Consider the following 545,708-nt stretch of genomic DNA (forward strand, 5'->3'; position numbering starts at 1 on the left):
CCTCTGCCACCTGAGCTCTGTGTCCTGATGGATGAGACTCACTCAGCCTCATCGTCCAAGACAGAAGCGTGGCCTTTGTTCTACATCCCCCTCTTTGGGAGATGTAGAAGACCTTGCCCAGACTCCTGCACAGCAGGGTTCCTCTCCTCGGCTGGGGTGAGTGGGGCAGGCCGTCTCCACCGCCCACTCCCTCAGGAACTCAGCTACAGAGGCGCCAGCTGGGCTGGAGGGTCAAGCTCCTGGCTTCTGGGGCTGGAAAGTGGGTGGAATCCAGGATTGGGGGGGTATGGAGGGAGGTGTTCTGCAGGACCACTTCCCTCTGCCCACTCCTTGCTTTCCACAGAGCATCTGGTACCCCAAACCCTGTCTCAGCTCTGCCTCCAGACAAGCCAACCTGATCCCTTGACATGGAGATCACTGTACCTTCTCACCTTATCCTGAGCCCATCTCCTCCCTTCCAGCTCCCCGCTCTTGCCCTCCCTCAAGACCACTTCACTGTTTACTTGTATTGTTATCAGCACCCCTCTCAACTCCCCAGAGCACCCATTACTGACTGCTCAAGGTGTCCACATCAAATACAAATCTGACTGCCCTACGCTGTCTTAGTGCACGCACATCGTGAGGGTGACGCGGGTCATCCCACCCCCTCCAGGTCCAGCTGTCTTAGTGGCCTGGCCTCCCAACCTTGCTCTAGCCCCACCATCTACACAGGGCTTTGGAAACGCTGAGTCCCGCAGGCCTCGGGATGCTTCCCACAGAGCCTCTCTTCCTGAGGCGTCTCTTCACCTCCATCGACCTGGAAGATCCCAGAAATCCCTCAAAGCTCTGCCTCAGAGTCACTCCCACTGAGGTCACCCCTGACGTCCTCAGGCCGAACTCAGCCTGCTCCCCTCTGGATGGCCTTTGTACCCCACACGTATTTAAACATTTTTACAGCACACTGGGTTATAACGTTCACGTTAGATTTTTTTGCCTCTGGCCAGAATAAAACCATCTCGGGAGCAGAGCCACCCTCCCCACAGGCCCAGCTCATGTGCATCTTCAGGAACACGAGGGCTGCCTCAGAAGCGGGAAAAGGCAAGGAGAGGGGTTTCCCCCTAGAAGCCCCAGAAAAGCCCACTGCCGCCCACCCTTGAGTTTATCCCCTTGTGACCCATCTTGGACTTCTGATCTGCAGCCCTGGCAGGTAACACAGTCGGATCATTTTCAACCACAAATCGTGTGATTGTGGCATCCATAGAAAACCAATACACTTTTAAATTAATACATTTAAAACGAGAAACCACAACATTCTGGAAACCACAAGATCTTGGAAAGGCTACCGCCAATGACCCCAGGCAGTCTTGAGTCTGAAGGCTCCCTTCCGTGTTGCCAGGCTATGAAAAATTTCATCGACCGTCCACCTCTACGTTGTCACAGGCTGATGGTGCCTGAAATAGGCTGCACCAGCCCTGGGTGAGGGCCCCGGGCACCGCCAGGGGGGAGGGGTACGGGCTTCTCTCTTGGTGCACCCCCACCCCCACCCCCACCCCCTTGGCCATCATCTTCCCGGCCAGTGAGGTTTTATTGTACCAGTGTGTCCTTGGAATAGTAATCACCCTCTTTGATTATAAATGTTCGTATATACAGTAAATGTATATTACTATTATATTTTGAAATGGCCAATTTCCATCCACATGGCTCATCATAATAAAAGAAATAAAAATATCCTGTTGGCTAAAGGGTTAACCGTGTAGCTTTGGATTTTTTTTTTTTTTTTTCCTCCTTGGAGACTCAGAACGTGCAGCGTGCTGGATGATCCTTTCACAAAAAGAATCAAGGGCGAGATGCCTGGGGTTTGAATGTGCGTTTGCTGTACATTCATAATAAATGCCGAACCGCATGGCACATTCATGGCTGCTTCTTGCTTGTAAATGAACTGCTGAATGAAAGTTTTGGGACTCAGCTCACCTCCAAGAGAGCGGTCCCTGTTCACACCGGTACCTGAACCAACAGTTCTTGAATTTTCTTGAAAAACTAGTTTTTCCTCTGTCCATGACAGCGGTGCCTTCCTCCATGCATTTTGTAATCAGGCTGGCTTTTCTTTCTTTCTTTCTTTCTTCTTCTTCTTTTTTTTTTTTTTCCCACACTGCCGTTGGAATAAAGATCCCGCCTTTGATTGAAATGGAATCTTCCACTATTGAGCAAGCCTTTGTTGAATGAGTCATCGGGGCGGCTGCTCATTGGCTGAGGCCGCTGGAGCCAGGGGATTGCCTGGCACCGGCTGCAGGGCCCGGCTTCATTCACAGAATCACTGGCTCACTGCTAGCCTTTCCATTCACACAAACAGCATCTCATTCACATTTTGCTGTTTTTGTCTGCTTCTAATGAAGAGCGGGGTTTGGGAATGATAGGGCGCTTTTGCTTCAGATTTGGGGGGTCTCTGCTGACCACCACAATCGGCGATGGGGTGTGCACTTGCCGTTGCTAAACGAACCAGGGGAAGGGCAAGAATGAGTGCCCGCGCCCAGGGAGGGAAGCGGCGGCCGCCCTGCGTGCCTGCATCCCAGCGGCCGGCCTCACCTGCCTGCCAGGAGCCGCCCCACCTGCACCTGCTCCATAAAGCTCTGCAAGGCTGGGTGCCTCGTGTGGCACATGCCTAGTCGTGGGTGTGAGAAGGCAGGGCGCTAGAGAAGGCAGGTGAATTCATTTGCTTGCACAGAGTTGCCTGGAAATTTGGACAGGGAGGTTCCGCTGTGTCAGGTGGGTTATCTCAATGCATGACAGAGACCGGCAGGGCCCACGGTGACAGGGCTCGGCGGGCGTGAGGCTTGCCGACCTTCTGTGGGGCCGCCAACGCCCTGTTCTCCTAGCTGACAGGAAGGAGGCCTGCGCCTGTCCGTTGCAGCTGAGTCTGACTCCTGAAACGGATTTGCTGTGTAACCAGAGCAGCTGTATATTTTTTCTTCCTTACTGCAGGGTTGCAAAGCAGCAACAGAAGACACACTGAAATGTATCTGTAGCGTTTGGTAGACATTTTTCCAGACCTTGAGCGCATTCAGTTGGGATAAAGCGTCAAGCCCAGCCCCCTTTCTGGAATGGATTTCTGGAGCCGGCTGCCATTCCTGAGAAGTCCTCTTCTTTTCTGGAAGTAGGTTTCCAACCTAACCCCAGCTGAGAAGGGCTCTGGTCATTAGCAGGGAAGGCATCCTGCTCTGTGCAGAAGTCCCTGTGCAGATTTGTCTTTCTTTCTTTTTCTTTCCTTTTTTTTTTTTTCCGGAGGCACTGCATTGCCACAAAGGCACTTGTCATGGCTGCTCTGTTGACTTGAAAAGAAAAAAGAAAAACCCAGGAAATCGGTATTTTGTGTTCACCTGGGAGTGAATAGTCTTTTCTGCCTTTTCAAAATTTAAAAAATTTTTTTTGGCTATTTACCAATTTCTGCTGCTTTCCAAATCAGAATTCATGAGGATCCGCCGAAGATCTTATTCTTAAAAAGGCTTCGTCACATTTTAACGCATGGCAGATCCTTAGGGGCTCACACCCAGGGCTGAACTGCGGGGGGGGCGGGGGGGGGGAGGTGGGGGAGGGAGGCGGGGGGGGGAGGCGGGGGGGGGAGGCGGGGGGAGGGAGGCGGGGGGGTGGGGGAGGGAGGCGGGGGGGGGGAGGGAGGCGGGGGGGGGGGGGAGGGAGGCGGGGGGGAGGGAGGCGGGGGGGGGGAGGCGGGGGAGGGGGGGAGGAGAGGAAGCCCAGGGCTCAGAAGAAGGGATTTCAGAAAGTTCCCCTGACCCTCTGAAGGGACTGCACTGACCTCTGGCACAGATGCTGAGTCCGGACGGGGGGGGGGGGGGGGGGCGGGGGGGAGGGGATGGGGAGGCCAACAAGCAAAGCAAAGGTTGGAAGGAAATGTCTGGGAATGTAGAAAAGGCAATCTGAGAATTGATGGGCTCTAGTGTGCTCTCAGTGGGTGTATGTGTGGTTTTTTTTCCCTTCTTTTTATCTTTCTTTCTCTCCTTTTTCTTTTTCTTTCTTTTCTTTTCATTCTTTTTTTTACTTATTATTATTATTATTATTATTATTATTATTGTTTTGTGCTACAGGAAGTGATTTGCAGCGTTCCCTGGGCCTTTGTTGAGAAGGGTCTCCTCTGGAGTGAGTCACGCTCTCGCAGTGCGCAGCCCGAGCCGCGGGGCGCTCCCCTTCGGAAGCGATGACTGGAGCAGCGCGAGCGTGCCGCCCTCCGCAGCCGAGCGCGGGGCCGGGGCTGCGCGGACGCGGCGGCGCGGGCCGCTAGCGGGGAGGCGGCGCCGCTGTTCCCCCTCCCCCCCCCCCCCCCCGCCGCCGCCGCCGCCGCCGCCGCCGCCGCTGTCCCGGCCGCCGCGTCCCGCCGGGCCGCGCTCGCCCCTGCAGCGCCCGGGCGGATGCGGCCGGCCCACGGAGGGGCATGCTTCCACGCACCAAGTACAACCGCTTCAGGAATGACTCGGTGACATCGGTCGACGACCTTCTGCACAACCTGTCGGTGAGCGGCGGCGGCAAGGTCTCGGCGGCGCGCGCGGCCCCGGCGGCGGCCCCCTACCTCGTGTCCGGAGACGCGCTGCGCAGGGCGCCCGACGATGGGCCGGGCAGCCTGGGCCACCTGCTCCACAAGGTGTCCCACCTGAAACTCTCCAGCTCGGGCCTCCGCGGCCGCTCGGCGGCCAGGGCGCGGGCGGGCGCGCGGCTCTCGGGCAGCTGCAGCGCGCCCAGCCTGGCCGCCCCGGACGGCAGCGCGCCACCCGGCCCCGGCGCCCCGGCCATGCGCGCCGCCAGGAAGGGCCGGCCCGGCGACCAGCCGCCGCCGCGCGCCCCGCACGCCAGCGACCAGGTGCTGGGGGCCGGAGTCACCTACGTCGTCAAGGTGGGTGCGGGCGCGCGGGCCGCGGGGTGGGTGGCCGCGGAGGCCGGCAGGCGCGCGCTCCTGGGCCAGCTCTCGGGGCCTCGGGGACGGGGCGCTGCGGGCGCGCCAGCTGCGTACCCGTGGGGAGAAGGTTCGCCATGGGGGACCTCGCTCTGGCCTGCTTTCTCCTGGGGTCCGCTCCTCTGCCCAGTCGCTGCGCCATATGTCCGGCCAGTGCCCCTGTGGGCACGGGCTCCTGTCCCGGGGACGTGGGCATCAGGCCCCGGGCAGGGAGCACACTTGGGAGCGCCGACCGCCCTGCCCTGGGAGATACGGGGGCGGCGGGACTACTTCTGCTGTGTCTGCCCCAAGAGGCAGGCTGGGTGCTCTGGCTCCCCCCCAGCTCCCAGCAGTGCAGGCCAAATGCTGGCTTGCTTTATGTAAGCCGCTGGTGCTCCCTTCCCCAGCAAGGTCTGCCTCGCCTTCCATACCTGAGGGTTCTGATTTACAGCAGCAGAGAATTGGGGACTCTTTTTCCCTGGGGCCGTAGTCTTCCATTTAAATAGGCCAAAAGGGGCTGAGCGTGGGCCTTGGAGCTAGCAGCTCCAGATTTTTCCTTCGACACAAAGAATTACACAGTCGTGCCCAGTGTGGTCCATAAAATTCCTCCTTTATGCAAGTATTTTATGCTGTTAAAAGAACGAATACCCAGCACCTGTCGGTTGGCCTGCCACAGGCTCCTGGCCTCCAGCCTGTTGGACGGTGGTGGGGAGCCATCACTGCGCTCTACAGCTGGGCCACGTCCTGCAGCGGGCGGAGGGCTGAGCAGGCAGGCCACTCGGATGCATGGCTGCTTGTTTGGAAGGGAACGAGACACACACGGTCTCCACGGTGTTGTCCAGCACACCGAGAGACCCGCAGGGCGTCTGGCCTGCACATACAGGCTACAGATTCAGTTTAACAATCCAGCAGACACATTCTCGGATAAAATGTTGTATCTCGGCAGTTTGGGAACCAAAATATTAAAGGAAGCAGTTAACTGTGGACTGCAGTTAACTGCCTAAAAAGTACTGACAAAGGGCTGTTGTCCCCGGTGTTAAAAATGGGGACCCCTCATCCCCTCGAGGCTGCTTTTAAATCGAATCTTCATCTCACCATATGAAAATGGATTAATATATGTTGAGGGATGCCGATCAGCTTAAAATATGCACGTCTTCTTGAGTTTATGATAAAAGACAATGGTTTTTCTTCTTGTAGTCCCTCTTTAGATTACACAACCAGGAGCCAAAACAAAAAGAAAGAAACAAACAAAAAACAAAAACCCTGACCACTTTGAGGTGAACTAGCAAGCACTGGAGAATATTTCTTCTAGTGTGTTAATATAATTGCGATCTAAGAAGCAAACAAACAAACAAACAAAAAAAGAAAGAAAGAAAGAAAAGAGCTTATGTTTAAAACAGACAGACCTTGGCAAAGCCAAGGTACCTATCGTGTGGAACAGAGAAGATCGTTTTCAAATGGAGGGAGAATTCTCAAACTTCTGCCTTTAAAGTTTTCCTTCAAAAACAGATCATTCCCTTTGCTTGGGGCTTTGCTCTTGCTTTTTGGAGAATGAAGGCAGACATCTAGTTCTAAAGGTCAGTCATGACTGGACTCAGATGAACATAGCCCACCAGGTCAGCTGCCGGGCCGTCTTACGGCTACGACAACTCCAGCATCAGCCGAACTCAGGTGGACGGAAGGCTGGGTCTGCCCCAGCCTCTGGGTTTGGGGGTCACTTTATTGTGCCTCCAGTAAGTGGCAGCAGTGCCCTGGGGGCACCCAGTGCTTGGTGCCATCGCCTGGTTCACCGTGAATGGTGGTCGTGTGAACATAAGCTCAGGCTTCCCCGGAGAAGTTTGGAACCACATAGCAACGAGGTCAGATGCTAAGGACAATTTCTCGTGCACACGTTTGACTTACGTTATCACGTGGCCCTCTGTTGGTGCACGCTTCCTCATTGTCCGTGTTGTTGAGTTGAACATCATGGACGTATTTTCTTGAAAAATCACAAAACTGAAAAAACAATCATAATGTGATACCGTTTGCTGATTTGTGAATAGTTTTATCAGTCTCTCGGCTTTACAAGATCTCGGGGAGAGAGAGAGGTAATCTCTAGTATATGACTGTACATTGCTTGTAAATCTAAAGGCTGTGGGTTTGGGGAAGGGTTTGATTTAAATTTACTTCTTAAATTTTTTTTAATGTTTGTATATTTTTGAGAGAGAGTGAGAGAGAGAGCAAGTAGCATAGGGCCAGAGAGAGAGGGAGACACAGAATCTGAAGCAGGCTCCAGGCTCCGAACTGTCAACACAGAGCCGGACGTGTGGCTCGAACCCATGGAACACGAGATTATGACCTGAGCTGAAGTCGGATGCCCAACAGACAGCCACCCAAGCGTCCCAATTTAAATTTATTTCTAAATTAAGGAACCCCCCCGCAAGTTTTCCTAAGTTCTGGAAAATTCATTTGCTGTACAACGATAGGTGTTGCCCCCTTGTAGAGACACCTGCTATGACGCTTGAGGATATTATATACGAGGTTTGTTGTTTGAAGATATTTCAACTCCATCTAGTTACCTGGGAGGAGAGCCTGGAAGGGCAGGAGCCGGGTGGGTTTGACTCACCTAGGAAACATCAAACTGTGTGAACAGCAGTTGTAGGGTTAATTAATGAAGGGTGTGGGATTGAAAGACGGAGAAGGTGCCTGGGAACAGGAGCATTCAGAGCATGTTGAGTTAGTCCTGCACGTGTCACCACCAAGCCTGCCGCTGATATGGCTCCCGGCCACACAGAGCAGGGAGGCTCCTGCACACGAAGCCCCCGGGTCTGGGTTTATGCTGGGAGGCCTCCTGGCAGTGCTCGGATACCCACCTCAGGGTGCCCAACCCTTGGCTTTCTCTTTTGGTCACACAGCAGCAAAGGACAATGGATATTTTCGTGACAGTTCCATTTTGAAACTACTTTAAATTTGGACGAGAAAGGCCCATAGAAATTGTGTCGCTTATGCTGCTGCCCACCTTAAAGTTCTACTGTCTGAAAGTCCAAGCCGGCTTCGCCTGAGTGCGCCTGGGGGCTGCCACGGGTCTTTGGCGGGTTCTGAGGCGATGTTTGCATGCTCCACGCACGGGCCCACAGAGTGAGCAGCTTAGGAGGGAGAGATAGGCGTGAACGGGAGGGGGGTTGCTTCCTTTTTTTTTAAATTCAAATTAGTTAACATACAGTGCAGTCTTGGCTTCAGGAGTAGAACCCAGTAATTCATCAATTACATACGACACCCAGTCCTCCTCCCCACAAATGCCCTCCTCAATGCCTGTCACCCATTTCGCCCCCCCCATCAACCCTCAGTTTGTTCTCTGTATTTAAGAGTCTCTTATGGTTTGCCTCCCTCTCTGTTTTTATCTTATTTTTCCTTCCCTTCCCTTATGTTCATCTGTTTTGTTCCTTGAATTCCACATATAAGTGAAATCATATGATATCTTTCTCTGACTTATCTTGCTTAGCATAATACCCTCCATTTCCATCTACACTGTTGTAAATGGCAAGATTTCATTCTTTTTCATTGCTGAGTAGTATTCCAGTGTGTGTGTGTGTGTGTGTGTGTGTGTGTGTGTGTGTGTGTGTATACCACATCTTCTTTATCCATTCATCCATCGATGGACATTTGGGCTCTTTCCATACTTTGGCTATTGTTGATAGCACTGCTATAAACATTGGGGTGCATGTGCCCCTTCGAATCAACATTTTTGTACCCTTTGGATAAATACCTAGTAGTGCAATTGGTGGGTCGTAGAGTAGTTCTATTTTTAGTTTTTTGAGGGACCTCCACATTGTTTTCCACAGTGGCTGCACCAGTTTGCATGAGGGAGTCTGTTGCTAAGGAGAGCCACTGGCCTCCGAGAGGAGCCTTCTAAAGGCCAGCACGGCCCAGAGGTTAGCCCTGACCTGGCCTGATGGACAGCTGCACCCTGTGGGCTAGCGACACGCCCCAGGGTCCCCAAGAGATGGGCCCTCCCTGTAGCACGTTACACCACAGACTCAAAACAGGGAAAGAAGTGAGCACATTTAGGACCAACCCCAGTGCCCACGGCAAGGATTGGGGAGCCCAGGTGAGGAGCTCACCTCGGGGGCTCACCTGAATACCGAGGCAGGAATTGTGTGCCGGGTCCCTCGGGCGGCCACAGATTCCCGTCCACTCTTCCTGACAGTCCAAGTTACCGGCTGTTTGCAGGAGAGTCCAACAGCCCAAGAGCTACTGACTTTTCTCCTCCTGTGCGGGGCTGTGCTTCTCTCGGAATGAAGCCTTGTTTTTACGAGAGCTCTTTAAAAAATTATTTTGTTTCTCCCATTTGTGAATCTGATGATATTTAGGGCGGTAGAAATGATTCGTTTTATTTATAAATGTTCTATTGCTCTTTATTGATGGTCTTTAGAAACTTCACTTTCTCTGAATCTTCTAAACTGTTATTTTTTCCACTTGCCTCAGTGTCTATAAAAATACCTTAAATCTGGGGCACCTGGGTGGCTCAGACGGTTGAGACTTCAGCTCAGGTCATGATCTTGCAGTTTGTGGGTTGGAGCCTCACATAGGGCTCATTGCTGTCAGCCCGTCAACGCAGAGCCCGCTTCGGATCCTCTCTCCCCCTTTGTCCTCTGACCCTTCCCTGCTTGTGCTCTCCCCCAAAATCAATAAATATTAAAAAAAATATTTAAAAAATACCTTAAATCTGCTTCGTCTCAGTTCTCTCCTCGTGTGACACCACGAGCAAGGGCATCGCAGAGCTCCTTCAGCACGGCCGCGGTACATGATCGCCGTGTGACTGATTGGATTCCGTTTTAATTCTAGATTTACAAATTGTTGTCTGATGTGCAGTGGAAACTTGAAAGTTGATTTTTTTTAAATGTTTTTTTGTTTATATTTGAGACAGAGAGAGACAGAGCATGAGCAGGGGAGGGGCAGAGAGAGAGGGAGACACAGAATCCGGAGCAGGCTCCAGGCTCCAAGCTGTCAGCACAGAGCCCCACGTGGGGCTCGAACTCACGGAGTGTGAGATCGCGACCTGAGCTGAAGTTGGACGCTCAACTGACTGAGCCACCCAGGCGCCCTGAAAATTGAATTTTTTAATTGTTGAAAATCTCATAATATGTGGCTTCCATGTAAATATCATCCAAGTGGTTTGAAAAACAGTTTAAGAAATTATTTTGAGATTAAGAGGCAAAATTATTAGTTTAATCTACAAAGCGTACCATCTCTCTTTTTATGTGACACAAGTATAGCCAGTGTGTTATGTGCGTGTGCCCCGCACACCGACACACACTATACACACAGCATACACCACACTCACACCACACCCCATACACGAACTTACCACACACCATTTACACACACACAACACACACAGACATACATCAGATGACTTGTGATGACTTTGGACACGGGCTGTTTTCTTTCTTGTTAGAAAACAGTAAATGTCACGTTTCCAGAAATACCTGATCACTTCACTCGTTTTGTGTTCGAGTCTAAGAGAGAACGGTTCTGGGGAAGATGAGCTGTTGCTCACGCTGGAATCCTTTAAGGAGTAGATGTGTGTCTTCCCCTCGTCTCCACTGCATTTCATCCCTGCCTGTCTGTCTTCTTTGTGAGGAGCACGAGCCACGTGTTGTGTGCACACAGTCCTGGTAATGGAGGACGCCGGGGGGCAGGGGGGGGACTGTGCAAGCCCACGGACAGTCTGGCTTTCGAGCTGGGAGCTCGTCCCCAGGGCGTGTGTCTCCCGCAGCCTCACCTGGACACACCGCCTCTGCGCGGGGACACGGCCTGGGTGGGCCCTGGACGCCCGGACCCCGAGCCCCCTCGGGCCCTTCCGCGGTGGGGTGTCCAGACCTCCCCGTGCCCCCACAGGAGGCAGAGGGCGTGCGTGGAGGCCCGGCCCCCATGGGAGCCGCTGCTGTCGCGGCATCCCCCGTCCCCGCGCCTCCAGTGAGCAGCCTGCACCGCGGTGTCTGGGCCTTGCTCGTCGGGGTGGACACGACTGGGCCCAGACCCCAGAGCGCTGCTGCCCCGGAGGTCTGGTGGCTTCCGAGGATGTACGGTGAGGACTCAGCCCTTTAAGTGAAAACCCTCAAGGACCAATGACGTTGGATGGAATGATTTCGTTCAGAAGTCCGATGGCTTCGTATGAGATGGAGGGAAAAGACCAGTTGTGCGTATTTCCTGAGTAAAGAACAAAAAGAAAAATTTGTATTTCAGCGTAAACGTTCTGCAGTATGCAGTGAATAAGGAATATCTTCCGGGGGGCGGGGCTTAAGTACAGGGATGGCCTACCGAGCGGCTGGGGGTCCCCCGTGGGGTGCGAGCACCTGACCGCTGGTCCCGCACGTGCGGAAGTACTGACTTCCAGTTGAGGCAGAATCACCACAAACTGTTCGTGCCTCCCCCCACCAGGGCCGGGACAGTGGCCGGGATGTGCCCCGTCTATGCCTCCCCCACCAGGGCTGCTGGAGCCCACATTACGAAATATCTCCTATAACCCTAGTTTTCAAAAAAAAAAAAAAATTCTGAAATGGTCGTTGTATTTTCCCCGGGGCTTTTTCAGCATCTAGTGAGGCAAATATATATTTTCACCCTTTTTCTGTTAAATGGGGTGAATCATTTATCTCCGTAACATACGTGTCTCAGCTTCCCGACTGAGCGCTCTCTGCCACCGGCTTTTGTTTACAGAAGTCCACCCGGTGCCTCGTCAGGAGACACACACGTTCCCGATCGGCCCTCGAGCTCGTCTCTTGCCCCCCAGGCCCCAATACTGCAGCCGCAGGAAACCGCTGGTTTCCCCCCAAACCAGCAGCCCCTCTGACCTTCGCTCAGTTCTTCCCGTCTGGGCCCTGCTCTACACCCCGCCTTATCCTTTATTCTAATGATGCTCTGGCAGCCTTCAGGACCCAGGGCTAAGGAGCTCTCCGTGAGGGCCCCAGGGCTCTGTGCATCCACAGAATGAACCCACCCCTGGGGCCCCTGAGAACCCAAGAGAAGTCAAAAGGCACCTGCTGTCAAGGAAGTCACTCCTGAGGGGGGTTCCGCATGTGACAAGGCCACCAGCCACAGCTGCGGGGACAGTCAGCCGCCAGCTCTTCCCAGGACCTCCCTGGGGACAGAGCCTGTGATCAGCAGGGAACAGTGGAGACAGCGGTCAGGTGACTGTGGGGCGCCGCGGAACGTGAGGGAGCAAAAGGTCAGGAGGGTCAGGACGGTCAGAGCAGAAGGTCAGGAGGGTGACCCGGGGCCTCTTTATGCGTAATTGGCTATTAAGAATGTAAGTCCAAAGAGGCACATTTTGGACTCTGTTCTGGTAAAAAAAAATTCCTGGGTAATTATTCTTTCTGTGAACTGGCACGAACAGAACGCCCACCCAGAGTCCGCTAGAGCTGTTCTGCGGATGGGCAGCGTTATTAGCAGACCCGAGGATTCTCTTTAAAGCTAATTACAGGAAGGGTTCGGTAAGAGAAGCAGCTTTAATGAGAGCCGTGAGTGGTCGTTATGGAGGTTAAATAGTATAGCTTGACGTCAGCAGGACGTGTCCACACAGAGGGCTAAACTGAGCACGTCCGGGCGCCCCCACCTCCCGGGGGAGCCGGACTTAGGAAACAGAGCGGGGGAAGTAGACGCAGTGAGTGTTTCTGCGGCTCCCTTCGTCCCTTGCCTTGTGAGGGGATCGTCACTTCGAAGGAGGTTCGGGGCTATTTTCCAAAAGGAATGTATGATCCCCTCGAGCAGGAGAAGTTGCTGCATTTTAACAAGACAAAATTTCAGGGGCGCCTGGGTGGCTCCAATGGGTAAGCGTCCGACTTCAGCTCAGTTCATGATCTCACGGTCCATGGGTTTGAGCCCCGAGCTCCGAGTAGGGCTCTGTGCTGACGGCTCAGAGTCTGGAGCCGGCTTATGGATTCTGTGTCTCCCTCTCTCTCTCACCCTCCCCTGCTCACATTCTCTCAAAAATAAATAAACATGAAAAGAAATTTAAAAAAAAGAAACCTAAAAAAATTAAAAAGACAAAGTTTTGTGTTCAGTAAGGTGCTGGTGGCCTGGGGAGGGGCGAGCGGGCCTGGAACTAGCAGGAAAGGCTTCACGGAGGGCAGGGGTGTGTCCAGGGCCCCAGAGACTGACCAGATGTGTGCAGGAGGGGGCGGAGGATGCTCAAGGAGGGAGAGTCAGAGCAAGAAATGCCTCGGAGGTGACAGTGGGCCCGGCGTCGGCCCAGAGAGGGGGAAGACGTTCCACTCAGACTGGCCCGGGTCAGAGGGGCACGAGACATCAGCCACCTCCTGTTGGTGGCCGGGGCTGCGACCCCTTGGAATTGGGATGCTCCCCATCTACTGGAGGGGCCGGTCGGACGCTGTCCCTTCTGTCCCTCGGTGGCTCGCTGGTGCCTGCAGAGCTGATCTCCTTCCTTACCAGGTGACAGTCCTGAGGGTGTGTGGCCCCCTCCTCCTTTTCTCTAAGCTGACGTGTCTTCCTCGCTACTTCCTGCCTTGTCTGAGCCGCTCACATTCTAGCTGTGGACGACACGGGAGAGACTCGGCTCACGGACAGAACCTGGTGGAATTGCGTTCGGGCGTGGCTCGGTGCATATTCTATTTTTAGAGTTCTGTCCTGTCCTGTGGAGAATTGGGGCCTTGGTTCACATGCACCTGCAATGGTGGGTTCGTCCGTCTCTGCCCAAGACACAGCTGCTCCTTGTCTCGAGAAGGTGGGTAGGGCTTTCCTACGGCTCGTCCGCTGTGGCCCGAGCCACACTTCCTTTTATTAAAGGGCTCAACGGAGACTCACCTGTGCCACCCACCCTCCCCCCACTGCCTCCCCGCAGGCCACCCCCGTCTGCCTCGAGCAGCATCAGCCTCTGTCAGAATCTCGGTTGAGAAGCCAGCAGAACTGTCCCTGGGAGTTATGCCACCCCTCACACAACGTCCCATAACGGACGGGGGGTGGGGCGTGGATTCTGGTGCGTTCACACCAGGCAGCAACGTGCAGACGTTTATTTTTTAATTTTTTATCTTTATTAATTTTTTGGGATGAGCACTGGGTGTTGTATGGAAACCAGTTTGACAATAAATTATATTTAAAAAAATTTTTAAAAATAAGTATGTTTTTTAAATGTTTATTTATTTTTGAGAGAGAGAGAGAGAGTCAGAGCATGAGCAGGGAAGGGCAGAGAGAGAGGGGGACACAGAATCTGAAGCAGACTCTGTGCTAAGAGCACAGAGCCTGACATGGGGCTTGAACCCATGGTCCATGAGATCATGACCTGAGCCAAAGGCGGATGCTCAACTGACTGAGCCACCCAGGTGTCCCAATTAAATTTGTTTTTAATGTTTATTATTTATTTTTGAGAAAGAGAGATAGAACATGGGCAGGGGAGGGTTAGAGTGAGAGGGAGACAGAATCTGAAGCAGGCTCCAGGCTCTGAGCTGTGAGCACAGAGCCTGATGTGGGGCTCAAACCCATGAACCGTGGGAGATCATGACCTGTGCTGAAGTCAGATGCTTAACTGACTTAGCCACCTAAGTGCAGCCATTTAAAACAGAGAATTCGAGTCCTGTTATGGTTGACTGGAAAAGATTTTCTCGAGAAACAGGAAGAAGAGCATGATGTAGCAATGTGTGTGCGACATGAGCCCATTCTTGGGACAGAGACAAGTACAAAAATGCCTGTACGTGCCCACGGTCATAGTGGGAGCCTCCAGCAGCCCGCCCGAGCCGTTCGTGGGCTTCGCGCAGAAAATCAGCAAGGATACACAAAACTGAGCAACAGTCAACAACAGGATCTAGCGGTTGGTTGCACACGGACCACTCGTGCAGCCACAGCAGAATAAACGTTTTTGTCAAGGGCCCGCGGAACAGCCAACAAGGCAGACCCTACCTGGAGCTGTAGGACACATCTAAGCAAATTTAAAGGAATCGAAATCCAGAATGGATTCAAATTAGAAATTCATAAAGAAAGGCAACGGGAAAACCTCCCAACACTCGGAAATTAGGCAACAGGCCTATAAATAACAAAGGACAAAGGAGACATTTCAAAGGAGAGGGAACAATATACAGAATTGAATACAGATGAAGGCACAGCGCATGAAAGTTTGTGCGCTGCACGTTCCGACAGAGCAGGGAGGGGCATTTATGGCACCAAATGCTTACGCTGGAAAAGAGAAAATGTCTCCAACCAATAATCTAAGGGTCACTGAGAAAGAAGAACAAGACAAACGGAAAGAAAGCCTCAGGAAAGAAAGAACGCAGGTAAAGGCAGAAATCAATGAAGTGAAAAACAGGAAGTCAATAGGAAAAAAAAAATCAATGAAACATAAATCTGATTCTGTGAAAAAGAAAATCAATGAGATGGATAAGCCCAGCGAGACTGACCAAGATAAAAAGAGAGAAGGCCCAGGTCACCACCGGCGGGAACGAAACGGGGCTGTCTGGACAGATCCCAAGACGCCTTCCGAGCCAGCCCGGACCTGTTTGCAGCCTTTCCAGGGCAGACGCAGCTGACGGCTGCGTCCTAGGAGCAAGGAGAGCTGGGCAGCTCCGGGCAAAGGGCCTGTGGCGCTGCGTGGACGCAAAGCCAGGCCCCCACACACAGTGCTGTCCAGTGCACCAGAGGCCCAGGACTGAGACCTGTGGCCCGGTGGGTCTGCAGGAAAGAAGGCTCTTGGCCCCCAGCGCACACAGGGAGCTGAGCGGACCCTCCGGGGCCATCCTGTCCAATAATCTGTTTGTTTGTTTTGTGGGGGATGGGTGAAGAGAACCGGGGCCCCAGGGGAGAGATTGCATGTTCCGGGACCAAGCGTCTAGCTCAGTGTCAGAGTGAGGACAGCGGCGGTAAATGAGGACACGCTTGAATAAAAAGGGCTGGTCAGCTTTGCCTCCTTCACACAGCAGCTGTGACGCGGCTTTAGCTGCAACACCAGCATGTATTTCTGGAGTATTTCTTCCCCCTTTCCCTTCGGCTTTGAAAAGCAGATATGGCCAATCGCACTGCTGTGATTTTCAGATGAGACTGAGCACAGTGGTTTCCTTTGAAGCGAGCCCCGGTCATACTTCCTCCCTGTGACTCAGCGTCCTCGGCGTGCGCGAGACGGGTGACACATGCCTGCAGCCAGCATTTACAAGGGCTTCCTGGCTTCTTTGATAGAAGCCTATATGGCACTTGTGTTAGTATAATTTGCCCTGTGAGATGAAAGGTGAAGAGAGGAGGAAGCCTAGACGTGAGGGTTTGCTGTACCCAGATGGCTGACGTCCTCCCTGTCGGGCAGTGAAAAGAAACCGGACAAAGGAAACAGGAAAGCGGAAATCAGGTGGTCACCTGTGTCAGTGCCCGCTCGTCCCCACAGGCTGTCCCGGGCGCCCGCCCACGTGCCCGCTGTGCAGGCACATGGCTGCTCGGCCACTACAGCAGGTGCCCCGGGGCTCTGGGCATGAGGGCCGCCTTTCACCTGCTGCTCCCCCAGGGTGCACGTGAGCCTCAGGTCCCTCGTCTAAAGTGGGGGTGAGCACGGTGTTGTCCACGAGGGCCCCAGGGCAGTGAGACGAGTGAGCATTTGCAGGGTCGCCGGCCCCGGGCCTGCCAGGTGGCAGATGAGTGTTTCCTGTTCGGGCCGGCCGCAGCCCTCGTCCTGGAGTGCGGCTCAGTTGCCCAGAGCTCCAGGGGTCAGGACCGGCCTCTGCCTTCTATGGGAGAGGTCAGAGGTTCCTTTATCCGAGAAAGAGTTCTGTCATGGGACAGGGCCCTGACGGCAGCCCTGGTCACCATGCCTCCTGATGCAGGTGCCTCTGCCCCACAAGGCAGCGAGTCGGGAAAGGCGCAGGGGATGAGCCCCCTTCCTGGCCCCTGCTTTGGGGCCACAGCAGTGGCGGCACAGACCCGTCTTGGAGGGGAGTGAATGATTCTGTAGGAACCCGCAGCTGGCGTTGAAGGCGTCGGGAGGAAGCCGGCTGAATGGTGGGAGCAGACGTGGTCAGGGCGGGTGGGTCTGTGCGGCCGCAGCTGCGGGCATTGGTAAAGAGCTTGCCAGCAGCGCCAGAAGCCAGAGAACAGAGCTGAGCTGTTAGAGGGCTTCCCGTGGCATTTATCATAATGCCAAGTTGTGCCAGAGGACTGATTATAAATGATGTTCATGTTTTGATGCCCTTGGTATTTTCCAAAGTTTTGTATGATGAACACACGTTATTTGCCAGAAAAAGATGAGCATTAAAAATAATTTCAAGGGCTGTCTTAAAAGCAATGATCTTTTTTATTTTTTAATTTTTTAGTGCTCAGTAAACCATGCAAGCTTAAATGTTCAGATCAGTGAGCACATTTACATGCACGGGACGTCCACCCGGGCACCTGCCTAAGACCTAAAGCAGATTCCCAGGCCCCTCCAGGCTCCCTCAAGCCTAAACAGTCAGTAGGGTGTCCAGCATTCTGACCTTTGCCACCATCGATGAGTTTACATCCATGACCTTTTTTTTTTTTTTCAACGTTTATTTTTTTTGGGACAGAGAGAGACAGAGCATGAACGGGGGAGGGGCAGAGAGAGAGGGAGACCCAGAATCGGAAACAGGCTCCAGGCTCTGAGCCATCAGCCCAGAGCCCGACGCGGGGCTCGAACTCACGGACCTCGAGATCGTGACCTGGCCGAAGTCGGACGTTTAACCGACTGCGCCACCCAGGCGCCCCCATCCATGACCTTTTAAATGAAAAAATCCTTACCAATATTGGTCATGTTAGTGCCCTTAGGTATGGCCGTTCCTTCAGTGTGGATAGTAACTTTCCAATAAATTCCAAGCTATTTTAGTTGATGACATTTGAACCCTGACTGCGTGGGTAGTAGCACCTGTGTGGGTTCAGGAGCTCTGGTCCCCTCTGGTCCCCACTGGGGATTTGGAAGAGGTGAGGTTCACAAACCCGCCCCGGCCCTGGGTTCTCACAGGTGGTTAAGGGATGTTCTACCATGTCAGAAATGAGACTGGGGTAGGGGCATATTTGTATTGATTTTATACCCCATATCGTATCTTCAACCCTGGCTGCCCAGAGAACAGTTCCTCCCATGTGGCCACCTCCCCAGTAGAATCTGAATCCGTCTAAGTCACTGGGGGTCGACTCCACAAGCAACAGAATCCTAGCAGGGCGATCATCGACTGTGACTGCAAATCCAGAAGTCTGTGCACAACTGGATGCCTTTGTGTACTTTTAGTTAATAGCGTTTGGCTTTCTTTTATGGAAGTGACACCTGCTGATGGCAGAAAGAGTAGAAAATAGAGAAACGGAAAAGAAGAAATTAAACTCAAGCGTAATCACAGCCTTCCACGATGACTTTTATGAAAATTTCCCTGATTTTTTTCCACCCTTTATTTTCATTTATGCAAAATTGAGATCAGCCTCAGCGATTGTCCAAATCATTAAATATTATCGGAAGGCGTGTTTTTTAACAGTTGCATGATATTCTATGCTATTAATGTATTATAACTTCCTTAAACATTGTCCTATTTTTGAACATTGAGGCTGTTTTTATTTGCCATTATCAAAATTGAGAATTCGGTCACTCACTCATTCATTCATTCATTCATTCAACAAATCGCACTGAGTTTACACTGTGTGTCTGGTTCTCAATACAATCAGGAATAAAAAAAGAGAGGTGGTCTCTTCTCTCCTGGAATTGATGTGGTGGTGAAGAAGTCAGCAACTAACCAAATAAACTAGTCAAACAGGCTTAACTAAATAACTCATCAAGTAATTTAAAAATGCATCAATGCCCCCAAATAGCCAAAACTGAATCGATGAAGAAGAACGAAATTTGGGGGACTCACATTTTACGGACCAAAGTGTAGACACGTAGATCCGTGGAACAGAATTGAGAGACCAGGAGTAAGCCCATACATTTGTGGTCCGTTGATTCTTGAGAAGAGTGCCAGTGGAGAATTGTCTTTTCAGCAGATGGTGCGGGACAAGGGGATGTCCACATGCAGAAGAATGAAGTTGGAGTCTTTCTTGCATCGTATAGGACAGTGAACTCAAAATGGGTCAAAGTCCTGAATGTCAGAGCTACAAGCACAAAACTCATAGAAAACACACAAGGATTAATATTTGTGACTTTGGATTAGGCAGGGGTTTCTTAAATATGGCCCCACAAGCACAGGGAGCAGAAGGAAAATAGATAAATGGAACTTTATGAAAATGAGAAACTTAGCCACCAAAAAGCGCGGTCATGCTGAATGAAATGAGCCAGAGGTACATGACTTCATGGAGGGTCTAAAGTCCAAAGGTGAGCGGCAGTTGTCTGGATGGGGTGGGAGGAAGGTGCTCTGGATAACAGGGCACAGTGAGAAGGGTCTCGGAGGGATGGGGGTGGGGGCAGGACCTATTCTGATTGTACATCGTTTCCCTGGATTGGGTGGAAGAGACAGGGCATTGAATTGTCAGTAACACGTCATTTATGAGGAGTAAAAGTTCATTGTAAAAATTATGATATTCGGATAAATTACAAAATGCAAACGAATCACTCGTAACGGCATCCTGAGAGCTGGCAAAGAGGGAGGGGAAAGATGTTCTCCCACACCGTGAGCCGATGTGTCAGTTGGAACAAGTTTTATGAAAAGCCAATTAGAAATGCCTTTTGCAGGACCGTGCTGAGGATGTATAGTCCGTGTTCGGAGTACAGTATCTGTCACTCGTGGAGGTGATGCGTTAGCGTAACGCTGCCTGCCTAAACCCCACGCCGTCTCCTGTGTTTCTCACGGTAATCTCACCCTACGCTCGAAGAAACAGGCACTCAGAGTGTCCAGTGATTTGCTGAGGCTCGCCCCAGTGGTCAGCCACGAAGTGAGTCTGTAACCTAGGGCTGTGTGGGTCCCAAGTCCACTCTTCCTGGCTAGCGAGAGAAATGCAGAAATCTGTGCACGTTTTTCAGGGCCTTGTTTTTGGCCCGACCAGCAAGTATAGTCTCATGCTTTTCCACGGACAGAAGACAGAGGAGTGAAATTGGAAGCCAGTGGTTTTTCTTGTTCACTTTTATACCAGTGCTTGACGCATCCAAGCGCCAAGGGTTGAATTGTGGAATTATGGTATCCTTGCCTTAAAAGGGCGCATGCCAGTTGGTAGCATTCAGGCTCAGAGATTAGGTAGTTAACTCACAGAATACATATTCATCTTAGAATTATAAATAATCATTGTGAAACTCTAAGCATGTGGTTAAATGGGGAAAATGTCAACCCATTGACCTTGTGGGAAATGCACCTGTAGCCCCAGCCGCAGGTGACCTGTACCTGTGTCCAGGACGCTGCCCTAGATGGGGAAGAATTGGCCTCCAGGTAAACTGAGAGCAGATGTTGAAATTTATAGCTATAGGGTTATAGGATACGTGTTATTCCCTGAAAAGATTTTTTTTTTTTGAGATAATGACAGACATGCTCGTTGCAGATAGAATGTAGTTTTGCTCCTCTCTTCCTTTGCTGGGGTGAGCGTCCCCCCCCTTTCCCACACTGCTCCTGAGCTGTCCGTGCGCACTCTCTCCCAGTCACTTGGACTAATTCAGCTACGGGGAAAGGCCTGTAGAACAGTCCTATCTGAATTCCAGAATAATTTCAGGGAAACACAGAGAATGTTGAAATATATTACGTATCAGAAACCAGCACAAATGGGTGCTAATAAGTGAAATAAAAAGTTAATAGAAAATTATGGTTTGTGAGCCTCCTGCGTGATCAAATGAAGTGTTATACACTGTCTGCTTCTGATCACTGGAGGGACCGGAAAGCATCTCTAACCTCGTTAGCCTTGGAGAATGCGCCCAACACACATTTATTTTGTACCCATCATGTGTGAGGCACTCGGAAAGCGGAGAGGGAGAAAGTCCCGGCCCTGCAGTCTTCTCGGTGACGGCATACAGACGGGTGCAGATTTGGGGACGATGGCACAGAGCACTAGCTCAGCACTTTGGAGGGGGCGCTGGGGTCTCAGGCGTTGACAGTCAGGGAGGGATGGCAGTGAGAGAGAGCCTTTAAAGGTTTAACTTTCCCCTGTTTTGAATCCCGGCAGTGTGACTTTCTTACCCGGTAAGTACCGAGCATCCAGTATAACAGTGAAGGGGCACCGTGCACACAGGCGTGGGTTCCGTGGACGCAGAACACAGAACGTGCTCTCACGGGATAAGGAACACTATTGCCGTAGGCAGGGAGGGGCCCTTTCTCCGAGTCTGATCTTCGATGGGGATCACTGACGATTGGCATGGTTCGGGAAGGGGAGGAGGGAAGGAGTTGGGAGGGAAGGGGGCTTGCGGGCAAGGGAGATGGCGTATTTCCCACAGGCCGTGGGACGCGTGGCACGGGTGGGGGTGGGGAGTTGGCAGGTGAAGCGACTTCGCTGCTATTTATCCATCACACTGCTGGTGGACACTTGGTTTTCTTTCCAGTTTAGGGGTTTCATGAACAGTGCTACCGTGAGTACGTTTGTGCATTTATGTGGTGGGCAGATGGGTCCATCTCTCTCTTCTCAGCGGAGATGCTGGGTCATGGGGAATGCACACGTCCAGCTTCGGGAGAAAACGCCGCACGAGTTTGCCCCAGTCGTCACTCCTGCCAGCACGTGCATTTACCCTGCCATCGATGACATCAGTAGGCTTTCCTGTGTATCCGCCACTTGAAATTACCTTAAAGCGTAATGTGCAATTTGAACTAGTATTTTTCTAACACTCGCTCTGATGTCTGCAGTTAACCAGTGTTCTGCCCCAAAGGGGGCGATGTGGAGGAAGTAAGGGTGTCTCCTGGAGACTCTGAGCTTAAATTATTCATAAAACGGCCCCATTCAGAATCTTAGTCTGGATGTGCCCTAAGTGTTTAGCTGTGGGTTTATTGATAAACATGCGAGAAGGGGGCTCACATTGTCATTCTGTGCTGGCAGCGAGGCAATGAATGTTTTGTACGTACAATTTCACACACTGACGTGTGAATAAAGCTCTACAAATGAAGTTGCTGGGTCAAAGGGAAACACGTTTTCCATTTCCATAGATACTTCCAAAGAGTCTTCCAGAAAGGTTTCACCAAATTACACACGCTAGAGGAACACGAGGGAGGGCCCTCACCCAGTGTGACTGCTCAGCTGGGTGGAAAATTATCTTTTTGTTTGGCATTTATTTTAATTGCTCTGATCGCTAGTCTTTAGGGACACGTTGGTCAGCTGTTTGTCTTCCTCCGTGAATTTCCGGTTCGTTTCCTTGCCCATTTTTTTTTTTTTTTCTCTTGAGTGGATGCGCTTCCTTAATGACTCATAGAAACTCTTTGGGTAGTCTGGTCATTAATTTTTTCCCCCGGTTAAATTTATTGCATCTTTCCTAATCATGATGTTTATGTTGCTTGTCTTTTCTTACAAATAATTTATCAGTTTTCTTGGGTTTACCTTATGGCCTTTGAGTTTTAGGTCGTGTTACAGAAGTAGTATTCTGGGTTTTCTTATAATGCTTTTGTAAGTTTGTTCCTCAGCTTGAGCTCGTTAATCCTTCCGAGATTTATTTTTGGGGATGGGGTAAGGAGAGCCTGCCTCGTGTGAACAGCACACGGCGTACCCGACCTTACTGAGCAGCGTGGGCTCTTGTGAGCCCATCACGTACTCAACGTTTATTGGCCCCTTATCTTTTCATCAGTGATTCCCACAGATACATCTGCCCTTTTCTTCTCCACCCCTTTGAGACAGGGAAGCTCTCCCATGAGAGAAAAAGCTGGGTTTTTTAACTTTGCTTCTTTTCCGGCTTGTATCTTGCTAGGACCTGTACCCCCACCCCACTCTCCATATGCCTTGTGATGCAGACGGTGATTGTCCTCCTTGTAAGGGACAAAGAGTTAGTGATTTCTCTAGAGCAGATCACATCTAAGGAAGGGCCATGTGAGACTGACTAGAAGCCATCGCACGCGTATTCCAGACCTCCAAGCTAGACACTTCGACTGACACCAAGGCCCCCTGCTCCAAGGAATAACACCTGGGCCCTTGTCTTTGTTCTCACTGGTTCCTGGATGCCTGAGGGGACATGTGCACCAGGCCACCATCTAGTAGAAACCCCCAGATCCAGAATAAAGATGAGACTCCCTCTTTTCCCTTCTGAGTCTCCTGGATGCTCCGTCGGGGTCCCCGGCCTCTCCCGCATCACCACACTCCCTGCAGGATTGTTCCCAAGTGAACTTCATGGAGTCATCACTGGTTCTTTGTCATTTTCATCTTCCTCGGAAATATATTTGTGTTCTTCAAAGTCTTCCTTTATGATTACATGTTGGAATTAACTTTTCATGCGGTGGGAAAAAAATCCTGTTGAGACTTCATGTGGCATCCCACTAAGATTGTAGATTAATTTGGGGGAGAATTGACATGCTTTTAGTATGGAATCTTGCAGCCCAAAACCATGATACGTCTGCTCACATATGCGGGCCTTCTTTTATTTATTCGTCCTTCATGAAAGGTTTTCTTCAATTTGGTCCTGCACGTTTCTTAAGCTTATTTCGTGTTTTGTTTCCTACGATTGTGAGTGAGTTACTCTCCTGGTTATATCCCTGGTTTATTTTGCTGGCCTTTGCCTGGGAGAGAATCTGCTCTGTCTTTTCAGTGTTGTCTTTGTGACCTCATGTGACTTACACAACTTATTCTTCACCAGTGTGAAAGCTTTGACTTTTAATTGGTGGGTTCAGTCAATCATGATTATTACGATTACTGAGATGTTTGGGCCCATTACTGATGTTTCAATTTATATTTCTCTGTGTCTTTTATTTGTGCATTTCCTGATTTCCTCCTTCTGCTTTCTGCTGGCTGGAATGATTTTACTTGTTTCCTCCTTCTGTTCTCTAGCAGTTTTGGCGGGGAGGGGGGTCAGTCATCCTGGTTTTTACAGTGTTTTACAATTTTTTTTGAGAGAGAGAGAGGGCACAAGTGAGCGAGGGGCAGAGAGAGAAAGAGAGAGAGAGAGAGAGAGAAGCAGGGCTCACCCGACTCCGGCCTCAAGCTCAGGAACCACAAATTCATGACCTGAACTGAAATCAGATGCTTAACTGACCAAGCCACCCAGGCGCCCCAGGGTTTTACAATTTTTTGCACGCGTGTAACGTACATTGTTTTTGCCGCTACGGTTAATCAGTTCTGTGCTGCCTCCGCAAGACACAGTGGTGCCCAACGTGCCCAGCGTGCCCAGCGTGCATTTCCTGATTTCCCCCTTCTTCTCCCTGGCTCCAGCCTCTGTTGTGTCTGCCCTGGCCAGCTGAGTCGGGGTCTTCTGAGATTTCGTTCCCTGTCACTGTAAAATAGATGTTTAAAGTTACGTGTCAATAATTATTAAGCATCAGATGTACCTGTGACTCTTGTTGATTCTTTCCTTATTCTTTTTCTCCTAGCCCACATCCTCCTGTGTTTTGTATTCATTGTTCTTCTGGAATAATTCTTTCAGGGAGTGTCTGTGGGTGGTTAGCTTTTTGAGTCCTGGCTTTGTCTTCCCACTTGAATGCCAGTTTGGGTGGATGTAAGATTCTCAGCTCAATACTTCTCTTCCGACTTCCCGAGCGGGCAGGAGAACTCTCTGTAAGTAGCTGGTGTCTCTTCCCCTCACGGAGCACTCACAGGATATCTCTGTCTGGGTCCTTTTGTCCTGAAACGCAGCTTCCGTGCATCCACAAGTGGGTCTTTTCATCTTTCTTCTATGAGCCTTGAAAATATAGACACTCCCGTCTCCCTCCAACACTGAACATTTCATTCTCTTTGTTCTTGAATTATTTCTTCCCCCCTGTTTTTGTCTCTCCTTTTACTGGAACTCCTCTGATGCAGATGCAGGAACTTTCAGATCCAGACTCCAAGACTTACACTTTCTTTTGTGAGTCTATCTTTCAGTCCCACTGGGAGGTTTTCTCTGGTTTGGGGAGGTTTTCTGAGTCCCATTGTTCAGTTTTCGTAATTCTTTGTGCATCTCTGGAGCCCATTGATTGAGTTTTCTGTTTATACCCGCAATTCGATAGACTTTCTCTCTGCTGGTGAAAACCAGATTAGAAGTACAACGGAAAAATCAAAATGTCATCCTCACTGGTAACCAAAATTAAAAAAAAAATGTGTTGGAATACGTTGGAGAAGAAAAGTACAGGGTAAATGCCATAAAAACCACAAAGTCTTCCTAAAGGCAATAAATAATATCTAAAATGGAGACACTCCAACGATTATGGATAAAAAGCTTAATGGCAAATATAAGTTCTTCTCAAGGTAATATGAAATTTCAAATAGAAGCCAGTTTTTGAGTGGTGGAGGGATTTCAGAACATGATTTTAAAGTTCTTCAGGAAAAATATACACAAAAGATGTGGGACTGACACACAAAGTATAACAGAATAGAGCTCCGGTAGAGGTCCACACAGAAAATAAGAATTTAATATACCGCGAAGTTGGCACATCACTGCAGAAAGACTTGGATGAACTACTAAGTCAGTGGCAGTGGTGTAGATCACAGTCCCTCTGGAGGCCAACTTTATTAACTCACGCCGCGTCCTGTACAGACAAGTGAATTCCAAATAGGTTAAAAAGCCAAATGGAAAACATTACCGAAAACACTTAAAGAAGTGAATGCGTAGATAAATCATAAATCAATGTTGTGAAATACAATTTAGGAGAATATCGTGACATTCTCGTGCAAGACAGGACCCTCCAGAGCCATACAGAAAATGACAGACGTGTGGTTACAGGAATTGGTACAGTGTTTACTGCAGTAACAGTTTGTGTTAGGTAAAATGCCGACACCATCAAACGAGAAATGACTGAATGGGAGATTATCATCCCCTTAGTCTATAATAGAAAGATAAGGAATATAATAGGAAACTGGGCCCAAGATCAAAGCAGTTAGTTAATGGAAAAAGGGGGTGAAAATGGCTAACACACATGCGAGATGAATCACACTGATATAGACATCAGGGAAATGCACATCGGAACGAGGATGAGATACTTTTGCGCGTGATAGGCAGAGATTCGGAGATCGATGCTGTATCGTGTTATGAGGGGTAGAAATAAGTTTCCTTAAACATTGATGGTAAGAGGGCAGATTGCTGCAGACCTGGGGGGCATGATTCAGGTCTGTGACACTCGTAGTGACCCTCACCTAGCACTCCAGTGTGGCAGTGGTGGTGGTAATCCTGTGACTTCCTGGAGTTGGTCATGGTCTTCGTGTAACTTCGGGACAGCTGCCGTGGTTGTATTCACACAATGCTGACAGCGGTAGGGGCAGTGACGTGGCTGGTGGTGGTGGCGGTACTTACATTACACACGACTGCCGGGGTGGCGGTTGTGGTTCCATAAATGCGATGGTCATGGTGCTCACAGAATTCCATATTGTTGGTTGTGGTCCATATGTAACTGTGACGGTGTTGGAGGTATTCACGTAATTCGACGACACTGCGGTTTCCACACAACTGCGTTAGTGGAGGGATGCACGTTCGTCACGGTGTTGACAGAGTTGTGCAGTGCAGCGCACTGGTGGTATCCACAAAACCTCAACATTGGTGGTAGTGGTGTTCATATAGTTCTCCTACCATGGTGGTGGTATTTGTCATGGTGGTCACATATGCCTGCTGTGGTGGTCATGATATTCCATACCTGCAATGGGGTGGTGGTGATGGCATTCAGATGTCACTGTGGTGTCGGTCGTGGCGTCTCCATAACCCTGTGGTGTTGTCATGGTAGTACATAACTTTATGATCATATTTCTGGTAGTCTTCCCTTAGCTGCATCTTGGCTAGCTAGTCACATAGCTCTAGAAGCCGGTCATGGTGTCCACGTGGCTCTTTCATGGTGCTGCTGTTCGTGTGCGCATAACCTGCAACTGTGGTACTTGCATTTCTGTGACTCTGTGACATTGCTGGTGTTGTTGCTCTGACTCTGTGATGTGGGTCGTGGTATTCACATACCACCGTGATGGTGGTGGAGGTGATAGTCAAATAACTATGTGACAGTGGCCTTGTATTCACATACCACCATGATGGTGGTGGAGGTTATGGGCACATGGTCTGTGAAGCTCAGCATGGTGTTCCTACAACCCTGCAACACTCATTTGTCATGGCATTAGCACGACTGCACAGAGTTGATGGTGACAGTCATTGCATCTTGTGACGGTGGTGATGGTATAACTCAGACAACCCTGTGACTTGGTCGTGGTGTCCACATAACTCTATGATGGTGGTGTTGGCATTAGCACATCACTTTGAGATCATGCTAGTGATATTCATGTAAATCTGCAACTTTAGTTAGGAGAATCACATAACCCTCCTGGTTGGTGGCCATGGTATTCACAAGGCTCCGCAACAGTGGTGGTGGCAGTGTTTGCATGGCTCTGTGACAGTGGTCGTGGTGTTCATGTATCTCTGTGATGGCCATGGTGGTAGTATTCTCCTAGCTCTGCCTTGGTGGTTGTGGGATTCAGATAATTCTACACGGCAGTAGTAGTGATCTTCATAAAGCGCTGAGATGGTGTTGGGTGTGCTAATCTTGTAACTCTGCAAAGTCCATCATGGCCTTCTTGTAACTCAGAAATGGTGGTCATGGTGTTCACACAATCTTTCAGGGCTGGTGTGGCCTTCGCATAACCCTGTGATGGTGGTTCTGGTATCCATATAACTGTGAGGCTGTTGGTTGTAGTCATATAACTCTGTGATGTTGGTGACAGTATTCACAGACCTCTTCAATAAATTTGATCATCTTCCCATAAATCTGAGATGCTATTGGTGGGGTGTTCAGATAACTGCAGTGGTGCTTGGGGGGGGCATTTGTGGTGTTGGTGGTATTTGCATAATTCTGTAGTGGTGGTGGTCTGTATATTTACATAGCTGCAGTGGTGGTGTGGGGATACATGTATTGCTGCAAAGCCAGGCGTGCTATCCATATAACTCTGTGATGATCTTCGTAGTACTGATGTAACTCTGTGATGTCGGTGGATTTGGTATACACGTAGCTCTGCAAGGTTCGTCCCAGGAACACATAACTATGAGACTGGATGTGGCATTCAGATAATTCTGTGATGTTTGTAATCACGGCACTTATATATCACCATGATGTTGCTGGTGGTATTCACATAACTGTGATGGTGTTCACGGTATTCCCATTTCTCGGTGGTGGTGGTGGTGTAGTAGTCGCATAACTACAGTGGTGGTTGTGGTATTTAATAGCTCTTGACGGTGGGCATGATATTCAGCTATCTGCAGTGGTTCTTGTCACAGTCACACGTCTGCAATGATGGTCATGGGGTCTTCCCATGAGTCTGCAATTGCGGGTGTGAAATTGTGTAACTCTGTATCTTTGAGAGGTAGTGGTGTTGTTATCGACACCATTCTGCCACTTTGGTCATATTAATGACTTCACTTTGTAACATTGCTGATGGTGGTATTCACATAACCCTGGGATATCTGGGACACTGTTGTGGTGTCCCTGTGCTGTGACAGTGATGGATGTGGTAGTCCTGCAACTCAGCAAAGTGGGTTGTGGTCTTCACACATTTGAGCGATGGTGATAGCAATATTCACATAACCCTGCCGTGGTGGCGGTGGTGTTCCCACAAGCATAACAGCAGTGGTGGTGCTCCCACAACCCTGCAGTGTTGTTCCTGCTTCTCATGTAACTTGGGACATCACTGCGGTATTCACGCGGCCCTGTGATGGGATGTGTTATTCGTGTAACTCTGTGCTTTGGTGGTGGTAAGAGTCACGTAGTCCCATGGTGTTGGTCCTGGTCCACAGGTAGGTCTGTGATGTTGGTCAGTGTAATCACGTGCCTCTGCAGTGCTGGTGGTCGTCTGATTCGTGTGGCTCTACGACGTTGTTCATGGTATCCTCCTGACCACCGTGGTGGTGGTGTTCCAACAATCGTGTGATGTGGTGGTGGCGGTGACATCACAGAGCCACCCAATGGTTGGAACAGTAGTTACATTTTATGGGTACAGAGGCTCAGGCTCAGAGAATTTTAAAGTTTCGCTTCAAGTTACATAACAAGATATGACAGAGTCAGGCTCCAATTCAGGTTTTCTGAATAATTCAAATGCAGTCTTTTCTGTGATACACCATGAGGTCTCTTCCTGCGAAGTCTAATTTTAAAGGCATTGGTATAAAACATCTGTCCTTCAAACTCCCCAGGGCTTTGGAACACAAATATTGTATCTCTACCGTGCTAGTTGTTTATCTACAGCTTTCGTTATGTCCATATATTTACATACACACATGCACTTACATGTGTGAAACTGATTAAAAATTTAGCTACAAATTTAGATGTGTAAATTAGAACTTCTGAAAGTTTGTGTTATATAATGCAGGAGAGGGCTTTCTGGTAAGCCAAAAGAAAGCAACTATGAGGGTAATGTATAGTTTGTTCATGGAACCCAAAGTATATTTATTAAATAATGAAGTTTACCATTGGTTGAAATGTTGGTATTATAGCGTTTTCATTACTTCTTTAAAAATGATAAGCCTCTAGGCCCTCGTAAAGGACTAGAAATACGATATTGGGATGTTGGGCTCTGAGTGGTGGTTACACACAGGTACGTGTTTCGGCAATAATTGAATTCTGCATTTAAGACTTGTGTGGTTTACGGTACATGTTACAACGCAACACAAATTTTTAAAAATGTACCTCTAACTAAAATGAAAATACTGATGGAACTCAGAAGAGTCAAGTCTAGTACCGACATAGGCACTGAGGTTAGTTTCGTAAGGGTGTGGGTTATTGCTTTTACAGAAGATAACAAAGCCTCATGATGTACATAAAATGAGATCTAAGAAATATATATGGCTTTCCAAAACGCCCTTTACACAGTTAAGAACTGTCTCTTCGTCTCAGTCCCCAGGGCTCATGATTTACGTTTTCTTCCCCTTCCAGTACTTGGGGTGCATTGAAGTTCTCCGCTCAATGAGGTCTCTTGACTTCAGTACAAGAACACAGATTACCAGGTAAGCCCTCTCGAATGTGGACTCCCATGACTTTACTTTGGAAAGGAATGATTTCAGAGTTTGCAGCCTAGAAATTTCCGAGGGAAACTTTGCCCCTTGAGTGCTGGTGACGGTGACAGGGAGGGTATTCAGGATTTCCAAGTGTTCGTCCCCACCTGTGATGCATGTCTCTGACATGAGCACCCTCGGGGACACTCCCTGCTCCTTCCAAGCTCTCTTTATAATGAAGCTTCAGACATGCGTGGTGCTTGTGATTGTTCCTTTACACACAAAGCCCTAATACAAGCTTGGTATTTTAAAGTGTACTCAACTGTGTTATTTCTTTCCAAAGAGAAAAATGTGTCAGGAGGGAATTTTCAACTGTATACACAGAGAATAAAATGTATGGATTGGAGGAAGAAATATTCATGGCGGTAGTAGTTTAGGAAGCAGTTGGTTCTTTGAGGGGGTCAGCGATTTTGAGCAGGGGTATGTATCCTCCACCGTCAACTAGATTCTAAGCTTCCTGAGAGCCAGTTCTGTATTTAAGCATTGTTTTTAATGAAATCGTAACCTTTTAGAGCTTATACCTTTAAAACATGTTGGTTTGGAGTCACCTGGAAGAGGAAAACTGGAAAGTCAGGAGGGTTCATGAAATGGCACATTTCCGTGGGTGACCTTAGCTTGCTTTGGTATTTGTAGAATTATTTGCTCTAAATAGTGACCTCGGAAAATGCCTCATGTTTATGGCAGTCAAGTCACTGTATTGTCTATCTTTGGGTTAGCAAGCCAAAGTCTAACGTTCGAGCTTTAGAAAGTAATTATTTGTAGTAATAGCTGTAAATGATGCACACGCTTTAATTGTGGCAAACACCGCAGTGATATGTCTTCCTCACGGAAGAAATCTGTGTTCAAAAGAAGGGACGTTTCTGTCCCTCCTGAAGCGGCTCAAGACACGCGTGGTGGGGACACAGCAGCATTGTAAACTGCACTCAGGGAAGAATCGTGTCCATCGACCTGCACAGGATGGCCTACGGGCCTTGCCGAGGCAGAGGGGCGGTACCGTGCAGTGGGAGCGTTCCGGAAACCAGCGGGAGCATTTGCGGAGTGAACCGTCTGTCCCACGCACCAAGTGTCAGGTGCAGGCGGCACGCTGGGCAGGGCGCTCTGGCCGCGTCTGGGCCACGGGAACACACGCCTGTTCACCTTCTCATGGTGGTGGCGGTTTCGTTAGAGAGAACTGTTGGCTATTTCTGCCGAATTCCTGTAACAGATCCTGCCCCTTCTGAGATGCTTTCGTATCGTTTAAATTCTCTGGATGTATTTATTGAGCTCTGCACGTGCAGCATGCCGGCCGCCGTGGGCTGTCCTTCCTGGCCTCCCGGTGTGGGGACGCAGACCTGGGGACCAGCGGTGGGTGGTGGAGGGGGGTGAACAGTCCCTGTGTGCCCTTGATCGGGGTCCCGGCACTGTCTGGGGGGGAGGTAGTGAGGACACTGCGGGAGGAAACTGCAGAACAGATATGGGTGGATTTGGACGAGTAGGTGTCTTTCTCGATCCCGTTGCATTTAGACGCTGGCAAAGGCTGGCGGCGTAATGGGCTGAGGGGGGTGCCGTGCTGGGACTCAGGAAACTTGGTGAATTCTGGTTGCACCGGAACAGCCTTGGCTTTATCAGGCTTTTTGAAAACTATGTGTGCTTGTCTGCACGATGCTTTCTGCCTCTTGCCTTGCTTTTATATCACATGACACGGTCCTTATTTTAGGTAATAGCTGGAGACCCCTTGAAGGAAACTGACAAATCGATGTCAGAAAGAAGCCTTTGCCTCCCGGAGAGGAATGTCCAGCAGTGTCCTGTAGGTGGGCACACGTTGGAGCTGCTGAGGCCCCTGGGGTCTTTGAGTGCTCACCAGGCCAGTGACTGCTCTCTCCCGCCATGGTTTTCTCTTAATACTAAAGGCAGTCTCGGAAGGTTGCCAGAAAATGTGAGGTTGTGGTTAGGTTTTATTAAATAGGCTCTAGGAAGTTGTGTTTCCAAAGGCTCCCCAGACATCACGAAAAAATATTTGTCTATCTATATACATATATATGTGTGTGTATACACATTATATATATATATATGCACACACACACATACATATATGTGTGTGTGTGTGTGTATATATATAAAGCTTATTTATTTATTTTGAGACAGAGTGTGTGAGCATGAGCTGGGGAGGGGAAGAGAGAGAGAGAGAGGATCCCAAGCAGGCTCCAAGCTGTCAGTGCGGAGCCCGATGTGGGGCTCGATCTCACAATTGGCAAGATCACGACCTGAGACAAAATCAACAGTCAGATACTTAACCGACTGAGCCACCCAGGCGCCCCAAAATTTTCTCAAGCAAGTAAGCAGCCACTCACTACGCCTCTGTTCCACTGTTTCAAGTTTTGGATGTAAGCGTCTTTGGAGGCTCTGGCGGCCAAACCACGCATCTTTTTGTTGGGGTCAATGTAGTTTTGTGCTGTTCCGTCTGAGTTGAGGTGGATCGTCATGCCTTCGGTAGAGTCACCCGTGGGTTCCCGACCTCTTACTGGTAGATAACTTCTACAACTATCCCAGAAGTTGCCATCGACTCTGAGTTGCAGCGGTGGCTGTTAATCACCTTGTACCCCTAACGCTTTGGGCAGAGCCTTGGGGACTGCCTACCGCGTGGAGGGATGTCCTGTCCTGTACATGGAGCCCCCCTCTGCCATTTTCCACTTGTGTGGAAAGGCATACAGGCATAATGCCCACATCAGTGGCTGTTGTGGGAAATCGGGTGCCCAGTGGGCGGGGCCTACAAAGTGTACTGCACAGCCCCTGAGGGGCGTCAGTGAGGGTCTCCAGTTGGTGTCACCGAGGCAGACAGTTGGGGGGGGGGTCCCAAGCAGGGAGGACCCAGCTCCCCGGCTGGGCGTCAATCAGAGACCTCTGCTTTCATCTGCCACCGGTTTCCAAATGAGGTTATGGTGGCCAACGGTGGTGGGCACCCACTGTCTCAGCGAGTCGCCTGCCTGGCCTGAGCCCGACCTTCAGATGACCGCGCGAGGGGACCACATCGTGTGCCTCCCTGAAACGTCCTCTCCCAAGATGCTCCCACCTGTCACGGCGTGGAGGGCGGGGGTGTTGAACGGTGTTACAGAGGGACGAACCATGTCAGACGGGAGGTCACGGGGGAGAACGTGTTCTCTGCCCGTCGGGCCCGCCCTGCACATGGATAGGAAGCTCCCCATGTGCCTTTGGTCACTGGACCGGCCCTGTCCTTCCTCCTTTCCTCTGATTTCCTCATCTGCTCATTTTTATCTTATTTATCGTGTTAAATTTTACCTATTATTGGGGGTCATCTTAAGCCATTTTTAGGACACGGAAGGCTATAAATATATACACGCTTAAGCCCAGAGCACTCAGCGACGTGACCTGTCTTCAGCCACAAATGCAAACATCTGACGTGTGTTGTTGGGTCTCATTGACCCCGGCTGACCTCCTGCACCGCTTGGACTCCCCAGATAAAGGTCACGTAGGCATGTGGACTCAGCCACGTGTGACTTTGCTGCACTTCTGGATGAGCTCAGGTTCAGCACGTTGTCTTAACATAAACTCATTGTGGAGAGTCCATCAATAACGGAATCTAGTTTCGTGGGGTTTTGTTTGTTTGTTTGTTTTCCTCATTTTGTTTATGTAAAAAAATTTTTTAATGTTATTTACTTTTGAGAGACAGAGAGAGACAGGGCGTGAGCAGGGAAGGGGCAGAGAGAGAAGGAGGCACAGAATCGGAAGCAGGCTCCAGGCTCTGAGCCGTCAGCACAGAGTCCGATGTGGGGCTCCAACTCAAGAACTGTGAGATCATGACCTGAGCCAAAGTCGGATGCTTAACCGACTGAGCCACTCAGGTGGCCTGTTTGTTTTCATTTTAAAAGCTGTTGTAGTTTCAGTGGACCCCAAAGAGCCTGGTTAGGCCCAGAGCTCCACCAGCACCACCCTGCGGATGTGACCTGCCCCCCAGTATTCTGTCTGGTGCACACACCCAGAATCAGCATGCTTGGAAAAATCTCTATAAAAAGGCACCAAGTCTATTTAGTCTGAAAATCAAAATCAAAACCTGTGCCTTTCGGGAAGGTATTTCCCTTTTGTTCTGTTCCAGCATATCAGTGGGGTCTCGGGAGACGTTCACGGCTGATGCCGTCTGTCGGGGTCGGTTCACTGCCGCGTGGCCACAACCTGTTCACATTGTCAGCATGGGGCAGAGGGCAGTGAAAGTGGAACTAGCCGTCGGCCCGCCGGTGGGAACGCTGTGACATTGCCGTGTTTTCTGTCTGATGTTTCACGTGTGTACTGTGTTCAGAAGGCGTGACCTTGGTCTGAAAGTGCCGGGCAGTTAGTTGGTGGCTGCAGGGTCTTGAGCCTGAGTAAACTAGCAAGCACGCACTGGCGATATGACAACCCGGGGACAGAGGCCCGGGGATGTGGCGCTGTGATCGTGGGGGCTTGTGATAGCAGAGGATGTGGCCTGGCTTCCAGAGTGGTCTCTCTCCCATCCTGTGCTTGGAGGGGCCCATCTTCAGCCTCGGCGTGGCCTTGAGACTCTGTCCACCCCCCCCTTCTCTGAGTCGCAATGCTCCCTCCTCTCTGGTCACTGCTGGCTCCCAGGGTTTTCTACGAGCCCTTAAAGAAGACAAAGTCCGAGGTCAAAATTCCACCACACGGTTCGTCGTCTGTGTGCATTCCACCCCAGTCCGCTGCGTTTCCTCTCGTGTGTGTGGCAGCCTTCCTGAGACTGCGTGTGCCCTGGTCAGACGTCCTGCAAGCGAGAGGCCCCCCCCCCCACCTGCACCGGCGGCCCCCAGAACCCTTCCTGTCACGCCTCCCACACGGCGGTGTGGCGTGGCCACCGTGGCAAGCGTGTACTGTGTGGTGTGGGGACAGGCCACATTTGCTGACAAGGTACCTGTGCTTACAGAGGCCGTGCCGGGCTCGGGGCAGTGCCCAGGCTCTGGGCAGCTGCTGTGGCCAGAGACGGACACGGAGGAAGAAGGGCAGATAAGGCGTTGGGGCTCCCAGCGGCTGGCAGAGTGGTCTGCCTGCATCACCCTGCCCGGGACAGTGACGGAGACACAGGACGGTGGGCTCAGGCATGTTCCGCACAGATCTGAGAACAGCGGTGGGGGCTCCACACACCCCCCCATGCGGGCAGGGCTTGGTTCTGTTATTTTCTCAGTTTGCAGACCCAGAGGAAGCAATCCGGAAAGTCCTGTCTTTGAACATCCACCCGATCCGTGGATTTAAGACGCGTGCTTTACACGTGGCACGGGGGGGCCGGGTGCCGCCCGATCGCTGCAGCGAGGACGCTCGGTTATGGTGTTGCGGGGCTCCCCTCCCGCCGCAAAGTAAACACCTCTAACGTCGGTGGAAGTTCAGCGGGTTGGAAGAGGAGCAAATCTGTAAAGATCTTCCCCGGGCGGGTTGACTGTCAGAAATAGAAAGGAGACGGCGGTGTGAACGGTCTGCCCACCCGTCCCTGCTACGCGGGGAGCACGCAGCCGCTGTCTGTGACTTTAGCCTGACTGCTTCATTCTAAATTTACTCATTCCGAACGTGTTTCACAGGCCGAGCCTCTGGCGGCCCCGTACCCCCGGGGTGAGGCCTGGAAGGGGGGAGCTAGCGTGTTCTCCGTTTAGGAGTCTTTTTTGAAAACGCCAGCTCCCTGCATGCACGCACACCCGGCTCTGGAGTAAAGCTGAGTCCTCCTGCCTCGCGGTCCATCACTTCTCAGTCTTACCACCCCCAGGATAACCTCGTGTCTCGTGTCTCCTTCGTCTGCATCTGCGTGTGAGGATGTGCCAGGCACAGCTCCACACCTCATTGGAGGCCCCGAGTCACAAGGCAGTCGGGCAGGCGTTCGGTACAGGCATGCTGAAGTACCACAGAAACTCAGGAGAGCATCCCGAGGGCCTGAGCTAGTCTGGGAAGACTTCCTGGAGGAGGGAACATTTAAGCCAGTGGATTCCTCCCCCGACTACGAGGCAGATCCAAAGGAAGCATAGGACCGAGGCCGTTCCTTACACAGGGCTGGGCTCTGAAGCCAGCCCACGAGGGTGTCTGGGGCGTGGGCGGTTACCCCTGAAATCCTTTCCGCCGGCCCCACACGGGGTTCTGTCTTTCGGACTCTGCCGTGATTCTGGTGTGCGCCACAGGGTACGGAGCCGGAGTGGAGAGGGAACAGGGGGGCCGTGTGCACCCAGCTGAGGTCCTGCCTCCGGCTGGCTGGCTGCAGTTAGGATGCCAGGCCGGCCCCGGGGCAAAGGGAGGCGGGGTCTACTTTCCTACAGGCCTCGTTTCTGTGTCCAGTCTCTGCTTCCGTAATGCACACTGACGGATTCACTCACTTGGGGGGCATTAAAGACGTTACTTCTGGAAACAGCCGGCACAGGCCATGCACGGTGAGGGTGTCCAGGATTGTTCCCTTGACCGGACCCGCATGCACTCGTGCCTGATTCTGGGCCCTGAGCAGACCTGAGGTATTTTGGAGGGTGTTTAGGGAGACTGGGTTGGGGAGCAGGAAGGGGTCGCGGACAGAGACCCCCATCACTGGCCAGCCTCGTTCTCCCATGGAAGGAATGGGGCACCGGTGCATTTGCCCACTGTCTGCCTCCCGCTAAGTTGAGTTAAACCGAAGATTGTCCCGGGCAGGGGACAGAGGCCCACAATGTGGGGGCACCCTGGCCTGGCTGAGGATGCCGGACGAGCCTCCATCGGAGCGGCCTGTGCCGGGCTCGGGGCCCCGGGACGGCATGGCGGGGTCACGGGCACCACCTTGTGAGCCAGAATGGGCTTGGGGCAGTGGGGTGACGGCTCCTGGCCCGTCCATCTGAATCAGATTTTTCAGTCTCTGCCCGCCTGAGCAGCTGTCCTGGTCCCGACCCCTCGTGGCAGAACCCTGTGTGCACGGGGTGTGTCCAGGGACCCTTGGGCACCAGCCCAGCACCACTTCCCAGCCACTCATGACCTCTGTGGGCTCGGGATCCTCACACGCGGGTGCGAATGGAACCATCTGGGAGACGTGTCGAGGGTCTTAGCAACGGGACCCATGAAGTTCTGGGGCTGCCCTGGCCTGTGCTCAGCACACCTGACGGGGTCTGTCAATGAATATATTAATTAATTAATATTATAATTATAATTATAATTAATATTATGTTCATAATTTATAATTATAATTAATATTATGTTTATAATTTATAATTATAATTAATATTGTATTTAATAGCGTTTGACATTAAATTTAATTTAATATTATATTTAATTTAATTGAGTTAAATTTAAACTTAATTATACATTAATAAATGATATTTGATTATATTTAATTGCATATTATATACATATTAATAAATATAACATTTAATTATATTAATTATACCTTATAAATATATATTTCATATATATTATATGGTATATGTTAAAATTTATCATGTTATGTATTACGTATTTATTTTATTATAATTATATAATTATAATTAATAATATTATAATAATAACCAATATAATGCTTAATCTGTAATATTATTTGCTGATTGATACTATTACTAATGATCAATACCAGTTCGGTCCAGGGTATTTTTTCCAGCTGAAGAGAAAGACTGTAAGTTACTGAGAAGAGTAAAATATTTAGTAAGAAGGCATCGCCTTCACTCGAGCAGTATTTCTAGTATTTCATTCTGTGTCCCTGCTTTGCCAGCTGCTGATAGTAGTAATAATAATCACGAATAGGACCCCGGCGTGGAGCACCTACTGTGTTCCAGGCTCAGCGCGCTGGTCCTTTGGCCACCGAATACATGTCTATCGCATGGTACATCCGGCCACCGTTGAGATGTTGGTCAGAAAGCCCGGAGTAAGAGCTTGCCTTCTCTTGCGGGGAGAGAGAAGATCAACACAGACGTAGACACGAGTAGGGTGCGAGAAACCACACGACCTTGACGTTTTTGTGGATGCAGAAGGTGAACACGGTCAGATGTGGGCAATTTCGTGCCACCCGCAGAGTGATCTGAAGGAGGGACGGCCACGTGTAGGGCTTTTCTGAGGAGCCCCGAGCCTGGCTGTGAGCTTCCCAGACAGGCGTGAGCCAACAGGATGGGCAAGTTCACGCCACCAAGACCTCACAGGCTGGGACGCAGCTGCAGAGGCCCGAGCCAGAGCGGTGGGTGTCAGACGGGCTCTGGAGCGGCGTTGTAGCCACGTCGGGGACGAGGGAGAGATGCGGCTTCGGGAAGCATGAGCCAGGCAAACCTCGGAGGCCCTGCTGGAGGAGGGGGCTCACTGCAGACGCCCTTCCTGACCACAGTGGAGCAGTGGTCTGAGCAGCCACAGGGGGAAGGAACTCGAGAGCAGGGTCTGCATGAGGCCCTCGAGGTCCGTGAGGACTCTGCCCCTGTCGTGCTTCTTTCGCTCATCCTGGGACTGGTCTCCTGTGCTTCCACAACTGCCCGTTAAATTTCTCCAAAGAATAGGAGGAAATGTAATTAAAGCGTTCTTAACAAAAAATTTCACGCGGGTGGTTTATAGAAAGGATGAGACCCTCACCGAGTCAGCCAGCTTGACGTGAGTGGGGGACAGAATGGGGCACGGTGGGGTGGGGTGGGACGGGGTTCAGGGATGAGGGAGGTGAGGAAGGACGAGCCAGGTGGGTGGGCCGGCGAAGGGGAAGGCACCATGTTTTTCTCCAAGTCGTCGGGGGGAAATGCTTCCTCCTCTTCTGGCCCGGAACACCCGACTAAACCAGTCTGGTTCCCATTTTCTCCCCCCACCTGGAAAATCTGGACGCCCTTCTGTCTCCATTCTCCCCTTTCCTTTCAAGGCCTGGTTAACACCACGTCAGGATGGCCTTGTCGTTACAGCTTTCTGAGCACAGGGGCAAGTGATGTAGCTGTCTGCCACTGAGGGCAGTCACCGCTCATGGGCATGAGAACATCCAGCTGGGGGCCTGTCCGTGGGAGCCAGGGTGGGGAGATGGTCCTAGGGACAGTCTCCTGGGTGGGGCGTGGGGGTTGGGCAGGTATGGATGGGCGTGGGTAGCCACTGGACTGCACAGGTGAGCCAGGCTCTCACAGGGTTCAGGGTTGGCAAGGAAGGCAGCTGGCCAGGGCAAGCCCGGCTGTCACCAAGATGCAGAGAGGGGGTTAGACACGGCGTCTACAAGTTCCAGCAAAGCAGGCTGAGGAGCGGGCAGAGCCTCCCACACAAAGCCTCAGGATCTGTCTGTCTGTCTCCTTCTTTGACAGCTTATTCAGCTGTCTCCTGGTGGAACTTTCTGCTCAGGAAGGACACATCTCACTTTGCAGGCTAAGGATGAAGAAACTTTGTTAAATGCCATGATGCCCTCCTGTGGGATTCTGCCGCGGTGGGTTGGGGCAAGGCCAGGTGACCCCCCGAGGTGACCCTGCTAAGATCTCTGGATGAAGGCAGCGTGCACAGAAGATCTTCGTGTTTTCTCTGCCATTTTGCACCAGAAGGAGAGGACCCCCTCCCAACCTGACCTGGACTCCCCCAAAGTCTGGATTCCTTTCAGAACCCAGAAGGCTGGGCACAGAGGGGCCACAGGGCTGATCTGTGCTCTGTCAGCGCTCTGACCTGGGGCGGGGACTCCAGAGATTTGATGCACATGAACAGATCATCTTATTTTCTAGAGCAGTGGTTCTCAAACTTTGACACTTCAGAGTCATGTGGACAGCTTGTGACAGCAGACGGCTGGGACCCGCCCCCAGAGTTTCTGATTCGGTGGGTCTGGAGTGGGAGCTGAGAATTTGCATTTGCAACAAGTCTTCAGGAGAAGCTTCTGACCCGGCCCAGGTACCACCCTTGGAGACGCGGTGCTCCAGATTTTATCTTTAACGTCTGAACTGTTTGCAACTCCCATCTATGAAACCACCGCTTTGAAAATGAGTCCGTTTTTTTTTTTCCAAGTGATCCCACTCATCCAGAAATTTTAAAAATGGAGAGCATAGTTGACTCGGTGGCTCACAACGGTTTAAATAGAATCCATGAGATGAATACGTGGCATTCACTCCATACTCTCCTTAAGGACCATCTGGCATGGTGTGTATTTATAATCCCCATGCCAGAAGCACATTTGTGTCAGGACGCACCTCTTTGATTGCTCCTTTTCTGTCTCTTTCTCTGAGTTCACTTGCCCCCCAACTATATCATCCCGTAAGGACCTCCTTGCCTTTGCAGACATCGGTCAAATGTTACAGGTTCTAGAGTCAGGTGATCTGGGCTTCTGTGTGTGCTGAACCACGTTCCAGCTGTGTGGTTGTGCAAGTGACTTAAATTCTCTGTGTCTCTGTGTCTCCGTCTTTAGCATGGGAATCATTATGGTTCCTCCTGACAGGGTTGAGCGATGATCGAGTTAATATCTTAAAAGCACTTAACACGCTGTCTAGTGCGTGGGAGAGTTCGAGACATGTTCGCGGATTTTGACATTTTCGTGTTCGTGATGTTTTGTCCGTGTTGGTCATCTCATTGGTTTACATAACACTTCCGGGTGCATAAGCCACAGATCTGTGTCCGCACCTCTGAATCTTCTTCTGAGTCCGGCCCTGTACTGGTATGTCTTCCTGGACACAGCTGCTCAGTCAGTTGCCAGATCCCGAGCATCGTATCTCTGCCTCCTGTTCTCACCTCCCACCACCTCACCTCCAACACCGCTGTCGGGCCAGCTCACATCTCCTGGATGCTTGTAACGACCACCCGCACCTTCTCCCAGAGTAGAAACCGGGACTGTCCTGCCTCATCTTCTCCCTTGTTCAACCGCTGGGGCTTGTTGGCTCTCCCTGGGCGGCCCCTTGAGTACTTTCCTTCCTTCTGCTCTCTCCTTCAATTCCCTGGGCACCGGCTCATGGGTTAGTGTGCCTGAGACATATTACTCCTTATTTATCCATTACTTGCAGAATACAATGGAAAATTCTTAATTTAGCAGCCAGTGTTCTACTTGACCTGCCTCAGCATACCTTTCTAAATCTATTCCTCGTGACACCCTATCACTCTTCCTTTGCACAGCCACGCCAACCTGCGTACCGCCTCACTCTCCTGGCCCGCTGTCCATGCCTCAAGGCCAAACATTCAGCCAAAGAAGTGTCCTTGTGTGCCCTGAGCTATAGGACCACATTGTGTGAATTGCTCTACAGGCTCATTCCTCACTGGAAGTCTTGAAGACACCACAGTTCGTCTACTATAAAATACCATCTCCTATTAAAAAAAAAACCCAACTAATTATTTTATAACCATTAAAAGAAAAGCACTGCCTGTTAAAATATAACACAATGCTTTAATATCACTTAGAATCAATTCGGGTGTTTGCAGGCACAGATTTATATCATAACACCTGTACATCTGTTAAAAGGAAAATATAAGCAATATGAAAAAGGTATCCTTGAAACTCTTTTCCAGTTCGGGGTCTGAATATAGTGAACCATTTCTTGGCTCAGAATCATTGCTGTGTTTTCTCTAAGTTTTATTGTTCTTTAGGCCATTTCAAGAGCATTGGAAGTCAATGGAATTGGAATCAGAAAAAGATTAGAGAAAATATTTGAAACCAAAAGGTAGGTTTTTTTAAGGAAAAAACACTAACATTGGTAAACTATTAGATCAATCATGAAGAGAGAGAAAATTCAGACTACCAAGAGCAGGAATGAATGAGGGGACATTACCACAGATACCACAGACACTGCAAGGATAATAAGGAAATATTATGAACAACTTTATGCCAATAAATTGAATAATTTAGATGAAATGGACAAATTCCTTGAAAGATAAAACTACCAGAGTGGCTTAAAGAAAAAAAATAGATAATCTGAATTGGCCTATATCTGTTAAAGAAATAAAATCCATAGTAAAAACAAACAAACAAATCTTCCCATGGAGAAAACTCTAAAGCCACATGGTACCAACTGATAGATTCTACCAAACACTTAGGAAGAAATAAGATTTATTCTTCACGATCTTTTCCAGAAAACAGAAAGGAACATTTCCCAGTTTGTTTTATGGGGCCAGCATTATCTAGGTACCAAAACCAGACAAAGGCATTAAAAGAAAAAAACCCAAAACCTTGTGAACTTAGACACAGAACCCTAACAATATGGTAGCAAGTTGGATCCAGCAATTTATCAAAAAATAATACAACATATACTGGAAGGGTTATCCAGAGATTGGAAAGTTGGCTCAACATTAAAAATTTAAACAATGTAATTTCCCGTATCAGCGGACTAAAAAAGAAAAAAATATTAAAATCTCAATATGTAAAGAAAAGATTTTGCAAGAATTCAACATACATTTATGATAAAAACTCTCAACACACTGGGAATAGAAGGATTCTCCCTTAACCTGATGACAGGACATCCACAAAACCCTGCAGGCAACCTCATAGTTAGCAGCTTTTATTTAACATTGTACTAGAGATCTTAGTGTGATAAGACAAGAAAAATGTAAGAGGCATACAAATCGGACAGGGAAAAATGAAACAATCTCTATTTGCATATGACACAGTCATCTACACAGAAAATCTTGAAGAAACTATATAAAAGCTTCTAGAACTAATAAGGGAGTTTAGTAAGGTTGCAGAAATTAACTGAAAAATGGAAATTTGAAAGGACCATATACAATAGCACAAAAACATGAATTAGTGTTAATTTCAACAAAGCACATCCTAGATTTATATGCAACAAAATACTAAACATTGATGAGAGAAGGATCTAAATAAATGGAGTTATAGACTACATTCATGGGTTAAAAAACTGCATTGTTAAAACATAAAAATCTTTGAAAATTATCTAGCGATGTAATACAATTCTAATCAAAGTCCCATTGAGCTTTTTGTAGAAATCAACAAGCTAGTTCTTCAATGTATATAGAACAGTCAAGAGCTAGAATAGCCAAAATAATTCTGGAAAAGCAATGCTATGTTGAATAAAAGTGGAGAGAGTGGACATCCTTGTCTTGCTCCTGATCTCAGGGAAAAAGCTCACACTGTTTCCCCGTCGAGTGTAATATAGGGCTCGTCCTACATGATCTTTATGAGGCTGAAATACAGTCCCGGTATACCCAGTTTGCTGAGAGTTTTTATCACGAGTGGATGTTGAATTCTGTCAAATGCTTCTTCTGAATCAACTGAGGTGATCATGTGGTTTTCATCCTTCGTTTTGTAAATTGTGGTGTATCATGTCCCTTGATTTGCAGACCATCCTTGCATCCCTGGACTAAATCCCATTTGATGATGGTGAATGATCCTTTTAATGTACTGTTCAGTTTGATTTGCTGCTGTCTTGTTGACGATTTTTGTATCTGTTCACCAGGGGTGTTGGCCTATAATTTTCTCGTGGTGTCCTTGTCTGGCTTTGGTATCAGGGTAATGCTCCGGCCAGGACCACGCACTGTATGTGGTTGTCGCGGCTCTGGGCTCCCTTCCACTGCATCGACTGCCCAGCCTTTCTTTGTCTCTCTGGACATTTATTGGAAGTACACACCAGGTATTTTGTAGAATTTGCCTTAATTTTAACTGTTTCTCTTAGCTTATGTGTTTCTGGCAGGAAACAATAGAAATTGTGTCCTTCTCAGTGCGCGTTAGTAGGCGTATGAGGTCACTTTGTCTCTACAGCGATGTCGGTTTTGATGACTTAGTGAAGGTGTATTTTTTACATGCAGGCTTGATATAATAATGTTCAGACTGTACACAAAAGGTTATGTTCACGGATCCTCCCTTCGAATCATAAGCATTTCCCCCTCATCAAAATCTATTCATATTGTTGGTCATTATTGGGAAAGAACAAAGTCTAAAGTGTCTAAATGTGGCGGGGCAGGGAGATGGGGCCACATGGCCTTCTAAGTGCCTTGATGAGTTCCGGGTGAGGAGTTCTCAGAGCCCATCAAGGCCACGGGGCATCCCAGAAGGGCCCTCCAAAATGTCAGAGCCCAGCACAGTAGGTAGTCAAATACCACTCGTCAAAATCTCAAATTTTCAGGAGTCGAGGGAAATGGCTGAAGATGGAACATCAGGAAAAGCAAATGGTGAATAGTGGTGGCCCAGAGGATGCGATGAGTGAGACAAACTGTGTGGAAAAGGTGATATCAAAGCACTTCCCCTTCCTTTCTGCCCCTAGGGCCTTTTCTACGAAAATCAGCACGGTTGTGTGTGCTGAGCACGCTCAAAGCCATTTATTTTAGAAAACACCGCTTTCTTTGAGGATAATGTGGTGGCATAGTGGCCTTTATCTTCAAGTTTTTATTTACTGCTTATGAAGACTTGGATAATTTCGAGATCGGCAATTTATGACTCCTTTTGAAGTACAGACTTTAAGTGCTGGAGAGCAAATTCCAGTGGCCAGGCTAGAAGTTGTTATAATTTATTTAAGCACACCAAAATATCAGGTAAGAGAGACGTGTAGGCGAGCAGTGGGTCTGACCCTGCCTCCTTCAGAGGATGTGGTTTATGGCTGGTGTTCTTTTAAGGCAGTGAACCCTGCTCCCCGGGCTGTCCGCTGGTACCCGGAGGGGTGGGCGGGTGTCCTGGTTCTGGGACACCTCCCCAGGACCCAGGGTCCCTGCGGTGCACGCTCTGGTGGAGCTTCTGGCTCTGCCTGTCCCACTGGCAGGGGCACTTGCCCCGGGGGGGCTGCCCTGCTCCCCGTGGCCCTGTGCGCCCCTCTTGGCACTCTCCTCTGCTTCAGCAAAGCCTCTTCCCCTTCTCAGGCCCCGGGTCTGGCGGTATCAGCCTCGCACAGGTGACCGCCAGACCCCCTGTCCCACCCGCACTCTGCCCAGAGCCCTGGGACCTGCAGGACAGGCGGGTGACAGCAAAGGGGGGACTGTCCCTACGGCTTGTTCCCATCAGCGATTTTAACACTGAGCCTACCTTCCAGGGACGCCCTTTTCTTGTGTGAACAGAGCATCCATGGACGGTTCCTATTGGTGCCGATGGCGTGGGAGCCCAGCATGGCGGGCCAGGGGCCTGGACAGGAGATGAAAAATAGGCTCCAGACCAGGGCTTCCCTGGCCTCGGCATCACTGACATCTGGGGCCAGGTCATGCCTTGTTGTGGGGGCTCTTCTGGGCATTTTAGGACATCCCGCAGCACCCCTGACCTCCCCCCCACTAGATGTGCCCCAACACTCAGACGACTGAGAGCCTTCAGACTTTACCCAGTGTCCCGGGTTAAAACCGCCACACTCCACTAACCTTCATGCCCCCAGCCTCAATTCTGTTTCATTATGAACATGGCACGTGCCCGTCCACTAGAGAAAGTTTCGAAAACAAAAGTACCAGAAAAACGGAAGGGTGAGATTTCTTCCACAACTTTGCGAGCACACTGTGTGCGGTTTCGTGTCCCCCATACCCTCAGAGGTAGAGTAAGTGATCAGGCTCACGTAGTAATTTAATTTTATGCCGGGTGCACACGTGATCTCCAGACGGCATGCCCCGTCCAGTGATGGGGATGAACTTGGCCCTTCACATCCGGGGGAATCGAGTCCAGCACAGACCTTGCTTAGGGGTGGGTAGGCTGGGGCCAGAGCCCTGGTCTCCCCCCCGGCTCGCCGAGTCTAGGACACAGGCAAGTAACACGGTGTCGGTTCTCGGGCAATCAAGAGTCATCTTACGCCCGCTCATCAGTGGGCACCATTTTGTCTGTTTGGCGACATTCTTGTTTCATCTGAGTGCGACTGTCCTCCGTATTCGACGTTAGCGCGTGGAGTGGGGTAGGACCTGACCTTCTGAGACATACGTGCCTAAATATATGTTATTTATTATTCCTTAGCTGTGGTTTGTTTACATGTGAGGCAGCGCTTTCCGACATGTGGCCAGACGCCCACAGAGCCTTTTAATAGCAGCGGAGCACAGGATGTGCTGAAGGACGTCCCACGGAAGCTGTTACCACGTCTGTAAGGGCCTCAGCTCAATTATTTATAGTCTGAGCCAGGGATTCTATCATTATGGGCCTAAAAGTGCGTCGGAAAATGATGATGCGTTTGACAGGAAACACTGAAGATTTAATTACGCTCAGAATGGAGGAAGACGTTAAAATTCGTATGAATCTCAGTGGGCTGCGTGGGCCCGGTGGTCGGGCCGTGGTTGGGAGCCCCTGCCCGAGGCCCCGACCCCATGAGCGCAGCACATGGTCAGCGGTGGCTGGTTTCTGGCTTCTCCTTAATTGCTGCTTTAAAATTTTTTCCACTTTGGGGCACCCGGGTGGCTCAGTCAGTTGAGCATCTGACTTTGGCTCAGGTCATGATCTCACAGTCCGTGGGTTCGAGCCCCGCGTCGGGCTCTGTGCTGACAGCTCGGAGCCTGGAGCCTGCTTCGGGTTCTGTGTCTCCCTCTCTCTCTGCCCCTCCCCTGCTCGTGTTCTGTCTCTCTCTTTCTCTCGCTCTCAACAGTAAACATTAATTGTTTTTAAATTTTACCACTTGAATCATTTTTAAGCGCACAGTTTCGTGGCATTAGGTGTGGTCTCAGTGTTGTGTCGCCGTCCCCACCACCCGTCTCCTCCACACTGAAACCCTGTCCCCATAAAAACCAACCCTCCAGGCCTCCTCCCCAGCCCCCGGCGCCCTCCACCCACGTTCCGTGTCTGTGAATTTGATGACTCCAGGCACCGCGTGGAAGTGGAGTGACTCTTGATCAACGTCGGTTTGAGCCGCACGGGTTTGCTTAGACGTGGATTTTTTTCCACGAATCCAGTCCAGCGCTTAAATGCACTCTCTCTGCCTTATGATTTTAACATTTTCTTTCCTCTGGCTTACTTTGTAGAGAGAATGCAGGCAGGATATCACATATGCGTTAATCCATCGTTGACGTGATCAGTAAGCCTTCCGGTCAACACTGGGCTGTTACTGGTTACGATTTTGGGGAATCAGAGGTTATACATGGATTTTCAGCTGTGGGGGGTCAGCACCCCTACCCCCTGGGTTGTTCAAGGGCCAAGCGTATTTGTCTTTTTGTGACTAGCTTATTTCCTTCAGCACAATGTCCTCAAGGTTCATCCATGTTGGAGCAGGTGTCAGACTTCCCTGCCTTGCCAAGGCTGAGTGGTGTTTCCCTGGATGGATGGGCCACATTTGCTTTATCCATCCGCCTGGTCAGTGGGCACTGGGCCCACTGTTTGGCTGTTGTGAGTCAGGCTGCTGTGAACACGGGTGTGCAAACACCTGTTCGAGACGCTGTTTTTAGTCCTCCGGCGTGTATACCCAGAGACGGAATCGCTGGGTCCCGTGGCCATCAGTGTTTTATCCCCAGCTGCCTGCTGGAGCTCACACCTGCTCTCGCAGTGGCGGGGGGTGGGGGGGTGGGGGGTTTGCAGCTGACTTGGGCCAGGTGTCCGGCTCATGCGGCAGGCTGGGTCCACCTCCCTCTCCCAGCTGTGCAGCCTCAGGCAGGCCTCCTAACCTCTCTGGTCTTAGGTTCTCACCCGCAAAATGGAGATCGTGCGGACTCCATGCTGGGAGATTAATGCCCTCACAGTGGTACAGCGGGACCACTTAGCGGACACGCAATAAGCCCTGGTTGTGGCTCCGTTGCCCCTTTTACATCGTTCATTTTAACCAGGTTTACGGTCAGACGACGCTGCTGTTGCTGGACTTTGAGGGTTTCACGTGCCGGAAACGTGTCCTTCTTACCTACGTGCCGGCTTGGAGTCCTTGGTAGTGAATTCCCTGTTGACATCCCTTGTCCACTTTTCTGCTGGGCTCCCCTCCGTTTTCTTAGTAATTCGTGGCAGTGTTTTGCACGCTGGGCGTGTGCTGGAAATATTTTGCATTACAGTGAAACTTTTAAATTAGAGTGTGCTTATCAAGGCTCATGTTCCTGTCTTGAACATCTCCCTCGTGGGGAGATTACGCTGATGATCTTCTAGTATTTGTATTTACTTTTCACATTTGGATTTTCATGCTACCTGTGACAAGATAGCCACTGTGCCCAGCCCGGATTCCCCCGTGGACTCGAGATGCCTCCGTCTCGTCCCCTCAATTCCCTTGGACACTTGGATGTGCTCCTGGACACTGATACGTGTGCGGTTCTGATCTGTAGACACATTCGCCCTGGTGGGACCCGGCACCCTTTGCTGTGCTCTCTTGTCGACTAAAAAGAATTCTTCATCATTTTCGAACTTTCTTCTGTGTTCTGACATCGTAGCGTTCAGCACAGAACGATCTCATCAGGATTGCAGTTGTGATCGAGGTGATCATGACTGTTTTGGGGAGAATTATACTCAATGATACCACGACCTTATGTCCAGGATGTGGCACGAGTTTCTGCCTGTGTGGGTCCTTCTTCTGTCCTCCAGCGACGCTTTCTGCTGTCTTCACGCGAGCACGCCTTGTTTGTCGCTGCGGCCGCGGTTTTGGCGTCCACACGCACGGGATCCCCCTTCACCCCGCGTCTCTCTGTTGACGTGCTGCTCCTGAGAGACTCTTCCATGTCTGTCTGTGTCACAAAGCCTCATATCTACCCCAGACATCTTCCCCTCGCGTCTCTTCAACAACATAACCCCTGCCGGATTTAAGGCACCAGCCGTGCGGCTTCTGGCCTGTTTTCCTGGCTCCCCGTCCTGGGTCATGCTCTGGGTCACCCTCTGTCCGCTGTGCCCCCGGAATACCAGGGCATCAGCTTGTGCTTAGGAACAAATGGCGTCCCCCTCTGGCCCTGCACCTGAGCGGAGATCCTGTCTTTCTCCGGGCCTTCGCCATGTCACAAGGGCTGGACGTGGACCTGCCTCCTCCTCCTCACTCCCTGTGACTGGTATCGCCCTCTCTCATCAGCTCTGGGCCCACGCAGCGGGACTGGCTCTTCTCCTTGTCCGTCCCGCCGCCCGTGGGTCTGGGTTGCTGTGCACACACTCCGGCCCGAGGGAGGGAAGGGCCGGCCCCAGTGCTGGCTCCGTGGCCGTGGCCGTGGGTGGAGAGCGAGATGGACAGTGATGTATCTTCTCGCCTATGCATTGTGCATGGGTGCATGGGATGCGCGTCCGAGTCCCTCCTGGCCTGGCGCAACCAGCCTGGGTGCCGGCCCTTGTTCATGACAGTGTCCTTGGGGAGCTTTCCAGGACAAGGCCGGCATGCTGCGTTCTCATGAGAGACAAAGACACGGGGCACGGGGGCCATGCCCAGTGCTGCGCTGACCTGGTGGGGGGCACCCTTCGTTCCCGTGAGACCTGGGGTGCATGCCTGCTCACTCTTGTGGGGCTGATGGCAGTGTGGCCCCGGGTCACCGGGTGCATTACATGAGTCTTAGAGGAGACCACGCGTGGCAAAGCTTGGCTTTGGAGCCCGGAGGATCTAACTCGGATTTTGACTCCTCTAATACGGTGTGATTCTGGAAAGAGTTAGACACCTTCTCTGAACTTAATTCCTTTTGTCCTCGTTATTTTTTTTCCAAATGGGAAGAATGGCTTTGACATCTGAGGGGGAGTGGCTCAGAGAGATGAGGGGCGTGAAGACAGAGGTCAGCTGTCCCCCTTGCTGGGGGTGCTGGCTCTCCATGACACGTGTGTACGTGTGCATGCGTGCATGTGTGAGCCACCCTCCTACACGGCGGAGTCTGTCTTCGTGAGTCCGGACGCCGCCCTCCCGGCCGCATCGCCCCCCAGGTCCCCTCAGCTTCCGCCCCTTAAATCAAGACACCTTACGCCCAGCGAGTGCCAGACATGTTCCCTGAAGGTTGACCCAGGTTGACCTCGTTCTCTCGTGCCCGTTCTCCCCACCAGCGTCAATCAGAGGGACTTCGTCTCCACATGTACACGGGAGCAGAAGGATGTGGACGGAAAGTCGATGCCCCGTCCAAGCAGAGCAGATGCCCCCCCGTCTGCAGTGAACATACTGTGCCATCAGGAAAGGGAAACGCGTCTCATCCCAGTAAATTCTCCAGAGCGTGCGCCTCCCGCACAAGGGGAGCGAGTCACAGGGTGCTGGATGAGGAAGAGTCAGACCAGCCTTCCTCTCCTGCCTTGCAGATGGGCTCTCCCCAGAGGCCTTTCCCTCGGCCTCGGGCAGGCGCCTCCAGGAGCCAGGGCCGCCCGGCGAATCCTTCCGTTCTCCGTGCCCCCCACCCCCCACCGCTCTTGTCCCCACCTTGCACCTCGGGCTGCCTTTGCCCGACCGTCGTCCTTTTGGCCGACGGCGCTGTAACCCTTTGCCTGATATTAAACACATTTTTGGAAAAAGAACAATGGTGTCCGTGGAGTGCTTATTTCTAGGGGTTTCTTCTTTGGCTTCTTGTATTTCACGTCTCCCGTCTTCCAGAGTTAGCTTGCGTGATAATCTGGAGTTGTCCTTGTCGGTAATCTGGCGGCCAGGAGCATCCCCGAAAGAGGCAGGAGCGTGGGGTGCGGCCTGGCTCTCCCAGCCTCTGACTCCTGGGCTCCTGGGTGTCCTCTGACTCCCAGGTGTCCTGAGCGGGGAGGTGGCTGGGACGGCCCCCCAGGGTCAGGAGGGAAGCTGGCTGGGACGGCCCCCTAAGTTGCTGGGAGGCACGAGTGAGTTTGCTGTGGGCAGCATATCGGTTCTGCTTCGCCTCAGGGGATCTGCACATATTTCCTCCTGATGCGAGGGGCCGGTGCTGGGAGATAGTGGTCTTTTCCCTCAGGACTCGGGGAGACACGATTTCCTTCCTTTGGGGACAGAGCGTCTGCACTGGCTGACAACTCCTTCACTTTGTGCGCCCAAGTCTCCTTGACTGGAAAACGGGAACATTCGTTTCATTTCGGTTGCACTGTCGACTTCCTGAGGATTTGTGCCCCTCAGGCAAGAATGTCTGGGGCCACCGGCTGCGTGCACATGTGTCCGTGTGCATGCAGGGGTGTGCACGTGCACAGCGGGCCCATGGTGGCTGAGGACCCGCGACCCCCGGCCGCCCTCCACGCGGTCTTGGCAGATAAGACTAAGGATAATACCGTGAATACACGTCCGAGAGCGGGCTTTCCAGTAGCTGGTGCTTACACACGGATCTATTTATTTTCCCATCGTTTTCTAGGGACCATATGTTTCTAGGGACCATATGTCTGTAAATGAATCTGATTATGGTCAGTGTGAGTGTGTGTCATGTCTGGAGCCAGAATTAGCCGCCGGGAGTCTACAGTTCTCTGCTCTCTCTGTCTCTGACGTCGTCTCTATGTATATACGTGTATATATGTGCACGTATGTAATTACGCATTTATGGTTCACCCTTGAACAGCGTGCAGATTAGGGCCACTGACCCGCGTGGACTCAAAAGTCCATGTGTAACTTTGACTTCTCAAAAACTTCCCTACTCGTGGTCTGTTGACCTGAAGCCTCACTGAAAACAGAAACAGTTAACTAACGTGCATTTTACGTCATGTGTATGATGTGCTCTGTTCTTACGACAAAGTAAGCTAGAGGGGCGCCTGGGTGGCGCAGTCGGTTAAGCATCCGACTTCAGCCAGGTCACGATCTCGCGGTCTGTGAGTTTGAGCCCCGCGTCGGGCTCTGGGCTGATGGCTCAGAGCCTGGAGCCTGTTTCCGATTCTGTGTCTCCCTCTCTCTCTGACCCTCCCCCATTCATGCTGTCTCTCCCTGTCTCAAAAATAAACGTTAAAAAAAAAAATTAAAAAAAAAAAGTAAGCTAGAGATAAGAAAACGGCATTAAGACGATCAGAAGGAAGAGGAAATACATTTACAGGACTGTACTGTATTTGTAAAAGAAAATCCACATCCAGGCGGATGCCTGCAACTCACACCTGTGTTGCTCGGGGGTGCGCTGAATAATCAATTTGAGGATCATTTCCTACACCTCCATCGGTTCAAGCTCCTCTCTCGGTTGTGAAGGAAGATGCGTCTTCGTGGCTTTGATTAGAATATTGCGGATGGGACCATGGATCATTATCGTGCGTTTGCCCCGAGCCACACCCCATGAATGTTAAGACGCTCTGTGGGTTCACGGATGGTGCCACTGGGTCCTCAGAGACCACGAGACAGTGCCTCACACAGAGCTCGGCGGCGGGGGCAGCATTCACGTGTGTGCCCTGGGCACCCCCTGTGAACCTCCGTGCGTGCCGGGATCCACAAGGTCTTACTGGCAAAGCGGCGTGTGGCGCCCTGAAGGCAGTGACGCCCTCTGGCCCCACCCCGACCGCATGCGGACTCGTCCGCCTTACGAAACTGTGTCTGTCTAGGTGAGCAGTTCCAGGGCATGCATCGGTCCTGCCTTCGGCTCATCAGCATCTCGAAGCCGTGGGCTGGAAGCAGGCTTTTTCTAACCAACAGTGGGAATTTTAAAGGGAAGAGGAAATCAGGGAACGTGTTTGTGAGGCGAAAGCAAGCCCCCCCCCCCCATCTGTCAAGGATGTCTGTGACACTCCTTGTGACCTCAAGCCAACTTGAAACTTCATTCTTTTAAAATTTTTTGTAATGGTTATTTTATTTTTTAATTTTTGAAAGAGAGAGAGAAAGAGGCAGGCGCAAACAGGGGAGGGGCAGAGAGAGAGAGAGAGACACAGAATCTGAAGCGGGCTCCAGACCCTGAGCTGTCAGCACAGAGCCTGACACGGGGCTCGAACCCACGAACTGTGAGATCGTGACCTGAGCCGAAGTCAGACGCTTAACCGACTGAGCCACCCAGGCACCCCTAAGCTTCGTTCTTCTAACCAAAAGGAATATCAGCCTCCGTGTTGCCGCAGGTGGGCATTACTCTTGTGTCCATACGTTCCCCTCAATCCCGAGGGCTCGTCTTCGTGAGATGCTCGCCCACGGGGTTAAGGAGCCTCATTCCTGGTTTCCTCTTGAGTTTTATGAGGACTTACAGGGTCTGTTGCTTCTGCACGTTTGGTCATCATCAGCCGGCAGGTATTGGCGCCTACTGTGTACGTGTGTGGGAGGCAAAGCACACACTTGAGACCGTCGGGGTTATGAGGTCTCGGGTGACTCCGCAGGTTATGAGGCATCGGCGAGGTTGGGTTGGCTGCGCCCTGGTTTCTCGAGCGTGGCACAGATCTCCGGGTTCACGGCCCCGCTTCCGCTTGCGACCTCTGTGCGACACACTTAACTTCGGAAGATTTAGGCAGTTTCAACCCATCGCGGGGAAATTGCTTTCGAGAAGTTAAGGTTGAAATGTTCCCGGTGTCTGAGATTCATGTGTAACTCTGCGTGTGCCGGATGGAAGCTCTGGGTGGCCGGCGGTGCCCGTGGACGGCATGAGGGGACGCCGCTTCCTCCCGACTCCGTCCTCACTGGGTGGCCGGCTGTGTGGCTCTGCGTCGCCCACCCGTGTCTCGTGGCTGCGGGATGGAGATGGTCACCTGGAAGGGAGAGAGGCCGCCGTCCCCTGACAGGACCACCTGGGCGTCACTGGCCACAGCTAGGCAGGCCTCCGGGTGTCTTCCCCAAGGGTCTGCTCTGTTGCTTCTGCCATTGACATCTCGCTGGCCTCCCTGCCCGCCATTTCTCAGCCACTGCCTCGTTCCACACACAGCGGCTAACGTCCATTCAACTCTGTGTCTATCTCGTCAGCCTGCTCGAAGGGCCTCTGTGGTTTGTCCGTTCTCAGCCACCTCCGGGTCAGACCCCCACCCCCGCACGGCTCTGCAGTGGGCATGGACGGCCTGTCGCCTCCCGGCACACCCCTCTGCGTGGCCACACCTCACGCGTCCACCGTGCGTCGCGCTCCTCTCTGGGCCCGGATCCAGCATGCGTTTTCTCATGGTTTCTTGCTCTCCCTCCACTTGGCCTCCAGCCCGCTTTGCATGGGGGCTTCTTTGCTGGCAGGTGCCCTTGCCTTCTCCTTTCTCTGAACGACGGGTCTGTGCTCGAGTAGTAAACAGTGCACAGCGCACAACAGCTGTCGTCTCCTTCTAGACTCTCCCACGTACCCCTGGTCTCCTCCACACGTTTCTTGAAAACACACACTGTCTTGCCTGGTCCTCGGTGGTCGGGAGGGGACGGGTTTGGCGTGGGGTGGTCCTCCAGGATCAGAGACGGCTCCTGAGTGTGGGATGGGGGGAGCCCTGTGGACCGTGGTCCCGAGGAGTTGCCCCAGGGAAGACGAGGGGGGGCAGGAAGTTCTCGGGGGGAGCAGTCGAGGCTCGGTTTGAAGCGTGACATCTGAGAAGACTTTAAACAACGCGGTGGAACTGTCACTTGGGTGTGGGAATGGTCCCACAGTCCTGGCGCTGGAGGAGATGTGGGGGCTGGAGGTAATTGGAGCAGAGACGGTAGGACCCCTTACGGCGAGCGCAGGTCGGGGAACCGCAGAGGCCCCAGGGCTCGGCTCCGGTGGTCCTGACAGGCTGAGGCGTGGGGTCACCCGACAGGGCCTGGGAAAACAAGATGGCGGTGGGAATGTGTTTTGCTGCTGTTTGCTCAGCACCCAGCGCGGAGGAACCACAGGACAAGGGGCCTGATATGGAGGCAGTTTCTGTCTGGCAGGCATAGAGCCCTGTGATCCCACCCCTGCCCCCCACCAGAGAGAGGCCAGGTGGTTCCTTCTGGCTTCAGACAGAGTGAGGGGCTTCATGGAGATGACACAGACTGGCACCTGTCACCGGAGTCCAGGATGCCCAGTGCACTGATGGTCTCCATACCGGGAGTGGGCATTGCTGACGGCCTCCTGCTGGCGACCAGGCTAAAGGGCTAAGGTCAGGGGGCACCTCATGTGGGCCCTGAGCCCACGGGATCCATCCCGAGGGTTTCCTGCTAGTTTGAAGCCCCGTCAGCCGCAAGAGGGTTACACCTGCCCCATGGGTGTGGACGGCGGAGGGGATGGGTGTGTGGGTGGGTGAAGGACCAACACTGTCCATTTCACAGCACAGGCACCCACATATTCCCAGGGGAGGGCCTTCCAAAGGATCAAGGAGCCAGATGCAGCCCTCAGTCCCGCCGGGGGCCCAGCCCCGGGGCTGGTGGGGTTGCCGCATGCACCTGACGACCTCTCTTCACGTAACCCTGTGCCCCACCCAGCCAAGGGATCAGATGCTGCAGCTAGAAGGTTGGAGGAACCTTCTTTCCTTGGCTGCGGGGGAGGAGGGCTCTGCTTTTAAATGATTTTCAGAGTTTTTACTGTTATGCTGGGCTGGATATCTTTATTACTGAAAATAGAGTAACTTATAAGTGACTGGGGACATTTTCTTGTCCGAAAGTGGGTGCGTTAGATACGGGTTGTGTCTGGGGCTTCATTCAGGGCCAGGGAGGAGCTGGGCCCCTGCGTGCACGGAGACAGGAGTTGGGGGCAGTGGACTGGTTCTCGGACTGTACCCTGTTCGTCCACTTGTCCGAGTTGCACAGAGGACAGAGAAGAGCCTGGCAGGACGGAGTCCTGTGGCCACATCACAGGAAGGTGAGAAACTGGCAAAGAGCACCCAGGAGGGCAGAAGACGTCAGAGGAGCATCAGCTGAGGGTGGCACAGTGCCCACTGCATTTGGGGCCGTGGCGGGTGTTGGAATTTGCAGGGCAGATTGTGGGAACAAGACCTGGCTTGGAGGGAGAGGCTTAAGGGCACAGAGGGCACCATCACCAGCACCGTGTTGGTGGTCTCTTTGGAGGAGTTGCCGTCATTTATGGAACTGGCTCTTGTGACAGCCACCAAGTGCTTTCCATCCTATTAACAACCTGGCTGCAGTCAGTGGTGGTATGCCCAGGGCCTCTGGGCCGCCTCCAAGGTGTTAGACTGTAGGTTCCCGGGAGCGGGTCTGCTGGATGGAGGGTCTGTGTGAGTCTCGTTCTCCTAGATGAGGCCAGGCTGCCCACCAGAGGCTGTGTTGAACTGCTTCTTAACCACATGCGGGGCTTTCTTATAATGTCTCAAGCTCGAACCTTTGGCTGTTTAAGTGGCATGTTAGCATAGGCTTTAGTTTATAATCTTATTTTGAGTAAAGCCAAGAATTTGTTCATATTTCCAAGAGCTGTTTGTATGTCCTTTGCTGTGAACTCTGTTTGTATCTTTTAACATTTTGCATCGGGTTTTTGATATTTTCCTTATTAAGTTATATTAAGGTAATTAACTTGTTGACTATGAAATGTTTCAGTTTTTTTTCTGCATAAAATTTTATTTTTATGCTCTGGAGTGTGTCAATATTTCCTTTTATGTTCAAGATTTGTATCATCCTTCCACTCAAAGATAATATAAAAAAATTCTTCCCAGGTTTTTTCCTTTTTTTTTAAGTACTTTTATGGTTTCATTACCATGAAGTTAAGTTTGCAATCCATTTAGGATTTATTTGCATATCAGGCACAAGATAGAAACCCAGTGTGATTTTTTTCCTGAATGCTGCCCAGACACTGAAACACCACTCACTGGTCATTCTGTCCCCCTTGGGTATGTATGTATTACTGTATTTGTCACTCCATGGGAGGAAGACACTTTTTCACTCTGCCCTCCTGAGTTCTCTGGCTAGGGTTCTGCAAATAAGGCAGGCAAAAGACAGGCTAACAGGAGAGAAGCAGGTGATGAATGTATACAGTACACATGCAGGCAGGGAAACTCAGTGATGAGTAACTCAAAGAAGTGGTTAGAACTTGGGCTTATCTCACATCTTACCAAAAGAACAAGAAATCCATAGGGAAGTGACAAAACCCAGGAAAAGAATTTGGGGTTTCTAGGGGGGAACCTGTTGGAGAACCCCTTGTTGACATGTGGGGAGGCAAGTGCGTGGACAGGGGTGGGGTGGGGTGGGGGGAATTGATGGGAGGGGGGAGCTAGCTGCAGCCCAAGTTCCTTTGCTGTGTCTCAGGGCTGCTGTGGCTCACCTCCGTTCCTCCCTGTGGAGAGGGGCACAGGCTGTGTGTACAGATTTATGACCTGCTTTTAGGCAAATGGGGGGAGGGCAGAGAGCTCTTCTGGCGCCGGCTACTTCTCCGTGGCCTTCAGCTCAGAATACTCCGTCTGCCAGCGTGGACTGTGTGGGGTGGCGTCTTCGGCTACCCTTCACCGTGTATGTCTCTCCTTTTTGGTTCTTCATGAAGTGGATCGCACTTTGTCATTCCACATGTTTATTTATTGCCCCTACACCTGCTAGAACATAAACCCCTGATGGCAGAAGTCACCACTTGGGATACCTACTATTTATTGTTTTAGTCTGTGAAATGTGTGTGTGTTTGGGGAGGTGGGGTGGGCAGGCTGAGATGGCTGAGTGGGGACAAAAGTGGGGCTACATGATTCCAAAGGACCCAGTTCTCAAATCCCGCCCTCCAGCGTGACAGGTATGACGTGTGGGAGGAGCTGGCTCTCATGATGAGAACTTCACACTGAATGGGAGAGATGGTGGGACCAGGATGGAGTGAGGTTCAGTTACTCCCAGGTGACTGGGGTCGTGCCAGAGAGTCTACATTCCTGTTAGCTGAGCTCTCAGGTCACAGTTTGGCTCGCCCCAGTGGGGTCATGCTGAACAGGTGGATGAGCGATCTCCATTAAAAACAGAGGTGCATCGCCACCCGAGACTGACCCGAGGACTCAGTGGAATTACAGAAAGCCAAATCATTTTTGCTGAATGAAAAGTTGAGACAGTACCGTTCACCAAAACGTGCTGTGCTAGGTGGTAAAGAGGGACGATGAGAATGGCTACCCTTGCAGTCAGATGGTGGAGTTAAAGTTTCTTGTGTCAGCATCAGGCATCTAAGTGTGGCAGTTACTACGTTCCACCACATTCTTATTTCAAAGGGAGACGGACACCATCAGCCTCCGTGTGGTGAGAATTCACACGCACGCAGGTTATCGTGGGAGCATTAGAAGCAAATTGTTGGACGGAGGACATTTTTTTCTGAAGAGTAGCTTGATTTGCAGCCACATTGGGGGATTGTAAATCTCACACAGGGGATCCTTAGGACTTTTTTGGGTGGTGGAGCTCAGAGAACTTTCTGGAATTTCTGACATTTGCACATCTTAAGGACAGAAGATGGAGTCTCTGAATGTGCCCTGGGATGCCACCGGAGTCTCTTGGGGAGGATTTGCTCGACGGAATGGACTTCTTGGGCTGTGTCCGCCTCCCCCACAGAAGTGGCACACAGGCAGCCAGGGAGGCCTATGGCCCGACCTGCGTGGCCCACTGGCTCAGACACATGCTGTACAGGTGACCCCACTGACAGCTATCCTCTTGGGAGGCTGTCGCCCAAGGCTGATTTCTTTCTCTCATTGCCCGCGTTGGTGGCTCGGGAAAGAAATCCGATGTTTGCTACGGATATTTTAGGAGAGACCTACAGAAAGCTTCCTGCCGTGGGGTATCTTCCCGGCCTGCTGGGACCATCACGGATTTTGGCGCTTTGCTCAGCCGAATGTGTCATAACAAGCACAGTGCAGAGATGTGCCGAGCTGCTGCTTCTTCTTCTTCTTCTTCTTCTTCTTCTTCTTCTTGTTTTTAAATTAGACAGAGAAAATATAGATGCTGGGGTTTATATAGTTCCATAAAGAGACAGCTTGACCTTCCTCAATAGGAACTGCCTTTTAAAAGGTACTCGGGTGATCATTTTGATAGAACCACAGTTGGAACATTATTATAAAACAAATGGCTAAGGATAAACATTGAAAACATTCATGCCTTTTAAAGGAACTTCGTCTGAGTCATGGTGATTCAGTCTACAGCCTTCACGGTATTTGAGTTTCTAGAATAGTCTTTCCCACTCTCTGCAGTGAATTCAATGGCAAATGTGAGCCTCACCTGAATGGTAATTTGACAAGGACAGATCTCTCTTAAGAGCATTATCTTGTGTTGGGGATTAGATTTCTGGATGATAGAAAATGATTTCAAGTATTTCACGTAGAAAGCTTGCAGAATGTTTCTGAGGACCCGTTATCCTGTTTGTCCGATGGTGTGTCCAAATCCCCGTTTATTTCTTCCTGTGCTCTCTTACAATTGTGTCTGCCCCCACGAGGGGGCTGACACGTTCACCCATCCCCTTTTTGGGCTCCTGACTTTGGTCTGGAGTATCCCTATCATTACCCACTGAGGCCCGCTCCCGGAGTTGAGCCATTTGCTTTCAAGCACCTGTTACCAGCACGTCCTCCCCACCTGGAGGCCCAGCATCTGGACCCCAGCGGCCTCCAGCCGGTCCATCTTGCACCCTCCCCACGTCCCGAGGTGTCCTGCCCGGGCGAACCCTCTGCAGCCAGGTGCCCCTCGGCCTAGGACCCTCCTTGCCTCCTTTCCTCAGGGCAGCACCGGCACGTGGTAGCTGCTCAATAAACGGGTGCTCCGGGGACTGCCCGGCACAGACCTTATTTCTTGCTCATTTGTCTATCACCCGAGCGCCTCCCCGCCTTCAGAACCCTCTTGGTTTTATGATATTTACTAACTGCAGACGCTGGAGATAATACTCAGAACGCCAGATTTCTTCTGATAACATTCTGATTCACCTTGGAAGGGTGGTGACCCATAGCGGTGCTTGGTCAGGGCCGGCCCCGTGCCGGGACCGTGGCCGTGAAGGGAACATCCGGGAGACCACGTGCCCGGGGAATGGCCCACTAAATGGAATCCCAGCCCATCGTAAGACGGACTGTGGCGTCGACACCCGTCACACTGTTAGGATACAGCCACGCCAACAGGAGGCACTAGGGCACTGCCAGCGGGAGGTTCAGGACGACCTGGCCGCATTTTGCGCGGTTCTGTTTGCCAGAGAGGGAACCGGGTGACCCCCGCATGGGGAGCCGCGCTGTCTACGCTGAACTGCACGGGCAGGTGTCTCCCCTGGGGACGTGCGCCTGTGGTCTCTTGGTTGCAGGATCCTGACTGATGTGACAAATGGATCTCTCTTCCTGCCCCCTTAAGGGAAGCCATCAGCCGCGTCTGCGAAGCCGTCCCTGGCGCCAAGGGAGCCTTCAGGAAGAGAAAGGTACTGTCTTCTGTGTTGCCTCCCCACGCAGCACCTGCGGTCATGCCCCGCCCGTCAGGGCCCCCTGTCACCGCCTGGCTGTCGGCACTTTCCAAGCGACGAGAGCTCGGGGTCCCCCTGCCCTGGGGTTGGCAGGACGGCCGGCAAGTCAGCGCCCAGTTGTGCCCCATTGGCCCAGACCTGTAGATGGTGAGGAGACGGCACGGAAGACGGGGCTGGTGCCCCTCGAAGCCTCTCTGGGCGTTAGTTCTCTTCGCTAGAACAGTTGGTGGTGAACACCCGGGTGCTGTGCTGCTAAATTTAACCAGCGGCCCTCAGGGTTCAGAGTACGAAGCTGCTCATCTGTGCCGTGTGCCAGTTTCCGTGGCATACGTGCTTCCGCCAGGCCCCTTCCAGGCTCTAGCGACATCCCCGAGGATGCGCAGTGACACGTCATCTCACGGTGTTTCCACCTGGTTCACAGGTGCAGCGGGCACAAAGGCCTGAGCGGCACAGATGACTGGTAACGTAGCAAAAGCAGCTGGGAAGTGAGGAGTTTTGAGTACTTGTGTTTTTTTTTTTTTTTTTTTTAATGTAAGTTATTTGTTTGTAAGTTTACGTAAATTAACTTTTCATAGCAGCTGTTTTTAACGGCCAGCTCCTAAAATTCCTAAAAATTTAATAATTGTCTCTCATTAGCCAGTACAACCAGCTCCAGAGCGCCACGGGATATCCCCATTTTACAGGTGATGAAAACTGAGGCACAGAGATGTGGGTAGGGGTAGGCTGGGCTCAGGCCCATGTCACCCGGCTCCAGGGACTATACATTCAACCTTGGGTTGACTTTTTCACTCTCGAGATGGTTAGACGGCCAGGAAGAAAGTGGATTGGGAGAAAGTGGATTAACAGAAAGCTCAGAAAACCTCTCCGGTTAGAAGTCTGGCAGGTACAGAACTAAATAGCCACTGTCAGGACTGTCTGTGCCCGGACTCTATTGCTCTGTCGTGAGGCGTTACCTCTGATGTCCCCGAATCCGTCTTGGGGCTGAGGTTTGCAGGCAGGTGGCCAGCTTGTTGACACACCCCGCCCTGGGTGGGTTTTGTCATTACAGCTCGGGGACATCCGCGAAGCCGTAAGGCAGCTGGGTTTCAGGCAGAGAACTTTGAATCTTGACTATCACGTAGGGTCACTAGAAGGGGGTCTGAGGACAGAGCTAGGGAGTGTCCTCTTTCAGAGCCCGGGGAGGGTGGCAGAAACAAGGCTGATGGCCTCGGGTATGACTTAATCAGAATCTCAGGGGATGGGGCCCAGGCCTCTCTATTTGTAAACAGCTCTGTCAGATTAAAAATGGTTTAAGAACCAGCTGTAATTAGCACATCAAAAGAGGGCATGTTCTAATCTGAAAGGGAAGGATGGCTTGGGGGCCCTGGACCCAGATACCGGTGTTGGCCTTTGGGGGGGGGGGGGCGGGCAGGGATGGCTGGTGCGGAAACGCAGTCCTTTGGGCCCTGTGCCAAGGACTTTAACTGAGCTGAGCCCGGTGGTCCGTCCCTGTGCCGGGCCGTCCGTGTGAGCACCGGCCTGGAGGACGTTCCGGCCCAAGGCCCCCAGCAGTGAGCAGTCTCGAGACTCCACGGGGTGTTCATCGGCCCCGCGAGCTGCACCCTGCTCCTCTGGCTCTGCCATTTAGCTCCCGGGGGGCTGGAACCAGTATCTGAGCCTGGAAGCTGTGAGCACTGGCCCGTGTTCCTTTCCTGGGCTTACGAGTGACAGGAGACTCATCCCCACGGGAGCTGCCTGCATGCGGACGGTGCTGACGCCCGAGGGTCCTCCCGCGTGTGTGCGCATGACGTGTTTATGACGTGTTTGTGGCTGCCTGTTGCGAGTCCCAGAATCCGTGTGCTCCTGTTGGATCCCGCCTGCCGGCTCCTTCGTGGCACAACCTCCTTCAGTGGCCAGTGAGGGCGGGAAGGTGGGGGCTTGGGGGTGCAGCAGAAGGGAACAACAGAGAGGCTGTGACAGCACGGCATCTCGGGAATCGGAAGCTAAAATCTGGCCGCTTGATTTCACAGCCTCCCAGCAAAATGCTGTCCAGCATCTTGGGCAAGAGCAACCTCCAGTTTGCGGGCATGAACATCTCCCTGACCGTGTCCACCGCCAGCCTGAACCTGCGGACGCCCGACTCCAAACAGGTCTGTAGGCGCCCGGGCCCCCTGGGTGTTTTGCAAGGTTGCCGGCTCTGCTGGGTCTGGCAGAGAACATTTGTCTAAAATCTTTACTAGCCTGCAAACTTTGGCCCCTTTGAACGGTTGCCCACGGAATGATAGGTAGAATTGGTGTTCTTGGAATCTGCTGCAAATTACCATTTGTTTTTTTTTAAGGGTAACGTCTAAAGTCATTGAGGGACTTGCAGTGTAGAAGCAGGCGCATGTGTTTGCCACAGACTCCTCATCTCCTTGCCCGTCTTTCATTTCCTTTTACACCGTATTTCTTGGACTCCACAGCCCACGTCTCATTTCCACATTTTGTCATCCTTGAAGTGGATGGCACCTCGTGGTTTAATGGGCCAGATTTTTTCTGTCTTAGTGGTTCCTCATCTGGAGCCACTCGCGGTTGACGGTGTCCTAGGTCGCTGCACGAGGCATACGGGAGGGAGTCCGCCCGGTGCGGGACGTCTGCCACTTGCCGGCCGAGGCCGCACGGCGGTGGCGATCGTTGGGGCGGGTTCTTGTGTGTGATACTGGCCTCTCGGCAGCGTGTGTCTTAGGTCTCTCGGGCCTCAGTTCTGTCCGCTGGAACAGTGGGTGTCTCAGTGGCTGTCCTGGGTACCAGCAGGTGAAGATGCCCAGACGTGTAAAAGGGCGTGTTCCCCGTGCAGCCCGGGGCTCCGTTGCCAGTGGCCTGAGGTGGAAATGGGATGCGTCTCCACAGGGAGAGAGGTGGGCCACCCGCACACCTCTGACTCTGGCCGTGTTCCCGGGGGTGCCTGGGGTTACCTTTGCGTTGCCAAATATATTTATATTCATTGACTTCAGTGTTCCCCAGGTCAGCGAGTGGCACCACCTCCTACTCCATTCCTCACTTGCCGGACAGATAATCCCTGTCTTTTCATGTTGGTCCTTCCGACGGGTGGGGTGGGGTTGGGTTAGGAAGGTTCAGCGGGCTCTGCCTTTCTCTAGGGCCCTCTCAGGGCTGAGCACCTGTGACCCCGGGCTGCAAGGCGGGAGGGACCCCTCTGCCCTGCACCACACGCCCATATCCACTGTCACTCAGTGTGGCCGTTGCTGTTATGTTTCTAGGGATCCTCAGGCCGTGGCCCTCAATTCTGCGGGATACACGTCCCGATCCCTGCCTATTACACCTCATTCCCCCCTTAAGAAAAACAAGCAAACTCAGGAGGAGTGGAAGGGACGTGGCCGTGCTGGGGTTGGGGGCTGGTTGGCTGTGTCCTCACTGTTTGTGGAGCATGGGTGTGGGTCTGGGCTCAGGAGCGGGGGGCACCCTCTGGGACGATAGGAACACGGCCCGGGACGGTGGGCGCCAGCCCCCGCTCACGCCCCTGGCTGTCCCGTGGCGGCCTGGCTGTTGCAAATTAGGAGGAGTCCTGGCCGGACACTGCCCTCCCCCGTGCAGAGCAACCGTGAAAGTCCCGGCCGCTCTCCTCTGCCGAGTGTCCCTCAAACCTCCCTTGGCCAAAAACACCTGCTCGAGATTCACCGGCTCAAAACTCCATTTAATCTCCCATCTTTTCCGAAGGTCTGAAATACAATGATACAGTAACAGCCACACGTCGTGACCAAATAGGATTTCTGCTTTTTCCCCTCAATTATAATACCCGCTTCCAAACTCCAGTATGAGGGTTGTCTTATAAGCAAAAACTAAGCAGAAATCAGCACCTTTTCGAGGTTTATCCTCGTGTGGGGATTGCTGGTGCTTTGCTGCCCTCCTGGGAGCCCTCTGCCCCGGGGCTGGAGGCAGGAAGCTTCCAGAAGGCTGCAAGTGGCCGCTGGTAGCTGGATCCGGCCGGGTTGGTACAGGCTCCAGAGTGGCTTCCTTGTTTCCATCCATTTATATGCTCAGGTCTTTTTAGATCGCGAGTGGTTTTGCACATGCCATTTTGGCATTTTAGAACGAATGGTTTTCTCCCAGTTCAGACACAGGTTTGCTTCGAGCGTCTCGGGAGCACAGTCGGGAAGCTCCTCGCACGGTGGGATTTCACCTCCGTTAATTTCCGACTGCCCGCCACCAAAGGCCTGAGGGGCTGTGCGGGAATAAATCTGGTGATGGTGTGATGGAGACGGGGCCACTGTTTCCACCCCGGAATTCAATTCAAGGTCATTCCATTGTCTTTGACATTATAAAAATAGCATGGGAAACTTACGTAGCAGCTTAAATTTAGGGCAGCTTCTAATTTACTGTCTACTGAATTCCGCTGCCGTTTGTAAAGCTAATGGAAATTTCCGGGTTTAATACTGACTTGGAATGTCCTCCCTGGCCTTTGCATCAATGGAACCGGTCGCAAGAGTGCCTGGGACACAATGAGACACGCCTCTTGCTCACTAGCTGGGGGTCGGCACTGAAGACCGCATGTGTCTCTGGAAGCAGAAATTGTACGAGTGACCTGTTTCCGTGTGGGGGTGAGACCCTTTCCTTCTCCGAGAGGGAAGGTCGTTAGGACCCCCGTTAGCTGTGGTCCTTCAGCCTCGGGCTTCCCATCTGTGAAACGGGCGGCCGTGGCTCCTCCCTCAAGGGTTGCCTCAAGGGAGCTCGCCGAGCGAGCAGCTGACGTGTGGGGAAAGCCCACCGGGGGTCAGCTGGTGTGACGACTCCCATCCCTTTATTTGCGCTGGGTACCAGTTTTGCGGATTCTCAGGAAACCTTGTCGTATCGCCTGCCGACAAACGGTGGCTTTTCCAGGACGTGGGGCGGGCACTAACGACGTGTCTCCTTTCTTGTCCTGGGCCTGCAGATCATCGCCAACCACCACATGCAGTCGATCTCGTTCGCCTCCGGGGGAGACCCGGTAAGTGCCCAGGGTTGCTTTTCCTTGCTGTCTTGGGACTTTTCCAGAAGGGGCCTTCCTCCCAGGGGTGTGTTCTAGGGCACGATCGGGAAAGGTAACTGTGATGACAGCTCTCCCCCTACCTGGTTCCGTAAGCCCTTCTCGACCAGCATTAGTTCTCGTGCCATTAGCCCAAAGCAGTCGAAAATCCTCCAAGTGCTGGCTTTCTGAAGAGGTCCTGGGACCGCGCCCCAGTGTCAGCCGTCAGGTCAGACATCAGCCCCCGTCTGATGACTGTGGGTCCTGCTTCGTTCCTTTTTTCTCTTGGGCTCCGGCAGGGCCCTTCGGTTTTGCGGTTGAAGTCTACGCAAAGCCTGTGAGTTGACTTAGTCTGGTTTATTCATAGATGTTTGAAATTGGAATTTTTCTACCCACATTTAATGTTGTAGTCTTACTGGTTTGCTTTGCCAGCAGGGAGGGAGTGCAGGAGAGAGAGAGAGAGAGAGACAGAGAGAGGGAGAGAGAGAGGGCAAGGCAGAATGGGAATGTTCTATTTTTGCATTGCTGCTTTTATTGAGAAGGTCACAAGGTAATTCACTCCTCACGTTTGGTCAAGATGGTGTCAGTGCTCATTTTCAGCATCATGAGAGGCAGGACCCACAAACCCCTTGCTCCCCCTCTCCCTCCTCCCCTCCCTCCTCCCCCCCTCCTCCTCCCTCGCCATTCTCCTCCTCCCCCTCCTTCTCCTCTCCTCCCCTCCTCCCCCCTTCCCCTTCTGCTCTTCCTGCTCCTCTCCCTCCTCCTCACCCCACCCCCCACCCCCCACCCCTCCCTGCCCCCAGCAGAGCCAGACCCACACACACTAACTGCTGCTCACTGTTGCTGGCCAGCCCTTGGAAACAGCTTGCAGGCAGGAAACTATCTCCAGGCAAGAAGAGCCAGTCAGCCCTCGGAGCTGTGAGGGAGAAAACACCCGCCCCCAAGACCGCCCTCATACCATTTTTCATTGGTCCGGGCCACGTTTTCACCAGTCTGGGGAAGTATTTAAAAATTAGGACGACCGACTGAGTGTTTTCTTGAAGCTACATTTACTCAAAAAGAAAAATTGTTCTATGTCCTGGCATGGTGTCCTTTTGCTGTTGAATAAGTCTTTTATAATAAAACAACGAGGCTTAGAAGTGGTGTTTTTGTTGTTATCGTTGTTTCGTTATGTGCAAGTTTCCGGGTCCAGGGCAGCCGGAGCAGCCGGCGTGGTGCGGAGATCCCGTCCTGGTCCGGCCGGGAAGGGGGTATTTCCCAGGCTGTGAGGACTCGGTGTGTCTTTCCCGGCCTGCTCCCTCTCCCTGGGGAGCTGCTTGTTGCGCTTGCTGCTGGCTCAGGAGCAGCAACTCGAGCGGGCGGGCGCTTTCCACTGCTGGCTCTCATCTCGACATCTCTAAAGGCTGGTGGAGTCACGGCCCCCGGCGTCTCGGCTGCAGACAGCCCCCGCCCCCCCACCTCTGCCCCAGTTCCTGCGGCCGCCCCCCCCCCCCCCCAAGGAGGCGTCAAGCCCAGCCAGACCCTCGGGCCAAGGGCATTGGCAGGAGAGCGATTCGGCCACCCTGCACGTGGTTCCTTGCCCTTACACCCCCGCCTGACCAAGAGAATATGGCAAAGCACCCTTGGACCACCCTCAGCACCTCCACTGACTCACGCTCTCTTCCTTTAGGGTCTAGTCCTCAAAATCTCTCCCCGTGGTTTCCTCTTTTCCTTCCCCTCCCCTCCTTTACTTTCTCTCCAATCCCTTAATCTCTTACATTTTATCATAAAGCGAAAGACCTCACTGAGACATACATTTAGCAAGTGGGAGTCTGCCACTAGAGATGGGATCTCGAGGGACAGGTGCACCTGCAGTGTACCTGCACGCGCACCTGTCCTCACGCCTCCACCTGTGTCTGCACGTGGCTCCAGTCAACTCGCAGAGGCGTCTCACCGCTGGCCCCGTGTGATGCTCGTAGCCATAGTTTCCGAAATTTGGGAGGTAACCCAGCTTGCAAGATAAAAGGAAGAAACAGTACGTACCCGCAGCGACAGATTCTTCCAAGAACTTGTCTCACACCTCAACTTAATGATGCTATGAGTGGACCTGCAGAGACGGAAGGCTCAGGAAGCCAAGGACACAGGCTTCTGTTCAAATTGTCCTGTTCTCCAGGGTGCACACAGGTCTGCGAGCCTCAAATTTCCTCACCTCCTTGCTTTTAAAAAAGAAAAAGGAAGCACGGGGTGCTTTTAACCTTTTTATATTTTCTTCTTATTTGTTTCTGATGCATAAAACGTCACGATACCAGGGGACAGGAAACCTGGTCAGTTCCTATTTTAACCAAGCCCAAATGCACGTTCGCATTGTGCGTGGGTTCCCGTTCCGCACTGGCTTGTAACCATTATAATTGGAAGATGTTTCAATAAAACTAGCAATCCCAGGTTCGATCCCTTGTTCTGGTGCTCAGTGTGTAACTACTCACTGCTTTGTGCTCTAGTTGACCCAGTAAGAAAATGGTGTTTTGAAATATCAACTAAGACAGGCTGAAAAACACTGTTAATCCAAAATCCCCCCAAAATATGCCCTGTAATCATAATCTGCTGTGATTACCAGTGTTCACAGGCCACCAGAAGGGGGTCAGGGTGCCGGCCAGGCTCAGAAAGGTTTGGGGGGTGGCAACAGGGGCGCAAGACGGGCAGCCGGCAGCCCCATCTGTGGAACTTGGTGTTCAGTGTGACTGGATGATGTCTAGAACAACGTTCTGAACACCAATACACTCCCCCAGCGTGCCAGACAATGATCAACATTGGCTTTAGAAGAGTTCTGTCCTGGCTTGACCCTAAACCATCTGAGGGACGGGACACATGTCATGTCTCTTTCCTGGCCTTCCTTCCCCAGAGGAGCGTTTCTCAGATTGGAGTAAGAATTTAAGAAGAAGAATTTCTTTGCGTATGCCACTAGTGTTGACTCAAATTAATTTTGTCACCCAAACATGCACAAAAATAAATCAAGTATACATTCCTTGGGTTCATACGTCCTATTGAACTGTAAGCCCCGATCACGTTTGAAAGTTTAATCCTGATAAACACAGTAAAGCCAGAAACATTCAAAGTGACAGGAATTTACCGGGATGGGTGGTTTTGCTGACGCCACCCAGATCTCTGCTCTCAGAGGGACTCTCGAACCGGCCGCCACGGTGCGGAATCCTTCAAGGTCAGCATCTCTCTACTACGTCAGGCGCCTGGGTGACTCAGTCCTTCCACTAATTTATTCTGTTGAAGTAAGCACTTCAGTGATGCATCGTTGTGTACAAATGTGACGTTAACTGCTTGAGTTGGGGCAAAAGCATCTAGTCTGAGTGTTCTTTTTTCTCGAATTCTTTAAAAACCTGGCATCTGTAATGTTGGAAACCCAAGTGACAACCTTGTCGCTGACATTGCAACGCAGAACCGATGACGCAGTGGTCATTCAGATGGTCCCGGATATTCTTGTATTAATTGATAAGATTATTATGGAAACTAAAACACGAAGTTAGAAAGAAAGTCTGGTCACATGTCAAACACTGGAGAATATTCCTGACCAGCCCTAGTATTCCACGGAGCTCAGACGGAGAGACGCCGGTGCTGTCCTAGGACCCTTCCAATGCTGTCATCTCCTGAGTCCACAGAAAGTATCCGTGACTACAAGCTGGAGTCCTTACTTGGCTGTTAGCTTCATATTCTGACCAGATTTTCCTTGATGGAAATGACTGGAAACTGGGTTGATGGTCTGTTTTTCACCCCTCTTCCCAGCTCAGGGAATATACCAGCAGACAGTGGCCTAAGGAGGAGCATGGAACAGCGTAGACGGGCAGCATACTGGAGGGACCCTTGGTGGCAACCAGTCATGTCAAAACCCGCTGGAGGGCCCTCCTCCCCTCCTCAGACCCAGCGGGTCGCTGTGAGTTCTGGGAAACCATGTACCACGTATGGAAAAGCACCCTGTGCCTGGTGCTGCCTGCTGGGGCGCTCAGTAATCATTGCATGTCCCCAGGCTCCCAGTCGTCCCCTCTCCCATCGGATGGTTTTCCTGGAGCACGGCAGAGAGAGAATGGGTCATCCCCTGCCCACGGAGAGTAGTAATGAAGGCAGTCACGACACAGAATCTTCCGGATGCTGAAAACCTGGAGCTCATCTGTAATGTTGGAGCCCTTCGAAGCAATGACATTTGGGAGAAATCTGCAACGACGGGGTGAGCCTTTACTGGTCGCCCCCCCCCCCCCCCCCACCGAGACTTTACAAATGTTGAGAATGTCAGCTTTGCAGGGAACGTCTGTTCTGCTTTCCAGGATGAAGAGAATGATTGGTTCCTCTGCCTGTTTAGAGGCGGCCCAGCCTACGTCTGAGGACAGAGCCTCCTCCGTGCACGGATCAGATGAGGCCGCCGCGCAGACTCGGATTTCACCCGGAACAGCCAGGCTACTACTCAGAGCTCATATGTGTGAAACATCTTAAAACATTAAAGTTACTACTTATTTCCGAGAAGAAAAGAACCATCACATGCCATCCACCCAGGAAGGCGTTCCCAACCAACCTTTGAACGCCCGCTTCTGGTTTCCTCGTGGCTACTAGACCAGCAGCCCCAGCACCGGCTGGAAACTTGTCAGAAATGCACATTTTGGGGCCTCCCCTCAGACCCACAGAATCTGAAGCCCCAAGGCGGCACCCAGCAGCCTGTGTCTCCACAAGCCCGTTGTGGGACTCTGATGCCAGCTTGGGCTGACGACCGCTGATTCAGGCATAGCTCAGGACAGTGGCTGTCAGCCTTGACTCACGGTAGAACCTTCTGGAGAGCTTCAAACCGTCCTGAGGCCTCACGGCCTCCCGTCCAGCAAGGGCGGATTATCCGGGAGCTGGGACTTGGGCAGCAGTGCGTTCAGAGCTCCTGGGGGGATCCGCCGTGCAGAGAACGGGGTGCCCGTCACACGGCCGTGGCCCAGAGCGTAGGCACAGACAGGCGGTGTCCGCACCAGAGCCTCACGCCCTGGACCCGCCGAGTCAGAACCCGCATTTCACAAGGTCTGGAGACTCCTGGCCACGGTAGTGTGAGAAATACCGTCCTTCTGGGCTGTCCCTTGGGAGTGTTAGGTTCCTAGGCTGGGTTGCATAGTGTGTGTCTGGCTGTGCTGTCTTGCTCGTGGTTAGTGACGTGGGTGCCTCGTTTTTCTCTGACAGGACACAACCGACTACGTTGCGTACGTAGCTAAGGACCCTGTTAACCGCAGAGGTAAGCAATGCTCGACTCTTACAGTCTCTCACTCGTGCACGGTCAGGCTGAACACGATGCCAGGTGCTCCCCCTGGTCCCGCCCCCTCCGCCAGCACGACCCGTGTGTCCTGCCGTGCCGTTAACGGGAATTGAGGGCTGCCTGCCTTCTCGGTGGGGGCAGGAGACACCGGGCGGCCAGGGGCCTGAGACACCCACCTGCACACAGGGAGTGCGGCTTGGAGCACGTGACCTGCACCTGTGGCTCCTGTTCGTGCCCTGAAAGTGGCCTCGGCCACACCTGGAACGCTGTGTCCCCCCCCCCCCCCGCCCCCGCCCAGCCCCAGCCCCACCGCCAACCACGGCACCCCGAGAAGCCTGCGCTACCCTGAGCAGTCCACGCTCACGTGCCATCCACTCACACCCCACAAAGCTGCCAGGGCCTCAGACGCAGGCTGGAAATGGGGGATGTGGGGCATTCACGAGCTTTCCATCCTCATGGGCCCTTTATTCCTAGACCTCCACACTCACCACCCTGTTCCTTTTATCATGTTCAAAACCGAAGCCCCACCATGGGCGCCGACAGCCCGGGCGGGTGGGCTGACCACAGGGGCGCGTTACCCTTGGATTCTGACGCACCCCGTGACCCCAGCTTAGAACTCGCTGACGAAGATCGCCAGGGGGTGTCGATAGCAATACAAAGCACTGGCTCCCCTCTCCTCCCACCCTCCACCCCAGGTACCGACGGTTAAGATTTTCTAGTTTGCTTTACGGAACTTTTTATCCACATACGTACGCGTATATTCTTTTCTTTTAAAATGTCAGTGCACGTGAGATCTTAGCATGCTGTCGTGCCCTCCCCCCGGTACTGTATCTTGGACACAGAGAATGGGTTGACTGTCCGCAAGGTGGCCATGTGGTGAGATTTGTCCCCCAGGTGCACCGACCCCCTGGGGTCCGCGTACAGACGCTGTTGTGCGGCCCGACCTGGAGGCGTTTGCAGAGAGGTTAGATGGTTGGTAGGTCAGTGAACCTTGCCAATCAGAAACCAGTCTGGCTGTAAAGGTTTGGTCCTCCCCACGGCCGCCTCCTGCCCCACGCTGGTACTCGGTGGCGTGGCGGGACCACTTTCCTTCCTCAGAGTCACAGACGATGACATCATACAGTGTTAGCACTTATTCTCTCCCAGATGCGTGGGTGTCTGGGGGGCAAAGGGGACCCCGCAAATGAAGCGCCATGTCCTGGATTATGACTGCCATGTTGTCACTCCTGAATCAGAGTGGGGGTGTTCACAGAGCTCTGAGGGTAGACGGGAAGGGGGCATGGGTGGTCTTGAGCCAAGGACTGTCCCTGAAACCCCTGGCTAACACGTGGAGCCCACCGCGTCTTGACCTTGCAGAGACTTTCATGTGATGACTGTGGACCAGTGCTCGGCTGGGTGAGGGTGGCCGGCCGACAGTTCCACGCAGCCCGTCCTTCCAGCGGGAGGCAGTTTGATCGGTGCACGAGGGCTCCCGTACAGAACTCTGCACGGCGGTGGCTGGAAACGACAGAAGCTGTTGTCTCACGGTTCTGGAGGCTGGAGACCTGAGAGCAAGGCACTGCCAGGGCCGGGCTCCATCTGAAGGCTGGAGCAGGGACCCCGCCTGCCTCTCCCAGCTCCTGGCGGTGCTCTGGCCGTCTGGGCGTCCTGGCTTGTGGCCATGTGGCTCCAGTGGCCCACCTTCATGCCGCCTTCTGCTCCGAGCACGGCTGTGTCTTCACGTGGGCACCTTCTTACAAGGTGTGCGGTTATCCGGGGGTAGGGCCTGCCGTCCGCCAGCCCGCCCTCGCGTCGACCGTGGTTAAGTTCATGCCACTCCGATGGATTCCCCAGATGACAGACCAGTGTTGGCTGGAAACCACGCTGGAGTTCAGGGGGTCTGTGCCTCCCTCCTAGGAGGCCATTGCTGTTCAGCCTTCCTCCCGAGGGGTGAGGATTGTCGGTTTGCCGTGAAGAAGGGACCGTGGTCGCTGTTCCTGGGGCATTTTCTAGTTGGGTAAGACCCCAGATGTCCAAGGGGCCCCTACCAGTCCCCGGCTGGCGGAGACGGCGGCCGCATGCCGCGGGGGCATCGCTCGCCTGTGCTGGCGGAGCAGGTGTCCCGCAGACGCCGTGGGGACAGCAGCAGGTGGACGGAGACCCCAGCCCGCAGCCCGCAGCTGTCAGAGGGCTGGGCTGTGGTGCCGGCTCCGGACGTGTTTGGAGCCAGTGGGGAAACCGCGGGCTGGTGTCCCGATGGTGACCTCTGACCAGCAGCGTTTGCTGTGTGTGGAAGACACGTGGGGCTGGCCCGTCTGAGGGAGCATGCCGTCCCCCCGCCCGCCCCTCCCCCCTGCCTGTATGATTACAGGGGCCACAGTGCGTGTTGCTCCCGAGTGCCCTCTGTGACGCGGCCCGAGGACGTCTCCTCCCTCGTGTGAAGTCAGCAGCTCAGAGGCGTGGGCCGTTCTCCTTAGAGCGAACTTGTTTATCGGTCTGAGGGGCGGGGGAGACGACGTGGGCACACGAGCCCCACCCCGAGACTGCCCGCCCTGTAACAGGAGGGCCAGTTTCCCCCACAAGGGACGGAACGAAGAATGGCCCCGTTTTGTGGCCCTCACGTCCGTTTTGGGCCACATTCTAGGTTTTACGACGCATTTGAGTCTTCACGGCACCACAGCTCTGTACATGCCTCTCAGTGGTCTGCTCCTTCGTGGCCCCTGAGTGACGCCCTCAGCTCTGCCCCCTCCTCAGGGGCGGTCACCGTTGGCGAGGGCCTCACCGTTCCTGTATGTGCCCAGTCATGCCGGTGAGGGGGTGAGGGGAAAAGACTTGCGATGCTCTCAGAGAAAACAGCAGCCCCGGAGACCCTCACCCCCGGGTTCGTTTTGGATTTCGAGTGCAGTTTGGAACAGAGAGGCCCCGGGACAGACCCTCGGACCCCAGCCCTCAGACAGTGTTTTCTCAGGGCACCAAGGATGGCAGGTGCCAGAGCCGGGAGGGAGACGTGATTTAATTCTGCGGCTACAGCCTCTGCCGCCCCCGGTTTCTGACCGCCAGGACTCGACCCTCGGCGGGACAGGGTGCCTGCTTCTGCCGCGGCCCTGCGTCTTCCAGTTCTCAGGAAGCAGGCTTCCAGCTCCCTGCTGTGTAGACGGGAGCGATCGGGCAGCCCCCTGCCGAAACCCGTTCTTCCTTCACTGCGGCTGCTGTATCTCTTTTCAGAAGGACAGTGAGCTGCACACTGTTGGCCCTTCCCGTCTCTACTCTTCCCCGAAGCACCGACCAGGCAGCCCTCGGCTGGTCCCCCTCGGGGGTGGGCGTGCGTGGCTGCAAACAGGCGGTGGGGGGGGGGGGGGGCCGGGTTCTTCCCCTCCCTCCTGCCTAGACTCCGGCCTCCTTACTGGCTGGAGGGACACTGCCACCCGTACTGCTTAATGCACCACCCTGCAGCTCTAACAGCTGTGTCATGTGGGCTCGCCCTGTGCCTCCCGGGCTGGTGTTTAATAAACTAAAATAATATCGATAATCAGTAATAAAAACACAGCCGGGCATCTGTCTCCTTGTGACAAACCTCTTGGCCATCCCCAGTGCTCCCAAGGGCTCGCGCTGCGATCCAGAGCCTCAGGATGTGCTTTTCCCTGGGTCCCCAGGGTGCTCCCCTGCAGCCCGGGGGACAGGAAGCCTGCAGACCCCGGGGCTGGTGGCCGCCGTCCGCGTGGGCTCCATGGTGCCCTGCTGGCTTCGTGCGGCAGGAGGGCGGTTTGGTGTGCCTCCCCCGAGAGTTTCTTTCCCCGTCGTTAGTAACAGGATGGGTCAGCGCGGGTCACACAGGGAGGCCTGGGGTTCCCGGGGGCACGCAGACATGGATCTGGGAGGAGACATCGTATTTCTCGGGGAGCAGAGCGGGCCCTCTGCCCCTGCAGCCTCTTCTCTGGCAGCTCCACACGGATTGTGCTGCAGCTTGGCCTCCGGGACAGCGTGCCCTCGTGGGACAGTGAGTGCCTGTCGCAAAGCCGCTGGGAGCTGCTCCAGGCCCCCCGAGGCCTGCCCTCCCCCCCACATTGGGCCACAGGAGCCCAGCTTTGATCTGCTCTTTAGCACAAGCTGCTTGTCTGAGAACCTGTGCGAACAGCCAGCCCCACATTAGAGAGGCGCCCTGGCATGTGGTGGGGGTCCCCGTGAATTAACATCCCCTGAAGCTCCTCTTTTGAGGGGTTCTTACTGTTCCGAGTTGCCGCATTCGGTGAGGCCGCTTGACTCCCACGAGGAAGTGAGCAGACGGCCACGGAGTGGCTCAGGCGTCCCTCAGCAGGAGCCGGGTTGGGACCGTTGTCCAGGCTCAGGGGGCCGGAGGGGGGCCGTTCCTTCTTACCGCCCCCTTCTTTGTCACGACATTTCCTTCCAAACCCTATTTCTCTGTTGAGCTCTGAGTTGGTATTTCGTAGACAGTTAAGAAATTGTTAACCATTTTGAAATTTAAAAATTTTAAATGTACTTGCAAAGAGGACCTTTGGTGTTAGAGAGCAGAGCCCTTAAGAAATGCATCCCCGCGGTGACGCTTCGTGGCCGTGGCCCAGGGATCGGGCTGTGGGTGGGGCTGCGGGGACAGCGAGTGGGGGATGTGGGCACCTCCCCAGCGGGAGCCTGGCAGCCCAGCGTCTCTAACAGGCCTGCACGCTTGCTCTCCCAGCGTGTCACATTCTGGAGTGCTGCGACGGGCTGGCCCAGGATGTCATCGGCTCCATCGGACAGGCCTTTGAACTCCGGTTTAAGCAGTATTTGCAGTGTCCTTCCAAGGTCCCCGCTTTCCATGACCGGTGAGTAGCGCTGTGACCCCCTGTGCGCGGGCCTTCCCGCGTTCTATGGGCTTTCGTCTGAGAATGTCTCAAAGGAGAAACCACGAGACGGCCTCCGAGAAGTGTGGTCTGGACAGACGTGGTCGGTCACTGGGCTCCTGGCTCGGAAGCATCTGGCGGGTCTGGGCCGGGGCTTGGGAGACCCACTGTCGGAAGGAAGCCCACGGATGGCTGAGGCCCCGAACGTTGGGGAAAACATTTTCTAGAAACTGTAGAGACGGTAGCCAAGGTCACGAAAACGCACTGTAATTCCTTCCTGCCGTGTCCTCTGCAACCAGGTGAGATTTCCACGCGTCGCCTCCGTGAGTCCTCTTCTCACAGGTGGGATATGTCCCCCGTCCGTGCCACTGTGGTCAGCGCGGTCCTAACTCTGGGCCCTTCCGTGAAGCCCTGAGCTGGGTAGCATGAGGACCCAAAGCCTCCTGTGGCCCTGGGCACGCCCGCCCCTTGGCCAGGATGAGTCAGCAGCATTCTCTGTAAAAAGGGAACAGCATTCTCGCTTTTTTTAAAAAAAAATTTTAAATTTTTATTTACTTATTTTGACAGAGAGAAAGAAGAGGGAGGGGCAGAGAGAGAGAGAGAGAGAGGCACAGAATCCCAAGCAGCCACTGCACTGTCGGTGCAGAGCTCAACACAGGGCTCGAACTCACAAACCGTGAGATCATGACCTAAGCTGAAGTTGAATGCTTAACCAACTGAGCCACCCAATGGACGGTTGTTGTTTTACGTGTTCGGTGAAATAGTTCATACAAATACGAATTGTAAAACAACCTTCAGGATCTAGTATTGAGTTTCCTTCAGACATAAGAATATTCCATGCAGCATAAAGCGTTAAAAGAAAGCCATGTGGGGGCGTATCAATAGTCTGTCCTTGATCGGACTTGCATAATGAAAGCGTCTTCTAAAGGTGTGTTCACTGCAAACAAACCTTTATTTCTCCAAAATTCGCTTTTTCACTGTTGCTCTAACTAACGTCTGCAGTCCCGTTCTGTGACTCAGGCACGAAGGCTCTTTTACTTCCATTATCACGAAGGCCTTGTTCACACCTCTGAGCTCTGCCCCTTTCCTGACTGGGTCATTCTCATTTTCTCACCTACTGGGAAGTGGCCTTTTTTTTTTTTTTTTTTAGGTTGTTTTTGGTGGGAAATTGCCTTTTTTTTTTTTTTAGGTTGTTTTTGGTGGGAAATTGCCTTTTTTTTTTTTTTTTAGGTTGTTTTTGGTGGGGAGGGGCAGAGACAGAGGGAGAGAGAGAATCCCGAGCAGACTCCATGCCCAGCAAGGACCCTGACACAGGGCTCGATCTCATGATCGTGAGATCATGACCTGAGCCAAAATCGAGAGCTGGACGCTTAACCGACTGAGCACCCCAGACGCCCCAGGGAGATTGCTTTAAAGGCGATTCATTTGGGAGGTGCCTGTGAGGACCCCACTTCTCCCCGTTGTCAAGCTTCCCTGCGCTCAGACGGGCTGTGTGTGGGAGGAGCAGTTAGAAAGTGTCAGTTCCTACCCCAAATACACACCCACTATCCATAAACTGTGTATACTGTGTATAAAATTTTAAAGTTCACTCGTTCTCCGCTACTTGTCAATTTTGTGTGTAATGGGACCTACTTTAAAAAAAGTAGACCGGTACATCTGTGCTCCTGGAATAAACCTCAAAAATCTGGAGTGCAGTGAAAAAGGATATGAAACACGGAAACTTTAAAACCAAACAAACAACATAGGCGTAGTTTACAGACACACGCACGTGTACGACGCGTGTATAACATGTCAGGATATCCCACACCAACTCTGGAGTATCCGGGGACCAGGCAGCGGTGGGTGGGATTTAACTATATTGGTGGGTGAGTCTGCTCCCTGACATTTCATAATGAAAACGTTCCAACAGTCGGTGAGCCCCTGCACACACACCTACATGCCACCGCTCACATTTTACTGCTAATATGATGAATCTGTACACCCGTGATGAGTTTTATTTCTTTAAAAAAAAAAAGTGGGGCTCCTGGGTGGCTCAGTCAGTTGAGCGTCCGACTTTGGCTCGGGTCATGACCTCGTAGTTCAGGGGTTCGAGCACTGTGTCGGGCTCTGTGCTGACAGCTCAGAGCCTGGAGCCTGTTTCAGATTCTGTGCCTCCCGCTCTCTCTGCCCCTCCCCCATTCGTGCTCTTTCTCTCTCCCAAAAAATAAATAAACTTAAAAAAAATTTTTTTAAGTAGGGGCGCCCGGGTGGCTCAATTAAGCGTCCGACTTCGGCTCAGGTCATGATCTCACAGCTTGTCAGTTTGAGCCCGCATCAGGCTCTGTGCTGACAGCTCAGAGCCTGGAGCCTGCTTCTGATTCTGTGTCTCCCTCTCTCTCTGCTCCTCCCCTGCTCACACGCTGTCTCTCTCTCAAAAATAAGTAAAGATTAAAAAAAATTATAAAAAAAATTTTTTTTTAAAGTAGAAAAAGCCAACAGAGCAAAATGTTCACACTTACTGTCCATGGTGGATGCGTATCTTTTATGTTAATTATTATGCTTTTGTGTAGTTCTGAAATTTACATAAAAACCAGATAAATCTATAAAAATTATATGTACAAAAATGGGTGGGGGAGCTCACTGAGTTGCCGTGCTCCTCTGAGAATACACTTAAGGTCAGAATTTTCTGTGTAGTTTTTTATATCATCAAGTTTGCCAAAGTTTTGGGGAAAGAAAATGAAGCAGGCAGGATCTTATCTGTTGAGAAGAACTTCAGCTCCAAATGCAGGTATGGACATAAAATTTCTTTAAAAAATATTTTTTTAACGTGTATTTATTATTAAGAGACAGAGAAAGAGCATGAGCATGGGAGGGGCAGAGAGAGGGGGAGACACAGAATCTGAAGCAGGCTCCAGGCTCCGAGCTGTCAGCACAGAGCCGGAGGCGGGGCTCGAACTCACAAACCACAAGATCGTGACCTGAGCCAAGTAGGACGCTCAACCGACTGAGCCACCCAGGCACCTCCAGTTATTAACATTTTAAACCTCTTCCCTGTTTCAAAGATGAGTGGAATTTTCCAGAAGGTAGGACAGCGATGAAGGCAGAAGTATCTGGCCAGCCCATTCGTCTGCTTTTCATAGCTGAGATCTAGATAGTGAGGAGGCAGTGACTGAACTCTCTTTTCTGGGGTAGCAGGTCCTAACATTAGATTTGTAGGTTTTGACAAAAAAACTCCACTTTCGGCTAAAGCCCTGGAAAACCCCTCTTCTAACAGAATGCAGAGTCTGGACGAGCCTTGGACTGAAGAGGAGGGGGATGGCTCAGACCACCCGTACTACAACAGCATCCCAAGCAAGGCGCCCCCTCCGGGGGGCTTTGTGGACGTGCGGCTGCAAGCCAGACCCCACGCCCCTGACACGGCCCAGGTAAGTCCCACACCCCTGCCTGGGTCTGGCCCCTCGAGCACTTCCTTCCATTTTCTTCCACTGTGCTCGCAGGCTGGCATTCTTTCCAGTCTCTGGTGCAATAACTCACCTGCTCTCTCCCCTTGGATTACACACGCAGACACGCAGGGGAGGCTTTTGCTTTAATGTCCTAAGGCGTTAATCACATGTCTGGGAACTAGGTTGTGATTCCGGAGGTGCAAGTCTGGGGGTCTCCTCTCCATCCTGGGGCGAATGCCATTATACTGGGAGCTTCGTGAGGAGACAAAAGAGTTCAGGACTTTTCAAAGGCTCAGGGTGCTTTCTTCCCCCGAGAAGACACTGGGTGCGGGCCCTTAAAATGATCAGCGTTTTATGAGCCTTCCCTTTTCTTCATTTCCCTGAGTTTTCCTCCAAATCAACACCGTTCCAGTAAGGTGATTGCTTTTTAGAGTTACCGCGTCTCTATTTCGTGACAGAGAATTTTGTGAGGTCACCCACCTTATGCAAATAATAATGACACTGACGAAAGTGGCAAAACAACACGGAAATCAAGCGTCCGCAGCTCTGACGTGGAGAGATGGACGGGGCGGACTTGCCCGGGTGTGAATGGCTGAGGGAGGTGCGTTCCGACGTACCTGAGCTTTACCCGAGGGCGCGTCCGGTGACGTGGCCGCGTGTATGGAGGAGAGCCCCATTTTCGGTCACACTTAGGGAGGGCTGGTGGCGTGAAATGAAGACAAGGAGGGGCGCGTGTGGTTTTGATGAGACGCAGCCTCTTCCCCACACCCGTGCAAACGTGTTTCCCGAACCCTAATGCCAACCGCGAGGCAGGAAGGAAAAGGTGGGTGTGATTGGGGATGTGGCGGACCTGCCGTTGGGGTCCCTTCTACTGGGCTGTGGCTTTGGGGGATGGAGAAAGGGGGAGAGGCAGCTTTTCCTCTGGGCATTTACACACGTCTGTAGTTTGCAGGCAAAGAGCAGACGTACTACCAGGGGAGACACCTGGGAGAGCCGTTCGGTGAAGACTGGAGGCAAGCACCTGTCCGGCAAGGTGAGGGGCACGGCCAGGGGGGAGGGAAGAAGACACGGGAGCACGCGCTCCCGGCGGGGACTTTGTCCGGGGGCTGGCGGCGCATGTGTGTGTCCTGGCGAGACTGAGGCCCCCCCACCGTCGCGGACACAGGAAAGAGGGCTGTGGGGGCACCGCTCGTCCTCTGGTGCCTCCCCTTTGTCCCGGCGTTTCCCGTTCGCGTGCACCCTGGACGTGTCCTTGTCCTTCCGGCAGGACGGCCTGCCTACCAGGGGGCTGAGGCGCGGGCCTCCCGACGAGCCCGCACCCGTCCGGGTGGCTGGTGGCTGGGGCTCTCTGACGTGTGTTTTGTGCTGTCCCTCAGCGCTCCAGCGGGGCTGTGCCCCACGACTCCTCACAGGAGCTGGTAGCTTTCCCTTCCTTGCCCGGCCCCCGCCCGCCCCGTCCAGGGTCAGCTTCGGGAGGGACGGTGCCCACACGCACTAGAGGTGGCGTGGAGAAGCAAGTCGCGTGCGGGCCCTGGGCGCTTTCAGGGGCGCTTCCCCATCGTGTCACGTCGACTGACGTGTCTCCACTTGCCACAGTTCAGCCGTGACCAGGAGCTATCAGTAGGCTCCGTACACCCGAGCGTGTCCGTGTGTGTGTTCTACAGGGTTCTTTCGACGTTCAGCTTCTTCCTGAACTCCCTCAGTAGCTCGGGGGTCCTGACCCCTGGCTGCTGACCCCTCAGGGTCTGAAGGAGAAGCAGCAATGGGGAATTAAGCTCTGATTTCTGATTAACGCGTCCACGTACGTATGTGTGACCGTATTTTGGCTTCATGTCAAGGCCATCCCCGCCGGGGAATAGATGACAATACATTTCTGGAACTGCCCCCTCGTGAGGCCGTTTCCGGCCTCACCTGCCCGAGCTAAGGGAGGACCTCTGTGCGGGGTCCTCAGTACAGCGTAAGGCCTGGTGGAGGTGGCCACGCAGCTCCAGCTCCCAGTAGGAAACACGTAGCAAACCAGAGTCCGAGCTGTGCCAGGAGCACCTTTTTTCTGTGTTCTTACCTCTGTTCCACAGACATTTAAAAAGTATTTCTAGGGGCGCCCGGGGGGCTCAGTCGGTGGAGCGTCCGACTTCGGCTCAGGTCATGATCTCGCGGCTCGTGGGTTCGAGCCCCGCGTCGGGCTCTGTGCTGACAGCTCGGAGCCTGGAGCCCGCTTTGGATTCTGTGCCTCCCTGTCTCTCTGACCCTAACCCACTCGCATTCTGTCTCTGTCTCTCTCAAAAATAAATAAGCTTTAAAAGAAAATTTAAAAGTATTTCTATACACATGTGTGCTTAACCACATTAACAACTGCTAAGGACCAACGGAGACACATTGTTTACAGCACATGCTGGCTGTTATTGAAAAGTATGTCAGGTTCACTTGAAAATGAGTCTCTCCTTGTGTGTTCCCATTCCACCCCCTCCCCCCACCCCGGCCAGATCAGGATCAGACAACGTAAGAGACTCCAAGGTAGAAATGCACCCGAGGGTCATATGTCTCAATGAATTTCAAGTTCTTAGTTGAAAGCAATAAATATCTTTTTTCCATCAGGTAAGAATATCCTCTGTTAATTTGCTGGCAGCCGTTGTCCCTTACCAAAAATTAACACTCGGTGACCCCATCGTGGTGTGAATGCCCCCTGTCCCCAGCTCTGCACCTGCCGTGGTCTCAGTGGGAAAGGGCCATCGTCAGGAAAGTTACTTATTGGGCTTTTGATCTTCTCCTTTTAAAACTTAGTTTGTAAAATCCTTCGTACAGACTGATTTGCTCGCCACGCACATGTGCACGCGCACACACACACACACGTGAGCGGCAAGAAGCCGCTGTGGAACCAGGACACATAACACGGGAGCGGCCCTGAAACATGAAGTCATGCTCAGGAACAGGTGTAGACACACGAAGGACTTTTAACAGGACACCTGCGTCCTCTCGAAGCCCAACAACAGGCTCTGGGGAAAGCTTAAGAAGCCCTCTTGCCAACTGGATTGAGCCGCCCATGGGGTGTGAAAGGTGACTTCTCTCCAGAGACAGCGCTGCCAGAGGGCGGTGGTCCTGAGAGTCTGTGTAAGTGCGTCAGAGACGGGGCTCCCGTGGCAACCCGAGCAAGTGGGATCAGGCACCACCGTCACCCCTCGGGCCCCAGACCAGCCTTGGCACTCCCGTGGCACAGCTGAGAAGTCCCGTGGGGGCGCTGCCCCCGGGTGGGGTCCTCCATCACACGCCCACCCTGGGCCTCCTGCGTGGAGCCTGGGGCATGACAGGATGCTTCGTTTTGTAAGGAAGGGGCCGGGCATTGCGTGGCTAGAACGGAGTTGACTTACGAGGCGTCCGCTTACACCGAAAGGGAGAATGAGGCGATTTAATGAGGCTCATGGTTCTGCTGCTGCTACTTGCTCAGGGGGCTTTGTAAAGGGGACGAGGGACCCAGGCAGCTTCTGCCGTGGCGCATCTGCTCCGCTCACCGACCCCGGTCGGGGCCGGAGTCTCGGGCAGGCCCGTGCCGTCGGGGTGTCCATCCTCCGGGGCTGGCATCTTGACATGAAGGCGGGGAAATTGTCCCGGCCAAACACAACAGTGGTGACAGGGTCAGAAGAGGGGGATGTAGCCAGTGGGGACCCACAAGAAGAATTAGCTACCAGATAGCCCGTAGGAACGCCTCCGTGAAGTGTTGGGTGGCTTACGGATAGATGCACAAATGGCCTTCCCCTCGTAAGAGAAAAGAGCGCTGGTTTTCTCGTTGCAGGGTCCTTGGACACCTACAGCCTGCCGGAAGGGAGAGCTCACGCGGGCCCCGGAGAAGCCCCCACCTACGTGAACGCCCAGCACATCCCGCCGCAGGCCACACCGGCCTCCGGCAGCAGCGCGGAGAGCAGCCCGCGGAAAGACCTCTTCGACATGAGTGGGTTTCTTTTCGCGTGTGGTTTTCTTGTCTTCCGGGGTTGCTTTCCGCTGTCTGAAATCTTTGCCACGACGTACTTTCTGCTGGCAGGGTTTTGATTAACGGTGATATGAATTACTGCCCCAGCTGAAAGAGGACCACCAGCGTGTGGTGGCCGGTCAGCACCGCGTAAGGCCCGCAGAAGCCACCGCATGGCCATGGCTCCACCTCACTTTTCTGGGTTATGGTTGGGCTTTTCAAGGCTTTGCACTTGGCCGACCTCTGCTTTGGGATGACAGCTCTCTCCGAAGTCCAGAGACAAAGCAGTTTCCCCCTCTGTGTGGAACTGACTTTCCTCTTGAAGATCTGTCTGCACATATCTCGAGATAAATGATACACACAAAAACGTCCTCATTCGTTTATTTACTTAAATGTCAATTGGCCGTTACGTGCCAAATACTGTATCAGTTGCTATGGATGCCAGTGTGAAATGGCTTATCACAGGGCCTGTGGTCTGTTGAAAATGACCAACATAGAAGCAAGAAATGGCGAGACGCCCTCTCGCGTGCACGCACGCATGCACACACGCTCTCCCGTATTCCTGTCCAGTGAGCACCTAGTGTGTGTCTATACTCATCTACTTACTGGGGTCTACAGGAAGACAAAACAGAATCCCTACTCTCCTGGAGCTTGAATAACCCTTGTGCTGTAACCGGTAGCAGTAAGTGCCCTGAAGGAAAACAAACCAGGATGAGGAGTGTGATAGGAAGCTACTTAGCAGCGTAGTAACGTGCGCCCTGGACCTTCTGTTTGTCATGTAGACTGGGACAGCTAAATCATCCGTGAACTGAGTAATGAGAGTGGAAGTCATTGCTAAGGCATTTTGAGAGAGGCTTCTGACTTCACAGAGAGCTTTACATCCCCATATGGCTTTGGCGGTTCCCTGAGAACTTCACAGGGGAGGAAATGCCTTGATAATTTAACAAGTGCTGGGCATTCGTTGTTCTGTTTAATTTTCGCAACAGTCCTGCAGGTCCATGTCATTATTATTTTTACCATTCTGTTATTATCACGATTTTACAGAGGAGAAAATGGAGAATCCTAGAGGTTCAGTAACTTTACCACTTGGTCAAGGCAGCCTTACTGGTTTGACGTGTGCTGTTTGTGGTGTTGCATGTGAATGAGGACATGGCAGAGTGCTCCCACAATCAGGTGGCGTCCTGACGACCAGAGTCTGTTTCTCCTCAGCCGCTTTGGTTTCCCAGACAGTGGGTTCCCGTTCTGACCCCATTCTGTGTACAGAAGTCACCACACACGGAAAAACTGTGGAATCTCAGGGCTTAGAGGCACCTTCACCACCATCTAACCAAATCCCATCTCTTAAAAAATGTGGCAATAGCCTCAGAGGTACGAAGCGACTTTCCCAAGATGCAGACCAAAGTGGTAGTTTTGTGAGCCTCTGCTTGCGCTGTAATGGTGTCTCCCAGCTGCAATTTGGTACTTGTATTTATGGTCAGACAGTTTAATCTAGTCAATTTACCAGTGGCTCCTGGCCCCGGAGCCCAAGGGGAGTTAGATAAGGTGTGGGTTTGAGATGGGAAAAATGAGAACCAGAGCCTCCCTTTGGTCATCCATCATTTTCTACACCTGCTTCCAAAACTAGAGAAGGGCATAATGGAAGAAGAAAGGGCCCTGGAGAGGCTAGTTTCTATTGAAAAGTATGGAAAAAAATGAAGCTAGCAGTCTTTGTTTATCTTAAACCACTAGTGTAAAATAATGATGGTGCCATTGGTAAAGATGGTGATAGTTAATGGTGCTCATTGTGATGCTGATGTTGATGGTAGTGGTGATGGAGATGTTGGTTGGTGACATGATGATGATGTTGATGATGATGATGGTGATGGTGCCTCTCCTGGTGCCTTTGGCAGTGGTGGCAATCGTGATAGTCATGATGGTGATGGTGGTCATGATGGTAATGATGATGATGGTGATGTTGATGATCATGTTGGTGGTGGTGATGGTGATGGTGGTGATGGTGATGGTGATGGTGATGGTGGTGATGATGGTGATGATGGTGATGATGGATGGTGGTGGTGATGATGGTGGTGGTGATGATGATGATGATGTTGATGGTGGTGGTGATGATGGTGGTGGTGGTGGTGGTGGTGGTGATGGTGGTGATGGTGGTGATGGTGATGGTAGTGGTGGTGGTGATGATGGTGCTGGTGATGATGGTGGTGCTGGTGATGATGGTGGTGGTGATGATAATGGTGGTGGTGGTTATGATGGTAATGATGATGGTGATGTTGATGGTCATGATGGTGGTGGTGATGGTGATGGTGGTGGTGATAGTGATGATGGTGATGGTGATGTTGATGGTGGTGATGGTGATGATTGGTGATGGTGGTGATGATGGTGATGATGGATGGTGGTGGTGATGATGGTGGTGGTGGTGGTGATGATGGTGATGGTGATGGTCATGTGGTGGTGGTGATGGTGATGATGGTGATGGTGATGTTGATGGTGATGATGGTGATGGTGATGTTGATGGTGGTGATGGTGATGATTGGTGATGGTGGTGATGATGGTGGTGATGGTGATGGTGACGATGATGGTGGTGATGATGATGGTGGTGATGGTGATGATGGTGGTGATGGTGATGATAGTGGTGATGGTGATGATGATGGTGGTGATGGTGATGATGGTGGTGATGGTGATGTTGATGGTGGTGGTGATAATGGTTATGTTGATGGTGGTGGTGATGGTGGTGATGATGGTGGTGATGGTGATGGTGGTGATGATGATGGTGATGGTGATGGTGATGATGGTGGTGATGTTGATGGTGGTGGTGGTGATGATGGTGGTGGTGATGATGATGATGGTGATGGTGATGGTCATGTGGTGGTGGTGATGGTGATGATGGTGGTGATGTTGATGGTGGTGGTGGTGATGATGGTGGTGGTGGTGATGATGATGGTGATGGTGATGGTCATGTGGTGGTGGTGATGGTGATGATTGGTGATGGTGGTGATTATGGTGATGATGGTGATGGTGATGACGGTGGTGGTGATGATGATGGTGATGGTGGTGATGTTGATGGTGGTGGTGGTGATGATGGTGGTGATGGTGATGATGGTGGTGATGGTGATGGTGGTGATGATGGTTATAGTGCTGATGTGGCAATGGTGATAATGGTGGTGATGATGGTGATGATGAGGTTAATGATGGTGGTGACAATAGTGATGGTCTTGATAGTGATAATGGCGGTGGTGATGGTGTAGAAATGGTATAATACAACTTTCAACTACTCCAGGTAATCAGGAAGAAAAAGGATAAAAACAGAGAATCTAATTTTGGGCAATAGCTTTAACCTGTTTGTATTCTCAGGTCTGTAAATGATTTAACAAGTGTTAAAACACCCCGACTTGGGTTTCATTTATTCACCTCGCTTTTGGCCACCCTCTACTCATAATCGGTCTTATTCTGCAGCATTTGTTGAATACGTGTAGGGCGCGAACTACGTCCCAGGGACGATGTTGGAGCGTGGGGACGTCGTTGTGCCCAGGAGAGAACTGTTCCTGTCCTTGTGGCGCTTGCACTGTGCTGCTTTGGCCACGTGGTCCCATGTGCTCATCCTCACACCTGACACTTGTGTGGTGCCGTGGGCGTCTTCGGCACTTTCGCGCATATTGCCTCATTTTGAGGTTTAATTAGATGTTCCCGGCCGACTTCTTGTGCTGCCGTGTCTGTTCCTGTTAGAGCAGCGGACCTACCCTTCACTGACCCCGGGGTGGGAAGTGTGTCCTTGGGGGGCTTGTGGTCACGCCGGGTCTCAGATGCCCACACAGGAGCTTTTTTCCACAGAGAAACGAGGGAAGGCCACGGAGAGGTGGGGCTCCTAACCCGGGCGGCGTCACACAAAAGGCACCCAACAAATGTCACTTTTCTTCTCTTTGAAAAATTTACCTTGATGCCAAGGTCTTGAAACAAACATGTGATGGGCTGGGTATAGGTTTTGCAGTGACTCTAACTTTGCAGATTATCCTTTTCTCTGCATATTTCCAGGAGCAATGGCAGGTTTCCATTCAGAAGAAAACAGGTTTATTAAGAGGCTAGCCGATGTCCCAGAAAAGGTAGATGGAGGGCGATATGCACGGCCTCTCGCAGTGTGCAAAAGTGAAGTCATTCTGACCGGCTAGACAGAGGGTGTGCTTGAGTCCTTGGCACGAGGCGCAGCGCCCAGCTGTCTTGGGAACACAGGCTCGTCAGAAAGAGTCGTGCCGGGGTTCAGCCTGTGCCTCCAAACACGGTCAATAGTGCCAGCCAGTCACCTTTCTTTAGGTTTGTTTCTGGTGGAAGTTGCCTTGGCTTGTCCATCGAGATCACATTGTGCATGTTATCAGTTGCTCTTCATGGGGTTGACTTGTTGCTGGCAATTGCTGTTGACAGAACCCTTTGAAGACGCTCTCAGGAACCAGTCCTCGGGGCCTGTGCTGAGCAAGGCGGCCTCCGTGGAGTGCATCAGCCCTGTCACGCCCAGAGCCCCGGATGCCAAGATGCTGGAGGAGCTGGAAGGGGAGCCTTGGTACCAAGGGGAGATGAGCCGGAAGGAGGCCGAGGGGCTGCTGAAGAACGACGGGGACTTCCTGGTCAGGAAGAGCGCCACCAACCCGGGCTCCTTCGTCCTCACGGGCATGCACAACGGCCAGGCCAAGCACCTGCTGCTCGTGGACCCGGAGGGCACGGTGAGCACGGGCGGGACATGACCAGCCTCCTCAGAGCAGTCTCCCCTTGTCCTCTGTGCTGGGTGACCACACTTTCCCTCTGCTGCCTGTGCGCACCTGCTGACGTCCTGGCGGCCACTTCTCGGGGACCCGGCTGCCCAGGCACACAGGCCTGCGCTTGGCTCGCGCTTGGAAACCTCACGAGGGCCCAAGGCGAAAGCTTTAACTCTGACGTCCTTTACAATAAGTACAAAAACAGGGAAAGTTTTCCTGTCCAATCCATTCATAGTGGATGAGGAAGTGCAGGGTTCCTGGGCTTCTAATATTGATCTCCAGTGTCTCCAAGAGTTCCTAGAGTAGAAGACGTGATGAAGCAGTAAACAGACCCCCTCTTAATTAGCTTCCCGCTTTCCCACTCGGGGACAGTGTGTGTGGCCGTTCTTGGTGGTACAGTCATGTCTGATGAACCGTGTGGGTCTGACTGAATTTCCCGTCTTCCAGTCAGTAAATAGATTGGACTTGATCTTGGCACAGTCTAAGAACTGCTAAGTTTAATAAACATAATTACATTAACTGAACCATTAAATAAGTTCCAAGATTGTTGTGTAAAACCTTTTATCCAGTGAAAACACAGAAGCAGGTAGTTATCCGAACAGCAGATTAGAACATGGCCTGTCTTGATCGATGGGTAGGGACGAAGCCTCCGTCTTTGGTTGGACTTGAACGCAGTTTAACCGTGTTTGGTGGGGGAGGGGAGAGTTGTTACGTCACATGATCTGCTGCTCCAGGGCGTCTGCACCTTGGCTCTCCGGACATCGTCTCCGTGCCCCTCTCCCCTCTCCACCTGGGCAACCCCCTCCCTAGGAACGTAACGTGAATCCTTCTGATCCACATTCTTCGGTTGTGTGGTTTTTCCCATGGAGGTACATCAGGGAGAAGATACACTGTGTGTTTGTGCATTTCAGGAAGTTGCTAACACGGTCCTGCCCCTCAAATCCCATGTCAAACTCTGCATGTGTTTTTGAGATCTGTCTGTGGTGCTTTCTGTACACGGGATCATCGCTTGGGTGGGCGGCCCAGCGGCCCCCATCCACGGCCACACGTCACTTGTGGAACATTCTCATGCAGGGCTGAAGGTGCTACGAAGTCTCCATGCATTTTCCCTGCGCCCACGATGGTCTTTCTGGGGCACATCCCGGGACCGGGGTTTTGGTCATAGGACATGCGCACACTTGGTTTCGCCAGGGCTGTGCATTTGCTTCCAGAACGGCTAGACTACCAGGGGGCACGGCGGCCATGCACCAGGGTTCCCTCAGCCTCCTTGACATCGTCCTCCCTGCAGGGCAAGTCCAAGACTCCGGGGAAGAGCATGTCCCAGTGTCACCCTACAACCGCGTGTCCACAGGTTCTTCCAGTAAATGTTATGCGCCCACCTCCCCGCTGCTTCTCTTCTGATCTTCTCACCCAGCTCACTTCCTGAGTTTCTCAACCATAGAATTTCCACATGAACCCTCCCATTTTTTCCCCAAATCTGATCATTTTGTCTGTGATGTTCTTCATCAAATAGAAGTTTCCCTTTTATGGTTTATGGCCTTGAGTTTTGTTTTGTTTTGTTTTGTTTTGACTTGACAGAGAGAGAGAGAAGGAGAGCAGGGGAGAGGGGCAGAGGGAGAGAGAGAATCCCAAGCAGGTTCCACAGTCAGCACAGATCCTGACGCAAGGCTCAAACCCATGAACCATGAAATCATGACCTGAGCTGAAATCAAGAGTCAGATGCTCAACCTACTGAGCCACCCAGGTGCCCCATGAGGAAATCTTCTTTTTTTTTTTTTTAATTTTTTTTCAACGTTTATTTTATTTTTGGGACAGAGAGAGACAGAGCATGAACAGGGGAGGAGCAGAGAGAGAGGGAGACACAGAATCGGAAACAGGCTCCAGGCTCTGAGCCATCAGCCCAGAGCCTGACGCGGGGCTTGAACTCATGGACCGCGAGATCATGACCTGGCTGAAGTTGGACGCCCAACCAACTGCGCCACCCAGGCGCCCCTTAGGAAATCTTTTAAGACTCAAGACCACAGGGGCACCTGGGTGGCTCAGTCGGTTGAGCATCTGACTCTTGATTTCGGCTCAGGTCGTGATCTCATGGTTTGTGAGTTTGAGCCCCCACATCGGGCTCTCTGCACTGACAGTGCGGAGCCTGCTTGGGATTCTGTCTCTCCCTCTCTCTCTGCCCCTCCTTGTTCGTACTCTCTCTCTCTCAAAATAAATAAATAAACATTAGAAACATTTAAAAAGTAAACATAAAAGATTTCCTGACCTGCAGTCATAGATGCACATTGTTCCTCTGTGACTTCTGTGTTTGCTTATTTTTCACAATTAGGTTCTAATTCTGACTAGAGTTACTTTGACAGTGACATAAGACAGGGACCCAACATCCCTTAAATCTCCAGGTGGTGAGCCAGGCTTCTGTCCTATGGATGCGCCTTGAGTTAAGGTTCTTGGTGCTCTGTGTCCCTTGTTTTTCTCGAGAGTCTGCCCTGTCCTGTTGAGCGGACTGTTTAGTCCTGATACGAGTACCACATCGCGTGGTCACTCTGGCTTTGAAACGGTCTTAACATGTGGCAGTGTAAGTCCTTCCTCTTGCAACTCCTATTAGCATTCTCTTTTTAAGCTGTTCTCTGACCTCTATTCCTCTTTGCTGTGGTTTTGGAGTCCGTTTATCCCCCCACCGAAAACGCGTGCTGGGATTTTGGTAGGACCAGTGTTGAGTTCATGGATTAATTTCAGGGAGAGCTGACGGTTTTCAGCATTAAATCATCGCATCCACGAACATGGCATGAGTCTCTACTTACTTAGTTTTAAGCTGTCCCTTGTCAGAATTTATTTTTTTTTATTTTTAAAAAAAAAATTTTTTTTTTCAACGTTTATTTATTTTTGGGACAGAGAGAGACAGAGCATGAACGGGGGAGGGGCAGAGAGAGAGGGAGACACAGAATCGGAAACAGGCTCCAGGCTCCGAGCCATCAGCCCAGAGCCTGACGCGGGGCTCGAACTCACGGACCGCGAGATCGTGACCTGGCTGAAGTCGGACGCTTAACCGACTGCGCCACCCAGGCGCCCCCAGAATTTAAAAACTCTCTCCGGAAAGTTGTGTTTCCTTTGGTTACTCCCCGGAGTGTCTGGTTTGAATTCTTGGCCCAAGCGGTGTGTGATTTTGGCCACGTTTTCTCAACAGTGACTGCTGCAGGGAGAGGAATGTGGTATGATCTTGTGCCCAGAAATCTTGCCGATGGCAGCGGTGTTACCGGAACGGCGGTCAGGCCGTGGCACACATGGACAGTCGCGTCTCCTGCCTTCCGGTTTCTGACCCCGTGGCACGCTCACCGGGGCGCCCTGGAGCGTTCACCAGGAGAGGGCGCCCTCGTCTCGTCCCCAGCCTGAAAGGGGATGTTGGCGGGTTTTGTTCTACTGAGGGTGACATAAGCTCTGGGGGATTGTCTTCATCAGCCGAAGAGAGGACTTGTCTTCGTTGCCTTGGCTGCCTTTTGCTTGTGTATGCTGGTCTGGTTTGGGGGCCAGGGGTATAGTCACCTTATAACAAGCTAGGGCGGCTGCAAATCAGAGAGGCTGTCCCTCTTCGTATGTCACATAGAGTGTCCTGGAGAGCCCCTGTTTCTGCACCACGATTCGTTGTGACCTTCAAGGCCTTGTCACACACAAGCACTCATTTATTTGTTCATTGGTTCGCTGACTGGTTCCCCGCACTGCCCTGTCATCCCTGTGAGGGTGGCAGCCTTAGTCACTGCATTACGTCCAGTACGTAGAATAGTGCCAGGCACATAGTAGGTGTTTTACGAGCACGTGATGGCGCCGATCGACCTCGGGCTTTTACGGGAGCCGAGGGCCCCCGCAGGCCACGTGGGAGCTGAGGGTCCCCTGCTGCTACAGATGCCTCATCACAGATAGGCGTCTCTAAACAGAATCAGCCCAGAGAGGTTTCCCTTTGCAAGGGCTGCTACTAATCCATCTGTTGTTTTCCGAGACAAAATAGGAAAGAAAACACCTGAGCAAGCCTAAGAGAATGCGAAGATTTCAGTTGCAACATTTAGGTATTGTTGAGAAAAGAGAAGTTAACAGTTTAGCTACGTTATGCCATCTCATAGAGCAAAGACGGTTAATGGGTCATATACTCAGTCCTTGTAGACAAAGGATTGACTGATGATTACGAAACGACACGTATTGGGGTGTCTGGGGGGGGCTCAGTCGGTTAAGCATCTGACTCTTGTTCCAGTCACGATTTCATAGTCAAGGGATTGAGCCCCACATCAGGCTCAGCACTGAGCATGAAGCCCGCTTGGGATTCTCTCTTTCTCTGTCCCTCCCCTTGCATCTCTCTCTCTCTCTCTCTCTCTCTCTCTCTCTTTCTCTCTCAAAAAAGGACATGTAGTACCACTACTAATATATTCTGCATTCCCAAACCAGTATCAATGTAACGTGTAGGGACACCCGGGTGGCTCAGTTGGTGGAGCACCTGTTGCTTCATCTCAGGGCTGTGAGTTCAAGCCCCACCTTGGGTGTGGAGCCTACTTACAAACATTTTTTTTTTTAAGATAATTTGGAAGGTGGGAGGGAAGGAAGCTAAAGGAATGTGGTTGAAGCAGGTGTTCTTGTAAGCCACGACCCCAGCTGTGCTGTCTACAAGACTTTAATTTCTAAGGGGAAATCTGGCACCTCAGAGAAAATCAGTCGCACCAACTAATAAGTCTTCTTTGGGGAGGCTTTTTGCTGGATCTGATGATCTAATTTAATTGATCCAGTGGAGGAGAGCTTCAGCTGAGAAAGACTTAATTACGAATGTAATGTCACTTCCTTGCTGTTAGGACACCAAAATAGACGATGAACACATTCTCTTCAATATTTATTCATCTGATTTTCATGGTAATTGGTTGGTCCCTGACTATAAAGGGGGAAACTTGGCAGAACAGATTACTCGGAGAAATAAGGATGCAAAACAGTTCTGAGGCTATATTTACTGCAGAGTGTACGAACCTGCGTGCCTTCCCACTGCACACTGATCGTGCAAGACGAGGGCTCCTGGGGTCGCTGGAAACGTGGGTGACCAAGGAGCGTGGAGGCGGGGCTCCTGAGCTCCCAGGCAGGTGTGGGGCAGCAGCTGCTCCGACCCCACCGACGGGCTCTGCAGAAACAGCGCCGGAGATGGCGTCTGGAACATCCTCACGGTGAGTTAGCCCTCTTGAGGCTAAGATTATGCCCGGAGGCACCTGTCCTTGATTCATCCCCTCGGCCGGTAGGGCCAGCAGGGTGGGCCGGGCGCTGTGCTTGCTTTATAAGGAGCCGCTTGCTGCACCCACACCCACACCTGCACCCGCACCTGCACCTCACCTGTACCTGCACCGGCACCCACACCTCCAGCACACCTGCACTTGTTCCATGGCTGGGTGTTCCATGGACTTCCTGACCGCGGTCTCGGGAACGTGGCACATTGAGAGCACGTGCTGGGGCTTTGCATTCAGGACATCAGAAAACAGCAACCGGCCAACACCCCACATTTATTAGGATTTTATTTTATTCTGAGAGCAACTAAGAAAATAATCCCCCTCCATCCCTCCACTCAAACAAGCCTTGTTGTTATTTTAAATTTTCCTTTGTCTCCGGCAGACTAGGCGGTGCCGATCTAAAGGATGACATGGGAAGCCTCACTGGTCTGAGCCAAGGGCGCTCAGTTCCCACTCACCCACTCTTGCCCCTTGGGTCCTCGGTTCGGCGACTCAGATCCCGGGGCCCCCATCTTCCAGGCCTGTCCCTTCAACCCGGGGGCTCCATGGAGAAGAAGGGGATGGAGACGGTGGGGACGGTCAGTGGCCTCGTGGGAGAAGCCACGCTCGGGCTGCCTTACCGGTCTGAATGCAGGATAGACTAGGGATGTACGAGCAGGGCCACTGGCCGCTGGCGGGTGAGGCTGTCGTGTCTTTTCACTTCTTACCAGTGTAACACTTGGAAAGTGTGACCAAGCGGATGTTACCTGCGGTCTTTGATGAGAAGTGACAGCCCAACCCAATCCCGGGGGAGCGAGGTGGTGCTCACGGCCAGGCTCAGGCTCCCTCTCGAGTCCTTTCCTGGTGCTCAAACTGCTCTTGGTGGTTTCATGTCTTCTTCTTTTTTAACGTTTATTTATTTTGAGAGAGAGAGAGAGAACAAGCAGAGGAGGGGCAGAGAGAGAGGGAGACACAGAATCCGAAGCAGGTTCCAGGCTCTGAGCTGGCAGCACAGAGCCCGACTCGGGGCTCGAGCTCACAAACCGTGAGATCGTGACCTGAGCCGAAGTCGGAAGCTCAACCTACTGAGCCCCCCGGGCGCCCCAACAGGTGTCCTTTCTTGATTCTCCCTGGAAACTAAAGCGTAGCCCATTTTTCGATTTTTGACAAGTGTTTTCATTTCCCAGGTTGTCTCTGTGCCTGTAAATACATCAAGCCTCTCTCCCCCAGCAGCGCTGGTCGCGTCTGTGCGACCTCCCTGTCTCACCCTCTGTCTCTGTCAACAACACTTTCAGTGTTTTCTGAATGCACAAAATAGAGACAGAAGCGTAATGAACTCCCGTGGTCCCGGTATTCGCTGCACAGTTTATCAATATTGTTCCGATCTCGATTCACCCGTCCGTTATTTTAGAGGGGACGATAGTGTTTGAAAGTAGAGGACAGCGTTCTCCCACGGAATGATTTGCGAGTACCCTGCCCAAAGTCTCCGTCGCTCCCGGCCCCCAAGTGTGAGTGTGGTGCACACAGAATCGCGCCTTCGCCCTGATGGCGCCACTGCGGCCTGCTCCTGCCGACCCCCTTCCTGTCCCCTGGCCGCTCCTGGAACGGCCTTTACTGGAAAGGATCCGTTCAGAACCCCTCACCACCTCAGGGGCTGTCCTGTGTCTTCAGTCCCCCTCACCGCAGGCTCCTGCTCAGTCTGCTTTTCTGAGCTGTCCTCCAGGTCGGGGTCAGATTATGCATCTGGGTCACGCCGTCACGGAGACACCACGCTGGGAGTGGTGTCCATGAGTGTTCTCCTGGATGCCGGACGAAGGGGGCGTCTGGCAGGCTTCGCCCCTGCAGACTCTCGCCTTCCCTTGTGATTATTACACATTTGGGAGGAGGTACCCTGAAACGACATGAACCCACCTTTCCAGCTGCTAAGTAATTTGTTTTCATCCGTGTGGATTCACAGCTGCCTGACTGTTCGGTGGCTTCTCGCCGCGTCCCTTCGACACTCTTCTTTGTCTTTGCTTCAAATACACACGGACGTCACGGGACCGTCTTCCTCCACTGCTGTTGGAGGCCTGGCCTGCTTGTTTCTCACGGAGAGACCAGGATCTTCAAGTGGGGGTGCTGCTGCTCCCGAGTCCTCGAGATGGACGGATTGGTGCCGACAGATGCACACGCACGCACACGCGCACGCTCGTGTCTGTGTCCGTGTGTGTGTCCGTCTCTGGATGTTACAAGTGGTGCGCTCGTGGTAATTCTTCCAATTCCAGTCTGATATCACAGGGTTCATCCGTGTTTCTTTTCCTGCATTTCTAAGTGTCTCCTCCAGCGATGAGAAGCCTGACCCCTTACCTTCATATTTTCACCGACTTGGTTAACCCCCCACGTGTGAGGTGCACCCCCATCACAGCGGCCGCCCCTGCCCTCATCCCGCGGGGGCGCCGGTTCCCTGCCCAGCCGTTCCCCGGGGGCTCCCTGCCCCCTGAGCTCGCTCTGACCGCCCCTCCTGGCTCTGATGCCCACGCGGGCCACCCACCTCCTGTCCTGTGTCCTCCCGTCACCTGTCCTGTGGTACACTCCTCACTGCCCCTGGACTCCAGTCTCCCACTGGGGACCACCGTGGCTGCCCCCCCCCCCACCCCCAGAGCACAGCACCTGTCTTCCTTGGCATTTGGACCGACCGTTCAGTCAGGAAGGAAGGGACTGGAGAGAAGGGGAGGGAGGGGCTTTCTGAAACATTTGATCACATATCCAGGCATCCTGCAGTGCACTCCTCTTGTAAATATCTCCGCATCATTTCCACCACTAAGGGTATGAAGGCAACAACGACACGACATAGTTGTTGTATCCCACAAAACTAAAGATAGTCGTTCAACATATTCAAATCTCCCTGATTATCTCAAAGATGTTCTGTGTATAGTACGTTTGTTGGAATCAGAATTCAAGCGTGGTCTACGTGGTCCATTTTGTGAGGTCTCTGAAGACTCTTACTCTGTTTTCCCTCCATCTCCCTGGACTCCAGTGGTTTCCTTGAGCGACTAGATAACTTGTCTGTAGAATATCCCACACTGTGGTTTGGGTTGTGGTGTCCCTATGTCACTTGTGCCCTGACCCCTGGCTCTTCTGTAAACTGGTAGACACAGAGACTTTAAAGGCAGCCTTATCAGGATATACCTTGCATACAGGCCCGTTTCAGGAGTACGATCCAGTGGGTTTTAGTATATTCACAGACGTGTGCATCCATGGCCACAGTCCGTCTGGAACATGTTTACCACCTACAAGAGAAATGCCTCTGCGTTCAGCTGTCACCCACCAGCCTCCCGTCGCCTAGTCTCCGTGGGTCTCTCCCTTCTGGAGCTCCCTCTGAATGGAATCCTATAAATACGTAGTCCTTTGTGACTAGCCTCTTTCACTGAGTGCAGTGTTGTCAAGGGTCATCCGCGTTGTGGTGGGTGTCAGCACCTCATTCTTTTCTGTGGCCGAGGAACATTCCGCTCACAGACAGCCCATGCTTTATTCGTGATGGACATTTGGCTGTTACGAACATTGCCGCTAGCATGACGCCCAAGTTCCTGTGCGGACGTGTGTTTTCATTTCTCTTGGACATACACCCAGGAGTGGATTTGTTAGGTCGTGTGGTGGCTCTGTAATCTGCCACCCAAGGGACCGTCACACAGTTTTTTTTTTTAAAGCAGCTGCACCATTTTACATTCCAACTAACAGTGTGCGAGGGCCCCGATTTCTCCGTGCCGTCTCCCACGCTTGTTATTATCTGGCGTTTGGATTCTGGCCATCCGTGTGGGCGGGCAGTGACAGACCACTGTGATTTTGATTTGCATTTCCCTCGTGACTAATAAGGTCAAGCATCTCTTTAGATACTTATTGGCTGTTTATGCATCTTCTTTGGACTAATGTCTGTTCGAATCCTTTGTCCATGTTTTTCTTCTTTTTCTTCATTTTTTTTTTGTTATGGTAAAATACACAGAACATAAAATTTACCATCTAAGCCAGCTGTAAGGGTACAGTTCAGTGGTGTGGGTGGTGTGCGTGTAGTTGTACAACCAATATCCATCCCCAGAACTCTTTTTGTCTTGCAAATCTGAAACTCTGTCCCCATTAAATAATTCCCTGTCCCCTCCACCCCCAGCCCCTGGCATCCACCATTCTATTTCTGTCTCTATGAATTTGACTCCTCTACAGACGTCATGTAAGCGGAGTCACAGCTCATTTGTCCTTCTGTGACTGGCCTGTTTCATGCTGTCCGTAGGGTTCATCCACGCTGGAGCACGTGTCAGGATCTCCTTCCTTCCTAAGGCTGCACAATATTCCATTTATTGTGGAATAGACCATATTCCAATATCCAATATTGTGGATAGACCATATTTTGCCCATCCATTCATGTGTGGATGGACTTGTTGCTTCCACATTTAACTATTGCAGGAAACGCTGCTCTTAATACAATGCACAGGTATCTCTTTGAGACCCTCCTTTGAGTTTCTCGGGTGTACATCTAGAAGGGGAATTGCTGAGTCATATGAGAATTCATTAACAAAATGTTTTTGAGAAGCCATCACACAGCCCACAGCGGCTGCACTATTTCACATTCCTGCCAACAGTGCACAAGGCCTCTAATGTCTCCTCCTCCTGGTCAAAACCTGCTATTTTCTGGTTTGGGGATGGTGGTCATTCTCATGAGTGTGAGGTGGTATCTCGATTTGCATTTCTCTGATGATGAGGGTTGTGGAGCATCTTTTCATGTACTTATTGGCCATGTCATTCGGTCACATGGTCATTTATGTGTCTTCTTTGAAGAAATGGCAGTTCAAGTTCTTTGCCCATTTTTGAATCAGGTTGTCTATTTCTTATTATTGAGTTTTAGGAGTACTTTACATATTCTGGATATTCATCACTTATTAGATACACAAATTCCAAATTTATCCCCCCATCCTGTAGGTTGCTTTTTTACTCTGTTGATAGTGTCTTTCATGCACAAAACTTTACAATTTTCATGACGTCCAAATTGTCTGGTTTTTCTTTTGTTGCCTGGGCGTTTGGTACCATATCCAAGAAACCATTGCAGATTCAGTGCCTTGAAGCTTTTGCCCTGAGTTTTCTTCTAAGAATTTTAGGCCTTACATTGAGGTCTTTGATCCATTTTGAGTTAATTTTTGTATATGGCATCAGCTACAGGCACTCTATTCTTTCGTATGTGGACACCCAGTTTCCCCAGCACCATTTGTTGAAAAAATTGTCCCTTTCCTGTTGAATGGTCATAGCACCCTAGTCAAAAATCACTTGACCGCATATGCAGGGGCTCATTTCTAGGCCCTCTGTTCTTTTCCACTGCCTTATATGCCTGTCTTTATAGCAGTACCACACTGTTTTGATTACTGTAGCTTTGTAATTAGTTTTGAAATCCAGAAGTGTGAGTCCTCCAACGTCGTCAAATTTGTTGGTCTTTTCAGAGAAGCTGCTTTGGGTTTCATTGATTTTCTCTATTATTTTCCCATTCTCTGCTTTATCTCTGCTTTAATCTTTATGATGTCCTTTCTCCTGCTCAGTTCAGGGTTTTTAGTGTCTTAAGGTGGGACGTTGGGTTATTTGTGAGTCTCTAAATTTTCCTCCTGCTGTTGGGGAAAAGGAGTGCCCATGTGGGCAAGGTGTTGATTGCAAGGATGTAAGCAGCTGGCACTCACAGTCCCAAGTCTGACTCTCGGCGTTGCAGCCCCAGGGGGCTGATGTGAACCTGGCACTGTGTCCGTTGGGTCAGGAAGGACCTGAGCCTCACCTTAATTTCAAACCTGGGAGAGGCCAAGCAATGTGGGTGGGTGGGTCTACATCCCACTTGGGTTAGGTTGTATTTGGGCTTGAGCCTCTGGGAGTGGAGGGTCCGCCCGTGGATCCAGCCCAAGCTGAGACATTAGACAAAGAGCAGCAGGTCTGAGTGTGCAACCCGTTCCAATGGAACCAGATTTTAATCAGGAACTATCTTGTCTGATGGCTTTGCCGCAGCTAGTGTGACCTTTTGGAAGGGGACGGATGTAATCATTCTGTCGTTGGTTGAGTATACTTGTTAACGTACAATATCTCTAAATGGTATTTCTGACTACTGAGCACCTAATTTAAATGTTCCCTAGACAACTTGAACCCACAATACCTAAAGCAGAAGGTACGGCCCCCACCCCCTTGCCCAACTGCCCCATGGATTCCTTCCCGCAGCTCACCCTGCCCCCAAACCTCAGCTACCAGTACCTCCTTCATCACATGTGTTTAGTTTTACAAGACCTGCGCATAGCTCAGTCGATTAAGCATCCAACTCTTGGTTTCGGCTTAGGTCGTGATCTCAGGGTTCAGGTTCGAGCCTCTCATCGGGCTCCATGCTGACAGTGTGGAGTGTGCTTGGGATTCTCTCTCTCTCCTCTCTCTTTGCTCCTCCCCTGCTCACTCCCTATCCCCCCCCCTCTCAAAATAAACAAACATTTAAAAAAAAGGAACCACCAAACTATCTTCTAAACTATCTGTCCCGTTTTGCAATCCACCAGCAGTGACGAGAGTTCCCATTGCACACATCCTCACCAGCATTGGCAGTTGTCGGTGTTGTGGATTTTGGCCATTCTGATAGGTGTGTGGTGGCATCTCAGTGTTGTAACTTGTGTTTCCTTGGTGACTCATGCTGTAGGGCATCTTTTCACGTACTTGTTTGCCACCTGTGCATCCTCTTTGCTGAGGTGTTTGTTAAGGTCTTTGCCCCATTTTTAAAATGTGGTTGTTTTCTTAATGTTGGTATTAAGAGCTGTTTGTATATTTCAGAGACCGGTTCATTATCAGATGTGTCTTTTGCAAATACCTTCTCCCAGTCCGTGGCTGCTCTTCTCACTGTCTTGAAGGTGTCACTTGTGGATCAGACGTTTTTAATCTTGATGAAGTCCAGCTTATCGTTTCTTTCATTCACGAATCAGACCTTTGATGTCTTATCTAGAAAGTCATCACCAAACCCATGGTCACTAAAGTTCTCCCTGTGTTTTCTTTTAAGAGTTTAATAATTCTGCATTTTACATTTAAGTCTGTGATCCATTCTGAGTTAATTTTTTGAAGGGTGTAAGTTCTGATCTAGGCTTTCTGTAAAATATATGTGGATATCCCAGGGCTGCAGCACCGTTCACTGAAAATGCTGTCTTTGCCTTTTATTTCCTTTTTTGTCTTACTGCATTAACGAGGACTTCCATGATGGTGTTGAGGAGTGTGAGGCGGGACATCCTGGCCTTGTTCAAGTTTCTCATCATTAAGTAGGATGTTAGTGGTAGGATTTTTGTGGATGTCTTTATCAAGTGGAGGAAGTTTCACCCGTATTCCTAGTTTACTGAGAGCTTTTACCAAGAATTGGTTGAATTTTCTGTTTCCATTGATAGGATCATGGAGTTTTTGTCTTCTCCCTAATGGTGTGATGGATTGTGTTGATTTCTGAATGGGGAAGCAGCCTTGCAGACCCAGGATAAATCCCCCTTGGTCATGGTGTATAGTTCTTCTTATACATTGTTGGATTCAATCCGTTAGTGTTTTGTTGAGGATTTTTGCATGCGTGTTCATAAGAGGTGCTGGTCTGTAGTTTTCTTTTCCTGTAATGTCTTTGTTTGCTTTTGATGTTAGAGTCGTACTAGCCTCATAGAGTGAGTTAAGTGATATTATTTCTGCTTCTGTCTTCTGAATGAGATTGTGGGGACTTGGTAAATTTTGTCTTTAAGTGTTTGGTAGAGTTCACCAGTGAACCTATCTGGGCCTGGTGCTTTCTATGTTGGCAGATTATTCACTACTGATTCAATTTTTAAATAGCCACAGGTTTATTCAAACCATCTATTTCTTCTGGTAAGAGTTTTGTGAAGTTGTGTCTTTCAAGAAGTGGGTCCGTTTTTAAGGAGTTATCAAATTTGTGGGCATAGAGTTATTTATAGTATTCCTTCATTATCCTTTTAAATTCCGTGAGATCTGTAGTGATGACCCTTCTTTCATTTCCGATATTAGTAAGTGTCTTCTCTCATTTTTTTCTTAGCCTGGCCAGAGGCTTATCAATTGTTACGTATCTTTTCGAAGGACCAGCTTTGAGGATCATTGATTTCTGTATTGATTTCCTGTTTCCAATGTCATTGGTTTCTGCTCTAATTTTTTCATTATTTCTTTCCTTATGCTTCCTGTGGATTTAATTTGTTCTTTTTTCTAGTTTACTAAGGTAAAAGCTTAGAATACTGATTTCAGCTCTTTCTTCTTTTCTGACCCACATAGCAAGTGGGTCCATACAGATAGCTCTGTGGACTGCAGGTTCTCTGGGAAGAAGCCAGACTGGAGTTTCAGCAAGCATTGATGTGAATGGAGTGAACTGGCCTATTTAGGCAGTAAATTTATATCATATAACTCTTCATGGTTTTGTTTGTATGTGTGTGTTCATTGTGGCCCAGCCTTCATACCCCAAAGATGCCCACCAGGGGGCAGCTTGGGCAATATGTTGGAATCATGGTGGGGAGGGGATCGAGAGACATGCCGGTTGGCTGAGTCCCACCCCAAGCTCCTGGTGGGGTTGGCCTGGGCACGGGGTTACTGAACACTGTCTGGTGATTTGGACGTGAGTCCATGCTAAGACTGCTATCCCAGACACTGCCCTGTCATAAACCCTCTTTCATTCACCCCTGCTGCCCCAGAACTTCAATGAGTGTTCATCACTAAGAAGTGGGAAGAAGAAGTCAGCATCAAGGCAGCAGCCAACAGTAGTCTCAGGCTGAGTCCTGGGTGCCCCTCACCTCCCAGAAAGGGGCCTGCCCGTGTCACCTCAGGGTCTTTCTGGGGTGGGGATTCTACAGAACTCAGGAGGATTAAACAGCCTTGATGAAAAGATGCCAAAATTTCTTGCAAAAAGATTCCTTTCCTAATGTGCCCATTGGGTCACATCCTTGGTGAGGCTCAGTGCCCAAGGGTCAGGAACCCCGTGGCCCAGTGGGTCCCTGTCCCTCCATGCTTACAGACACCTGTGGGGAAGGGGGCCTACCTCAGTGTGGGACCCCAGGAGAACAGAGCACCCTCATTTCTAAGTTTCTGCTGTTGCCTGTGGCTGCTATCTTGTAGATCCTAGAGCAGATGGCCGGGGGGCGGGGTGGGGGGGGGCTTTAATGGGCACACCTGGACTATAGATTTGGGATGGGAATGAGATCAAGGCTGAAGGCTCAGAATAGGACATCCCATTGGTAGGTTGGTGGAAGGGAGAGACAAGAGTGGCCACATCAGGGGTGAGGATGGGATTAGAGGAAAGGAGAGAATACGGGGACAGGTAAGGAGGAAGAAACTAGATGTGCCCTCAGAGTCCCTGAGAGACAGGTGGGGGAGAGCTGTGGCCCAGGGAAGGGGGGGTCCCCAGAAATAAGGCTGGAGAGAGGGGTCAGACACCCAGGGCATCCAAGAGCCATCCTGAGGACCATCTAAGGGCTGGAGGGCCATCAGGTGTAGCCAGGCACCTGCTCCCTGACCTGTCTCCCATCCCCTCAAAGGAGGCCATGGGGGCTGTGTCCACAGCAGCCGGAGACTGTTCCTGGCTAGGCGTCCTCTGCCTTCTTCAGGTGTGGTCTACACTGGGAGTGTAGCAGCCCAGGGACCAAGGCGCAGGCCCGGTGAGCAGCGGAAAGTGGTGACCCTCCCCACACCCCCACCCCGCCCCCAGGGTTCACTTGCTCGGAGGCTGGCAGGCGGGCATTGCACCAAGAAACCAGGAGCGTGCTGCGCCGCCCCTGCGTCCCAGACAGGCTCGCCCCCAGTGCGGGAAACGGAAGGGCTACGTGGACCCCCTCTGGGTGTGAGTGCAGGACGGCCAGATGGGTCTTTCGAGGGCAGGAGAAGAGCAGGAGAGAAAAGGTTGACAGCAGAGGGCAGGGTGGTTGCTGAAGACACATGGCAGGTGACAGGCTGAATGACCGGCCAGTGACGATCACTGGGGACTTCGCAGACGTGTCTCTGAGAGAGTGCGGGGGCCCCGGGGAGGTCGCCGCTCCGGTTCCCGTGGTCTGGGGCTGGCTCCAAGCACGTGCGTTCTCTTTTCTCTGCCCGTGGGTCATGCATCCTGCCCTCTGTGTCCCTCCCAGGTCCGGACGAAGGACAAGGTCTTTGACAGCATCAGCCACCTCATCAACCACCACCTGGAGAACAGCCTGCCCATCGTCTCTGCTGGAAGTGAGCTCTGTCTCCAGCAGCCAGTGGAGAAGCCCCTGTGACCGGCCGGCCACTCCGTCCTGACCCTGCACTGATGGTCAGGAGACCTGGTTCTTCCCGGGAAATGGGTACGGGGGCTATGGAAACTCGGGCAGCCGCCCACAGGCTCAGAGCCTTGTCCAAATGCCCCAGGAGGAAGGTGTCCGAAAAGTGCAAGTTTCATAAACTTGTCCTGATTTTCTCGTGTGCATATTAAAGGTGTACATACCTATACATCCTGTACAAATTAGCCCTCTATATTTATATTTTTTAAGACTAAGAAAGATGTAAGACTAACGTTCTGTGCTGTATGTTTTTCATGGAAAAAAAGTTTGACTCTAGTTGTCCGGGCAAAAAATTTAATTCAACTGGCCCATTCTCCTGAGAAATTCCCCTAGGAAGGTGTGACCTGCAATCTTACCCGATAAGCACAACACGGGGACTAGAAGCAGGCAGGAGGGTTCTAAAAATATGGAGTAAAAAATACGGAGTCGGCGCAGAAGAAGGCGGGCTGCCACCCGAAAGGGCCTAGCTCTGGTCCTGGGGGCCGCCCCGCGGGGTGTTGGCGCCCCCTCCCTCCGCGATGACGCCCCCCGTCCTCCCGGTCGTCTGCACTGCACCGTGAGCTCCCGGCTCCCGCACCTGACACCTGGTGCCGCCGAACTGTCAACCCGGCCGTGTCGGTGGTGCCTGAGCATGGGAATCCCGTCCCCCTTGACCTCAGTTGTCCAGGGTTCTCAAAGATCTTACTGCCAGATGTGGCACCAAAGGAGCCTCAGTGACCAACATCTTCACTGGCAAACTCTTCCATTGCTCCCATCTGTGTTACTGTGGGGGGAGCGGGGGGCTGGCTGGGGCGAAGTCTTGGCTTCTGTGTCCTTCCAGCCAATCCAATCATGGCAGGCCGCCGCGGTAGCTGCTAGAAAACCGTCCCTGCCCTGAATCCGACAGCGAAAAATGCACCGGTACGAGCTGTGTCGAAGGCAGATCTGACACGCGTGCTCCGTCCCGGAGACGTGTGCGCGGCCGTGGCTCTTGCCCCACGTTTGCCTGAGGTTGGTGACTCGGGCCCGTGGGATCGGTCGGAGGTTTCCTGCTTCTCGAGTGGTCGGTGGGTTAGGTGGCTGGTTGTCTCTGCAGCAGATTTCCCAGTTGCTCCGTGGAAAGGGCCCGTGCCCCACAGAGCTCTGTCTTGACCCCTTCCTTTGAGCTGGAGTACTGGGATTTCCTACGGGGTCATTCGGTGTCAGGAGGTCAACAGTGCCTGTAACTTTTAAAAAACGCCCGTGTTGACGTTACCATGTGATTTTAACAGATGCTGTCTTTTAAAAGATAGAAGGATCCATTCGTCGGCTGGCACCTTCTAATTGGTGCCACGGCACAGGCCCCCGTCCTGTGCGGCCCCACGGTGCGAGGCACCCCTGGGTCGGAGCAACAGAAGGACTTTCCGCGCGCTTAGAGTGGGACGGTAATAAATTCGATGCTTCAAGAGTGAGGAGTTAAGGGTGGATTTAAAAAATTCTGTTGAGTGAATCTGTGAAGTTCTAATGCTAAATGAACCCCATTTCTGTTCTTGGGGTGTGTGTGTCCAGGATGGAAGATGGGGTGAAGCTTGTGGGTGACGGGGGAGTCGGGCAGCTCCACAGATGTATGTGGGGCTTCTTAGGAGTTTTTGTCCCTTGAGGGTCCAGTGGATCCAAGATGACGGTGGCTTCAGTCTTCTAGAATGTTCTGCCGTGGATTGGAACTAACGTAGGACCATCCGCCTCTTCCTGGAAAGAACAGTTCTGGTTTCAGTCACAGTGCAGATACTCTGGCCCAGGTCACTCGGAAGCAGTGGAAGCTGAACGGGGTTGGGGTGGCATTGTTCAGGCTCCTGCCCTGTGACGACGCAGACGGGGCGGGGGTGGGAACCGCCCTGTGCCCCGTACCCCAGAGGCTGCAGCCCTGCAGACGTACCAGAGGTCCCACCCCAGTGTGGGAGCGTCCACACATATAAAGATGGGTAAACTGACTTTTTAGTGCCCCGCTGTGTCGTGTTAAGGGCACCTCCCAAATGCTAATGTTTCAGGGCAAAGTAGGAAGGGCTGGTTGGGGACCCCGAAGCCCTGAACACGTGACCTGCTTTCTTTTCCCTCTTGAGGATGTGACAGATGGTAATCTGCAGGTGCGGGAGCTCTCTGTGAAGTCAATGTCTGTCTCAGTGGTGATAAGCAATATATATATATATATATATATATATATATATATATATATCATGTTTTCTTTGCATGAGAATCAATTTAGAAAATTAGAAGTATTGGCGGGAGATCAAATTCTTGTTTCAATATTAATTCAAAACATGTATTTTTAAGCTCAGATTCCAGGGTTTGCTTACAAAGGAACAGTGCCAGTGGGAAATCATGCCCCTTTGTAGCCACCGAAGCAACCTGGAGACCCGGGGTGCCTTCGAGTCTCTCTTCCTTGGCCCTCCCCTGTGAAGCATGTTGGGGCTCCGCGGGGTCATCTCAGCTCCCCTTCAAGGCCGTGTGAAGGGCCTCATTCACAGGCGGGGAAACTGAGGCGGGGTGGGTACCCACCTTCAAAGCCACGCGGTGGGCGGGCAGCCGGCCGAGCTGTCCTGCTCCGTTGGTGTTACCGGGTTCTGCCGTGCCTGGGACTCAGGATTCCGGGTCCCCCGTCGCCCAGTTCCCAGCCTGCACCTCTGCCAGGGCAGGGCTGTGTGTCCCAGGGTCTCTGCACCCCGGGTATGTTCTCTGTGCGCTGTGCCTGGCCGCCCCCGGGGTGCATGGTGGCACCGGGCCTGCGCCCCCCTGCTGGGCCCCTGCCCCCGGCTGTGCTGGGTGTACAAGGCAGGCCCGGCGGGCCTCCGATGCCGCACCGGTGCGGCAGCCCTGGAGACCCCCCCCCCCCCCCAACACCTCCATGTGTGAATCAGCGGTACTTTCAAATGACATCCTCGTTTGTCCCTCTGAGCGCCCACAGGGTCCCTGTGGGGCTGCTGGCCGGTGGTTTCACTGAGCTCTGATGCTTGAGGCCCTGGGCGCTCAGCGGACTGATGGCTGACGCATGCGAGCATCTCCCGACCCGCCCCTGTGCCCGGGCCACCACTCCCGGGCTCCTATACTCAACGGCCCAAGGACCCGCTGGCCACTCTGCTGCACCCCGTTTCGTTTGAACAAGGATTGCTTATCGCTGTCTTGGCTGTTGGGGTGGAAGGATGGCAGAGGCCCAGCTGCAGGACATACAGTGTCCTGAGGGTCTCGCAGGGAGGAAGGCACCGGGGTAATTTCCAGGGAAGTCAGAAAGTGACAAGCCGCCTGCAGAGGAAGAGGGAGGCTTGACTTCCAAGGAGGGGCAGCAGCGGGAGGCGGGTGGAGGGGCAGGGTGGCGGTTAGAGCGGCCCCTGAAAGGGCCCTGTGCTCGGACACTGTGGCCGCGTGTCTGCTGGCCCTGCCCGTCCTGGGCTCCTGAGACGGACAGTTCCTTTCAGGTGGCGTCAGATGCCTGGTGGGGGTGGGGGGAGGCGTCCTTCTCATAAGTGACACCTGAAACCTGAGGCCCTGGTCCTTATTTCCGGGAATCGGTCACGGGGTGGAGGCAGTTCCCACGAGGTCCCAGGCCCCCCCGGCGGCGCCCCAGAGCCACGAGGCCTCACACTGGTTGCTGGGGCTTCTCTGAGCGCTGGCCCGCGTGCCACCTGCACCGCAGGGCTGTGCGGTGTCCCCGCCGTGAGATGGGAGGTGGTGGTGAATGTACGTGAAGAGGAAGGACAGCTGATCCCTGGGATGCTTCGTGCACACGTGTGACGGGCTCTCTGGCTGGCGGAGTAGCATATGCGTGCGTCCCGCCCCCCTGCGTGCACGCTCCCCCCCCTCGCCTTTCTGTGGTGGTGGGGAAGGGGGGAGGGGGATTGTGGAAATACTGCGCTTGGGTCACCGCGTGTCGCAGACAAATCTGGGTCACGTGTCTCAGAACACCAGGCTGTGTAGTGAAACTTTAAAAATGGTCCTGGGAAGGATGAAGTGGAAAAACCACTCTGCCGGCACGTGCTACGAACCCGGATGTGCCGTGCCCCCCACCCCCACCCCCGAGGGTCACAAGCAAGGGAGGGCTATGGGATCAGGATCCTGCAGCTCCAGACCCGGCTCTTCAGTGGGGGGACTAGGGCCAGGGGACTTGCCGCAGCGCGGGGACAGTCGGTGGCTGAACGCAGGACAGAGCGCAGGACCCTTGAGGGTCCTTGACAGTGTGTGTAACGCTCAGCACCCCCCATGGAAAATGGCAAACAGCTCTTCCCGCTTGGGTTGCATTCGTGTCCCTTCCGGGACGAGGAGGTGCTTCTGTTTGGGGCCCTTCAGCCGCAGACCCCGAGAGGGTCTGACTGGCTGTCGTTTCTCCCGGTGATGCCCCAGGGGTGGGGAAGGGAAGGAAGTCGAGGAGGAGGAGGAGGAGGAGGGCACGATCGGCCCAGTCACCGTGGTGTGGCAGAGGGAGGGGCGGCAGGAGGCGGGGTGGACACAACTCAGCACGTACCCAGCTGGGCTTAGCTGCCAGCCGGGCGCAGGCGGGAAGCGGGCCCTGTGCACACTCCCCGGGCCGGGAATCCCAGGCGGAGACACAGTCCTCGGGGCCAGGCAGATCTGGAGACGAGGGGCAGCGAGGAGGCCCCAGGCCCCACCCCAGGCGGGCTGCGCGGGCCCAGGAATGTGTATTTCTGGTAAACAGGGAGTGTGGACCACCATCGGGTGTGAGCTGCCAGCCCTCCCCTACGGAGGGCTCCCCTCCAATTTACCAGTAGGTTTTCCTACTGCTTCGTGTTCTAGATCCCAGAGCCCGTGCTCTGAGTTTTAAAAGTGGAGGATTGATAAGCATCGAGAACTCGAGCAAATCGCTGCTGGTGGCGGACAGAGTGCCGTCTGCCAGCCACAATTTATTTATAATGGGGCTTATAAATATTTATAAGTTTGCAAGCAACAAATGCACAGTTTTAAAACTGGCACATTTTATAGCAGCTAGAAAAACTGCGATTTGTACGAGGACCCTGAATGTCAGTTGCGCGTGCTCACGTACCCGCGCTGATCACGGCGGATGCACACCTGTGTGTGTGCGTGCGCGGGCGGGCGGTGGAACGGGCACCTCGGCCTACCCTCCCCGGGCTCTGGTATTTTAAGCCACAAGGACAGGCAGGAAGTTAAGCAGACGTGAAGAGTTTGGGGGCTGACAGGTCCTGGCCTCTGCAGACTCGTGGAGGAGCGTCCTGGATGCCGCCGGAGGTGGGACCCAAGTGCAAGGGGGAGCACAAACAGACAGGAGGGCGGGGTGGGCACTGTGGAAGTGACCGAGGGGCAGGAGGGAAGGGAGGCCAGCAGGGAAGACAAGGAAGGAGGGAGACAGCGCAGGAGGCTGAAGGGAAGAAGAAGCATTCGGGGACGAGCAAGTCCAGTCTCATGCGCTGCTTGCATCCGGCAGTGTCTTTCCGAGGTCAGAGACGACGGGCAGGAAGGGACAGGTGCGGAAAAGCTGTCCGCACCAGGTGTGCTGGGGTGCGAGCGGTCTGCCTGGGCACAGCTGTGCACCCCACAGCTGGCGGGCATTCGTCTTGGCCCCGTCTGTGCACAGGTTCCTGTGCGGCAGGCTCTGTGCTGGGCTCCCGGGAGAGACGGGAATCTGTCATCCGGTAGGAAACTTACACACCCGGGGCACGAGGGTCAGACGGGCCTGATGGCCGGCGTGGCCAGGTTCAACAGGACAGTGGAGGCTGGGGCTCCCGGGTGGGCCCGGGGGTCTGAAGGCTGTGCGAGCTGGAGGCGGGTGGGGCGGGAGGGTCACAGGGGACATTCAGAGCCTGCGGGGCACCCTTCTCATGCATGCCCCACGGCTGGTGTTGGCATGGGCGCTGGGGACTGGGGGCTGCACCCCTCAGGCCCCCTGCCTCCCCAGATGTCCTGAATAAATGACTCTCCAGGGCTCCTCCCCGAGCTGGGAGAACCATTCTCACGGAAGAAAGTGCCAGGCACGAAACCTCGTACAAGGTTACATTTCTGTGTCGTTGCTTCACCTTGAGACGCTGTAGGTAGCAAAGCGTGCACACGGAGAGTGCAGGCGTGGTCCTGAGTGTCCCACGCACCCGGGGCATCCTTACCACAACCAAATTGTCTACCCGACCAAATCCAGCAGTGGTCAACAAAGCAGGAATACGTGGGCATCTCTGTCTTTGAACGCTGAGTTACCTTTCTCTGTAATGACTGTGTGTCAGCTGCGAGTGCAATGTTCTGTGTTCATTTGCCTTTTGAATAAAACTTGTTCCAGAATAAATATTGTAAAAACTTTAAGTATGTGAATGTTTCTTTGCACTGAGAATTAAACAAGAATTAAACATGGGATGTTAAAAGTCCAAGGATTAGGAAAGAACTCCGTGTAAATTCAATGTGTAATAATAAGATATTTATTACTTTTTAAAAAGCATTTGGATGGGAAATTATATATATTGATAAATATCACTTGAGAATCCCGTGTTTTGTTTTCCATTGACTTTTGCGGAACAAGAAAGAATTGCCGTGAAAGTCTCTGCCTGGGCGTGTCGCCGATGAGCCACTTTCTGCTTTGATGCTGGGACAGAATCCCCTTTGGGTTCTGAGGAGTGGCATTCTCAAACCAGCCTCGAGCTTTCTAACCTCCTCCAGGAAGCGACGTGTCTTCTGGCCGCATCTGTGGCGGCCAGGCGTAGGGGCCGCGTGGCGTCCCCGAGCGTCAGCGCCGTGGCCCGGGGCACCGGGTGTCACAGCTGTGTTGGCAATGGCACCCTTCTGCTCACTGGTCATGGGAAAATGTGCCTTCATCTTCGGGAGACAGGTGTGTGCGCTTCTGTGCAGCAAACCCTTTGATATTTCGACTTAGACGCTAAAACGTTTGGGTGGTGAGGCTTTGTCCTCACAGACACAATTTAAGAGCCCGGACTTGCTAATTCAGTGAGGAGTTTTCTATGAAGTGCACCTGGTTCCACCCCCAGGACAGCCTCTTGGGCAGCACAGGTCACGGGGCAGAGAGCAGCGCCTGCCGCGAAGCTCACCGTTGGAGTGACTGTCACCGAGGTGTGAGCAACGGAGGGCTGCGTGGCCAGCCTCTCCCGTGGGCGGGGGTCTTGCGTCGCCTGGCGAGGCAGAGGGGCTGGAGCTTCTCCGAAGGGAGCGCGTGCCTCTTCCAACAGCAGCACCTGCACAGCCTCGCCCCCCTGATGGTGTGGCGTGCACACGGGGTCTGGCGTCGGCCTTCCTGACGGGGTCTCTGGCCGCGTCCGCTCTAGGGGAGCCGCGGTGGTCCTCGCTTGTGCAGTGAGGTTTCTCCACCAACATCAGCATGAACATCCCCAGTCAGGCCGTCTGCGGGCCTAACACAGAGCAGACACACACGCACAAGCACACGTGCACACACGCACACACACACACGCTAGACGTGGCCCTTCGTCAAGAATGACGCGGGGCGAAGGACCGGTTCTGACCTACTCTCACCTGCTGCAAACGGAGTGGAACCAGACGCCCTCTGTCGGCCACGCTCTGCCAGGACCTGTGATTTTCTCCCCGAGGAAGGGTTAAGGGTTGACCCGCCTCCAAGCCCTGACCCAGGGCAGCTGCCCTGGGGGGACTGGGTGCGGGAGGGCACGGGCTCCTAGAGCCGTTTCCATCCTGGAGGGACAGTGGCCCCAGGTGGGAAACCAGGTGGCCACCCTGCACACGGGCCCCCACGCTGACCCCCAGCCACAGGTTTGTTTTTTCATTTTTTATTTTTTTTTTAAGTTGATTTATTTATTTTGAGAGAGAGAGACAGAGCCAGGGAGGGGAGAAGCAAAGAGAATGGGAGAGAGAATCTCTGTGCACTGTCAGCACAGAGCCTGATGCCAGTCTCGAACCCATGAACTGTGAGATCATGACCCGAGCCGAAGTCGGACGCTGAACCGACTGAGCCACCCAGGCGCCCCAATGACCAGTTTATATGCAGGCTTTTGGTTTTTGGGTTTTTTTTTTAACAAACACATGGGACACCGTGAAGGTTACTAACCGAGTGAGATCTAGCGCAAGCTCTGTAGTCTCAACTCCTAAACGCGCCCCTGCAAGCTGCCGAGGGCCGTGCACACCGGTCTTGATGTTCGATCACGTTCTGCATACAGCAAGCAAACACCGTGCCTTTTTTGCCGTATTTTTCATTCAGACTGCTTGAAAGTTCTGCGTTCTCTCAACAGGACTGTAGAGCGAGTGTCACTAACATTAGCACCAGAGAGGAGACCCCCCCCCACCCCCACAACGCCCCTCAGAGCCAGGGCACCGGGTCCTGAAGTCACGTCGTCACCCGGCGAGCACCGATGCCCAACTTTCCAGCTCTCTGGAATGCGGCTTTGTTTTCTCAACCCAGTACCTCAATGCTTCACTTTTCTAGAAATGCTGAGTTCAGAAAGAAGCCCCTTTTCAGTGATGTAAAGAAGCCACCAAAAATGCCACCAAAGACATCTCCTTACAAGTACAATTTCTCTCCTCGGCAACAAAAATGAGGATAGTCTTTGGTCAGTACATGGAAACCACCCAGGACCCACCGGAACGTTCCTCGGTGTGGGGAATGTGCATCAGATGACACACGGGAGCCAGCTTCTCTTGCAAATCGTTAACGTGTTGAGACTGAGTCTTGACTCGGCCAGAAATTCCCAGCCAACCTGAGAAACCCCAGGGGCTGCGATGTGGGCTCGCCCGAGTAAGGGTCCTTTTAAAGGTTGCTCGTTTTGTTTTTACCAAGAAGCCATCAGCTCTATGGTTATGAGATCTCTACAGATGCACACACGTTTGTCCTGCGGGTGGGGTCCTTGGGGAGGGCGTGCACGGAAACCCCTCCTAAGTAATCCCTTTACCCGGCGATCAGGGACGCAGGGTCAGCCCAGGCTGCAAAGGCAGATTACAGTATCCTTACGTTTCCCTGGAGAGCACATGTGGACACGCTCCTGGCTGTCACTGTCAGGGTCAGCTTTGGGGAGGGTGGAGACCTCCGACCTCCCCAGCTATGCCACTGAGACAACACGGGGCTGCCGCCTCCGAGCTTTTCTGATCAGAAAGAAAGAGACTCAACACAGCCCTGTAAACCTCTCCTAATTCAGTACAAACGTTCCATTGCATTAAACAAACCACTGCTTCCGGCTTCAGGCCGGGGGAGGGGGGCGGCGTGGGTCCCTTTCTTGGTTGGTCTGGGGATGGGCTCCTGGAAGCCCCTGGCTCTTCTGTGATCTGTAGGAACCCCAAACAATCAGGGAATTTGGTTAACGTGGGTTTGGATGTGCAGGGACACAGGAGCCCCAGAGGAACAGGGACACGGCTCCCAGAGATCACCAGATCGCCCGATCTCCCAGGATCCTTCAGACCCACACATCTGAGACCTTCCTGGAACCAGCCCTCTCTGGGAAGTCAGGCATTCAAAGCCTGCTGAACACAAGACTTCACGTCGGTCTGAGGAGCCCGGGACTGCCGTGTCCACCGAGTTTCCAGCCACATCCTTACACCTGGTGGTTCAATCAGGACACACTTGCACTTACGGATATTTAACTGTGTCACACACTGCCACTCACCGACATACCCAGGTGCTGCGTACCAACGGCAGACATAAGAGACACAAGTGCTCCGTGACACAGAAATGACGAGCACACAGGCATCCACTCCGCTCACAGTGTAGAGTGAAGTTACCAAACATCGTCACGACATTCTGAGAAACACCCTGCACGTTGTGGGGCCCGCGACCTTCCCTGTCCAGGCCCCGCGGGGAGCAGCCAGGAGGGCTCAGGGGAAGGCGGCAGATACTGTCGCAGCATGGTGCATTCAGAAGACTGGAGCCAAGACGGACAGAGCTCACGGTCTGCTGTGACACACACTGGCGGGTCCTTGGGTCCCCCTCCTCACGTGACGTTCACGCCGGGCAAGCCACTGGCGAGTGGACTTCCCGAGTCCCCTCTCTGGAACTCCCAGGGGCGAGGCATGCAACAGATACGGCCGTGGCCACAGAGTGGGGCTCCCCTCCCCTGCTCCTGGAGGCAGGGGCTCTCACTTGCAGAGAATCCCGTTCTGCAGGGTTTTGTTTCCGTCGGTGATGCAGGGTGAGGCGACTCTCTGGGGAGGGTCTTCCTTGCTCTTTGGCGAGGGGCTGCTGTTGTTGCTGCCGCTGGACTTGCTTCTGCTGGGATCGAGGGCAGGCTGGGTGGGCGAGGAGCGGGCGCCACGGCCCCGGACCAGGCAGGTACAGACCAGCCGGAAGAAAGCCCGCCGCATCTCCTTGCTGGCCAGCGTGTAGATGACGGGGTTCATGGCGGAGTTGAGCACGGCCAGCATGATGAACCACTGGGCCTTGAACAGGACGGCGCACTCCTTCACCCTGCAGGCCACGTCGACGAGGAAGAGGATGAAGAGTGGGGACCAGCAGGCGATGAACACGCTCACCACGATGACCACGGTCCGCAGCAGGGCCATGGAGCGCTCCGAGTTGTGGGGGCTGGCCACCCTGCGGCTGCTGGACTTCACCAGGAAGTAGATGCGGGCGTACAGGATGACGATGGTCACCAGGATGGCCGTGAAGATGCTGATACAGAACGCGATGTACTTCTTGGAGTAGAGGGGCAGGATGGTGGAACAGTCGGGGAGGTCGTGCACACAGTTCCAGCCCAGGATGGGCAAGGCGCCCAGCGAGAGCGCGATGAGCCAGCACATCCCGATCAGAAGAAACACGCGGTGCTTCTTGTTGGCGTCGTACGGCCGCATCTTGATCATCGTCAGGTGCCGCTCGATGGCGATGGCCAGCAAGCTGCAGGTGGATGCCCCGAGGGCCACAAACATGCTTCCTTCCCGCAGGAACCAGACCGTCGGGGACAGGCTCAGCGTCCGCTTGCCCGACATCAGGATGTTGACCTTGTAGGCGATGCCGGCCAGCAGGTCACAGAGGGCCAGGTTGCCGATGAAAAAGTACATGCGGTTGTGGAACTTATTGTTTCTCCAGATGGCGATCAAAACCATGAGGTTCTCCAGCACGATGAAGCTGCAAATGACCAGGAACAGCACGGTGGTCAGCGTGCTGCCCTCGGGGGCCTCCTTCAGCCTGCCCTCCAGCTTGCCCACGTAGTTGTAGTGCTGGTGCAGGGTCTCGTTCCCGGGGGAGGGCCTGAGGTGCGGCGCGAGGACCGCGGCCGCCATCGCCGCCGGGGCTCACCGAGGCTCAGCTCCGGGAGCCACCAGAGGGCGCCCTGGGCACGTCCATTTCCAGAGAAACCAACCCGGCTCAGGCTTCGGAGGTGGCCCCGGGCGGGACCCCGGCCAGGGCATGGAGAGCAGGCGCCTGCGGAGACAAAAGAGGGGCGCCCAGCGATTAAGGGGGGAGCAGCGGCAGCGGCAGAGTCGGAGGAAGGCACCAAAAACGCGGGAGCGTGGGACTGGCCGGGGCTCCCCGGAGGCAGAGGCGGCCACGGGCAGCAACTTGCCGTCTGCAGCCACCTGGAGGGAGACTCGGTGCCTGAGCACCCGTCGTTCACTCTTGCAACATGACACAGACCCAAATAAACGTCCATCGGGGACTCTCCGGGCATGTGGGATGCTGGCCACCCAGCCTCATCCACAGGCGGGAGCTGCTAAACCATGATTCCCAGTTACCGGGAGAGAAACGGGGTCATCTCAGGACAACAACAACACAGGATGGAGCCCAGGAGCACGCCCACCCAGCTCCTGAGGCCTCCCTGGTGAGCCCGGAGCCACGTGGGGCAACGGCGTCCCGGGTACCAGGGCCGGGGACAGAGTCTGGTCCAGATGGCCCGCAGGCGAGGCCTGAGACAGGGCCACGAGGCCACCAGAGGCCTTCCCTGGGGGCGGCGGGACGTGGTGGGGGGGGGGGCAGACGGGACGCAGGCCTATACGTCCACCCAAGGTAAAGGAAGGGAAGGCAGGGACCAGTGCTTGGGCTTTGAACTTGGCTGAAAATCCAGAGCTCAGATAAGACTGTCTGAACCCCCCAAACTGAAGGCATGCACATGAGCCAGAAGCCACGCCCCCCCCCCGGGGGCACTAGACAACCGGTGAAGGTGAGAAGCCAAGCTCCAGGCTCTCCAGGGCCCCGGATTTTAGTCGTCCCCCAAGCTGACACTTCCCACCTTCACCTGGGGCCACACTCAGCACCTCTGGGGACGTCACCATCACAGCTAGACGTGGCTTTCAGGGGGCCCACGGGTTTTAAAACGACAATTATTCGTGCAAGTATCTACTTAAGATCCAATGAGGTGAGCTTAAGACAGCCCACCGACTCCCCGGCCGTGACTTCTTTGACCTTTGGAACATTCAGGTCAGAGCCCGAAGTCAGAGTCCGGCCACTGAGCTCCACTGCCAGGTACCAACACGGCCTGAGAGGGGCTCGTCCTGGAAGGACCCAGGGCTGCAGTGCTGGCGGCCGCTCTCGGAGGAGAAAGAGAGGAAACCGCGGGTCCCCTCAGGGCACCCTCCAGGTCACTGCTCCCTGGCCCCCGGCGCTGCTCAGGGCCCGGGGTGCCGTCAGGCTGCCCTCTGTCAGCGGGGGGTCGGGCTCTCTGAGACAGAAAGAAGCAGTGCCATTTCTTCTTTGCAGACTTCCCCAGCACGCAGAAGCATCGATGCCCTGCTGCTTCCAGAAACCCCGGGGGCCCGGCCTCTGGGAGGCACAGACGTGTCTGGAGGCGCACGGGTCAGCTCAGTGGACGGCTTTGCCACCAGCCTCCCCTGGCACCGGACCTTCGTCTAAGTCCGTCCTGAGAACGGCGATGTCCCCGCCCGCGGTGGGCACACACAGGCCCCACGCCAGCCCGCCCGCTGCCCCCTCTGTCCGCTGGCACCCAGTCCAGTCTGCCTCACACCTGCGCCCTCCCCTGGGTTTCCGTCCCTGGAACTGACCATGGTACACCGTGGTCCACGTGACTCACGACCACGGGTGAGTGAGCTAGCATCACAACAGTCTGAACCGCAGAAGCGTGTGAGTGTTACCTACACTGACGAGGTGTGTGAACTGCTCGTGAATCGATGAGACAGGGCTCCAAACATCCACATTGGGAAGGTTCTTAAGCCTCGGCACAGCTGCAGCTTGTCTCCGGCCCGATTCCCCCGCGAGAAGTCCACGCCACGCATGGTCCTGCCTCTGCACGCTCCCCACCCCCGGGCTTGCGCGGACAGCGTGGACAGAAGGGAGCTTCCAAACCTGCTGGGTTGGACCTCTTGGAGGTAAAGAGAGAGGACGCGCAGGTGCAGGGCTGCAGGGGTGCCCTTGCCCGCATATGTGGGGTTCAGAAGGAACTGAGCTGAGCGGTAAAGTCAGGACCCAGCAGTAAACCGACCACAATGAAAACACGGAAGACGTGCCAGAGAGCCACTGAAACCATGCATCTTGAGGGTGGATGTATCTCCCCGCTAATGCTTGATTGATCATGAATTGATGAATTGATCATGAATTGATGAAATATTCATCTCCCCGCTAATGCTTGATTCATCATGAATTGATGAAATATTCATCATTCAAAAAGCATACTTTTTCAGAACATCCTTTGTTAAATGCTATTCTCCGCCTTTTGTGTAACTGGAAGGTATCTGGCTCTCTCTGGAACTAAAAGCTTATTTTCTTTGGGTTTTCAACATTAGGACGTAGATTCCATCCCAAGAGTTACGTGCTGGGCTAAAGGCCAGACTGATTTGGGATGCATCTGAGGGCTGCTATTTGTGGGCAAGAGCATCACAGAGGAGTTCTGCCTCCATGTCTCAGGGGCGCGGCAGGACCTGAGTTTTCCGGAAGAATACTCTCCCATCCTGCCCCCAACTTCTCAGGGCCAGGCAGGGCCTCAGCCCGCCGGAAACGTCAGGCTGGCAGGCACCAGCTCCTGGGAAGCCAGCCTGGCCTACCCTGCAGAGAAGGGGACCCCCGACACCCCTCCCGGTAAGGGGACCCCCGACACCCTTCCCGGTAAGGGGACCCCCAGCACCCCTCCCGGTAAGGGGACCCCCAACACCCCTCCCGGTAAGGGGACCCCACTGGCCAGCTTCTCATACCCTCGAGGGCCATAGTCTATTTCCAACCTCTGCGTAAATGGGGCCCCACAGCATAGAACCGTGCCTGGCATCTTTGTGCCGATGTGATGCTCAGCAGCGTCCTACGTGGAGGTACATTCAGGTCCAATAATTCCTGCTCCTGTCAAGGACGGCTGCACCTGTCTGTGGACACAGGATGGCTGCCGCATGTCATCGTCCTTAGATGCGAGGCTGGGGCTGGAAGGGGGCGTCCTCAGGAGTCTGTGTCTGTGCTTCTGTGCGGTGCCTTGGATTTCTGGACATCGTGTTGGTGTCTAGGAGGGGCTCTGATACAGGGGTCCCTGTAGAGACTAATGGCACCTGGCTGGCTGGAGAAGTCCCCACGGGGGTGACATGTATACATTATGCTCACATTTTGTTTTATTTAAAAGAATAAGCATCTGGGGCTGGTAGTGACCGCCGTCTGGCTTTTCATTGTAAGCATCTGATCACTGCTTAATTTCCCCCGAACAACTCAGAAACAACGGCCGAAAAAGGATGCTGAGGAAGGTGGCGGTGGGCCTTCTTGTCTTGTATGGCTCGGAGCACCGGCCCTGTTCCAGAAGCTGCTGCATGGTGTGGGCCCTCAGGGGAGGAACCTCTGCTCGCTGCAGACGACCTCCAGGCTCCGGAGGGCTGATGTCCACCGGCAGGACTCTCGGTCCCACGGGCTGTGCCCACGTCCCCGGGACCCCCGCACACCCCTCCCGCTCACCCGTGCCGAGCAGGGAGGTGTGTGCATCTCACGGTGAACAGATGTACTGCCCACGCCCAGTGCCCAGGGGACGGACTCAACAGAGATCACTACCTACAGTATTCCCGGCATCCTCACGAAGGTGGGGTCAAGTCTGCCTCAAGGCATTTCAGCACCAACGCTTTTTCCCTTTGCTGAGAAGGACTAAGACGCCTTCTAGAAGGTGGTGCCACCGTGAGCCATCCAGGTTAGACCGTGTCACATCAGTGGGGCTCCCCACCCCTCTGTTCCAAGGAGGTGCATCCGCGGACAGGGGCCGGCCCGGGTCGGCCGATGGATTCCAGATGTGCTGTCTACGCTAGTGATTCACTTTCTCTACACATGGCAATTTGAAAGATAAACAAACTATAAAAAGAAGGAAAAGAAAAAAAGTAAAGGAAAATATTTCCACTAAGTCTGGGGTCCGTCCCTCTCTCTCTCCGTACAGGCAAACAAGAAAAGCACAGGAAGACAGTGAGAAATTCCTCCTGGTCAGAGTCAGGGTGAGATTTCTCAAAGGCACGTTCTCCCGGAGAAATCGACTCGTCCATCCTCTAAACTGAGCTAAAACGCCAAGCCTTTGCCGATGCTTGGAAAATTTCTTGGAAAGCAGTACTTTGTTGTTGTCGTTTATGAGAATTTAGGAAGGAAGTAGGGGGCTGGCCATTTCAACGCTCCAGGAAATTCTTTTGCTAATGAGTACTTCCCCTTGCCCCAGATTTCTGAGGTGACCCCGCGGGGCTTTTAGAGGTGGTCACGGCAAGAGGCTTCACACACAGCCCGCGCGCCCCATGCCGGCACTCTGCTCCAGCCCAGGCTCGGAGCCCCCGGTGAGTAACCCTTGTGAGCAGGCTCCCTGCTGCCCAGCGGCTTTCCCAGGGGCCATTCTCCCGGGCAGGTGAGCCTCAGACGTTAACACAGATCTGGCACACTCCAGGCACGCGGGGTGGACCCAGGAGCCCGGGCACAGGCCCCAGGGTCTGCCTCTGCGCTCTCTCTCTCTCCTGGGTCCCCAGGCTCATCCGTCAAGGTTTTGATACAAGAGGGCTTACCCTCTGCTTTCTGTTCAGACTCCCCCTTCTCTGCTTGTTCTTAGTGAGGGCACAGGACTGGACTCCTGCCACAGTTGCCCCCCTCATGCATGACGGTGTGAGCTCCCCGGGGGGACCCAGGGCATATGCAAATAAGAGACATCTGGGCCCAAGAAGCCCTAACTGTGGGGTCCCTCCCATCCTTTCCCAGAACGACGGGGCCACAGCATGTCTGGTCCCCATGGCGGCATCTGCCTTTTGGACGTTCGAAGAAGGAAACTGAGGCTGCGGTGTGGCGGTCGCCGTCCCTGGCGGCACAGCTTGTAAGACACGGCTGGGCTGGCCGGCCCGGGGATGTGATCCCCATGCACCATATTAGGGGCAGCTCTTCCGGAGCGTCCGCCCCTCCTCGCGTTCTTCACCTGGACGGTGACAAGAGTGTCACCAGGGGCCGAATGCCGGAACGCATGCGGACGGACACCGGGGCGATGGGAGTCACGTCTTCAGGCCGAAGGGCCTCGCAGACTGACTCAGGACGGGCACCCGCTCGCGGTGCCGGACAGACGCCAGAGCCACCCCTGGGTGCCACGCTGTGCAGTGAGCAGTCTCGTCACAGACACCCGGTGGCCTGCCGCCTGGCCTCCCACAGACACGGTGGCAACTCCACCAAATCAGAAGGAAAAGGACAGAGAACAAGAGGCGACTGCGTGCCCACTGCTGATATGACAGTGACCGAGATACAGGAGTCTCCACAACGGGGCAGAGGTCACTGCGCCTCCCGTTAGCGCCGAAAGCTCCGGAGCATCTCCTGAGGCAATTAATTATTTCAGCAGAAAATGGGGGCCGAGGACCCAAGGAGTGAGAAGTGGCTCCAAACCCATAGGAGGAGGAGGACGGAGCCACAGGAGAGGGAACAGAAGGCTGGGTGACCCCCAGCAGGCCCTCGGCTCCGTCACAGATGGCCTGAGGGCTCCCCGTGGCCAAGCCGGCTGTGTCACAGCACAAAGTCCTGGCAGAAAAAAAGGGGCTTCACAGCAGGGTAACCCCCACATTTCGAGACGACGGCACGCTCTGATTCTCGTTTCTCGATCATAAAAACACACGCATACACTGTAGGTATCGAAGCATCTTTAGGAGGATGGAAAAGATCCCAGACGACCAAGTCAGTGGCCTAGTTCCCAGGGACAGGAAAAGCGGTGCCTGCGTTCCGAGAACATCATTGGGCCAACGTGGGAGGAAACGGGAGAGCCACGCACTTTACCAAGTTCAGAAACGCAAGGGGAAAAGCAGCATTTTCAAAGATGGGACTGGTTGAGAAGCCATGCCTTCTGTCTCTTAGCAGGAGGCTCCGAGGGCTGACTTTCAGTCTCTGGTGTCGGAGGCCGGATGTGAAGGTTTGCTGACTGAGAACACCCCACGTGTGGCCCTCCTACGGCCACAAAATTACTCATTCCGGCACTGCGCTCGGCCTCGGTTACGTGAGACACTGTACAGATCCAGACATCCCACGAGCCGTGGAGCGCCACACACACACACAGCCACACCATCAGCCATGACACGGCCGTCTTTCTCCGCCACGTACCCGCAGAACCTAACCCAGCCCTGGTACTCTCTAGCAATTGTTTTCCTTAACCATGCCTGCAAGACCGCCACGAAGAAAGATGAGAGCGTTGACCAGCTGAATTACAAGTAGGTGATTAGGTACCGCGTTGTCTCCAACCGCAACCTCCAGACTTTAGAAAGATGCCGAACTGTGGAGTTGGTAAGGGTGCACCCTCCCCTTTAGAAATAATCTTCCAGAAGAGCCCCCGTATCTTCCTAACCCAGTGTGTTCTCCCTTTCAAGAACCCACAGTAAGTTCCTCTCTTACATCTAAATATAACAACCCACAAAGAATATGTCCCCGGGACTGGCCAGCGCCAGAAGGGAGAGGGCAGAGGCAGGCCACTTGGAGCCCGGCGTTAGAAGGGTTAGAGCACGACTTTCCCGCGACGGCCCCTTCCCCAGGCCTAATGTCAGCTATGAAGGCGGCGCACCACTGTCCCATGGGACCCTTAGGGCTGCACCTAGGGGGTAGGGGCCGTGACCTCCAGCCCCGAGTCCGGCGGTCTCCACCGCCTACTTTGAGAAACAGAAGGAAAAGGTGGAATTTTGCCGCTCATGTGATGTAAAGGAATGGTTTCCCAGGAGAAGGCCCACCCCCCGGAGCCCCCAGGTGCTCGTCCTGGAAGGGCGCCTGGCCTGCTAACCGTCCCGGGAGGGACAGCGGCACTCGGGGCTTTAAGGGGAGGCTCAGTCTAGCCGGTCGGGCCGTGGGCAAAAAGGAACCATCCTCTGTCCGCCACGGAATGGGCGGCCCGGGGGACAGCGTGATGCTGAGGTGGTGGCTCGCCCTACCAGGTCCCCGTCGCGCCCGGGACAGGCTGGAATTTGGCGAGAAAAGGGCCCGGCTGCACTCGCCCGCCCAGATTCTGCGCCCCGGGCCCCGCCGCCGACTCACCTCCGTCTGGGGAGGGCACTGGGGCCGCCCGCGTCCCGGCGACCCCTCCTCCGCTCCCAGCGGCCTGGACCGGGGCAGCGGGGCAGTCCTGGGGCGGGGATGGGGGGGGGGTCGCACTCCGGCCGGGGGTCCCGCCCGCGCTCGTCCTGCCACCGCGCTGGCGCCGCGTCCCCGTCGCGTGTCCACGGACCGGCTGGCTCAGCCTCTGCGCGCGCGCCGGGGCGCAAACTTTTCCAGCGGCCTCGGGGCGGGCCCGCGCTCCACCCCTGCGCCCGCCCCTCCCCGCCTCCTCCGCCCCTGCAACCCGCCTTCTCCTTCCCTGACGCCCACCCCCTCCCCGCCTCCTCCGCGCCCCTGCTGCCCCCTCCCCGCCTCCTCCGCGCCCCTCCCGCCCGCCGCCTCGCCCCCCTCCCCCCTTCCCCCCCCCCCCCGCGTCCTCTGCCCCTGCAACCCGCCCCCTCCCCGCCTTCACCGCGGCCTGCACGCCCTCACCTCCCCGCCTCCCTGAACCCCCACTTCCCCTTCGCCTCAAGTCCCAGACCATCTTCCCCCCCCCCCCCGCCCCGGGCCCCCCCCCCCGCCCCTCTCACCTCCCCGCCCCCGCCCCCGCTTCCCTGCCCCCCTCCCTGTGTTCTCCCCTCCCCACCTCTACTCCTCATCTCCCCTCCCCATCTCCCCGCCCCCCCTTCCCACCTCCTGGCGCCTGGGCCCGCTCCCCCACCCCCCCCACCTCCGTGCTCGCCCCCCTCACCCCGTCTGCTCCTCTTCTCAAGAGCCCTCCACTCTCTCGCCTCAGCCCTTGGGGCCGAGCTCATCCCAAGCCCCTGCCCCAGGAGGCTCCAGACACTGCAACGGGCTGGCGAGCTCCAGGCGGCCGACCTCGGGGTCTCGGGCGGGACCCAGCTGGACCAGGTACCAACTGGGCCCGTGGATGGACTTGGGCCGGGCGTCTGCAGCGCTGACAGCGAGGGTTTGGGGCGACGAGGACGATGGTGACGACGACGGCTGTTACTGTTCCCGTCCTCGTGATCTTAATGATTTCCATCTGAAACTACCTGACCGCGGGCTGGCTGCCGGGTTAGCTGGTGGCTCAGACCCTGTTCGTTGGCTCCCAGCCTCGTGTGCACCCCCGCTCGGCTCTGGGGCCTGCGGGCCAATCGCAGTGACCGCTGTCGCACACAGGTTGGACCGTTTTGTGTGGCTGAATAAAGCAGTCCATGGGAGGTGCTGCTGAAGAACACCCGGGGAGGTGACCAGACTACAGAATTTTCCACTGGAGAAGGAAGGTAAAAGCCAGGTGAATGAACACAGCGACCGCTCCTGGAAGCTTCTGGAGGTTAGGAGAAAGAGAGGGACGAGAAGGAAAGGAGAGCAAGAAGGAGGCAGGGCCTGATGCCCAAAGCCAGGGTGCACGGCCCTGGGCAGGCAGGATGGAGGCCGCAGGGGTACCAGGAGGGTGGTGGAGGACAGGGGAAGGGTCCCTGGGGTACTTGCCCCAGATCTGGAGGCCTCTTGCTTCCAGAGAACAAGCCCTGTCCAGCATTCTCTGGAGCTGGGAGCGAGTGCTTATTTGGGGCGGTTTGAGCCCTGACGGGCACCTGGCGGGGTTTGCGCTTTGCTGGCAGAGAAACCCGTATCCTGGAGAACCTGGGGCTGGGGGCGCTGCGGAGCTCCGAGTCCCAGGAGGGCCGATGCTGGTCCTCCATGCTGCTTAATGAGTCCCTGACTGCTGTGAGCCCGTCTGCGTGGAGGCCTTCCAGGCTGACCAGCGAGTCCTGCGCAAGCTTCCGGAAGCCACTTCTGTCCCAAGTTGCAAGTGGGATTGAACGTGCCTCCGTCAGCATCCAGCCCAGCGGAGGGGAAGAGAGAGAGAGAGAGAGAGAGAGAGAGAGACACTCCCTCGGCCCCACGCCAGAGCAGAGGGCACACGCGGCGTGCTGGCTTCTGCATCAGCACCCCACCGGGCGCTTGGCTTATCAGTAATTCTGTTCAACTAGGTGCCTCATGCCGGGTAAGATGAGCTGCAGGCTGCTGTTCCTTGTGGCTGGTGCCCGCGTCTCCACTCACCGAGGGCCTCTGAAATCAGACGTAACGGGGCAAAGTTGAGGCCTGGTGATGCCTCCAAAAACAGCCCCAGAAGCCCTGAAAAACAGTGGGGCTTTTTACCGCAGGCGCCCCAAGGGAGAGGCGGGGACGTGACACAGAGGCATTCCTGAAAATCCTCTCGGGAAAACCTTCCTTCCCCCAGAGATTCTCCCCACACACAGCCCCCTCACGGAAGCAGCGCTGCACCCCCACCCCCACCCCCAGCTCCTCCCTCCCTGGGCCTTAAGGCTCAGACACTGGACCCTGACGGGGGGGGGGGGGCTCTGTGTGCCCCCCACAGCCCCTAGAGACATATTCTCTCCCTCCTTCTCTCCAGGAAACCAGCCCTCCCTGAGGGTCTCTGCCTCCCGGAGTAACGAGGGAAAGCTCTTCACGGAAAATGTCAGCTCATCAGTACGGGAGGAATGGAAGAATTAGCAGCTCTGCATTCTGCACCCTTCAGACAACTGAGCGGGACAAGGGGACGTGAAAGTGTGTCAATCACACAGTGCCCCCCGGGAAAGAAAAAACACCCTCCACTTTCATCGGAGACGTCTGGCTGTCAACGCCTTCATGGGGATTCAAACTCAGCATCACCCATGCTGGGTCAGTCTGACGTTAGGGGTCGAAAACTCCAGCTCACGAAATCGCCAACGCTGTGGTCTTGCTGAAAACACTTCAGCCCTCACGTCCAGTTTACGGGAAGGAGGAGGGATAGAGCACGCGGTAAACAACACCAGGAGAAAGGACCAGACAGGTGCCGAGAGCCAGACCTAACGCATCCCTCAAACAGGGTAACGTCAGGAAAAGGGTAAGATTGGTCCTAGGATGAAAACAGCTAAAAAGAAGCAACATTTCTAACAACAAGCATGAACCTGATCACCTAAGCAGCACGAAAGTATTGTGATGACATTTCGGTATGAACGGAGTATCACAGACCCATCCGTACTGCTAATTGGGTGTGGTGATAGCACAATGCTTATCTGGAAGAATGGCCTTATTTCTAGGAGATGAGCTGTTGAGGGTGAAATGTCTTGATGTCCGAAACTTGTTTTCAAATGACTCAGCAAAGACGATACGTGCACAGAAGGTCGAGAGGACAAAATCAGTGACCGGAGCTGGGGAGTGGACGTGGTGGGGAGTTGTACAACGTGTTCCTCTTCTCTGGATGTTTGAAATTTTTTTCGTAACAAAAAGTTGGGGAAAAATAAAATGTCAGGTACCAAATAACTTAAAAATTTCTCCAGCTCTTTTCTCAGGCCGTCAAATGCAGTCTAGACTTAGGAGAATAAAATCAAAAGATAGTCTAATTTATATGTAAATGCTTTTGAAAAACCATCTGGCCCCAGACTTGACTACAGTAGGTACAAACTTATTACATATCACATATCACCGTATAAACGTAACATGTACTTGTTTGTAAGTTTACAAAAGGAAACATTCACTTTCCCAGCGGTTGGCGCCTACAGCCTGGCCAGCAGGTGCAGGGACCTTGGACGTGGAGCCACGGGGGACCTTCCCGGCAGGGCCAGGGTGCTGCAGGCAGTTTGCAAAGAGCTGAGTGGCTGCGAAGGCCGGCCGGACGCTTTGGCCTGCAAATGCGCCTCCTCTCTGCCTCCCTTTCCTCTCCCAGCCTCTGCCTCCTGGATCCCGGGAGCTGTCTGGGCCCAGGTCAGAATTAGTGGGCACCACCCCTGTTCTGAGTTCTGCGTTGGCTCTTCTCTTGAGTAAATGTGCACCCCACCTTCCTTGGTTTCCAGACGCCTCTTTGCAGGCGTGCACCCAGGACGGTGTGGTGTGAGCTCACTGGGGACGAGCCCTGGGAGGATGGGGGGGGGCAGGGAGGGGTGCTGGGTAGGAGGAAAGGAGCCCGGCACCGGGGAGAAATGGCTTTCAAACAGCAGCCTGGATACAGATTGGCAAAACAAAAGTTGGCCTTTGTGCAGTAACCCTGGCTGGACCCGAGTGAAGCCTGGGACTCGCTGACCTCTTGCAAGTAAGTATTCACTGGCTGACAGACACCGAGCGAAGCTGAACCTCATGCGTTCATCGTGGCTTCCACAGTTAGCACCTTGGTGACCCGTCTCCCTGCCTCAGTCACACCTCCCTTTCTCCTCCCACGCTGCGTGGTCAGCCAGGAGCCAACGGAGATCCCGAGGTTATTCTGTTCACATTTATTTTGTACGGGCACCTAACTAGTGTGTCTGCGTTCGTGCAAGTGTGCGACTGTGTGTGCACGTCTGTGTCTGTGTGTGCACGTGTGTCTGTGTGTGCACATGTACAGGTGTGTGTGCACAGAGGAACTGCACTGTGAGGGACGTAATGTGTTCGACCCTCCACGGAACATGAACACATGGACCCTCTGGTAAAATACAAAACAAATATTTGGTCTTTGTTCTTTTCTAGGCACAGAGCTCCTAAAAGCCTCAGTTTATTTCTCTTGTATGTTAATGAGATGACTGGGGGAGGTGGCTGGGGGAGGCGACCGCCTCGGGGTGGGGCTGGACAACCGGGACACCGGCCCTGTGATCAGAGGGCTGGCATTTGCGGGTCTCCCGCCCCCATCCCCAGGGAGGTGTGAACACCCCGGGCTGGTGCTAGGAGGGACACGCGGAGCTCTGGGCCCCCTCCCCTCCCCTGCCTGTGTGTCTCTTCCATTTGGCTGCCACTGAATTGCACCCCTTGAAATAAGCCCGGAGACATCCACAAAGTGTTTCCCTGGGTTCTGTGGGTGGTTCTAGCAAGTGACCAGACCTGAAGTGGGTGTGGGAGCCTCGGAATTGGTGGTCGGCTGGGCAGAAGGTTCAGTGGGAGCAGACGTGGAAGTGTGAAATCAGCCTGGGGAGGCGATCTGATGAGCTTGTGTGCTGTGCACGCGTATGCTTTCCTGCAAGCCTGTCTTCTGAGAGCCGAGGAGAAAGGATGGGCTGGGGGGGGGGAGGGAGGCGCCCCGGATCCCGTCCCATTTTGAGAGTGGTCCGAGGGCTGGCAGCGGCGTCTGCAGCTGAAGCCCACAAACGGGGGGCCGGGTGGGCAGCAGCCCTTGGACGCTTGCAGTCCTATTAGTCCAAAAAGTGCCCTGTGTTCGCAGATGCCCCTCCTGCAAGACGGGGGCGGGCGTGGGGTGGGGAGCGGCTTGCGGGAGCCGCGGCCTCCGCTTAGGAAGCCTGTCTGCGCACACCGTCTGCAGCGCAATCCAACAAAAACGCCGGTTATGTTTATCCAATCGCTCACAGAGCGTGCAGCCCTCGGCGTGGTTGTGTGCAGACCTGTCCGTGCTCTGCTCGGACCGGTTCTGTGCACTCCTCCCGTGCTCCTGGCTCTGTGAACGAGTGTCTGCAGCCGCGCTGAATTACTTTGCTGTTTCGTGGCTGAGAGAGGGTTTGCTTGGGGGTGGGGGTGGGGACACGGGGCGACCATGGAAGAAGGTAACCGTAATTGCAGATTTCCTCACTCCTCCAACATCAAAGGCCTGTGGGTTTAGAGCAGAAAGGACCGAAGGGGTTTGATGAGACCGTGAGAGTGGAGATCAGCGCTGGCCTGGTGCTCACTCCTGCCCCAGACCTTCACACAGAATCACTCCTTAACCACACCAGGAGACCCAGCCCCCAAGACTGGGACCGTCCCATTCTCCGGAGGAGGAAACCGAGGCACAGAGATGGCCGTTCACTTGCCCAAAGTCACACAGCTAGTAAGTGGCAGAATGTCCCATCAACTTGGACTTTCTTAACCTAATTTGGCCCTTTGGAGGTTGCAACCTTCTTGAAGCACATTGGCCTGAACTTACTGCACGAACGACCAGTACCTGGGGTGCCTGTGGGGTGCCTGCGTAGGGGTCCAGGGGCCGCTCCCTCCACTGCTCTCGGCTGGAGCAGGAGGGCAGGAAGGCGGGGATGATGGACACCATCCGCAGACCCTCACTCTGGCCAGCCCCCACATCTGCTCTCCATTCTGGACTGTGAGCAGCCGGTTTGGGGAGACTGGATGGAATCTACCCGGATCCTTTACGGACGGCCCCTACTTCAGCCTGTGAGGATGGCTAGAGCAGGCTGGAGCGCGGTGGTGGGCAGAGGAGTGGGGGGACTTGTTCCTACTGTCGTTCTTAATTCCTCTGACACTTGAATTTCTGTGTGTCAGAGTCCCCCTCTGGAAAATGGTACGTTGCACCACAGTCAGTGGGGACCACGTTAACTATCTGGGTACTTCGATGGATCATAGAAGTTTGCAACTTTCTACAAAATGCACATGTGGGGAAAGCTTTCCTTCTTTATTAATTTAATTGAAGCCGTGCACAAACCCTTCTCCTTGATTAAAAGATGTTTTCAAAAGCTGCATTTAGAAAAGAGGAAAAGTCTCAGATCAATCATCTAAGCTCTCATCTCATGACACAAGAAGAGGGGCAGAAGAAACTCCAAAACAAGTGGAAGGAAGGATAAAAGAAAATCAGTCGAAATTAATTAAATTAAAACAGAAAAATAATCAATGAAGCAAAAGGCGGTTCTTTGAAAGATCAATAAATTGACAAATTTGTGCAAGACGGGATCAGACAGAAGTGAATCTTGGGGATGAAGCAGAAGGTGTCACACCCAGAGGGCCTTACGAGGATAATAAGGAGAGACTATGAATAAGTTGACACACATACGTTTGACAACTTAGATATAATGGACCAGTTCCTTGAAAAGCACAAATCTCTGCAATTCTTTCAATAGGAAGTACACAGGCTGAGAAGTGGAATTCATAATTTCTGAGATCTCAAAAAAGTAATCTTCCAGTTCAGATGGTTTCACTGAAGAATTCTACCAAGCCATATAAAAAAAGGATTAATAATACTAATTCCAAAAATCCCTTTCAGAAAATAAAAAATGATTTTCCAAATCATTTAAAAAAAATTTTTTTAATGTTTATTTATTTTTGAGACAGAGAGAGACAGAGCATGAACGGGATGGGGGCAGAGAGAGAGGGAGACACAGAATCGGAAGCAGGCTCCAGGCTCTGAGCCATCAGCCCAGAGCCCGACGCAGGGCTCGAACTCACGGACCGAGAGATCGTGACCTGAGCTGAAGTCGTACGCTTAACCGACTGAGCCACCCAGGCGCCCCTCCAAATCATTTTCAAAGCAAGAATTATCCTATCCCAAAACCAGACAAAGATGGCATGGAAGAAGAAAACCACAGACCAATATTCCTCATAAGTATAGACACAGACATTCCTAATAAAATAGTAGCAAGTAGAATTCAGCATTATATGGAGGTTACAATTACCATGACCAAATTGAGGTTATTACAGGAATGGAATGTTGGTTTAACATTCAAAAATCAAGCAATACAATCTGTAATATGAATAGCCTAAAGAAGAAAAACCATATAATCATATCAATTGATGGAGAAAACATATTTGGCAAAATTAACATCTATTTATGATAAAATCCTCAAAAAAACTAGGAGTAGAGTAAATCCTCAACTTGATAAAAGAGCATTTGGCATCTATAGAAATTCTATGGCTGGCATCATACTTGATGCAAGACTGAATGTTATCCTCTAAGATCAGGAACAAGACAAAATGCCCTCTTTCACCACTTGTATTCAACATTGTCCTGGAAGTCCTAGATAAGGAAAATAAAGGAAATAAAATGTATATAGACCAGAAAGGAAGAAACAAAAGTGCCTTCATTTGCAGATGGCATGATGGTGGCGGTCCTCCTAAAAATCCTAAGGAATCTATGAAAATACACAAATAAAAATTTCTAGAGGTAATAAACTAGGCTACAGGATACAAGATCAACTTACAAAAATCAATTGTTTTTCTCTATACTATCGATGAACAGATGGAAACTGAAATTAAAAATACAGTGCAACTTAAAATCACTAAAAAAATGAAATTCTTGGGTGCAAATGTGACAAAACAGGCACAAGCTGAAGACTACAAAGCACTGAAGAGAGAAATCAAAGATCTCAATAAATGGAGAGACATACCATGTTCATGGATTAGAAAACTCAACATAATAAAGGAGTCTGTTCTCCAAAAGTGATATACAGGTTTAACACAATCCCTAACAAAACCCCAGTAAATTTTTTTTTGCAGAAATAAACAAAATTATTCTAAGTTATTCTAAATATTCAAAATTATTCTGTTTATATGGAAAAGCAAAGGAAGTAGGATTGCTAACACAACTCTGGAAACAAAGAATAAAATGGGAGGAGTCACTGTACCAGATTTCAAGACTTATTATATAATTACATTAATCGAGACCATGGTGTTGGCAGAAGGAAAGACATGTGAATCAATAGAACAGAGAACCCAGAAATAGCCCCACATGGAATGGTTAATTGATATTTGACAGATATTTGCAAAAGCAATTCAGTGAAGGAGGAATTGTCTTTTCAACACATGAGGCAGCAGCGACTGGATATCCAAAAACAAAAACGTATGCGTGGACCAAAAATGTTTGTAAGATGACCTTGGAGAACGAAAGCTGGTGAAGGCGAAGGTGCAGAGAAACTGAGTCACTCTGGTGGGAATGTAACTGGTGCAGCCACTCCAGAAAATAATTTCTGGAATGGAGCCTGGAATTCTATACCCAGCCAAACTGACCTCCACGTCCAAGGGAGTCACAGAGATGTTCTTCTCAGATGCAGCAAAAATTCAAACCGTCTTGGGGAGCTACCTGCGAAAACACCTGCAGCAAAACGAGGGAGTAAGTGAAGGAAGAGATGAGCCCAGGCCCTGAACCTGAGAAATCCAACCCAGGGAGGCAAATCCCAGGAGGCCTGAGAGGGAAAGTCTCGGGATGGCGGCTGTGCGGGAGGCTCAGGGAGAGGCCTTGCCTTCTTCCATCGGTTTCCTGTTTGGCTATTCCCACTCGGTCATTCCCAATGCTGTCATTGTGTGTGTCTGTGTGTGCCTGCGTGTTTGCATGAGTGTGCATGTGTGTGTGTGTGAGTGTGCTTGTGTCTGTGTCTCTATGTGTACATAAGTGTGTATGTGTCTGGATGAGTGGATGTGTGTCTGTGTGTGGCTGTGCTGTGTCTGTGAGTGTGTGTGCATGCGAGTGCATGCGTGTGAAGCCTGTGTGTGCACATGTGTGGAGCAGAGTCCCCAGGTCCAGACAACATGGTTCTCTGCAGGCAGAGTTTGGGGGCCACCTGGCACCCCCTGAGCTCCTTGCTTAGCCGTTATTTCTGATGCCTGGAGGATCTGATGATGATGTTTAAAGCTTTCCTGCAGTTACCACTTTGTCTCTTGTATTTTCACCCCATTTCCTGTAAACTGTGTTGAAAGACAATTTAAGATGAAAACTCCCTTACTTTCTTCCCCCTCTGAATCTTACTTGATTTGGATTACAATGAAGCAAAGAATTTTCTGTGTTAGCCTAGAATTTTCCAACACTCGTGTGGCATTTATACCACACTCGCCTGATTTTCCAGGACAGCAGCTGCCCTCCAGCATCCTTCCAGCTGAAGATTAGCTTCACTCACAGGCTCAGTGATGTCACCAGTCCCACTTTTCCCTGCACTGTGTCAGGTAGAGAGTAAACTCCAGGGCCTGGAAAGATCCAGAAAACAGGGCTTGGACACGAAATGCTCCCCCTCCCTCTCACCTGTCATTCGTTTATGTTTTATTCGCTCCACCAGCTACCATTGTGGTGGCAGGCCAGAACAGGACCAAACGTCTGTCCTCAAAGAGCCAATAACCGGTAGAGTGAGGACGACACCCTCTCGGGCAGCTCTCACCCAGGGCACAGTGGGGGAGGGTGGCGGGGTGGGCTCCCAGCCCAGACAGCATGTGCCCTCTGGGCATCACACACAGGTAGAAATGGCTTGAGGTCTGTGGGTGTGAGGGCGGGGGCAAGAGGTCCAGCTGGCAAAGTGGCAGGAAGGGTCAGACCTGCCAGTGGTCACACCAAGGAGTTTCCAGCTGTCCCGGAAGGTCTGGGCCTTTGCAGCCTTTGAAGCAGGTGGGTGTCCCAACCCAGTGGGCATGTGAGCTCACGTGGTGGCCACGCTTTCTGCTCTTGGGAGGGGCTCCCTGTTGCAGCCTCGATGGAGAAGGCAGGCACAGGGCCGGGGGCAGCCCTGGGTGGGGGTGGGGGGTGTCCAGAACATTCACCCCTGAGCCACAGGGTCGGCGGGTGGCCTGGCAGGCATGGACAGTGCTGTGGTCGCTCACCGGGAGGGTCACAGACATGGTGACTTGTGCTTCTGGTCGGCTGCTCTCTAGAAACAGGTACATTATCTGTCGACATCCAGAGAGCCATGAGGCGTGTTCCGCTGGCTGGTGTAAGCCGTCAGGCAGAGGTGAGCCTGGTGGCAGATCCTGCTCTTGAGACCTTCCCCCAGAGCGGGGACAGAGCTCAGCACCACTGGGAGGTCGGGAGAAACACAGACTTGGAGCCTCGGGACCCTGCAGCATCCAGTCCTGGGCGGCGGGGCTGGGGCTGCTGAACCGGGTCTGGGTCACCCGAGCCTGCGTCCCAATCTGCTGGAGGAGGTACGGGTCGTCCCACGCCCTTTGGCTCTCGAGCCTGCCCCCCTCCAGGGCTTCATGTCCCTGTGCTTGGATGGCTCCCCTCAGTCTCCTGCTCACGCTGCCGGCTCCTGCCAGTCCTGCATCAGGATGTCCCTTGGGGCTGCTGCGTCTGTCTCCCAAGGGTCCTGGCCTCTCCCCAGGGAGGAAGGAGTCCGTTCCCACAGTCAGCCCCCCCGCCCCCCTCGCTCCAGCCCTCCCAAACTCCACCCTCTCTGTGCGGTCCTGGGAGCGGTTCAGCCAGACCCTGTGCTGACGGCACCACTGGCCGAGCGGCCAAAGGCGGGCGGGGAGAACTCCAGAGCTCCTGCTGATCGGCCGGCTTTACACCCCTGTGGCCCTGAGAGGCCTCAGCCGCCAGCCCCCTGTTCACCTTGCTCGGAGACAACCTTTCCCCAGCTCCCCTCCACACGTAGATGCCCGCGCCCTTTCCGTCACCCCCTGCTTTGTTCTTCCACTCAGGAAACAGAAGAAACCAGAAGGGACATGTACACGCTCCCGGGTCACAGCCACCGACCCACCAGCTCTGCCCCGCACCTCTACTTCCTTCCTGTTGAAAGGGAGGAACTCTACGGAAGCGGCCCACGCCAGCCTTACCGTTTGCTCCCGGGCCCGGCCATCGTCCTCTCCTTGGCAGGAATGTGACAGGCCAGGGCTCAGCTGTCCTAATCAGGTAAAAGCGTTGGCCCTGAGGTGCGTTAGGGGTAAAAGCATTCTAAGGAGGAACAGGCCGAGTGAAGGGGACAGGTGGGTACACGGCTGTGCGGTTCTGGTGACAGGACCCTGGGTGGCTCCCAGGAAGATGCAGGGCACCCCCTGGCCCCGGTCCGCACTCCCCCTTGGGGCAGAGGGAAGGAGACTCCCCTCCCAGGCTGGACCGGTTGCCGGGACCCAACAGCAGAGCTCCCAGAATGCCCTGGGCCAGGGCAGGATGTGGTCAGCTGGGGCGGGCTCCTCTGGCCCCCGGCCTCGGAGTTACTCCAAGTCACCGGTCGGTGGCCCACAGACTGTCCAGGAATTCCCGAGGCAGGCCCGCAGGAGGGAAGTGGGCAAAACCCTGGCTTGGTGGTCTAGGGAAATCCCCTCCTCCTAACTACCACCTGAACGCAGATGCTTTACTGGCCATGACTTCGGATACAGGAAGCACGGTCAGAGGCGGAGGCTGGGCACAGTGTCTCATTAATGTGAAAAAAACTATACCACAGCAAAGCTCGAGACAGCTTTCTGGCACTCTGAACATAGCTACTCTTCAAAAATTTTTCTAATGTTTTTATTTATTTTTGAGAAAGAGACAAAGCAGGGGAGGGGCAGAGAGAGAAGGAGACACAGAATCGGAAGCAGGCTCCAGGCTCTGAGCTGTCAGCACAGAGCCCGATGCGGGGCTCGAACACGTGAACTGTGAGATCCTGACCTGAGCCGAAGTCGGACGCATAATCGACGGAGCCACCCAGGCGCCCCCCTGAACACAGCTGCTCTTTAAAGTTCTGAGGCACTTTGGGGAGATGGATAAGGACAGTGCAGTCAGGAGAGTGAATGACACTAGAGAGTTCTCATCCTGGTACTTTTCACGGAGGACCCTCAAAGCAAGGGCATTCGTGACGCTTGGCACGGAGTCTGTGAGACAGAAGCCAGACGTTCAACTTAACCTGTGGGCTCGTCGCTGGGGCTCTCCTTCCTCAACTCAGCCCGCTCCCCCTGTGTCTCTCTGAGACGTGCAGATGATTTCTGCATCAGAATTTCTGAGCAGTGTCCTCTCCCGAATCCCTGTGCAGGCAGAGCCTAGACTGAGAGGACATCCGTCAAGGTGAGGGCCTGACCAGCGCTCGCTCGCGACACGGCACAGAGCTGGACACGGCGAGCAGGAACGCAGGCCCAGACGCACAATGACAGGAAAGGCTGGTGTGTCAGGAGGCCTTCGGGAGATGGTAGTGCCCCCGGAGCAGGAGGACCCCTCAGCGCGGCAAGCGGGAGCTGGGGCGGATGCCCTGGGCCACAGTCGGCACTCGCCGGTGGCCCATCAGATGGACTCAGGCTGGGAAACCGTGTCAGAGTCCCCACGCAGACTTGGCCTAAGTCCACAAGAGGCACGGAGCCCGTGGGCCCCAGAGAGGCCGTGCACGCGGTGTGGCCGGGAGCGCTTTGCACGCTCGCCCCGCTGAACTCAGTCCGCCGTGGACCCCTTCCCAGGAGTCCTGAGACACGGTGGCCTGCTTCGTGCCTTCCTCGGGGGGAAGCCGGGAGACCCGGCCGGAGCTAGGGGTCACGTCTCCTTATTCGCGAAAGTCCTGGCTAATTTCTCGCTCATGTTTCAGAAGCGCAACTTACATTTATAACCAAACTGGATTCTGTAAAGCACCCGTCACTGCTACCAATGTCTCCGGCTTTCACCGTGGATTTTATCTTATTTTTTCCTTAGATTGATTCTGCCTTTGACTCAAGACATTGGGGTCAAATACTTCGGAGGGTCTCATGGGGAAGGTCATCCTCTTGTTTCAGGAGTGGGAGCTGGGCACCCCCACCCAGGCCTGGGCCTACAGGGTGAGGGGAGGGCTGCTGTTTCCCCGGCCGCATGTGTGACATCAAAGTATTTGTGGCTTTTTAAAGAAATGTAATTGCAAGGTGTGAATCTCAAATATGGCTGTTACCATGTTCCCAGGGAACCATCTGGAAAGTGAAAACAGTGTGTTTCTACACTGATGCGCTTTGCTTTAATGGCCCCGCTGGGGCCCCTGGGCAGGTGAGACTGGGGGTCGGGGTCTCCAGGAGGCGCCTGCTGGGCTTTCCATTCTCAGCCCGACGCGAAGCCAGCCTCGACACCCGCGAGCTACAATGAGCAAGGGTGTGTCCTCACCAGGGCCAGGTTTAGAGAGCCCATGAAATGTTGCTAGGTGTGGATGCCAAACCAACAGAAGAAACACAAAGGGAAATGATCATGCAAAGAAGAAAAAGCAGTGACTGTGGGAATAAGATAGAAATAGAAACGACCAGGAATGAGCACATTTGAGGCTGTGCACGCACATGTCATGGGACGTCGGGGTGAGTGTGTCGGGTTTGATGGCTTTTGTGCAAATCACTGCAAGTCAGAACGGGAGTGCTGAGGTCGGCGGGGAAGACCTCTCTGGAGATGCGCTTGCCTGTGGCTGTGGCTGCTTGTGGAAGAAGCAGCCAGTGCAAAGGCCCTGAGGTAGGAATGGGTGTGGCCTGCCGGGAAGAGTGAGACAGCCCTCTGCCCAGACATGCTGAGACAAGATGGGACGGAAGCAAGCCAAGGTCGGAGGGACAGACCCTGTGAGCCGTGGCATTGGGTTCCTACAGCCGCTATGACAAGTGACCTCAGACTCGGTGGCTTCAAATGGCACAGATGTGTTACCCCAGGGCTCTGCAGGTCCAAATTCTGACACCGAGGTCCAGGTGCCTGCCTGCATTTCTTGGCTGGTGGCCCTTCTGCTTCAAACTCTGGGGCTGCCGGGCCAGGTCTTCCCATGCTGCCGTCTGTCTGATGCTCTCCTCTCCTTTCAAGGACCCTCAAGATTACGTTGGGCCCACCTGGAAAGCCCAGGATGCTATTCTTTCTCCTGAGTCAGCTGAGGGGCTTCCTTCCACAACCTTCGCCACGTCAGGTCACGTACTCGCAGCCTCGGGGGGTTCGGACGCGGCCGTCCGAGGGGCTGGTCACCACCAGCCAGGTAAGCGGCTTGGGTTTTTACCCCGGGTATGGCAGGAAGGCGCTGGAGGAGAGCTCTGGCAGTGCTCTGACTGTGCCTGGGGCGCCCCCGAATCTGAGGCTGCCCGCTGTGTGTGTTAGGCACAGAGGAGAAGGGGAGCTGGAGAGCGCTGCCCTGCACTGTCCAGCTTCCCAGGGCCCCGATCGGCCCTCACTGCACCCCGAGCTCTCCACGCTACCTGTTCAAGAAGAGAGGGCAGGGTGGGCTTTGCTGTGGAGAAGCCCGGAGACCTCAGAGTGGGGCACGAACCTGTGTCCCCGCAGGTTACAGGAGAGAAATCCATACCCTCGGGGCTCCCAGCCTTATTTTTGGCAACTGTCTCCTTTGCTTTTCCGCCCAGTTTAAGATTTTCTGAGTCATCCCTAAAGTATTTAATCACTCACGTGAAGTTACATGCTTCCCAGGATCAATGTTCCGGTACCATGGACAGTCTTTAGAAAGGGAGTCCTATTCAGCTGCGTCCAGAGGCCGGCGTACGAAGCTCCCTGTGACTGGCTAGAATCGTGGCAAATTGGTTTTGTGAATTAGCACAGGTCACGAGCCCCCCTCCCCAGTGAAACTAGAAAACCGTTGTTTCAGGGGTCATCTCCGCCAAAGCCTGGAAGTTTGTGCCCACAGCTCGCGCTCAGGCAGCACACTGGGTCTTACTCTGCAGGACGCGTTACAACATTTTGAGAACCACCCAAAGGGAGGGAGGCTGCTTGCAAGGCAGCCAGGGGCAGGAGCGGGAGAGGAGCCCCAGGTCGTTCCTCCTCGCTGTCCAGGTCGTGGATGATAACGCACGGTGGGTCTGGCGCACCTGGGGTCGCTCGCCGACGTGTGGTCCCCGAGCCTCGGAATAGGTGGGTGTCCCGGGAGGCCAGTAGATAAGCTCCTGAGGCTTTGAGCAGCCAGAACATCCAGGCTGCGATTCCGGATTACCGCTTCTCCCCGCTCAGCCCCCTCAGCCGTCACCCCGCCAGCCCGCCACGGCCGCGATAGCCAGGACCCTCTGATCGTGCCCGCCCGGCGCTCGTGGTACAACGCGAATTTTCTCTGCTCTGCCCTCCAAACTTTCCATCGTTTCTTGCTCATTCTCACTTTGTTTCGTTTGCTTTTCACCTCTGTTTTTCTGGTTTTCAACTGTTCCGTCTCAATTTTTATCAGTTTTACACATCACATCAGTCTGCGGTCTACTTGTCCTTCCCCATTTTCCTTCCCTGGTAATGTTTGCTGTTCTGGTCTCACACACTTCTTTTCTCTCAGACCTCAGATTAAGATAAACAGTTGCTAAAAATGCACAAGCTTCTTTGAGCAAACAAATGCTCAGAAATCATCACTGGGGCATAACTGTAAATGTCCTACTCCGTCCAATAACTCGTGCTTAACGATACACAGAAGGGACAAACTGATTGCCAGAATATTAAGCAAATAAATTCTCAGCAGCCAAAGTCCACAGGTGTACGATTTGGGGGCGATTTCCTGGACTCCCCGTCCCGAACTGCAAGCTGTTCTTGGTACTGCAGGCTGTACCAAGGGCCCTGCCGCGCAGAGGGACGCCCTTGTCCCATCAACCACCGCCGGCCAGCCTTTCTCCCAAGTCCTGAAACGCGTTCTTCTCTAGCTAGGCTGACCCCGATGTGCTCACCGCTGTGACCAACCCCCCAGGAATCTGAGGGTGGGAATGAGAACAACTCGGCCACGGTCGACTCTGGAGAATGTGTGAAGCTCCTGATCCCGTGTCCTGCGGGGAAGTTTTCTCATACAAGGTTTGCTTCCTTCAATTCGTTGCCCCGTCTTCCTGGAACAAATCCAACAGGAAGCTGGAGCTGGCTTCGGCGGCCGTGGAGCCGTGCGGCGGCGGGTGGGGGGGGTGCCCGAGAGATGGGCGGAAACGTGGTGGGGCAGGTGCAAGGCCAGGGGGCGACCGAATGCTCCACGTCTCAGCACTCACTGCAGAGTTCTTGGGGCTCCTCATGGACTGGAAACACCTTACAATATGCTGGGGGAGAAAGGGGAGAGGGAGGCGGGCTGACGGCTCAAGATCTCCTAATCTCCCCCTGCCCGTTGTGCGCACCTGAAGCCCATCCCCGGAGCCGCTGCTGCTCTGGTCCAATGTCTCGAGCTCCGAGCCCTCTCCAGGAAATAACCAGTCTTCCCTGGCAGGGGTCACACTGCAAACCCCTTCTCTTCTCGGCTGTCCGGATCAATGCTGAGCAGAATGTTTCCAAAGACTATCTTAAAGTGGATTGGCCAATCGGCTCACCTCTCCCGGTGCATTTCTGCTCTGCTGGCAAAGCAGGTGGGGTTGGCAGAAGCAAAGTGACCCGTCTCTGTCAGCCACTTGGATGCTGTGGGCGTTCAGTTCCTTCCTCGTGTGACCAGTACATCTGAGGGTTCCCGGGGGCCAGACTGTGGGAACACAAAGCTGAGTGAGGCCATCGCTGCTGGAGTTTATAGGAAAACTGAGGGTTACCGTGCCCACGTTTGCTGGGGGAGGTCAGCTGGGGCAGCGCCCACGGGTGCCCCTCCCTGGCCCCTTGCCCACACCAGAGGCCACCTGCCGTTTCTGCAGACAGCTCTGGAGAAAGGCTGGGCAGTCAGTTCCTGGGATTGCCCTGCACGGAGAAGGGGCCCGGCCACGGGACAATGCCGAGGAGGGGGTCCCGGCAGCACTGAGCACAGGGGCCCACGCTTCCTCGGTACCCTCCTCTCCCCCTGACCCAGAGCTTCCTGTAATCACCTCCAAATGAATGACTGCCACCAAATGGTCTGGGCACCTGCCTTGGGAAGGACCCAGACTGAGACACAAACACTAACAGCCTGGGGCCAGGTGGGGTCCAGGTCTGTGGCTCTGTGCAGCGGGCAGGGTGGTGGTGGGTGGGGAGGGGCTCACAGCCATGAGGAACGGACACAGCCCCTGGAGACACGAGACAGCCCTCCACATTCAGAAAGTGCTCAGGAGCCTACATGCCCGAGAACCACTGCAGGGGAGAGATCAGAAGCCTTGCTCCAGGCTCCGCTGAGGCAAGATTCAGCCCGTGCTCCTGAACACCACAGCCAGTGGCCCCCTTCTGCCATCATTCTGACTCCACTTTTCCAGGGGAACCAGGGGATTTCCATTTCTCCAGCTATCTCTCTCCATGCTGGCTTTTCTCCGGCCAGAAACTTTTGTTGTCTGCTTTGTCTGAGACTAAGCTGTGTCTGCCTCCTCTTAGCAGCCTGGCAGCTCTGTTCCCTACTTCCTTCTCTGGCTGGGGACCCTGGAGAGCCAGGACAGTGTCTCAGGGGCAGGGTCGCTGATGGTGACACTGCTTGGCTTCTGCCCAAGAGAAAGGTGCCATGAGCTCGTGATCTTGAGTATCAGGGTTCTCCAGAGAAACAGAGCCAAGGTAGATAGATGATAGATAATTAATAGATAGATAAATAGATAATAGATGATAGATAGATAGATAGATAGATAGATGAGGGATTTATTTTTAGAAATTGGCTAACATAGGGGCACCTGGGTGGCTAACTTAGTTAAACGTCCAACTTCGGCTCAGGTCATGATCTCATGGCTCATGGGTTCGAGCCCTGCGTCGGGCTCTGAGCTGACAGCTCAGAGCCTGGAGCCTGCTTTGGATTCTGTGTCTACCTCTCTCTCTGTACTTCCCCCACTCATGATCTCTCTCTCTCTCTCTCTCTCTCTCAAAAAATAAATAAAAACATTAAAAAAAATAAATTGGCTAACACAACTGTGGAGGATGGCAAGTCCAAAATTTGCAGGGTAGGCTGGCAGGCTGGAAACCCAGGGAAGAAAAGCTGATGTTGCATCTTGGGTCTGAAGGCTGTCTGGAGGCAGAATTCTCTCCTTCTCAGGGGAGGTCAGTCTTTTTTCCTCTTAAGGCCTTCAACTGATTAGACAAGCCCCACCCACATCATGGAGGACAGTCTGGTTTACTCAATGTCTACTGATTTAAATATTATGCAAATATGTAAAAATCCCTTCACGGCAGTTGTTTGCCCTGGCCAAGTTGATGTGTAGAATCGACCACCGTGCCAGGGCCATGGGCCGGGGAGCAATGTGCTTTGTGGAGCTGCATGGAGACGAGTCAGGTGGCAGCCATTGCCCAGCGGGGCTGGCCGCAGGTGCGTCTGCTCAGGGACACACACGTGCACACATGCACACACGCGGACATGGGTCACAGGACATAGCCACGAGCACCCAAGAGTGCCCCTGAGGTGAAAAGATCGTCACACTGAGGTTTTGATCTGCACCATCTCCCGACACGCATCGTCACTCCACCAAAGTGTCACGTGCCAGTCTGTGTTTACACAAAAGCCAGACAACACCGCCGGGAGCCCAGAGCAGGTGGAGTAATTCAAAACCCACAGAACTTTGCCAGTTTCTGCTCCAACCCTCCTCACCGGCTGGAGGCTGGGTAGGGAAGTAGGCTTAGTTTACGAGGCACAAATTCCCCGGTAAGTACAGCTGACTGGACACACGCCGGCCATCCCTAACCGTGCCCTCTCTCCTGGTCTCACCTCGCAAGAAGCTCTTCTGCGTGATGCATGACTATCTCAGAGATGGAACTCAGTGCCTCGCCTTGAGTGGGCCGTGAGCTCCTCTCTGCCATGGTCCTTTCGACCACCATTGTTCACGCTCATCCTTAGAAACGTTGGGGATGAAAGTGACCCAAGAGCCACGCCACTGACTTCTCCGTCTCCAACCGGGCGTCTCGCACGCAAACGATCGAGGGGCTTAAGTCTCCCTGAGCTTTAAATGCGCGAAGACTTGGCCAATTTAAACTGATCATGGCCCTGAGCGCATGTAAGTGGCATTTTTAAAAGTCGTCGTCCTGTTTGCCTCTAACTTGTGTTTGTACAAGAATGTCTCACAAACGGGTTACTAGGAAAGGCACAGATCATGGAAGAGCCTAAACAAGTTCCCGCGGGCCCCGCTGCTGGCGGTTGTGCAGAAGGTGCAGAGGGCAGGAGGGAGCCGGCCCAGCCCCGGGGGTCAGGAGCGTGGGGCCCTGAGAACTCTGAGGGGAACAGGAGCCTCTCAGAGCAACGGCCGTGTCTTGAGCAAAGTCAGAGGTTGATGGGGGGCTCTGGTGGGTGGGGGAGAAGCACCAGCTGCTGGAATTGGCTGGGAAGATGTCGCTGCGATTTTAGGACAGGCGTTCAGAAAGCCCACTGAACAAGTGCTGTGTTCTCCTTGGCTTTCACTGTCTCCAGGGACCCCGGCCGGTGAACTTCACGTCTGGAGAGAGGAGTGGTGCTCAAAGTGAGCTCGAGGGCGGCTGTCGGAGCGCAGACACAGCCCTACCGGGTGACGCGGACGATGCTGTGAAGGGTCTCAGCTTCCAGCTGAGCGTGAGGCTGGTGTCCAGAAGCGCTTCTTCAGAAAGGGCAAGCCAGGCAGTGAGACCCCTTTCCAGCGTTTATTGCCCTATTGGGCAGGTGTTAATCTGGATGAGTCACTTCACTCTCAAGTCTGCACGTCTGGAAGATCAGTCTGAACTCCCTCTTCGAAATATTGCAAAGACAGCTTAGGTGAACCTAAAAGAAATGTGAGCTCTTCAGGCAGGCGGCTTCAGTTTTAAGAGTACTGATAAGGTGTGTAACTTTTGGGTGGAGGCCGTAGGATAACCCTTGTAACAGTAAGCATTCAAGCACGAGAACGTTCACACGCACAAGAGCTGGAATGTTGGCATGTTTGAAATATGAAAGTCTGACCTCAATTTCTCTTGGGGAATTCATATATACACTTTTTAGTTTTTAGTGTTTTATTTATTTTTGAGAGAGAGACAGAGCGTGAGTTGGGGAGGGGCAGAGAGAGAGGGAGACACAGAATCCGAAACAGGTTCCAGGCTCTGAGCTGTCAGCACAGAGCCCGACGCGGGGCTCGAACTCAAGAGCAGAGATCATGACCTGAGCTGAAGTTGGCTGCTTAACCGACTGAGCTGCCCAGGTACCCTGTGTGTACATTTTTTAAAAATGCATTTTTGAATGACTTTGTGTTGCAAATAGCCTGACTGAGGCTCCTGTCTGTCTGCTGTCCCTGCAGATTTCGGGGACCCTGGTCTCTGGGCAAAGGACAGAAATGTCTCACTTTGTAAGCATGTGGCCGTGTGCAGGTGGGGCCAGCCGGGACGGTCCAGGATTCAGTCACGTAGCGGGTGCTGCCTGGATTGCCGAATAAACGTTTCTATGCTGGGAAGCGTCTACTCCACCTACGAATTTTGCCTATCGGGCCGGAGTGTGTGTGTGTGGATGTTATTGTCTTTAAATAAACTGCGGCCAGTCTGCAGGCCAGATTCCAGATGCCGGCCAATGAAAATGGCTCTCGGGAACCGAAGGAGGCTTGTGTCCTGCAGGGGTATCTCTCAGCTGTGCAGAAACCCTGCTCTCCCACTGCTTCCACAGATCAGCACGCAGAACGTCAGTGTGGCCACCTTCTTTGTTTAACTTGGTTATCTTTCTAGAAACTCAGAGTTGCTTCTCAGACTAACTTCATTGATGAGGATGCTATTTTTTGTTTAATCCTTTCCCCCCTTTGAATGCTTTCGGGTGTCGGTGCTTCGAACTGTCAGCGCAGAGCCCGACTTGGGGCTTGAACTCATGAACCGCGAGATCCTGACCCGAGCCGAGATCGAGAGTCGGACGCTTTACCGACTGAGTCACCCAGGCGCCCCAGTTACAACCCTTCTTAAGGGAAAAATGCCCCGGTGGCCACCGCTCTGGGTGGAGCTGGGACCCCAGGCTGCTTCCTCAGCAGGGGGAAGGCCCCAGGACGGGGACAGCGGGAGGGGAGGGGACCAGCATGCTGGGTACACCTTACACACCCGGTTATGTGGTGATTCCTCAACAGGCTCTCCTCCTCCAGCCTCTGCTGGCCGACCCCCTTGTTGGAAGTTTCAGTTCTTCTGTTTACAGAAGAGTCATGAAAATAGTGCAGAGAACTCTCGTCTTCACCCCGTGTCCCCGGTGGTGCAATCTCATGTAACCACAGGACATTTGTCACAACGAAGAAACCCGCCCTGGTGGCACATTATTCACTGAAGTCTGGAATATTCAGACGTCACCCGTCTTTCCAACGATGGCCTCCTTCTGCCCCGAGCCCCCGCCGGGATTCCCCGTGGCATCTGCTGTCTGACCTATTCCCCCGGCGTCTGGGGGATTCTCAGCCTTGCCTGGTTTCCGTGACTCTGATGGTCGGATGCTCCGCAGAATGTCACTCGGTGTGTGTTTGTCTGACGCCTTCTCGTGGTTCAGGATTTGGGGGAGAACGCCAGAGGCATGCATCCTTTTGGCCTTATGTTGGGGGGTGCGGGCTACCAGACGGCCCCAGCACCTCCTGGTTAAGGGGTGGTCTCTGTGAGGGGTCTGTTTCCTCTTCCGTAAGTTCGAAGCCAGCTGGCACTCAAGGGGAGGACAAGCAGGAACCACCTCCCGGGGGCGGATCAAAGAATCTGTGGACATAGTTACAACCACCGCGGTAATTAATAACCATTTTGTGGTAGGGACTTTGAGGCTTTGCCTGCGCCCACTAACTTAGCATCAGCCGTGGATGTTGCCAACAGCAACAGTGGCTCATGGGGATTTTCTCTTCCCCTCAGTCCTAATGGATTTGTTATTTGTAATTCTTGAAGGAAGATTTGTGCCATTTCCCCATTTATTTATTTTTTAGTCATTTATTTGTACCAGCAGGCACTCACGGATATTTGGTTACTTCTCCGGGTTACAGTCTGATCTCCTCATTTATTTTGTTGCTCAACTCGCTCCGGCTTTGGCCTCTGGGATTTTCCAGGTCGGCTCCTGTGCTCGGTCAGAGCGCCCCACCTCGTTGCCTTTTCCTTCTTTTCCGAGAACTTCCTCAGTTTCTGGCACCACAAAATGTTCCAGACCCATCTCGTGTTTTCTGCCGCCATGCGGGGGGTCAGACGTGTCTCCGGAGGCTTGCTGCTGCACTGATTGGAAATCGGTATTTAGGAACCCAGACCTGGGACCCGGATTCATTTGCTGCTCCCCGTGTCCCTGCTCTGAGGCCCTCGTGGTGTTCGGAGCTGGCCGCCCTGTGTGTCCCCACACGTCTCTATTGTCCCCTGTCTGTATAACAGCAGTCATGGCTTCATGCCAATGGCTTCAACTGTATCCCACCATGAGCCTGCTGATTCTGCACTAGGATTTAGGACAGGGAAGTTAAAATGTAATTTTGGGGGTGCCTGGGTGGCTCAGTTGGTTAAGCATCTGAGTCTTGGTTTCAGCTCAGGTCACGACCTCATGGTTTGTGAATTCGAGCCCCGCGTCGGGCTCTGTGCTGACAGTGTGGAGCCTGCTTGGGATTCTCTCTTTCTCCCTCTCTCTCTGTCCCTCCCCGACTCACGCTGTCTCTGTCTCTCTCAAAATAAATGAATAAACTTAAAAAAAATCTTTTAAAAATGTAATTTTGGGGGTTCAGACTAATGGTGTTTTTCACAAATCCTTTTGTTTCAAACGTGATTTTCTGAAGTCAAGAAAAAACGAACCCACAACCAGAAGCTCACGGATGTGCTGATAAAGCATCAGGTTTGAGTTCCAGAAAACCAATTCGGGTTAGCAAGACAGACTCACTTCTCTTGTCTTTTCTGAGGACGGACCCAGCATCTCCGTGCTTCTGGGCTGTGGAGAACTGGCTTGGGATCTCCTGCCCACTCCCCACCCCTGCAGCGAATATCCATTTGTCCCCTTCGTGGCCGATCTTCCAGATGTTCGGGTGACCTGCAGCTCGGTCTCAGTAATAGAAAAGAAACATCCACTTTTGTGATTGTTGTTTTCATATTCGTGTTCCCGGCCTCCTACACATTGAAACTGTGTGGAAGAAAGTGTCTTAAGGTTCATTTTGTTCTTCCGTGTTACCCTAGCATATCATTTTTAGGAATAAATCATTGGTAGTTCCTTAGTTCAAGAGGTCGCTGATTTACATGCAAAAGTCTGGGGGAGGAGAAATCTGCTGCTAATTTGTTAGCAGAATTCCTCCAGCTGAGTTAGTGTCGGGGAGGGAAGAGTTGGAAACACATAAACCACCCCTGTGCAAATAGCTCCCATATGTGCTGGGGTGTTTGAAGCTGCAAATGACAGAACCCCCATCACAAGTTTGAAGCGATAGGCGTGGGGTTCAGGTAAGGGTTGATCCAGAAGCTATGTGTGGGACCGAGAACCTTGAATACAGGATGTGCCGTAGGGTTCCTTTTAAATCTTATTCTTGATCATATTTTTTGAAGGTATAGGTTCCTAGAAATAAAACGGTTAGAAAAAGAGGCTGATGGTTTTCATCTCGCTTTCTTATAGCTCTTGGGATGTGGAACCAATTCCACATTTACACCGTTCTCCCACCAGCCAGGGACAGCGCTGCCGGAATCGGGGACCACTTCGGGGTCTGTGAGCAGCCAGTGAGCTACCGACCTTCACCCATCCACGTGGTACCATGCCATGGGGCCATCTTGTCATTGCTCGAAGCCACCCCGACTCCGACATGACCCAGCCCTCTGCTTCCTCCCGTGTGCGAGGGCCTCTCTGACCTTGTAGGGGTTCCTGCTCCTTGGCCTTCCCTCCACACCCAGCTCTCCTGCAGCTCTGTGTTACCTCCTCTCTACACCTGCAGACCCTCGTCCCCCTGTCCGGCTGCCTCAGCTTCTCTACCTTGAATCCTTCCAGACATCTGTCTCCTCTCTAACTAAGGCTTCCCCCTCAGGTCCATGCAAACACCCCCCTCAGAGCCACGCAAACCCGGCTTTCCCGCTGCCACCCACAGCCGGGCTGGTGGAGCGGATGGGCTGTGCTTGTCCCGCCCATGCTGTTCCCAGGATGGCCCCTGGCCCACAGGTGCCCCCCTCAGGAGACGCCCGCCCTGGGCACGGAGGAAATAGGGGTGATGCACTCCCACCCCACTACCCGTACTCACTGGCCCTTGCCTCCTTCTCTGGAGCCCTCGTTCAAGGACTCTTGTCTCACCATTGAGTTCCTGTCCCCTTCCTTTCCTCCAAGTCTAAGGATCCATGAAAGACCAGCCCTCCTCTGGCCCACGTGCCCTCTGACCTCCTGCACTCACTGCCCAGAGCCTGCAGTCCCCCTGCACACCCCTCCCTCCCAGCCTCTCCCGAGATGCCCCACTGCCCCGCCCCCATTCTCCTCTTTGCACTTTGGTTCTCCTTTAAATACAGACAAAAAAACCAGAGAAGGGCCTGCTTCTGCCCCGTCCATGCCTCCACAGGGGTGCCCACCGGACATGAGAATCAGAAGTTTCCACAACCCGACACCTGCGGGACCAGTTAGGAAGAGGCACTCTGACCCTCGTACCAGCTAAGGAGACTGGAGACTTGGGATTACAGTTTGCCCTTGGAGATACGACTGTGTGACTTGGGAACACATTCATGCATTCAGGGCTGACACTCCCCCCAACCCTCCTGCAGTGTGAGGACCGTAAGGGCGCTGATGGCAGAGAAGTTGCCCGCTTTCTCGTGAGGGCTCTGCGGGGTGAGTGGATCTCAGATAACCCGCGTGCCAATGCGGACGGTGGGCAGCAGGCTCACTTTCACCCAAATGATGCTGGGATCATAGTCACAGCCACTGCAGGAAGAAAATCCTGTCTGCTGCACTCGGGGCTCAGTAACTTGTCAAGAAAGAGAAGGATTAACTGGGTAGTGTCCTACTTACTAGACAGTGGGAGCCGGGTTCTTGGAAGCCGAAGAGCCCCGTCAGACTCCGCACTCACGCTGGGCACAAATCTAGAAAGTACCTACCCCGCGCCTGGGGGTTTGACAAGCCTGTTTCCTGCTTCTCTGTCCACCCCTTGCCCCTCCTGTGTACAGAACCCCATGCCGAAAGGACAGGCACTTACAGGAACAACAGAATTATGCAGCTGGCTTTGTCACCGAAAGAAAGAGGAAAAAAAAATCCCCTGTTAAATTGCCCTGTAGAAATCTTAATTGTTTTGTACAAGCAAAATGTTTTCACTTCATTACTCCACGAAACATCACAACAGTTCTGCACTAGAAGAGAGGCTATTCTCTGAGGATTTACTAAGAGCACCCTCTCACATGCATCAGCAAGTAAATAAAAACCGAAATGACACGTCTTCTCGTCTTCTCCGTGGCGAGATCTCTCGGGGCAAAGCGTTGCCTAAGATGGTTTGCTAACTGCAGTGACGCCTCACTCCCCTGGGAAAAGGTTGAGGCGTGAACGAGGTATGTGACTGAAGAAGAAAACACCAGTTCTGCTGACTTCTTCAAGAACTGCGTTTACTGCCTTGAAATTTGTGTCCATCAATCCTTCCTCGCTGGTGAAGTGTTGTACCCACAACTGTGTATGGTTTCATTTTGTTTACTTTTGGACTTTGGGAAAGGATGCCATCTTCTATAGTCTCTCCCGGGACTCGCCCTTTGCACGCAACTTTGTGACCGATGCCCTGGCTGTTGGGCGTCACTCCTGCTGGTCGTTCGGATGGCAGTGCAAGTCTATTTTAAATAGACCATAGATGGACTTTTTCATGGTCTCAGAGCCTTAGCTGGCATGGGCTTCTCTGTGCAGAGCTCTGGGGCACATGCGTAGGAGTTTCCCACAGACACACACTTAGGAACAGAGTTGCTGAGTCATCTGTATGTGGTTATCCAACTTGGAGAGATAACAATCAGTTCGCTTCCAAGGTGGTCCTGTGATTTGCACCCGCAGGGCTGTGTTGGGAACCCTGTGCATCCTCAACCTTCCCCACTGCTGGCGTTCCCAGGTTCCTTTATTTTTTTTGGGGGGGGGGGTGGCAATCAAATATGAGTATATTAGTATACATTTTGGTCTTAATTTGCACTTTATAAGGGGCAACCTCCAATTTTCTGATACAACTAGGCGTCCAACAATTCAAATCATTCTATTCTGACACTGTCGACCCAGAGTGAGCCCAGACCTCGCACTTGGGGCACCAGCAGCAGGGGACCCACGTTGTCTGACCGACTGCAAATGTGGGGGTTCCCACTAAACCCTTAGTTCTGATCATTGTTTTAATGTATTGAATGCAGATAAATATACCTTGTGTTAACTTCCGAGGGCTTCTGTAACGAGTATCACAAGCCGGGCAGTTTATAACCGCAGAGGTCTATTCTGATCCATTCTGGAGGCCAGAATCCTCACATGGCGGTGTTATGAGGATCGTGCTCCCTCTGAAGATGCTGGTCAGGATCCTTCTTTGCTCCTCTGGCTTCTGATGGCTGTTGACAATCCTTGCTGTTCCTCAACTTATAGCCACGCCGCTCCAACACCCGCCTCTGTCTTTGCACGGCCTTTCCACCCCCAGGGGTCTGTGTCCAAACTGCCTTCTCTTCTAAGGACACCAGTTTTGGGATTTAGGACCGTCCTCATGTAGTATGACCTCCTCTTGACCCAATGACATCGGCCAAGACCCCGTTTCCAAATAAGGTCGTGTTCATAGGTGCCGGGTGGACATTAGTTTGGGAGGACACCATTCAACCCAGCACATACCCTCTCACAGAGTTGTTGCAAGCAGTAGGGTGAGAGGCTGTTTCTCGGTCACTTAGCAGTGTGCATGGTGGGGCACACAGCGAGCCCTTTACAAGTGTGTGCGTATGTGTGTGCAGAGACAGAGAGGGTGAGAGCGAGAGCGCCAAGCGGTGCGTGTGTATGTATTTGTGCGTATGTGTGTTTACATACAATACCTCTGAATGCAGCACGGGAAGCCTGTGGGAAACTACCACCTGTTGTATGACACAACTAGGGCTGTGCATCACGTCTGCGTGCTGCTTGTTAGAATAACTTGTATTTTTTCTTTGCGCCATTAGAGTCGACATAAAATACCACAAATACCCTTTCCGGTGGCTGTTTTCCACCGCGCTGCCACCATTTGCGTGGGGCGCCCCCTCCTGCCTAATGTGATCTGACTCTTCACGGTACCCGTTCTCCCACAGTGAACCTCGTAGGCAGAGCCCCGGAGGCCCCGCGTGGACGCACCTTCCTGCCCTCGACCCTCCCAAGAAGGACAGCAGCAAACACATGCTTCCGTGTCTTGTCTGGGCCTCTGATTCTGCTTGTTCCGTCCTCTGTGAAGCTGGCTTCACCTGCAGGTCCGGAGTCACCACCTGACCTGAGTAAGTCGATGATTCCCCCACGGGGTTGATGCCTATAATTCGCGAACTTGCCCGTTGGCCTGTGAGAGCTCTTAGAAATAAGGTTGGAATACTGGAAGAAGTCAACTTGACTTCTACAAATGTAAGCCTTTTTCTAAAACAAGACACAGGAATTCCGTGAATCCAGTTGTACTCAGGTATAATTTACCAGTGGTCTCAAACAGGATGATTATTTGCTAAGAACTTTTTATTAAACTGAACTATTATCTAGTCTCTGTGAAAGTCACATCTGCATTTAATGTCTCAGGTTACCAGTTACTTCACCCTGAGCTTTCTTTCTAACACTCGGGGGTTAGGCGACGATGAGTTCCTCTGAGCAGATGCAGTCAGGTCAGAAATTGGGCCATGGTGTCCCCCAGCACCCCTGTTCTGTGGGCGGGAGCAGAGAGAGCCCATGTGCACCTGTGTTTGTCCCCATCCCTGTGGGCCAGGGCCTCAAGGTGCACGCCCTTGGCCACCCCACCCTGGGTGGTGGCTCAGGAGGGAAGAGCCTTTCAGAGAAGCATTTTTCCCATACTTCTCTACAGCTGCTTTTCCATTCTCAGTAGATTAGCAGTCAGAACACAAATCACACTTGTATTAGTTTTCTAAAGTGTCTAAATGACGACGTGTTTATAACAATGCAGAGCGTGTCCAGAATGACGAGTAAGGAGTCCCATGGACCGTCTCTCCAACAAAACCACACCTTCAACTGGTGAAATTATAACAAACAAGCAAAGGATCATTTAAAGTCTCTGAAGATCATCCCACGGCCATCCAGGAAGTGGTGAAACATTCGCGTAAGAAAATCCACCAAATCTCAGGAAGGGCAGTGAGTCTGTGGCATTTGAGCTGTGACCTGTCCCACTCGTCCCTCTGCCGACAGCTCTGCGTGACAGAAGCTCTACTTTGGCTGCATATACCCAAGGATTCAGGGGCCCCCGCCCCCCGCCGTGTCCTAGTCTGAGGTTGCTACGAGACAAGCAGGCTGTGGTGTCTCTCACCCCCCCAGGGCTGGGTGTCGGAAGTCCTATTTTGGGCAGGCACAGCTGAGAAGACCAGGTCTCTCGTCCTCCACATGGGCCCCACTCGTAGTGTGGATGTTCTACTCCAGGTGTGACAGGCCGCGTATGTGGGGCAGCAGTCACCATCTGCCCCAGTTCACTTGGGTGGGAGTTGCACACCGGGAGGAACAGGCAGAGAAGACGAGGGTCCGCCATTCCCCACCCCCCCAGGGCCTACCTGCAAAGGAGGGGTGTCAGCCCCAGAGGAGCAGGGGCTGGGTCCCAGTGCTGGGACAGTGATGCAGGGGTGGGAGGGCCATGAGGTAGCTCTGCATCTCTGTGGAGTGGAGCTGGCTGTTGGGAACAGAGGTTTGAGAATCCATGCCTGAATGGTTTGGGGAAAATGGCTCACATCTTGGTCAAGAGCAATTCAGAGGAGGTTAGTAACTCCAAGATACAGCAAAATGAAGAGAACCACAGAGGAATGTGGGACACTGTTAAACATACCAATATACAAGTCAAGGTGGTACCAAAAGGAGAGGAGAGAGAAAGGAGCAGAAAAGACTGAAGAAAGAAGGGCCAAAACTCCCCAAACTTGATGCAAAACATTTTCCTACCTATTCAAAAAGCTCAACAAACTCCAAGCTGGACAAATAGAAAGACAGAGAGAGAGAGAGACAGAGCCACACTCGAGCATGCACATCATAGTCACAGATGTTGAAAGACAAGGATAAAGAGAAAAAATTGAAATCAGCAAGAAAAACTGACTCATCATGTACAAGGAAGTAAACAATCAAATAAAATTAGCAGCTGACTTCTCGGCAGAAATAACGGTGGCCAGAAGGCGGTGGCTAACATGCTCAAAATGCTGAAAGAACAAAAAAATATCAAAAAGGAATCTCATATCCAGCCAAAACTATCCTTCAAAAGTGAAGGAGAAATGAAGACATCGCCAGATATGCAGAAAACAGAAAATTCTTTGTTTAAAGCTTCACTTTATGAGAAATACTAAAGGAAGTTGTTTAGGCTGAAAGCAAGAGACACGAGACAGTAATTCAAATCCACCTGAAAAAACAAAGTACACCAGTAGAGGAAACTATGCAGGTAATTATAAAAGACAGTAACATTTTCTATTGTTTCCTCCTTATGTAATTTCCATATATGTACATTATATATATGTGTATGTATGTATGTATGTATGTATGTATGTATGTATATATATATATATCTTGTATAAATTGGTGTATATATATTATCTAAGTACATATAATCTGTATTGTTGGACCTATAATATACAAAACGTAATATATTTGAAAATAACAACAAAAAGGAGGTGGCTGAACCAACTCTAAAAAGATACATTTGCTCAGCCTTTTCCTAAACTTTAAAAAAAAGATACAGAATTATGTATATAAATATAGCATGGTATTATTGAGTTTGTAACATATATAGACATAATATGTACAGTAACAGTAACACAAAAAAGGTTATAACCTCGCTGGACCTCAGTGTCCATCTGAAGTAGAATATGATACATTAAGATGTATTTTGCAAACCCTATAGCAACCAGCACGGAAGTAACTTTAAACAATAGTGGAAAAAATGTTAAAATAATTAAAATGTCACCCTACAAAATATTCACTAGATTCAAGGAAAGTAAGGGAGGAACAGAAGAGCATGAGACGCACAGAAAACACAGAGCAAAATGGCAGGTGTATTAAACAATCAATCATAAGCAGAGATTGTCCAAATGGACAAAAAAATAAAAATAAAACCACATGCCATCTGCAGGATTCACACTTTAGATTCAAAAGTTCAAATAGACTGAAAGTAAAAGAATGGAAAAGATATACCTTAAAACAGTAACCACGGCAGAACAGCTATGTCAACTAATATCCCCAAAATAAACTGGAGAAAAAACCTGTTAAGACAAAGTGGGATGTCATCTAATGATAAAAGGGTCGATCTGTCAGGAAGTTATAACAACACATACATGCGCCCAACCACAGAGATCCAAACACATGGAGCAAAACCTGACCAAACCGAAGGGAGAGACACAGACACGCGGCTGGGCCATGAGCACTGGGGCCGTGACAGTCGCTTTCAACAATGGGTAGAGCCACAGCGGAAGATGAACTGGGAACGAAACACCTGAGCCCAATTGTTCACCAACTGGACCTAACAGGCTTCCAAAGACCACACATCCTTCTCAGGCACACGTGGAATGTTCTCCAGTGGAGATCACCTGCGGGGTGACAAAGCGAACCTCAAAAAATGTAGAAGGATTGATATTTTTGTGTATTTTTTGGCCACGATACCTGCAGTGAAATGAAATGGAAAATTGTTCGCTGGAGATTTGGGTAATTCATAAATCTGGGAGAATACACAACACATTCCTAGAGAACCAATAATTCAAAGAAGAAAATCACAAGGGAAATCAGGCAAGTCTTTGAGGTGACCGGACACAAAGGCGTCACAGGCTACAACCTAGGGGAGGCAGGTAAAGTGAGGCTTAGCAGGGAATTTATGGCTACAAACGTCTATATTAATGAGAGAATAACAATCTCTAATGAATAACCTAACCTCGCCCTTTCAGACACTGGGGGAGCAAATTAAACCTAAAGAGAACAAAAGGAAAAGAAATAATAACAATTAGAGCAGAAGAAATGAATTAGAGAAAAGTAAAATAGAAACAAATCAATAGAACTGAAGTTGGTTTCTGAGAAGATAAAAAAAATTGACAAACTTTACCTACATTGATCCAGAAAAAAGAGAGAAGAGATGAATTTACAGAAATAAAGAGCATTTTTAAGGGCTTATGAATTCAGTGCCAGCAAATTAATTAACTTACATGAGATGGAAAATTCCTAGATAAATACAAATCATTATAATGAGCTCGAGTAGAAACAGAATATCTACACAGACCTAACAGGTAAAGAGATCAGATTAGTAATTTACAACACTACCCACAATGAAAACCCATGCTGAGATGGGTTCACTGGTGGATTCTACCAAATATTTAATGAAGAATTAATATTAAGCCTCCACAAATTTACCCAACAAATGGAAGCTGAGGGAATACTTCCAAACTCTCCAAGAGGTTAGTATTCTTCTGATACCCAAACCAGACAAAGACACCACAGGAAACTACAGACCACTACCCCACATAAATATAGATGTAAGAGGTGCTCAGCAAAATATAAACAGAATCTAGCAACATATGAACAGTATATATGCCACGACCAAATAGGATTTATCTCACTAATGCACAGTTGATTTAATCATCCAAAATTAATTAGTGTGAGGCAATATATAACAGAATGAAGGCAAAAAAAAAAAGAAAAAGAAAAAAGAAAAAAGAAAAAGATCCTATCAATAGTTGCAGAAAAATCACTTGAGAAAAATCCAACACTCTTTCATAATAAAACCACTCAACAAACGAGAAGTGGAAGGGAACTTCCTAAATCTGATAAAGGGCATTTGGGGAAAACTTGCAACCAACATAATCTTAATGCTGAAAACTTAAAGGCTCTCCTTCTAAAATCAGGAACAAGAGGGGGATATATCTGTTCTTGCTACTTGTTGTTGTTGTTGTTTGTTTTTGTTTTTGTTTTTGTTTTGTTATTGTTGCTGTTGTTCTTGTTACTGGTATTCAACCTTGCACTGGAAGTCCTAACCAAGACAATAAAAAATAAGAAAATAAAAGAAAAAGAAGAGAAAAGAATACATCCAGATTGGAGAAGAGGTAAAAGTAATTTTCACAGATGGCATGACATTGTATATACAAAATCTTAAAGAATCTACCATAAAATCTATTAGAATTAATAAAGGAGTTCAGCAAGATCTCAGAAAATAAGATCAATATATAAAGGAAATTGTATTTCTATATACTGGCAATGGACATTTTGAAAAAGAAATGAAAGGAAACAATTCAATTCTCAATGGTATCAAAAAGAACGAGATACCTAGGAACAAAGTAAGTGCAAAACTTTTACACTAAAAACTATAAAACGTTGAAAGTCATTAAAGTAGATCTAAATAAATGGAAAGACATTCCATATCATGGTTTACAGGAGCAAATATTGTTAAGAGTGCCAGACTCCCCCCAAATCATCTACAAATTCAATGTGATCCTTATCAAAATCCCAGCTGGCTTTTTTTTTTTAGCAGAGATTGAGAAGATGATTTTATAATTCATATAGAAATGCAAGAGATGCAGAATAACCAAAACAATCTTAAAAAGGAAGAATAAAGGTGAAGGACTCATACAGCCCAATTTCAAAACTTAAAGCTACAGTAATTAAGGTATAATGATAGACATATAGAGCAGTAGACTAGAATCGAGAGATAAGAACTAACTATTTACATTTATAAGCAATTGCTTTTTGACAAGGTGCCAAGACAATTCAAGGTGGGGGGTGCGGAGAATAGTCTTCAACAAATGGCGTTGGGACAACTGAATATCTATATGCTGAAGAATAAAGTTGCTCCCATACCTCACACCATACAATGAACTCAAGATGAATCATCAACCTAAATGTAACAGCTAAGTCTATAAAAGTTAGAAGAAAATACAGGACTAAATTTTCATGATGTTAACCTAGGCAATGGTTTCTTAGATAGTCACATCAAAGGTACAGTGACAAAAGATAAATATAGATAAATTAGACATCATTAAAATTAAAAAATTTGTGCCGCCAAACATTCATCAAAGAGGTGGTAAGACAACCCACAGATTGGGAGAGGTATCCAAAAATCACATCTCTGACAGGGGACTTGTATCTAGAACATACAAAGAACTCTTACAACTCAATTATTAAAAGCACAACACTATTTAAAAAATGGGCAAAGGATGTGAACAGGTATTTCTCCAAAGGAGATACACAAATGTCTACTCTGTACATGAAAAGACATCATCACTCCCTAGGGAAACGCAAATGAAAACACAGCTCACTCCACCAGAAGGGCTATAATCAAAACGACAATGTAACAAGTGTGAGCGTGTTACACAGCAAATAGAGACACTGGAACCCTCACACTCCGCTGTTGGAAATGTAACGAGTGCAGCCCCTCTGAAAACAGTCTGGCAGTTCTTCAAATGGTTAACCATGGAAGGACCACATCACCCAGAAAGTCCATCCCTGTCTGTACCCAAAAGGATAGAAACATACCTCCGTGCACACACGTGCACACAAACGTTGACAGCAGTGTTATTCACAACAGCCAAAAAGGAAAAACAACCCAGATCCCCGCCAACTTATGAATGGATATATGGTATATCCACACAGTGTTATATTAGTCAGCCATAAAGATGACATTGAAATGATACAGGGTACGTGAACATATCCAGTCACTGAAGACCTCATACTGTATGATTCCATTTATGTACAATGTCTAGAATACACAAATATACAGAGATAGAAACTGTATTAATGGTTACTTAGGGCTGGGCAGGAATGGGGGAGAATATGGAGTGATGGCTAATGGCTATGGGGGTTCTTTTAGGACGGATCAGAATGTTCTAGAGTTAGCTAGTGTTGGTGACTGCATAACCCTGGGAATATACTAAGATGCATTGACTTATAATGGGTGAGTTGTATGTATGTGAAATATATTAAAGAAAGCTGTTTTAAAACAAACAAAAAACCCCCACCCTTTTATGATCTCACAGCATCTGTGAATCAGGAGTCCTGGCTCGGCTCGACTTGGCTCCAAGGTTAGGGTCTCCCAGGGCTGCAACCGAGGTCCCCATCAGGCCATGCTTTCCTCTGAAGCTTAGGGTCCCCTGCCAGGCTCACATGGCTGTTGGCAGAATGTGGCTCCTCACGGCTGGTGCCTTCTGTGTGTCCCTGCCACGTGGACCCAGCCTTCGGCAGTCCTTCATCGAGGACAGCACGAGTGTCCAGGATGCAGCCCCGGACGCCCGCTGTCGCCTCTTCAGGTCAGGGCCGGCCCACCGCCTGTGCCGGGGGCTCCTGGTGAGAAAAAGGCCCCAGGTCCACCCACAGTCACGGGCAGGGGACAGCACATGACACACCGCAGGGCTGCAGGTCGCTGTGCTGTCTCAGAACTCCCCCGCTCGCCCACATCCTGTTTCTCCCCTACGGCTGCCCATTCCACACACACATCGTCTTCCCCAACGGGGCCACTTAGCTTTCAACCGAACTTTCTGCCAGAAAGTTCTGTGCTTCTTACAGGGGCCGCTGCTCTTTCTCTCTCCCTGTCCACTGCCATCCCTTCCAACATTTTAACCCCTTCAGAGGAGGCCTACTCGCGACAACCCTTCCCTAGGGGCCAACCGGGAGCCGGGAGAGCTGGAAGCCTCGGGCTGACACCAGGGCATGGGCGGTTCGCGCAGTGGTGGGGGGAGAAGGTGTTCCCACTGTCGCTGCGGCACAACCCCCCCCCCCACCCGCCTGCCAGAGGCTCCCTGTAATTAATTAGGGAAAGTTTTTATGGGAGGGTTTCCGTGTTTATGGAGACATGAAAGGACCGTGCTAGTTTCGGGGGAACCAGGGAGCGCCGTCACTCTGTGCCCCGTCTCACATCAGACGCCACACACGACGTGCTCCGGCTCGTCCCCGCCAGCCCACCCCGCAGCCCGCCGCCACCCTCCGCACACGCACGCCCCTCCGCACACCCCTCTACACACACCTATGCGCACGCCTGTCCTCTGCGCCTCCCTCTGCACACACCTGTCTCTCACACACCCCAGGATCACCGTCTACGTGCTCTTTTCCTCCCCAAACACGCACCCGATTCAGCCATGCTTAGAATCAGCACTTTATATTTTTACTGCAGGCCCACCTGACATTGCTTTCTGAGAATGAGCTCGTGCGATTCACCATTCCAGGGGTCCACAGCTGGCACGGCTTCACCTCTGCACATCACGTCAGTGCTGGGAGGAAATGCCCCTCTGAAACCCTTGTCCCCGTGCCCCCACCTGACAGGAGACAGACCCAGCAGAGGCTGTTCCCTCCGGGGCTGTGGGGTGGCCACTTTCTCTGGCTCACGTGTGCACTGCCCACAGCAGGGCTCTGATGTCCGGGGTAAAGGAAGGCCCTGGGGAAGCTTGGAAGTGCCGTCAGGTGTCTCCAAGAATAATGTTCCAGCTTGGAGGCCGTAGCGTGGGGCACAGGGGCCCTGTAGGGCCCGAGGGACACCTGGGCACAGACAGGGTTGACTCTGCTGCTGAGTGTCTGCTGATAAGCAAGTCCTCCGAGTCACCGACGCTGTGCCCCTCCCCCAGCAGGTGGAGAGCCGAGCTGTCTGGTGCGCAGGGACCGGGGAGTGCGTGTGGCGGAGTCCGTGTGCCGCGACGGGCGTTGTTCCCACAGCGGGTGATGGGATTCGCTAAACCGCAATCTTGCCTTCACAGAGAACACACGAGCTAGGGTTTGAGCCAACTGGCTGGCCCACCTCCTCCCGACAGAAGAACGAGCTTGTGCAGTCGGGCGCAGACAGAGGAAGGACCAGGGGGTATTTCCAGTCTCAGAATGAATCCCTGCCCCATGTCCCCGAAGCCACCGCCCTTTGCTGTCCTCCAGGATTGCCCCAGAGGGGGACTGCCCCCTCCCCCCCGGAATGCGTGTCTCAACCGTCCAGTCAAGTCCCACAGAGAACGTCGCCAAACGTGCTTTGCCAAAGGGAACGTGGCTTTATCTTAAGTGTTTGAAGGGATTTTTTTAACCAAGGTGCTCTTGACCTTGACACGAACTGGCTTAAACCTGGAATAAAAATAAAAACGTAGGCTGACGGAGCTCCGGACGTGGTTTTCTGCACTGTTTGAAGGCAGGGTGCTCCTGGAGCCGTTGACCAGCAGGGAAGCCTCCCTCTCTGTGGGAAGCACGGGGCTGCTGGGCCTGGGGTCCAGGGGCCTGACCTGGAGCCCACGTGGCGTTCTTGGCTCTGTGTCTTTGGGGAAAGAACCGTGGACCCTTGGGGTCTGAGCTCCCCCATGAATGAGATGACCTCGTAGAATGTTCTTCGTAAAATCAAATACTTGGGGCTCTCACACTCAAAAATATGTGGAGTGCCCCCCAAATAGCCCATCAGCCGCAGCAGGAGTCTGCAAGGGGACCTGGCGGTGGGTTGTCAGAAGGGTGGGAAACGCGTCCCCTGGGGCGGGTCAGAGCTGCAAGCCTGCTGCTCCACGGCCGTGACGCAGCGTGATGCCCCCGGACACACCCCGCCGCCCAACCATCTCATCGGACCGTGGACGCGGGGCAGGGCTCCTGGGTCGCCTGATGCTCCGGGCATGAGGTGGTGGCTGGTCAGTGGCAGAGCGGGCCGGAGCCTGGCGGGCTCTTGGAGTTCTTGCTTTCGGAGCCAAAGGGAGGCCGGTGCCCCCGCCAGGTACCCGCTGTCAGCCTGTTAGCTGTTGTCTCCAGGTATGGACACAGGAGACATACCCCTAGGATCTGGCCAGTCTGTTTCCGGTCTTCTGGAGAGTTGATTTTCTGTGGGGAGTAAGTCACGTGGCTTCTGGCTACGACTGGCTTTCCACGCGGCACAACCGAACAGCAGATGCGCGTGGCCACACGGACAGTAATCAGCCAGGCCCGTGGGCGCGTCAGTCCCAGGATGCTTACAGAAGCGGAGGCTGGTCCATCGCAGACCCACCGTGTCTGGGCCTGGGCGAGGACGCACCACAGCGTCGACGCCCTGGCCTGAGTCACTCCCACGTTGTTCCCAATCCGATGGCCACACGTGCAGCGACGCCAGCTCCTCTCCTGCTCCACGTGCAGGGAGGCCACGGCACTGAGCGGGCAGCGGGGGGCCAGCAGCACCCCCCGGGGCTGAGCCGGCGCGCACGTTAACTCCTGGGGCCCAGCAAACGGACCAGTGAGGAAAACACACGTGGGGAGCACAGCCTGGCCTTTTGTTGGCGATTAATGGGCAATGTCCAGCTGCAGAGGGCCCGGATTATGCTGGTGCTCCCGAGGAGGGAGAAAGCCATCCTCAGCCGACATTCGGGGACAGGAAAACAGGCAGGAGTGAAACGTGTCGGGGAAAGTGGACAGGGGCGTGCCTCCTGGCGGGAGATGCTGTACAATGGGAGGCCATGGCGGGATTCCACGGAGGGAGCGTCCCCTTCCATCGGCCGTGACGCCGATGAGTGACCTCGCCACCTGCAGCCAGGGCACCGCAGCCAGCACAGACCCACGGCCACCCCCACGGCCCGCAGCGCCCGCCATGGGGCGCCTCCAGCCCCGACTGCACACCCCTCACGTCTGAACCCTCGTCACTACGCCACGGTGTCTGTGTGTGTGGACCTGGAAGGTGGACACACAGACAGCAGAAAGAGAAAGAAAAAAAACCCTCCTGCTCTGAATCCTAAAAACCAGTGAGTTGTCAGAATACGTAAAAATCAGGAGGGGAGGGAAAAGGGTCTGAAATTAGGGCACATTAACAGCATGAGACTAATCCACATGGAAGAAAGAATTAGAGAGGGAACAGTCAAGCCACAGGATGTTCCAGGAGACTGGGAGGTCCTCTCCTGCAGCAGAGCGAAAAATGAAAAGAGAAATGTCTCTTGTTATACATCTTCCTTCGGGAGATTATCTGGACTTGAGGAATCTGGGACACTTAACAAAAAATGTTAACAACTTAACAAAAAACAACTTAACAACTTAACAAAAAAATTTCCTTGAAACAAAATGTTAGTTTTCAGTCCTTCCAGTGAGCCAGATCTGGTCAGTCTCTCGGCTCTGTTGATGATCTTAGGTGCAAGACTGAAATCCGCTATTTTATTATGTGTAGTAGATTGCACTTAGGGAGACAGTTGGTCAGAAGATTGAGGTTTTAGTTTGTTTCCAAATGTTCCCGGGTCAAAGGTGGTCAGGTCTCCTTCCTGAGATAGAAGAAAGGAGGAACAAAGGAGGCCCCATCAGGGAGCCCCCAAGTCTCTCCAGATGAAAACGGGGCCTTTACTCTCTCAAGTGCTATGAACCTACAGGGCTCTTACCTGTGAACTTTCCAGCCTGTGACACCACAGGTAAAATTCAAAGACCAAGTCTTATGGCCTGAAGTTCACCATAAGAAAAGCCATTTACAGCCTCACACCCAGGTGAGGCTTGTGGTTCATTTGTTCTGTCTGGAGAAAGTGGGGGTCTGGTCAGGGTCCCGAGGAGCTTCTGGGGGCATATGGGCAGATCTTCCCCAGAGGTGTTCAGTGCCTGTGCTGTGCAACGTCTGGGGGCTGTCCAACCCTCCTGTCTGGGTGGTATGGGTTGGATTGTGTCTGTCCCCCAGCTCTAACCTCCAGTGCTTAAGAACGACCCTCCTGTCTTGGTGTCATGGGCTGGATTGTGTCTGTCCCCCAGCCCTAACCTCCAGTCTTTGAGAAGGAGCCATTATTTGGAGTGAGGGTCTTAACAAAAGCAATTGAGTTAAAAGGAGCTCATCAGGGTGGATCCTAATCCAGTATGACTGGTGTCCTTACAGGAAAGGGAAATGTGGACACAGACACACACAGCGAGGGTACAGTGTGAGCGTGAAGACAGCCAGCTGCAAGCTTGGGGGAGGCCCAGACCAGAGCTTCCCTCCCAGCCTCAGAAGGAGCCAACCCTGCCCACACCTTGACCTGGGACCTCCCGTCTCCAGGGCAGTGGGGGACGAGGGATGTGTGTTGTGGAAGCCTCTCTACCCAGCCTGGGTGCCTTGTTACAGCACCGAGCAAACTCCTAGGCTGGGACGGGGGTGGACGGGACCTGGGGTCACGGGAGGGCCGTGCAGTTTTGGAGCCCAGGGATCTGCCTGTCTGCATCCCACATCCTCTTCCTGCTGCTGGTGTGCTCATCACTTCTGGAGAGCTTCCCAGGTCCTCCCCTGGGCCACTGAATCCCAATCGCATGTGTGGTCCCTCACATCTCCTGGGGTTGCTGTTACAACATCAGTTCCGATTGGTACATCCGGGTGGGCCTGGGTGATGTGAGGCCACCAGCCCAGGGTCACTTTGGGGAATTCAGTGCCTCGACCTTTGTTATTCAAAGCAGGTGTGTGGACCTGGGAGCTTTGTCCATGTCCGGCTGAAGAGGGCTCTGCCCAGTGCCTCACATGCACTGTCCTTAGAGCACATGGGGACTCAGTGTCTGAAACAACCATCAACCGTGAAGCCAATAGGAGAATTCTTTCATGAAGCAACTGAATTTCATGGAATCTCTGGAGTCTTGAAACTATTTTGTCTTGTGTAAAACACCGGTATCAGAGTTTGTTTCTTATACATCATCATCATCCTCCTCACCATCATCATCATTACCATCATCACCACCAGCACCATCGTCATCATCACCACCATCACCATGACCACCATCACCATCACCATCATCACCATCACCATCATCACCATCACCATCATCACCATCACCATCACCATCATCACCACCATCACCATGACCATCATAACCATCATTAACATCATCACCATGACCACCATCACCATCATCACCATCACCATCATCAACATCATCATCACCATCATCACCATAACCATTATCATCATCATCATCATCATCATCACCATCATCATCACCATCACCATCATCACCATCATCATCATCATCACCATCATCATCACCATCACCATCATCATCACCATCATCACCATCACCAACATCACCATCACCATCATCACCACCATCACCATCACCAACATCACCATCACCATCATCACCACCATCATCATCATCTGATTCATACAAAGAAACATGGCAGAGTACATTTTCATTTGGTGTGGGGGTGCCAGGGCATATTTGGTAAGAATTTGTTGGGAATTTGTACCTTTCCATTGGGACTTCCCTAGTGCTAGTCATGGAAATTCTAAATCTTCCATGCATGTGTGCATGTGTGTGTGGTGTGTATATGGGGAGTGTGTATGTTGTGTATGTATGTGGTGTGTGTGAAAAAGAGAGATTAAGGGAAAAGACACTGTTCAAAAACGTGCTTGATTCAAAACACTGAGAAGACACGTTTCTCTTCCCACTGAGGTGGTCGGATGCCCGGCTCTGGCGTCCCGGGGCCTGATCCCCCGAGACACCTTCAGGACCATCCCCTGGCTGCCTCCCCTACGGATGCCATCAGCCAGTTTTCCATCTTGGGCTTCGGTCTCCCTGAAGGCAGACATTTGGGAATCTCTGGAGAGAAGAGGTTTAACTTAGAGTCAGCGTGGGCCTCCTTACAGGATGCCCCACACAGGGGAGGTGACAGGGTGGCCGGAGCAGGGCTTGGGCTGCGGTGGCTGAGGGAGTGAGGGTCAGCCTTGCCCCCTCCTGCGTGGTGCCGGCTGGGCTCTTCCAAAATGTGATTTCCCTCTGCCTGGGCATCGTCTGCTCAGAGCCGCATGTCCAGCAGTTTGCAGGCTGACAGAGGTCAGCACCCTGACGGGGCCTCCCTCCCCCTCACCCAGGCCTTGGGTGGACCCCAGTCCCTCATGCCCAGCATCCCTGGCCAGTGGCACGGGCCACACAGCTGCCACAGGTTTGCCGTGGGTAGAATGTCACACATCTCAAACCTGGGCTGGCCGGCGAATTTCCCGGAGATCCAGATGGGCTCCAGGAAACCTGTTGGCTTTGGGTGCAGGGACCACACAGGCTCCTCAGGGGCCGGAGAACAGAGACTGGGGCCGGAGGGGAGAAGGTGTGGAATCAAAGCTAGTTCTAGCACCCGCTTCTGAAAGACCAACGGCCTCCAGAGACAGCCTGCCCACCGCCCCCCCACAGTTTTCAAATTGTGGATCTTGGCCATGGGGGGACTCTGTGACCCCCACCCCCAACCGAGCTTCAACCTTCTTCAGGTGGCCGGGGATGTCGATGCCATTTGGTGCCACTGCCACCAGCAGCAGCGTTGGCAGTGACCGGGAGGGCTCGGGCAGAACCAGCCCAAAGCCAGCTCTCAGTCCCAGTCCTGCCCAGCAGCCCCACCATCAGGGTCCATCCCTGCTGCCAGCGGCCCCAGGCCCTTTGCTTATACAGCAACGAGCATCCACACAAGGCTGAAGGCAGGAAATCCCAGTTGGCCTTTCCTGCATCTTTAAAAATGTTAAAACACTTTTACGGGTGTTTTATTTCATTTTATTGTCTGGTTGCTGAGGCTAGAACTTCCAACCCTATGTTAAACAACAGCGATGAGAGTGGACATCCCTGTCATGTTCCTGATCTCGGGGAAAGCTCTCCATTTTTCCCCATTGAGGATGATATTAGCTGTGGGCTTTTCATATATGGCTTTTATGATGTTTAAGTATGTTCCTTCTACCCTGACTTTCTTCAGGGTTTTTATTAAGAAAAGTTGCTGTATTTTGTCAGATGCTTTTTGTGCATCTATTGACAGGATCATATGGTTCTTATCCTTTCTTTTATTAATGTGATGTATCACATGGATTATTTGTGAATATTGAACCAGCCCTGCAGCCCAGGAATGAATCCCACTTGATCATGGTGAATAATTCTTTTTATATGCTGTTGAATTCGATTTGTTAGTACCTTGTTGAGAATTTTTATTCCATGTTCATGAGGATGTTCATCCAAATTAGCAGAGAAGAAGTCAAACTTTCACTTTTCGCAGGCGACATGATGCTCTACATGGAAAACCTGAAAGACTCCACCAAAAAGCTGCTAGAACTGATAAATGAATTCAGCAAAGTCGCAGGATATAGTCAATGTACAGAAATTGGTTGATTTCTATACACAGATAATGAAGCAACAGAAAGAGAAATCAAGAAATTGATCCCATGTACAATTGCACCAAGAACCATAAAAAAAAATACCTAATATTAAACCTAACCAAAGATGTTAAAGATCTGTATGCTGAATGAAATCCTGCCATTTGCAACAACGTGGATGGAACCAGAAAGTATTATGCTAAGTGAAATAAGTCAGTCACAGAAAGACAGATATCCTATATTTTCACTCATATGTGGAACTTGAGAAACTTAAGACCATGGGGAAGGGGAAGGGGAGGGGGAAGGGGAAGGGGAAAACAGTTGCAAACAGAGAGGGAGGCAGACCATAAGAGACTCTTAAACACAGAGAACAAAGTGGGGGGGGGGAGGGGAAAGTGGGTGATGGGCATTGAGGAGGGCACTTGTTGGGATGGGCACTGCGTGTTGCATGTAAGCGATGAGTCACGGGAATCTACTCCCAAAGCCAAGAGCACACTGTATACACTATATGTTGGCCAGCTTGACAATAAATTATATTAAAAAAAAAAAAAAAACTTTTGCGGTAAAACACAGACACCATGAAGCCTGTGCTCTGAGTGGGTTTTAAGTGCACAGTTCACCGGCACGAAGCACATTTCACACTGTTGTGCAACCATCACCACCGTCCATCCAGAGGACTCTCTTATCTCCCCAAAGGGAAGCTCTGTCTGCACTACACCAGCCCTATTCCCCGCCCCCAGCCCCCACACCACCATCCTCCTTTCTGTCTCCATGGACGTGACCCCTCGGGGGACCTCACACAACATTTGTCCTTTTATGTCTGGCTCATCTCAGTTCACGTGATGTCCTTGACGCAGCAGGTGTCGGGACCTCCTTCCTTTTACGGTCAACTGATACGCCGCTGTGTGCACACACTGCGTTTCATTTACCTATTTATCCATCCGATGGCACCCGTGCAGCTTCCACCGCGTGGCCACAGCGAGTAATATTGCTGTGCACGTGCCTGCACACATATCTCTTCCAGACCCTGCTTTCAACTCGGGGAGTGGTATAAACTCACCATCTTCTATTATCAACACGTTTCGTGCTCAAGTTCTATCGGAATGAGGGCAGACGCGGGGACGTCTCCGGCAACCGGCACTCAGTGGCTGCTACCGGCCAAGAAGCTGATGACGCTCAGAGTGACTTGGGATCCCAGGCCCACCTTCTCAGCCCCAGCTTCTTCCTGGAGGAGCCGTTCTGTTTCATGAGGAGCTTCAGTTTTCTCCTGAGCAGTGACGTGCTGGTTTGGGGATCCACAGGCGTCATTGTGCGGAAATCCTGAGAAAGGAATTCATGCTCTTGGCCGCTGCAGCCCCCGGAAGGGCAGGATCTGGGGCGGTGTGGAGGCCGAGGACGCCTGGAGGGGGCAGCTCGCACACCGTCCCCCTCGGTCCGTGGATCTCTAACACTCTAGCCTCAAAACTATTTACTCAGAGAGAAGATTGAAGTTGATTACTCGTGTGTGCCTCTCAAAAAGTTAGAAGAGAATAACAACTTTAAGTGGAAGAAAGTTGACAGAAAGGAATCATGATGAGGGCCAGTGAAACAGAAGCAAACGCGTGACTCAGAAAACCCACAGAGCCACCAGCTGCTTCTCTGAAAAGGCTGATAGACTTGATAGACCCCGGGGCGGGCGGCGGGGGCGGAAAGACGGGGAAAGGCAGGGGTAACTGAAAACGGACCACAAGTGCAAGCTCGTTCCATCAAAAGACAACATGAAGGTTATAAAAAGGCAATTTGCTATTTACACAAATATGTGACACAGGGCTCATATCCACAACATGTAAAGAACTCCTCTGAATCAATAAGGAGGAACAATAATGAGCAATGAAGGACAATGTGCGTCCTGATAGACACACACACGCTCCTGGAAGAAGGAAGATACACAGACACAACTACTTGGGAAAACTGTTGGTCAACACCCCCTGGTAAAGCCAGACGCAGGCCTGCCGGGCGCCCCGGGACCGTGCCCGCCAGAGGAACCCGCCAGCCCAGGGAAGAACGGCCACGCGAGCGAGCGGTGGCTGCTGGTGCAAAACATCCCTGCTGTGGCACCAAACGACAGTGCGCAGACACAGAGGCGCACACAGGGCACGCGGAAACCAGGTGTGGGATAGAAGTCGGGCACGGCGGGTACGTGGGGGGAGGGCGCCCAGCAGGGAGTTGCTCGGGGACATTTGGAGCGCAGGTCAGTCTGTATTAACGTCGCGGGGTCGCCAGCCCGTGGGCATTTCCTGGGCTCTGGGCTTGTGTGCGCACGCCGTGCGGTGGACGGCCTGCTACCTTCCGTGGGAGCTCGCCTCGCCGGGTGCCTGTTCTCCCCAGAGGCTCCCACGGAGCGCGGACACGCTCCCTCTCCACAGGCTTCACAGTCCTGCTCTGTCTTCTTGCTTCCGCGTCAGAGGGCGCACAAGTTAGAGGAGGGAATACTAACAGGCTGTTCCTGGCCCCCCACGGGTGTCACCACAGGGAGCGAGCAGTGGTCCCCAGAGTGCGGTGCGAGGAGGCCACTTCCCAGGCGAGTCAGGCGCCCTGGCGGATCGAGCTCCAGGTTATCAGCCTGAGTAAGCGCTTCCCACCCAGCACAGAGGCTGGCCTGAGTTTCAACCACAGTCAATAAAAATGAGCTGTATTTAATGTGAAAGAGAATTTAAAATCCTACTTGATACTAATACAAATGCAAATTACTTTCTTTTTGGCTGTTCAAGCCTCTCACTAATAACTCTTTTTCATCATTAAGAAATCGTTTTAACAACATTAAGACTGAGTTATTTAAAGACCGATACTTGCAACCGTACAGAACAAAACATTTTTTTTTCAACGGAAACAAGTGATAAATACAGAGTCAGTGATAGCAAGAAGGATTTTTTTTAAATAATTTTCCTTTTACAGATGGAAAAGGCCTGTCTGATGATTTGCTGCCGTTAGGGGCTCATTCTGAGTTGGGAAAAACAGAGGGAACAGCAAAGAATCACAGAACAGGCTAATGGACGGCATCTCGGCCAGCCGCCGAGGTCAAGGACTCTCAAACACAGATGCTCCGATCTGCGATCTGTGTTTTTAAAAGCTCTTAAACACTCTAGAAACATCTCTCCGGGTGATTTTAACAATCAGCCAGGATTGGGGACCAATACGGTTTCCCTCAGCTTTTAAAAAGAAAACCTTTCCTTCTTGAAAAGAAACCGCACAGACAGCTACCTTCCTATTAAAGGTATTTTAAAAGAACCCTCTTGCACTGTCGGTGGGAATGCACACTGGGGCAGCCACTCTGGAGAATAGTGTGGAGGCTCCTCCAAAGGTTAAAAATAGAAGCAGTCTATGATCCAGTCATCCCATTACTGGGTATTTGCCTAAAGAAGATGAAAACACTAATGTGAAAAGATATACACACCTCTATGTTTATAGCAGCATTATTTACAACAGCGAAGATATGGAAGGAACCCAAGTGTCCACGAATAGGTAAGTGGATAAAGAAGATGTAGTATATATGTAATAATGTATATTCAGTCGTAGAGAGGATGGGATCTTGTCATTCGCGACAACATGGATGGAGTTGGAGAGTATTATGGTGAAGACAAATACCGTACGATTTCAGCCCGTGTGCTGGTCTGGAGGCTGGCCACCACGCACTGCCCGGCGCACCCGCGAAGGAGGGCTCTGTGCTTCTCCCCCGGGTGAGGTGCGTCCCCCCCAACCCCCGCTGTCTGGCTACGCGTGGGCCTGGGGTGCAGGCAGGCTCAGGCTGGAATCTGCCTTGGCCGCTCGTTCTCTGGAGGCCTTTGAACTTGTCTCCCTGCGTCTGCGCAGAGGAGGGAGAACAGGAGCAGGCGCAGAGCTCGGCCAGGCCTCTCTGGGGAGGGCATGCCAGAGCACGGGGCCGGTGGGAACAGAGCCCGGGTCCCTACCGCACAGGCCATAAGCAGGCTCAGCCCTCTGGCCAGCGGCCCTCCAGGCGTCTGAGGTTTTATGGAGCATCCAGGGCCACTGGTGGGGGGCACGGGGTTCCATCGTGCTAAACTTGCTTTGTCCAAATACCCCGAGATTCCGTCAAAAACGTGTCTTCCCTAATTGCCCATTGGGGCCAAGGTTTGAGTTTCCCTCTTTCTCCTCAACCTCAGTTATTTTAAATGTTTCTTTAAGGTGTGAACATAACTGATCGCTGAGGTTTCACTTCAGGTTCTTACTTTAAAATCAGTTACACGTTTGCAAAACAGCAGAATATTCTAGAGATACATGCAGTGTGGCACACACACACACACACAGCAGAGCTTACGGTGAAAATAATGTATTTTTTCTTAGCTACATTTTGTACTTTTTCTACGGGCCTATGTACTGATTTTTATCTCTTCATTTTGAATAAACGAAGATCTCGAAGGCCTTGTGACTAAATTCTACTTGCAGAACAGGCTCTACCACATGGGCTCAGGGAAGGGACAGTCTCTCCCCACGACCCTGGAGGACCTTTCCACCTGCAGACTTGCCCCCTACACCGGGGATCACAACGTCTGCCTTGCCAACCTGAGCGTTGTAGGTCCTGGAAGGGATTTTAGGTGCTAACGTGTAAGCTGCTTTTAGGTAAGAAAATTGCAGGAAGTAGACTATCCTGAAATTGCCAACATCACCCATTTTGGGAGAACCCAAGATGCAAACTCACACTTGTGTTTCCTGCAGGCTGAGAGGCCTGTCTCTGCCCCTGGCCTCAAGGAACTTTGCCACTGAACAGGATAGGCATGGGTTTCTCGTTTTTTTGTGCTTGAGAGATGGGAATTCAAGTCCCACCCTGCTAATGGGCTCTGTGGTATTTCTTGTCCTGTTTTTTCTGAGTAGGCCCATGGGCAACCTCACAAGAGACTTGATTGAACAGCCAGGACGGGCTTGAAAGGCTGGGTCCTCAGCTCTGGTGGGTCCTGAGTGTTAAGGGAGGAAGCGTGGCCCTTTGATGATGAGGCTTTGTGCCCACCAGTCCCTGTTCTGACTGTGTGCAGCCCGGTATCCCTGCAGGTGGAGTGGATCCCAATGGAGATGCCGGCAGGGGGCCCGTAGCCTTGGGAACCTTCTGGATTCATCCAGTGCCACTCACCTTTTCTGCCATGTTGGGTCATGAGGCCGGCGTAGTAGGATGCTGGCCCCTGAGCAGCTCAGGAGGCCCCAGAGGAAAGAAAAGCAAATGTTTCTCTCGTTTAAACCACTCTTGTGTGTTTTTATTCCCCGGGGAGGGAGGCCGGGGGAGCAGGACCAAATGCTTCCACAGCTAACGGAGCTGAACATGAGTTATTCGTAAACTAAGTCACTGAAACGCGGGTTTTCCCATTGTGGCGAGTTGCCGGGACCACGCACCTGTTGTCTTTCCTCGCAAGGCAGGTGGCTGCATCACTGTCACCCAAATCTCTGGCAAACGGTGAGAAGAGATGGGCCTTCTGTGGGTGTGTTCGCTGAGTGTCCCCTGGACCTGATGCTTGATTCCTCATGGGAGCTTTGGGTAGAGGAAGGTCTTGGCAAGAATTTGACTTCTGGATCGTCAACATTTTCTCAACTCTGAAAATGTGCAGAGAATATATTGTTTAAAAGATGTTCGGACACCTCTATGTCAAGCACGCAAACATAGAGATGATAGTCTAAAGAATCTCAAGCCACCCCATGCCCAGTGCGTGATCACCCCTCGACCCCACGCCCAGTGCGTGATCAGCCGTGTTTTGCAATCTTGCTGTTTCCTTCACACAGTGGTTCTGAGAGTGTGAACCAGCAGCGTCCGCAGCATCCGGGACTTGTTAGAAATGAGAATTCCAGGTCTTACCCCAGCCCCACCCGACCGGCAGCTCTGGGGGCCCAGCATCGAGTGTTAAACATCCCTCGGGGGGCCCGTGAAGCTTGAGAACCACCGCCTCTCTCCCCCCTCCAACTTCCCCCTTTGTTGCATGGTTTGTGTTTGTTGACCCTCATTGGTGCAAACAATGGGCTCCATATGTTTGTACTGCTAGACTCTTCCCTGTGCGTCTCTAAACCACAGGACATTTGTCTCTGATATGGCAGACATGACGTTACCACCTCCAACGAGCGCCCGGTGGATATTCAATCTCCCTGGATTATCCCTAAATTGCTTTTTTTTACATCAAGCTTTATAATCTGGGGGTAGACAAGGTCACGCATTTCTGAGAAGGCGTCATGGGCATTCCAGCCCTCTGTGAGGTTCAGCAAGCCACGCCGTGACCCCACCCTGCTCCCCACCTGGCAGGCGACCCTTCTAGTTTCCAGCCACACCGCGGCTGGCACCACATCTGCATCTAGGCTGGAGGTGGGGAGCGGGCTGGCGGGCCCCTGACACACGAGCAGGGGCGCCCGGCACACGTCAGGTGCTCTGTCTGGTTGATGCTCGAACAAGGAAGAGAAACAAGACCGATCGCCTGCGCCCACAGCCCCAGAGGCAACACTGGGCCACACCGCCAATTAGGACGTCAGACGCTTTCTCCTGGAGCCCCGCACACATGCCCAGGTCGGAGACAGCGGGTCCCCTTGCAGGTACTGACCATGTTGTGTGGTTTCTGCTGTGGTCTGGCCACTCCTGCCTGACACAGAACAACTGAAGCCACGGGAACTCCCCTTGGTGGCCGGGGGGAAACGCAACGTGGAAAACAGGTAGGTGGTTTCTTAGCAACTGAACTGCCCTTAGAACGCACAGACTTGCCAAATCACTGTGTCGTACATCGGAAACCAATGTGGCACTGTGGTACAATACTCTATTTCAATACAAAACCTTAAGAAAGGAACTAGGAATCGAGAGGTGGACAGAGCAATAAGACCTAACCTGCTCTTTCTGTGGGATGCAGCCATCAGCGACCACAGCCCACAGTGTGTCTCCAGTGGACGTGAGCACGGATGTCCACACCACCTGCACGCGGTGTTCACAGCAGCTCTGTTCATAACCGCGCCAAGATGTCCTTCGTGGGTGAATGGATAAGTAAACTGTGGTCCATCCAGACAATGGAATATTATTCAGTGTTGAAAAGAAACAAGTTGGAGCGCCTGGGTGACTCAGTCAGTTGAGCGTCTGACTTTGGCTCAGGTCATGATCTCATGGTTCCTGGGTTCGAGCCCCACGTCGGGCTCTGTGCTGACAGCTCGGAGCCTGGAGCCTGCTTCGGATTCTGTGTCTCCCTCCCTCTCTGACCCTCCCCCATTCTCTCTCTCTCTCAAAAATAAATAGACATTAAAAAAAGAAAAAGAAATGAGCTATCAGGCCACGAAAAGACACGGAGGGACTTTAAGTATGTTCAGTTAGAAGGAAGCCGGCTGGAAAGGCTGTGTGATTCCAGCTATGTGACATTCGGGAAAAGGTAAAGCTGTAGGGACCGTGGACAGTCAGGGGTTGCCCGGAGGCGAGGGACGGGGAGTGAAGAGGACACAGAGCACTCCAGGGCCGCGGAAGGACTCTATATGACTCTGTAATGGTGACACACATCATCATACATCTGTCCAAACCCACGGAAGGCACATACCCAAGTGAGCCCCGTGTAAACTGTGGGGGATGACGATGTGTCCCTGTGGGTTTGTGGGTTCATCACTTGCCACGAATGCCCCCCTCTGGTGGGGGTGTTGACGGTGGGGGGGAGCGTGCACAGGGGGTGGGCGGGAGGCACGCGGGAAATCTCTTCCCGGGTTCGGCGTGAGCCTAAAACCACTCTAGAATAAAGTCTATTTTTAGAAGAAAAGGTGGACAAAGAGAGCTGGGAATGGGAAGCCCGCTGCACCTGCCGGGGCCTCGTCTGGCAGAAACCAGGAAGGAGGCAGCATGTAGGTCCTGGGAGCACCAGCTGCTCCGCTCCCCGCCCCCCCCAGCCCCGCGGCCCCCTTTCCTCTGGGGGCACCCCAGGGCCCGCAGGCTTCTCAAACCTCCCTACCCCCCTTTCGGCAGCATTTCTGCATTTGATGTTTACTCCACAACAGTGTTTTGTTGCTCAAGTTGCTGTGAACACAGACAAAATAGCAGGGATGGGAATGGCTTTAGATCTTCAGAAGAAAGGCACCCTATAAATCCAAGCCATTACTCCTAATGAAATGATTCACGACCTCCGTCTCCCATTTGTCCACTCCGTCAAATAAAAAGTACTCTCCGTTCTTCCCACCTCCGCTTGTCCCACCGCCTCCTCCAGAGAATCTGGTTTCGGTTATTTGTGGGGCAGAGTTTATATTTGCTCCCGGAAACCTTTAGATATTGCGCTTGTTTTGAACCAAACTGTAGCTTCCAGGGTTGAAATGAAGGCGGACGGGACCTGCCACCTTGAATCCTAAATACTCAGGATTTAATCAGAGTCTGGGGTCTGGCCGGCCACCAGCTCAGGTGACATGTCCTGGGCTCAGCCCCACTCTGCCCCCTCCCAGCAGAACCACCTCCCAGCCTGGACGCTCTCTGAATCTTGAGAAGCCGCAAGCCCCCCATTTTCCTTGAATATCCATGACACCTGATGTGAATGTCTGAAAAGATGTTCCTTTAAACCTATAGACTTATTTGCAGCATTTTATTATCACTGTTCTCCGTTTCCCCCTTGTTTATGTCAACCTAATAGCACTGCACGTTTCTAGCAAGAATTCAAGGTCCGGAGTTGGCGGGTGGCCAACAGATCCCTTTCACCCCACATCCCCAACCACGTTTTCACTCTGCGAAATAAAACAGTGCCATCTTAAAAAAAATTTTTTTTAATGTTTATTTATTTTTGAGAGAGAGACAAGAGCGTGAGCGGGGGAGGGGCAGAGAGAGAGGGAGACACCGAATCCGAAGCAGGCTCCAGGCTCCGAGCCGTCAGCACAGAGCCCGACGCGGGGCTCGAACTCACGAACCGTGAGATCATGACCTGAGCCGAAGTCGGACACTCAACCAGCTGAGCCACCCAGGCGCCCCAGTGACATCTTTTAAAGTATGAATACCTGATTGTTGCAGGACCATTTAGTGAAAAGGCTATTATTTGTCTATTAACTTGCTTTTGAAATTTGGTCAAAATCAGTTGTCCATACACAGTGGCTGGATTCCTGGACTTCTTTCCACTCCACTGATCTTTTTTGCCTGTATTTTCAAGAAAGGTACACTGCCTCCATTACTGCAAACTCATTATAGTCTGGAAACCAGATAATGTTAGCGTTCCAAATTAGTTCTTATTTTTAGAAATTACTTTGGCTGTTGTAGGTATTATGCATTTCTGTAGGACTTTTAGATTCAATTGTCAGATTTTTAAAAGGCTGCTGGAATTTCTGTTGGGGTTGCATTGATCAATTTGGGCAGAACTGACGTGTGATCGATACTGAGTCTATCCACGCCTGATTAATGGGCTTTTTTTTTTCCTTTGGGAGGAGGGTTCACGATGCACCTGAATTTTCAAAGGAGTAAAGGGCCTGAGAATCACTGCTGTCGAGGACTTGTGTGAGGAATATCTCAACGGGGGCAGGACAAAATGTCCTGGACGTGGGGAGGACACACAGCCCTGAGCGCTGCCGGGAGTCTTGCATGGAGGTGCCTCTCCAGGACCCCCGGGGACACCAGGTGGAGGGAGGGAGGGAGGCTCCAGAACGCCGGGTTTTCCGATTTCCAGCTTGCAGGCAAGAGACCTGGAATCTCAGCCAGGTTGAACGGGCGGCCAGAGTTGGGAAGTGTGGAAGCGGCATCCCATCTCCTGGTGACTGTGTCACCAGGTTCCTCGGCCAGCCTCGTGGGTGTGGACGGCCTGCTGGCTTGAGCGCGTGACCATGGTGCGCTAGCCCTCATGGGTGGAGACTGCGCATTAGCCCACGCGGGTGTAGACGGTGCCCTAGCCCGCGCAGAGATGAGTCACTGAGGGTGTGTTGCTTTGGGCTGAAGCGTCTCAGGCCCCCCGGGGGAGAAGCACCCTGCTGTGCGGGTCACAGGCAGGAGGACACCAGGGGCGCGTTGTCCCAAAGCCCACAAGCCCGTGTCAGTTTCAGCAGGCTCCACGTTGATGAGGGCTCTGCTCTGCAGCTCCGTCCGGCTCACCAAGTGGGCCACCATCGTCTGTGGGGGAGGCGGAGTCCCCAGGCGGCGCCCGGCCACCACGGCGGGCCCGTGTGGCTGTCAGCCTCGTGACCCGCAGCGTGGTTGTACCAGCAACGTGTAGCCGGCAGACCTCCTCCGCCGGCGCTCGAAGTTTCCTGGTGACCCTCTGGGGGAGACGGTCACAGTCCCCACACTGGGCACCGTGCTGTGCGACCGTGACTCCTTCGCCGTGTGCGGCCCGCCGTCAGCACACGTGGACCTGCCCCGGAAAGGCTGAGCCGCGAAGAGCACCTTTTACCCTGTGAAGTATTTTAACTTCTGTGTTAGGACGCGAGGACGTTTGTCACCAGCCAGGTCCCCAGCGATGTACTTGTGATGACCGCCCTGCCAAACTGCTCTGTGCCAGTGCGGTGCTATAGCAATGACCCCGCTGCTCGCTCCCCAGGATGCCCGGGCTGTCTGCGTGGTGACAGCGTGGACGAGAAAGCATTTCACGGTGGCAGCTGCACGGACATGAACCCAAGACAGACTTCTGTTTCCCGAGGGCATCTGCAAACCACAGACTGTTCCCGGATGCAGGCGTGCGGGCTGAGCTCCCGGCCATGCCGCGTGTGGCTCAGGCTCCACTCATCCCGCGAATCCCAAGACGTGGGAGCGCATCTCTCACGATGAGAACAAGCACCATGGACGCAAGCCTTTAATGGATTTGGTCAAACTTCTTGGGAACTATTTGTACGTATTTCTGAGCCGAACGCTCAAGTGCGGCTTCTCAGAGCTCCTCGACTGTCTTCGGCAAGACAGCTCGAAGAGGGTCTTTCCTCCGTGGGGGAGGGGAAGGCAGGGAGGCCACGTCAGGTCCCGGCAGGAGAGCCTTCCCGGGTAGGATCTGCTGACTCCCGGTGGGGGAGGAAGGCGCAGGAAAGGGGGCAGGAAGGCCACAGCCACTGCGGCGTTAGGACGGCCTCGGGAGGAGGGTCTGGCAGACGGGACTCGTGACAGAAGCCTCCCATCCACCTGCTCAGCACCTGTTAGCTGTGTGTCTCTGGGCACGTTGGCCGACGTCTCCGATGACCAGGCCCTCACCTGGAGAACCAGAGCAATAACCGTGGTAGCAGCAATTTCGTATTCACGAGGTCACTGGGGGCAGCCAATTAGATGATGCATTTAAGTCACTTGCAGAGAGCCCAGCGGACAGTGGGTGACCATGGACGGTGCCTGTAACTACCAGTGACAGGTTGGTCACTTAAATGTCCTGAGTTCTGCTTCTGGGAGTAACTCTCGGAACTTCTGCATGCAGAGTGCCCGGATGTGGGGTCACCACTTTGTCCCCAGGCGCTGGGCCCCCACAGAGGCCTGCCACAAGGGACCAGGGAGCTGCCGGTCCAACAGGCCCCAGAGAGAGGGCTTCCCCGGCGGGACGGAGGAACTTCTGGTTCTGGCAACATCGCCGACCCTGGGAGCTCTCCCCGCCACTTTAACTCTGTAAAGCGGGGATCCCGTTTCTGAAGCCCAGACCTCAGCTTCGGGCCGCCCAGCACCGAGGTGGTTCCAGCAAGAGGGACTCGGGCTCTGCCACGAAATTCCAAAGCTGTCTGAGCAGAGGGAGCGTTCCTGAGATGAAGTGAGGCAGCCACTTCCCAGGCCACAGGGAGGCCGTGTCAGGAGAGGGGGCTCCCGACTGGTGAAGCGGCCGGAGGAGGGGGTGGCCGTGGTCCTGCGGGCAGGTGGTGGACAGATGGACAGACACCCGCGGCGGGGGGGTGGGGGGACAAGGAAGCAGCCCGGGCAGGCTTCTCAGCAGTGGACGTGGGCAGGGTGGGCTCTAGGGGTCCCCGAACCGGGGGACCCCCCAGATGCCTGTCAACAGGTGCAGGGTAACCAGAACGAGGTGGAAAGGACACGGTGCTGCAGACGTGGAAGCAAGGCTGAATCTCCGTCCTGCTGAGTGGCTCAGCCAGTCCCAAAGGGCCACGTACTGGACTGATTCCTGACGTAAAACCCCTGGACTGACTTTTAGTGAGAAAAAGCAGAGCGGCGCACGCCCGGGGAAGGGCAGAGGGCGGGCGGGCAGCGAGGAGGCGGGAGGAGATGTGGGGGGCGGGGGAGGCGTCCTGTCTGGCTCACTGGGCTGCAGACGTTAACACGCACAGGGCGACAGGTGCATGCCGTTCCCCCTCCACCAAGCTCTTCCAGCCTCCTCCTGAACCCAGAGAACCGAAGCCATTAGCCGGTGAACCGTGTGTAGGCGACCTTGCAGAAGGAGCCGCTGGGAGTCACCGACGCGGGAGCACTGGGAGGCGGCCGCGGCATTCTCAGGGCACCCTCGGGCCGCAGAGCGAGAGTCCGCCCGTGTTTACGGGCAAACAGAGGCAGGCCACTCGCAGGGTGCATCTCTGCGTCGGCACCGAGTTCACTCTGAAGAGTAAAGTTCTTTCCCCGAAAAAGACTAAATGGTGTCCTGAGACAACATTGTCTCTGAGGAGCTTGGCCACTGGTAGCCACGAAACAGCCACGTGAAGGGCTAAGGGCCTCCCCGGGGGCTCTGTCCCCAACTGCCTGGGGCCCGGGTGCACTTTCCTGGGAGCTGGACACCGCCAGGACACCCAGGGCCAGGGGACCAGGGGACCTCAGCTCACACAGGAGAGTCAATCACCCACTGCTCCTGCCCCAGAGGACGCAGGACCCCTCCCCAGAGGGTGGCTCTTTTTTTTTTAATGTTTATTTATTTTGAGAAAGAGAGAGTGGGGGAGGGGCAGACAGAGAAGGAGAAAGAGAGAGAGAGTGAGAATTCCAAGCAGGCTCCGAAATGTCAGCACAGACCCCGATGCGGGGCTTGAACCCAAGAACCGTGAGATCGTGATCTGAGCTGAAATCAAGAGTCCGACGCTTAACGCACTGAGCCACTCAGACACCCCAGGGAGGGCAGCTCTTAAGGGAGGAGCGGCCAGAGCAGGAGCCCCGAGCCCAGGGCCGCCCCGGCGGCTGAAACCGTCCTGCAAAACCGCTCAGTCTCGGCAGATTTCCCGTCAGAAGATGACAGGGTTTGGGGGGATGTGTATGACTGCCATCTTGATTATCGTGATGGCTTCGTCTGTGATACGAATGTCAACCGTGTTCTGAAGGTACCTTCTGAACACGCATTTGACGTCAATTATATACGCCTCTTTAAATTTTTCTTTTCTTACAAAAGATTTCACAGGTTGCGGCTCCACTGCCAAGTAGGGGGTCACTCTCTGTCCTCCATCTGCCTTGGAATTCCCCTGCCACCTGACCACCTCTCCTTGAGATCTAAGATGTTCTCCTCTGAACCACTGCAGGTTCCCTCACTAACGGGTTGGGCGGGTGCTGACTGGGCACCTCATGGAGAATTGTTTGTGTCGCCTTGCAAGCCATCCTCTGACAAAAATTTACGCCTATAATAATCATATACCTATGACAGTATAAACAACTGTCTGTAAGATGTCAATGCAAGTCCTTCAAGAGACGATAGCTACAGACTTCGTATCTGAAATATTCTGTCCCTCATTGCTCAGCCTGCGGAAGCAATTGTTTTGCGAGTAGATTTCTGACGACTTGAAGATTTCATGGGAGTACGCCATGAACCTAAGGACAACCAGCAAAATTTCACGACGTAGCGCATGACGTGAAGATGAGGACTAGACAGGATAATACCTGTTTTTCAAAGCGGGTGTCCAGATCCTTCTGGGAACGTGGGGGGATGGTGCGGAATCCGGGGAAACTGTGTAAAACAGAAAGCACGTGGTCCGTAAAAGGAGGCGCGTAGGGAAGTTGAGGTACCGGGATTTGTGCTTTGGTGTTTGGACTCACAGAGACCTGCCACAGGGGCACTCACGTCTATGTTACCCACTCAGAGGATTAAGCCAATGCAGGAAAATGACGGGCAGAGATGCTGTGGGGAGAAAAGGGTCTAAGGAGAAAATTGGACAAGACAGAGGGTAACAGAGGGTTTGGACACATTTATCTGCGCTGACTTAGCCTCAAAGACAGGACCAAACGTCCTGAGGCAGGTCGCACTGGTTTGTGCACCTGTCCGAGACACGCACGCGCAGGCTCCCCTTTCCAGGGCTGCTCCGCCAGGTTCACAGGAGGCGAGAACACAGCCCCGAGGGCAGGTGACTCAGCAGACGCGCACAGAGGCAGACCCCCACTGAAGGTTTGATCCCACCACACTTCCTCACCACCGTCTGGCAAGTACACTCATGGAAAGAATTACAGAAGGAAATTTCCCTCTTTTCAATTTTTTTTGAGCAAAGAATGTTCAGTGTCAGATCTGTACATAAATATTATGCTCACATTTATCATGGCTACTACCCTCCTTGAGGAAAAGAGAGAGAGAGAGAGAGAGAGAGAGAGAGGGACAGAGGGTGAGGGAGAAGGGGTGTAGGGAGTAAATAAGGAAGAATACATTCCAATTGTCAGTTATACCTCAGCTGGAGGTATATTCAAGCTGGAAAAAACAAATCTAATATCATGAATAAAGGCTACTTCTTAATGTAGATATAAATACACTGCAAGATCAGAATTGTTCAAGCATAAGAAAAAAATTCAAACGATTCGATCTAAGATGTCAAAGAAATGAAAGGGAAGGGAGTTTCGGTTCAAGACGGTGATGTAGGAAGACCCTGAACTCACCCCTTCCTGGAACGTGGCAAATCACACCTGCCCATAGAGCAGCTCCTCCTGGAGAACGAGGGCTGACTGACGACCACTGAGCAACAGAGACAGAGAGAATGGCAAGAGAGAGAGACACAGTAACAAAGGGACCCCCGCCCCGGAAGAGCCAAAGCAATCCTGAGGAAGAAGAACGAAGCCGGAGGCATCACCCTCCTGGACTTCAAGCTGTGGGTCCTCACCCGAGCAACTGCCCCCCACCCCCGCAGCAGCACCAACCCCCCTCCAGAGCCCCGGGGCCCGCATGCGTCCTCACCCTGGGCTCCCCGGGAGAGGGCAGAGAATGCACAGACGAGAGCACGGCGCCTGGGATCTTCTCTCGACCACTCCCCACCCAAGGCCCCGTTTCTTTGTCCCTCCCGCCACCCACGGGCGGCCCGGACTCTTCCAGACGCCCAGGAACCCGACTGAGCCTCCTGGACCCGCGTTCAGCCTCTACACCCTGTTCTGGGCCAATGGCCTGGCCGGTTCTCCTGGGAGCCCTGTTCTCACCGCAGCCCATTCACTCCCTTCGGCTCTTGGCCAGAGACCGTCCCGCACATGGTGGGGACAGCAGGAGGTGATACGTACAGTTGTCATTCTCTCCCCATCCAAGAGGAGAACTTCTAGTTTGGCTTCAATTCTTCAAGCACTTACTACGTAGTGGGTGTCGGGGAGCCCACATGAACTGAAACACACTTTCTGTCCTTAAAGAGCTTTACTCCTTTAGGCTTTGACAGTTCGCACAAACTGCTCTATGGCAGAAAAAAAGAAGGGGAAGAAGTTGCTGGTCTAGGTAAAGCTGGTTTTTATCCCACCGAGCAGACCCTTACGAATCAGCCTCCTGAACAGCACACATCTTGGTGAGGCCCCAGGAGGGGGGTTCTGTCTTGCAAAGATTCCCAGCAACAGACTCTCTCTACACTGGCTAAGCCTTTGCCGTGAACTTAAGACATGGTTCTGTGTCCTTGAGGTTTTTGTAAGGAGCCACGCTGTGGTTTCCCAGGAGTTGAGATTAAAAATTACCCGTAAGTCAATCAAAACAGATGGTAAATTCTAGGAGATTGTTTTCTGCCCTCCTAAGGCTTTCCAACACAAGAAGAAACATAAATGTATCTTTGTTAAGTTTTTCTTTAAGTTTACTTATTTTTGAGAGAGAGAGAGAGACAAAGTGTGCGTGTGCGTGTGCGTGTGTGTGTGTGTGTGTGTGTGTGTGTGTGAGCACCAGTGGGGAGGGGCAGAGAGGGAGGCAGACACAGAATCCCAAGCAGGCTTCCAGGCTCTGATCTGAGCTGTCAGCACACAGTCTGATGCGGGGCTCGAACTCACAAACCGTGAGATCATGACGGGAGCTGAAGTCAAGAGTCGGACACTTAACCGACTGAGCCACCCGGGCACCCCGACTTTGTAAGTTTTGAGTAGGAGGCAAACCACACTGGGAATTCAGAAGATTGAAGTCCCAGAGCAAATGCCCTCCCTCCCAAGGTGTGGGCTGAGGGGCGGCCGTGAGCTTCCCCCAGTGAAGAGGGAGCAGGAAGAGAGCCTGTGATGTCGCTCTCTGTCCCTTTCTCACATCAGCAGCCCTGAAGCTACCAAAACACAAACTCTCCAACCATGTGAACACACGAACGAACCAGGGATGAATGAATGAACAGGAATTGTAGGGGATATTTAGGCTTTAGAAAGCTTCTTTTCAAAATTTTTTTTTAATATTTATTTATTTTTGAGACAGGGGCAGAGAGAGGGGGAGACACAGAATCCGAAGCAGGCTCCAGGCTCCAAGCTGTTAGCACAGAGCCCAACGCGGGGCTCGAACTCACGCTTAACCGACTGAGCCACCCAGGCGCCCCTAGAAAGCTTCTTGATGTTTGACCATGGAATGCTTTCCTTCTGGTTCTGATTTGCCTTATTTCCTTCCTACTTATGCCAGGAAAAGGCCATGACCTTGAGAAGCATTTAGGGCTCCTAAACTACAGGAAGAGGCATCAGGTCGCTGTCCCTGGGCCATGTGGAAGCTCAGAGGACACAGAGAGCAACACAGGGACGGCTGGTTTTGGCTACGAGGTCACAAAAGGGAGGAGAAAAGCTAAGCTTGCAATTAATACGGAGGGATAGTGACAAAATGAGAACGGTCGGGGAGCAACTTAGAGATGAAATCGTTGCATTTGGAAAATAAACCCAAGTTTTAATGTATGCAGTACAAACACACAGGTCTTTCTGCACACCCACGTGGCTCTGGGATGCTTTCTTGGCTATGCTGGGCACTGCATTCATTTCCAAAATAAAATAACAGACAGTAAAGAGCCAGGCTAAGTCACAAGCATTTTCAAGTGAAGTTAAAAAGATTTTGTAGGGACGCCTGGGTGGCTCAGTTGGTTACGTGTCCAACTTTGGCTCAGGTCATGATCTCCCAATTCATGAGTTCGAGCCCCGCGTCAGGCTCTGTGCTGACAGATTCTGTGTCTCCCTCTCTCTCTCTGCTCCCCCCTGCTCATGCTCTGTCTCTGTTTCTCTCAAAAATAAACATGAAAAAAAAACTTATCCAAAAAGATTTTTTAAAGTAAAAACCTTGTATCGTTAGAATATTAAGTCACACAAAAGGCCTGCAAAAGAAAAAAATCCTGATGAAAAAAATCCACCAAGATTCTCCACAGATACCACCTTTTAACTGTTTAGCTGTTTCTCTGGGTTGTTATCTCTATAACCAAATGACATGCTTTTACTGGGTTTTGATTCATTCACTTTCGCTCCTGACAGTAGGCAGTCCTATCTCCTGCCCCCACCCCGGGACTGTATGGAGGTGCACCCCCAGCACAAGGTATTCCTGAAATCTCGATACCTGCCACAGCATGGATGGACCCTGAAAACATTACAGTTAGTGAAAGAGGCCAGTCACAAACGGCCTCACTGTGTGATGCCACTTACATAAAATATCTGGAATGGGCACATCCATAGAGCCAGAAAGCCTGGGACTGGGGGGCTGGGGAAATGAGGAGTCACTGATATGTGTATGCAGTTTGGGGGACAGTTAATGCGCATGCTCAAAATTGATGATGGTGGTGGTTGTACAGCTCTATAAACATACAAGAGCTACTGAATTGTACATTTTAAGTGAGTGATTCCTATTACGTATGCATTAATCTCAATAATGTTATATCTATCCCTACATTCATCTATCTATCTTCTATCATCTACCTATTATATATCATCTATTATCTACCATCTATCCATCTTTTATCTATCTATCTATCTATCTATCTATCTATCTATCTATCTATCTATCTCTATATCTCCTACAACTCAATAGAAAAAAAAACAACCTGATTTTAAAATAGGCAAAGACTCAAAGAGACATTTCTTCAAAGAAGACATACATATGGTCAGCAAATACATAAAAATGTTTTCACCATCACTAATCATCAGGGAAATGCAGATTAAGACCACAATGAGATATTACCTCACACCTGTTAGGATAGTCATTATTTAAAAAGATAACAAGTATTGATGAGGATGTGGAGAAAAGGGAACCTTTGTACACTCTTGGTAGGAATAGAAAATGGTATAGTGCAGCCACTATAAAAAACAATATGGAGAATCCTCAAAAAATTAAAAATATAACTACCAAATAATCTAGCAATTCCACTTCTGGATATATACACAAAAGAATTGAAAGCAGAGGCTTGGGGCGCCTGGGTGGCTCAGTCAGTTAAGCATCCAACTCGTGATTTCGGCTTGGGTCAGATCTCATGGCTGGTGAGATCGAGCCCCACGTCAGGTTCCATGCTGGTACATGGAGACTGCTTAAGATTCTCTCTCTCCCTCTGCCCCTCCCCCACCCTCTCTTTCTCTCAAAGAAAAAAAAAAAAGAAAAGAAGGCAGAGGCTTGAACAGATATTTGTCTGCTAGGGTTCATAGATACATTATTTACAACATACAAGAGGTGAAAACACAATCCAAATGTCCTTCAACAGATGAATGGATAAGCAAAATATGTGTGTATGTGTGTGTATACACATACACACAATAGAATATTATTCAGCCTGAAAAAGGAAGGAAATCAGAATGCATGCTACAACATGGATGAACCTTGAAGACTAAATGAAATAAACTAGACAGGACAAATATTGATTCCATCAGTGTGGGAGAGCTAGAACAGGTAAATTCATAGGCACAGAAAGTACAATGGTTACCAGTGACTAAGAAGGAGGGGTCATTTTTTAATGGGTAAAGTGTTTCAGCACGGAATGATGAAAAAGTATTGGAGATGAAAGTTCACGCAACAGTGTGAATGTGCTCAATGCCACTGAATTGCACACCCAAAAATGATTAAAATGTTGATTGGATCCTATTAGTTGATGGTGTTATCGAGGTCTTCTATTTACTTGCCAATTTTCTTTCTAGTTCCCCTATCAGTTTCTGAGAAAGAAGGGTTGAAGTTGCAAACTCTAAGTGTGGATTTCTATTTCTCCTTTCCTTTCTATCAGTTTTGCTTCACAGAGTTTGAAACTCTCTTGTTTAATGAATACATGTTTATTGTTAGATCTTCCTCATAAATTGACCCTTTAATCATTCTGTAATCTTTCTCTCTGTCTCTGGTAATTTTTGGGTGTACTGTGGTCCATTTTATCTGTTATTATTATAACCACTTTTCCTATCCTTTGATTAATGTTTCCACAGCATATGGCATATATCTCCCATCCTTTTGCTTCTAACCTACCAATATTAATATATTTGAAGTGAATTTCTTAGAGACAGAATATTTTGGATTATGAATTTTATCTACTCTGCCACTCTCCGTTTTTAATTTGTGTGTTTAAAGCATTTACATGTAATGTAATTACACTTAATGTAATTATTGATATAGTGGGACTTAAACTATGTATATGTGTATGTACATATAAATGTATTCTGTTCTCTCTTGTTTTCATTTTTCTCTTTTCCTTTTTCTGCCTTCCTATGGGTTACTTAAACATTTTAGACTTTCATTTTGATATATCTAGAGTGGGGATTTTTAGTGTATCTCTTTGAATAGCTTTTTGCGTGGCTAGCTTAAAAGCACTTTCTCTAGTCCTTCTTTTAAGGTGGGTAAGCTGGTGACAAATACTCTTACTTATTCCTCATCTAATAATGTCTTTATTAGCCCTTCATTCTTAACAAATGTTTTCATTGGATACAGAATTCAGGGTTGGCAGGGTTTCTCCCCCCTAAGCACTTAAAGACGTTGAACTATTTCCCTCTGGCTTCCATGGTTTCTGGTGAGAAATTACCTGCATTTAAATAGTTTTCCCCTATGAACATGCCATTCTTTATCACTGATCTCAACATTATTTTTCTTTGCTTTAGTTTTCATTAGTGAGACAATTATATATATCTTGATATGGATTTCTTTGGGTTTATTCTGTTGGGAGTTTTCTCAGCTCATTTTGTATGTGCATGATAAGAATACTTGACATGAGACCTACCCTCTTAACATATTTTTAAATGTAACATACGGTAATGTTAACCAGAAACACAATACTGTACAGCAGATCTCTAGAACCTAATCATGTTGCATAACTGAAGTTTTATATCCATTGAGTAGCAAATCCTTATATTCCCCTATACCCTACCCTGGCCACCACCATTGTACTCTCTGCCTCAGTGTGTTTGACTATATAACTCCTATAAGGATAACATCCAGTATTTGTCATTCTGTGACTGTTTTATTTCACTTGGGATGTTATTCTCAAGTTTCATCTATGTCTATATACCACCTTTTCTGTATCTACTTGTCCACCAGTGGATTTTTAGCTTGTTGCCACATCTTGGCTATTGTGAATAATGCTGCAATAAACACAGGAGTTCAAATATCTATTTGAGATGGTAATTTCAATTCTTTTGGACAAATATGTGGAAGTATCATTGTCACATAATAGAGTATATCTGTTTTTAAATTGTGAGGAACCTCCATACTGTTTTCTACCATTGCCGACCACTTTGCATTCCCACCAACAGTGCACAAGAATCCCCATTTCTCTACATCCTCGCCAACACTTGCTGTCTTTATATACAATAGCCATCCTGACATTCTAACCGTGTGAGGTGATAGCTCATTGTGGCTTTGACTGCATTTCTCTGGTGATGGGTGATGTTGAGCATCATTTTATACTCCTGTTGCCATTGTATGTCTCCTTGGAGAAACTGATATCTGGGTCCTTTGCTCTATTTAAACTTAGGTATCTACGTATGCTTTTGAATTGAACAAGTTCCTCATACATTTTCGATATTAACCCCGTATCAGATAGATGGTTTGCAAATATTTTCTCCCATTCTGTCAGTTGCCTACACTCGGCTGTCCTTCCTCTCTTTTCATTGTTTCCTTTGCTGTGCAGATGGAGTTTAGTGTTTGGCTATACTTCATTTTTAGTTTTGTTGCTTGTGTTTTTGGTGTCCTATTAGAAAAATCATTGACCAGAACAATGTGATGGGGTTTTCCCTCAGGTCTTTGCTAGGAGTCTTAGAGTTCCAGTCTTATGTGTCAGCTTTTCATCCCTCTCCAGTTGAATTTTGTGTGTGGTGTAAGATAAGAGTCTAATTTTATTGCTTTGCGTGTGGACATTCAGTTTTCCCAGCACCGTTTGTGGAAAAGACTCCCCTTTCTCCATGTGTGTTTTTGGCACCCTTGACCATATACGCATCGGCCAGCAGTTGTTTCTGGGCTCTCTACTCTTTGCCATTGGTTTATATGTCTGTTATTATGTCAGTATTATACTCTTTTAATTATTGTAAATTTGTAATGCATTTTGAAATCAGGAAATGTGACACCTTCAGCTTTGTTCTTCTTTCGTAAGATTTGAGCTTCTTTTTGGTTCAACATGAATTTTAGAATTCTTTCTGTCTCTGTAAAAATGCCACTGTGATTTTGATAAGGATTGCATTGAATCTGAAGGTCATTTGGGGTAGTATAGATATTTTAATAATAATTCTTCCAATCCATGAACATGGATGTCTTTCCATTTATTTATTTATTTATTTATTTATTTATTTATTTATTTTAATATATGAAATTTATTGTCAAATTGGTTTCCATACAACTTTCCATTTATTTATGTCTTCTTTAATTTTATTCATTAATGATGCACTTTTCAGTATACAAGTCCTTCACCCCCTTAATTCATTCCTAGGTATCTTATTCCTTTTGATGTTGTCATAAGTGATAATTTCTTAACTTCCTTTTTGGATAGTTCGTTGTTAGTTTACAGAAATGCAACTGGTTTTTGTATGTTGATTTTGTATCCTGTGACTTTACTGAATTCAGTTATATTATTTTTTTTTACTTTAAAATGTTTTTTTAAATTTATTTTGAGAGAGAGAGAGAAGGAACAGGAGAGGGGCAGAGAGAGAGGGAGAGAAAGAGAACCCCAAGTAGGCTCCGTGCTGTCAGTGCAGAGCCTGACATGGAGCTCTTACTCATGAACCGTGAGATCATGACCTGAGCTGAAATCAAGAGTTGGATGCTTAACTGACTGAGCCACCCGGGGGCTCCTCAGTTATTAGTTCTAACAAATTTTTTATGGAGTCTTAAGGATTTTTTTACACACTATTATATTATCTGCAAAAGGAAATTAATTTTACTTCTTGCCTTCTGATTTGGATCCTTTTATATATTTTTTTCATATCTAATTTCTCCAGCTAGGCTCCTCATTCTACGCTTGACTTCAGAATCTAAACCTCATTTGTAATCAAAGTCAATCCTGCAGACCAAATTTGTGATTGTGGAGGTGTTTCTGAGAATGGACATTAACTAAACACACACTTACCAAGATGTTAAATTTGTTTACTAACATGCAAAGCGGCGAACGAGTATTGATAGGAACAAATGAGCTCACAAACCTAAGTGGCAAAAATACCAGCTACTTAGAAGCACTAAGGTGAAAATATTGATTTGAGTTTCAAAGTGATGATAGGACTTTTTAACTAACTGCATGTTAACATGGTTTTTTGAATATTGTCTAGTGCATAAATCCATGATGAAATATTTTACACTTTGTGCCTTTGATTCCATAAACTCTTGAGAATTTGTCTTATTTTGAGTTTTAAAATTGTCTACTCGAAAATCAAGGACGATATTGTTTTCTTTCCCTCTCTAATATTAGACTCATGGTCATGTTTGTGGTTATGTTCTGGCTGGGGCTTTTATATTCAAGGTATCATTTGGAAACCAGTATCTTAGTTTTTACTTATTACACTAATGAGGAAACTTGGGAAAGTCTTAAGGGGAATTCCTGACATTCTGCAGTTCCCTGCCCCAGATCTGTCACAATAGATGCCAAACAGTGGGTGTTGGTCTGTCGGACTCTGTTAGTTACTGTTCTCTTTTTGGCCGGGCCCCACGATTCAAGCTGAAAACATCAGGTATTCATTTTACCAGCTTTCCTTACAGCTAAACATAGCCATGTGACCCAGTTCCAGCTAATGGAATCCAAGGAGAGATCTCTTGGGAGATTTCTGGAAGATTCTGTCCTCCCTGATAAAAGAAGAAAGGAATGTGAGAAGAGATTCTTTTCCTTTTTTTCAGCCTTCGTACATATTTGTATGAGGTTGTGAGAGTCAACTGTGGCAGTCCTCTTGTGGTGACCAGGTGACAAGACCGAAGGAAAAGCCAATAGGTTGAGGACAGAGGATGTAAAAGAATGTATGTAAAATGCCAAGATAAGACGGTAAGAGAAAAAGAGAGGAACAAAAGAGGTACGAAACAAATAGAAAACAGTAACGAAATGGCAATAGTAAGTCCTTACCTATCAATGATAACTGTAAATATATATGCGTTAAATTCTCTAATCGAAAGAAATGGAGTGGCTGAATGAATAAAAATAAAAAGATCCAATTATATGTTACCTTTAAGAGTCTCACTTCAGTTTAAGGACACAGAAGGCTAGAACTAAGTACATGAAAAGAGATATTTTATGCAAATGGCAACCAAAAGGAAGCAGGATGGCTGTGCTCACATATGCTAATATCAGACATAATAGTCTCTAAGTTAAAAACTCTCACAGAAGACAAAGTCATTATATAATGACAAAAGGTTCATTTCATCAGGAAAATATATATGCATCCAACACCAAAGCACCTAAATATGTAAAGAATACTAACAGAACTGATGTGAGAAATAGACAGCAATACAATAATAGCGAGGAGATTCAATGCCCCACTTAGAATAATGGATATTGCAATATCTCCTCTTCCATTTCTGATTTTATTTATTTGAGTATTTGCTCTTTTTTGCTTGGTCCAGCTACATGTGTGTTGATTTTGTTTACCTTTTTAAAAACCATCTTACTTTTGTTGATATTTGATATTCAACAAGGGTGCTAAAAACACAAAATAGGAAAAGAATATCTCTTCAATAAATGATGTTACTGGGTGTCCACATGCAGGAGAAGGAAGTTGGACCCTTACCTCACACCACACACAAAAACAAACTCAGAATTGACTGGATAATTAAGCATAAGACCTGAAACCACAAAACTAGAGAAAATAAAACATACAGAAAAACTTCTTGGACAACAATTTTTTGGATGTGACACCAAAAGCACAGGGAACAACAACAACAAAAAAGATAAGTGAGATGACATCAAACCAAAAACTTTTGCGGAACAAAGGAAACAATCGGAAGATGGAAAAACTAATCTATGGAATGGCAGGAAATATTTGCAAACCCCGTATCTGATAAGGGGCTAAGAACCAAAATATATAAGGAACTCCTTCAACCAAAGAGCAAAAAAGCCAAATAACCCAATTTTAAAAAAAGCAATAGACTATCAGTTTCTTCAAGGAGACTACAAATGGCCAACCGGTATCTAAATGACTCTCAACATCACTAATGTCAGGAAAATGCAAATCAGAACCACATGAAACAGCACCTCACACCTGGCAGAAATGCTATTATCAGAAAGACGAAAAATAACAAGTGTTGGTGAAGATGTAGGGGAAAAAAGGGAACTTTTGCTCACTATCGGTGGGAATGTAAATTGGTACAGTCACTCAAAAAATTAATAAAAGGACCACATGTGATCTGCCATCCAACTTCTGGGTAAACATTCAAAGGAATGGAAATCAGGATTACCTGAGACAAGATGTCTTCTCACTGCCATGTCCCCTGCGGCATTATTCACACTAGTCAAGGTATGGAAACGACCTAAATGTCCACCAGGGGGTGAACAGGTAAAGAATATGTGTGTGCGAGGCTGTGTATGCACAGGACGGAATTATTAACCTTAAAGGAGGAGGAAATCCTGCAAAACCTGCATGGAGCTGGAGGACATTATGCTGGGTGAACTAGCAAGACACAGAAAGACGAACATTTACCTGTGAAACCAAAACAGACCTGAATCAGAGAGGAGACTGGTGGTTGCCAGGGGCTGGGGGAGGTCAAAGGTTACAAAGTTTCGGTTATGCAAGATGAAGGTAGAAAACGACAACTGTGAGGTGATGGATATGTTAATTAGCTTTATTGTGGTGATCGTGGTAACAGTGTATACGTATATCAAAACATCACATTGTGCGCCATGAGTATATACAATTTTTATTCATCACACTGATAAAGGAAGGGCAGGGGAAACGTTTTGAAGACTGAAATCATAACAGGTATCTTTTTTGATTACAATGCAATGAAAGTAGAAGTCAGCAAGAGAAGGAAAATGGGAAAATTCACAAATATGTGAAAAGTGAACAACACACTCAAACAGAGTCAAAGAAGAAATCACGTTGTGGTCAGAAAAGGTGTTTGATGTGATTCCTCAAATTTGCGGATGCTTGTTTTGTGTCCTAACAAGGGATCTATCCTGGAGAACATTCTGTGTGTGCTTGAGAACAATGTGTGTTCTTCTGGTGTTAGGTGGGATATTCTGTGTATGTCGGTCAGGTCCATTTGGTCCACAGTGCTCCAGATTTCTGAATCCTTGTTGATTTTCTGCCTAAATGATATATCCATTATGTTAAGTGGGCTATTAAGTCCTCTGCTATTATTGTATTGCTGTCTCTTTCTGTCTTCAGATACATCAATATTTGCTTTGTAACATTAAGTGGTTTGATGTTGAGTGCGTATATTTATAAATGTATCTTTCTGTTGATGACACTTTTATTATTATATAGTGACCTTGTTTATATCTTATGACACTTTTAGACTTAAAGTTTATTAGTAGCATGGCTACTCTCACTTTTTTGTTGTTGTTGTTGTTGTTACCATTTGCTTGGAATAGCATATCCCTTCACTTTTAGCCTGTGAGTGTCCTTAAAGGTAAAGTGAGTCTCTTGTAGTCACATATGGTTGGATTCTGGGTTTTTTGGTTTTGTTTTGTTTTATTTTAAATTCCTTTGGCTACTCAATGCCTTTTGATTAGTGAATTTAATCCATTTACACTTGCAATAATTATTAATAGGTAAGGACTCACTATTGCATTTTGTTTGTTCTTTTCTATTTTGCAATTGTTTGGTCCCTCTCTCACTGTCTTCCTTGGATATTTGATGATTTGCTTTGATTCATTTCTCTTTGTCTTTTGTGTGGCTATTACAGGTTTTTTTTTTCTTTTTTGTGGCTATCTTTGGGCTTGCATGAAATATCTTATTGTTATAAACCCTCTATTTTATTTTTTTAATGTTTATTTATTTATTTTTGAGAGAGAGGTTGAGAGAGAGCATGAGCAAGGGGCAGAGAAAGAGGAAGAGGAAGAGAATTCCAAGCAGGCTCCATGCTGTCAGCGCAGAGCCCAACATGGGGCTCAAACCCGCAAACTATGAGACTGTGACCTGAGCCGAAATCAGGAGTAAGACGCTTAACTGACAGTCACCCAGGTGCCCATGAACGATCTATTTTACATTAATAACACCTTAGCTTACATTGCCTATAAAACTCTACACTTTACTCCCTATCACACACTCTTTGTGTTTTTGTTTTCAGAGTCTGCTTCTTTTTCTTTTGTGCAGCCATTAATAAATGTTTATATTTTAACTTTTATGTCAGGGTTAAAAGTAATATCAGCATTATAGTGTACAGCATTCTGAATCTGTCTGCAATTTTGCCTTTACCAGTATGATTTACACTTTCACATGCTTGCGTGTGACTGTTCAGTGTGTTTTCACTTTGCCAGGCTGGCCCTGCTCTCTGTGCCCAGGCCTCAGTGGTGGGGTGGGGGTGGGGGGGGGGCGGGAAAGGGCTTGGGGTGGAAGTGAGCTACTGGTAAAGACCCTCTTTGGTCAAACTTCAGTCGGGCTCCTCTGAACGCTCTTCCCAGATATGCCTGGGATTTGGACTTCGCATCTGCCTTTGCACTGCCCAATTTTAGCAAATTTCTGCTAAGTCAGCTTAGCCAGAAGCCTTCACCCTCAAAATCTGATCACCCCCAGTGTCTCTGAGATCCCCTCATCCTTCTCCATCCTTTGGATGATGCCTGATCACCTGCCCTGCCCTCAGAATTCCTGTCAGGTTGGTTCAGCCAGAAACCACCCCCTTCCCACCAACCCGTGACACTTCCTCTTAGTGATTTTCCATCCCCTGACCCCCACCGGCTCCTTGGCCATAAATCCCCCTTGTCCCTGCCATACTTGGAATGGAACCAAGTTCCAGATTGAGGTTTCTTTTCCCCTGTTGCAGTAATTCCTGAATAAAATCTGCTTTAACTGTTTCAGCTTCCGCTGGCTCTGCTTTTCTTTACCACTGTGACCTGGCATTGCCCGAGGGAAATCCAGGCTCTTCCCTGGACGTGCGGGCCCCACGGCAGCGGCCCACTCATTCAGTGGTCAGTGCATTGTGGGTTTGCCCGGGGCCTTGCCAGTGGTTATCATGTCAGTAGGAAAATGAGCTGCGGGCTCCGTACGACAGACTCCAAGTGAGATTTGACTTCAGCAGCCGTACTCCGCCTCCACCCCTGGCCACACGTCCTCCCCCTCTCTCTTCCCGGCCTTCCAGGGACTAGACCCCACCCTGCGCTGGCTCATCTCAGCCACGGCACCACCACACAGGGTGGACCTCTTTCCCCCTCACCCCTGCCCGACGGTCGAGCGCGGAGTCCTGCTGACAGACTCCTGAAACCTGATCCAGCTCGGTCAGTCTCAGCCCCTCATTCCAACCACTGCCAGATCCCTCAACTGAGGGTCACCTTGCGATGACCTCCCGGGGACCGCGCTTTGTTCTCTCCGGAGCAGCCGGATTACCATGACTTGCTGGCCGTGGCCCCCCACTCAGTGGTCACATGTGGAACGGGTACGGTCCCTCGCTTCCTCCCCAGCAGAAGCTGGCCCCGCCCCCTCCTGACACTCGTTGCTTCTCTGCCGCCCCTGTTCCTGTCAAGCTTTGACCCCATCGGTGGGTGTGTTTGGAGACAGCTGAGCTCCTGCCACCGGCTCCTTCTTCTGCCCCTCTCTACTCCTGTGCTCATGGTTGCCTCCTGCCTGGTGTCTGGGGCTCCCCACAAAGTAACCTCTGCTCCCTGGTCTCCCGGGACAAAGCAGCCACACAGAGCTGCTGTACCCAACTGGACAGTGTGTACTGGTAGGACACGGGCTCGGGCACACGGAGCTGCCCCTAAGTGTAAGCTCAGAACTAGTGTTTGCACCGATGGGAGACTCCTCTGTGTCACCAATGTCCAGCCAGGGCCTGACACCCAGCAAGTGTCTGATGGCTGTTTGCTGGGGGGGGGGGGGGGGGGGGGAACGCAGTGCTGAGCTCGGCCCCTGGCCTGAGGAGTGCTGGGGAGAAGGCAACCTGAGCACACCTTGCTGTAACCTCCTTTTCCCTGGCACCTGTGACCCTGGGCAGAAGCCGATCTCTCTCATTTCTCCAGGATGGAGAGGAAGCCAAGGCCATGTGTTGCCTAAATGCCAACTCCGTGTTGGGCACCGTGTTTGGACAGGATCCACATCTGGTCCGGAAGGCAGACCATGAAATAACTGTGAGACAGTGTGGGAAGAGCTGAGGTCGGGCGTTCAGCAGGTGACAACGGTGAGGGGACCCTGGGCAGGTGGGCCACGGCAGACCTGTTCACCGGGACACGAAGCAGACGTTACTCCCAGGGGCGGAACGTGGCTTGGAAAGGCTGGCGTCACTCAGCGGAAGATGGGACCGGGCAGATGTTGGCCTGGCCCTCAGCCCAGCAGGAGGGGCTCGTGGTCAGGGCTCACGCTGCACCTGCCTGTTGGGTCCCTTCCAGCAGACGCATTCACGGGGTCAGGAGGCCACACCACCCGGGGCCTGCACTGCTCCTTCTAGATCACACTCAAGGGACGCTAAACCCTTGGGTGCAAACACCCAAGCCCACCTCCACTAGTCCTCTCCCCCTGAAGGCTGACCACCCCTCCAGTGTGCTCTCCTGCCCCTGGGGGTGACCCAGAGATTAGAGGGACCAGCTGGCAGGCCCACACGCCTGTGCACAAGCACCTGGGTCGTGGGCTCCTTTGGGCTGGGACCAGGGCTTTAACACACTCAGACGTACGATGCGTGGACCATCCTCACTACCCACCCCACCCTGGCCCCAGCAGTCGTGAGCCACAAGATTTCATCTGAGCCTGCGAGCACCGGGGGTCTGGGTGAGCCGCGGGAGGGCAGGTGTGCCTCCCCACACCCCGAGATGCCGTGCGGGCGGGTGATGGGTCAGCGGGCACGGGCCGGGGAGCCGTGCTAGAGGGACCCCCACGGCCGCAGACAACACGTGGCTCTGAGGGGGCCCTGGGCTCTGGTTACTTAGGTGGGCTGGGGCAGGTTCCTTCTCCCTCCAGTCTCGTTTCCCACGTCACAGGGTCGGTCACCCAGAGTCATATGCGAATGTGAGCCTGTCTCCCTGCCATCACTAGGGAACACACATCCTGCTGCACTGGGAATCCCAGAAGCAGCCCTGGGCACACGTCATGGCCTCAGGCTCCTCGCCTCACTGAAAGCAGGCGGCCTATTCGGGAAATGAAACGTCCCCTCGAGCTTCGCCTTGGCCTGCTGGGTGGAAATGTGCAGTGTCCCCCACGCGGGACCCTCGGGGGCCAAGCGGGGACGTCTCTGCCCCACAGTGCGGTCACTAGCAGGTCCGGGCTCCTCCGGGGCCCAGCGAGGGCTCCCATGGCTCGGTTAGTGTTCTGCCTGGAGGGGCGACAGTATTTCATTTCGAAAGCCCATCCAGATGACACATTGTAATGGCTTTTGCAGAAGGTCAGTTGCCTTCTGAGAATCCGACGTCCGCCAATGAAGCGTTCAAGACTTCCTCGAAATATGGTGGGAATAACTGTCTTTGGATTTCCCCTAGGAATTCAGGGGTATTTTTTTCTCTTGTTAAATTAAAAAAAAGAAAAAAAGAAATTGCAGCCTGTGCTGTTCTTGGAAAGGAAAGGGCCCCCAGATATTCTCGGTTGTCTGTTTCGATGCAGCAAGGACAGCCTCCTTCAGGCTCTTCTCAGGCCTGAGTGTGGGGGACAGACCCCCGCGGGAAGGCCTGCAGGGGTCCGGCCTCCTGTCTACCCTGGAGCGTCTGAGGGCACCCAGTGACTTAGCCATGGACTAAGTGGTTAAGGCAAACGGTCCTTCCGAGGAAACAAGACCAAAACATTTATTTAGTGCTTGCTGTGTGTTAAGCAACGGAAACTGACTTTCTGTGATTCATTTAATTGTCGTGCCCATGGGCCACTTGCCTGCTGGAGGCCCCACTTTCGTCTGCACGATGGGAAGTGCGAGAGAACCAAGCCCTTTAGTTTTTGTGAGAAAATAATGAGTCGCAGAAAAGTAAGCCTCCATATCCTGACATACAGCAAGCACTAAATAAATGTTCTGATTTTCCCGTGCGGAGGTCGGCTCAGGATCGCTGCGCTCAGGGGGCAGCTCTGTGGCCGGCACCCCCTTCTGGGGACCGACATCCTGGGCTGCGTCCTGGGCTCTGGGGCCGCGGACAGAGGGCAGTGATGAGGGGAGGGTTGAGCACGTGGGAAACCACTCCACCTATGACGGCAGGGCGTCCTCTGCCAGGTCCTGTGCTGGGGGTCTGCGTTCGAAAGTACTGTTAGCACCTGTCCCGGCATCAGGTCTGGTTCTGGGTGCGAGGGATGCTGCAGTGCCCACGCGTGCACCCCTCCCACACTTGCTCCCGTGACGACGTTGAGAAGCAGGGGCAGCCACCTCCTTCATACAGGAAGGGCCAGGACAGGAGTCACCCACGGTGTCAGGTGGAGACGTGGCACCGGCTCTGGCCCCAAGGCCCGGGTCTGAGCACAGCCGTGATGACCGCAGGGCCCGTAACCCTGTGGAGGCTCTTCCTGAGCCAGGACGCCACAAGGACAACGAGACTGGTCAACACTGTAGGCGTGCACGCCCCTATCGTGTGCATGCGGGTAACCTGATGGAGGACAAGGGCTCTGGGCGTGAAAAGCATGATGTCATTTGAATGGGCATCAGCCCCTGGGGGGACTTATTCTCTCCACCCCTCTATTCGTGAGAAAGAAAAGTGACATCAATTACTAGTGGCCACACAAGTCCTAGGAAGACTGGCCCTGAGCCAGTGCCCACGGGTCCACGATGTCATAATTCCCACGGGGCTGTGGGTTTCAGTGAAGCCAACAGTACCCGCGGGGGCTACTTCCTTGGCCTGAATGAGCCCAGAATTCACAAAACAGATGTCGTGAGCTCCTGAGCAGAGGCAAGGTGGCCCCACGTCCACCACGGCTGGGACAGACTCATCCTGACGTCCCTCCAGGTCCTGCACGAGCTGGTGGCCATGGGCTGCCGGTGAACACTTCTGCACTTGGCTTAAGTAAAAGTTGCCAGGATCTGCATTTCATCAGGACTTAAAAAAAACCCAAAAACCTGACAGGAGGTCTAAAAGGAAATGGTTTTGCTGAGAAGTTTGAAATACCAAGGGAATTAAATACTTCATCTCGTTTTCCCAAAAAATTAGGCAGGCATGTCAGGTTTTCTGACGGCAGAGGTCTGTTCCTGAGGTTTCTTGTTTGTGACTGTGTCCCTGAGGCAAGGTGTTGGTGACAGCCTAGGATGACAAGTCACAGGCAGGCCCTGCTATCACTTGGGCGGGAGAAAGGGACAGGCCTTTCCTTTCTCCGTCTCTTCCCTGGATTTCCGGAGTTTTACATCTTCCTTCAAACCCCCACCTGGCCCTTCCCTTCCTGCTCAGCAGACACCCTGTGCTCCTACCCGACTAGGGGCCCATGGCAGATTAGGGTGGGGTCCCCCATCATCAAATGATGTAAACCCATGTCACCTGCTGCAAGAATGATGTCTTTCACCATCACAGGCATCTTGTGCACTTTACAACCTGTACAACTGGACATGACCACCCGGCTTGCCTGCGTCTCAGCCAGAAATTCAGCATGATGCTCATCAAGTGTGGTCTACCTCTGGAGAAGGTGCCCTTGCCCTTGATGGGCTGAGTCCTCTCCTCTCCCGCTTCCCTTCCTGTTTCTCTGAAACCATACATGTGTTGCCTCCCTTGCTCTACCCAGAGTACAGGCATTTGGGGACCTCAATCCCACTGTGGGGTGGCCCCAGCTCTCCTTCCTGCCACAGCGCACATCACCGTCTACACCCACATCCCCAACACCCCTGCACCAGGACCCTCTTCCCACGGCACCTGGCCACACCCCTGCCCCCCAGCTCTTCTGCCTCTGCCCTCCCTGCTGGGCATCACGTTCCTTGGGACCCCAGTCACCTGCGATGGCCCCAGGGTGGGCTGCCAGGGAGGGCATGTGTCCTCACAGCACCCCGAGGCCAGTGCTGCTATCTACCAGAGCCAGAATCAGTGCAGCTCATACTGCCTGTTCCCGTCCAGGATCACCGACCACGACACTAGAGTCCTGGCACTGCCCCTCCCTCAGGCCCTCAGGCAGCTTCCTCCAAAAGGAAACCTAGGGCACCGGCCTGCTGAACTGGGGACCTCGGGGTGACCTCCAGGCCTGCCTGATGACCCCACACCTGTAGTGCCCCAGCCCATCCATCCTCCACGGAGGCTGGTCTCCCTGGCCCTGGACACCCCCGCCCGCCCGCCCCGGGGCCTCCCCAGGCCTCCTCCCTGTTCTGAGGACCTCAGGTTCTGGGTGTCAGGGTCGTAGCCCCAGTGACTGCTCTGAGCTCCCCTGTCTGGCCCTGCCTTCTCTGTGCACTCCAGTCACAGCCAGGGCCGGCCTTGTCCCCTGTCCCCGGTGCCCCGCGGAGCCTGCAGCCACGAGGGGTTCAGGTGTGTGTGGGGCAGGTGAATGAGCACGTGTGTTTTCACAGTTTTGCCCCCATACCCGTGCTTCTCCTTTGCAACCCCAGGCCTGCTCCCGGCGGAAGCCCCTCGCTCACAGACTTGCCAGCTCAGGGCATCTCGTCCTAGAAGGGGTTCCGAGACAGGGGTTCCCCAGGACTGCCTGGGCCCCTCTGCCCCCCACACAGGGCCGCGCCCCCAGCACACCTCGCGGTGCGGGACCCTGTTATTTCCTTCTTAGGCTGCGGCACTCCCAACCCCCTTTTACAAACATACGTTTTTTCTGAAAAACCAACAGAAGCACCCGCAGCCCACGTCAGCTGACCAATGCGTGTCCGGGCCTCTCTGCTCCTGCTGACTGCCTCACCGGACAGAGCCCTAGGAGGGGCCGGCTCTGCCCTGGCATTTACCTGCCTCTTAGGAGGCTGGCGGGGTGAGCTGGGGGCCCGGTTCGGCTCACAGCCCCGCCTGCCCACCTTCCTGCTCCTGACAAAGCAGCTGTCTGTTCTGTTGTTAGGCTGTTTTGTAATTGCATGGTTTTCAGTACATACATGTTTGCAAGTTTTGCATCCCACCGCCCCTATTTTCAGAAAGCATGTCTTCCTGGGGACTCTGACCTTGTGCACAGGGAGAAGAGCCCCTAGAGCTGGCCCCACGGCGCTGTGACGATCCCTGTGGTCCCCCCTCACCTATGCTGCTCCCATCCCCCACTCCTGGGGTCTGGACAGGTGCGGGGGCACCATACCTGGTGACGGGCGTCTTGCTGGGATCTGGGGGTCTGGGTCCCTGTGGCCCTCGCTGCCCCCAGAGGCCACCCTGCCATCCCCACACTCAGGACAGGGTAGGGAAGAACAGACAGTGTTGTAGGCCTGGCACAGCCCCTGGTCTGCGAGGCTGCTCAGGGCACAGTGACAGCTTAGGAGACGTGGCCAGTGGGAGTCCCCATGTGCAGACAGCTAATGACTGCAGTTGGTGGCAGTCTCCTCAGAATGCCGTCCACAGGGGTGGGTTGTCCAAGGGCCTGGCAGACAGACCCTTCCAGGATCCCTTCCAGGTCTGAGTGCAGGAATCAAGCTCTGGGGGGCCACGGGCCAGGTCAAACGAGACAGACTCAGGACGAAGCGCGGGGCAGACGAGGCGGGTCTGGGAGGCCCCTCTCCACTAGCTCCCGTGGCCTCCGGCCCTCGGAGGGCATCTGGGCACCTCCTAGTCATGCAGCCATGGTGCTGACCATTTCCCAGGAGCTAAGACAAGGCTAGCAAAACCGCGAGTTCTTATGAGACAAAAAAAAAGCACAAAGAGATAAGTGACAGATAACAGACCAGGCAGGGGCACAGGGTCGTGCCCTCAGAGGGGTCTGCTTTAATGTTCTGCTGCTACCATCGTGACATTCTTACTAATTTTGAACAAGAGGCCCCATTCCCTCCCTCTGTACTGGGTCCTAACGAGCAGCGTAGGGGAAGTGGGTCTCTGAGTCCAGCCAATGGGCTTGGAGCCTTCCCGAGTGCAGGCACATGGGCCGAGGGCATCATTGCAGGTCCCTGGCATCTGAATGCTCTCACTTCTTAATTTTCCCTCATTTGTTCCTGACCTGCCCGGCTCTCCTTTTAACCCGGGGAGAGCACCCTGCACATGACTCCGGAACGTAAGGAGAGCCTCTGGGTGTTTGAGATGCAGCCTTGACTGGGAAGTGCTTTCTCAGCCATCACTGCGAAGGGAGGAAGAATCCCTCACTGATAAGGTCTTTCCCTAAAGCCCTTCACCAAGTAGTCTCTGTTTTAACTGGGGGCCCAAAGCTTTGAAAGTGGATGTGGATTTCAAGAGATAAAAAATGCAGGGCATTATCTGGTGACCTAATGATTATATTCTTATAAAAGAGGGTCAGCTTTTAGATTTGGATGAAAAATAGAGTAAACGGACTGCATGGCAGAGAATGGAGCGTATTAGTATGGAAATGTCATGCCGGGAACTCCAGGCAATGGCTTGTCCAGGGGGACCCACAGGCCAGCTCCCGTCCAGACATGCTGAGGGACGCCAGACCCTGAGAATAGGTGGGGAGGGGTCAGCACGAGTCTGAGGTTGCAGAAGGGACGGAGGTGGAAGGTAGAAGGGGGTGGGGTCAGGAGGAAGTAGGTGGTGACGGTCTGGGACTCTGAAGGGCCCCCAGGCCCAACTGGAAATGGTTGGAAGGTGTGTGCTGGGCCTGGAGTATGTCCTGAAAGCTGGGGATTGAGCGTGGCCGGAGCTGCGGGGGGGTACTGGGGGGGTGGGAGAAGGGAGGCCAAGTTAACAAAAGAAAGCGTTGCAAGTCTGAGCCGGCATCAGCATATGGACGGAGCTGTGCGGGGCTGGTGCTCACCAGGGCCTCTTGGACACGTCTGTCCTGCCCAGAAGGAGGGGAAAGTGCATTTCCCAAGCTCAAGCCTTGGCCAGAGCCTCTAATTTTCCTTCCATGAGTGTGTGCTGATGCATCCTGAGAGGCAGGAGGTGGGTCATAAATAAAACACAGCCCTCGCGGTAATCAGCGGCAGCTGCTGCTGGGACTGCATCACGATGCCACATTCCTGGGACCGGCACTTTCTGCTGCCGGCATGCGGGGGCGCGGGGAGGGGGCAGTCTATTATTAGGACCGGCCCAAGACGTGAGTTTGCAGAATTCATTGCTCTGAATTAAAACCACATTTGCACGCACGAACGATGGGGGTGCATTCAGACTTCCTCCAAGCTTGCAGGAGGAGGGCTCTGGGCCGCCATGTTCAAATTCCTTCAGCATGTAGTCCGTTTTCTCTAGTTTTCATCTAAATCTGAAAGCTGACCTTCTTTTATAAGAATACAGTCATTACGTCACCAGATAACGCCCCAGAGCAGAGACCGTTTACACAGAACAACTTCCTGTTGAATTCGTCTACCGGCGGACACTTGGGTGACTTCCGTTCCTTGGCTACTATAGAGAAAGCTCCAGTGAGTAGAGAGGGGAGATATCTCTTTTCAAATTTATGTTTTCATTTTCTTCGGGTAATTACCCAATAGTAGAATGACTGGATCATATGGTATTCCTAGTTTTAATTTTTTGAGGAAACTCCAAAGGCAGTACGGATGATAGCTACCCTTGTGGTGAGCACAGCATACTGTGTAAACCCGTGGAGTCACGATGCTGTGCACCTGACACGAATGTAGCATCGTGTGTTGGCTACACTTCAATTAAACATATATAAAGAGAGGGGTGCTTGGGTGGCTTCAGTCGGTTAAGTGTCTGACTCATGATTTCGGCTCACATCGTGATCTCACAGTTCGTAAGACCAAACCCCATTTTGGGATCCTGCCTCTCCCTCTCTCTCTGCCCTCCTCCACTCACACACTCTGTCTCTTTCTCTCAAAAATAAACATTAAACAGATAGATAGATAGATAGATAGATAGATAGATAGATAGATAGACAGAAAGAAAGAAAGAAAGAACAGTTGAGGCACCTAGAAAACATGGGTGCTCTGACCATGATCAGTGTCCTGGGGATGCACTTGGCTCAGCATTAGGTTCTCTGATCATTTTCTAGAGGTTTACACACTCCCTTTGTTTTTCTTGATAAAGAAAATTATAAATCTCACGGATGCATCTAATGCTTTCCACTGAAATAATTCCTTTCTGGACAAGGAGACAGAGGAAAATGAGCATAACAGGGCATTAAAAGAAGCTGTCGTTCAAAACTAAAGACATATTAATAGCTAATTTCTTTTTCCTTTAAAACCACTTTATTGAGGTATGACTGACATGTTAAAAGCTGAGCATATGTAATGGACACACCTCCGTGAGTTGGGGAGACATGTACACCTAGGAACCCAGACCATCATTGGGGCCATAATTAACCCACCACCTCCCGGAGGCTCCTCCTGCCCCTTTTATTATTATTGTGCGCATGTGGCAGGGGGTGGGGGGTAACATTTAACATAAGATCTAGTCACCCAGGAAATTTTAAGTATACAAGGCAGCACTGTTAGCTACAGCACTATGCTGTATGGTAGATCTCCAGAACTTCTTCATTGTGTATAACTGAAACTTTGCACTGTTTGACCATCACCCTTACATTTCTGCTCCCTCCAGACCTTGGCGACCACCCTTCCAATCTCTGCTTCTATGAGTTTGACTATTCTAGATCCACATTTGTCATTACATGCCTGCCTTATTTCACTTAGTATATGAACTCCAGGTCCATCCATGTGGTCCCAATTGAAAGAATTTCCTTCTTTTTTATAGCTGAGTAGTAGTCCAGTGTGTGTGTGTGAGTGTGTGTGTGTGTGTGTGTGTGTGTGTGTGCGCACGCATATGTGTGAGCACATACCAATCTTTATCCATTCATCCATGGACAGACATTCCAGTCATTTTCATATCCTGGCTATTGTGAATAATACTGCAATGAACATGGGATTTCAGATACCTCTTCAAGATCCTCACTTACATTTTTTTGTATAAAAACCCAGATATGGGATTGCTGAATCATATGGTAGTTATATTCAAAAAAAATTTTTTTAATGTTTATTTATTTTTGAGACACAGAGTGAGACAGAGCATGAGTGGGGGAGGGCCAGAGAGAGGGAGACACAGAATCAGAAACAAGCTTCAGGCTCTGAGCTGTCAGCACGGAGCCCGACACGGGGCTCAAACCACGAACTGCGAGAACATGACCTGAGCCGAAGTCAGATGCCCAACCGACTGAGCCACCCAAGTGCTCCTATGGTGGTTCTATTTTTAATGCTTTGAGGAAACTCCATATTCTTTTCCATGGTGGCTGCACCAGTTTGCATTCCCACCAACAGTGCATGAGGGTTCCCACTCCTCCAAGTCCCGCCAAACTTATCTCTTGTTTTTTAAATTACAGTCATCCTTACTGTCAAGTTAACTAACACACAGCGTATACACGGTGCTCTTGGCTTCGGGAGTAGATTCCCATGAGTCATCGCTTACATACAACACCCAGTGCTCATCCCAACAAGCGCCCTCCTCAATGCCCATCACCCACTTTTCCCTCCCCACCCTAGTCCCCCACCCCCATATTAAAAAAATTATCTAGGTCAGAATGAAGAACTGGGAGACACTGTTGCCTATTTTTGGCATTTTCTATAATTCAAACCCAACACTGGGTTGAGAGGGGGATAGTGGTTTTTACTGAGGTGGACCATTAACATCAAGTTTTTAGGATGATTATTAAAATAAAAGGTTTGTATTAAAACAATAATAATAATAGTCATCCTAAGAGGTGTGATGTAACATCTCATTGTGACTTTGATTTGCATTTCCCTGACGATGAGTGATGGTGAGCACGTTTTAATGTACTTATCAGCCATCCGTATGTCTTCTTGAGAGAGATGTCCATTCAGATCCTCTGCCAATTTTTTAATGGGATTATGTGCTTTTTTGCTATTGAGTTGTAGAAATCCTTATATATTTTTATATTAACTCCCTAGTAGATACATGGCTTTGACTGCCTTCCCCTGCTGTGTGTTCCCTTCTCGTGTTTTGATGGCTTCCTGTGCTGTGCAGAGGCCTCTGATTTCATGGAGTCTCCCCCACTTCACTTCTTTCTGTTGCCTGTGCTTTTTGGTGTCAAATCTAAAAAAAATCATTGCTAAGACCAATGTCAAGGAGATTTCCCCCCACGTCTTCTTCTGAGATATTTTTGGTTTCAGGTCTTCCATTTAAGTCTTTAATCCATTTTGAGTTAATTTTCACATATGTGTAAGCTAAGAGTCCAACTTTATTCTTCCCCATGTGGCCGTCCAGTTTTCCCAGCACCGCTCTTGAAGAGACTGCCCTTCACCTTGTGCCTTTTTTGGGTTCTTGTCATAGATCAGTTGACTGTGTGTCGGTTTATTTCTGGGATTTCTATTCTATTTTACCGACCTATGTGTCTGTTTATATGCTAAACATGCTTTTTTGATTAGTGTAGCTTTACAATATGGTTGGAACTCAAGAAATATGATGCCTACAGCCTTGTTCCTCTTTCCCAAGATTGCTTTGGCTATTTGGGGGATTTTTATGGTTCCATAAAAATTTTAGGATTGTTTGTTCTGTCTGTGAAAAATGCCATTGGTATTTTCATATGGGTTGCATCAAATCTACAGATCACTTGTGGTGGTTTTGACATTTTAACAATATTAATCCTTCCAACCCATGATCATGGGATATCTTTCCACTGCTTTGTGTTTTCCTTAATTTTTTCATTAATGCCTTATTGATTTCAGTGTACACATCTTTGGTCTTCATCCCATGAAGCCCCTGGTATATAGATGGCCAACAGATGCACTCACTCTACAAGGGGCTGGGAGACCTTAGGGAAGACTTGGACCCCCAAGTGTACGCAGGGGACCCGGGCTCTGCTTATCCGGCACTGAGAACACTCATCCGGGGACCTCAGAGTGACGTGCTGTGAGTGGTGCTCCCTACAACCCTCCATGCCAGCTGTGTCTTCGCGGTGAGCCTCCATCACACATTTGCATGTTCTCCAGCGACATGTGAAACCACGTGGGTCTGGACACTAGCTTCTTCTGGACATTTGTGGCAAGACACCAAATGAGAGCAGTATCCTGCTGGAGCCATGGGCTTCCACTTCCTCAAGATGAGGTCCCCAAAGGCCCTTAAAAAGACTCCAGTTCAGTGATTCTCACATGTTCAAAGCAGCTGAATACTTTTCTCAAATACAGTTTTATACTGAAGCCAATATATGAAACTCATACAGGAATAGCTTCTCCAGTAGGTGAGGAGACTTCTCCAGTAGGTGAGGAGACTCTGGAACCAAGAGCAGCCCAGGTTCCAGGATGCTCTTGGCCTTGCCACTACGGCACCTGGCTGGAAAGCCTACTTGTCCTCAAGTAGGAAAACTCACTGTGCCACCTCAGGCTGCTTGTGAACAGAGGACACGGAGGCCCAGAGAAGCTGGTCACTCTACGCACCTCCAGAGGAAGGGCTGAGCTAGCACCTGGCATCACTCTGTGGGTACGGTCCCCAGGCCAGCGCTCCCTTCCCACCTGGGTCTCTGCCTCCGTGTCCTCTTGCGGGGGGAGGGAAGAGTTCCGGTCACCTCATGAATGGAGGAAAAGAGAATCGGGGACAAAGAATCTTGGGTCAAGTATCTGCTTGTGTAACAAGTCATTCCACCATTGAGTGTTATTTCTCATAACTCTGTGGCTTGACCACAGATTTTCTGCTGGTCTCACTCTGGGTGACTCATGCATTCAGCTGGAGACAATACTGCCATTTCTCTGGCCTTCTCCAAGAGAAGGGGCATAGGGCCTGGGCAGGTTTTGGGTTTCCTCAGGGCATCTAACCAAATGGCCAATAACGTCCCAACCAATCTATCCAGCTACATGTAAAGTGCATTCTACAGCCACTCACTTATTAATTCAACAAACATTTGTTAGAGAGCCAGGAACTGGATGGAGACTGGCTGGCTGGACACATTCCGGATCAGTCCAAGCTCCCATGAGGGAAACAGAGAGAAGCCAATTATCCCCAGTATCCTGGACGTACTTGGGAAGCACAGAAGAGGAGCCCTGGATGCTGCCTGGGCAGGTCAAGGAGCTTTTCATTAGACGGTATGTCCGTGTTGAGTCTTGAAAGTTGTGCATGCTGTTGTCAGAGAGACACCACAGGGGAACATGCACGGGGACACGGCATCGAGGGGAAGGCACTGACAGGTACAGAGTTCCTCTCTTTTGGGAGCCACCAAGGACCTTTCTACCCAAAACACATTCTTTAGGAGAGGTTGCCACCCAAGGAAAAGAGTCACGTTTCCTGACAAAGGGGAGAGAAAACTGATTGAACCCAAGTCTGAAGCAGAGGGTTCCACCCCAAAGCCAAAATCCAATGTCTTTGTGTATGTGTGTGCGTGTGTGTGTTTGTGTGTGGTGGTGGGGGGGTGATGATGGGGAGGTGCCACGGAGGGACTGGATTATTACCAAACTGTGGCTTGAGGTTATTCATTAGGGACTTATTTCACCCCAAAAATGTGAAATACTTAAGACAGCAGTCCCAGTGTGCCACAGTGATTCCAGGATATCTCAGCGTCCCAGTCTATTGCTGACTTCATCATCTGCCTGCCATCTTTGGAACCTACTCTCAGAGTCCCCTCATCATTGGCCATGGCCCCCACCCTCACAGCCCCCCCATCCTTGGCCATGACCCCCACCCTGAGGGTCCCCCCATCCTTGGCCACGGCCCCCACCCTGAAGGTCCCCCCATCCTTAGCCATGGCCCCCACCCTGAGGGTCCCCCCATCCTTGGCCATGACCCCCACCCTCAGGGTCCCCCTATCCTTGGTCATGGCCCCCACCCTCAGGGTCTCCCCATCCTTGGCCATGGCCCCCATCCTGAGGGTCCCCCCATCCTTGGCCATGACCCCCACCCTCAGGGTCCCCTCATCCTTGGCCATGGCCCCCACCCTCATGGTCCCCCCCATCCTTGGCCATGGCCCCCATCCTGAGGGTCCCCCCATCCTTGGCCATGACCCCCACCCTCAGGGTCCCCTCATCCTTGGCCATGGCCCCTACCCTCATGGTCCCCCCATCCTTGGCCATGGCCCCCACCCTGAGGGTCCCCCTATCCTTGGTCATGGCCCCCACCCTCACGGCCCCCCCATCCTTGGCCATGACCCCCACCCTGAGGGTCCCCCCATCCTTGGCCATGGCCCCCACCCTGAGGGTCCCCCCATCCTTGGTCATGGCCCCCACCCTCAGGGTCCCCCCATTCTTGGCCATGGCCCCCACCCTCAGGGTCCCCTCATCCTTGGCCATGACCTCCACCCTCATGTTTTTCTCATCATCCCAAATGACTGCTGCACCTCTGATCATCGTATCTGCATTCCACAGTCAAAAACGGGGGTAGTAAAGGAAAGAGATGGGATGAAACAACAAGTCCATTTCTTTACAAGACCTTCTTGGAAGCCTGCCCACTGTGTCCGTATACCTCTCCTTGTCCACACCTGGGTTGCTCCACCACTCCTGGCTGAAATGCGGGAGGGAAAGTGTCATTTTGTGGCCTGGAAGCCGACACCCAGAATAAAATCAGAGTCCTGTTAAGGGAGAAAGGAACCGCGGGGGCTGCACAGGCAATCAGCCATTTCTCCAGTGGACGCACCGGGAGATGTAGAGGGGAGGCTGAGGAGTCCACCCAAAGAGGATGCAGGAGCACTGTGAGACAGCACGCCTTCTTCTGCTCGTCTTTGCCGGGAGGCCACGCGCACGGAAGACGCGTGCACAGGCAGCCAGCAGCTGCCCTCAGGTGCCTTTTGCAAGCGAATTCCTTTTTCTTTTCTTTTTAAAAAAATTTTAAAATGCTTTTGTTTTCTTTTTGAGAGACAGAGCATGAGAGGGGGAGGGGCAGAGAGAGAGGGAGACACAGCATCCAAAGCAGCTCCAGGCTCTGAGCTGTCAGCACAGAGCCCGACGCGGGGCTCAAACTCATGAACTGCAAGATCATGACCTGAGCTGAAGTCGGACGCTTCACCGACTCAGCCCCCCAGACGCCCCTCGATTCCTTTTTCTAATGGGTGGAAAGGGTGGGCCACAGAAAGTTGCTGTGGTTTTCACTTGCGTTTCACAGAGGGGTGGTGTAGACGGGCACAGAGGACCCAGTGTTCCTGTCCAGCTGGCCAGTGGCTGCCCTCACAGAGTACATGGGGGAGCCAGGAGTGGAAAAACGCCTGTGTCGTGCTTGTGTTTCACCGATATGCTCCGGTTAATTAAAGTGACAGAGACGATTTATCAAGATCCGTAAAATCCACCCTCTCTCTCCAAGTCCATGACATGGCCGCAAGTGACGACACCAAGGTCAGCTTTTTGGCATTTGATCTGCTGCCTTTTGGTGTCACTCCCAAGTCAACATCCTCTCAGATGTCTTTTGGAAGTTTGCTTGCTTGAATGTTGGCGGTGTTTGGAAACTGGGTAATAAAATGCAAAGTGCAGCGGCTGTTCTAACAAAGGAAAAAAATGTGATTGAGGGGGGCTGGGGGACTTCATCTGGGCTCCGTCCCTGGCAGTTCATACAAGTTTATGATTGCTGTGGGCTTAGATGATGTGTGGAAAGAAGCTGACAGGCCTGGCTGGTGCACATTTGAACTTTATCCTCTTAAATCCTGCCTTTCTGAAATGGGGCGAGTGAAGCAGAAACCCCCTCCAGGAGGACTGAGTGCAGTTGGTTTGGGGCTGTGTGGGGGCCAGCGGGTCGTGTCCCTGAGGGCAGGAGCGCCCACACCAGCCGGTTCCGATCCCAGCACGTCTCCCTGCCTTGCTCCCCTTCCTGAAGGGGCACGTCCAGGGTGCACCGGGGTCAGCTGTCCCCTCCACAAGCTGGCCTGCTTGTGGGGCTACCGCCAACCTAACGGCTCTCCAGGGACTGGCTCGCTGATGCAAGATTTGCCTCCTCTGTCCTTATTCTTCCAAGAATAATAAACAAGTCCGTACCCAGACTCCGAGCTGATGTGTATCTCCTGGGCCGAAGAAACATGGAAAGAACAAACAACATCTTCCCACTCACTTGAGACATTCTGCTGTTTGGAGCCTTAAGACACAAGATGTAGGACCGTGAGCCTCCCAGGAAGTAGGGTTGGAACTTGGAATCTGCATGAGGACCTGGTCTCTGCATCCGTGTTTCAGTAGAGTATTAACAGAAAACTGGAGATGAGGTGAGGCCAGCAGCTCAGGAGTTGACCTCCACTGGAGAGGAGGGCACATGCCAGCCACGCAGGGCCACGTGGAGGAGCACCAGGGCCAGTCAGGCCACAGAGGGAGTGAGCAGATGCATGACCAGAACCATACTGTGGTTTCCACAGGAAGGAACCCAGCAGGTAGCGGAAGCAGGCTTGGATTGCGAGTCTGAGCAACATCAGTGGGCTCGGGGCTATCCTAGACATCTGGTGCCTGGCCCTGGGGTGACAAGGTCGGGGGGGTACTGGCCCAGACCGTGAGGGCTGAAAGAGGAAGTGGTGGTTGTGGGCTCTGGGTGTTGGTTTGTATTTGAAAAGTGTGCTCCTGGGACAGCCGATGCTCGGTACGCCTGGCCGGCTCTGGATGGGGCAGCGCCTCCAGGGCCAGGACGTCCCCAGCTGCCCCAGCGTCAGACACAGGAAAGAGATGTGGTTGATGCTGTACCACCCAGGGCTGGTGAGGTGGGAAGGTGCCTGTAGAGACACATCCTAGAGCAGGCGGGAAGACTGGCAGGGCACCTGCATGCCCGGCAGACGGATGACTGCCCAGAGGAGGGATGACTGCCCCGCAGAGGGATGACCGCCCAGAGGAGCGATGACTGCCTCGCGGAGGGATGACCACCCAGAGGAGGGATGACCGCCTGGCACAGGGATGACTGCCTCGCAGAGGGATGACCATCTGGTGCAGGGATGACCATCTGGTGCAGGGATGACCACCCAGTACAGGGATGACTGCCCAGTGCAGGGATGACCGTCCAGTACAGGGATGACCGTCCGGTGCAGGGATGACCATCCAGTACAGGGATGACCATCCGGTACAAGGATGACCGTCCAGTGCAGGGGTGACCACCCAATACAGGGATGACCACCCAGTACAGGGATGACTACCCGGCACAGGAATGACCTTCTGGTACAGGGATGACCACCCAGTACAGGGATGACTGCTCGGTGCAAGGATGACCTTCTGGTGTAGGGATGACCACCCAGTACAGGGATGACTGCCTGGCACAGGGATGACCACCCAGTACAGGGATGACCGCCCAGCACAGGGATGACCGTCTTGTACAGGGATGACCACCCAGTGCAGGGATGACCGCCTGGTGCAGGGATGACTGCCCAGCACAGGGATGACCGCCCAGCACAGGGATGACCGCCCAGCACAGGGGTGACTGCCCAGCACAGGGATGACTGCCCGGCACAGGGATGACCTTCTGGTACAGAGATGACTACCCAGTACAGGGATGACTGCCCAGCACAGGGATGACCGTCTTGTACAGGGATGACCACCCAGTGCAGGGATGACCGCCTGGTGCAGGGATGACCGCCCAGCACAGGGATGACCGCCCAGCACAGGGATGACTGCCCAGAGCAGGTATGACTGCTGGCAGATGGATGATGCTCTCGGGGTTGCTTCTCCTGCAGCACAAGCCTTGCGGGCTGGGAGGAGGCATGGGCTTCTGGACGGCAATGCCAGTGGCAGCAGCACGTGGGACTGCAGGGGGGAGAGGGGCACATAGTTTCCTGATAGAAGGTGTGATGATGCCACCTTCTTACTTTCTCAATCACAGAGAAGAATTCGCTTCCTGGAGACAGTATGTGGTTATGGAGCAAACAAGAGGCACTCGGAGTGGAAGAAGTCGACCCCAAGCGTCTGTATCTGGAGCCTTCCGTGCAGTCACACCCTTGAGTCCTCGCTTATGGTCTCCCCGCTACACTCAGAAGACCAAGGTCAGAGAGCATCTGCCCCAGACTCCCCCTGACCCCTTGTGACCTGAAGCAGAAATACAGACACTGGGGGCGGACAGGTGGGGGGTGCAGGGCCCCCAGCCCACAGACGGGCATTTTCTCCCTCCACGGCCTGTGCCCTGCGGCCTTGTGCCTGCCTGGCTCCCCGGAGACTGGCCTTGGGCAGTGCTCAGCAGTCCCAGGAGGTGACCGCTGCCCTGGAACCTCCTTGTGCCCACGGCAGGTCTGAGTGCACGAGGCCAGGAGGGGTCAGCCCGCTATGTGACGTGGAGGCTCAGAGGGCCAGAGACTTTGATCACGTGAGATCACAGCTCCAGCTTCTTAACACCAAGTCACGAACAACTGTTGTGATGACCTCCTTGCAGCCACGGGAGCAGAAGACTCTGGTCAAAAGAGCTGCACCCAAGGTCAGGACCAGCAAGCCCATTGCGTCCTACAGCTACAGCACAAAGGGAACCTATTGGCTTTGGAACTCAAGGACCCAAAGGGAGGGCTGGCTTCGGGCAACAGCTGAGCAGGTGCTCAAATGCAGGGAGCTGTGTGGGGAGGCTGGAGGGCACATGTACTGTCTTCCTGCTGAGCCCCAATGCTCTAATCCCACCTTCCTACTTACTGGGTCAGGACTGTTCCTCAAGTTCAACATTTGATCCCCGGGATCTGTGACATAAGGAGTTCATCCAAGAGAGCTCAGTGGCATTGGGTGGACGCTGAGTGCATGGGGCCACTGACCTCTGGAGCCTGGACCACAAAGCGGGTGTATGCTCCTGCACCCTGCACGGCACACCCTTCCTCCCTGTGCACACATGAAGTCAGCTTCTCCCCTGCCCTCTGGTGATGACTCTGGCTCCCCAAGAAAACAACCTGTGGTGTGCTGGGGCCACACTCTGCACAACAGAGCTGCCCGCAAGAAAAGGTGAGCTTGCTAGAGAAGGTTCCGGAAATGATCTGATGAGGGGCCGTCTTTTCAAAGCATATTCTCTTGCCACTAAATAAATAAATAAATAAATAAATAAATAAATAAATAAATAAATAAATAAATAAAAGAGATGAAGTAAAACATGGTCCACCCCTCTCCCCCGAGCTTGGTGTCCCCAGGGGAGGATTTTTGAGAAAGAACCTGTGCTCTGCGGCTGCCCCTCTGGACAGCTCTGCTCTTTCTGTGCCGGGTACAAGGCTTCTCTCATGGACACACAAGCCCCACGTGGTCAGCCGGGCCTTGACCTGCGCAAGAGGAAGTGAGAAGAAATCTAGCATCCCTCCCCTCTCAACTCAGCCTTCCTTCAAACAGAAAAATCGGAAACGGACTCTAAGTAAAGGCTTCTACAGGCTGATCGCTATTTTAAAAATACCAAGTAAGCACGTCGTAAAGGAGTCACGGGTCCAAGAACAAGGAGGAAGAGTGAGCGTGCCTCTGTTTCTGGGAGGTCGTCCAGCACAGCCCCACGGTCCCCACGAGGAAACCAGACACAGTTAAGTGTTCACGTTCTCAAAGGGCTTACTCACCGTCGGAACAGAGCCTGTCATCCGCCACCCGGTTACTGGTGGTTCTTCCCCAAAACGCTCTCTAACCGTGGAAGGGAAGATGGCATGTAAGCTGATCTGACACCAGATTCACGTTCTCAAGATAAGGTCACTGACTCTCCTGACAGTTTACAGGACCCGGCCAATCACCTCCAAGACCACTCTGTGACCGCTGCCAGCCCCACCTCCCAGTCACTGAAGAGCATCGGCCCTGCCCTGTCACCCGTCACCCGGCTCCCATGGAACGTGGTCCCCTTATGTCAGCTAAATAGGGGACTTCACTCGTCCTGCTGCCCCTTAGCTGATGGGAATTGGTATAAATTTCTAGTATTATATGAGTATCCCCGGAAACAGCAAACCTGTATGAAAACAAAATTATAACCACATTTCACCCTTTTATCCCAGGACAAACTATCTCAATTACTGTCACTTTTTTTTTTTTTTAATTTAAAAAAAAATATTTGTTTATTTTTGAGAGAGAGATAGATACAGAGTGCGAGTGGGGTAGGGGCAGAGAGAGGGAGACACAGAATCCAAAGCAGGCTCCTGGCTCCCAGCTGTCAGCACAGAGCCCAATAGGGGGCTTGAACCCACAAAGTGTGAGATCATGACCTGAGTCAAAGTTGGATGCTTACCCGACTGAGCCACCCAGGCACCCCTCACCTATTGTCAGTTTTCCTTAGGTATATGTGATTCTGCTGAATATACTTTCTAATTTCCATTTTTAAAAAATTCAGAGCAGTTTATTATCACAGCGTAACCTAAACCATAACACGGGTATTTTTTTGTTTAAAAGACACATTTTTTTCCAAATAAAAGTACATGGAATCAATGGGCAACACCCACCATAGCCACTAGTCACACACAGCTACTTAAATTAAACAAGAAGTAAAATTAAAGATTCATTTCCTCGGTTGTTCACAGCCACATGTCACTCGTGGCCATGGCCAGCATGGGCACAAAACCATTCCCTTCACAGAAAGTTCTAGAGGGTGGCGCTGAGGAGGGACCAGCCCAGAGCTCAAGTTCCAGTCCAGACCTTTCTCCACCCTGAAAGGTCATCACTCCTTATGACTGGTATATATCCTTCTCTTTCACGTGGCTTTGTGGCTTTTCCTATGGTTTTACGTGTAAATAGAGGCACATCTATGTATACACACATTGCTTGGTGACTTGTCTTTTTTCTTTGTTTCTTTCTTTTTTTTTGTCTAGCTGACACACGTTACGTCAGTTTCAGGTGCACAGCCTAGTGATGCCACCACTCTGCTCACCACAAGTGTAGCTGCCGTCCGTCACTGACAAAATGTCCCAGACGTCGTGCAATACAAATAAATACAGATGTGCTTAATTCTTACTTCATGGTGAATAATATCGCTCTTAGGGAATCTTATTAATGTTTTAACCATGTTTCTCCTGCTGGACGTTTGGGTGGTTTTAGAAGTAACCACTCAGCCTGTTGACATAGATCCTTCTGGTTCTTTATCTGGGTTTTATCTTTTTTCTATCTACTTTGACATAATCTGTGACATGTGATTTCTCTTTTACTGTGGAAGTAACAATAAAGCTTGGAGATTATTTTACATTATTTATGTTCTCCTAAATCTTAATACTTGCCTAATTTTGATTTTACATTTAGCTCTCAAATCCAACTAAAATTTCTTTATTTTTTAAAAATGTTTATTTATTTTTGAGAAAGAGAGAGAGAGCATGTGCGAGCATGAGTGGGGGAGGGGGAGAGAGAAGACGACATAGAATCTGAAGCAGGCTCCAGGCTCTGAGCTGTTAGCACAGAGCCAGATGTGGGGTTCTAACTCACGGACCACGAGATCACGACCTGAGCGGAAGTTGGACGCTTAACCGACTGAGCCACCCAGGTGCCCCTCAATATTCCTTTTTAAAACTGCTGTTCCTTGTTCATACATCCCCCCTTTTAGATTTTTAGATGAATTCTAGGCTTGGACTGTCGACTTCCTTTCAAAATTTTTTGTGGGGATTTTGCTCTAATTTTCTTTATTATTTGAATTCCAGTGTAGTTAGCATACAGTGCAATATCAGTTCCAGGTGTGTAATACAGCAGTTCAACACTTCATACAACACACGATGCTCATCACAACAGGTGCACTCCTCGATCCTCATCACGGATTCACTCTCAAATTTTTACTGTAATTAGAAACATTTTTAACTCACCCAATACAGGTAACGATACACTAGACACCTGCACACCTGCAGCCAAGACGTAAACGCTTTTACCGTCACTATGGATGTGTATCTAAAAATGACATAGGCTACTGCTTCAGCCGCTCTTAAAAACGCACAGTATTGACACTACACTTCGCGTATCTTTCTGTCCTAAGCCTTTTCCTTGAATTACGAGGTTTTCTGCTATTTACTTTTGTTAGTATACGTATATCTGGTCCATAACTGCTCTGTAATATTCCATTGTATGAACTGTTAAACTTAAAAATAAAACTGCTGAGGGGCACTTGGGTGGCTCAGTCAGTTAAGCGTCTGACTTCGGCTCAGGTCGTGATCTCATGGTTCGTGAGTTCGAGCCCTGCATCAGGTTCTGTACTGTCAGTGCAGAGCCTGCTTCAGATCACCTGTGTCTCTCTCTCCCTCTCTCTGCCTCTTTCTGCCCCTTCCACCCTCAAAAATAAATAAACATTAAAAAATAAAATAAAACAAAACCACCAATTATTTTCCCAGCAATAATGGGTTTATGCTGATTCTGATTGGGGACCAGCAAGACGAGTCCAATAAACAAAGGAGAGGAAGGTTGTTTTATGGAGAAGAAGGAGGGCATTAGGAGAGGCTGTTTGGAGTGATGTCCACTGGAGAAAAGCAAAATTTCAGGGCGATGAGGTTTCCCACTGGCTGAGTTGCTGGGATGGTCAGTTTCTTGTAGGAGATGCTGCATACTTCTCTCCATGTTGGCGTCTGTAATCGACACGGATCACAGTGTCTGTCCTGTGACTGACACTGAGCAGGGCTGCTCCCGCCCCCCAGCCTCCCCTCCTGGCATCCGGAGTCCACATTAGTGCCGTTTTCCATATTCATTGTGTTGCCCTGGGCACAGCAGGATGCAGGGCTTCTGGCTCAGGGCCTGTGTGTCTCCTGCATGTGGTCCTGCTGGTGAGGTGCTCTCCATGGTGGTGGTGGCGGTACCCTTAGAGGAAGAGCCTCACCTGCTGCCCCCGCTGCTTTCCCGCCAAGCGGGGTCTGTCTGCATGGCAGTCGTGGCCTCCCGCCCCTGCTCTCTGCCTCGGGGACACAGGAGGGACTCTGCTCTTGCATCAAGGGGCCCCAACAGCAGCCTCCTGGTCCCCCACGCCCCCTTCCACAGGTGGCAGGTGGGGGCTCTCTTCCTGGGCTTGCGGCTACAGCCCCTGCCCCCTCCCCACCCCGTCCTCCCCATCCTTCCCTGAGTCGGCTGGCGCACTGTTACCTGCAGGAAGTCTTTCTGCTGGAAATGCTTCTACACACTTGTGTTTCCTGCCCTGAACTCTGACTCCATATCTGCCTCCATCCATGTTGAAAAGTTTCTATTTATTTCCCTTGCCGCCAGAGGACTGCTCTGTGCCCATCTGATAGGCGGGAAAACGGCGTTTCTGTGCTGTTCTGCTTTTCATCGCGATGAGCATCTTTTCATTTTTAGAGGCCATTTGGGTATTTTCCACTTCAGTACATCTAATCCTAGTTTTTGCTTATCATCTCAGGCAGGCTAATTAACCCTATTTACTGTAATAAATAACCCAAATCTTCGTGGCTTCACATAAAAAAAATAAGGTTAATTTCTCTCACTGCATGTCAGATGTGAATCTGGGCTGTTTCTACTGAGTGACTCAAGCGTCATGGGACCCTGTGCTTCCAGCCGTGGGGACAGAGTACGAACGTGGATCATGGCGTGGGACACTGTAGGAGCGGGGCCCACGAAGGGCCACCCACACTCCGCTGGCCAGAGCTGGTCACGTGACCAACCCAAGGGCAAGAGTCCCAGAATTTGAAGGTGGAGCTGGGTGAGTACTAGGAGTCTCTGTGGACTCTGCCCTGCTGGTCACACACTCCCCATCCCTCCCCCCCACTCATGCATCACGTGTTCTCATATCCCTCCCAAGGGAGACCGTGTGAAAAGCCATCGTGTCCCCACATCACCTGACTCCTGGTGATGCACATCCCGCCCCATTAGGACCAGATGGAAAGTCTCTCTGTGGACTAAAGAGTCGAGTCTGCCTTCCTCCCGACAGGCCCTCTGGCAGCAGGGGGTGGGGCAGGTGCCTACGATCAACCTTGTTCAGAAAGGGAGAGAAAGGAAGGCCTGTGGCAGTTACTGGTTAGAAATGGTGATGGATTCCCGCTGGACAGTCCCTGGGAAGCTGCCGGCCCGTGGGGTACAGATTTCTTGATGAAAATCTCCAGGAGGGGCTCCCTGGTCCACTGTTTCTGATGATAGAGCACCTGGGAGGCTCCTCCTCATCCACTTTAGGGGCCACGTATGACACGTGTGTGGGAAGAATAGGAGCTGTCATCCATGGGAAGGCGATGGCGTTCAAGGCCAGCATCTTGCTTGTGGGGCTGCTCTGCTGATCTACTCCTGCGTGACAAACACCCCAAAGTCAGCAGCTTAAAACAAAATCATTTGTTCAGCCAACGAATCTGCAGTTGGGGCAGGGCTCCGAGGTGTGGCCTGGCATGCCTCAGGCGCAGCGGGAGGACCCACATGCCCTGTGGCTGGCAGGTTGGTGCCGGGCATCAGCTCACCCAGGGCGAGGGGCCAGCAGGCCCGGCTCCTCCCGGGTGGGCGTCTCTGGGACGTGGGGCCTCCTCTCCACATGGTGACTGGGCTTCGAGTGCAAATGTCCCACGGGAGTCCTCAGAACGTGCATCACCGTAGCCGTGGCCATCCCACGACAGTGGCTCTGCCATTGCCCCGAGTGTGCCCAGAGTCCTGGGGAGAGAACAGCCCCGTCCCTTGGTGGAAGGTGTGCTGGCCCCGCAGGAGGAGTGAGAGACGGGAGGTGGTGGTAGGGCCGCTGTGACGATGCCACCTGCCACTGACGCCCACGTGTCGTCTGTGGGTCTCAACAGTCAACGTGGTTGCTGTCGCACTGCTGTCTCTGTTCGTGTCTCTCTGGCAACGCGATTCCGCCAGAACCATGGTCTGCTGGCTTCCATTCGGGACAAGACTCAAGTGACTGTACACGGAGCTGCACCCCGAATGTGGATTCAGGTCTTCACTCCCACCTCCTGGCCGGCGTACTCCTCCCATGCTGCCGGAGGCCCTGCCATGTGTGGCCTCTTTCTCCCCTGTCCTCGCTGAAGATCTGTGGCCCTCCTGTCGGTACTCTTCAGTCCCCTCTCTCATTGCCTGTGACCAAGGAGCCCTTGGCTTTCTGTTTCCAGCCCCGGGAGACTGGGACTGTGAAGCTGTCCCTGCTACCCCTCCCTGCAAACCGCCCAGCGTCCCGAGCTCATCACAGCCTCGGAACCCCTGCCAGAGTGGCCCCCATACACCTCCTCCAGCACCTCTGCTCCCCGCTCCTCCGATGAGCCTCCGATGAGCCTCCCAACCATCACAGGCAACGGTTTTACCGAAGAGTTACCAGACCACAACGCTGGTTTCCATGTTTCTAGGCTCAGGTGTTAGTTTCCCTTCCACCCGCCACCCAGAACCAAGACAGTGCCGCGGATTTATTTCGGGTTCTCACGTGGTGCCCACGCCATTGCTGATTTCTGAGCAGATACTCAGCTGCTCCCGGTAACTGGGATGAAGGCAGCCGGCTGCTCTAACAGCACAAATAGCTCGGTGGTTTAACATCACGAACACATATTTGCTCATATCCTAGTCCGATGGGGGTCTAGTCTGGATGCTCCAAGTGGATCCAGATGCCAAAGGACCAGTCCATTTAATGGGATCTCATTTCTAGACATGGAGACACCATGTGGGTCACATGTTATGTTTCTAGACATAATGGCTCTCTTTCCGAACACATGCTTTGAACCGTTTTCCTGCTTAGTTATGCACTGGAGACAATATTTGTTATTTCATGTTTCTACGTGGTGGTTTTAAACTCATGGAGTTTGTTTTAATGCCTGCACAGGAAATTCACATATTTTTCTATAATAAATATAATATTTTTTTTAATTTTTAAATTTATTTATTTTCTAAAATTTACATCCAAATTAGTTAGCATATAGTGAAATAATGATTTCAGGAGTAGATTCCTTAGTGCCCCTGATCAATTTAGCCCATCCCCCCTCCCACAACCTCTCCAGTAACCCTCTGTTTGTTCTCCATATTTATGAGTCTCTTCTGTTTTCTCCCCCTCCCTGCTTTTATATTATTTTTGTTTCCCTTCCCTTATGTTCATGTGTTTTGTCTCTTAAAGTCCTCATATGAATGAAGGCATATGATTTTTTTCTTTCTCTAATTTCACTTAGCATAATACCCTCCAGTTCCATCTACATAGTTGCAAATGGCAAGATTTCATTCTTTTTGATTGCCAAGTAATACTCCATTGTATAGATATACCACATCTTCTTTATCCATTCATCCATCCAAGAGCATTTGGGCTCTTTCCATACTTTGGCTATTATCAGTAGTGCTGCTATAAACATGGGGATGCATGTGTCCCTTCAAAACAGCACACCTGTATCCCATGGATAAATGCCAAGTAGTGCAATTGCTGGGTTGTAGGGTAGTTCTATTTTTAGTGTTTTGAGGAACCTCCACACTGTTTTCCAGAGTGGCTGCACCAGCTTGCATTCCCACCAACAATGCAAAAGAGATCCTTTATCTCCACATCCTCGCCAACATCTGTTGTTGCCTGAGTTGTTAACGTTTGCCATTCTGACAGGTGTAAGGTGGTATCTTATTGTGGTTTTGATTTGTATTTCCCTGATGATGAGTGACGTGGAGCAGTTTTTCATGTGTCAGTTGGCCATCTGGATGTCTTCCTTGGAGAAGTGTCTATTCCTGTCTTTTGCCCATTTCTTCACTGGATTATTTGTTTTTTGGGTGTTGAGTTTGATAAGTTCTTTATTGATTTTGGATACTAACCCTTTATGTGTTATGTCATTTGCAAATATCTTCTCCCATTCTTTTGGTTGCCTTTTAGTTTTGCTGATTGTTTCCCTTGCTGTTCAGAAGTTTATTTTGATGAGGTCCCAGTAGTTCATTTTTGCTTTTGTTTCCCTTGCCTCTGGAGACGTGTTGAGTAAGAAGTTGCTGCAGCCAAGATCAAAGAGGTTTTTGCCTGCTTTCTCCTTGAGGATTTTGATGGCTTCCTGTCTTACATTGAGGTCTTTCATCCATTTTGAGCTTATTTTTGTGTATGGTGTTAGAAAGTGGTCCAGGTTCATTCTTCTGCATGTCGCTGTCCAGTTTTCCCAGCACCACTTGCTGAAGAGACTGTCTTTATTCCATTGGATATTCTTTCCTGCTTTGTCAAAGATTAGTTGCCCATACGTTTGTGGGTCCATTTCTGGGTTCTCTATTTTATTATTCCATTGATCTGAGTGTCTGTTCTTGTGCCAGTACCATACTGTCTTGATAATTACAGCTTTGTAGTATAGCTTGAAGTCTGGGATTGTGATGCCTTCTGCTTTGGTTTTCTTTTTCAAGATGGCTTTGGCTATTCGGGGTCTTTTCTGGTTCCATACAAATTTTAGGATTATTTGTTCTAGCTCTGTGAAGAATGTTGGTGTTACTTTGATAGGGATTGCACTGAATATGTAGATTGCTTTGGGTCATATCAAACTTTCACTCTTTGCAGATGACATGATACTCTATATGGAAAGCCAAAAAGAGTCCACCAAAAAACTTCTAGAATTGATTCACGAATTTAGCAAAGTTGCAGAATATAAAATCAATGCACAGAAATCAGTTGCATTCTTATACATCAACAATGAAGTGACAGAAAGAGAAATCAGGGAATTGATCCCATTTATGGTTGCACAAAAAACCATAAAATACCTAGGAATAAATCTAACCAAAGAGGTGAAAATCTACATACTGAAAACTATAGGAAGCTTATGAAAGAAATTGAAGAAGACACCAAAAAATGGAAAAAGATTCCATGCTCCTGGATAGGAAGAACAAATATTGTTAAACATTATAATATTTTAACTTTATTTTTATTTATTTGCTGAGAGAAAGAGAGCAAGAGAGCAGGACAGGGTCAGAGAGAGAGGGAGAGAGAATCCCAAGCAGACTCCACACTGTCAGAGCAGACATGGGGCTCAAACTCATGAACCATGAGTTCAAACTCATGAACCTTGAGCCAAAATCAAGTCAAAATCAAGTCAGCTGAGCGCCCGAGCCACCCAGGTACCCCTAAAGATTGTAATTTTTATTCATGTATATTATTTCCTATTACTAAAATATTTTCTAATGGTGATTTTTAATAACTGCATGTGGTTCATCCAATAGATCCAACATAATTTAAGTGCTTCCCTTGATGAATGTTTATCTTGTCCTTTTTTATAGGTTACTGTTTAATCTTTGCCTGATTTCCCCTGGCCTCCCCTGGGTTTTAAGAGCTTTACGGGCTGACATAGCTCTTACTATCCTTTTCGTCTTTCTATTCAGAGCAGTTTGTCGAGGGGTGTCCCTGGCACATTCCCTGGGGTCCCTAGGGCTCCTCAGCTCTGCTCCCCTCCCCCGTTACACACACACACACACACACACACACACACACACCCCTCCCTAGTCCCTTGATGTGCCGTATTACAATTTTACAAGGAAGGTATGTGACAAACATATGGTTACATAAGTTTTCCTACTTATGGTCACTTTTCACTTTTGCTGAAGACAGTCCACATGACAAAGCTGTGTTCCTCAATGGCCCGGCAGACAAATCCCTACTGGCCACGACCTCGGCGGAAGCAGCACTTTGGGAAAGGCTGGGGGTTGGGTGGTGGAAGGGGGCACCCACGGTCATTGACTGGCTCTGGTTCCGTCCGTCACAGTGCCTGGTCTGCTTCTCTTCTGCTCTGTCACCTGCATAACTCTATTCCCAACCCTTAATACAAAGGGATAACAACAAATCAATGGCATTGTAAAAAAAATTTCATCTGCTTTTAAAAGCTTAAAACTGGAGGCAAGATCAGATATTGAAGCAAAAGGGAAAAACAGCACTTTCCATCTTGCCATGTGTTGACCTGCTTTTTTAACAAGTGTGAGCTGCTTCTGTGCAAAGAGACTGGAAAAACTGCTAAATCCTGCGCTGGCACTTTGAATTAACTCACTAGGACTAAGACGAGGGGGTGGAGAGCCGCAGGGGATGGGCGTGGACGCCGCGGTCACTCACAGCCAGGGCGATGTCGTGGTGTCACAGGGGTGGGGGGCGAAGCCTTGAGAAGGAGGCAACCGAGGAACAGATGTGAGTCCGAGAGCTGGAATCCCAGAACCCCGGGAAAGTCAAGAAGGGCAAGCACCTTCCCCACCCCCGTTAGCCTCAGACTAACACCTACTGAGGCCGCCAGCAGTGTTCTCCCCAAACCTTCAGTCCTCACTGGAGGACTCCAGTGTCGCTCGGCATTGTCCACTTTGGAAGAGAACGTCTTCTCACCTAACTGTGCGTCATCACCTCCTGGCCATCTGCGGCTCTAGGAGCTTCTGCTCCAGGAAAGCGCCTCTCCAGATCTCAGGGTGCTGCTTTGATGCATAACCCCAGTTCAGAAGTTTGTCAACAAGTGTCAGTGATGAGGAACGGGGGCTTGGAGAAGACAGAGAAAGGGCGCCTGGGGGGTTCCGTCGGTTGAGCGTCCGACTTCGGCTCAGGTCATGATTTCGTGGTCCGTGATTTCGAGCCCCGAGTTGGGCTCTGTGCTGACAGCTCAGAGCCTAGAGCCTGCTTCGGATTCTGTGTCTCCCTCTCTCTGCCCCTTGCCTGCTCACGCTCTGTCTTTCTCTCTCTCTCTCTCTCTCTCTCTCTCTCTCAAAATAAATAAATGAACATCTAAAAAATTAAAAAAGAAAAAGACAGAGAAGCTCACAGCCAGGAAATGGTCTTGCTCATGGCACAGTGGGCGCAAACATCTCTTCGTTCACCCAAGCACAGGGCCTTCTGCTCACGAGGGATGATGGGGCTGGGGCTCATCTGGCCTCTGAGGGGGCTCTGCTAGGTTACAGGGGAAGAGAAATCATCCCGCTGCTGCTGTTCCATCTGGCTGGAAGCACGGCCCATGGCAACAGGCCCGAGTGTCTCCTACAAGCTGGGCAGCAGGCAGGAAGGTAGTCTGGGCGTCTGTGAACACCTGTTTACCTGCCTGGAAAGCAGGGGGCTTGGTAAACCGGCAGCTGTATCAAGGTGTTGAAGAACGGAGACAGAGGTTAAAAACAGGATTCAGAAATATGGCGGGTGGTCCTGCAGCTGGCTTTCCAGGGTCAACTCGCTGGCCCTCTGCCCCGGAGCATGGTAACCATGCCCACTGTCACACGCCTGCCTCACCTCCCCAGGTGGGCCGCAAGGGCACAGGGGAGGGGGGAGAGCAGGTGCCCTCAGAGTCCCTTCTTGGAGGCCGGCCAGGCGTGAGACACCTGCGCATGGCCATGCCTGCCTGGGGGACCTCAGGCGGGCCCCTTGGGTGCCCCTCGACAACAGGCTTGCTGTCGTGATTTCAGCTGCTGGAGACTTTTCCCATTTTGTTTCTTAGCAAAGATCCGGAGGTAGAGAGAAAGCACAGACGACCAGCTGTACGTCTGCCTTGTTTCCTCGCTTGATTTCCAAGCATCTTTGTTTCTGCCTTTTCTGGGTGTAAATCCAGCTCGTCTGGGCGGGAGCCTAAGCTCCCCGAGGGCAGAGAGGACCCGGCTTCCCTCCTGGTCGCAGCAGGACCCTGGATGCGACGACACTAATGAGGAGGCGGGTTGACTTGTGAATCTGTGACGTCCCCAATGGTGCACCTTTCGAGAACCCTCCCTGTGGTCATTTCCATGAACTACGTGCAGGTTCCCCCAACTTCCCAGGGTGAGCAGCCGCGTGCACAGAGCACACAGGCGGTCTCATCACGAAGGTGTGCTCAGTGCTACGTCGGCATTCAGAACCCAGGCTGCGTCGAGGCCGCCACTGGCCATGCGCGGCCTGCAAGACCACCACCGCTGTGCTTCAGGGCGCCAGCCTGCACGGGCCCCGGTCGTTGGGAAGTCGAGGGGCTGTGCGGTGGGCACGGCTCTGCTGTCTTGCTCTGCTGTCACTCCCAGCTTCTGAGATGGCCTTTTGCTTGGTTTCTGTCTGGGAGAGAAATCGATCCCTGCGCACAGCTACTCTGAGGACCCCTGGTCCCTGGGAGCTGTCACAGCCTTTCCCCAGCACTTCTTCCCCGTGGGGCCCTCGTGTCTCTTGCGCCCCGACCACCCGAGCACAGAACCCCAGTTTGAGGGGTTGTCATCATGCCCGACCGGAAACAGCATGGTCCAGGCCTCTTTGCAGGTGAGAGTGGCCACATCCAAGTGCAGCCAAGGAGGCGGAGGCAGAGCTTCCCGGGCTGTCTCCCTGTGCAGCCTTTGCTCTCCGCCCTTCCCCTTCCCTCTTTCCTCCACAGAACAAGGACCCCTGCTGGTTTAGGCATCGTGCGCTCTCTGTCCACATCCTGGAGCCACATCACTACCTGGACATCTGCCCCTGGACCTCACGTCACTAGACAAAAACAAAATCCGTGGTTTAAGAGCTGCGTTTGAGGAGTGCCTGGGGGGCTCAGTCGGTCCAGCGGCCGACTTCAGCTCAGGTCATGATCTCGCGGTTCATGGGTTCAAGCTCTGAGCTGTCAGCTCCGAGCCTGGAGTCTGCTTCAGATTCTGTGTCTCCCTCTCTCTCTGACCCCCCCCTGCTCACACTCTGTCTCTCTTTCTGTCTCAAAAAGAAATACATATTAAAAAAAAAAAAAGCCGGCTGCATTTGAGTTTGACTGGGATGGGAGCGGAGCCCTCAGGAGGCACAGGCTGTGGGCCGCACCAGCCCGCCCCTCTGGCACCAAGACCAGCCTCCCTCGGGGCACCCGTATCCCCTTCAGGCCTGTTCTGGAGCGAATGGACCATCACTTGCTTTGGCCGCCCGGGTGGTCCTGTCGGGCTCGGGCCTCCTGTGTCCTGTCTGTTCCCTGGCAGCTCAGGCCGGACCTACAGGCCCTATGGCTGCGTGTCTGCAGGCAGGTGTGAGGCATCCAGCTGCCTCCCTGTCCCTGCTGTGACTTCTTGGAGCGTCGCCTTTCAAGGGACAAAGCTGAAAATGGAGGTTCAAAAGTGTGAGCTGCGTGCACATCTAGCAAAATTGGCCGAGCCTCCAGCAGTCTGACTGTACTGGACGTGAGTGGCGACGTTAACGCTGTCCCCACCGCCCTTCCTCCCCCATTTTTTCTTCGGTAAACATGTCAAGCTGATCGAATCTCCTGTTTAGGAGACACAGAAAAGAGGAATGAGGGAAATCTCTTTTGAGAGGTGGGCTGCCATCCCCTGTCCCTTTGCCATGGACCAGATGGGGACAGCATGACGGCTCCCAGACTTCACAGCCTTGTGGTCACCAAAGGCAGCTGCAGACCTGGCTGGGACTTTCCACCGTCCACACCAATGTCTGTCCTCAGCCCAGTTGGCACCTGTGTCCCTGCTCATGGTTGGCCCCCTGGGTCTCGTCGGAAGAAGCCCTGGGACCCCGAATCCACCGCCCCTCCCCAGGCAGCCTCCTGCTCTGGTCCTGCCTCTGCTTCCTAGAATCCCCCTACCATCCAGAGTGGGCAGCAGGCCTTCGTCCCTCGGCCATGAGGACAAGCAGGTGCTTACCCCAACATCTGAGGTCCATGGACGCTGGACCCTGCGTGCCACCTGTTGATGGTAGGTTATGAGCAGCACCCCTGTGACAACAGGCACAGCATCGGGAGATGCGGAGGGTGGTGCCGCCGTGAGCAATGTCAGACCATCTGCACGTGACACCCAGGTGTGCCCCTTGGCGTCGGCCACGGTGTGGACCCAGAAAAACAGTGAGTGTCACAGCTGCCTCCACCCTCCGCCGTCCCCTATCCTGTCTAGCACACAGTGTCCATTGCCCTCACTTCTTTTTCCAGAGAAAACATTTTGCTGTCGTCGCTCAGCAGCCAGCAGAGCTCACGGATCTTACCAGGTGTCTGAGAGGCGCTCTGTAGCGTCAGAACAAAAGAGAGTGATGAAGTAAAGGGGATCCCCATCTGTTTGATGAGGAACCGCCCGAGACGCCAGCCTACTGCTAGCCGTCAGGACACTCCTCGGGGCTCAGGGGCCCATGCCACCATCGCCAGTCCCGAGCGGCACACGGGAGCCACCTCCTGCGGCCGTGAGCCTGTCCGGGTGGGCGGTGGATGGGGGAACCTCCTCCTGGCACCCAAGTTCCCATAAAAGCAACAGCCCCGGCCCCACCCTGTGAGCCCTGGGCCCGGGCAGGGCAAGCTGCTCTCCGCAGACGTGGGGCCCCACGCTCTGGGTATTGACCTCAGCAGCTGAGGACCCAGCACCCGCCTCAAGCTTATTTGCACCTGAAGGAGAGAAGCCTGAGGTCCAGCCACTGACTTATAGGAAACACACGGGCAGAGAGGCCCGGTAAGCAACGTCCCCGGGGCGCAAAGAAAGCAGGTTCAAACAGAGAGATTCTGGGCGCAGCTAATAATGTGCGGGAGGGCGAGGGACATCCCCACCAGTGAAGGGACAGTCCTTCAGACGCCGACTCAACAAGCTGCCCAAGGACCGTCGTGAGCCGCCAGAAGAGACTCTGACTGGATGCCAACTGGATGCCGACTGACAGGATGCTGAGGGTGTTCAGGTTGTTGGCAGTTGTAGGTGAACGGTGCTCTGGTTGTGGTTCCTAGACGGTCTCTACATTTTAGGTTTACGTTGTTCGTACACACCCACACGCACCCACATGCACACGCAGGGATGCCATCACGTTCCTCCACACGCTGATGCACATGCAGGCTCGCACACTCTCCCACACATGATCTCACACATCCACGCACACACGTATGTGCACACACACACACACACACACACCCCCCTCTGCTGACCCCCAGGCCCAGCTGTGTCTCCCTGTGGTGGGACCAGAGCTGCTGGGGTCAGGCCCCCCCAGTGCCGCCTCTGGGTCCTGACTGCAGCACCAGGGCCTGTGCTCCTCCCCCGCAGGGCAGCTGGGCTGCGGGTCCTAAAGGAAATTTTGAGAACAGGAAATGATGGTCCATCCGGTGAACTCGCCGGCTGGCCTTTTTGGCCGCCCCTAATCCCACTTGCGGGCTCCAGATGTGCCTCCTGGGATTTGTCTCTCTGAGCTCAGTGTTTTCTGCTCTGGGACCTGTGCCCTCCCACATGTCAGATTCATGGGCTGTAGTCCCAAACACCAGAGAGAAGCAGGGTGAAAACCCACCAGGGCCTGGGGTTTTCTGTGAAGCAGCTGCTGGGAAAGAGAGTGGCCACAGTTGTGCTAGGGATGGCAAGGTGGGGTGGGGGGCTCAAAGGTGGAGATGGGAAAGTAGGGGACCCGCAGGGCTGAACAAACACGGCCCTGCTGGTCTTGCCCCAGAGTCTCCAGGATGAAGAAAGGGAGAAGAAATTGTACCTAAGAATACCCCAAAAAACAGGGGTTCCCATTCTGCACCATAATAATAAAAATAATGTCTTGAACCAAAAGCCCAAGTATTTAGTAGAATTCTCCAGTGAAAGCGCCTGTGCTTGGAGACTTCTTTTTCAGGAGACTTTCAATTATGAATTGAACTTATTTAATCACTCTAGGACTATTCAGATTATTTCACCCTGGCTGAGTTTGAGCGGTGTTAGGTTTTCAGAGAAGGAGTATTTCTTCTAAATGTTCAAATTTACGAGCACAGAGTTATTTGTAGCGTTTCCTTATTCCCCTTGTAATCCTTTCCATGGCTGTGGGATGTCTGCAGGGACAGGGTCACCTCAGTCTTGGTGCTGGCGAAACCTCCTGCTGCAGGCTTGTCAATTTTACTGATTTTCTTCTTTGAAGAACCAACTTGTAGTTTTAGTCATTTTCTCTGTTGTTTGTCTATTTTCTATTTCACTCATTTATGCTTTGAACTTGATCTCCTTTCTCCGGCTTCCTTTCTGTTTGCCTTTCTTTTCTTTTTCAATCTCTGGAGGTATGACTTTAGATTTATGAGACAAGACTTCTCTTTGCTAACATAAACATTCAGTGCTATGAATTTTCCTGTCCATACTGCCTTAGCCACATCTCACATTTTTTAGTACACTGTGTTTTCATTTTCATTCATCATTCAGGTCTACACTTTTTTCATTTCCTGTGATACTTCCACTTTAATCCATGGGTTTCTCAGAAGTATGCAGTTCACCCTCCATGTGCTTAGGGATTTTTCTTTTGTCCCTGTGTTATTGATTTCAAGCTTGATTCCATTATGCTCACATAATATTCTCTGTACAGGGACGCCTGGGTGGCTCAGTCGGCTGAGCATCCAACTTTGGCTCAGGTTATGATCTCACCATTTGTGGGTTCAAGCCCCGCATCAGGCTCTGCGCTGACAATGCAGAGCCTGCTTAGGATTCTCTCTTTCCCTCTCTCTCTGCCCCTCCTTCTCTCCTGCTCTGTCTCTCCAAAAATAATTAAATAAACTTAAGAATAATATTCTCAGTATGACTTCAAATCTTTTACATTCTTTGATAATTGCTTTGGTTCAGGATATGGTCTGTCTTCATGAATGTTCATGAGCACTTGAAAATAAAATATGTGTTCTGGGGCTCTGGGGTCGAGTGTTATATGTGTGCCAATTAGATGCCAGCGGTAGATTGTATTGTTCTGATTATAGCCATGCTGATTTTCTCTCCAGGTGATGAGAGGTGGGTGCTGAAGTTCCCAACCATATTGTGGATTTATCGATTTCTTCTTCAGCTCTACCAGTTGGTGCTTCATGTATTTTAAGGCTTTGTTGTTGTTGTTGTTGTTGTTGTTGTGTGTGTGTGTGTGTGTGTGTGTTCACGTCTAGAATTGTGATGTCTTCCTGGGTGGGTCTGTCTTCTTACCTTTATGTGCTGTCCTTCTCTGTCTTTGGTTATTTTCTTTGGTCTGCAGTCTACATTATTAGATATTAATATAGCCTCTCATGCCTTTTGTTCATTGATAGTTTCATGGGATATCTTTTCCCATCCTTTTATTTTCAACCTACCTATGCTGTTGAACTTAGGGAGAGTGAGTTTCTCATAAACAGCACACAGTTGGGGCATTTTTTTAATTCACTCTGCTAATCTTGCTTTTTAATTATAGTTGCTCTGAACAGCATGGTCTGTGGCAGCTCTCTGCAGTGGAATGTTGAGTGGCCCCCAGTGAGGCTACCATGGTTTTCAGGAAATGCCAAGGCTACCTCGAGCTGATTTACAATCCTGCTCAGAAATGCAACCTAACACTCTCCATCTGCTCTGGATTTAGAGCTGCGAGCTTGAAATGTCATGGTAACGACTTCCTTGCCCAGCTCCCAGCCCCTCCCCACGTGAGCATCTCTCTCCGAGAGGACTTTCTCTAACACCACCAGATGAGATTCACCTTTTTCTTTTTATTTCCCCAGGGAACAGAGCCTGGAATGTATCAACTCAGATTTCAGCCTAAATCTGGATCTCATCGTATGCAATCTGGCTCTCTGCTGTTTAACCCCTGAGTTCTGGCTCACACATCTGATCAGTCTAGTGCTCTGTGAGGGGGCTTCTGGGGAATCATGAGTGAACCACAGGAAAGGGGGATTCACCACTTAATACACACACTCCCTTCAAGGCTCCAGTTAGGTGCCCATGACCTGTGGAGGCTCTCCCGCCCAGATCACACCAAGACCATGTGTCTCATCTCAGTAGTCTTGCCGTATTCATTTATACCACTTGTTTTGGAATTTAAAAGTCCAGAGACACCTGCTGAGGGTCCTCTGGCTTCTTTGGGCCCTACTGGTGCTACGCTGGTAGAGGGGATAAGACGAAAAAGGCTATTGGCAAGGCATTTGTATTCCACGCAGTCCAGACAAATAACAAACACCATCTAGGTTTTTCAACGACTGTGGCGGGCACTGCGGTGGTAGGTAGAATGGGGTGAGGTTTGACACTATGCATCCAACATCATCCCGGTGTCCCTGTGATGGATGGAGTCAGGCACACTGCAGGCGTGCTTTGACTATTTTCTGCCCGATTCACTGAAAAGCAGCCAGTGTCAGTGTCCTCCTGACCCTAGCAGGACAAGATGCCCTCCGGGCATCTTGTACCCCTGCCTGGGCCCCGGGGCAGGCCCAGCGCTGCACATCTTCCCTGCCTGCATGTCCCACTGTGGCCTCAAGCGGAGGCCTGATGTGGGGAGGATACGGGGTGGACCACAGCCACAGGGAGTGTCCTTTTGCTGCTACCAGAGCTCTGCCTCAGTTCTCATCCCCCAGTTCCCAAAGGAAGACTAACCCCCTGAATGGCAGAAATATGAAAACAAAGTAGCTAGATGGAATAATGAGATCAGCACGTACCCCTGGCGTGGCCGATGAGAAAACAGAATGTCACCCCCACAGGGAAGGGCCCAGAGAGCCTGATAGGGCAACGGGACAGAAGTCCTTGCTCTCATTACTTTTTATCAAGACAAACGCTAAACGCCAAATGCACACTCAGACATCAGTCCACAGAACAGGGGCAGAAAATCAGTCTTGTTTTGGTGGTGAAAGAAAAAACAAATTAAGTAAAATCTCCTTCCAAAGAACACAGTGAAAAGTTGCTGCCTTATAAACTTAAGCCATGTGCTGGGAAAAGATTCGTGCTGACAGAGTTTAACGGATTTAACTACCAGCCTTTATTCATCCATTCTATGTGTTTACTAAAACAGATTTTTTACTCTATGGGGACAAGGCCCAGTGTTCCCAATGGCAGCCACATGGCCCTGGGTGTCAGACGACCCCATTGTGACCCCACTCCACATGCCAGGGAAGCAGGTTCTGGGCCCTGTGTTAGTTGGAGAAGGATTGAGCACCGGGAGAGCTTTCATTTTGCCGTCAACCAGTAAGTGACAGGTAGCCATCCTGCTGATGTGTTTCCCACCACCGAAAATCAATCCACCCACCAAACCGAGGCCCCAGTGTAAGACCCCTGCCCTTGCGGAGGCACGGACATGAGACCCTTGTGTGCATTTTGGATCCAAAGCCTTTCTGACAGAACTTTGACTGTCAAAACCTACCTCAAAGAAATGTAATTTCACCTACATACTATTCACAGATAAAATAACAAATTAAAACGTTTTAGTCTTACATCCCAGTCTTTCAACTAACAGCGTGGGAGCATTTGGACACGCGTAAGGCAAATGAAGCTCAAGGTAAACCTCACACCTTATACAGAAGTAGCTAAAAATGGGTAATGATGTCAAATGTAAAACATCAGCCATGAAATTTCTAGGAAAACGCAGATCCATTAGGGAACAAGATCGGTCCAGCTAGACCTCAGCCATGCTAAAGACTCTCGGTCCCAGAACATCGAGGCGCAGAGGATGAAAAGACAAACCACGGGCAGAGGTGAACGACACAGGGCTCACACACAGAACACTTACACAGGTCTTAAACTCAAGAATAAAACCAGAACCAACCCAATTGGAAAACAGACAAAAGACATGAACAGTCGATTCACGGAGGAGGTCATAGATGGCCAACAGGCACATGAGTTTACATGTATAATATATTGAGTACATACTGTATTAGGTAACAGATTATATATCTATGATCTATCTCTCTATCACATATTACAACAGCTAAAATAGTTACAATGCCAAGTGCTGGTGAGGCTGGGGAGAAACTAGGTCTCACATCCATTGCTGGTGTGACGGTAAGGTGATACAGCCACCTTGGAAATCCGTCTGGCAGTTTCTTAAAAATATAAACATATACTTACCATACGACCCAGCAATCCCACTCCTGGGCGTTGATCCCAGGGAAGCAAAAGTCTACACACACGAACCTCCATATGAATGTTCATAGCGGCCTAACGTGTGCCAGCCCTGAACCTGAAACCACCTCAAGAGGTGATGTTTGAATAGTGGTGCTTCTTGGCTACCACGGAATACAAGGCAGCAGCAAAAGGAAGTGAAGTGTCAATACCCTGTGCGGAGAGGTCTCAGGGCATCACGCTGAGCCAAAGATTGCCCCATTTAGAAGACATTTCAAAGTGACAAAACCATGGATATGAAAAGCAGACCAGTGGTGTCAGGCGGTAGGATGGTGGGCAGCTGCTGGGACAGGGGCGGGAGCGACAGGGAGACCTCCGTGGTGACAGACAGCCAGTACCTCGAGTGCCACATGTTGCCAGGGTCTGTCTACACAGGCGATAAAACAGCATGGCGCGCCACACGCGCGCTGTGCCAAAATCAGCTTTGTGGCTTTGATACCAAACTGTAGTGTCATGAGGTGTCTCCTCTGAGGGAAACTGGGGGAAGGGCACGCAGGGCATCTCTCTACTGTTTTTGCAACGTCTCGTGAAGACAGAATTGTTTCAGAATTAAGTCTTCCAAAATATCTTACATCCCGTGAGTTTCACTGAAATGGAATTGTATCTGTTCTAAAAATGACTATAAATTGTTGAAGTAGGCTTCTTTTTGTGTTTGGTAACTAGTCAAAGACATGAGGTTTGGGGTAGATGGCAATAGCACCTAGTTTTTGTTTTTTCCATTAAATATGACTTTGTTGTTTTGGCAGACACACATTTTCCCCTTAAATGCTGAAAATTTAGTGTGGGGACCGACACGTGCTCTAAGTAAGTTATTCATAAGTTGGCTTTCTACAACTTACGGTAATAGGGTAATAGGGTAAAATATCTGATTAATAATTTTATATTATTACACACTGAAATGATATTTTGGATATGTTGGGTTAGGTGAAATGTATTATTAAGATTTCTTATTGAAGTACAGTTGACTCACGATGTTACACAAACATCAGGGGTACAACATAGTGATTCCGCAAGTCTAGATGTGATGCTGTGCTCACGAGTGTGGCTACCATCTGTCACCATATGATGCTCTCACAGTCCCACTGAGTCTAGTCTCTATGCCATGCCTTTCGTCCCTGTGACTTTTTCATTCCTCAACTGGGAGCCTGTGTCTTAGTAGCACCTACTTTTCCCATCTGTTCATTCATTGGAGTTATCTTGGCAGAATTAATGTTTGAATCAGTGTCACATCTGTGTAAGCAAACAGTCTCCTATAGGAATCTGGTTTATCATTTCTACAAACTTCAGGGCTGCCCCTCAGAGGGTCCCACTTCCCCTTCTCCATTGGCCGGTACGGGGTTGGGGCCCGCCTGGTTGAGAAGTCCAGGTCCTCCGTTGGCCTCACACACAGGTGGGTAGGGGTGATGGCGAGTCAAGACCGTAGACCACGCTTGTGGGTGAGGAAGTCTGGGGCAATACTCTCTGGCACCTTCTACCAAAACAACCCCTGTATTTCTTTAGGAGAGAACCGAGCACCTTCCTGGTTTCCAGGCCCACTCACTAGGGCTAGGGGTGGGTTGCTGGGCTGCCTTCAGGGCCTTCCACGCAGACCCCGGGCTGGGAGGGTGCAGTGGGGGTGCAGGGGAGAGCAGGTGTGAGCAGTTGGGAAGGGCCTCGATGCTGCCTCTTTCAAGAGGCCAACTAAGTCTTCCAACCTTGCTTTCTGCGTAAGTGAAAATGGCGTTGGAATCGGCATGGAAGGCTTTTCCAGCCCGGGAGGTCCCTAGGCTTCCGAATGCCCTGCTTCACGGCCTGTGGGAGGTGGTGCCTGTGCTCGGGCTCTAGGCTGCAGGAGGTCCCCCGGCCCTGACTCTGTTCCTCCGGGTTGGCAGAGGTGCTGGGTTCTCTAGACTTGAGGATGGTGTGTTGACCTTTCATAACAGATTCAGGATAAAGAAAATGCCCTCAGGCTACCGGTATACCAGGAAGGGGCCATGGAGAGCGGGGAGTGGTGCTCTGCTCCCTGCATGCCTATGCTGTTACGCCTGACCCCGATTCACACACAGGAGACAGAAACTGAGGCTGGGTCCTCAATGGCTGGGTGTCTACTCTGTGTGGCACTTGCCCGTGGGGTGCCCTGCATGCTCGCCTGTAACCCTCCAGACAGCTCCCCTAGGGGAACATCACCCCCAGCACGTGACCGATGCCAACAGGCACCCTCTGGTCCTTGGCCCGGCCCCCGCCACTACCCGGCCCAGCCTTGAGGTGAGATGCTTCAGGACAGTACTCAGGTCAGACCTGCAGAGCTCGGCCCCCACCTGGTGGTCATACTGTCCCGTGTGGACCCGCGGTGCCCACCGGTGTGGCTACCACTGAACCAGTGCACGTTCCCCAGCACGCGCTGCCTGTGGTGGCCTCTGCGCACGCGCTTCCGTTCCACCCGCATGGCGCTTGTTCCCAGGCGCTCCCGGGACCCCTCCTCACGCTTGGCTTTCAGCCGCTGTGTGGGAACTTTCCAACAGGGTTTGCAGGGAAGCTCTGGCCTATAATTATGGAAACCGAGTGAGTGCAAATGTTTCCATTCACACCGGTCCCGGTAAGCCACTTACTCTTCCAGACAGAGGGGATCTGGTGGGGGGTGGGGATGGGTCTCCCCACATGGCCCCAAGCAGTCTGCTGGTAGATCCCCAGCCCCTGGGGTCACAGCGGCTCCCGGCCTGGTTTGCGAGTTGGCTGAAATCTGCACCCCAAGCATCAAAGGGTTTGGGACAGTCCAGCACTGCCTCCAAAGCCTCCAGCTCATCAAATGTTTACTGAGGGGGAGGGGATCAGGAAACAGCTGTGTGACAGGCCTGGGGCTGGGTCCCCTGAGGGTCACACTTGGCCATCTGCATCTCCTCTTAAGGCTAATCTCCCTGATTCTCAGAGAAGCAGCCCATTAACTCAGACAGCTGGGAAAATGATGGAAACCATCTTTTTTTTTTTTTTTTTTTAACATTCTTAGTATGCAGTGTTTATGTTTCTGGATCCGGAAGGAAGGCCTTCCGAACGTCGACCTTTTACCAGCGGTCCAAGACTGGACGCATGGGTGCTGGGAACTGGAGGGGCCTCACCCCTACTCACAGGCCCCAGGCAAGTCCACAGAGAGCCTGCTTCCACCAGGCTGACCGGGATCGACATCGGAGAGCTGGTCTGTAGCTTGGAGGCCGTGACTGCCGAAGGCCTGACCTGCCTGCTTTCCTCGCTGCGCAGTCTCCCTGCAGAGTCCCAGGATCTGGAGTACGGGCCCAGCCCCACGAGGCGGGCGCTTCGTTACCTAGCACCGTCCGTGGCGGTGGGACGGGGGCTCTGGCCCCACGATGAGGCACCCTGAGCCCCGACCCTCACCTGGGCACCTCCCTGCTCTGGCATCACTGTGCAGCAGAGATCACACGGCGGGGGATCAATCCTTTCTCCCCCGGCTGGGTTCAGCGGCTCTACGTGAATTCCCAGATGCGCTGAGGCCTCTCTTTAGAAAAATAAATGCAAAACAGGATGCTGGGTCATGGGGACTCTGAGTACGAAGAATGATAAACTCTTAAGGAAAGTCAAGCACAGTCTACTTCACAGAAGTTCTGGCCCATAGTTTGTAGAGTGATAAAAATTTACAAGGTTCCCACCTACGGAGCACATGGAGTGACAGTTCGACAGGAAAGCAGGGACGTGCAGGGATGTGCATTTCCCATTGCGGGCCTCCGAAGGGGGGATGACCCATCCCGGGGTCCGTGAGTGATGCGGGCACCGTGGCCTCACACCGTGGGACCTTCCCTTGTCTGCCTCTCTCTCCCAGAGGCTCTGCTCTCAGAGGACAGGGTGAAGGCAAGTGGCCACGGCAGACCCTTGGGTGGTGAGGCCATTGGTGGCACACACGTGGCCTGGGTAACGCAGACGGAGGGGCCAAGGCTGCATGGCTGTTCAGTGAAAACTTCTGAAAATGGTTCTAAGGACAGAAGGGCCTCCTGCCCAAGGATAAGGAAGTAAGAGCAAAACACACTTCAGGCACTTGTGGCCCATTGGGACGGCACGGAAGAGGAGAACGTCAGAATTTTGCAACTGGAAGGGAGCATCTGAATTATCGTCTCTGTAAAGACGCAAATGCTGAGCATGGGGCTCCGGTGTGGGAGCGTCAGGTACAGGGAGAGAAGCCACGGACACTATTATTCCTCGTGTGCTTCCTGCCGCAGCGTGAAGTCCAGATCAGCGGAGGCAGATCACGTGTCTCCAAAGTGGCCACAGCGGCATCTCCAGGGTGGTCCCCCCAGGCCTGCTCCCCACTGCTCCGGCCCCAGGTGAGGTGCAGGCCGGAGGAGCAGAGAGCCAGCATCCGAGGGGCCAGGGTTTAGGTTGGGGGAGGCGGAGGGAGTTCTGGAGACAGACGGTGGGGACCTTTGCACAGCAGTGTGGACACGCTTATGCTGCTGGGCGCACTTAAAAGCAGTTGAGATGGGGCATTTTGCGTTATGTGTGTTGTATCGCGATTTAACAAAAGAGGTGTCTCTACCCCCTTTGATGGCCCCTGTCTTCCTGGCGACTGCCTCTGGGTGGGGCACCCAGGAAGTGAGGCTGTGCGCTTTCCAAAGTCCCTCCTCCCCCGTCTGGCCCCTCCCCCTTCCTCCTCCCCCTCCCCCTCCCCGCCTCTCCCATCCTGCTCACTTGGAGCCCAGCGGCACCGCGTGAGGCGTGAGGAGGCAGGGCACGTGGGCTGTTCTGACCACGGCTGACCTCTCTCTCCGAAGGAGGCCGGGCTGCTGATTCAGTCCTCAGTGGGCGTCCGCTGGGAGCCGGCGGGCCACGCTGCACAGGCACTGGGGACACAGTGACAAAATGCCGCAGGACGGAGGTGGCCCTGCCTCTCTCGGAAGGACCGCGTGCTTGGAAGTGCCAAGCCGTGTGGACGGCTGCTCCTACGCGTCAGTGAAGGCGCACAGGCCAGGCATGCTTTAAGACCATCGTGTGGGTGGGGACACGCCCCAGGTGCAGGGTGCCGTTTGTGCACACCCTGGGGGTCCTCTGACCTCGGGCCTGGACATGAGGGGGCCAGGTGCGGAAGGAGGGGTGTGGGGGCTGCTGCAGTTACAGATGCTGGCAGCAGCAGAAGGGACGAGGGACAAGGCACAGGGAGGGTCCTGTCCAGTCCTGCCCCCGCGGCTGCCCTCGGGATCGGCTCCCAGGGGGACAGCGCCTCACAATGTTCTTGGATGGTGCTGGGGTGGGTGAGGGGCCCAGAGCCTGGGGCGGGGCAGAGAGGGGGTCACAGGGGCTCTGAAAGCTCGGCTGGGGGGGTGGGTCTCGTCATCTACCCAGAACCAAACGCTTTGTGGTTTTGGGGTCTCCGTTTTGCAGCCAGTCAGCCTCCCTTTGCTTCAGAAGCTCCTGGATGAAAGAGGGCTCTTGAGGGAGAATCTAGGACCCCCCCAGACCCAGCGAGCTCCTCCTTCCAGCCCGGCAGCCTTACCCTGCAGCTGCTGTCTGCTCACGACAAGAAGGAGCCTCCTGACCCTTCTTCTCCCCGTGTGGCCCCTGCTCGCAGGGCTGCAGGCTGCGGGAGCCCAGCGAGAGCCCTCACTCTCCCCGTGCCCCCCGTCCAGCTCGCTCAACCATAGGAAAGGAAGGAGCACAGAGGACACGCAGTCCATAATGCTGGCCGGCCACGGCCCGTTCTCCCTGCACCGCGCTAAAATGTGGGGTTTGTCTGTGTTCCTCTGAGTCCTCAGAGGCTGGACCCCCATCTCCATCATCTTTATACACTCAGCACCTAGCTCGGGTGGTGGCTTGTCCATGCACAGGGACACAGGCAGGGACTGTCACATCCCACTGTGGGTGAGGGTCCCTGGGGAGAGGGAGTTTCTAACAGGGAGGGGCCATCAGGCACGTAAGAAGCGACCACGTCCTCCGGTGTTGGCTGGAGGACTCCTGTCCCCTGGATTCTCAGTCTCAGGATTTCATCCCAGGCTGGACTCTCGTGGCGCAAACCCTGTAGGAAGCTAGTGCCATGGCCACGGACCAGCTTCCACGCGGAGGGTGTTGGTGAGTGGCCGGACCCCAGAGGTGGGAGTTCTGGCTTCCCTACGGCACACGCCCCGGCTGCCACGGTCACCCCGCACCGGCTCTGGGGGGCTTGGCAGAAGCTGAGGCCACTGCAGACATCGGTCGATTCGAGAGAGATCTGTAGTGGCCACACGACCTTGCCCTCCGTTCCTCCACGTAGTCAGGCACCCTGAGGTCTTGCATTTGCAGAGGAAAACAGGCAGAGTCCTGGAAGGATAGAACTTACAGTGTGTTTGACACCAGGTGCTCTGGGATGCAAGTGGCCAACATTTTCTGCCACTTTCCCGCCCGCGATTGCCTACAGCTCAACAGACCACCCCAGAAATTGGGGGCCTTTTTGTTCACTCACAAATGTGCAATACGGGCTCGCCACGAGCTCCACCCTCACAAGCTGGTTTCCCAGCTGATGGTTCAAAAGTCACATTCTGTCGGTCAGAAGGAAGTCTCGAAGGCCGCCCACATTCACAAGGACTCCACTTTTCGCCGGGAAGAAGGCAGAGGATTTGCAAACATATTTCAACATCACTATAAGGCCCAAACACTGCTAATTAATAATGACTGAGCTGAGACCCTGCTTCAGAATCCTTCGTAACACAGTGTTCTGCTCAGCAACCGGCCTTAGCCCTGAACTTGAGACCCATCGACACGCCTGCTCTACGCCAGTGACTCCAGATAGGCGCTGGGGTGCTCGGTGACGGGTCCGCACGTGTCCATAATAAAACCAAGAAAATGGGCAGTGTATTCGTGTTTCATAAACACAGATTTATCTGTTTAAAGATTGTCCACCATCCTGAGGTTAAGTACATCTGAATTCTGGGGCACTGACCTGTCCTTTCTCTTGGGAACTGAGGGTGCTAGTCAATAGCAGTTTTGCTGCCCGACTCTCCTTTTTAAACGCTGCTGATTCACAGTAAGTACGCTCACCTGTAACCACTTCACAGTACATGTAAGTCAGGGCGTGTGCAGCACACAGACTCACACAGTGCTGTGCACCTGTTACAGCTCAGTAAAACCTGAAGGGAAAAACACTGCTGGTCCATGAAATTGCAAAGTCATGATGCCCTGCCCTGGGCTATCTACTGGAGGTTAAAACATTCCTGCCATGAACTTATTCGGAGGACCCCATGGGACAAACAGCCTCCCAGAGGTCACCTTTTGCGACCTGGGGGCGTCATCCTTGGGACCTCACCACATCTCTCTGCCGGAGCCCCTGATTCAAGCCCGGTTTTGCTTCTCTGTCCCCTCCCTGCCTCCCCCTGGGCTGCCCTGCCGACCACGTGTGGGAGGGTCTGCTGGGTGATGTGTCTGTGCCTTCGACGTGGTCAGGTCTGTTGAACACCCATGTCTGAGCACCCCTCTCTGAGCCCCCGTGGGCATGTCCACTGGACCAGTGGGGAAACAGAGGCCCAGCAAAATCATGAGGTGCCCTGAGAGTTGATATCTGAGGATATTATGTGCAGAAAGCTTGTTAAAATGATCCCTGAAATGAAAACCAACTGCAAAACTGATGGTTGTAGGAAATGGTGCTGGCTGGGTCTCAGCACCCTTCGTCCACTGTCCATTGGAGACACAATTGGCAGTTTGGGCACAGAGCAGGTGCAGGTGTCTGTATTAATGATGGAAATACTGAGGCTACTTTGAAGGCAAATCCTTGGGCAATTGAGAAATGCTGGCAAGTATGGACGATTTGGGGTTCCAGAGACAGAGAGGAGCCGAGGCAGGAGAGGAGGGACATGAGAACACGCAGGATCCCTTGGGTTAGAAGCAGGAGGCTCGCTCGGGGTGGGAGGAGATGAGCCGGGAGGGGGCTCTGGGCGCCCCTCCCCAAGCAGGCCCGCCCACCTCACTGTATTTCCCATCACGTGGCTGCCGGAGGGTGTGACAGAAGCAGTGATTCCCACGGTTTCAGGGGAACCGGGCTCCCACACTGGTCACCCGCACACAGCAGGGCAAACACAACCAGCCCCAGCCTGTGTGTTGATGACCGCTGCCTCTGTGTGTTCCCCATCCTGCCGTGAAGGAAAGAACAAAGGCCCTTCCAGCTCTTACTTAGACTTGGAAAGTGCCTTGTTCCCGGGCCCCTGAGACGCTGGGGCTGAGCTGTGCAATCAGCCTGTCTTGGGCAAAATGGGTGCTGGGTGTGAGGAGGTTGGGGGCCACTCCCTCGACAATCCCACTGACCTCGTGGCCATCAGCTCCCTGAAATTAATTAAGGGCCGGGTGTCAAGGTGCCTTCTGGCTCCGAGTCTCAAGGACACTCGCTTTCCCCTCACTTGTGTGGGGTCTTGCCACATGGCACGGGCGAGCAGCATGGCTCTTTGTGAAGGGCTTCGAACACGTGTGTCTTCTCATCATGATGCTTGCATGGACACCATTTCCGATTAAGCTTAAAAAGGCAGTTGGGGGCACAGCCGGTCCCAGCCCTGCCTTTAGGGAGTGTGACCTGTGCGCACCCACCTGTGCACAAACTCCCCTCTCTCGCCACCTTCCCCTTCCCTGCGCAATCCCTGTGTGGACCACTGACCGTATGTCTCGTTAGACACAGTGGCCTTCTTCCTGTTCCCATGCAGATAGTTGAGGGAGGAGTCTGTTGTGTTTATTTTAGGAATTGCTTCCAGAAGGCAGAGGACCTCTCTTCTATCTCACAAAATGCATGTCCTGGAGAAGAACGAAGCGTCGGTCGATGCCCTCTGGCTGTGTAATTGCTACTCTTTGCACAAAGAAATGAGTGGCCACAGCTAACAGGTAGCTAGTTTGGGAGTAGCCGAAAAGCCCCGTCCCTATGAAGAAATTGCACCGTAGCACAAGCCACAGGGTTTTGTTCCCTTTCTTGAAGATGCAGGCAAAACCACAGACAGCGGAAACAAGGCCACTTAACTACCAGCCATCGTCTGAGAGGGCTGAGGCCGGTGGTAATGAGGCCGCCTCCCGGACCTCAGGCATTTGGAGGGGACAGGACTCTGCCTCCCCCTACAGCAAGGAGAAGGGAGAGTTCTCCTCTGTGACTTGTCTGGGTCAGGTTCGTAAAACAGAGAGGAGACCCTGGGAGGAAACACCGCCCTGCCACGGGCCAGGGCCGCTCGTGGCACACACAGTGCTGTGGTCAGAGCTCTGTGGTCCAACAGCCCAGGTGGCGTCAGGACGAGGGACTTCTGTCTGGGACAGTGATGTGCAGGAACACTGTTTTCCTCCTTCCTTCAGCTTACTCTTACGGGATTCAATCCTTAAGTTAGGTTGCTTGAGGGAACTGATTCTAGGAACATTTTACTGGTTTTGCCCAGAGAAGGGACAGCCCTGTTTTGGAGGCGTCTGTCAGGAAAGGAGTCTGCAGTCAAACCAGCAGGACTCAACCTCATGGAAACCAAATGGCCAGAGTCAGGCCAGGGTCTGCAGTCTGGGCTCTGAGGCTGTTTTGTTGGACATCCCTGGGCTCAGGGAAACCTCTTGTGGCCTCCTAGTTACAAGCCATCTCCCATTTTGTGTGCTTAGCACACTCTGGAATTCTCCTTCTGAGCATTTGTCACCCTGGCCAATGAATAATTGTGCAATTATTTAATGTCAGTCTCTCACACTGGAACATGGCACAAGGGTCAGTTCTGTACCTGACTTGTTTGCTGCTGGATTCCCTGTGCCTGGAATAGTACTTGGCATACGCAGAGTTCTTATTAATTACATAAGTGGATGTAACAGGGATGGGTGGGCGGGTGGGTAGATGGATGGGTAGATGGATGGATAGGTAGGTGGGTGGATGGATGGGTAGGTGGGTGGATGGATGGATGGATGGATGGGTAGGTGGGTGGGTGGATGGGTAGATGGTGGGTGGGTGAATGGATGGATGGATGGGTAGGTGGATGGATGGATGGAGGTGAATGGATGCATGGGTGGGTGGCTGAATGGATGGGTGAATGGATGGATAGGTAAGTGGATGGCTGGATGGATGGGTACGGGGGGTGGATGGATGGATGGATGGATCGATGGATGGATAGATGGATAGGTGGCTGGCTGGCTGGGTGGGTGAATGGATGGGTGGGTGAATGGATGGATGGGTGGGTGGCTAAATGGATGGGTGAATGGATGGGTAGGTAAGTAGATGGGTGGATGGGTAGGTGGGTGGATGGATGGATGGATGAGCAGGTGGGTGGGTGGTTGTGTAGATGGTGGATGGGTAGATGGATGGATGAGTGGATAGGTGGGTAGGTGGGTGGGTAGATGGATGGATGGATGGATAGATTAGCAGGTGGGTGGGTGGATGGGTAGATGGTGGGTGGGTGGGTGGATGGATGGATGGATGGGTGGGTGGATGGATGTAGGTGGGTAGGTGGATGGATGGGTGTGTGGGTGGGTGGATGAGAGGGTGTGTGGGTAGATGAGAGGGTGGGTGGATGAATGGGTGGAGCCCACAGGGTCATGAAGCATTTTCTTCTTCTCTAACCAGCTGAACTCCACTAGCTGTCTGTGAGAAGCTTCTATTTGAAGACTGAACTTGCAGGTGTGCTGGACAGTGAGGGCAGCTGGAATGGATGGGTCCACCAGTGTGGCATCCCTACCTTGGCTGCCCTGATGGGAGCAGAGAGCTCCATCCCTTGGGACAGCGTTGCCTGGGCTGTGAGGCAGCCCCTGGACCCATTTGCAGAGCTCAACAGAACACAGCCTGGGCTGTGTCAGGACGGCCTCCTCACCCTATAAACCATGCATGTATTTATGTAACACCCCAGGCCTGATGGAGACCAGATGTGGCCAAATGGTGGTTTGGGTTGCCCTGGAATGCTGGAATGCCGGAATGCCAAACCAGACATCTTTAAGGCTGTTCCTGTTCAGTAATCTCTCTGGAAGTCTTAGGTTTGAGTCGTGATACATGTCCATGAACTTCATTCTTTGGTGAAGTAGAAACATCTGGCGACCTCTATTTGATCTGCACATCCGCGTGCAATCGCTATGATCACTCAGCCCAGTGCAGTGTTGAGGGATATGGGGAGAGACGAGCAGCCCCGGGGACGCAGTGGGGGGCTCACCCTGGGACCCAGTCCTCCGGTGACAGTTCCAAGAGCTCCTGTGTATTCAACAGCTGCCTTGCTGTAGGCACCCTGCCGCATGCTGAATGAAGGGTGCCACGGAGCTTCCTCACTCAGATGCGCCACTGGACCCAGGGCATGACTTTCCAACAGCAGAGCAGTCAGCAAGGGGCGGGCGTGAGTCTAGACACCGTGAGTCGAAAACGTCACCTTTCCATTTCTAGAAAGTTCTCTGTGTTGTCCTCCAAAGAGAGCGTGGTGAGGGACACTGAGGGGGGTGCACAGGTATCCTCCATCTGGGGCTTTGGGACAGACGCTCTGAGGACTCCAGGAAAGAACCCTGCTAACTGTGCACTCTGGTGTTCCCCAAGCTAACCGTCCTCCCCAAACCCTTGTCCTCTGAAACTCCTATCAGAATCCCGCGGAACACTGACGACGGTCACGCACAAGCATCTGCCGAGGACCTAGCTCATGCCAGCACCCTGGGCCTGGTGGCCGTGTGGGGGGAACTTGCGCCCGGTGACGGTGCAGCCCCGCGCTGCGCTGCTGTTCCGGGCCTGCCTGTTGTTTACCACACACGTGCGCTCTCACTGCAGAGGACCTGCCCTGGGCACTGCCTCTAGTGACAAGGAAGAAAACGCACCGCGCATCCCAATTAGGGTTTTGCAGCAAGCCTTTAAGAAACACTGGGTCACAGACTTTCCAATCGCTCAGCTGAATCTGCCCTGAAGTCGGCCCCAGCTGCCAGCCCAGCTTTCATCCACGGCTCTGGGGTGGGAGCCCGAGTCCGGTCCGGTCACACCACGTGCCCTGGGCGGGCCATTTCAACTGTCTCTCCGGCTCTACAGGACACCCGCCCCGAGAACGCCCAGCTGTGGTGTGTGTCGCACCAGATGGTCCGTTTTGTCAGGACCGCTTCATCAGCGAGGAAGGAGCCCCAGAAGGGAGCCCGCATTCGCTGGGGCGCACTGACCCAGACCAGCAGTCCTTAGCGCCCACGCAGGACGTGTGAGACCCAGCTTCTGACCCGGCTCATCTGCCAAAGGCCCACGGGGCTGAGGGCGATCCCACACGCGGCGTTCCTCCCGAGCCCTGAGACGCTCCCCAGCTCCGAAACAGCGGGACCCCCTTGTGACATTCTCTGCAAGGTAGCGCACTGTCCACACCCACAGGGGACAAGGCACAGCCACAGAATCTGCTGTCACTCCCCCAGCGCCTGGGATCTGCGATCTTAAATACCAGCTGTGACATGCAGAAACGCGTGCCTCGACCTCCCTCATAAGATGCATGTTAATTTGGAAAACCAGGAAGAGGCCTCCATGCTTTCCTGTGGCACTTCTGAAAAACAAATAAAACATTTCAAGGGAGGGGACGGGACTCCTCTGAACACATGGAACCTGGAGCTTTGCCCAGACCAGCAAAGCCCTAATTGATGGGCGAGGAGCATACAGCTCACAACTGCACCCGGCTTGTGAAGGAGCCTTCTGGCATGGCCCACGTGTCCGCTTCCCCATCCTTTTTAACGGTCCAAACACAAGCAAACACAAGGTTGCTGTGCCCAGAGAGAATTTATGTAAAATGTTTCATTGCGGTTAAGAGTCTATTTTTCCCTGCTTTCTTTCAGTGACATCATGTAAAAGTTACTTTATTGAATTAAACATAAATCCAAACTCTGTCAGGTAGAATTTAAGTAATGCCTGACCCCCTTTTTTTACCAAGATCTGATGAACTTTTTGTTTAAACTTAGTGTTATTCTAATTGTAAAAATCAGCCGTGTTTATTAAGTAAGTAAGACGTGGAGAATAGAGAAAGTGCCAAATAAAAGAATAAAAATCGGGGTTGAGTGTCCGACTTCGGCTCAGGTCACGATCTCAATGGTTCGTGAGTTTAAGTCCCGTGTCGGGCTCTGTGCTGACAGCTCGGAGCCTGGAGCCCGCTTCGGATTCTGTGTCTCCCTCTCTCTCTGCCCCTCCCCTGCTCATGCTCTGTCTTTCTCTGTCTCTCAAACATAAATAAATGTTAAAAATTTTTTTAAAAAGAAAAGAATAAAAATCACTTGCAACAACCCCATCCTGTCATTTTCTTTCTACAAGAAGTCCTGATGGTCTGAAGGAGATCTCAGAAGCGCTGCGAGTCTATAACCCGTGTCCTCAGCAGCATCTGTGAGGTTGGCACTGAGAATGTTTCTGTGGCACTAAAAGTGCTATTTATCATGAAAGAGGAGAAATGAACAGTTTCATGTGAATTTGATCCCTTACCAAGATTGCTGCCCTCAGCCTACCATACCTCAGAAAACTACCAGTTTCAGAGAGCGGGACCTGTTTTACCAAAAGCTTCACTTAGCCCAACGCCTGGCGGGAGAGGCTCGTCCCCGCCTCCTTCCCCGGTAGAGGAAACGTCAAAGCCTCAGAGCAGTGGGACGGTGTTGCTCGACGGGTGAGCCACTGGGTTTCTGCCCAGCCCTCGGGTCGGAGCGCCACGGCCAAACATGTTACCCTGCGACCAGAGCTGGCCGGGGCACTGAGGGCCAACACGAGAGGGACAGTGGACCTGTGATCAGCCAGAACACGGACCCCGCAGGAATCAGGAGCCGTCGAAGAGGGACAGCAGCACGTGGCCCCAGAGAGAACATCACCGGTCACCCCGTTCGAAGCTTCAGGCTCCCCACCGCAGCACGGTGCTGGCTGGCGGTGCCCTCTCTCTCTCCACAACAGCAGCCTCCGTGTCCACAACACACTCTCCCTCTCTCTGTGCTTCCCGGCTTCCTTCACTACCGCAGATGGATGGAAGGGCAGGGACTTGGGTCTGTTTCACGTGCACCTTTAGTGTCAGAATGCTGCCTGGCAAAACGAGTGCCAGATAAATATTTGAGGAAGTAAAACATGAATACACGAAACACATCATTCTTTCGTAGAGGAAAACAAAAGGCAACAGAAGCTCGAGGGAAGAAGTAAGAGACAGTCACGGTCTGAATGGAGAGCAGTCACGGGAACAAAATCAGACGACACTTTCGAGATTTGAGCGTGACGTAAAACACAATGTCAAGGCTGCACTCATTTTTAAGTTTATTTATTTATTTTGAGAGAGAGAAAGAGAGAGAAGGAGAGAGAGAGAGGCAGAGAGAGACAGAGAGAGAGAGAGAGAGAGAGAGAGAGAGAGGGAATCCCAAGCAGGCTCTGCACTGTCAGCACAGAGCCTGAGGCAGGGCTGGAACTCATGAACGATGAGATCATGACCTAAGCCCAAGTCAGATGCTTAACCGACTGAGCCACCCAAATAAGAGTTTTTAAATGTATTTATTTTGAGAGAGAGGAAGAGAGAGAGAGAGAGAGAGAGAGAGAGAGAGAGAAAGCACATGTGCTCACATGCATGGGAGGGGGTGGCAGAGAGAGAGAGAGAGAGGAAGAGCGAGAATGCCAAGCAGGCTTCATGCCATGGGGCTTGATCCCATGAACCGTGAGATCATGACCTGAGCTGAAACCAAGAGTCAGACGCTCAACCGACCGAACCACCCAGGCGCCCCATGGCTGCACTTTTTTTCAACTTTTAGTGTCATTCTATGGCCAGAACATAGAAATTTGAGCGCAACAGAATATAAATGTTACCAGCTTTGATAAGCTAAATGTAAAATACAACCATTCTGACAGAAGACGGAGGCAGTAGATGGGGACACTCTCATGTCTGTATCTCATATGAGGTAGAGTTAAGATCCCCTGATAAGTCACTGGGATGGGGATGGGGAACAGAGTTTACGTGGATCATTTAGATCAATCAAGCCCCAGAGAGGAATCAGCGGGAAGGATGAGAGCGAGGGGAGAGAGCTCATGCCCACGGATTCCTCCCAGAGGCTGCCTTGGACAGACTCCAGGTGCTTTCTCCACCTGACGCTGCCTTCCTGGAACCAGCAACCTCTCTGCTTCCCACACGCCTCCAGTCCAAGGGTGGTGTCTCCCTGCTGCTCGCTGCGGGTCCTTCGCAGCCCATGTCACCCGCAGCGCCTCTGTTAGCACGCTCTCCGAGAAACGCTCGCTAGCATAGCCCAACTTAACGTGCCATCGGTTCCCTGCTAGACTCTCACTAGTGCACAAGGCGGTTTGCTAGCTGAGCTCTGGGGGAGCCCAGCCATTAGTGCCCTTTGCTGTACCTGGGGTTGCTATCCCAGCATGGCTCTTAGTCCCCTGGGTCTATACCACAGACAAACAGGGCATCACGGAGCACCTTCGGGGCGGGCCACCTCTGGGTCAGCTGCTCGGGACACGTTCTGTGGGGCCTTGCTGAACGTGCCCTCATTGGGCACTCCCAGGTCAACCCGCTAATCCCTCCCTGGCACCGCTCAACGTCCCCCAGTCCCTTCTCTGACAACCTGCCTCTCTTGTCCTCCAGGTGGAGTCACAGAGTCACTCCCTGGGCCTTCCCACACCCCTGCAACACCTCCCGGGTGCGGCTGACCGGGTGCGCACTAGGCTTCCCCGTCCTTAGGCTCCCATCCCCAAGGGCCGGGCTTCACGGCCTCCTGACTCAGCCCATTGCGCGGCCGCTCCCTGGCATCTCCTCTTAAATGCCGACAGACAACCCCACCTTCACACGTCCCAGATGAGCTCGTCCACAACCTACGCTTGTGCTGCCCTGTCCCGCCTCCTGATCTCAGTGACAGTCCCACAGCATGTCAGCTTTGCCACCTTTATGGTTTCCACTTCCGAAATAGATCCCAGACAGGCCCCTCTTCCTCTTCTCACTGTCCTGGGTGGATGACCCCACAGCCTCCCCACCCTGGTGTCCTCTGGCCCAGGTTCCACACCAGACGGAGTGTGGCCCAGGTTCCACACGGCAGCCTGGTTATCCCACCGTATGAGCGCCTCGAGCACGGCCTGGGCGGCCTCCGCAGGAGTTCACGTCTCCCAGCCCTGGAGGCTGGCGGGCCGAGATCCAGGCGCGGGCAGGGCTGCTTTCTCCCGAGGACGCTCTCCCTGGTGTGCAGACGCCGTCTCCTCCCCCTGCGTCCTCATTTCCCCCGTGTGTGTGTGTGTGTGTGTGTGTGTGTGTGTGTGTGTGTGTGTCCTAAGCCCCCTCTTCCTGTGAGAACCCCAGTCGGACTGGATTAGGGCCTCCGATATGTCCTCATGTTATTTTAACCACCTCCGTAAAGGCCCTGCCCCAAGCTCTGCCTCATTCTGAGGTCCTGGGCATTAGGGCCCCAGCGTTCTGGGGGGCATGGGACAGCAGACAGCACCCGGCCCGCGCCAGAGCGCCCGTGCAGGCCGCCATTGTCCCCTCGCATGGAGCGGAGGACTCCAAGGTGGAGGTAGGCACCCAAGCATCCTGTTCACACGGTCGAGCTCCCACAAGACCGGGGAAGAGAGTTACCGTAGTGGAAACCGGTCACAGCCGCTCCATCCCACTGAGCCGCGCTCACACTGCCCCTCGGGCCGAGGGCATCTGTGGGCCTGTGAGCGTTTGGGACCCAGATGGCGGGAGGGTGATTTGGGAGCAGGGGAACATGCTTAATTTGATGTCTAGGGGTATGTCTTGTGGTGTTAATTGCCTCCAAGTACGGCTAGATTACCGCTGACCGTTGCAGGCTAGGAACGGCCTCCTGGAAGGTCCCCCTGCCCTCTACCCGGCCAGCCCCTGGTGTCGTGACAGGGAGGTGGGATCGCTTCCTGCAGCACCGGCGGTGGGTGGAAGCAGGGACGCGCCGTCTGAAGGGCTCAGGGGCTCCCAGTCACTACGCTTCTAAACTGCATGCCCTTCCTACTGACGCCCGCTCCAGAGAGGTGTTCTCGTGTCACAGCAATGCTAAAAATGCAGTGCCTTCAGTTATAAATGTGGCACATTGTTTCCCCACTGTGATGAGAATCATGTGCAGAGCAACGTATCAGAACTTATTTCTCGGAGCAGAAAGCAGGGCGGTGCTGCCAACGCCCATCTCTCCATGAAACCACATTTTATCCCCTGGCACGCAGCTCCCGAAGTTAGAAATTCTGAAGAATCTCAGCCTCGGACAGTGTTGTTCCAGAGAAAACACGCAGGCTGCCACCAAGGCAGTGACGATCCTCAAGTATTTCACAAGTGTATGGATTCATAAACACATGCTGTTTTTATGATATTGTCACATACATGGTGCTTGTCAGCTTCTGGAAACGCATTGCCTGTTGTGACTAATTTTCTAAGTACGTTTTCTCAGTAAGTTGTGTTTATAGCTCTGTGTCCTGCTTCTGCCCTGACCCTCCCCCTCCCGTCCTCTCTGCCCACACAGGAGATGTTTCACAGCTGTGACTCAGTCAGCTGATTTCTGCTCAGGTCACCATCTCGGGGTTCGTGGGATCAAGTCCTGTACCTGGCTGTGTGCTGATGTACAGAGCCTGCTTGGGATTCCCTCTCTCCCTCTCCCTCTCTCCCTCTGTCTCTCTCTCTCTGCCCTTCCCCCTACACAGTCTCTCTCTCTCAAAATAAATAAACATTAAAAAAAAAAAAAGTGTCCCTTTAAACCTGTGTTCAGGAAGCCAGACTTTTAAATGGCAAATGGATCCCCTGGTCTCAGCCGGTTTGCACTGGTTAGAGAGGAACAGACTTTTGTTTTCTCCATTTGTTGCTCAGGATGGCAAGAGGGGAGTAATTAGCGGAAATCGCTCACAGTTAATAAGGCATCTGGGTTTGGTCTGGGGGTGGGGTCGGTGGGACAAGTGGAAAAGTCATACCTTACGGAGAATTGCACATCTGGGAGCTGAGGGCCTGGGCAGAGAAGAAGGCTGGGAAGTCCCCAGTGCTCCCGGTCGGCAGGATGCAGCCGATGCTGGAATGACGGGGCCCACGCAGTGCTACCAGAGACCTAGATCTTCCAGAGACATTCTTGTCTACGCCACGTGCAGGCTAACCCTCGCAAAGCAGGCATGGATGGCTCTTGGGCTTGCAGAGCCCGGAGTCATTTTAAGCGTAACTGGCTTGGAAATAGGGCTGGGAAGGCGTCACAGCCGGACGGTGGGAATCCACAGTCAGCAACATGCATAGCCGTGTCTCTGAGCTCCTGCCCGGGAGCGATGCTCCGTCCCCCTCCGGGCGCCCCTGTCTGCCTCGTCTTGCTCCTGAGCTCAGCCCAAATCCGCCTGCCTCAGTGTCATTTCTTTGGCTGGAAATCACCTGCCTTAATCTCCAAAATAGAATCACATTTGCTAAAAGATGAATAAAGAAGAAATAGGTAAGAAAAAGTTAAGGTCACCCTGTGGGTTCCCAATAGCAGAGATTTCCAACACAGGTGCGTCATCACCAACTTTTCTTGTCATTGTTATTTACATTTTTCTAGAAGAAAGAACCAGTTTGAAAACTTTCTGGAAAAATCCTCCTACACCAGAATTGTGTGTTCCAAAGGAGCTTAAAAGTTTTTTGAATGTCCCTGTTTCAAAATGATTAGAGAACAAAGTAAAATAAACAACAGCAGGTAAATCTCTTCATGTTATCAAATTCATTATATCCCAATACATGTTAAAAATAGTGCAAAATGTTACTGTTGCTTCTGTCCTTTCTTTCAAAATGTTATGTATGAGACTCTTAAATACAGAGAACAAACTGAGCATTGATGGGGGTGGGGGGAGGGGGAAATGGGTGATGGGCATCGAGGAGGGCACTTGTTGGGATGAGCACTGGGTGTGGTATGTAAGCGATGAGTCACGGGAATCTACCCCCCAAACCAACAGCACACTGCATACATTGTACGTTAGCCAGCTAGACAATAAATTATATTAAAAAATTTTGTTAATGTTATGTATGGTCTAAAGTAGCCAACAAGAGCTATGTGCAGGAATCAGACTGCCCCCGGAGCCCTGTGCTGGGGGCTGTGGAAGGCAGGCAGCAAACGTGGTTGCAGCCGTCCCCTGCCAGGTCACGTCTGCATGCACAGGCTGCCACAGTGCCTTAGCATGTGCGGGTGGGGCTCCAGCCAGCCTCCCGTGCCCAATCCCTGTGAACTGGGAAGGACCCACGTGCAGGCCGTGTGGGGGATGAATACGTTAATCCCTGCAATCTGAGCAGTGCCTGACCCACAGTCACCAGCACTAGCCACTCTGAGTGTCTTTGCTCACTTTAGTCCTGTGACAGCCAGCTGCAAGGCACCCAGGGGTCAGCTCCTGGAGGGCACGCCACTCGGGCAGCAGTTTTAACATTCTGCTTCATACTTTTTTGGATAGTTTGTTTGATGAAAATGTCATCGGGGCGTCTGGATAGCTCAGTCAGTTAATATCTGACTTCGGCTCAGCTCATGATCTCACAGTCCGTGAGTTCGAGCCCCGCGACGGGCTCTGTGCTGACAGCTCGGAGCCTGGAGCCTGCTTCGGATTCTGTGTCTCATTCTCTCTCCCTGCCCCTCCCCTGCTCACACACACACACACGCTCTCTCTCTTTCTCTCAAAAATAAACATTTTAAAAAAAGAAAATGTCATCTGGGACAGAGAAAAGATGAAGCTAAATGGGTCCTGTTTCCTTCTTTCTAGAAGAAGATAAATGGGGCGAGCAAGGGGCTTCTGCGGGCGAGGGGAGGGGCGGCCGCGCCGGTCATTTAGGCTTCCTCGGAGGGCAGTGAGCAAGCAGTGCAGGAATGTCCACAGGACACACTCAGCTCCGTGCAACAGTGACACTCGGGCAGCCCCCAAGACAGCCCCCGTGGGCCATGCATCCCGGCATTCGGGCCCTCGTGTGGGACCCTCTGCCCTCAGTGTGGGCTGGACTCAGTGGCCGGCTTCCATCGGGCAGAATATGGCAAAAAGGATGGAATTTCACTTCCAAAATCAGGTTACTGTGGCTCCCACCCGGGCTGCCTCTCGGAGCCCCCCTCACCCATGCGGAGGGAAGCCAGCTGCCCTGTGGGCGTGTACGGAGGAATGGGAGCGGGCTGGGGAGTGAGCACTTGCTCAGAGGAGCCTTCAGATGATGTAGCTCCCTCCAACGCCTACGGCAGCTTTTCAGAGACACCCCGCTAAGCCTGGTCCAGGTTACTGACCCACGGGTGTTATTTGAAACCACTAAGTTTTGGGCTAATTTGTTATGCGGCATACACAGCTAGTACGGGTAACTATTCTGGTCAGTATGTACATGAGGGAAAGACTGGATGGAGGAAAACCAAAAAAATGTCGGCCACCATAATGGAGCAAAGGAAGAGGTGGGTCTGACCTAGGGCAGTGTCAGTGATGGAGGAGAGAGGTGGACAGAGAACACCGAGGTCGGGAACACTGCAAAGGCAGACTTGGGGTGAGCACAGCAGATGTATGTGGTGCGCCCAACAAGCCTTTGAGAAGCAAGCTCAACGTTTGACTCTAAGCTATTAAGTGGCCAATGCAAGAAGAAAATACATACAGAATTCATAAAGTTTGCAATACAGAAACAAACAATGTTCCACTTCCTTATTCCAACACCAGAGAGAAATTTTTTCCCAATTCAAGAGAAGGTACTGTGTCACATGGAAAGCGTGTCCTCAAGTGAAGTCGGCTCCCATGGCAGCCTATGGCATTAATCCCACATAAAATCCAGTGAAGGCTACCTCGTCCCTACTAGTGTGGGGCAATCGGGGCACATGGCTGACTGATGCAGGCACAGGTTGTCGGGAACCTAGGAGGAGAGTTGGGCCACATGACCCTTCTCCACTTAGCTTTTGTCGAAGGTCCAGTAGCACAAAGTTCAAGGTCATGCTCTCTAGTGGCAGCTGGAGGGAACCACCTGCCTGTGAACATTTAACTGGCATCCTGGGCAAAGAGAATGGTCACTAACTGTCACACTGGGGAGGTGGGGGGGAGTTCAAAGGGAAAGAACATTCTAGAAACAGTGAACAAGTCATTTTGGACCACCTTAGCTCCCAATGTTCTGTAACATAGAGATGAGCTTAAGGTTGGCCTAGAATCTTCGAGGCAAGTGTAACAAAAGCCAAGAAGGCAGCTGCCACTGTCAGATACCCACGTCTGTGCCAGCAGGGCCTGGGCCCAGTCCTATCCCTGGACCTGCTAGGGCAGTCTGGGCAGGACCTGAACAGAGAGGCTTACCTTCAGTAGAGCACTATTCCCACTGTCACTTGGGAAAGCCTCATGCTGGGAATTCCAGAGAGGGACAGACAAGAGGGGAGGAAAGAGGCTAAGACTTGCTGGGGAGAAAGCAGTGCTAGGAGGCGATCTGACATTCACGCCCCGCTCTAACGGTCTGTTGTGGCACCCCGCCCTGCTGATGCCTCACTGTGAATGGGGAGGAAGCACTGGGTCTGTCTGAAGATGCTGGAATGTGGCTGCTGGGACTTGCCAAGATAACAGAGAGCAGGGGGACACCGCGATGAGCTGGGACCAGGGCACCCTGCACAGCATTGCCCCCCCCAGGGACGTGGGCGCCCTGCACAGCTCCGCCCCTCCCCCCAGGGACCTGGGTGCCCTGCACATCTCCGCCCCTCCCCCCAGGGACCTGGGCGCCCTGCACAGCTTCGCCCCTTCCCCAAGGGACCTGGGTGCCCTGCACAGCTCCGCCCCTCCCTCCAGGGACCTGGGTGCCCTGCACAGCTTCGCCCCTCCCTCCAGGGACCTGGGCACCCTGCACAGCTCCGCCCCTTCCCCAAGGGACCTGGGTGCCCTGCACAGCTCCGCCCCTCCCCCCAGGGACCTGGGCGCCCTGCACAGCTCTGCCCCTCCCCCCAGCGACCTGGGTGCCCTGCACAGCTTCGCCCCTCCAGGAATGTGTGGATGCACAAAGGTTGAGGATTCGGCAGAAGCACAGAGCTGCACTGGTGAAGGAGCCAGGGCTTGAGAGACCCATCTTCTGATGAGCACAAAATGCAGAGACATGAGCCTGACCTTCTGAGCCAAGTTCTAATTTGGGACATTTGCAGATGTCAAATGCTTGGTGCGGTGAACTGAATTGGGTCCCCTCAAAAGTCATATGTTGAAGCCCTACTCCCCAGTGTGATGGCCTTTGGGGTGGGAGTGGGGGCCTTCGGGAAGTAATCGGGTTTAGATGAGATCAGGATGGTGGGGCCTTCATGATGGGTTAGTGTCCTTATAAGAAGAGACACAAGAGTGCTTGACTCTCTCTCCTCCATGTGAGGACACAGAGGGAAGAGGGCTGTCCACAAGCCAGCAGGAGGGTTCTCACCAGAACCTAACCACGTCAGCATCCTGATTCTGGATGTCCAGGCTTCCAAACTGCAAGAAAATGTCTGTTGTCTACACCGCCCAGCCCGTGGTGTTTTGTTACGGCCACTGAACAGACCGGGCCAGTCGGCAAACCAAATGGAACTTTGGTAAATTCGCATGCAGAGCGATCAGAATTCTGTGTCTGCCTCTGAGCAGGGTCATCACAGATTCCCTAGGCCTTGTTAGGACCCTGAGACACTGTACTATGCCAGGACTCCACCCGGCCTCAAATCGGCTCAATCCATAACTGAATGGATGTGACCTTCCCCCTCTATCAGCGTGCCAGAAAAGAGCGACAGTGAATCCTCCCTGGAGGGGGATGTTACCATCTGGAGGACCACATGCAGTAGAAATAAAACTTGAGATGCATATATACTTTTAAATTTCCTGGCAGCCATATTTAAAAACTAAAAAGAAACTGTTGAAATTAATGTTAATAATGTACTTTTCTTACCCAACATCTTCAAAATATCATCATTTCAAGATATAATCAATATAAAAATTATTTAACTATTTAACATCTTTTTGCTCCAAACCTTTGAAATCCAGTATTTTACACAAAATTAACCACATTTCAAGGACTCAGTAGGCACCTAGTGACTACCTTATTGGACAGTGTAGACAGGGCTTCTATAGTTTCTTATACACAATGTCTAGCATGCAATGAAAGGTTTCCATATATACCAAAAGATGAGCCAAGAGAAAAAATATATATATAATGGATCCAGATATGAAAGTGATCATACACAGATTTCAAAATAACTGTGATTCATATGCTCAATCAAACGACAAAATGGGGATTTAGCAAATAACTCAAATTGGTAAGAAATAAATCAAATGGAAATCCTAGGACTGAAGGACGCAATGACCAAAATTGCGAGCTTAAAAGATGGGTTTACCGCTAGACTGGTTACAGTTCTAGAAAAAATCAGGAAGCTGAAAGAAAGCTGAAAGAAAGCTGAATGAAATATATAGGATTTAAAGAGCATGAAGGACAAAAAACCATTAAGGGGACAAGAGTGATGAGGGAATGGTCTGACATCACATCACTGAAGTGTTAGTGAGGAGGGAGAGATTAGGAGAGAAGAAGGATCTGAAGGGAATTTCTCAAAACTCACAAAACCCATAGACACAAGAGGTCCCGTGAGCCCCAAACAGGTCACATACAAAGAAAACCCTACCTAGGAACATCAAGGTAATCTGCAGAAAACCAACAACGAAGAGAAAGATCTTTGGAGCCGCCAAAAAAAAATGGAATGACACGTTCGCTTCAAATGGGGCAGCAGTGAGACACAGCCAATTTCTCAGCAGAAACAATGAAAACGGAAGACAGTGGGTGCCTCTTCATGGTGGTGACGGGAAACACCTGTGCAGGGCAAGCAGGTAGGGGAGGGGGGCCCGAGGCTGTGCGCTGCATTTCTACAAATGAAAAATGAACTCCTGTCTGTCTCTTGATGACCATTCAGCTTTGTTGAGAGTTTTTACTATTTGATTTTCACCTCTTTGGCTCTTCACTGCTGATTAATCTTTCACTTTCTTTACACAACCAAGCCACAGCATTATAAGAAGCCTAATTCCAGGGAAATAAGTTAATTTACGATTGATGAAATTATGAATCTCGTCTTTGAAAACTAGATTTCATTAGTGGGACTTACCCAGCATCAAAGGCTTACAAACCAATGAGGCCATTGCCAAGTCTCGCCACACATGTTAGTAACTAAGTAGAGTGGTATATAGTTTCTAAACACCGAAATATTTCACTGACATGGCAAGTGAGGTCATTGAGAGCCCCAGGCTTCCAGGAAGGCTGAGTAGGAATCCAGACTACACCTCCTATTCACCGTGGGATCTTAGACAACTAACATAATATCTCCAAACCCTGGTTTCACACATGACAAAATATCCATATCCTAGGAGTTTGTGAGAGAGATGAGATCATCCACGTAACAGCCTTCGTGCAGTGGACATTTTGGTTTCTTGTGACAGGCGTGGAATCCACGTTTCCAATCACTTGGCAATACTAACAAAAAAGGCGAGTTCTTTGGGCAAGTGAGAACCCCCACTAGTCACTGATGGCACCGGGGATATGGCGAGCCCACCCTCAGCAGGGAAGCGGATCTGTGTGTCCCCGATGGCAAGAAGTTGTTTCTAAAAGAAGGAAAGCAGTCACTCTCCAGAACATTCTCACCCTCTGCAGGGCGCTGGGCTCTCTGACACTAGTGACAGCCAGAAGCGTGCAGCCATTTTGTGGGGAGTCTGTGTGTGTCTGTTGGGGGCCTGCCTGCTCCTGCCCCCTGACGGCTGCTGTACCGTGACATGACAGCGAGGCTTTAGCTTCTGGGTTTTGGTTTCTGACCATCGGAGTCTTCCTTCCATCCCCTGCTTCTGTCCACGAAGCTCCATTTCTAGCCCACAGCCAAGAGCAATGGTCAGAGCTGACAGATGAAGGCCAAAGATGGTGAATTCTTAAACAATCCCTTTGGCAGTTACGGTTGACCCTGGAACCTAACGGGTTTGACATGCACGGGTCCATTTGTACACAGGTTATTTAAAAAAAAATTTTTTTTAATGTTTACTTATTCTTGAGAGAAAGAGAGAGACAGAGCGTGAGCAGGGGAGGGGCAGAGAGAGAGGGAGACAGAATCCGAAGCAGCTCCAGGCTCTGAGTTGTCAGCACAGAGCCCGACGTGGCGCTCGAACTCAAGAACCATGAGATCATGACCTGAGCTGAAGTCAGACGCTCAACCGACTGAGCCACGCAGGCACCCCTACACAGGTTATTTTCAATTAATACAGGACAGTACTGTAAGTCTCTCCCTTATGACTTTCCCTTTTTTTTAATGTTTATTTACTTATTTTGAGAGAGAGAGAGAAAGAGAGAGAAAGAGGCATGGGCAGAGAGAGAATCCCAAGCAGGCTCCACGCTGTCAGCACAGAGCCTGACTTGGGGCTCGATACCACAAACCATGAGATCATGACCTGAGCCAAGATCAAGAGTCGAACACTTAACCGACTGAGCCCCCAGGTTCCTCTCTCACGGTTTCCTCAACATTTTCTCTTCTCTAGCTTATTTTACTGTAAGAGTACAATATATAACACATATTACATACAAAATATCTGTTAATTGACGTTATTAGCAAGGCTTCCAGCCAACGGTAGGCTGTTAGTAGTTAAATTTGGGGGAATCAAAAGTCATATGCAGATTTTGACTGTGTGGGGGCTGGCACCCCTAACCCCTGCATTTTTCGAGGCTCAACTTTTGTCTAAGGTGGGGCAAACTCACTAGAGTTCATTTTAGTTCCATTAGAACGATTACAAACCTGAGAGAAATGTGGCATGATTTTTTTTAATAGTTTTTTTCAGGAAGTGATAGGCAACACACCCATTGACCGGATTCAATTTTGTAATTCTTGACTTTCTACACAGCATGTGATCCACACATAATACTGAGAGCCAGGACTTTATTTTCTTCAACTAGATGATGCATACTTACGCTCTCTACCTTTCCTTTTTCTCTTTTATTCAATGAACTATTTCAGTCTTTTGTGCGAGCGTCACCCCCCATACAGAGAAACATACGTGCACAGATGTGGACATGCATTGCAGGTCTGCGCACAGAGCGCAGACGTCAACCTCTGATGGGTTTACAAAATGAAAGCAGCTCCTGAGAAAACCAATGGGCATGGAGAGCTGGAGGGGCGTTCCGCCCACCCCATGCCACCATTCACAGCTCAGTCTCCACCACAAAGGCTTGTCTTCTGTCTTAAGGAATATGGCTGGGCACTAGATTTTGTTTGGGGGGGCGGGGGTGGGAAAAAGGTTCTGTTGCTAAAAAAAAAAAAACACCAAAACCCCCCAAAGTTTTAAAGTAACAATCTCCTCCTTTGTAAAAATTCAGCAGAACAAGAACCCTAAAGTACAGGATTCCTCTTTGTCCACAGCTGACGTGGGGGTGCACTGTCGTGACAAGGCAGAGACGCCGAGCTGAGACCAGGAGGCGGCTGTGAGCTCGCCGGCAGGGCCTGGCTGAGCCCAGAGTCCCACACAGGCAAGAAACCCCAACGTAGAAGCAGAGTGTGATCCAGAGACAGATGTGGGGGAGCCTCTGGTCAAGAGCCCAGCCCCCCGTTTCTGCAAGTTAAAGGTGCCGTCTGCTGTTCCCTCCATGCACCAGGGATGTGCCCCCCACAAGTGCAAGAGCATTCACTTGGTTGTACTGTTTTTGTACTGTTCTTTCCCATAGCCTTTCCTCTCCTTTTCAGCGTAGTCTTTCTGATGGATTTGTAAAGCATCCTTTCTCTTATTCTGTCTTTCAGAAATATTTCTGCGATTGCTTTAAAGGCTGCCAGATGATACGTATTTGTGCTGCTCAGTTTTTATTCTGCTGCCCTCCTGAAGCACAAAGCAAATCAATCATTAAATTCCTCCCTGTCATTTTTTTTGAGAGACCACAGTTTCCAAACACTAAAAGAGACCTCCTGGGGATAATACAAAGGCTATAAGGAATGAGATGTGGTCTCTGACCTTGAATAAATGGTGAGAGGGCTTAATACCTTACACAGTCAGGACTCAGCTCAGCATTTAAACCATCCCTTGAGTTCCCAAAGCCCCTGAGTAACATCTATGGAAACAGTACTTTCTACAACCCCTGTTTATTAGAACAAAGTTTTCACCTCTTCTCCAGCAGCTTTGAACCATTTCTTACAGCCTAGAACATGAGTGAAGTCTCAATTAAATGTTGTAGGAGAAGTAGAAGAATGGATGATAGGTGGATGGATGGATGCATGGATGGGTGGCTGGCTGGCTGGCTGGTTAGCTGGATGGATGGGTGGCTATAGGGATAGATGAATGTATGGGTGGATGGGTAGGTGAATGGGTGGGTGGATGGGTGGGTGGATGGATGGATGGATGGATGGATGGATGGGTGGATGGATGGATGGATGGACTGATCTGTCAATCAATCAATCGATCAACAGACAGATGTACTACTTTATTTGACATTGGACATCCAAGTAAGGAGTCAGCCAAGCATAGTAGCCTAGTGTGGTTATGTCTATATGAAGCAGTAACTTAACCTTTCTGCATGTATCCCTTTGAATCTGTACTTTCGTATCCCTTGGGTAAATATCTAGTAGTGCAATTGCTAGGTCGTTGGGTAGTTCTATTTTTAACTTTGAGGAACCTCCATACTGTTTTCCAGAGTGCCTGCACCAGTTTGCATTCCCACCAACAGGATAAAAGGGTTCCCCTTTTTCCACATCCTCACCAACATATGTTGTTTCCTGGGTTGTTAATTTTAGCCGTTCTGACAGGTGTGAGATGGTATCTCATCGTCGTTTTGAATTGTATTTCCCTGATTATGAGTGATGTTGAGCATCCTTTCATGTGTCTGTTGGCCATCTGGATGTCTTCTTTGGAGAAGTATGTATTCATGTCTTCTGCCTATTTGTTAACTGGACTATTTGTTTTCTGGGTGTTGAGGTTGGTACGTTCTTTATAGATATCGGACACTGACCCTTTATCTGATTTGTTATTTGCAAATATCCTCAGGAGGGAGGAACTTCTGACTTGTACAGGTCCCTCCACCATGCTCTGCCAACGTCACCAGTGGGGCCCATGCTCTCAACATGGAGGGCATGTTGGCTTTTGTCTTCCTTAACCGTCTGCAGCATGTGCCCCATCGGCCATGTCCCTCTTGAGACACCCCTTTTCCCTGCTTCTATGGCATGGCACCTTCCTGTCCCCCAGTCATCAGTGCTTCCCAGGCTTCTGCTCTCAGTTCTCCTCTCTTACCCTCTGCAAACTCTCCTCAGGATGCTGCCCCTGTTCTCCAGCTTGAATTATAACACATATTCTGATGACTTCCGAGCCACGACTATCCCTGAGGAAGAGCACTCATGAGCTTCAGACCCAGGTGTCTGTGTCGTCCGAGGTGTCTGATGAGCACCCAGTCCCAACACACTCAGAAGAATCCACTTCATTTCGTCCAAACTTAATTCTCTCCCCATGTCCTAATATCCGTGAAGCACACATTGTCACCCAGGCGAGAACACAGGGGTGCCCCCGTCTCTTCCCACAAATCAATCACACCAGTCTCCAGTCCCCCGGTGGTGCCTCGATGCCACCCCTCAGCGCACATCCACTTTGCCTGTCAACTTCTCTCCACCACCTCTCTTGTCCAGGCTCCTGGCATAACTGCTTTGATTTACTGAGACGACTCTCAAGGAGTGATCCAGAACCCCTGGGGGACGCACCTCCAAGATGTGTTCAGTGTCCTGCAAGGTCACGGCCATGCACGGGTAAGAGCCATTCAAAGCACAAGAGAGAGCAATGGATTTTAACGTAATAGAATGCAAGTGTACGGATAAGGTTTCAGATTTCCCTTAGCAGCTAACCTTTAAGACACTACCACTTGGTGAGTTTTGGTGTTGTAGCAAAGAAAAATATGCATCATGATCTGAAAAGACTATTAAAATATCCATCCCCTTTCCAACTGCATCTCTGTGTAAATGAGATTTTCTCAGCAGCCATCAGCCAAAACACACAACAGACTGACGGTGGAAGCAGATGAAACTGTCTGCTCCTTCCAGTGGGCCAGACATTAAAGATACTTGCAAAAGGGCAAAATGATACCTTCTTTTGGTTTTTGAAAATGTAGTTATGTTTCATTAAAATGTGCTATAGTCACATGCAATGAATCAATCATTGCTATTTTTAACAGATCAGATAATCTTTTTAGATTTACGTGTTAATTTCTAATTGAACGAATATTTGGTAGATACAACCCACAAAAAGTTTTTTTTTTTAATTTTTTAGTGTGAGGGGGGACTTGAGACCAAAATGTTAGAGGACGTGAACAATTTCCTCCTCTCCAAGCTAACCCTCCTCACTGGCCGGAGTGCAGGGGAGGCAGGGAGGCTGAGGTCTTGCCCAGGAAGCTCCTGAGTGTGCCCCCAGCTCGAGGCTAAGCCGACACACGGGGTCCTCCCAATCATCCAGCCTGACGCCTCTTCCTTCTTCTCCCTCCCTTTCAAAGCTCCAGCCAGGCTGAGCACCTCACATGCTCTTGCCACATTTGCTCATTGTCTCTAGAATATTCTCTCCCTTCCACCATCCCTTCTAATGAGTCTGTTAGACACTGGCAACTACACGCACAGAAAAACCAACTTCAGTTGGACAAAGAAGGACATTTATTGGCTGGTGTTAGCCAAGGAGTTGAACGTGAGGGTTGGCTCTTGTTGAGGGCTGGGTGGCAGTTTGGCAGAGCCCCCTCTCATCCGTCTTCTGCAGAAGACGCTTGTCTCAAGGCTGGCTCCCTTCGTGGAAGCAAACCAGGGACACACCCATCATGCCGGTGACTCAGAGTCCCTCTTCCCAAAGACCTGGTCTTGGAGAAGACCAGGGTTTCCCTCCAATAGAAGTGCCAGTGATGACCAACAACTTGGGCCCCCCAAGTCCTCAGCAGATGACCTCAAGGATTCCCACTGTGCAACACACTTGCCTGCCACTGACCCCCCCCCCCACGGTGAGCAGACGGAAACTGCCTGCAGAACCAGTTCTCTCCCAGTTGACCCCAGAAGCTGTGTGCCCTGTTTAGTGCTGTGCCCCCAATGCCTGATATAAGGGGGGCTTGGCGTACAGAAGGTGCTCAATAAATGTTTGCTGGTTGGAGAAAGAGCAGAAGACAAGGGGAAGGAGGCAAAGTAGGGTCCCAGCAGAGCCCAGGAGAAGAGAGAAGGCAGGGAGGTCTTGCTCCCAGTGTTCACCTGGTGTGTGTGTGATGACCCCGTGAGCATCAAACGGCTCGCGCCTCGCCTGCAGGCTTTATAGAAGGCACAACTCGAAAGTCGAATTTGATTCTGAGATTTGTTTAGCTCTGGCCAAAATAATTTAAGGTTTTTTTTCTTTTTTATTTATTTTTGAGAGAGAGAGAGAGACAGAGAGACAGAATGTGAGCAGGGGAGGGTCAGAGAGAGAGGGAGACACGGAATCCGAAGCAGGCTCCAGGCTCCGAGCTGTCAGCGCAGAGCCCGATGCAGGGCTTGAACTCACAAACCGCTGAGATCATGACCTGAGCTGAAGTCGGATGCTTAGCTAACTGAGCCACCCAGGCGCCCCAAGAAGTTTTTTTTATTATAAAATTAACCGTCTAGTAGATTTTTAAAAATTATCTTTAAAAATTATTATCTGGAGAGTTTTGATAAACACAAGGTACATAATCCTGAATTTTACATTTTGACCCTTTCTTCATCTCGTCTCCCAGTTACTACTTCAGATTTCGGTACCCTTCCTTCTGCATCTCCTCCTTCTGTGTCAGCTGGCTTGAGTATGCAGATGAGATCTGACTATGTGTTTCTGGGGAAAGAGCACACGTTTTTCTAACTACACGTCAAGTACCATGCCAACACTTTGGAAAGAATTCGACCTCCAGGTATAGCTCTAGGTACTATGAAGTTTGGATGATGAAAAAAACACCATTTTTCTGAAATTTTTTCATTATTTGGATTTATGCCTGCAAGGCGTTTTTAATGTTTACTATTTGGATCCCGTTATTACTTTTCTGTTCTATAAGGGGAGGTGGAATTAAAAGGCAGCTCTGGATTAATCAGGTCATGAGAAGTCTTACAGATAAAAATCTCAGTTTCAAAAAATGAGATTAGTAAAATCTTCTTAAAACAGACGCACGAGTGCTCCCGGGACTGGATGGCATGTGACCGCTCACTGCACTGATCCCGAACCCGGCTAGATCTAGGGCCAGAACCTGCCACCAAGCCCCAGCTGTCCTGCCGCGAACCTCTCTCGCCAAAGAGGCCCCGTGAGCCTCGCGTGGAGCCGACGGACACAGCCGAGCGTGTCTGTGGGAAGGCCGGGCCGGGAGGCACGTCGGATGATGGGAATTCCCAGGAAGCCCCATCCTGACAGGGCAACTCGGTTTCCGTCCAGTGGGAATTGGCAAAAGTGATGCACAGAGCTGGCCAGGGCCCGGGGGACATCCTTGATCTTCTGTATTTCTGATGCTCTGGCGTCTGGGGCCCTGCTGACCCTGGATGGGCCACCTCTCCCAGGGCTGGGCGACTAGAGGCAGAAGGCTAGGACTTGCCCACCATCCAGAGCCCACGCCACCACCTCCTCCAGCCGCGCTCACCCGCTGGGGCACCATCACCTTCCCTGGTCACCCAGGGCCAGGGGCCAGACACCCGGGCCAGCCCCACGCCCCAGGAGCCTGCTAAAGTCGTCCAAACTTGCCAATCCTCCGCCCGCCTGCCCTGCCTCACCTGTTCCCTCCCGAAGAGACGGTAATAAAGGCTCCTGCCCGCCCTCCCCCTCACCTGCCTCCTGACCCGCCCTCTTGCCCCCTCCCCCCCCCCCCCGCCCTCCGCCCCCCGCACCAGGTGCTCCCTCCTCTCGGGAGCTAGGAGTAACAAGCTGTGTTTTCAAGGGCACTTGTCTCCTGACCTGTTGGCATCACTGGACCTCATGTCCTCTACTGACACTTTACACTTTAAAGCAGCCAGAGAAGGACCTTCTCTTGTCCAGCACCTGCAGGGACAGACGCAGGCGAGACAGTCTCTCAGTAAGGGAGCCCCATCCTGAAGGGCAGGGACTGGACCACAGGAACCAGGTCGGGCTGCCCGATGGGGCCTGCAGTCCCCGTCACATGGCATCCACCCACCAGCTGCCGTCTGCCTGAACACCTCATCGCCTATTCCCAGGTAGGGACAAGGTCTCAGCAGGAGCACCCACGTCCTTCACAGCTCCCGGTGAGTCCTGGGGCCGAAGGGGGAAAAATCAGTGCTGATATCTATGACAGCGTGGCTGTTCTCACTTCTCAAACACTTGGTGAAATAACGGGTTACCCGTGCCCTCACTGGGGAATGAAGAGTCTGCAGTCTGGGCAGACAGTGTGCAAAAGTGGCCTTGCCTGGGAAAATGCTTCCCGGTCGGGAATGGTCTCCCGCTCTGAATCCTGATTCTTTCTCGCCAACTGGACACGTGTCATCCACTTTCATACCTGTCTGTGAGAAAAGACCAAGGTGCCTGGGTTTTCCAGGTGGTTGAGCTGATGCACCCCCCCAGGCCCGGCTTGCCAACTGTAGGAACAGGTCACTGTGTTACGTGTTCTTTTGGACGAAGACAAGACTCTCCAACCATATAGAACATTCTAAATAACTCATCTTTGAAGTCAATTCTTGTTTCTTGTTATGGGTCACACCGTGCCCCCCACCCTCCGCCATTCCTACGCTGAAGCCCTAACCCCAGACGTGACTATATTTGAAGACGGGGCCTCTGAGGAGGTAATGAGGTTAGAAGAGATCGTAGGGCTGGGTGCTGACCCACCCTGACCGGTGTCCTTATGACAGGGCATACAAGAGCTCGCTCCAGCACAGCCATTTGTAGGCGGGAAGGGAGGCCTCTTCAGTCCTGCCCATGCTTGGATCTCGGACGTCCAACCTACATGACCGTAGGACATCAATGCCTGGGGGTTAACTACCAGTCTGCCTTACTCTGTTATCGTGGCCTGAGTGGAGGGATCCTGTGTGTCTGGGAAAGCGATGAGTATTCAAGTACGGGTGTGCAGAGACAGGAGCTAACGTCCTGCCCACCGGACTGGCTGGAATGTGTGCCACCAGGTCACGTCCACAGTCCTGGGGCATCCATGCTACTGAACAGGGAAGGCCAACCTCTACCCACAGACTCCTCTCCCACGGGAGCTGCCTCCCGGCTAGACGATAATGAAGGCAGACGGGGCTTGCTCAGGCAGAGGCAAAGTCTGGAAAGATGGCTCCAGATGGCCACATTGCACTCCCAGGGTCCCCCTCGAAGACTGAGGCACTCGGCAGCTTTGGCTGCCGGGCGTGCGGCTGCTGGAGACTCACAGCTCCGTCCCTCCCTGGAATTTCCCTTGGCTGAAAGAAGCCACCCGGCCCAAGATTCACCCCCTCTCAGGAGTGGGGCTCAGCCAAGGCCGGTCACTGTGGGGTCACCGAGGGCAGGCTCAGGGCTCCGTGCAGGGCCAAGCCAGCGGCAGAGCTCAGCATGAGTCAGCTGAGGGCCTGGGGCAAACGCATGGCTGCCACCTTCGTGCTCGGCCAGGTCCTGCCTCCCTTACTCTCTGACGTGCCGATCCCGAGAGTGCTCCCCACTACCCGTCCTGGGCACAGCTCTCTGCTTGCATCGGCTTCGTGAGAACCAACTTAAAATGGGGAGGCTGACCCGGGCAGGACGGGGTACGCACAGAGGAAATGGACCTGCCCAGTACCTTTGCCTCTTCCAGGCAGTGCTCGGTGACTGCTGCTATATTGAACTGTGCTGCACTGCCAGAGATGATGCTATTTCCTCCCTTTCTGTTTGCAGCCAAGTCCACCCAGGCTCTCAGTGAGGACCAGAGTGTATGTCTTCTCCCACAGCCTGTGGAAGTAAGGAGTCATAAGAGGACAATCTCTCTTAACACGGTGCCCTTAATCTTGGTCCGTGCAGACTCGATTGCCTGTGGTTCAGGGGGTTTAGAGCCAGCACCAAAGTGGGCAGGAATTCTGCTGTGGCCGTCCTGTGCTGTAGGGGACATGGGGTCAGCCAGACCGGGGCCAAGTCCTGGCTGGGGAGCTGCACTGGTAAGTCCCTGGTGAGGACAGGCACCCTGTGCTGCTGATGGTTCCAAACTCAAAGCAACCCTGCAGGTTAACTGCTCTATCCCATACTCGGAAAGAGATTGAAGCAGAGAAAGACTCAGAAAGTGCCAGAGTCATGGAGCCAATGAGCAGTTAAACGGGGCTTCGGACGTGGGTCTGCTTGGACCCAGAGGCCTTGCTCACAGCACAGACAGGCTGCCCTCACAGCAGGCGACCTGGGGCCAGGGAGTCAAACACTGCACCCCAGCAGGTCCGGGAAGGGGGCGGGCTTGGTCACTTAGGTCCTCTGAGGCCCCAGGCATCACTCTGAGGACACAGCATCAGAGAAGACAGGACAGTCACCTTGTGAAGGGCTTTTATCGTAATGCTACCACCTCTGTCACAGAAGTCATCCGTTCGGTCCCCCTGAGGTGCCAGCAGCAAGGACAGCCACACGGGTCCCGGTTTCGAGGCTGAACCGTGTCAAGGGTCACTGGTCAGTGCCACGCCTTTGGCCAGAGACTGCTGTCCAGAAACTGTGCACGAGAACCGCAGCTAATTCGAGGTGAGCAAACACGTCTGAAGTCCGTTCCAGAGAAGGCAGAGCACCAGCCCGCATGCCAAGTGGTGCCACGACGCACGACAGGACAAATGCAGAGGAGAGAGAGCAGGACGGAGAGTGTGACCAACGCCCACCTTCTCCCAAAGACTAGACTCCGCATGACAGCGTGGATTCCCTCCGAAGAAGCAATCAGCGCCTTTCTCGCAAGACCTGGAAACCATCTGGGCTTGGCTGTCATCCCACTGATACTTGGTTTTATGAAGGCACCGAGGCTGGGAAAAAATGTGTGGGTGGTGTGGATGAACGTTCCTGTGATTCGTGGGCGAACACATGGATGGATGAGTGTGCAGGCGCAGACCTTCCCTGACCTCACGGCCGGGAGGCTCACGCGGGACCCGGCACGTGTTCCGTCCAAAGGTGCAGCCAGAAATGCCCTCCCCCCACATTACCAAGTGATGTTTATGCATCGTGTCTGTCACAACCCCAGCTCCACTGTCCTAACCTACAGAAGATGCTGTGTGTCCTGAGGGCCGCCTCTGGAAAGACTCCATTTACATTCATCAACTGAGTGACTTATTGGTCCCACTTGCCAGGCACGCAGGGTCTCTACTGAGCACCTGTCGGGTGCTGGGGACACAGACATGAGTAAGACACAGTCCCTGACCTTGGGTCACCCTCAGACCAGGAGGGGCTTCAAAAAAGAAAAGGAATTGGGGCGCCTGGGTGGCTCAATGGGTTAAGCGTCCAACTTCCGCTCAGGTCATGATCTCGTGATTCGTGGGTTCGAGCCCCGCGTCGGGCTCTGTGCTGACAGCTCGGAGCCTGGAGCCTGCTTTGGAGTCTGTGTGTCCCTCTCCTTCTGCCCCTCCTGCCCCTCCAAAATAAATAAACATTAAAAAAAATTAAAAACAGGATTAGCAAAGATTCTCTCACTTCTATCATAAAATTATGATCATGGGACTATGAAGTCAAAAGTAGGACAAAACTGAGTACCCAAAGGAATTGAAATCAGGATCTTGAAGAGATCTCTGCACCCCCGTGTTCACCGCAGCGTCACTCACGGCACGCCAAACGTGGAAGAAATGTGAATGTCTGCCGTGGATGAGGGGATAGAGACAAGTGGCTGTGTGCCCACACTGGAATATCGTTCCTCCTTAGAGGAGGGAAGCGGGCACCTGCCACATGGATGAACCCTGAGGACACGTGTGGAGTGAAATAAGCCAGTCACCAAATCCAAATCCCCTCTGCTTGTACGAGGGACCAGAACAGTCAGATCCATGACCCTGAGAGCAGCATGGCAGCAGCCAGGAACGCGGTGGGGGTGGTCATGGGGGGGAGGTAGGGGGTAGGGGTGGGAGAAAAGGCACAGGGGTGCTGTTCCAGGGGCTACTGAGGCTCAGCCACACAGAATGACCAGACTCCGGAGACCTGCTTACTGTCCACTCAGCAATGGTTTAGAGGGTAGATCCATATTATGTGTCTCTCACCACGAAGAGGTGCAGGGCAAGGTCAGAGATGAGCCTGCAAGGCTGGGCCTCCAGTGAGTCCCAGCTGGGGCCCTGGGAGGAGGACCCTGCTGCCCCGTCTGGCATGCGGGAGTAAGGGCCTGTGCCAGGCCCACGGGACAGGTGATCACAGGGTCATTGGATCGAGCCCTGTTCCAGGCTCTATTCTGACAGCGCAGAGCCTGCTTCGGATTCTGCCTCCCTCTCCCTGCCCGTTCCCTGCCCGTTCCCTGTTCGTTCTCTCTCCCTCTCTCCAAATAAATAAACATAAAAAAGTAAACAGTGACTTTGGCCCCTAGACTAAGAGGCTCAACACTTCACCACATCCCATTGAGGATCCCATAAGCAGGGTACAGCTATAATGCACAAAAACCTCCAAAACGTCTCCGTCTTTCATTTGGAGTGTCTCTCTCACACGTGGGTTTCCCAAAGTTTCAGTGCTTCGCGCTCCCAGCTCCACAAACTCACCCCAATCTAACTTGCCCAGGCTCCTGTTTCTCCCCCTCAAAACCCGACTCTTCAATGCTTTGGCTTTTGTTTGGGGTTGCTTTTTTTTTTTTTTTTTTTTTTTTTTTTTTTTGCTTTGTATTATTTTGGGTGTTTTTTTTTTTTTAATTTTCTTGTTCACGCGTTTCCTAGATTCCATTTGAAAAAATATGTATAACAATTGGGCCAGGAATCTGACCCAAGAATCTTTCCTTTCTTGCTCTCCTCTCCCCCACCCGCCTTATGAACCACCTGCCACTGGTGGCAATAGAGACCCCAGGCCCCCATAAGTGAGTGACTTTTCTCCGTGTCACAGAAGTAAACCCTCAACTCTCATTTCCCCCAAAGTGCTCAGACCTAAATCCAATCCAATCCAAATATCCGTGTTCACTTAACCTCACGTGGAAACTACTGAAAATGAAAAAATCCATTCTCCTGGTGAGCCATTCTGAACAATCGCCAGATCCATGATAGAAAAGTCAGTTTCATGGTCCCTACCCCTTCAATGGTCACTCAGACTGGGGTTATCCAACACTGGGAAGGTGGAAGGCTCAACACAAGACACACTGGAGCCTTTAGGCTGAAACTAGTGGGCAGGGTGTTAAGAAGAGGAAGAGGTGGAAAAGAATGAATTCCCAAAGTGCACAGGTGCATGTGCGGCACACACACACACACACACACACACACACCTTTCCTCCTTCATGTGCACCGACTCTGTGTTATGGCCATGGCAACCAAGTAATTCACACGGACGTCTTTTTTTAAGTTAATTCATATATTTTTGAGACAGACACAGCATGAGCAGGGGAGGGGCATGGAGACAGGTAGGGGGAGGACCCCAAATAGGCTCTAAGCTGTCAGCACCGAGCCCGATGTGGGGCTTGAACCCACAAACCGTGAGATCGTGACCTGAGCCACAACCAAGAGTTGGATGCTTAACCGACTGAGCCTCCCAGGCGCCCCTGGATGTCTTCTTTAACTGCACACAGATTGGCAAGGGAGTGAATGCGCAGATCCCTGGAGGGTAGGTTTCCGGATCACCGCAAAGGCAAATCCTCGTGTTCTGTAGACTCCAGCTGTGCTCTGACTACAGACAGCTGTCTCCTCACAGCAGTCTTGCCTCAGGAGTTGGGTCCTTGGACCCATCAAAGCACCCATGACTCCCCTTTCCTGTGGGAAAGAGCATCCACCCCTAGCCCTTGTGCTCAAAACCCCACATTCAACTGCCTGCCGCTTGCCGTCCATGCAAACTGTGATTTGAGCATTGGGCGTTACAAAGTTCAGGTTCAAAATTATGTAACAAACAACGATTGGGCTGTCGATCAGACAGACCTGCCTCCAGTTTACCTGGCTGTGTATCAGCGTTTCTGTATCTCGTTGCAGCAGGTTCGTTTTGTAAGCACAGTGATATGAGGTCGTCCGAATTTTAAATATTAGACATGGCACCCATGAATATATTACATGAGATGGTGACTTTGCAGGGAACTTATTTTTATGGGATCCATCTCCTAAATTACGAAATCTTTCAAGCATACTCAACTACCGTGGACACCCGTGTACTCACTATCCAGATTTCATAAATTTTGCCATATCTGCTTCATACGTTTTATACCTGGAGCTCCACTTGCACTGGCTCACTCATCTGCGTTTCTTCCCACAGTGCACCAGGCTTTTCTTTTTCCTGTTTTTTCTAGTTGGAACCCCCTGTACATAAAACTTTATTATCTATTCCATCTAGTTTATCTCGAAATGTTCAGTTAATTTAGAAAATCCTTCCCTTCTCAAAAATAGCTAGCTGCAAGCCTATTGTCTGGATATGAACTCAAAATCACCTTTATCATCATCGTCACCATCACCATTATCATCACCACTGTCATAATCACCACCAGCACCACCACCACCACTGTCATCAACACCATCATCACCATCATCATCATGACCATCGTTACCATCACCATCATCACCATCACCAATCACCACTACCACCATCACCATCATCACCACCACCATCACAATCACCATCATCTCCCAGCACATTTTTGCCCCCCTCCAAGAAGAAACAAGGTGTTGGAAGAGGGGAAATACTCACATAAAAGCTTAGGAAACAGCGGCGCCTGGGTAGCTCAGTCAGTTAAGCATCTGACTTTGGCTCAGGTCACGATCTCATGGCTTGTGAGTTTGAGCACCACGTCAGGCTCTGTGCTGACAGTGCAGAGCCTGCTTGGAATTCTCTCTTTCTCCCTCCCTCCCTCCCTCCCTCCCTCCCTCTCTCTCTCTCTGCTCCTCCCCTGCTTGTGCTTTCTCTCTTTCGCAACATAAATAAATGCTAAAAAAAAGTTTAGGAAATAGATTTAAAAAGTCAGCCATGCTCTCAAAGTATTTCCTTCCAGTTTTCATCCCCAAGGAAACTCATGGTTCCCTCTTAACTATTATAGTTTATCTGTAATTTTGATTTCTTTTTCATGCCACATCATAAGCATTTTCCACGCACTACACGCTTCCATAATTATCACTTACTACCAATTCCCCTGCTTGATTGTGTTTCATTCTCATGAACATTTTACAGCTTATAGCATCTTCTTTTTTTTTTTCTTAATTTTACATGTGGTATGTTACCAGGCTCTTGTAACAAGATTCAAACAACCCAGACGTTCACAGGCTCACGGCCATCTCCACGCCAGTGGTGGCCACCTGGATCCGTGGACTTTCCTCCACACGCTTCCCGCGTCCTCACATGCGTATTGGCATAAACCAAAGGCATTCTGGGGAACGTTTAATACATGTATGGAACCGTTTTTGTATTAATATTGCAAGGCAATTTAGGTCACAGGATGGATCAGCGAACTTATGTAGTCAAGTCTCTCAGCACGGTTTCATGTTCCGAATATGCATCAGTATTTCCCCATAATTTATTTAGGATCCTCCTCTACTGTAGGCGCTGGGACATGGAACTGGTATGTTCAAGGTCCACACATTTTATAACTCACTTCTACAAGAGTTTATAAAGGGGATCCCGGGTGACTTGGTCAGTTAGGCCTCCCACTGTTGGTTTTGGCTCAGGTCATGATCTCGTGGTTTGTGGCTTCCAGCCCGGTGTTGGGCTCTGCACAGACAGTGGGCAGCCTGCTTGGGGTCCTCTGTCTCCCTCTCTCTCTGCCCCTGCCCTGCCTGTGCATTCTCTCTCTCTCTCAAAAATAAATACGTAAACTTAAAAAAAGTAAAACAGTTTATGAAGAAGTGTACTGATGCCTCTCTCCTCACATACCTGCAAACCCCTGAATATAATCAAATTTTTAAAAATTTCCCATTCCAATAAGCAAAAAATGGGTATATTGTGGCTCTCATTTGCATTTTATGATTAGAAACAAGGTTAAGTATCTTTTCTCGTTTGTCGTTTACAGGCTTTGTTTTTCTCTTTTGCAATTACCCTCTTTTTATTCTTTGACTAGTTTGTGAATGAATTGTTTTAGCTTTCTTTATTGACTTTTAGGAGCACTTTTTTCCCCTACCATCTTTCATCTTTGGAGTATGCTGCAAATACTTTCTACTGTGTTACTTATCTTTTAACTTTACTTACCCCCCGTTTCCCTACACACAAGACCTAAACTTCCATGTGAGTAATGCGGAGCGTGTTTCCACTGATGACTTCGGCATTAGTCCTGGCTTCAAAACCCCAGTGGCCTCACACGCGCACGCATGCGCACACACACACAATTTTATGTGTAACGCAGAAGTTTCTGGTGCAGCCATCCTTCCTGGCAGCTCTCCACCAGCTCTCCGTCTGAGGCCCCTTTCTTGTGTCCTTCACTCCCCCCACCCCCAGGAATGGCAGACAGAGAGCGGCCCCAACGCCCTGAGACCAGCAAAGGGCAGGCGAGCACACATCACTGTCCCCCACTCCCCACCAGCCAGAAATCACTCTTGTGCTGTGTCCCTGCTGGGGAAGGTCGGCGTCCTGTGTGCCCAGGAGAATCAGGACACAGCTTGGTGACTACACGTCTCTGCTACAGCTCTGGCTTTGTGTCTTGCTTCAGAAATCCTTCCCCATCCTCAGAGGGCTGAATGTTTCTCCTATAGTCCCTTCCGCTATGTTTCTAGGCAGGGTTCCCTTCTTAAATCCAGCTGGAGCTTATTTTTAAATTTTTTTTAAATTTTTTTTAACGTTTATTTATTTTTGAGACAGAGAGAGACAGAGCATGAACGGGGGAGGGTCAGAGAGAGGGGGAGACACAGAATCTGGAGCAGGCTCCAGGCTCTGAGCTGTCAGCACAGAGCCCGACGTGGGGCTCGAACCCACGGACCGCGAGATCATGACCTGAGCCGAAGTCAGACGCTTAACCGACTGAGCCACCCAGGCGCCCCTGGAGCTTATTTTTGATAATATATGAAATGTCTCACTTTCACATATATAACCCTTATCTCAGAACCCCGGACTAAATGGTCCCCTTCAGTACTATTCTGATACATGTTCCCCCTGGTTTTACAGTTGACATATAACGTTGTATTTGTTTAAGGTGTTCCACAACGTAATGACTCGATATTCGCGTATATTGCCTAACGGTCACCAAAATAATTCAACAAAAACACCGTACATTGTTACAAAAAAAAATTAAGATCTATTCTCTTAGCAACTTGCAAATACAGAAGAGATGCTGTCAGCTACCGTCACTGTCACCATGCCACATCTAACACCCCAGGGCTTACTTGTCGTGTGGCTGCAAGTGGCCCCAATACACCTCTTGGTCAAACTGCCTTTCCAGACCAGAATCGTTCTGTCTACGGACTCTCTTCTGCTTCTTTCGTGCATCTATCATCCCCAAATCAACACCGGGAATTTATTCTTCATTTAACACCAGGAATCTAACTGCTTCAGTTACTCTAGGTCTGCAGTTTGTTTTCATCCAGCCAACCCTCTCTCCGCCTCTGTGCTCGGGATTTTCGTGGGTATTAATACCCACTCTCTTTCCCACACCAGCATCATTGCGTTAAACACTCCACTACAAGGGCCCGGGATAATTTACTGACACTGGACTTTTCAGACTTTCTTCTGCTGTGAAGCTGCAACTGTGTTCGCCTTACGTGTGCTTCCCCATAGCAATTTCTGGAAGCAACTCTGCTGGGTTGGAAAACATTAGCATGCTCAAGGGTGTTGGGATGTGCCACCGAACTGCCTTTCAAAGTGGCTGTGCCTGACGCATTCCCACCAGCACGCAGACCATGGGGCTCTCGCCTCCATGTGGTTGTCAGCTCTGACTATTCCAATCTTTAAAAAATATTTAATCTGATGAACGTTTTCTTTTACTGTGATTTCATTTGAATTCAAGTAAGGTTAGATTCGTGTTACCGGATGTGTTCATGTCTGGCATGAATTCGTACTTATGTCTCTATTGCAAATGATCATTAATTATAACTAATTTGCTGCAAGGAGAGCAACCCAGCATGGCTTTGTGGCTCATTGCCAGAAGCAACAGCTTTGGCCACAGCTCCAGACTGACTGCTGTCTGTGTCACCGATGTGGGAATTTCTGTACATTCCCAATCTCCAGGAACACCCTCTTCTGAATAAATTAATTGGGGCAAGCTTGCTAACTGAAGCGTTGGGGTCACCCAGACGCGTTCACACAGGGCGAACCTTCAGGTGCCTTCCCTGGGTGGGGTCCCTTCATCCTGGGGTGTGGACTGTCCCCACCCCCATACAGCACACACTGACTGGGGAGCAGTGGCCTGCCCCACCCTGCCCTGCACAGCACACGTCTATGCCCAGCATCTGCCCTGTCCGGCCCTGACCAAACCCTCAGGAACTGCCAGCTTGGCCATCTGGCTGCTCCCCACACACAGGGACAGGACACTCAACAAGCACCAGAAGGTTATTCTACCTTTATGCTTGAACCTCTGGCTTGAGGCCCCTTAAACATACGGTGGTCGATGTTTAGGGGGCCTCCGTGATAGTGGACGAGTCTGGGGACTCTTCATACAAATGCCACAGCGTGAGAGGGGGTCAGATGCCATCACAGGAAGCCACTCACACAGTGCCCGTCCTCGGGAAGGGGCCCACCCGCTGCCTTTGCCCATTTGAGTCACCGGGTGGGCAGGACAGGGTCCACAGAGGCTGAATACCCAGATGTGATTTCTCACCCGGAAAGCTCTCCGGGCCAGCTGCTGGCCCACTTGGGACTGTCCTTTGTGCATTCACCATGAACATTCTGAAAAGGCCTGTTGTCGAATTCTTCTGCTATTTTGCAATGTCAACAGACATGATGCTCTGAAGTGGCAAATGAGGCCGGGCTCTGACAAAGCCCCTTTATCCCCCGGAGGCCCCATGAGTCAGACACACTTGGGGAGGTGAAAGGTCCCAGAGCATCGGGACGCCCTGCCTGGAGCCTGGCAGGAGGGAAGCCAGGAGCCGGAATGTTCCCGGTTCCTCACGAATGGACTGGGCATGCCTGGGGCCGGGGGGCGGGGGGCGGTCAGCGGGGGTGGGGGAAACCATCACAGCACAGAATTTGTCTTGCCCTGCTAGAAAGCACTTAACAAAACCAGTGAGGACAGGATTATGCACTTGCATGGCCACAAGGTTCCAGGCTGAACAAAGAAAAGACATAGGACACCCAGTTCAATCTGAACTTCACCTAGACAAGTACGACCCACACACCCTCTCCTGGACTAACAGCTTGGCATCGACATCGCCTGGGAAGCGCTGTCAGAAGGGCTGGTCGAGGCAGATGCCTGATGAGAGTATGTCAGTGATCACAGGGTAAATCCCAGGAGGGCCTCCCACTGATCAGCAGCAAAGCTCACCCGGAGACTGTCTGGTGTCACCCCAACTAGAAAGCCCTGATCCCTGCTTTCGCGCTGTCTGCATTTGAGGAAAACATTTAGTAACCCTGCGTTGATAGGTCGTCCCGGCCCCGCTCCCACGTGTAGTAATGAAATGAAGAGCTCAACAGGTCTCCAGGCTACATTATGAGCTTGACAAGAGCCCTGGCGGAGACTCACAGAGAGCGTGACAAGGGCCCAGGTCGGGGCAGTCTGTTCCATTCAAGAGAAAGCTCGGAGAATGCAGGGTGGATGCTACACTTCTGTTGTCTAGGACAACAGTCACACATGCACATTACCTTCTCCCTGATACCAGCCACTGACAGGACTCACTCTGTGTATTCAAACAGCTGCCAGAGTCCACGTGAACTCCCAAGACCCACGATCAACAGGAACCCTGTTCCGAAGCCGCAGAGAAGGGGTCAGAAGCTTGCTTGTCATGCTGGGTCCTGCCACCCACGACTCGAGCCTCTGACCAGCTCACGAACGGGCCCCACTGTGGTTGAACCCACTGCCTCTGTAGGTGGTGGGTAGGGACAGTGTTCTGAGAAGACATCCCCAAATGCCTCCCACAGTCCGATGAGTTGACCGCAGAAATACAAAATAAAGGGAGAGAAACTATAGCTCCACTTGAAAAACTGGCTTGAGGGTTTTTCATCAACAGTAAGCACAGAGGAGGTGCAAGTGAGGTGCGGCCACTGAGGCCGAGTGTGTGGGCACCTCTGGGGTCTGGCCCCAAACACTGGGTCCTACGGGAACCCGGGGCAGGTGGTCAGCTCTCCCAGCACATTCTGATGGTGGCCACAGTGCCACCGCAGGTCTGGTCATGGGAGTAGGTGCCCCTCTCCACTTCTGGCGGTCCACTTCTATTCTAGGACCCACTGCCCCCAGAGGCAGAGATGAACCAGCCAAGGCAAGGAGGCCACGAGGGCCCGACACAAAGCCAGAGAGGAGGCCTCCGGGGAGAAACCGGGAGACAAGACTGCCGATCCTGCAGTGTAATAACCGAGGGCACAAACACTGTCAACCTACAGCATCTGGAGCCGTGCGGCAGTGTCAGAGGGCATCAGCTACAGGAAGAGAGACTTTGTCTTCAACTAGGAGTTGTTAAAAAATAGTCTGAATATCTGCTCGATGGGACCCAGAACTGGTAATGTTTTCTGAGCCTTCAACCCAGAGAGCCTGAGGTTCTGTGATTTCATTCCCATCTAGTCTCCAAAAATATTTTTTAAAAAAATACCAACGTTCCCAACCCCTCCCGTATCTAAAGAAACTAAAACTACATTTAGCACCCCAACCACACATCCCCATGCATTTCACATTCTGTCCTGCATGCTGGGTCACTTTCAACATTTCCAGGCACTGTGGTTGGACACAGAAACACACAGACGATGGTGAGGCCATCGCCTGCCATCGCCTGCCATCGCCTGCCATCGCCAGCCATCGCCTGCCATCGCCTGGTCCCCAGCCACCTCTCACTTTTCCTGCCAGTGTCCTTGCAGTCAACACCAATCACCTGTCTTCGGTCTTTATCTTCTGAGGAATTAGTTCATACTCAAATGTGAATCTGGTGTTCAGTAATAATCAAATGGGAAAACGACTCAGTCTTATGAAGCTTCCTGCTTTATCACAATACCCATTAGTGTGTCCACTGAATAAAAGAATTTCTGAACCTTCAGAATCAGACCTTTGCTTGAAGATTTGCTCCAAATCCAGTGCTTGTGGAGCACGCACTAATAGCATATTCCCCGTCAGACAGGGACGGCACCGGGGGGTTTCTGGTGCCTCAGGTTCCCCTGTGCCTGCAGAGGGGGTGGGCCTGCCTTCCACTAAACCCACTCGGTGTCAGACCCCTCCACATGGGAAGAGGACTTAGGAACTGGCCACCAACATAACGCCCAGTGATTCCCCACAACAGCCCATCCCTTTGTCCAGGCCATCCTCCTGTGCCTTTCTGACCATACTGTCACTGCATAGGAAGGAAAACAGCCACACCAAACATCAACGGCACCCCACATGGCTCTCACTTGTACAAACAAAAGGCATGCTCACTCCCCAAGAAAACCCCTCAAAATTTCCTATGAAAGAGAGGAGATCACAACCAACACCACAGAAATGCCAACAATTATAATATTATGAAAAATTATGTGCCAACAAACTGGGCAATCTGGAAGAAATGGATAAATTCCTAGAAACTTACCAACTACCAAAACTGAAAACAGGAAGAAACAGAAAATTTAAACAGACTCATAATCAGCAAAGAGATTGAATCAGTTATCAAAAATCTCCCAACAAACAAAAGTCCAGGGTCAGCTGGCTTCCCAGGGGAATTCTACCAGACATTTAAAGATGAGTTAATACCTATTCTTCTCAAACTGTTCCAAAAAGCAGAAATGGAAGGAAAGCTTCAAAACTCACTCTACAAGGCCAGCATTCCCTTGATTCTAAAATCAGACAAAGACCCCCTAAAAAAGAATTACAGGCCAATATTCCTGATGAAAAAGGATGTAAAAATCCTCAATAAAATTACGAGCAAATTGAATTCAACAGTACATGAAAAGAACTATTCACCACGATCAAGTGGGATTTATTCCTGGGCTGCAGAACTGGTTCAATATTTGCAAAGCAATCAACATGATACACCACATTAATAAAAGAGAGGATAAGAACCATAGGATCCTGTCAATAGATGAAGGAAAAGCATTTGACAAAATACAGCATCCATTCTTGATAAAAACCCTCAACAAAGTAGGGATACATAGAACACACATCAACATCATAAAGGCCATATATGAAAGCCCCACAGCTAATATCATCCTCAATGGAGAAAAACTGAGACCCTATCCACTATGGTCAGGAACAAGATAAAGATGTCCACTCTCAGCATTACTCTTTTAACATAGTACTGGAAGTCTTAGCCTCAGCAATCAGACAACAAAAAGAAATAAGAGGCATCCAAACTGGCAAGGAAGAAGTCAAATTTTCACTATTTGCAGATGACATGATACTCCATGTAGAAAACCTGAAAGACTCCACCATAAAATTGCTAGAACTAATACATGAATTCAGCAAAGTTGCAGGATGTAACATCAATGAGTAGAAATCTGTTGCATTTCTATACACCAATAATGAAGCGGCAGAAAAAATACATCAAGGAATCGATCCCATTTGCAATTGCACCAAAAACAAGTAGATATTGAGGAATAAACCTAACCAAAGAGGTAAAATATCTGTACTCTGAAAACTATAGAAAAAATTAAAGAAGACAAAAAGAAATGAAAAAGCATCCCATGCTCAAGGATTGGAAGAACAAACATTGTTAAAATGTATATATTACCCAAAGCATCTACACATGTAGTGCAATCCCTATCAAAATACCACCAGCATTTCTCACAGAGTTAGAATAAATAATCCTAAAATTTGTATGGGACCACAAAAGACCCCAAACAGCCAAAGCAATTCTGAAAAAGAAAACCAAAGCTGGAGGCATCACAATCCTGGACTTCAAGCTGTATTACAAAACTTTGCTCATCAAGACAGTATGCTACTGGCACAAAAACAGACACATAGATCAATGAAACAGAATATAAAACCCAGAAATGAACCCACAACTATATGGTCAACTCACCTTCAACAAAGCGGGAAAGACTATCCAATGGAATAAAGACAGTCTCTTCAACAAATGGTGTTTCGAAAACTGGACAGCGACATGCAGAAGAATGAACCTGGACCACTTTCTTACACCATACACAAAAATAAACTCAAAATGGATGAGAGACCTAGACGTAAGATAGGAAGCCATCAAAATCTTAGAGGAGAAAACAGGCAACAACCTCTTTGACCCTGGCCACAGCAACTTCTTACTCAATATGTCTCCAGAGGCAAGGGAAACAAAAGCAAACATGAACCATTGGGACCTCATCAAGATAAAAAGCTTCTGCACAGTGAAGGAAACAATCAACAAAACCAAAAGGCAGCCTACAGAATGGGAGAATATACTTGCAAACAACACATCAGATAAAGGGTTAGTATCCAAAATCTGTAAATAATTTGCCAATCTCAATACCCCAAAAACAAATAATCCAGTGAAGAAGTGGGCAGAAGACATGGATAGACACTTTTACAAATTTTTATGATATTTATTCATTTTTAAGAGAGAGAGAGAGAGAGAGTGGGGGACGGGCAGAGAGGGAGACACAGAATCCAAAGCAGGCACCAGGCTCTGAGCTGTCAGCACAGAGCTCAATGTGGGGCTTGAACCCACGAACCGTGAGATCATGACCTGAGCAGAGGTCAAGGGTCAGACATTTAACCAACTGAGCCACCCAGGCACCCTGATACTTTTCCAAAGAAGACATCCCAATAGCTAACAGACACAGGAGAAAATGCTCAATGTCACTCATCATCTGGGAATTACAAATCAAAACCACAATGAGATACCACCTCACATTGGTCAGAATGGCTACAATTAACAACACAAGAAACAACAGGTGTTGGCGAGGATGCAGAAAAAGGGAACTCTCTTGCACTGTTGGTTGGAATGCAAACTGGTGCAGCCACTCTGAAGAATAGCACGGAGGTTCCTCACAAAACAAAAACAGAACTACCCTACCATCCAGCAATTGTGCTCTTAGCTGGTTACCCAAAGGATACAAAAATACAGATTCCAAGGGGTACATGGACCCCAATGTATACAGCAGCATTATCAACAATAGCCAAACTAGGGAGAGAGCCCAAATGTCCATCAACTGATGATGGATAAAGAAGATGTGGTATATATATACAAAGGAGTATTACTCAACCATCAAAAACAATAAAATCTTGCCATTTGCAACGATGTGGATGGAGCTAGAATGTATTATGCTAAGTGAAATATGTCAATCAGAGAAAGACAAATATATGATTTCACTCATGTGGAATTTAAGAAACAGAACAGGGGCGCCTGGGTGGCGCAGTCGGTTAAGCGTCCAACTTCAGCCAGGTCACGATCTCGCGGTCCGTGAGTTCGAGCCCCGCATCAGGCTCTGGGCTGATGGCTCAGAGCCTGGAGCCTGTTTCCGATTCTGTGTCTCCCTCTCTCTCTGCCCCTCCCCCGTTCATGCTCTGTCTCTCTCTGTCCCAAAAATAAATAAACGTTGAAAAAAAAATTAAAAAAAAAAAAAGAAACAGAACAGAACATATGGGAAGGGGGGAAGAAAAGAAAGAGAAACACACTACAAGAGACTCAACGATAGAGGACAAACTGAGAGTTGATGGAGGGAGGTGGAGGGTAGGGGATGGGCTTGATGGGGGATGGGTACTAAGGAGGGCACTTGTGATGAGCACTGGGTGTTGTATGTAAGTGATGAATCACTGAATTCTACTCCTGAAGCCAATATTGCACTGCACTTGAACTAAAATTCACAAGTCATATGCCTATCAGATCAACACGTTGTACCCCTTAAACTTACACAGTGTAATAGGTAAATTCTACTCAATGAAGCAGGGGGAAACAGAAACAAAAGACAGCTGGAGGCTCCCAGAGTGAATGTCCCAGGAGGAGCAAGCAGGGCTGTGTGGCCTTTTCCATCCGGGCGCCACGGAGGCCCACCCAGGTTCAAGGGGAGGCCACATGGAATCTGAGGACATGTGTTCAAACCACCACAGAATGCTTACTCCTCTGTGATCTGACTCTGAAATTCATCTCTGGGATCCGAGCATAATTGTACATCTGCCTCTCGCAGGGCAATTCCCTTGGGCAAGGAAATTATAGTATCATCGAAGAGGAATGGAGGCCACAGTGGGGGCTGGTTCCTCCTCCCCCACATCCCACTCCAGTGTCCCTCGCCTCTGGTTCCCATACAATGCTTAGCTGACACTGTTCATTGTCATTGTAACTTGGGAAACCACTGGTTCTAACTCTGCTTTTGATTCTTAGCCCCTGTCACCCTGTGGGAACGAGACATGAGGGAGTCTATGAACACATCTTAGGAAGACTCTGGACTGGGGACACGCGTTGGGACTTGAACTTTCTTTTCTCCCAGTGCCCAACGCAGTCACTCTGAGCCAGAACTTCTGATATTCCATGTTCTGTGTTACACGTGCAGCCAGTCAGCTGCCCAAGCTTGACTGTACTGACCACAGTACAGGCAAAATGTGGGATGTAGTTTCCTGTTTAGACACTGGATTCTATTTCAGTTTTCCATACTTGTCTACAAAACCACACCAAAACTTAGTGGCTTAAAACATTATTTTGTATTCCTCATGGTGGGTTGACCTCTGCCGGCCATGCTTAGGCCCTCATGTGGCTAAATCCAGCTGGTGGGCGGACTGGGCTGGGAGATGCTGGGGCGGACTGGGCTAAGAGATGCTGGGAGATACTGAGGGTCGGCAGGGGCAGCTTGGCACCCTCCACGTGGCCTCCATCTCGGGTCTTCCGTGGGCCTCCAGAGAGCTGCGACCCCCGCTCCACGTTCTAATGGTCCTTGGCTGTTGTATCTCTCCTCTGTTGTACTTGTCACAGTTGCGAGTTAATGCCTGTCATGTAATTATGTCAAATGCCTGTCCTTGCTATTGCCCAATCTTCAAGAACAGGGTCCACGGCCATCTCGTGCACAAACTGCATTCTCAGTGCTAATCACCGTGCTTCCCGTGAATCGGGACCAAAATACACAGGCACAGGAAGAGGAAATAAATGCATGCAGGACAGTGCATTCATGTACTGGTTCACTTATTTAGTGGCTCTGGGCTTCACAGTCAGGGTTCACATCTGTAAAACTGGAAATGTGGTAACTTTCTCCCTTGGTTACTGTGAGGATGGAACCAGAAAACAGACATGTGTGCTGAGCACATGCCGGGCAGCCAGTCGGACTGGGGTTAATTACATGGAAGGTTTGCTTAATACTCGACCACTGGACAAGGTCACTCTGGCTATTTGGGGTCTTCTGTGGCTCCATACAAATGTTAGCATTATTTGTTCTAGTTTATGGAAAAGGCTGTCGGTATTTTGATAGAGATTGCTTTGAATCTGTAGGCTGCTTTAGGGAGCATGGACATTCTGCCAATATCTGTTCTTCTCACCCATGAGCAGGGAATGTGTTTCCATCTGTTTGTGTCTTCTTCGGTTTATTTCATCAGTGAGTTATATTTTCAGAGTATAGGTCTCTCACCTTTTTGGTTAAGTTTATTCTGCAGTATTTTATTCTTTTCGGTGCAATTGTAAATGGTGCTTTTTAAAATTTCTCTTTCTGTGACTTTGCTGCTAGTATACACAAATGCTACGAATTTCTGGGTATTAATTTCCTATCCTGACACTTTACTGAATTCGTTTATTACTTCTGGTAGTTTTTTGGTGGAATCGTTAGGATTTTCTCTGTATAGTATCATGTTATCTGCAAATTGTGACAGTTTAACTTCTTAATGAATATGGATGCCTCCTATTTCTTTTTCTTGTCTCATTGCTGTGTCTAGGACTTCCAGTACTCTGTTGAGTCAAACTGGTGACTCCTCCTCCACAAGGGTGGTAGACATCCTTGTCTTGTTCCTGACCTTAGATGAAGAACTCTCAGTTCTTCTCCCTAGTATGATGTTAGCGGTGGGTTTTTCATATAGATTTTATTTGTTGGGGGTTTCACTCTAGCCCTATTTTGTTGAGGGTTTTTATCATGAATGGATGTTGAATTTTGTCAAGTGCTTTTTCTGCATGTATTGAGATGATCACATGATTTTTATCCTTTGTTTTGTTGATGTGATGTGTCACGGTGATTGATTTGTGAATGTTGAACCACTCTTGTGACTCAGGAATAAATCCCACCTGACTGTGGTGAATGATCTTCTTAATGTATTGTTGTATACAATTTGCTAGTATTTTGTTGGGGATTTTTGCATCTATGTTCACAGATATTGGCTTGTAGTTCTGGGGTTTTTTGGTGGTGTCTTTATTTGGTTTTGTTATCAGGGTAATTCTGGTCTCATAGAATGAATTTGGAATCTTCCCTTCCTCTTCTGTTTTTTGGAATAGTTTGAGGAGAATAGTTGTTTACTCTTCTGTAAATGTGTGGTAGAATTTAACTGTGAAGCCATCTGGTCCTGCACTTTTGTTTGTTGGTGGTTCTTTTATTATCAATTCAATTCCGTTGCTTATAGTTGGTCTGTTCAGATTTTCTATTTCTTTCCGATTCAGGTTTGGAAAATTGTGTGTCTCTAGGAATTTATCTACTTTTTCCAGGTTGTCCATTTTGTTGGCATATAATTTTTCATAATATTCTATTATGATCCTTTGTATTTCTGTGGTGTTGGTTGTTATTTCTCCTCTCTTGTTTCTGATTTTACATATTTGGGTCCTTTCTCTTTTTTTCTTGATGAGTCTGGCTATGGGTTGTCTGTGTTATCGTCTCAGAGAACCAGCTCCTGGTTTCACTGATTTTCTCTATTGTTGTTTTAGTCTTTATGTCATTTATTTCTGCTCTGACCTTTATTATTTACTTTCTTCTACTCACCTTGGGCTTTGTTTGTTCTTTTCCTAGCTCCTTTTGTGTAAGGTTAGGTTGTTTATTTGAAATTTTTCTTGCTTCTTGAGGTAGGCCTGTATTGCTTTAAACTTCCCCCTTAGGAACACTTTTGTTGCATTTCAAAGATTTTGGACCATTGTGTTATCAGCTCTGATTGGTTCTTTTTAATATTTTCTATCTCTTTATTTGAAGGTCTCCAACCTGGTGAGTATTTTTATGATCATTACTTTAAATTCCATCTCAGGATGAGTATTACTCATCTCTGTTTCATTTAGTTCTTTTTCTGAGTTTCCTTCGTCTTTCTTTTGGAGGATATTCCTCTGTCTCCCCATTTTCCTTGACTTCTGTGTTTGTTTCTATGGATCGAGCAACATGGCTGTTTCTCCTGGGGCTGAAGGTGTCTCTTGTGTGGAGTCCCCGTGTAGACCGCATGTGCTTGCTGACTCTGCTGGCTGGAGCCGTGGCCATAAGTGTTTGCTATTCTAAACCATAGCTTTTACAGAGAGAATAAAGGGAAAAATAAATAATAAGAAAAGAAAAAGGGAAAGAAGAAAGTAATAAGAGAATCAAAACAAGAGGGAAAAAAAAGAAAAAATAGAAAGATAGGGCGACAACATAAACCACAGCCTTCTTCAACCCCTGACCTAGACAGCATTCCCACAGCTCCTCTGTCACTTAGCGGAGTTGCAGTGTTGTCTCTTTTATGCGCTAGCTGCTTTTAACCTGCAGCTTTCCTTCTGTGCCCAAACAGAGGGAGCTGTCCCCGGGCCCTCAGTACTGTCCCTGCTGCTATTGGCAGTGTTGGGGTGGGGGTTCCTTTTGCTACCATGTCCACATCTCTCTTGCCATTCTGTCCATCTCTGGTTGTCCGCTGGCTGTTCAGTAGGCCCTCAGTTCCACTTCAGGAGGCGCTGTTCTATGAACAGAAGTAATTTGGGGTTGCTCCATGAAGGAAATGAGTTCAGAGTCTTCCTACATCACCATCCTGGCCTGGAACTCTCTTCTGCAATGACTTTAGAAGACATCGGGATCACCCTTAGAATTGGCATTCGATGCCCAGGGTAACAGAGAACCGGCAGCGGCGATGAGTGTCCACCGAAGGCTGAGCCTTGTGCTGGGTCCTGACACAGTGCCTGGGAACCAGACCTTTGAGGGCCAGAGCACTGGGCCATCTTCAAAGCACGCCGGTGGAAAGAAGTACAAACTGGCCCAGAGTCTCCAGAGGACAACAAAACAGCACCTGTCAGAAAGGGTCACATCACAGACCCAGCAGCTGGTCACTTGGTCTTGAAGGAACTTGCTTTGTCTCTCACCAGGGCTGGGGATGGGATAGCAACCTCAGTGAGCTCTCTCATCTGACCAGCAGGGCCCTGATCTCACGACGTTAGGGACACAACAGTGGACAAATAAATGAAAAACATAACTGGATGCAAACGTTTGCATATGAAATCCTCATGTTGTGCAGCTTACATGTACACGGTGTTATATGTCAATTATATCTCAATAAAGCTGGGAAAAAGATTTTTTAAATTAAAGGTAACTGGAGACGGTGGCAAGATCTGTCTAGAAAACAAAGGCTGTACCTTAGAGAAAGGGACTGGCAGGGACAGGCAGGGACTCGGCGGAGCAAAGTCTCTGCAGGGCAGATGCTGCAGTGGGGCTAGAATTACAGGCAGGAGCCGGGCCCTCGGGGGTGTGAGCCGCAGGAGAGACTGATATCCGCGTCTGAGGGACAAGCATCAGGCCCATGGCCAGAGCGCAGGAGAGAGAAGCAGAAACCACACTCGGGCGAGGGTGTGGGCCATGGGTTTACTCCGAGTGTGTGGAGAGCCACAAACGGGAACGGATGCTTCCAAACGCTTGACCCTGCTGCTGGGGGTGAGTCAGCCCCAACCCTACAGACCCATTTGGTCATACTTTTAGTTTTATAACTTTATTTTTTACCATGAACACATATTCATTCTGTAATTAAAAACTTAAACAGAAGCTGTAAAACAGCAATATCACAGCCCAGATTGCCCCCGAGGATTTCCTCGTCCTCAGGAAGCAGAGGCGGGCGGAGTCTGAGCGGCTGAGGCTGCCAGGTGCCCACAGAGGGACGTGCTGTCAGCAACAGGCCAGGAGCCAAGGGGCCACAGCCTGGCTGCCCGCATGCCCCCTGGCCCCCATCTTCTGAGGCCTGTGCCCCCAGGCCCTGTGGGGGAGGCGGCCGTGAGAAAGGCCAGCGAGGGCTGGGCTTTCAAAGAGCTCCTGGGGTCGCTCCCTGCACTGCTGATGTTGTTTGCGTGGGCTTCCGTAACCTCTCCTTTGAGCTCCGAATATGTCAAGAGGGAAACATTCAGGCAAATAGTCCCTTGTGGCCGTCACCAGGGAAACCCCTGTCCCCTGCACAGGGCGGGGGGAGCGGGGGTGGGGGTGGCGGGGGCTGCCTGCAGAGGAATGCTGCACACCCACATGTCCCACAGACACAGCTCTGCTCTACTGCTCCGTCATGCGATTTGGAAGGATTTGGGCGGCATCTGCCCCCTCCTCCCCGAAGACTGTGCATCGTGGGTGACACACGTGTCTGTAGGAACCGCTCATCTGGGATGTTTTAGAGTCTCTTAGAGCCAGCTCTGACTTGTCCTCTCCAAACCATGTCCTTCCCCCAACAAAGACCCACGATGTTAGTTATCCAGGTTTATTCTTGCCGATTCGCAGGGTCGGTGCCTCACTTCTGTCTGGAGGAAGCTGTGGTGGCCCCAGCTGTAGAGGGACCATGAGGGTGGCACCAGCCAAGCTGCAGGGGAGGACTTGGGGGCTGAGACCCCCATGTCTGGCAGGTGGTTCCCAGGGGCCGATGCTGGATCCTCCCACTGGCCTTGGGGAAGAATTGTTCCTGATATGCCTGCAAAGTGAGTCTGAATAAACTCACTCACATTTCTGCACTGATTTCCGTGATAAAATCAGAAATCTTTTCCCACAGAAAAACAGTGTTAGCCACGACCTGTAATAAAATATTATACTGTAACACCTGCTACTTTCAAATGAAAATTACAACTTTCCCAGGAAACCAACTAAAAACAAATCACAAAGCACACACTCTGTATTAACAGGTTGGGCGCTATCAGAGGTCACGTTCACTCGGGCAAAGCCCACAGGAAGACACAGGATATTCTCTATTGTGATGCATTTAACTTTAAGCTACTTGTCTTGTAAGAGTTCATCTTGTGAATGTGATCTTTTCAATGTTTCCCAAGCACCCTCTATGTTTTTTCATGCTGGTGGTCTCTGTTTTTTTATTATTAACGTAATTGTCTTGACTTTTTTTTTAAGTGAAGGTATTTGCACAGAATCAAGGGTTAAAATCTGAGTCAGAGGGGAGTTTAAGGGAATTTTGTTCTGTTTCACCTTTAGAAGGAATTCCTGGGGTGCCCGGGTTGAGCGTCCGACTTTGGCTCAGGTCATGATCTCACGGTTCATGGGTTCAAGTCCGGCATCAGACTCTGGGCTGACAGTGGGGAGCCTGCTTGGGATTCTCTCTCTCAAAAATAAACATTTAAAAAAAATTTTTTTAAAAAGAAGAAGGAATTCCCTTAGCGACACCCCCAGCCAAGAGACAGCACCGACCCAGCTGCACGCAGTCCAAAGGACGAGCATGTTTGAGGTGACCCACGGGCTGCGCTGAGGAGGAAGGGCCATCACCGAGACCCCACGCTAAGTGAAGCAGGTGGCTGTGTCAGGGTCTCACTCAGTGACAAGGCACCAGAGAGGTGCTCACCGCAGGACAACCACAGAGCCCCAAGTCCGCTTGTCTGGGCTCAGCAGGCTGCCCAGGTGAGACAGAGTGAGGATACACCTCGAAATGAAGGTTCTGCTTTCTGTGCACACATCCCCACAACTGTTACCTGAACTTACCCGTCCCCCCCAAACCGCCCTTGCCCCATTCAGCATTCTGGGACTCATTCCCTGCAGCCCCAGGGGTAGCAGGCGGGGCAGAGCGCAGGGGGACATGGCTCATCCTACAGGGGAAGGTGGAAGCAGCTCAAGATGCTGCCCCGAACCCCTGGCCCCAGCTCTGCTAAGTTCCAGGAATAAAGCAAGACTGTCTTCTCACTAGGCTGTCTCGGCTGTGCTGGGAAATAAATATGGCACATTATTCAGACCAAAGCAGGGTTTGGAGACAGAAGTCCAGACGAGCCTTCAGTCCCGTGGAGCCAGAACTTTCCCTGGCCGTGTGGCGCCTGGCTGACGCCACCACCTTGCCTCCTCCAGCAAGCATGGCGAGGCCCCTGCGTCCGGCTGTCCTGGCCCCTCTCTGCTCCGTGATGTTGGAACTCGCCCTGGGAGTGCAGCCAGCTTCTCCCTGTCATAGGCAACTCTGGGCACCAATGACAGCCTTGCTCTCCAGAAACACACAGTCAGGGGTCAGTCTGTTTTTCCAGTCTTCATGACCAAATTCTCCACTTTGCAAACCTTTCTTAAGTTTTTTCAAAAACTGTTTCTTGGGTAGGCTTGTGTTGGGTGCAGAGAACCGTCCTTACTGGGCTCACCCACCTGCCAAGGTCCAGAGGCTAGAGGCACATGAGGGAGAAGGTGTATGTGTGCTTCATGGGAGAACACCAGCCTACTCCTCCCCTGCTGAGTGGGAGCCCCAGAGAGGAGCCCAGGGTCTGTGCTATAAACCAGCCCTCCAGGGTTCTCCCAGGTGTCTGGTTTGAGAACCATGCCCCCATGGGATGTTTTCTAGCTGGTGGTCCACCTGCCATGGACACGAGTGACTACACCATCAGAAGTCAAGTTAGAGCTGATAACCTCATTGTTTCTGTCAAGTGACCCCAGAAGGTTCGGATGAGGCTCTCATACCAGGCATTCTGGAACTTTCTCTGCTCCCCAGGAGCACCGGCAACCTTGCCACCACCTGAGCCCTCCCAGGGTGTGCGAGCGTTGATGTTGAGTTTTCTTGCTGTCTGGTCTATACGTTCCCTACACATTTATCACATATTTTCACTTTCTGGACTTCAGGAAAGCTTGTTTCTAGTTCTTTATGTACATCAACAGAATAGCTGGGCAGATGTTAGTGAAAAAGATTCATCATGTGATCTTAAAAAAAATCTGGGGGCTCCTGGGTGGCTCAGTCGGTTGGGTGTCTGACTTCAGCTCAGGTCATGATCTTGCGGTTTGTGGGTTTGAGCCCCGCATTGGTCTCCGTGCTGACGGCTCGGAGCCTGGATCCTGCTTCAGATTCTGTGTCTCCCTCTCTGTCTGCCCCTCCCCTGCTCACACTCTGTCTCGGTCTCTGTCTCTGTCTCTGTCTCTCTGAAAAATAAATACACATTTTTTTAAAAATCTGGTTCTTTAAACCAAATTTTAAAAAAAGAACCCACCAAAAAAGGAATAAAAAACTTGTTTCCTTTTGATGTTCTTTCTCATGCGAACCAGTAACAAGATGCTTCTGCCTCCCAGAGTCCACCTTCTCCCAACAGAAGACGCTGAACTAAATACATTCAACGCCATAAGATAGGCACAGGTAAACGAATCAGGGAGATGGGGAAAGATGGATGGAGCAGGGAACAGCAAGATGAAGTTCGAGGGCCCCGAGCGCCCATGGTTATTGACACGGGAGCAGGTTGTGAGCTAGGTACTGACCAGGGAAAACCAACAAACCAACTCTAAACCTGTCCACCTGTTACAGGAAGCACAGCTTTGCCAAGAAAGAATCAGTCACCACCAGCCAAGTCTCAATCCCAAATCTGCAGGTCCCTACTTCTACACTATCCCCCAAGGACACTGGGAACATGTGACTTTGCTTTTTGGTATACTGCCTTTTCTCCCTAAAACACACTCAATCAATACATGATAAGAAGTGTTATCTTAACGTCGTAGTTTCAATCGAAGACACAACACATCCGACAATTTCGTCCGCACCTGCTCAGTTTCCGGTCCAAGAACGTCACACGGAACAAGCTTGGCCAGTACACCATGTTGGATGAACCCAAAAGCTTTGGCCTATGTGTGAGGGCCAGGGAAAGGGGACCAGGAGACAACCCTCCCGGTTACCCTCCTGTGTCGGGTGCTCTGGGCTATGCCCAGCTCTGGTGTACACCCTTTATTTTGCCTGTAACTGCTTTTCTGCACAATAACCTTATTTGTAAAGAACAGTGTGAGTGAAAAATACCCATGAGACAAAAATTTTGGAAAATCATTGAAGAAACTCATGGACAGGCAACTCTCCCACAGCCCCCTTCGCCACCCCACGCACATCAAATCCTTGCTTGATCCTTTGCCCAGGACAATAAAGCCGCATTCGGCTGTATTTTATGTACAGACTCCATTTACTTGCTTCAGCTGATTATTTATTACTCATATAGACTTGTTTCCACTATCTGATTGACATATTTTTCTGAGAAACTTGTCTGATCACTTGGGCTAGGATGGAACGTCTCATATGTTTACCACTAAAATTAATGGAAATATTTCTCCTTGAACAGCTTTCTCCCAGTGAGTGGGTTTTCAAGAGCGACCTGTGTGTTTATGGAAGGGCCAGGTGTAACGCAGCCATTCTCACACACCCACTCTCCAAGTGAGCCTTCAACAGCACCCCTCCCTCTCGATGTGTGCCTGGGCAGTGAGTCTCAGGAGGACCCCCGTTCTGCACTTCCCCTTCTGCTGACCTGCATAGGGTTGGGGTAGCCAATAACACACTTCCCAGGTGCCATGGCTGCTCTACCCAGGACCCCAGTAGAGACGCCCACCTGCCATCCTCACTTGACCTGATTTTCCTCCAGCCAAGCTCATCTGGCTTTCACTAATGTGTGTGGCCCTCTGGGCACGCCAGACCTCCCTCTTTGGGACCCATGAGTGTAATAAATCCCCGAAGACCCCAACTAAGGGGCTTAACTCCATTCACACAACGATTGGTGTGCGTGTCTGCTCTGGATTTGTCTATGATTTTGCCTTTCTTGACATAACAATAAGCCTTGGACAGCCAGAGGCCCAGCAAGGCAGTAAAAGGCCATTTTTATTATTTCAAACTGCCTAAAAGGAATCAGACCTTGACCATCAACATTACATGTCCGTTTTAAAATCCTATCAGCCTTGAGCAGCAAAACTAATATTGCCAATGCCGCTGTTCCAAAACCCGGGGTCTAGTCACAAAAATGGAGAACTCATTACCAGCTAACAAATTATGTGACACACAATCACATAAAAGAGAATAATCAAACGGACCCATCGCTGGCAGGCTGGGTGGATACCCACGGGCAGCTCAGTGGGACCAGGCGTCTTGGGACCTGGGTCCCCCGCTTCATGGAGAAGGCAGAACACTGGCTCACGGAAATGCACCTGCAGGACAGTGTATTGGTTGGACAGTGTATCAGCCAGCGTGAGCTGCCGTAACAAACACCACAGACAGGGTGCCTGACAACAGAGACTGTTCTGTCCCGGTCCTGGAGGCGGGAAGTATGGGAGGCAGGTGTGGGCAGGGCTGGTGTCCCCTGAGGCCCCTGTCCTACCATGTAGACACCATCTTCCCCCTGCATCCTCACGTGGTCATCCCTCCGTGTGTGTCTGTGTCCTCATCTCCTTAAAAAGACACCAGTCGTGTGGGATTAGGACCCACACACAAGACCTCATTTACTCTTAATCACCTCTGCAAAGACCTCATCTCAAACACAGCCACATTCTGAGGCACTGGGGGTTAGGACTCAACATATGGATTTTTGAGGGACCACAATTCAGCCCATAACAGATGGCATCTGTCACTCTGGTGAAGCTGACCTTAAAGACGGCAAAGAGTGGCAGTTTACAAAAGCGATGTATTTTAATCTGCAGAACAGAGAATAAAGCCCTCCGTGACTCCCAGGGACATGCTCCGGGCCCTTCCTCCAGGCCCAGAGACCAGCAGCACCCTCTCCAAGCAAGCAGGCTGTACAGAGAGAGGCTCAGGTGTCCGCTGGGTCCCTGCACCCAGGGCCTCAAGGCTCTTCCCCAGGGCAGGGCGGCAGCTCTGGGTCCTGAGTCCTCAGAGAGAGTGCTTGTCCTCTGCCTCCCACCTGAGCCCACCATCAGCTTGTTGCTCAGGGACCAAGTTGTGTTGTTGTTTTCAGAGTTAATCTCTTCCTTTTTTTATCTAAATTTGCCTCTCTGGTTTTCTCCGCTCTTGCCCTGTGAACGGTGGGCGGGGCCTTTGCACCTGCTGGGCTGGGGCAGCTCCTCCCTAGGGCAGCCCCAGGCCCCTGGGGCCCTGTGCACCCAGAGGCCCTCGGACAATGCTAGTCCTCACCATGGCCTTTGTCCCCAGGCGACTTCCCAAATGCCCAGACGCCTGTGGTGACGCTTGCTTTGCCTTTATGACGACCCTCCTTTGATGCCTTCCTGCAGTGCTGTGGGTCATGATGACGAGCCATGTGACCAAGGGCTGTAAATCAGCAGCAGAGCAAACACACAGCCCTCATTCAACTGTCCCCCCTCCAGCGGCAGCTCTGCAGAGAGGCCCCTGTTGCCAGGTTCTGATGCACGTGACGCCCAGAGCCAGTGAGGAACGCCCCAAAGTTCACAGGTGCACCAAGCCACCCACCACACAAGGCCCCCCCCCATTGACGGGCGGCCAGCCCTCCCTGGGGGAGGCGGCCTCAGCGAGGCTTCCAAGTGAATGCTTCAGAAGCTGACCCCCCAGCACCACAAGCGACTCAGCCCCCGTCAATAAGGCCCTGGCCTCAGTTTCCCAACTGTGAAGTGGAGATCGCTTCCCCTCCCTCTTCCTGCTTGGTTTCTGGTGGGAATAAGGTGTGATGAGCATCTGGCCTACTCTCAGGGCTCCCCAGGTTGCTTCAGGGGCTCTCGTTGCTCCCAGGCTTGCCGTGTGCAGGCTCCGTGGCCAGCAGGTATGGGCACCACATGAGCCCAGCCCGTGTTCTCACCTCTCCCATCAAGCGAAGGAAAGATGTAGAAAACCTGCCTTTCCCTGCAACCAATGCTCAGCTGTGCTGAAAGAGACAGGAAGCCATGCTGTGTGGCCATCGGCGACCAGGGCCTGAGGGCGCAGAGGGGACCTGGTCCCGCCAGATGAAGCCCTTGAACGCTACCCCGGGTGCCGATTCCTGTATTCTGCGTCTCTTACAGCCACTTGCCCACTACGGGCGTGATTTCTCTGGTTTAATGAAAGGCTGTTTCTTTCCAAAGGAATCTTCCTCCCACATTTCTTCGCTCCTGCCTGCAGTCTGAAGCCCTGGGTTTACCCACTAAGAGTGAAACAGCAGTAAACGGGCAGGCATGAGCCCAGTCTGTCTGCTGATGATGCACGTGGGAATCGCATGGGAGTCCGTGCTGGTGGGGGGGGTGGGTGAGATGGAAGGCAACAAACCTGTGCTGATGGGGCTGGGGGGCGGGGGCCATGGCCAGGAGGCTGGTGCACTTTTCCCCTGGAGTGGATCCATAAATGTAAGATCATTTCCTAACGTCTGGGAATTGCTCAAAAATGCTACAGAAGAAAGGGAAGAGATGAACCACCTGAGGCAGAACCTTGCTAATGTCTGAGTCTAGACTGTGGGTGTCTTGGTTGGGTCCCCCAGAGCTGACTCCAGTGCAAGAATCGGGAGGGAACCCAGAGCAGGTGCAGCAGGCAGGAAGTGAGGAGCCAAATATGGGGGCCGGGTCCCTGAGTAGCACCTGGGACATCAGAGAGACCATGAGGCACCCGAGGGCCCTGAGGTGGAGTCCTGGCTGCCAGCTCCTGACCCTGGGCGACAGGCCTACCTCGGATTCAGGTGCCTCCCAGCAGGCAGGGCCACCAGCATCTGCAGGAGCTGGGCACGGGTCTCTGCGATCAAGGGGCTGGGCAGGCACCATGAGCTCTCTGCTGCAGCGGGAACTCCCAGTCCCTCATATACCCTCTCTACTTGTGTATGTGGCAGACGCCCCCAGGCAGACCAGCAGGCTGACGGACCAGTGGAGTGAGAGCCGCAGGGATCACTCACATTTTGCAGGAAATTTTGCAGCAACGGAGGAGGCAGAGTTCTGAATTCAGACCACTTCCCCGCCTGCCCGTGTGCCCTGGTGGCTCACTTCAGTCGGCGCTGCTCTCACACCCGCTGGGCCTTCCTTCTCCGCCGTTGTTGACTTTTAAACAGAAGCTAACCTGTATGAAGCCACCCACATCCCGGCAGCTGGGCTGAGAAGAAGCCATGGCGGGTCCACATCCAGTAAAAAGCGCAAGTGACAAATATCCTTGATCGAGGATGTAAAATGATGTGGGGACCCCGCGGTGTGTAAAGCTGTCGCTGCTGCCCTGATGGGGCGACATGCTAGTTGAGGACACAGGAGGGCACGAAGGAAGTCCCAGGGGGACAGCACAAGGACGCGGCACATCGTAACACGCGTCCCTAAGACGGTCTCATCCGGCCCTCGTCTGCCTGGGGAAGCACAGGCTGGCTGCCTCCTGAGACCGCAGGGAACATCAGGCCAGGCTCGCGTCTGGTCCCTCCCCAGCCTGTGAGCAGGCTCCAGTGTGGTGATGGGTGAAGGACACACACGCCACCGAGGGGAGAAGCTGGCTGCTGTGGCTTCTCTTGTTCACTCGTCTCATCCTGACCCGGCTGGTGTCCGAGCCAGGGGACGTGGGAGGAGGCCCGGCAGGGGTGGTGGCAGCTCCAGGTCGGGGGCAGAGTCTGCTGATGTCTCCCCACCCCACCCATGCCATGCCCTCCTCCTCACACACCCTACAGCTGCCCCTGCCCTGAGAAACCGACCTAGTGGATTTGGAAGGTTCAGAGGGTTAGCTGGGGGTGCCCTGCTTTACATTCTCCACAGCCCCAGAGAGCCTCTGTGCCCGTCAGTCAGTTGGCCACTGACCATGATGCTTAGTTTTAAGTGAGGACCAGACTGGGGTGCCCAGACACGTGGCCCAAGATTGTGGGTGTGTCTGGGAAGTGTCTGCAGGAGATCAGCATTTGTATCTGTAGACTGAGTAAGGCCGACTGTCCTCCCCAATGCGGGTGGGCCTCAGCCAATCAGTTGAGGGTCTAAACAGAACACAAGGTGGACTGAAGGAGAATTTGCTCTCTGTGCCTTTGAGCTGGGGCATGGTCATTCCTCGCCTTCTAACTGGGACCCAGACTGGAGGCACGCCATCGGCCCTCCTGGGTCTCCAGCTTGCCGACTGCGGGTCTTGGACTTCTCAGCCTCCATGACCATGGGAGCCAGTTCTGATAATACGTCTCTTGTAATCAGCCACCCCAGTGGGTCGAGAAGGCAGAGCGTCAAACCAAAGAGGATTACTCTTAAGCCTTGTGGTATACTGGAATCTGCCTTCTTTTGTTTTGTGTTTGCTTGGGACTCATCACTCCTTCCTTCATTCCAGGAGCTCTCTTTCTGGAATGGGAACGGCCATCCTCGGCCCATCTCATGCAACTTGTCTGGTGTCACTGGTTCACAGCTGGAGGGGAACTTTGCTTCGGGATGAATTGTACCTCAGGTATACCCCACATCCGACTTACAGGGGGCTCCAGAGTCAGAGTTGAGAGTTGGTGCTGGAATGAATTAAGACTCTAGGGGCAGGTGGTATGGAATGAAGGTATCTTGCAGGCAAGGATTACATAGATTTGGGGGGCAGAATACTATAGACTGAATTGTGTCCTCTCAAAATTTATATGTTGCGGCCCTAGCCCCCAGCATGATGGTATTTGGAGGGGGGACTTAGGGAAGTAACTGGGTTTAGATGAGGTCATGAGGGTGGGGCCCATGATGGGATTAGTGTCTTCACAAGAAGAGACCAGAGAACTTCTTTCTTTCCCTGCCATGAGGGGACATGGCAGGAGATGGCTACAGCAAGTGAGGAACCAGATTGGGGGACACCTGATCTGGGACCTCCAGCTTCCAGAACTGAGAGAAATAAACCCATGTTGTTTGAACCACGCAGTCTGGGGTGTGTGTTATGGCCACCCGAGCTGGATGAGACGGTCACTTTTGCCCTCACAAAGGCCCTCAGTCCCAGCAGGGTAGCCAGTGCTGAACAAAAGGACCCAAATGAGCCCCTGTCTTCACTCAGGCCACCGTGACAGCATCACACCACAGCAGCTTCAACAGCAGACGTTTACTCCCCACAGTTCTGGGTGGGAAGTCAAGATCAAGGTGGGGCCCACTCCTCGTCTGGTGAGAAAGAACCCGCCTCCCCGTTCACGGTGGCCGTCTTCCCACTGGGTCCTCACACAATGGAAGGCTCCAGAGCCTCTGATGAGGACGCTAACCCCGCTTGTGGGTCTGCATCCCCCAGACCTCCTCACCTCCCAAAGGCCTCACCTCCTAACCCCATCATGCTGGGGGCCAGGCTTCAACCTGTGAATCTTAGGGGAACACAAGGCTCCAGTCCACTTAACCCCCATGTGGCTCTGCCCGCCACGCAGGACCAATACCCAGGTGTCCCCAGCTCGCTCGCTGACTTTCGCTGTTGTGTCTCCTGGGGGAGGAAGGTACTGGTTCCTGCTGAGTCTGTGCCTGCCTGATGGACTGAGTCACCTGACCAATTTCTGACGATCAAATTATGTTTTGACTGGGGAAGAACTTGAAATTCGAATGAAGAGTCTAGTGAATCTCACCTAACAAAATCCATTTAAAATATACAAATCACCCCTCATTTTGTAACTTTTGTAAGAGCCCAGATTTGCATAATGTGTTTTGGTGGGAGCAGGTGGCATGGGTCCTCTGCAGGTGAAGGACCTGGAGTCGTTAGCAAGTCCTTCTCCGTGCAAGCATTTTCTCAGCCTAAAGCTCTGCGACCGTTGACCTTAAAGCCTCAGTCTTCCTGAATGACGGTCACATTTATCTCTCTAAGCTAAAGCCTTGGCCCTGTCACAGTGGTCAGTAATGGCAGAGTGACAGATACATGAGAAGTTATGCGTCAACATCTGAAGACCGCCATCATCGTTCACCCCAACCCCGGGAATCACGACACAAGAAGCTGGAATCTTAAACATCAGAATGGGGGAGTGTTTACAGTCAGTATGACAGGAAAAGGCTCAATATTTTTCTTACAGGAGTATCAGGTATTAATTCATAAGAAAAAATCTGTTGCCATAATTGGACAAATGTCCCTGCATAGTTAGTCCAGCCCAAACATCCCTACATAACCCACTGCTGACACACAGAAGTGAACAAAAGACCCATAATTCTCAGGACTAATGACCTCGTTAGTCCCCATTGTCCTCACTGCACCCATGATCCTCACTGGCCATGATCCCATTGACCCCATGGGCCCCATGATTCTATTGCCCCACCCATGATCCCATTGGCCCCACAGTCCTACTGGCTCCATGATTCTATTGCCCCCCATGATCCCACTGGCCCCATGGTCCTACTGGCTCCATGATTCTATTGCCCCCTCATAATCTCAATGGCCCCCATGATCACATTGTCCCCATGATCCTACTGGCCCCATTACTCATCTTCCTTTCACCCAACTGCAGACCTGGTCTCTGCTGCCCTTTTAGGATGCCACTTCTGCTGGGTACTTGGAATTTGTGTAAGCCTCTTTGCCTCCAGATTCCCCACTGGAGTCAAGAATCCCACCTAGGCTTGATGAAGACACTGCTTAAGACAGAATTTCACAATGTAACTTGACAAGCTCTCCAGGATGCCAACAAAGCTGGGGTGGATTCAGGGGTTTGTAAGCACATGATCAAAAGACAATGTTACCATGAAAAAGGGCTCACCATCATTAGTCACCAGGGAAGCATAAATTAAAGCCAAAAAGGGCTATTGCTACACACTCACTGGAATGGCTAAACATGACAGACTGACCATATCAAATGTTGGTGATGATACAGCACAGTCAGAACCCCCCCAGCACTTCTGGTGGAAGTGTAAATCTACCCTGAGAAAGTTCTGGCGGCTTCACAAAAAACTCAACGTAAACCTACCAGATGACACAGCATGTTCAATCCTAGATACTAACCCAAGAGATGAAAATCCTATATTCACAGAAAGACCCATCCAGGAATGTTCACAGCAGCCTTACTTGTAATGGACAAAGACAACCCAGCCGTCCGTCAACAGAATGTACACGGTGATACAGTCACACAACAAAATGCTTCTCAGCTGCAACACAGATCAAACAATGGGTACATCCAACAACATGGATGAATCTCAAAAATATTATGGCGCATGGAAGCCAGCCACAGAGGCGCACACATTTTATGATTCCATACTGATTAATTTCTTGAACAAGGAAACTATATCTCTGGAGGAAAAGAGAATCAGCCCAGGGTTCGATTCTCAGGTGAGTCAAGGGTTGACTGGTGAGGAATGAGGAACACTTTGGGGTGATGTAAATATCCTGTTGATGAAGTTCGGGTCACACAGGTGAATGCAGTTGTTAAAACTCGTTGAGGGGCACCTGCATGGCTCAGTCCGTTGAGCGTCCAACTTCAGCTCAGGTCATGATCTCACGGTCTGTGGGTTCAAGCTCCATGTCAGGCTCTGTGCCGACAGCTCAGAGCCTGGAGCCTGCTTCGGATTCTGTGTCTCCCTCTCTTTCAGCCCCTACTCCACTCATGTTCTGTCTCTCTCTCAAACATAAACATGAAAAAAAGTTTTTTTAACTCATTGAAAGGTACACTTAAGATTTATGCATTTAATTCTATAAAATTTTCCTCAAAACAAAAGAGCTCCATGCAAATACTAAATTCTAATTAGTGATGTACATGCTGAAGTACTGAGGAAGAAAGCCATTAATGTCAGCAAATTGTTTTCAAATGCATCAAGAAGAGGGCGTCACGATGGCCGAGTGGTCTAAGGCACCAGACTCAAATGCATCAAGAAGATAAGGTTGATGGACAAGTAGAGGAATACACGGGTGAATGTGTAACAGATGAAAGTGTAATAAAACGTCACTGGTAGAATGCGGGTTGAAGAGGTGGTAACTACAAACTTTTCACATTTTCTGTAGTTTGACAATTTTCATAATGAAATGTTGGATGGGAGGGAGAGAGGAAGAAATGTTTACGATGCCTCTGGTTTATGTTCCTTACAGTAACTGACCCTTCTCTCTGCTGTGTCTGCCCTTGTGACTCCAGGGAAACGAGAGGGTGGATGTGGGGGAGGGTGCTTTCAGAGCGGAGGCAGGGGGAGGCAGGCGACGAGGGTGCCGGGAGCGTGTTAGCCAGGGCCCAACCACAGACACAGAGACGCTAGGAGGTACACATTAAGAGGGCCGTCACAAGGAACTGATTTACACGAACCTGGAGTCTGACCAGGTGAGTGTGAACTCTGCTGGACAGGCTGTGTGGAAGGGCAGGAATGTGTGTGCATGGGCTGAGGCCGCGGTCTGTCCAGGGTGCAATTTCTTCTTCCTCAGGGAAGCCTCCGCTCTGCTCACGAGGCCCTTCAACTGATTGGATCATGCCCACCCACGTCTTCTAGGCTAATCCTCCTTACTTAGTCACCTGATGAGGGACTTGAATCACACCTGCAACACACCTTCACAGTAGCACCTAGATGAGTGTTTAATTGAGTAGCTGGGGACTGTAGTTCAGCCAAGGCGATGTCAAAACTGACCGTCCGGAGGAAGCTGGGGCCCAGTGCTGTCTCTGTTCTCCCTACGGCTGCAGAAGGTGACAACCACACACTCAGATACAGCAACGGTCTCATCCAGACATCCTTTCTAAACCCACCGGACAAGTCCCAACTTCTTCAACAGCCTTCTAAACAGCTTAGCTTACTTGGTTTGTCTTCCCTGCTGGTTGCATTGTTAACCAGTTAAAAATGGGTCTCCAAACGCACTATACCGGCGCCTGGGTGGCTCGGTCAGTTAAGCATCTGACCTCAGCTCAGGTCATGATCTCACAGCTTATGGGTTCAAGCCCCACGTCGGGCTCCGTGCTGACAGCTCAGAGCCTGGAGCCTGCTTTGGATTCTGTGTCTCCCTCTCTCTCTGCCCCTCCCCTGCTCATGCTCTGTCTCTCTCAGAAATAAATAAACATTTAAAAAATAAATTAAAGTGCGCTGCATTTAAACCCCTACTTTCGTATGGGAATTTGGTTTCTTAGATGACCCCGGGGAGGCCCCAGGCGCCACAAGAGGGCCAGGAGCCCACAGCCACAGCAGCAGAGGAGAGTGGGCATGGGAACACGTGGGCACATCCTGGGAGGGAGCTGTTCTAAAATGCGGGTTCCTTTCTTTGAAAATCTTAGGTTTCCTTTCCCATCGTGTGAGAAGACAAGATAGGGTCTAGGGAAATGGGCTTCTGTGTCTTCCTTGTACATCAGACGGAAGTGATTAAAATGTGCAAGCCAGCTGCCACTGAAGTGGATTCACAACACCAGCCAAACAGCTAGTTAATGAGCACGTGGGCAAGTGTTCAAAATCATCAGTGACTGTAAAGTATAAATCAGAGCAACGATACAGCCTTTTGCCAACCGATGTGGAAAGTAAGGACAGTGGCCAGCTCTCTGGGGCTGCTGGGGGGGGGGGGGGCCCACTGAGGGCAGACGCCGCAGTCCCTTGGAGGGCTACTGGTGGTTTGCGGCAGCGTGGAGCCAGGTGTGGCCGCCATTATTTCCAGCAGCACAGAGTCGACTGCATCCCAGCCACCCACCACGGGGAACAGTTACGGAGATGGGGGTCTGCGTCTGACGGGTGGGCAGTGGAAGGCCACTTTCGTGTCCGAGAGGTGGTCCTTATTGCTTTTACAACACGGAGAAGAAATTAGGAGGCTGGCCAGCTCGTTACGGCCCGTGGGATCCCTGAAACCAAACTTCAGCTGAGGCCCATGAATTCCAAATTGCTTTTTAAATTAACTGGCAGGAAACCTTGAATGCGTATTTTGTCTCCATTTCAGTTAATAGGAACCAGATGCAAAGTTTCAATCAAACCCTCATTGTCTAGTGGTCTGGTACCCATTTATCCATGTGCTCACAACGCTAAAAATATTGTATTCATTTGCATCTTTTGTTGATTAATACCTCGGATGCATAGTAACTGCCTAAGACACATTCTCTCTGTGTAGTAAAAATGAACTTGCAACCAGTAACGTGGGAATGCTAGAAATGTCTCATCTTCCCCCCTAAATCAAATGAAATCTGAGTCAAAATCTCCATCCCACTCAGCTGGTGGAAAATTCAATCTGTCTTTGTGGGAACCTGCCCCCAGCTCTTCATGGGGCCACACGGCTGTCCTGAGGGCGTCACTCTGAGAAGAATATTCTGGAAGGTCTTCTGCTCTTCCGTCCACATGGCCCACTGTGGGGGAAGTGGCCCACCTCCCTGCAGGTTTGTGAGGATGTCACCCCCCCCCACCAAGCAGCTTCGCACCCGGGCTTTCCGGCATTGTGACATGTCTTCCTGTAGGCCACCACCCCCTCCTTGGTCCCTCCATGCCTGCAGCCTCCTCCCTGGGCAGTGTCCCAAACAGTGTGGTGTAACACACACGAATGCACAAATTACTCACACACACACACATCACACCAGGGAGGAAGAGCAGCTGTGCAAGTCACTTCCGTCCTGAGAGTGGACATGAGGCAAGACCTCTTCGGGGACAGAAGAGGAAAAATGTGAGCTCAAAGCTTTTTGGGTTTTTTACGCGTTAGTAAGTTATCCAACTCGGCCGGTAGCCGTTCCTTCCTCATTAACACTGCAAACTCCTTACGCAGCATAGGCACCTTCGCTTAATACTAATAAATGTAGCCGTTAATACCACCGGGATATTAACCTTGGAAACGTGAGTTCACCCTGTCGGTCCCAGATTCTCACGAACGGCAGCTGAATCGCAGGATTACGTAAGAATTTCATAAGAATTCCGGTGTCCCGCCTGACGCAGTGTGTGCTCGGCAACCTGGAAAAAGATCCACTCAGTTCAACGCGTCCTGGCAAGTCCCGCGGGATGCCAAAGCCTCAGTCTCACCAAGAAAGCTCTGCGGGGCGGGCGTTGTCAAAAACTCCCCGAAGAGCTCACGGCAGTTCATGGAAGATGCGATGCAATGCGACGCGACGACGGAGAGGAGGAAGGAGGAAGGTAAGTCAAAGCCATAGGGTCGCTTTCCCCAGGCAGGTTGGCAAGAACGTAGCAAGCAGCAGCCCCTGGTGCCAAGGTGGGCGAGAGGGGTGGAAAGTGAAGCAAACCCTCACAGGGCGGCCTTGCAGAAACCTGACTCCGGGAATCCAGCTGCACACGTTCTCCAGGCGGCGGCCCTGAAGCCGAACGTTCAGCGCTTGTAGCAAAGGCAGAGGTGTGGAGGCGACCTGGATGTCCACCCAGCGGGACCCTAGCAAATCGTGGCGCAGCCCCTCCCTGCAGCGTCACGCATCTCTACCAAGAACGACAGGATGTGTAAGGATGCGGAAGAACGCCCGTCTCATTTTTTTCTTAAAAAAAAAAAAAAAAGTGATGGGGCGTCTGGGTGGCTCAGTTGGTTGAGCATCCGACTTTGGCTCAGGTCATGATCTTGCAGCTCGTGAGTTCAAGCCCCGCATCGGGCTCTGTGCTGACAGCTCGGAGCCTGGAGCCTGTTTCGGATTCTGTGTCTCCCTCTCTCTCTGCCTCTCCCCGCTTGTACTCTTTCGCTCTCTCCCTCTCAAAAATAAACATTAAAAAAAAAAAAAGCAGCATTATGGTATAATCCATTATGCGCTGATTTAAAAATGTGTGTGTGTTTACACGTAAAGGGAAACTACCCTCGCGTACCGCTCCTTGCCTTGTCTCTCACGTCCGGCTTATTAGACAACAGCCAGTTCCCAGTCATGCTGATCCCTCAGAAACCACCCTCTCTGCACAGAGTGGACAGAAATTGTCCAGATACCATGTCACAACTGGACCTCCAGGACTGTTGTGGACAAGAAAACACTTCTGCAGTGAAGCCCCCAACTGCCACTGCAGTCTCATCTCGTGAAATCGTGTTTCTTTCCAGCATGTGCTTCCCTTTGGAGACACAACTCTGTAAATGTTTAAAGCCGGCCCTGCTCTGCATGCTGGGTAAAACAGGGTTGCACAGAAAGCCAATGCCAGGAAATGAAAAGTCAGTGCACTCTGAGAATGAGAACAGGGTGGAAACGCAGCTTCGCCCACGTTGAGATGCCCAGACGGCGCAAACCAGAGGGACTCGTGACCAGAAAGACAGAATGACAAGGGGGAGCATGTTGTCAGACGTGCCCAGAAATGCAGTCGAATGACAGGGAACGGCTAAGCTTGCCTGTGTCTTGTTTAAAGGGCCACAGGCGCAGCTCGCTGCTAATTGCCTCCTTTGAAACCGCTCTTGGTGGCAAGGTGTTCAGGACCATCCCAGCCTGGGGACACACTTTGCTAATCCAGATCCTCACTGAATGTTCCGACTGTTACCTCATTTCAAAGTTACTTTAGTTTTAAAAGTTTGACTCCAGATCTTTAACTGGACCCGGAAGTGTTTAAATCTGCTCAATGTTTCTGGTATTAACTCTCCAAAGTTGAGGGAGATAGCCGCTGATAATATGTCTTTACAAAACTCTAAGAGAACAGCCGCTTACTTCTGGCTCCCACATTGCACAGAGGACAGGCTACCTTTGAAGGACAGTCTGCCTGCCCCCCCTCCACCAGGGCCAGCCTGGGATCAGGTTCTGGGGTTAGGGAGCTGGTTGTTGAGGGGGACAGGCTACCTTTGAAGGACAGTCTGCCTGCCCCCGTGCCCCACCAGGCTGGCCTAGGATCAGGTTCTGGGGCTGGGGAGCTGGCTGTTGAGGGCTGGGTCAGCAGGGGAGGCATGGGTCCTGCGCCCCCTTCTAGGGCCCTCTGGTGTCCCCCTGTATCAGGACAGGCAACGATCTTGGGATCCGCTCTTGGCAAATTACCGCGGCCCAACCCAGCGGTAGCTGCTGTAAGGACCTGCACCCCCGGGGAGGAGCATGAGCTAGGCTGGGGGGAGGCTGCCCCCTGGTGGTTGGTCCAGCTCATTCCCTTCTTGGCACGCGGAACAAGGTGCCGGCGTGCGATACCTGCGTTTATTGTAACTACCCGTGTCCCCATGGAGGGTAGGCGTTGTTGCACGGCTGCTCACAGAGGTGTCCCGTGCACCTGGACACTGCTGGCTGATAGTGGGAGCTCAGTGAATGTTTGCTGGTCAAATGGCTCACTGGGACACAAATGTACTCCAGCCCCAGATGACCGGCTGAGGTACTGCCCCCAGGCTGGGCATCGATGTCCAATGTGCCCCGTGGACCACGTGTGGTACCACAGGTGCTGCCCTGTGCTTCCAGGAAGATGCTGGGTAGGTCCTCCCCCAGAAGGCCCAGTCTGTCCTTCCAGTGACCAGGAACCCCATTTATCCAGGCACACAAGACATATTTATTTCCCGGGCTGAGGCATCCCCCAGGGAGGTTCATTACATGGAGACGTGAACAAACAATACGTGAATTCCCAGGGACTTCTCTTCCAGGTCTGCAGTGAACTCCTGCTGGATGGACATCATCTGAAATGCCAGAGAGCAGGTCAGACACTCTCCAGTCTTTGCCTTCGTTCAAACCAATGGATGCTTTGGCTGTATTGGGGCCATAACAGAACTCTGACCATTCAGGTAATGGACATCGCCCCAAGTGCACCTTTTCTTGGCCTGGCCACACACAGGTAAATTTAGATCCTGGAAACCAGAGTGCAGGGAGTGTCTGGTCGAGCCTCACCGGCCAGTTCTCACAACCTCCAGGCCCTCCTGCCGGCATCCATCCCCTGCAGAAGTGAGGGCCCATAAGACTCCAATTCCATGACCTCACATCCCCAGATACAAGACCCACGACTCCTCCAGCTTCACCTTAGGGTCAAGGAGAACCTCCTGATCACCGGACCCGACATTCTCTCCTGTGGCCACAGCTTGGGCTGCACTGTTGCTCAGAGCCTGGACTGAGTCTGCCCTGCCTCTGCGGGCTTCACCCGTACCTGCAGGCTGACCCCTCTGCGGTTCAGGCAGAAACTGACTCACCTCTGGCTCCACGGTGTCTCCATCCCCATCCCTACGGTTACTCTGGGAAACTACGAGATTTTTGTGCGCAACCGTTTTTCCATGGAAATTTCAGGAGTGGAACGTGTGAATGAGCCATGCGTTGCTTATTGCCAAGGAGTCTGGGGGGACCCAAAACTCGGATCACAGGGTCTCCGACAGGTTGCCTCCTCCCCACGCCTCCTCCTGACACATTGTGGCTGTGTGCGAGGTCAGCCAACAGCCAGCAGACACGGATCCTCCTTCTGGAAATCCCACACCTGGTGCAACCTGAGCAGTCAGTGGTGCACACGGGAGCGTCAGCACCCTGCTGCCCCATCTGGGGACAGGTGTGGCGCCAAGGTCGTGGGGAAGAAGGGGGAGCGGACAGGCAGACAGCCACCCAGTGTGCGGTCCCACTAGGAATCTGCCAGAGCTGGGCAGTGGAGCAGGAGCGGAGCTGGGGGTCCCTCCCAGGCTCCTGCTGAAGATTTCCACTGCGTATCTGACTAGCATCTCCAAGAACAAACCGGACGGGTTATCCACCCCACTTCACAGCAAGAGTCGTGGCATACCCCAGGAACGTAAACTTCGTTTCTTCTTCATGAAAACGTATGGATGCATATGATGGTGCATCTTATATGTCAACTGGACTGGACGCAGATGCCCAGGTACATGGTTAAACACGATCTACGTTCACGGCGTGCCTGTCTGGTGCTTTGTAAATGGTCCCCACTACGATGCTCATCAAGACCCAAGATTTGAAAATCGTCAGGCTCTCCCCTACGCTGACTGAACCAGAAACCCTGGAGACTGGGCCCAGGAATGCTTGTCGTTGATTCTGAGGCTCACCGATTCCAGAGCTGTTGAACAGAGCCCTGGAGTGAGGTTTTTCATTCCCAGTGTTTTACAGGCACTCGTGGGCAGAAGACAGAGTCTGACGTCCTTGCCGGAACAAGTCAACCAACAGCCTCTCTGTCCAGGGCACTGCGTGCAATGCCCGGCCCTCTAGGGAGAAACGGTATTTATGAACACACTCACCCTGTAAAAATAACACTCCCCTTACAGAGGGGTTTATGTGAACTCGGTGGTTCCTCTCCTAGGATGCAAACTCTGTCTACACCTACTGTCTCAGGTCAGCCATCTCTTCCCGACCCTCTCCGACTCCATTACAAACCAGGTTCATCTCTCACTCAGAAATGTGCCCCAGTTTCCTGACTCACCTGACCCTCCCCTTCGGAAGCCCCACCGAGCTGTTCTCCACCTTGAAGCCAGAGGCATCTTCCTGAAAATCTCAGTTGCTTAGAACAATCCTTGCTTTAAGGATTACTATCTCTCACAGTATAAAGATCAAAATTCCTAATAATTGTGTGGAAACGCAAAAGACCCCAAATAGCTAAAGAAATCTTGAGGACAAAGAGCAAAGCGGGAGGCATCACACTTCCTGATTCCAAACTGTACTACAAAGCTGTGGTAATCAAAACAGTTTGGTACTAGCCTAAAAACAGACATGCAGACCAATGGAGTGGAATCAAGAGCCCAGAAATACACCCATGCTTATACGGCCACTTAATCTATGACGAAGGAGCAAAAACATACAACGGGCAGGGACAATCCCTTTGGTAAATGGTGTTGGGGGAGACTGGACATCCACATGCATACAAATGAAACCAGACCCCTATTTATATCATAAACACAAAAGCCAACTAAAATGAATTAAATATTTGAACATAAGACCTAAAACCATAAAACTTCTAGAAGGAAATGTAGGAAGTAAGCCTCTTGACAATGATTTTTTGGATTCGACATCAAATACAAAAGCAACAAAAACAAAAATAAGCATGTGGGACCACATCAAACTTTTTAAAAAGCTTCTGCACAGCAAAGGAAGCCATCAACAAAATTAAGAGGCCAACTACAGAATGGGAGAAGAGATCTGCAAATCATATATCTGAGAATGGGTTAATATCCAAAATATATGAAGAACTCACATAACTCAATGGCAAAAAAAAAAAAATCTGATTTAAAACAGGTACTGAATAGACATTTTCTCCAAAGAAGACATCCAGATGGCCAACGGACACATGAAAAGATGCTCAACATGACTCATCATCAGGGAAATACAATTCCAAACCACGATGAGATACCACCTCACACCTGTCAGAACGGCTAACATTAACAACTCAGGAGACAACAGGTGTTGGCGAGGACGTGGAGAAAAAGGGACCCTCATGCACTGTTGGTGGGAATGCAAACTGGTGCAGCCGCTCAGGAGAATGGTTTGGAAATTCCTCAGAAAGTTAAAAATAGAACTACCCCACATCCAGTAATCCCATTCTGGGTACAACCCACAGGAAGTGAAAACAGGATCTGGAGGGGAACCTGTGCTCTATGGACCTGCAGCCACCGTCCAATGCGGGAACAGCCTAAGTTTCATCCACGGACAAATGAAAAGACAAAGGAGCAGTGGTGGGGGGAGCCGCCAAGTGCGGGGAGCCCCGGGGAGGAGTGTGGATTTGATCCAGAGGGCACAGGAAGCCTCACAGACGGTCCAGCCGTGACTGTCCTTCTCAGCCTCGGACTCCACTCCAGGCACCAGCCCGCGGGGTACTCCTCCTACCCCCACCTGGACTCAGGCTCCCGTGACGCCAGTTCTAGACCAGGACAGGGGTCCGCAGGAGCAGCCGACCAGGACAAGCTCTGGGCTCTGTGCCTGGGGCGGGGGGATCTGTCGCACTCCTGGGGCGTGATGGTGCATCTTATATGTCAACTGGACTGGACCGCGGATGCCCACCCCCAGGCGGTTCACACCTGAATCTGCACTGAGTAAAGCGGTGAGGGTGGGCCTCGTCCAGTGCACTGAGGCATAAATACGGCAGAAAGGGGAGTGACCCCTCTCCTCCTGGCTGCTGAGCGGGACCCGGTCTCTCTGCCCCAGGATCAGAATGTGCACCTGCTGTGCTCGCGCTCTAGGGCCTCCCGCTCGGGTTCCGACCCACACCACCAGCTCCCGGGTCTGCGGCTGCAGGTCTACACAGCCACACAAGCCATTCCTTACAGTGCACACACAAGTACACACACAGGAACACACACGCACACCACACATATACACACGCACATTCCCAGTTGCTCACGTGCTTTTTCCCCGTCTCCCCACTGCTCCTTCTTCCTTTCTAAAGGGGAGCACCTACAGAGGAGGGCATGCCAGGTTCCCTCTGCCCAGCCCTGCCTCCCGGCCACTCCTGCCCTCCAAGACCCACCCCTTCTCTGAGGCTGAGCTCCCGGCCCTGCCATGCCTCTCGCCAGCAGCTGAGGTGGGCACACATCTCTCCTCTCCGCACGGGGAGTCAGCGACGCCTGAAGTCCCATGCCCCACCTGACCCCATTGCCCTTCCCCGACTATCGGGGACTCCAAGCTACTTTGTGTCCAGGCACCTTCTGCTCCCTCCTGGAAGGGCCTGATGAGCAAGGGAGCCTCAGCTCTCTGAGAGCCCAGAGTGGGTACCCCACTTTGTTTCAGAGTCGTACAGCTGTAAATGCATGCATGATACTAAGCATATATATGCATGTGCAGACACAGGCTTAGAAAAGTGATCAGGAGGACATTCGCTACTGTGTCTGGGTAGTACGTTCGCAGGTGACTTCTTAGTATCCTGCATTATCCAGCTTGGGTACGAGCAGTAGGCAGCAGTTTTAGAACACAAAAAGACAGGATACAGAAAGTGCTTGTAACTTTAATTCGTATTTAAAGAAAATCATGTCGTATTTTGAAACCTGACTTTAAGGAAAACTTTGGCCGTGCCATCATCTTCATTCCATAAAGGTTCAGTGACAGGGCAACGACCATAAAAATGCGCCTGTGTCCGAACAATGTCTGGGCAGTTGGTATCACAAGCTGGTACTTCTCCAAAACATTTCTCAAAACTGTGCTGAGGGCCAGGGTGAAAAGAAAATGTGGCTCTTTTAGAGGATTCTTTTTCCAAATAAAGGCTTTGATTTATAAAAAGGATATTATAAGAATTCACATCATCATTTTGAGCAGCAGTCGGTTTCTTGACAAATACACCTCCCGGGAGAAGAGTTTTGCCTTATAATCAACCCAGAAAGTAACAGCACGTGAAAGACAGAGCCACGTGGCAGCCGCAGTGATAAGCAGGCCAGCGGTGCGGGACGTGGTTTCAGGTCCAGCCGGTGGACATGGCAGGGGTGGGTGAGGCGCCGAAATGGGGAAATGTCCACACCGAGGCCACGTCTCCCAGCCGTGCACACTGGGAGTGTTGGGGGTGTGTCGAAGCCGGTCCTGGAACTCAGTGAGGCTGCCTGCAAGGCTGGCCCCTTCCAAGGCCGTGCACGCCACTCCAGGACAGGCTTCTGTCTGGGCACATGGAGGGCGGCAGCCACGCCCGGACTCCTGCGCTGCCCCCTTCTGGGGGCTCTGTGAAGTCACAGCTGTTTTCCTAATCACTTTCTCCCTCTCGCTCTCTTCTGTGTACAGGGGAACTCTCCAGAGGTCACACGACGAGCGGTATCATGACAGAGGCCACACAATGAGGGGTATCACGACAGAGGTCACACGACGGGGAGTATCACTGAAGGCAGAAGGAGATTCTTAATGAACAGGCACTAAAGGACCTTTAATAGGCAGGCGTTAAAAATATTTGCAAATGTAAAATGATGTCCCTCTTTCTCACCAAATTTTTTTTATTTTTATTAAATTAGTTATTTTTGTTAAAAGATGTCATCTATTTTAGCACGTGATAGTTTATTATTCTTATTTATACATAAGTTAATATACGTCCATTTCTTTAATTTTTAAAATGACAAATATCTATAGCCATAACCTGCATGAACAAAAATCGGTGGGACCCTCGATAATCTTCATGAACAGAAAACTGGCCTGACACCAAACCTTTGAGTACCACTCTCAGTAGGAGTAGCAACTTCGACTACCGCTCTTAGCAGGAGTGACGACAAAGTGATTCGTAGTGGGCTCGTTTTACCTGGCCCTGAGTGGGCGAGGTGTTGGGGGACAGGTGCGGTGGCTTCCCAGGGAGGCGATGGCCAGGCCCGACCTCTCCCAGAAGCCCCCTCTCCCACACATTTCTGGTCAGGGCGCCGCAGACAGGCCCGCCTGCGGCAGCCGCGTGTCCCTCACTCACGGCCCTCGCCTGGTGGTTCACCCCACGGGCACCCACTGCTGCCCTCTCCCCCCGCACCCCGTCAGCAGGCCTGACTCCTGCGCCAGAGGCGTGTGTCCAGCTCGCCGACGAAAGGCTCTGACCTCCAGCTGCACGTCCCATGAACTGCCAGGCTCCAGCCCGACACAGAGACAGCCGCCTTGGCCCACAGCCCCACAGGTCCCCGTAACAGCCACTCCTCGGGCCACCCCAGGGCGGCAACCAGGACCGGCTCAGGGAGGGAAGAAGAGCACGCGCAGACACAGGAAGGCGTGGATGGAGGTCCCCCGGGAAGACAGGATGACCTCCTCACAGTGAGATTATGCCTTTTCGATTTGGGCTTCTGAAGTCGCCTATCCCTCCAAAGGCTGAGGGTCGCACGCGGGGCTGTGTCGCTCAGGAGAGGTGCGAGGCAGGACTCATTTGAAACCATGGCTCTGGCCTTCACGCCTGGAAACACGCCCGCTGGCGGGTCACGAAAGTTGGGGAGAGGGTGCTTGTGGGGTTGCTCTGGGCATCTATGCAGGACACGCGGCCTCGGTGGGGAAGAAAGCTCCACGTGCACGTCTACGACGTCTACGCTCTGCCTTCCAGCCACTCCCTCCTTTGCTTTCACTTACCCTCCATGTGACCAGCATGGATCCTGTGGGCAAATGCATACACGTTTCTACTTGAGGAACGTATTAGTTACCTATTGCAGCGTAACAACTTACCCCAGAACAGAGTGGCTGAAACCAGATGCTAGCAACTCAAAGTCATCTCTGAGAGTCAGGAGTCTTGGAACGACTCAGCGGGGTCTCTTTGACTTAGGGTCTCTCGGCCAGGGCTGCGGTCTGGAACGTCTACTTCTAGGAAACAGCCACTCCGAAGTTCAATCAGATGGCTACCAGCCAGAGGCCTCATCATGTGGAATTCTCCACAGGATAGCAGATGGTGACAAGGTGGCTGGCCTTCCCAGAGTAAGTGATCACCAGTGATCTTTTATAGCCTAATGTCAAGTGATATGACATCACTCCTGCCACATCCTACTGGCCACATAGAACAATACACTATACAACTGTGTGATGACAAGCACGCAGGGCACGAATCCCACAAGGCGGGATCCCTGGGGACCATCATGGAGGCAGCTAGTACAGGGAATCCATCACCTTATGGCCGGGGGAGAGACTGGACAGTGAGGGCATCATCTTCAAGCAAAACAAGTAATTACCCTTTATATTCACACATTAATGACTTCCTTCACTTGATTTTCATGGGAAAAATACTGTGACATCAGCAAGGGAATATTATCATTTCTATTTTGCAGATAAGGAAAATAAAGCAAAAGAGATCTTTGGCTTGCCCAAAGTCATCAGGCGACGATGCACCAACTGGGTCTAGAACTCTCAGCCGACTGGGTTTCCCCCTCTGCTTCCCCATCACAGAGCGAGGCAACAAGAGGCCAGGACACAGCCCCCTCCCACGGAAAAGGAAGAAGAATGGCCTGCAGGCAGCGGATAGAGAAGGAGAGATCCTACACTGCAGTGAGCGGTTTTCAAACAATGCCCGCTCTCCCTGCCCCAACAAGGGGAAAATGGTGCCATCTTTGACCACTTCATATGTGCACACAAATATTGGACAGAATTTTCCCAATTTTGAATTTTTATCCTAAAAACTTTTCCTAAAATCTGCAACCTGGTGTCAACTGTCCAGCAAGAGCTGGCAGCAAATGACAGAAAAGCCAGACCCAGCGTGCCTGGGTGGCTCAGTCGGTTAAGCATCCAACTTCGGCTCAGGTCATGATCTCACAGCTTGTGAGTTCAAGCCCAGCGCTGGGATCTGTGCTGATGGCTCAGAGCCTGGAGCCTGCTTCAGATTCTCTCTCATTCTCTCTCTCTCTCTCTCTCTCTCTCTCTCTCTCTCTGTGCCCCTCCCCCGCTTCTGCACTTGTGCACTCTCTCTCTCTCTCTCTCTCAAAAATAAACAAACATTAAAAAAAGAAACAAATAAAGAAACACCAGACCTAGCAGGATATTTAGTCAAATGCCTTGTGGGTATTTTGTGATGTATTTTCACGTGTCCTTGAGATCACTCCATGTTATGCAAATACATATTCCTGTATATTTGACTAAACACATTGGTGTTTCCAGCGGTTCCCCAAGGAGTCCAAGACCCTCCAGAGGTCCGCTTCCTGAGCCAGGTCACTACCACTGAAGATGAGACCCAACCCAGCTTGACACCTCTCCTGCATAATAAGATGCTGGTCTGTGGCTTCCTTGAAAACATTGTTGGGAGAAATTTAAGACATTCTTCCCCAGAAGAATACAGACTGGGGAAACATCTGCCCAGCACCCCCCCTCCCTAAGCCAGCTTAACTTTCTCTCCTTTCAGTGAGCCAATGAGGAAGGGGACGATCCTCTTGCCACCTGGGGATCCATTATCTTCCTCTCTGAGGTGTCACGTGAGCCTGGCATCAGCAACCCCTACGGGCTATCAGCTCCTCCAGGACAGGAATCCTGCATCCTTAGCTCCACACAACAGCTAGGCATGGAAGTAACGCCTCGTTCGGAAGTCTCTGGAAGCCTGACCCCATTTCCCAAGCTTTCTCATTACGGCCTTTCTCAGTCAGGATTCCACAATACAATTAGCCTACAGACACATGGTCTGAAGGGACTATTTTCTCAATTTTCCGAAGAATGCTCTGTAGCTAGGGTCACTGTAGAAGGGGAAGAGGTAAAGCTAATTTACGGTGTATGTTGGTTGACTTGGGGAAATGGGCTTTATTCTAGCAAGCATCCTTGTTGAGAAGAGTCCACTGAGGTTTCCCAGCTAACCTGGCTTGTGGTAGGAGCCCACAGGGTGGGTGGGGGTCTCGGCTCTGCCTGGGAAGGACCATCGAGCCACACTTGAGCCCCCACGGTGAGCACAAAACCTAAACTGCACAAGCACGGAAAGTGAATCCATGCTCGCCAAAGACTAGGGGTGAAGGGGTGGGGAGGACTACATGTGGCCACAAGGGACTCTTCTGAGGCGGTGGAAATGTTCTAAAATTGGGTAATAGTGGTGATAGTTGCACAACTCTATAAATAAACTAAAAGTCACTGGAGCATACACTTAAAACGAGTGAAATTTTATGGTATGTGAATTCTATCTTAAAAAAGCATTGTAAAAAAGAATCTATTTACCCATAAATATCTACTGTAGGGACACTAAGCAAACAGATGTGAAAGGAAAGAGCTCAGGATGAAGTGAACCACAGACTGACTTAGCGCCAGAGTCACACCATTGCCAAGAACAAAGATGGTGAACACAGTCACGTAGTAAAGAGAGACTTTTTTAATGTTCCCTCTTCAGTGGTTTCCTCCCCACATCCTATAAACGTGTTCAATTAAAAACAAACAAAAAACTTCTCTCACAACTACTCACCCTCCTAGGCACCGCATACCTACTTCCAGTCACAGCCAAGATTCTCAACGTCTCTGTTTTCAATTCCTACTGATCCATGAGCTCATTTATGCAACAAGTATGTAGCAAACGTCTATCCTGTGACCAAACGTTTGCTCAGTATGTAAAGTAATAAAATACAGAACATATTCTCTCTTAAGAAACTCATTCCTGAGTGATGAAAGCAAAAATTGTTAGGGTAAGAACTCCACAAATCCACATCTGCATAAAAATCAATGGAACAAAAAAGAGGCAGAATAAACTCCTTTGGAACTCTGGAATCTGCCCCAAACCTTGTGGTAACCTGGGGGGCATTCATTCCAGAAAAATGCCTGAATCTCTGTAAGCAACATTTCAACTTACCCTAGCCCCGCAGGGTAAGTACCGCAGGACTCAAATGAGTGTTGGCCTTTAAAATAACAGAGGGGCGCCTGGGTGGCTCAGTCAGTTGGGCGGCCGACTTCGTCTCAGGTCATGATCTTGCAGTCTGTGAGTTTGAGCCCCACATCAGGCTCCATGCTGACGGCTTGGAGCCTGGAGCCTGCTTCCGATTCTGTGTCTCCCTCTGTCTCTGCCCCTTCCCCATTCGCATTCTGTCTCTCTCTTTCAAAGGTGAATAAATCTTTTAAAAAAAGAATAAATTTTTAAAAAATAAAATAAAATAACAGAGTACATCCTGGGATGGGCACCAGAGGGGCAGAATGGACCTTACTTGAAAAGAATTGCCATTATTTGATCTGTTTGGAGATTTCTTGGAAGACATGCTCAGAGGGCTTGGGTTTCTGGCCTAATGATAAAGCTGCTATCTGGGAGTCACTTGTTGAAAACCTTTCCAGGCATATGTTTTAGTCACTGATGCATGAGGCAGTAGCTAATGGATCACAAATACGTTGGCCAAAACGGCAGGGCAGAAAGACTAGGGAATAAGGAGCTTTGGGGAATAAGGGCTATGAAAAGCTCCCACATATTTCTGGGAATCTAGAAGACCACATGCATGCCCAAGGCTACATACAGGCTCAGGAGAGATTGTAAGCTCTCACCTGTGGCTGACCCTGAGGCTCTGGGAAAGCTAAGTGTTGACGCTATGCCCCAACACCAGCCCCTCAGCAAACACTGGGAGTTGGGGGGGGGGGGGTTGTTTGTTTTTTGTCCTGGTCCTTTAAAGAATCTCTGCTAAATCATTAGCTGACCACTAAGCTAACGGGGCAGACAGTTCAGCAGCCATACGTGACAAAGAATACAGATTTACAAAATTCATTCAGAAAAGTCACTAAACAACCACTACCCACTACTACAATAAGAAGCAAGAACAACAAACCTGGGGAAGGGGGAGAGTGCAAAGCTGTCACGCTACAATATACAAAATGTAAAGTTTTCAACAAAAAATTATGAGGCATGCCAAGAAACAAGAAAGTATGGCCCATACACAGAGGGACAGGAATCAGTCAATAAGAACTCACTGAAAAAATCCAGATGTTGGACTTACTATTACTAGCATAAAATCAGCTATTTTAAATATGCTCAAAGAGATAAATGAAACACTTTGTGATAAAAACTAGAGTATGGGAATGATGGCCCATCAAATAAAGACTATCAATAAAGAGAAAGAAATTATGAAAAGAAGCCAACTGGAAATTCTGGAGCTAAAAAGTACGATAACTGAAATGAGAGATTCAGTAAAAGAGTTCCATAGCAGATTTGAACAGGCAAAAGAACGAATCCGTAAATTTGAAGATAAGAAAGACAATTAGGCATATCCAGTCTGAGGAACAGAAAAAAACAAAAGAATGAATACAAATTAACAAAACCTGAGCTATTTGGGGGACACCATCAGGCACACCAATATATGTCTATTGAGACTCAGAAGGAGGGGAAAGAGAGAGAGGTCAAAAGTTTATCATGAGAAACAATAGCTGAAAATTTCCCAAATTTGATAAAAGACATGAATCTATCTACCAATTTGCTCAACAAGACCCAAACAGGATAAATTCAAAGACAGCCACACCAGATATACCATAAAACCAGAGACAGAGACTCCTGAAGCATGAGAGGACAGACTCATCATGGGTAAAACATCCTCAATAAGGAAGGTTAACAGCTGATGTATCATCAGAAAGCAGAAAGGCCATGGGATAGTGAGATAATGTACTCAAAGTACTGGAATTTAAACACTGAAAAGCAAGAATTCTGTATCCAGCCAAACTGTCCTTCAGAAGTGCAGGGGAAGATTTCTGGTTTCTGATGAACCTAGAAGCTATCACTCCTATCTTCACAAGAAGAAACTGAAAATCAACAACTATTCTTGGGCCCATCAGAGAATTGAGGTCATGGGGCAAAGCACTGCTCAAAAAGTTTGGGGAGATGGGCAGGAGCCATACCAGGTTCCCAGGATCAGAGAAAAATCACCTCCTGCTTATGGCAGGATGAAGAGAAAGTAGCACTTCTGAAACACACCCGGGTACCTGTCCTTTCACAGCCTGTCCTGGGAAGAAACTATTTCACCAAAGCCTAACTTATTGGATTTTCCAAAGCCTATCACCTGGGGGAAAGAAAACACACAACCACAGCCACCTCTAGCCTTCCACAGAGGAACGGGAATATCCAAACTGTGGGGGTAAGCTTAGGAGTCCCCCGGGCTTACACCAATGAGTTAACAAGGCATAAAGACATACGAAGTCATAAAATGCTCACGCCCGAGTTTGGGTAAACCAGATTGGCACTCCAAGAATAGGGCAAAGACACCCCAAGAATAGGGAGGCACAAAGGTGCCAGGAATAGGGAGGTACAAAGGCACCCCCAAATAGGGAGGGGGTGCTAAGCCCCCAAAAATAGAGAGAGAGAGAGGCAAAGGCCTGAAATAGAAACGGCGCAAAGGTGCCCAATACACAGGAATAACAAGATTAGATACTCAGGGTGAAAGCACCCCAAATTTAGTACTATAGCAGAAAGCTGCTTTTATAGGAGAACAGGGCCAGGTTAGGTAAATTGGTGAATTGGACTTTGGACCACTGCGCTGCAGGCAAAGCAACCCAGAGTGGAGGTGGTTAACAAAAGAAAAGGTGGCTTATTAACCCTGAGGTTATTTCCCCTATCTGTCTCATCCCCTAGGCTGGCAAAGATAAACAGGCACAGTGCCTTCTGTCTGCTGTTAACAACCATCTACCCATCTGCCCAGCGCCTGGATTTTGTTTCATACTGACCCAAACCCCAAACACTGTATATCTTCAAAATCCTCTTTCCCCCCTCATATCCACAAGTTAATGTTCCTAGTTTACTTGCCTCTTTGTACATGCCCATCACGTTTGCAAGCCTTCTGATCTGAATAAATATGGAGCAAGGACCCTTATTCAGGGCTCTTGTCTTTTTCACGGACAGGAGCCATCTCTTGTTTTAATCCTGCATCTGCTCTTTTGCTAGACAAGAGAACTTTAGACTTAGAGTCTACGACACCAAATCAGTTACTTTTAGCCTGTCACATCTAAGAGGGTAAAAACCCAAGGAACACTTGTAGAAGTGTACCCCCAGGGGGGTACAGGCTCACTAAAAGACTGGGATCTAGTCATAGGACTATAAAATGTTTCCCTTGTATAAGAACCAAAGAATACAATGGAAAGAATTGCATCTTTTAGGTTTTATTTAAAAAGGGTCTCTAGGGGCCCCTGCGTGGCTCAATCGGCTGAGTGTCCAATTTTGGCTCAGGTCATGATCTCACGGCTCGTGAGTGTGAGCCCTGCATCAGGCTCTGTGCTGACAGCTCAGAGCCTGGAGCCTGCTTGAGATTCTGTGTCTCCCTCTCCCTCTGCTCCTCCCCCACTTGCACTTTCTCTCTCTCAAAAATAAATAAACGTTTTAAAAATAACAATAAATTAAAAATAAATAAATATACAAATAAAGAGTCTCTAGGGAAACCAAAATACACAGGGGAGACAAGAACAAGGACACAGAGGAACCATCAGCCTCTCGCAGCTACAGTCACAGCACCCAGGAAGCACAGCCTGGCTCCAAGTCAGATAAGCTCCACACCAAACGCCCATTTACTGCAATTCCTTTCACCTGGGAAAACATGTCCAGCTTTCCACAAAAAATTACAAGGCACACGAAGGAGCAAAACAGAGCAGGTGTCAGAACCAGACTCAGATGTGGAAGAGATGTTGGAACGAGCAGACTGGGAGTTCAAAACCACAGCTGATGCACGTAGACTTCTAATGAAATTGGTGAACAACAAGCAAGAACAAATGGGCAATGAAAGTAGAGATGAAAACTATAAGAAAGAGTTTTTTTTAAATAGTAGAAATCAAAAACAACACTATAAAAACAGTTAATCCACAGATCAGGGTGGCTAATGAAGGAGGAGACAATAATAAACTTCAGTAAAAGGCATTTCTTCAAATGCCAATAGGGAGTTCCAAAACTGCAATGCAAAAAGAAAAAAAAAAACTAACAACAGGATGGAATGGCCTATCCAAGATCTGTGGGATAATTACAAGAGGCAAACCATACCTGTGATGGAAACACCAGAAGAGGAGAGCAAGGAAGGACAGAAAAAATACTGAAGCCTTGGTGACAGAATTCTCCAAAATTAAGGACAGACACCAAAACCACAAATCCAGAAAGCTAACAGTCCATCAAGCAGGATATATACCTTAAAAAATCGACACCTAGGCATATTATATTCAAACTGCAGAAAGTCAAAGACAAAGAAGAAATCTTGGAAGAAGCTGAAAGGGGGTGGGGGAACACCTTACACACAGAAAAGCAAGAGAAAGAATGACACTGGACTTCCCTTCAGAAACCATGCAAGCGATAGAGAGGAGTAAAATATTTAAAGGGTTAAAGAAAAAACACACCAACCTAGAATTCTGTATTCAGCAAAACTATCCTTCAAAAATAAAGGAGAAATAAGGATCTTCTCAGACAAACAAAACTTGAGGGAATTTGATAGCAACAGACCTGCCTTGCAAGAAGCATTAAAAGAGGATCATCAGAAAAAAAGAAAAATATAGTTTAGAAGCTCAGATCTACATAAAGAAAGGAAGAGTGTTACAGAAAATATAAATGAAGGTAAAAATATAGTATTTTATTTTTCTTATTCTTAATTGATGTAAGAGAGTACAGTTTGTTCAAAATAATGATAGCAGCACCAAATTTGGTGACTATAGTTTGCTGCTCAGTGAAATGAATGGCAGAAATGTTATAAAGGATGGGGGGAGGGGGTGGGAGACTCCGTGTAAGGTCCTTGCACTACTCATGAAATAGCACAGTCTTATTTGACAGTCGATGTGGCTTAGTTGTAAATGCATATTGAAAACTCAAGGGCAACCACTAAGAAAAGTAATAAAAGAAGAACAATTGATATGCTGAGAAGGACAATTAAATCATGTAAGTGTTCCATTAAAACTAGAGAATGCAGGAAAAAAGTGGAAGACAAAGGAACAAAGAACAAAAGCAACAAATGAAAACAAATATGGTCAATATTAATCAAACTATATAAATTATCCTTTCTAAAAAAAATTTTTAACGTTTGTTTTTGAGAAAGAGAGAGACAGAGTGTGGGGTAGGGGTGGCAGGGGCAGAGAGAGAGGGAGACACTGAATGTGAAGCAGGTTCCAGGCTCTGAGCTGTCAGCACAGAGCCCGATGCGGGGCTCGAACCCATGAACCAGGAGATCATGACCTGAGCCAAAGTCGGACTCTCAACCAACTGAGCCACCCAGGTGCCCCACAAATTACTCTTTTAAACATCAATGGTCAAAACATACCAAAAAAAATACAGAGGCTATTGAATTGGATTAAAAAATAAGGCCCAACTACATGCTATCTACAAGAAACCTATTCTAAATACAAAGACACAGATAAAATAAAAGTGAAGGGGTGGATAAAGATAAACCATGCTAACACTCACCGAAAGAAAACTGGAGTAGTAATAATTTCAGACAAAGCATACATCAGAGCAAGTCAAATTATCAGGATAAAGAAGGGCATTCATTCTATGATGACCAAGTGGTCAATTCTCCAAGAAGACACAATAATCTTTAATGTGTGTGTACCTAAAAACAGAGAGTCAAAATACATGAAGCAGAAACTAATAGAACTAAAATAAATGAATGACTCCACTACTGATCTTTGAGACGCCTGCATGCCGCTGTCAGTAATGGACAGATCAGTGGGCAAAAAACCAATGAGGACATGGTTGAACTGAACAACACCATCAATCAACTGTACCTAATTGACATTTAAAGAATTCTTTACCAACAGCAGAATATATATCCTTCTCAGGCTCACAAAGAACATGCACCAAGACAGACCACATTCTGAGTCATGAAACATACACGTTTGCTTTCTGACCGCAGTGGAACAAACTAGAAATCAGTAACAGAAGGAGAGCTGGAAAATCCCCAAATGCTTGGTGATGAAAAAACTCAGTGACACATGGGTCATGGCAGTGTCAAGACAAATTCTTTTTAATATTTTCAACTAAATAAAATACAACTTATCAAAATTTGTGGGATGTAGGGAAAATAGTGCTTGGAGGAAAGTTTATGTTGTTGAAAGCATACGCTAGAAAAGATGAAAGTTCTAAATCAATCATCTAAGCTTCCACCTTAGAAAACTGGAAAGAGAAGAGAAAATTAAATCCAAAGTAATAAAGAAGAAGAGGAATTACAAAATTACAGCAAAAATTTATGAAATTGAACAGAGACAATCAACAAAGAAAGTCAACGAAACCAAAAGCTGGTTGTTGTTTTTTTTTTAAATACCTAATACTTTTTTAAAAATTTATTTATTTTTGAGAAAGGGAGAGACAGAGCTCAAGCAAGGGAGGGGCAGAGAGCGAGAGAGTGGAGGCACAGAATCCGAAGCAGGCTCCAGGCTCCGAGCTGTTGGCACAGAACCTGACCTGGGGCTTGAACTCACAAGCTGTGAGATCATGACCTGAGCTGAAGTTGGACACTTAACCGACTGAGCCACCCAGGTGCTCCAAAAGCTAATTCTTTGAAAAGATTGATAAAATTGACAAACTTCTAGCCAAGCTACTTAAAAAAAAAAAAGCAAAGAGACAAATTACTATTATCAAAAATAAAAGAAGGGCCATCACTACTGATCCTGTGGACGTTAAAAGGATGACAAAGGAATACTATGAACAACTCTATGGCCCTAAATTTAATCTCCCATATAAATGCATCAAATTCCTTAAAAGACAATTTATAAAACTCACACAAGAAAAACAGACAGGCACTGAAGCCCCGCCCCCTGCCGCCCCAGCTGCCCGTAAGCAAAAGACGGCTGTGCCTCCCGTGTATGCACGTCTTGGCAAATCTGCCAGGATCGTCTTCACCAAGGGCTATGGATTTACCTTTAAAAAAAAAAACAAAAAACAGATCTGAAAACAAAATCTGAGAATGGTCTGGAATCTACCGGCTCAGGCTCAGCCAACCCTGAGGCCACCGAAGTGACAGGCAATCTGGAAACCAAGTACAGATGGACTAAATATGGTCTGACATTTGTGGAGAAATGGAATCTGACCACACGCTAGGCACCAACATTACCGTGGGAGATCACCTACACTGGGCGGAGGCGGTGGAGATGATAAATTTGAGGCAGGATACAGGCAGGAGCACATCAGCCTGGATTTCGACATCACCAGGCCTTCAATCCAGGGTGCTGTGTGCTGAGTTACCAGGGTTGGCTGGCTGGCCATCAGACAAATCTTGAGACCATAAATTCCCAAGGGACCCAGAGCAACTTTGCAGTTGGCTACAGGACTGAAGAATTCCAGCCTCGCATCAACGTTAATGACAGGACAGGGTCTGGAGGCTCTGTTTGCCAGAAGGTGAACAAGAAGTTGGAAAAGTCTGCCAGTCTCAGTTGGACAGCAGGAAACAGTGACACTCACTTTGGAATACCAGCCAAGTATCAGATCGACCCTGAAACCTGCTTCCTGGTGAAAGGGAATGGCTCCGGCCTGATGGGTCCAGGGTACATCCAGATTGTGAAGCCGGGTATCAAACCAATGTCGTCAGCTCTGCCAGACAGCAAGAACATCAATGCCGGGCCACCAGCTTGGTCTGGGACTGGAACTTCCAGCATAAATGAATACCATGCAATTGTTTGATTTAAAATTATTTTGCAGCATAGCTAACTTCGGAACTTAGCGTGCCTTTTAATATTGCACATCTGGATGCGATTTTGCTGAACACCACGTTAGACCTCCAAGTTAAAGATGATTCAGCTTGAAGGTGTTACCATTTCAAAGGCACATGAGAAATCTGATTCCAAAAACATCCTTTTACCTGTACTCTTAGGGGGAACTCACAAAGTACGAAGGCACTTTGTAAATCCATATCGAGTACATGAATGAAATTGTGACTTTCTGAGACTCAAACCTGGGTTTCCCACCCTGAACGAGGAGAGGCTCCTTGTTTGATGGTGTGCACAAAACTCATCTGAAAGGGGTTTCTAGGAAGAATCTTCATGACCTCTTTCTACCCTACTCCATCACCTCCTTGACACCAAAGCAGTCCGTGGGGTACAGTCGAGTTTCTTCTATGCCATTTTGGGATAGAGAGGGTGGGTGCGATGAAGACGACGATTCAGGACTTAATCCTCTCTCTTGCTGGTTTGCTGCCCTCACCCCAAGAGCTCCAACTGCAAGCTGGGAAGAGTGTCTGTCACTGCAGTCACATGGTGACAATCCCTGGGATCTAAATCTGACTTCCACTGCACGGTCACCACTCGGCAGTTTAGAAGCTTATTGGTTTCATTGTCGTCTTCCCTTTTGTTTGGAGTTAGACTCCTCTTCAAATGCTTTAATTATCATCACTTAAAATAGAACTTGAATAAAATATTGAAACAGAAGGACAACCTCAGGATGATCGCTGTCACCACTCCCATTCAACATAGTACTAGAAGTCCCGTCTAGAGCAATCAGGTAAGACAAAGAAGTCAGAGGCATTCCAATTGGAAAGGACGATGTAAAAATGTCACTATTTGCAAATGATATGATCTTATATATTAAAACCCCAAAGACTCAACTAAAAAACTATTCAATCTAATCAATGCATTCAGTGAAGCTGCAGGATGTAAAATCAATACACAGAAACAAGTTGCATTTCAATATACTGACAAAGAAATAGCTGAAAAAAATAGAGAAAACTATTCCATTTACAATCGCATTAAAAACAATGAAGTACCTAGGAATAAATTTAACCAAGGAAGTGAAAGATCCTTACAAGAAAACTACAAGGCGCGGTTGAAAGAAATCAAAGAAGACACAAACAAATGGCTTATGGATTGGAAGAGTTAATATTATTAAAAGTCCATGCTACCCAAAGCCAGCTGTAAGTTCAGTGCCATCCCTATCAAATCGCCAAGGAATTTTTCACAGGAATAGAATAAACAATCTTAAAATTGGTATTGAACCACAAAAGGCCCCAAATAGCCAAAGCCATCATGAGAAAGAACAAAGGTGGAAGCATCACGCTCCCTGATTTCACACTACACTACAAAGCTGTAGTAATTAAAGCAATATGGTACTGGCACAAAAACAGATACACAGATACACGGAGCACAACAGACAGCTCAGAATTAAACTGCGTGTACGGTTAGTTAGTACTTGATAAGGCCCAAGAACATCCAATGGGGAAAGAACAGTCTCTTCAACAAACGGTGTTGGGAAAACTGGTTAACTACATGGAGAAAAATGAAATTGGACCCCTATCTTACAATACTCACAAAAATTAACTCAAAATGGACCAGAAACTTAAATGGAAGACCTAATACTATAAAATTCCTAGAAAAAACATATACAAGCTCATTGACATTGGTCTTGGCAGTGATTTTTTTTTTGACATGACTCCAAATGGACAAACAACTAAGGACTAAATCAACAAGGGGGCTACATCAAACCTAAATGCTTCTGCACTACAAAAGAAACAACAAAATAAAAAGGTAACCTAAACAATGGGAGAGAACATTTGCAAACCATGTATCAGATAAGAGGTTAAGATTCAACATTTACAAAGAACTCCTACAACTCAATAACAAGAAAAGCCAACAATCCGATTCAACCATGAGCAGAAGAGCTAAATGGGCATTTTTTGAAGAAGACATCTAGACGGCCAACAGGTACGTGGAAAGATGCTCAACATCACTCACCATTAGGGAAATGCAAATCAAAACCACAACGAGATGTCACCTTATGCCTGTCAGAATCGCTATCAAGAAAACAAGAGATACCAAGTATCGGTGAGGATGCAGAGAAAAGGGAGCACTTGTTCACCGCTACTTGCATTGTAAACTGGCCCAGCCACTTTAGAGAACAGTATGGAGGTTCCTCAAGAAATTAACAATAGAATTACCACACAGCTCAGCAATCCCACTTGTGGGTATGTACCCAAAGGAAATGACAACAGGTTATGAAAGCTGTATCTGCACTCCCATGTTGATGGCAGAATTATTCACAGTAGCCAAGATACAGAAACAACATAAGTTCCAAGGATGGGTGAATGGATAAAGAAGACACACACACATACACACACACACACACACACACACACACACACACACACACACACACAAATGGAATACTACTCAGCCGTAAGAAAAAAATCATATCCTGCCATTTGCAACAACAGGGATGGATCCTGAGGACATTATGTTAAGTGAGGTAAGTCGTACAGAGAAAAACAAATACTATATGATATTCCTTAAATGTGGGACCTAAAACAAACAACCGAACTTGAGAAGACAGACAGTGGATGTGGTTGGTGGTTACAAAGGTTGGGGGTGGGAAATGGCAGAGGTGTTGTCTGAAGGTTGTTCGAGGGTGCATACTTGCAGCCTGTAGATAAATCAGCCCTGAAGATGTAATTAATACACAGTACAGGGATTACAGACTCCCCCCCCCAAAAAACCCCACAATTATAAAAATTAAACTTGCTGAGAAACTAGATCTTAAGTGTTCCCATCACTAGAAGAAATGGAAATTACACGAGGCAGGAGAGGTGTTAGCTGGTGCTCCAGTGGCCATCATATTGCCCTATGAATGCATCACATCAGTATGCTGTAACCTTAAACTTACATAATGTTGTAGGTCACTTACATCTCAATTCAAAAAAACAGGAAGAGAGATCTTCCATTCTCTCTCCTTCCTCCCCCTCTCTCTCTCCTCTCCCTAGCCACCTCCCTCTCTCCTCCTTCTTCTCCCCCTTCCTCTCTCCCTTCCTCCTCTCCCTTGCTCCCTCCCCTTCCTCTCCCCCTCTCCCTCCTTCACACATGCACCAAGGAAAGGCCGTGTGAGCACAGAGGATTTGACCATCTGCATTCAAGCCCGGAATAGACCTCTCACCAGACAGAACGTGAGCACATGCTCTGGTTCTCCTCCCGCCTGTCAGGCATATCTACTCAGTCTCCTCCCTGAGTCCCCTTTGCCTGCCCTTGGGGAGGGGTCCTGTTCTCACTCGCTAATGTCTCCTTGGACCCAGCTGTGCACTCCTTGGCTGCACTCCACCTCTTGTACTTCTCTCCCTTGCTCTCCAGAGCCGTGTGTCCCTCTGCCCACAGGGCAGTGCACACGGGACACTCCCGGGACACTCCCAGGCCGTTCAGGTTCCATGCAGCTGATGTCGGATTCCTCGTCTTCCACCACACAGCCCGTGCTCTGCCCACACTTCCGATACGCATAACAGAATAACTGCAAACCTAGTAGTAAGACGTCCAACCCCAACATCCAAAGCACAACACTGGACGCCTCTGCGGCCCTCATCCTCTGCCTCAACGCTCAGTATCCAAAGGGCCACTAAATCCTGTGGATTAGCCTCCTGATGCGGCCCTTCCCTAGTGCGAATCTTCATCGTCTCTTTCCTGGGCTTTTACTGCAGCTCCTAAATGGATTTCCCCCTTTTTTCTCCTTTCAGTTCACCCTCCACATTGCAACAGAAGTGACCTTCCCAAAATGAACGTGGTCTTGTTAGTCCAAACACTACCACTCAAGACATGCGCACACACACACACACACACACACAAGTAATGCCAAGTGCATTACTTCGGTGTTTAAACATTGTTGAATACTGGAAGGCTAAAAATGGATGCTCCCCTTACCTGCCAGGCAGTGCCCTCTTCCAGACCCAGTGAAAATACCTCACTTTTTGTAAAAACTTCCCTTAACATTTCTCTTAAAGCCCCACAGACATGATGACACCTCTTCTTGTGCCCTAACCTACACACACACACACACACACACACACACACACACCCCTTACCTCTTACCCCAACCAACCCCTAAGCTATCAACATCTCCCTCAAACTCCAAGGCCCTCGAAGGATGGGCTGTGGTGTTGGTTCCTGTATCCCCGGTGCATTCATCACTGACATGTAGTGGATAAGAACTCAAGAGATGTTTTCACTTTATTTTATTGATTGATTAATTAATTGATTGATTTAATGTTTATTTATTTCTTTTTGAGAGGGACAGAGCATGAGCAGGTGAGGGGCAGAGACAGGAGAGAGACTCCCAAGCAGGCTCTGCATGGTCAACACAGAGCCTGACGCAGGACTCAAACTCACAAACTGTGAGATCATGACCTGAACCAAAATCAAGAGTCAGACGCACAACTCACTGAGCTCCCAGGAACCCTAGAAATACACTTTCATCACACATACACAAGAAGATACATTTGTATTACCAGCAAAAGTTTCACTTAAAAGCATATACTTTTTTATTTTTTTTAATGCTTATTTATTATTTTTGAGAGAGTGAACGAGACAGAGTGCAAGTGGGGAAGGGCAGAGATAGGAAGACACAGAATCCGAAGCAAGCTCCAGGCTCCAAGCTGTCAGCACAGAGCCCGACATGGGGCTCAAACTCATGAACCGTGAGATCATGACCTGAGCCCAAGTTGGATGCTTAACTGACTGAGCCACCCAAGTGCTCTGATATTGAGAAAATAAGAAAATATCTAAGTTTGGGGAAAGGCTAAAAGATCATCTTCAACTTGAAAAATGGAAGCTGGGGAAGGATTTAAATGTATGTTCAAATGAATTCCACATGGTGAAAAAAAATGCTCTTCGAGCCCAGAAGACCAGGCCTCTCTGCTGACAACCAGCTGTGGGGACACAGCCTCACTGGGCCTACGCTTCTGCTTCTGTTACATCACAAAGCTGTTCTCTGCGACCCTCCACCCTCACACTGAGAACAGTAAATATATACAAATACCACACATCGCCTTGTACACCTGCAAGTAATTTGATGCTATGTCAATTAGACCTCAACTTAATGAAACAGAATAAAGAAAAACACATAAACGTCAGCAGAAGGGACTCTGTCAGAATCAAGAAAACCTTTCCCTGGAGTAGAAGCTGTTTAGGAAGGAGAAACCTGACAGGGCCATGGACAGTCGTCTCCTGAAGGCCTGATTAGCAGGGCCTTTTCATCCATCCTGAAGGATTTGTGTTGTGTTCTTCCTGGAGGTGGTGGTGAGGCTGGTGGGGTGGGACTGGAGGGAGGAGCCAGATTCCTCAATCCTGAACCTTTCTGAGATTCTGAAAAACATTTCATGACTGAGAGCAATCAATAAAATGAGTCATTATGAATGCTTCTTGCCATCAAATAATCATGGCTGGTAATCCCATAAAGGGTAGCATGTTATGGCATAAGGGGGAGGGGGGTACTTTTTGCTTAAAAAAAAAAGTAGAATTCTATAACTAAATAACTAAACTAACTAACTAAATAACTAAACTAACAAAAATTCTATAACTCCAGATACAATTGGGGATGTATTTTCATAGCATTTGAGCTTTTCCTCTAGAAATCAGCAAGGGATGAGCTCTCTGCTTTGTCTTAAGGGAGCTGTGTGCCAGGACAAATTTACCACTTTCTGAAAAAGACACAAAAATCCAAGAGCAGCTGTGGCCTCTGTCGATGTTCTGCCATGACTCCTTTCTGAGTCTATATTTGACACGATCTGATGGAGTGAGATCACATGCCCGGAGTAAACTCAGCCCAGAGCATCAGCCTTGATTTACTTCCAGAAGCAGTAATAAGCCTGCCCACTGTTGGCCAGGTTCCTTGTCCATTTGCAGTACGCCTCAAAGCTATGGAAACACAGAATGAAGACGGAATAGAGACATCTGTGCCTACACACCGATGTGCTCCATGGACTGTGTCCTGTAGAAAAAGATCAATCCCTTAAAATATTAACTGTGGTCATTTTTCCAAGGATCCATACAAAGGAAAAACAACAGCTTCCAGTAACCATCTCCCTCACTGTGCTGTTTCACTGAAAGAAATAAATTCTGAATTTCTCACAGCTGTTGAAAATGGCAAATTCCACCATGGCAACAGAAAAATAACCCTAGTAGGTAAAGATATTTGAGCCAAGTTGGACTTTGGGAACTCAGTGCCCTGGTCTTGGGACAAGGCCAGGGAAACTGGCTCCGTGCCCATTTATGGAAACTGGGTTTGAGCTGGGTGGGGCGTGGGTACATGTTGGACGTGACAAGGTTGACATGTGCATCCCAGTGACCATAGCCTGCCCTGGCCCAGGGCGAAGATGTGCGGCCGCCCCTTCCCAGACGACGCTGGACACTCGGCCTGCCAGGATGAGCATCCTTGCCCCATGATGCCGGAAGGGCGGGCCAGAAGGGGGATGCATCAACTGGTCTGGGCGAGGCCAAGCTGCTCTGTTTGGTTCCTGAGGTTTGCACCCATTCAAATGCAGCTCGATGTTCCTTCCCACCCCATGGGCTCCCATCCCAAGCCAGGTTAGCTGGGAAGCCTCAGTGGGCCCTTCTCAACAAGGATGCTGCTAGAATAAAGCCCATCTCCCCAAGGCAACCAACATATATCACAAATTAGCTTATCTCCTCTACTTCTACAGCAGTACTAGCTGTGGAGCATTCTTGGGGAAACTGAGAAAACAGTCCTTCAGATGACTCCCCTGCGACCTGTCTGCTGTGGAACTCAGCTGGAAACGGCTGTTAATTAGAAAGCCTCAGGAATGGGATCAGGCCTTCTGAACTTCTGACCCAGACCCCAGTCTAGAACGCAGCTGGGGGTTGGGGCTGTTTTCTGGGTCTTCTCCGGGCTTGGAATGGAGGGCATGCCTCATGCCTGCCAAGATTTCACAGCCCCAGCTGACCCTGCCGTCCCTGCGCAGACCCACCACCACACCCCTCCTGCTGCCTGGGGGAGCCACGCATACTAACAAAACATTTCATTGCTTCATCTGGTTTCTGTCCCGTATGTGACAACTCAGGGTGAGCTCCATGCTGACACAAGTAGGCTGAAAATCTTGGTCAAGGGCAAGGATTTATACAGAGTGTGCTTATGCCATTTCCCTTTTTTAAAATAACTCTTCACTGGCTTTGTGGTGCGGAGGTTACAAGTGTGGGCCTTGAAATAGAACAGAGTCTGGCATCGCTCCTTGTCATGTAAGTTCTGTGTTCTCAGGCTGCTCAGCCTCTCCACCTTGGACATGAGGCAACGGAGAACAGTGTACCTGAGAAGTGGAAAACCAGAGAGTTACATGAGGCAGGGAACATGGTCGCAGGAGGAGGAGGCTGGCGGGCTCCCGGACCTAGAGGCAGAGCCGGGAGTCCAGGGGATGAAGGTGGCTCCAGTTCACAAGACAGGGCACCAAGGAGAAGAGAGTGACAAGTGACTCCAGAGACCTGCGGAGGATTGCCCTGAGCATCCCTCCCGAGTGCAGGAGGACACTCCCCGAGGCTGATTCCAGGACGGAAGGATAGCGAGAACCGGGACCAGCGCTCACCCAGGGCCAGGACCGTGGTGTGATTCCGCCAGCCAGGCCCGAATCGTCTGCAGATCACAGGTTCACGGGTAGGGCACTCAGATAATTCTCATCACAGCACTGGGGGTGATTCACACAAGACAACGCTGCTGAGGTCACAAATCTAAAAACAAATCTTAAAAGGCTAGAAAGAATCAAACTGACTCTGTGAAATACAACTGTCCCAGAACAAAGCTCAAGAATATTTATGAGAATACAAAAATATCCAGCACCCAGCAAGGTAAAACTCACAGTGCCTCACATCCAATCAAAAACTCTTAGGCATGCAAAGCAGCTTATAGATATAAGTCAGAATGAGGAGAAAAGTCAATCAATTAAACCAACCCAGCATGAACACAGATGGGAGAATTCACAAAAAGCGATGTTAAAACAGTGATTATAAATGTTTTCTGTATGTTTTAAAAGTTAAGTAGAGACATGGAAAACATATTTCTAAAGCCACCCAGATCAAACTTTATACATGAAAACTGCAATGTCTCTGGGAAAAATGAACTAGATGAAACTAATGGCAGATTAGACATTTCAGAGGGAAAGATGGTGGCCGTGGAAGCAGGGCAACAGATAATTTATCCACATGGGAACTGGGGGGAAATGATAAAAAAATAATGAAATCAGAAAGAATCAGTAAGTTGTGGGACAACTTCACTAGGCCTAATATACATTTGGTTGTAGTCCCTAAAGGAGAAGGGAATGAGGAGGACAAAAAAAATTTTTTTGAAGAAACCGTGAACAAAATTTTCCAGATTGGATAAATACCCCCGGATGCATGAAACTCAATGACATTTGAGCACAGGAAACAAGAAGAAAATGACACCAACGTACATCATAATCAAATTGCTCAAAAACCAGCAATGAGGATAAAATATTTTCTAAGTCAGAGAAAAACACATCAGGTACAGAGGGGAAAGGTACACATGACAGCAGATTTCTTGTCAAAAACTATGCAACTGGGAAGCAGAGGAATAACATCAGCAAAATACTGAAAGAAAAAAAATTGTCAATCTAGAACTCAACACCCAGCAAAAAAACCTTTAATTTTAAAAAAGACAAAATTCAAACTATTTCAAATTCACAAATGACGACAGAACTCTTCACCGGCAGGCCCACACTTTAGTAAATATTAAAGCATATCACTCAGGCAGATGGATAATGATGTCAGATGGAAACAGGGATCTACCGAAGAAATAAAACACCAAAAATGGTAACTACATGAGTGAACATACACGATTTTTTCATATTATTTCAATCTTTTAAAAAGACAATTGTTTCAACAAAAATAAGAACTATACATTTTAAGATTTCTGATGTGCATAGTAGATAATGCGTGGTGACAATCCCATTAAGGGTGGCAGGAGAAACGAAAGCATGCGACTGTCGCACTCTTACATTACACATACAGTGGTACATCATCTCTTGAAAGTAAACTCTGATAAGTATACCCCTAACCCTAAATGAACCCCCAGAAAAACAAAACAAGGAGTTATCCCTAATTATTCAATGAAGAGAGAAGACACAAATCATTAATAATGAGAATCAGAAGTGACATCACCACAGAATCCACATATGTTAAAAAGATAATACGGAAAACTATTAACAACTTTATGCTAATAAATTTCATAACTTAGATGAAATAAAGAAAAAAACTGACAGAAATAAAATAGATAAAACCAATACATGAAAAGCAATAAAATTCACCATTCTAAGTAGGTTCAGAGACTCAGAATCTCTGGAGTTTGCCCCAAATGTCAGGATGGGGTGACTGCCTTCTCCATTAGCTTGCTATTTAATTCAAATCTTGAAAGCAAGCCCATTTCCATGAAGTTGGCCAAGACACTCCCATATGCAGAGATTTAACTTGTGGTTAAAACTGTTCCCACAAAGGAAACTCTAGAAAATTAAAGAGGAAGGAATACATCCCAACCTATTTTACGAGGCCAGGTACACTAGTACCAAAACCAGATAGGGACATTACAAGTACAGCAAACTAAAGACCAATATTCCACATAAATATAGATGCAAAAACTCTGAACAAAATTTTAGCAAGTCAAAGCCAATAAGGTACAAAAAGGAAAATACGTTATCATCAAGTAGGGTTTTCCAGGAATGCAAGGTTGGTGTAACACTTGAAAATCAATGCAATTGAACATGGTAATAATAATCTTTAACATGTAGAACTTTAAAAATAAGAAAACTATATAATTATTTCTCTAGATACAGGAAAAGCACTCAACAAAATCTCACATCTATTTCTGATTAAAAAAAAAACAAACTCTGAAAATTAGGATCAGAAAGGAGTGTCCTCAGTGTGGTAAAGAACATCTACAGAAAACCTACAGTGACCATAACACTCAGTGGCAATAACGATGCATTTCCCCCAAAATGAAGAATGAGAGACAAGGACGCTTGTTCTCCAGGTGCCCCATCAACATTGTGCGGGAGGTTCTATCTGACGTAAGCAGGCAAGAAAAAGGGGTAAAAGACATTCAGACTGGAAAGGAAACCTAAAGTTGTTTTTCCACAGATGACACAATCATATATTTAAAATATGAAATCTACAAAAAAAATCTATTAGAACTAGTTTCGTAAATCTGCAAGGTTTGAGGTCAACATACAACTGCCATTTCTGTTTTTTAAAAAAGCTTATTTCGAGAGAGAGAGAGAAAACGCATGCGTACACATGCACAAGTTGGGGAGGGGTAGAGAGAGAGAGAGAATCCCAAGCACACTCCATGCTGTCAGCGTGGAGCCCAATGAGGGGCTTGATCTCATGGCCATTAGATCATGATTTCAGCCAAAATCAGGAGTCGGACACTTAACCAACTGAGCCACCAAGGCACCACTATCACTTCTATTTTTATATGCTATCAATGAACAGTCAGAAATAGAAATTATTAAGATAATACCATTTATAGTAGCATCAAAAAATACAAAATACTTAGGGATAGATCTGACAAAACTGTGTAAGACCTGTACATTAATAACTATGAAATACTGATGAAAAAGTTAAGGAATACCTAAATAAATGGGGAAATATACCTTGTTAATCAATCAGGAGGCTCCACGCTACTAAGATGTCAGTTCTCTCCCAATTGTTCTGTAAAATTCAAAAAAAGTTCAACTAAACTCCAAACAAGCTTTTTGTTGTTGAAATTGACAAGCTGATTCTAAAATTCATATGTACATGTGAAGTACCTAGAATGGCCAAAAACACTTCGAAAAAGGACAAAGTTGGGGGCACCTGGGTGGCTCAGTCAGTTAAGTGTCTGACTTTAGCTCAGGTCATGATCTCAAGGCTCGTGGGTTCCAGCCCCGTGTCGGGCTCTGTGCTGACAGCTCAGAGCCTGGAGCCTGCTTCGGATTCTGTGTCTCCCTCTCTCTCTGTCCGTCCCCCACTCACACTCTCTCTCTCTCTCTCTAAAATAAATAAACATTAAAAAAAATTTTTTTTAATAGAAAGGAAAGGGACAAAGACCACAGAACTGACCACACACTAGTCAGAAATTTCCATAAACAAAATTAAATACGCAGCCAGCAGGGGGAGGACTGTATCCCAGCATCACGCGGGATACAGGCTAACGGCCACGGTGCTTCGACAACTCACAAATGGGGCGAGAAAACCCTCACTGAAACGTAAAGGAGAGAGCGGGTGAAGGTGGTGAAGAAATGCTGTCTTCGGGCATCAGTCCTGGGGGTGGCGCAGGGGATGGGAACCTGGGGACACTGCTCTACGGCTTATTGAAAGTGGCGTCACGCAGCTGTTAACAAGAGCCAGTGAGGAACATTTACGGGAAGGGCCTCAGCAGCACAAACACCGGAGGAAACCAAGGGAAAGCGAGATGTTGGCCGCGGTGGCCGTGGGCGGCCGCCTTGGTTTTCCTTCCTGTACTTTGCAATTCCTGGGGAATTCCTGGCCTGGAGTTACAGGCCCCCTGCCCGGCAAGGGACCTCTAAGAATGTCCAGAACTGTCTAAAAAATATTACATGTGTGTGCGCCATTCTCCCGCTTACGAACAAGCTGCTGCAATCGTGAAATCTCATTCTTCTGTTCTGTCTCCGACCACCAGGAAAGAAGAGTTGTTTCTTCACAGGACAGCAACGTGCACGAGGCGCTAAACATTCCCTTCCCTGAACTCCGAGCATCTGAGCCAGGCTGGACGAGCCCCTTCCCTCTGGCATTTAGGTCTCTGACTCAAGGGCCTCCCTTGTCCTCACTGGGCTGGTTGGCTCTGTACCTTTCGTATTTGTGTGTGAGCATCTCGTCCCCAGCCCCACCCCCACCCCCACCTGCTGGAACCACCATGCGTGAGGAGAGGCAGGTGGAAGGTGTCTCTACATCCCCACGGCAGATTCCACCAGCCCTGAGCCTCAGAAACACTCTGCACTGCTTCCTGACTCACAGAATCACTGGAACGAAAGATGTCACCAACCTTCTCATCTCTGGTTTTTGTCAGTTACTGTCAGGACGTCCCAGGCAGGGGGCATTGGTGTCTCCCCAGGAAGTGAGGACAGAAGCCCCCAGCCCTGCGGAGCCCAGGAGCAGACAGACCGATACGACCCCTCACCGAAGGGACATCAGCCCCAGTGCCCGGCCACAGGCTCTGCAAAGATGCCTGCTGGTCACTTTATCGTGACTTTCTCCTTCTGGCCCGAGAATGCCTTTTCCAGCTGAGTCTGCCCATATGTTCCCTTGTTGGGCAGTTACAGAGCCAAGGAAAGAGTCCCCACGGGTGCCATGCTACATAGGTGCCGTCATACACATGCCACTGCTCCGAGTGGCCCTGGGACTTTAGGCCTGTCTCTCTCCCAAAGTTGTGTCTGCCATTAAGTCCGTTTTGAATGAGCTGGGTATGAGGGAACCCTGGCTTCTGAGGTCAGATTTTGGGGGGAACAAAGGCAAGAGAAATGCAGCTTCCTGGACACTGATGGTGTGGCTCGGGGACACAGGTGACAGGAGACATGCCCCACGCCCCCAGACATCACTGTGAATGGGGCAGGGGCCGCAGTAGAGGGCCCAGCTGCCCTGCAGGCCCCATCTTCCCCTGCATGGGCATAGCGGGCGTCCCTCCAGACGACACCCTCCACGGAGCTTTGCTTTTCCTCCACTTCCCACGATTCCGCAGCTGGTGTCTGTCCTCCTGTCCCTGAGGACATTGGGAGGGTGCTGCTCCAGCCGGTTGTCCACCCCGGCTGCACTCACCCCGGGACGCCAGCTGGGCAGCAGCTGTGGACCCCAGAGGACCTGCGGGGAGGGCAGCGCAGGGTCAGGTTGCGGACAGAAGGGGAACCAGGGCCCCTCCTTGGGGCCTGCCACACGCATGGCCTGGTCCCCACTCCCATTCACCGGACTCTGCTCTGCCTGAGGGCGTTCCAGGCTTTGAACCTCTGGTCATGCCAGAGAAATCCTATGACTGGAGGGTGTCCTGCAGCACACGGGGTGGCCAGAGAAGGCCACAGTGTCCGCCCAGAGGAGATCTGGGGCCAATCTCGGCTTCCCTCCAGGTTTCCGCATCAGTACAGAGTGGACATCACGTGCCCCCCACCGGACGCCCAGGCTGCTCTGGTCCAGACGCACGAAGCACAAGTGTGCTGGGAGCCAGGAAGACAGCACAGTGTTCTCCATGGCAGGTGCTCTGCACACACACCCAGCGTCCACAGTGCTCTGGGGCAAGGCGCACCAAGTCCTCAGCAACAGGCCCAACTTCCTAGGGCCACCCCACACAGACCTGAGGCCCAGCAGCACCTGCCCCACAGCCCAGCCGGCCGGCCGGATCCAAACCTACCCACCTACCCGCTTCCTGGGTGTGATGTTCTGGGCATCATCTCCACCAATGTCTTTGGGGGGGGGGGGGGGCGGCACGGGGGTGTGTGGAAATGTATCATCTACTGCAGGAGGAGGTGTGTGGGGGGGTGTGGAAACGTGTCCTCCCCCCATCAGGAGGGACCCCAGAGTCTGGACAGACACAGGCTTGTTCCCCCAGCTCTGCCCGCTCACATTCACTATTTAAGATCTGAAAGACAAGGCAGTAAGACAACACAGACTACTCGGAAGGTTGTCGGTAATAAAATGACAAAGCAGAGCATGGCCATCTGCACGTGACCCACACTCTGAGTGTGTACAGGGATCGCACATTTGGACAGGAGTCCTTACGTGGTCAGGAACGCGGGAGAGGTAGACAGAGGTATGTAAATGCATAAAACCACAGTGAGGCCGGGGAACCGTGTGACGGCTAACTTGAGCCACCACATTCGCAGCCTTATAATTCGATGTTCTCTACTATTTTCTTTAACATAAAGGTGACAACTTGAGCCCATCAGGAACACACTAGGAAAGCCCTTTCTGGTGCTTTCTGGGGTTAATTTGAACATGTCACGGGGTCCCCAGTGCGGCCATAACAGAAGAGAATGCCGGGGCGTAAAGAAGAGAATGTGCTGTCGCGCTCCAGAGGCCTGTCCATCCACAGATGAACGCAAAAATGAGATGCAGTACACCCACACGAGGGAGAGCTACCCGGCCTCAGAGAGGAAGAAAGTCCGCATGCACGCTGCAACGTGGAGGCACTGAAGGGCGTGATGCTGGCTGAAATCAGCCAGTCACAAGGAGACGTGATTCATAAGAAGAAATGCTGTATTGCTCCGCCCAGATGGGGCCCTGGGGCTGTCCGATTCTCAGAGCCAGCCAGCAGAATGGTGCTAGAAGGGGCCTGGGGAGCGGCCAGTGGTTTAAAGGGCATAAAGCTCCAGATCAGGAAGAAGAAAACCCTTCCAGGCACGGATGGTGGCAATGACCTCACAAAAAGGCGAATGTACTCAAGGCCACTGAGCCCTACACTCAAAAATGACCGACGTGCTAAGTTTGTGTTCTGTGAATTTCACGACTACAATCTAAGAATCCAATGAAGTATAAAGTTTAGTTAATAACAAAATGAATGGACCAAGACAGAGATGGATGACAAAGCCCCGCCCCCAACACACACACAAGTCCAGCATTTTCGTAGAATCCAGGGGCCACTGTCGGGGTTCCCACTCTCAACGTGTCCGTGTGTCTGAACATTTTCTTCATAAAATGGCAGGGAGCAGAGCAGCCAGAAGAAATGCTCTCGGAGGGGAGACAGCCAAGAGGAGCCCAAGTCCCCAGGGACAAGCTCCAAGCCCCAACCCGTGGCTGAAACAGTGTGGCCCCTGATGAAGAAGCTGGGCTCCAGGCGCCATGTTGGGCAGTGGGGCCCAGTCCTCCCAGGACCCGCGATGTCAACAGCCACGCACTCAGTCCCCAATGTTTGCAAGGACACCGCTGCTCTGTGGTGGCTCGTAAAATGCTTAGCAAGTGCGTGACAGACGGTACTCAACAGTACTGTTGGCTGCTTAGCTGGTTGTAATGGCAGTAGTGTTGTGCTAGTTAACATGCATCAGTATAGCACTAGTTAACGAGTGTCACTGTAGCACTAGTTAATGCGGGTCAGTGTAGCACTACTTTCCTTTCTTCCCAGTTTTATTGAGACATAACTGACACATAGTGTTGTGTAAGTTGAAGTGATGGGCCTCCAGGACACACTCGGGGAGACAAAGCCCCTCCCTTGCTTCCGGACACCTTGCACCCACTTTCTTGGAGCACCAGCACCCCCTGCTGGGCGGGGACCAGAAAGGCACAACCCAGGAACCAGGGACCAAAGTGCCCACTCATAAACCCAAGAACTGGGGTGCAGGGCCCCCTCCCCAACGAGTGCACACACACACACACACACACACACACACACACACGCACACACACACACACACAGGGACAGGGAAGCCTGGGGCGCGACCCGCACACCAGGGCTGCAGACCAGGACTGCACAGAGAGCCCAGTTCCACCCAAGAGGCTTCCTCAAGAGGCCAGTCTGTCTGAGACACACAGAAAACACCAGAAATACTGTCTTGGGGGAAAATAAACTTGCAGTTTCTGTTAGCAACAGACGGGGCCGTTCCGGGCCTGGGGGCAGTTTTAAATCTACTTGGGGAGCACATTTCTGAAGGTGGCTGTGTCTCAGGGATCAGAGCATGGGTTTGTTGTTGTTGTTGTTCAAAATCAGAATTAGTGTCCATCATTGTCGCTGCTAGACTTTCAGTTATGTTTAGCACTTTTGGCTACGGGCATGTTTTACACTAACATTTATTAAATTCAGTAAATAGGTATTCCCAATGACAACCAAGCTAACATTTGCCTGCGAAGGGCAGGAAGATGGGCAGCGACTGGAGATAAAGGTGGGAGGGTAAGTGGCAGGTGGGGCCCTTGCAGCACGGAGGCCAAGCCTTGGAGGCAGGCGCAAAACTCGGGGCAGGGGGGCGGCGAACCTCGCAGATGTGCAACGTCAGACACGGCGCTGGCTCACACGGACACACCTCGACTTTACCACGTCTTTCTCACTTTTCTAATCCGTGCCAGGATCCGCTTCCTCCTGGTGTCCCTGGACAGATGGCGGGGCTGGGGGGGGGGGGGGGGCCTTTGTCTGGAATGTGCTGCCTTCGTGCCCGGGAGCAGGACATGTTCAGGGGAACTCTGCGCTATGGGAGCTGGAGAGGTGCATGCCCCGTCATGAGGGTCAACACGGTCACTGCGGGAAGTGGTGTCCATAGCCATAAACTACCTGCTTGGGTTCAACACAGTGTTAACACAGGGGTGCCTGGGGCCTTAGTCGGTTAAGCGTCCGACTCTTGGTTTCAGCTCAGGTGGTGAGTTCAAGCCCCACGTCAGGCTCTGTGCTGGCAAGCACAGAGCCTGCTTGGGATTCTCTCTCTCCCTCTCTCTCTGCCCCTCACCTGCTCAGGCTGTCTCTACCTCTCTCAAAAATAAACTTCATAAAAATGAATGTTAACACAGTTTTCGGGGAGGAAAAACTCATCTAAGATAACTGTATAGAACTGACCACTTTCCAAGACAGTGACGGAATTTCAGCTTCGTCTAAATTGTAAGTGGAGTGTCTGGTTCAGAAAGGCTTCTGGAACTAGCTTCTCAATGGGACCTTGGTCGGCGTGCTGGGAGGCGCCCCTTTTTCTAATGTTCACACACTTGAGAGAAGACAGAGCTACAACACAGACATGACAGATGAGCAAGGATACCCTTCTCCTTATTTTGTTAACACTCTGATGCTTAGTGCCCTGTCGGCTGTGGCTTTCCCACCTCTCCCGCGGCAGATGGCCGGCAAACAGGGCTGCTAGTCTGCGTCCTTGTGTTCACAGCCCACACGGGACTCTGGGCAGAACCAGGCAGCAAATGGGACACCAGCAGAAACCTGAACAGAGCTGCACCTGCTCGGAATCCCACAAGCCCCACGGGAACCAGGCCCCGGGGAGCACCCAGCTGCCCGCCGCCCATGGGCCACAGCACGTGGGAGAGCCCAGCACAGGCCATCCAGGTGGCCCACCCAGCTCTGGGCTTGTAAGCTGAAGGAAACGGTGGCGATTTACATCTCTGACCTCCGTGCTCTGTATGCAGCTAAAACTAACGGGGCAGACCCCACTTAAATTCCTCTTCTGACTACAAACAGCAACCCCTTCCCCACACAACATTCTGTTTGTGTTTACAAAGACGTGGCTTGGGAGTAGCAAAGAGCAATATCCTTCCAGAACCCAAGTGAGGGATGGAAAACCAGTGAGTGAGCACAGAGGGGGCTCTGGGGAGAAGGGGTAACAGGAGAAGCCGGGGTCTCCCATAAGAACACAGGCCAGTGTTCCAGGGCACCAGCCACCGAGCCTGTCACCTTGCCCGCCGTGAGGGCTCACCTCCCAACCACGGAGAGAGCACCTACATCACCACGTGCTGTGCAATGAGGCCCACTTGAAAACATGCTTCAGCTGCCTTCAGGGAGAGCATCCACGATAAGTGGGTTGGTGAAACCACCTGTCCGAAACCCCCCCACTAGCTCTTAAGACAAGAGCGCTACTATCTGCATTGTCTTTGATGCCCCCCGTCTGGGAACTTGTTAATTGGGAACTGACCCCCAGCTTCTCCCCTGCCCCCTCACCGTTCGGCTGCACCTGCCCCTTCCCTGCGGCAGGCCAGGCCGGGGAGACGGAGCGTCTGGCGTTTAAGTGGCGGGTTCACACAGGGGACGAGGACAGCCTCACGGAGAAGCCTGAAGACCCACCTGAGCACAGCACCAGGGACGTGACCTCCTCACACGTGCGTCCAGATGCAGAGCAGTGAGGGGGCCCCAATAGCACTTTTATGACATTCTCGCCAAAAGGGCATAGCCTACAATCAAGGGCGAGGAGACAGCAGAGAAACCCGAACTGAGGAACCCAAACTGGCCACTGCTCGTCAGCCAGCTGAGAGAGACCAGGAAGAGAGGGGGCGCTCCACACCGAAGGCAGCAGGACACGCGGCTGCTGGACGCAGCGCGGGCAGTGGGAGCGGCCGGTGACATGACCCAAGGCGCTAACACTGGGGACACACACGGGAATTGTACTGGTTTGCAACTTTAAGTTCAAAGAATTTCAAAATGAAAAGTTTTAAAGGTTAAACAATAAAGCGTCTTCGACATTTAACAGGAAGAAAACAGGAGGAGGGGGAGGGAAGGGAGGGGCAACACCAGCCTGTTCACTCCCCCTACCTGCTTCTCACCGTCATTCCGGGGCTGGAAGGGGGACCCTGTACCCCGTACCATGTGGGAGGATGGCTGACCCTCCTGAAACACAGTCAAGAGGCGGCGGCTCATAGAGACACTGTGGCAGGGTCCCCGACGCCCGCACGGCTCAGAGGCCTCCAGGCGGCCTGGGGCCCCACGGGGAACAAAGCTCTGCCCCTTCACCCATATCTGGGGAATCCCTCCCTTCCTCCAGAAGACATGAGTTGAACAGCCTCTTTCTGGGGGGCCCCGGGCTCCTTCAATGGGATCTGACAGGTGCCCCCAAAATGAGGAAGGAGAAGCCAGCTGTTGAAGCAGGTGTAGTAGAGAGACCCCAGGTGCATTTAGTTCCACACGGTGGCTCTGTCCATGGCGATGGACCAGATTCTGCCCGATTCTGCCTGTGAGGTCCTGGCCCCCCTGCATGGGGTGCACCCAGGGCTCGCTTAACGGGGCAGCCGCTCCTCTGCAACTTTCCTGCTCTACTCCCAAGAGTAACATCAGAGTGTTCAGTAATCTGCTTTTAACCTGGAAAGTGTGGTTTGGAAATGAATTAACGAGATCTACAAGAAGGAATGACTTACGGTGCCATCTGGAAGGCGTGCCTGGGTGGCCGGGTAAGCGTCTGACTCTTGATTTCAGCTCAAGTTATGATCCCAGGGTCAGGAGATCAAGTCCCTCATCAGGCTCCACATGGAGCACAGAGCCTGCCTGGTGCTTGGGATTCTCTCTCTACCCGCCCCCACCCCCTCTCCCTAGCTCTATCTTTAAAACAAAATTTTAAAAAATTTTAAAGTATCATCTGGCTTGCATCACACTAGCATGGCAGAGAAATCTCTGTCCTCGGGTCTTGTCCTCAAGATGGGATCTGCAGACTCCTGTGCTCAGACCACCCAGCCCTGTTTCTGGGTGTCTGGAAACCCAAGTTTCCAGAACACACGGGGCTCCCTGCCAGCCTGGCAGGAACTATCTCAAGTCCAACCACTCCCACCAGGCTGGCCCCTGCCCTGAATACGCAGTTTCAGGGAGCCCCCAATCCCACCTCACACCCTATTTCTTTCAGTTATATGGCCCAACACAACAGGCAACTGTCGGCTTCTTTCTTCTTCTCGAGTAACTACTGCTCGCCTGTGGGCCATCAAGTCCTGGAAACGGAGGGCTGGTCCGCCTCACTGCCCCTGCACCACCAGCAGGATAGATGCAAGATAATGATTTCTCTCTCCTTTTTATAGTTTATTTTTATTGTAACAGCTTTATTGACAGTAGTTCACATACTACATGATTTCCCCATTTAAGTATATAAATCATGGTTTTTAAGACATTCACAGACCCCCACTCACTATTTTAGAACATTTTCATCGCCCCCAAAACGATCCACGAGTAACCATCCCCCAGTTCCCCACAGCCCTACCCCTGCCCAAGTCCTAACACACCCCTTTGTCTCTGTGTTTTTGGTGTCCAATCCTGAACACTTTCATATAAGAGGAATCGTACAAGTTTCGTGACTGGCTGCTTTCACGGAGCTTTCCAAGCTCATCCACGTGGTCGCACGTGTCAGTGCATCAGTCCCTCCGGTGTTGATGACAGTACCGTGTGCGTGTACCATGTTTTGTTCACCTGTACGTCAGCTGATGGCCTCTGGCTTGTTTCCAACTGTCTGCAAACACTTATGAATATTTATGAGTAACGAGTATTTACAAATAATGCCGCTAGGAACATTTGTGCACGAGTTTTTCCGTGGATGTTTGCGGTTTCCCTCAGTGCATAGGTACAAGCAGAATTGCTGGAACACACTGCACGCCTCTAACTTTTCAACTGCCAAACTGTTCTCCCAGGAGGCTGTGCTGTCCTGCCTTCCCCGCGTGTTTCCGAGCCTCCCACGCTGCTTTCTCACTGTGACTCACGCCCGCCCCCCAGTGGCTGCGAAGTGGCGTCTCACTGAAGTTCCATCTGCTTCCCTCCTGACTGACTACTCAGGTTGAGCATCTGTATACCCTCTCTGGACAAATACCCATACAGATCTTTTTCTCTTTTAATTGTGGTAAAATACTCTGAACACAGATTTTACCATCTTGATCACGTGTGGACAGCTGGGTAGCATTCCATCCATTCCCATTGTTGTACAAGCAACACAGAAGTTTCTCACACCTGTTCAAGTCCCCAGGCCCTCAGCCGCCGCCCTACATCCGTCTCTGGGACAGAAGTGGGGACACTCACCCTCTGCACCCCCCTGCTGCATGGTCTCGTGCAAACACTTCCATTGTGTTATGGCACTCCTCCCAGCACTGTTGACCTCTTGTGGGAGCGTCCCTCAGACATCACCGGAGACATCGAGGGTATTGCAGATCTCAAGAGTATTTTATGTTGGTTGGTCCGGACAGCAGTTTCACTCACCATCGCACAGCAAGCTTAGCCCCCACTCCTTGGAAGAACATTCACGTGAAATGAACAACCTGCGAGGTTAGGGGGAGTCCTACGGTTCCCGTCCACATGTCCGGTTAACCCTGCCAGCAGGACGGCTCTCCCTGCTTCCGGAACCACAACACACAAACCTCACAACCAGGGGAAAGCCCCACAGACATGCCCAATCAGCCCAAACACTCCCCTTCACCCATGGGTCCCTGCACTCCTCACTGTGGGACCTCACCAGCAGGTTTTGCTTTTACAAATACCAAGTAGGGCAAGTGGTCTCCAGTCAGACGTTAACGTCCACTCCCAAAAAACCTTCAGCTACAGGACACACAACTTCTTCACAGAGAGAAGGAGGGCTTCAGCCGATCAAGAAAACGTGGATTCCAAGTCCTCCAGCGACTTCATCAGCATGTAAGGCCATTCCACCTGCAGCCCCCAGGCTCCTGTCCACACAGCAGGCTCCCTTCCACACACGGAGGGCTCTGAGCTCAGGCCATGTGAGGCCATCAAGCTGCAACTGGGCTCCTCCAGCTAAACCCAGCATTCTGTGTTAACAAGTGATTAATATCATTAGCTGCAATAATAGCATTTACATGATGTTTATTGTGTGCTGGACGCTGATCTTACAAGTTTGTGTGTGTTAGTAACCCGTTTACTCCCCAACAGCCTCTGAGAAAGGTGTAGTATCTATTTTATAGAAGAGGACATGCTATTTTTACACTTTTCAGGTGAGGACACGCCCAAGAGTTTATTTCTAAACAAAAGACTGGACCCCAGGTAGCATGGCTCCGTATTCTTTACTTGCCAAAAGAAAAACACATCTTTGAGAAGTATGAAACAAGCAAAACCAAGAGTTACAACCTGTGTAAAGGCACCAGTGCACACCACACTGGTGAGTGGACAACCCCTGGCTGGGCACCAAAGTCTCCCGAAGCAGGTGCTGTGCGTGGTGAGACAGGGTTGCACAGCAGGGCTGAAAAAATAGCACAAAATGAGCAATCTTATATATGAATATCTCTGCAACTAGCCTCAATAAAACCTTAACAAATTTAATTCTAAAGCTCATTAAAATAATAATAAACCATGGCCAAGTAGGATGCATCCCTTAGGAATACAAGGGTAATTCAAACTAGGACATCTGTTCACAGAATTCACTATATTAATAAGACAAAGAAGAAAAACCACATAATTATCTGCAGAGAGGCTAAAATGGCATTTAAGAAACTTCGGCATCCACTCTTGATTAAATTTGTAAAACACCTACCAGAAAGTGGATTAGTTTCTTCTTACGATAAAAAAAGGATATCTTAAACCAAAAGGAGCATCCAACCTGACAGCAAAGAACCAGAAACATTCCCACCACGTCCCTGCCACAGTTAAGGGTCAGTTTAATGACAGGAACACAAGAGGCAGGCAAATTGTAACAAGGGAGGCAACGTCCGCTGTTGTGGAAACACATGCGCTGAGAGCACCCAGCGCCATGGGAAACACAATGCGCTGCTGGGGACAGACCCACGTGCCGAAGGGGCCCCTTCCGTAAATAAAAACCAGTCACAGGGAGAAAAGGAGAGGAAAGAGTTCTCTTTATAAAGGCAGGGGCAGCAACCACACAGGGAAAGGCACAGGCACACAGGGCCACTGGGGAAGAGACGGAAAAGCGGCGGATCTCAGCAGCGACGGAGCGGGGGCTCTTCTCCTGAGAACAGTAGGCTTCCCCTCCGAACTGGATCGCCACACTTAGCTTGCCGTACAAAAACTAAGTACAGGAGAATACCCCAGAAAGTTCTGGAAAATAAGACAAAGCCAGGGAAGACCAGCCCTGCGAGACGTCAGAACACCTCGTGAAGACGCAGACGTGGAAACAGCTGGGAGCGTGCCTTGTGAGGGGGCCAGGAAGCTGGAGCGAACAGCTGCACGGGGACCGCCGGTGGGAGAGCCGTCTGGGTCCTGGCCAGCGTCCCCACCCCGCAGGACCAGCACCAGGCCCACTCAGGGCCGGTGCCAGCTGTCTGCTAGGGGTGGCCAGGGGCTGGAGTCTGGGCCCCGAGTCAAAGCACACTGCTGAGTGTGCTGTCTCTGGCACAGTCCAGGCGGTAGCCACCGGCCGCGGGTGGCCACTTAAATGGGACACAAATTAATTACCATGAAGCAGAGCCAAGAACTCAGCTGCAAACACTCCCTGTGCCCAGTTCCCATTTCCATGCGCTCAGTCATCTTGACCTTAACAAGACACCTCCCCAGGTTCTGCTGGCCAGCCGCGTGGGAAGGGGCAGCACGTAGGCAGGGCTGGACAGGACAGGCGTAGGGAGGCACGGGCGCTCCAGGTCAGGGGGGCCAGGCCACCTTGAACACTGAGCACACGCACCCCACTGGCCTCACACTCTGGGAAGCCAGAGCACCCGATGGAGGGCAGGTGTGCCCAGCCTGGGGCCGCTCCACTGCACTGCCACACAGACAGGCCTGACTTATTTAAGTGCAGCCCACTGCCCTGACTAAGCCAGCAGGAGAAAGGTCACTCCCCAAATGGTGACAGAACATCACACGGTCCAGAAACACAGAGAGGGCTCACTCCTTCTCTCTTTACCAATTCACACACAAATTCACTGTGTCCCAACAGCAGTGCTAGGAGTCACATGCACAAGGGCACTCAGTGCAGCACCAGTTAGAGACTGGCATCACGTCCACTGATGTGGGGCCGGACAGAGTAACCTACGGTGTGCCACACGTGATCATGCTCAGCGGACATCAGAATTCAATAAGGCAACAAACAGTCACAGAGCATCCAGTATCCACTCGTTCCAGGAACCAGACCGGAATACAATTTCTGCTCTCAAGGTAGTGATTTTGGTGGTCGGGGAGAAGGATGTAGAGACAGATGACAGATGATAGATAGATAGATAGATAGATAGATAGATAGATAGATAGATGATAGAAAGATAGATATAGATAGACAAGAGCTAGATAGTAGACAGATGATACAAATATATGGATGGATGATAGAAAGAAGCTAGGTAGATAACAGATGATACAGATAGACACATGATAGCAGATGAACGGATGGATGGATGGATGGATGGATGGGGAATAGGAGATAGAAGACAGATGTGACACAGACATGACAGAATAGGCAGAAAGATGTGATAAATGATAGATAAGATGAATGATTGACAGACGGCTAGAAAGACAGATGGACAACCCAGAGAAGGGGGTCGACAACAGTGACACGGAACGAGGAGGGGGGTGCCATCTAGACAGGAGGGTCAGGGATGAAGCCTCTGAGGAGGCATGTGGGCAGAGTGAGCACAGCGAGGAGATGGACAGGGCACGGAGGGACGGGAAGGACAGGGAGGTGTGTCTGGGAGGAGCAAGTGGATGCAGAGAATGGGGAGGATGGTCCCAAAAGGACTTGGCCTCGGTCTGAGATGCTGGGAAGCAGGGACATAACACAACCCGATTTCCACATGAAGGATGGGTCTAGCTGCTGTGTGGACCTCACATTCCAGGAGATGGGAGTGGAAACCTGGAACCCAGCCAGGGACCATGGCAGCCCTTCAAGGGATAGGTGGGTGGCCAGTTAGGACCCCTGGCCCCCACACAGGAAGCATTCTCTATGTGTTCTATTTTCTCAGTCTGCAGAACGTGCTCCGTGAGAACAGGTCCCGCCCTCACATGGCGGCCATGACTGCAGGGTGGGCATCCGCTCGTGGCCTGGGAGCCCCGGGGAGCCCCCATTCTGCAGTGGGCCTGATGGCACTTCTGCACATCCCCACTGTCCCTTCCCACCCCTGTGGGCGCTCCATGGACAACGTGGGCAGGAGCCCCTCTGCGCTTGGGTCCAATGTCCTATCCCTTGCCCTCCAGTTCTGTAAACCTGAGTCCTAAAAGTTGTACTTATCACCTGGGCTCTGGGGGCTCTCCTGACATGGTCCTGGGGCCACACACCCCTCCCCATGGCCCGCTTCTTCCAACCCTGAGGGCCCTGCAGTGACGCTCTGGGCCTTTTCAGCCAACTGCCCCCAGGAAGGCAGGCAGGCACCTGGCAGGTGCCCGGCAGGTGGAGAGTGCCTGAGTGCGGCAGGTTCACCTCCACAGGGAAGGTGGCCAAGGGGTGGGGACGCCGGAGCCAGCAGGTAGATGCGTCCAGTTGCTCCAGGAGGAGCTGTGGTGCAGAAGGCGATTCAGCCTCTTTCAACCAGCTTCACTGAGGCCAGAATTCACTGGACACGGCTGAAACCACTGGGGGAAGATGTGCATTCGGGTTCCCTGATGACGAAGGAAAGGGGCCCCGCGATTATTGGTGAGAGGGCGGCAGGCTCCCCTCCTGCACTGGGTTGCTGCAGACCAGCCCGCCTCTGGGGACAGTGATCCGTAAGCAGGCGACCTCCCCCACCAAAGCCTGAGGACAGGTGATGGGGCTGCACCACTCCGGCATGGGGAGCCCACCAGCTCTGCTGGGTTAACCTGAGAAGGAGTCAGACACTTCCCAGGCTCTCAGCCTGGGCACGGCTACATGTCCCAGTGGCTTTGCTCCCCGTGGGGAGTGCAGTGGCCAGGACGGCCAGCTGGAGAGCGGGCACCATCCGGGAGGCTGCCCTGCCTGGGGAAGCGTGGGGCCGCCGCAGGCGCTGACGGCCCAGGCCTGTGGGCACCACGCGGGTGACCATCTACAGGATGAGCTAGCCCACTGCAGCTCCTGCTGTTGGAGGTGCCGGTCACGGAAGACGGGGCGGAGTAGGTGGTAAAGCTGTGTCTCAGAGGAGAGTCTCCTGCGGGGCCAGCAACCTGTCTGGGGTCTCATTAGAGCGCAGCCTAAAATCAGCATCCAGTCTCGAGAGCTGCTGTCCCTCCTGCTGGTGTCCACACACTTGACTTGCTGTGTCACCTGCCGGCCACTGCGTCCGTGGGCTGCAAGCAGGCCCACCCGCCCGCCCCGAGCAGGGCCCAAGCTCCTGGTCCCGCACCCCAGAGACCACCTCAGGGGGGCAGGCTGGACCCTGTCCCTCTCCTTCCTCCTTTCTGTGCTGTTTGCTGGGAAACTCAGCTGCAAGCACATGTGTCTGTCTGTGCACCACAGTTTGCTTTTGGGAGGCCGAGCGCTGGGTGCTGGGGGCCAGGTGTGCCCCCCCTAACTCCCAGAACCTCAGCATGTGACTATTTGGATACAGGGCCTTAAGGAGGTTATTAAAGTAAAATGGAGTCACAAGGGTGGCCCTAATCTAGCCTGTCTGGTGTCCTTCTAAGAGAGGAGGCCACAGACATGCACAGAGGGACGACCTCGTGAGAAGGCAGGGAGAAGACTGGTATCTGCCAGCCCAGGAGAGAGGCCTCGGGACAAATCACCCTTCCCACATCTCATTCTGGAATCTAGCCTCCAGGGCGGGGAAAGAAGAGGTCTGTGTCGTTCATGCCGCCCTGTCTGTGGACTTTGTTATGCAGCCCAAGCTGACCGATACAGGTGCCAAGAGGTTCAAGGTGGGGCCAGGGAGAGAAGGCACGGTCCCCTCCCCCCCGACACACACACATCCCCTCCCCCACTGTGAACAAATCCTTGGGGAGTCTGCTGAAGGAAGCAAGGGTGGACAAAGTGCAAAGGGGACCCCCTGAAATGTGAGGGGGGAGGACCCCTGTTCAACTGTTTATTATAAAACAGGAGGACCCCTCCCATAAATTATGTTTTTCTCCTGGGGACAGGAAGGACAAGCAAGTTCTCTGCAGCCTCTCCTGATAGGGCAAGGGTCGGAAGCGCATCTGTAACCACCAAGACCAATGGGGGCCTGTTTTCCCACCAGGCGGCTGCTGCCGCACCCACCCCGGGGCTGACGGTGGGCGCCACCTCAGAGCAGCACCCACCCAGGGCTGGCAGCAGCCGCCACCTCAGAGGAGCACCGCCCCGGGGCTCACGGTGGGCGCCACGGCGGGGGAGCACCTGCCCGGGGCTGACAGCAGAGGAAAAAAGACTGCACATGGGGATGAACCCTGACAGCTTATGTGTCTGCGTGCCCGTTTGTTCAGCGGCAAGAGTGTGCCCCAGAACCCCGAGGCGTGGCCCCCCCAGCCCCGAACCTCCCCCACAGAAGCTCCAGGGCGGCTCTGACACCCACCCGAGGGCCAGGTCCCCAAGTCCCTGGGCTCTGGGTCCCCGTGGATGCTGTGACCGGAAGGGGAGAGAGGGGCCTCGCAGGCAGTGTCACAAAGGAGCCAGCAGCCTGCAAGGAGCATTAGCACCGCGGACCATCCCCCCAGCCCGTGTCCTGTCCAGCTGTGGCTTGCTTTCAGCTGGGTGGTTACGGTGACTTCCGGGAAAGCCCGCTCCAGGAGACACGTGGTGCGTGTGCTCTGAGCATCGGTCGTACAGCAGTCAAGACTGCCGGTGGAGACAAGAGCACGGTGTGTGTCTGGTGTAGAGTGTGTGTCGTAGGGCGTGTGTGTGTGTCTGGGTGGTGTGTGTACGTGGTGTGTGGGGTGAGGTGAGTGTGGTGTGTGTGTGTCCATGTGTGTGCATGTGCGTGCGTGCTGGGTGTATGTCTGTGTGTGTATCTGTGTGGTGTGTGTGCGCAGCATGTGTGTGTATGTGGGGTGTGGGGCGTGTGTGTAGTGTACAAGGGGTGTGTGTACGTGTGTGTGTGTGTGTGGTGTGCCAGCGGTGGCCGGCAGTGCGAGGGCAGAGGGCTCCTGGCAGAGCCTGTGGTGGCTCCCGCTTACCTGGACCCATCTGCACCCGCAGGAGACGCGGGTTTGACACCGTGAACGTGCAGCCTCGAGCAGCTGTGAGACTGGAAACGGGAGCACGGTGTGGAGACCAGCACTGGGGGAGCACCTCACTGTCCCCGTGAGAGCGCCTGGTTTGCGGGGACAAGGAGGGAGATCAGAGGGCTGTGCCGGAAATGTTTATTAAAGCGTACAGATTCTGCAAACCTCAGTGATACATGAGTCGTGAGAACTTAGCATTAACCGAAGTAGGTCTCCAGAAGACGTATTCGTAAATGTGTTCTTTCACCTGAGGAGTGGTATAAAGATGTGTTTTCCATGGATTCCCAAGAGCCCAGCGGGAGCATACTCAGGCTCGCGTGAAGACAGCTCTGCTAAGAGTGACAGAAATAAGGATCCGCAGGCTACGGGATCCTCCCTGGCAGTGTTTCTCTCTGCCGGGACATAAACCGTATCAGTGCGGGCGGAGAGGGAATGGCCGCTCCCCTTCCCGTGCTCAGGATGCACGGCAGGTGCCCCCGAGACCCCCGGCGTCACCCGGAGAAATTCTGAAAGATGCTGGCCGCCTCCACCCAGCTCTGGAAGCAGGCCAGCCCCCGCTCCCGGATCTGCTTCCGCCCTTTGTCGGTGATGACCTCCCCGCTTGGTTTCACAATCACCAGCCTGGGGATGGCTGTGATGTGGTACCTGGTCCTCAGCTCCCTGCGGGAGAGAAGTGGGAGTGCCGGGTCAGCGGGGGAGTGGGCAGGCCGCCACACCCACGTCCCCAAGGCTGGCTGACCGTGCAAAGCCTTAGCCCCCGGCCTGCCCACACCTTCTCTCCCTGCTGCGAGCCTGTCCTGAGGGGTGTCCCAGGGAGGGGACAGGTGTGCTGTCCCAGAGGGGCGTCCACAGGGAGGGGACTGCTCTGAGCCTGGGCTGCCCATCCCAGAGCCCAGGTCCCAGCTGCGTGGGACCACGGAGCACCCAAGAGGTGGAGGAGCGCCAGCAAAACTGAATTTCTCATCTTCGTTAATTTAAATTCAAGTAGCCACGAGTGGCAGGTGGCTACCGTATCGGACGGTACAATTCTAAACCCACAAATACGCCCCAATAAATTTATATCCCTCCTCTGTCTCAAGAGGCTGAAAAACACCAGGTACACACAACCATCAGTGTTAAAACTCTGTGAGTTCCAACAAAGCTGTGTGAGACTTTCTGCCCCTCAAACTCAAGGAGAGGCTGATTTACATTATGGACGACACATTTCTTGGCTATTTTTTCCGTCACGTGTAACAAGAATTATTTGCATTGACGTAGGAAAAGGAGCAACCACCTTCTTTGTCTCTCCCCTTAACCTTCTCCTAAATGAGTGCCCTCAAGACAGGGCAGCTGATGAAGACCCCTCCCCGTTCCCAAGGCCACCTTGCAAGTGTCTCTCATTCAGTAATCTGACTGCACTCACCTGTCACCCTAGGGACTGTGGGTCTGCATGGAAGGAAAAACGCACTTGAAACCCTCCTGTTACCAAGTCTCCCCGTCACGTCTCCATCAAGGTCTTCCTGCTGCCTTCTGGCGCCCAGGCCAAACACAAAGGCATAAATCAGGGGGGAAGAAGACCTCCCGCCTCCACCCAAAGGAAGAGAGCCTCATCTCGAACGTCCAAGAGACGGTGACACACCCAGCATGTTCTCAGCCACCAAAGGATCGTCACAAAATTTCAAACAAGCAAGAGCACACAGACCACTTAACCAGACCACAATGCAATGAAAACGGGACACCAATACAATGCAGCTTTTGGAATGAGTCTAAAAACTAACCATACACTACCACTACACGTGAAACGGCGAAACAGACCACAACACAATCCAAAGGGAACAATATGGAATATACTTCTGATCTGCAGCCGTAGACATAATTAGACATAGGAAGTTGTGGTCCTAAACACACTTTTCCAAACGACTTGTAGACGAGCTGTGTGACTGACTCAAAAGGCAAGAACAGGACTGATGCAGCAGACACTAGGAAAGGCAGACGGCGGGAAGAAGTCACAGCAGAGAAACGCACAAGATCCGGTGAGCTTCAAAACGAACCTGGCTGCGGGAAGACCTAACGGGCCAAGGCGCTACCAGCACTGCTCAGGGGAAAAGGAAGGCACGGGAACACCGGTCCGGGGCCCACAGCGGACTCCACCCTGCTTGCAGACCCAGGCAGGCGGGCGAGGTCGCTCCTACTACACCCGACTGCTGCCAGGACCACCAGGTCCCGAAGGAAACCTGCACACAGCTGCCACTCCGGCAGCTTCTGGAAGCCGTTGCTCACTTGAGGAAGAAACAGCCAAGGAGGAGAGAAAAAGTGTTACGTAAGAGTGATCATCATCTGTGGAACAGACACCAGGGCTGACACGCACAAACCACAGACGTGGAGAGACGCCAGCCCCGGGACCAGCTGAGGCCTTTGCTGACAAGCCAGCTGGCCCGGCAACTCAGGGGTAGGCTGGGGGGTGGAGGAGACCCCCCACCAGTGTGAACAACCCCAGAAATTTGAAGGGCCTATGAAACTTGCTTTCCCCCAAAGCATAAGACAAACACATGGAGAAAAGAGAAACGGCTACATAGCCCTTGGCCTGAAGACTGCAGGGAGGTGGCCAGAGGCTGCCACCGGCTTTGTCCAGCAGCTCAGGCAGATGGGTCAGTGCAGGGTCTTCACCCTGGGCAAGGCGGGGCGGGCAGTGCCCACCACGTCAGAATGGTTCCGCGGGGGTTCTGCTACCCAGGGCCCAGGGCTTACCCCCAAGGCCAGGAGGCCCTGCCCCACGTGTGCAACAGCAGTGCTAAAGGCACAGGGTTCCCAGACCGGCAGCAGCAGCACCAGGGAGCTCATTACAAGTGCAGAGTTTCCTGTCCCTGCTGGGGTGGGGCGGGTGGAGCCCATGATCCCTTGGGTTCACGCCTGCTGAAGCATGCAACCCTGCCAGTCTCCCAGGGCCGCCTGCATCCCCCTCCCTCCACCATCCAGTCACCCTGGGGATGGGGGAGAGAGCAGGCAGTAAGGGAAGCTGAGACCGGTGCCCTTGATGGCCTGGGTGGTAGAGGCATGTGGCTCCCTGCTCAGCATCCGTGACCCTCCACCTTCTGGTATTCACTAGCTGTGGGACTTGGGCAAGCTAGCTAACCTCTCTGTACCCCAAATTCCCCATCTGTACCATGGGAAATACCTCCCTGCGTTGTTGGGAGGTTTAGTTAATATGCATACGGGATAGCTAAGGGATTGGCACGTAAATGCTCAGAAAACACTGGCTGTTATCGATGGAGCCACGTCCAACCCAAGGTGGGCCAGCTGTCCAATGCAGCACAGCCGTTGAGTTCTGGCTACACCAACCAGCACCGGAACGGGTAGTGCGACTGCACGGAACACTTTCGTGTGAGCTAGGAGAGTGGAGGGTGTGAGATTACGCAGCCCGAGGCACAGCAGCCACTCTGCCACCATGAGGAGAGACTGCATTTGCCAAGTGGCCCCTGGCTGCAGCCTCAGCATGAGGCAGGCATGGCAGAAAGCAGAGCCATGAAATTGTCCTCGGTGGTTTCCCACCTCCCTGGAGACCAGCTCCTGGCTGCTGGGCGTGTAACTGAAGCCCATCAGTAAATCTTTATAGTTTAAGCTTTGGGCTGCTGCGACTGCTGTTTCACTCCCTCGCAACATTAAATCAAGCTCTGACAGGTGTCGGGCGGGGGCGGAGGGGGGTGCAGGCAGGCTGGGTTTTGAGGAGTGAGGAGGAGTCTGGAATAGACATTGGCTCCAGAGTATCTGCAGTCAGCCGTGTGGGCCCTCGAATCCCCAGCCTGGCAGCGTCTGCGTGGAGACGACCGTAACCCTGGAGCTGCACGGAGAGGCTCGCAAGCACCGTCTCCACCGGCAAGCACCGTCTCCACCAGCTTCGGGCGCAGTGTCCTGCGGGAACGGACGGCGCCTTGGAAGGAGAGCCCCGTGGCCGCACAGAGTACAGGCATGAGAACTCTGAGCGCGGTATGCTCTGGGGGAGTCCGAGGGCCCAGCTCGGGGCGGGCGCTGCTGCGACAGTGGCTCCCTCCCTTCACCTAATAGCGTGTCCTCCACTGGCACAGCCACTTCTGGGTTGTCATGGCAACGCTGGTTCCAGTCTCTTCCCCCCCCCCCCGCCCCCCCCGGGCCAGCAAATCTCTGCAGTGGCTCCAGCCAAGGAGCAGCCCACAGGCGCCAAGCACAGAGCAGCGGCTGCTTCCACCCTGAACGCTAGAGACACTGCTCACATGGGTGGCGCTGGGCGCAAGACAGGCATGGGCCTCCCGGGCCAGAAATGCCCCTCATGTCCCCAGTGGCATGGATGAGGAAGAGGGGCTGCTGGGTGGGGAAGTGAGGGCTCCAGGGTTGGGGGGCTGCAAGCATGTGTACGAACTGTGGAGGTGGGAAAGGTATGGGGTATTCTGGAACACTGCTGTCCAGTCTGCAGAGGGGGTCACAGAAGGCTGGGGCAGGAGGTGAGTATGGGGCAAGTGTGGGAGGGCAGGGCAAGACGTGGACTGAGCCCCCTGGGCAACAGGGACCCCGGAGAGCTGGGGTAGGCACGGCAGGACCAGGCCTGCCTCAGACAAGAAAGATGAGGTGGGTTCCAGGACAAGAGTCCATTAAACATGGACACTGGGGTTGAGGTTAGAATATTCCAATGGTCCAGGCCCTACCTGAAGGAGGTAGCAATGAGGAGGAAACCAGACTCAGCAGATTCAGTGCCTAATGGGGACACGTTGAGTCAGGAGGCCTGGCAGGTGGGGGGGAGCTGGAACCCAAGGCCAGGGAGATGGCAGGGGGCACAGGCACCCCACCAAGTGGGTGGCTCTGACGGAGCCACTCTCCACCCATGAAACGATGCCACGGCCAAGTGTCTTTTCTGTGTAGTGCAAACCTGTCAGGAGGCATCCCATCCTCCTGGCCCACGGTGGGGGTGGTGGTCAGCGCCAGAGCAGACCAGAGGGGGGCAGAGTCATATTGGGGGCCTCCCGGGGTACCAGAGCCCAAGTGGGTACCAGCATTATTAACAACCAATCATAAAGGCCATGAAAAATCACCACTGAGCAGGTCTTGCGTGTGACAGCAGGAGAAAGGAATTCCTGCTGGCACTGGGCCCATAACAAAGGGAAAGGAGATGGGCAAGACACCTGTCCTTGGTGTCCACAATCAGGCCGCTCGCCCACCTGCACACAGGCACCGGCCTCAGGGACTTCAGTAGACATGTCTGTCCAGGGCTGTCGACGCCCTGCAGCCACGTGGCCTCCAGTCATGCCCAGGGCACCCGTGGTGGCTCCCCAGTGATTCCTCCTCCTCCTCCCCTCACCTGGGACTCAGTGGGTAGCCGCTGAGGAAGAAAGCCCCAGGGCCCTGACCATGACTGACCTAGCGGGAGCAGAGCACTATCCCGGCTAGAATAAGGGAGTAGCTCCAAACATTCTCACAGAACATCCCACTTCCTACCACAGAAGCTGCAAGGACAGAGCCAGTGTGGTGCAGTTTGGAAAGAGGAAGGACGAGGTCTCACCAGCAGAAAAACTGACGCTGGACTCTTCTGGAGACCACACTGGCCTCCTGCTGCCTGCAGTGGACCCTAAGGGCTCTGACCGCAGCACAGGAGAAGCAGGAGGGAGCTCCGCAAGGCCGTCCCCCAGCGAGATCCCAGGCAGCCCCGAGGAGAAAGAGGGAGGAGAAGCTCTAAGCAGACACTCAGGTTCCAGAGCCTCAGCGGCACATCTGCGAACCAGGACAAGGTGCTGGCACATGACCGCCAATGGCTCCAAACTCCCGGATCAGGGCCGCCCTCATACACAACAGGGGCCTCATCACCCGGCAGTGAGCCCCCTTGCCTCCATTAAGCCACAAAGAAACCCCCGACCCTGAGCGCTGCCTAGTTACCCACACGGTCCCCCTGCCACTTTCAAACCTGTACTGGTTCCAAGGCCGTGCATAACTCTGGCGCTAAGCGTATCAGAGGCATTCGCAAACACCACCAGAGGAGATGCTACAGCGAATCCCTCTGCCAAGTAAGTCACTGGGACTCACCCTCTCAAAACTGTCACTTGGGTTTGTTTCCATTGTCGCGTAAACTAGACATCTGTAAGATGCTCCTGGAGCGAGGCCTGTAAGAAGCAGGTGCCCCCCTGGAAGGCCTGAGCCTCACCTCCTCCTCAGCGTCCCTGCGGCATGTGTTTGTGGGAAGAAATGTTCTTCTACGGACCTTTCCGAAGCCCCCTGCCACTTTTAATTGTTCACGAGCCAATTCATCAAGACAGCTCAGGGAGGGAGGTGGGGGGTCCACCACAACTGAATGGTAGCCCCCCCCAGGACCATAAATGAGAAACATGCCCTGTAAAACACACCCAGAAACTCACCATGTCCATTACAAGGATGGTGGGGTAACACCGTGTGCAGAGTGTGAATGCTTCCACCACAACAGGGACCCCAAGGTGCAATCAGAGCCCAGCCACACTCCAGTCCACCAACCCTCCTGAGATCCTCCCCACCCTCCCTCCTCCTTCCCGGCTCCCCCATTCTCCCACCTCTTCCCTCCCAACTCCCCCCTCCCACCTCCTCTGTCCTCCCTCCTCCCTCTGACCTCCTCCCTGCCATTTCCTCTGTCCTCCCTCCTCCCTCCTACTTTCTCTCTCCTCCCTCCTTTCTACCTTCTTCCTCCTCCCTCTTCCATCCCACCTCCTCCATCCCACCTCCTCTCTCCTCTCTCCCACCTTCTCCCTCCTCCCCAGTCAGGTCCCTACCCCCTGGGGATTTTCTGACATTAACCCCAGGAGCCCAGGGACCTGGTTCTTCCTACAGCTGTGGAAATGGCAAACACCTTCACTTTCAGGCAATTCCAGGCCTGGCAGCGACAACCAAGCCGCACCCCGGCCAGCAGAGAGGGAGTTCCTCCAGCCTTGGAGTTCTGTGCGCCCCTGGGCACTGCCCCCAGCCGCTCGCGGCAGCCGACGCAGAGACCCAGTTCCCACGCGAGCCTCCCGAGGCACCCTCTCCTGCTTCCACACCCCTCCCCGAGTCCCACCACCGCTAGGCTCTGCAACAGCCACATCACCAGAGCTCCTTGGAAACGCAGACCCGCTAAGTCAGGGCCCGGTTCTCCAAGTCCCCAGGGATGCGGCAGCCCCACGGGACCCCTCGGGGGCCTGGGGTGGGGGGCACGAGCGACGCCGGGGAGGCCCGCCCGAGGGGTGGGGGGAGGGATGAGCTCCACGCGGCCGCCCAACCCCGTCCCACTCACTGCCGGAAGGGATCGTGGAAGGGCAGCGCCAGCCAGGCGCCGTGCAGCTCGCGCATGAAATCCAGCATCTCCTGCGCGCTGCCGTCGGCCGACACAAACACCACCGCGAAGGGAGCGGGCGGCCGCGCCTCGGCCACCAGCTGCGCGTAGAAGTGGCAGAGCAGCGGCGTGAAGTCGCGGCTGGGCGCGCACCAGCCGGCGGCGAAGTACAGCGCCACCACCTTGTTCTGCAGCTCCTCCTCGGCCTCCACCCACGCGCCGTCCCGGGTCAGCAGGCGCCGGCCGCCCAGCACGTCCACCATGGCTTGGGAGCGGACACCTGCGGGGGGGGGGGGGGGCGGCGGGGAGCGCGGGCGCAGGGACACCTGCGGGGGGCGGGGACGGCGGGGAGCTCGGGCGCCGGGACACCTGCGGGGGGCGGGGGGGGGGGCAGGGAGCACGGGCGCAGGGACACCTGCGGGGGGCGGGGGCGGCGAGGAGCGCGGGCGCAAGGACACCTGCGGGGGGCGGCGGAAGCATGGACTTCCACGCAGCACCCACAATTTCGGGGACGGATACCTGCGGTCGCGGAACACCTGAGGGGGACGGCAGTGAGCACGGGCGCACCGACTCTTGCGCGCGCCGGCAGGGAGTGCAGAGGGACGGTCACCCGCGGGCGGGCGGCGGTGCCGCACAGGACCCGCTCGGGCTGTGCCGCTACCTGGGGCCCCACCTGCTCCTCTGCCCCGGCCCCGGCTGCGACACAGGCGTGAGAACTTGAGGGAGGAGGGACACACAGACACCCGCGGCGACCCCGAAGCTGCGGCTGCGACAGCATCCGCCTCCCGGAAGCCGGGCTGCCGGGCCCGCCCTACGCCTCGCCCACCACGCCCTCTCCGGAGCTCCGCCTGCTCTCCGCCCCGCCCCTCCTCTCCTCTCCGAGGGCCCCCATCCCGCTCGGCAGTGTCCCCAGTGCCCCGCGCCCCGCCCATCTCCGTTGCTCGTATCCACGGTCCTCTCTGCGCCCCCGCCCCACGTGTCCTTATGATCTGAGAGATCACAGTATTAAAGTACCAAGGCACGCTGGAGGCCCTCAGGATCCAGCAGCGAGCAAAATAATTTCAGCTCCTGCGCGGGCAGGGGCGGGGAAGCGGAGGGTGGGGCACTCGGGGGAGGCGCAGATTTAAGGCATTTGCCGCAAAAAACTCAGTGATCAAGATGAATCACATTCTTAGGCAGTGTTTTAAAACTTCAAAATCAATGCAAAAAACTTCACGATGAACAAAACATCAAACTTGTAAATAAGGGCAGAATCCTGCCTGCCCCACTGCCTGCCGCGACGCGCGGCGGAAAAGCGCGTACTGGACTGAGCCCCGCGGGAGGGCGCACCCGCCGATTGGAGATTCGGTCCGACCCACGCTGCCCCCAGCAGCGCGCTGCCAAAGCCGCGTTTCCCTGTGGAATTGTAAGACCTGGGGGAGATGCAGGTGAATGGGAGAAAAAAGCTGGGAGGGGGCCCTTGCAGGTGGAGGTCCGACTTTTGTTAAAACTCAGGAATATGATGAATGGAATGCAGCTAAAACTGTGAATGTCAAGACTGTCTTGATCTGTTTGGCTTTTTTCCCTTTTATCTCAACAGTGAGCGAAGTAGAGAACGTTCCTTTCAGCGACACACTCCCACGGGGGAAATTTCCAGTTATTTGTGTAAATACTGAGGTGCCTTCCTGCAGCCGCGGTGAAGCCTGCGCAGCCTTCCAGGGAGAGGAGATGTGGGGAAGCACCCCTCCTCACCAGGGGACCCTCCTCTGGCTGCTCTGAGTGTGTGTGTGAAGGATGGGGCCTGCCCTCCAGAGCTCCTCCAGGGAGCAAGGGACACTGGTGCTGTTCTGCTCATTCACCTGCTCCACCCATTGTCAAGGGACTTCTCAGGGCCGTTCCTGGGGCATGAGCCTGTGTCTTCAGACAACCATCTCACCCCACTGGCCACTCCTTAAGGTGGAAGGGGGCTACAGGAGCCATGAGAGGCAGAAGGAAACCCAGAACCCTCTCCTGCCTCTGCTGTCAGTGTCCTGCACAACTTCCTCCACCCAAAGCAGGAACAGCCACAAATGCAGTCCCAGAAACGGGGCTTGCTGTCCCTAATCCCCGCTGGGACGCTCAAAGTCAGTTCGTACTGGACTTCCTTCTGGGCATGTAAGGGTGCCTTGAACAGGGCATCTGCTAAGCAGCTTCACATGCCCTGGATAACCCCAGCCACGCTGGACAGCGCTCCTACTCCTGAGGCTTGTGAGCAGCTCCAGGAGGGCCTTCTTGGGTCTGCCCCCCTCCCCGAACTCCCTCTCCCTAACCCCTGCCACACCTACACAGTTTGTGACCTAGATTCTGCCCTACCATCCATCCCCCACCCAAACTGCATCTCCTCCTGTCTGATGACAAAAGTCCCCGGAGGCTCCCAGGATGCTCCTCACCTAAAGTTGGTCCCTGGGCCCCGTCCCCTGCCTGCCAAGAATCCCACTGAGACAGCCCCCATTCTTGATCACCCCGCCTACCTTCACCAACAATCCCCCGCCCTTGGTGTCTCCTCTAACTGGCTTTCCGTCCGCTTCCACACACTGACCCCACCCCACCCTCTCCCTTGGCCTGTGTTCAGAGTTGAGCTCAGCTTTCCGCGCCCCCTCCCCCCCCCCCCCCCCCCGCCGGTGCAGTGGTACTGAATAGAATCTGTTCATCACCTTTAACTGGCATCCAGCTCTATTCCTCCCGAGCAGCTATCAAGAGCTCTGATACCTCGGCTGACTCACAGCCAGGGCATTGACTGTGGGGCAGAATGTTCCTGGAGCTAACACTGGCTGGTTGGCACAGGAGACTGCAAAGCCTCTCTGGAAAGAAACACTGTGGTACGATCATGGCTCTGCCTGTCTGTGCTCGGCACGCAGGCTCTCCCCACTTCTGACCGAGGCTGTTTCTCAGAGGAAGTATTTTTCTGAGCAGGAACACCTGGGAAGTCCCCAGCCAGCATGCCTCTTCCCCACTCCGTCTTTGAATGCTGCATACCGAGTTGCGTCTATGTTCCAGAAGAGAGGCACCGAAGAAACAGGACCCGAGGCCACTTGCCATGAAATAGACTCTTTTTTTTCACTACAAGATGTACACAGGAAGATTCATTTATTTCTACCACTAGTTATGAATACACAAATATTCTCATGGAAGCTTTTTCTGCTCTGATCAGCACAGCAAACAAATTAGACCTCCCAGTGTGCAAAGATCACACTCTGAATTTCCTGGTTTTAAATATTCATGCTGGAGTTATTTATTCTCCTGTACTTAAGTATTTGTTCTCAGGGAATGACATGAGGTCTTCATGGCTCACTTTTAAAATGGCGGTTGACCAACTGCAGGGAACGGACAGCAAAGTGACGAACAGAAGGCTGGCTTTCTCAGTGACTAGCTACGGGGTCACAAGCAAGTCACCCCACAGGCCCAGCTTCCCAGACACAACTTCGTGTTTAGAAGTGGTCAAAACAGATATGGTCTTGGGCTGAGGAAGTGCTCCCCGGCCCCACCAGCTTCTTCCCAGTAATGTGTTAGATGGTTCTAGAAGCATTTGTGCTGCTCCAGCAGATGGACTGAAACACAAAACGCAGGCACAGAGAGAAGGGGACAGTGTGCCTCAGGCTCCCCCGCTGCCCTAACAGAGCCGGTGGCTGCAACAGCAGAAACTCGCATCTCACAGCTCTGGAGGTGGGAAGTAAGCTCTGGAGATGGGAGGTGCTGGTAAGCCCCTGCCCGGCTTGTAGACCACCACCTTCTCCCTGTGCCGCTGCATGGCAGTGGGGAGAGCTGTCTTCCTCTTCTTTAAAGCTACGTCCTATCAGATCGGGACCTTGTTTACGCATCATTACCCGCTAAAAACCCTACTTCCAGACACAGCCCCATTGGGGGTTAGGGCTTCAGCACGTGGAATTGGGGGACACGGCTCCACCCACGCACAAGCAGTGCGTGTCCCTGACCCCAAATGTTGAAGTCTAGTGTGAGAGAAAGCCTGGGCTGCAGTGCCCTCTGAACGAGGGAAAGTAAGGTGTGGAGGGAAAGAGCAGTCCTATGGGTGTCCCAAGTCAACAGTAAACCCAGCAGGGGGTGACAGTAGTTCAGGTGGATGGGTGGTGGGGGGAGGCGTTCAACAACTGCACAATGGCTTCTATGTGCCAGGATCTGGAGAGACTTTAATCATGTGGGACAAGGCGCCGTGCCATACAGGACACGGCTTCATTTTCTCTTTTTGGAGCTCACCCCCATATCCCACCAAACCGTCCTCAGAAATGTACCCAGTGAGGTGGGGGTCGCACCAGGCTGGGGGTGCCCTTGCCAAGGGCTGTGGAATCTGAGATGCGACTCACGACCCCTGCCCCATCTCTGCAGGAGCAGCCTGGCCGACCCTGCACACGGGGTATGAGGTCTGGCGGCCAGACAGCCCCTCCCCAGGGAGGGTGACCACCTGGTGGCGGACACCTCCCAGACACCTGTGTGGTCGTGAGGCTGCGTGCCCAGGTTCCAAGTCACGAGAACCGGTCCCAGTTGCAGCGAATGGATCTGTGCATCATTTCCGTGTTGGGGCACCTCTCCACGGCTCCCAACCAGGGCTGGCCACAGCAGCTGCTAGGCCTGGCGCAAAATGAAAACCCGGGGCTGGTGGCCGCACTCAAGTGTGCAAGAAGCTCTTCCCTTTCTCCAGTGGCTCTCGCTTGGCCCGTCATGGTTGAATGTTCCATTGTCTTGGGCACAGGGTGAACATGACCTTCACACTGGCCCAGGGGGCTGGCCCATGAGCGGCCGCACAGCTGTTGGGTTCTCTGTCCTGCCAGCTGCTCCCACCACCGTGCCCACCCTGAGACTCAGCGAGACTCACATGTCCCAAGGGGACCCTCTGCACCCCACACCCAGGTGGAGTCGGGACACTAAGGGACACCAACAGAGGAGGACGGAGCAGTCTGGAACCCGTTCCCAGAAGGCTGTGGGTCAGTGGGAGGTGGGAGCGTGCTTGAGCCGAGGTCTGAGCCCCTGAGATTGCAGGAGTCCACGCCCGATGCTGGACCTGCTCCCAACACGGCAGCAGGACATCCATACGACACTGGCTTCATTTAACTACTTATATCTGCAACAACCCGCTTTCCAAGTCATCCTGAGGTTCTGGGGGCCAGGATGTCAGCATACCTTTGCTGAAGGGACACAATTCAACCCCTAACAGCAGCGCTGAGGACGGACAGTTACCTTCAGGGCAGGACTGGAAGGCGGCGTAGGAGGGCAGGCCCAGGAGCAGGTGGGGGGTAGGGGGTGGGCTCGGTGGGCTGGGGACAGGGAAGAGCAAGCATCTCCACGTGGCTGCAGTGGCCGTGTGCAGGAAGCTGATAGAGGACGAGGGAAGGAGGGCTGTGGCAGCTCGTGGAGGGCCGGGCGCCCAGTACATGGTAAAGTGGGTGGTGTGCATTCACGCCACGCACCAGGCACCGTGTTGGGCACTTTACCTATTTGGTGTTATCCAATCTTCACAAAAGGCTTACGAGGTGTTGCAAAAACAAAGTAATAAATGTAGCTCCTCTCTTTGTAAACAAACTATGAAATTGGAAATGTCGACTTTGGTTTTATTAAAATGAGAGTGAAATCCCAAAGTACTGTTCAGGTACTGTGCTTCCTGTTGCTAACCCCATTCTCCCTGCCTGCCACCCACCACATGGTGTTAGGACAATCCCAACACCCTCCCCAACCTCCCTCCTCAATACCTGCCCAGTGAGATGTGAGGCTCTTCCTGGAATGGTATTTCTCTCCCTGATATGAAGGGAATTTCTCGAGAACCCCCTGCCTGGTGCCAACCTTCTTTCTAACTTTGAATGCTAGTGAGGACGTGATGTCTGGAGCTGCTGCAGCCATTCTGAGACTGTGAGGAATAGGCCTAGAGAATTTCAGAGATACTGGCCTAGTCCTCTGACAGCATGAGCCACTGAACCCAAACCAGCAACTACCAATCTCCAGGATGCTTACAGATGGCTTCTGAGGAAAATAAACCCTTATGTCAGCAGTTTTCACAGTACGTTCTGCAGAGCACTAGGTGACATGAGACCCTCTCAGGTGACATGCAGGTTGAAACTGTCCTCATGGTAACACTTAAGACAGCAGCTGCCTTCCTTGGGTGCTGACACTGGCCCTGAAGGTGCACAAGGAACAGCGGGGAAAAGCTGACACAACCTGAACCACGCCCGCGGCACCACACCGTACTCAGTGGTCAGCACATTCTTTACCTCCATGCAATCATGGTGAAAAGTCCAGTTTTCCTTAAATTTCATGATGGCCCCATAGGAGTTAGTAACTGCCTGTTCTTCAGAAAAAGCACCTACAAGATGCTTCTCAGTGAGACACGGGATAGGCAGGCTCCCATTTCCCAACAGACACCACGTGGGCAGCAGAGGTCACCCGTGGCACTGCATCAGGAAATCACAGCCACCTCCAGTCCTGAGTGAGGTTTAGAACCCAGGCATTAATGTAATGGACACTTGTAGCAGGGAGGAGTGTTCATGCGAGTGTATCAACCATGAGTTTCTGACGTGTGACATCAGGCTTTGTTGACCTGCAGGGACAGCCCGCCCCCACCCCCTCTCCCAGGGCTACCGACTGCCTAGACGGGTAAGGAGAGCCCGGGCGCAAACCAACTGATCCAGCGCCCACGTGCCAGCCATCTCCTTCGTGTGTGCCCCTCCCTGTCCACCTGGGGCAAGCGGCCCAGGCCCAGGTACCAGACAACGGGGACAGCCCCTGGCTGATGAACCTGGGGATGTTAGCACCCCATGTCCCACCACGTCCGTCCTATTTCAATAACGTGAAATCTACCACTATTCCAGAGCAAAACCATCCCCAAAACCGAACTTCACACAAGGGCAAGTATGGGGAAACAAGGAGCCACGCGAGAATAATGTGTGGGGTGTGGTGGGGGCTCCACGGACCCACACAGCTTTGGACCCTGAAATGCTTTTCCTTCTTACTCGTGTTCCTGGAGTATAACCCAGAATCACACAACTTTTGAGAACTTTTTTGTTCTGTCATTTTATCAGAGTGTTCACCCGTGTCCCCTCCTTCCCCATCCCCAGGTACTTGATTTACAGGCTCCATAAATTCCTAAGTGCCAGCCAGACTGGAGGGTCCCCCCAACGCAGGGCCCAGAATCAGAGCCACAACCCCCTTTCTTTTACGCATCTAGTGTTTTTTTTTTTTTTAACGTTTATTTTTGAGAGAGAGACACAGAGTGTGAGCGGGGGAGAAGCAGAGGGAGAAGGAGACACAGACCCTGAAGCAGTCTCCAGACTTTCACCACAGACCCAGACGCGAGGCTCGAACCCACGAACTGGGAGATCACAACCTGAGCCAAAGTCGGACACCCAACCGGCGGAGCCCCCAGCGCCCCAAGTGTTGTGTTCTTTTCGTGTCTCTGGTCCTTGTTGCTGTGAGTCCCTTCTGGGACAGGATGGGCTGGTGGGGTGACTGAGGTGTGCCGCTGGTGACCTGGCGAGGAACGGGATCGGCTGAGCCTCCAGAGCTGGCGGGGAGCACTGAGCTCCGTCCCACGCGCACCAGGACCAGCTTGGAGGCTTCAAGTGAAAGCATCTGGATACTGAGAAGACCACAGCACTACTGGGCCTGCTCGTCTTTTTAGCCACACCTAGCCCAAAGCGCCCGGCAGCTGGAGGGCACCCACCGTCGAGGAAAAGTGCTTCCAAGTTTTAATTAACAAGGTCACAAAGGCAAGTGTGTCTGTGTAAAACCCTGTCAGCCTGAAAGGTCTCCCAGATGTGTCGTCCAGAGGCCCGTGGATGCATGGTTCCTGCTACTTTCTCTGGCCGCTGCATGGTTTGTTTTCATACCTCACCCGTGGGTGAGCTTTTACCGTAAAATGAAAGATCCCGAAAACCACACGAAACAAATGTGCGGCTCTCTTAGGAAAAACAGTCCCGCGACCCCATCCAGGTCCCTGAGCGGCTTTGCCCCCCCGACACCCGGGGGTGCCCTCTGGCCTCGAGTCCTCCTGTCCTGCTGGAACGGGATCTGCTTGCTGCATGGCGGCCCCCTCCCAGCCCCCCAGTGAAGGCCGGCCCCTGGGGTGTCCAGCATCCTTCTCCCCACTGTGCACACGAGAAGGGATGAGGCAAGTCGCTGCAGGGACAGACGTGATTTCGGGGCTCAGTACGAGCACACAGCTGGGCACCCTCACAGAGGGCAGTTCTTGGGGTCTGGTGAGGAAAAGGGGGGCCCGTGGTCCGTGGAGGGGCGGGTGGCCTCACAACAACGGCCACTGGCAGGACAATGGCAACAAAGCCAAACTACACGGTGCACAACTTGCTGTGCCCTAATTCACGTGGGAACGGGAGTCACTGCCCTAGCAGAGCGGCCACCTGGCAGTCGTGTCCAGGCCCGACCCGGGGCTCTGCCGGGGTCTCGCCTGCTGGGCGCCTGCTGGGTCCAGGCCTGACGTCGGGAGACGCCCCATTTTTCCCTCCTTCCAAGCCTCCCAACAAGGGGATCCGCCTCAACACTTCTTTATCCCCAATTACAGCTATTGAAAACCACTCCCAGTTTTCCTTTTTAAAGAGAAACGGCATGCACCTGCCTCCCGCTTTGCCCGCGAGACCCTGCAGGTGAGACAAGCACCAGCCAGAGGGAGTGCCACCGTCAGACAGCGGCCCCTATGCGTCACTGCCCGCAGCCAGGGCTGCTGACTTGCTCATTTCAAGCTGCCTCTGGCCCAGTCCCCAGGTCACCCCTCAGCAGCGCAAAGAGGATCCCACGAAAACCAGGGATGCGGGTCAAAGGGAAAACCCAGCTCTCTTCCAGAAAGCAGAGCTGGAACTTCTCCCTCCCGCTGGGTCTCCCGTGTCCCTTCTCGGACCAGCTCTCAACACAGGTTCGAGTACACACACACGCACGCACACGCAATGCCTCTGCTCCAAGAAAGCCGGTCACTAGCAGCGTCTGCGAGGGGAAAAGGGTCTCCACGTCAGGAAAAACAGCACAAAAACACAGGAACGGCTGTGTGCTGCCAACTGAAAGGTGGCAGTTTCGTGAACTGACAAGCAGCGGATGCTCTCCTGAGCCCCCACTTGGGTTCAGAGTAACTATGGAGCTGGCCCTCCGGTGGGTGTGGGGGCCACAGCAGAGGCGAGGCCTCGCGGTGCGCAGCTGGGGTGCCTCCACCAGGTCCCAGGGGGACAGCTGGCATCGTCCACATCTCGGCATGGGCACAGCCTCTCATGAGGGAGGAGGGCCAGCCCTGGTCATGGGCACGCAAAGGCCTCAACCCACTGTATTTCCTGTGCAACTGAAACCTTGCTGGAAGGAGACCGGCACCCCACGGGGAACACTCCAGGGTCCAAGCCCCACCCTGCTTCATCTGAAGACACCCCCTGGATGTCATGATTGGACCAGGGCTGGGGTACCCTTTCCTGTCACCGGAAAGTAGACATGATCCTAAAGGGTCCATGGTGCCTTTCTTGACCCTTAGGTCAAACCCACGCTTCTCAACTCTTAGACCCAAACGAGGGACTAAGACTTATCTGCACCACCAGACACTGTGCGTGCCGTGCCAACGCTTTGGCGTGTCTCTAAACACATAAGGCCTCTTCACCATTCAACTGCTATGCCACCGTCACACCTCACAAAAATTTAAGTCTTTGATACCATGGAACAGCAAGCCACGTTCAAATCTCCCAACGGTTAAAAAACAAACATCTTCTTACACATGGTTTGCTCAGATCAGGATCCATGGAAGAGTCACCCTTACAAATATGGTCAGTCCCTTAAGTCTGTTTCAATCTGCAAAAGCTCCCTTCCTCTGGTCACTCCACTCCTGTCCACGCTACCTATTTATGGCCCCACTCCTGTCTACGCTATTTATGGAAGAAGCCAGTGGACTGCCTTCTGGTGGTAATACCAAGTTAATACTTCTAGCCCTGGTTTCGAGAAAAGGTTGCTTTGAACTAGAAGGTCATCTTGGTGGGACGATTCCCTATGTGATGCCACGGGTTTCCTGCCTCACTTCTGCTGACACGGATGGATCATCGGTGGTCCAGGTATGGACACCCCTTCCCCACTGTAGAGTTCTCCACCAGACCTTCCCCAACCGGTCTAGCATCTACTGATGACTCTCATCTTGACCCACTGTTCCATTGTGTTGTAAAATGACCATTTCTTAAATCTATCCCCCACTTGGCCTCAGGCACCAGAATTTTTCTGTAAAAACAGTCTGTCCTTTCTCTACAGTGGTTACCCCAAGGTCCGTGCAGAAAGACCTGGATCAATACACGATTCTTACCAGTTTTCACAGTCAGTTGGTGCCTAGCAACCCGGGAAGACCACCAGTGCATTTTATCAAGTATCAATGAAACTTATAAATTTCATGTGTTCTGACCCAGTGTAGTCATTTTTCTCTCTAGTGCTCAAACTGTCACTTCTTTGGCCGGTGGGACCCCTTACAAGTTGACACCTGTGTGTCCTTTTTAAGTGAGCCTTGTGGTCTTTTTTCTCGGGCACAGAAGGAGGCCCAGTTTATCAGTTCACTGTGTGCGTTTCCTGCCCGAGATGCAGAATGAGGCATTTCTCCAGAGAGCCCGGCCACTTCCAGAGGCATGTTTGTGAGTGCACTGGCATAGAGGGGCTCGCCCCTGCAGGGTTACACTGCTCCTAGGCACGGTCATGGACACAGCTAGGGGATACGGATGTTGTGAAAAGAGAAAACTCAATCTCGAGTTCATGCTGATATTTCTAATTTTATACCTGTAACTGTCGTCTTTGCATGATAAAGTTTTATTCCAAATAATCCAAAATGACTAACGTTATATTAGAAACATAATAGCTTCAAAATAATGGTGACAATATTGCTACTAGAAAGAAGTCACCTGAACACAGTTTAAGATGTCCCTCTGGTTTTTTTGTCCTTAGGACCCATCCCACTGGGGATCAAAATAGTGTTTTCAAGAAATAAGAAAGCTCTGTGCTGACAGCTGGGAGCCTGGAGCCTGCTTTGGATTCTGTGTCTCCCCCTCTCTCTGCCCCTCCCCCGCTCGCACTGTGTCTCTCTCTCAAAAATAAACACTAAAAAAAATTTTTTTTAACGTTTATTTATTTTTGAGACAGAGAGAGACAGAGCATGAACAGGGGAGGGGCAGAGAGAGAGGGAGACACAGAATCTGAAAACAAGCTCCAGGCTCTGAGCTGTGAGCACAGAGCCCGACGCGGGGCTCAAACTCACGGACCGTGAGATCATGACCTGAGCCGAAGTCAGACGCTTAACCGACCAAGCCACCCAGGCGACCCACAAAAAAAATTTTTAAGTGATCCCACCCAACTCAAATGAAAACCTTACAAGGCTCTTCCTCGCTTCCTTGGCTCCCCGACACCTTCCTTCAACCATCAGGTGGTGGCCGCTCATCCTTGGGGAGCAGAGGTGTTGGGACCCATGTGGGATGCTCCAGGAGCATCTGAGCCTTGTGGGACGGACGCAGGGCCTCTCTCCCATGGTCCTCAGGGACAGCTGTACGAACTGCGGAGGACCTGTGCCCTGAAGGTCCAACAAAACCAGTGTGGCTTACCTTCCTGGTTTCACTTTTGTGCACAGATCGTGAGCTTTTCATTCTGTTTCTCTAGCGGTTATAGGTTTACTAGGATTTCCTAGTTTATTCAGTGAGTTTTATTTTATTTTTCTAGAAAACTGCCCATTTTGTCTAAGGGCCTCATTCAGAGACATCCAATTGTTCATACTCTTCCCTTGAAACTAAAAATACCTATTTTGTCCATAATTAGGTCTTTTAGAAATCGTTTGCGGCTTCTCTCTTCTCCTCACGCGTGTCCTCCCTCACTCTGGCTGCGTGGCTCAGTGCTGTCTATCCACACCTGCGTCCATCTCTCTGCTTCCCTCGGGCTTATCTTCTTGTATATTTATCAGTTTTCAATCATTATTCTTTCATAGATGGATTTAAGGCTGCGTCAATTCCCACTGAACGTCCATTGAAAGTTTTTAAGATCATCCCATAAAATTTGATGGGCAATTTTTGTTAAATTCAAAACATGCTGTAATTTTTACTATGGATTCTTCTTCAACTCGTTTGATATTTAGAAAGATGGTTTTACTATCCAGGGTTGGTGCCTCTGTTTACGGATTCATAATTTCATCACACTGCTCAGAGCGAGGGGTCTGCATGATGCAGCCTGTGGGGGATCTGCTGGGGTTTATCGCATGCCTGCCACCTGGCTGGTGTGTGTAATGGCACCAAGTGTGCTTGGAAAACAAGGACACATTATCTACCCCGTTTGGCGCAGGGATCTACACTCACCAACTGTTATGATTCAGACCTCATCTGCCGGTATTCTTTTCTGTCTCACTAATCTCCCAGAAGCACGTCCCATTTTTCCAGCTGTCAACCTCCTCGTCATGCCATGTACCGTCTTTGATATACTCTGAGCGCGTGCGTGGTTAAGATGATCCTGCGTGCCTCATAGGTTTCTCCTTTACGTCAGCAAGTAGCAGTCATGACTTTATTCATTGTTCTATTCTTGTTGATGCTTTTAACCTTAAGGGAGGCTGATGTTCACACAGCTGTGCCACCCCTTTCTGGAGAGTATCAGCCTGTTTTATCTTGTTACTTTAAACTCCTTTTTCATGACACGGTGTGCAAGCAGGAAGGAACCTGGACTTCTTCCTCGAGCCTTAGGACCTTTCACTTCTCGACGATGGGCTCAGCCTCCTTGCATGTGTGGCAATCACCACAGACCAAGATTTATTTCCACCGTCTTCGTTGTGCTACAAACGGTCTGCCACTTACCAGTGGTTTCAACAAGTATTTACAATAGGAAATACTCTTATTCCTGCTTTTCTGAAAATATTCTCTTCTCCCTCCTTCTGGAATGATCTGGGCAGGTAAGCGGTCTGCGTTTCGCTTCCCAGCTTTCACTCTTCTGTTTTGACCGTTCTGCTGCTGGTTTATTGATCTGATTACCTTGTCTGGGTCTGATTGTGCTTCATCAGCTTAAGGCCCCAGCTCTCCCGGAGTCTGGAGAATTCTGAGCCACCGACCGAGAAGTCAGCCCCGCACCCACACCCCACACGCTCTTCTTTCAGAACCACTGAGGGACATGTCCCGTGTCCCATCCATGGACACCCACTCCCACCCCAGATGTCTCAGACCTGCCGTCCAGTTCACTGTCTCTCCCCAGACGTCCACTCTACTAACAATTTCACCGGATGCTTATTTCCGTGACTGTATCTGCCACGTCCAGAATCTTATTTCTTTAGTTCAGATCTGCCCACTATGCCTTCAGCGTCTTACTCTGCTAAATCCTTTAAACCTACTTATTTAACAAACTGCTCAGAGCAGTGGTTTGTTCTAGCCTTCCGTGAACGTGAGCAATGACCATGATGGATTATTAATGATCTCATTTAGACAGTTTCTGATCCAATTTCTCCCCTTTCTGGCACATGCCGACTCTCCCCCGGGGCAGAGCCTGTCTTGGCAAGTTTCAGGGTGAGGCTGTTCACACTGGGGAGTCCTGGGGGCCGTGTGTGGAGTCAGGCCTGTCACCGCTCTCTTTTCTCTGGGGTTGGTGCTCCAGACATTCCCATGCCCGATGCCAGCTTTCCATTAACTCCTCATCCCAGGTTGCTGGTGTAAAGCTTGGGTATGACAGCCGATGGGTCACCTATGTCCTCAGGACCAGGAAGGACACTACAGTGAATCTGGGCTGGGGCCATCTCAGCTGTTGTCCCTCAGTTCTCCATGTGAGCCCGTAGGCTCCACTCAGTGAGTGCAGCTGCAGCCTTTATCCTCCCCGGGGCCCATCGCAGACCTTTCAAAACCAGAGACACAGTTCATAGACCATAAAGTCCACCCCGCAGTAGTGCAATTCCGTGGGCTGGCTGTGCAACCATGATCACTGTGTACTTTCATTTGTCTCCAGGGTCTCCAAGGAACCCCAGCCCTGCAACCTCTCACCAAGCTCCCAGTCCCTGAGGCTCTGCCAGTTCCAGGCCGTTCCAGAAACAGAAGCACAGGACACGCATGTGGCCCCTGGTCTGGCTTCTCTCACAGTTTGCGACGTTTCAAGATTCATCCCCGTGGTGGCCAGTACCCCTAGGTCACCCCTCTTGCGGCTGCACACCAGTCACTGTGTAAACAGGCCACACTGCTCACGCATCAGCTGATGGACACAGGGGCTGGTCCGCTTCCTGGCCCCTGCAAACATACTCTGACCTCAGCTGAACGGACGGACTTGATGTGAACACAAGTTTCACTTCTGCTGGGCTGACACCTGTTGGGGCAGGATACTGGGTCTCACAGGGACTCCTTTGCGGAGGCCTCAACCCCTGCAGACTGGCAGCAGCGAATGAGGCTCGCCGCCCCCACATCCACACCAAGTCGTGTCGTTTTGAGCCACGCCAACGTGGCATGTGTGAAACAAGCGTGAATATGCTGTGTTGAGTAAGTTTCCCCCTCTCATCACCACAGCGCAATGTGAGCGCAGCGCCAAGGACATGCAGTCACAACCCGTCATCATGCATGTGGCTGCGTGTCCCTCGGGGCTATGGCATGAGCGCTACATCTGTGGAGGTGAGGGACGTGGGACCACCACGTCCTGGTGGTGTGACCTTGGGCAAGTTACCTCCTGGCTCTCTGCCTTAGTTTCCACATCTGTGAAAGAGAAGGTAACATCTGCTACGAAGACTTCGTGAGAAAATATGCAAGGTGTCTGGAGAAGTAACCAGCAAATAGTAAGATATTCTGTTTTCTTTGTTCTTATAACATTGACTGGTACTGTTGAACTCCCACAAGTGATAGTGACTCTGTTTGTCACAGCAGAGACCACAGTAATCCAGCCAAGTGCCCACGACCCAGGGACACCCCTGTGAGACCGCCAGCTGGGTGCAGGCCCGAGGGAGGCCCTCATACATCTGTGCTTGACCTCTGGTTGTGACGTTCCAGGCTCTGACTGCCGACCATGAAGTGTGGGGTGCACACTCACCCCACAGCATTCCCAGGGCCTGAGGCTGGCCAGCAGGGCTGCCCAGAAAAGACGCTCAGGGGAAGGGCCTTTCCACAGCCCTGTCTTCAGGCCCCGGCTTCTTCCTACTAGGCTGTGCCCTCCAAGTGGAGGCTACCTGTCCTCCAGGCCTGGTGACTGCTTTCTAAGCAGCCACATGCTCACTAGTTAACGTGGTTGGTGAGGTGGTGTCCATCTTGGTGACTGCCGCAGTTTTACTCCACAGAGGCTCCCCCACCCAGCCCCAGGGGGTGGGTTCCAGTGTCCTGGCAGATTGGAGGCCCAGCCTCCCCACCCTCACCCACAAGCCGTTTCGGCCTGCAGGAGTCTCACTCGACTGGCCTGACAACAGCTCTGAAGGCTGGCCGCCTCCCCAGGTCTCCCGATTCTCTGGGGGCCCCTCGTCTACACACCCGGCCACTCCCAGGACGGCAGCTGCCCCTGCAGCTGGTGAGAAATGCTCGCAACAGACCCACTGAATCCGAACATGCACTGCCTACCTCCAGGAGCATTGTGTGCAGCACCCCCTAGTGTCCAGAGCACCCCTGGGCACACACATCTGTCTCAACAGAGGCCTAGTTGGAAACAATCCATTCTCTGGGTGCCTGGCCCCAATCTGCGCATCTCAGCCTGCACTCTGTCCTCCTCCTCACTGGCCTGCTCTCCCTCCATCTGTGTTCTCACCCCCCAGTCCTCAGAGACAGGCCCTCAGCACACGTACACACACACACTCACCCGTGCACACTCACCTACCCACGCTCACACACTCATTCACCTGCTCGTGCACATGCACACAGACACATACACATGCACATCTAAACACATGGCTGCATACATCTTGTACACACGCACACTCGAGTGAACACATACACCTGTCCTCAATCTCTGGGACTGGCAAAGAACAGGAAAAACCACGACTGATTCTAATGTGCATCGACTGTACGACCTGGGGGTAAAAGACACCATCCCGTCTTCAGAGAGAGATCAGAACTTTCCAGGCTGTCTGTTCGAGCTTGTTTTGTAAATATGTACTTAAGACACAGTGACAGCTGACGAGACTCAGCTGCATGGACAGCGACGGTCATCAGGTTACAATGAACAGGCAAGCGTGAGCACATGCAGAAGACAGAAACCAACCCCTGCACTGCCCTCCACAGGTGGGTGTCCCCAACTGGACAGACCCTTGACCTCAGGCGTGCACTTCTTCATTGGCAAGAGGTGCCCCCCTGCCTTCTGTCTCTGTAAACCATGAACGCAGGACACGCGCTCACACAAGTCCGGCCAGCGGCTGGGCCAGCAAAGGGCAGGTGGGCAGAAGCAGACACGCCTAGGGTCAGGCCCTCATGGTGGATGCTCCCTGAGGCCCAAGTCCTGTGGGGACACCACCACTGTCACCTTGCCCTGAAGGTAGGCATCCTGGGGGGTCTTTCCCACAACTGCCACAGGTAGGCCCTGGGATATCAAAGGCTTCCCAAGGGACTCATACACTGCTCAGAGCCAAACACAGCTAGGTCAGGGGCTGAACGGCACAGATGGGGTTCCATTTCCTCCAGGCCCTGAATGGGGCTTGCACTGTTGTTTGCTCTGGGTCTGATGCTGTGCCTGACAGAGCCATGGAGCCCTCGGCACGAGTCTGCCTCCTCGTGGACAATCCCAGAGGGAAGTAAGGAATAGGTGGCAACGAGACCATTCTTCACAGTGGGGCTGGGGCCCTGGGAGCCCAGCCTCGGGTGGTCTCAGGGCTCAAGGTCATCTGGGGCACAGCCAGTGGGCAGGCGGGGGTGGCCCTGAGCTGGCCTGCTCCCCAGGCATTGAGAATGCACTGCCTCTGCTGCAGGCGGCCGCCGGGACCGTCCTCCAGGGTCGTGTCTGCACAGGGTCCCTGCTGGCTCACGGGCAGAAACGGTGGGGGGGAGGGGGGGTCTCTTACATCACAGAATAAGGCCCCCTCGTGCCTGAACCGAAGCCCCTGAAAAAGTCTGGCCGAACCCAAGGGGAGAAACGGGAAGGAGACAGATGCCTGCCTTTTGAAGGCGTGGAGTTTACCACACACACCAGCGAGTATGTGAGGCCCGCCTGTGCAGCTCCAGAACAGCAAGGAGACAGACGACCGCCAGCTACTGCCAGTGCCTCACCTGCACGGGCCACCACAGCCGCTCTGAGCCGCACGCCACAAGGTCGGTAATGCCAGAACAGAGCTACGACATTCGTCAGCCCCGGGCAGGGTCCCGGAAGTCAGTGTGGCCACTGCACTGGGCATGCCCCACTCATCACAGAAGGTTCTGGGGCAGAGCCCTATGTCAGGCGCTCAGAGAAAGACCCTCCCCGTGGGTCCAGGTCTCCTACAAGACATTCTGGGGGCCCACCGCCACCTGGGAGTCACCGTGAGATTCCGAGCGGGAACACACGGCGCCCCAGTGAGACTCCACCCCTGCAGGCGGCGGTGGCGACTCCCTGGGCTGGAGGCTTCCACGGTGGAACCACGCTTCTCAGCTCTGCAGGCTGAGGTCCAGAGAGAGTGTGACCTCTTCCAGGTTCAGGGATGGCAACCTCTGTCCCTGCATGGTGCGTGGGCCAGAGCACTCCCTGGAGCCCCTCTCAGGAGGACACTAATCCTTTAGGGGCTCCAGCCTTGAGAGGTAACCCCCCACAGGCCACACTGGTCACCATCGGACATGACCTAAGGTGGACGGACGGCCCCGCTCCTCCCCGGGGCCTTACTCTGTCCAGGACTAGAGACACGTCTGTGCGCCAGGAAAGAGAGACAGTCGGCTCGGCGACACCAGCCACGTCCCCGTCCCACACGGCGTCCCCCTGCCCCAAACCCAAGGGAGACCATCGGCTCAGGGACGCCGGCCACGTCCCCGTCCCGCACACAGTGTCCCCCTGCCCGAAACCCAAGGCCAGAGCAGCCAGCAGGTCAGGGCTGAGGCTCCCGCAGGAGGCCGTCCGCAGGTGACCCGCAGCGGCCGTGCCTGAGACGCAGCCTCCTCCCCCCCCCCCCCGCCCCCCGCGGTCTCCGCCAAAACCGGAGCGCCAGGCTGGTCTCTCGAGGTTCGCGACCACACGGCCGAACCGCTTTCAGCCGAGACAGACACTCACTCAGAGACACACGGCCAAGTCCGGGGTCTTCACGGCAACCGCCGAGCGGCCGTATCATGGAGGACTCCTGAGACGCCGGGTAGCAAAGGCGGAAGGCGGACGGCGGCGTCGCCTCACAAGCTCTCTTCCGCAACACCGCCCGCGGCGAGCTCGCTCACGGCGCCGCGGGCCCTCGGCCACCACCTGCCGCCCCCGAGGGCACTCGAGGAGGCGGGCGCGGCGGCCTGGCAGGTTCCAGCGGGACTGAAGGTCGGAAGGTCGGGGCCGCGCCAGGAGCCCAGCCCAAGATGGCGGCTCCCCGAGGAGAAAGGCCGGCGCTGGCCCCGCCCCCGCCCCGCCCCCGCCCCGTGAGCAGCACGTGCCTCCGCGGGGCGACGAGGGACAGCCGGCCGCCGGGACCCCGCCCCAGCCCGTGGCTCGCGTCCCCGGAGCGCGTCTCCTCACCGTGTCTCTCATCCGCGGTGCCACGGGCCTGTCCTGGAGTTCTCCCGTGACGAGAGAGGGTGTCCCCGGCCCACGCGGCAGCGGGAGGACAGCCCGGCCGAGAACCCTGCCCCTGTGGCGGGGGGGACGGGGGTCACTAGGATCTGACTGGAGACACTTCCCTCACCCCGAACCTCCCGCGCCCACCAGCAGGTGCTCTCCCTTCCCGGCGCAGCCCTTCGGCCCAGAGTCCGCTCTGCGTCTCATTTTCCATCCTCGAGCCCTTCCACAGAAACGGAATCACCCGGTAAGTGGTCGTTCCCACCTGCTCCTCTCAGGTTTCGTGTTTCTGAGGCTCCTCCAGCCACACCCTGCCGTCCCTGAGCAGGGCTCCACCCCACGACAGGCCATGCTGCCCCCCTGCACAGTGGCCACCGGACAGCTGCCCCAGGTCCACCCTGGGGCTGCTGTAAATGCACTCCCAATACTGGTTCACGTGTTTTCTGTAGACGGGTCAGTCCTCACGGGTACGCCCCTAGGAACTAGGGTCTCAGCTTTGTGACTTTTAAGCAAGCGGCGACACTGTCCTTCCCACGTTCAACCCATCACCGCCTGTCCTGCACAGGACAGCTGTCCCAGTAGAAGTGGCAACCCCACTCTCTTCTGCTTTTCCCCAGGGACGGAGGACGCTGAGCACCTCTTTCCGGTGCTCGCATGCCTTCTTTAGAGGAGCGTCTAACTCAACTCCTTTCCATCTTCACTTGGGTTGTCTTGTTAGCGTTCCTTCTAGATTCTGGATACCGATCCTTTTATCAACATGATCCGCCAACACTTCTCCCAGTCTGTAGCTTCTCTCATTCACGATAGCTCATGATACGACTTTTTGGCGTTGGTGACATCTAACGTGTCAGCCTGGCCTTTTATGGATTCGCTTTTGGGGGTGGTATAGGAGAATCTCTGCGAACCCAGGGTCATGAAGACTCTCACCTAGGATTTCTTCCGAGTTTTCCAGTGTTAGCCCTTACATTCAGGTTTGTCCACGGGGCACTCTGAGTTAGTATTTGTATACAGTAAAGGGCCAAACTACATCCTTCTGCATGTGGATATCAAATTTTTCCAGCTTCATGTACTCATCTTCTCCCTGTTGAGCTGCCTTGGTGCCTCTGAGGAAAATCAACTTACCGTGAATGTTAAGTGCTGATTTCAGGATTCTCATTTGTAATTCCAGAGGGAGACTGATCTAGACAGATCCTTATACCACTAACACACTATTTTAATTATGGTACATTTACAGGAAGTTCTGAAATCAGGAAGAACTTTATCCAATTTTGTTTTCACTATTCCTTTGGGAATATTGGGAGGCTTTTGTATGTCCCTAAAAATTTTAGGGTCAGCTTAATTTCTGCAACAAAGCCTGCAGGGATTCTCAGAACGATCTCCATATTAATAACCAATGAGTCTTCCAACCCACGAACATGAAATCCCTAATGTTTGCAGTCTTCAGTGTACGATCTTGTATTAAATGTATTCCCAAGTACTTTAATCTTTGTGATGTTGTATGGATAGAATTAATTTCATTTCAGAAAGTTCACTAGTATATAGAAAAATGTGGTTGACATCTACATATAGATCTAGGTTTCCATCATGTTGAATTCATTAGCCCGTAAGATTTTTCACAGAATCATGTCATCTGCAATAAAAACTTTTTGTTACTTTTCTCTCTGGATGCTCAGTATTTTGTTCTCACTGGACTCTAGTACAATGTTGAGTAGAAAGGATGAGCGTGGATGCCCTTGACGTTCCTGATCCTACGAGAAACACAGTCATTCTGCCATCACTGGGTACGATGTTAGCTGTAGATTATTTTGTTTTTAAGATTTTATTTTTAAGTGATCTCTACGGCCAACTTGGGACTTGAACTCACAACACTGAGATCAAGAGTAGCACGCTCCGGGGAATGAGCCAGCCAGGTGCCCCAGCTGTAGATTTCTTATGGAGGTGCTTCATCAGGCTGAGAAAATTCCCTCCTTTCCCACATTTTTTGTTTTTATTATGAATGGGTATTACATTTTGTCAAATGCTTTTTTCCCACCTGTTGAGCTGACTTGTGCCTTCTGTCTTCTGTTAATATGGTGGAATGAATACATCTGGCTTCTGATATTAAAACTCACTTGGTCATGTACCTTAACCCATTCTATACAGGGACACCTTGTTTATAGCTCTTCACAAGTACTGCTTTTTTTTAAGATCAAAGGTTTGTGGCAACCCCGCATTGGAGGTCTATCGGCATTTTCAACAGCATCTACTCACTTCTTATCTGTGCATCACATTTTGGTAATTCTTACAATATTTCAACCTTCATTATTATTATATTTGTTATAGCTCTCTGGGATTAGTGATTAGAACTCGCTGAAAACCTCAGATAATGGTTAGCATTTTTAGCAGTATTTTTAAATAAGGTATGTACCTATTTTTAGACATAATGCTATTTCACACTTAACAGATTACAGTATAAACATAACTTTTATATGTACTGGGAAACCAAAAAATTCATTTGATTCGCTTTATTGTGATATTGGCTTCTGGAAAGAAACCTGCAGTATCTCAGAGATGTGCCTGTGTGTCACTAGAGTTGATGAAGTTTCTGTAGCTATACTCAGAATTCATGAAGGATACCGGTCCACAATATTCTCATTACGTTTTTGTCTCGCCCTACTATCAGGGTAATAGGAGCCTCAGAGCACACAGCTAGTTAAGTATACCCCTCTTCTATTTTCTAAATCTGTGAAAAGATTGGCATGATTTCTTCTGTCAACATTTGGTGGCATTCACCAGTGAAGCCATCTGGCCCTTGGCTTTGTTTCAATTTGTTAAAGGCCTACTAAAACCCTCCATTTCTTCTTGACTACATCTTGGTAGCTTGTGTCTAAGATTTTTCCATTTCACTTGACTTGCCCAGTGTGTTGGCATGAAGTTGTACACAGCATTTATTTACAACCCTAACTTCTGTAAGGTTGTTAGTAATGTCCCCTCTTTCGTTCTTGGTAATGGCAATTCATGTCTTCTCTGTCACTGTAGCTCAAAGTATGACAAACTTGTGGATCTTTTTTGAAGACCCAGCTATTGGTTTCGTTGATTCTTCCGCATTGTTTTTGTTTCCTATTTCACTGATTTCCATACTAATCTTTATTCTTTCCTTCTGTTTCCTTTGGACTTCTGTTGCTTCTCTTTTTCTAATTTTTTTAAGGTAGAATCTTAGACTATTGATTTAAAATCTCTTTAACAGTATTTGCAGCTATAAATTTCTAAGCATGGTGTAGCTGCATCTCATAGATTTTTGAGGTACCGTGTTGTGATTAACACTTACTAGGAAGTAATAATCAATTTATAAACACTTCTTTGATGAGCACTTGTTACAGTTTTTGCTATAGTCAAACTCCCTTCCAGGAGGGTAACAAGGAATTTAATATAAAACATAAGATTGTTATGGCTAACTAATTCAACTCTGTATCGCATATACTGGAAAGTCACATTAAGCATATTATGATGTCTCTTTCTCTGCACAGTCTAGGAAGCAGGCTGGTGTGAGCTCTCTGGAGAGTAAACATGGATGCACTTGGTACTACGCCGTTGCACACACACACCCAAGTCATAACTGGGATGGTCTGTGGGTTGAGTTCCACCCTCTTAAGGACAAACATCAATTCTGTGAAACACACAGATAAAGTGGTTACTCACAGAAATTCCAAGGGTATATGACAAATGCATTGTGATAAATACTATTATTTTGTTCCTATAATAAAGTAGTTGTTTCTTATAATAAATAATATATATCTTCCAAAGTCATAAGGCACATCAATCCATTTTCCAGGGTTATGTTAACACAAGGATGCAAGAGCATCTGCGAATAAAAATCATTCTGGTGTGGGGTTCCTTCTGTCCGGCCATTCAGGTTTTCTTCCTGTGTTGCTCTAAAACTCAGCAGTCAGGCTTTCAGGAAGAGAACAGAGCTGATCTAGAAGGCAGTTTTGTTTCAGATGGAGCCATCAACGTCATTAGGGTGCCGATGCCGGAGGGTGGTTCTCCATCCAGAAGGCCAACAGCAGACCAGGGCCGCCTGGCTGAGGTCACAGGGGAACCCACAGCCTGGCTCATGGACGGCTTAACACAGGAATGCCACAAGCCGATAATCTGAGCAACTGCGGAAAGCATTTGCAACTTGAGCCATTTCCAGAGTTCCAATGTCCTTTAAGAATAAGATTCTTGTATTGATGTAAAACGTAATCTGGAGGTTTAAAACAGAGGAAGAGTCAGGTCACAGTCATTAGAGACATAAAAGCATTGCCTCATCATCCCAGAGATACAGCTCTGCGAATACTAAAAAAACCAAACCCGTGACTTTTAAGTGGCCCCGAGACCCATGATGGCAAGTCTCAAACATGAATGTGCATCAAATTATTCTGGGTTTCAGGAGTTTTCTTAGACTGCAGTTTCCTGGGCCCTGATGTCTGTGCACTTGTGAAGTCCAGGGATCTGCATTTTCACTATGCCTCACCCAGACCTCCTCACACTGTGATCGGGAACACTGGACCCAGGTGGGTTAGCATCTCCTTCTTGCTGATCATTTTTAATGACCATCCACTTTTGATGATTAACAACATCTACGTACAGTAAATTCCTAGATCTTGGGTCTGGAACCCAGAGGCAACTCTGTCTGCCTCAGAGGAGTCCACAGCTTAAAGCACCATGTCAGACACTAAGGAAAAAGCACATAAAAGCCACTTTTCACAGATGGGAAGGTAGCAACTAAGTTTTCTGGAAGGGCTTATTTGGGCTTATGACGACCGTTTTAATGGCCTTCGTAAGTATGTTCAGTGCTGACAGCCTAAGGGACACAGCGGCCTGGGGGAGGCCAAGTGGCCTGGGGGAGGCCGAGCAGCCACCGGGGCAGGTGGATCTCCCACCTTCTGTCTCTGTGCCCCGCTGACCACACGGCCATCTTCCCAGGGAGTACACTCACACTGGCTACTGGCCTGGGCCGTGCCGCAGACGTCGCAGCACCAACACAAAGGTGGCCCGGGACGCCCGCCACCATGTTATGGGAATGCTGGCCGGTGTCCAGATGCCCTGAAAGAGAATGGGACAGCTTCCCAACTGTCCCATTGGGACAGAGAATGGGAGCTTCCCAACTCCAACACGGTCTCAGCTGAGCACTCGGCCGACCAGAGCAGGGAGCACTAAGGATGGTATCCCGGGTGAGCCTGGGACGCACCTGTTCCGAGCGTTCTGTCCAACACTCACAGGTGCCCCAGTGCTGCATGAACGACTTTCCTTCTTCCAGCAAAGTGCTTCCGTCTATGTCCCACTGGGAGGATTTTCTTCTCAAGTCACTCGAACCCAGAACTGTTTCAAAGGATACTCTAGATAGTACTTCCCAGGGAACTAGGTCTTAACCCATCTGAAAACATTCAAGACACAAGATTCTTAAAATCTTGCCTTTAAACATCATAACAAATCAAGCGCAAAACTGAATTAACATGATCCTTAAAAAGGATCCCGAAAAAAGACATGACAACTTTACCTTATTTACAGACATTATATTTTCACAAAGTGCAGAGGAATTCTGGTAGTATGTTTAGTTAGTAATAAAAGGAACTTCATTTTCTTGGAAAAATGAACAACTAGTCTCAGAACAAAGTAGATGATTATGATGACCTCTAAAATCAATTTCAAAAACTTTCTAATTTACCTTTAGTTCAGGGCTGAACTGGCATGTAAACTACTAAGTAAAACCTACAATTCCTTCCAGAGTATCAGGAAAACATCAAAGTGCCTTGGTTTTCAAAAGTCCCATTTTCTTTCTTCAAAACACTTAAATGTTTTTGAAATCCACCAAATTGAACAATATCCCATCAGAAGGGGAAGGCTGGTCTTTTTTCCAAAGGAGTGGAGGTAACCCCACGGAGCCCTGCTAACTCAGCAGCTGCCATCAGGATGGGTGTCCAGCCGAAACCACACAGCTCTTCACCCCAAGGCCAGCTCAGTGTAGCAACTACATAAACTACCGATAAACAGGGAAAGCACAAGACACATACTTTTAGGATGTTTCGAATAACGTAGACACGGAAACTAGGGAAAAGGGTTTGGACTTTTCTGATGGTAAACGGGAAATGGCAGGACAGCTCTCTGGGATCCACACACTGAAGCTGCAGGGGTGTGCACGTGCCCTGGGAGGCAGCCAGTAGAAGGCCTGGGCCTTGGCCCTGCTCCAGCGGCCCTGGTGGACTCCGCACTCTGAACACTCGCTGGCGCGGCTGCTGGACAACTGGGAACAGTGCAAACCCAGAACACGCGGCAATCTGCGCTTTGCATTGTGTCCCATGCCGCTCTCTGGTTGCACAGAGAAGTAAACTGCCCCAGCGACAGCCAGAGGACAAGAGCTCCTCCGGGAGCACAGCGCAGCGGGGGGGACACTGGTTAGTAACAAATGCTGTCATGACCCCAGGCTCATCGGCCAGCACCCTGACATAATGGGGTGCGAGGCAGCTCGCTGACCAGGTGATCAGCGGACAGCCTGATGCAGGGATCCTCAGGGCAGGCATGAGCTTGACCACTGTGCACACAACACTGTCACTTACTGATGACACATTTTTGCAAACACTGATCATCTTTCCTGAGTGCTTTAAAGAAAGGGAAATTGTAGTAGTATTCTGGATAAACAAATGAGAAGTTTGGAGGTTGAAATAAACCATATAGGGAGAGATGCTGGGGCTCAGAGACGTTTTCAAACAGAAAAGAGACCAGACCCCAAATCCTGCCAGGCTGGTCTCCTGGGGCCTTGTAAACTGGCCCCGTGAAGGCCAGGCACCACACTTTGCATTTCCCCCAATCACAGCACCATGTAACCACACACACTGGCATGTCTTAATCACAGACCAGTGACCACAAGGTTTAGGAGCAGTTTTGGTCAACTGCCCTTTGGGGGTCACAGCTCTGGGATGGTGGCAACCACACCCATGTCATCTGGAAGAAAAGCCATCTCCCATGGCACTGCTTAAAAATTCACAACTAAAGGATGGGGGACTTTCAGACTAAGTAAGTATACCTGTTTTGTTCCTTATGCAGTTGTTGGTATATGTCCACATTTACACAACAGACTAGAGAAAACGTACGCTTTTGCCACTGTCTGAATGGCATTAAAGCTCAATTAGGTCAGAACTAACTTGCTTCTAAGTTGTAATAAAGATTCGCAGGACAGCAACGTTTGAAATGCCCGTCTTAAGAAGTTCAATTAAACCCTCTCCTCCAGATGGAGACCCGCAAGTTCTAAAACATTCCAGTATCTGCTTCCTCAGGACAAGAATGTGCTCTTGGAGCCCGCACTCCGTGGAAGATGCAGGTACGCACCAGCCTCCAGTCTCTCCTCTGAGTATCTTGCTGGCTATTTCTTTGGGGGCACATTAAAACGGAGTAAGAATCTGTGATACTTTAAGTAACACAACCAGCTTCCCTTAGAAAGTGTGTGGGGACCAATGCTAATTATCCACACCAGAAACTTAATGATGGAAATCAAAAACTAAGGTGGGGAGTTTTAACACCTGCAAATTTTTCTTCCCCTAGAAACCTGATCAACTTTTTAAAACTCCAGTTTGGGGAGGTGGGGGCCATTTCAGATTATAGTAGAAAGGAGAAGCAAAGCGGAAATGAAATTCACGGTGCATCAGGCCCAACTCTGGGTGGACGAGGCGAGGATCACCACGCCCCCACCCCACCCCTACACAGCACAGCTACTCTTCCCGGGACATCTAAAGAACACGGCATCCCTGTGTGGCTGCAGGACGCTCTGGAAGAAGACCTGCTTTCTACATTACAACAAACCGGGCCGCCAACGGACAATGAACCACCACCACACCACGTTTCTCGAAGCAGGAAGGACCCCCACGACCGGGTCCTGTACAGCAGAGTGTAGAGGACCCCCCACAACGACGCTGAGAACACAAGCAGACTCACGTGTGTCCCTTTATTCACAAAGGTCAGGGTCACAGTCTACTTCTCCGTCACGATCAAACAGAAACTGTAGAACACCCCGCTGACACGTCTATAGTGCTTTACGACAACGTGTGGGGATGCTGGGAGATGCCAGTGTTCCGGGGAAAGTACCAACGAGAACCTCCCTGCTGACGTCACAGGACCCAGAAAGCGTGAGCGGAACTCAACAAAGGAGAGCGGAACATGGCAAGGCCTGAGGGACAAAGCCATCTGTGTGAGGCAGGCCCTGCACGACTCGGCGCATCCCCTCTGTGTCAGGCTCCAGTCTGCACTGCGCTGGACACAGGCACATCTACAGGGAGTCAGGCAGGGCTCCCACTCACACATGAGAGCAAGGGAAGGGGTGAGCTGACGTGCCCGAGTGCGCCCAGGGAGGCAGCTGCCACACCTAGAGCTCTGCGATTCCCTGCCTTCCAGGGCATGAAATTTACCCACCCTTTTATATCGAAAGAGAACATTAGGGCCACTTTAAAAATAATCAGTCTGTCAAAAGTAATGCCCTGCCGGAGCACCTGGGTGGCTCAGTTGGTTGAGTGTCTGACTCTTGATTTTGGCTCAGGTCATGATCCCAGGGTCATAAGATCGAGCCCTGCATCAGGCTCTGTGCTGAGTGTGGAGCCAGCTTGGGATTCCTTCTCTCCCTCTCCCTCTCTCTGCCCCTCTTCCCTACTCGCTCTCTACAATTAAAATAAAATAAAAAACAATGCATGAAATTTACCCACCCTTTTATATCGAAAGAGAACATTAGGGCCACTTTAAAAATAATCAGTCTGTCAAAAGTAATGCCCTGCCGGAGCACCTGGGTGGCTCAGTTGGTTGAGTGTCTGACTCTTGATTTTGGCTCAGGTCATGATCCCAGGGTCATAAGATCGAGCCCTGCATCAGGCTCTGTGCTGAGTGTGGAGCCAGCTTGGGATTCCTTCTCTCCCTCTCCCTCTCTCTGCCCCTCTTCCCTACTCGCTCTCTACAATTAAAATAAAATAAAAAACAATGCCCTGCCAATAAGATTTATTTTCCTTGTTAGAAAGTCCACCCAAATTTGAATATAGGGCTATGGGGCTGCACTGTGTCCCCTGAACCACCAGCTGGAGCCCTAACCCCCAGGACCTCAGAATGGGACTGCATTAAATGAGTTTATATGGGAGGTACCTGACCCAGTGTGACCAGTGTCCTTATAAGCAGAGGAGATCAGGACGGATACACATGGAGGGACAACCCTGTGAGGGCACGGGAGGAAGACAGTATCTACACTCCAGGACACAGGCCTCAGGGGAAGCCGGCCCCACCCACGCCTGCATCCCAGACTTCCAACCACCAGCACAAGGACAGGGTCTGTGGTTTAAACGCCCCTGTCCCATCTGATATCTGCTGCAGCCACCTGAGTCAATGAACACACCAGCATGCAGTGTCCTCGCAAACACTCCCTTCAGGGGCCCACCACATGCGTGATGACTCAGGGCACAACCCTTGTAAAAACAGACAATCACTAAGTAAAACAGAGAGAGGGCCAGTGAGGACAGCTGACACACATCAGTATCCTTGTGAACGTGTGTGAGTCAAGCAAAGGGACACCCGGTAACAGGTGTCAGTCTCCCCTCCAGCTGCAGGACAACACAGACCATGGGTTCCATCCCCTCCAATCTTCCAGTCCCTAATGCCTGCTCCCCTGAGGGCTGTTCTGAAGAGGACACAAACCCAGGGCTTGAGACAACTGGACCTTAGCCTTACAGGACAACCCAAAGCCACATGTGCTAAAATAAGGTCCCCATACATGACACGCAGAGTCCCCAGTGAAGAACCACCTCTAGGGACAGAGCCATTCTGCATCTCCCTGGTGGGGACACCCAGCACATGTCATGTGTATACACACACACACACACACATATACACACACACACACACTCCTGGGCAGAAGCTACCAGATTGCTCACACACCCTTCACAACACAAATTCAAGGCAAAGCTCTAGAGCCACTTTTGCAGTCTACACCCCAAAGTCCATTCAGAGCGCAAATTCAACCTGGACCCCTGAGCAGCTCTACGTTAGCACTGACGTTTGTGGAAGGCCTGAGTCTGTCCTGTTCACATCGTACCTGCCACAGCTGTTCCAACTCTCACAGACAGCTTGGAAGTTACGTGCATGTCTGATCCAGTGAAGGGCCCTGGGTAGCTGATGCGCTGTTTTGGGCGGTGCTCCAGGAGCACCCAAGTCCAGAGCACAGACTGAAGGTGATGGAGGACAGAGGTAAGAGACGGCGGGATGCGCCCACATTGCAGTCGGCAGCCTACTCACCCAACGGGAACGGCCAGCACAAAAACGAAACGCGAGCCAGTGCCCGCACTCCAGTGTCACTGTCGCCTGGACTGGCAGGGATCAATGCACCACCTGGTCCAGCATCCTCGCATAAAAACTAAGCAGAAAGAATGCAAGGTCAATTTTAGGCAAAATGATGTGCCAAGGCAATAACCCTGAAAGCTGAGTCAACTAAGCTGAAGGGTTTCACAGTGAGTAAGAGGGCAGACAGAGACCATCTGACAAAGTCCACAGAAATAACTCAAAGACTCACTCACCTAATTCTCTGAGACTCGGCAGCCTAAGACCGTACAAACATATGACACAGAACAAACCAATTACTGTAAAAATTAGGTGTGAGGTTGTGGTGTTCTGTGGGCATAAGAAATGCAGCTTTTGTAAGAACATGAATGTAATGACATATTTAAAATATCTTTAACTATAAAATAGTTTCTACAATCTCGAAAGGGAAATTTATATTTCTTCAGCATAATTGGAAAATAAGAAAACACTTCCTGCCCTCACTTAGGAAGCAAGGGTACAAAACTAGCCACAGAGATGGCTGGACTTTGGGTCCTTCAGATCCCTGCCCTGAGGCCGGTGATCCTCCTGGAACAGACACGTGGCCTCCACGCCCTCCTCATCGGCACCACGGAGAAAAGGTGCGCCTCCCCTCCCCCCATCAGAAGTCTCACGCGGCAATGGCCGAGGACTTCGGAGCATCTGTCACGCTTTACTCACCACCAGCGCCGTAGCCGTGCCGAGAGCGGTCAAACCGGCAGGCCCACCCATGATTCTCCAAGCCGTGCAGACCCGCTCGCTGGCCTATAGACGGCAGCCAGCGACCATCAACTTCTGACGAGACTTGCTGTCATTTGTAGGGAAAACGCTTCCCGAGCTACATGTGCAGTAGCACAAAAAGGCTGAGGTGTGGCAGGAGGAGGACGCAAGATCCGGCCCGGGCGGGGGGGGGGGGGCATTCCTGCAGCCAACCTGGCAGCGGGAAGGTGGCCTGCCCCACCCCAGCCTTAACCACAAGATCCTTTGGCCCAACTCAATAGGGAAACAGCAAAAAACAAATGTGATTACAGACACATTGTGAATCTACTTTCTTCCTGATTATAATCGCCCAGAAGACACCCGTCCCGGCCATTAGGCCATTACCTATGTGCCTCCTCGTCCCTGCCGTCAAGACATGGGGCTTTCCCCTACAGACTCTCACCAGTTGGTACTGAAGTATTAACAGCATTACAGGCAATATACAAAGCAGAACTAGATGTGAAAGTATAAAATACATATTATTTAATTCTATTTAAAACAATTCAGTTTAAAATTTTATGATAAATTTTCTCATTAGCGGCGAATCACAAACTGAATATTTTGGACTAGTGAATGTATTTGGGATATTGATCACTGCCCCTCTCCCCTCGGGAATTACTGAGTGTTACCATTCAAGTAAAAGTTGGACTTCTTTCTGTCTCTGCATATATCTGACATTTACACGTGGTGAAAGGATCTTAAAGTAAAACTTTAAAAACTTTTTCAGAAGCAGGTTTAACACATCACATTTTGCTTATGAGCACAAAATTTACAGTCAGAAGTTGCACATAAAGGGTTTATTTTAAATGTTTTAAGGATAGGATAGAGTTACATCATAATTATAAAAATTACTTACAGAATTAACAGATTTATATTGTTTATACTTCTAAATGCAGAGAACAGGGAACTGTCTACACATTGTATAAAATAAAATTAAAATTAAAAATGAATTCAAGCTTGAAAGATGAGGTCATTTACCTAATTTTAAAATGCGAACACGAAGACCTCTGAACTATACACATTCGTTCAAACTGCACTAACGGTGGAAAATACAAAAAGCGCAGCATTTCCAAGGAACCACAGACATTTCAACCATAATTATTTTCTGTTATAATAATTGTTCCTGTTTTGTCTTTGGAGAACTTTCTTTTTTTTTTCTTTTTTTTTTTTTTTTTAAGACAATCAGCTTAAGAATGTTTTCAGGCACTACAATTTGTGACAATCAGAACAGTCTTCTAATGGGTCCACAGCGTTCAGAGATTCAAGCCCAATGCACTTCGGGGTTTGGCACGTAAAACAATAATAGGAATGAACTCTGGCTTAGAAGTAACTGTGAGAGTTTCAAGAATGCACAGTCCCTTCAAATGCTGCACGACAGACAGGGCTGGAAAATCACCTTCTGCTGGCACTACACTGCTTCACCAGTGCATCTGTATCCTACGACCACTACAACAGCACAGGAAGCAAATATACAGACAGCTGAAAACAAATAAAAACAAAGATAGAAAACAAAAAACCTAAATATCTCTCACATGCAAGTTCAGTTAGTTACATTGAACATCCTACTTAGAATAGAGCATGCAAAAAAGGATGGTCTGCGCTTAAGGTTCTCCTCTGAAGCTTCACGTGGCAGCCAGACGTCACACGCACACGACACAAGAACACTACAGCAGGTCAGTGAGGAAGGCCAGGACATTTTATACAGGTTCAGGTCTTGTGCGGTCACAAGTCCCGTGATAATTTTGGAAACTAATGTTGGGCTCCCAGAACAAGGAACCAACATCCCAATACCAGGAAAAGGCAAGCAATGCATGCAGATCGGAAACGTGAGCCTAAAACGAAGCCTGAAATCCCGGGCAAAGGAGTGGGATCAGTCACCACAGAAGTGGGAGTTAAGCCGCCGAAAGAAAAGAGAATGGGGCAAATAAAAGAAAACAACAAAAAACCCCTTCCCCTTCCTTCCGCCCTAACGGCAATACATGGAACGCTGACTAAAATGAGGACGCCAATCACGTGTCACATTCGTCTGGAGAGCGGCAGACCGTGTGGTACTGAAGGTGCTAAGGGTACTTGCAGAAAAACCACAAAGCAAGTCAGTAAGTGATGCCGGAGACGCCTCCACGGACCCGCCCCGCCGGATGCTGCCAGGGGACACCGGTTCTGCAGCCCAACGCCTCTGTGCCGCGCTCACGCCGCGCTCACGCCGGCCGCACCCACCCTCCGGGCACGCTTGTCCACTGGCGCTCGGGGAGCCGGGCTCAGCCTTGAGATTCCCATGCAGGGACTCTTAGAAGAGCCACCAGGAAAAGAGGTGACAGACGTGCAGCAGGACACCTGTCCGAGCAGGAGGAGCGTCTGAGACCAGGCACTCGGCCGCCGCCCGAGGTGAGGTGAGGCGCGGCACGCCACACACCGCGGACACCGGGCGCTGCACCAGAATGGGGCGCAGGGGTACCATCCAACAGCGCGACAGCACACGGACTTCCCGAAGGCAAAAGCGGGGGCCACGCGAACCACACGTGGGGAGGCCTTGAGGTACAGGATCTCCAACGCTGAGGCCACGTGGCCTTCTCGTACTGGACTGACAACACATGCACTCAACCTTCTGCCCAAAATGCAGGGAAGGTTTCCAACCTCCGCAGGAGACTGGTGTCACGTACTGCCTCTCTCCTAGCTGCCAAACCATCAGGGCTCATCCGACACAAGGCGACAGATGGCCATGCCGCCACTACCCCCACTTCTGCAGTTCTACTTCGGTTAAAACAACCTTGCGGGAATAAGCCACGGAAGCTGGTGCGGTGACGGAGCCCGACGTGGTAGGGCCCACAGGACGGGAAGCGTCCACATCCACAGCACACCGGGGGCAAGACCGTAACAGCACCACAGAAGGTGTCAGGGGACCGAAGCTGTCATCTGTCTAGATGTTCTTTGTGGGGAAAAGCCGGGGGGGGAAAGCCTTCTGACCACAATCACGTATCAGTAAGAACAGTAATAAAAAAAAGTGTCCCAGAGAACTTGTTGGAAGGCAGCAATGCCATTCTTCAACTTGAACTTCTAATACGAAACCACTAGGTTCTTCCAGGAACTTACCACATACACACAAACCACTGACGCACTGCTGCCTCTCAAATCCATGTACTAGAATGCAGACTGCGGACTCGTACAAATAACAGACCAGTTGTGCCGTCCAAAATACGCCCGCATCACACTGTGTGGACCAAGTACCTGGGCTTCGCTTTAAAAAAAAAAAAAAAAAGTACAGTAAAAAATGTAAACAAAAATTTACAAAGCTTAGAATTAAAGGCAGCTTTTTACCCAGATTCCTGTTTTGTTAAATCCTAATGTGGGTCCAGCAACTGCTCACCAATGATTCATGTTTGGACTCACAGTTTAAAGCCTCCAGACTGTAAAGGTGTCTGAACTTCTGACTTTGAAAACAAGCTGAACATCCCTGTGTCTCCTGTGCCCACATTTAATTTTAAATAAGCAGCAGTAATATGCTAAGTATGACTGACTTCGGACAAGTACTCCTGTTAAACTGGAGAATATTATTTACCCCCCGCCCCAATCCACAAAGAAATGACTGCCAATTAAGTGTATGTGTGCGCGCGCACGCACAGATCTATGTGTGTGTATATATTACATATGTACACACACAGATATAGATAGGTAGATATAGATACATACATATCTCAAAAAAGGCAATAACAAAAATACCAAACTATGCTTGCATTGTGGCGGCAGAGTCGGAGAGCGCAACAGTGGCAGGGAAGTGGGGAAGATCTACTACAGTTTGAAATGACTATGGGGCTAGCCTAACTTGTACCAAACTTGCCTGTTAACTCCCCTCCAGACAGACAGACTTCTTTTAAGAGGAAGGAGTTCCTTACACAAAATGCTTTGTGTTCACATGAATTTGTACTATTCGGAACAAAACCAGTTCTGCTGGCAGAGATTGTGGGTTCGCAGGGACATTTAAGCTTTCATTAAACTGGAAAGCAATCAAGTCTTTATGTCTACAAATTATACATTTAATAGTTCCACAAATTTGGCGAAGTCCATGATGCCATCTAGGACGTTTTCACCAAATCGTACACGTAGATATGGAAGTCGTCATCAAACTTGATGAAGTAGACGGACGGTTTGGCCTCCACTTGGTGGATGACCATGCCAGTCCTTTTAGAGCCGTCCTCTTTGGCATATTCCACTTGTTTGCCTACCAGGCTGTCCACAACTTCTCCTGGTTCCCTTTCTGCTGGAGGAGAATCATCTGCATTAAACAGGGGAGGAAAAAGAATTTGAAGTCAATTTTTCAGTATGTACCAACTCACAGGTCTATTTTAATAATAATTTTTTTTTTAATTTAACATTCCCCCCAGTTTCTTACACCATACACAAAAATAAACTCGAAATGGATGAAACACTTAAATGCAAGACAGGAAGCCATCAAAATCCTAGAGGAGAAAGCAGGCAAAAACCTCTGTGACCTTGGCTGCAGCAACTTCTTACTCAACAAGTCTCTGGAGGTAAGGGAAACAAAAGCAAAAATGAACGATGTGGACCTCATCAAGATAAAAATCTTTTCCACGGCAAAGGAAACAATCAGCAAAACTAAAAGGCAACCAATGAAATGCAAGAAGATATTTGCAAATGACATATCAGATAAAGACTTGGTCTGTAAAGACCAAAATCTATAAAGAACTTACCAAACTCAACACCCAAAAAACAAATAATCCAGTGAAGAAATGGGCCAAAGACACGAATAGACACTTCTCCAAAGAAGACATCCAGATGGCTAACAGACACATGAAAAAATGCTCACCATCACTCACTGCTCATCATCAGGGAAATCTCATCAAAACCATGACGAGATACTGCTCACACCTGTCAGAATGGCTAACATAAACTCAGGAAACAACATGTTGGCGAGGATGTGGAGAAAGAGAAACCCTTTTGCACTGCTGGTGGGAATGCAAACTGGTGCAGCCACTCTGGAGAACAGTATGGAGGTTCCTCAAAAAATTAAAAATAGAACTACCCTATGATCCAGCAATTGCACTACTAGATATTTATCCAAGGGATACAGGTGTGCTGTTTTGAAGGGGTACATGCACCCCAATGTTTATAGCAGTGCTATCAACAATAGCCAAAGTATGGAAAGAGCCCAAATGTCCATCAGTGGATGAATGGATAAAAAAGATGTGGTGTGTGTGTATACACAGACACACACACACACACACACACACACACACACACACACACACACACACAATGGAGTATTACTCAGCAATCAAAAAGAATGAAATCTTGCTATCTGCAACTATGTGGATGGAACTAGAAGGTATTATGCTAAGTGAAATTAGCCAGAGAAAGACAAATATCATAGAACTTCACTCATATGAGGACTTTTAAGATACAAAACAGATGAACATAAGGGAAGGGAAGCAGAAATAATATAGAAAGAGGGAGGGAGATAAAACATAAGAGACTCTTAAATACAGAAAACTGAGGGATGCTGGAGGGGTTGGGGATGGGGGAGATGGGCTACATGGGTAAGGGGCATTAAGGAAGACACTTGTTGGATGAGCACTGGATGTTATACATAGAGGATAAAAGACTAGAATCTACTCCTGAAATCATTATTGCACTATATACGCTAACTTGAACGTAAATTTAAAATTTTTTTTAAAAACTTAACATCCCCAATTCATCCTGATTATCTAGACCCAAGAGTCAGCAAACTTTTTATTCAAGGGCCAGACAATAAATATGTGAGGACTGAAGCCATGTGGTCTCTGTACCAACTACTCGGCTCTGCCTTGTCAAGTGAGAACAGCCTCAGAGAATATACAGATGAAAAGTGTGGCTGTGTGCCAATAAAACTTTATTTACAAAAACACTCTGCCGCCCCCTCCCACCCTCAGGCCATAACATGTGAAGGATTCTGAAAATCATGACCAGAAATCCCTGAGGCTTGTGTTCAATTACAGCTGTGACTGCCTGAGGAGGTGAGGACCACACCAAGGAAAAGTCCAGGGAAAAACCTAAATCCACAAAACTTCTTAAAAGTAAGTTGGAGTTCCTTCAAAACAGGCCTTCAGAGAAGACAACACCTACAGGGGGGCGAGAATACGCTGCTCAAATTTCTCCCTGGTCTTTTCCTGCGAATCCTTAAAGTGTCTTTCTCCTCCACCTCATTCCACTGCACACCATCGTCCCAGCCCAGGTTCAACATAAGAGACTTCTGCTCTGGAAACAGGTGCCGAGTGAAGCCCCTCCCCAGCCCGGCCATGACAGGATCTCTGAGGACCGTGGAGGCAGCGCACCTCTCAGACGAGCCCCCCCCCCCCCCCCGAAAGCCTGAGTGCTGGAGAACACCGTCCCAAGCGCATAGGGGCTGCGAGGTGTCCCCGAGTGCACTCGGAAGGACAGCCAACTGTCCCCTCCAGCAGCGAAGACACAGGGGATGGGGCTGGGAGGTTCCAACTCCACCTCCAGAAAACTCTTCAGGGCCCGAGCAAGGCGAGCCCCTCCCTGTGTAGCCCGGGTCTGGCCCTGGAGCTCCGCGCGGCCCGCTGGCGGCCCGAGTGCCCAACTGCACTAATGACGGTCCACCTCACTGGCCGCCGCAGGTCCTCTTGCCCGAGGACGCAATCCTAACCCTGCTACTCTGACCACCGCGCGACACAACGCCAAAGTATGACACTATCCGATCTGAACAGGGAAGTGATGCCGAACCCGAGGCGGAAGTCCTTTCTTCATCAGCAGTGGCACGGGCCCTCCCCGCTTTCGGGGCACTTCACGTCCACAAAGTTCCAAGTGTGTGGTTACCAGGCACGCCACAGCAACTGACCCGAGAGGTGAGGTGCTCGCACAGAGGCCGCCCCAGCAGGGCATCACCACGGGTTCCAATGGTAACTTAATTTCCGCTCTCGCAATGCACGTAGCGAACAGGGGAGAGACGCTGGGGGGGAAAGCGGGGCTGGGAGACACTGGGGACGGTGCAAACGCCTTCATAGTTTCCATCAGCAAGACAGCAGCTCTAACAGGGATACTTCTCTACCAAAAAATTAAAAATCAACTTCATACAGGCTAGAGAAATGCTTTTATTTTTAATTTTTTAATGTTTGTTTATTTTTGAGAGAGACAACATGAGTGGAGGAGGGGCAGAGAGAGAGAGAGAGAGACAGAATCTGAAGCAGGCTCCAGGCTCTGAGCTGTCAGCACAGAGCCCGACGTGGGGCTCGAATTCACGAACCGCGAGATCATGACCTGAGTGGAAGTCGGACGCTTAACGCACTGAGCCACCCAGGCGCCCCAGGCCAGAGAAATGCTTTTAAAGAATGCTCTCATGAGAATTAAGTTCCTGCTATTTAAATACTTCCTGTTACCACCCGTGGCAAATGTACACAAGGCAGAAAGTCAGGGCCAGATGAGCACACGTCAGAGCAGTTTCCCTGACTGGCTCGTTGGCAGAACTCAGCAACAGAGATGGTTGTCACACCGCTCATGTATCGTGCGTCCGCCAGCCCCATCTGTTCAGGCCCAGGCACCCCTGTGTTGGAAGAAAGGCTAAAGAGTACTTTCAAAAAGAAAAGGCTTACCCAGAAGTGAAATTAAGAAAATAGTTCCATTCATAGTAGCATCAAAATGAGCAAAATGTTTAGGAATAAATTTCACAAAGTAAGTACAAAACTTCTACTCTGAAAACCACAAAACACTGTTGATAGAAATCTTTAAATCTCAGCAACGGCAGTATAGCCCATGCTCGTGGGTCAGAAGGCGTCACGGTGTCAAGACGGCAGTTACCCCCCAGTTATCAGAGCTTTGACACAATCCCCGGATGAATCCCAGCTGACTGCTTTGCAGAAATTAACAAACTGATACCAAAATTCACGAAATTGCAAAAGATCCCAAAGAGTCAAAACAATGGTGAAAAAAGAACAAAGTAGGGCTCAACCCTTCCCAGTGTCCACACTGACTCCGGAGCAGTGTGACCAAGCGCCGGACGTACGCAAGCACAGCCTGGGGCGACGAAGCAGGGCTGAAGCCCAGCGGCACCCGCAACACGTCTGCAGCCAACTCCCTCTCAACAAGGCGGCAAAACCACCCAACAGGGGAGGGAGCAGTCTTTCCAAATAATGGCGCTCAGACAACGTGCAGGAGAATGAAGATGGACCCTCTCACCACATCGTAAAAGTTAGCTCACAATGTATCGAAGACCTAAATAGAAGAACTAAAGACCCACAGGTAAGAGCGACACCTACAAGACTTTTAGAAGAAAACAAAGAAGTAAATCTTCAGAACCTTGAACTTGGTAAAGACTATCAGAGAAAACACCAAAAGCACGAGCTACAGGAGAAAGAATAAACTGGACTTCATCAAAATTTAAAACTTCTGGGCTTCAAAGAACACCATCAAGGAAGCAAAAAGAAACCGACAGAACACGAGAAAGTGTCTGCAAGTCCGACGTGTCAGGAGACCCGCACAGAGAACACAGACCCAGACAAGTCAGTGACAGACAGGTGGCCTGACTGAACAGGCAGACAATGCAAACAGACACTTCTCCAGAGAAGACACAGAAATAGCCAACAACATGGGAAAAGGTGCCCGATGTCTCTAGCAATCAAGGAGATGCAAACCAAACCCATGACGAGCTAGCATTTTGCAACCATGAGGACAGCCAGAGCCAAACATCAGGTAACACAAAGGGGTGAGGGTGTGAAGCAATCAGAACCATCACACATGGTCGGAGCATGTGCAGAATGGTGCAGTGGCCTTGTGAATCAGTCCGGCGGTCCCCCACACAACACAGCAGTAACCACAGACCCATCAGTCCTACACCTCTGTGTCCACCCAGGAGAAGGGAAGGCAAACATCCACTCAGAAACCTGCACACAAAGGTTTATAGCAGCATCCTTCATAACGAGCAAGAGGCGGGCAACAGCCCATACGTCCATCAACAGACGGGTGGATACACACGCATAGATTACACTTGCACTTGGCCAGTAAAGGAATGAAGCACCGACACATTACAACTTGGAGGAGCCTGAAAACACTGCGCTGAGTGAAGGAAGCCACTCACGAAGGAGCCCGTGTTACATGCTCCATTCACCCCCACATCCACAATCCAGGACAGATCTACACAGAAAGCACGTTCGTCTTGGCAAAAGGTGCAAAATTTCACAATCTACACTCGGTGCAGGACTAAAAGAATCATCCCTTAACCCTAGTAATCAAAGTAAGAAAGATGAATCTACAAAAAATAGTTAATCAAATATCTTGTTCTAAAATTCAAGTTCCTTTGGAATTATCAAAAATAAAAGCTGACAATCCACACTTACTTGAATCGGGCATGATGCGAAGGTCGCCTTCTTTATAATCATCTAAGAGCTGGTACATGTACAAGACGGGGTCCTTCTCGTAGGTGATGTAGAACCACGTGTTCATGATAGGGGCGCGAGCCAAGACCATCCCCCTCCACTCGTCCTTGGAGCCATCCTCTGTCTCAAACATGTGCTCCACCGCCTTTCCGATCATCGTGTCGGCCAGGTGCGCGTCGCTGATTCGAGAGCTCGCTGGGGACAAGAAGCAGACAGCGGTTCACACAGGATCTTACCGACATGTACTGTGTGTGAAGACTGAATTCACACAAGGCGATGGCCTGACGTGTGAGCGGCACAAGAATCAGCGGGCTGGCGCCCAGGCCCCACTGGAGTCCACAGGCTCTGGGGGTCCCAGGTCAGTCACTGCGAGAACCTGCTTTCCTTCTTTTTTGTTTTCCGAACTCAACTGCTCTTGGTGCGGTACCTTGAAATTAGAACTTTCAATGGTTCGTTCGAGGTACACAGTGGGTTTTGGTAGGTTTAATAGCTATTTTAAACTTCAAGGGGCACCTGGGTGGCTCAGTCGGTTGAGCATCCAACTTCGGCTCAGGTCATGATCTCACGGTCCGTGAGTTCGAGCCCCGCATCAGGCTCTGTGCTGACAGCTCGGAGCCTGGAGCCTGCTTTGGATTCTGTGTCTCCCTCTCTCTCTGACCCTCCCCCATTCATGTTCTGTCTCTCTCTGTCTCAAAAATAAATAAAAACATTAAAAAACAAAACAAAAAAAAAAACTTCAAGATAATTCTAGGCTTGCCTGGAGCTGTAGAACAGGAGCATTCCCACGCACTCCTCACCCACCTTCCCTCTGGTAACACCTTCCGTGACCACGGGGCAGTTATTCAAACTAAGAGGTCACCCTACCCCAGGCCTGAGGTCTTCCTCTGGGTCTATAATCTGTTTCCACAGCAAGCCAACTGCTCCTGGGCGTTACACCACACTGGGCTGTGCTTTCTGGGCTGTGCTTTCGCTTGGAACGCCCCAGGGCTTTCACTTCAGCATCTGAGTAACTGCTTCTCAGCGCCGGCCCAGCCACCCTCTCCCTCCTGCCTCCTGCCTCCTGCCAGGGCCCTGCCTGCACGGTCTCCTCCTCCTCCAGGTCTTCTCCCAGGGGCTGTCCGGGACCAGGAGTGAAAGCCCGGCTGAGACCATTGCCTCCTCTGGCTTTATTCGTTAATGGCATTCCCCACCATCGGCAGTCGTCCTGCTTGGCCCGGGCACCCGGGAGGCAAGCACAGACCCCTTCCGTCTGCTTTCCGATACCAAGAGCACCGCACTCCGACACCCGCCGTACAAATTAATCGACGGCCCTGCCGTGTTCGTTAAGGGGCAGGTGGAAAATCACAACCTAACTTGTTTTTAATACTGGGAAAATTACAGAAGGTCCTAATGATTTTAAGGTTTCTCTGGTCCTCGCATTTTAGACAACTGTCTTTTAAAAAAAAGCACTTCTATTTTACTCATTCATAAGTGCTTTTACTTCTGTTAAAATTCAAAGGAACACAGAATTTCTGAAGATACTGCTAGCCAATTTTATCAGAAGGACACTCTAAATACATATGGTGCTTCTCTTTGCTTACATAGGCAATAACTATCCAAAATTACACAAAATTCCCCAATGTGCACTAAAAGCCCACTCGTGTTTCTTCAGAAGTTCTCAAACTTTTTGACCTCAGGACTCCTGTATAATTTTTGAGGATCTAAAAGGGCAATTCTTTACATGGATAGCTACCAAAATCTGCTACTAGAAATTACAAGTAAGTCTAAAAATATTTTTTAAATACTTACATAAAGCATTTTTAATGAAAAATAACCATATTTTCTAAGAAAGATTTAGTAAGAAGAGCGGGATGATTTTACATGTTTAAATCTCTCAATGTCTAACTTCACAAAAGGAAAGCCTGATTCTCCTATCGGCTTCAGCATTCTGAAGCATCTGTTACACGCTCTTCTGGTTGACATATGAAACCCAGCCTCACAAAGATGTGTTGTTGAAAAGGGGGAGTATTCTATTAGTCTTGTCAGATAATTCCAGATATTCTTGTGACACTACATCACAGCTCAACAAGCCTGTTAAAGGTTAACCGCACGCAGAATCTGAAATCATTATCAGTAAACCTGTCACACTGTTCTGTTAAAACTCACTTATCTCCAAAATATGTAAAGAATTCCTACAACTCAACAAAATCAAATAACCTGATTGGGAAACAGGCAAAGGACCTGAACAGACATTTCTACAAAGATGACAGACAAGTGGCCAAAAAGCATATGAGAAGGTGCTCGACATCACTAATCACCAGAGAAATGCAAACCAAAACCGACAAGAACAACTGGTGTTGCCGAGGATGTGGAGAAACCGGAGCCCTGTGCACTGTGGGTGGGAATGTGAAATGTTACAAACACTGTGGAAAACAGGACATGGGCTCCTTAGAAAATGAAACACAGAATTACTGCATGATCCAGCGATTCTGCTTCCAGGACTATCCTCAAAAGAGAGGAAAGCAGGGGCCCGAAGTGCCTGACCGCCATGTTCATGGCAGCACTCTCCACAACAGCCAAAAGGTGGAGGCAACCCAAGCAGAGCGACGGGCGAGCCGAATGCCGGGTCGACACGATGAGTACCGCTCAGCCTCGAAAGGGAAGGAGATGCTGTCACATGTTACGTGGGCGAACCCTGAGTACACTACACTGGGAAAGGAAGTGGTCACCAAGACAAATATTCTATCTAATGGTATCTAATGTGACCCAATTCATAGAAACAGAAAGTAGAAGAGCTGGGGGGGAGGTGGGGAACGGAGCAACAGATTTACAAGATGAAAACGTTCTGGAGATTTGCTCCACAACAACCTGAATGCACGTAACACTAACTGAATTCAACACTTAAAAATGGTCAAGGTAGTGAATTTCATGTTCTGTGTTTTTACCGATGTCACAAGCCTCCTGACCACACATGGGGCACCCATACACTGTGCCACCACAGGCCTTCAGGCCGGGTCCCCTCCTTAGCTTATCGCAAACAAAACTGCAAGTACAGTCTGATGTACAACCTGAGGCTGATCGTGAAAGACGGTTTCCTTCCTACATGGAACGTAAGCGAAGGGCAAATAATCTTCCAGATTGAAGCATGCGAGAAGTACCAGAATTAACTACTCATTAAATTCAGCACGTGAAATACTGCTGGGTTGCATAGACGCCTTTGGATTTCCTTTTTAAAATGCTTTGCTTTTTACAAAAACAAGCCTGATCTCCCATTGGAAACAGTAAGAAAACCATTAAGCAACTCAAGTCCATCACCAGAGATACTTATAGATTTGGGGGTATCTTGGTTTCATCAAATCATGTTTTTACCAAGAGGAAATGACCTCCTCTGTCCTATGATGACAGAAGAGCTCACACAGGCCGGCAGGGCAGTCTCACCCCAAAAGGGACAGACTAAATATCTAGATCAGAAAAAGGATACACGACAATTACTTAGTACAAACAATGGATTTGAAAGTCTAGGTATTTTTTTAAAACCTGAAGGTAAGACTCTTCAATGTTAGTTTCTCACACTGGAAATAGGCTAACGTCAAGATCAAGAGGAAACAGAGGATGTGCCTCGTGAGGAAGGAGGAAGGTCCAGTGGCACCAAGAACAGGTAAAGACGTGACAAATGCCAGAGATGTAACATTACACAGTTACCTTTGATAATAATAAAGACATGAAGATTTCTGCGAAAACAGAACTGTATTTACATGGGATAAATATAGACTTAGCATCGTCATCTAAAGGGAAGGCAAACAGAAAACTTGCTGCTCTGGCAAAGAGTTAACTTGCTAGGGAAGCACGTGTGTCCCAAGAACACAATGGCAAAAACAAAGGGACAAGGGAACAGAGTAGTTTCCCCTCTTGACAATCTGGCCCCACACTTCTACCCACAAGTCCACATCTGCTGAGACTGGGTTTGTTAACATAGAGGCTTTTCAAGACAATTCCAAAAGGATCAACCAGCGCTCAGGCATGAGCAGCATGGCTGTGGTAAGAAGAAAGCACTTCAAAGTGAACACTCTTTAAGAAAGTAACGTTAACGTGGGTGCGTCCCACTCATCCTAGAAATGATATTTTACCTTATCCTTAAAAATAAAATCAGTCGTTATTATTTAACTGACACCTTAAGCCTTAAGGAACTAAGCTATATAAGGGGACCTATTTGTACAATATTTAAGAAAAGAAAGGACCGTTCATTTCCACATTGTGCAAACATCCATCTAAAGAATGCAGAATAAAGCCCATGGGTTTGGGCTGCTTGAATTTGGGCTGAAAATACAGTTATCACCTATGTAATAACACACAATGAAAGATATACTTCACATAAGGATTCTAAAGTAAGTGCATAAGCTACTATAATCTGATGAAAGAGGTACACAAGATATTTGAGCTAACAAGAAAACATTCTTACCCATCAGAGTCCACATGAACAGTGAGCAAAACGTGGGAAATAATGTTAGAAATTATCAGTTTGTCAATTTGTTCAGCAATCATTTCACACATCTTTACACCCCTGACTTGAACTGTGGTTTCAGGTGACTGACTTAAGAGTATATCAGGAGTGCCTGCACTCCAGGAAAAATAAAAATACCAATAATACAAAAGAATAATCACAAAGCAATCACTTCGACAATCATTTGTAAAGAATACAACACACAAATAGTAAAGAGAACTTACCAACTCTATCGGGGAGGACTTCGAGCGCAGATACTCTTTCATCTTTATTAAGTTCTAGTCCATAAACACAGTCAAATCCATCGTATTTTATAAGATACAAAGAAGGATTTACAGGCACCTGGTCCAGAACGGTTCCTTTCCACTGGGTGACAGGGCCATTCCCCTCCTTCCACCCATGCTGAATCCTGCAGCCTACGATGTTCCTCCGGGGCTGGGAAACGGGTTTGCTCGGCCCCACACTGCTCCGATGTTTTCTGCATTCACACATAACACACGTAAGGTATCATGTCAGAAGTACACACCCCGACCCCCAACCCTACTGCTAGCGAGCATGCTCTCCGGGTCCAGGCGCCCCCAGGGGCCCTCCGGGTCACCATGTGCACACGTCCTGCTCCCTGTGCGCCCTGTGGGCAGGCGCAGGAACAGCACTTTGCCACAGCAACTTCACCCTGATATGGAACACGAGCATCACTTTCTCAACTGTGAGTTTCTATTATTGCAGTCAACTCACAGTGACCTCGGTTAATCATAGATAGAGAAGGGCTGACCGCATAAAATACGCATACATGCACACGGCTTTACAGAACATGAACCCACTTCTCGTCAAGCAGAAACGTGCAACTGTTCAATCTCACCCACTGTGGCGCCCACATAATGAGCCCCCACCACCTTAATCAAGGAGAAAAAACTAGACCTTTAACTTCTCTTTAGCCAGCAGTCCAGGCCGGCTGGCATCCAGGCATTACACCGTTAGTACTTCTCTAGGAAACAGACTCTGACTTGAATTTTGAAATTGTAACTTGAAACAAGACTTGAATTTTGACAAACACTTAATGTATTATCAAAAATTATTGGAGCAACACCAAACCACATTCTTTCCAGATTATTAACAATTGGAAAATCTACATGCAACGTTTACAAGCAGCACACGTGGGTCCTGGTATCAGGGAAGGCATCTGGGCTCCACCTAGGAGTCTCGGACAAGGGACCAAGCTGGGCGTGGACAGAGAGGACAGCCAGGCCCCGGGGCACTGCACATGCTCAGCCGAGAACGTCCGGTGGTCAGAGATCTCTCGTCTACACCACGAGCGAAAGTTGTAAGCGACTGGCATACACACAAACTTTGAAAAAAACAATTTATTGTAGGCTGTGGCATTTAAAGCTACGATGCACGGACTTTCAAGGAGGCGAGCTGGTAAATCTAGAGGGAGTGTGACACAGAGGAATTTCGAGTGCTGCCCAACGAGGTCCGCATCTGTTGGCGCAGGCCTTTCCTCAGCAAGAGGGAGATCATCCCAGATGGAAAACTGCTCACGTCGGGTGGAAAAGGGCTCCCAAGGTTCTGAGTGGGTTTTCTGCAGGCGCCCAGCAGACCTGCCTTCCAGGAGGATGGGGCTCACAGGCTGACAAGGCGGGGGGGGGGGGGGGGGGGGGTGGTGGCTGAGAAGGGAAGACCCCACAGAGCCCTGCGGAGACGGCCATCCAGGGAGCCACAGCCCTCCTCACACATGGGGCCCGAGAGGACAGTGGCACGGCCGCACATGGATGACACGGAACAGTCGGGAGGCACACCCACAGGCCATCTGCCCACAAGGGAGGGAGATGGAAACCGTTCCCCACGGCCAGGCACACACCAGAGGCCAGAGCAGGGAGTGAGAACCAGAAAGGAAGCCGTTTCAGAAACGAGGACTAACCCAGAGGAGCACGGCCAACAGATGCGGCGGGCCCGCCTGGGAGGACACGACACAGCTGTGACTAATGGACATGGGCTTCTAGCTGTTGTAGGACATTAGGACACTGACGCAACTCACGGCAAACCCCGAGAGAAACAACACCCATGTGCACAGGCAGCCCTGGGAAAACAGACCCCACCTCTGACGCGAACATCCTCCAGTTAAGACAAATTCTTTAAGGAAAAGAACATCTCGTGGGCATCCAGGCACGAGGACCACATCACGGGAGAACGAGACAGTGACACTGGGGCCACCAGACAGCAGAGTTTACGGTTCTCGGCAAGGGGAATGTGAGCCAAGGCCTCCACACTGACCGCAGAGGCCCGGGAGGTTACAGGACGGTTGCGGAGAACCGAGGAGCGCCCGGGAGCTTCCACGGCGGCCCCACGGCGGCCCCACGGCGGCCCCCTGCCGGCCCTGGGTGCGTCCCCACGGCTGCACGAGGAAAGGGAAAGAGAGGGGTGCGCAAGGCAGGGCCACCCGCCGGACAGAAGAGCAGCTGGGACAATCGCCCTCCCTTGGATGCACGGAAGAGGCAGGGCCAAGAGCTCACGTCAGCGCTGCCCGCCCAGGAACTCGGCAGCAGCCACCGCGAACCTCAGCCCTTACGTATCGCCGGCAGAGCACGGGGATCTTCAGCATCATGTTTCTCCTCAGACAACCAATTACCATCTGTGAGATTTCAGCAGAAGTCCCAGCGATGCATGCTGTGTACAGCATCAGGCTTTCTTCACAGCAAAGGAACAGGCTGATTCCCAACCTCGCTGACTAAGGAATGCAGTCACATGCACCGTTTCCTAATTCACACAAACATTCTACCATTACTACCAAAATTATAAGCAAATACAGCATTTCTGCCAGTGTGACGGTTTATCTGAATTTGTCACCCTGGCTGGGTCACAGTACTCAGCTATGTGGTCAATCATTACCCTAGATGTTTTCTGTGAAGGCATTTTTCTAGAAAGGCAACCTGTAAATCAGCAGATGGCCCGCCGTAATGTAGCTGAGCCTTGTCCAATCAGTTGAAGGTCTTAAGAAAAAGTGTTGTCACAGGAAGCATTCTGCCCTGGGACCGGAGCTGCCACACCAGCCTCTGATCTCTCTCCGTACGTGCACAGGCACACAATCACCACGGTCCTGGCTTTTTGGAGAATACAGATCACCACCAGAAGAGCTTCTATCCTGGATTCAACCCCTCAACTAGCAGCTGACCCATCTAAAGACAGCTGTGCAAAATTACCCACCCCATTTCATTTTTCAAGAAGTAGACATCACACCCAGCACAGAGCCCAACGTGGGACTTGAACTCACAACTGTGAGATCGTGAGCTGAGCCGAGATAGACTGACTCCGCTTCACCGACTGAGCCAGCCAGGTGCCCCTCTCTTACATTTACTCTGGATCCTTCACCCACCGTCCCTTCCTTAGCAGAGGAACACAGCACTTCCCGGCCTCTCCTCCATGATCCCACTCCCCTGACACTGCTCACCTTCCAGAAAGCCTCAGACCAAGCTCTCCTGAATTAGGTAAAACAGACAGGCTTGAATTTCAGCCTATCGAACCGACAGACAAATGTTTCTTCACCTTTTCTTGAACCGTGTCTCTTTAATTAACAAGCCTTCCTATATCGGCCGTAAACGTTCGCTTCCTCTCCCGATTCCTCTGTGAGCTCTGCGGGTCGGCCTCGTCTGGGTGCGGTGGGGCCGCCCGCAGACTGCTGGTTAGCTCTCCCACCGTGTGTGACCCTCTCTCATGCGGTCAGTGCTCCGTGCCAGCCGAGACCACGGCGTCCGGAGCGCGGGTGCACTTCTTCAGGCCCAGCTGGGCCCCGACGTCTGAGCAGGAGGTGTGGGATCGGAGAAGCAGCAGTGACCCAGGGGGCTGCAGAGTGGCCGGGAGCGGAGCGAGCAGAGGCCTTGGGACGGAGACGAGGGGCAGGCAAACCTCCTCCACGGCTGGTTTCTCCTCCGGCCACCTCGGCTGCAGCCAGCCTTTGCAGTCTCCAACCCGTACAGACTCCAGGGTCCACTCTGGATCCGCACTTTTCGGAGGGCTTCCTTTTCAACTCAAAGTGGCAGAGAGCTCCTCAGCTCAGCTTAATTTTTTTTAATTTTTTTTTTTTTGAGAGACAGAGAGAGACACACACACAGAGCGCAAGCAGGGGTGGGGGTGTGCAAAGAGAGAGAGGGAGACGCAGAATCCAAAGCAGGCTCCGGGCTCTCAGAAGAGCCTGCTTGGGATTCTCAGTCTCCCTCCCTCTCTCTCTGCCCCTCCCCTGCTCGCTCTGTCTCTCTCACGAAATAAACAAACTTAAAAGAAATTAAGGGCTGCCTGAATATGGCGCCGCAGACCTACATTCTCCCTGGATACACGTGTTCGTAACAGCCCTCGAGCTCGTGTGCGTCCCTGCGAAGAGTCTAGGGGGCTCTCCAGGCCCAGCCTCCAGAGGCCGATACACACACAGCGCTGCCGCAGGCGGACGGCAGGCACCTCGCTCCGGGAGGACGGCTGAACTTGCCACCACGCGCAAATAAAGGGCTGCACTGAGTCACGATCCCAACGATTCGAGGAGGACAGCACAGAACGCCAGAGGTACACACCTGTGAGCGCGTTGCTGGTTCTCTCCACAGCCGCCTCTGGGAACAACGGACAGGCCCCCGGGCTCTGGAGGGATGTGCTGCTGTTGGTCCTCACGACTGGGACCGGCTCTTCTCGTACGCCCATGGGGATGCCCCCGGGGAGCAGAGGGGGCCGGCCAACCCGTCGGCAGAAAGCCACTCTCCCTGTACGGAAGAAGCGGATTTCCCCACGAGCCTGCGTACCTCTCAGATGGGCCTCGGAGGAGACTCTGGCAGGCGAGCGACCACCCGGAGCGTGTGGGCAAGGCCCACACCTGGCCCCAGATTCCTCGATCCCAGACCTTCCAGCACACGCTCCGGGCCGCCGCTGCCCCAGGCACCATACCTTAGGGAGCACCAGTCAAAACCAACACTAGTTTCCACGTACCCATGTTCCCCAAAAGGTAAGCTGGATTGCAGGGGCATTTTCTGTGCCTTGCCGGACACTTTAAGGAAGTCTGTAACACACCCCGCTAATTGTTCTGTCACCCAGAAAAGAGATTCTGTGTTCAAAGCACATCCTCCTCCCCGGGACTGGAAGATCTTATTTTGGTGGTCAGTATTTAAAGGGACCACACTTCTTCAGCTTCAACCAGCACCATTCTGCCGTGAACCAGGAAATGCCACTCACGCACCGTGTACTATGTTGCACAAATTAATTACTGACACTTTCCTTATTCTATTTAGTACCGTCTTCTAAGAGCAGTTCCCTTATTCGTGTTGCAGCACATTTCAGAAGAAACTACTGATTGTATCAACATAATTGTCTTTTTACAAGATGCACACCAGTAAGGAGAAAGTTTTTCTGGTTCCTGTTGCTTAATAAAAGTTGTACAGCTGATGCTGCCATTGCCGGCTCAAAATGACGATATAAAAACAAGATGGGGAGTCGGGGTTCCATCCACACACTATGGGTTCTTTCATTACTCTGTCCCAGAGAATGCCAGAGCTGTCTGCGGCAGCCTCCCAATGCCAAGGCCTTCCAATACACTACTCACTTCCTTGGTGTAAAAAGCACTTAAAAGTCGATTCAAAAGTATTATTCTTTTTGTCCAATTTAAGACAGCACCACACTTCATGTAGATGCCTGCTTCACTGTTACCTTGTCTGTGTAACCCGCTTTTCCAATGTGAGACAAGCAACCACTCCACGAGGAAGCACGGTGTGGTGGTTGTGTGCTCTAGAATCCTGCTGTCCCCTCTGGGAGCCCTGGCTCAGTCACTTCTCAGCTGCATGACCCCAAACTGGTCAGTTAACCTCTTGCATCAAAGGGCCCAGGGTTCCTACTTGACAGGGGTGCCATGAAAAGTACCTGAGCCCACGCCAGGGACTCCAGGAGGAGGAAGGGAGAGGAGGAAGAGGGGGGACAAGGAGGATGGGAGGGGGAGGAGGAGGGGAGTTGTCTCTGTCGCTGTTGCAGTCAGTGACTGGTACTTGTGATTTAACAAATGGAAAAGCACTGGCTGGAAATACCTCTACTTAGTGTGTAACAGCCCTGGTCCATTTCTCTAAAAACACACCAAAACCCGTCGTGTTTTCTGACAGTGCCTTGAAATGGAAAGGCATCCACTACTCCAACTAGGGAAGACAAAGAACCGGATTTCTGTTTGAAAACTGCAACAAAGAACCACTACAGCTAATCTCGCCTGAGATCCCCCCACTCTACCTTCCCTTCAAGATGCACAGCTGCCCCTTAAAGCAGGGATCAGGGCGCTGACGCCCAGTATAACTTCTGACTCCCTCAAAACTTGATAGCTTGACCAGAAGCCTTACCAATTACATGAATGATTTACACACACTTTGTACACTGTATGTAACCTCTGCTGTACTCTTACAATCCAATAAGCCAGAGAAAAGAACATATCATCAAGAAAATTATGGGGGGGGGGGGGGGGGGCACCTGGGTGACTCAGTCCATTAGGCATCCAACTTCTGCTCAGGTCATGATCTCACAGTTCATGAGTTCAAGCCCCAGATCAAACTATCTTCAGATCCTCTGTCCCCCTCTTTCTCTGCCCCTCCCCTGCTCGTCCTCACTCTCTCAAAAATGGGGAAAGAAAGAAAGGAAGGAAAGGAAAGAAAGGAAAGGAGAAAGGCAGGCAGAAAAGGAGGAAGGAAGGAAGGAAGGAAGGAAGGAAGGAAGGAAGGAAGGAAGGAAGGAAGGAAGGGGAAAGAGGAAAGAAGAAAGGAAGAAGGAAAGGAAAGGAAAGGAAGGAAAGGAAAGCAAAGCAAAGGAAGGAAGAAAGGAGAAAGAGGAAAGAAAGGAAGGAGAGGAAGGGAGGGAGGGAGGAAGGAAAGAAAGAAAGAAAGAGAGAGAGAGAGAGAGAGAGAGAGAGAGAGAAAGAAAGAAAGAAAGAAAGAAAGAAAGAAAGAAAGAAAGAAAGAAAGAAAGAGAAAAGAAAGATCACAAGGAACAGAAAATACGCTCATAGTTAGTTCTGTGCCGTACTTAAATCTGGGCACAGGTGGCCCTGTGCTGCTTGATCCCATGTTGTTCAAGGGCCAAGTATACTTTCCCTGCAGATGCATTTCCCAAACGACGTCCTGCAAAGCTGGGAAAGCCCTGCCTACCAACTTGTTCCCGAAATGTAGTGGGGGGCCTGGTCGGCAAGAGGCATGGAAGTGTGCTGCCTTCACTTTAAAAACCAGAACAAGATGCGGCTACACAATGTCCCTGGTCTGCTGCAGCAATGCTCCCACTGCCACGGACCCGACTCCGAGTCCTGCTGATACCCACGGGGACGGGGCTGCCACACTCGTCCCCTGGAGCTCCTATGACTCCCTCTGCACGTGCAGTTACTGCTCAGATTCCCAGAAACACAGGAGGCGAGAGGAGACAAGGCCACAGGTCAGCGGCTGCAGGCGGTGGGTCCCTTGTGCCTTTCCTCGCTCGCTGTTGGGCCACAGTGGAGGCAGCAAGGACAGAGTGAGGCTCCGGGTCTGCTTTTCTGTTCGTGGTTTCCATAAACATCTTGCTGGCAGAAAGCCTTGTCTATAGAGAAAAGCTGACGCCCCACCATTCCAGTCCAGACCAGGATTTTTAGGCGCGGTAAGCAGGGTCCCAGGCAGACAGAGGAACGTGCCAAGGCGCCCAGCTGAACCACCCAGCTCCCCGCTTCGAGCCAGCTCCTGCCCAGGGGCCTCGCCACCAGCCTTGTGGGCCCATCCAGAGGCAGTGAGCAATGGCCACCTGTTGTGAAATGTGCAGACTCTTTCTTTCCAACCGTCTTCAGATGTGCACAGAGATCAGAAGACAGTCGAACAGGACTGAGAGTGTGTCCTTTCTTCCCGTGGCGCACTCTGGCTACAGAGTACCAAGTTCAAGGCTGTCTACTGAAAGCTTGTTTTCACTGAAACAAGCACCCGACTGAGTTCCCTGCATTGCAGAGCACAGGGGAGCAGATTCTCAGAAGTTTTAACAGATAGGCGTTTATTCATTGTGCTTGGGGCGGGGGAGGGGGGCATTACCAGCACATCAGAGCCACGAGTCCATGGAAAGCAGTGCTTACGAGCAGGCATGTGAAACCCTCGCACAAACCCAAGAATGCCTGAAATCCTAACTAAAGGAACTTCCAACCAGAGATATCCAGAAATGTGTAAAAATGGGTAAAACTGAATGCACATTACACTCTGAAAGCCAGTTATTTTAAACTAACTGGTAAAATCTATTTTGCATGAACTGTTCTGGTCTTGCAAATCAACATCTAACTTGCTTCTCTTCCCCACTAAGTTTTTATCATTACCTGATATTACAGCTTGTATTTGTTTTGTTACCTCCCACTTGGGCCAAGAGATGGCTGATTACTTATGGCAATGGTGCGCCATGAGTGGAGATAGAGTACATAGATTATCAGCTCGGTGGGCGTGGCAGAACCATGAACATTAGTAATGGGCATATCAATGAAATCTGGGAAATGCCTTATCAACCCTCAGGGACACACAGACCTCAACTTCACAGTTTTACACTGTAGGACACTTCGTGAACCTAACCTGACAAACATTTACATCACTATGCATGCACGCATTTACACGGGAGGCACGTGTGCTCGGATCAGCGACATTACGGAAGGGCACGTTTAACGTCATCCAGATGTGCCACCGCAGCCAAGGCGCCCTGGGCCCTTCGACCACACAGGGTGGTGACTTCGGTATGAACAATTTAGAAAGAACTGCTATACTGAGGGGCTCGGGAGGTGCCAGCTAGGGTCAGAGGGCCTGGTCTGTAGTTAACAGTCTACCATCAAGACCAAACAATCAGAACCTACTTGTTAGAGCAGCGCCCATGGTGCAGCAGCGGTGACCAGGACCCGGTGGGTACTTGTGCAATCTATTCAAATATGTAACTCAGTACAAGCACAGTCTTATTTAAGACAGTACCTCAATTTTCTTTGTAAACGTAACTATGTCATACACAAAGATTAAAGGGAGGGAAAAGTGGCTTGTTCGCTCTGGTACCTACAGAATTTAGGACTTATACTGGTCACTTGAAATACACAGCCTTTTAAAATATCTTTCAACAGGCATATTCTCTAGATTTCAAGCTTCTCATGTACTTGAAAATGTAGAAAAGCAGTGAGCAAGCAGCTGTCGGCATACTACTCAGGCCCTCCAGCCACAAGGCCCTCCTTGTCAGCAGCGCATCCGAGACGCAGCCAAGAACCTGCATGCCGAGAGCACGCAGCCCTTCCCAGGAGGGAAGCGGGGGAGCGCCGCCCTCACCACTGGGGCTTCCTGCAGACAGCACAACCCCTGGGAGCTGGAGGGGAAATCATCGCCCGGAGGCTTTCAAGAGTGGAAGGACAGGCCTAGGCAGCCACAGGACAGGCCAAAGACAGGGGGCATGACCTGCTCAGCACGGAGAAGAGGGCAGCACAATGGCATCTCAAGTCCTACGTCACCTAAGGCCACAACCTGTTATCTAAAAGCAAGTTTCAGAGTTGCTTACTTGTGGGACGTCCTTTTCTTCATCATGCTTGCAGACACACCAGCATGGCCTAAAAGAGAAGTGAGCATAAGTCAATAAAAGCTGGACACAAAAATACTTCAGACCTTGGAAAAAATGAACTTCTAAAAAACTGCTATGCAAAGCATGAAATGGGGCATCTGGGTGGCTCAGTCAGTTAGGCGTCCGACTTCAGCTCAGGTCATGATCTCATGGTCCATGGGTTTGACTGCCGCACTGGGCTCTGTGCTGACAACTCAGAGCCTGGAGCCTGCTTCGGATTCTGTGTCTCCCTTTCTCTCTGCCCCTTCCCCACTAGGGCTCTGTGTGTGTGCCTCTCTCTCAATATAAACAAACATTAAAAAAAAAAAAAAGGCATGAAATGAAAATAAGCCATAAAGAGCCAACCTGTAGGAAGTCATTTGTTTATTTAATTGTTAAGAAGGAAATAAAAGGGGTTCTAGGAAAATAAGATAGCAAGGACAACAGCTCATCTCCCCAGATCTGCCATAAAAAACCCAAAATCACATGGAACAAAAAACACAACACAAGTGACAATCTGGCCGTAAAGTACTAAGTTACAGAAGCTGTCTTCCTGCGACAAGCCACTAGAAAGCGGGCAGATGTGAGACACCTAGACCCAGGCACCGCACGGCTGATGCACAGGACCACAGCACCAGAAGGCTGTGCACCCGCCCGGCCCGCGGTATCAGAGTGATGTGCAGACCCGGCCCACAGGGGAGCGAGAACGGGATGGTTGTGCCCCAGGCTGGGAGGACAAAGGGGCGGGGGCGGGGGGGGGAGGGGGGGGGCAGAGTGCTGGTGAATGGGGTCTCAAAGGGACTCCAAACATCTGGGGGTGGAAAGGGATGGCAGTTGTTCAAAGTCCGGCCAGCCACCTCTTCAAACCCCTAGGGCAGTTGGTAAAAACCACACAGAGGTGACCCCTCAGCAAGAGGGCTGCTCCAGACCCACCCGGGCATCTGGTGGCCAGAACAAAGTCCGAGCACGGCCATACAGTCCCAATGCGCCACCACACGTCTCAAATGGCCCGCACCCCAACAGAGGCCACTCAACACGCAGGAAAGTGGCAGACCATACCCCACGCCAAGGGGGTTACAACCAGAACGTAATTAACAGCAAAGATGTTAAAAGAGCTATAATCTGCTCAAATATATAAAGGATGACAGACAATACTCAAAACAGAAAAATGTGGGGAAGAAAAGGAAAGAAATAAATGAAAGTGGTGAAAACACATGATCTGAAATGAAGATGAGTGGACACGGTTAACAGCGGACCAGACCCAAAGACAGTGGGGACAGGAGCAGCCGTGGGGACCCTCACGGCCCGTGTCAACTGGCCTGACACACGGCAAACGGGATGGTTTACCACACCCACGAAGAGAGGAGCGCACCAGGAGAGAAGGAAGAGCTAGAAGCAGCAGTGGCAGAGAGTTCTCCAGATGTGGTGCGCACACAGCCACGTGGCCACACAGCCAATGAGCTCAGCCACGCCCACGTGGGATGAAAACAAGGATGAACCTGCCAGGGCGCATCCTAATCACAGTTCTGGAAACCAGTGGCCGGTGAAATACTTTAAAACAGCCTAACAGGGGCGCCTGGGTGGCTCAGTCGGTGAAACGTCCGACTTTGGCTCAGGTCACAATCTCATGATTCACAGGTTCGAGCCCTGCGTTGGGCTCTGTGCTGAGATTGCGGGGCCTGCTTGGGATTCTGTCTCACCCTCTCTCTCTGCTCCTCTTTTGCTCACACACACACTCTCTCTCTCAAAATAAACAGTAAACTTAAAAAAGAAACAACACGGAGAAACGAACGCAATACTGGCTCCAGATCCACTGCCAGAAAGAGCGTGAGCCCAAACAGAAGACAGTGGAGAAAAACTCATGGACTCAGAGCGCTATCTCCGGCCAAGGGAGCTTCTAGCCTCAACGGTACAGATGATGGCATCAAATGAAGACTGTCCAAACACGAATTCAGAGACTATATAAAAAAGGATGGGACAACTGCTAGCACCACACAAATTCACCTCAGGACAAAGTTATCAGGGATCAAGACAACATTTCAAAACGGTAAGAGTCAATCAAGAAGCCGGTACATTTCACAGGTTGATGGTACGTGCACTGGGTACAGAACACTGGAGTTCATGAGGCAAAACCCGACGGCCCTGACAGGAAAAATCAACACATCCACAATCAGACATTCAGACGTGAGCTCTCCTCTCTCAGTCACGGAAGTAAGGAGTGGGTGGAAAATCAGACAGGACGCAGAAGACCAGAACACCACAAAGAGCCTACACTACACGGGTTTTTTCCCCCAAGTTCACCTGAGATGTTCACTCAGACACACTACCTGCCACCCAAAGCACAAACCCTCCATGCACTTAAAACAACGTGAACTCCTAGGAAGTTTGTTCTCTTACCACATCAGAAGGGAAAGAGAAATTAATAATATCTGGAAACACCCGTTTTTGAAAATTAAACCACAATCTTGTTTAATCCACAGTTCAAGGACAAAATCACAATGAAATTTGACCTTGAAGAAAATCAAACTGGAAACGCTATCCGTGGGATGCGGCAAAAGCACCCCTGACTACAGTGATCGAAATCCACGCTAGGCAGCAAAATATAAAGAAAACAAAGAACATGTGACCACAAGCTCAGTCTAGCGGTCCCCTGACTGGAAGAAGGAGGCTCCGGGGTTATCTGCAAATCCGCCATCCCTGGCCGTCCCTGAGAGCGCGCATGCTCACACACACTTCCTTACTTCCACTTACAATTCCAAAGTGAAGCGAACAAGCAGACACACGGCCAACCGGTCAGTGCAGGGCTGTCTGTCCCTGTTCATGAAGACGGTGAGACAGGCAGGTCCCAGGTGCCCAGCGCCGTCCTCCCCGCTGGGCACCCCCACACAGACAAGCAGACAGCTCACGGACAATGGAAGACAGCCTGGAAGGACACCAAACTTTCCGGAACGCCCCACCCCCCCGCCGCCGTCACCCCGGAATGTCTCTAGGCTTGGGGTGGACAGGATGAGGAGAACGGACAGGCAAACAGACCCGAGGGTACAGGATCACTGGGGGTCCACGGTAACTACCCTACCCCCTTGGTGTCAGGGCCACCTTGCCTCCCACATGGAGCTCACTGGGACAGGGCGGCCGGCCTTGCACCTGTCTGCCCCCGCCCCCACGTGCCAAGCAACGCTGGGGCCCACCTGCCACCTCGTGTCCCGACGGGGCTCGCTCTCCCGCCACAGGAGGGCTGTGGCAAGATCACCGGAGAGGAGCGAGCCGCCCCCAGGGAAGCCTCTGCTCTGGCAAACGGGCATCGACACTCGTGGAGACACGGCCCCTTGGGTACAAACGCTCCAGGCTGGGTGCACCACCACATGTGCAAGGACCCCGGAGCTCTGCAGATGGACTAGGAGGACGCACGGCGGTCCTCAAGGCCACCGAGGCCTTCACAGTCACCACACAGGGCCAGAGGCACGAACATGGAGAGCGGGAGCTCTCGGAAGCCTGCACGTGAGGAGCGGAGTCCTCCCTCTGCCCGAACAGGGGAGAAGCTGCACAAGATCAGGAATCTTTCAAGTGGCCAGAGGAGGAGTCCCAGGGTGAACAGAGACAGGCCTGCAGAGGGACACACACGGCGCCTCGGGCAGAGCCTGCGGGGGTAGCAGGTGGAAGAGCCGACCCACAGCCTCCGCGCCCACAAGTTGGGGCCCAGCCCCCGGTGGCCAATCTTGGCAGGAAGGGAGGGAGGGTCCACGTGCTCCCGGGTTTCACCTCTGGGAGTGCCGCAGTTCCAGGTGAGGGGTGGGGGGGGGGGGGGTGGTGGGGGAGGTGGGGGAGGAAGGGGAGAGAAAACTCCCCTCCAGCCCCCAGTAGAGGGAGGGGAGAAAGTAGCCATTCAGAGACAGAACAAAGTGTTTGGTTCTTAACAAGGCCCATCCCCAAGAGCCCAATCCCTGCCCAAGGGCAGGGAGATTAAAAGTCCAGCTGCCGCGGGTCCTGTCCCACAGCGGACAGGAGGAGGACACGAGGGTCAGCCAGTGGCACAGACCCATTAAGACACGAGGCCTAGTTAGAGCACTACAGAATGTATCCCGCCCCCCACGCCCCATCGAAGGTCACTAAAGGCTTGTGAGCTCCTTTCATCTGGCACATCCTGTCCAACTTGGTCAAAAACTTATAAAGCACATGAAAAAGGAAACAACACGGTTTGAAGAGACAGAAAGCACAGGAACCAGACTCTGGCATGACGGGTGGTGGAACGATCATTCCAAGAATTCCAAGTAGCTATCAAAATTAAGCTAGAGGTTCTAATGAAAAAAAGTAGACAACGTGCAAGAAAAAAATGAGTAATGTAAAAAGAAAGGTAGAAATTATCAGGGGAAAAAAAGACAGCAGAGGTCAAAACACCAGAACAGAAATGAAGAATGTGTATGAGGGACTCATGATGGAGAAAGTGCAATCCAAACTACAAAAAGCAGGGAAAAGTGGGAGAGAAAGTAGAAGAAAACACAGGGCAAGGAACAGGGCACAGTAAGAAACAGAGCAGACGTTAATCCAGTGAGCCCCAGACACGGCTGAGAAAGGAGTCTCTGAGCCGCAGGACATGCCAACAGAAAGGTCCAAACCTGAAAAGCAGAGCAAAGGACAGGAAAAAACAAATCAGAATATCCAAGGACCGTGGGGCGACTACAAAGAAGTAACATGTACAAGGGGAATGCCAGGAAGAAAAGATGGAGACGGAGGAACGGAAGAAAACAGTCAAAGCAATAATGACTGAGGATTTCCCCAGATTAACGTCAGACGCTAAACCAGAGACGCAGGAAGTTCAGAGAACACCAAGCAGGATAAATGCCCGAACACCGCATATAAGCATATCATATTCACAGCGCAAATCCAGGGCAAAGACAAACTCCTGAAAGCAGCCCAAGGAAGACACGCCTTATGGATGGAGAAGCAGCAAAGAGCAATTGCATCCGCCTTCTCCTCAGGAAGCACGGCAGCAGAAAGGAGTGAAGTATCTAAGTGCTGAGAGAAAACTAAAAACCCAGAATTTTGTATTCTGCTAACCTTCAAGAGTAAAGAAGAAACAGACTTGCTCAAACAAACAGAAGTTAAGAGAATTTGTTTCCAGAAGACCTGCACTTCAAGAAATGTTGAAAGAAATTCTTCAGAGAGAAGAAAATGAGTTGAAAAACTCGAATCTACATAAAGATCATTAGAGACCATCTTTCTGAACAGAAATGGTAACATTTTTCCAGAATATTAACAATGTATTAGATGATTATAGCTCACGCATAAGTGAACTGGATTAGTTGTAAAAGGATCCTGCAGACTCTAGGGCAGTCTCTTAAAGTAAAAGAACAAGGGCAATGAATAGAAAATAGTAACAAATATAGCAGATATTAGTCCAATAATCACCTTAAATGTCAATGATCTAAGTACACCAATTAGAAAACCAAGTCTGTCATAGTGGATCAAAATAAAAGACCATATTGTACACTTCTCACAAGAAATCCACTTTAAGGATATATGCTTACATTAAAAATAGTGGGAAGGAAGAATATATACCATGCTAAGACTGATCAAAAGAAGCGAGAGTAGCTACATTAATTTCAGTCAGATTCCAGAGCAAGGGAAGTCATCAGGGATAAACAGATAGATTATGATGGGGCGCCTGGGTGGCTCAATCGGTTAAACGTCCGACTTCAGCTCAGGTCATGATCTCACTGCTCATCGGCTCGAGCCCCGCGTTGGGCTCTGTGCTGATAGCTCACAGCCTGGAGCCTGCTTAGGATTCTGTGTCTCCCTCTCTCCCTCTGCCCTTCCCCTGCTCACGTTCTGTCTGTCTCTCAAAAAATTAATAAATATGTTAAAAAAAATTTTTAAGAGATACATTATTATAAAGCAATCAATCCTCTAAGAAGACAACAATCCTTAACATGTATGTACCTCACAACAGAATATCAAATCAAGGGAGGCCAAAGTTGTACAACTACACAGTGGGACACTTCAATAACCCTCTATCAGAAATGGACACATCCAACAGGCAGAAAATCACTGAGTGCACAGTCAAACCCAACACCACCACTGATCAACTGGATATAATTGACATCAATAGACCACTTCATCCAACAACAGCAGAATACAAATACTTTACAAGGTCCCAGAAGCATTCACCAAGACAACACTCTGGCATAAAATACATCTTAAAATTAAAGGAACAGGGGCGCCTGGGTGGCTCAGTCAGTTAAGCATCCAACTTCGGCTCAGGTCACGATCTCATGGTTCGTGGGTTCGAGCCCCACGTCAGGCTCTGTGCTGACAGCTCAGAGCCTGGAGCCTGCTTCAGATTCTGTGTCTCCTCTCTCTTCACCTCTCCTGCTCATTCTCTGTCTCTCAAAAATAAATTTTGAAAAAGCTAATAAATAAATAAACAAATCCTGCAACTGCTCGCAAACCACGATAAAATCAAACTAGATTCAATAACAGAAAAATAGCTGGAAAATTCCCAAACACTCAGAGATTAAGCAACACACTTCTAAATACACTGTTCAAAGAAAAAAATCACAACACAAATTTAAAAATATTTGGAACTAAATGAAAAGCAAAATACATTTTGCAAAATTTGTAGGATACAAGGAAAGCAGTGCTTACAGAGAAATCTACAGCACTGAATGCATGTATGGGAAAAGAGGAAAGATTTAAAATTAAAAATCTAAGCTTACACCTTAGGAAACTATAATAGGAAACCATATTAAATGTAAAATAAAAGAGGTTATAAAAGTTAGAACAGAAATCAGTAATATTTTAAACAAGACATCAACAGAGAAAAACCAATGAAATCAAAAGATCATTGTTTGAAAATACCAAAATTGATAAATCTCTAGCCAGGATAACTAACACGAAAGAGAGAAGGCATAAATCACTAACATGAGAAATCAAAAAGGAGACATCACTACAGACCCCATATACAAAATCTACATGACAACTACAAAACTGATGAAAGAAATCTAAATGGAGAGATATCTAAATGGAGAGATATTCCATGTTCATAGACAGGAAGACTCAGTATTGTCAAGATGTCAGTTCTTCCCAATTTGAACTATAGATTTAGTGCAATCCCAATCCAAATCCTAATGAGTTATCTTGTGGATATCAATGAACTGGTTCTAAAGTTTATAGGGAGAAGCAAAAGATCCAGCACAGCCAACACAATACTGAAGGAGGAGAACAAAGTTGGAGAACTGACACTACCCAACTTTAAGACATCCTGTAAAGCTACACTCATCAGGACAATGTGGTACTGACTCTTTAAAAATGGACAAATAGAACAAATAAAGAACCCTGAAAAAGACCCACATATAGTTAACTGATCTTTGACAAAAGAGCAAAGGCAATACAATGGAGAAAATATAGTTTTTTTAACAAATGGTACTGGAATAAATAGACATCCACCTACAAAAAAACGGATTTGGACAGAGACTTTACATCCTTCACAAAAATTAACTCAAAATGGATCACAGACCTAAATGTAAAGTGAAAAACTATAAAACTCCTAAAATACAACACAGGGAAAAATCCAGATGACCTTGGTTCTGTTGATGACTTTTTAGATACTACACCAACAGCATAATCCGTGAAAGAAGTTAACTGATAAGCTGTACTTCATTGAAATTAAAAATTTCTGCTCTATGAGAGACACTATCAAGAAAATGAGAAGACATGCCAGAAGAAGAAAACACCTGGAAGAAAACATATCTGAAGGACTTGTTAACCAGAATATAACAAGAACTCTTAAAAATCGACAGGAAAAAACAACCTGATTAAAACATGGGCCAAACACCTTAACACCAAAGATGATATATGTAGAGATGGCAAAACACGTACAAAAAGATGCTCTACACATCATATGTCATCCAGAAAATGCAAACTAAAAACAAGGAGACACCACGACACACCTATCAGAATGGCCGAAATCCAGAACACTGACAACACCAACCACTGGAGAGGATGTGAAGCAATAGGAACTCTAATTCATGGCTGGTGGGAATGCAAATTGGTGTCGCCATTTTGAAAGACAGTTCGGTGGTTTCTTACAAAATTAACCATACTCTTAACCATATGATCCAGCAATTATGGTCCTTGGTATTTACCCTAAGAAGCTGGAAACATGTCCACACAAAAACCTGGGCACATGGATGTTTATAGCACCTTCATTCTATGATGCTCAAACTTGGAAACAACCAAAATGTCCTATAGTGGGTGACTGGATAAATAAACCATGGCGTGTCAACAAATAGAATGTTATTCAGTAATAATAAGCTATCAAGCCATGAAAAGACGGAAGGAACCTTAAGTGCATACTGCTAAGTGAAAGAAGCCAATGTGAAAAAGCTACGTAAGATTCCAACTCTATGACATTCTAAGAAAGGCAAAACTATGCATACAATAAAAGGCAGTGACTGCTAAGGGTTGGGGGAAAAAGGAATGAATAGTTGGAGAATAGGGGATTTTCAGGGAATAAAACTACCCTGAATGATACGAGAATGGTGGATCTGAATACATCTGTCAAAACCCACAGAACGTACAGCACCAAGAGTGAAGCTCAAAGTAAACAATGGACTCTGAGCAATCATGACATGTAAATGTGGGCATGCCAATGTAACAAGTGTACTATCTGGTGGGGGATGTGGCTAGTAGGGGACGTTGAGGGGGAGGGGACCAGAGATATACAAGAAATGTACATTCTGATCAACTTTGCCTTGAACTTAAAACTACTTTATGCAAAATAAAGTCCTGGGGTTCCTGGGTGGCACAGTCGGTTGAGCATCTGACTCTTGATCTCGGCTGAGGTCATATCACAGTTTGTGAGTTGAAACCCCGCGTCGGGTTCTGTGCTGATGGTACGGAGCCCGCTTGAGATTCTGTCTCTCCTCTCTGCTCCTCCTCCTCTGTTTGTGCACACGCACGCGCTCTCTCTCTCAAAAAAAAAAAAAAAAAAAAAAAACTTAGAAAAAAAGAGAAGTCCTTTTGCAAAGTTCCTTTTAAAAAGGACTTTTTAAAAAAAGAGGTACTAGACTTATTCTTCCATCATTAACACTGAGCTAAACAGCAAACAATACCTGCAATGCTGAAGTAAAATGACTTTGAACCCTGAATTCCATACCGAGCTAAATTACCAATTGAGGGTATAGACATTTACATTCATGTATGGGCTCAAAAGTTACACCTCCCACAAATCTCTGGAAGTAACTGGAGGATACTCTCCAGAAAACAAGACAGAAAAGCATCATAAACACACAGGATCCGAGAAACCAGAGATGTTTAAGTCCAGCATGACATCTGTGATACAGGATGAGACCCATGCAGACAGGAGTAAGAGGCCAGGGATTTAAGGAGAGTGGTCTCCCAGAAGCTGGCACCACACAGCAGCAAGTGTAAGAAATATATCACAGGCAAAGGCTAGTAACTCCAACTTTAAAAGAGCTTCGAGGGGCGCCTGGGTGGCTCAGTTGGTTGAGCGTCCGACTTCAGCTACGGTCATGATCTCAGAGTTTGTGGGTTCAAGCCCCACATCAGGCTCTGTGCTGACAGCTCAGAGCCTAGAGCCTGCTTGGGATTCTCTGCCTCCCTTTCTCTCTGCCCTTCCCCCACTCGTGTCCAGTCTCTCTCTCTCTCTCTCTCTCTCTCTCTCTCTCGATAAATAAATAAACATTAAAAAAATTTTTTTAAAAATAAAAGAGCTTCTAAAGGTAGAAGAAAATTGGAGATAAGAACAGAAAAAGGCAGGCCAAAGAGGCCTCACACATGAAACTACAGACTCCTTTGTCACCCATCTGACGAACAAAGATTCATAAGCTGACAACACACTACAGAAGCAAGATGGGGGAGAGAGACACGCTTCCACACCGCTTGCTGGTAAGAAGGCACAATGGTACAAAGCCCATGAACACCTCACAGAATCACGTATGCATGTAAGATCTAATTCAGCTCTCCTAAAAACCTATCCCAGTGATGACACACTAGCAAAACAGACAAGCCTATTCACTGCAGTATCATCATTTCTAATACAGAAGAGTGGCAACAACCTAAATGTCCAAATAACTAAGCATAAATGAATACAAGGTACTATTGAGCTGTGACGAGTGGGGAGTAGGCACTCTACGCGCTGCGAAGGGGTGGTCACCGCACGCTGCTCAGCGGAAGAGTGACAGAGGAGCAGGTAGGCATGTTTATAGTCACTGGGCGCCGATGGCAGTTTGTCACTGGAAGTGGGTGGCATCACTCACCTGAGGATCACAGATTTGCCAACAGAAAACAGAACGAGACCCTTTACTAGGTGCTGCATCTATTTGCTGATTGAAATGTGAAAAGAAGTAGAGCCATAATTTACAAAATTAACTCTTCTATGACTCACAGAAGTTACTTAAACTGGACTAAACCGTGATGGGTAACAAAACCACATACACTCAAACTGTTCTAGCAGAAGCTCATTGGGACCCATCTTCCAAAACACTCACACCTCGTTTATCACGTTTTGCTGTAGTGGTAGTGTCCTTGCAGATGCTCCGTTTTTTAACAAACCGAAGGCAACCCTGTGTCAAGCAAGCCTATCAGCGTCATTTTGTCTAAGGCATTTGCTCACTTCATGTCTCCCTGTCACATTCTGGTAATTTTCACAATATTTCAAGCCTTCTCATTATTTTTATATTTGTGACAGTGATCGGGGAATCAGTGCTTCTGACTCACTGAAAGCTCAGTTGATGGTCAGCAGATTTTAGCAATAAACTCATTTTTGATTACACTATGGTGCATTGTTCAGACATAGTGCACACTTAACAGACTATTGCACAGTGCAAACATAACATTTATATGCACTGGGAAACCAAAACATTCATCTGACTTCTTTTGCGGGGACATCCGCATTATCATGGTCTGGAACAGAACCTCCAACGCCTCCAAGATGTGCCTGTAACCAGCGGTCAGCTTTGTGCGGACCCAGATTTCCCAAAGACAAAGACCCATGTCTGTTCCAGCAACCTGTTCAAATCAGGAACCCTCACCAATCTCGTCCACACCACACTGAGGGCCCCCAGCCCTGCCACCTCACTCATTCCTCCCTGTGGGAGCTCTGCCTCTTGTGAGATCTTCCTGGGAGGCTGTCAAGAAGACCCTGTCCCTGCTGCTGAGCAAAAGTGATAAGCTCAAGAGAGAGCACTTCCCTTACCTATGCAGCTTCCAAACAACTTTTCTGTGCCTTGCTAGAGGATCCACCTCGGATCTTAAGAGATTTAAGGAAAACTTCCAGGTGAAACAGACCAAAAAGCAAATCAACACAAAGACATTCCTAACAGGCCAAGCTAGTTCAAGAAAGTCATTTTAAAGTTTTTCTTTTAATTTTTATTTTTGAGAGAGAGAGAGAGAGAGAGAGAGAGAGAGAGAGATCATGACCTGAGCTGAATGAAGTTGGATGCTTAACCGACTGAGCCACCCAGGTGCCCCCAAGAAAGTCTTCTTAAAAATGCAATTTATTGAGCACCTGGATAGCTCAGTCAGTTGAGTGACCAACTCTTGATTTTGGCTCAGGTCATGATCTCATGATTCGTGGGTTTGAGCCCCATGTCAGGCTCCACAATGACAGCACAAAGCCCGCTTGGATTCTTTCTCTCCCTCTCTCTGCCCTTCCCCTGCTCCCTTGTGCATGCGTGCTCTCTCTCTCAAATAAATAAACTTTAAAAAATATACTTTTTAAAAAATGCAATTTATAGCCTCAGAAGTATAAGCTACCTGCATCTATGAAATAGCAAACGGAACAAAAAAGAGCTCCTAGAAATTTAAAATGCTTACTGAAATCTTTTTTTTTTAACGTTTATTTTTATTTTTGAGACAGAGGGAGACAGAGTGCGAGTGGAGAAGGGGCAGAGAGAGAGGGAGACAGAGAATCGGAAGCAGGCTCCAGGCTCCGAGCTGTCAGCACAGAGCCCGACGTGGACCTCGAACCCATGAACGCGAGATCATGACCTGAGCCAAAGTCAGACACTTAACCGACTGAGCCATCCAGGCGCCCCTTACTGAAATCTTTTTAAAAGGCTGGGAAATAAAGTCAGTAACTTCCTAAGAATGAAAAAATGGGAATGAATAATTGGCAAAGTTTAGGGAAAAAAAGGTCAACCTGAGAAGCAAAACATCCAAGCTGCATACAGCCAGAGAGAGAGGATGGGTACCATCGGAAGGATCTTTGAACCCCCGTGGGGGGACCGACTGAAAATGTCACCAAGTGAAAAAGACCCAACTGGACATTCACTGCAGTACAGGTCATAGCACATAAAGCAGCAGTCCAGAAGTTTCCAGAGGAGAGGCAAAGACCACTGGACACGTAGACAGGTTTGGAAACAGCATCCAACTTCCCAATGGCAGCACTGAGATCTGGAAGGCCAGAGACGGAGCAATGCCTGGAGAATTCTGAATGACAAGTGACCTCCACCTAGAATCCTGGGCCCCGCCAGCACGGGGGCAGCATGAAGACAATGTTGATGCAGGGTCTCAGAAAGAACCTCATCTTCTAAGTGCACTTTTGGAAAACCGTATCAGAGACAATTTCATACATGCAGAAAAGTCGAGAGTATGCATAAACGACACGTTCCACCTGCCACTTTAACCACCAACTCGTTCGCAGTCTACTCTGAAAGCTGCTTGAGGCCACACAGCCTCTTCCTAGGCAAGAGCACACACCAACACCGGAGGCACAGCGAGCACAAACAAGGAGGATCCTGCTACAGAGATGAAAATGGAGTTCCAAGGACGACAGGGCACCAGCAGCTAGAGGCCATGGCTCAGATGACAACAGAGCTGAAAGTGCGAGAAGCGTCTCTGGGGATCCACGGACAGATGGGCCATGTGTGGCACTGGCCACGTGGCACAGTACACGGAGTTTTATAAAGCTGTTGGATGGTTTGAGAGACCAAGTTGCAAACAAATTTAAGCAAATATGAAAAAACTAAGAAATGGCTAAATTCCAGGGAAAATAAAATGTACCAAAAAAAAAAAAAAAAAAGTCATCGCACTGCCTTACTTGGTTCAGCACTGTCAGAATCCAGAGAAATTTGTCTCCGCATAGTATTAACCAACACTTAAGGTAAATAGCAGAAGGAATAGAGGGCCTGCTTTTTGTTAGAAGTCTTTGGCACTACTTAACATTTTCAACAATGAATTTTCATCAACTGGATAAAAGTAAAATCAAAGTTTTAAAATTATTTTAATTAAACAGAGCAAAAGTAGTTGCTAAATAAATCTGAGCATTATGTACATGGTTATGTATCATTACCATTCCCTGTACCTATCAGAATGATTACACTATGTCACAAAGGAGAAAAATGGAAACCTTGGATAAACCAGTAAAAAAAATGGAGTCTGACTTTAGGGGGAAAAAAAAAACACATGAAAAATAGTAATAGTATGTATATATATAATTATATATATGTAGCAGTACAGTACATAATAGGACTTGCTGTCCAATGTCATTAGGTGTACATAAATTACTACTTTAGTAACCAATTAAATTCCAACAGAATTACACAGATAAACCTAAGTTACTTTAAAATAGAAATCTCTGGGGCGCCTGGGTGGCACAGCCAGTTAAGTGTCTGACTTCGACTCAGGTCATGATCTCATGGCTCGTGAGTTCGAGCCCCGTGTCGGGCTCTGTGCTGACAGCTCAGAGCCTGGAGCCTGCTTCGGATACTGTGTCTCCCTCTCTCTCTGCCCCTCTCCTGCTTTTATGTTCAGTCTGTCTCTCTCTCTCAAAAATAAACATTAAAAAAAAAATAGAAATCCCTAATATGTTGAACTAGATACATAAAGAGCACACAAATATTCAACTTTCAAATTGTTATTGATCACCCACGCTCTGTCAAACATAGATCCCCGAACTGGGAACCGCCTACTGATCTATTTACTGCTGTGGGGATTTTAAGGCATGACCTCAGATTCCTCCCCCCCACAGTCCCTCCCCCCATCAAGCACAGTACTGGCTCCCTCTCTTGAACCTGGGTCCACCCCCAGGAAGGCCTCCAGGAATGCAATGCAGAAGTCAGCCAGTGTGCACACCAAAGTTCCAGACTTCACCAGGAGAGCCCTGCAGCTGTGCCGGTTTCTCTGGGGACACTTGTTCTGGGGGCCTTCGGGTTAGTCCAGCTCCCTAGAGGCCCACAGAGGAGGAGAAAGGCCCTACCCGGTGAGGTTCTCAGCTGTAAGCTCTGAGATGGCAGCAGCCTATGGTCACAGCTGAGCCACCGTACCGACCCTGGAAGGCCTACCTGGGTTTCCTGCTGCAGGAGAAAGAGAACCCCCCCTTGTGGGTGAATTTTCTTCATTTGTAAATGGGCACATTCATAACTGACATAGGAGTTTAAAAGCAACAGAGCCTTGGTCTATGTTAATGGGAAGAATGGTTGAAGACAATTTTATAAACAATACTGATCAAGGGATCGGCAATTTTCCAAAATCGAACACCACCACGCAACAGCTGGGAACGGTAAGAGACTCCACGGTCTCATGTTAACGTATCTAACGGGCCACCTGGAACAGAGTACCCACTCTGTCTTCAGCCTATACCACACACTCTTAAAACTGCCAAGGAATAAGAAAAACACAAGATCAAAGTACTGGCTAGGATTAACAATCTCTCCCTTAAGAGCAAGAGCCTCTCTCGGTTTAGATCCTTTGGGCACTTACACCACGCGACCCACCCCGCGACCCACCGCTATAATCTGCTCTCCCACCTGACAAGGACTTCAAAATCAAGGAAGAAGACAGGAGTGCTGAATTTGGAATGGTATGCATAAAAAGAACTCTGGAAAATGAATTACTGTTTCAAACGGCAGAAACACGGGAGGTTTCACTGATCAACAAAACACCTGACAACAACTCTCGCAATTAAAATAAAAATATTTTCTTGTAAACTCCATGATCAACAATAACAATGCTTTTCCACAGAACAGCTATAGTGTGCCGGGCACCCAACTGCGCCCCGACACACGAGCTCATTTATTCGTCCTCAGAACCTCCGCAGGTACACACCACAACACACCCCTGCTTAGGCGGTAAGAACCAGGGCTCGAGAAGACGCGACGTGCCCCTGTGTCTACGCGGCCGCGAGGGCCCGGATCTGAACAACACACCGGCAGATGGCTGACACTTCAGTCTGTCATCTCGGGCCAAAGTAATCCTACTGACAAATGCCGAACACCGGAATCCATATTATCTTCACAAATGAGAAACGAAAATAAAAGAAAAGGGGTACTTAAAAATGTGAATCCCGGTGGCTCTTCTACAAAGGAATTCCAAACACTATAGTAAATAAAAACAAGGAACAGTTCTAAATCAAACAGCAACCATTCTGTAGGTTTATTAGTTTTGCTAGCATGATTCTCAGATTCATTCATCAAAGAATCTTAAAATGTTACGACAGACTTATTTCTGGCATGGAGAAGAGCTCACTCAGGTCCTAAGCAGGACTTAACTATTTCACAGTGCACCCTGTATCATCCTGGTTTCTGGGGAGGGTAAAAATCACGCAAAGTCTAACCTTCTGTTCTACTTGCACGAACTGCGGGCCACCAAAGTAGGAAGTAATTTCCATTAAACATCTCTTTCATTTCCATCCCTTTCATTCCAATAAAGTTCTTCCAAATCAACATACAAAAGCTTTTTTCATCAAAACTGCTACAAACACCCTAAACCTCCTACTCCTCTAGTCAAACCCCTTTCACTTCTTTCTTCAAAAAGAAATGACAAATCCTCTCCTGATTACAACCCCATTAAGCGGGTATTTACGCTTCACTTGGCGAATCTGCTGGAGGTCCAACCTGCGGGAGGCGAAAGACGGCGGAGAAAAATACTAGCTTCGTCCCTGCCTTTCAAACAAGGAAGCTGTTTTTCCACACGTAGGTGTACGAAACACTGGCCGTCACGGGGCTGGAAGAACAGCCGACCCTCGGAGCCGTGCGGACGCATCCGCGCAGGTCCCCACGGTGGCACGCTGACTGGGGAACGCCGGGCCGCCCCGCCTACCTGCATCCGCTCTGGACCGCTGGCCAGGTGTCTTCCCGAATGGGGTCTTCATTCATCTGTATGTACGTGAGCAGCACAGCTGCCGGACTAGGGTGAAAATTGAAAACTCTCCGATTTGAAACTTTTCCCGGACTCTCAACGTTCCTTTCAGTCCATCATCCAAGTGCCTCTTTTACAAGTTCAGCAGAGACATGTGTGAACATAAGGACTCTGTAAAAACAGCGAAGTAATAGGTCGTTACTAGAGCATCCACACAAGCGAGCCGCCAGCTGACGTAAAATTTTAAACACGACGTCAGCTATGAAGTGCCCCGCCCAGAAGCGGCCAGCCTGATTTCCTCAGACCCGCGAGCGGAGGACACGGGGGAGGCAGCGGAGGGTGCACCTGCCCCTCACCCTACCCCGACACCCCCTTGCTGCCAGGATCAGTAAAAGGCGGACGCTAGGGCGTCAGTGACCACAGACACTGCTATGGCCCGTCTCCTCAACGGGACACAAAGACCGAGCCCATGGAGGTGGTGAGGGGGTGGCGGTCACAGGGAGGAAGGGCGCCAGGACAGCCGGAGCAGGGGCAGCACAGGAGTCAAGTTCAGGTCCGAAGCACAGCTGGGCACCAGGTCAGCAGGCCGGCCGCCGGGGCAAGAGAACAGCCAACAAGCCGGCGGTGCCCTTTAGGCCCCTCAGGCTTCCAGAAACCAGAGGAAGGGACCAGCAAATTCTGCACCCGTGCGACAGTCAAGTCATCTTAGGGAAGCAGCTTATCCTGCAAACCAAATGTGACTCCGGCGCAGGGTCAGTCTGCACAAAACTCGTGTGGGGACACGCATTCTCCAGACCACGAGAGCGTCTACTGCAAACTGCATGGACGCACAGGACTGCTTTCGGCTCTCGCGTATTCAGTCCTCACGCGCGCACAACCACAGCCCTGTGTTCACAGGTTTAACTGAAGACCACGCTGAATTCATTTTCTAGAGACAAAAATGCAACAGAATGGAATAAAATTAAAAAGCCTAATTGGTGGAGGAGAGAAGAGTCCGTTTTACTGCTAAAAATTCTTAACTAATATAAAGCTTTCTCATTATTTGAGGAAGACAGACTCAAAAATGACAGGATCTGAGAATTAATTCACTGGGGGCCCCTGCAGGCTGTGCTCACTGTGTGGGGCTCAGGAAGGACAGAGGTGGCACACACAGCGAGGACACAGCACCCGTCTCTGGACGAGGCTCTTCCCTCTAAGGTTCCGGGCTCTGCCCGCCTCGCTGCCCAAGGCTGCCCGACAAGTGGCTACCACCCGTCTCCCAGAGTCCACTCTCAGCCGCTCAGCCTTGCTCCCCGACCTCATTCAGCGCCCGCAGCACCGGCTCCCTTGGCAACTGTCACGTGACAGCCCCGCCCTGCAGGACCCCGCCCACCTCCAGGAGGCCGAATGCAGCCCACGGGGCCGAAGCCCCTGCCAGCCGGTCCTCCAGCCACCCGGGGACCCGGGGCCCACTCTCCTCTTCCGTGTTCGGCAACAAGGACTCTGCAGCTCACCCCTCAGGTCTTGGACATCATCGCTTCAAAACAGCTGCCCCTCCAGCCCCCACGCCTCCAGGGTCACAGCCCGCACCTTCTCATCACCAAGAACCACAACATCCTCAACCACCTTCGATCGTCCCCTTCCGTCACACGGACATGCCCACCCACACTTCCCGGCTGCCACCATTCCCTCCCTCCGTGGCCTCACCACCGTGCCACTGTCCACGGTCTTCCTCGGGGACTAAGTGCCCTCCTCACTACTCTGATTCCTCGGACATCCACCACGACAGCTCCTCCCCTGCCTTCCTCCGTTTCCTTACTCTTCTTGTCTTGTCACTCGCTCTCCTGGCAAACCCTGACCCAGTCCCCTCCTACGGTGCCCACATCGTAAGCCATCAGGCAAGGCCAACAAACTTACAATCTCCTACCTGGAGTGAGCATCCAACGACAGTCCCCGCCTGGGCGGGCAAGTGGCCACCTGCTAGGGAGACGCCCCCCACACACCAGAGAGGACTGCTCCCGCCACCACCGGACCCTGACTGGCGCCCCCTGCTCCCTTCTGCCCCATCTGCTCCCCCCTCACCCGATGTACCGTTTCCCAAATGGAGAGCACCGGACCCCCGCTGCTCTTCACAAGATCACTTCGAAGACCGGGGAACGCTGTACCGTGCACACATCAGCAGGTCGGAGCCCGGTGCACTACACTGGTTCCGCAACATGGGAGACCAAGCCCGCTCCTGTTCCAAGTGCGCCCTCCTCACGGGCACGTCCAAGCTTCTCCTGGTACCAGTCCCCGCTGGGGTCCCCAGGATGAGCGCCACTCCTCTAAAACGTGCAAGGCACAGCCGCGGGGTGGGGGAAGGCTACACAGGGAGCTTTCTGAACATAAGAAAGCAAGACTTTAGATCAAAGTCCTCTCCCTTTTCTGAGTTGCAGTTAATATTCCAACTGCCTAATCTTATCCAGAAACAGAGAGCCCAAGCAAGAGAGGCACACTCTTGAGCTCTCACTCACACACTGTGCTGTCCCCACACTCACCGTATGATGCTTCAAAAAACTTTCCTAAAACAAAATCTCACTCTTGACTGGAAAGGGCAAAACTTACTGGGAAAAAAAAAAAAAAAACTTTTAAACATACCACCTTTACCTTATTATGTTACTCTAACGTAATTAATTTAGTAAAGAAGACAAATTGCAGAAAAACTTTTTTTAAAAAACTTTACCTGCTGAGACAGGAAAATCTCATTATTTCTAGGAGACTGGGAATTATCAAAGTTTCTTGCAAGTATTTACAGAAAATTCTGTCAAAAGACAGAGAAAAGGCGGTGCTAGGTTTGGAGAGGCCTGGCAGATGTTGGCACTGCGGGGTGAAGACCGGCGGGGAAGGACATCCCTGCAGGGGCCACGCAAACAGGCACACCTCCCAGCCTCCAGACCAATCTCCAGTTTACAGTAAACAGGTGACCCGGGAGCCACACTCAAGTGCCCGCAAGACAAGCAGGCCAGACCCTCCGAAACGTCCATGGACTCTTCCAGCCAGAGATGTGAACCCCGAGGACACGGTCTGGACGGGAAAGCTGTACAGGACACTTAGGGCAAGTGGAGAAATGTAAACAGGACTCTTAGGGCACGGTGGAGGACACCGTGGGAGCACACACCAGTGACACTGCGGACGCACTCGAGCACAATCACCCTCAGGAAATGCGTGCTGAGATTTTTGGAGGCAGACAGCTATAATATCCGCAAGGGAATTACAAATACTTCAGGAAAAGAAAATGAAATATACATAGGATAAAGTAAAAACAGCAAACTACAAATTTCTGAATCTGACAGGCATGCTAATGTTACTCTTTGAACTTTTATTTAATTTGAAAATTTTCTTAGTAAGAAGTTGGGGAAGACAAAATCCTGGATTTTCTTTTGCCAAATCCATCTCTACTAAATACAGCCAACTCTCCAGTCTGGCAATTTTGCTAAACAATCTTTAAAATGTGCCATTAGGGGGCAACTGGGTGACTTAGTTAAGCGTCAGCTCAGGTCATGATCTCACAGCCTGTGAGTTCGAGCCCCACGTCGGGCTCTTTGCTGACAGCTCAGAGCCTGGAGACTGCTTCGGATTCTGTGTCAACCTCTCTCTCTGCTCCTACCCGCTCGCACTCTGTGTCTCTCTCTTAACAATAAACATTAAAAAAAAATTTTTGTTAATAAATAAAATGTGCCATTAATTAGGTTTGAAACTCAAAATTCTCCTTCTGTAATAATCATAAAGGGTACCACACAATTCTCACAAACGGTTTCACAGAAAAATAAATGTCCCAGGATACACACCGCGGATAACACCCTGCTGTGCGTGCACCTGCCCAGATGCCTCACAACCCCAAAGAGGCACACACAGTGACCACACTACTCTAGAAACTTAAAAACTGCAGCATGAAGTTAAAGTAGCTTGGCTCACGGTCATTCAGACTGCAAGGGACGCTGCTAAGATAAACCTCCTACTTTAACAATAAACATATAGACTGTTTCCATAAAGGAAAAGAAAACACCACAAAAATCAACGACACTATATCCTATTTCCAAACAGGGTAAGAAATGACTGTTTCAACATTTCAGGTATAGTTAATAATAAACATATAATAGAAATTAAGTTATCAAACTATTTGCTGCCAGCTGCTACCACCCAACAGTGCTATTTATAAAAAAAGAAATACATCTCCAAAACTAAGCAAAGATGTTAGGTCCCAACACCTGGACCACTACTGGAAAAGCAAACGGGAGCACTAGTGGCCAAAATACAGCGGTCTTAAAGAGGTTGTTACAAATGGTTCAACACAGACAGGAGGAGTGTGTATTACCACAAATATTTATGTGAAAAATGATATACCACTAAATTCTGAAGAGTCTAAATATTAAAGGAGAAATTATTTTCAAAACAAAAAATAAGATAAAAATAGAAAGGGAGACAAACCATAAGAGACTCTTAAAGAGAACAAACAGGGTTGCTGTCAGGGTGTTGGGTGGGGGGATGGGCTAAAGAGGTGAGGGGCATTAAGGGGGACACTGGTTGGGATGAACACTTTTATGTAAGTGATGAATCACTAAACACTATTCCTGAAAAAAGAAATGAAGTAATTGTCTTAGTTACAATATAGTTACAAGGAAAAACATTCCTATTGTAAGAAGCGACACGACGTCTGCAATTTACTGCAAGCTCTCAAATGGCTCCACAAAAAATGTTAGTGCAGCAACACAGCGAATGGGCCTCAAAGAAGGGTGTGCATACGACATAACGCAGCTACAGTTTCAACTCTTCTGTGTCTAGAAAATTTCATTTAAAAAGTCTGGGGAAAAGAACAGTAGAGGGAAGCGAAAAGCCAAGTTTGGAACTGGTGACAACACAGGTTTACTGTACGTGCTCAAAGGTCTGTAACTTACTTTCTAAAATGTGACTTTTAAAAACAGATTAATGTTCAACCTCGGTCAAGTTTACTATATGCCCAGAAATTTTCGCAATAGAATGTTAAGAGAGAAAAAGGACCAGCAGTTTTAGTTTTAGACTTTGTAAATATGGAAAGAAACCCAGTGGGGTACAACTCAGAACCTTCCTAGGTTGACTGGAAATCTACTTCCTAGAATTTACTAGATAGTCCAATGCATGGCACTAAACAACATTACAGAGGCCTCTAGTGCAGGCTGTCTGTCCCCCTGACTCAAACCTCAAGATTAAAATAGAAGGCTCAAAGTGAATAAAGCCACCGTGAATCACCCAACGTTTGGCTAGAACACTGAGGGATATCTGAAGGCCTCCAGAGCCCCAAACTCTCACATTTCAATATAGGCAAAATGAATGGGCTAAATCACTACACACCCAAACACCACATTCCAATCCGGGGACCTCTGAAGCACAGACAAATGCACAGGTGTCATGAATCTGGACGGGGGAAATGTCGGTCTTCACTTTGCTAACCTTCACCTGAAAGCACCTCAGTCCACCCTGAATGCGTGTGACGAACACAGTGTGACCAGAACCCAGGACTTCCTCAGCAGGACGCCGTCTGTCCATCCCGCTGCACGTGCTGCAGATCTCAAAGTAGCTTGTAAGCTCATCAACACTTTAAATTATGCCACATGGCTGCCGTAGACCAGACCAGACTGGACCAGACCAGAGCAGACTGGCTGCCGGGTCAGCGCTCCTCCAACTGTGAAAACAGAACCAGTAACACTGCAAGACAAGGAGCCAAGCCAGCCCTGGTCCGAATTCCAGGGAGGCTTCCTCTGAATCCCTGGAGCTTCTCAGGGCGCCTAGGGGGCTCAGTCGGTTGAGCGTCTGACTCTTGGTTTCAGCTCAAGTCATGATCTCACGGTTTGTGGGAATGAGCCTTTGTCAGGCTCTGTGCTGACAGTGCAGAGCCTGTTGGGAATTCTCTTTCTCTCTCTCTCTTGCTCTCTCTCTCGCTCTCGCTCTCTCATCCATTCCCCTGCTCAAGCACTTGCACACGCTATTGCTCTCTTTCTCTAAAACAAACATACAGTTAAATCCTTGAAGCTTCTGCAGTCTCTGTGATTCATGGTGACCCCTTGATCACTCATGCAAACAAGGTGACTGAGAATGGGTTTGGTCACACCAGAAAGACCAACCATGTCACTACAGGACTGAGCTCCGATCCCATGATGGCAGCCCAACTCCAGGGACAGAGGCTAGGTGTCGAATTCAACCTGATGGCCAACGATCCGTCAACCATGCTTACATAAAGGAACCCCAATAAAACTCAGGATGCAGAGCTGGACTCCCTGGTCAGCGGTGCTCCAACCCCGTGAACAGTTACACAACCAGTGGCAAAGTAGGCGATGCTCCTGACTCCACCCAAGAGAACTCCAAGCTGCCCATTCAGACCCTCCCAGACCTCACCCTGTGGGTTTCTAGTTAAGGCTGGTCCCGATTTGGATCTAAGAGAACTGTAATCAGGAGTAGAGGCACACCTTGGGAGATCCTGCAAATTCCGTCCAGACAACCAGAAGTCAAAGAACTCTTTTGTTCCCCAGCGCATAAAAATGCTACGTTCACACTATACTGTAGTCCACTAAGTACACAACAGCATTATATCTAAAAAACAATACCTCCGCTTAAAGTTTATTGCCAAAAATCGGCTAACCATCATCTGAGCTTTCAGCAAGTCAGAATCACTGAACACAGATCACCATAACAAACACAAAGAAAAACTCTGAAATACTGCAAGAATCACCAAAAGAGGACACAGAGACAAGAAGTGAGCAAATATGGCGGTGCTCACTCAGCAGAGCCGCCACAAGCCCTCGATTTGTAAGAACGCAGTATCTGCCCGACACGAGGAAGGGGCGGACACTCAGGGAGACGAAGGACCTCGATTTGTAAGAACGCAGTATCTGCCCGACACGAGGAAGGGACACTCCGTGAGAAGAAGGATGCCTGCACGGCGCTCGCCTGAATTCTTCAAGATGTTGCAGTGACTCACCAAAGCGGGCAGTGGGAACCCCCAAATTTGTACCTGGCTGGTCAGAGCCACAGGGGGCTGGGGGCTGCAGCGAGGGCAGCGCCTCGCCTGTGCCGTCTGACCTCACCTGCGCAGCTGCTGCGCCAGGCTGTGCTGCAGGGACACACAGGTCTACACTGCTCTCCGATGATCTGCTGATCGATACATGAAGGAAGACATGTCAAAGACCACCTTCAAATGTTTTTTGAAGAGCATCAAAAGCCATCATTCAAGTATCCTAAAATAAAAAATTTTACCTGACTGTTAAATTTGTTTTCATAGTTTTATAACCATTTAAATATCACTGATTTCTACTGCGATACCCTTTACTTTATTTACCGTATTCAGAAATGCTACCAGAAGGTATCCACAGGCTGCAGCAGACTGCCAACAGGCCCACAGCACAACCACCCCTGTATAAACCATGGGCATGGGGCACCTCTGAATCCCTTAAAGGCCATGCGCAGGTAGTGTAGAGAGAATGAACAGGGCCTGGTGGGGAGGGACTAGTCACCGAGAACATTCTCCTGAAAGCTAGATACCCCAACGAGAATGATGAGGAACCAGGGCCGCTTCCAGGTCAGGTGTAGGAAGTCTACGAGAAGCCTGGAACATGTGGACACACCAGAAGCCAGGAAGTGGTCACTGGAGGGGCGCCCAAGAGACAGGGTTCTCTTCCGCTGTTTTCTTAACTTCTGTGTATGGCTCAAGATTTCCATGACAACAGCCTGAACACACACACACACACACACGGAGCCCATGTTCAAAAACGTAAAGGACTGGACAGCAGCACGCAGAAACAGGGTCCAGGGGGGGAAACCCCACATCCGGACAGCCTGGGTCCCTGAGAGCAACTGTGGAGTGTCGAGGGGCAGCTGTAAGGCTGACAGCTTTGCCAGGCAAGGAGCCGAAGACCAGAGCCCGAGGGCTACCGTGGACCAGCAAGGGGAGGGGGGGCCGGGAGCCAGGATCATGAACCGCTCGCAGGAACTGGGGGATGGCAGGACTCCAGGCTGAGAAGTGCCATCTGACTGGAACATCTACGCTCCTAAAACTGAGCTGAGGGGAGCCCAGACTGCCCACCCCCTCAGATGCCTGGCAGAAGCGAGCATAAATCTCCCCTAGAACACCGGTCCAGACTCCACACTATTCCCAACAACCCCGAAGGTACTGCATGTGCACGCACGCGCACGCACACATATAAACTAGCCCGCAAGGAGACAAAAACTGGCAGAAACAACAAATAAAGAAAAAAGCAGACCCACAGAGCTGCCAGGTATTTGGAGTTGCAAAATCAGACTTTAAATTTTTAATGTTTGTTTATTTTTGAGAGAGAGACAGAGACAGAGAGAGCACGAGAAGGGGAGGGGGACAGAAGAGAGGGAGACACAAAATCCGAAGCAGGCTCCAGGCCCTGAGCTGCCAGACAGAGCCCGACGCGGGGCTCAAACCCACGGTCCGCAAGATCATGACCTGAGCCGAAGTCGGACACTTAACCGGCTGAGCCATCCAGGCACCCCGCAAAAATCATACTTGAAAGTAAGCTGGGGGAAGGGTACAGAAATCAATGTAATTACTAAATGGAAACTAAAACAGCTGTCAGCATTATGTATGCTCTGAAGGATAAGACCTAACAGAAAAACTGGCAGAAAACCACTGTAAAATCAAGGACAGACAGCAAAGCGCCTTGGAGGTTCCCGGAGCAGAGAGAACCAGTTAGTCATGCAGGCAAAATTTAGTTTAGATTATTTTGCAAGACAGACTGGACCTGGGTCATTTCTTAATTGTGTCTCTGGAAATCAAAAGCAAAACGTGAACCACTGACCAATTCGCTATCACTTAATAACATTCTATCACCAGAGAAGCATCTCTGTAATACGCCCCGTAAGCCTCACTCCATGTTCTGGCCTGAGTCTCCCAGTTTGGAAACTGCGGTTTCGGTGTGTGCACGATAAACTTCTACTTGCTACTGCTATGACCACTGGTCGTCCTCAGCTAGTTTGAGCTTTTGACATTTCAGGTGTCGGGAGCGGAAGGCAAAGAATGCTCCCAGGGACTCAAGCCAGACAGCAAAGAGGTGCTGGTGCCCTTGGAGCCCATGGAGTTCCCTGCTTCCTCCCTAGAATTTTAAGTCTCTCCGGCTTCTGAGTTCTCCAACCGACCTATGAACAGTTGCTTTCTGCCTCTGCCCTGCTTCCTGGTTTCTACTGCCCTTTGTTGAAACTTTAAGTCACCCATTCTGTTCAGAGGGGGAAACACGTGACTCCCAGAGATTTGGAACAGCTGTTGGAAACTCGGGCCCCTCACAGGACATCTCAGGAACGCCAAAGGCAAATAGGTCCCACCTGGCCCGTGGACCAGGCTCTTCTGCCTTTCTTGAAAAACAGGTGAACTTTCGGGTAATCTGGAATTTAACAACCACTGCAGGGAAACTGCTTCAAGGAAGTCCACCTTAAGGGGCACCCTTAGAGGCCGGTGGATGCCCAAGCTTCTGGGAGACAATGGAGTGCTATTGGACTGGTAGGCAGAAGCTCCTAAAACACAATGTGACTTCCGTAACTGTTCTAAAAGGGCCTTTACTGCACACAAATAAAAAGTCTTTAGTAAACTCTTTGGCCATCTGAGCAAGTAACCTGAACTTAGTCCAGCTGCCAAAAACACAATCTGGGTCCAACTATTCTTTTCACTTTTATATCTGAGACATGACTAAAATCTTTCAAAACCAAAGCCGTAACATCTGTTTGTGCCTATCTGCACGTTTACCGATGCCTATGTGCACGACACAGAGGTGATATATTTCTACCTCTGAAAGGTATTGCCAGATTATGAAGTAATCTGTGACTTCCTGTTTCTCAAACTGCGGTCACAGATCCTTGGTGTGATTAACATTTATTTAAACAGAGAATATACACATTATTGTAGCTACCTATACACATAAATGGACAAAGATATATTCAATTTATCTATAACTTACAAGCAGGTTATGAATTCACTTATCCATGGATAAAAAAGTTTTTCAGAAAGGAAAGAGTTTTGGGGTGCCTGCGTGGCTCAGTCGGTTGAGTCTGAAATCAAGCCAACTCTTGATTTCGGCTTAGGTCATGATCTCATGGTTTGTGGGCTCAAGCCCTGTGTTGGGCCTACTCGGATTCTCTCTTTCCACCCCTCTCTCAAAATAAACATTAAAAAAAAAATTGTAAGCATGCAGGCATGCCATACACTGAAAAAAGGAAATACATGTCAGTTTACTAAGCTTTTATTTTAGTTATTTATAGGAGCGTATATATACATGCTCCATATATGCATGCTGAGCCAAACATGGTATTTTTTGCTGTGGAATGATCCAGTATATTTGAAAGCCACTGTTCTCAAACCACAGTACACTGAGCCACAAAAAGGTCTGTACAGCCAGCTGGAAAGATCAGTACAAGAGCCACTCTTTCAGTCCTGTACACACATAGTGATAACCCCCCAAGAAGAGCCAGGCTGCAATCACGCTCCGATAGGCTCATACTTTCTTGCCTTGTGTTTCCAGATTTGCAGCCAGGCAACAATCTTTATGTAAAAGAACATCTCTTATTTTTTTTCTTTTAATGTTTCTTTCTTTTTGAGAGAGGGACAGAGCGTGGGCCGGGGAAGGGCAGAGAGAACGGGAGACACAGAATCTGAAGCAGGCTGCAGGCTCTGAGCTATCAGCACAGAGCCCAACGCAGGGCTCTAACTCATGAACCATAAGATCATGACCTGAGCTGAAGTCAGATGCTTAACCAACTGAGCCAATGAAGCACCCCTCCTATTTCTTATTATTACAATTCATCCTTCAACACTGGGGTTGGGAAACTGAATTCCAGCAACATCGAAAATCCACATATAACTTTTGACTCCCCAAAAACTTAACTACTAATAGCTACTGTTGACTGGAAGCCTTACCAGTAACATAGAGTCAGTTAACACATTTTATACATTACCTACATCATATACTATATTCTTACAATAAAGTAAGCTAAAGAAAATGTCATTAGAAGTCATGAGAGGGGCGCCTGAGTGGCTCCGTCGGTTGAGCGTCCGACTTCAGCTCAGGCCATGATCTCTCAGTTCGTGAGTTCGAGCCCCGCGTCAGGCTCTTGCTGACAGCTCAGAGCCTGGAGCCTGCTTCAGATTCTGTGTCTCCCTCTCTCTGCCCCTTCCCTGCTCGTGCTCTCTCTGTCTCAAAGATGAATAAATGTTAAAAAAAAAATTTTTTTTTAAAGTCATGAGAAAAAAACATGTTCACGGTACAGTACTGTAATTATTGGAAAACATCTGCGTATAAGAGGACCCAAACAGTTCACGCTTGTTGTTCGAGGGCCAACTGAATTGTGAAGTCTGTGAATTCTGGCAACAGCTCCCCAGATATTTACAGCTCTGCTATCCCCTTTCAAATCTTCACTCAGCAATGATGAGGGACCTTGTGGCCCCTACCTGTCCTGTCACTACCGCTCGGGCAGAGAGCAGTGTCAGGAGAAATCCAGACACAATCTCATTGCCATTTCCAAAAAACAGCTGATCCATTTCAAGCCTATCATGTACAAGGAATTTGTACTCATTCAATGTAATATATAAACACTTTTGTTATCTTCTAAGAATAAACCTGTAATCTGTAACAACTGCCCTGCAAGTTTCTTTTCTAGAGAAGAGTCCTAAATTTAGGAAACTACGAACATCTTGAATAAAGTTGCAACTGTCAGCAAAAATTACGTATGTATGTATGTATACAATTTTCTTTCATCATGATAAGTGTGCCCTTTAATCTCCATCCCGTCCATTCCTCCCCTCTGGTAACCACCGGTTTGTTCTCCATACTTAAGAGTCCTGTTTCTTGGTTTGTGTCTTTTTTCCCCTTTGCTCATTTGCTTTGTTTCTTAAATTCCACATAGGAGTGAAATCACATATGTTTTTCTCTAATTTGTTTCACTTGAAATAATACTCTGTACCTCTTTACCCATGTTGTTCAAATGGCAAGATTTGCTTCTTTTCGGTGACTGAGTAATATTCCATTGCGTATCTCTACCACATCTTCCTCAATTTCTCAGCCGACGGACGTTTGCACTGCTTCCAGTTTGGCTATTGTTGGAAATGCTGCTATAAACGTCAGGGGCACGCACCCCTTCAAATTAGTGTTTTCATACTTTTTGGGTAAATACCCAGTAGTGGAATTACTGGGTTATGTGGTAATTCCATTTTTAACTTTTTGAGGAACCTCCGTAATGTTTTGCACAGGGACTGCAGCAGTTTGTGCTCCCACCAACAGCACAAACTGTTGGAGTTCCTTTTTCTGCACGTTCTAACACTTGTTGTTTCCTGTGCTTTTTATTTTACCCTGTGCTTTTTATTTCTGACAGGTATGAGGTGATACCTCATCGTGGTTTTGATTTGTATTTCCCTAACGATGAGCGAGGTTGAGCATCTTTTCATGTGTCTGTTGAATATCTGGATGTCTTTTTTGGAGAACTGTCTGTTCATGTTCTCTGCCCAAATATTTTTTTAACATTTATTTTTGAGAGACAGAGCACGAGCAGGGGAGGGGCAGAGAGAGAGGGAAACACAGAATCCAAAGCAGGCTCGAGGCTCCAAGTCATCAGAAAAGAGCCCGACAGAGTGCAGGGCTCGAACCCACGAACCCTGAGATCGTGATCTGAGCCAAAGTTAGATGCTTAGCTGACTTAGCCACCCAAGCTCTTCTGCCCAATTTTTAATTGTATTATTTGGTTTCTGGGTATTGAGCTGTATCAGTTCTTTATATATTTTAGATACTAATCCTTACCAGATGTCATTTGCAAAAATTTTTTCCCATTCCATAGGTTGCCTTTTAGTTTTGTTGTTTCCTTCACTGTGCAGAAACTTTTTACCTTGATGTAGTCCCAAAAGTTTATTTTTGATTTTGTTTGCCTTCCCTCTAGAAACATATCTAGAAAAACATTGCTATGGCTAATGTCAGAAAACTTACTGTTTCTTCTTCTAGGATTTTGATGGTTTCGGTGTCACATTTAGGTCCCTAATGCACTGAGTTTATTTTTGTATATGTTGTACAGAAGTGGTCCAGTTTCATTCTTCTGCATGTTGCTGTCTGGATTTCCCAACACTATTTGTTGAAGAGAGTGTCTTCTTCCCATTGGATATTTTCTCCTGGTTTGTCAAAAATTAACTGACCATGTAATTGTGGGTTTATTTCTGGGTTTTCTGTTCTGTTCCCCTAATCTATGTATCTGTTTCTATGCCAATACCATACTGATTTAATGACTATCACTTTGTAATATAACTTGAAACCTGGAATTGTGGTATCTCCAGATTTGTTTACCTTTTTCAAGACTGCTTTGGCTATTTGAAGTCTTCTGTGGTTTGTCACAAATTTTAGACTGTTCTGGTTCTGTGAAAAATTCTATTGGTGCCTTGACAGAAACTGCACTAAATGTGTAGATAGCTTATGGGTAGGATGGACATTTTAACAATTTTGTTCTTTCAACTCATGAGCATGGAACCTTTCCATTTCTCTTTGCATTATCTTCCGTTTCTCTCATTAGTGTTTTACAGTTTTCAGAATACAAGTGTTTCACCTCTTTGGTTACGTCTATTCCTAGATACTTTATTTTTCTTGGTGCAGTTGTGAATGAGACTGTTTTCTTAGCTACCCTTTCCAATGTTTCATTATTGGTGTACAGGAATACAACAGATTTCTGTACACTGCTTTTATATCCTGAAACTTTACTGAATTCGTTTATCAAATGTAGTACTTTTCAGTGGAGTCTTAGGAATAGTATCATGTCACTTACAAATAGTGAGAGGTTTACTTCTTCCTCACCAATTTGGATGTCTTTTTATTTTTGTCTGATTGCTGTGCCAAGGACTTCCAACACTATGTTGAATAAAAGTGGTGAGAATGGACACCCTTGTTTTGTTCCTTACCGTAGGGGAAAGGCTCTCAATTTTCCCCACTGAGGATATTAGCTGTGGGTTTCTCATATATGGTCTTTGTTATGTTGAAGTTATGTTCTCTCTAGACCTACTTTGTTGAGGGATTTTATGATGAATGGATGTTATACTTTGTCAAATGATTTTTCTGCATCCCACTGAAACGATCACACGACTTTTGTTCTTTCTCTTGATAATGTGATGTTTCACAGTGATTCTGTCGCAAATATCAAACCACCCTTGCATGTCGGTAGTAAATCCCACTTGATCATGGTGAATGATTCTTTTAATGTATTGCTAGATTCAGTTTGCTAATATTCCGTTGAGAACTTTTGCATCTGTATTAATGAGATATTAGCCTGTAGTTCTCTTTTTTCCTGGTGTCTTTATCTGGTTTTGGCATCAGGGTGATACTGGCTACATAGAATGAATTTGGAGGTTATCCTTCCCCTCATATTTTTTGCAACAGCTTGAGAAGAATAGATAGTAACTCTTCTTTAAAAGCGGTAGAATGCACCTGTGAAGCCATCTGGTCTTGGACTTTTTTAGGGGGGAATTTTTTGGTTACCAATTGAATCTCCTTGCTGGTAATCAGTCTGTCCAAATTTTCTATTTCTTCCTGCTTTAGTATTGGTAGATTATGTTTCTAGAAATTTTTACTCATTTCTTCTAAATTGTCCAATTTCTTGGCATATATATTTTCACAATGTTCTGTTAAAATGGTTTGTATTTCTGTGGTGTTGACTGCTATTTCTCCTTTCTCATTGATTTTGTTTACCTGGGTCCTTTTTTTCTTTACTAATGAGCCTTGCTAGAGGTTTATCAATTTTGTTGATCTTTCCAAACAACCAGCTCCTGGTTTCACTGATCTGTTCTACTGTTTTTTTAGTTTCTACATCATTTATTTCTGCTCCAATCTTTATTGTCTTTCATTAGCTGCGTTTCCATTTTGTTTGTTTTTTCTAGCTCCTTTAGGTGTAAGGTTAGGTTGACATTTTTCTTGCTTCTTGAGATACTCCTGTATTTCTATAAACTTCCCTCTCAGAACCACTTTTGTTGGATCCAAAGATTCTGGACCATTGTGTTTTCACTTCCATTTCTTTCCATGTAATTTTTTATTTTTATTTTTCAGTTGACCCATTGTTTAGTAGCATCTTGCGTTACCTCCATTTATTTGTGCTCTTTCCATATTTCTTCTTGTGGTTACTTGCTACTTTCATAGCATTGTGGTCAGAAACAAATGCATGGTATGACTTCGACTTTTTTTAATTCGTTGATATTTGTTTTGTGGCCTAATATGTGATCTATTCTGAAGAATGTTCCAAATGCACTTGAAAGGAATGTGTATTGTGCTGTTTTAGGAGGTAATGTTCTAAATGTGTCTGTTAAATCCATCTGGCCCAGTGTGTCATTCAAAGCTACTATTTCCTTGTTGATTTTGTTTCAATGACCTGTCCATTGATGTAAGTAGGTGTTAAAGTCCCCTACTACTATTGTATTATTATCGGTAACTTCCTTTATATTTGTTATTAACTTTTATGTATTTGGGTGCTCCTGCACTGGGTGCATATAGTTGTTCTATCCTCTTGTTGGGTTGTCCGTTTTATTATTATATAGTGTCCCTCTTTGTCTCTTATAACAGTCTTTGTCTTAAACATCTACTTTGTCTGATATGAGATTGCTACCCCAGTTTTCTTCTGACATCCATTTGCGTGATAAGTTTCTCCATCCCATCACATTCAATTTTCAGGTGTTTTTACGTCTGAAAGGAGTCTCTTGTAGGCAGCCTACGGATGGGTCTTGGTTTTTTAATCCACTCTATCACCTTATGTCATTTGATTGGAACGTTTAGTCCGTTTACATTCAAAGAAATTATTGATACATATTTGTTGCCATTTTCTTGCTTATTTTATGGTTACTTCTATAGATTTTCTCTGATCCATTCTTCTCTTGCTCTCTGTCATGGTTTGTTGGCTTTCTTTAGTGATACACTTGGATTCCTACCTCTTTAGTCTTTGCGTATCTATTACTGGGTATTGAATGTAGTTACCATTAGGCTTGTGTATATCCTCTGCATGTAGCAGTCTTTACTGATGGTCACTTAGGTTTAAACCCATTCTTTACTGCTCTCCCATCTTAAGTATACAGTGTCATATTTTACATCATTATATGAATCCTTTGGTTTTTACAGAAATATTCATTTTTACTGTTTGGGGGTTTTTATTACTTTTCATGCTCTCCCTTATCTTTCCTTTCCACTCAGAGTCCCCTTTACTATTTCTTACAGGACTGGCTACTGAGCCCGTCATGAACTCTTAAGCTTTTGCCTGAGAAACTTCTTAGCTCTCCTCCTATTCTGAATGATGATCCTGCTGGATACAGTATTGTTGGCTACAGAAGTTTCCCTTTCAGCACTCTGAATACGTCATACCACTCCCTTCTGGCCTAAGTTTCTGCTAGAAAAAAATCTGCTCACAGCCTTCTGCTGTTTCCATGCATACAATGGTCTTCTTTTAGTGCTTTTTTTTGAGGGAGCATGCATGCAGGGGCCAGGAGGACAGAGAGAGGGGAGAGAATCCCAAGCAGTCTCCACGCTGTCAGCAGGGAGCCCAACACAGGGCTCAAACTCACAATGAGGTGAGCTGAGCTAAAATCAAGAGTTGGGTGCTTATAACTGAGCCACCCAGGCGCCCCTTAATTTTTTTTCTCTACTGTTTTTTGCCATTTTAATTACTGTAATTGTGTCTTGGTGTGCATCACTCTTGGTTGAATTTTTCTGTGGGATCTCTGTGCCTCCTAAATCTGGGTATGTTTCCTTCCCCAGACTCAGGAAATTTTCATTTATTAGTTCTTCAAAATATATTTTCTGCTCCCTTTTCTCTTGTTCTTCTTCTTCTTCTCAGATCCCTATAATGCACATGATATTATTCTTGATGGAGTCAGAGTTCCCTAAGACTATTCTCAAGTTGCATAATTTTCTGTTCTCCTTGGCTCAGCTTCATTACTTTCCATTACTCTGTGTTCCAGATCATTAATTTGTTCCCCCCACTTCATCTCACCTATTTACTCCCCAGTGCATTTTTATTTTTATTGTGTTCTTGGTCTTTTTTTTTTTTTTAATCTCTGCATTAAGGATATCACTGAAGTCCTCTACTCTTTCCTCGAGTCCAGTGAATATCACTATTATCATTACTGTGAACTCCCACCAAGCATCACTTCTTGTTTCACTTGGGTCTTTTGCTGTGGTTTGGTCCTTTCCTTCATTTAGGAGGTATTTCTCTGTCTTCTCATTTTGCCTGACTTTCTATGTCTGTTTCTGTGTTAGGAGAATCAGTTACTTCTCTTTCTCTTTTCAGTAACAGCCTTATGAAGAAATCCTATTGTGCCCTGAAGTACAGGGTCCCCTGCTCCCCAGGGCCTGCAGCTTGGGGGAATGTCTCCTGTGTTACGTGTGCCCTGCTGCGATGTCTTGGCCACTTCTTCCTTCAGTCCAGTTGTCTGCAGAGGCTCTCTGCCTATTTGCCGATTGTGAGTAGTCTGGTGCCCCTATTGTGAGCAGGGGTGGTCCACTTGGGAAATGAGATGTGAACCTGAACTAAGGTCCCATGAAATGTGCGGGTCAGGAGTTGACCAGGTTTGTGTTGGTCTTCTAGGGGAAGAGCCCACAGCACTGGGACTAAGGGGAGCACGACTGGGAAGGACGGATTTGCCAAAACATGGTGGAGGGTGGGGAGAGGTGTTGGTACAAGCAACTTAGGTTGTTGATTCCCACGGGTGGCCATTTTTTATTCTGGGGGGCAGGGGAGAGAAAGCATGCCTGTCAGCTCCTTTGTCCCCAGGGAGGTCTCCCTGTGATCCCTGTCTCCCCAGGCCACACTCTTGAGTTGAGCAAACCATTCTCCCTCCCGGCTGCCACCACTGTTTTTCCATCTACTGTTTCCACACTGCACCTGCTCGGGCTGCTGGTCATGCTACCTCTTTTAGGAGGGGGATTCTGCTTCCTAACACCTCCCAGGCTCTCCCAAGCCTACTGAAATCCCGGGCCTTAAGTCCTACTGATTGTAAGAACTTAGGAAATTTGGCCCCTCTCGCTTTCAAAAGCAAATATTACTGGGATTCGTCCTCCCTGTTTCTGGGCAACCTGGTTTCTGCCCTCCTCCTTGCAGCCAGCTCCCTACCCACCACAGCGTCCGTTTTGCTCCCGACTGCATCTTCACTGTCCCTACCTTCTTTGACGTGGCACGTTCACGACCTTTAGTCATGGAGTCTGTTTTGCCAATCTGCACGCTGATTTCTGGGCTATTTAGGTTATTGTGAGTGTTACCTCGTTGTATCCATGTGAAGGAGCTCCAGATCCTCCTACTCTGCCGTTTTCCCAGCCAACTACCAAAAAGGTATTATTTTACACACATTTGTACCACTAGAAATAATAAGGATGAAAAAAAAGTGACTCTACAAAAAGATGGATGACTTCAGTTAAAGAAAAAAGATACGAGGAATGGAGATGCACTGCTGTTAAAAGACGTTAAGGACTTTTATCCTTACCCCAGAATAAGAAAAAATAAATAAATAAATAAGTAACAGAAAAAAAACAGCAAAACCTAAGCAGACATAGAAAGTTGTAGTAGGGTTGTGGAAAAGAAATCTTAGAAATTTTATGTTTATGTGTGGTCAAGCTAAGATTAAGATTTCAGTTAAAAAAAAAAAGAATTTTAATATCAAAAGAGCCCTAGTACAAGATTAGAATTTAGTTTTCTGTTATATAGACAAAGCTTTTTCTTAGACTACTGGTCTGCTCTTACATAAGAAATTATAATCAAAGATTTTTCCATGCCTTTTAATGTAATATCTTCAAAGAACAATTTCCTGTGTTCCGTATTATCTTTATCAGGTCTTTTATTCCCCAGAAAAATAACAGAATCTTCTCTATTAGAAGAGCTAAATTTGGGGAGGGGGGGTTACACGTACTTAGCACTGAAATCTCTTCACCACCACTGACTGGACAACCAAGTACTGCTTCACAGACCCATGATCCTGTCTGACCAAGTATTTTAAATACTTTGACATTTTTAAGAAACTTCCCCAAATCAAATTCTGAATGAGGAAAGAAAAACGTTAATTTAACGATGTAACCTTTTGCTGGTGGAGGGTCTGGCCCCAGTACTGATGGCTGTTGACCCCGCAGGGAGGTGGCGGCTGTGGCATTTCTGAAAACAAGACAACTCTGAAGTTTGCCACGTTGAACTGACTCTTCTTTCAGGAACAATTTCTCCAGCACTGATGCTGCTTGACAGCGTTTTTACCCACAGAACTTTTTTCAAAATTGGAAACTTTTTTCCAATTTCTCAAACCCTGCCAGCTGCTCTACCAGCTAAGCTCATGTCATCTTCTAAATCTTTTGTTGTCGTCTGAACAATCTTCACAGCTTCTTTACTGGGAGTAGATTCCGTCTCGGGAAACCACTTTCTTTGCTCATCCAAAAGCAGCAACTCCTCACCTGCTCAAGTTTTATGACACTGCAGCAGTTCCATATTCCATCATCAGGCCCCACGTCTGATTCTAGTTCCCCTGCTGTTTCCACCACATCTTCCACTGAAGTCTTGAACCCCTCAAATCCACCCATGAGGGCTGGGATCAACTTCTTCCAAATTCCTGTTCATGTTGACATTTTGGTCTCTTCCTGTGAATCTAATGGCATTTAGAATGGTGAGCCCTTTCCAGGTTTTCAGTTGACTTTGCCCATACCCACCAGAGGAGTCACGATCTATGGCAGCTATAACCTTACAAAAGGTATTTCTTCGATAATAAAGTCAAAATTACTCCTTAATCCACAGGCTGCCAGATGGATGTTGTATTACCAGAATGAAAACATTAACCTCATTGGACATTCCATCAAAGTTCCTGGGTGACCAGTGCACTGTCAATGAGCAGTTTTATTTTGAAAGGAACTTTTTTTCCTAAGCAGGTCTTAACAGTGGGCTTAAAATGCTTAGGAAATAGGGGCACCTGGGTGGCTCAGTTGGTTAAGCGTCTGATTCCAGCGCAGGTCATGATCTCACAGTTCATGAGTTCGGGCTCTGTGCTGACAGCTCAGAGCCTGGAGCCTGCTTTATATTCTGTGTGTGTGTGTGTCTCTCTCTCTATCTCTCTCTCTCTCTGCCCTGCCCCTGCTTGCACTCGGTCTCTCTGACTCACAAAAATAAACATTTAAAAAAAAAAACTTAGTAAACAATGTTATAAATAGATGTGCTGTCCCCACGCTCTGTTGTTCCATTTCTAGAGCACAGGCAGAGTAGATTTAGCATAATTCTTAAGATCCCTAAAATTTTCAAAATGGTAAATGAGCACTGGCTTCAATTTAAAGTTACCACCTGCCATTACCCTCAAACTAGTCGGTGTCTGATGGCATGCAACGACTTCTCTCCAGCTGTGAAAGTCATAGGTACCATCTTCTTCCACTAGAAGGCTGTTCCACCTATACTGAAAATCTGTTGTTTAGTGGAGGCATCTTCACTAATCCTCTCAGCCAGATGCTCTCGATCACTTGCTGCTTCACCTTGTACTTTTAAGGTCACAGAAATGGCTTCTTTCCTGAGACCTAGAACCTCCACCAGCTTCAAACTTTTTTGTGAGGCTTCCTTACCTCCTTAGCCTTCATAGAATTGAAGAGTTAGGGCCTTGCTCGGGGTGAATCTTTGGCCGAATGCAATGTTGTGGCTGGTTTGATCATCTACGCAGACGACTAACACTTCCTATCAGCAGCAAGGCTGTTGCACTTTATCATTTGTGCGTTCACTGGAGTAGCACTTTTACCTTCCTTCAAAGACTTCCTCTGCAATCACAACTTGGATGACTGGTACAAGAGGCTTAGCTTTCAGCCCATGTGGGCTTTCACATGCCTTCTTCACTAAGCATAATCGATTCTAGCTTGTGATTGAAAGTGAGAGACATGTGACTCTTCCTTTCCACTGAACACGAAGAGGTCACCGCAGGATTATTTACTGGCCTGATTTCAATATTGCTATGTCTCAGGGAACAGGGAGGCCTGAAGAGAGGGAGAGATATAGGGGAAGAGCGAGCAAATAGAGCAGTCAGAACACACAAAACATTTTAAAGCTGACCATCTTATATGGGCGTGGTTCGTCGTGCCCCAGAACAACGACAACAGTAAAATCAAAGATTAACTGGTCACACATCACGACAAAAAAATACCACAATAAAAATGTATGAGGTATTGTGAGGATTATCAAAATGTGACACAGAGACATGAAGTAAGCAAATACTGTTAGAAAAGCAGCGCCAGGGTGCCTGAATGCCTCAGTCAGTAGAGCGTGCAACTCTTGATCTTGGGATTGGGGGTTCAAGCCCAACGTTGGTGTACAGATTGCTTAAAAACATAAAATCTCTCAGGTTCCTGGGTGGCTCAGGAGGTTACGTGTCCAACTCTTGATTTCAGCTCAGGTCATGATGTCATGGTTCATGAGATTGAGCCCCTCACTGGGCTCTGTGCTGTCAACAGAGAGGCTTGAGATTCTCTCTCCTTCATTCTCTGCCCCTCCCCCACTACTTGCATATGCTCTCTCTTAAAATAAACAAAGCATTAAAACAAATAAAAATAAATAAAATCTTCAACAAAGAGAAAAAAGGCACCAACAGACTTGTTCAACAAAGGGTTGCCACAAACCTTCAATCTGTTTAAAAAAAAAAAAAAAAAAGCAGGGGCAGCTGGGTGGCGCAGTCAGTTATGCCTGATTTCGGCTCAAGTCATGATCTCACAGTTCGTGAATTTGAGCCCCACATCGGGCTCTCCGATATCAGCGCAGAACCTGCTTTGGATCCTCTGTCCCCCTCTCTCTCTGCCTCTGTCCCCCCTCTGCCTCTCCCTAGCTCATTCTCTCTTTCAAAATAAATACATACACTCAAAAATAAAAATAAAACAGTATCTGTGAAGCACAATAAAGCAAATCATGATAAAACAAGGAATGGCTATATTAAATTACATGGGAAGCATTATCAGAAAAAAGTAATACTGGGGAGCCTGGATGGCTCAGTTAAGCATCCAACTCTTGATTTCGGCTCAGGTCATGATCTCAGAGTTGATGGGATGAAGCCCCATGGGGGGTTCTGCCCTGACAGTGCTGGGACCTGCTTGGGATTCTCTCTCTCCCTCTCTGCCCCTCCCCAACTCTCTCTCTCTCAAAAATAAATAAACACTTTTAAAGATCTGAAACGTCCTGGCACATTATAAGTCATAATTCCTGCTATTATCTTTAAAAACTGTATATCACAAAAATAACCAAAACCCCTTGTCAATTTTAATATCTCATCTGATCTTTAACCATCACCAAATTTTAAGTCTTTTATCACAGTTATTGTTTTATTCTGGTGTTTTTAGAAACCTGTACCTGCAATAATGCTTTATCTTCGAGGAGATTCATGGAAAAGACCCTGACGAGTACTCTACAATAAAGATTTCTGAAACTCTTAAAACCATAAAACTGAACTGAGAGTAAGAATTTCTAAAACTCTGAAGTGAAAACTGATGAATTCATAAAACTGCTAATAAAAGATGAAGAATAATTACAGAAGACTAAATGAGCTGATAAAGATAATCGTTAATTTTTATGACTTCATTTCAAACATTGCTAGCTCTTTAATATTGTTTTACCGATTTAAAGGACTCCCTTTTCTCCTCTCTTTAAGTTATCTACAGCTTAACATCAATTTCATAAAGTTTATCTTTACAACAAAGGTTGACAATATACGTTTCTACGTGAGTTCAATAAGAATCTGTTCTCCTTACTCCTTGTAACAGGAAACAATTAGACAAGTCCTCAGCTAAACATTTTAGCCTAAAGAAGGTGTTTTATTTTTAAAAGCTTTTTTTTTTAATGTTTATTTATTTTGAGAGAAAGAGAGAGAGAGAGAAAATCCCAAGCAGGTTCGATGCTGTCAGCACAGAGCGTGGCACAGGGCTCAAACCCACGAAACATGAAATCATGACTTGAGCCAAAACCAAGAGTGGGTCACTTAACTGAGTGAGCCACCAGGCTCCCCTTGAGAGAGACTTTCAAAGTTCAATCTGAGACTCCTTACGAATAGTTCCACCAAGTGGATTTGAAAAGAGCCTTTATGGTCAAGTTGCTATTTTTGCTGCACTTATGTAAATAATCAAGCCAAGTTTATCAAAACTAGACTTAATCTGAAAAATCAGTCTTCCTGTTCTTTTCAACAGAAATAGTAATAATTATAAAGATAAAAATAATATTGAATAATACACCTTTCTGGATATCAGATTGCAGTCTGTTGTCTTTGAGGTGTTTTTTTACCTGTAAACTGAACTGGTTCCCAAATTCTAGTTTCCTCCACTATTTGACTAGAACTCTAACATTTCCAATTTTCTCCCACTTTTTTGACATGGAATCACTACAAAACTAAAATTAATTTTCTTAAAGCCATATAAACTAAAGCTGGACAACCTGATATAAACTTCAGAGTAACTACAATTGTTCACGTGTAGACAGTCCTCATGCCGCTGCTATGTGGCTGCTCAGAAAGACCACCAGGGACACTCACACTGCAAACCAGGAACATCTGTCAGCTTGCCACTGCCTGCCCCCTCACTCCAGCTGAAGATGCTCAGAACCCTGTATTTAGAAACCTTAACTAGCTACTCACCAAACTTAGAAAACTGAATTTATAATTTGCTCGAACTACTAACCTTTTTCTTTTGTTACCAAAGAAATGCCTCATTAAATTACCTGATCGCTCACATCTTACAGAGGCCAAATTTAGGTGGAAAACCTGCCTCCAACACCACCCCCTGAAATACAATATCCTCTTGTTCATCCTGTCCTACATATTTTGAGAATAGGTGTTTGCTAGGACATTATGTTGTGCCTATGTAATTATTTTTTTAAAAAGTGTAAACTGACTTAGGTAAAACCTGAATCCAATTATAGTCCATTTATTTGATTGGTTAAATCTTAGCTCCTGGGAATCCCTGCTCTGGGGAATTTTTCAATCCTTGGCTCTTGTTCTCCTCACTATATTCTCTCAAAGGTTTTAAAACTATTTTTTTTAACATTTATTTATTTTTGAGAGAGTGTACTCAAGTGCATGCACATGAGGGAGGGGCAGACAGAGAGGAAGAGAGAGAATCGCAAGCTGTCTCCACACTGTCAGCACAGAGCCTGATGTGAGATTTGAGCTCACGAACCAGGAGATCATGACCTGAGCCAAGATCAAGAGTCAGATGCTTAACCAACTGAGCCACCCAGGCGCCCCTCTCTCTAAGGTTTTAAATGCCTGTTGGCAGCCACTCACATGACAAATGGTATCCATCAGGATCAAACAACTGGATGATATCAAAAACAATCACATGAATAATGACAACAGTGACTACATGGCCTCCAGCCTGATGACTCTACTAATGGAAACAGCAACTGTGCTTATTCTTCTGCCTGTCTATTTCAGCGATAGTAATCAAGAATAACAGTATAATAGCTGGTCATACTCTCAGCCTGCTAAGCCAATGACCAAAAGGATATAATTGTTAAAATCAAGGACAGGCAAAGACCAGCCTTGAGGATCCCCCATGCAGACAGAACCAGTTTACTCATGCAGGCAAAGCTTAATGCAGCTTACCAGGCAAGGCTAACTTGACCTGGATCATTACTTTCTTGTGCCTCTAAAAATTACAAGCAAAACTTGACCGGTTTCCCAAGGTTGATACATGGTAACCACTGACCGATTCCATATTATTTAAGAGAATTCTAACATCATAACTAATCTCTGTGAATACAGTCACTGCCTTCTCACCACATAAGCTTCTTTATAACAATATACCTGTAAGCCTCATTCTATGTTCTGATTTGACCACTTACAAACGGTCATTTTGGTGTGTGAGCACCAAACGTTTACTAATTACTACTTCAGTTATTCATTGGTCTTATTCTGGCTATTTTGAACCTTTGACACTATCAAAGAGCCAAATTTTCCAGAAATGAAAAAAGTACAATACATTTAATGGAGACATTAACAGTAGCCTAATCTTATTAAAAATTAGCGAACTAAGAGAGACCAGAAGAAAATATCCAGAATGAAGCATGCAGAGAGTAAGAAACTGAGAGGGTTGGGGTGCTTGGGTGGCTTAGTCGGTTAAGCATCCGACTTCAGCTCAGTTCATGATCTCCTAGTTCGTGAGTTCAAGCCCTGCACCAGGCTCTGTACTGACAGCTCAGAGCCTAGAGCCTGGAGCCTGCTTAGGATTCTGTCTCTGTCTCTCTGTCTCTCTCTCTCTGCCCCTCCGCTGCTCATGCTCTGTCTCTCCTTCAAAAATAAATGAGCATTAAAAAAAAAGACAAAAGAGGGGCGCCTGGGTGGCTCAGTCGGTTGAGTGTCCGACTTCAGCTCAGGTCATGATCTCACAGTCTGAGTTCGAGCCCTGCAACGGGCTCTGTGCTGACAGCTCAGAGCCTGGAGCCTGCTTCAGATTCTGTGTCTCCCTCTCTCTTTGCCTCTCCCCTGCTCATGCTCTGTCTCTGTCTCAAAAATAAATAAAAACATTAAAAAAAAATTTTTTTTAAAAAGAAGAAAAAAATTGAGAGGGTCTAATATGCTTCCGGTGGATTCTTAGAAGGGGTGGAAGGAGGCAGGAAGCAGAAAAACTTTAAAAGATGGTGTCTACGAACTTTTCAAAAGAATGAAAATTACTTTAGTACATATTTACTAAGAACTAAAAAACAAAATATAAATAAGTATATACCTAAACACATCACGGTAACATTGTTGAAATCCAAAGACAAAAATGTCTTAGAAGTCTTAAGTAAAAAAAGACAGTTTCCACTCATGGGAGCAAATATTAAACTGACAACATACATCTCATAGAGAAAATGAAGCTGAAGATGTAATTCAGTAACTTCTTTCAATGCCTCAGAAGAAAAACAAGTTAGGAAATTCTATACACATCAAAACTATCCTTCAAAATCAATTTGTGAAATTTTTAGCTAACATAATCAGAGAATTCACACTTAGCAGCCATACAACAGGTGCAAAACAGAGTATTCTTCAGGCAGAAGGAAAATATTCAAAGATGGGGGACTGGAATTACAGCAAGGAATGAAGAACAATAAAAAGGATAAATCTAAATAACTATTGATTATACAATATTTTTAAGATAAAATAGATACAGAACTAAAGCAGCACAGTAGTTGCAATGAAAATGAGATAAATGGAGTTTAAGTGCCCAGGAAATGGAGGATATACCCAAATATTATATTTTGAGAAGTCAAAGATGCAGGTTTTAAATAATTTCCAAGTAAATTGGGCGCTTGGGTGTCTCAGTGGGTTAAGCATCTGACTTCAGCTCAGGTCATGAACTCATGGTTTGGGAGAGCCCCACATTGGGCTCTCTACTGTCAGCACAGAGCCCGCTTCAAATCCTCCGTCACCCTCTCTCTCTCTGCCCCTCCCCTTCTCAAAAATAAACATTAAAAAATGACCTCCAAGTTAACAAAAAAATAAAGAACAAGGATCCAAAGAAAAACAAGAGAGAAAAGGGCACATTAAACAGGTTTAATAAAGAGAAAGCACGTATTAAGATTTAAACCCAACTGTGTCAGTTATTTTGTTAAATGTCAACAGACTGAATTTTCCAAACGTAAGAAATATTGTCAGACTAGGTTTTTTTTTAATTCTAACTACACATTTGACAAATAATCACTCAAAATGTAAGCGCACAGAAAAGTATGAAAATAAAGGGTAAAAAGAGATAACAGACTGCATATACTAACCAGAAAAAAAAAGTGCAGCTATATTAATATTCAGCTAAGTAAACTTTATCTCTAACAATACTTTTTTCTTAAAGAGGAACACTCAATGACTTTATAAGACTCAACTAATGAGGAATATATACAACTATAAACATGTATGCACCTAACAACATATCCTCAAAATATATAAAGTAAAAACTATCAGAACTAAGAAGGAACAGACAAATGCAAGATCAGGGTATCAATACATTTCTCTTTTGAATCGATACATCCAGTAGAGTGAAAGAAAAAACAAGACACAGAAGAATTTAACATGACTAACCAAGTTGAACTGGCAAATACAGGCAGTGCATCCAACAAATGCAAAAGCACATTCTTTTCAAGCACGCACTGGATATTTACAAAAATTCATCATATGTTGGGCCATAAAGCAAGCTTTAAAATTTTCATAAGCTTTTAGTTTTCTGACTACAATGGAATTACAGTAGAAATATAAGTAGAGCACACAGTATTATTACAGTAGTGAAACTACTGTGTATGACTCTGTTATCATGGATATATATCACATATTTATCAAAACTTCTAGAGTATACACCATCAACAGTAAATCCTAACATAAACTATGTACTCAGAATGGTGATGATGTGCTAACACAGGTTCAGTAATTGTAACAAACAAATGTTCAATCTGGTGCAGGATATTGATAATGGGGGAGGCTGGGGACAGGGGCTGGGGGATCAGGAGATCCAGGAGAACTCAGTACTTTCTGCTCTGTTTTGCTGTGAACTTAAAACTGCTCTTAAAAATAAAGACTTGTCTGTAAGGATAACCCCAGAAACCTTAGTTAAGAAAACTCAACACAAAATAATTCCCATTTCCCACCCCTGCATTCCCACTCCTCTTCTTTTCTCCACCCCACCCTTCCTGTACTTCCCTCTGCTTTCTGCCCACTGTAGACACATAAAAGACCAGCATGGTAGGAAGCTGCATCTGGAAACATGATCACTGGCAAGAGGGAAGGGATATGGAAAATCTCACTACTGCTCTTAAAGTTTATGTGATGAATCTCTTCTGCTCCCATTTCACTGACCAAGATAAATACATGGCCACATCTAACTCAGGAACCAGAATGAGATACTACCATACACCCACTGAAATGTCTAAAATTACAAAGACCAAAAATACCAAACATTGGTGAGGATGTAAAGCAACAAGGATTTGTTCACCGTAGTATGAACAGAAACTGGTATACCCACTTTGGAAAAGTTTGGCATTATCTACTAATATTGGACAGAACATATGACCCAGCAATTCTACTCCTGAGTGTACTGAACAGTAAAGCATGCAAAAGAAACACATACCTGAATGTTCACATCAAGTCCACGCTCGTGAATCCTGCGACAGCCAAGAAAATGAGCCTCCTGAATCACCTACCATGGGGAGGTGCGCTACTCTGAACTCACCATCACCCTTCCCACCAGGACCACACTTCCCACAGGCTGTTTCTAGCCAAAGATTGGCCACAGGCAGAATACTAAAGCAGGCTTATTCCTGCAGGACAAGAGACTCCTGTGACTCCCAACTCTGGCTGGAAGACTCCTCACTGGCCTTGCTTAAACTTTCTTAAAACTACACTGCAGTCACCAGACTCTGCCTACCAAACGTTCTCTATCCCTTTCTCTTCCATATGCAACAGACCAGCAAGGTGCTGACAGCACCCTCACATGTATTTCCTCTGCTTCATCTAAATGTGATCCAAACTTGCTGTCTTCTGGCTGTTTGGAGGCTTGAACCAACAGTCTCAAACCAGGAACAACCCAATATTCATCAAAAATGGAATGAAGAGCCATGAAAAGTACAATTCATACGTGAATAAAAAAAACAACTCTAGTGACCACATGGTTACATGAACGGCAATTCCACAGTTGGTGTGGATTAAACAACACCAGAATAAACCAAAGAAATTACTAGTAGTTGCAACCCAAGGATTAGTTTTTTTTTCTTTCTTTTTTAAAACATTTTTTGTAAGTAATCTCTACACCCAATGGTGGCGCTTGAACTCACGACCCCAAGATCAAGAGTCACATGCTCTACTGACTGAGCCGACCAGGCACGCCCCACAAAGATTAATTCTAAATTAAGACCATTCCACAGACCTGCCACTCCAGGATCCAACTACCCCCACCACATTTATGGATCCTGCAGTTCCCACTGTGATTTCTGACCTTAACAGTGACCAGAGCCCTCTAGGATCCTGGGGCTCCCTTTGCAGCTGCAGGGTAAGGCATGAGCACGGAATCCTCCCAGAGTGGGTGACCAGGCCTGTCACAACATTCCAATCTCCCTAAGCCTTTGGAGGCCTTCTTCCTCCATGGTATACCAACAGTTTTGGCATCTCAGCTTTGCTTAGACAGACCACCTTTTGTTTGTTTCAGGCAATCAACCAGAACTCTAATCCCTCAAGCTACAACACTGATCCAGAACGTCTGCTGATGGGCCCACATCAACAAATACGGCCTAACCAACCTTCAGGTCCCTTCCACCATAATCCCACCCCCCTTAAGATCCATTCCCACAAATATTCCCCAGGTTCCTACCTATACAGTGGCAAACCAAACCATCTTTTGGGTCACACTCTGCACCTCCCACTTTGGGGCCTGCTAGGACCATCCCTGGGGGAGGAAAGGCAATTACAGGTTTTCCAGGCAAAGGGAGATGAAGTTCCTCACACAGGTGACAGAAACGCTGCTTCTACTGGCAAAGGAAGCCCAGCAGAATTTAGGTCTCTAACTTAATGGCAATCTGACCGTATGTCCCTAATCCAATTCTTAGAATCCCATTCTTTATCCATCAGTGCTCCTTACAAATTTGGAATTCAAGATGAATTTTTTACAGCAGTCACAGAAACTTTCAGGTCCCTTATGTGGAATCTGAGTTAAGAATTTAAAACCCTGAGCTCATCATTTCGCTTTGTAATGTTTTAACTTGGCTAGACTGAACCACATCCCCGGTTCTAGTTTGGGCGGGCCAGGGGAGAGTTCTCGTGCAGCACCTGTGGCTGCACATGTGCAGCCTGCATTCACTGCTCTTCTGGTCGCCCTCACTGATGCCAGGCAGACTCGGCCCTGCAAGGCTGCTGTGAAGGCTTGCCCTTCCCCCAGGTTCCCAGAGAGTCCTGCCCCCCGTACCACAGGTGCGGTGAGCTCCAGGACAAGGGCCCACCTTGTGCAGGGCACCCACAGCACCAAAGTCAGAGGCAACAGAACTGACACAACTTTCAATTCATCCTGTACAGCACATACCCACATACCCACAAAGCACCTGGCCAACTACTGCCCAGGGCACGGGTTTGAGCAGTCACGACCCAAGCACCAAGCTGAATACTAGAAAACTAATCATGGGCAAAAACAGGAACAATTTCTGTTTTCACGAAACTCAACATTCTAAAGAAATTAAATATTCATTACATTACATTCATTTACAGTATAATTTTGAGAAGAGCAGTAAGGTCAGCAGTGTCTCTAATAGGAGAACTTAACTACAGGGAAGTCAAGAAAAAACTCAAAAACTTCAGAAAGTTGATGGCTGTGGTAGCAGGTAATGGATATACAGAGTTCTCTGGACTATTCTACCTTATTACAAAAATCTGCAAACTCACACAAAAAGAATTTCGTGAAAAAGTGATACTTAAGACAAACTTTAAAGAAAGACTGGGGAGTGCCTGGGTGGCTCGATCCCTTGAGCATCAACTCTTGATTTCGGCTCAGGTCATGATCTCAAGGTTCATGGGATGGAGCCCCGCGTCGAGCTCTGTGCTGACAGCCCTGGGCCTGCTTGGGATTCTCTCTCTCTCCCTCTCTCTCTCAAAAACAAACAGACTTAGGGAGAAAAAGAAAAACAAAACAAAACAAAACAAAACCTGGAAGAACCGAAACAAGAACCAAAACAAAACATTCCAGGCAGAAGAAAAGAACCAGTGCCTCGTGGTCTGGCGGAGAAGGTGCCGGGCACAGAAGAGCGACAGGCGTGGCTGGAGCAAGGAAAACAAAGGGAGATGTGACGCCCGTGAGGCGAGGCACAAACGATAAAAATTACACATGCCTGTGAGGTCGTGTTATGAAATTGTGTCCTTAAAGCAATGGGAAGCCACTGAGAGTCTTAAGTAAAAAGGTGACATAATCAGATCTACCTTTTTAAACTGGAATTTTTTGACACTAACAAAATTTCAAACATGTTTACCTTTTACCCAACAATCTCACTATCTTAAAGCTATACCTGCAAAAACACAAAATAACAACACATCTACAAGCTTATTCCCTACAGCAGCACATATAACAGCAATAAAATACAAACAACCTGTGTTCACCGTTATGAAACTATAAGCACAAAAGAATGGAAAAGAGCTTGTATAAAGCAATCTCCAGAATGTATTAAAAAAAAAAAAAAAAGAACAAAAAACCCCACAAAAAACAGAAAAGTGTTGAGTTCTACCTTTTGTTTAAAAAAGGAAAGGAAATAAAAATATGCCAGTGCTTGTATCTGCAAAAACAAAACACTGGAAGAATAAACCAGAAACTAACAAAAAGGGGGCACGAGGGGAACGGTGCAGGAGACAGGAATGGAATGATGTGACCATACCTCTGTAACACGGCTTTGGCTTCTGAACTGCGTAAATGTTTTACATACTGAAAAAAAATACATTAAACAAAATGAACGCAATCATTAAGCACTAAAGATTTCGTGAAAATAAACCAAATTAATAATCAAATTGGTAAGAATCAGAAAGAAAATATTTTCAAATCATTTCAGAATTCCAAATGTCGACCGTGCATCCTTATGTAGATAGATTTTACGAACCAAAAGGACTATAATGAAATACAAACCAACACTATGCTGTTACTGGTGTTTCCAAACGTCATTTACACTGCAGGACAAAGGGAAGTAATGTTGCAAAGAATGCAAATTTTCAATGTTAGAGAAAAAAGGATGAACTCAAAGGAAAAACCCTGAGTTGTTAAATACGAATTGGAAACATCAATGCAAAATCAAGTTGCATGTATTTCCCACATCTGTCTAATGAAAGTAGGGGCATCCCAGTAGCAATAAGGAAACACAGAACCAGATTTTGGTATCTAACTTCCACTCTCCAATAAAAGCAGCTGAAAGAACTGGCTGATAAAGAAAGCACAAAGTGAGTCATAAGCATCTGGTATCAGAAAGCAAAAAATGGTTCAAAGATTAATGGGGTGGCACCAAGGGAAGACACCCAGCTTGAAGGGACTGCATGGTGCCCAAGTTAAGACAAGCCGAGGAAAAAGAATGAGGACTACTTGATTAAAACACTGAATATACCAAAGCCCATGGGTCCACAGTGGTCTAAAGAGAAAAAGCAAAAAGAGCAACTCACAACCCAATCCTGTACGCAGGAAAAAGGACATTCTGACCACTTGTCAGGACCTAGATTAATTACTATGATTTAAGAATAAGACTAACTAATATAAAAACATATGGACATGTAGATTCACATGCCTGTGACTACAGAGATCATTTATAGATACACAAGGCCATATACATACACGTCCAAAAATTACACGTAGGCTGTAAGGATATAACTATAAACAAACTAAAACTTATTATAAATACAATCTAAGTTTTTTAAAAAGTTGTCCTGCCTTTCTAAAAGACAACACTACAATCTAACAACACCTAAAATGGTATAAAAAATATTTTACTAGTCTCTTCATTTACACTCTCGATATCTGGATAAAGTAAACATATGCTGAATGTATTCCTCTCCCTCCACCTCCTCCACCCAAAACACTCATCACATTCAACATTCTAGTGACTCCAGACTGACTCCCCGTGTCCCAAATGACTTCATCCACCGCCTCCCACAGGCTGGACTAGAGATCCTGTGCTGGCAGATTCCTTCAGTCCACCTTTCATGCTGCTTAATGCCTTCCAATGGCTTTCCCCACCTACAGGGTAAACACCAACTGCCTGGATATGGTATGCAGAATTACGTCAAATCTAGCCCCAAATTCTTGCTACACAGAATGGCCCTGCCAAACTACAGCTGGTGTCAGCATTGGTAACGTCATCATAAACAGCATCGGTACCCACAGGGCACCTACTACAGGGACCCAGAAGTTTACACTTGATGAGGTAGGTGTTCTAACCCCATCTAACAGATAAACACATGCATAGGAGTAAATGCTAACACGGGGCAATCTTTGGTTGGGATTCAAATCCAGGATGGTCTCAAACACTCTCTGCACACCTCTGCTGTGGCTGTCCTTCTCTGCTCTCCTGCTCTATACTCTTGATCCTTCTCGGGCATCGCCTTCTCCGCCAAATGCTCTCAGCATCAAATTCCCTCACCACATGCAGGCAGATCTTCCCCACCAGACTGAGAGGTCTGCAAGGGCACATCTTTATGTATTATGCCCATACATGACTCATTTTATTAAGAACAAAGATTCAATTAAAAATTGCATTGAATACTGGGGCACAACTTATCAAACTGTTCACTTCAACATTAAAAATACCATGCAAAGTTCAAAAGCAGGAAGAAAAGGAAATCAACAATGACTGGCAGGGGCTGTTGCATTTCAGGACTGCACCGGGAACCCTACAAATTCAGTATATGCTCAAGATGGCCTCGTGTGACAACTCAGAAATGGCAAGTTCAAAAGGCCAAGAGGTGGCGGGGTGGGAGTGGGAATCAGTTGTGTGGCTTCAGACCAGGACGGAGTGGGGCTGGATTTCCACCCAGACACCGCAGAGTTGAAGGCCACACTATCTCCGTGGCCAACTCCAGAGCCCACAGCCTTCTCACAACACCGTAACGTCTGCCAAATTGAAAAACATACTTGGGCAAAATAGTTGATTCCCTCTTCCAAGTTCTTCTCATTCAAGGAACAGGGAAAGAAAACATTTAATTAAGCATCAATAAACATAAGCAAGTATTTACGTAGATATGTATTAACTGCTCTTTCTCAGCAAATCAAGATCCTGTTAACAGCTAAACCAAAAGAAATACTCAACAGCATTATTTTTAATCTCTAAATAACCCATGTGATTAATTCTTCAGATACAGCATCCCTACCATGTAATTTTAATGTACCAACAAAAAACTGCTAACAATTAAGAAGTACAGTGGGTGAAGCTGCAAATGATGGACAATCAAGTAAATCACCGGAAACTGAAAACACTATTATCAAATTTCTCAACTTAAGACTTCAGGTTAATAATTCTCATATCTTATGACTAAGAGCCAAATTTGAGATACTGCCCTAAGATGCACAGGCACACACAAACCCCATCAGCGTCCCAGTTCACACTTACGGGACAGGTACCATTATCTAAGACGCTCTGTATGGACAGCAATGACCAACACTTCATCGTCACCTGAATTTCACGGGTGTTAACAAATGTTCCATTAAAAACACATCAAAAAGAGATCTGCCACCGACCATGGGAACAGTACTGCAGTATTTCTCAAGGCCCTTAATTCGATGAAATGAATTGTGACCCTAATGGAGGGCAAAACACAGCACTGTTTCCCAAATTTAGGTGACCAAGGAACCCTCTGTTTTTCCTGTAGTATATCTTAGATCTAGAGTCACAGAGACACTACCTTAAACAACACTTCAGATATTCCAAAACTAACTAAATGCCTTATTCTGAATTGGTAACTAAGGGTACTGTCAGAAGCAGTAGTGGTGGAATTTCTGGAATTTATCCAAAGCTTTGAAAAATATATATACATATATAGACAAATATATATTAAACATAAGAGAACTACAGGCCTTTTTTACCTTACACATTTCACAACATCTTAACAGTAACCATTCCGCTACTCAAGACCAAAACTAAAAACATTCTATTTTATTTCTCACTAGAAATTAATACCTACTATCCATAATTTTGACATAAACATTGTGCGACCTTTGCTCGTTATCAAGTCTAATAACGAATGTTTTCTGTAAACTCCTGGCTCTTCCAATTTCGGGGTGTCTGCCCATCAGCCAAGGCTGGGGGAAGGAACTGAGGAGGTTCCTGGTTGATGTGACCCCATGTGAAGTGTCACCACCTCTAAAAGGATGCTCACAACCTCTAAGAGCATTCTCAAACTCAACCTGCCCCGGGATACACCACCAAGGGCAGGCTGGACTTCCATTTCCTAACAAAAGCTGTGTGGAAAGCGGTCACAGCCCTCTCCCTCCACCCTTTCCAGACCAGAGTTCCTTCCAGAAAATTCCAACACAGGAAAGTTACAGGTGTTCACGTCTCGGAAGGTATGTCGTCTCCAGCTGCCGTGGCGTCACACGCTCGAGTGTGCCCGGTGCCGCCTCCTGATGCTCCCGCTAGCGCAGCCCCTCCACCCGCGTATCCCACCCCGATGTGCATGGAAACTCCCGCTCCGACCCCAGGTCCCCCAGCGCACAGCACGCGACACCGCGTCCGCACGACCCCGCTGCGTCAACATGCGTGGTGCGCCCCCCTTGCGGCCGCTCCCACCGGGGCCCCCAGAGCCCACCCCGAGCACTGCGCAGCTTCTGCGTCGCCCCATCCATCCCGGCGCCCGGGGCGCAGCGCGCTCAAGGTCACTCGGGAGGCTGGGGCGCGAGGGGCGGCCCCGGGCGGGGGCGGGGGCGGGGCGGGGGGGCGACCCGAGCCCGCAGCGCCCCGCCCCTCCCCCCGCCCGGGGGGGGGGTCCCGTCCCGTCCCGCGCCACGCCCGGCCGGTTATGCAACGCTCCTGCGCCCCGCCCCCGCCGCCCCCCGCCCGCCGGCGCCCAGGCCTGCGGAACAAAGCGCGCGGGGCCCGCGGCCGGGCGGGCCGGGCGGCCGCCATGTTGGCGGGGGCGGCGAACAAAGGCGCGCGGCCGGAGCCCGAGGCCCCCCACCCGAGGCCCGGCCGGCAGGGGGCGCTGTGCAGGCGCCGCCCGCGCCCGGACAATGCACCGCGGCCCGGCCGCCGCTCCCCGGGCTCCGCCGCCGCCCCGCAGCGCGCCCCGCCCGCGCCCCCCTCGCGGCCCTCGCTCTCCACCCTCCGACCCGCGGCACGCGGGCCTCACCTGCCGGCCGCCGAGGCCGCCGTCCGCAGCCCGCGGGCCCCGCCGTCCCGCGCCGCACTCCCGCCCCGGCCCGACCGAGCCAGACGGCGCCGCCCCGCCCCCGCTCCGCTCCGCGGCCGCCGCCGCCCGCCCCCGGCCGCACGGCGCACGCGCACTGCGCTCGCCGACTGCGCCGGCCGCGCCGCCCGGCCCCGGCCCAACGGGCCGCACTGCGCAGGCGCCGCAGACGGCGGGCGGGGTCTGGCGGCAGGGCGGAGCCTAGAGGGCCTCGGGGCGCGGCCTGGAGCCCCGAGCGGATCAGGGGCAGCTCACCTGCAGGCGGGGCGGGGCCTGGCGCCGCAGCGGTACACGGCCTGGGAGCCGGGCTAGGCGGGAGGCGGGACTGGGCCTGGTGCGACTCACCAGGCCGCGAGGCGGAGAAGAGGCGGGACGGAGCGCGACAGGGCCTGGCGGCTGGGTGGAGCCCGGCGGGCGGCGGGCGGAGCCTGGGGCTGCTCACCTGGCGGCGGGTAGGGCGGGCCGGACGAAGCTGGACCTGTCCCGGCGGCCGGGCGGGGAATGGCGCCACTCACCCGGCGGTCGGGCGGATGCGAAGGGATGGCGCGGGACGAGGCCTGGGGGCCGGAAGGGGCCCAGCGAGCGGGCAGGGCTGGGAACTGCTCACCTGGCGGCGGGGCTGGTGCGGCTCTCACGGGCCTAGTGGGCGATGGGGTCTGGCGCCGCTCACCTGGCAGCTGGGCTGGCGGGACGGAGCAGGGCGGGCCCGACGCCGCTCTCTCCCGGTGGCGGCGTGGGCGGCCGGGGCGGGGCCGGGCGGGGCTCTCACCTGGTGGCGCCGGGGGCAGCTGGGCGGGGCCCCGGGGAGGGCGCGCGGGGCCGGCCCCCGGGTGTGCGCCGGGAAGGGGCGGTGTTCGGGGCGTCGAGCCCCGGGAGCCTGGGGCGCCAGGGCTCGCGCCGGAAGTCAGGCATCCTGGGAAGTTTCGTTTTCGTTCAGTGGGAGGACTTTCGCGGATGGACCTGCCCTCCTCATTCTTGGATCTAAGCAGTAAGTCGTCCTGCAGCGCGCACGCCGCCCGGGTGGATGAGGCCGGGTACGGTGGTAGGGGCGTCCGCGGGCTGAGCCGTGGCTGCGTTGACACTGGCCACACGCCGGGTAGGGCGCCAGCCCCAGCCCGGCCCCTTCCCCGTGCGCGGACCCGCGGCCGCACTGCGCCGCCGCCGGGCCTCGCCCACCCACCTACCCTGCCGGGAGGGGGAGGGGCGCTCTGCGGACCGGGGTCCCGTTCGGACCAGACCCGGGCCTCGCCCACCCACTTCTGTCCCGCCGGGGATGGGGGGGAGGAACCCGGGCCTTGTCCACCCACCTGTGACCTTGAGAACCCAGCCCCCGACACACACAAGAGAAGTAGCCTAGCTCTCCTCCGAAACTGGGAACCAGGCGTTCCCAAGGTCTCTCGAGAACTCGTTTGACTTGTTTTACCCAAGATGCCCTTTGAGTGTTTTGTTGTTTGTTTGCGGGAGCATGGGGAGAGGAAGGAAAAGAGAAACAGTTTTGACTCCTGATGAGATGAGTGCAGGAGCTGAATCCTGGGTCTGAACCCCAACCCCCACCCCCGCACTCCACCCTGGAGCTCTGTGCGCATAGTCCTCCACTCTCCGGATCTCTCCCCTCCCCCCCCCCGCCCCCGGCCCCCCACTAGCGAGGTGTCTTCGAGCTGGGAGCAGGGCACAGAGGGGACTTGGTTCCTCGAGCGCCAACGGGCAGCCACCTCGTAGTAAGCCGCCTCACGGACTGCTGTCAGGTCGGATGACAGGACTTTTGGAGAACACACTAGGCTCCCACGTGCGGCCCAGCGAGCTGCTAGTTGGCAATGCCCTCTGGGATTTTACTGGCACCTTCTTCTTTCCTCTCAAATAAGACTGATATGTGCCTGCTCAAGCAATTAAAGCTCATCTCAGGTGACACACTTGGCGAGCACAGGGAGTTCACAGGCCAACTAGAGGGCCAGTTTAGACACAAATACGGAAGCGTGTCGCTGTGCTCACCAGTGGGGATGTGTTGAAGGGTTGATGCTTTCACTTGTGTTTCACGTGCATGGAGCACATCAGGAGCCCAGAGGAACGGGAAAGAGGTAGGTGCGGAAGAGTCCACTGGTTGGAACACTGCAGTGGCATCCCCTGGGTTTCTCCACCTTGCCACTATGGACATCTGAGGCTGAGTACTTCTTTTTTAAGGAGGATGTTTGGCAGCGTCCCTGGCCTCTACTGACCAGATGCCCTGAGCACACACCTTCCCCAACATTTTGACAACCAGAAATGTCTCCAGGCAAAGCTAAATGTGTCAGCCCATCCCCTCCCTCCTGAAGAAGTCCTGGTTTAAATTTTGCCTCTAGCGATGGTCACTGGGAGACAACGCACAGGCCAGGGAGGTGAGCCACCCTATGTCTGCTAGGGTGGCACTTCCAAGGTACGCAACCACCATTCCTGCCAGAAGTATCTCACCCCCGCCCCTCAGAAGCCTTGCTCATTAGCCTGCTGAATGTCAAAAATTACACCCATTTAAATCTGCCAAAAATATTGGGAGAAAATGAGAAAAGCTAGGGAATCAGGCCAGACACAGGAGACTGCAACCAAATCCATCACATGACCCTCGAACCTACACTACTTTAAAGGAAAGAAGCAACCAAAGAGATGAGGGGAACAGTTAAAGGATTTTACATATGGAATGTATTTCAGAGAGAGTATTATTGAATTATCCTTAATGTGTCAGTGTGACGATGTCTGTCACGAGAATGCCCTTGTCCTTAGGAGGTTTGTCTTGGATTATTTGAAAAATCAAGAGTCCTAGTGGCCACAACTTTCAGATGGTCAGATGGTTCAGAAATGTATGTATTTTACAGAGAGATAAAGCAAATGTAACAAAAATGCTAACATTTTGTGATGAGTGTATGTGGTTCATTGTCCAATTCAAACGAGTCTGGAAAACTGAAATTTTTCAAAATAACAGTTTGGAAAAGTTGGGCGGAGCCCCAGTTATCTCATGAATCTCTAGGGTGCTAAGTAAGCATCCCCTGCTGTCTTCCAGCTCATTGACCAAGCATTTCCAGAAACTTAAATATAGAGCTAGTTTCTGCAAGTTTCCCAACCACACTTGACTTCTGGAGATTAGGTCAGAAAAGCCTACATGTATTTTTCCTCCTGCGGGAACTTTATTTCTGGCAAGTATCAATTGGCATGTTAACCGTTCCAAACCTCTATGAGGCATATGTCTCTTAATATTGAGTCCCTGGGCTCCCACTTGGGGAGAAGGGAATTTCTGCCCCAGAGATGAGCACATCTGTGGTGTGAGAGTGGGGTGAGCTCAGACCCGCAGCGAACCTTGATGTATTGGTGTACTTACCCCGCTGACATTGATGTGATCGTTGGAAACCAGTCTTCAGAAGCTTTTTCAGAGTAGTTACGTTTATCATAAAATAATCCAATTCTTGAACGTGGCAAAAAGTATTCTAAACGCATCATGCATGCTACACACAGGAATAATTCTCTATTCGTGTAACTAGGTGGATGAGTTTGACAGTCTGCTAGTTACCTTGTAGGTAAGGATGCTCTCTCACCATTGGCCACCTGGGTCACCTCCTCCAACTGACCCAATGCCCTGCTACTCCCAGGCTGTGGGGGCCGAGGCTGATGAACTGGGAGCATTCAGGGTTCTTCCATGTCTAACACATCAGTCCTTCTGATCTTAATCAGAGCTCCTGCTGGCCCTGCCACTCCCACCTGTGGCTACAGGTTTATGGCTACACTAATTAGGCATCCTTGTGTGAATCCTGATGTGATGGTGGCCTGGCCAGGACAGAGGCATCTGTTCTCAGATGGTCCTCATAAGGCACTGGGGCTAGATCTCTGACCAAAAGCCACGTTGATATACACTCTGCAGAGGTCTAGGGCTGTCATCCAGTGCGGAGGTGACCAGAGCCTGCAGACACGGTCAGCAGTGGGACCAGAAAGAAGGGACAGTACGTCCGAGTCCACAAGAATATGCTCGGTGGAGGGAATCTCGCATTGCTCTAGGGAAATGTTTACTGAAAGAGTGACCCCAAGAGAAACCTCAGGAGCACAGGTCGGCCGTCTGGTCAACTGTGCAGCTTCCTCCCCGGTTGGCTCCTGCCTCCCTCCGGGTCATTTTCTACACTGCAGGCAAAGAAATGCTTTCAGGTGTCTCCTCAGAAGCCTCCCATGACCACCTGCACAAGTGGGCGGTTCTCTGCTGTTCTCTTTTACACACGTCCTTGTTCATTTCTCTTTGGAGCACCGATGCTCGTTGGTGCTTACGTAGCGCACTGATTGGTTTACATGTGCATTGCCTGTTCCCCACCCTGTTATAAAGTCTAGATGGCAGGGACAAGAGCTGCTGTCCTCATCAATATACCTCCTACAGGGCAGGAAGGACCCGACAGCTATTTATTATGTGAAGGTATGACTTGTTCTGGGAATACTGGATCATGTGGATTTATTAGGACGCGGGGCTTATCAAGGGCTCAAATGCCAGCACGCTGGGCAGTTTCAGTTCTCATTACCTATGCTCACAAGGTTGTGTCAAGGATCAAAATAAACCCTGTACAGCCCTACACACACACAAGGGAGTTTCACCATCCAGGAGGAGACGACTGAAGATGTTCAGTCGGCTTTGTGGGGTGGCTGCCGAGTCTGTCTAGGGCTCGAGAGAATTTAGAGAATCAGGAAATACAAGAGACGATGTGGAAGGCCCTGATAATAATGCTGGGGGACAGGATTTGGGCTGAACGGAGTGCTTTTGGGAAGGATAATATAGTAATAACTTCCAAGCCACCAGCAAACTGGATACTCGATAGTGGGGAGTTACTGCTTCATTGGGTGGTATTACCGTTGGGTTAAGAAGGACAAAATCCTCATTTAAAACACGTCCTAAAGATCTTGATCAACTGTTATGAGGATAATACAACTCTGCTGATTTCTCTCAGCAGATTAGTTTTGACTGTTTTCGAACTTTGCAAAAATGGAACCAAACGGTGACGGGCCTGCATACCACATACTCTTTAGCATTTGTGCCTCCCCAGCAGTACTGTGTGCAACCTGGAAGACAGGTGCTGTAGGGTACACCCCTGGAAGTGGGGTTGATGAATGAGGTACATGTGTTCATAGATTGCAACCTATACAATGATATCAGAATTTTAGATCTTTTTTTAAAAATGTTTATTCACTGTTGAGAGAGTGTGTGCACGTGCACAAGCAGGGTAGGGGCGGGGGGAGACAGAATCTGAAACAGGCTCTGAGCTGTCAGCGCAGAGCCCAGGTCAGAGCTTAAACCCACAAACCACGAGATCATGACCCGAACCGAAGTTGGACACTCAACAGACTGAGACGCCCAGGAGCCTCCAGAATTTTAGATCTTGGCCAATGTAGTAGGTGAACAAAACCATATCTCATGATACTTTACATTTGCATTTCTCTTATTATAAGAGAAACCGGTCTTTTTCCATGTGTTTAAAAGTCATTTGATCCTAAGGAATCCACTAAAAACTATTAGAAGTAATAAAGGAGTTCACAAAGTTGCAGGATATAAGATCAATACACAGAAGTCAATTGTGGGTTTGTGTAGTAGCCATGAGCAAACTGAAAGTGAAATTAAGAAGACCGTTCCTACACTGTGGATGGACCTAGATGGTATTATGATAAACCAGACAAATACCATATTATTTCACGTATATGTGGAATCTAAAAAAAACAAAACAAAGCAGAAACAGACCCATAAATGCACAGAACAAACTGGTGATTGCCAGAGGGGAATGGGGTAGACAGACGGACAAAATGGGGGGAGGGGAGTGGGAGACATAGGCTTCCAGTTACAGAATGACTAAGTCATAGGAATAAAAGGCATAGCCCAAGGAACGTAGTCAGTGGTACTATGATAGTGTCGTATGGTGATAATACCACAATTGTGGGGAGCACAGCATAGCCTATAGACTTGTGGAATCATGATGCTCTACACCTGAAAGTCATGTAACGTATGTCAACTATACTTGATTTTAAAGACAAATGAAAAAAAATTTTAATTAAAAAAAATACTCCTGGGGCAACTGGGCAGCTCAGTTGGTTAAGTGTCGACTTCAGCTCAGGTCATGATCTCGTGGTTTGTCAGTTTGAGCCCCACACAGGGCTCTGTGCTAACAGCATGGAGCCTGCTTTGGATCCTCAGTCTTCCTGTCTCTCTCCCCCCCCCCCCATTCCCCACTTGTGTTCATGTGTACTCTTCTTCTCTCAAAAAAGAATAAACTTTAAAAAAATTTTTTTAAATATTCCTTTTATAATAGATTTCAAAAGACTAAAATAGGAATAAATTTAATAAAAGAAATGCAAATTTATACCCTGAAAACTGCCAAATAAGTTGTGTTGGAATTAAAGAACTGAGTCACAGACCAAAAGACTTAATGTTTATAGATTGTGATCCCCCCGAAATTGATCTCTGGGTTCAGTGCAATCCTTATCAAAATCCCATCTAACTATTTTTGCAAAAATTGACCAATTTGTATGCAAATTTAAGGGATCCAGCATAGTCAAAGCAATATTGAAAAAAAAGAATAAAATTTGAGGAATCACACTTCTCAATTTTGAAACTTCCTACAGGGGTACTTGGGTGGCTCAGTTGGTTGAGCGTCTGACTCTTGATTTTGGCTCAGGTCATGATCTCACAGTCATGATTTCAAGTCCCATGTCTGGCTCAATACTGATAGCATGGACCCTGCTTGGGATAGAAGGCTTGTATATAGAACATATAAAGAACTTACAATTATAAAACAACAAACAACTCAATTAAGAATGGACCAAGGGTTGGAGTAGATAATTCTCCCAATACAATCAGCAAATGGCCAGTAAGCACAGGAAAAGATGCGCAATGTCATCAACTATCAAAAGGGCCATATATGGTATGGTTCCACTTCTATAAATGTCCCTAACAGGCAAATCCATAGAGACAGAAAGTAAACCAGTGACTGCCCAGCACGGGGTGGGGGCGGGGGGGGGGGGGGGTGGTAATTAAAATGCTCCAGAATTGTGGTGATGGATGATACGAATATACTCCCCTTCAAATGCCATTGAATTGTACATTATAAGTGGGTGAATTGTCTAGTACATGAATTATATCTTAAAATAAGCTGCTAAATAAAAGGATAAAACATGGGGCACCTGGGTAGCTCAGTGGGTTAAGCGTCTGACTCTTGGTTTCAGCTCAGGTCATGATCTCGCAGTTCATGAGTTCAAGTCCCACTCAGGCTCTGTGCTGGCAGTGAAGAGCCTGCTTGGGATTCTCCCTGCCCCTCCCCTATTTGTGCGCCCTCTCTCTCTCTCTCTCTCAAAAGAAATAAACTTTAAAAAAATTTTAAATAAAAGAATCGAACAGAAAAAAGTCATTGGATAGCTATTTCTTATTTATTGTCCATGGCCTCAGTCTACTCTTCCATTTGGATTTTTATTTTATTTTTCTCCTTTATTTACAAAAACTCTTTACACATTGAAGAATATTAGTCTTTTATCATATGCTAGCAAAATTTTTACCTAACTTTTCATTTGTCCTTTTTTTTTCCTGGTATCTGTTCTCATGCAAAGCTTTAAAAAGTTTTATACAAACAAATTTATTACTCTTATATCACTTCTTCAGTTTTTACCATGTTTAGAAAGACCTTACCTATGATGAGATAATACATTTTTTCCTCTCATGTTCAGAAAACTTTTTTTTGTTGTTCTTTAGGAATTTAGAATTACAGATTATGGGGCACCTGGGTGGCTCGGTCAGTTAAGCGTCTGACTGTTGGTTTCAGCTCGGGTCATGATCTCACAGTTGTAAGTTCGAGCCCTGCATCCAGCTCTGCGCTGACAGCACAGAGCTGGGGATTTTCCCTCTCCATTCTCTCTATGCCCCTCCCCAGTTCATGCACACACGCAAGCTCTCTCTGTGTCTCTCTCCCTCTCTCTCAAATAAACTTTTTTTTTTTAATTTTTAAAATGTATTTATTTACTTTGAGAGTCAGAGAGGGCAAGCAGGGGAGGGACAGAAAGAGGTAGACAATCCCCAGCAGGCTCCTCACTGTCACCGTGGAGCCTGATGCAGAGCTTGAACTCACGATGATGAGATCATGACCTGAGCCGAAACCAAGAATTGAGCCAACCAGGCGCCCCTTAAAATTTTTTTTAATGTTTATCTATTTTTGAGAGAGAGACAGAGTGCGAGCAGGGGAGGGGCAGAGAGAGGGAGATAAAGAATCTGAAGCAGGCTCCAGGCTCTGAGCTGTCAGCACAGAGCCCGACGTGGGGCTCAAACCCACGAACCGTGAGATCATGACCTGAGCCAAAGTCAGACACTTAACCGACTGAGCCACCCAGGCACCCCAATACATAAGTATTTTTAAAAAAGAATTATAGATTATAACTTTAAGGACTAGAAACAATTAATTTTGACTTTGTTTTTAAACATATCTCCATGTTTTTAACGTGGCTTTCATTGTCAGATAGCCAAAATCTTTTACGTTTATTCTCTATCATGTTTAAATATCAGCCTGTATCATCCACAAATGACTTCCCTAGAAATCCAGAACAAGCTTTCCCTAGGGTCTGGAGTGGTGCACGTGTGTGTTGTCCCTGTCCCTCGGGGGCACACCTTGTTTACTAGGCTGGAGCAAAGAGCCCCGCACCCTCTTCCCTGGCCTTATTGGCCTCAAGGACATAAAGGCTCCCTTTTTTAATTTAAAAATGGGAGTAATAAGCATACAATGGGAGAGATTAAATCTGTGGAGCCACAGTGCTAGCAAACAATGACCCTCAGCAAGTTATTTTCACAATGTGCCTTCAAGGCTGGCCTTCCACCAACTTCAGTTTCAGTGTGTGAGGTTAGTGTCCCTGCCAGGCATGATGCTGGGCCTCACCACACCTCTTCTGGGTGTGAGGGTGACCCAGAGAGGCTGAGCAAAGTCTGGGCACACACAGTGAGCACTGGCATTCCAGAGGACAACACACGTCCAGGGTAACCTCTCTGGCATGAAGCCCGCGGCCAGGACTAGACCAACGGGGAGAGGCTCCTCCCCGGTGATCTGTCCCACCCCTGACTCTCAGGGTCTCGATCCTTCGCGGTGTCACCAGACTTCTCGGCCTGGGAGGAGGAGAGCACTTGATCTCAGGAGGGCAGGGCTGTCCTCATTTGCTCTTGCCACATCCCCAAATCCCAGGTGTCCTTAGGGACTGGCATTTGAGTCTCAAACCCGGCTCGAACACTTCCGGTTTCTGCCCCAAACTACAACCTCTGCCTTGAGAAGCCCACTTGGTAAATCAAAAGCCAAGAATTCTGCTCTCTTCAGTTCTTCGGATCCCCCCTCCCCTGAGGCGAGGAGGTTCAAATGTTCTAAACAGATGAATTCCTAGCACGTGTGATCCACAGCTGAAAGCCTTCTGAACACGCATCCCCGCGTGCGAAGTGCTCCGGCTGAGCGCATCAGGACGTGAAAGTCTGGCGGAGGACGGCTTTTTCCCTCCGCCTTTGACGTCAGCTCAATTCAGAATGATTAATCCAGCTCGCGCACTTGCAGTGCCGCCGTGCCCATGGTGATGTTGCGGGAGCCAGTGTTAGGAAACCCGTAGACCCAAAATGGTGTCACTTTGACCGAGTCCCCAAACCAGGGCCGATTCCTAATCTTAACTGCCCTTTCAACGACCCCTCCTGTGGAGTGGACCTCACCCACCACTCAGGACGTGTGCTTTTCCAGTGGCCAGGGAGTCTGCCACCTGGAGAGGATGACCCCTTGCCCTCCCCCTGCAGTCAGCCTCCTGTGCAACAGTCCTTTTCTTCTGCAGAGGGATTTTTGTCCCCACCTCTACCTACAACCTTTCACGGCTCTGCACACCGACACTCTATGCCCTAGGACGGGTGTTGGCCGTTGCCGATTCATTTAATAAATAAGTGAATAAATAATAAATAAAACAAATATAAAATAGAATAAAATAAAGCCACCTGGGTGGATCAGTCGGTTAAGCATCAACTCTTGATTTCAGCTCAGGTCGTGAGTTCATGGTTTGTGAGTTTGAACCTCAAGTTGGGACTCTCTTCCACTCCCTCTGCTCCTCCCCTGCTTGCAATCTCTCTCTCTCTCTCTCTCTCTCTCTCTCTCTCTCTCTCTCTCTCTCTCTCTCTCTCAAAATAAAAAGACGTTAAAAAATAAAGCCACTTATGGGAATGCAAGCTGGTGCAGACACTCTGGAAAACAGTATGGAGGTTCCTCAAAAAACTAAAAATAGAACTACCCTACGACCCAGCAATTGCACTACTAGGCATTTATCCACGGGATACAGGTGTGCTGTTTTGAAGGGACACTTGCACCCCCATGTTTATAGCAGCACTACCGACAATAGCCAAAGTATGGAAAGAGCCCAAATGCTCTTGGATGGATGAATGGATAAAGAAGATGTGGTATATCTATACAATGGAGTATTACTGGGCAATCAAAAAGAATGAAATCTTGCCATTTGCAGCTACGTGGATGGAACTGGAGGGTATTATGCTAAGTGAAATTAGTCAGAGAAAGACAAAAATCATATGACCTCACTCATGAGGACTTTAAGGGACAAAAATATGAACATAAGGGAAGGGAAACAAATAATATAAAAACAGGGAGGGGGACAAAACAGAAGAGACTCATAAATATGGAGAACAAACTGAGGGTTACTGGAGGGGTTGTGGGAGGGGGGATGGGCTAGGCTAAATGGGTAAGGGACATTAAGGAATCTACTCCTGAAATCATTGTTTCACTGTATGCTAACAAATTTGGATGTAAATTTTAAAAAATAAAATTAATAAGAATAAAAAACTAAGCCACTTAGATCTTCAGATTTGCTAGGTTGAGTTTTGTTATTGACCAGTAGGCAATGAACACTAAGAGGAAAAGCTTTCAGTATGCCCAGGAGAGGCTCTGGGCTGGCTCAGTCAGCAGAACCCGTGTCTCTTGGTCTCTAAGTCATGAGTTCAAGCCCCACATTGGGTGTAGAGATTATTTTAAAAATCCTCCTAAGGGAGATAAATTCTGGTTCTCAAGAGCAAATGTCAGCTGGCCCCTCTTCTTGGAGCAGCAAAAGGCAAATCATTCCTCGGCTGCCCTGGGCCACCTCCCCTGCGGGGAGCAGGACCCTCGGTGGGGGGAGGCTGCTCCCAGCCCCTCCCCCAGGACTGCAGATCAACAGCTGCACTCTGTGTCCAACTCTTTCTTGATAAGAAAGGACAGATGTGGCCCTCATTTTGTTAAAACACTTTTTTTTTAAGTTTTATTTATTATTTGGTTTTTGAGAGAGAGAGTGTACAAGCAGGGTAGTCAGCAACCTTCACAAATTCATACACTGTAGATTCTTGCAAATGGTCTGATAATGTTTATGAAGAGAAAGATCACCTTTTAAAATAAAAAGTCCTTTCAGTTGTTTTCACATTTTAGACTGAAATCACAAGACCGTTGTGCCCCCAGATCCTTACACTTTAAAAATACTTTAAATGCCAACTACGCACAAAAATATGAATGCTGTGTGTTTGATTAGTGTCAGCAGGTCCACACCTACTCTCAAATCTTCCTGGAATGAAATACATTTAGGGGCGCCTCCGTGGCTCAATCAGTTGAGCATCCGACTTCAGCTCAGGTCGTGATCTCACGGCTCGTGAGTTCGAGCCCCATGTCTGGCTCTGTGCTGACAGCTCGGAGCCTGGAGCCTGCTTCAGATTCTGTGTCTCCCTCTCTCTCTGCCCCTCCCCCGCTCATGCTCTACCTCTCTCTCTCTCTCTCTCAAAAATAAATAACCATACAAAAAAATTTATAAAAAGAAAGAAAGAAATACATTTACACACCTGAGACACGAGTGTGTGGCCTGGCACAGGTGACGGGAGCAAAGCCATGAGTGGGTGAGGACGCCTTCCCAGGCCGTGTCCAATCCCTCCGTTCCATGCGAGGAACATATTTCTGAGCCAAAGGGCAGCCCAGCCCACATTCCAATGACTCAGGTTCTATGTGGTAGATAACCATCTGCAGACTTCCCTTCAAGACAGTAGCTAACCTCTCTGCATTCGGCATTTCTGCCGTTTTGTGGCCGTAAGATATTTAAGTGACCGTTCTTGGATCCTGTGCTTCCTGAGGCCCTAACTGTGCACACACAAATTCAAAGGTCTCTCGGAGGAGTCAGGACACGCCAGCCAAAAATATGCCTCTTCGGAATATTGATTATTTTGAGATGAAGGCACTTGAAAAATGCAAACACCGGGAGAGGCTTTCTCTGAACCCCCGCTCCTCAGCCTGAGGACAGGGCCTCCCAGGGGAGGACAGCTGCCCTCCATCCTGAGAGCCCATCCACCAGCAAGGCTGGCTCTGGTCAGAGCAGGGGACACCAGAAGCCAGCACCACAGCCGGACAGACTTTGTCTGAAACTGTTGTTAAAGAACAAAAATGCAACCCAGGAAGTTTGAAGGTCTCCTTGGCTTTCTTACTGCACTCAGGAACCAGGCAGCGGCCACCTAGCAGGCAGAGGGCACCTCTGGGGAGCTGTGCCACCGGGAAGCATCGTGTAGGCAGAAAAGGGGCGGAACTATTAGCACAAGGAAGAAAGGACTGTTGCAGGCAAGGTCACGGTCCTCTAAGGGGAAGGGCGAGGGTCTCATCCTGAAGATCTGGGGGATGGCAAGGGCCCAGGGGGCAGATCACCTCACTGGTGCCGTGCAGAACATTCCTCACTGGCCGGTTAAGATTGGGGGAGGTCGAGCCCACAGCGAGTTTGGGTGTTAAGCCCCAGTGTCGTGACACCATCTGGGGCCCTGTTTGTTTTGTTTCTGACAGTATTACATGTGCCATCTTTTCTTCTAGGGCCCAGTCATCCTTCCTAAAAAACGTGTCCCCTCCCCTGCCCCTATCAAGACACACAGAAGCGCTCGCATCTGACTGCCCTTCAGGACAGTCACTTTTCTCCTGTGACGGCCCGTTCACCTGATATTAAAATCTAACAAATCAGTGTGCCTTTGGTTCCATCACCAGGCCTGTCTCAGAATATTTCACAGACCTTCCCCCCCCCCCCCCCGCCCTGTCCAAGCACTCATCTCCCCAGATGGTCTAGAGGCACAGGCACAGAGAGTTAAGACGGACCTCGGCAGCCTCGAGTCTGTAGTCCGTGCCCCTCACCAGAGCTGGCTCTGAGCTGGGCCCTGGAGGAGAAGGGGGACGGACAGGCATTCCAGGCACAGGGTCCCAGGGCCACCGGCCGCCCCACCACGGTCACCTTTCTGCCCCCAGTGCATCGATGTTTCCCGATACTAGGGAGATTGTCCCTCATCACTCGCTTTGAGCAATGTTCTTAGAATATGGCTTCGAGTCATTCTCCTCATGTTCCTTCTGCTTGGGGTTGTTGAGCTCTGTTTTTTGTTCCTGCTTGTTTGTTTTGAGCTCTGGGTTTAGAGTGTTCACCAAATCCCCTCCCTCCATACAAAAATATTAGGCCACTTTCGTGCCCCGCAACTCAGTGTGGTTGCATTTTGGACGGTTTCCATCGCTCCGTCTTGGCTAACCTTTCCTCTGAGTTGTCTAAGATGCTGTGAATCCCATCGGGGTAGTTTTCATCTTAGACTTGTAGTTTCGTTTCTTGAAGATCTTCCTATTCAGGTCCTTTTTTCTATATCTCTTTTGTACACATGCATTCCTTACCACTGCTTGCACATTTGGAAAATATTGATCTCAGCTGTCGTAACACCCTCGTCTTCTACTTCTAACATTGGATCTTTCTGGATCTGTCTCGATTGATTTTTCTACTAATCATGAGTTATATTTTCCTGCTTCTTTGCATATTTGGTAATATTTTATTGCATGACAGATATCATAAATATGTCCTTGGGTACAGGGTTTGGGTTTTGTTGTTTTTTGTTTTTGTTTTGGGTTTTTGTATCCCTTTGAATATTCTTAGCCTTTGTTGTGGTACACACTGAAGATGCTGGAAAGGATTTGGCCCTTCTGAGACTTGTTTACTCTGGAACTAATCAGTCCCCACTGCTAAAACAATACCCTTTTTCAACACGCTGTTTTGGGGGAGTCTTTCCAGTCTGACTGGTGGAACATGAGTTGCTCTCGACTGTATGAGCCTGAGGGCTGCTCCACATGACTGATCTTTCTCTGGCCTTCGTCCCCTCAGGTACTCGCACTTACCAGAACCAGGTCAAGTCTCTGCAGACAGATTCCTAGAGTTGTCTGTGATCTCTCCTCTGCAGCACGCTCCCCTGTGAAGCCCAACTCCCTTGGCCACCCCAATCTCAGGGTTCCACCACTCCCTGGTGACACCTGGGCCCCCTCCCGGTTCTACGGCCATCAAACTCTCTAGGCGGTAACCCAGGGGCCACTGGTTGGCAGAGTTGTTTCCTATATTTGGTCTGTTGTCTGGTTGGGTGAGGCAGAGGATACAGTCTGTGCCATTACCCCACTCTTCTGAGAAAGAGAACACTCCTGTTGTGGTCCATCCATGGCCAGTCCTCCGGGACCTTCCTGGAGGGCCAGGAAGTGGATGAGCAGTGGACGAGGGGCCAGTGTCTCCACGTCCCCACAACACCTGGTGTAGTATGTCTTTGATTATAGCCATCCCTGTGGGTGTGAAGCGGTATCTCGTGGTGTGGGCATGCATTTCCCTGATGGCCAATGATGTTGAACATCTTTCATGGGCTTATTCGTCATTTGTATATCATCTTTAGAAGAAGGTTGATTCAACTTGTTTGCCCATTTTAAAATTGTATTATATATCATATATATATATATATCTTATATACATCTTATATATATATGTTATATATATCTCTTATGTATATCTTATATACATATGTAATATATATATCTTATTTTTATTTTGAAACAATTTTAGATTGAAATGCAATTATGAGAAGTAACAGAGAGTGCCCAGGTGGGTCAGAGGGTTGAGTGTCTGACTCTTGATTTCCGCTCAGGTCATGATCTCACAGTTCGTGGGTTCAAGCCCTGCATCAGGCTCTGTGCTGATGGTGCAAAGCCTGCTTAAGATTCTCGCTCTCTCCCTCTCTGTCTGCCCCTCCCCTCCTAGTGTGCGCATGCGCGCTCTCTCTCTCTCTCTCTCTCTCTCTCTCTCTCTCTCTCTCCCTCCTTTTCTCTAAAAAAACAGAGAGAGAGAGAGAAAGAACACAGAGAGACCTCATTTCCCCCCAAGGTAACATGTTGCAAAACCATAGTATAATATCAAAATCAGGACATCGACGTTGGTACGGTCAAGATTCAGAACATTCCCATCCCACCAGGATTCCCCTTGTTTCCTTTTTTGTGACCACACTCACTTCCCTCCCACCCCTAACCCCTTCCCAACCCCTGGCAACCACTAATCTGCTTTTGCATTTCGATAATTTCTCGTGTCAAGAACATCATATAAATGGAATCACACAGTACGTATCATTTTGGTATTGAGCGTCTTTTTCCTTTGGCCCATCTCCTGGGAGTTACCCCCAGGTCGCTGAAATACTCCGTTCCTTGTGACTGCTAAGTAGAGCTCCAGGGGATGGAAACACTGCAGCTCATCTGACCATTCAAGCATTGGAGACATCTGGGTTGTTCCCAGTTTTTGTCTGTTATGAGAAAAGTGGCCATAAACATTCATGTGCAGGTTTCTGAGTGACATAAGTCTTCATCTCCCTGGAACAAATGCCGGGGAGTACAGATACTGCATAAAACCTGTGGTTTAAGTTGTTTTAAGAAACTGCCAAACGGTTTTCCAGAGTGGCCCTACCACTCTCCCTCCCTGCCAGCCCTGTGTGAGCAATCCTTCTTCTCCTCATCCTCACCATTGTTAGATGTGGTCAGTGTCTTATGATGGCCATTCTGACAGCTGTGCATTGACAGCCCCCTGTGGCTTTAAGGTCAGTTTCCCTAATGGTTGATTATGCCGTGCATCTGTATTAGCCAGGGCTCTCCAGAGAAATAGCACCAACACAAATATGTACTTAATGATGTCTTTATCTTCAGGAATTGGTTCCTACAAGTGTGGGGCTGGCAGTTCCAAAATCTGTAGGGCAGCCTGGAGACCCACACGAGAGTCAATGTTGCAGTCTGAGGCCAAATTCTGTCCGGAGGCAGAATTCCCACCTCCTTGGGCAGCCTCCGTCTATTTCTCTTAAGGCCTTCAACCGATTGGATAAGGCCCACCCACATCATGGAGGACAATCTCACTCAAAGTCTGCTCAGTTAAATGTTAATGTCATCTAAATTATACCTTCACAGAGACGTCTAGACTGGTGTTTGACCAAATATCTGGGTCTGATGGGGTATTTATTTGCTAGGGCTGACATAAGAAATACCACAGGCTGGGCAGCTTTAACATCAGGAATTTATTTTCTCACAGTTCTGGAGGCTAGAGGTCCAAGATCAAAGTGTCAGCAAGTTGGTTTCTCCGGAGGCCCCTCTCCGTGGCCTGCAGGTGGCCTCCCTCTGTGCGCGTGCCTCTGGTGTGGCCTGGGGTGTGTCCAGACTCTCTCCTCTTATAGGAATACCAGTCTGATTGGATTAGGACTCACCCTCATGGCCTCATCAGACTCTCTCCTCTTATAGGAATACCAGTCTGATTGGATTAGGACTCACCCTCATGGCCTCATCAGACTCTCTCCTCTTATAGGAATACCAGTCTGATTGGATTAGGACTCACCCTCATGGCCTCATTTTAAGCTAATCACCTCTTTAAAGGCCTCATCTCCAGATATAGTCACAGTCTGAGGTCCTGGGGAACAGAACTTCAGTGTGTGAATTTGGTGGTGATGGGGGGGAGGGTGATCGCTTCAGCCTATAACACAGCTTAGCGAAGCATCTTTAAAATTAACCATCACGGCATCTTTTCACGTACTTGTTTGTCATCCATACATCTCTTTGGTGAAATGTCTCTTGATGACTTCACCCATTTTCTGGTTAGATTATTTGGGTTTTTTAAAACACTGTTCTATGAGTTCTTTACGTATTTTAGGTACTAGTCTTTTTCTGAATATGTGGTTTCTAAATATTCCCTCCCATTCTGCAGCTTGTCTTTTAACCCTCTTAGCAGACTCTTTAGCAGAATAAGAGGTTTTAATTTTCATGCGGTCTAATTGTGTGTCCCTGGAAAGAGATACACCGAGGTCCTAACCTCGGTACTGGTGAATGTGCCCTTATTTGGAAACAGAGTCTTTGCCAATGTGATCAAGTTAAGGTGAGGTCGTACTGGATTGAGGTGGATCTTAAATTCGAGACTGGTGTTCATGTACAGAGAGAGACACGTGAAGAAAGAGGATGAGAATGAAGTGATGTGTCCACAAGCCATAGATGGATGGCAGTCGCCACAACTGGAAGAAGCAGGAAGCATCCTTCCCTAGAGACTTCGGGAGAACCGGGACCCTGCCAACGCTTGGATTTCGAACTTCTGGCCCCCAGAACTGTGAGAATAGACTGCTGTTATCTTAAGCCGCCCAGATTGTGGGAATTTGCTGTGGTAGCTCTATGAGGCTAATACACACTTAATCCAATTTTTCCTTAAGTGGGCAGTGCTTTTGGTGTCCAGTCTAAGAACTCTGTGCCTTGCCCCAGACCCTGCAGATTTTCTCTTATGATCTTTTTCTAAAAGTTCTATAGCTTTACATTTTACATTTAAATCTTTGATCCACTCTGAAGGCATTTTCTATATGGTATGAGACTTAGTTTCAGAGTCATTTTGGGTTTTTTTCCCCTCATGGCTATCCAGTGGCTCCAGCATTGTGTGTTGAAGAGGTTATTTTTTTGTCTATTGAATTGCTCTCATACTTCCATGGAAAATTATTTGGGTGTATGTGTGTGAATCTATCCCTGGGTTCTTTATTATGCTCTGTCGATCTATGTCTCTCTCTCAATACCACACAGTCTTGATTGTTAGAACTGTAAGTCTTGAAATCAAGTAAACTTATTTTCCTACTTTATTCCTTTCACTATTCTAGCTCTTTTGCCTTTCCATATAAATTTTAGAATGAACTTGTGTATATCTGCAAATTATCTTTGTGGGATTTTGGTAGGAATTTCATGAAACTTGTGTATCGATTAGGGTAGAGTTGCCATTTTGTCAAATTCTCTGATCCATTAACAGGTATGTCTCTCCACTTATTTAGGTCTTTTATTTCTTTCATTGGCATAATGTAGTTTTTACCATACAGATCCTATAATGTTTTGTTAGATTTACACCTACATATTTTTTTGAGTGATTTTGAGTAGTATTGTGTCCACATGCTTATTGTTAGTAGATAGGAATACAGTTGACTTTTGTATTAATTCTAGGAGGTTTTTAATACCTCATGATTTTCTACGTAGGAAATCATACCATCTACCAATAGCGACAGTTCTGTTTCTTCTTTTCTGATCTGTATGCCTTTAATCCTTTTCTTGTCTTATGTACTGCATAGAACTTCTAACATGGTGCTGAATAAGAGGTAGAGTGGGTATCCTTTCCTTGTTCCTGATCTTAACAGGAAATCGCTGTCTTTTATTATTAAGTATAATGTTAGTTGGAGGTGTTTTTTTAAGTGTATTTATTTGTTTTGAGAGAGAGAATTTATATGACAAAATGTTAAATTTAAAATTTATATGGAAAGGCAAGGGAGCTAGAATAGCTTAAAGGAATAACGTAGGAAAATTAGTTTACTTGATTTCAAGACTTATAGTTCTAACAATCAGGACTGTGTGGTATTGATAGACAGATAGACACACAGAGAGAAGGAGAGAGAGAGAGAGAGAGAGAGAGAGAGAGAGAGAGAGAAAGAGAAAGGGAGAATCCCAAGAGAGAAAGGGAGAATCCCAACACAGAGCCTGATGTGAGGCTCAAATGCACAAACCATGAGATCATGACCTAAGCCGAAACCAAGAGCTGGACCCTTAACCGACTGAGCCACGCAGATGCCTCAATGTGTAGGTTTTTATCAAGATACAAGCTGAGGAGGTTCCTTTTTACTCCTATTTTTCTGAGATTTTTTATCATCAATAGATGTTGAATTTTGTCAGAAGCATTTTCTGCATTGATTGATATGATCACGCGATTTCCTTTCTCCTTTAAAAATTTTTTTTGATGTTTATTTATTTCTGAGAGAGAGAGAGAGAGAGAGAGAGCAAGAGCGGGGAGAGGCAGACAGAGAGGGAGACACAGAATCCAAAGCAGGCTCCAGGCTCTGAGCTGTCAGCACAGAACCCAATGCAGGGCTCAAACCCACGAATGGTGAGATCATGACCTGAGCGGAAGTTGGACACTCAACCAATTGAGCCACCCAGGTGTCCCTTCTTTTTCCTTTTAAAGCTGTTAGTAGTGGATTACACTGATTGGTTTTCCAACATTGAACCAGTCTTGCATCCCTAGAACCAACACTACCAGGCCATGGTGTACAATTTTTAAGCACACTGTAGAGTTCCATTTGCTATATTTTGTTAAGGATTTTTGTACATCTGCTCATAAGGGATATTGGTCTGTGGATTTTTTTTTTTTTTTAGTTTCGTGTTTTGTATTTTCTTTATCTGGTTTTGGTATTAAGGTAATACAAACTTTATTAAATGATTTGGGAGGTGTTCTCACCTCTGCTGTTTTCTAGAATAGATTGTGTACGATTAGGGTTCATTTTTTTTTTAATGTTTATTTATTTTTGAGAGAGACAGAGACAGAATGCGAGTGGGTTAGGGGCAGAGAGAGAGGGAGACACGGAATTGGAAGCAGGCTCCAGGCTCTGGGCTGTCAGCACAGAGCCCGACACGGGGCTCCAACTCACGAGCCGTGAGATCATGACCTGAGCCGAAGTCAGACGCTCAACTGACTGAGCCACCCAGGCACCCCTAGGGTTCATTCTTTAAACATTTGGTAGAAGTCTCCAATGAAACCATTTGGCTCTAAATATTTCTTTATTGAGAGTTTTAAATTATGGTGTCAGTTTCTTTAGTAATTAAGGCTATTCAAACAATCCACTTCATGATGGGTGAGTCGTGGTGGTTTCCCTGTCCCTCCTGCTAAGTACAACCAAAACAACTGGACATTGTATATGAAACAAACATCGTGAGACTCTGAAGTGCAGAGAAGGCCAGCTGGCAAGGGACCTCGGGACCCAAGGAACAAATCATGATGAGTCCCCTGAGTTTTCTTTTTGCCTTGTAATCAACCAACTATAGTCTAAATTTACTTAATTCTTTTTTTCTCTTTCTTTCTTTCTTTCTTTCTTTCTTTCTTTCTTTCTTTCTTTCTTTCTTTCTTTCTTTCTTTCCTATTATTTTATTTCCCAGAAATGTATGTCTTTGTGTTTAGTTTCATTACATTTGAGAAACATCTTGGGGACCAGTCACCATGTCAGGTGTTGACAATATATGTACAACCCCTTCCCACAAACAGTTTACAATCTAGCCACAGCAACAGTTACAGCTAGTGTATTAAGGAAAATTTGGGGTACAGTAAGATCCACAGATCAGAAGGGGGTTCTGGCTGAACCGGCCTCACATGACAATGACCTGTGGCTGCACATCCCCAGCGTCCTTGCTGCACGGGAGTGCCCGTATCTGACAGTCTGGACACCTATTGCCATCATCCTGTCTTTAACAAGAATCAGAAAATTTTTTTTTCTTTAACAGGGCCACAGTCTTACAAAGTTTGGATTGGATTTCTAAGCTTTGAAAGGTTAGAAAAAAATCTAACTCATGGTTTTTTCAGTATAAAGCTTGAACTAATGATTCCCTCTGACAGGGCTCAGGGTATCTTGACACCTGGGCATGTTGAACATTTTAAGCTGAAGGGATTTGAGAAATGACAGGCAGTAGACGGGTTCTCTGACCTCCCCTTTCCCTGAAGCTGGCTTAGGACCCTCATATGACTGGTGCCTTCCGTTTGCCCTGAACAGCAACGCTGAGAAAAATCTGGACGAACAGACCTTGATTTTGGTTTACTACACCGACCTTCCACCTCATCCTGTCTTGTGGCCCCACGACTGTCCACTCTTCATCAAACCTGGCACAAAAACACTCAGGCTTAACCATTTCCGTGGGTCTTCACTTCCTTACGTGGGCTCCCATGTCACGTAGAACTTACAAAAAATCCATTTGTCTGCTTTTCTCCTCTCATCTGTGGCATCAGTCTTTGCTTTCTTTTCAGGAACTTTTTTCTTCCCTTACGCTTTCTTACGGTAGCTATCTTGGATTTTTCATTGCGAGCTAAGTTACGTGAAATTAAATTAATGGCAACTTATTATTCCCCAAATAGAAGGCAGCCTAGAGACCTGGCTCCCTTATGGTTCTGCTGAAGGCTCCAATTCCAGCGAGAGTTGGGTTTGTTTGGTTTTCCAGAGTGGAAATCTCAGCAGTGCGTGTGCTCTGGAGTCTACTGGGAAGTGAAAAACAAAGCAAAACATATTGATATCCCAGCCCTAGCCCAGAAATTCCGATTGCCGGTAACTGGCCTGAGCTCCCGCTGGAGGACCCTGCCGCCTCCGTGGTGGGAGAGGAGCACTCCCTGGAGTGGGCCAAGCGTCTGGCCTCATATGCAGTGCTCCGGGGCAGGTGTGCTGGGGGTTGTTCCTGCCCAGTGGTCTGGAGATATAACTGAGAACAAAATCTTTTCGCACCCCAGAAAACCTCCATAAAGGCCGAAAAGAAAGAAAACAATGTTGTGGGGAGCCTGGGTGGCTCAGTTGGTTAAGCATCCGACTCTTGGTTTTGGCTCAGGTCCTGATCTCACGGTGAGATCAGAGTGGTTTCCTTCTCTGCCTCTGAGGTGCTTTCAGGGGGTTGTCTGTCACATTTGGGTTTAGTGCTAATTTGATAACAACACTCTTTTTTCTCTCTCTTTTTTTAATGTTTATGTATTTATTTTGAGACACACACACACCACACACACACACACACACACACACGGTGGGGGGTGGGAATCCCAAGCAGACTCCACGCTATCAGCACAGAGCCCAACGTGGGGCTCAAACTCACGAACTCTGAGGTCATGACCTGAGCCAAGAACCAGAATCCGAGGCTTAACTGACTGAGCCCCCAAGGCGTCCCCTGATTTACATGTTTTATGAAATGATTGCTGTAGGTTCAGATAGTCCACCTTCTTGTATAGACTCACTGCCTCCCAAAGAAATATATTTCTGATACAAACCCATCTTGTTGGCACTATCACTAGCACCAACTATTTTTTAAAATGCTATTTGAGGGGCGCCTGGGTGGCTCAGTCGGTTGGGCAACTGACTTCGGCTCAGGTCATGATCTTGCAGTCTGTGAGTTTGAGCCCCGCATCGGGCTCTGTGCTGACAGCTCAGAGCCTGGAGCCTGTTTCCGATTCTGTGTCTCCCTCTCTCTCTGACCCTCCCCCGTTCATGCTCTCTCTCTGTCTCAAAAATAAATAAACGTAAAAAAAAATGCTATTTGATTGAATATTTTATTGTAAGGAAGCCATTTCATTAGAACCATGCACCTTATCTCTTTGCCATAAAGTTTATCCTTTTACATATTCGGTATGTTTTATAAAAGCAGACTTTGTCTCAGAGCATTGTGGATTCACAACAAAATTAGGGGTAAGGTACAAAGGATTTCCACAAGCCCCGCCCCCCACACACACCCATGCAGCTTCCCCACCATCAGCGTCCCCACTGGATGGAGCCTTGCCTGTAGTCTTTTCAGCACCGAATGATACTCCATTCTCTGGAACCCTAGCTATTCTCTAAACGCGAGCTTCTTCCAAAATTTCTTTACAAGCTACCCCTCACATTAAAATGGATCAGAAGGCAAGTGTCTCGCAGGGAGAGAGGGGCATCACTCCTAGGAGCACTAAATGGTAGTGCTATTTGATGTGGGAAACAAAGCCAAAAGAAAAAAGAATTTCCTTATGCCTCCAGCCGACTGACAAGGCCTTGGGACAGGCCAAGTGACCTTCCTGTAGGAGCTCAGCTGCCTGGATGATGACACTTTGCTGAGGGCAAAAGGCAACCTTAGGTTGACGTTATCCTGACCTCTGGTATCCTGTAAATCTACTTTAACGTATAAAAATTCCTTTGTAAAGTTCCTTTATCTCTGCCCCCAAGATATATGTTGGTAATCATCCTCTAAGCATGGGGCCACCTGATATAAATCTGATCTCGTGACTGAGTTTTTACGAAACAGTAATAAATGACCTTTTCCTGACAGCAGCTAGCCCCTCAAGGTCCTGGAAACCTGGCTTCCAAAATTCCTTAGAGACTTACACTGTCCCTGACCCCTCCCAACCTGAGGGTACATAATCACTCACCCCTCACAACCCCAGTGCAGTGCTCAGTGCAGCTTTCTGCCCACGGATCCTGTCCCCGTGCTTTAATAAAACCTCTTTTCTGCACGGAAAATGTCTTTAGAATTCTTTCTTGACCACCCACTATGAACCCCAACATTTCCCCATCACTATTTACTACCTTTTTGTTCTATTTCTCAAGGTGTTCAGAATCCCAATGAACAGCAGGTATGTAATTTATGGGGTGCCCCTCGGAGATGCCATTCAGTGACCTCCCGATATTATTAACCTAACCAGCAACTGGCTGTAGTGTTTCATTTTAAATGAAATAAGTTCTACCATAGTTTTTTCAAAGTTCTTTTCTCTCTCCTCACCCTTCCTCCTATATTATGTTCATGCAGTATTTTCTTCACCTGCGGCTTTCTGTCTGGGACTGAATAAAGTTCGTTGTTTCAGCAAGATTGAAATTTCCTTTTATTTTTATTTATTTTAATGTTTATTTATTTTTGAGAGAGAGAGACAGTGAGAGCAGGGGAGGGGCAGAGAGAGAAGGAGACACAGAATCCAAAGCAGGCTCCAGGCTCTGAACTGTCAACACAGAGCCCGACTCGGGGCTCAAACCTAGAACCGTGAGATCATGACCTAAGCCAAAGTGAGATGCTTAACCAACTGAGCTACCTAGGCGCCTCAAGACTGAAATTTCCTTATCCACATATAATCCTTTAAAGGAATACACTCACCCCAAAATTCACAGGGTTCCTGTGGCTGCAGATTATTGCTGAACTCCTTTTGTAGCTAAGGAATAAAAAAGCTGGCATTTATGGGGTGCTTACTACGTACTGGGTGACGTGCTAAGTATTTCACATTGCTAAGTCATTCTGTTTTTACAAACAGACTTAGGAGGTACGAACAGTTATTACCTCTGGTCTGGATAATGAGTGAACTGAGGCCTGAAGAGAACCCACAACTCCTCAGCTGGAAGAGACAGAGCCAGATTTTAAAAAAAAAAAAAATTTTTTTTTAACGTTTATTTATTATTGAGAGAGGCAGAGCATGAGCATGGGAGGGGCCGAGAGATGGGGAGACACAGAATCCGAAGCAGGCTCCAGGCTCTGAGCCGTCAGCACAGAGCCCCACGGGAGGCTCAAACTCACAAACCGAGAGATCATGACCTGAGCCAAAGCAGGATGCTCAACCGACTGAGCCACCCAGGTGCCGCAGAGAGGGAATTTTAAACGCTGCAGTACTGGTGCCATACGGACCCCTGTCACCATGACTGTCCTCCAACCTGGGCAGCGTATCTGGCCACCATTAAAAATTTGAGGTTATTGGGGCGCCTGGGTGGCCCAGTTGGTTGAGCATCCGACTTCGGCTCAGGTCATGATCTCACAGCTCGTGAGTTCGAGCCCCGCGCTCTGTGCTGACAGCTCAGAGCCTGGAGCCTGCTTCGGATTCTGTGTCTCCCTCTCTCTCTGCCCCTAACCCACTCTGATCCTGTCTCTGTCTCTCTCAAAAATAAACATTAAAAAAAAATTTTTTTTAATTGAGGTTATTAAGGGCTGTAGGGAACCAAAACACTCCACCCACAAATAAGCCACTTTGGCATAAGGATTATTTTGAGCTGAAGACAAGTGAGAAACAGCAGAGGCCAAAGCAAGCTCTCCGCCCTCCCCCCTCCCCACCGCTCCCCCGCTTGCGTCAAAGCTGAAGGTAAATCCGCATTTGCGAAGGTGTCTCCCGGGACGTCCGGGGAAGATTCTACAGGACAAAGCTGCTAAAACCGCCGCCGCGGGGGCCAGGACACCTGTTCCTGAGCCCCATCCCCTCCCCACAGGTGGGCTGTTGGCCGGACGCCACACGAGCCCCGCAGTGGCCGCCCCTTCGAGTGTCTGCCCAGCGGGAGAGCCCCCCAGGGAGCGCGGAAGCAGCTTTCCTGCCCCATGGAGCTAACGATCTGCTCACAGTGGGGCCGGGCACGCTCGTCAGTGTCCGGGGGGCCGGGTGGGGGCCCAGGATACGGAAGAGCAGGCGGCACGGCCGGCGGCGGGAAGGGCGGGAAGCTCGTGGTGCCACCAAGGGGGGCCTCCTCGCACATCCTGAGAGCAGGAAACGTTTATTCAGTCACGGAACCAAACTCCTGTTGCTAAGCCTGGGGCGTCGGCAGGGGTCCGGGCGCGGGGAACCAACCGGGTTAAACACAGCAGCAGGAGGCTTTATCCTGTGGTTAGGGAGGAGGAGGGGGTCAAAGAGGAAGGGATGCCTGAGGCTTCCGCCTCCCTCCCTTCCCCCACCGGCCCTTCCAGGGCCCTGTCCCCCTCTCAAGGCACGGGCTCCCGCCAGTGGAGACTCCAGACCCGGCTCGGACTGGGTGCTCCGTAAATGTTGGAGGACAAAAGAGGGGTCCCTGAGCTCAGGCCGCGGGGCGGGATCCGGTGGGGACCGGGGGCGGATCCCCGAGCTCAGGCCGCGGGGCGGGACCCGGTGGGGACGGCGCGCGAGGCCGGACCTCGTGGAGACGCGGCGCGGGTCCTGCAGGTGGAACCGAGAACCAGTGTGTGCGTCCCCCCGCCCCCACTCCCGTCTCGATTTTTGCATCTGTCGGGCTGGTTCGTCCCTGGAACAGGTTTTGGGGCACTCCCGGACAACCGGGGCAGCAAGCCCTCGCTGTCCCCCGTCTCCGGACCACGAGGGAGGGAACACGCGGGTCTCCGCCTCCTCCGCTTCCGAAATTAAGCACGCGCGCACGCGGTGTCTGCGGATTTAAATCTGCTGCTTCACCGGGACTCTTGTGCCCGACCTTCAGACAAGCTCCTTGCTCGGCCCCTGAAGACGAGCTTGGCAAAGAATCCTGCTGAGTCGGTTTAGCCCGGATTCCCGCCCCGTGGATAGCGGACCCCTCACCCCACCCCGACGTCAGACCACGCTCCCGCCTGCAGCAAGCATCCCATCGGGCGGGTTTCGCCGGAACCCCCCCACCTGGCTGGCTCCCGTGGGTGGTTTTCCACCCACGCACCCTCCGTCCCCCGCGTGTCCCACACCGCCGCATCCCTGCAGCACCGCAGCTGGGCCCTACCCCCTGCCCCACGGCCTGGCATAAACAGCTCCTCACCGTTTGATCAGGTGACACTTTTGGCTTGTTGCAGAAGGAAACCGAAGTCGCTTGTTTCTTCTCGTTTCGTTCCTAGGAGTGACCAGTCTCTGCTTGGCAGGAAGGGGGGCTTCACCCCAAATTCCTTCCTTCTTTGGTGCAGGCCAAGCGGCGCTTAGGAGACGGCAGTGGTAGGCAGGGAAGAATTCGCTTCTTTCTCAGAGCTGGGTGGGAACGCGTGTCTGTCCGTCGGCCCCTGGTGTCGTGGGGACATGGGCACAGGCGCTGGTTCCTTGCAGCTCGCCCCGGGGCTCCTCCACCTCGGCCTACTTGCTTGGTTAAGACTGGATTTGTGCTCATCTGCTTCCCCTTTATTTTTTAACAAAACCTTCTGCAAACAGACAGGAAGGAGGAAATCAGAGCTAGATTGATTGATGAACAAACACAAACCGGGTAAGAATGTCGCTGCCACTTGTACGAGTCACCATCAGAATTGTCACCCCGCTAAGGAGATACGTCAGTTAAGCAGACGGGCTCTTCTGGTGCTGCTGAAGCCCACACTGGACTTCGTTTTCACCCCCACAAAGTACAGAGACAGCCTGCGGGCCAGAGCAGGAACTGGATCCCCTGGATGGTTCAGAGCATCATTCCTGGGGCCCCTTTGCAGGCAACGTGTGATCTCTACAGTTAGACTCTTTTGGATATCAAGTAAGATTTATATAGGAAAAGGGAATCGATGTGTTAATATAATCCAGCGTAACCCAGCCAGCGTTGAGTTCACTCCTTGGTGAGTCACAGATGGACCTACAGCAGGTGAGCCTTTGCACAAGGAAACTTTATTTGCAGCAAATAAGGAGCTCGTGGAGAATAACTCCGGGAGCAAGGGTGGATGGGTCCCCTTTGTTTAGGATTAGGACGAATATTTAGGTAGGGAAGCCTCGTCACTGAACACAAAGGCCAGCATAAGTTCATGTGGTTCTTGAGGAAACACGACTGTACCTGTAAATGAGGCTTGTGCTTTTCCCTGAGGGAGGGGGGAAGAATTTAGGGTTATAATGAGGTAAAGGGACCTGTCGGTCACTCTGTGGGTCACTGTAGGGTCCTTCTGTGCAGGTGCCAGGTGGGGATCCCGCTCACAGCTCACTCAGGTCTGGGTAGGTGCTAGTGCTTGGCTGGGGGCGAGGTGGCGTTCAGTTTCCTTGCTGTGCCCGGCGGGTCCTCTGAGGTAAGAGATCAGCTGGACAGAAGAGTTTGAGGAAAAATGTGGGACGCAGATGGGTGGGGACAGCAGGTGAGCCGCAGAGGGCAGGTCCCGGGGTCTAGCTGGAGAAGCCAGCACAGTTTACATTATGGCTTCAAAAGGTCTCTGTCAGGGGCGCCTGGGTGGCGCAGTCGGTTAAGCGTCCGACTTCAGCCAGGTCACAATCTTGCGGTCCGTGGGTTCGAGCCCCGCGTCGGGCTCTGGGCTGATGGCTCGGAGCCTGGAGCCTGTTTCCGATTCTGTGTCTCCCTCTCTCTCTGACCCTCCCCCGTTCATGCTCTGTCTCTCTCTGTCCCAAAAATAAATAAAAAACGTTGAAAAAAAATTTTTTTTAAAAAAACAAAAGGTCTCTGTCAAACCAAATAGAAAATGTGTAAGATCATAAACTAACATTTTAGATCATCTTTCTGGAGTGTGATTTCTCCTTGGCCTGGAGCTTAGAAGCACGGGCCCAGGGGCGCCTGGGTAGCTCAGTGGGTTAAGTGTCTGACTCTCAGCTTTAGCTCCGGTCATGAGCTCACCTTTTGTGCGTCCTGAGTCCCGCATCAGGCTCTGCACTGACAGTGCGGAGCCTGCTTGGGATTCTCTCCCTCTCTGCTCCTCCCCGACTTGGGCTGTCTCTCTCTCTCTCTCTGTCTTAAAATAAATAAATAAACTTAAAAATGTTTTTTAAAATAAAAAAAAGAAGAAGCAGGGGCCCAGCTGTCAAGGAAAATTAAGGGAGAAGGGACAAGCTGGTGTATGGGGGGGGGGGGGCAGGGAGGTGTCAGTGACCTTAAAACCACAGCCTTTATTCACTGAGGAAACCGAACTATAAATACCAGATCGGTTAAAAACCCGACAAAACAAAATACACCTGTTAAAAGAAAACCGCAGGCCCAGAATGGAGTCACTTATGTCAGGGTCGTCTCGTCAGTACGCCAGGACTTATCTAACCTGGCTGCAGTTTCCAACCCCAGAAATGTGACCTTCAACCAATGGACACAGTTTCCTGGTCAGCACTAGGCGGTCCCCTGATAGACCCCTTCTGCCCCCCCAGAAGGGCGGCCCTGCCCCAAACAATGCATTCTGTCCTAATAATTTCCTTTCTTCCACTCCCTCTCTGCCTTGTTAAAAATGTTTTCTCTTCTGCGGTCCCACAGAGCTCCCCTCCACTTGCTGGGTGGGGTGCTGTGGATCCACAAATTTTCGTAAAGCCAATTTGATCTTTTAAACACTCAGCTCAATTTTTGTTATTTAACACAGACAATAGGTGATAGTGAATGTACAGTTATTTGGGGGAAACTACCAGGATTATTCTAGATATTAGAGCTTGCTGAAGGGTAGCAGAATACGTCATCCCAAAAGATGCCTCTTTGGCACGAGGACGATTTTGAGAAACAGCAGAGAGAGGATCTGGGAGTCCCCTTTGTAGGGGACAGTTGCCTTTTGTAAAGGAAATTGCCACTGTCCGGCTCCCTCTCTGTACCAGGAAGAGGACGAATCCAAACCACAGCAGAGTCTCAGTGGTGGGGAAGGCACCGACTTCAAGCCCTGTTTGCCGGCTGTGCTGGATCCCGGCCTCCCCGCCCAGCGTCTTCCTTGATGGTATTTTACAAGGCGGCATGGGCCATCCGGGGAGCTGGGTCCCTCCCACGTGTACGTGAGGTTCACGTATGAATAAACTTGTTTTTATCTGTCTTTAGTTGCAGGGGCGGGTCTCAGCCAGGAACTCAGAGGGTAAAGGAGAATTATTCTTCCCCCTCTACACTGCTGAGCATCCATGTAAGTTCACAGATGAGTCTCTAAATGAGTGATAAACATTAGCTTTCCAGCCTCAAGTTTCTGATTGCAGAAAGGAAAGAGGAAGGTTGGCTGCTTGAATTGTTGTTCTGTCCCCCACGACCGGGGGTCTGTAGCTTTCACACTCCTTTCAGTGGGGACGGCTAAGGATTCTTTTGTCTCCTGTGTCCATGGAATAAGTGATCCTGTCTACCACCAAGAGCAAAGGCACACGTTCCTCTGCCCTTCACCCCAAGGGGCGCGTGGTCCTCACCTCTTGGGACAGCTGAGGCAGCCTGCCTCCGGCCAGAGGGAGCTGGGGGGGTCCGGCACCTGCTCCCCGGCTCTCGTGCCCACAAGCTGACTTCCCAAGGGGCCGAAGAACAGGAAGCCACATGGGGGGCTCGGTCTTATTGCCTCTTGTGCTGGGGCGTCACCCACACACCTTCCCCTTCGCGGACCCTGATGAAGGGGTCCCTGGGGTGCACCTCCTCTCGGGAGGAGCCTTCTGTTTTCCTTTGTTAAGTCTTCAGGATGGCAAGGCCCCCGGTGGTGCTGTGCTCCATCACCCCTAAGCCCGCTCCGCAGAGCTCTCTGCCAGGAGCTGCCCGGCACCCGAGTTCTGGCCTCCGGCACCAGGAATGCACCGTCGGGGGCTGCGTTTGGCGCGTATAAGCCCCAACAAGAGTGCTCAGATCACAAGGACTTATGTGAAAGGGGGGTGCGGCCAGCGGCCGGTCCCAGGACAGCTGTTGGTCTGCGTAGACACCCGCCGGGGCGTGTGCCCCTTTCCCTCCTCCCCAGGCTGGAAACTGAGCAATTTCCACTTCTCCTCCTGAGCTGCCACCAGCAGCAAGACCAGCCCCCAGGAACTGTCACAGGCCCGTTCTCTGTCTTTAGGTTTTCATCTCTCATAATGCTTTTTTTTAATGTTACGTATTTTTTTTTAATGTTTATTTATTTTTGAGAGAGAGGCAGAGTGCAAGCAGGGGAGGGGCAGAGAGAGAAGGAGACACAGAATCCGAAGCAGGCTCCAGGCCCTGAGCTGTCAGCACAGAGCCCGACGCGGGGCTCGAACCCACGAACCGGGAGATCATGACCTGAGCCGAAGTCGGACGCTTGACCGACTGAGCCACCCAGGCGCCCCTCTCATAATGTCGTAGTTTTTTACTTGTAGTAAAATGCAGGTAGCATAATACCTACCGTCGTAACCATTTTCAAGCCTGTGGTGCAGACGCTAAGTGCGTCCACACGGCTGTGCGGCCACCCCCGCCATCTGCCCACAGAACACTTAAATCTCTCAGAACTGAAACTCTGTCCCCACTGAACACCAAGTCCCCATCTCACCGGGTTTAATTTTGTGGTGAAGAATCTCAGTCTCTCCAAGTACATGAGAGACTTCCGAACATCTGTGTGGTTCCCCAAATCATTTCCACACCCCACCTCCACCCAGTCTTTATAGAAGTATTTCTCTTGTAAACCGTAGATTCTTTTTTTCGCACAGGGTGGCCTGTGGAAGTTTGTCACGGGAAGGCTGAGTGGCTGGTGGCATTTTGCACTGTTGCTTCGGACGGAGGTCATGTCCCCGCAGGGATCTTTCCAGTGAACTTTGAGTAAGAACACAGGGGCCCACCGGCCCACCAGCACGCATCACATTGGGGTGTGTGGGCAGGGAGCCTGGGGTGAAGAGGGCACAGGCACCAGTAAAGACATGAGTCATCGGTCTGCCGTTCTTTTTAGCCGCTAACATGGTTTTCTACAGTGCTAAGGGGCCATAGTTAATTTAAATCCCCATCTGACGGACACTTAGGTGCTTACAGTTTTTACTATGATGAAACGTCCACTTACACCTGAGTGCTTCTTTTTGAGAGATGTCATTGCTGTCATATAGTACACATCCACTTAAAATTTTTTTTTAATGTTTATTTATTTTGAAAGAGAACACAAGCAGGGTAGGGGCAGAGAGAGAGAGAGAGAGACCCAAGCAGGCTCCATGTTGTCAGCGCAAAACCCAGCGTGGGGCTTGAACTCACAAACCGTGAGATCATGACCTGAGCCGAAATCAAGAGTCAAACGCTTAACCAACTGAGCCATCCAGGCACCCCTAAAGATTTTATTTTTATTTTTAAGCAATCTATATCCCCGTCGTGGGGCTTGAACCTACAACCCCGAGATCAAGAGTCACAGACTCCACTGACTGAGCCAGCCAGATGCCCCCATGCTTTTATTTTCTTTGCAGCTTCTATATTTCATATCCTGATTATAAGCACTTTGTCTTAGTCCACTCAAGCCGCTATAACAAAATGCCACCAATGTGGGGGGTGGGGGGCTTATAAACAGCAGACTTTTTCCTCACGTCCGTGGGGGCTGGAAGTCCAGGACCAAGGCGCCAGCACATCGGGTGTCTGGAGAGAGCCCACTCCTGCTTCCTAGGGGGCTATCTTCTCGATGTGCCCTCACACGTGGCTGATGGGGCGGGGGGCTCTCCGGGGTCCCTTTTGTAAGGGCACTAATCCCATTCCTGGGGTCCATCCTCATGACCACTTCCCGAAGGCCCCACCTCCGAATGTCATCACACTGTGAGTTGGGTTTCAGTGTATGAGTTTGGGGGGGGACACACGCAGTCTACATCGGTACTTCCCCACCCGAGGATAATAAAAATAGTCTCACTTGGTTTCTTCTAGGACTTCTATCATTTAACTTTTTTACCCGTAGATGCTTAATCAATACCAAAATTTTTGAGAACGTGTGATTCTTGAACTGAGAAGATGTCTCAACACTATTCTTTCTCTCCGTTTCTGGACCTTGACCTTTGTCACGTGAAAATTCCCACCGATCAGGCTGTGTCCAGCGGCACCAAAGCCACACTGTCTTCATTCCAAACCACTGTGACAGGACAGCGTGCTCTCAGGCATCCTCAACTGCGAAACTGTCCTGGCAAATCTTGTTATTTCTTTATTTTGTTTTGTTATTTATTTATTTATTTATTTATTTATTTATTTATTTATTTTTGAGAGAGAGAGAGAGCAAGCATGAGCAGGGCAGAGGCAGAGAGAGAGGGACACACAGAATCCCAAGGAGGCTCCAGGCTCTGACTGTCAGCACAGAGCCCGACGCAGGGCTTGAACTCACAAACCATGAGATCACGACCTCAGCCGAAGTCGACGCTTAACCGACTGAGCCACCCAGGCGCCCCAACAAAAGATTTATTTTAATGCATACAATCCACTGTGGTTTTTTTCTAAATTTTACACGAATGGTATCATAGAAGTCACAAAGTCAGCAGCTTTGCTTGGTCCGCATTCTGTTTTCAAGCTTTATCCAGGGTGGTCTGTGTGGTCCTGTGTTGTTTTCATTTTGTGCACTGCTTGTTAAGTGAGTTATGCATTATCTGATCCACTTCCCGCGTTCATGCAGCCTCCCCAGACCCTGACGCGTGGACTGTCCCTGTGTTGGTGCCACGTGAGGGCCTCCCTGCCTGCCCGGGCTTGTCCTCACAGCCGGGGCTGCTGGTGCAGTGGGCGAACAGAACCGGCTCAGCCACCACAAGGACGAGGACGAGAATGGGGCTCAGTCTCAGCACGTCGGGGATGGGGGTGTGCCTGTGAGGCAAGGCCAGAAAGGTCTTGGTCTGACTCCTGGATGAACCTCAAGGCTGGAGGAGAGGAGAGGGACAGGGCAAGAGAGGGGCAACCTCGGGGGAAGTCCCCTCCACGCGTTACATTTGAGAAGCCTCTAGTCCTTGGTGGGATTCAGAATACATGACCTCATATTGATAACTCTGAATTGAAGATGCTGGAGAAACAGCCCACGAAGGAAGGACACTCCGACCGCCTCCCTCACGCCACCCTCCTGACCACGGAGACGAATCTCCCTCCACCAGAGGCACCCTCCCCACACAGGAGGCTGGTGGGAAATCAAGGGATGGAGGCTATGTGAACAGACCTCTCCTCCTCCGGTTGTTTAGGACCCCAGCCCAAACCGCTGTCAGTTGTTCACAAATTCCCCGTTCGTCTGTCTAAAAGGCATGAAAGTCGCCTGCTTGGTCACTTGTTCGAGTCTTCTGTCTTCGTGGGGCTCCCGCGCATACATATTTACCTACGAAATTGAATTCCTTTCCCTCCTGTAATCTGTCTCATGTTGATCTCCTCCTTGGGCTTGTCGTGAGAAGGACCCAGAAGAGACCCAGGATCACCGTGTCATTGTGGGGAGTCCCCATACTCCAGGCCTTGTCCCTCAGCAAACGTCTGACCTCCCGGAACAACAGTCTTCCAGGCTGCCCATGAGCTTTCTCTGCCTGGAAATGTGGACTCACGTGCCCTGGGTCCTCTGTGGGGGGAGAAGAGACTCAGAAACACCCAGTGGTCGTCGAGCCCACCGCTGTCACGGGGGAAACACATTTGCTCTATTTTTGTGAGTTCACACTGGCCTTTCCAATTTGAATTTGGACACGTTTTTCTCCACGACACATTTAGTGAAATCCTAGAGCCCCAGGCAAGGCTGTAACTGTCTACATGTGTTACCCCCACCCCCCCCCCCTCGCTTGACTGCTCCGACAATTTGTTGGAAAGTGTAGTAAATACTGCACAAAAAGCATGTTATTAAAAACTGCAGTCTAGGTCCTTTATTTCTTTGACTATAGGAAACCATTTTTTAGAAGTCTTGCGTGCTGTGCACCAGCCCTGCAGGGGGCTGGCTCGTCTCACCATGGGCTCCTGGACAGGCTGGCAGGACAGCCAGGCAGGGTGAGGTCCTGATGGCTCAGCCCCCTGCATCTCTGCCGGCTCCGGAGCTGGCTGGGCCTTGTCTGTTTCTGCAGCCGCCTTGCTGAGGTTTAGTTCACACACTTTTGAGGGGAGGAAAATGCCTTCCCTCTGCACATTGTGCGTTCCCTGGCTGGGACTCTGAGTTAGACCGACAAAGCACAGATGAACCAGAGAGGGACAAGCAGAAGTCCACGCCCGGGAGCTCCCAGAGATGGAGAACGCAAAGAGGTAAAGCACTCATACAGTGCGTCCACAGCACAACAGTAAATCATGGAGAAGTGACAGGACTCGGGGAGGACATTGGGTTTCTAGGGGCGGCGACACGTGGCGGGGGCAAGTGCAGGGGGGGCGGGGCGGGGTGGAGGAATGGACAGGAGAGGGGAGCTAGCTGCAGCCCGCGTTCCTCTGCTGCGTCTCGGGGCTGCTGTGGCTCGCCCCCTTCCCTGCCCGTATAGAGGGGCACAGGCTGCCTGTACAGATTTATGTCCTGCTTTTAGGCAAAGGGGGGAGGGCAGAGAGCTCCTCCTGTGCCTGCTGCTTCTCGTGGCCTTCAGCTCAGAACACTCTGTCTGCTGGTGTGGCCTGTGTGGGGTGGCCTCTTTGGCTGCCCTTCCCACACAACTCATCCATTTAATGGACATTACTCCGCGCTTAGTAGTATGTTCATAGAGTTGCAGATTATCGCCACAGTCTAAATTTAGAAGATTTTTCCCCTCCCCCAGAAAAAGCTCCACGCCTATCAGCATTTAATCCCCATTCACCCCCCAAACCCCCAGCCCAGGCTCAGGCACTGTTTACGTGTCTACCAGCAGCGTGGGAGGGTTCCAATTTCTGCACATCCTCGCCAATGTTTGTTTTCCTGTCTTGTTTATTATATCCCTTCTAGCGAGTTTTCACTGCGGTTTTGGTTTTGCATTCCCTGGTGATCACCGATGTTGGGTATCTCTTCCTGAGCTTTTGGCTATATGTATACAGTGGACCCCCTCGGCCGTGGTTTCAGACACCCAAAGTCAAATGTGGTCCTGAAGCTGGTGACCCCTCCTTCTGACAGTGTCACCACAAAGTCAGTAGGCATGAAAGGTACGGCACGGGGAATGTAGTCAGGCGCACTGTAACGCGCTTAGCGTGGTGAGCATTTCTTCGTGTATGTGATCGGCGAATCATCGTGCTGTACGGCAGAAACTCATTTAATATTACGTATGAATTTTACTTCCATTAAAAACTTTGAAAAGGCCGAACGTAGCCTTCGGCTTCCCCGCATGCCTGCGTCACACCCTGACCGTCATCTTACGTGGGCATTTCGTCGTCTCCCGTCCTCACGGGAAGAACAGTGAGTATAGTATAGTAAGGTATCTCGAGGCAGAGAGACAGCTCATAGTCACGTGGTTTTTCTCGTGCTTTATTGTCACAATTGTACTATTTTATTATTAGTTATTGTTGTTAATCTCCTACTGCGTGCGTCTAATTTATATATTCAACTTCCGAGCACAGGAAAGACAGAGCATACAGGGTTGAGTGCTGTCTGGGGTCTCGGCCGTGCCCTGGGGGTCTTGGAATTTGTCCCCTGCAGAGAAGGAGGGACCGCTGCATCCCTGGAGAAATGTGCATTCAAATCCTGTGGCCATTTTTAAATGGGTTTATTCGTCTTTTTCCTGTTGAGTTGTGGGAGTTTGTGGTCTGTTCTAGAATCAAGTCTGTTATCGGGTGTATGATTTGCTGACATTTTCCCCCTGTCTCTGGGCTGTGTCTTCACTTGTTCGATGACCTCATTCGCAGCACAAAAATTGGTAATTTTGATGTGGTCCTAGTTCACCTGTTTTTCTCTTGCTGCTTGCTTGTGTTTTTGGCATCGTACCTAAGAAACCATCACCTGAGATGAGGCCCTAAAGACCTTGGAGTTTGAGGGTTTCAGCGCTCACGTTCAGGTCTATGAATCATTTTGAGTTAATTTTCGTGTATGGCGTTAGGTGAAGATCCCACTTTTATTGCACACACAGCTTCTTTTGTTAAAGGCAATTCTTTCCCCCACTGAATGCTCTTGGAACCCTTAGGGGCCTCATTTGCCCATAAACACAAGGGTTTGTCTCCAGCCGGTAGCCCATCGGTCTGCGGGGTCCGGACCTTTCCCACCCGCATGCAGCTCCTAGGCTAAGACCCATTCTGATCCTCCGTGGGGTCTGTGGGCCCCTTCCCTCCACTCTGTGAGGCTGAACCTGCGTGCCAGTGTCTCTGACCTCAGTCCTTACTTCGTTCAAGCATCCCTGCCTGTTTGAGAAGCCAGCCTCTGCCGCTGAGGCTCCAGGGTGCCAAGTCCTGTCTGCCTTCTTTGCCGTGACAGCCTCACGGCCCTGCTGGGGCATGCGCCTGGTTAGCGAACATTGTCCCGTGCAGCAGGTGACCCAGCCAGTCGTGCTTCACCTCCCGCCGTCTGTGCTTGGATTCCCCCGACACTGTTCACTGCCAGGCTGCTGGGACCCCAGCTACATCGGGTCATTAGGCCGTTTCACTGGCTGAGAAACCACCCAGAGATAGCAATCATTGTTTATTTGTGCAAAATTCTGTAGGTTAGGAGCTGGGGGCACGGTTCAGCGGGGGACTTCTGCTCCACGTGGCATCAATGGGCAGACGGTCCAGGGGCTGGGACCCCTGGGACTGGAAACCTGGCCCCACCTGGGTGGCTGAAGCCTGAGAGCCGGCTGGGCCTCTGGCCACCCGTGGCTCTGTATCCAGTGCTCAGGGCTCCAGGGGGAGGAGGGGAAGCCCTGGGCGTCTTGACAGACACACTTCTGCACCCTCTGGGTCAGGGCCTGTCCAGGGCCAGCCCGCGTGCAAAGGGAGGGACTTGGTCACACTTCAGAGGAGCCAGAGGGGACACAGACACTGCGCAGCCTCCTTCAGAGACACCGCCCAGCCCCCTGGCCCCACATGGACCTCCCCCAGGACGGCCCCTCCCCTGGTGGCCCAGTGACAGGAGGACCTTGCGCCATGGCACTTCCCGCTGTCTGGTCCGGGGTAAGGAACACAAAATGATGATTGCAGAGGTTTTGTCCTGGTGAGTGTGTCTGCCTCGCTTGTGCTCCCAAATCCACAGTGAGTTTTACTGCTGTGTGCCCCCCTCCTCCCCCCCACCGCCCAGTAGGAGCACAGTGAAACTCCCAAGGGACACGTCCAAGAGTCACATGAAAAGTGTGCAGCTGGGCACCTCCTCCCCAGCCTGCAGGCTCTAAGGGACTTTCAGCCAGAAATACCAGGCACACGAGAAATAGCGGTGTTAGTTACAACCAGAAATGGGCCCCTCCCCCCCACCAAAAAAGGCTCAAAGCTGTACAGAAATAAGTCCTTATATTTTCTTTTTTTTTTTCAAACGTTTTTTACATTGTTTGGGGGGGAGGGGTAAAGAGAGAAGGGGACAGAAGATCCAAAGCAGGCCCTGCATTGACAGCAGAGAGCCCGACGCGGGGCTCGAACTCACAAACCGTGAGATCATGACCTGAACCGAGGTCGGAAGCTTCGCCGACTGAGCCACCCAGGCGGCCCGCTTTTATTTCCTATATAAAGTGATGAAAGGCACGTACAATAGCAGGTGAGCCAGCCGGGTGGAGGGAAGGTCCCTCGTCAGTGAGGTGGGAACATTGGATTGCCATGTGGATCTAAATGAACGAGCTAAGAATTGTGGGCATCAGGGACCTTCTGGCCTGATAGGAAAGGAGTGAGGTCTACAGCTGACTTACAACCTGGTATGTTTCTTCTTGTGTCGATGAATTAGCTTCAGTAATGACAAACTGAACGTGCCACAGACCCTGAGCCGGCCGCGGCGAGCCCTGGGCCCGGCCTTTACGTCGTGGGCTGTGTGATGCACGTGGGCTGGGCTGCAGCTGGGTGGACGCTGACCAGCAGGCCGGACCCACGCCCCTTGGGTCGCCAGGATGCAGGCACACACCAAGTCCGTCGTGGCTCAGGGGAGGTCAGGCACCAGCCAGGACGAGTCGTGTCGGCTGGAGGAACAGCTCTGGAGACTGTTCCTCCTGGACTAGGAGAGGGCGCCCACTGCTTTGAGCAAAGGCTTTGGGGCGTCTGTAGGTCGGTGGCCTCTCCTCCAGCCAACACGAGGGACTCCGCGTGCTAAAACCCCGACACGTTCTCATCAAGCAGCAGCCATCATAAAAAGTCCTTCTACAGAAATCAAACAAAAAATGAAAAACAAGGTGAATTTCCGTATCTGTAAAAGTTCTCCCTCATGGTGAAGAAATAACTTCTTCTGCATAAAAATTTGCAGTCTGAGCGCAAGACGGCCATTTTCGGTCTCTCCCACTCGAGACCCTTCTCTGTTGTCTCCGTTCTGTGAAAATGGGCCACCCAGGTGTGTTGATGGGGAAGGAGAGGCAGAGGGGGAGCTCAAGGGGAAGCGTCTTTCTGAGGGTCCCTCCTCCACCCTGGCTCCCACCACGGGGCCCGCGAGCATCAGGGAGGCTGTCACACACGCCAGGGAAGACCAGGGTCCGCTGCACAGTCAGGAATCCAAGATGCAGGTTTGATCTCTAGCTGGAGACCTGGTTCTTGTCTTGTGTGCTCATCCTCTCTCCCTCCTGCATGTTATGAGCGCACGATTTATTTGTCTGAAGTTGAGGTCCCTCCTGGACACACGTGGACAGACATAGTGCTTATCCTTGGGGAAAAGAAGAATCTTGGGGAAAATTCTGAACAGCCCACTCACCCCCTCCCCCCACCCCCCCATTCGCTCGGAGAACATCCTGTGGAATAGAAATACCTTTTCCTCTCCAAAATGAGGAAAGCGGCTGGCCCCATGCATAGGTTCCATCTTTCCTGGGTGGACACAAAATGATCAGAATTAACTCTTTTCAGTAACAAATAAGGGGAGAGACACAGTCCCTAGCAGGAATATCAAAATTCATCAGGAGCCCCGAGCAATCCCCATGGGCGGACAAAGAGGGGCGCAGACACCTCCCAGCAGCCACGTGAACTCCCAGCGTGCTCAGAATGGGCAGCCGAGCGCCAGGCTACAAGTCTGTGCACAGGTGGGCACAGCCCTGCCTCCATTCCTGGAGAAAAAATGCCTCAAAGCCTCTCACAAAACATTCGTGCAGGTTTTTGAAAAACTGACCTGGAAAACAAACAAACAAAAAAAAACTATAAAAAAAAAAAAAAAGGCCATAAAATTCTGTGGCATTTAACTTTCAACTTCTTCCTCTCTTTCCCCCCAAATAAAATTTCTTACAGGTCATTTTCATTTTTTAACAAAACCCCACTGAACAGGTGTAAAACCACAGAAATGTTTCCTCTTGCAGTTCTGAGGCCAGAAGTCTGAGATCCAGGGGGGCAGCGCTGTGCTCCCTCCAGAGGCTCCAGGTGAGGGTCCTTCCTGCTTCCTCCAGCCTCGGGGGCTCCGGGCGTCCCTGGCCTGTGGCCACATCCCTCCCACCTCTGCCCCTGTTTTCTCATGGCTCCTGTCCTGTGTCTTGTCTCTTCTCTTGCATCTCTTATAAGGACACCAGTCACCAGATTTAGGGCCGGTCTCATCCAGGACAATCTCTTCTTGAGATCCTTAACTTAATCATATCTGAAAAGATTCTTTTTCTAAATGTGTCACATTCATACATGGGGAGCAAGGGTTAAAATCTGGGCATATCTTCTGGGGGACCATCATTCAAGCCACAACACAGATACATAAAATATGCCCTAAACATTGGTCAGATCAAATACAATGTGAATTTGTTAAACTTAAAATACAGTGAAATGTATTTTATTTTATTTTTTTTTTAATTTTTTTTTCAACGTTTTTTCTTTATTTTTGGGACAGAGAGAGACAGAGCATGAACGGGGGAGGGGCAGAGAGAGGGAGACACAGAATCGGAAACAGGCTCCAGGCTCCGAGCCATCGGCCCAGAGCGCGACGCAGGGCTCGAACTCATGGACCGCGAGATCGTGACCTGGCTGAAGTCGGACGCTTAACCGACTGCGCCACCCAGGCGCCCCACAGGGAAATGTATTTTAAGAGTAATTTCCAAATAACTACCATTTGGCTATTTTGAGATTAAACCCCTATTTCCTGGTGTGTTTGGTTTAAACAAAGCTTTATTTATTTATTTATTTATTTCAGTTTATTTTTTTATTTTGAGAGAGAGAGAGAGTGGGAGTGGCGCAGAGAGAGAGAGAGAGAGAGAGAGAGAGAGAGAGAGAGAGAGAGAGAATCCTAAGCAGGCTCCACACTGTCAGCCCGACTCCAGGCTCGATCCCGTGAATCGTCAGATTGTGACCTGAGCTGAGATCAAGAGTCAGGCACAATTGATGGAGCCACCCAGGTGCCCCGAAACAAAGGTTTAAGGCTACAGTCACACTTCCTGCTCAGATGAAGGAGGGCAGGGGCCGAGCTGGGGTGGGTGCCCTTGTCAGTATGTCCCCTAGAAAGTCTGCAAATCCTGCCTGGGTCACCCCTGTCTTCCAGGCCATTTCCTCCTCACCGCAGGTTTGACAGGTCACAGCTGGCTTCCTCCAACAGGCCAACTGTCCATCCCTGTTGTGTGACAGGTGACATGCATGGAGCCCTCCAGAACTCCAGCATGCTGGAGCTACCAGCATCCACCATGCTGTCCGACATGGATGCTCTGAGGTACAACCTGACAGGAGGGGGCTTCGGGAACATGACCCCTTTAGGAATCAAGGCTTGGAGATGACGCTCCTTTTCCTGAAAAACTGCAGCATAAAATGTTCCGTTTCCTGTTTTCCCAGAGAGCGATTCTTAGAGCGCTTCCTGCTAGTGGCTCGTTAAGGTTGTATTTCTTGATTAAGCCAACCCATTAAACTCCTTCACCTCCGTTGTGAGCGGTGACCTACATCCCTCCAACCAGCTCAGACGCGTGGGGTGCCCGGCTGTTCACAGAAATAAGCTTTACTGGCGAGGATACCTGGTGTGTTGAGGGGAACATTTGGTTTCGTTTTTCCTTTTAAAATCTGAGGCTTTCAACAGAAATAAACCTCACTGCCTGCATGCCTGCTGTTTGGAGGGAAAAACTGGTTTATCTCTGCCTTTTAAAATCTGAACTATGAACCACTTTGTATCCACTACTGCGTAGCGAAGACCTACTTTGTGCCAGGCTTGGTGTCCTGCATACGGTGCTGGCATGTAACTAAGGGCGGGAGGCAAAGAGTGGGAGATGAGCCAGTGACCCACGGAAGACAAGTACACCCCGGGAAGGAGGGGCAGAGTGAGGCGAGATCCGGGGAGAGCAGCGAGTGCGTCGGGCCATGATTGCACTGTGACCCCCCTCGGCAGACCCCCACGGTCGGCAGCCTTGGCCGCAGCATCAAAATCGCCTGCAGAATAGCGGTCAGGGTGCAAGGTCAGCAGCTAGACGGCCCCCGGAGAACTCGGACCCAGCGGGGTTGGAGGGGGGTGGGGAGTGAGGGTTGGTGGCCGTGTGGACACGCTCATTTTATGTTCTCTAAGTGCAGAGACCCCGTGGGATCAGTTAGCTGATGTTTATCGGCGTCCGGAGTGCAGGACAAAGGGTCTGCTTTAAGGAGATGAGAGTGTTGCCGAGCCGACGGAGGATTTAGTGCAGGCTGAGTGTGCAGGGACACGCGGCTCCGGGGAGGGCGCGTGCAGCCGGGGCGAAGAAGGAGGTGGGAGCCCGAGTCCTCTGGGGCCCAGGTGTGACTGGAGGCCCTTGTGCTGGGCTACACATGACCCTTGAATCCTGGAAATGCAGTCCTGAGAGATGCCCTGGAAAAGGGAAGAAGACAGAGAAGTAAGTGTGCCGAGTCACGAGGAATTGCAACTTCTAGATCTAGGGCTAAGGAGACCAAAGGCTTACCGTCCCCAGAAAACCCAAAGACTCCGTAACAACAAGTGAAAAGTGGAGCCAAAACCATTTCAGGCTGCAGTCCGCGTGTGGGCAGAGATGTGAGGCTGCACAGTTCCTGAAATAAGGAAGCAGGACAGAACGTCCAAGGGCAGCTGGGCGGGGCCTGGGCAGAGGGCGAGCCTGGCCGCTGATCCCCGTGGCCGTCTGAACACCACCTGGGGAGCTCCAGGAGCTCGGGGGCCCTGGCGACCCACGAGTTCTGATCAAAAACCCCTGGGCTCTGCATGACGGGGAGTGCTTTCCGCCGAGGCTCGGGGCGGTGGGCGGAGGGGGCTGCCCCCCACGCGGGTACCAACCATCTGTGCACGTGGAGGCTCCGTGGCATCCAGGCGGGAACCACCTCTGTGTGTCCTGATTGCCGGATACACTCGTCCCGTGAACCTCGTGTCTCCCACTCTGAGGTGACTGCAGCAGTGCTGCTGTCCCCAAGGGCGACCTAGAGACACGGCCCAAAGGTGAGGTTGCACCAGGGCCCGTGAGCAACACGGTTGGACCCGCACGGGTCCACGTACACGCAGACTTGCTTTCGAGAAATCCTGTAAATGGATTCTCTTTTCTTTACGGTTTTCTTAACGACATTGTCTTTTCTCCCTCTCACTGGATTGTAGAAGGTAGGATATAACACACATAACATACAGAACGTGTGTTGATCAACTCTTTAGGTGGCCGCTAAGGCTCCCGGTCAACAGTAGGCTATTGGTAGTTAAGTTTTGGGGGAAGTCCAAGGTTATTTGTGGATTTTCAGCTGCGCGGGGGGTCCGTGCCCCTAACCCCTGTGTTGTTCAAGCGTCGCCTGTATTTAGCGTTAACTTCCTGAATATTTCCCTACCACGTGCTGCGCTGGCCATTTTCATCTTAGAGTCTCTGGAGCACACAGACTTTCCCCAAGAGTTATTGTTCAAGTTTGCACGCGGATGCTCTCCAGTTCTCCGAGTGACTCAATATTTCCGAGTATTTTGGGTAGCCCCACGCTGACGGCCGCGTTCACATTCCTACAACATGTCTCCAAGGGGGTTTCTGACAGCAAGAGCCTGTTTCTGCAGAGTAAGCGATGTTCACGATGGCCGCCTCTTGTCTGGGAAAGAGAATACACAAGAAGCACAAATCCGATTCCAAACGCCATGGGTTTAAGTGCGAATAACCCTGTTTTCTTAGCTCACCACTAAAGTCATCACACGCGATAATGAAAGTTGGGAAGTGTGGAAACCATGGAGATGAGCGATGACACGGGAGACGGGCGGACTGCCCAGACGCTGCCCGGCTCAGCGGAGTTGACAACCTCCGGGCTAAATCTGGATACGTGGAAACAGCACCTGCGAGCGAGCGGGGGCATGTTCCTTCTCTTGCTCCGCGGCTGTGAAACCACCACGGTGGCAAGAGGAGGAGAGAGAGCAGGGTGTCCCTGCTCATGTCACCTTGGCACCTGGCCTCTCTGGGCCTCAGTGTACTCATCTGCCAATTGAAAGGAGTCCCTGGTTTTTAAGCCTGAAAACACTCCGAACCCAGAAAAACCTCTTTGTTCGTGGGAAATCTTTCCTTGGAGGACAAATCACTAAAAGGGACGGAAGCCACAGCCATTCGGGCTGCGGGGTGGCGGGCAGGCATCTCCCCCTCCACTGCCCATCCGTGTGACCCCGCGTGCTAGAAGAATCACCAGTCCCTAAGAAAGCAAATCCTGAAAACCCCCGATGATGTAAGGAGAGTTGGCTTCCCCAGATGCCCCAAAGGGCACACTGCTCCAATTTCTGTCTCCAGGCAAACCGCCGAGGGGAGTGCCTCAGGCAGGGGTGTCTGAGGTGCTCACAGCTCCCGTCAGGTGCACTTCGGCTGGGCGTGGCATGGTTCTTCCTGTCTGTCATGTGGCATCAGTAGAGGTCACCCGGGAATACATGGCTGGCCTGTTGGCTGGTCCGGAGGACCCCAAATCTCTTCCCTCATGGGTCTGTGCCTCGGCGGGGTGCTGGGGATCTGCCAGCACCGTCACCTGCTGTGCACAGGCCCCTCCAGCACGGGGATCCTGGGGACCCAGACGTCTTACACGGGGGCTGCCTTTCTCGGGGCTCACACCCCAGGATGTCTCATTTGTACCCAAGATATTTTAATTTATGGAGGTGATACATGAGACCCTGAGAGGCCAATGCATTCAGAGAAGAATTTATTATGAACATTTCTGGACAGGAGGGAGCAAGCCACATCAGGGCCCGCCACACAGGGCCACAGGGGAAGCACGGTGTTTGGTCAGGAGGCAGAAGCAGGGGTGAGGGAAGCACGCAGCCCTGGCACCTGCTGGGGTTTCCACAGACAAACGAAGCAGGGCAGTGCAAAGAGCATGGGAGGGGCTCTTGGAACGTTCCGGCTCTGGGCTATAGGACTGGGCCTCAGGTGGTATTGGGAAGGGAGGGTATTGGCTTGGTGTGCGAGCATCAGGGAAAGAGGCGGTTGGGGGCGTAGACCGGAGTTGGCTGGTTTGCATTTGGACAGCATGCTGTCTGGGAATTGGCTGGCCCTAGGGAAGGTGGGGGGGAGGGGCTGCCGCTCCAGCCAGCAAGCTGTTTAAGATGTCCAAACACGGTAACATATGGACAGTAGAAAGCATGATTAATCCTCTGGAGAACCTGGATGAAGCCCACGTCCTCTCATGGCCCAGTTTGGAGCTGCACTGCGGGTGGCCGTCCCAAACCCACTCACAGCTAGTGACCAGCCGTCCTGCCGGCCCAGGGCCGTTTGCTAGGAGGCCCTGGAATGTTCCGGGCAAGGCAGGGGGAGAGGTAGACCTGGCTGTCTAGGGAGGAGCGACCAGTCCGCGCTGGAAGTTGGGGTGGGCCGGGATCTGTGGCCCTGCTGATGCCCGGGGCCTGAGCGCGGGGAGAGGCAGCCTCCCACGGTCTCGGGCGGGGGTCCTGCCCAGCTCCCAGCAGGGATGGAGAGGAAGGAGGCCAGCGCCCGCCCCTGGTGACACGGCCCCCGACGACAGCAGGCGGACGGCCGTGCAAACAAGCCCTCTGATTCCTGGGTGGTTATTGCCGCGTCGACGTTACGCACGTGTGAATTCACAGAGCAAGCCTTCACGACACGCGCATTTAGGGCTGCCCCTGAGACGGCAGTACAGACGACCTCACAGCCACGCTCGGCAAGTTGCGCCGGTGGCCCCGTTGTCAGTCACCAGCCCGAACGAAGAACCTCAGGGTTTGGTTGAGGGGCTGTATTTGGAAAAGTTCCTCAATCAAAAACAAACAAACTTTAAGCTACTGCCCCAGAAATGGGACTCTGTAGCCGCCAAACACAGGTTTGCCTTTCCGGGCAGGTTGGGGCAGGTGGTGAGCCTGGATCCCGGCCTCGCGGGAGGTGGACACGTGGGATGTGGGCAGGCGGCCGACAACTCCTCACCGAGGGCCCCTCTGCATTGATGATGCCGAACTGCCTCAGACACAGAAGTCACACGTCCTTAGAGCACGAGCGTGAGACGGCCTCTCATCCAACGGGCAGCGGAAGGAGACACATGCACAGCGTGAGTGTCCAGGGCCACCTGCAGGGGCGTCAGACCGGAGGGGAGGCAGATGAAAGGCATCTCCTGCCCTGACTCAGGTCCCTAAGTCGGTTGACAAACTTCAGCCATGCCAGCAGGGACGGTACAGGTGGGCTCCGTGTCCTGGTTCCCGGCTCACGGCTCCTTAAACCTGAGGAATCTCTCAGCCACAAGTGTCTCTTGTTTGTTAACGAGTGACACGGGTGACAGAGGGGGCGGGGTTGGCTGGTCCCTACAGGTGACCACCTGGGACCTGCGGCTGGTGTCAGTCCCTCCCCTCCTCGCGGGCCCCCCTCTCGCCCCACGGCCACCCAGCCCACGGCTCTCCCCCTGTAATGTGTACTCGGACCGCGTGGGGGTCTTGTCGAAGGGGACGTTTGGACCCGGCAGCCAGGGCGGGCTCTGTGGTTCCATCACGTCCATCGTGTCCACCGTGTCGAGTGATAAGGCCACGCCCCCCAGTCCCCAGATGTTTCTCATGTTGACAGCTTCCTCCTCCTGCCTCCTTCCCGGCCCCTGATTTACCGGGACACTCTGAGCCAGTGCCCTTGTCTCTACCCGAGGCCACACGATGCTGGGGGCAAAAACCACACACTGGGATTTATCTCGTCAGGGAGAACGCACTTGGGCGTGTGGACTGATGACGGCGGCTGGGGCGCAGGTCTGGCTCACGGCAGCGCCAGCGGTGGGCTTGGGGGCCGTGGCATCGCGGAGCCGAGGTGGACGGGCTGCAAAGGGCGGTGGTTCGGGAGCAGGACAGGAGGGAGTCTGGCGACGTCAGATGGGCCCCCCAAACTGCGTCAGTCCCAGCTGCCGTGGGCCGGGCCAGCCATCGGAAGCTTCCCGAGGAAGCACGTGCGGGGTTGGTGGGGAGGAAGGCGGTGGGCGGTGGGCCACGGGCTGCAGGGGGCAGGGCTCTCCTGGCACCTGTGCAAACCTCCGCTTCCATCCGTCCAGCAGGCTGGGAAGGGCACCTGGGGGGAGGGGATTTTCCACTGAGGACGCCGAAAGCGTCGATGTCAGGCGAGTCCACAGGGAGGTGGGGGCCCTGGGGCGGCAACAACGCGATTCCTAGAGGAGACGAGAGCGTCTGAGCAGATGGCAGCGGGCGGGAGGATGTGGCCGCATGGCGGGAGGCCGTCCCATAGACACAGCTTCGAGGTTGGGGACACAGTCCAGAAAAACCCGCTGCATCGTGGCGGTTTAGGGGACAGGAACCTGCCGCCTCCACCTGCCTGTTGGCAGAATGATTGTTTTGAGCTGGAGACAAATGAGACTCGCCAGACGCAGGAAGGAGCCTTCCCCGAGCTGCGCTTATCCGTGGAACAGCACCGGCTGCTGAGAACTGCCAGCCGGAGTCCCCTCGAGGGAGAGCTTTACCGCCAGGAGGTCGGTGAGCCGGCTCCAGGGTGGGGCTGGGCAGACGAGCGGTCCGTCGCTGCCCTGTGGACCTACCTGCCCATGGTTCATGGGCCTACCTCCCCACGGTTTGCCCCGGTCTTGTTCCTTCTGCAGAGACGCTCCCTGAGCCCCAGGTCGCCAGCGCCCCTCTAAGCCACCGGCCCCCCATTCCCGCCGTGCGTGCGGCTGCATGTGGTCATAGACTGCTTCTCTTGCCCATCTTTCCTCAGCCTGATTTACAGGACCCCGGTTAGCTAACCTAAGAGGGGAGAGGAAAAAAATCTTCCTTTCCTATGTTAGGACCTGGGAAGAGTGTTTCCTTCCCACCCGGACCACAGGGATTTATTTATTCATCCACAGACCAAAGGGGAGAATAGAGCCGGACGGTACTGGAAGGGACGGTGGCATCCAGGCACAGCAGGGGGCAGGGTCCACGTGGCGGGGTCACGTAGTAAGGAGATTCCCTACACATGCCCGTCGGGAGTCAAGGAACGTGGAGTCATGGAGGGAATGTAGCCTTTCAGGGCGGGTGGGGGGCACTGTGGGCACGAAGGACAGGGTCCGTGGGATGGACAGCCTTCCAGTCCGGCTGGGGCTGGATCGACCCAGGGTGGTCTCAGCTCTGGGCAGGTGCAGCTGGTACATCTGCGGGACCCCCACGCACACGCCCAGGCACTCTAGGTGTGAGAAGGACACCACTCCAGAAAGGCTGGTTTGGTGAAGGCCGCCGGAGCAGGGCAGGAAGGTCTGTCCTCACGGTGACACCTGGATGGAGCCCACAAGACCTCGTCTGATCGCTCCAGTGCTGGAAACCAGATGAAACGAAATGCAGAGCCCGCTTCCAGGGCGAGGACACTGGGGACCCCTGGTTCATTCATTTATTTTTCTTTATCATTTCTGCGAGGCTTTGCAAATGAAAGGATCACATTTCAAAACACGATTCAAAGGAAAATTATCTGCAGCCAACAAGGTAAAACGATGAAATTCCGAGCAGCGTTCTCCAAGAAGCGATGTAATGGGCAGTCGTCACCGACTGATGTGACATCTGGGATGTGGTGCACGGACGCCTTCGTGTGACAGTCCAGCAGGAGGCTGTGTCTCTGTCCTCTCTCCTGGGCCCCAGGGAGCCCGCACCTGGCAGACGAGTCTGCCCACGCCGCAGCTCTGTGGGCTGTTAGACCCCTTGTGGGCAGCTGGAGGCTGGCGCCTCGCCCAGGAAGAAGCCGGCTGAGGTGGGCACAGAGGGGCCGTCCACACAGCAAAGGGGGAGCCCGAGTAGACCAACTGCCGAGGAAGGGTGTGCCCTGCAGAGCCTGAACGGTTAAAATGTGGACGTCCTGGGCACCTGGGTGGCTCAATCAGTTAAGCCTCTGACTTCAGCTCAGGTCATGATCTCACAGTTCGTGGGTTCGAACCCCATGTCGGGCTCTGTGCTGACAGCTTGGAGCCTGGAGCCTGCTTGGGATTCTGTGTCTCCCTCTCTCTCGGCCCTCCCCCGCTTGTGTTCTCTCTCTCTCTCTCTCTCTCTCTCTCTCTCTCTCTCTCTCTCTCAAATAAACATTAAAACACTTAAAATGTGGATGACCCGTGTATGTTTGTGAAATGTGTGGACACAGCCCTCAGGGAATTCGGCCGCTCATCACCACAATGCTTTTGCTTCGTTTTCGCTTACTCTTACCTCTCTCCACAAAACAAACTTGCTTGGAGCCCAAAGCCCCTGACACACAGTCCTTCAAGGAGCGGGTTTCTCTATAGCGTAATAGCGATACTCTTTTATGTATTAACGATACTCTATCTTGGTTCTTGACTGTTGCTGTTGTAAAGGTTTCTTTTTTTTTTTTAATGTTTGCTTATTTATGTTGAGACAGAGAGAGAGGGTGGGCACACAGCCGAGGAGGCACAGAGAGAGAGAGAGGGAGACAAAGAGAATCCCAAGTCAGGCTCCTTGGAGAATCCAACTTGGAGCCTGACGTGGGTCTGGAACCCACGAACCGTGAGATCACGACCTGAGCCAAAATCAAGAGTCAGACACATTGGATGCTCAACCGGCTGAGCCACCCAGGCGCCCCTACTGTTTTAAGGGTTTCTATTCACCGTCTCAGATATTCATAATGGAGAGCCCCACTCAGAACGTGTAGATGTGCACAGATTATTATTGTACAATACTGTGATGGTGCGAATCCACTCTGGTCAGGAAAACCTAAAACTCTACGGTCCTGGGTGGAGCGTGTGAACTTTGTAAATGGTTTTATTCTATGAATGTAAAGTCTAAGAAAACATGTTGGACCTGAGCAACACAGGACTGAGTAATACGTCACAGCTGCTGCTTTACTACTCATGTTCTGGGCGTTTCACTCACAAACTGATATTCTATTGATCACATAAGTGCACGAGAAAACAAACTAGAAACGTCCGTGAGTGGCAAAGGGCAAACCCGGGTGTTGTGGCCGGTTTTGTGGCACCTGCACATATAAACGTCTGCTGTGGCAATGCTCTCTGGATGGACCCACCACAGAGTCTGATGGCAATTAATATTATGAGTGACATCGCTCTTGAAGGGGGCTGTGAAGCTGTCTCCGAACTAATTATGAAAGCGCGTTGTGACCACGAAGCCTGGAAGGTCTGCCCATGGAGAATTTTCCAGAACTTGAGAGAAGGCAGGAAGGAGGCTGACATTTGCTAAGATTCCCCAATGTGAGGCGGTGCCCAGGGATTGTCTCCCCGGGGCGCCGTGGTGGGGGTTAATTAGCCCAGGTTCTCGGCATGTGGAAGCCGGGTTTCAATCCTCCGAACTCCCTGGTTTCTCCTCCCTAAAATTACACTTCTCTGTTTCCATCCATGCAGGACCTTCTTTCCGTAATAAATGTGCCAGTGAGTCCCTAGGCTGGGGTCATTTTAGGGAGGAGGGGGGACACTCCAGTCTCATCCTCGACCCATCCCTTCCTCCCATGCACCCCCGAAGGAACTTGAAGATAGGGCAGTAACTTGGGGGACCAAAGATCGAAAATTTAAGCCACAGGCTCCCCAGAGAGCGGCCCCTTCCTCCCTCCAGACCCTCAGCTCATCCTCCTGCCCACTGGGCGCACTGGGCCCAGTCTGCCCTCCTTCTCGGTTTAAACTAAAATGCACCTTTGTCGGGCGCCTGGGGGTTCGTTCGGTTAAGCGTCCAGCTCTTGATTTCGGCTCAGGTTGCGGCTCAGGGTTTGTGAGTTCCAGCCCCGCATCAGGCTCTGCACTGGCACTGTGGAGGCTGCTTGGGACTCTCTCTGTCCCTCTCTCTCTCTCAATATAAATAAATAAAACTTAAAAAAGATTTTTAAAAATGCACATTTGTCGTATTCTCCTTATTACAAAAGTGATACATGCTCATATCCAAGTGCAGGAGAAAAGTAAACAAGCGGAAAGAACAAAACCAAGTGTGACCCTAGAAAAGCCTGGTTGTCCTAATGCTCTGGGGCGGGTGCACGGCCGGGGCGGCTCAGCCTCCGTCTCTCCCTCCCTCTCCCTGCTCTGTCTCTCTCTCCAGGCGCGAGTACCATACCTAATTGCTTTGTGTAAATGCAACAGCTGTGATGAGTTTCTTTCTTATTCCCGACAGCACACCTGGGACCGACTGACTGACGGTGGGGCCACACCTGAGGAGGTCAGGACCGGATGGCATATCCTGGCCCCTCCGCTGGCATAATCGAGGTCTCCGGGAGAACGGGCAGGCCTCCCAGGCCGGCCGGAAATGAGCTGAGAGAGCAGGAGGCGGGCTGGGGGTGCCGTCGTGGCCGGCACGGCCCGAGGTGGGGGCTCCCCGCGGGCAGGGGCCCGGGCCCCGAACGTCCCGCCGGCACCAAAGGCGGGAGCTCGGGGTTTCTGGTCAGCGGGCGCAGATGGGAGCCGTGCGGAAGGGGCGTGGGGGCCGCAGGCGGTCGTCGTCACGCGTCGGAACGTGCCCACGCCCACTCCTGGGCCCTGGGGGAGACCAGCGCGAACCAGCCACGCTGCAGGGATGGGACCTCCGGGACGGCAGAGCCAGGAGGGGAGGCGAGAGGTGAGTCCCGTGGGGAGGAGGTTTCACAACGGGAAGGGGAGCACGCTGAAGTGGTCGTGGGGAGGCCGAGGGCGGCCGCGAGAGGCTTGACCTCACTGGGGTGGCTGAGCCCAAGTGAGGAGGCTATGGGTTCACGAAGAACAGGGAAGACGCAGGTGTAGACAGGTGCTGAGTGAGGCACGCGGGAAATGGTGCAGGGCCGGGGAGAGCGTTGGGAATGGCGGGGGTGCCGGGGCTGGGAGAGCATTGTAAATGGTGGGGGCCTGGGGAGAGCGTTGGGAATGGTGGGAGATCTGGGGTGCAGAGGAGAGCTTTGGGGGTCATGGGAAGCCTGGGGGGCCAGGGAGAGCATTGTAAATGGTGGGGGCCTGGGGAGAACGTCGGGAATGGTGGGAGATCTGGGGGGCCGGGGAGAGGGTTGCAGGGCATCGGTAGAGGCCAGGCAGGCTGGGACCCTGCCTTCCTGGTGCGCGAGGCAGCCGGCCAGCCATGTGAGCCGAGGGCAGGGAGCCTGGGGACCAGGGGGAGGACTGAGTTTGCTCCTCCGAGCCGCTGCGCTGTGCCCACCCCCACCTCGCCCCAGGGAGGCTGCAGGAGGCCCGCCAAGCCCGGGACCTCCCTACCAGGTTAGTCGGCCTGGCCAGAAGCAGTAGCCCCGTGAGCCTTGGGGAGGTGTTTGCTACCACACCCAAACTTGGCAAGTGAAGGTCTCTTAAAGGCTCCTTACGATGTGAACTCTGGAGCTAGATCGACTCACTTTACATTAAAATCCACTGCCAGGGGCGCCTGGGTGATGCAGTCAGTTAAGCGGGGACTTCGGCTCAGGTCATGATCTCGCCATTCATGAGTTCGAGCCCCGTGTCGGGCTCTGTGCTGACAGGTCAGAGGCTGGAGCCTGCTTCAGATTCGTGTCTCCCTCTCTCTCTGCCCCTCCCCAGCTCCCACTCTGTCCCTCTCTCTCTCAAAAATAAATAAGGATTTTAAAAAATTAAAAAAAACCCACTGCCATATCTTGCGCTTTGGATTTTTTTTTTTTAATTTTTTTTTCAACGTTTTTATTTATTTTTGGGACAGAGAGAGACAGAGCATGAATGGGGGAGGGGCAGAGAGAGAGGGAGACACAGAATCGGAAACAGGCTCCAGGCTCCGAGCCATCAGCCCAGAGCCTGACGCGGGGCTCGAACTCACGGACCACGAGATCGTGACCTGGCTGAAGTCGGACACTTAACCGACTGTGCCACCCAGGCGCCCCTACTTTGGATTTTTTTAAATCCATGCATCATTTTATTGTATTATTGTTTTTGAGTTTATTTTTATTTATTTTCATATTTGAGAGAGAGTGCAAGCAGGGCAGGGGCAGAGAGAGAGGGAGAATCCCAAGCAGGCTCCATGGTGTCAACGCAGAGCCGGACGTGGGGCTCAAACTCGTAAACCATTAGATCTCCACCTGAGTCAAAATCAAGAGCCGGGCACCCAACCACCTGTACCCCCCCCCCCCCCCCCCCCGCCTCCCCTGCATCATTTTATAACATTGTATGTTTACCGCTTGGAAAATACAGGCTCACCAACGTAAGCAGGACTTCCAAGAGTTGGTATGTTTCATTATGCTGTTGGAAAAAAATCACAGTAATTAATATCGCTCACTGCAATTAATATCACTCACTGCGACATTCTGTCCAGCGGAATATTGTATCATCAGAAAAGTCTTTAAGTGTGGGGCCACTGCCAAGCTCACAGTGGTAGAGATTTTTCAAAATTCTAACATATGCTAGAAAATTTGCCGTTGGTAACCAATACGGGCAGTTGTCTTCATGCGGGGGGCAGCTCACTGTGATTCCTGAGGACATACCTGGATCCGAATACCCACAGGCTGTCGTTCAGTTGGAGGGGCTGTTCCCTGGAATGAGCGTCCAGTCCGGTTCCCAGCTCTGCCGCGTGGGCTCCCCAACACCACCGACTCCGGTTTGGGTGTGGGGCGCAGGCTCCCCTCCTCACTGGCCAGGGTCCCCAGGATACACGCCTAGGGATGGACATTGATGAAATCATGGCTTTTGCTAGCTTACTAGGGTGGTTCTTGCGTGCCGCTGGCCCTTAGTTTCCTATGGGACCCGAGACCGTGAAGGACACAGTGTCCTGACCAGTGTCTAGGCACTGGGGGTTTTGGCCTCCGTCACGTTTGCGCATCAGTGACAACGGTAATCAGTAATACAGTGCAGACAACAAAGGATGTCCTTGTGTTACTGTGAAAATAGTGTGGAGCTCAGGGATCCCTCTGAGATGGTCTCCTCGCCCCCCCTGGTGCTCAGCATTCTGAGCTCATCCACGCACCCCCTGCGCACACATGTGTATTTATACACATCTCAGCATGTACACACTGCTCTGTACTTTGTCCCTTTCCCTCCCTCTCTGTCTCTCCCTCTTTCTCTCTATCTCCTCTCTCTCTGTCTCTTCCTGTCTCTCCCTCTTTGTGCGTCTCTCTCTCTGTCTCTCCCTGTCTCTTCCTCTTTCTGTCTCTCTGTCTCCTTTGTCACTCTCTCTCTGTCTCTCTCCCTTTCCCTCCTCCTCTCCTGGCTTCTCTCATTTGCCATAATGTTTTTGCAGTTCACCCATGTTGTAGTATTTCTCACTTCTTCGTTCCTTTTCATCACTAAGTAATCTTCCATTGTGTGCTACCTGTTGTACTCCGTTCATCAGCTGATGGATATTTGGTTTCTTTCCAGCTCTCGGGGGTTGCAAATGGTGCTCTCTAAACATTCGTGTGCAAGTTTCTGTGTGGACCTGTGCATTCCTCTCCCGCACACACCACCAGGAGCGGAATGGCTGGGTCATGGTCACTGCATGTGTTCAGTCCTTTGTGCAGCGGCCAGGTGGTTTTCCGAAGCCGTTGTACCATTTTCCATCTCCACCAGCACTGTGTGAGGGTCCCTTCCAATTTCTCTGCTTTCTGACCCTTTGCCTTTTTAAGTAGGCCTCACGCCCAGTGCGGGACCCAGCACAGGGCTTGAACTCAGCCCCTGGGATCATGACCTGAGCTGAGATTAAGAGTCAGATGCATAACCGACTGAGCCACCCAAGCACCCCAACTTTTTGGCCATTTTGATATCTTCTTTGCAGAAACATCTACTGGGTTCCTTACTATTGAGCTGCAGGAATTCTTTTTCTACTCTACGTACAAGACCTTTAACAGAGAGATAATGTGCAAATTTTCTTATTCTGCGATTTGTGCTCTCACTCTCTTGCCGGTGTCCTTGGAAGCTGAAGCATTGTTCATGCAGGTAATGTCCCATTTGTGCATTTTTTCTTTTTGCTTGTACTTTCACATCTAAGAAACTGCTGCCTAATATGGGTGCATGAAGATTTACCCCTATGTTTTCTTCTGTGGGTTTTATAGTTGTAGGGCTAACATTTTGATCTTTGACCTGTTTTGAGTTGACTTTGTAGGGGGTTAGGTGAGGGGCCAACATCATTCTATGCGTGTGGATGTCCAGTTGTCCCAGCGCCAGTTGTTGAAAAGACTGTCCTTTCCCCCCTGAATTGCCTTGGTACCCTTATTGAAAATCCATTGACTGTAATCACAAGGATTTATTTCTGGTTTCCCAATTCTGTTGACCTATGTCTTTCCTTATTCAAGCTTGACACTGTTCTGATCCCTGTAGATTTGTAGTAAGTTTGAAATTGTGAGGTGTGAGTTCTCCAATGTTGTCTTCTTTTCCGAGAAAGTTTTGGCTGTCTTGTGTCCCTTGAATTTCCATGCAAGTTCTATTATCTGTTAATTTCTGCAAAGAGGTCAATTGGGATTCTGATAGGAATCATCTATGGAGCTGGACCCCACTTGGCCGAGAACAGCTGAAAGGCAGGGAGGCGTTCCTACTGGGCCGGGGGCATATCTGTGTGAGCAGAGGAACTCACAGGCCTTTGGGGCCCCATGAGGCTCAAAGATGTCAAGGCAGGGGTGCCTGGGTGGGTCAATTTCAGCTCAGGTCATCATCTCAAGGTTTGTGAGTTCAAGTCCCATGTTGGGCTCTGTGCTGACAGCTCAGAGCCTGGAACCTGCTTCGGATTCTGTGTCTCTGTCTCTCTCTGCCTCTCCCCTGCTCGTGCTCTATCTCCCTCTCTCAAAAATAAACAAACACTAAAAGTATTAAAAAAAAAAAAAAAGATGTCAAGGCAGCACTCGCAATTTTAGGCCCAACAATAAGGGTGCACTCTTGAACTAAGCGAGGCCCTGGGGGTGTCTCACACAGCAGGCAGACAGGGGACTCGTCTTCCAGAAGTCAGGACGGAGGCACCATGGCAATGCATCCACTTGGGGTCCACCTGTCAAAACTAGCGACAGACGTGCCAAGATGCCCTCCAGGAGTCGGTCCCCACTCATGCTCTTACCTAAGGTGTATTGTCAAACAGAGGAAGTCATTCTGCTGGAGATAACATGCTGCATCTTAGATGTTTTAAATAATTTCCAGGATGGTTAGTAAAGGTGAAAACATTTTTATGTGTATGCTTAGGGGGCCTTTATTAAACTGTTCATAAACTTGGTGTAATTACCTATCGGGTTGTTTGTCTATTTTTAAAAATTGACTTATAGGTGTTGAAGTAAATATATACTCTGAATAGAAATCCTTTGTGGACACGGTGGATATGTTCTCTCATCTTTTTACCTGGTTTATAGGTTTCTGCTATATGCAAGTTTTAAATTTTGATGCAAAATCACCATACTCCTTCACGTCTGTGTTTTGTATCTTTCTTAAGAAGGTCTTCTGTACCCCAGTTTTGTCAAATGTGCTTTTATGCACAATTCAGAGCATTTTTTTCTTCCTGTTTCTTGTACAACATGAGATAAGATCTAACTTTCCACTGTACCCCGTCCAGGAATCTCTGTTTTCTTCCATGGTTTCATACGTCAACCCTGTTCCAACATCTCGGTTGCCAGGATGTATGCAATGTATCATGTAATATATACATGGTTATTCATGCTTTTATATCTGTCGGGAACATTTTCTCCTTCGTTTCTTCTTTTGAAAACTTTCTTGGCTATTTCCTCGCATTTTCTTTTCCTAATTAAATTTAGAATTATCTTGTCCAGTTTCATAAAATATTCTCGTGAGGTTGTATTAAATTTACAAATTAAGTTACAGAGATTTGAAGTTATTCATGAACAAAAAATCACCAGGGAGAAATATCTCGATGTACTTTCCCTAATTCTCAAGATGATTTATAGTGTTTGTGTGTTGGTAGAGTTAGAAGTCAGTAAATAGGTCATGATAATGTAGGGGAACAAATTCAATATTTTACCACAAACATTCTTTCTAAATTTTAGTGAATATAAATTATATTTGTATGTAACAAACATTCTAACATTCCAGAAAATGCAGTTTATAGATCCATCCTTGAGTTTATAGATTAGCAACCTACTTAGTTATGAATTGAATATCACAGGGGCATTCTACTCCCAGTTATTAAACATTTAAGAAGGAATGTAATTATGTATAAATGTAAAATGAAGAATCTTGCTTCTTTGCTCTATAATTATTTGTCAATTTTTTGAGACCATGAGGTAAAGATATTCCTAATTTTCTTTATCTTGATTATTGGCTAAATACTGACCTTTGGCACAGAATGAATGGATTCTTTCTCTAAAGGTTTCTTACTCAATACCTCCTCACACATATGACTTAAGGTCTTCATTATTATTAAAAAAATTTTTTTTAATGTTCATTTATTTCTGAGAGAGACAGAGCATGAGTGGGGGAGGGCAGAGAGAGGGGGAGACACAGAATCTGAAGCGGGCTCCAGGCTCCGAGCTGTCAGCACAGAGCCCAACGCAGGGCTCAAACTCACAAACTGTGAGATCATGACCTGAGCCCAAGTCGGTCGCTCAACTGATGGAGCCACCCGGGTGCCCTCTTCATTATTATTTTAAACAAAATGAATTATGTTTGGGGAGCTTCTGTTTCTACAACACTGAGTCTCGCTATGTGGGATCATTTATGCATTTCTATAGGCCATCGGGGCCAGGGGCAGGGCCCCACAATGCACAGCTTTGGAGTATTGATTATTTTCGATAAGTCAGGTAAGAGATGGTCTGTGCAAGAGGGAGACCCAGACCCTTCCCCTGGGAGCGGGAAATAAATCTCCCACATGGAAGGTGCCCTCCCTGCGCTGGGAGGTAAGACGTTCTTGTCACCAGAGGTGGGACATGTAGAACCCAGAAGGCCGTTCCTCTGATTTAATGCCCCAGCCCAACTTCTGTGTAGAATTTCTTACTACTCAAAGCTCCCAAAGTCAAGAGCTCTTTGTTCTCTTAGTTCCTCACAGAGTTACTATCTCTTTGCTTAAAGAATGTACAAACTGCCTGCCTTGGTCATTTCTATTGGCTTCAATTTCTTTCTCTGGGTCTGTGTGCTCATAATAAAACTGTGGCTTTTTCTCCTGTTCATCTGCCTTGTGTCAATTTAATTCTTAGTCCAGCTGCAGGACTGTGATGGGGAGAGGAAGATTTTTTTCCTTCTCTTCAAGGGCTTTTGTATTTTGAGTCAACTATAATTTTCCCATATAAATTTTGCACGGTTTTTATGAGGCTACTAGGATTTTGCAATTTTTGTCATTGTTGTGAATGGATCCCTTTTTTACCCAATACATTAGAAAGCGTCTATAAAGATAGTAACTTTTGTACATCTGTGTTATTCCGATCATCTTGCTGAGTCTTGTTACTACTTGTTAAGGTTTCCCAGCGGGTCCTCGTGACTTGTCAGCTGAATGATCACAGACAGCAAGCTGGGGCCACCCTTTGTTTGCAATGTGGCTTTTCTCATTTTTTTAAATGTTTTTATCAGTTTTGTCTAAAGTTTATTTATTTTGAGAGAGAGAGAGTGAGAGAGAGAGGAATCAAGCAGGGGATGGGCAGAGAGAGAGAGAGAATCCCAAGCAGGGATTCTTCACTGCCAGCGTGAGCCTGATGCCGGGCTCGAACTCATGAGCTGTGAGATCATCCCCTGAGCCGAAATCAAGAGTCGGATGCTCAACCGACTGAGCCACCCAGGCGCCCCTCTTTTTCGTCTTCCCCTGGCGATGACCTCAGGCATCCTTGTGTTTTAGCATTTAGTGAGAATTCTGGCATTTCTACTTGGGTGTGTAACTGCTAGAGGTTTCTGCCAGGTACATTTGTAGCTAAAGTTTTTTCTAATCTAGGTGCATTAAGAATCTTTCGCCCCCAAATCTTAGATCCCGTGCTGAACTTTGTTCTCTTATCGTTGGTTAAGATGGTCACTCCCCCTCTTCGTCTGCCAGCTTATTACCTTAACAGATGACATCCTTGCGAGCTTAGGCTACGGTCTACCTGGCCACAATGTATTATTTTAGTACTGGCGGGTTTGGTCTGATAACAGTGAGGCCGCGGGCGGAGCACAGGCAGGTAGGAACTTTACAATCAGCGCTTCTTCTCACGTTCACGGGGGGCCGCGGACCTGCCCCGTTCACGGGGGGCCAGCGGCCCCAAGCCGTCCAGCAGAGCACAGCTGCCCACGCTGGTGTGGGTGACCATGGGGAATGGCTGTCCTTCAGGGGACCTTACCACTTGTCAGCCCCATCGGGAGGAAAAGGGGGAGCTGTTCACGGTCTTGCCCAGATGACAGGTGTGTTGGGTCGTTACTATGCATCTTTATTAACTTTGCCCTGAACGTGTGCGCGCTGGGATGAACTATGACCCCCGGTGCGCGTCCACCTGGAGCCTGCGGACGTGCCCTCCTCTGGAGGCCGGGTCTTTGCGGATGCCTAGGCCAGAATGAGGCAGGCCGGCTCAGGGCGGGGCCTGCTGCAGTGGCCGGGGTGCCGGGGGGTAGACGGGAGTTTGCGCACAGACACGCGCAGCGGGCAGACTGCCTGGGACCACGCGGCGGGCCGTCAGTCCCGCTGCAGGAGCCAAGGGGCCGCTCGACCGGGGCCAGAAGCCGACGGAGGAGGAAGGGCCCTCCCCCTCCGGAGCCTGTAGAGGCTGTGTGTCCGCGCGGCCCGACCGCACCGGGCCTCACGCTCTGGCTACAGAGACTTGAAGACGTTTCTGTTCCCTCAAGCCACCCGGTTTGAGGAGCGGACGCCGAAGAGTGCGCACGAGATTCTCCGCACCAGAGACACGGTCCTCCTGGAGGCTCCTGGGAGCACCAGGCTGACAGGGGCGGCCACACGGCGAGGCCGGCCTGCACCTGGGCAGACGGAAGGCAAGCTGACGGGACGTGTTCCTACAGCAGCAGCAAGACACTCTGTGCGGGAGGGACGAGGAAAAAGGGTTTCTTTTTCTCTTAGAAGGGGAGGAAGGCACCTGTTCCCGCCCCCTCTGAGAGGGTCCCCTTGGAAGCACAGTGGGCCCACCCTTAATTCAATACTTGGGTATGTAAATAAAATCTCCAGGGGCCAGATAGCCGTGTGGTGTGTGTGCCTCTGTGTGTGTGTGTGTTTGGGTATATATGGTGTGATGTGTGTGTAATATGTGGTATGTGTGTGGGGGGTGTCTGTATACATGTGTGTACGTGGGTGTGTGTGTGTGATGTGTGCATGCATGTGCTTTGGACGTGTCCATAAGTGCTCGCACACATGTACACACGTGATGTGTGTGCATGTGCGGGGTGTTTATGTGTGGTGTGACGTGTACATATGTGTGTATGTAAGTGTGTGTGTATGATACGTGTGTGTGTGTTTGCATGTGCTGTGTGTGTGTCTCAGCTTTGAGACTTGGAGTTCCCTCAATGCTGACGCTCACTCTCCCTTGAAATACCCCCACCTGGGGAGATGGCTACCCCTCTATTTGCCCCATGGGGGTTTAACCTAGGGATCTAGGCTGAGCTATAGCATTTAGCAATCCTGGGGAGACAAGGGAAGTTTTATTATCTTTCTGGATCAAAGAAATTATTAGACAAAAGGCTACAGACACAATCCCTGTGGCAGGTGAGGAGAGGTGAGGAGTGCCAGGAAACGGCGCTCTTATAGGAGCTCCAAGAGGTCCAGGGGAGTTGGATTTCCCCACAGAGTATAACGGGGGGGTCCTGGGCAAACCGGGGCCATGGTCACCCTCCCTCACAGTGGATATAAAGCTGGAATTTGACTATGGACCTGTGCACACATACAGACATGTGCGTGCTCACTGAAGATTCAGGAATTTATGAAACAGTGTGTTGAAGAAAGTCAGCCAATTTAGAGTCTTTGCCATGAGAACCTATAAAACGATGGTAACAGAGCTCCGAGCATTTTGTCACCAATAATAATAGTGACCGAGAATAATCCAGGCCGACTCCACTTAAATAAACACCATCAACAAGCAAGGCACCCTCGTGAAGACAAGAAAGCTAGGTGGAAATTAAGAAAGAAGATGTCAGTCCCGCAACCACACAAAACAATGCATACAGAGCCTGTAAAGAATGTAAGAGAACTGAAGTCATCAAAATTAGAAATGTTGAAGGAGTTATAAAATCAGATTAAGAAGAGAATATTACGTGTACATCCAATTGACTTAGAAATATCTGAATATACAAAGAACAATTTAAAAGTTGAAATGGTGGCTCAGTTGGTTAAGCTTCCGACTTTTGATTTGGGCTCAGGTCATGATCTCGTGGTTCATGGGATCGAGCCCCGTGTCAGACTCTGTGCTGACAGTGCAGAGCCTGCCTGGGATTCTCTGTCTCCTTCTCTCTCTCTGCACCCTACCCCTCAAAATAAATAAATATTAAAAAATAAAAATTGAAATAGTTAATGGAGTTCTTTTAAAAACAGAAGCTTCCATCCTTGAATGATTTTGCAAGTGCTAATTTGAAAGCTTAAAGGAATAAATCATTTCAACACAGAAAAGTTAAAACCTCCCTCACCCATCAGTGATGGATAATGTATGAACCAGAAGTTAAAGAAGGCAGTTCCCCAAACTCCAAAACTGTAGGTCGATTTTAGTTAAGACTGTCATAATACCATTGTCCCATAACAAACGAGCCCCAAATTTGGTGGCTCAACGCGTTTGCTGTGTCACAGTCTCTGTGGGTCAGGAGCGGGGTGTGGCTCGGTGGGGTCCTCTGCTCGACTGCAGTCAGGGCGCTGGCTGGGGTTGGGGTAATCTCAGGGCTCAGACGGGACAGGGTCTGCTTTGCGCTCACTCAGGCGGCCGTCAGACTCAGGTCCCCGCTGGCGGAGAGCTTCGTGCGGGCCTCTCCAAAGGGCATGGCTCTCAAACACGGCCACCAGCTATCTGCAGAGTGGGAGGGAAAGAGGAAGGAGGGTGCCCACGAGGGAAGCCAGAGTCTCTTTGGAACCTGAGACAGACAGCACTGTCACCTGTGCCTGTGTGTGCCTTAGGAGCACGAGTCTCCGGGTCTGGTCCCACGGAGTGGAGGGAATTGCACAATGGTGTGAATACAGAGGGCAGGAATCCGTGCTGGCGTCCTGAGGGCTGCCTTCCACAGATCAGCTAATTTCTGCCTCCAAGATGAGTAAATCAAAGTCCTGTGCGGTGAGAGAATAACCCCACATACCAAAGAGGATTTGTGCCAGAAAGGCGTGAAATTAAGAAGGTCCTCACACGCACATCATGTCATTAGGTCAAACCAAGTACACGTGCTGAGGCCTAGCACTTGTGTCCAAGACCTCCCCTCGGAGGATAAGGGGCCCTGCAGGCCAATGCCTGCCTGGTAAGGGCTTGGGATAAGCCCGGAGCATCGCGGGGCTGAGTAGGGCAAGCCGGTGATGCACTGGATCCTCTGGTCTCTGCCATCTCACAGAGAGGCCACCCGGGCATCCGCTGAATGTACACATCATCCTACAGTGTGGCCTCTCCCCTGCAAGGTTTCCTTCTTGTGGGGCAAGTGTGAGATGCTTGGAGATCGTAGGGCAGGCAGCACTAGACCCTGCGGGATGGGCCTCAGATGAACCGTCAGAGAATAACCAAGAGACAGGCGGGTTCAAACAGCCACCGTTAACCAGGACACGTGTGTTTGTCAGCTTGGGCTGTGTAACACACACCACAGATGGGTGGTGCACACAGCACAACTGATTCTCAGACCTGGAGGCTACAAGTCCAGGATGCAGGTGTGGGCAGGGCTGGCTTCCCCTGAGGCCACTCTCCTGCCATGTAGATACCGTCTTCCCGTGTCCTCATGTGGTCGTTCCTGTGCATGTCTGTGAGTGTCTGTGTCCTAATCCTCTCGTCTTATAATAAGAACACCAGTCATGATGGATTGGGGCCCACCATAAAAGTCAAGTTTAACTTAATTCCTTCTCTGAAGACCTTATCTGCGAACACAGTCACATGCTGAGGTCCTGGCGGTTAAAGCTTCAACATATAAGTTTGTGTGGGGGGCACACGGTCCGGCCCAGCACAGCACAGGATGCAGCTCTTGGGAAGACTGCTCCCAGACCAGTAACACCCAAGTAGAGGACGTTCCCGGGCACCATAGGATGTTTATCTGTTGCGGAAATGAAACGAGAATAAGCAAAGAGATTTATTCAGAGTCGGCCACCGTCACTCGCACTTGGGAGAGCCCCGGAGGACTGGGGGAGCTTCCGAGTGGCCCAAGGGAAAATCCAGGTGGGCTCCGGGGAGGCAGTGGATGTGGGATGCTGGGGTGGCCAGCTGGAAAGGGGCGTCCCGTGCGACTGGACAGGGGAATATCTTCAGCTTCCTCTGGTTGGTCCTAAGTTGCAGTTGAGACAAAAATTAGGGAAGCTGTCAGTTACTGATCAAGTCCTGGCCATTGGGTCCAATTATTACAGAAATGATTGGCTTCCTGGACCGGTTGTTAGATACGGTGGGCCAGCTTCTGGCTCCGGAGCCGTGGGCGCTGGGCTTTGCCGGATCTGTGACTTCATGACAACAGAGAGTCACAGGTCTGTGCACATTGTGGTTGTGGTAGATTTATCAAACTATCATTCAAGCTCATCACATCCTCGAAACTGGCTATTAGTGGCAGTGGGACCCACGACTAGACCCTATTTCCGATGCGTTAGGGCACGTATTTTACTCTTCCACAAATTGTGTTTGAAAATTGTATTCCAGTATAATTGGTTTCCTTTGCAATTCCAAGCACTTTATTTACTCTTTAAAAACATGATTCTGAGATGGGGATTCTGGCAGATGGAATTTTCCGAAGACGGGCTCACAGTAATATCTTTAGCCCACCGGCTCCCCTGCAGGCAGCCACGTCGGGACCCGGGCAGGGTGGCATCTGATCCCACCCCGTGAGTCCGGGAAGCCCCAGGGACCTGTCATAACCAGCAGAACGTAGGAGCCACGATGCTGGCCGACTTGGAGGTGAGGCCAGATGCCGAGGTCCAGGGGCTCCCGAAGGATGAACGGTGTCGGCGAAAATAACAAATGGACACGACAGCAGTGTGTTCGACTGGCCGCTTTGTTGTGGCAAACGTGGCATTATGTTTGTTGGCAGTTTCCTTGGAGCGTGGTCATCTGTGTTTCTCGGCTTTACCTGATGCTAAAAACGTTCCTTGGTGTGATCACCCATTAAGGAACCTTGCGGTTATTTCTTTGTAACGTTTCCTCCTGCCTTTTGCTTATTGATCGATTTCTTCATACTTCATACTTCTTTGTGTATCTACGTTTATTTATAGTCTATAAAGCATTTGCTTTGCTATTTTCATGGAAGGTCATCTAGCTCTCAACACCTCAAGTGGAACGTTTACAGGGACCTGACTTCTTGATTGTTCCTTTGAACCGTTTGCGGTACAAGGAACAAAAGTATTCGCTTTGGTCTGGGGTGCCGGGAGGGAGCCAAGAGGGCCCTGGGAACCCACGCCTTATGCGCTCCCAGAGAGACCATGTGTACCTGGGAACTAATGAACCATTCTGTACCTTAACCCGCCAGGTCCAGTTACCATCTGGAACGCCTCCTGGGGGCCAAGTGGGCCTAGGGCTTGGAGTAACTTGTATCCCTAGAGACATCCCTTTGTTGCCGGAGTGGGGCTTTCGAACCCATTTGCCCCCCTCCCTGGCTGAGAGATATATGGGGCTATCCTTCCTTTAGATAGGGGACGGGCAGGCAGGGGTGGCACCGGCTGGATATAAGGTTTCATTATCGATCTTCGGATTCTCAGGTTTTTCCCTCATCCCCGGAATATATCCCCAAGTTTGCCCCCCACGGGTTTCTTTTGAATCATCAGTGCCAGTTGGGCCATGGGGATGGCCATGATGAGTAAGAGGAGGGATACCAGTAGCTTCCCATTCGGAGGGTCGCTGTGCATTGCCCTTCCGCCAACCACCCGGGCTGTGCCACCAGGAAGGCTGGATGGGTTGGCTCTCGGCAGCCAGAAAAGCCCACGCGGAGTTCTCCCGAGTCTCCTGGCGTGCTCGCTCGCTCTCGTGGCCCAGCTGCCGCCTGCGAGGAGCCCGAGCTCTGTAGACAGGCCGCCCACTCCCAGCACCAGCGGGGAAGCCTCCAATCTGGCCTCCAGCCTCTGAGTCCTTGTAGCTGAGGCCCCAGACCTCCTCGGGCTTCCTGTCCGAACTGCAGACCCGCGGACCCCGTGCGCATAATTAAACAAGGGCTGGTGTCCACCATCATGTCTGTGGCGCAGCAACGGAAACACAGGAAACAGGGCCCGTGGGCTTCAGCACGGTGACCGAGGCAAGCGCAGTACTTGGCCACAGTGCTTCTCAGTCGGGTCTGGGGCCACTGATGGCTGGACCGCAGGGCTGGGAGCCCAGGACTGTGGTGGGCAGCGGGGGGCTCCAGCTGGGCAGTGGGGGTGGCTGGTGTTGGGGGAAGGGGACGCTGGTGTCCTGCCATGCCGGCTGAAGCCCAGGCCCGTGCTGTGCTTGACGTGGAGGGTCAGAGGCCACGGGAGCAGGGCCAGGACACCCCCGCTGGAGGCCGGTGGCCAAGTAATTAGGGAAGGTCTTGCCCACAGACCCTCTATGGGCACCCTGGCATCTCCACACCGGAGGGGGAAAACAGGAGCAGGGAGAGCTGCCTGGGGCCACAGAGCCCAGTGCCACGGCCACCTACTCAGACACTGCGGTCTCCGTGTCATGTCACTGGGAGAGTCTTCTGGGCAAACGGCAAAACAATTCCAATTTCATCTTGGAGAAGGAACAAGTGAGGGGCACCTGGGTGGCTCAGTCGGTCGAGCGTCCGACTTTGGCTCAGGTCATGATCTCACAGTCTGTGAGTTCGAGCCCCGCGTGGGGCTCCATGCTGACAGCTCGGAGCCTGGAACCCGTTTCAGATTCTGTGTCTCCCTCTCTCTCTGCCCCTCCCCTGCTCACGCTCTGTCTCTCTCTGTCTCTCTTAAAAAACATTTTGTTTTTAATGTTAAAAACAAAATTAAAGACAAATAGAATCTTGTCTATTAAAGATTAAAATAGATTCAAAATAGATGAAAAGATTAAAAAGTAAAGATTAAAAATAGAATCTTGTCTAAAAATTAAAGACAAAACACACACAACAAGCAATTTGTCAGTGAGGGTCTGTGTTTGGCAACATGAGGGTTGGTGGGACCACCCTATAGATGCCCAAACTCCACATCTGTCTTACAAGGACCAGGGAGTTGGAGGCATCACAGTGTCATGGGACCCTCGCCCCGACTCTGCAGCCTTGGGACGATGGCGCTGTCCTCTCTGACAGGGGGATCTGCTGTCCCCAGGCCGCAGGAGTGCTGCCCAGTCGCCTAGGGTTGGGGTCGGGGGTCACATGGTGGGCGGGGAAGTGGCACCAGCCCACACACTGTTCTGGGGTCTGAGACGCACCCCGCCACCCCCCCAGCCCCGTGCAGAAGGCAGAGCAGTTGTGCATGTGTTTGTTGTAAAACAATTTGTCAAAGACAAACATAAAGTGTTTAATTTACTTTTACAAACTTTTACCTTTTCCTGTTACTTTTACTTGCATTCGCTGTGTCGTTCATGCTGGTGTTTTAGGGTTTTCTCATCTCTCAAGCAAAACGTACGTCTTCAGTTTTAAAACGTATCCAGACAGGCTGCCGTTGGAATTCACCAGTCTTTAAAAATCCGTGATTCATTTAATGCTGTTGATTAAAACCTGGCTTCCAAAATGTTTTCTTGTGAGGCACATGTCTGGTCTCGGTTTGTGGGAGGCTGGGTTTCTGCTCCGCTAGCCCGCGTGCGATGACCTCACCGGTCGTCTCCCCGTCTCCCCGGGAAAGGAAGCCGACTCCAGCAGGCTCGGGTTTCAGTGGCGGCTCAGAGCCTAGAGCTCACTTTTGGCAGGAAGTGCAGAATCAGCACTAAGAAGGCCAGTGTTTCCCGAATCCCAACCAGAGAGCGGGTTCCAAAGGCCGCGGAGTGATGCAGGGGCCTCTGGGGAGCAAGTAGCTCGCTTCGGCTGCCAAAAGCCCATCTTCCAGTCGGAGTGGTTTCTGTTGCCACGGCAGAGGGGAGAAGGTGATTCTGGCAATTCGGGGACAGAAGTAGGTGACCTGAGGCGTCCAGGCGTGCACACAGAGGGTAACGTGTACACGGCATCTTCTCCTACATGACCAACTGCGCCTCCACTGGGTGACACGGACACTTCAGGCAAACAAAATCCAACCGTGACGTCTCATCCCTGTGCTCTGTCACCATTACACGGCGACCACTTACACGCACACAGACACCTGGGGTCCTGGGCACGGAAGCAGGAATCACACCGCTGTCTGGTGCTCGGGATGTTGGGCTGGGGAGACCTGGCTGCAGGCCAGCAGGCTGCCCCCCTCCCCCCTCCACTCCCCCTCCCCCCCCCGCCACCCCGCCCCCCCCTCCCCCAGTGCCAGCCCCTCTCTGGAAAGGCACCGTTTCCCAGCCACGTCCCTATGGAAAGTGCTGGAGCACCCCACCGCTGCCAGCTGGCCCAGTGACCGTGGGGAAAGCCCCCGCCACGGGCTCGCGTTCCTGCCTGCCTAGCGAGACGGAGGTGTGGGCCGGTGCCTTCCTAATTCTCCAGGAGCTTAGAGACTTTGGAGCCTTAGGTCGCCCCTCGATGGCTCCTGTACAAGCTACAGAGGCACCCGCAGTGGAGTGCCCCGTGTGGAGTTCTAGCTGGCAGGAGGCCTCGCATCCCCACGGACGAGGAACCCACGCTGCTCCGAGCAAACTTGACTGTTTGTCGGGGACTCTCAGTCAGGAGCACTTGCAGATCGAGCGTCACACTCAAGTGACAGTAATTTGAGATCGGCAAGCTGGCAGAATCTCCCTTAACCCAGGAGGGGCTGGAAGGCACAGCAAAGAGAATTCAGACTCGGAGCGGGATGAAATTCATCTTGAATGCAAATAATCCGTCTGACCTCGCACAAGGTGCCACCTTGTGCTTCGTTTCCTTTTCCCGCAAAATAGTAACCCTGCAAAGGCCACCGTGAGGCAAATGGCCATGGACTCCCACACACCTGCAGTGGGGAGCAGAGGTCCCCTCACAGACCGTGAGCTTACTGGCGATTATGGTATGGTCATGGTGGAAAGGATCAGCCTGACGTATTTTAAACTCACATCACCTCCATACAATGAAGTGCCCAAATCTGAAACACAGAGCTCAGTGAATGTCTGCCTGTGTATACATGTCCATGTAACTGCCCCCAGATCAAGATCTGGAACGTTACCTTCACCCTCGTCTTTCTTCTACCCTCTTAGGTTCTGCGATCACGGCATGCAAATTAAAGTGGCAAAACACAGATAACTGGAGAGGAAAAAAACCCTAGAATTTATTTACATGTGCAACATGTGTACTTCTGACTCTGCAAAGCTGGGGATCTAGCCTGGACTTGGGGTCCTCTCTCAGTCTGGGTACACGCAACGACCAGCACTGCCAGTGTTTCACTTTACTGTCACTCTCCCTGGGTACCTTCTGTGATGGGCTGAACTGTGTCCCCCAAAACTCCTATGTTGGAGTCCTAACTGCCAGCACCTCAGAATGCTACTGTGTTTGGAGACAGGGCCTTCAATGAAGTGATTAAAGTAAACTGAAGTCACTAGGGTGGGCCCTGGTCCAATCTTCCTGGTGTCCTTCTAAGAAGAGGAGATCAGGACACAGACAAGCACAGAGGGATGACCACGTGAGGACATGGTGAGGAGACAGCTCGGTACACCAAGGACAGAGGCCTCAGAGGAAACCAGCCCTGCCCGTGCCTGGGTCAGGAAATTCTAGACTCCAGAAATGAGGGAATACTTTCAGTTGGTTAACCCACTTAGGCTGTGGGGTTTTGTTATGTAGCCCGAGCTGACTGATACACCTTCCTACTTTTTCCCGAGGATGTAGGAAGCCTTCCCCTGTCCTGGCTGCTGCCGTGTTCCCACAACACTGACTTCACATCTCCACTGGTGAAATGATCCCATGGTATCCTCATCATCTCCACGAGACTGTGTGTTCCTCCAGGGTTGTCCCTACCTCCTCAGGTAAAATAGTTTGTCAACAGACGCTTGTTCGGTTGAGCCCAAAATAGAAAAGAACAAATGCTGCATCCTGTAAGACTGACGAGTTTCATTATAAACTCTTCTCCGCCTTTCACAGCCTCCCTCTCCTATTCCAGGCCTATTTCATCACTGACTTTGCCTCCCCGCCTAATCGATTTGAACCAATGGCACAGCACACTTCGTAGCGTAACGTCGGGAGCCTACCATGCGGAGAGAGAGGATCTCTTTTGCACTGCTGGTGGGAATGCAAGCTGGTGCAGCCACTCTGGAAAACAGGATGGAGGTTCCTCAAAAAACTACAAATAGAACTACCCTACGACCCAGCCATTGCACTACTGGGCACTTATCCACGGGATACAGGTGTGCTGTTTCGAAGGGACACATGCACCCCCATGTCTATGGCAGCACTATCGACAAGAGCCAAAGTATGGAAAGAGCCCAAATGTCCATCGATGGATGAATGGATAAAGAAGATGTGGTATATCTATACAGTGGAGTATTACTCAGCAATCAAAAAGATTGAAATCTTGCCATTTGCAACTACGTGGATGGAACTGGAGGGTATTATGCTAAGTGAAATTAGTCAGAGAAAGACAAAAACCATATGACTTCACTCATATGAGGACTTCAAGATACAAAAAAGATGAATGTAAGGGAAGGGAAGCAAAAATAATATAAAAACAGGGAGGGGGACAAAAACATAAGAGACTTAAACATGGAGAACAAACAGAGGGTTACTGGAGGGGTGATATGCTAAATGGGTAAGGGGCATTAAGGAATCTACTCCTGAAATCATTGTTGCACTATGTGCAAACTAACTTGGATGTAAATTTAAAAATAAGTGAATTACAGGGGCACCTGGGTGGCGCAGTCGGTTAAGCGTCCGACTTCAGCCAGGTCACGATCTTGCGGTCCGTGAGTTCGAGCCCCGCGTCAGGCTCTGGGCGGATGGCTCAGAGCCTGGAGCCTGTTTCCAATTCTGTGTCTCCCTCTCTCTCTGCCCCTCCCCCGTTCATGCTCTGTCTCTCTCTGTCCCAAAAATAAATAAATGTTGAAAAAAAAATTTTTAAAAAAATAAGTGAATTACTAATAAATAACCAGGAGCCTACCAACAAATTCTACATGAGGGGTCTAATGACCGTGGTCAACTGTCCATACGGAAGTTTCCAGGCCATATTATGTTCTAGGCACAGAGTGACAGGCAATATGACAGTGACCACAGGTGAGGTCATTTTTCTGGGTCTGTAGGAAGAGTGTTGCTTTCACACTCATGGTATCCAGCTGAGCTGAGTGCGTGACCATGACCGTGTGCCGGGTCATCCCACCCGCTCTGCCCCAGGTTACCCCCTCCCCCCGCACAGGCTGCTGCTCCAGAACCCCTCCCCTCCTCTGAAGCTCCAGCCCCAGCCTCTGGTCCTCCAGGCCAGGGCTGTCCTCCTTGCTGCAGTCCCCGGCCAGAGTGCTGGGATTCCAGAATCCACGTTCTCCCCACCCAGACTCCCTTTCCTTCCTTCCCTCCTTCCTTCCTTCCCTCCTTCCTTCCCTCCCTTCCTTCCTCCTCCCTTCCTCCTTCCTTCCTCCCTTCCTCCTTCCTTCCTCCCTTCCTCCTTCCTTCTCCTTCCTTCCTCCTTCCTTCTTCTCTCCTTCCTTCCTCCCTCCTTCCTTCCTCCCTTCCTCCTTCCTTCTCCTTCCTTCCTCCTTCCTTCTTCTCTCCTTCCTTCCTCCTTCCTCCTTCCTTCCTTCCTCCTTCCTTCCTTCCTCCTTCCTCCTTCCTTCCTCCTTCCTTCCTCCTTCCTTCTTCCTTCCTCCTTCCTTCCTCCTTCCTCCTTCCTTCCTCCTTCCTTCCTTCCTCCTTCCTTCCTTCCTCCTTCCTTCCTTCCTTCCTTCCTCCCTCCCTCCCTCCCTCCCTCCTTCCTTTCTCTTTCTTTCTTTCTTTCTTTCTTTCTTTCTTTCTTTCTTTCTTTCTTTCTTTCTCCTGATAATTTTCCTCCCTCTCTTTTTCTTACATATTAGTGGGGGATGCTATCCAGAAGTCTCCATACACATCTTGATGCTTGGCTTATATTTTTGGTGATACATTTGGTCATGTATGAAACGTAACCCAATGAGACAAACTGAGTGAAAGTATTTAACGAACCGTGGAGTTTTCAGTAAACATCTGAGGGTGTGGTTTCCTCTCGCTGTTTCCCCTTGAAGTCTGTTCCCACACAGCTGCTTTCTGCTCCATCCACTTCTTCCTTCGAGAGGATCCACAGAAGCCTTTTCCAGAATTGGTCAGCACATGGGTCCTCAGCTCAGCTGCGCTCTAGCAGATCTGGCTCTAGGGACACCATGGCGTTCCCAACCTCCAGTCCCTGCTTTCCAAGTTAGGGCAAGTCAGGATGGCCTTCAAGGGTCTCCATGCTCACTGCAAACATGTTTAGTATAATATTCAATACTGTGGCTTTTCAACCATGCACCCCACGTTCTGGGACACTCTTCCCACAAAGAGGTGGGATCTACGCCCCACCCCGAGTCCGGCAGGCTGGTGATGCAGGGTCACAGCGGCTGGGTCTCCGGGAAGCCTGACCTCACAGGGCCCGCCATGCTGGAGAGGTGACCTGGGGGCATCCCTGTCAGCCTCGTGAGCGCACCGCTGTGGATGTGGACTCAGGCTCCGGCCCCCACGTGGCCGCTCCTCAGAGCCTTTCCTGAATCCCCACCCACAGAGTCAAGGATGAAAGAGGGGATTCTGAGCCCCAAGAGTCCAGTGCTTGGTCACACGGCAGTAGTAATGAGCGCGGGGTATATGTATCTGGTGGGTCACCCCATGCTCACTGTCCTTGAGGAGGTCCCGCACAACGTGTGACTGAATGGACACAAAATGAAAAGTGGAAACTTACAATTTTTTTGATGTTTCTTTTGAGACAGAGAGAGACAGACAGAGCGTGAGCAGGGGAGGGGCAGAGAGAGAGACATACACAGATTCCGAAGCAGGCTCCAGGCTCTAAGCTGTCATCACAGAGCCTGACGAGGGGCTCGAACCCAGGAACCGCGAGATCATGACCTGGGCCGAAGTTGGATGCTCAACAGACTGAGCCCTCCCAGGCACCCCTGAAAAGAGGAAACTTTAACAACATTAGAATTGTTCTCCGAGGAGACATGTTTGTCCCACCTCAGCCAGGACTCCAGAGCGGCTGGGTCCCCAGGGCGCTGGTGGCTGTATTTGCAGCCCGCACACCAGCCGGCAGTGGCCACGTGTGGTTATTCACTTCCCTGAACGTCCCCAAACCAGCTGTCACATTATGGGTGCAGGATGTGTCTGTGCTGTGCGCCGCCTACCTGTCTCTGTCCTTGTGATAGTCCAAGCGTCCCTGCTCTGTGGCACCTCAGTGGTAAATACACGTGCGAATGTGGCCCCGACTCTCCTCACAGTACCGGGTAACCAGGGGTGGGTCGTAAGTGATTCAGAATACACGCATGATATCCCTTTTCCAGAGATGATCACTGAAAAGAGAAGTCTTTAATTTTTTTTAACGTTAATTTATTTTTGAGAGAGAGAGAGCATGAATGGGGGAGGGACAGAGAGAGGGAGACACAGAATCCGAAGTAGGCTCCAGGTCCTGAGCTGTCAGCACGGAGCGCGACGTGGGGCTCAAACCCATGAACTGTGAGATCATGACCTGAGTCAAAGTTGGACGCTCAACCCACTGAGCCCCCCAGGCGCCCCTGAAAAGATAAGTCTTAAAGGTCTTTCTGGAGAACCTACGAATCTGAGCTGACGTCGTCCCTACCCTGGCTGCCGAAATACCACTTTGGAGACCCTGGAGAAAGGTTAAGATTTCAGCCTAAAGACTGGGGATGGAGGGGCCTCTCGCTTGGGGCCCTTGATTCATTCGGGACCTGAAACCCCTCCGTGGCCTGGAGCAGTGGCCACACGAAGTCTGCGTTCCCTCAGAAGCCGACCCGGAGACAGAAACTGGAGCACAGCTGGGGTATTCGGGAGGGCAGGGAGCAGCCTGGGGCAGGGAAGTGAGGGGTGGGGGGCTGGTCAGGGTAGGATGGGGTGAGTCCTGGGGAAACCCACCGAAGAGGTGAGGTGCAGGCTCTCAGGGTCGACGTTGTAATTCCCACGCCGTCTGTGCTCCGGCCTCACAGGCAGTGGCTTTCGGGGTGCGGGGCGGGGGGGGGGGCTCTGTGACGGTAGGGGGTGGTGCCAGGATGGCCAGGCCTGGGGATACAGGGGGGCACGGGTGGGGGCTGCTTCAGGACCTCTCTCAGAAGAACGCTGGGAACACTTAGGAGAACAAAGAAAATCCACTTGATTGAAAAGCATGGTTAAAGTCTAAAGAATAAATTTGCGATGTCGCAGTACGGATGCCTCTTTATTCGTGGGCAATAAGCCCCAGTGGCGGGCCTAACAGGCGCCGTGATTTTACATAGCGATGAGCTTAAACAGTGTCCGGGACGAGGCTCCTGCTGTCGACGGGGCCCCCGGGTACACTGCCGCCACCGTGCTGTGTTACCCACATTCAGAGGAAGGAAATCTGACTTGTAGTTAGAAGTTAGTGAAAATAGAGACACAGTCGTTCCCATCCACCTTTTTGGGCGGCTGAACTCTGCCCGTGGACCTCAGGGCAGAGCCTCCAGCCCACACAGAAGAGACCACATAATGCAGGGGGTGCGGGAGCCCCGTGCCGCCTCACTTCTCCCCTGCAGACAGCCTCCCCCCGGGTCCCGCTGGCTCTCACCACCCGGCAGGTCCAGACCCGGCTCGTCTGCTTTCCTCTGGAGCCTGCAGCCCGAGGAAGCAGCAGCCACGGGTCAGGGGAGCCCCGGCCACAGACAGGAGGGGACCCCGGGGGGTTGGAGACAGCTGGCTGGAACAGTGTGCCGGGCCTGACACGCACAGATGATGTGGAATCAGGAATTCCAGAGCCTTTCCAGGGAGCAGCAGAGGCCGGGTAGCTCAGGGCAGGGGCGAGCGAGGGCTGTGTGGACCGGACCCCCGGGGGCTCTCCTTCCTGTGGCAGGAGGCACGCCTCGGCCAGCACCGAAGACGGGCAGAGGAACACTGACTGCTGTCATTTCCAGCCAAGTCTGTGAAGGCACCGAAGTGAGATAATGGAGACCAGATGGAAAATCGGGGTGGATGCCGGGAGCGCCAGAGGTCAGAGCTCAGGCAGCGTTTCTGGAAAGAGAAGAAAGGGTGTGTTTCTCGGGTCTGATTTTCACATGCCTGAACTATGCAACCGGACAAATATTTGTGGATCTGCTCCAGTGCTGCAGGGCCGTCATGGGAGCCTGCAGAGGAATGTTCCGGCATACCAGTCTCCCTTCTGGCCCCAAACTGCCCTGCCGCTGACCCGAGCGAGCGATCGGGAGCTCCACATTCCCCAGGGGAACCTGCCCCTGCACCGCCTGGGCCTGGTCCGTGTCCCGGTCCGGGCTCGGGGGTCCCCGGGAGGGGGCTGCGGCCCCCCCCAGGCGGGCGTGGTCGGGGGCGCAGCCCTGCCTCTGGCGCACGTGGCATCGCGGGGCACTGGTGGGCCTGGGGGGGGTGGGGTCAGAGCCTGCCGCTCGCCCACTCCCTGTGGCTGGGGAAGCCTGGAAACGCGCCCTGATTGGGACTGGAGGGCGGGGGCCCCGTGTGACGCATTCCTGACGGTCAGCCCTGAGCCCAGCCTCTGGCTACCTGCCGGGGTCCTGCCCTGCCTTTGCTAAGATGCGCGATTTTTCGCAGTCTGAGACCAGCCGGCAGGTGCACGGCGACGTCGCTGCGGGAACCGAGCTCTGCCATTTGCGTTGTTGAAGTCACATGTGGGCGTCCGTGTCACGGTGCAGCTACGGCCACGTTCCTGAAGCGGAGGAAAAGTCACTTCCCGTGCTCCCGATTCCCCCGGGTGCACTCTGCCCGGACTCACGCCGCACACGGAAATGCCCAGCGCGGGGACCTGCAGGTGACCACCTGCCGGGGAGATTCAGGGACGAGCGGGACGAGCCTTCGGCCTCATCGAAACAGGAACTATGGGGGAAGCCGGGGTATTCTCCAGTGACTTCAAATATACTGTCCATCCTTCTTTTTAATGGTTGTTTGTTTGTTTGTTTTGAGAGAGAGAGCGCACAAGCATGAGCAGGGGAGGGACAGAGAGAGGGAGAGAGAGGATCCCAAGCAAGCTCTGCACTGTCAGTGGGCCTGGAACCCACAAACTGTCACATTATGACCTGAGCTGGAACCAAGAGTGGGAGCCTCAACCGACTGAGCCCCCAGGAGGCCCCTACTGTCGGTCCTCATGGTGGCAAAGAGGCCAAGGGCTGGCGTAGATGGGAAGGCGGCTCACAACCCTAGGCAGGGTCGGCCAACGCTGAAGCACCGGGACCTTCAGAGGAAGGTCACCCTGAAGCAACGTGAGCCCGACTGACCTCCAGGAACGCAAGGCCCTCGAGGGGCAAGGCTTCTGCCTGTGTTTTTTCCACTGACATCATTCTCAGGGCCTGGCACGTACTAGGTGCTCAGTAAGTATCTGGTGAGCAAGGGAAGGCCCGATAATGAGGAAGAAAATGTGACTGAATTTTCTGAGTTTGGCGCCAATCTGTTGTTTTTCACTGGCACCATTCTTTCCATTCTTAAATTTTTTTATCTTTTCTGACAACAGTGCTGACCCTTGCCCCTGGGCTCTGCTCCTCACTCCCTGTGGTTCAGGTGGGCCCGCCCACCACAGGCCTGGGGATTTGACCCAAGTCCCCCGGCTCTGTGTTCCCTGCTGGGGACAACGTCTTGGGCAGGTGCGCAGAAAGACCCTCTGTGCCCACGAGTCCAGAGCCCTGGTGTCCCTGCCCCGTGCCTGACCCACACCTGGAGGTCAAGTCTCCCCGTTGGGATGCCTGGGGTTCCCTGGGTGAGAACCATTATTGTCAGGTTTAAGTTCATCTGAGTTCCCACTGCCCCAACCAGCTGAAAAATACGAGATTACAAAATAGTGTACATTTGATGTGGAGGACGTCTTTTTCCCGAGCAGCTGTTAAGAAATTGAGAATTTGGGGCATCTGGGTGGCTCAGTCGGGTGCGTGTCCGACTCGATTTCAGCTCAGGTCATGATGCCAGGGTCATGAGATCGAGCCCCGCATCGGGCTCCATGCTGAGTGTGGAGCCTTCTTGGCATTCTCTCTGTCTCCCTCTCCCCAGCTCAAGCTTGCTCTCTCTCAAATAAAAAAAAAAAAAAAAAAAAAGAAATTGAGAAATTGATGGGGCATATGACCTGTTAGAAACAGGGACATGGGGGGCAGGGGCCCTGGGTGGCTCAGCAGGTTGGGCGTCTGACTTTAGCTCAGGTCATGATCTCACAACTCATGGGTTTGAGCCCCACGTCAGGGTCTATGCTGACAGCTCAGGGCCTGGAGCTGGCTTTGGATTCTGTGTCTCCCTCTCTCTGCCCCTCCCCCGCTTGCTTGTGGGTGCATGTGCGCTCTTTTTTTCTGTCTCTCAAAAATAAATAAACATAAAAAAAAAAGCAGCAGGGACACATCCCGGTTCAGGACGCATGCCGGACTCTGGCCCTCCACCATGTGTGAGATGTGTCCCGCAGCTTCCAGATGGTTCTGCTGTGCTCTCCCTTCTGCCCAGAGCGCCTGTGACACAGTCTCTGAACCCCTCACTTCAGCTTGAATTCCAGCTGTGGTCTGTGAGCTTCTTGGTCAGGGCTCTGTGTCCTCGCTCCCGGGGTCCCGTGGACCCTCTGAAATTACGGGCGCACTTGTACTGTGAGCACTATTTTGAGGACAATGGCCATAGTTTTGCCCAGATCCTCAGCGGTTTGTTCCCGGGCCCCCAAAAGAGGCCTGTTGTCTACAGAAAAGAATCGGGGCTGGCTGGTTCAATGGGTAGAGCACGCGACTCTTAACCTCAGGGTCATGAGTTCGAGCCCCATGTTGGGCGTGGAGCCTACTTAAAATAATAAAAAAGAATCCGTATTCCTTCCCATGTACATGAGCCCAGCTGTGATTTATACCTTCTGCTGCCTGACTTTCCCCCTTGTATTCTGTAAATCCAACAACTGCGAAGCACTCACAACTCTTAGAATGTGCTAGGGTGTTTTATGATTTCATATTACTGTGCCTGCGGCACCTTCCGGAATGTTCTCCCCGGACAGCCTGCTTGCCGCTCGCCAGCTTGCACCCTCTCCCTCATCCTTCAGTGCTCCGTGCAGGTATGACTCGGTCTGCACAGCCAACCGCCCTCCCTAACACCGCATCATCACTGTCCGTGTAGTCTGACCCTGCCCATCTAGATCCCTCCCGCCACAGCCGGTATTTTTTCCGGTGAATTTCTGGTCTTTGTTTTGTTTGAAATGAACGAGAGGAAAAAGTCTTCCTTCAAGTCTCAGGGGGGGTCCAGGCGTGTGTGGCTGGATGCTATCGCTCTTGACCTGTTTTCCAACACATCCTTAGATGTGGCCCGTGGAAACGTGGGACACGGGCCGGGGGCGGGGAACGTCTGGGACGTGGACACGGAGGTGTGCCGGTCTCTGTGTCAGGGTGGACCGGCAGGACGTGTGCGCCAGTGCCGGCCGCGGCATCACGCATCCGGCCCTGCGGTTTGTTGACTTTGGCGAACCACGGCTGGGTTTTCCTCTAGTGAGACCTCCGGCCTCGACCGTCCGGAGTGTGTCTGTGGTGACATTCTCGCTCGGATTCGTGACGAGATGGGAAAACTCATTCCAGCTGAAACTCATAAAGCAGTCTTAGCTTGGGAATGAAATTTAAAACAAAACTAGAAAGCTAAAGGCCTTCCTCCCCCTCCCCCGCCAGCACGACTATATATTCTCGGAGAGACTTCATCTCTGGCTTGAATTACATGAAAGTGCGTAACAGATTTTTAGTGAACAGAAAATGTGGACCGTTGTCCCAAACGAGTGTTTCTCCTTGATTTCGTTCCCACAGTGAAGGTGGAATGTTCCTGAAAGGTGACAGGATAGAAAGAGGTGGTTCTGCCATTTGGTGTTAAAGAGTATAACCGAGTGTTTACCGTGGATGCGAGCTGTTCCATATTTTCTACACGTAAACTCACTGAATCCTGACTTTCTCATGTGGACCCAACATGCAGTGAACTGCAAAATATTAGTGGGGAGAGTAACAAGAAAAGTCAGCATCCTTTAAGAATGTGCCACGCATTATTCTAACCACAGACAAGCCATGTATAAACCAGTCACTTTTCATAGCCAACCTGTCAAGTCGCTACTCATACTTTCCATGTTGCATGTATACAAATGTTGAGGCCCAGAGAGGCCTCCTATCCCACCCAAGGTCACACAGTAAAAAACTTTCCGAGCTGGGATTTGAACCCAGGCCATGTAGCTGAGAAGTCTGTATTCTCAGCCATTATTCTTTCACTGAAAATGGAAATGAAACTGAAATGGAAATTCGTGCTCTCTCCTTGGACGTAAAGCCTAAGTATTGTTTTGTACATTTGGAAATTTAAAAAAATTCAAATAAGAGTTTATTTAGGGTAAGTTGACAAAAAGTCCTAAAGCTCATTCAGAAAGAATATAGAAAAATAGCTTGAAAATTCTAAAAAAGAAAAGCAATGAGGATGGCTCTTCCTAGCAAATTTTTAACATATATGGTAAAATTTTTAATAATTAGCATGCTACTGCTGTTTGGGCCAACGAATCAGTGGAACAAGGAAGGAAGTCCAGAATCACACAGAAACATGCCTGACTTTATTAATCTTTCTTAAACCGTCACAGAGAATTTCCCACCAGCAGCAAAGTAGTCCCCCATCTGTGATTTACAATCGGTCAACCATTAGCGGGAAAAAAGCTTCTTCTCTCATGTTCTAGATCAAAATGAACCTGAGGTGGTTTAAATACTTACGTGGCAAAAACAAGCATAAAACTATGCACGTAGCACGAAAGCAATGTCTACACACTGTTTTAGGTGCAAGAACTCTCTGAGTCTGACCGCACAGGCAAAAATCACAGACGGAAGGATTGCTAGGTTCGTCCCTGCAAAGACGTGTGCCCGTGGTGTCGCAGTGAACAAAGTTTAAGGACAAAGACACATTTGCAGCATAAGTGATGGGCGAAGGATTAAAAACCTGAATATATAAGTAGGCTTTACACGTGTATCAGAAAAGGAGAAACGCCCCAAGGGAAAGGTGATGTAAGCCAGGAACGAAGGGCCAGAAGTTAAGGACCGTCCGTGGAAATTGTCAGCCTCGCTAGTCATCAAAGATTCGTAAATTCACAGGTTTTCTCTCTCCGTCCCTCTCTCTCTCTTTCTCTCTCTGTCTGTCTATATCTGTCTCTTTCTCCCTCCCTCTTTTTGTTTCTCTCTCTGACTCTCTCTCTTTCTCTCTCTGTGTTTCTCTGTGTTGGTCAATCGGGTGAACACATGAAAAAGAACAGCAGTACTCAGCTTTTGGAGGAGAGGTAGGAAGAGATCCTGACCTTTCTGATTATAAAAGTGACTCTTGCTACAAAACGCTCAAGGAAATATTGAAAGCTGTGCGCAAGAGAACGCAAGTGCCTCACAATTCCCTCCCCCGCCCCCAAGTGCCCCCGGGGGCCGATTTTGTCACCTTGGCGTTTTGTGTCCTGCTCGGCTATCCCAGGCAGCAGTGGTCAGTGAGCCCCGGCTTGCACGTGGCCCACAGTGCAAGCACCTCACACGCAGCTGGTGGCCCTCAGCAGGCATACTTTACCTGCCGTGCCGTTCCCAGCCCTGGGCAGGAGAATCAGCGGACGTCCTGTGGATGTTCGTGGAGAGAGGCGTGAGGCCCTCGCCTTTGTAAATCTTTGTATATATTTGATTTGTCACGCAGCAACAGGAGACCCATCTGCCAACCAGGCCAAAGGGCAGGAGACTGTAGATGAGCCCGTAACAAGCGGAGCAGACAGAGAAATTTCCAGGACAGTTCCTCAGCGGACATCGCTATGCCAAGGACGGCCCTGCCTACCTCCTTCCCAGAGACGGAAAACTGGGGAAGTCTAGCACATTCTATGCTAGTTTGGTCCTGGCCAAGTCCTGTGGGCAGTCCTGTGGAGGGCAGCCTCTGAGTCTCAGGATTCAAGTCTCAAAGATTCGTAAATTCCTGCCAAAGCCATCAGGGCTGATGTCCCTCCTGATATTCTGGAATGTTCCACCCTGCGGATGAAGCCTGAGCAGCTAGGGGGTCCAGTCCCACAGCAGTGAAGGCAAGGTCCCCATGGAGGGCTGCTGACTCCACAATGCCCCTGCCTTCACCTCCCCCAATTTTCGTGCTGGGCGCAAGCCTCAGGCCACGGCAGGTTCCAAACCCTGTGTGAGTTATAAACCACCCAAGTGAGCAAATCCCAGCTCAGGGCAGCTGGAACGAACAGCGGACTCACTTGCTCACACAGCTGGGATGTCCAGGGAGGATGGAGCTCAGGGCCGCCGGTCCCAAAGTTTGTGTTCAAGCCCCGAGTCAGACTCTGCGCTGACAGCTCGGAGCCTGGAGCCTACTTCGGATTCTGTGTCTCCCTCTCTCTTTCTCTCCCTCCCTCAAAAATTAAAAAAAAAAAATTAAAAAAAAATTTTAAAGAATATTTATTGCAGCATTCTTCCAAAAATACCGCGTGGTAAAACCCCTGAGAACAAATTGCCCATCGGTTGGGTAATGCTTGCGTAAATTGCGGGAATCTCATTGCATGAAATATTACGCGGTCTTCGGAAGGAATGCATGAGGTCTATACCAAGCGGTGTTGAGGCATTTCCAAATTATTAGTGAGAATAGCAAGAGACAGGAAAGTGTGTAAAATATTAATCCTTTCTGGTGAAATGAAAAAAAAATTTAGGAACACTTAAATATGTTTAAATAAAAAAGTATTTAAGTATTTTAGCATACAGTTACATAGAGGAAGCAATGGGCTTCCCTGGCGAGGAGTGGGGTGGTAATGAGTTTAGAGGAAGGACCCCAAAAGAGGGCAATTAAAGGAGGGGTGAGTGTGACGGTGACTAGGATGTGATCCCGTTTTTGTAAAACGGGGGATGTGTGTGTCATGCAAGACTGGAAACCGATGTGCTCGTGTGGTTATTCCAGTCCTTATGCTTTGAAAATTTGTCTGAAATGCCTAATGTGCGTCATTGGCTGTATAACAGAAAATGCCCCGAGCTGCCCTGTGGAAGCTGCACCATGCTGCTGGGGAGGCCGCCAGTCCTCGGGGAGAAGGGTCCTGCTGAGCCCCTCCCTCCGGAGGAGGCCTGTGAGGGGGGCCCACCCACACCTTCTGCACCAGCCTGTCCGGCAGCTGGGCTCCACCACGTGGCCCGTCTACACAGCAATTGGATTGTGCTGCTGAGTCCTGCCCCAGTGCCTGGCCCACAAAACCGTGCTTGGAGCAGTTTGCTGCCCAGAGCACCTGCGTAAGGTGGGTGCCCGCGGCTCTGGGCAGTTCCCCATGCTGTGCACTCTGTATTCCTCTCCCCACCGACGCGCCCAGGGCTGTCCGCTTGCTCTCCCAGTCGCCACCCCAGCACCACGCTCTTTCCAGCCCTCCTTCAAGGCCCCCAGGGGCCCCGCCTGATACCATGTGACCTTTCACCCGATGGGTAAGGCGTCTGCGGCGCGTGTGGTGGCTTTAAAACATGTCTGCAGGTTCTTTGACGTGCCTCCCACAAAGTTTCAAAACTTTTCATCTTGAAATAAGTACAGATTCGCAGCATACTGCAAAAGTAATAACAGACAGAGGCTCATACGCCCTCACCCAGTTTTCCCTGGTGGTGACTTTTGACACAACTATGCTGTGCTATCCACATCAGGAAGTCGACACGGGTGACACCTCACCACACGCAGGCTCCCGCAACCCCACCAGCAAGATGCCCGACTTCGCCATGTCCACAAAGGCCTCCCCCACGTGGCCCTTTGTGCTGCCCCTGCCCCTTACCCCGCCGCCCCCACCTGCGCCAGTTCTAAAACGGGTTGTCTGGGAATGTTCTGTAGTGGGATCATACGGGATGCGACCTTTTGAGATTGGCTTCTCCACTGAGATCCCTGAGATCCATCCAAGTGGCTGGCGCACCAACAGTGGACTCCTTGTGCAGCTGAGCCATGTTCCGTGGTCTGCACGAGCCGCGGGGTGGAAGTGTTCGCCCATGGAGGGACGTCCTTGTTTTCTAATTTCAGGCTATTGTAAATAAAGGTACTATGACAGTCACAGACAGGTTTTTGCACAGACATCAATTTTCATTTCTCTGTGATAAATGCTCAGGGCCACACTGCTGGGTCTGGGTCTCATGGTAAGTGGATGTTTGGTCTTTCCAGAGACTGCCATACTGGGTTTGAGAACGGTGATCTCGTCGTACATCTACCAGGGTGCGTCCTCAGCCTTTCCAGCCTGTGGCCCCCTCGGAAATTTTTGTGTTGGCTGTTCTGACAGGTGTCTCCCTATACCTAGTGATATCTGTCTGTGGTTTTAATTTCCCTGACAGCGAGGGATGTCGAACATCTTTTGATGTGCCTAATTTGTCATTCACACCTCTCCCCGGTGAGATGTCTCTTCACATCCATTGGGTCCTTTATGTTTTTACTGTTGAATTTGAGAGTTCTTTATGTATTCTAGCTAGCAGTCCTTTGTCAGCAATGTGTTTTTGCAACTCTGGTTGATCTTCATTATTCATGAATTCTGTATTTGCAAATTCACCTACTCACTAAAATCTATTTGTAACCCAAAAATAATGCACACAGTGCTTTTCATGGTCATTTGCAAACATGCCCTGAGTGGTGAAAAAATTCAGTTGCTGAGTGCCCATGCTCCCTGTTGATGTTGAACAAAGCAATGCTCTGCCTTCTTATGAACAAATGTCTCTTTCACGGTCCATTTAGTGCCACACTGTCTGCATTTTTGTGCTTTTTTTATTGGTTGTTTCGCTGTTTAAAACGGCCCCAGGGGTAGTGCTGATGTCCTGTCTAGTGTTTCTAGCACAAAAAGTTGTGATGTGCCTCAGAAGAAAGTTTACGTACGAGACAAGCTTTGTTCACGCACAAGTTATGGTGCTACTGGCCACAAGTTCAACATTAGTGAATCAACAATACAGGATATCCTGAAACAGGAAGAGGAAATTCCCCAAACCATACATGAGGCTGCTCTGGAAAGTGCTAACGTAACATCTCTACTGCATGAAGACATTACACAGAAAGTGGAAAAGAGGCTACATTTGTGGATTCACAGAATGACCATCGATAAAAGAATGTGAGGTGGGTGGCATGGTTGTAAAGAAAGCCAAAGCAATGGACAGTCACATTACCTAGGGTCAGGAAGACACTAAACTCTTCTCAGCGGATCTGGCTCACACGTGGTGGAAAGTGGTACAGGATAAAAATGTTAAGCTTGCAGGTGGACAGGTTGTGCAGATCGGGATGCTGGGGAAGAAGTTGAAAACTGCCTGCTAAGTGTTAACGAGAAAAGGGTTACGTGGAAGGGTAGGGTTTCAGCCTGAAGACACGGGCTGGTTTCACCAGGACATCAGTAAACAAACCCCCGTAACACAAATAGCATTGGGGTTGTTGAAACTGTTGTGACTGGAGGCTCTCAGGAACCAAACCCCACATTCCCCCCAGAATGCTGAGTGTTGAGGTGGTGCGGTGTTTGCAAACTCAGGCTTCATGGCATCTTTAGAGAACACCACTCCTGCAAATATGGGACTCCACTCTGTTTGCCTTTTATTCCCTTTCTTGCTCTGAGTTCTGGCTACACCTTCCGGAACTGGGTGGATTACTAGTGTGGAGTGTGGGCATCCCGGTCTTGTGCCCAGTTGTGGGGGACATCTGACCGTTATGCAGATGTTAGCCATGGGCTTCCTGCAGGTGGGTTCTTCATCAGGTTGAGAAAGTTCCTCCCTATTCCTTGTTTTCTGGAATTTTTTTTTTTTTATCATGAATGGATTTCGAAATTTTCAAATGTTTTTTGTGCATCAACTGACATGATCACATGAAATTTCTTCTTGTTGATATGGTGAATGACATTGACTGGCTTTTGAATATTGAACTCGTTTGCATTCCTGGCGTAAACCTTGTTCAGTCACGGTGTGTAATTCCTTTTCAGTGCTGCTGAATCCTGTTTGCCAGTACTCTCAGTGGGTTTTACATCTCCGTTCAGGAGGGATGTTGGTCTTGAGCTTCCCTTTTTGGTCCTGGCTTTGGATCTGGTGTCAGTATAAAACTGGCTTCATAAAATGCAATGGGAAAATGCTCTCTCATGTTTTCTGGAAAAGATTGTGCATTATTGGCATTGATTCTTTTTTAAACACTGGGTAGAATTCTCCAGTGAAACCATCTGTCCTGGAGACTTCTTTTTTGAAGAAAAATTTAATTTTAATTTTTAAAATGAAAGTATATCTGCACATATTTTTTGAAGATTGTTACAAAGAATAACACTTCCCCCATTTTCTGCCCTCACAAAGCAGCTCTCGGCAATTCTCTTAGCTATTTCTTTTGATATCCACCCCTATCTCAAACAAGCATGTGTATATTGCTACTTCTTTATTTTTTAGTTGTAAAAAGTATCTAAGACTTCGCCAAGGGGAAGATGATGGTTTTCTTCTTCCCCTTCCCTGATCCCACAGCAAGGTCTGTCTTCTCTTTTTCCCTATCTAGTTGAAAGAATTTTTTTAAAATCTCAGCATTCTATTATAGTCACACCCTTCACAGCTGAACCACCAGCTGGACCACAATGATTATGGTGGTGCTGGTGGTAACAATAATGATAGTTATCGCTCACACAGCGCTTTCTTTGGGCTGGGCAGGCTTCCAAGGACTTCAGTTTTCACAAATCTCTTCCAAAGACTGTTATAACAACACTGATTTTACACTTGAGGCCCAGGGAGGTCAAGTGACTTGATCAAGGTAAGTCAGTCTTTGTGTGTTAGAATTTGAACCCCAGACATTCTGGATTTATATTCTGTACTCTCGACTGCTACCCTACAAACCCTAAAACTTTGTGTTTTTTCATGAGCTACTAACAGTCTCTTATTGATTATTTATATATATATTTACCACTTAATTAATTTCAAGTTCTACTCCATTTGTGAAGAGCTTCTCTTGATGTGTTCATACACATTAGCACAATATCATCTTCCTGAAACTATGTCCTGAGTTCTGATCTGTGGCCAGGCTGATGGTTCTGCAGACCTACCTCCATGTGGCATCCTGCAATCTCCCCCTGTATCATCCTGGGGTTCTCTTCACCTCTTTCATTTGGAGCTTATTGTTTCCTGAATGTTAGATCATACTTTTTCTTGTTTTATTTCCTCATTTTGGTCAAGAACATCCTCTCAGCTTCCTGGGAAATGGGAATGGGAAGTAAATTTTTTGAGCACTTCACATCTAAATATGTCTTTATCCAGCTCCATATTTGATACTTCGGCTGGGTATAAAAGATGGCAATCTCAATATTGAAGACATTCCTCCATTGTCTTTTAGCTTCCGTTGTTGTTGTTGAGAATTTCAAGGTTATTCTGATTCCCATTCTTTGTATTTGATCTACTTTTTCTCTATGGGAACACGAAATTATCTTTCTGTTCCCAGGATTCTGAAAATCAGTAATGATGTGCTTTGATGGGGGACTATTATCATTTAATGTGGTCCAAACTTGGTGCATCTTTTCAATTTGGCAATTCAAATCTTTAGTCATGAGATATTTTCTTGAAGTATTTCTTTAATTCCTACCCCCACCACCATTTCTCAATTTGTTCTCTCAGAAACTCACTTCATTTGAAGTTGGCCCTTCTGAAGTTGGTCTTCTAGATTTTTTTGTCTTGTTTCATCTTTCTCCCCATTTGTAATCATGGTCATTGTTTTGTATTTCCTGAGAGCATACCATATCTTCATCTTCCACCTTTCTAGTATGGTTTTATAAGTAACTTTCTATTAAATATAGCAAAACACACAAATCAAGTGTTCAACTGTGTGAATTTTCACAAAGTGAAAACACTCATGTGGCCAGCACTCGGGTCTAGAAAGACAACATTACCAGATGCCTCTGTGCCTTTCTCAGGCACTGCCATTCCTAAAGGAAACAGCTGCCCCTTGTTTCTAACATTATAAATTAGCTTTACTTGGTTTTGAACTTCATACACATGGAATCACACAGAATTCTATTCCTTTGTGTCTGGCTTTGTTCATTCAACGTTGTTTGTGAAATTCATTTATCTTGTGTGCATTCTCATTTCTGTATGGTATTTTTTGAATGAATATACCACGGTTTATTTGTCCATTTTGCTGCTGATAGATACATTCTTGTAGGTGTCTTCTAGTAAATATATGTGTGTGTTTCTGTTGGGTATATGCCGAGGAGTAGAATTATTGAATGCATCAAACATTAGTAGATGTTGCCAAACAGTTTTCCAAAGCGGTTTTAGCAACTGACACTCCTGCAACAGAGTGTTATTGTTCTGATCACTTTACATTCTCACCAATACTTGGGTTGTTAGTATGTTTGTTTCTCACTAGCTACTCTGGTGGCTGGTATATCAGGTGGTCTTAAGTTGCTTCTCCTTGAAGTTGAACACCTTTTCATACCCATTTGAATGTTCTCTTTTATAAAGTGACTACCAAACCTTTTGCCCAATTTTCTATTGGTTTTCTATCTTTTTTCGTATTTATAGATATTCCCTATGTGTACTGGATACTATTATTTCACTGGAGATAAGATCGCAAATATTTTCTGCTATCCTGTGGCTTGCCTTTCACTCCTATGATGTGTTTCCATGAACACGAGTCCCTAAGATTAGCATTGTCAAATATATCATCCAGTGTGACTTTTCTGATATCCTAGTTTAAATTTATAGTTCTCTAGCTATTCCTTTGCTGGTGCTTTCCCCCCAAAGTGTAATATTTCCTCTCGGCCTTCTGAGGACATTAATGATTTTTAGTTTTCATATGCAGCCTCTGCACCTTCCAGGTGCCCCTCCTGTCTGTTCCCATCCCTGTCATTCATCTGGTGGGTTTGTTTAAGCATTTGTGCCTCTTGGCTGTCTGCTGATGTGTGAGTTCTTTGTGCCCAGTGAGCTTCACTGTGGGGTGGGAGGGATGAGATGTCTGGCGTGGGGGTGGGAGGGATCCCTGTTTCTAATGTATTTAGGTCCTTCTGCTTGGCTTGGTTCCAAATCACCAAAGACACACCTTCAGACTTGCTCCTAGAGACCAAGTCCTGGGGCCACATTGGAGAAGAAGGGCAAGAATCTCAAGTCAACCAGTTGGGGTCCCTCCCACATGGACGTGTTTTCCTTGGCCTCTCCAAGGAACAAACCTCCAGCTTTCTGTTAGGGGGAGGAGGAGTCCCCATCTGTGAGGAACAGTGAATAAGATGAGTGTCCACTGCTCCTTAAGCAGATTTTAAATGATCTTCTAATTCATAGCCCACTGTCTTTCCTCCTGAGGGCCCGGATGCTCCCAATTTCTGAGGCTTTGAGGATTTTTTGCTGCCTTTTCTCCTGGACCTCCCCACTGCTGGCTCATGATTTGGCTCTCCATGTTCTGCTTAGTCAGTTTCTACTCATCCCTGCGTTCTAGCTTCTGAAAATCTGTTGCTGTCTCTTTTCCTTTTCTCTTTGTGGGTTTATGTTTTCAAAAATCCTTTCACGTAGTTTTACTGAGGTCAGGGGAAGGAGAGAATATAAATGGAGGTGCTTGATTCCACTATCTCTAACTGGAAGTCACTACATTTAGTTCCCTAATTTATCCAGAATTTATGGTGTGTGTGTGTGTGTGTGTGTGTGTGTGTGTACGTACTAGGAATATAAGATTATGTATATTTTCCAAAGAGATACTCATTTGTTCCAAAACCACTCATTGGACTGTTCATCCTCTCTGCACTGATCTGAAACATCTCCTTCATTATACTTGGACAATTTTCACACATCCTCAAGTGTGCCAAGTGAGGTCCCACGTGGGGCAACGCCACAGCAGGTTCCACAGCCTGGTGTGCTCTGTTCCCAAATGTCTGTCCAGTCTACTCTCTCTCCATAAAGCCTTGGTGCAATGTCTCCTCACCAGGGGGTGCTATGCACACCACCCTTCAGTCTTGGTATTTTGGAAATCTCACCATGTAGTGGCTAAGGACATAACTGTTTCATTCTGAAGACTTATGTCATTTTCCTTTACCTAATTCATTAATAATTTGTGCCATCCATTGTTATGGTCTTTATTACAGAACTGCTCCTACATGGTTGTGAGAAGATCTGTGATAGCTTTGGTGATTTGGGGCCATTATGTTTTCATCTTCTGGTTTTCGGATGAACATTCAAATTCCCACTGTATATACCTGATGGCTGAGAATGAGGATGTTGGGTTGTGGGGCAGGCAAAGGAAGAGTCTGAGAAGTCCTCAGATTAAAATGTCCTTTAATCTCATCGTAACCCAGTCTCTCCCAACTTGTTTGACTATCTCTTCCAATATTTTGCATATCATCGTATTCTGCAGTATACAGATTTTTAAAACTGGCCTAATCCTGGGGCTCCTGGGTGGCTCAGTCGGTGAAGCATCCAACTTTGGCTCAGGTCATGATCTCTCAGTTGGTGGGTTCGAGCCCCGCGTCGGGCTCTGTGCTGACAGCTCAGAGCCTGGAGCCTGCTTCAGATTCTGTGTCTCCCTCTCTCTCTCTCTCTCTGCTGCTCCACTCCTTGTGCGCTCTCTCTCTCTCTCTCTCTCCCTCCCTCCCTCCCTCCCTCT

The 545,708-nt window shown here is 50.7% G+C and overlaps 4 protein-coding genes, 3 long non-coding RNA genes and 1 pseudogene across 14 annotated transcripts; 4 read left to right on the forward strand and 4 right to left on the reverse strand.

The window, feature by feature from the left end:
* Positions 1-2,267: 2,267 nt before the first annotated feature.
* Positions 2,268-4,296, forward strand: LOC128312023 (uncharacterized). Its single transcript, XR_008290780.1, has 3 exons — positions 2,268-2,742; positions 2,959-3,130; positions 4,080-4,296. It is a non-coding gene; the product is annotated as an uncharacterized LOC128312023 (long non-coding RNA).
* A 42-nt stretch (positions 4,297-4,338) lies between these two features.
* On the forward strand, positions 4,339-108,816 carry SHC3 (SHC adaptor protein 3). The gene is made up of 12 exons (XM_027041218.2): positions 4,339-4,879; positions 29,782-29,852; positions 59,585-59,648; positions 61,700-61,819; positions 64,597-64,650; positions 69,862-69,913; positions 74,607-74,733; positions 78,005-78,155; positions 79,119-79,206; positions 81,961-82,116; positions 86,545-86,840; positions 102,208-108,816. Exons 1-12 carry the CDS (start codon positions 4,424-4,426, stop codon positions 102,334-102,336), a joined length of 1,764 nt encoding a protein of 587 aa, XP_026897019.2. The 5' UTR covers positions 4,339-4,423; the 3' UTR covers positions 102,337-108,816.
* Positions 108,817-111,521: 2,705 nt separating this feature from the next.
* On the reverse strand, positions 111,522-120,929 carry S1PR3 (sphingosine-1-phosphate receptor 3). Its single transcript, XM_053205369.1, has 2 exons — positions 120,668-120,929; positions 111,522-113,668 (listed from the first exon to the last, which is right to left on the reverse strand). The coding sequence occupies exon 2, from the start codon at positions 113,524-113,526 to the stop codon at positions 112,387-112,389; it is 1,140 nt and encodes a 379-aa protein (XP_053061344.1). The 5' UTR covers positions 113,527-113,668; positions 120,668-120,929; the 3' UTR covers positions 111,522-112,386.
* Positions 120,930-121,363: 434 nt separating this feature from the next.
* Positions 121,364-123,982, forward strand: LOC113594269 (uncharacterized). Its single transcript, XR_008290781.1, has 2 exons — positions 121,364-121,953; positions 122,293-123,982. It is a non-coding gene; the product is annotated as an uncharacterized LOC113594269 (long non-coding RNA).
* Positions 123,983-127,668: 3,686 nt separating this feature from the next.
* On the reverse strand, positions 127,669-132,691 carry LOC106987961 (uncharacterized). Its single transcript, XR_001432269.3, has 3 exons — positions 131,873-132,691; positions 130,859-131,111; positions 127,669-129,428 (listed from the first exon to the last, which is right to left on the reverse strand). It is a non-coding gene; the product is annotated as an uncharacterized LOC106987961 (long non-coding RNA).
* Positions 132,692-167,198: 34,507 nt separating this feature from the next.
* NXNL2 (nucleoredoxin like 2) lies at positions 167,199-382,641 on the reverse strand. Of its 5 annotated transcripts, XR_008291338.1 has the most exons (6): positions 381,511-382,641; positions 376,442-376,627; positions 370,747-375,454; positions 262,078-262,226; positions 260,274-260,833; positions 253,690-259,892 (listed from the first exon to the last, which is right to left on the reverse strand). XR_008291338.1 is itself a non-coding variant. In XM_027041222.2 (3 exons), the coding sequence occupies exons 1-3, from the start codon at positions 353,411-353,413 to the stop codon at positions 345,854-345,856; spliced, it is 747 nt and encodes a 248-aa protein (XP_026897023.2). In that variant the 5' UTR covers positions 353,414-355,187; the 3' UTR covers positions 336,318-345,853. The 5 variants fall into 5 exon arrangements, 1 of the variants encoding a protein (XP_026897023.2); XR_008291337.1 differs by lacking the exons at positions 253,690-259,892; positions 260,274-260,833; positions 262,078-262,226 and adding an exon at positions 167,199-168,356; XR_008291336.1 differs by lacking the exons at positions 253,690-259,892; positions 260,274-260,833; positions 262,078-262,226; ... (1 more) ...; positions 376,442-376,627; positions 381,511-382,641 and adding exons at positions 336,318-345,689; positions 345,771-346,022; positions 352,597-352,915; positions 353,155-355,188.
* Positions 317,087-317,877, forward strand: LOC106987959 (voltage-dependent anion-selective channel protein 1-like; annotated as a pseudogene).
* Positions 382,642-383,472: 831 nt separating the features above from the next.
* Positions 383,473-458,487, reverse strand: SPIN1 (spindlin 1). 4 transcript variants are annotated; one of them, XM_053205372.1, is made up of 6 exons: positions 458,466-458,487; positions 421,810-422,019; positions 405,712-405,760; positions 396,417-396,670; positions 391,674-391,907; positions 383,473-386,599 (listed from the first exon to the last, which is right to left on the reverse strand). In XM_053205372.1, the coding sequence occupies exons 2-6, from the start codon at positions 421,859-421,861 to the stop codon at positions 386,400-386,402; spliced, it is 789 nt and encodes a 262-aa protein (XP_053061347.1). In that variant the 5' UTR covers positions 421,862-422,019; positions 458,466-458,487; the 3' UTR covers positions 383,473-386,399. The 4 variants fall into 4 exon arrangements, with proteins under 4 accessions (XP_053061347.1, XP_026897024.1, XP_053061346.1 ...); XM_027041223.2 differs by lacking the exon at positions 458,466-458,487 and adding an exon at positions 458,304-458,444; XM_053205371.1 differs by lacking the exon at positions 458,466-458,487 and adding an exon at positions 457,640-457,794.
* Between the last annotated feature and the right edge of the window lie 87,221 nt (positions 458,488-545,708).

This window comes from Acinonyx jubatus, chromosome D4 (assembly GCF_027475565.1).
Source record: "Acinonyx jubatus isolate Ajub_Pintada_27869175 chromosome D4, VMU_Ajub_asm_v1.0, whole genome shotgun sequence".
Classification (NCBI taxonomy): domain Eukaryota; kingdom Metazoa; phylum Chordata; class Mammalia; order Carnivora; family Felidae; genus Acinonyx; species Acinonyx jubatus.

Coding starts and splice junctions, on each gene's coding strand:
- SHC3 (XM_027041218.2), top strand. CDS start 4,424: ATGCTTCCACGCACCAAGTACAACCGCTTCAGGAATGACTCGGTGACA. Junction 59,649..61,699: donor GAGCCTTCAGGAAGAGAAAG/GTACTGTCTTCT, acceptor TTGATTTCACAG/CCTCCCAGCAAAATGCTGTC. Junction 82,117..86,544: donor GAAAGACCTCTTCGACATGA/GTGGGTTTCTTT, acceptor TGCTGTTGACAG/AACCCTTTGAAGACGCTCTC.
- S1PR3 (XM_053205369.1), bottom strand. CDS start 113,526: ATGGCGGCCGCGGTCCTCGCGCCGCACCTCAGGCCCTCCCCCGGGAAC.
- NXNL2 (XM_027041222.2), bottom strand. CDS start 353,413: ATGCTGTCGCAGCCGCAGCTTCGGGGTCGCCGCGGGTGTCTGTGTGTC. Junction 352,916..353,154: donor CAGGTGTTCCGCGACCGCAG/GTATCCGTCCCC, acceptor CCCCCCCCGCAG/GTGTCCGCTCCCAAGCCATG. Junction 346,023..352,596: donor TTCCACGATCCCTTCCGGCA/GTGAGTGGGACG, acceptor TCTCTCCCGCAG/GGAGCTGAGGACCAGGTACC.
- SPIN1 (XM_053205372.1), bottom strand. CDS start 421,861: ATGAAGACCCCATTCGGGAAGACACCTGGCCAGCGGTCCAGAGCGGAT. Junction 396,671..405,711: donor AAGAAAAGGACGTCCCACAA/GTAAGCAACTCT, acceptor GTGTGAATGCAG/AAAACATCGGAGCAGTGTGG. Junction 391,908..396,416: donor AGTCCTCCCCGATAGAGTTG/GTAAGTTCTCTT, acceptor TCTTGTCCCCAG/CGAGCTCTCGAATCAGCGAC.